Source organism: Rhinichthys klamathensis, unplaced genomic scaffold, assembly GCF_029890125.1.
Source record: "Rhinichthys klamathensis goyatoka isolate OS25496 unplaced genomic scaffold, OSU_Roscu_1.1 h1tg000270l_1, whole genome shotgun sequence".
Taxonomy (NCBI): domain Eukaryota; kingdom Metazoa; phylum Chordata; class Actinopteri; order Cypriniformes; family Leuciscidae; genus Rhinichthys; species Rhinichthys klamathensis.
This window is the reverse complement of record NW_026606790.1, coordinates 2056025-2576411: the sequence shown is the minus strand read 5'-3', so window position 1 is coordinate 2576411 and position 520387 is coordinate 2056025. Positions and strand designations below refer to the sequence as shown.

Sequence of the window (520387 nt, the reverse complement as noted above, 5' to 3'; positions counted from 1 at the left end):
CATAAAAATGTAGTTAATGTAGGCCAATATATATTCCTTTATTTTATGGAATATTCTTTGATTTTAGAGTTGCACATATCTTTTCAAATGTATACATTTGTTCTTAATTTAATGTTATCCTCTCCATAATGTACTTTAGAAACTAAATCTAACCACTCATTTAAAACTGGGGATTCTTGCTTTCTCAAAAAAAATGATTGCATTAAAAGCTGTAATTCTCAGCATTCTAAATAAGTATATATCATCTTTATAAAGTAGCATAGGTCCTATACCCAAAACTATATTTTGTATCTTTATTTATTTAGTTTCTTTAAAAAAAATCTTCCCTGAATTAGGCTACTTCTGTTCAATTTCTTTTTTTATTAGAAGTATAAAATATATGAGTGTAATGAGCTAGAAGTTCACTGCAACTTATCCAACATCCTAAAGAGAAATTATTATAATTAGAAGATATTTCTAGTGTTATAAAATATCGCATATTAATTTTCCAAGCAAAATGTATATTTTTGTCAGAATTATTGCGCTCCTATTTGGCGCGCATGCGCGCAGCAGCGCTCGTTCAATATGAAGATTAGCAGCAAAATGGATACATTTGCACGACTTTCTAACATTTACAGATGGAGAATATAACTGTAAAATGTAATTTGTGCACTGAGGGAAAAAAAAAAACATGTCACAAATGCATAAAACAGCACAAAATATACGCTGTATGATGGTGGATCGATTTGATCCACGATCGACCTCTAGGCTGCTTCAGAAACGCGTGCACACGCAATTATCTAGACTAGATAAACCTGGATTAAATTAGTGAGATTGCGTGAACTTCAATTACCTTTTATGGAACCACTTTAGCCCCAACTTATTTGTTAGGCTCATTCAAGTCCGGTTTTGGAGTTTAATCCCCGCTTTTCTAAGCTTCATTTATGGAACAGCCCCCTGATCTCATGAAACATAATTATGACATGGCGATTTTGTACACTGAAAAAAAATTGGTGTAGTAACAATTTTCACTCAGAAATTGCTAGTAAATTAATTATTTGAATTAAAAGCATAATTTTGAATTAGAAAATCTAAAATAGTATTGTTTTGTAAAATATACTGTGATTCTTATGGAAACTTGCTGTTTTTAGAAAAGAATTTAGGTCTCAACTGTCCCAAATGTCATTGTAGTGTAAACAGATCTTACCAAAACAAGCGTATTAATTCATATGAATTAGCCAACTCTTCGCCAAAACACAAAATAGTTACGAATTGCCATGAAAGTGTGTTGGTGTAAGCTGTAGTAAGCACATGATAACAAAAGGAGTCTTTAATAGTAAATTACACTAGGAACACGTAGGAGAATCACAGGGAAGAAGCAGGAAATAAATAGCCTGACTGCGTCAGACTTCATACTTCTGCTCTATTTCAATCGCTTCTGTACTCGAGACATCGACATGTCTCTCAATTTTCCTCCGGCCTGAAAACAGCCGGCCATTCAACGAACAGAGGGCGGGCTGAGAGCCGTGACGTAGACGCTAAGCACCGAGTTTAAGATTGTATTTTAGGTTATGGAAATCGAAAACGACCGCGGATATGGAGACACGGGATGCAATTCGCTCTGTTGTGGAGAATATTCCCGGCATTTGCAAACTGAAGCCCGAACAAGAAGAGTGTGTATTAAACATTTTGAATGGAGGTGATGTTGTGGCCCTACTCCCGACAGGTTTTGGGAAAAGTTTAATTTATCAACTACTAAGTTACCGATCGTCAGCGAGAAACTGGGGAGGCGATAGTTGTGATTGTGTCCCCCTTGGTTGCACTCATGGAGGATCAGGTTATGGAGGCAGCAAAACTCGGTCAGCCATGTTCACTCCGGTATTTCGCTCGATGGTTTCGTTTTCGCATCATACATGTGTTTACAGTGGAAGTTCGATGCGGCTGAGCTGGCGAATAACACGCGTCATAACCAAACGTTATGTTGGCTTACGGGTAACCAATGATTTTTTACTTCAGACAAGCGCCCAATTTCAAGACAAGACAATTTCTGTGAATGGAGAAATTATACTGATCAGTTTAAAGAACTACAATTATTACTCATTCCATATCTATATTCTTCCTCTTTAACAACTTGAAAATGAAAAAATGAAGTTGGACACAATTATCAATTGTGCAAGGCTAGAAAGGCTACCTAGCTTTGCTATGGACTGTATGAGCAGAGTAAATGTTGAAATACGCAGCACAACACCGTTTTCAACTAAAAAAACTGACAAGTTTGTGTTTTGGCTGTTCATTTACGGGTGTTTCTGCAACTACGGGCACTTTTGACTATCCAATTTTAATTTCAATTTTAACCATCACAGTCTGTAATACATATAAAAATGTACACAAAATAGAATGTAGTCGTTAAGATTTTAATCTGGAACATGTTCCTTTTTTATGTTTTTCGGGTCATCTTCTTAAAAAGTGTCCTTACCGCAACTTTACAATAACGTTCATTTTATACATTTTTCTTTATTATTTTCTATAAAAAAAATTATATATTTAAATAGCTTTTTCAAATTTGATACAGTTTTGTAAATATTGATATAATAAAATAATATACAAAATAGGGAATTTCATGTTTTTTTCTATGCTATGTAAAAAATGTACAGTAACCTTAAATGTCAATTGTTTCCATACACACAAAAGATGACATATTTAACTTTTTATGATGGATGTTGCCATTTCAATGTGTTAATCATCTCAGCTTAAGTGTAAAAATATTTTTTTGCAAATGAAAATGTGAAAAAAATGAAAATAGAGCAGTGCTGCGGTAATGACATCTTGTGTCGGTAAGGACACAATGTTAAACTGCCACGAAATCAAAAACAGGCTACTGTAAAAAAAAGAAAAAAAAAAGAAAAGAAACATGCTACAGAAAACAAAAGGTAATTGCATGTGTAAAAGATAGTAGCAGTTTTGCAGTAAATAACTATTTTAATTAACTCTTACTCTTTTAACTGCTTCAAAAATATTGTCTCCTAAAGTTGATGATTCATGATACTGATGATACTAATATATATACTAATATATGCTTCAGTACTAATAATATACTGAATATTAGTAATTTAATATACAGTAAACCTTCAATTTGTCTCTACCGCAACACAAGGTCTTTACCGCAACACCTAAATTTGCTGCGGTAAAGACATGTTGCGGAAATGACTTTTTTGCTAATATTTTAGCTAATTGGCAGCTAGCAAGGCCTACCACATTAGTTTTGACTCTTAGCATCTTAATATACATGAATTCAACAATAATATATATTTATTTTTAAAATGTAGTTCAAAATACACAATTATTAAGCTGAATGGTAAGGACGCACAATAAATACTAGAGCAGAAAAGATGATGTTTACCTTATTTTTTTGGTATCTTGTGAGTGAGGTAGTGTAGTGGCCCAGTCTGTCAGCAATGTGCTCAAGTGATAATTTCTGTTTCCATAGAAACTAGACTTGTTTGGGTTTGATTAAACTTCATAATAAAAGCTTTTTTTCATTGTTGCGGTAAGGACTCAAAAGTGTGGGACAGGCACATTTAGTTAAAAAAATCATAAAAATGATCAGTAATTAATACAAAGAATTTTAAGGTGCTGTAAATTAATCTGTATATTAAACAATTCCATTTGAAATAATGTCAAATTGTAATTAAATTAGCTTATTTTATGTATCTCAACATTGAGACCACAGGTGTGGGACATTAACAAAAATGGTGTTTTGAGCTATAAATGCTTCATAATATTATATTTAATCACATTAATCAGTAATTATATTTTTTGTCAAGGTGTGTAATGGCACTGTGGATATATTTATGAAACATCAAATGACAAATTTGAACATAAATAAAAAATGTCACTGCTGGGACTTAAAAGTGCCGTAGTTGCAGAAACACCCTTACACGGCAAAAACGATACTGTTATTGTCTCCGTGTAAACTACAAAACTGTGAATTTATGAAAACGGTGACATCATGCGCATGCCGTCTATAAGCGCGTATCATTCTTTACAAAAAAATGAAATCGCCCAGCACTGGGCTGGCATGAATAATAGTTCTCTTACGAGAGGTTCTCTCGTATTGCGTAAGCTAGCTTACGCTGCGGGAAAGATTCATCTTTGCTGAGATATTGAAGCCAAAAATTATTTCATAATTTGTATCCATACACAACGCAGTTCCTCTGCGGCAGACCTAGAGCAGGCTAGCTAGCAGCTCATTGGTTCGCTCAGAGAGAACTGCTTAAGCCTATGGGAGAGCGGGGCTGAACCCGCTTCCAATGAGAGGCGCCCGCGCGCTCATTGCGTCATGGCCCGCCAGAATGGGCGTGGCCATGGTGTATATAACAGTCTCTCCCAGGCTTATATGTTGATTCATTTCATCTTCAGCAAGCTGCACGCTTCTGCTGTCCTGAGAAAAGCCGTCGCCGTCGAGAAGGCATCACTCTAGCGAGCTCCCGGACCCTGAAGAAGCCGGCCGTCTTCGCCACCTTCAGCCGCCCTGCAAGCTAGCGCCATCCGACGACTGTATCCTTCTCTATTATATCTAAAAGAGCCGAGCGTCTTTTTAAAGATGTCTCGTTTTTCCTGCGGCTCTTGCCGCGCTCGTCTCGAGGACGGAGACCGCCATGTCATCTGCGCTCTCTGCCTGGGACTCGAGCACGCAGAACTCGCCCTCGCGGATGGAGGATGCGACTTCTGTGAGAGCCTGCCGTTGTCGTCCCTGCGGGCACGACTTCTGGCAGCAAAATCCGCTCCCGCGCCGCCTTCCTCTTCGCCGCGTAAGAAAAAACGCCGCTCCCAGAGGCCGCCGGAGCCCCCTGCGGAACAATGCGGGCCGCCGCCGCCGCTTCCCGCTCTCCCTCCCCGCCCCTGCCGGACATACAGTTGCCGCCGAGTGGCCGCTCTGTCGCTTCCGATGACGCCGCGGAGGAGAAGGACTCCTGTTCACTGCTCGCTCTGACAGTGAAGAATGGTCATCTCTCGGATCCACGAGAGAATCGGCGGGGATCCGCGCCGGGATAGAGGAGGAACTAATGCGCCTCCTCTCACAGGCCGTCGAACGCCTCGGTCTCGAGTGGTCTCCTCCACCCGAGCAGGCCCCGAACCGGATGGACGGGAGCTTTTTTCATCGGCGCTCGACCCCCGCGTGCAACCGGGCCGCTCCATTCCTGCCTGAACTTCACGCAGAGCTGACGAAGTCCTGGAATGCCCCGCTCTCGGCTAGAAACCGCTCTGATATATCCGCCTCGCTGCGCTCGGTGGACGGAGCCGCCGAGAAAGGCTACTCAGCCATGCCGCCCGTCGAGGACTTGGTCGCCGCACACCTCTGCCCGCCCTCTGCTAGATGGCGCTCTTCCCCCACGCTTCCTTCGAAAGCTTGCAGAGCGACCTCGAGCTTTCATGCTCGCGCCTACGCCGCCGCCGGTCAGGCCGCCGCAGCGCTACATTCGATGTCTGTCCTCCAAGTATTACAGAGCGATATTCTCCGTGAGTGGGCCGAAGGCGGTAGAAACCCCTCCCCCGCTGTCACGGATCTGAGAAGTGCTACGGACCTCGCCCTTCGCGCCACTAAAGCCGCCGCACAAGCTCTGGGGAGATGCATGGCCAGCCTTTGTGTTGCCGAGAGACACTTATGGCTCACGCTCGCCGACATGGGAGATTCTGAGCGCGCCGCGTTTCTTAACGCGCCCCTCTCCCCGACGGGCCTTTTTGGATCTGCTGTCACGGGAATCGTCGATCGCTTTTCTGAGGTCCAGAAAGCTACTCAGGCGATGAATTTGTTTCTGCCCCGCCGCGCTAGCTCTTCCGCGGGCCGCTCTCGCGAGCCTCCTGCCAGAGCTCCACCACAGCGCCCCCCTCCGCAGACTCAAACAGCCCAGCGCAGACAGGGCGGCCGCCCTCGCTCTCGCTCTGACAGCCGCCGCAGACCGCCGCCCCCACGAGGCCCGCGACCTAAGATCACGCTGAAGCCTGATCATCAGAAGTCTGCCTAGCAAAGTCAAGAAAACGACGGTGCTCTCCCGCTGCGGCCGGACCGCCGTCAAAGCTTCGCCCTCTGTCAGTCCCCGTTATTTCGCCGACTGCTGTAGTGTTGACCGCCACAAACAAGCCGGTGTCCCAGCCCGCTTGCGAGCGACAAAAAGCCGTTTTTACGGCTACCCAGAGAAATCTCAAAAAGAGAAAATTTGCCAGTTGTGTAGAAAATGTGCCCACAATCATGTGCTCACCCATACACACAAGCATAACATACCCCGTGTCTCTATCAGAGCCCCATCACATGAAACGGGCACAGCCCGCTCTAATATCAGAGAACATAAACACGCCCACGAGCTCGTGCGCGTGTCCCCTCTCTGCTCGCTCTGTTTCACGGCCCATAGACTCCTCTCTGAGTGCAAATCCCGTTGCCACACACATTCAAAGCGCGCCCACACACTGTGTCCAGCCCGCTATGTGCAGCAATCAGGGCGATATAGCCATTCGGCCACTAGCCGCATGCTCCAAAGCGTGGGAAGCCATTCCAGGCATTTCCCCGTGGGTGCTAAGCATTATAAAGGACGGCTATCTGCTACAGTTTCGCCGCCGCCCGCCTCGTGCGCGCGGCTCGAATCTACTGTCAGCCCGCTGGCCGCCGGCACGCTCCGCTCAGAAATTGCGACACTGTTGCAAAAGGGCGCCATAGAGAGAGTCCCACCATCTATGACCGAGTCGGGGTTTTACGGCCGTTATTTTCTGGTTCCCAAGAAAGACGGCGGCCTCAGACCGATTTTAGATCTCAGGTCTTTGAACAAAGTGCTCATGAAGAGACCGTTCAAGATGCTCACTACCAGGAAACTCCTCGCGCAGGTGCGCCAGGGGGACTGGTTCATCTCTCTAGACCTGAAAGACGCCTATTTTCAGATCCAGATAAATCCCCGTCACAGGCCATTCTTACGTTTCGCCTTCGAGGGTCATGTTTATCAATACGCCGTTCTCCCGTTCGGCTTATCTCTGGCGCCCCGCACATTTACGAAGTGCATGGATACGGCGCTCGCCCCCCTGCGGAGCCAGGGGCTGCGCATATTGAATTATCTGGACGACTGGCTGATTTTGGCCCAATCACAGACGGAGCTTCTGTCGCACCGCGCAGTTCTCCTCGACCATCTGAAAACGCTGGGCCTCTCTGTCAACTGGACAAAGCGCTCCCTTCAACCCAGTCAATCGATTTCCTTTCTAGGAATAGATTTGAACTCGGTCACGATGACGGCTCGCCTGTCTACACAGCGCGCGCGCAGTGTACAGCGACTGGCCGCCTCGTTTCAGATGGGCACCCGCTCACCTCTGAAAACTTTTCAGAGGATGCTAGGTTACATGGCCTCAGCCTCCGCTGTGCTTCAGCTGGGCCTTCTGCACATGCGTCCGCTTCAGCTTTGGTTAAACAGCCGTGTACCCCACCGCGCGTGGAACACGGGCCGCCAGCTGATCAGAGTTACGCAGACATGTCTCACAGCGCTGCAGCCATGGACAGTAGCAGAATGGTTTCGACAGGGCGTCACGATGGGGACCTTTTCTCGCCGAAAATTCATCTCGACAGATGCATCCAACACGGGTTGGGGTGCAGTCTGCGAGGGCTCACCGGCCTTCGGCCATTGGTCGACACAGGAAAGCCCCTTACACATAAACTGTCTGGAAATGCTTGCGGTCGAGAACGCGCTTTCGCGCTTCCTCCCGCTCATTCGGGGACACCACGTCCTGATCCGTTCGGACAACATGGCTGTGGTCTCCTATCTCAACCGTCAGGGCGGTGTCAGGTCCAGGAATCTCTTCCTACTGACACACCGCATTTTAGTTTGGTCTCAGAGCCGCCTGCTCTCGCTCAGAGCGACGCATGTGCCGGGCCATCTGAACGACGGCCCAGACATTCTGTCCAGGAACCTCATCTCCTCAGGAGAATGGTCCCTGAACACACAAACGGTCCAAATACTGTGGCGGCTATTCGGCAGAGCAGAGGTGGACCTCTTCGCGTCAGAAGAGAACGCTCACTGCCCAATATTTTTCTCAAGGAGCGAGGACGCGCTAGCCCAGGAATGGCCTCGCCGCCCGCTCTATGCATTCCCTCCGATCGCTCTGCTACCACAGGTAATTCAGAGGATCAGGGACACACGCCACTCGGTGCTCCTCATAGCCCCGCGTTGGGAGAGTCAGAATTGGGTTCCGGAGCTCACTCAGCTGTCGCAGACAGCCCCGTGGCCCATCCCAGTCAGAGCAGATCTCCTCTCTCAGGCTCGCGGCACGATCTGGCACCCCCATCCACGGCGCTGGGCGCTACATGCATGGGTGATCAACGACTATTCGTTGATTTGCCAGAAGGAGTAAGAAACACTATCATACAGGCTAGAGCACCTTCCACGAGAAGGCTCTATGCGTCTAAATGGTCTGTGTTCTCAAAATGGTGCACCGACAAACATCTGGACCCACGGTCATGCGAGGTGCCGTCTTTGCTTGTTTTCCTTCAAGAGATGCTGGACAAGGGCAGGTCCCCCTCCACTCTCAAGGTTTACGTGGCAGCCGTCGCGGCGTTCTCTGAACCCCGACGCGCTCAGTCCCTGGGCAAAGACGAGTTAGTCATCCGCTTCCTCAGGGGAGCTAAGAGGATGAACCCTCCGCGCCCCCCTTCGGTTCCTATCTGGGATCTTTCTATAGTTCTCGAAGCTATGAAAGCACCCCCGTTCGAACCGCTCGAGTCTGTGGACCTAAAATACCTCTCGCTCAAAACCGTTTTTCTGACGGCTCTGTCCTCAGTAAAACGCGTGGGGGATCTTCACGCGCTCTCATCCAGCGCCGCGTGTCTCGAGTTTGGTCCGAATGATTCTGTTGTCATTCTCAAACCTAGACATGGCTATGTCCCGAAGGCGATTGGTACCCCGTTCAGGGCTCAGATTATTTCCCTATCGGCTCTGCCTTCATCCGATAGTGAGCGCGACGCCAATCTCCTCTGCCCGGTGCGGGCTCTGAGATTGTACACTACGCGCGCTGCCGCGTTCAGACGCGCTGAGCAGCTTTTCGTGTCGTTTGGGGGGGCGCACCAAAGGTCTGGCCGCCTCTAAACAGACACTGTCTAGATGGATAGTAGACGCTATCGCCTCTGCTTACGCATCTAAATGCCTGCCCTGCCCTCTGGGCATCAGGGCGCACTCCACTAGAGGCATGGCCTCATCGTGGGCATGGTCCTGTGGAATTTCCATTCATGACATTTGTGTGGCCGCGGGATGGGCCTCCCCGTCCACTTTTGTCAGATTTTACAACTTGGAAGTTCCCGCCTTGCAGGCAAAATTACTAGCTGTCTAACGACCAGCTCCCTAAGAAGCTGCATTACTGGGAGTCCCTCACACAACCGGTTCGCCCCTTGTGCTCTCCTTAAATGCTTATACACTTCATGTGCCCGCTCTGCCGGCCTCATACATGCTTATGTATACACTTCATGTGCCCGCTCTGCCGGCCTCATAATACATTCACTCCACGTTAAAAATCCCCCGGTATCACCCTGGGATTCATGAGTGGATTCATAGCGCGCACGGCGTTGACCAGGTGTTCCCGCAGCGTAAGCTAGCTTACGCAATACGAGAGAACCTCTCGTAAGAGAACGAATCGGTTACCTAACGTAACCTCGGTTCTCTCTAGAAGAGGGAACGAGTATTGCGTTCCCGGCCGTGCTTGCGCTACTAGCGTTTCGCTTCACGCTGAAATAAATCAACATATAAGCCTGGGAGAGACTGTTATATACACCATGGCCACGCCCATTCTGGCGGGCCATGACGCAATGAGCGCGCGGGCGCCTCTCATTGGAAGCGGGTTCAGCCCCGCTCTCCCATAGGCTTAAGCAGTTCTCTCTGAGCGAACCAATGAGCTGCTAGCTAGCCTGCTCTAGGTCTGCCGCAGAGGAACTGCGTTGTGTATGGATACAAATTATGAAATAATTTTTGGCTTCAATATCTCAGCAAAGATGAATCTTTCCCGCAGCGTAAGCTAGCTTACGCAATACTCGTTCCCTCTTCTAGAGAGAACCGAGGTTACGTTAGGTAACCGATTCGTTTTCGCGGATCCGTGTGAGTGGAGATCGCCTAGACGTTGTTGTCTGTACTCGAAAAACGCAAAAGAAAATCTTTTCCGTTTTTAGTACTTCGTTGTGTTGTAAATGTACCCTTAGTGGGTTTTTTTTCTGTGTTTTTGCACAAAGTTAATATAAGAGAAGATCTGTTCGTGTGTAATGTTGGGATTTATAGGGGTTTCTGTTATGTCTTGGAGGTTACCATTCTGGTGAAGAATAGAGACTGTGTTAGGCCAAGAATGGGCTAGACAGACAATATTAGCCGCATGTATCTTCAAGGCCATAACCATGACCTGAACATTGGGAGGGATGTTGCTGTCAGTCATTTAACATTTCACATGAAACAGTTGTCAAATATTAAATGTTTAGCTACTTACATCTTATCATGCTCACTTCCACTATTAAAAATAAAGCGTCACATTGGAATTCGCGCTCATCTTCTGTGAACAGTAAACCCCGCCTACTTTAATTTGATTGGCCATCAATCATTTTGTCATTGACGAGCGCTGTTAGACTTCTAAGGCAGAACAGACTAAAAATTACAGAAAATATTATTCGGGGGACTTGTCACCCTCTATGTCTAGGTGGTTACAGCCATACGCTGCTTTACTGTAAAAGCAATAACTGTTTATTATAAGGAATATAACTGTAACACAGAAGGTAGGCCTATATATTAATGATTTCACATTTATTTTGATGGTCCCCCAACATACACTCATACTTTGCAACTACATTTCAACTTAATTCAAACCTGAACCCTACCACCTTTGATTTTAAAGTGTAGATTCAATCCACTATTTATTTGTTAATTTTTAGTACTTAAGTTGCACTATAACTGCCTTCACCATAACACCCTATTAATGTTGTATGTGTGTATTGTTCATGCCATGTTTGCTTGCAAACCATCAAGTCAAATTTCCTTGTTAGCACAACTTTTTGGCCAATAAAATACATTCTGATTCTATAGCGCATATAGTGTCCCAGAAACAAACAACCAAACAGGAAATCGTGCTTAATTCTAGCTTTTCTTTATTCATGACTGTAGGGAACAATAACGCTAGTTCATTTCTAACATCATGTGTCTGTGCTGCCATTATACAACTCTTTGGCAACCACCTTGTGAAAATCTTATGCAAGACACTTTTGTTTGCAAGGATGTGACCCAGTGAATGTGAAATCTGTGAAATGCATGCTATTTGCCTGAACCTTGATAATTTTGGACATTGTAAAAGGAGGTTATTGTTCAACACACATGACCTATGATACACATTTTCAGTTCGTTTCTTTTGCTCACACACACACACACACACACACACACACACACACACACACACACACACACACACACACACACACACACACACACACACTTCTTTCAGACATCCATTTCATAGACATAAGAACAAAAGTGTAAAAAGAGTCATACAGTGGTTTTTGGTGTGTTATGCCATTTACATCTAATTTCCAAGCATAAATTTACATTATGATCTTTTTTATTCTATTTCTCTTGCCAGGGAAATGTTTGACAGCACTTTGTTGAGGTGGATATATTCTCTCAGACTTTTAGAGCAGACAGCTCAGTCCACCTCCTCTCTCAGGTTCAATTGTGATATAAAGGCAGGAATAGCAACATTCCCCTAGTAAAAGGTCACTGTATTCATCGTGCCTCGTACACAAAGATCTAGCATAGAAGCTTTATTAGCAGACACAGGAAGTACGGCCTTTTTCTTTGGTGTGTCCAAGTCTCTCCTCCCCCCAGACAGGAGGTGGATGAGGAACCAGATGTCCCTGCAACAGGATGACCCTCCTTTAAATCGTTATCTCTAATTAGAGTGTTGCAGGTATCGGGCGCTCTGTAGCACACATCACAGGCCTGCAATTCATATGCTAATTACGTAGAAAACCCAACAGGAAATTCTCTAGTCTCCATCAGGAACTTGTTATATGGATGTTTTGGTGATTGCCTACTTGTTCTTCCCAGAGATCCACCTTGACAGACCATGGAAATCAGAGCTTTTTTCTCAAGGAAAAAAATGGTATTTGCTTTTCTAAGACAGTCCAAAATATGTTAGACTGTAGATATTGGATTCAAATGCCTTGAAATAATGTATATTATAAGTATAATCATTCCTTATACTTTTGCTGTGGAAAATATCAGATGTTCTCCAACTCATATGAGCTACAGTGTATGTGATTGATCTGATTGGATAAAGAGAAGGGATCATCACATTTATTTACCTATACCAGTAAGTGTTGGTAAATGAACTCCCCCGGCCCCGCTGGGAGGAAACTCCCGTTGCTTTAGCCTATCACATTAGGCTAGCTGAGCAGGAACAAGACAGAGAGAGAGCAGAGCCCATGGGCTTAGGTCAATTCCATTATCACCGATTGAATTGGCTTCCTGCACCGCACTAGGACTAAAATACCAGCTAACGTGCAGCTCCAGGCTGGTTTGCTGGTTTCTAGCATAAGCGCTAGCTGCTTAGCATGAGAATAGCATTGTGTGTGTTAAGCCATTAAAGAAATAAGGCAGCGAACAAAGCGCTATATATATTGCCATTTTTAGATTCACATTTAAAATCACATATTACGACAAATCCAGAGGGAGAGTGACAGATACTTCTACAAAATATGCAAAATGTGCTTTTATACAGACATTAATACATATACTTACTATAATAACAGTAAATTATGCATAATTACAAGTCACTAACCTTAAACCAAACCCTAACTCTAGTAACAATTAGTTAATAAATATTATTCAGTAGTACTTATTGAGTAAGTCCAATGTAACAGTCACCTTAAAATAAAGTGTAACCATAAATTCTGTTTCAAATAAATGCTGTTCTAAAAAAAATTTTTTATCACAGTTTCCACAAAAATATGGTTTCAAGATTTATAATAAAATATAGAATAATTTCTGAAGGATCATGTGACACTGAAGACTGGAGTAATGATGCTGAAAATTCAGCTTTGCAATCACAGGAATAAATTACATTTTTATTTGAAATTGTAACAATATTTCACAATATTAATATTTTTGATTAAAATGTGCAGACTTGGTTAGCATAAGGGACTTCTTTCAAAAACAATTAAAAAATCTTCCCAGCCACAACATTTTTAACTGAAATGTGTGACAAACATGACCATGGTGTTAAAAAGGTAATGGTTATTTAACTTTAAATATACTAACATCATTATAAAACACATTTTATTCAGCTCTGATGGGAAAGATGGAAAAGTGCCTGGACTGCATCCAAGTGAGCGCAGTCGATTTTACCCCCACAAACCTCATGTAGGCATGGACGTCATATGTAGGTCATGACAATAGCTTAAAGGGATACTCCACCAGTTTTTCTTATTAAACTATGTTATTCCCTTAACTAAGACGAGTTGATACATACCTCTCTCGTCTCAGTGCGTGCACTATATCGCTCTGTATGGCCGCAAAACTATGTTAGCACTTAGCTTAGCCCATGCATTAAATATGGGCCAAGCAGAGAAGCGACCAAACACTTCCACGTTTTCCCTATGTAAACACAGTTACTCGAGTAGTGTAACTTGACCTGGGCTGGTGACACAAAATAAACCGTTGCGCTTTTCTAAGCGTTTAAAATTGATGACTATATTGTATGGCGGAATACCATAACAAGTGCTTTTGAGCACTTCGACTTGGCGCAATAATATCTTCACTCGTGAAAAGTCCCGGCTCCCGCTTCCTCTCCCCCTCCCTCTCATTTCCGTCAATACAACCAACGTGACATGCGCCGGTAGTAGTAGTTTGAGCGGAGTTGACGAAGTAACAGGTTGTTGGAAGCTAGTTGGTATACAATCATGGTTAAAACGTGCATCGTAAAGGGTTGTGAAAATAAGGAGAATGTACATAGTGCTGTCATTTTTCACCGAATTCCAACACACCACATACAGCGGAGAGCTTGGTTAGCTGCTTTCGGGAAAGCTCCGGTCTGTTCTGGATCATATCTTTCCCTCTCACGGTCCATAAGAGCTAATTCCTCCTCTGTGTACTCGGGTTCAAACAGATATGGCTCTGGGTCTTCTACAAAGAAGTCATAATCATCTACAAAGTCCGCCATTGCAAATGATCTGCAGTTTGCTAATAGCACAGCACAGGTAGTAAAAGTCACGTTGGTTGTATTGACGGAAATGTCAGAGGGAGGGGGAGAGGAAGCGGGAGCCGGGACTTTTCACGAGTGAAGATATTATTGCGCCAAGTCGAAGTGCTCAAAAGCACTTGTTATGGTATTCCGCCATACAATATAGTCATCAATTTTAAACGCTTAGAAAAGCGCAACGGTTTATTTTGTGTCACCAGCCCAGGTCAAGTTACACTACTCGAGTAACTGTGTTTACATAGGGAAAACGTGGAAGTGTTTGGTCGCTTCTCTGCTTGGCCCATATTTAATGCATGGGCTAAGCTAAGTGCTAACATAGTTTTGCGGCAATACAGAGCGATATAGTGCACGCACTGAGACGAGAGAGGTATGTATCAACTCGTCTTAGTTAAGGGAATAACATAGTTTAATAAGAAAAACTGGTGGAGTATCCCTTTAAGACTCCACAGAACATAATGCATTTCTTTTCCAAGTATTTCTGTCAAACTACTTGCACTTTCACCATATTACCCTCCAGGTTTGGCCAATACCGTCACTAAAAAAATCAGTATTAAATCAATTACGGAGCTGAAACAACCCATTTTTCTCTGACTGGACTGAGCCGGAAGGGTGATTTAGTTTTATTTTCTCCAGTTCCTGTGTCACATTCCATTGCACACAGCCAAAGGCAAGTCATATAGTTGAGCAATAGGATTTAGCTAAACTGAAGGCCATGAAAACCCCATACCACAGGCCTAACATTCATTCATATGAAGTTTAGTTCCTGCGTCAGGCCTTTCGAAGAACAGGGTGCCAAAGGGGACAGTATACATGTGCAAACACATGCAGATGTTAGACTAAATTTGACATTGGTTGATTCCAATGTTTAGTCCTTCTCTTCCTTGTATTTCCAAACCGAAGGTATTTGAGAGATTTTTCTTGCGCATGGATGAGTTGTTTTATAAAGACTAATAAGCACTACTTAAAAACAACATTAAGTAAATGATAGCACATTTCTTTCTCTGTCTTGCGCTTTCTCTGAACCGTGTGAACTCAAGCCCTGTGCCGTTTGTCTCCCCGGGCAGCTAGTTCTGTCAGAGACCAAAACCGATTACTCAAAGAGTACCACAACTGTCTATTTAATAGTGTCATTTTTCATCCCAAGAGCTTCTGCTCTCCTGCCTCCTCAATCAGGAGAAGCCATTAATTGAAACTGCATTGGAAAAAAGTCTTATCCTAATGTTTTCTCCACGACTGATGCATCGTCTTAATCAATGTCTCTGTATAAAATTTGGAACGTGTTCAGACAAGGACTCGGTTTGGCTTGTTAGCATGTCCCAATTAGCCCCTGCTGATGTTGTAAACAATGTCATTTTGAATATTATTTATATACTATTATAGTATTTATTCATATTTTCTATTAGCTTTTATTTGTATATTTCAGTTTTAGATCGTTTGGTTTATTTTCTTTTGTGCTTTTGTTCTATTTGATTTTATCTCTATTTAACTTTAGTACTATTTATAATACTATTAGTAGTATTTAGTATTAATTTTCTTCAACTAAAAAAAAAAAAAAAGAGAAACTAACTGAAATAAGTTAAAGTTTTATAAACTTTTATATTTACTTTTATATTTACAATAATATTTTTTCTCGCTTTATTTCACCTATTTTTTGATAGTTTTAGTTAACAATAACAATGCTGGTCATAACTGCACTATCAGATAAAAAAAAAAGCATCTTTCTCTATTGACAGCCATTTAAAAGTAGCCATGTATTTAGATTTTTTATATATATATATTGTGAAATACTGTTCTTGAGGTGCCATCAGCCAATCTATGCTGTCATTTTCTTGTTTCCAAGAAATGTGATTAGTCGCATGACATTTATGGCTCAGGTGACGGCACAAATGGCATATTCATGTGGTCAAGCAACTGCCATTGACATGAATTGTGAATGTCATGAATGTTTAACAGATAATAATACCATGCAGTTAAATCCAACAAAATACTGTAAATCCCAAAATATGCATGATATTGATGACTTGTCTTGTCACAAGGGGACTCAATGACATTTTAAACTGCCCTTTCAAATACATTTGCATATATTACAGCATCTTTGCAAATACTTTATAGGAAGTACAAAAATACCCATTCATAGTCTAATGCTAATGCATTGTTATCATTCTCTGGCCGCAGCACTAGAATCGTGTGCTGGACGGCTACAGTATCCTCATATTGTTCCTTAATCCAATCTAGCACATGTGCTGATCGCTCTCCCTGAACCGACCCAATAGGATTTTCTTGACAATTCAATTACTCGGCACAGCCCTTTACCCAGACTGACGCCAATCGGCTGTTAAAACAACTCACCAGTGCATACTTTGTTAAGGTGAAACAACTTGAATGCAACCCAGTTCAAAGGACCTTGAGTTAGTTCTAACAAGATCCATTGTCACATATTTGCAAGTTGCTAAAAAGATGAGCAATGACAGCGGAAACTATGTCTGTCAAAACTTCCAGCAACTTCCAACACATTTCACTGACTCACACTGAAATATGATTTTAGAACAGACTGCTAAAGACTCAACAAAAGCACTCTTGTTATTGTGGCCTTGCACCAATCTTGGACACTAAAGAGCAGAAATTTGAGTCTTACAATGTTTTAAATCCGGTTTTACAGCTGAACAGCTCCATATAAGACCCAGCAAATTGTGATTCAGCAACTAAACTGAAAGCAGAAATTTCCTTTTAACTATGCATTTACATAATGCAGCTGTTTTAATATTAGAATAATCCCAAGATGTAAAGCAGTGCTTTGTCAAAATGTTTCGATAACACTTACCGCTAAGGTCTGATTTGTTAACATTAGTTAATGTTTTGACTAACATGAACAAACAATGAGCAATACGTTAAAAAAGTGTTACCAATGTTTCTTTTATTCACATATGAAAACAAGTCGGATCTGACTTGCACATGTCTACAAGGCAACAATATCCTCTTCATTATCTTTGTGCTAGATTAAAACAGAAAATTCATCATGCTTCTTATCATTATCATCATTATTCTTATTGTCAATTTGCAAACTACGTACTGCTCTAAAGCCATTTGTTATGATTTATTTCTGAATTGGCAGTGCCACTGTGTTCTGCATATTATTCAGATTTGCATTCCAAAGATTACAGTAAGAACATTATATTGCAATCTTTAATAATCCATCAGACGGAGCAGGCTTCCGTTGCTCCAAAACTTACCGAACAAGCCAGTAAATAAAAAGAGCAGACTATTATGCTTTTCTGACAACTAATTTAGGTTTTAAATGATTAATCAGGATTACTGTCAGTAATTGATCCAGATTATATATATCCTAAAAAAAACTGTTTTCAACATTGATAATAATTACAAAAGTGTTTTTTTTTCAGCACTAAATCAGCATATTAGAATGATTTCTGAATGTGACACTAAAGACTGCAGTAATGATGCTACTTTCATCACAGTGATAAATTACATTTCAAAATATATGAAAAAAAACCTGTTATTTTAAGTTGTAATAATATATTATATTAATATTGTAATATGCAGCCTCGGTGAGCAAGGTGAGGCTTCTTTCAAAAACATAAAAAAAAACTTATATAAATCCTCAAAAATATATACTTTATATAAAAGTTCAAAAATCTATAAAATGTGTTTGTGTATTATGGTTATAATATTTATGTTTTATAAATATTTTATTTGTGCATTTATGTATATATATATATATATATATATATATATATATATATATATATTATTGTTTAAATATTATATTTCTATTATAATATTAATAAGTCATATCTTAATGATGTTAAATTCAAAATCTTTTCAGGTGTACAAGGCCTCTGAAAGCGTTCTTGCCTTGATACACGTTGGTCTCGGGTGTCTTACGTGTTTTAGAGGTTTCGGCATACCAATTAGTCAGTTTGTTTTGTTAAAGCTCAAACATGCATACTAATATTGTTTATCTGAGAGTGTTGTTTCATGCACTCTTTTGTCCTCTGAGACAGACGCAGGAACTTTGACCATGAACAAAGCATTTTTTTACCATGCCCACAAAATCATGCGGTCTGTCTGCATTCCTCATGCCATCCAGACTCTTAAATGTATCAGTACAGTAAATGATGGCTTGTTTATTGGCAGTGAAGGTGTTACTTTTCTCTTTCCTGTCCTGCCCACTGATCAGCTTACACCAACATGGCAAGATGTGTTTGCTTTAGCTCTTTATCGTCTGTTAGGGTAAATCAAAGACAAGGCCGTTATTCCCCCCCCAGCCCAATCCACATCGAGCTCTCCCCTCCTCACATCAGAGTCCTCCATTACCTCCAGCAGAACTGAGTCATCCCGCCTGATGCAGGAACTCTCATCAACACAAACTACAAGCCTAAGAGCTCTACGGGCTGGGACTGAGGGCACAGCTATAGTTCAAGCTGCATCATTTGTGCACTCAATAAACCAGTGAGAACATAACGCAGGGCATAATAATCATGCATATATCCCAAAGTCATTTTAATGTTGGCCTCTGATTCCAAGGCAGACATTTGCTGCCTCTTACTTGTGATCCTTTATTTTAATAGTCATATTGGCATGTATCTGAGGTGAAATTGCCGCAGGTTATTAAAAAGTGATTTACTTTTCTTTCTTTTTTTTATTACAAAAGGAGTGTTTTATTAGATTAATATTAAGACTTAGTGTATCTGGACATTATGGGCACTAAATTTAAACTTTTTTTTTAATTAACTGATTTCCTTTTTCTTATTGAAGAAGGTCTTTTAAGCTTTTGCATCCACCACCATTCCTCTACCCTCTATTTATATATATATATATATATATATATATATAAAGCACATTTCAATACAACCAAGGTTGCCCAAAGTGCTGTACATCAATAATAAAAAATAAATAAAATAAAAACAAACATACAACAAGGAAACAACATAAAAACAACCGCACACCTGAGAATTAATAACCCGGGTAATTATAAGCCGTCGTTAATAAATGAGCTTTTAGCAAAGATTTAAAACTGGAAATGGTCTGAGCAGATCTAATGCAAAAAGGCAATGAATTCCAAAGTTAGGGGCATTAACTGAAAAAGCACGATCCCCCTTAAGTTTTAATCTGGATATAAGAGAAACTGATCAGATGATCTCAGGGGCATCACAGAGGAGTGCCAGTTCACTAATGTCTCCAGGTATTTTGGTGCCAATCTGTTCAAAGACTTAATAAATGTTTAAATTCGATCTGGAAACGGACCGGCAGCCATTTGAGAGAAGATAAAATAGGAGTAATATGATCACGCCTTCGGGTGCCTGTCAGCAATCTCGCAGCCGCATTTTGAACTGTCTGTAGACGGGCTAGGGCTTTCTGGCTAACTCCCGTATAGAGAGTGTTACAGTAGTTCAGACGTGAAAAAATACTAGCGTGAATAACTGTCTCTAGGTCTCTGAAAGAAAGCAAAGGCTTCAGCTTCTCTAAAAGTCTCAAATTTAAAAAAAGCATGATTTGACCACAGAATGGTTTCCACAAAAATATCACTTGATACTAAAGACTGGAGACTGCTAAAAACTCGGTGAGGCACATGCATGTGATGCAAGAATATGATGCAAACATCAGGAGAAATTCTCAGGAAATAGTTGGTGGAGGTTACAGCACTATTATTGTTGTATGCTCTGATTTCCATGGGACAGAGTACAAAAACACCCTCAACAAGATGAAAACAACACCTTAGCAAGAACACATCACCTATGTGACAGATTCTCGAGAGGAAGCTCACCAGTCAAGAAAAAACATCTGCTTTCCACCGACCTCTCTCAAACTGTGTTACACTTTCTCTTGCTATTATTTGCTCTCTGTTCCTCTTTCTAGCACTCCCCAACAGGCTGAGATCAGGACAAGGTTACACTGTGTGATTGGACAGAAATAGAAAGACTGGCCTGAAAAGCATCTCAACGGCATGCCAATCTAGTAACATTTGGCCAATAAATTGCAACATCCTGCTCTGTTTTTCCTGCCTATTATTGTTTCTTTCCACAAGCCATCACAGTAAAGGAATCTTGATTGCTCAACAGTACATCTGGTCCGTGTATATCTCAGTTTAGACACTTTAAAGTCACGTTACCAAAGAGAGAGAGAGAGAGAGAGAGAGAGAGAGAGATGGGGGGGGGGGGTTATCAAATAGTACATGTCTTGTTTTTTCAAAGATACATACTTAAGAAGCTAAATACATTATTGTTTTCAGATAATTGATTTCAAATGTATTATTATTGTTATTAAGCACAAATCTAAAAAATTTAGTGAGGTTAATTCTTTAAAACAAACAAACAAGCAAACAAAGAAACAAATAAATAAATAAATAAGACAAATAAGAAGCAAAATACATTATTCTTTTCAGAGAATTGATTTCAAATTGATTATTATTATTAAGAGCAAATCTAACACATTTAGTGAGGTTTTACGCTTTAAAACAAACAAAAAACAAACAAGCAACAAACAAACAAATATATATATTTTTTAAATTTAAGCGTAAATCTCACAAAAGTTAATGAGATCTATGCTTTTAAAATGTGTAAAAAAGTAATAAGAAAAATAAAACTTTCTATAAAAATTCTCTGAAAACAAGACCTTTGCGATTTTGCCTTTTAAGACTTTGTCAAGGGACATTTTTTATTTAGATTTGAAGCATATATCTAAGAAATTATAGAGCGCTGTATGCTTTTAAATATATAAAAAACAAATCAATATTTTTCTTACCCCATTGGCAAATAGTTGTATTTTATTTAAACATAAATCAAACAAAAGTTAATGAGATTTATGCTTTAAAAATATTATAAAATGTAATACAACATAAACTTAAAGGGTTAGTTCACCCAAAAATGAAATAAATTACTCACCCTCATGTCGTGTCGTTCCAAACCCTTAAGACCTTCATTCATATTCGGAACACAAATTAAGATATTGTTGATGAAATCTGAGAGCTTTCTAACCCCACATAGACTGCAACGTTATCACCGCTTTCAAGGCCCAGAAAGATAGTAAAGACATCGTTAAAATAGTCCATGTGACTACAGTGGTTCAAATTTAATCTTATGAAGCGACGAGAATACTTTTTGTGCAGCGCTTCCGGTTTCGTATTGGCCGGCTCCTGACCTGCGTCAGCATCACATGTGTGCGTAGTGGTCCTCACGTGAAAGCTCTCGGATGTCATCTAAAATATCTTCATTTGTGTTCCGATGATGAACGGAGGTCTTACAGGTTTGGAACGACATGAGGGTGAGTAACTAATGACATTTTAGGGTGAACTAACCCTTTAATTTTCAATTCAAGATAAATTGTTAATTCTATCCAATGCCATTTTGTTTTATAAAATTTAATAAGAAAACTGAATTTAAGCTTGAATTAAATGTAAACCAAGAAGCAACACTAAAATGATTTTTTGCAGTGAGAGAGCACTGAGGTGAGGAGCTGTCTGATCTCTGAAGTCTGCTTCCTCTTCTCACACAGAGAGGGAAGGCTTCCTGTGTCTGGCATTTGTCGCCACTCCTGAGCCAAGGGGAGCTTCAACAGGAAATGAAGGGACACCTTTTTTTGCCACCCAATATCATCTGTCATAATCGGCTACATTCTAATACTCGCCCAAAACGCCTACGTATCAAAAGCGTGTGTGTTTGTTTATCTTCTTGATGGTTTTCTATTACCCGGTCCAGCTGTGACCTACATCATGAGACATGTGAAGAGTAAACTGGAAACATGCTCAAAAGCAGCAGGACTCATCAGATACGTTCATGTATCCCCACTGAGCTGCCGTTGACATTCATAAGAAAGTACCTTCGTGCGGTAATGTATCCATGACCTGCATATTCAAGCAGTGTTTTGGAGAAAGCAGCTGATTTGTAAAAATCTCCTTAAAGTCTTATGTAAGTCACAATCCCACTGCTGCTCAATAATGCAGCGGGTCTGGCTATAGAACACATGTACTGGGGTGGCAGAGAGATTTTAAGTATGAATGATTGGCTCACAGTAAACCTGCCAACTGCTGATGCAGAATAGAGGATTTCTTGTGAAGAGAGCGTATGTCCCAAAACAGCAGCTGTGTTGCAAGCTCATTCTCACAGTTTATAGTTAGTCATTTTTTTAATGGTTATGTTACAAAAGTTATACACTAGCCTTCAAAAGTTCAAAAGGTTCAGTACGTTTTTTTTTTAAAAGAAATTAATACTTTTATTCAGCAAGGACGCATTAAATCAAATGTTACAAATAGTTCAAATAAATGCTGTTTGAACTTTCTATTCGGCAAAGAATCCTGAATTTTTTTCTTTTTCATGGTTAAGACAAAAATATTTAATATGCTCTAATATGCTCTTTTAAAAAATCCTAATTTTGGAACTTCCTAATCTCCTACAATAGGTTTACATGCATCCAAGGTCAAAAAACACTTGAATTTTCTCATAATATACATTGGACATCACCTCATTTCTCAAAGAGTCTGAAAACGGTTTGTTCGTAGATTCAGTCTCTGTAAGCCCCGCCTTTCCAAGAGCTACTCTGCTCTGATTGGTCTAATGGCTCAGACTGTTGTGATTGGTCTACAGCGTATGTCAGAAACAAAGCATAGGGACACTTTCAGCAGCATAACTGTTTTCAAGATTGATAATAATAAGAAATGTTTCGAACACCAAATCAGCATATTAGAATGATTTCTGAAGGGTCATGTGACACTGAAGACTGGAGTAATGGTGTTGAAAATTCAGCTTTACCATCCCAGGAATAAATTACATTTCAAAATATATTGAAATACAAAATTATAAATTGTAATAATATTTCATAATATTATTGTTTTGCTTTATTTTCAATCAAATAAATTCAGACTGGGTGGGCATAAGAGACTTCTATCAAAAACATTTGAAAAATCTTATCGACCCCAAATTTTTGAAATGGTAGCATAAGTATGTTATATTGTAATGCATACTGCTTCATGTTCAATGTGTAAGCTGTGCGTTTTATCATTCTGTAAATTGATTCGTTACATTTATATGCAGGTCAAAAGTAGCAAGCATGGCAGTTACATGCTGACAATATAAGTTACACATTCGGCTGAATGCTTAAAATAGAAAACGTGAGCTCTACCCTCGCAAACCACTTATCGAAGCAGCTTGAAGTGATGCTCTGTTGCTAAGTAGCAGGTAAAGCTCGCCCTCTTATACACCCAAGCAAAACGAGATAGGAGCCGCTTAGCACATAGAAAGCTATCAGGACTACTAGAGGAACTGATCTGCAAGAGGAAAAAATGAGGTCAAGATATGCAAAATGTCTCAAACGAATCCTCTGCAACAGGAAGTCTACATTGACAGCACATGGTGATTTTAGTTTGGCATAAAAATGACTGATTTGAAAGAAATAAAGTGGTAATATGGTCTTGAAACTCCTAAAATGAAGGGGGTTTTCTTTTACGTTAAGTGGTCTGTGAAAGAAGGTGTTTAACCTTATACATGAGATGTTTTATTTTCTAGTTATTTTTTATAAAGGGTTTGCAATTGTTGCAACCTTGTTATCAAAGTTTCAGACAAGCGTACGTACGTACGGTTTAAACCATGATTTGTGATTCGTTTTTTTCTCAATACCCATTAAATAGAAATCTGAATTCATCAAACACAATGTATAAAACGAGATGAAAAAGATTAATTTTTTAAGAAAATTAAAATGAGTTAGTTTTTATCAAATGTTGTTTGCCTCACACTATTTATTTTTACAATAACTTTGGTAACAGGGCTCAATTGCTGGACATTTAAAATGCTGTGAACACAATTTGTGTAAAAATAAAATGAAAAATATATAAAAGAAGATTTATTTGTCATCCTGTAATGCTGTAGAAAGGGTCCAAATAATGTCACTTCTTAAGTGTTGCAATTATGTTAGAATTGTCCATTTTTTGTTATGAGGAAAACCATGCAGTAACAGGGTGTGTAAAATGCAAGACACAGCTAAACATAATAAAAAATATATATTTACAATAAACTGAATATTAATTAAAAAATTATTTTAAAAGATAAATATTTCTAAGTATTCTGGTATACATATGTAGAAATGTGTGCCATCCAACATACTCATTATTAGAATACAGTAATAATGTTAGACCGAGGCTGGATCTAATAATCTCCCCATGCAGCCGTGTTCATGAATGGGGTGACATAGTCGTTTAGTTTGTGCTGGGCTAGCATGTTTTAATCGGTTTACAAAACAGATTAAAGCTAATGAGGACTTGTGTAACCAGACACAGGCAAACTTTTAACACGTCCACAAAACAGGTTCTGTTGAGATGGATTTTTCAGGAGGGCATGAATCCAATAAGAACGATTACTCCCACAGAAATAATTACAATAATGACTCCAAACAGGAGATATTTGATTTTTAAACCGGAAGCTGCATAATCTAAGACTGCTTTCTAATCTGGTACATCATCCCCCCCCATCCGATCATGTGACCCGTGTCTGGCGGGGAAGGGAGGGGAGTGAAGATGATGTCATCTACAAAGATATGATCACAGGAGATGTGAGACCTACTTCCGTCCTCTGAATCAAAAAAATCCTCATCACTCAGCGCTGACATGTGACACGAACAGAGTGCAAAAGGCATGAATAATGATGACACTGATGTCTGAAAAGCAACTAACGACTGTCTGCCCTGAATACTTCATCACACTCTTGCATTCTCCAATCATAACACAACTTGCAGTATGTGACACTCGTGTAGGGGGTACAAGGAAAAGATCTGACTGGAGCTTTCCAACACTGAGTTATATATTTTAGGAACACGTAGCATGTGTAGCTGGGGCCAAAGAGGATTATGCAGAAATACAATATTGGATACAGAGATATGATAATAATATAAGATATATACATCCAGAGACCCTTGTTTTTTCCCCTTAGCACATAAAAATACAGTGTTTGCTCTTTTTACGTTTGGGACACAAAAGGAGATACTGTACAATAAAAGTAAATGGGTACCGCAGTTTTATTGTACACTGTGAAAGTGATCAGTTGACTTAACTTAAAAACAATGAGGAAACCCGTTAAAATTAAGTAAATAAACCATGCGTAATTGAAAGAAAAAAAAATAAGTTGTGTGAACTTGACAATTCCACATAACTTAATTTTTTCAATTGCGCATGAAGTTTATTTACTTAAAATTTTAAGGCAACGGGTTTTCTCACTTTTTTAAGTTGTCAACTGATCACTTTTTACAGATTAAGAGCATTCTGCAAGCTAATTCCTTTTCTGTTCTACGCTAAAAGTAAATCATAACGGTTTGGAGCGACATGAGGGGGAGGAAATGAACATTGGAAAAAAAACTCAAAAAACATTCATACGATTTACTGCAGTTTCCAGCTGAAATGCCAACAAAGTTTATTCATTTTCACACAAATTACAAATACAGGTGCAGATTATCGATTGATAAAAACGTATTTTATGTTATAACTTCAAAATGCTTTTACAATAGTGCATGATTTATGAACTAGCCTAATACAATTTGCATCACATAACCAGCTCCACGTATGCTTTTCTGTCATACTAAATTTGTTTGGTAGCTCACCCGTACAGCATTGCACTTGGGATGCGAAGCGCTCGGGTACGGGTCCTATGAAACATGCATCATAATAAAGGAGCACAAATACTTGCAGAAGCAAGTTAAAACGTTGGTTGCTTCAGCCAAATCATTTTTACCGTACATTTTCTTTTTTATCACTATCGGTTAGGTTTAGTGTATGTGCTACGTTGTTTTCAAACGCGATAGAGCATTCATATTTTGGCGCCACTCACCAGACATTTTATTACTGAACTGCTGCCATACGTACAACAATCAAATTCATAAAATGATGGTTGAAATGTCCGATTTTTTTATTTTTTGGAGAACTATCCGTTTAAACACATGATTGTGAGTTGTTTTCTTATGCTGGTATAGTCCGGTCAACACTTCACCCGTGCCCTAACCCCCATCCTGCCCGGTGACACGCTACTGTTTTGCTTATGCTTATGCAAAACAGTGTGTTTTGAATGTGGATGGGGCGGATGTTGCTTCCGGAGATGCAGACGTGTGTGTGTGTGCGTGTGCGTGTCAGATGACAGAGGATTAATGAGAGGGCGGTGAGCCATGCTGCTGTTGGTCAGAGCTGAGTTAGTCTGAGGAAACCACAATGTGGAGGCCTGTCCGCTGGTTTTAACATGCTATGGAAATCAAACAAATGTCTGTGGTTATATTAGACAATGCAACAAAGAAAGGAGAAGCTACTAAGTTTCAGCTTTGTCTCTTGGGATATTTTTAAGTTGAGGGATGTCATTTTAGGTACTCAGCTTAATAGGTAGAGACTTACATTCTGACCAGCCTGACACAGCAACACTGGCTCAACCAATGGTGTCAGTTTAGGGCGGGGCTATCTGTTTGACTGGCCAATGGCATTCAATCAGCTGATGCTAATAGTGGAGAATTTGGACACTATGACCCAATTGAGACACAAATATGGCTTTTCCAGAGGTTAGTATTTCTTATATAGACTTCATTGCTTTCATAATGAACCAATTGTTCAGTGCAACTGATATTAAAGGGACAGTTCACCCAAAAATACAAATTCTGTCATAATAATCAGTTGAAGGTAGCCATTGACCTCCATAGTATTTTCTCCTACTATGGACGTCAAGTTACCGTCGTCTGTCTGGTTACCAACATTCTTCAAAATATCTTCTATTGTGTTCAAAAGAACAAAGAAACTCGCACAGGTTTTGAACAACTTGAGGGTGAGTAAATGATTTTAGTGAGTAAATTCATTTTTGGGTGAACCATACCTTTAACAAACATGTTTCTCAGACCTCCTAATGCTAAAGGTCAAGATAAAACCTGATTAACTTGCAGATATCATATAGGGAACATGTTGAGCTGTTTCCTCTGAGCACAGTGACTAATTGGCCAAACATCAGTATCACTACCCCATGTCCATAACTCACATTACTTGTGGCTTTGCATTTCCGCCCAGTCATGAGGCCGTTGAAACTCATCAAAACACGAGTTTGCTCAGCTGCCTTTGTTTTTGACTTTTTATTAATGACCAGCCACAGTTGATCACATCCTGAGCCGGAGGCATCAAATTACATTAAAATAGCATTTTTCCGGCACACCTTTAAATGGACAGTTCACTCAGAACTGAAAATTCTTCAGATTCGTTTACTTACCCCATGCTACACTTGAAAACAAAAGATATTTTAAAACAAAATTGACTTTGCACAGACAAAACAAACAAACAAACAAAGCACTGGGATATTTTTCAGATTCACTTTTTTTGTGTTCCACAGAAAAGTCATACAGGTTTGGAACGATGTAACGGTGAGTAAATGATGACAAAATTTTCGGTTCTGAGTGAACTATCCCTTTATGCGATTACATATTTTACTGCGGTTTTACACTTGACTCGTGTGTCATAACTTTCTGTTTCCTCCAAATTGGATGAATCATGTTCTAGGATAGCAATGGGGTGGTGATGACACATTTGCTGAACAATCCAGGAGAACGTTCAGGCCTGGACGTTCATGTTGTTGACACTCAAGTATTGCACAAAAGATGGTTAAAGAGCTAATCATCATGAAATCAGGAATGAACATGAGTAATGGAGGAATGAAGTTAGTGGGCTTGCTGGGTATGAATATTTTCTAATGAATAACCCAGTTGGCAACAATGACAACATTATAAAAACAATAACAAACTAGCATGCTCTTTTGCTCTGTAATGCTCCTTCCTTTATAGTGCATATAACCGTCATATAATCACTATTGAACTAGTCATGGCTGAAATTTCAGCTATGGATGACAGAGATAAAAAAAAAATTATCTGTATGGCCAGGGAAATTATGAAAATAAAACTCCTAAAAAATAAAAAGTTCTATATAGAAACCTAGGGTCCTTAACTCAGTTTTAAAGAACCCTTTATGCCAAAACATTCTATATAATGAGAAATGATGAGAATAATGGGTTAATTTATTTATTTTTCTAGTGATAAAGTACAGTATGTTTTATTCATAAAATGTAATAAAAAATAAAAATGAATTCATTAAAACTAAATTCATAAAATGATGATGGGAACCCCTAAAAGGTATTAAGATCCTGACAGAACCTTTTAAGGTTCTATATAAAACCGTTTCCTCGAAGAGTGTATAATCATATAGTTGGACAGCAAAATTAACTTATTAACCTATTAACTTTTAAAATGGGAAAATAATCCTCTTCCTGAATTAATTGTTGTTCATTTCAAACTATTCAGTATTTTGGCCTAAAATCATCTGTCACATGATCTTCTAGACCAGTCAAATCCTTGAAAACCATGAACCGAACTATGCATACAAAGAAAACCCGTGCAGAGTCAGGCACAAGTGACAGTCTCTGAACTGACAGGACATTCTCAAGGGAGCATCTTCCCATGTACACACAGGAAATGGATAAATGGGTTGAATACGCAGGGGTATGTATGTTTAATGAATGATTTGAAGAGAGAGAGCACATGACTCTTGGGTGGGACCAGTATAATGAGGTCGACCGTGTTGTATCCAATGACTCATGTTCCATACCCCAGGACTAAACCACGTCCTGTTTGCCACATGAGTACAAATGGTAGGCTACATGTGAAAAAGCATAGCTATAATGCTCAGATTATAACATCCTTCTCTCCATACTATGTGAACATGCATGAAATCAGCCTCACTCCCAACCCGCTATCAATCCTCACACATAAACACACATCACAGATGTGGTGGTGAGTTTGACGTCAAGCGCTCGGCTCAAAGTGGCTGCTCCCCCCCTCGCCTGCGCAGAGTCACCACATCATCCTTTTGCAGTTTCTTCATGTGCCATCGCTTTGTTGCTATGACAGCTATGATTTACCCATGGTCCCCGTGAGAACACAGAGCACTACACACGTGCACTGAGCTGCCATGGCGACAGGCCACATGGCATCTCCAAGAATCGTCACCAACTCCTTTCCACTCTGAGACATTCAAAGCTCTATACATTGCCTAGAGCAAGGGGTTTTCAAACCTTTTGATATCACGGACCCCCAAATATGATTGACCCCATTGCTAAATTTCATTCATACAAAGTTCTGTCATCTAGACGTGAAGGCTGATAGGTCCTTAACTTAAGCATGCAATCACGTCATTCTCTAGGCCACAGCTGTTTGGTTTCTGCTGTATCAGCAGCCATTGAGCTCGCTGCTCAACCTTTAAATACTTGGTCAACATTTGCTATAGCAGTGCAGCGCACTTCAGAAACCCTCCACCTTCCCCAGCTCCACCTGTATAGATCTCCTACGGGTAATTCATGTATGCTATATTGTGCAGCAGCAGCATTTCTTACTTGCTCACAGCAGCGTCATGTATGTCTTGCTAGTAGTAAGTCCTGTACTTGCTCTGCAGCAGGAATAACCAACAGCAGCAGATCTATTCCGCAAAGACCAAACATATCAACATTGTTATACATTACCATGCCGAACACTCAGAGAGTTGTCAAGACAAAAATAAAGACCCTTTTGTACTGTGCAAATTACTCTCTGGATAATATTACCTTTCTTATAAGGTGGTCTCGATGTGCTTCACATATCATTTAATTTTGAAACCTATCTATGGTCTATATATTATCCAAACAAAACAACTGCCTTAAGAAGATATCTACACATTTGAACTGTATAGAACTGATGAAATGGACACAGCAAGAAAATATAAGATTTCCCACTTTTTATATATAAAAGGCATTTAATAAACAGTCTAGACTAAAATCACTTAGCAGTAAAAATTCTTTAACACTTCACAATTTGATTTAGAAAGTGTTAATGATTGTTTTCAGTCACAAATGAATGCAAAGCCATGAACGTTCACAGCTTTGCTGGAGCAGAGGGGGGAAGGGAGGATGTGTCATATGATAACGTTAACACATCTATTGGATAGAGAACCTTCCTATCTATGCTCAACTGAAGCAATGATGGCAAAGCACTATGCAAATACAGGCGTCTCATGATCAAGCTTGTGTTAAATCATGCAAATATTTTATATTCGAGATCCGGAGGAACTGAAAAATACAGCATGTTTTAAAATGCAAAACCATTCCTTCAAATCCACACATAGTGATGGAAGCAATTTTTACAATAAGGTAAGCCTATATGTTTAAGTTGTGGTTGTTGGGAATGTAACTTTGAATTCATTAAGAAAACTTTAGAAATAATGTGTTTTAAAGATAAACTAATACAAAATAAGCGCCATTAGGGCAGAATTTTCTTTCAAATAAAATAATATAAAGTGTTGTGTTTTTTGTTTGTTTAACAAATGTTTATTTCATTTTACAAATGACATCTGAAATAAGTAAACCCCACCAGAGCATTTGAAGGCTTATCTTTACTGATAACCATGTTAACTAATTAACTTGGGGCTTTCTTAATCCCATGAGTCAATAAAGAACTCACCCACATGCCTCCATCAAATCAGACAGGTTCCTTAAACCCCCTGTAGGGAAATGATAATTAATCAGCAATAATTAACTCTTTACACATAGCAAGACCAGAAAATATATTCTTGCCAGAACATTATCGTGAATAATATGAATTACAGGACGGTGATCAGATTACAGCAGTTACTAATAGTAGGCCTAGGCCTACATTGATTTAATTAGGCTATAAAATAATTGAAATATCAAGGTATTCAAAGTCTTACCGTTTTCTGAAAAGCATACTTACCAACGATTGAAACCACACGATGTGTGTAAAAATAATCAAAAAATAGTCTATGATCTAGGCTATTCGACAAACAAACCGTATTCACACAGTAGCCTGTTACACAAAACTAGGTTGTGGATAAAAAGGGATATGTTTTACACGACATAAAATAAAACCAAAAACACTAAATATTACAACAACTAACTGCCTACCGCACCGTTTTCAATATGTAAACAAATGAGATGGTTCGCGAAGAGAATTATGGGAAGACCCCTTTTTCAATAATTGCACTTTTAACTTTTTTTAAAAGCCTGAAAAAAGTATTTAAAAATATAATAGACTATAATTTTCCCTTAAATTATAACAATTCATATGTGCTTCTAAATGCTTACAGAAAACAATACATTACATGTCCAATATATATATATATATATATATATATATATATACACACATATAAAAATATTTTACAGTTAACTAATTAACAGATTTTATATGATATTTTAATATTCTTGTTCCAATAAAATTGTGTACAGTGAATTCCTGTTTACAAGCGCTTTATTTGGTCGTCGTTTTGCCGTGTGTGTATCATCCATGTTAATGGATCCTCTTTTCACGTATTGTTTAATTTAGACATTCTTCAAATTTAATTTCAGCAAATACTTCGATGGCTGAATTCTGGTTTAGAAGGTGACGGCGGTCACCATCGATCGTCGCTGACTCTCATGAATGAAGAGCGCCTGTGAATGGAGCTCGTAGCAGACGTCATCTCCATTGTGACGTCGCGATCCTTTTATGGAGCGATCGTCTGAAGCCCATTCATAAAACGGAAAGAGAACTGCCTCTGGTAGTAAAGCTCTCAGGAGGGTAACACAACATTAGGCTACACTGCGCACTGGCAACGCTGGATTTGACGTATTATTTTCATTAAACCACAATTTGACCGTGACCAGTCCCCATCGGAGGAGGAAAATGGTCACAATGGACGAACTTAGTGAAATGGATTGCAGCGTTTTGAAGAGGTTGATGAAGGACGACAGTGCGAAATGTCTTCTTTTGGACTGCAGATCGTTCCTAGCGTTCAGCGCAGGTCACCTTCGCGGTGCCGTAAATATTCGCTGTAACACGATAGTTCGGAGGCGAGCGAAAGGCTCCGTTAGTTTGGACCAGATTCTGTCCGGTGACGACGAAGCGAGAGCCCGTCTAAAATCAGGGCTGTACTCCGCCGTGATCTTGTACGATGAGCGGACCTCCGATACAAACACTATGAGAGAAGACAGCACAATCACCCTCGTACATAACGCTTTGTGTAGGGATACATATAGGACAGAAGTCTATCTGCTAAAAGGTAAATTCAAATCTACACTACACGGAAAAAAATAATTGTGTTATTGTATTTCTTGATGCAACTGTATTATTTGAAATAATGCTGCATGCTCTGAAATATCTGTTGTATAGATGTTTTGACTGTGGTTAAATCTAAGCATCATGTCTGCTCTTAAGATAATGATGTAATGTATTCCCTGCTGGAAAATCCAGCTTAAGATAGTAGCCTAGCTTTTTTTGGAACATGCACTAAGCTGGTCCGGGCTGGTCATTTGCTGGTTGACCAGCTAACATGTTCCAACTTGAGCTGTTTGATCATTTAGAAACCAGCTCCCACATTCTGAAGAGAGTATTCACCTTGTCAATAATTTCCACCTGTTCATAGACACAATCCAACATATGCCTCACTTTTTTTTTTTTTTTTTTTAGATATTCCTGCATTTTAAAAATGTATGCATTTTTAATGTGTTAAATTGCAAGGCTTGATAATAATTTAAGGCTGTCTATTTTTATTCAAAATGTTATACGGCTTGCCTGAAAATAATGGGCCTAAATTAAAATGTAATATCTGAGTTATTTTTTTGGAGATTATCATGGTAAATAAATGTTACAAGTGATCAGTCATTTACTGCATTATCTTTGTATTCTTGAAATGTGAAAATTGTGTTAAGGTGGTATCTTAAGTGTAGAAGTGCAACCTCTGTCTGACCTCAAAACAATAAAAAAATATCCCATTCAAATACCAATTAAGGACAAATAAAATTCGGTTAGATGATTCAAGCTGGTCTGGCTATAGTCCTAAAACCCCTTTAAACGGCCAGCAGTTCATATTAGATATTTAAGCTGGATACAGTTTGGACAAATGCATTAACGTGTTTTTTTTTCTTCTTCACTTTATAGGAGGCTACGACAGATTTTCCACACAGTATCCCGATTACTGTTTGAAAACCAAAACCCTGCCCGTATCCAGCCCTCAGTCCAGTGTGGAGACCAGCTGCACCTTCTGCGCAACTCCCCAGCATGACCAGGTAACTACATTAGCAGCGCTGGATACTTTGAGGTCAGCTAATGGGCAGCATTGTGTAACATTAAACGTCCTGTTGACTGCTGTCATCCGCTGCTCTTTCCGGCTGATATAGCAGTACTTTTGAGTGCGTTCGTCCGGCCTTCCTCTGTAACGGGGGTGTACTGTGTCAGACACTCCAGTACGCTTCAGTGTTGATTCCCACATCGATCACTTCCTGTCTCTACAGCTTGTTAAGCAGGCCATCAATGACATAACAGCGGGCCAAATCAATACGAATTTCCCGAATAAATAAACTGGACATTTTTAGAGTGACCTTTTTATAGCAAATAGAGGTGTAAGTGGCCTGATTATGTTGTAATCTGTTATAAATTCTTTTCATAATTTATTGAGAAGGGCCTGTAATTTTATGAATATAAGGACAAATTAATAAAACCATTTAGATTTTAATTAATAAATGCATTCATTATTATTATTATTATATGTAATATTATTAATTAAGTTTTTGTCCCTTTTTTATTACAGGGTGGGCCTGTGGAAATCCTCCCCTTTTTATTTCTTGGCAGTGCTCTCCATGCGTCTAAAAAGGACATGCTAGATCGTATGGGCATTTCTGCTCTATTGAATGTATCTTCAAACTGCCCAAACCATTTTGAAGGGGATTACCAGTACAAGTGTATCCCGGTGGAAGACAACCATAAGGAGGACATCAGCTCTTGGTTCATTGAAGCCATTGAATTTATAGGTATGATGATTTTTTTTTTATTTGTAATAAAAAATAATATATTTTTATTTTTATTTTTTGTATGCATGTATGTATGTAAATTGGGGTTTGGATGGTTAGGGTAGGTGTAACCGTTGGTTCGTAAATTAGTCTTGGTCGTTATAGGTCCTTTTAACTGCAAATGACATGCATTTAATCAGCAATTAAAACGTTGATCTGCATTGCAGAGCTTTTGCAACAATTACACCCTCCTTTTTAGGCTAGCACCCATTGCAATAGCTCAGCTTGGTCATTTATGCATGTAGCATAAATAAGCTTGAAGAATATGTTTGAATGTGTTTTGATATATAGATAAACGCAATGATGAAAATGAAAGGCCCAAAGGTGCAAAATACAGGAGGAATTCTGCGGTATGGGTGGGTCTTCCTTATAAAAGGGTTTCCGCAACTGAGGGAGGTTGGGGGGGGATCCTGTATATCCAATTTCAGCTCAGCATCCTCTGCACTAAAGCTAGGCCCACAAGAAGGCTTGCCGCATTTGATCGCACCGTCCTAGGTGTGTGTGTGTGCTTGTATGTATGCGTCAGAGTGCAGAGCTTAGGGACCAGAGTCTGACTCATCCTCCATTCAGGGGTGCCTTGATACTGGAGTTACCTCAGATCTGGGTGTGTATGGCTGTGCAAAGGCATATATGCAGACAGTCAAGTGCACACGAAGAAAGACATCTGACTAATGTTTTGATATCGAGGTTATTTTCTCTTTGTTCCATGCACGTCATTTTTTTTGTTAATTAGCAGCTTATTAGTTATAGCAGGAGGTGTCTGTGTTTATGAGCGTGAATTCCACCCCAGACCATTTTGCCGGGGTGTTGAGTGTTTGTTGTCCAACTGTGACTATCAGCTTTGGGTGAACATGTAATAACCAGTTATACATGTATTTCTAGAAATGCATTGTCCTTATTGGGTGTTTTGAGTGGTAATAATACACACGGATCATTGTGTATATCAAAATGTTTAACTAGTAACAGGGATATTATAGTTTTGAAAATATTGTATTTTCTTGATTTTATGATTTCATTTTAGCTATGGTTTATTTTAGATTTAATTGTTCATTTATTTAATTTGTATCTTTTCATAAATTACTAATCGTTTTATTGATTGGTTGTTTTACATGTCAATCAGAAACCCTCTTGTTTGATTGGATAGGCTTTTTGATTCTAGTGATGCACAGGAGATAATTAAATCCAGTGTTGATTGAAAAACACTTTACATTTGCACTGTAAGTTAATACAGTGTAATAATAATAATTTGGTTGACCTTCATAGTCAGTCTAGTTTTCACTGTTTAATCTCCAGACATGTTTCAAGCACAAATTTAAAATTGTTTTTTATCCAAGTAGGGATTGTGAGATTGCAGCCTGAACTGAATGTAATGAGACATAAAATATTTTGTATTGAGTTTCATTCGAGGGCTGCATGCACATTTTTATTCACAAAACCTTAAGTTGTCTGCGTCGGTTTATTTAATGAATAGCTAGTTCTAAAAGATTCACAAAGTCAGGTTCTTTTTCGAATCAGTCTGACTAATTGTTTGCTGAATGAACTCGAATGTTTTCGAAGCAACATATGCCTAATTGCTTTTAATGATGTTTCAAAAAGTTGCGGGCTTCAGCTTCACTGCTTATGCGGTAAGATGACTCATCTGAGGAGCTTTATCTGTGCTTAACAAAACTCTCTGCTCTTTCCTCAGACTCTGTCAAAGATTCCAACGGCCGTGTTCTGGTGCACTGTCAGGCCGGCATCTCGCGGTCGGCCACTATCTGCCTGGCGTACCTGATGAAGAAGAAGCGGGTGCGTCTGGAAGAGGCCTTCGAGTTCGTGAAACAGCGGCGCAGTATCATCTCCCCCAACTTTAGCTTCATGGGTCAGCTCCTGCAGTTTGAGTCGCAGGTCCTGGCCACTTCCTGTTCTGTAGAGGCCGCCAGCCCTTCCGCCACTCTAGGCCCCAAGTCTTCCTCCATCTTCAGCTTCCCCGTGTCAGTGGTGACGCACAGCCAGCCCAACAGCCTCACGTACCTACAGAGTCCCATCACAACATCACCAAGCTGCTGATACACCGCTGGACTCGGACACCGGGAGGAGCGAATTCCTCTGACGTGCTTCACTTATTTTTGACGGCTTCACTGGTAACCGGCCATCATCAAACTCACCCTCCGGTCTTTACTGCGCATTAATATCAGAAGAATAAGTCGTAATATCCTGTGGGGACGGTTCATCTCCTTCATTTCCTGTGGTTCACTTCCAAAGACTTTTCATTTGCAGGAGGTCCATCGACCCTGACAGGTTGTTCACGTCGCATCTGGACTTCCCATTTATCACTTCCTCTTTCGCCGGCCTTCCTGAATTCCTTTAATAGAGACCGCCGTGGCATGACCTTTGGCTGGAAGTGTCTTTCATCAAGTTCGTTTAGCATTTGTCAGTGCCTTGTACAGAGAAGGTACACAAACACTTTTACTCACCTTTCCTTCTGACTGATCGCGAGACATTCAAAGCATTTCAATCTGCAATACAGATCCAGTTCCTGTCCCAGATCAGAGCAATAACCTGATTCTCCTTCCTCCCAGTCGCCACCAAAGCACTGTATGTTCTGTTTTCCTTTGTTATATTGTTTGATCACAATTTTAAACGTCTGATTTTCTTTGGCAATTTGTACCAAGGAGATCTTATGAATTATTTCTGCTGTATGCCTTACCAACAACGACTGTGGCATTCTTCCGCATGGAATGTTCTCATTAATAGACTATTTAAGGAATGGTGTAGGATGATGCTGGGTTGTACACTGAACCTTTTTACACTGGAAATTGGGAATGGGATTATTGGGAAGCCACTTTCCTATGAGTCAATTTGCTTTTTACTATTCCCCTTTGATAAGCTCTGTGAGGGAAACTCGAAGAGTCCATAGCAGATGGTATGTATATATGTGTGTTGGGACCTACTTCTTTTTTTATGAGATTGTGGGCACCTTTTATAGCACTTTTAAGTGATGCAAAATTTATTTGAGGTTTGTTTAGCACCTCGCCAGAATTGACGTTATAACCCAGCAGCGTTCTTTTTTTTTGGCATATTACATGGTCTGTTTGTCTGTCAATCACTGATGAGATGAATGCAATAATTTTTACTGTGCTTGTGAAATGTTATTGTCTGACGGCTCATGGCAATAATCATTCAGAGGGTTAGGATTTTTGTTTTTAACTCTACCATGTTCTGTTGTATTATATGTACATTTTATTTATCTCACGATTGTCATTGTTAAATATAAACTGTGTTCTCTAATGAAAGTGTGGCGTGATTTAATTGTAAAGAAGAACAAAATCTACAGATCTACAGGATCATATTTTGCTCTATAGCAGTAGGCCTGTAAGTAATATTGCAATTATTTTGTAAAATGAATAGAACATGAGCCATCTCATTATTTCTTACATGGACTAAGAAAAGATATAAAAGAATAGAGCGCGCTATTATGCAGGAGAAGTGATTTAGCTTTTATCTGATAAATGAGGGTAGAATTTTGAATAGGTTCAATAGAAGTTATTTTTGAAGAGCCACAGCGCCCTCTAACGTGTGTTCTGTTAGCTGCATTCACGTCATTGTCAATTCTGACTCAAACAATCCTTCCCACTTATTTAACGAGAAGTTCGCTGGAAAGCAAAACACTGGTGTGTGTTCCTTGATCACATTTTCCCACTTAACCATCAGACACACTGTAGATACACTGTAAAACGTTTAAAGTAAAAAATAATTTTGTAATTGCAATTTTGCTTCAGTGTGTCTCTGATAATATTTCATCATGTGATTAGGTAAACGCTGAAATGTAGGCTACCATAGCAACAAATCACACAAACATGGACACACAATTATTTTTGGTCACATTTAAAGCATCACAATTATCAACATTTTTAGTAAGCAATCGTAAAGATTTAAAATGATGTTAAACGTAGGTAGCCGAGTAGCCTAGCCCTGGGAAACGGTCGAACAGGGTTGCCAGCGTTTTACCAATTATTTTCACGACCTTTCCAGTCATTTATGACTGAATTGTGATTTTTGATTCAAACCGATTCACTAATGAATTATTCAGACAATTTTATGAAGACGTTTGAATGATTAATTGAAAAACCGACATGACTGAATAATTCACTCAAAAATGGAACACCGTGCTATACCAGAGACTATTTATATAAAAAATAGTCTCTGGTATAGCCTAAACAATTTACAGCATTAGGTGAGATTTTTCCTTGAGAAAAATTAACATGTATCTACTGTACCTAATATTTCCAAATGAGTCAATATTGAATCAAGATCGGAATCAAATCACAAGAACTGAAATCATGAAATTTGTGTCAAGCTATAATAAAAACAGTAGCCATTGTCCATGTAAACATTGTAACACGTTGTCACTAAACTTTGTTAAAATTCTGTTTAGTAAACACATTTCTTGACTATCTATCACAATTACACTTATTGTGATGCACGTTTTTTTTTACATCCCGCCAATCCAATTGTACTGTAAAATAAAAAGTATTTAATAATAAAAATATTACCTAATATTATTTTATTTACTATACTATTATTGACTAAGGAAACTGAATAAGGGTTCAGCAAGTGTGAAAAAAAGAGAGCAGGCAGTATTTATGACATGTACTTTATTAAGACCATTTTACATGATTGAGTGTTTGATTAATCCGCAGATGGCTTACGGTAGACAAGCCGTTTCTGATAAAATTTCACAGGAAGATGAAAATAAAGTAAAAATACAGCTCAGAGAATTGAGAAATAGTTCAGGAGTTAATCTCCCACGTATTGGCTTGAGGGGAGCAGTGGCCATGTCTGTGCTCATACTACTAAGAGGAGAAGAAAGGTCTGCTCTCTATCTCTCTCTCTCTCTCTCTGGATTGAACACAGAGAGTCCTAGAGTAAGGCAGATGTCCTCCGGTACACATGTACAGAACAACAAACTACACCTGAGCAAAGCAACCAAACCATGAGACTTCCAGAGGTAGAGCCACATCCTTCATTTCATTCTGTAACATGAATGCTGATATCAGTAGTGTGTAACAGTTAAAATGTTACGGACAACCCTCGTAAAAGAGGGCGTTTCTCTGACCCCAGAGAAACAGGACTGGAATGAACAAGATTTAGGAATTCCCGTGGTTGTGATCCAAAACAAGCCAAAAGCAAAAGGAACGACTTCCAAAGCGGAGTCACATGGTCGTCTGAAAATATTGAAGAAAAGATCTGAAAGCAAAAATTCCCACTTCCTTTACAGTACTACAGTAATAAAACCCACTCTGAATCAGTAAACAACATTAAAAGCTATACAAAGGCATTGTCCATTACACAACCTGTACATTACTGGAATTTTATTTAACCTATGTCTTTTTTTTATTTGGAATAACTTAAGTCCTGCTTAAAAGTGCAATTTTTTTTAAAGATTCATTTTCGGATTAGGCTATGACAATGGAATGGGACATTCTGACCAGTATTCCTGTGCAAAGATATGTAAAAAATGTGTACCAAAAAAAAAAAAAAAAAAAAAAAAAAAAAAAATATTTTGCTATTTTGTGGTCAAAGGCTTTTTGATTAGTTCTGGTCTCTGCATCAACATTCTTTTTGCTTTAAAACCCCTCTAAGGCTTTTTTAAAACAACAACGCATAAAGGAAAAAAAAACGAACACAACAACGAGATTTTCTGGGTCTTTAGTGAACTTCAATAATGGAAAGGAGGATTGCTGAAATGTCAGATCCCTTTGAGACGTGGTCTGTTATTGTGAATCATATTGATGAAAATAAAATGGGCAATTAATCACAGTACTAGTAAAACCGTTTCAAAGAAAGTAAGCTAATGCTTGAACAGTGTTAGATCATGTAAAATGACAGGGAAGAGGTCACTTGTTGTCTTTCATGGAGCAGTTCTTTCACTGAGCCCTGAAGCAACGCTGTGGCCTATGTCCTGACCTTTGACCTGAAGAGGAGGTCCGGGACACGGCCAGCCAAGGCAACTCTTTCTTGTAAACACTCACGAGGACAGAAATGGAGCATAACTGCAAATTAAAGAGGCAGTGCAGAGGCTTACGGGTGAGTGAACGTGAGGAGGCGTCTGTGGATGTGTGTGTGAAATGTCTGAGTAACAGTCTGAGTGTTTTGCAGGGCCACTGATCTGGGACCCGCGTAGACTAGGACTTCTGCTCCGCCGCTGCTGGGGAAGGAGGTGTGCTGTCTGGCTTGATGATCTGGTATGTGATGAGGTACTCTGGGTAGGCCTGCAAAAACACAAAAATTGGAAACAAACTAAATATCTACTACCTTAAACATTTGTTTTAAATGTTGTGCGTTTGTATTTTCAGTTGTTAAATATCTGAGCCCTCTCACCTGTTCTCCTCGGTAGATGACATATTCGGCGTAGGCTAGCCCGTTGACGCTGGGTCGGCCGATGACGGAATGGTGCCCTGGAGGAGCGTGGGCCATCTTCATGGCACTGAATTGCAAGAAGGATTTACCCAAAGTCACCCGGCAAAACAGCATCTGCCTGCAAACAGCACAATTATATTTGCAATAAATAAAACTATAACATTATGTTTATTTGCAATAAATAAAACTATAACATTATGTTTTAATGAAATAATAATAATAATATAAAAAATTATTATAATTTTATAAATTATAATTATTACGGTATAATTCCTCCTATAATAATGAAATCATTTAAAATAAAAACAGCATTTGAAAAAAAATCTAATATAATTAATAAAATTATTTTAAAAAATAAAAATAATTATATCATTTGTTATATATGAGATTTATATTTATACATTACAATATAATCTACAATATACTATAATAATTTTAAAATATATATACCAAAGCTCAAAGGTTTCCAAATTTTGTGTGCATATACTGTATATACACTACCGTTCAAAAGTTTGGAGTCAGTGAGAATTTTATTTTTATTTTTTGGAGGAAAGAAATCAATACTTTTATTTATCAAGGAATAATTAATTTGATCGAAAGTGACAGTAAAGACATTTATAATGTTACAAGTCTTTTGTACTTCCTATTCATCAAAGAATCCTAAAAAAAAAAAAAAAAACTGTACAACTGACAGACCAACAACTGTTTCAACATTGATAATAATAATAAATGTTTCTTGAGCATCAAATCCTCATATTATACTGATTTGTGAAGGATCATTTGACACTGAAGACACTGACACTGGTGATGCTGAAAATTCAGCTTTGATCACAGGAATAAATTACACTTTACTATATATTCACACAGAAAACAGCTGATTTACACTGGAATAATATTTAATACTATAACTGATTTTTGTTGTATTTTTAATCAAATAAGCGCAGCCATGGTTAGCAGAAGAGAATTCTTTTAAAAGTATTTAAAATCGTACCGACCCCAAACTTTTGAACGGTAGTGTATATATATATATATATATATATATGTACAGAAACTTTGGAAACCTTTGAGCTTTCTGCACATTGAATAAGACATGTATCAAAGCTTATGTGTAAATAAATTATTACATAGTACCCTACATCCATGGACAGTTTTAGATTAATTCATTCTAGTAATTAGAATTTTAATCAGTGTTCATAATTGTAATTACAGTGTCTGATTTTCTTTACACTTTTGTACAATAAACACTTGTACTAAACCTGTTGAGAAGCACTGGATTATAGGATAGACAGCACCATCAGCTGGTCATTTAGGGTAAGTACTCCTGTTTTATCATTGATAAGCAACAATTCATATTGAGAGCTAATCTAGGATCTTTTGCAACAAACTTCCTTATTCTGTAAAACACGTTGCATCGCTTCCAGTTCAAGTCTTTTGTAAGTGCTTTGTTAAATATAGAGCTGTTTTACTTATACCTTCAAATGAGCCAGCAAAAATGAACATAACCGATGTCCATCACATATACAGATTAATAAAAAAAAAAATGGCAATGATAAAAAGAACTAGCTAGGTTAGCTGATAACCTTAAAAGCCCATGGATATCGCCATCAGACTCAAAAAAGGGGAAGAATCAGATGTGTGTGTACCTGTGACAGACGTAACAGGAGCGGTCTTTATGTGTGGGGCAGCCCGTCCCTCCTCCGATGCCGTACACATACTGGTTGCTTTTCGAGGAGTTCTCTGCAAAGTAGATCCCTGCCCCAAACATCCCCCCTATGTAGGCGTGCCTCTCATCAAACCCTTTATGGATGATGGCGTTGATGAATGGTGACCCTTGTAGTTGAAGAAAAAGGAAGTTGATTATTCTAATGTAAAAATTGGAACACTGAGATAACATTGTTTGAAAGAAGCTTTTGAGTCTCATATGGGGGAAAAAAGGTTCTTTTGTAGCTTGAACTTTCCCAAACAGCACTTATGACAGGTCATTCATCTCGTGATCGTGAGCTGGAGCAGTACCGTGAAAGAGCATGCGCTCGTTGTGGTGGTTGTGGTTCTCGTCTGCGATCTCCTTCTGCCTGTGCGAGTATCGCTCCCTCAGCTTCTTGTTCACCACCTTCTGAATCTGTACAGACATTGTGCAAAGTTGACATTGTTGCTTAGATGTTCATCAAACATTTGAACCATAAACTAACTAATCAAACGCGTCTAGAATAAATAGAAAAGAAAACAGAAATATGCACACTCACCTTCAGGATGTTGTACCTGCTGAAAACACCCCCCGCATTGCCACCATCCCTGTGCTCTCTGATCGTACTTTGCAGCTGTAAACAAAAACAGAATTCTGTTACATAAAAACAACTATTCAAGACCACGCAGCCCTTCAACAGGGTAAAATAAATGTTAAATAATGTTATATATGAGAGCCAACTAACTTAGCTTAAGTAATGAAGTTATGTGTGAGAAGATCAGTTCAGAACGACAGAAATCGCCCACCTTTCCTGGAGAACTGTTCATATTTGTAATATTTAGCAGATCGTAGTCGATCTGATATTTATGTAACTTAAGACTAAATAAATTATCTAAGATTAAAATAATAGCTCACACACTAAAAAAATAAATAAATAAATAACAAGACCACAAATGAGTTCTAGTATACTATAAACAAGTTGTAATTTAATACACGATAACTATAAAATTAATAAAATAAAATACACTAAAATAAAAAATAAAATCAGTTATATAAACCTAAGTTTTATCACACCAAAGAAAAATAAAATAAGATTACAATAGGTTATGACTTAAAAATGTACTTATCGCACACTAAAATAATTAAAAAATACAAGCAAGTTATATAAGACTATATGTAATAACTTTTATTGCAAAGTAAAATTGATGAAATAAGACCACAAATAGGTTATATAAGACTATTAATAAGTTGTAACTTACTGCACACTAACACAAACCATATTCATCACAAAAAAAAAAAAACCTGTATGATCAAGGAACATCTTTAGTTAATTTAGTTGTTGAAGGTTGTTAATGCATGTCTAAATGCATATCACCACAAAATAAATGAATAAATAAAATAAATACACAAACATAAATAAAGCCTACAAATATCAGCATAATCAGGATCTAGTACAAGAACTATCCATTTTATAATCTGGAATTTTATATTTTTTGGAAGGAAAAGGCTCCTAGATCTGATGTGCACTCTCACCTCCTCCTCCACTGACTGAAACTCTTTGTCATCAGGTGCCAGGTCGATCAGCACCGTGCCTTGACTCGCACAGTGGAATGTCAGGTATGGGTTGGCACCTGTTAGGAAGCACACCAACACATAAAACTATAAGTTACCTCAGTGCATCATGGTTTGCTTAGTCATGAACAGATGGTGTTTAAGAGAGAAGCTGGAGCTAAACGCTTCTGAACTGACCTTGTTGACCGCCCAGCAGCCTCTCAATGCCTTTGATGAGTTTGTGTCTGTGCCCATATGCATTGATCCCGATCTCCTTGAGCTCCTCGTGCCCCATGTCAGCCAGCACATCGAGCGAAATCTAATACAACAAGTGAACACCAATCAGAACAAGGGAAACTAAAGTAGTCTGCAGGCACAACCAATCACATGAAGTTGCAATTAAAAATGGCATGAAGCGTCTCATTTCAAGTCCAATTTCGACTGCATCAAAAACAGCCAACAGTGCAATTTTTCATTTTCTCAGCGTGTTGGTATGTGAAACTTCCTCCTACTGGGATGATAAACTCTTAGAGCGGCAGGAGGCTTGGATGGATATTATCGCGTGTGACTCATAACACACAGAATGATTATTGCTGAATATGCCTCCTACACGGAACAAGCAGACAAATGCAAACATGCAGATAGCAATTTGCACATGCTAGACAGAGGCAGGGAGCCGTTGAGCCAGCGTGTGTCTTACAGAGAGCATTACGGTTTAATCACACTGGACTAAGCATATGAAATTATTTCGGATTTCAATGAATATGGCCAAACTGATATATATTTTGAGCATAAGAGACTTCTTTCAAAAAAATCATACTTATAAACTTTTGAACAGCATTGTATGAATGGAAGCGAATGACCCCTCATCACCCTTGACTCAGCCTCAGCCTATGTAATCTCAAACTCTCACACTCTCAATTCCAATAGCCCACTTATTGGCAATGCATCACATCTATGATAGCTCTGTCAAAGGCCATTAGCCCAGGAGCTGCCAACTGCTCTCTCTCTCTCTCTCTCTCTCTCTCTCTCTCAGGAAGCACTGTGCACTTCAATCGATAGGACTCGCAGGACTGGCCATTATAGCAGTGAAGGTGTGATGGCCACAGCTGGAAAGATTCCATTTCTCTTTTATCTCTCTCTTTAATTCTTTTGGCAAAGCTGAAAAAGAACTGCAGCAGATTTACTACAGACTAGTGCAAAACCTTCCAAAACCGACTAGCCGACTTAATCAAGGACGATAACTATAAAAATAACTACAACTAGAACGTTTTAATCATCATTTTAATTCTATGAGAATAGGGAAGTCCACACCACAACTATATATATATATATATATATATATATATATATATATATACACACACAACAGCTGATAAACGACAAAAACATTGATAGCCAATCAAAATTTTCCTGACTTTGCAGAGTTTGAGCATTTAAGGCAGCAGACAAAATAACTGCAGCCAGCGTTTTTAATAAAAAGAACTTTGTGCTTGGGTGTGTACACGAATACATTTACAGTTATAGTTATCCTTGTTGGTGTTAGTAGACATGTTATGAAACGAGTTATGATCATTTTCACGAGTTATGAAAATTACGTGATCTAGGACCTTTCTGTGCGTGCCATTGTAAAGACTGCAATTCTATCCCTCAGCCTTGTTTTCATCCGCGTTAAATTCAATATGGCGTCTACCCTGATAAAGGTCTATGGTTTCTAACCTGGTTTTGTTTCGGTCCCTGATTGGATGAGTTTATTAGGTGGCGTTTACATTAGACGAATTCTTGCGTTAAGCAAGAACAGCAAAGTTCATGGTGGGATGCTCAAAAAACCCAACCAAAATGTCCACTTGAATGTGTGTGGCGTTAACAGTGGTGCTTTTAAACAGATGAATTTAAAGACACAGCTGTCCAAAATGGTTTTACCATGCAAACTAATAATTAAAAAGTAAAATATCAGAACATAAGAATGACCTAGACAACCTCACTAATTAATTTATCAAATGTTGGACTAGTCAACTGGCATGACGCATCTCTATTCAAAGGGAAGTGGAAATGCAGCAGACATACAGAAGACATCGAAAAATGACAAATATTTGCATGCTGCCCTTCTGACGGCTCTAGTAAAGCGAGGAGACAGCTCTAAACTGTGCCGAGGCTTAAATCAGATGCGTCTAATGACGGCATTGGTGCGCGAATGAGATCTGTGAGCGTGTCCTCAATCTCATTTGCACTCAAGTCTGTCGCACCATCTCTGCAAAACTGTTGCCTCTTCATGCTCCATCTCCCATAAGCACAGCGAGGCAGAAGAAGATGGAGAGCGAGCAGACGAGTGAGTCACTGTGAGACAGATGAATGCGTCTTACTAAAGCCACAATCAGAACTGATTTCAGCCCCTCACATCAAGCGCTCTTCCCAGCTGGTGGCCGCCAAGACCATTTCTGTTCATCTATGTGCAAATGAGTGGCGGGTCTGGCACAGCGTGCCAATCGCGTCCCACGGCTCACCCTCACTGAGTCGAAGACGAGAAGAAGAAAAGCCAGAGGAACAACAGTCCTGAGCTCAGTGTGAGGGAGCGGCACAACTGTATTAATCAAAAGAAGAGGCGTAGAGGTCAGACCCATCACCCAGGATCTCTCTCACAACTATAAAGATCAGGAGACGCTAGTAATCTCACAGCTTCCGGCTGAAGAGGAGATGACTGGAAATTATAAAGCCAAGGTGCTGAGAGAGAGTATATTGAAAGGAGATAATTACGAGGCCACAGATGTCATCGCATTTACATAACTTTGACGAGAAGGGCCTAGGGTTCTCTTCAGGAAACAACAGCAAGCCTCTCTACTGATGAGATTGAGATGATTGAAATTGATTTGATCCCAGGAAGTGACCTTACCTGTTCCCGCTCAAAAATATCCCGCAAATGCTCCAAACACAAACTCTTCAGGAACTGATTGATGTTCATATCCAGAATTGTAACTAGAGAGAAAAACAAAAACATCATATCTCATAGAACTACAATCAAACATGTAGGGCTTAATGGGCTCTATGCACGGCGGTATTTCCGGTGAAGGTCTTAGGATGCTGGATTACTTCCGCCGATCGTAGAGTCCAATGCTATTCCGAGAATTTATATTGGTTTTTATACTCTATTGCTATACTAAAGAAACGTTAGTCACAAAAACAGACAAAACAGACACCCCTCATTTTGTTTATGCTTCTTTGTTTATTATATTAAATAAACATAACTATATATAAAATTACATCTAAACGTATTAAAGTTTCGTTTCAAAGACGAGAGGACAGTAAATTTTGAAGACTCTGCCATAATCCCGTTTTCCTCCGCTTTAAATCTCCCCAACCGGAAACGCAAGAGCATCCTTGCGTCAAACGCGGAACTTATGCGTGCATATAGCCCATTACATTTAGGTTTAGGGTTAAGTAACAATTACACATATAAAAACTATATATATATATAACTTTCATAAACTCAATGTGTCAATTGTTTTTAGATTGATGAGAGAAAGCCCATTAGGAAAATGCATTGTACATTGTTTTCTGAAAAGTTTTGTTCTGTAATGTTTTTTTTCCCCGTATGTGCTTTGGTTTGCACATATTTGTGAATGATAATGATACTCTTATATAATTTGGTTATTACAGTTCTGTGAGAATCATCCTTCAATCTGATAGTTTACTTTGCTGGATATAGCAAATGATGACAAAATGAACGTATTAAACAAGATAAATGATGTATGGTTAATTTCACGATAGGTATGCGATTAATCACAATTAAAAAATTTGGTTGCACTTTATTTTACAGTCCTGTTCCCCATGTACATACTATGTACTAATTATAGTTATTACAATTACTGGGTAATATACTACTATTACTAGGTACTAACCCTGAACCTAACCTTAACCCATGTAGTTACCTTATATTAACCAGTACTTTCTTAGGTAAGTACACTGTAAGTACATATAAGTGCCATATTGTAAAATAAAATTGATCTATTGACAGCCCTAATATAAATATATATATACACTCACCGGCCACTTTATTAGGTACCCCATGCTAGTAACGGGTTGGACCCCCTTTTGCATTCAGAACTGCCTCAATTCTTCGTGGCATAGATTCAACAAGGTGCTGGAAGCATTCCTCAGGGAGTTTGGTCCATATTGACATGTTGGCATCACACAGTTGCTGCAGATTTGTCGGCTGCACATCCATGATGCGAATCTCCCGTTCCACCACATCCCAAAGATGCTCTATTGGGTTGAGATCTGGTGACTGTGGAGGCCATTTTAGTACAGTGAACTCATTGTCATGTTCAAGAAACCAATTTGAAATGATTAGAGCTTTGTGACATGGTGGAAGTAGCCATCAGAGGATGGGTACATGGTGGCCATAAAGGGATGGACATGGTCAGAAACAATGCTCAGGTAGGCCGTGGCATTTAAACGATGCCCAATTGGCACTAAGGGGCCTAAAGTGTGCCAGGAAAACATCCCCCACACCATTACACCACCACCACCAGCCTGCACAGTGGTAACAAGGCATGATGGTTCCATGTTCTCATTCTGTTTACGCCAAATTCTGACTCTAACATCTGAATGTCTCAACAGAAATCGAGACTCATCAGACCAGGCAACATTTTTCCAGTCTTCAACTGTTCAATTTTGGTGAGCTCTTGCAAATTGTAGCCTCTTTTTCCTATTTGTAGTGGAGATGAGTGGTACCCGGTGGAGTCTTCTGCTGTTGTAGCCCATCCGCCTCAAGGTTGTGCGTGTTGTGGCTTCACAAATGCTTTGCTGCATACCTCGGTTGTAACGAGGGGTTATTTCAGTCACTGTTGCCCTTCTATCAGCTCGAACCAGTCTGGCCATTCTCCTCTGACCTCTGGCATCAACAAGGCATTTCCGCCCACAGAACTGCCGCTCACTGGATGTTTTTTCTTTTTCGGACCATTCTCTGTAAACCCTAGAGATGGTTGTGCGTGAAAATCCCAGTAGATTAGCAGTTTCTGAAATACTCAGACCAGCCCTTCTGGCACCAACAATCATACCACGTTCAAAGTCACTCAAATCACCTTTCTTCCCCATACTGATGCTCGGTTTGAACTGCAGGAGATTGTCTTGACCATGTCTACATGCCTAAATGCACTGAGTTGCCGCCATGTGATTGGCTGCTTAGAAATTAAGTGTTAACGAGCAGTTGGACAGGTGTACCTAATAAAGTGGCCGGTGAGTGTATATATATATATATATATATATATATATATATATATATATATATATATATATATATATATATATATTTATTCTGTGTGATCACAGAATTTTTACAGCTACTGGCGGTATTTGAAAAATACACATTGCACACAAAATTGAAAACGGTATACCAGATGAACTGGTATATTGCACAGCACTGGTATGTAGTATTATATACTACTCCACTATGTATTATTATTATTATTATTATTACAAACAAACATTTCACAACGCATTTCACTAAGTTTTAACTGCTAACAGGTAGAAAGTTCTGCCCAGATAATCTTACTATAATATTTTTATTTTTTATTTTTTTATGTAAGACTAAGATACTCTTGGTTTTTAATCCCATTACAGTTATTGTTCTTATCAAATATTATTACTTTTGTTAGCATTTCAACTAATATATAGCATCATTTCTCAAAAACAGTTCATTTAAAACTGAAATTTTATATCCAACAACAAATGTTTTATTTGATTTATTTTGATCAAAAATGGATTAGTTGCAGACCTACTTAAAATAAAAAAAAGTTACATCACATGATCTACTTACTTTCTCCCTCCTTCCTCTCTGATCCAGTAGCCCCATCAGCGGGGCCTGAGGCTCCAGGTACAGCCAGCTCTGCCAGGGGCCCGGCCAGATTGTCTATGCTGCTGGCGGCGGACAGGCAGGAAGGTGTGGATGCTGGAGAGATGACAGAGGCACTGACCACCGTAGCCTGGGGCTTGAAACAACTAGGCAGCGCTTCAGGGGGCATGGCATCAATCAGCAGCGCCCGGATATCATCAGCCTGGAGATCAGAGGGGAAAAAGTCAACACTCATTTCCTTAAGAAATTGTGTCTGATCAGTTTTAAATACAACTAAAATCATCTAATATTCATGTTACAGTAGCATGCCACATGGGTGAGGGGATAAATTAGACAATAGTTGTAACACAGCATTAGTTTGGCTTCTTGGTCTAGAATTGGACAATAAAAGATGAGAACAGCTGTGTCATTAGCACCTGGCATGAGCACAGCCACAAGAGCCCAATTAGTAAAGGTTACGGTTGATTTACCATTTGCTTCGCACAAGCCTGAACACAGGGGATATGGGTTTAAACACCTCAGCTTATGTGTTTAGAAGATAAATGTCTCAGGTTAGTCTATGCCACCGGAACCATATGAGAGATCTCACAGCCAGAACAAATAGTCCTACAGAGCATGAAACTTTTATAGAAGTTGGTTTAAACTGGTCTATGTCTTGACATGCAAATCTGTAGCTCTGTTAAATGAATGGCAATATATAAGTATGTGCTTTGATGTCCATGTGAAAGGTCTCTCCTAAAGGCATTACCGTCGCCAAGTCCAGCGGCGTCTGTCCCTCCTGGTTCTTCATGGTGGGGTCGGCCCCATGAGCCAGCAAGAGAGCGCAGAGCTGCGTACGGCCCTTCTGTGCAGCCTCGTGGAGGGGCGTGAAGGCCCATTTATCAGTAGCATTTACACAGGTGTTGAATTTGATCAGCAGGGCCGCGATATCCACATGCTGGAAGGGAAGGCAGAGGCTTATTAACAAAATTTATGTACAATATACAATCTTTAAAGCCTTTATGTTAATTTAAAAAAATGAAGCATAGACCTTTCTATAGAAGATCTGCTTTGGTGTAAAAGTTTGCCTGGTTTTATACTTCATATACTGGATTGTCACCAAGTTATATTTTTAAAGTGGTCCATACCACTCTTCTAAAGCTTTGTGTAAACAACAAACCAAAATGTAAACTGTCATTGATTTAAAATATAGACCTCCTCCCCAGCTCTACTTGGCAAGTGAATGAGAAAAGTTGCAACAGTATGTTTCATTTGTGAATCAAATTACTCTTTTGAGTGAATCAATTGATTCAAAACAATCGTATGATTTACTCAAAATAATCAAAGAATCCTTTATTTTTATTTTTTATAAATCAGATGATAAAATCACTATAAAATGATTTGTTCATAAATTAGACTGATACAATTTCCGCGTTCAAATCATTTCGTGATCAGGTGGTAGCGGTTAATAGCTGACTGGAGGATAACATTCATCACACAAAGCTCTTTTTAATACCAGCATTTTTTTTTATTTTTATTTTAAGATCCCATCCAGTGCCAGCATTTTTTTTAATCATTTTCACGAAATGATCACTTTCATGGCCCCAAGAATATTTTGTTGTATGAATATCTGAACATACAATATATCTAAAAAATGCATTCTTTTTTTATCAACACTTTAATGTGGGTACGTTTTTTTTTTTTAAAAGCAACATTTTGAACAAAAAGCTGAGAAATTCACGTTTTTGTCAAAGACTGCATCCGGATTGGATTCAGAACGATGGATTTTCAAAACAGAAAACACAGATCCAGTAGATCGAGTCCATCAACACTCCCAAAGCTTCACAGTCCTATAGCTCACACTGACTCAACATTTCATTCGGTAACGTTAGGCAGTTTTAAGTTTACAGTGCTAGGCATAAGTGAACACACCCATGCTAAAGTTGACTAAAAAGATGGATAAAAAAAATCATCTTTTGGAAATTGTTCTTTGATGCCTTAATTTAAAAAAATGAGGAAAAATCCAACCTTTAAGGACTTCTTTGTGAATGAATAATGTATCGTAAATAAATAAATGTTCTTCCTGAAAATACAAGGGACTCAGGACACCCCTATGTTAAATCCTCATAAGCCCCTTTCACACAGAGATTCCAGAAAATACACGGATAAAGTGACCCGGGATTTGACCCAGGTTCGTTTGATTTTGGTTCATTCACACTGCCAGTGATTTTCCGGAATCAGAGAGTGCGTTCACACACAACCCGTGAAAATCCCGTAAAGACACGTGACATCGATGTGACATGTAATGTCTCAGCAGCGTCTTAAGTTTTATTTATTTATTTATTTATTCATTCGTTCATTGCGTTTTACAACATTTTTGTTCTTGTTTCCATGAACGAATAAAAAGGAACAGGAAGAAGAAAAAATCTTGTAATACCTGTCGCTATTTATGCACATCAAAAGAAACAGAAAAAAAACAACAACAAAAAAAACAGAAAAAACAAAACAATAACCAGCTGCTTTATGAATGGATCAGCCCCAATCCTCACCCCAATCACCAAATATTTTCAGTAATACCTATCTTTACACTTAATTATCACCATTGACATCATTTTCCTTATAACATTCCTGTATTTTTTTCTTATATAAATTCTTAAATTTATAAACACTTTTGCAATACTTCAGTTCATAGTCCAAGGTGTTCCACAGTTTGACTCCATAAATAGACAAACACATCTGTTTTTGTGTAGTACGTGCGAAAATAGTTTTAAAATAATATTGCCTTCTATGGCCATCATCTTCTGATACAAAAGTAAATAAATGTTGTAACACCCTAGGCAGAACTCTCTGCTTTGCTTTCCACATAAAAATCAAAATCTTCAAATCAACCAAATCTTTGAATTTTAGCAGTCCTGAATTTACAAATAAACTATTGGTGTGTTCTCTATAGCCTGTCTTGTGGATAATCCTTAATGCCTTTTTCTGTAACAAAAACAGAGGTTTTGTGTTACTATGGTATATATTACCCCAGACCTCTGTGCAGTATCCAAAGTATGGAAGTATTAGGGAATTGTACAGCATATGCATTGAAGAGTAGTCTAAAACATCTTTAACTTTATACAAGACCCCAATGCTTTTACACACTTTACTCTTAATATAGACTATGTGATCTTTCCAATTCAATTTATCATCCAAAATAACACCTAAAAATTTTAGCGCATTAACTCTTTCAATATCAGTTCCTTCAATTGCTATTTTTACATTTTCATTCTTTTTGCGATTACCAAAAATCATGTATTTTGTTTTCTCCCAATTTAAACATAATTTGTTTTGGTCAAACCATTTCTTAATTTTTACCATTTCTAAACTTATATTTTCTGTAATTTCTGACAGATTATTTCCAGAGTAAAAAATGTTAGTGTCATCAGCAAACATCAAAAACTGTAATATCTGAGACACTTCGCAGAGGTCATTAATAAACAAAATAAAAAGTAATGGGCCTAAAACGGACCCTTGTGGAACTCCACATATTATGTCTTTTAACTCTGATTTTTGACCATTAATTTGAACAAACTGTTGTCGGTTATTGAGATAACTTTTGAGCCATTGAAAAGCCAGACCCCTAATGCCACAGTTGAATGATTTTGTCAATAGCAAACTGTGATTTATGGTGTCGAATGCTTTGCTTAAGTCGATGAAGACCCCCACTGTGTATTGCTTATTCTCAGTTGCAGATGTAATTTTTTCTATGAGTTCAATTAATGCCAAAGCTGTTGATCTTTTTTCTCTAAAGTTTGCTTATAAGCCGCGATTTCTCTTTTTTCTCTGATTTGATCATAAACTAAAGCATTACGTACCGTTTCACTAGCCTGCTTTCACTTCACTTTAGCGTCATCATTACGACACGGCATTGATTACGGCTTTTGTTCACACAGCGCGCGTTCCGGGACTGAACACGGCAATGTTACTAGGTCCCCAACCCGGCATCAATCCCGGGTCGTGTTTGCGTTCACACAATTTCCTGGGATCAACGCGCTGTGTGAAAGGGGCTATAGAGGCAGGCAGATTTTTATTTTTAAAGGCCAGTTATTTTATGGATCCAGGATCCTATGCATCCTGAAACAGTTCCCTTGGCCTTTGGAATTAAAATAGCCCCACATCATCACATACTCTTCACCATACCTAGAGATTGGCATGGTTTTATTTCAGTTAGCCTAATAGCTGGTTTGATTTGCATTGAGAGATGATCTTATGGAAAGTACCCCATGCCAATCTCTAGGTATGGTGAAGGGTATGTGATGATGTGGGGATATTTTAATTTGAAAATTGGTGTCCTTAAAGGTTGGATTTTTCCTCATTTTTTTAATTAAGGCATTAAGATCAATTTCCAAAAGATGATTTTTGTATTCATTTTTTTAGTCAACTTTAGCATGGGTGTGTTCACTTATGCTAAGCACTGTATATGCTGTTTAATGTTTGAAGATCGCGTTAGCTTACAAGTGTGCAAGCAATGCATCTATCGCTGGTTTCTGTTTCTTCACCTGTGTTTTTGATCCGGAGATTCTGTACTCTTTCAGAAGATGCGTAATCGCGCTCACTACTGTGTAACAATGAAAACATGGATTCCAGGAAAATTTAGTCAATGGCGGGGAAAGAGTTAAATAGTATTAGAGTTACATTTTGAATTGATTTTATTTAAAAAAATTTAAATTTAGTTTTTAATTTGAGTAATTTGTATGTGCTTTTGTCATTTTTATTACTTTTTGATTTTTTTTTTAATTCAGTTTGTTTAAAGCTGCATAAAGGCGTTTTATCCAACTACCATTCCAGTTTTAGTTTTATTTTAGTTAGTAATATTAGCACTTCCGCTTTAACTTATTATCTAATATTTATATTTTACTTTACATATTTCAATTAACCTTTGTTTTTAAATACTTTTAGTTTTAGTTAACAATAAGAACACTGAGGTTGACACCATGAGGAGGGTGACTAAATAAGTGTAATTTTTGGGTGGACTATCCCTTTAAATGGCATATGAGAAACACTCTCACTACCAATGGAAAGCACAGGACAAAACAAGCTTGGGTTTTGGCCAACTCAAGAGTTGTGGTGTGCAATGTGTGTGGCTGAGCTTGTCCTGAGCTGCCCCCCCATCAGCAGCAGTGACTGTATGAAACTGCGATCAGCTGCCTGTGTTTGCCGAGCGCTGACAGCCTCTACACAAACAGGCTGCATATGAACAGAGGGAGGCGCACTCAAGGTCAGCCAGCATCGGCCGGCCGCCAGCTCTCCTCTAGCCAATCAGAAAAGCTTGGGCCACCTGCTACTCCGGTTGCAGCCAATCAGAATCTCCCCGCTCTAGTCACAGAAGTCCTGTTTCTTGGACAGCAGCGTATACGAGTGTTGTCGAGGGCCGGAGTCAGGCTAGTTCTGATCCAGCATGTTTATGTAACCGCAATCTGCTCCCATCCATCTGCATGGTTTAATCACATCCCTGTATACCTCCACAGGGCAGACGCTGATAAATACCTCCAACTACCATCACCTAAAATGAGTTTCTCTGAGTTTGCTTGATTTGATTTCCAGAAATCCCGTATTAGAAGAGTTCTGTGCAGTGCGGATTAAGGCTAGCAAATGGCATCATCTCGCCATCTGGGTTGTTCGCGAGTGGAACTGCAACTGAAACCACCTGAAAGAATCAGGAGCCGCAGTGACTCATTAAAAGTGCATAAGCCAAGGTTCTGTTGGCAGAGCAAACACAGATGTCCAAACACTTTTTGCATACAGCCACACACTGATTTTCTCAGTCACAGGAAGTGAAAACAAAGTGCTGTATCAGAGCACAGAGGGGTTCAGGTGAGGCTTTGCACTTGTTCTGAGAGGGGAAAAGCCCTTGTGTTTAGTTTTCAGGAGCACATACATGGATTATTCAGCATCTACATCTGTTTGTGTGTATCTGAGGTACCCACAGCACAGTTTCCTGCCAGACCTGGCATGACCGGAGGCACGACATGTGTCGGCTTAACAGATGGCTGTATGTAGTCCCAGTCTCACTGAAAATACTCCTCTTTTTAATCAGCAATTACACTCACCCCGTACGAGGCTGCGTTGTGGAGGGGGATAAGGCCACCTTTGTCCTGCGCGTTGACATCCGCCCCATGCTCAAGTAAATACTCCGCTACCTCCAGATTGTTATAGCCAGCTGTGGAGAAAAAGATGCAAAGAAATGTAAATCCATCTACCCATGAACCATCTGTTATCATCAAACTCAAGTCACCAATCCATATCCCATGTATGTTTCAGAGTGTTTTTTAAACTTTGAGACTTGAACAAAATATTTTCCACTGTGTTTTATATTGAGTACGTCCTTTAATAATGGCCATAAATTATAAAGTGGTTAAGAGGAGTGTGCCATTGAGAATTATTACAAACCTGAACACTGTGAAACCAAATTTACATGAGGATGAAGATCACATTTACATCTAAATGATAATTAATCTACATAGACCCAAACCCCCAAATTGTAGCTAAAAACTGCTTAAATCATCAGTTTTCAGTCAGATTTACTGAATTGAAAGTCACTGCGTGTGGAACGTGCATTAGGCCCACCAGGCATGTTTTTTCAAAAAAATAGTTTAGTAGTTTGCTCCAGTATTTTTTGTTGCTTCATAATAACTTGCTTTTTACTCTGTGGGTAAAAAGGTTTATAATGCATTATCAACACATTTGTGTACCACATGAGCAGGCTGTTTATCACATATCACAATGTAATTGTTTTTAAAACCTTCACACACCAGTGTTGTTACTGATGATGAAAACTAACCTTAAATATATTATATATATATATATATATATATATATATATATATATATATATATATATATATATATATATATATATTCATTAATTGAAATAAAACTAAAATAAAAAATGTAGAAATGTTGCCTTAGCAACTAACTGAAACATTTTAAGTACTAAAATGTCAAACTAAAGCTAAATAGAAATATAAAAAGAAATAAAAATGACAAAAGCACAAAATTACTAAAACTTGAATAAAAAATTACGAAAACTAAAATGGAAATATAAAAATATAAGCTAATTCAAAATATTAATAGATATTATAATAGTATATAAGTACTAAAAATTGTAATTACAATAAACCAAAATAGAAATATTAAAAATATAAAAATGACAAAAGCACATAACAAAATGACTAAAACTAAAATATAAATATAAAATAATAGCTAATTCATAAATAACATAAATAACACTATTCCAGCCCATATTCATAGATCATAGTTGTTCCTCTCCTCAGACTTTTAGACAATTTATTAATGGTTCCCAAATTCAGATTGTTTGTCTTGGGTGATGATATCTCATTGCCACAGCCTCTACGTAGGTCTATTGGAATTCCCACCATCCCCATCTCAGTGAAATTTCATCTATTCCTATCTTCAAAACTCAATTAAACTCAACTAATTAAACTCTCTTTAGGCAGTGTTATTGGAATCTTTATGCAATGACTCCTTCTGATAGCAATTATATTTAATAGTCGGTGCAAAGTGGAAGCAAAGCGGAGATAGAGTGTTTTCTGTCGCTGCAGATACGCTAGAAGACTCAATCTGGCAGTCAACCTTTGGCATTGAACAAGTTGATGCTGACCAAAAAGAACCAGACACTACTATTTTCAGCTTTAACTGTCTTCCTTTTTCCTTTCCCTCTCACCCTCGCTCCAGACATACACGACTGCCTACAGGACAGTTACTTATTAAAGCCCTCATCATTACAGGCTGTACCTCTCTAATAATGCACAAACCCATCTTTGAGACATACTCACACATACACACTCCACCGCGTGTGCTGTGTTCATCAAACGCTTCTTGCAAGTTCTCCCATTTTTAGCAGTTTCTCACTTCCTCCCCTTGAATATGTCATCTGTTTGGCTGTACTGCTCTCTTTTCCTCTTATCTTCAATAACGCAGATTTATTCTCATTAACACCATGATAAACATTAGGATTATTGTGAGTAAAAAAACTAGTGTGGATACAGTGTCAGCATGTTGTAATGAAGTCGTGAAAAGTCAGCAGTCATTTTACATATATAAGAGAAAGTGTAGACCGGATCAGTAAAATGAGCTAGTGAGAGAAAACATGCTGCATTTCTGAATGGGGGGATTGCCATAGATATTTCATACTTTTAAGAAAAAATAAAATGCCATATTATTTTTTATATATTACAGTAATACTACAAAGAAAATTACATTTAATTTATCCATAAAATTGTCATTCCCTCACAAAAAATAGATTAATTACAAATAAAACCACATTAAAACAAATAAATTTGATTGATGGGTGGACATTGCTAAATGTTTAGCCCCTGGCTTTCATCTCAGGCCCCCTAAAACAGCCGTAAAATGACTCACTTGCCAATCGTTAAAAAATTGCAAGACAGAGCATCAGGATTTTCATGCCCGAGATCCATCTAGCCAGAAAGAATAGATGCATCTTACGATTCTCCCCGCAGGCAAACGGCAGTCTAGTGGCGTGTTCTCTAGGTAAGGGTCACAAACATCACATTAGTCACAGCCCATTGCACCCGTGGAAATAGGGAATGTGTGCTAGCTAGAGTAAAATCATGTGTCTTTATCTCTGCCTGATGGTTAGGGCCGTAACCCACCTGCTGCTGGCCTGGCCTAGCAAGATAAGTGGACTGACCAGAGCGCTCACTGCATCTGTTCAGTGACATTTGCTGATCTGTGCTGTTCTGCACACAGTGTGAATCCTGCTATGAGTCACTGGCATGGCCGTAGTTTTGTGCAAATGATGATCCTGAGAAGTGCTCTCCTACCCTGAACTCAGATCTGTTGTGGGTCAAGTTTTTTAGTCTGTACAAGTGTAGCAGGATTGTTTTCTCACACATGATCATTTCCACTATTATTTTTATTATTATTATTTTGTTAGTTATGAACTGAATTATAATTGTATAATTGATTATATATAAGTGAATTGCCACATGCTTGTAAAAAATTCAGCTGCAATTGTATATTATTATTATTTCAGTTGTGTGTGTGTGTGTGTGTGTGTGTGTGTGTGTATATATATATATATACACACACACATACATACAGTGAGTGCAGAATTATTAGGCACGTTAATTTTCTGGTCATTTTTTTTCCCAGGGTCATTTTACCAATTCCAAACCACACGAATCTTAATAACTTCTATTCATTTTGTATTTAATCATTTATAAGTGATATATAATTTTTCAAGAAGACTGGAAATGAAAAACGCCTTATATTCACGTGTGCATAATTAATAGGCACGTTTTCTTTTACAGATAAAATAAACCAAAAAAGAGATTTAACTCAGACTGAAAAGTCAAAAATTATTAAATGCCCATGAGAAGGATGCAATACTAGAAATTGCAGTTAAGGCATGACCATTGGACAGTGAAATGCTCATTGGGTCAGCAGGGTCAGACAAATACAGGCTTATTTTATCAGTAAAAGAAAACGTGCCAAATAGTTATGCACACCTGAATATTTCCAGCCTTCATGAACAATTATAAATCACTTATAAATGATTAAATACAAAATTAATAGTAGTTAAGATTAATGTGGTTTGGAATTGGTAAAATAAGCCTGAAAAAAAAAAGTATGATCAGAAAATCAACGCGCCTAATAATTCTGCACGCACTGTATATATAAGGAAGGCTTACATAAAGAGATTATTCTGAATAAGACTTTATCAGGGACACAAGCCATACAGAGAATATTGTTGTGCATGTAAATGTCAGTGACGGTACGAACAGTGTGGAAGTCTTAGACAGATTTAATATTTGGCAAGGAAGCTTTTGAATCCCCGCCTGGAAGCCAGGCTTACACAGTGCTCAGAAAGGGATGAGAGCCAAGATTTAATTCAACATGTCCCCCTTTTCTTTCCTTCTGGGTTTCCTTGCCTCGCCTCTGGGGTGGGATGATATCTCACACACTGCTTCAAAGCTTTTGTAGAGAAGCAATTCTCTGGATGGTGGTACCATTTGAAAGAGAGAAGTGTTCTCGTTTCTGTGTTGAAAGCGACGGCTCAGAAGGAAGCAGAATGATTTTTCATTACCTGCCAGGTGCAGCGGAGTCGAGTTGCGTCCCTGTGTGTCTCTGCAGTTTATGTTCTCCAAGCTGCACAGTTTCTGGACCCGGGCCAGGCAGCCTTTCTTGGCGGCATCCAAAAGCGCTGCATCTCCTCTCAGCAAGTCCTGGATATCCGTGTCTCCCTCCTTCACCATGTCCAATGGAGTGTTTCCATCCCGATTCTTCTTGGTGGGGTCTGCTCCATGCTGAAGGAGATAAGGACATTGAGTACAAATACACAGAAGCCCAAAGGCTGACTTAGCACAGTTTAAAAACCTCATCTTTCAGAGTTCAATCCACATATTTTTTTCAGAGGATGTGAGATTTTTTACTAAACGTGTATATAGCAGATACAAAATACACCTCTAAATTAATTTAGCAAGTTCCCTTAGAGATTTATATTCAGTGAACGTGAAATGTTAATTTCTTTCCTGCAGCTTCAACCTCAGCAGTTCCACTCTAGGAAACAGTGACACGTTCGTTTGAAGGCTAATGTGCATATTCCTTACAGCTCTGAAGCTGAACCTCTCTGCGACAGTAACCCGAGACGCGATGAAAGCAGACAGCATTAAAACCGGCATCTGGTCAACACCAATAATTCTGAAGCCCCTGCAGCGGTTCACACTGCATTTAAAAACTTTACAGAGTGCTAAAAACCATTAACAACTCCAGGCTGTCAGACGTCTAGAGAAAGAGATATCACTTGAATCAACAAGTATGCCAAGTGAAGTGGTCATTGCTTGAGCCAGCAGGAGTATTGATGACAGTACCTTCAGAAGCAGTTTGCAGATCTCGTATTTGCCCTTGGCCGCGGCCTCGTGCAGCGGGGTGAACTTCCACAGGTCTGCCACGTTGACCGACGCACCGTGTCTGACCAGCAGCTCTGCCACTTCGTAATGGCCGTACGAGCAGGCATTATGCAGCGGCACCAAACCTCTGCCAGCAGACAGGGAAGTTGAGAGATAACAGGGACAAGAAGATTATAGCTTATCTCCTAGTGCTGCTAACTCATGCACTGACTGTTAATGAAGTTCACTCCACAACGGAGGGAGAGTTACAGATGAAGAACTGCAGGACGTCTCACCCTTTGTCTTTGGCGTGGACATCAGCGCCGTGGTGCAGAAGGTACTCGACCACGGCCACGCGGTTGTAGCCAGCGGCAAAGTGGAGCGGCGTGGAGTGACGACCCTCCAGGTCTCGACAGTTCACATTCTGAGGGGAGCAAAGTTGCTATACAAGACGAAACAAACAGCATTAAACTGAATGCAAATTTTTATATTGCAAATACAGAACTTTACTTTAGTGATGAGCGCTTAAACGCATCAAGGAATTAATTTCATTTGATCTGCTTTTATAGGGTAGCAGGCCAGAATTATGGCAAGCGTCAGTAGAGATTCTGATTAATTGCCTGACAAAAGTCTAATTGGTGCTCTGATCTAATTACTTTACACATAATGAGGCTTTCAGATAATGAGGATCTGATTGCATCAAAGGCATCCATCCATACAGACGTTTTTATCATCTCTTTCTAAATCACTATCTTCAGGATTACATTACCAATCAAAAGTTTGAGGTTAGTAAGCTTTTGATCAAAAGACTAATGCTTAAATTATTGAAATTAGTTTTGAAGATGAATATAAATTGTACTTACATCAACAATTATTTATCATTTTAATAACATTATTTGGCAATATTAGTAATTGATTAATATACATACCATCATTCAAAAGTTTGGGATTGGTAAAAATATTTTTTTTAAAGAAGTCTCTTATTTATTTGAACAAACTGTAAAAACAGTAATACAGTGAAATATTATTATGATATATATTTAATGCATCCTTGCTGAATAAAATTATTGTTTTCTTTCAATATTAGTGTATAGAAAAAAAGTCCAAACTGTAGACTGAAGTGTATGCAACAAGATACTGCGTTTGTGCGTATGCTGGCTCAGCGTTTTCTCTCTACCACACACACACACACACACACACACACACACACACACACACACACACACGGTCGAAGGTGAGGTCTTCTTACATCTACCCTGTTCAAGGTCATGAGTACAGAACAAAATACATTTAAGAGCTGCAAGCTGTGTCCTTGAAATGTTTAATTGTCTGGGATTCATTCAGGGTTTTATTCCAGACAAAAGTCTATAAAAAAATTCAATATTAATAACTGCAGATGTATTTTCATCCCCATCTAACCTGGGGCTGTTTTGTAGGACTATACTAATGAAAACCATTGTAAAGGTTATTACAAAGTATCTCAAACAAATTATCAAAGTTTGTCACTAAAAAAAGGAAAAATGACAGCTCAAATTTCTCTTTCTAGAGTGTTCTATCCCATAAAGTTTCATGTTATATCTTGGTTCCACCAGATCACAACCAGATTTTAAGGATCCCCACCTCCAAACCCCTTTTTAACCCTTGACTCTTAGACAACTAGTCGACTATCCGGCGTATTTCTATTTGAAACCAAATTAAGGCATCTCTCACCTTCACAGTGTCCAAGTCTCCTGCTTTTGCTGCTTCTAAGAGTCTATAATCCACATCTGAGTTCCTCACTGGAATGTTTTCTAACAGACACAAACATAAATTAACGTGAATTTCCATAACTGTTAATGCATAAGGATACAGAACATCAAAGCCCAAATAAACAATCCCAAACCCCAGATTCAGACTGTACCGTTAAGGATCTGCTGTACAGCTTCATTGCCCATCTGTGCAGCTGTAAAGCCCTGCAGAGAGACGATGGTGGGGTCAGCTCCATAACTCAACAGCATCCTACAAGTCTGCAAGTGTCCAGCCAGAGCCGCCCGGTGCAACGCCGTCTGACCCAGAGTGTCAACAGCATTCATCTATAAACAAACACCAAAAAGGATGGAAAGGAAGTGAGCAGCCTGGAATCTCCCTGATCAGTGAAGTGCACGTCTGAATGCAGCCCACAGAGCAAGAATGAGCTGTAAGCAAACTTGGCCTCTTTTGAAATGAACACAAATATGAATTAATCAGACAAGCCCCTGGGAAACTTCTACGCTCCTTCAAAGCCTATCAACACTGAACAGTGAAGAAATAAAGGGACCTACTGCACAATTGTGTGCGTGTGCTGTGTGCGCTGTGCGGTTTAGCATATGGCACAATTACAGTTCATTATTCTGCCTCAAACTTATTTTTTCAAAACTCTAACTCTCAGCGAAATCACGCTTTACTAGAAGTGCAAATCGTACAGTCCTCTATATCAAAAACACACTGGCTTTGTTCACACTGCAAATTATTTGTTTATAAAATAAATGTTTGACCAATAGTAATTCATAATACTAATTTTGAGATAAAACAGAAAATGAAATATCATTGGTCTGCTGGAAGGCTTACATCAGTGTTGAAATGTAAAAAAATAAATAAAAAAATATCGCTTGCATGACTTCATATACCGTTGCATTTTTTCCTCTACATTTCAAATCAAACATAAGTTCAAATCTCATTTACATCTGTTAAAAGGTCTGGTCTCTGTTAATTTTTTTTGCCAAAATTGGCTCTTTCCATCAAAAAAAAGCATTTTATTGAGTTTTTGGACGAAAATGTTCAACGGCAAAATGTTGGTGCATGACTACTATACATACTGTACCATTGCATATAGAGTTGCAAATTATATATACATAAAAAAAATTGGTAAAAAAAACTTTACAGTAAGGTTCCATTAGCTAAGGTTAGTTAATGCATTAACTAATATTAACTAACAATGAATGTGCAATAAATTTGATTCAGTACTTATTATTAATCTTTGTTAACAAGCTTTGTTATTCATTGTCGGTTTATTCATTAGTCCAGGTTCATTAACTAATGTTAACAGATACAACATTTGATTTTAATCACGCAAAAGTAAATTATGAGATTAACTGAGATTGATAAATGCTTTAGATATATTGTTCATTGTTAGTTCATGTTAACTAATGTGGTTACCTTATTGTGAAGTATAACCAAAATATTAAATCCAATATGAATGACAAACAAAAACTTCAAATGTTTCATACCACACATACACTACCGTTAAAACATTTGGGGTCAGTAAGATTTTACAATACTATTATTTGGCATTAATAAATGCATTCAATTTAAAAAAAAGTGATTATTTCAAATAAATGCTGGTTCTTTTCCACTAAAATATTAAGCAGTACTACAGTTTTTAACATCGATAATGATAAGGAATGTTTCTTGAGCAGCAAATCAGCATAATAAGAATGATTTCTGAAGTAATGATGCTGAAAATTCAGCTTTGCCATCACAGGAATAAAACGCATTATACAATATGTTAAAAAAGAAAAAAGTATTCTTGATCAAATAAAAGCAGCCTTGGTGATCATAAGAGATTTTATTGAAATTTTCCCCAAACTGTGGAATAGTAGTCTACAAAGGAGGTGTGTGAAATTCAGGCTGTCCAGATACTGAACAGATTTCAGTATATGCCAAAACATACTTTCCAGCCTGTTTGAACAAAGCCATAATATCATTATAGATATTCAGCTAATAAGCATCTTCCATCGTCAGCTGATTCTCTCAGTAACTGGGTACTTTAGACAGCTTTATTCTTCATGCTTCCTGCTCTTCTTATAAACACAATGCTTCTGCACCATCTGTTTACTGGTTCACACATGGTCTGTAAACACACACTTGCTTCAATAGCCTCTTGTCTTTGAACCTCCAGCCTGACTAATTATCCAGTCCATTAATGTCACTTAAGTCTGGCCGCTGAAGTTTGGCAGCGAGCTGGGTCGCAACACCAGTTAACGATCGGATGCCTTTCCGAGGGCTCGTATTCCAACAGATGGACGCTGGTGATTGAATGATGGAATTCGGGTTGTGGCGGGTCAGCCTCCGTTTATTTATCATGCAAGAGAGCTGAGATGCGAGCGGAAGGGAGGCTTTGAAAATCAAGCGGCTCCAGGCAGCATAAAAGAGCCACACAGCATCAATGAAGAGGACCTCCCGATAATACAACCTTGCGTGAAAGTAGGACACGCAAGTTTGATGAGCGGGGAGCCCCTTTAGACACACTCTCGGCTCGAACAAAGACGGCAGACTGCGGATGAGATTATTTACAGGAGTATCGGCTCCCCTGGTCTCTCCGCTGAAGAATAGCTGATCAGCCCTGATGCTCTCAGCCAAGGCAGTACCTGAATGCCTGATCAGTTAGTCGATGCTTATCTGATTTGGCTCTCTGAAAGAGCTCCATTGATTTGGAAGTCTTTTACCCCTCTCTGCTCTGGAGAGGTAATGACATGAATGATGTAGCTCGTAAACGTCCTCCAGTTTCTATGACAGTCCAGCAGTGAGACAGAGGCAGCAGGCTGTTTACCTATTTAGGTTTTGGACTTTTCATGTGCAAGATTTAACTTTTAAAAAGAATTACAATGGCAGAACTGGCTCACCACAGTGTTTAAAAAACACAGGATGAATAACTTACTATGAGATTTAAGTTCTACACAGCATGTTTTTACGTCCAACAAAATGGTAGCGATGGGAATAAAGCAATTCTGGTTCTGATTCTACTTATTACCATTATTTTATCTACATATACACTCACCTAAAGGATTATTAGGAACACCTGTTCAATTTCTCATTAATGCAATTATCTAATCAACCAATCCCATGGCAGTTGCTTCAATGCATTTAGGGGTGTGGTCCTGGTCAAGACAATCTCCTGAACTCCAAACTGAATGTCAGAATGGGAAAGAAAGGTGATTTAAGCAATTTTGAGCGTGGCATGGATGTTGGTGCCAGACGGGCCGGTCTGAGTATTTCACAATCTGCTCAGTTACTGGGATTTTCACGCACAAGTTCACAACCATTTCTAGGGTTTACAAAGAATGGTGTGAAAAGGGAAAAACATCCAGTATGCGGCAATCCTGTGGGCGAAAATGCCTTGTTGATGCTAGAGGTCAGAGGAGAATGGGCCGACTGATTCAAGCTGATAGAAGAGCAACTTTGACTGAAATAACCACTCGTTACAACCGAGGTATGCAGCAAAGCATTTGTGAAGCCACAACACGCACAACCTTGAGGTGGATGGGCTACAACAGCAGAAGACCCCACCGGGTACCACTCATCTCCACTACAAATAGGAAAAAGAGGCTACAATTTACAAGAGCTCACCAAAATTGGACAGTTGAAGACTGGAAAAATGTTGCCTGGTCTGATGAGTCTCGATTTCGGTTGAGACATTCAGATGGTGGAGTCAGAATTTGGCGTAAACAGAATGAGAACATGGATCCATCATGCCTTGTTACCACTGTGCAGGCTGGTGGTGGTGGTGTAATGGTGTGTGGGGGATATTTTCTTGGCACACTTTAGGCCCCTTAGTGCCAATTGCGCATCGTTTAAATGCCACGGCCTACCTGAGCAAGTTCTGAAGGCAAAAGGGGGTCAAACACAGTATTACTATGGTGTTCCTAATAATCCTTTAGGTGAGTGTATATTTTGTATTATTTTAGAAAATTTATGAGTAATACATTTTTTTTTGGTTGCAAAAAATTGCAATATATATATATGGAATGAGTACTACCAAAGAAAAGTATCTTATGCTCACAGAAGCTGCATTCATTTGATAAATACAGAAAAAACTGTAGCATTGGTTTAAAATAACTGTTTAATAATAATTTTAAAATTAATAACTTTGAGATAGCAAAGCTGATTACTTCCGTGTCACATGATCCTTCAGAAATCATTCTAATATGCTGGTTTGGTGCGTAAGAAACATTTCTTATTATTAGTTGAAAACAGTTGTGCTGCTTACTATTTTCATGGAAACATTGACACCATTTTTTTAAGGATTCTTTAATGAATAGAAAGTTCAAAAGAACAGCATTTACCGGTACTTGAGGCATAAATGTCTATACTGTCACTTTTGATTATTTTAATGCATCCTTGCTGCTTTTTTTTTTATCATTCTGACCCCAATCTTTTTAATGGTAATGTATATTTGGAATACATTTACGAATACATTTTTAAGCAGTTTTATCTGCATTGGTGGAAGAATACAAATGTTACAAAAAACTGAAAATAATTTCATAAAATATAAGTGATTCCAATATTAAAGATAATAAACAAACAAACTAGTTCTGAATCAGAAATAGTTCTTGATTTCCAACACTAGTGATCAGATTTAAAAAAAATAGATCAACCTGCTTAAGTCTCTTTGTAAACAAAGTGATGAATGTTTGGCAGTTAATTAGGAAGATGTTAGCATATAAACACTTCCATACTGATGATGAGCACTTCCATCTCAAAGCCAATTATCTCATCCACTGATAAGCAGACAAATTAATCTGACAAAAAAAAGAAGAAGTGCAGTGCTAGCAAAGCTCATTCTTCATTCTTCTCCTCATGCAGCAAGGACGTGATGACTCAACTGCACACAAAGGTGGAAGTGACAACAACGCTGCTCCACTGAACTGATATTTCTCGGGCTGAGAACAGACACAAAAAAGGTGCTGTGGCTCTGTAGAGGCTATATTCTAAACTTGTATACTGTTTTTTTCCCCATAAGGTCCTCTAACAATCTCAGTCAAGGGTTCTTGTACCAAAAACAGTCCACGTAGTTATAAATGACCAATTTCCTCCCTCTCTCAGACCTGAGCGCCAGTTAGATGGAAAGAGTCAGAGCATACAGATTTGCAACAGCATGAGGGTGAATAAGTCTGGGCAATTTTTTGGTGAACTATCCCTTTAAGGCAGACTGTGAGAGGTGGATGGTGATGTGTCAGGTGTGTAAATCTGTGTGTCGCAGCTCTGTAGGCACTCGAGAGCACATGTAGGGATGTGGCGCTGCTGATGCAGGACCAGCTGTGTACCTTCGCCCCGTGTTTCTGCAGGACCTCCATGATGTCGTTGTGCGCCCGTTCTGCTGCCACATGGAGAGGCGTCATGAAGCTGCACAGGAGAGGAGTAGAAGATAATGGAGACAAAAGGGGCTTTCACACCAGAGGAACCTTTTCATAGTTCCTAGAACTATTGGCGGAAGTACCCGCATTTTGGCGCGTTCGCACCGCAGGAACTAGAAACGATTTTAGTTCTAGGAGCTCCTTTTGGGGAAACTAAATTAGCTCCTACTTCAGAGTAGGGTCTAAACCAGCGCTTTAGGAACTACCAGTGATGTAAGTGTACGCTGATTGGCCAAACAAACGCGAAACACCGGCACCCGCCATTTAAAAAAAAAGCTGTGCACACAGCCTATATATTTACTCCACAAACTAACTCTACGAACATGGAAAACAGTGATAGATGGACCTCTCAACATTTACACTAAGGAGAAAATCTAACACAACTTTGGAGCAAGCAAAACATGATTATGTACTTCTGCTCAGCTGGCAACATTAGGCATCAACCACACAGAAAACGCAAATACATTTTCATATGCCGTCTACTTTCTTTGTATAACAGTTCTATCTAATAACGTATTAGACAGGACTGTGACAGATAATAAACTAATGGAGAATAGGAGCTGTGTGCTCAGGCTCTAGCGGATCCGCCCTGGTGGCTAGATCCTAGAACTAAGTTCCTAGAACTACCCGGTGCGAAAGCCCCTAAACAGAGACAGACAGACATTAGCATCAGTCTTCAACACATGACAGGCACATTCACTCACTCTTTGTTCTTCTCATTGACATTGGCTCCTTTCCGTAGCAGCAGTTCAGTGACCTGTTTTCGTTTCGGGTGAGGCGAAGCGACCGTACAGTGCTGAAACAGAATACAGCCCTTGTGTCACAGAAGTCTTTTTGGTAACATTTATGGGGCTATGTGTCTTTTTTAATCTTGGACACCATTTTGGTAACCATTCCCTTTTATTGTATGAAGCAGAGCCGTGAATATCCTGCCTGAATAGGTACTCTAGCGGTTTAAGGAACAAAAAAGCAAATCATTTAAACTTGGAAAGACATGAAGGTGAGTAAATGATGACAGGAGTTACATTTTTGGGTGAACTATCCCTTTAACATCTGCTTTCAACCTGATTTCTCAGCTGGAGAGATTCAAAAGTGAGTGAGGAAGGGCTCACCAGTGCCGTCTCGTGCGTCTGTGGGTGCTTGAAGTTGATGATCTCCAAAGCTAGGGTCTTCTTCACCTTGGTCATGTCTGCTTCCCGTGCCGCCTGAAGAAGAGAGTGGCCCTTAAACTCGTCTGCACCGGAGGAAAAGAGAAAATGTAGAGAGGTGATGCAAGACGCTCTGACAGAAGCCGGTGGTAGACATAATTCATCAAGACAAAGCGTGAAAAAAAAAGTAATTGAAGCTTCACAGCTACAATGCAATCTGGCTTTACGGCAGCAATAATAAGAGTTAGGGTTTCTAAAATGTATGACTGAATCTTGACCTGATCGAATTAATTTTGTGCATTCAATTTGTTATGCTTCTGCTCATAAGAACTGCAACGACGGAACATTATTCCACCTACAAAAGTGCTGTTTTACTGATTATGAGCACAGCTGGGATTCGGCCACAGGTCATCACAGCTGAGCTGATATTTAGCGAAACATTGCAACAGCAACATTTGCAACAGTTAATCTTAAATGAATATCCATTTTTATAGTTTGTAAACATCACCTTTTTCACCTCTTCTGAGTTTGCGGGTCTGATTATAACGTTATCAAGTACACTATATTGTTGTTGGGGGGTCTGGGAGAATTCTTAGTGATTTTAACATGTAAACAAAGTATTCTGGTGCACTCTAACAAGAAAATAAAGGGAAAAGATAATATTTGCTTCAAGTAAAAAAAAGAAAGAAAAAAAACATTTATAGGCACTTTATTGGCATTGACACAAATTTCACAATTGGATTCGATTTCGATTAACAAGCTTGCGATTCGATTCACTTCAAAATTCTATATTTATTCATTTGGGGCCTATCAGGTACAGTACAGTTCCTCAAAGAAAAAAAGAAAAAATATCTCTCAACTAATGCTGTAAACTATACAGGGAACTCAAGTTGGTACATCATTATAATATTAAAGTCCCCCTTTAGTCAGTAATTTTATTCCTTAAAACTCATCTTTGATCTCCAAAATAGCATATTTAAACAATTTTCCAGTAACTTTTTTTTATTCATGCCTTAAAATAGCTTGAACTGTAACTTCATTTAGTGTATGCGGGATACATGAATATGCGAATAAGCTCCGCCTCAACTCACTCAAACAGGCTCATTTACAAGTCGATGTATCAGAATGGTAATGCATTAAGTTCATTTTCTAGCTGACTAATGAGTTTTTGAACATTGAATGGCTTTTCTGGGGTAAATGAGACATTATATGACATTGTTTGCAAGCTGTTTTATTGACGCCTTTCCACGGTTGAAACACTGATTGAACAATTACATGTGACATGATACAGATTTTGGCAAGTTGTACTATATCTTTTAACAAGGCTCAAACTCAACATAAATTCCACATAAAGGAAAATCTGTACACAGCAAATTGTGTAAAGTTTCCGTCAGAAGTACATCACTCCACCCCACACTGGGAGAAGACAGATGGAGAATTCACAGGCAAAATAAATAAGAACGTCGCCTGCCAACCTCATCAGCACACTGGAACTCAGCCTCTACTGCGCTTGAATAATGCAGAACGAGACTATTGTAGGTTTAAAGGCGTCTTTCTCAAAACCTTGATGTGTCTGTCTCAATGCCAGCGAGAATGTGGCAGGAACGATCAGAGCCAAGTTGCGTCTAGCTCACTTAAACTTGTAAGGGAAACAAGCGGGATGAGTTTTGTGGGATCTGACGCCACTTATGCGGAGCAATGGTGAAATATCACGGTCTGTTGTCTTCACTTCACGCTTAAGCAATAAGGAACACGGCTGTTTTATAAAAGCTGTCAGTAGAACTGGATTCTGGATAAATTGAGAATCACGATTTTTTGTTTCACATAGGTGTCACGATTCTTCCACGATTCTGAAGAGAAAATTAAACAAAATAGTATATCATTTACTAGAAGTTCTGACAAAATGTTAACTGCTTCCGTCTATTTAAAAATGTTTAATTAATTTGAAAGAATTTAAAAATCGGTTTGAATGAATGATTCAACGACTCACTCATAAATACTTCACTTGTTTTATTACTGGATGAATTAGCGTTTTTGAATGAATCTCTTTAATTAATGATTCAATAACAAATACATATTGTTAACAGTTACTTGTCGCCACCTAGTGGTGTAAAGATGTAATCCATATAATTGTTATTTAACGCAATTAAAAGTTTATTTCAAAAGGTGATTTACTCTATTTTGATCGCTACCGTAGACATCAGTGTTTATATCGGAACTACAGTCATTTGAAATGGAACAAAACCTTTCATGAACTTTTTTGATCCACTTCAAATGTTAACTACTGTATACATTTTTATTTTATCCCAGAACTTAATATTTGTAGCACAGAAATTTCAATACTGTGTGGTTGAAAACAATGTTTGTGAAGCTGCCTCATACATATACGTGACAACTGCTCTCTCTGGGTAAACTGCGGCGCCAACGCAGATTAGTACGGAATGTTCTGGTGTGATTTTGTCAAATGTTTAATAGACACAGGCGAACCGATGTCATTTAGGATTGAGATCGCGTGGGTGTTTGAATCGAGATTGCGACCTTTTAACGAATAATCGTGCAGCTCTAACTGTAAGGCAACATATGCTATACTGTGAATATAATGACAACAAAAGTAGTTGCATCAAAGCCTGTTGAGCCTTAAACTCACAATATGGTCCAGCCTCAAATAATGCATTTTTTTTTTTTTAGAAAATGTAATTGAATCTTATGTCATTTTTTTTTCTTCTATTTAGCTTAAAATTATTTTTATTCCAGTTTTAGTTTAACAAGTACTTAATCCAGTTTTTTCCCATTTAGTTAACAAAGCACCATTTTAATTTTCGTCTCACCGCTAATATCTATATTTTATTTTATTTTATCTTTATCTCAATTCATAAAAACAATACATTTTTTATTGTTTTAGTTTTGGTAAACAACAACAACATTGATTTACATATATTTATATGGTTCAAACGTTAGTACGTTTTTTTGATACTTTTAAAATTGATATTTTTATTCAGCAAAGACACATTAAATTAATCAAAAAGACATTTAAGAAGTTACAAAAGATAATGGCCGTGTCTGAAAGCTTAAAAATGCTGCCTTCGGAGGATGTATCCCAAGGTAGGAAGGCTTAAAAGCATGTCCGAATCCAATGCTAGCTTCCCTTCCTGTCTCCTGAGATATTTCGTCTGATCGATTTTTGAAGATGTATCCATCGCTGCCTGTGATATCCCACAATCCTGTGCGTTCCATTCTGTGACAGTTAGGCTGTGTGTCCTCCAAAGCTTTTTTCCCAAGGCTAGCATATTTTTCCAATCACTAGCACTAAACGCTCAACGTTTTTTCCCGGTCAGCGAGAGTTGAAGAATGTTCAACTTTGGGTAAAAATACAGCGCTCATCACTGTCACTTTTTACCCATCTGTCCAATCACAGTGGAGGAGGGGCGGGACAAATACCACACCAACCGACCACCACATCCTGCTTGTAAAGCGATAACAAACGACAACAAGCGCATCTCTTCATCCAAAACTAGAGCCAGAGCAAGTAAGTTACATTGTGTTTAATTTTTTATATTCACAAACAAACTATTTAAAAATCAGATACTAGGAACAGTTACGTGGATATTCCATATCGAAGGATATCTCTCAACAATAAAAAAAAATGCTGTGCCACCGAATAGTTCTCAAGCGCCCGCAGCCAGGCGTTTTCAGCTTGCTAAAAATGCTTTGGTGGACACACGGCCTTAAGCTAAAATTTTTTAATTGCATCTGAAAGTTGTGGTTGGGTGAGCAGTTTATTAAATATTCGCTTAGTTATCACCAAAACTCCCTTTATTTTGTTATAGATCATTTAAGCCGTTATGCAGCCTCAGAAGTCAGTCTCGTGAGGGTCCTTCGTGCGCAAATGCGACCTGCGAAGACTTATTAAAATTGAAAAGTTATTGTAAATTGTCGCATTTTTCTTGTCATGGTAAATGCAGCCTTGAGGAACCAAAGAATATTCTCTTAAAAACGTAAAAAAATTGTACTGATCCCAAAAGTGAGTGGGGTCAGTTTAATTAAAATAAAAGGTAAACTCACATGTGAGCCTCTCTTTGAGTTCAGGGGTCGGGGCCATGTCCACCGCGCTCTTCCCATGGCAGTTGACCAGCGTGGGGTCGGCTCCGTGACTCAGCAACAGGGAACAAACCTCCACGCGATTCTTGGAGGCAGCCTCGTGCAAAGGGGTGAACTGCCAGAGGTCCATGGCATTGACGCACGCCCCATGCTACAGAAAAACATTCATGGTGAGATCACGTTAAAAGGATGGCGCCATTTCAGAGGCCCCAGATTCATTTTCAAATACATTGAGAACATTATGCAGTTCCACTTGACTAGTTAGAGCAGTTTTAGCATAGATTATGAATTTATATCTATTAGGGAACATTCTATGCCCCAGAAGCCAAGTTAATAGCACTGAGGGAAAAGAATATCGAACACATTTTTAGAAAAAAGCAGTTTTCCAGGAGGGAGACATCAACTTGCACTCGACGGCAGGGGGTAGACAGTACAAAACTATGGCATAGATCTTCTAAAAAGAAAAAAGTCTTTTTACCATCAAATGCTAAATAAAAAGTTAGACAATAAGTTCACACTGATCTTTGCCATACAATGAAAGTGAATGGCTTCTGGGAACTCATTAAAACATGAAAACCAATGACATCAGGTGTGACATGCTTTGATTGGCCATATTTGAAAAGAGGTGAATATGAATGAGATTTGAGATGATTATCAGTGAATATATAATGACTTAAATTTCTGTCTTTTCATACAAAAATATATTGGATGGCTTCAAAAGACTTGGAATATAATACACAAGTTGTATGGACTACTTTGAAGGTGCCTTTGTCATATTTGGAGTTTGACCGTCCCTGTTCACAATCCACCCTCATTATATAAAAAAACATTCTGCTGAAAAATTTCTTCTCTTGTGTTTCATGACATGAGGGTCAGTACATCATTTTTGGGTAAATACACCTCTTTAAAACACTTCTTGAGCTGGAGAGAGTTGTTTTTCTTGAACTGCAAGTGAGAGGAGTGAAACAAAAGCTCCTGAGGAACTCAGAAACATTGAGATAACGCCAGGTATTCATAATAATGCATCAGTGTAAAATAAAATGATTCTTAATAGTATTCTGATCATTGTAAGGTACATTTAATCTAATATAATGATTGAGGGGGCTTAATGAGATCTGGGGAGCTAGTGATATTGTGAAAAGCTCTCAAGAGACTGAGAATACTCTGCTCTGCTGTGTATCAAACTCCAAACATTGTTCTAGAGACAGATTGGCTGCTCCACAGGGCTCTGTTGACACAGCAAGCATGGGAGAACGCACCGTGAGCATAGTGTTCCATATAACAGCTTTGTAAATAAAGGGAGCTGGACTTAAAGGCCATACTCTGTGAATATTCTGGCTCAAGTCAAGGGAGAGAAACTGAACAAACTGAACTTTGACAACACATGCAGAATGAAGCTGCATATGCAAAAACGAAGGAGATTCATTGAAGATGTCACTTTCTTATTGGGCTGGACGATACAGTAAACTAAGCCAGGGTTATTAACATTAACAAAAAATCAAAAAAGTTTTTGTTAACTGAAATAAAGCTGGAATAAAATAACATAAATATTAGATGAAAAATGTTAACTAAATGAAAAGTAGAAATGTGTAAATAAGTGCAAGTTGAAGCACTAAAATTACTAACTAGAAAAAAACTAAAAACTAAAACAGAATTAATATAAATTCAAATGAAAACTAAAATAATACAACTAAAAGCTGATTCAAAATATAATTAAAATCTATAATAGTATATAAATAATGCTAAAATAAGTGATGCCGAAAACACTGTAGCATGGAAAAAACACAGCCAATAAGAACTTATTTTTATTATGTATTAGTGCTGCCAAATCAGTTAATCGATTCTAACATAAAACTTGTTTATATAATATGTGTGTATTTTATATATATATATATATATATATATATATATATATATATGCATATATATATATACAGTATATATATATATATATACACTCACCGGCCACTTTATTAGGTACCCCATGCTAGTAACGGGTTGGACCCCCTTTTGCCTTCAGAACTGCCTCAATTCTTCGTGGCATAGATTCAACAAGGTGCTGGAAGCATTCCTCAGGGAGTTTGGTCCATATTGACATGATGGCATCACACAGTTGCCGCAGATTTGTCGGCTGCACATCCATGATGCGAATCTCCCGTTCCACCACATCCCAAAGATGCTCTATTGGGTTGAGATCTGGTGACTGTGGAGGCCATTTTAGTACAGTGAACTCATTGTCATGTTCAAGAAACCAATTTGAAATGATTAGAGCTTTGTGACATGGTGGAAGTAGCCATCAGAGGATGGGTACATGGTGGCCATAAAGGGATGGACATGGTCAGAAACAATGCTCAGGTAGGCCGTGGCATTTAAACGATGCCCAATTGGCACTAAGGGGCCTAAAGTGTGCCAGGAAAACATCCCCCACACCATTACACCACCACCACCAGCCTGCACAGTGGTAACAAGGCATGATGGTTCCATGTTCTCATTCTGTTTACGCCAAATTCTGACTCTAACATCTGAATGTCTCAACAGAAATCGAGACTCATCAGACCAGGCAACATTTTTCCAGTCTTCAACTGTTCAATTTTGGTGAGCTCTTGCAAATTGTAGCCTCTTTTTCCTATTTGTAGTGGAGATGAGTGGTACCCGGTGGAGTCTTCTGCTGTTGTAGCCCATCCGCCTCAAGGTTGTGCGTGTTGTGGCTTCACAAATGCTTTGCTGCATACCTCGGTTGTAACGAGTGGTTATTTCAGTCACTGTTGCCCTTCTATCAGCTCGAACCAGTCTGGCCATTCTCCTCTGACCTCTGGCATCAACAAGGCATTTCCGCCCACAGAACTGCCGCTCACTGGATGTTTTTTCTTTTTCGGACCATTCTCTGTAAACCCTAGAGATGGTTGTGCGTGAAAATCCCAGTAGATTAGCAGTTTCTGAAATACTCAGACCAGCCCTTCTGGCACCAACAATCATGCCACGTTCAAAGTCACTCAAATCACCTTTCTTCCCCATACTGATGCTCGGTTTGAACTGCAGGAGATTGTCTTGACCATGTCTACATGCCTAAATGCACTGAGTTGCCGCCATGTGATTGGCTGCTTAGAAATTAAGTGTTAACGAGCAGTTGGACAGGTGTACCTAATAAAGTGGCCGGTGAGTGTATATATATATGTGTGTGTGTGTGTGTGTGTGTGTGTGTGTGTTAGGGCTGTCACTTTGTGAAACAAATCCTGTTCGATTGTAAAATCGATTTTTCATCTAAAGACGTTTCCATTTTCAACGCCAAATATAGGCTAATCCACGGACAAATAACAGGCATTACGACGAACGTAAAGAGGGCGCTTGAGAGACGCGCACAAGTCAGCAATATTTCTGATGATTTATTGGCGTGAAGTTTCGTGCACAATGACAAAGGAGTGCAACATTCTCGAAAAACAATAAGCAGAGTGGACTGCCATAACATCAATGAAAAACATTACTGCAGGCTTCAACATGGCTGTTTACGATTAGAAATGTCAAACAAATTTCGCCTACGTAGGCGATTGTAGGCCGAATCTGTATCTGTATGCATGAGACTGTCTGAATACCGGCAGAATTCACATTTTGTTGTAAAAAGAGACACATTATACAGAAGTATAATTTGCTGTTACGTGTGTTTGTCAGAGCCTGCAGTTGCTGTGTGACGCGCGTTCGCTGCGGGCGTATCGTGATGAGCTGGATGCGCTCCGAGAGAAGGCCATTTAAAATCAACTAGGGCTGCAACAACGAATCGATTAAATCGATAAAAATCTATTATTAAAAAAGTTGGCAATGAATTTCATAATCGATTCGCTGCGTTGCGCGACTATCAATAAGTCGAGGAGATGTTTGAGTATAAAAAAAAGTTGAGTTGAGCACGGAGCAGAGCTATGAGGCGCCGGACTGGACACCGAGTGTGTCTGCGCGCGAACGACAGTGTGCGAACGTGTGCGAAAGATCCCAAGTGTGTTTGCACGCGAGAAAGACCGAGTGTGTCAGCGTGCGAGCGAGAGACCGAGTGTGTCCGAGCATTAGTAAATTGGTACATAATTTATAATTATTATATCAGAGGCATGGAAGTTCGATAAATGGACAACAATATAAATAAAAACAACAATTAAATTATTACCACTGAATTAGCAGACTGTGATTTGAATCAGATAGACAGAAGATGAAAACACTTTCTTGTCTGTCCCAAGTACCACTACAAGGGAATTTTTTCCCCCCCAAAATTTGCAGCACTGAATTTTTAATTCTTACCTCTAAATGACTCAGAGAAACTTCACTATATCCTCAGAAAGCATGAGGTGCAAAATAGGCCTACCTTACACACCATATGAGGTGGTCAATCCAATGTATTTGTTTTTTATATTATTTTATATTGTATTTATATTTTATATACATTGTATTTATAATTAATATTAGGATAGACTAGAGATATTATCTTCTGTTATAATTATTATTATAATAATTGCTATTATTATTTATATATGTGTGGGAATATGTATGTGGATGTACATGTGTAGGTATGTTTATAGGTGTATGTGTAGAATGTGTTTTTATATATGTGTATATTTCATGCCCGTATGAGGGTATATATGTACGTTGATATGTGTATATACATGTGTATATGTATGTGTATATGTGTATGTGTTTGTGTATTCACCTTCTCTATTTATTTGTTGTATTTTTAATGTACATATCTTTCAGGACCCCAGGAAGAAAAGCTGCAGGACGGCTGTAGCTAATGGGGATCCTTTCAATAAAAACTAAAAACTAACTATTATTACCTATTATCCGACTGCACGAGACTTGTCTTTTGTGTGCATGTGCTTGTCAAACAATGTCAAACATTTTGTTAAAGATAACATATTTGACAAAAAAAACAAAACATAAGTTTGTGAGTGTCTGCATCTGTGAGTGTGAGTCGTAAGAGTTTGTGAGCATGTGCGTCTGTGAGTGTAGTGTAGAGAACAAGTTCTGACGTTCAAACAAATCCTGTTAAGTTTTCTGATTTGTATTTTTCTTTATTTTTTATAAATTATTTATTGTTCTGACAGCTCAGGTCCCTTTAAACAAAAATATACATATTTTTGAGCACTTTATTTAAAAAAAAAGCATGTGTAAAGCATAGATGTGTATGTTTTTTGTGTTAGTCCATTTTTATTATTAGGGCCCAAGCCCAAAGGGCGAAGGCCCTATTGTTTTCCTTAGGATTATTTATTATTAGGGCCCAAGCCTTGAAAAGGCGAAGGCCCTATTGTTTTCCTTAGGATTATTATTATTATTATTATTATTATTATTATTTTATCGACTATTCGGGCACTTTTGGGGCTCTTAACGTGCACGAAAACTCTTGAAACTTTGCACACTGGTCAGAACCCGCGGCCATCAGGGCCGGGCTGAAGCTGGTACCCGGGCGTGGCAGGGGGGCTCGACAGCGCCCCCTGGAACGGGGTCCGAAAACTTGGTCCATAAATCAAACACGCTTCCATGTAATAATATGAAACTCGGTACACATATAGATCTCATCGGTTCATATATCCTTTGTACTTTTACTTTTTACCCCAGCCCAACAGGAAGTCGGCTATTATGGTTTGTTTGGAAGCGTATGCCCCTGGAATTCGATATACTCCTCCTAGAGAATTCAACCAATCGCAAGGAAACTCGGTCAGCATGATGTCAAGACATTGAGGATGAAAAATTGCCAGGGGATTTTTCATATCTCGAACGGTTTGGCCGTGGCGAGGAAACAAATTTATGGCGAATAATGGAAACAGGAAGTGTGTTATAACTTCTGCATACATTAACTGATCTTGATGAAACTTCAACAGTATGTTCGCTGTAAGAGGCCGATCACATGGATGTGACTATTGTGAGTCAAAGTTATAGCGCCACCAACTGGCAGCAGGAAGTGTGTCACTTTCTAAATGCTTTTGACAAAAGTGGGGGGGTTAGTTTTATCTACAGTTACAAAACTCAGCGTGTATATTCTTCTCCTCAAGCCAAACAACTTTCTAATTTAAAGTAATTAGCTCCGACCCTCAGAAAGTCAGATATTGTGGTTTGAATAGGGTCATTTTCTCTCTCTCTCTCTCTGAGCCAATATGGCAAGCCGCTTTAACATTTAATCATTTTAACCTACTAGTCTCTATTTTCATGCTACTAGTACTTATTTTTAGATACTAGTATCTATTCCATTAAGTACTGGTACTTATTCATTAGCGACTAGTGCTTATTCTTTAGTACTAGTGCCTATTCTTTAGATACTAGTGCTTATTCTTTAGATATTCTTTTTAATACGTATTAGTAGCTAATGAATAAGTACTGGTATCTATTTAATAGGTACTAGTATCTAATGACTTAGTACTAGTATTTATTGAATAAATACTAGTATCTATTAATAGGTACTAGTATCTAAAAGGTCATTTTCTCTTTCTCTCTCTCTGAGCCAATATGGCAAGCCGTTTTAACATTTAATCATTTTAACCTACTAGTCTCTATTTTCATGCTACTAGTACTTATTTTTTAGATACTAGTATCTATTCCATTAAGTACTAGTACTTATTCATTAGCGACTAGTGCTTATTCTGTTTAGAATATTCAAAGTGCTTATTCAATTTTTTTGCTTATTTATATTTTCAGAGCAGAAAATCCGATTTTTCTGCTTATTCAATATTGCATCTAAAAATGTAAGTGACTTGACGTGTGTGTGTGTGTGTGTGAGAGAGAGATGTGTCTGTTACAGTGACAAGAGTTTTACCCTTTAAGGCCTTGTCTTTTTGGATATATATTTTTTTTATTAAAAAAAATGTGCATACAACCCATATATTTTAAATGTATTGTTTGCTTTAAATTAAATTAAGATTGTATGTTTGGTAATTGAACCTAAATAAATTTTAAATTAATGTGCTATATTTCAGATCAATATATTTGTTTTCCTTCATTTTAATCAACACTAACTTTATTCTCATCTGAATTATAAAGAATTTATTTCTGTATAAAATAAAAAATCCCGAATAATCCAGACCAACCAGAGCGCACTATTTCTACAACATCATCAGTGCTGAAGCGAAACTACCAGAGCCGTTCGGCAGATAGCAAGCAGATATTTTGTGTCACGTCGTGCACAATAACCCTAAAGGCACCAGGGTGGCGGTGCCACCGGCTTTATATATACATATATATATATATATATATATATAAATATATATATATATATATATAAATAAATATATATATATATATATATATATATATATATATATATATAAATATAGCTGCGAGCAGCGATTACGGGCCCAAGCCGGTGGCACCGCAACCCCGGTGCCTTTATTATTATTTTACTACCTTTTGGGCACTTTTGGGGCCCTTAACGTGCTCAAAAACTCTTGAAACTTTGCACACGGGTCAGAACCCGCGGCCATCAGGGCCGGGCTGAAGCTGGTACCCGGGCGTGGCAGGGGGGCTCGACAGCGCCCCCTGGAACGCGGTCCGAAAACTTGGTCCATAAATCAAACACGCTTGCATGGAATAATATGAAACTCAGTACACATATAGATCTCATCGGTTCATATATACTTCATGCTCTGATTTTTTACCCCAGCCCGACAGGAAGTCGGCTATTTAGGGTTGTTTGGAAAACACATGCAATGGAATGTGAAATACTCCTCCTAGAGAATTCAAACACACGGCACGAAACTCGGTCAGCATGAAGTCAAGACACTGAGGATGAAAAATTGCCAGGGGATTTTTGATATCTCGAACGCTTTGGCCGTGGCGAGGAAACGAATTTATGGCGAGAAACAAGAAACAGGAAGTGTGTTATAACTTCTGCATACATTAACTGATCTTGATGAAACTTCAGCAGTGTGTTCGTTGTAAGAGGCCGATCACATGGATGTGACTATTGTGAGTCAAAGTTATAGCGCCACCAACTGGCAGCAGGAAGTGTGTCACTTTCAAAATGCTTTGAAATCACCCTCTTATTTTTACCTGATTTGCTTCAAACTTCATCTGTATAATGTAAAAACACGGCAGATGTAGACCTGTGAAAGGATTGTTTAATATCTAAGATAATGTTGCCATGGCAACGCATCAAACTTTAATATTCTTTTTTGATGCTTTTGAGACTCTTAGCATGCTTGAAATTGCATGAAACTCGACAGACACATCTCATTTATTAGCTAGTAGACACGTGCAAAGTTTCAGAAACGGGCGTGGTGAGGGGCTCAGTAGCGCCACCTTTAGTCAAAAATGGGGTATTAGTTTTACCTACAGTAACAAAAATCGGTATGGATATTCGTCTCCTCGAGCCGGACAACTTTCTAATTGACAGTCATTAGCTCCGAACAACACAAAGTCAGATATTTTGGTTTGAATATGATTTTCAGGAGAATTTTCTCCCTCTGTCTCTGTGTGTGGGGGGGTTGGGGAATTTGACTATTATTTTAATGGTGTTCAAGGTTTCAGGGGCTTTTGGGGCCCTTAACGTGCTTGAAAACTCTTGAAACTTTGCACACAGGTCAGCGCCCACAGCCATCAGGCCCGGGCTGAAGCTGGTATCCGGGCGTGGCAAGGGGGCTCAACAGCGCCCCCTTGAACGGGGTCCCCAAAACTTGGTCCATAGATCAAACACGCTTGCATGAATTAATCTGAAACTCAATACACATACAGATCTCATCGGGCCGAACAACCTACCCTCGGTCAAGTTTTACGCCAGCCCAACAGGAAGTCGGCTATTATGGGTTGTTTGGAGAACGCTTGCTCAGGAATTTGAAGTACTTCTCCTAGAGATTGCATCCGTTTACCGCCAAACTCGGTCAGCTTGAGGTCAACACATTGAAGATGCTAAATTGCGGACGGATTTTTGATATCTCGAACGGTTTGGCCGTGGCGAGGAAACGAATTTATGGCGAGAAAAGAGAAACACGAAGTGTTATAACTTCTGCATACATTAACTGATCTTAATGAAACTTCAGCAGTGTGTTTGTGGTAAGAGGCTAATCAGATGGATGTAACTATTGTGAGTCAAAGTTATAGCGCCACCAACTGGTAGCAGGAAGTGTGTCACTTTCTAAATGCTTTTGACAAAAGTGGGGGGGTTAGTTTTATCTACAGTAACAAAACTCGATATGTATATTGTACTCTTCGAGCCGGACAACTTTCTAATTTACCGTAATTAGCTACGACCAACAGGAAGTTAGATATTTTGGTTTGAAAATTGTCATCTTATGTGTCTCTCTCTGAGCCTACGTCTCTGTGTGTGTGTGTGTGTGTGTCTGTGAGTGTGGGGAGAGGGGGGGGGGGGGGGGGGGAGGGGGCTAGATTAACCATTTCACTGCTGTGTGGTTTTGCCTGCATTAAAAAGGAAAATAAATGGCTTTTTAAATAGGTTTTATTAATAAGTAAAGGCATATAACCAAATTAATTGTAGTGCATTGAAAATAGTTTTATATAATTAGTTTATTAATTAAATTAACTTGGTCCATAAACTTGGTCTGAAAATTTGGTCCATAAATCAAACACACTTGCATGTAATATTATGAAACTCGGTATATAGATCTCATCGGGCCAAACAACTTTAAAGGTTCTCTAAGCGATCCTGGGTGACATCACTTCTTGTTGACGTTCGAACTTTTGTCAAACAAAACGGAGGCTAGCTAGACCCTCCCTCCTCCTCATCCGCACACTAACCCCCCAAACCCCGCCCCCAAACCCTTCTTGTCGGTCATTGGCTGGAACAGTTTGTTATGTTTCGGGGAGCGGGTCGCCGCAGTTTGCTTTTGTTGCTGTTTGTGGAGCCTGGGCTGTCTACAGAGATCGCGTTTCTTTACAGTGTGTTCAGGGGACAGGCAGCCAGTGGATAGTGAGGAGATGTTTGCTGTATGACAAAAAATGTTTTGGCCTAAAAAACGCGTGACATCGCTTAGAGCACCTTTAAGCCAGCCCAAAAGGAAGTGGGATTTTGGTCTGAATGTGAATGTTTTGCAAAACCAGCCTCTACATTTTTACCCACTCCTCTTAAGTGGTTTATTCTATTCCCACCAAACTTTTTTAACATGATGAAAATACATTAAAGAAGCATAATTGTGAATATCTATTGAATATCTCAAATTGTTTTGCTATGGCGAGGGATTAAAATCATGTCAAAAAAATAAACACTAAAAGCCTCATATCTTTTAAAAATTTAATTATACACCATTTATTTCTAGATACAATTATAGAAATAACAGAACTAAACCCATTTTATTCTTGTTTTCAATTTAAGAATAATGTAAAAGTTTAAAAACAGCCAGGATTCACTATTCAGTCAAAAAATAAATATATCAAGTAATACATAGGGCTATACTGCCCTCTTGTGTTCAAAATCAGGTAGGCCTATTGTATTTAAATATATTAGGTAGCCTATGTGACTCCGAGAACATTTTCTCACCGGTTATTTGACGTGTAACACCGCCGGGGGGCTTTTAAATCGCTAAGTTAAAAGTGAAAGTAAAGTAAGGACGTCCGCACGGATATTTATAGTGGTGGCGCTCGCAGTGCGCTCGAATGAATTTCTATGGAAGTAGAAATGAAAAAAAGTTCGCTCTGTTTTGCTCGCTTGTCGGACGCACACCGTTATGAATGCCAGTGCAGCCACATACTTTTTAGTGTCACCAAAGAGTATAGAAGAACAAGAGGCGAAGCTCTGATGCTTTTTTGGTAACAGCTAACCGCTTCGGTAGCGCGGCCGCCATTTTGGGGTGAAAATTCCAACTGGAGTGACTGAACAACAACACAGATAACAGTTTTTTGAGGTAGTTTTTTCTTGCATTAGTGAGTATTTCCATTTTATGCAACTTTACACATCTACTATTATTAGTTACCAACTCCACTAGGCCTGAAATATATTTTGTACGTTTTAATCCCCTGGATCATGCTACAAACATGATGACCTTAACATGATGCATTGCTGTGTCCGTTATCATATAATTGCCACTTTGGACAGTGGCTGTGTTTTTTTTGTTTACATAGGCTTGCATGAATGAGACAGTGGATGTTTATGGATTGGTCATTGACTCTTTGAGTAAATCGATTCGTTTTAAAATGCTGAATCATTTGTGTCTCTTACAGCGACAAGAGTTTAACCCTTGTTCAAGTTTAAGGCCTTGTCTTTTTGGATATATATATTTTTTTTAAATTCCAAAATATGCATACAACCCATATATTTTAAATGTATTGTTTGCTTTAAATTAAATTAAGATTGTATGTTCATCTGAATTATAAATAATTTATTCCTGTATAAAATAAAAACACATTTGAACTTTCTTTCTTAATCAATGTAGAATGTGTAATTGAAAAATAAACAGATTAGGGCTCCGAAGACAATAAATGAAAATCAATGCGATATGGTGAATGTCCAAAAGATGGCTCCCACAGACTGTTTTTAAATGAGGTTGGATAAATATGTTTTGCTTTTAGACAGTGTGTGCGTGTGATTTTAGTTGGGTGACAGTTGTAGGTTACAGTTTGACAGGAGTTTACAGTTTGACAAAAGCACTTTGTTGTGTTTTATTGCGACTGTACACACATATAAGTAAACAATTTGCAATTTGAATGATGTCCTCTATGAACAAAATGACAGAGTATGTTTTTATGTGTAACAATGTTCAATCTCACACACACACACACACACACACACACACACACACACACACACACACACACACATATTGCATCATTGCAATCTTGACATCGCAGCCTGTTCATTATAGCCTTAATAATATATAATGATAAAATAGTCAACCTAACATTACCTAACACTAGTGCCTATTCTTTAGATACTAGTGCTTATTCTTTAGATATTCTTTTGAATACGTATTAGTAGCTAATGAATAAGTACTGGTATCTATTTAATAGGTACTAGTATCTAATGACTTAGTACTAGTATTTATTGAATAAATACTAGTATCTATTAATAGGTACTAGTATCTAAAAGGTCATTTTCTCTCTCTCTCTCTCTCTCTCTCTCTCTGAGCCAATATGGCAAGCCGTTTTAACATTTAATCATTTTAACCTACTAGTCTCTATTTTCATGCTACTAGTACTTATTTTTTAGATACTAGTATCTATTCCATTAAGTACTAGTACTTATTCATTAGCGACTAGTGCTTATTCTGTTTAGAATATTCAAAGTGCTTATTAAATTTTTATGCTTATTTATATTTTCAGAGCAGAAAATCCGATTTTTCTGCTTATTCAATATTGCATCTAAAATGTAAGTGACTTGACGTGTGTGTGTGTGTGTGTGTGTGTGTGTGTGTGTGTGTGTGTGTGTGTGTGTGTGTGTGTGTGAGAGAGAGATTGTGTCTGTTACAGTGACAAGAGTTTAACCCTTTAAGGCCTTGTCTTTTTGGATATATATCTTTTTTTATTACAAAATGTGCATACAACCCATATATTTTAAATGTATTGTTTGCTTTAAATTAAATTAAGATTGTATGCTTGGTAATTTAACCTAAATAAATTTAAAATGAATGTGCTATATTTCAGATTAATATAGCCTATTTGTTTTCCTTCATTTTAATCAACACTAACTTTATTCTCATCTGAATTATAAATAACTTATTTCTGTATAAAATAAAAAATCCCGAATAATCCAGACCAACCAGAGCGCACTATTTCTACAACATCATCAGTGCTGAAGCGGAACTACCAGAGCCGTTCGGCAGATAGCGAGCAGATATTTTGATATTTTGTGTCACGTTGTGCACAATAACCCTAAAGGCACCAGGGTGGCGGTGCCACCGGCTTTATATATATATATATATATATATATATATATATATATATATATATATAAATATAGCTGCGAGCAGCGATGAAGGGCCAAAGCCGGCGGCACCGCCACCCCGGTGCCTTTAGGTAACTAAAGGCACCGGGGTTGCGGTGGCACCGGCTTGGGCCCGTAATCGCTGCTCGCAGCTATATTTATTATTATTCTTATTATTTTTCTGCTACCTTTTGGACACTTTTGGAGGCCTTAACATGCTCAAAAACTCCTGAAACTTTGCACACTGGTCAGAACCCGCGGCCATCAGGGCCGGGCTGAAGATGGTACCCGGGCGTGGCAGGGGGGCTCGACAGCGCCCCCTGGAACGGGGTCCGAAAACATGGTCCATAAATCAAACACGCTTGCATGTAATAATATGAAACTCGGTACACATGTAGATCTCCTCGTTTCATTTATACTTCACACTCTTACTTTTTACCCCAGCCCAACAGGAAGTCGGCTATTTAGGGTTGTTGGTAAAACACACGCAATGGAATGTGAAATACTCCTCCTAGAGAATTCAAACAAACGGCACGAAACTCGGTCAGCATGAAGTCAAGACATTGAGGATGAAAGTTTGCGAGGGGATTTTTGATATCTCGAACGGTTTGGCCGTGGCGAGGAAACAAAATTATGGCGAGAAACGTGAAACAGGAAGTGTGTCATAACTACTGCATACATTAACTGATCTTGATGAAACTTCACCAGTGTGTTCGTTGTAAGAGCCCGATCACATGGATGTGACTATTGTGAGTCAAAGTTATAGCGCCACCAACTGGCAGAAGGAAGTGTGTCACTTCCTAAATGCTTTGAAATCACCCTCTTATTTTTACCCGATTTGCTTCAAACTTCACTACTATAATGTAAACACACGGCAGATGTAGACCTGTGAATGGATTCTTGATATCTTAGATACTGTTGTCGTGGCAACGCATCAAACTTTAATATTCTTTTTTTATGCTTTTGAGACTCTTAGCATGCCTGAAATTGCTTAAAATTGCATGAAACTCGACAGACACATCTCATTTATTAGCCAGTAGACATGTGCAAAGTTTCAGAAACGGGCGTGTTGAGGGCTCAGTAGCGCCACCTTTTGTCAAAAGTGGGGGGATTAATTTTATCTACAGTAATAAAAATCGGTATGTGTATTGTTCTCCTCCAGCCAGACAAGTTTCTAATTTACACTCAATAGCTCCAACCAACAGGAAGTCAGATATTTTGGTTTGAAAATTGTCATTTTATGTCTCTCTCTCTCTCTGAGCCTACGTCTCTGTGTGTGTGTGTGTCTGTGAGTGTGGGGAGGGGGAGGGGGGCTAGATTAACCATTTGACTGCTGTGTTGTTTGGCCTGCATTAAAAAAGAAAATAAATGTCTTACGCCTTGTATTTTTTAAATAAGTTGTATTAATAAGTAAAGGCATATAACCAGTTGAATTGTAGTGCATTGAAAATAGTTTTATATAATTAGTTTATTAATTAAATTAACTTGGTCCATAAACTTCGTCAGAAAATTTGGTCCATAAATCAAACACACTTGCATGTAATATTATGAAACTCGGTATATAGATCTCATCGGGCCAAACAACTTTAAGCCAGCCCAACAGGAAGTGGGCTATTTTTGTCTTAATGTGGATGTTTTGCAAAACCAGGCTCTACATTTTTACCCACTCCTCTTAAGTGGTTTATTTTATTCCCACCAAACTTTTTCAACATGATGAAAATACATTAAAGAAGCATAATTGTGAATATCTATTGAATATCTCTAATTGTTTTGCTATGGCGAGGGATTAAAATCATGTAAAAAAAAAATAAACACTAAAAGCCTCATATCTTCTAAAAATTTAATTATACACCATTTATTTCTAGATAAAATTATACAAATATCACAACTAAACCCATTTTATTCTTGTTTTCAATTTAAGAGTAATGTACAAGTTTAAAAACAGCCAGGATGCACTATTCAGTTAAAAAAAAAAAATATATCAAATAATACATAGGGCTATACTGCCCTCTTGTGTTCAAAATCAGGTAGGCCTATTGTATTTAAATATATTAGGTAGCCTATGTGACTCCGAGAATATTTTCTCACCGGTTATTTGACGTGTAAAACGTGTTAAATCGCTAAGTTAAAAGTGAAAGTAAAGTAAGGACGTCCGCACGGACATTTATAGTGGTGGCGCTCACAGTGCGCTCGAATGAATTTCTATGGAAGTAGAAATGAAAAAACATTCGCTCTGTTTTGCTCGCTCGTCGCCATGGACGCGCACCGTTATGAATTCCAGTGCAGCCGCATACTTTTTAGTGTCACTAAAATTAGCGCCATATCGGGGACCGATTGCTTCCGGTTTTCAGGGAAAAGACAACAACAAAAGAGTAAATGACAGATTCGCTTATATAGGCGCTTTTACACAAAATATTCCGTCATAATTTTTCCAGTCAGCTCTTCACTCTCGTGATTAATGAATTTTGACTCCTGTTGCTGATCTTTGCTGCAACTTTCGTTCTGCTCACAATTTAGTAAGCAAATACGTTCAAGTTTTAATTGTAGTGACTAAATGATTTTATTATACACACACCAAATTGACGGTGGGGGGCCATGGTATATTTAAATCTGCCAATTGTAATATCTGCTGGGCACCCCTAGTCTAGTCTTATTAAATGTATGCTTCATCTTTCATTTTTAATTTGTAAATTTGATCAATAAATTCAATTATTTAGAATAATAAGACACTATATGGCTGTTACTCTAGGTAGGGGTGATCAAATTAAATCGTTTACACTGAAAAATAACAATGCATTAAATAATGTGAGATTGTTTTAAATATGAGTTGGAAAGAATGATACTTTTAAACATAACACTAAACCGTCATTAGGTGTCGCCAGGCGACCGTCTTAATGAGTGAGTCATTGATTCATTCGTTCAAATGATTCGTTCGAACGACTGAGTCATTCATGAATGAGACAATACATGTTTATGGATTGGTCATTGAATCTTTGAGTCAATCGATTCGTTCAAAATGCTGAATCATTGTGTCTCTTACAGCGACAAGAGTTTAACCCTTGTTCAAGTTTAAGGCCTTGTCTTTTTGGATATATATCTTTTTTTTAAATTCCAAAATATGCATACAACCCATATATTTTAAATGTATCGTTTGCTTTAAATTAAATTAAGATTGTATGTTTGGTAATTTAACCTGAGATGAATGTGCTATATTTCAGATCAATATATTTGTTTTCCTTAAAATTTGAACTAACACTAACTTTATTCTCATCTGAATTATAAATAACTTATTCCTGTATAAAATAAAAACACATTAGAATTTTCTTTTTTAATCAATGTAGAATGTGTAATTGAAAAATAAACAGATTAGGGCTCTGAGGACAATAAATGAAAATCAATGCGATATGGTGAATGTCCAAAAGATGGCTCCCACAGACTGTTTTAAATGGGGTTGGATAAATATTTTTTGCTTTTAGACAGTGTGTGCGTGTGATTTTAGTTGGGTGACAGTTGTAGGTTACAGTTTGACAAGAGTTTATAGTTTGACAAAAGCACTTTGTTGTGTTTTATTGCGAGTGTACACAAATATAAGTAAACACTTTGCAGTTTGAATGATGTCCTCTATGAACAAAATGACGGAGTATGTTTTTATGTGTAACAGTTCAATCGCACCCGCACCCGCACCCGCACCTCACCCACACACACACACAGACACACAGACACACACACACACACACACACACACACACACACACACACACACACACACACACACACACACATATTGAAACCTGAGTGAAGTACAAAGCCCATAATGAAGAATAGTTTAGCATCCAAATACATCGCAAATGTTGAAACAGTTTGATTCTAATGAGAGAGTTACGTGAGCCAAACACCACCTAATTTTTACTTTCGCTTTCAATTATTTCGGTTATTTCTTAATTAGGGCCCAAGCCCAAAGGGCGAAGGCCCTATTGTTTTCCTTAGGATTATTTATTATTCTTCTTATTATTTTTCTGCTACCTTTTGGACACTTTTGGAGGCCTTAACATGCTCAAAAACTCCTGAAACTTTGCACACATGTCAGAACCCGCGGCCATCAGGGCCGGGCTGAAGATGGTACCCGGGCGTGGCAGGGGGGCTCGACAGCGCCCCCTGGAACGGGGTCCGAAAACATGGTCCATAAATCAAACACGCTTGCATGTAATAATATGAAACTCGGTACACATGTAGATCTCCTCGTTTCATATATACTTCACACTCTTACTTTTTACCCCAGCCCAACAGGAAGTCGGCTATTTAGGGTTGTTGGTAAAACACACGCAATGGAATGTGAAATACTCCTCCTAGAGAATTCAAACAAACGGCACGAAACTCGGTCAGCATGAAGTCAAGACATTGAGGATGAAAGTTTGCGAGGGGATTTTTGATATCTCGAACGGTTTGGCCGTGGCGAGGAAACAAAATTATGGCGAGAAACGTGAAACAGGAAGTGTGTCATAACTACTGCATACATTAACTGATCTTGATGAAACTTCAACAGTGTGTTCGTTGTAAGAGGCCGATCACATGGATGTGACTATTGTGAGTCAAAATTATAGCGCCACCAACTGGCAGCAGGAAGTGTGTCACTTCCTAAATGCTTTGAAATCACCCTCTTATTTTTACCCGATTTGCTTCAAACTTTATGTGTATAATGTAAACACACGCCAGATGTAGACCTGTGAAAGGATTATTGATATCTTAGATACTGTTGCCGTGGCAACACATCAAACTTTAATATTCTTGTTTGATGCTTTTGAGACTCTTAGCATGCTTGAAATTGCATGAAACTCGACAGACACAGGTATGCATATGGTTCAGATCAAGCCGGACAACTTTCTAATTAACTGTCATTAGCTCAGACCAAGAGGAAGTCAGATATTTTGGTTTGAATGTGGATGTTTCTGAGAATTTTCTCTCCCTCTCCCTCTGACAGAGAGAATGCACCCTGCCATTCGTGTGTGTCTGTGTGGGGAGGGGGGGAGGGGCTCTTTTAGTTTAAACACAAAATTATACATAGGGCCATACTGCCCTCTTGTGTCCAAAATTATATTTATATATACATTATACATATATTTGGTATGTGACTGAGGACCGAGAGCTTTTAAATACGGGACATTGATAATGGCCACGTGCAGAGCGCTCGAGGGAATTCCTATGGAAGTAGGAATGAACTAAAAAACGTTCGCTCTGTTCTGCTCGCTCGTCGCCATGGACGCGCACCATTATGAATGCCAGTGCAGCCGCATACTTTTTAGTGTCACTTTAAAATTAGTGCAATAACGGGGCCGATTGCTTGAATTGTGAGTTCAATAGTCTATTATTTTTCACGGAAAACACAACAACAAAAGAGTACAAGGATAGATTCGCTGAAATAGGGGCTTTTACATAAAATAGCCTATTCCGTCATCATCTTTTCAGTCAGCTCTTCACTCTCGTGATTAATGAAATTTGACTCCTGTTGCTGATATTTGCTGCAACTTTCGTTCCGCTCACAATTTAGTAAGCAAACACGCTTCAAATGTGTTTTTATTTTATTTTTGTGTATATATATGTGTGTGTATATATATGTGTGTATATATATATATATATATATATATATATATATATAGCTTATGTTTCAAATATGAGTTAATTAACAATCGTTGGAAAGAATGATACTTTTAATATCACTAAACCGTCATTAGGTGTCGCCAGGCGACCGTCTTAATGAGCGAGTCATTGATTCATTCGTTCAAACGATTCGTTCGAACGGCTGAGTCATTCATGAATGAGACAGATTATGGATTGGTCGTTGAATCTTTGAGTCAACCGATTCGTTCAAAATGCTGAATCATTCAGTAATGAGAACGCGTTGCTGTGAGATGCTCGATGGTTCTGCTGTGATCTTTGTTTAACTATTTTCGCTGCTGAAACAGAAAAAAAAGTCAATATTGCATCTAAAATGTAAGTGATTTGACGTGTGTGTGTGTGTGTGTGTGTGTGTGTGATTGTGTCTGTTACAGTGATTGTTTAACCCTTGTTAAAGTTTAGGCCTTGTCTTTTTGGATATATATCTTTTTATATAAAAAAAAATAGCATACAACCCATGTATTTTAAATGTATTGTTTGCTTTAAATTACATTGAGATTTGTATGTTTGGTAATTGAACCTGAATGAATTATAAATGAATGTGCTATATTTCAGATCATATATTTGTTTTCCTTAAAATTTGAACTAACACTAACTTTATTCTCATCTGAATGATAGATTATTTATTTCTGTATAAAATAAAAACACATTTGATTTTTCTTTTTTAATCAATGTAGAATGTGTAACTGAAAAAATAAACAGATTAGGGCTCTGATCGAGGACAATAATGTCAAAAAAAGAATCAGGGCATGTCTCATATCTTTCTAAAATGTAATTATACACCATTTATTTTTATATAAAATTATACAAATATTAGAACTAAACCCATTTTATTCCTTTTTTTCAATTTAAGAATTATTTTTAAGTTTAAAAACAGCCAGAATGGTTGTTTAGTCAAAAATAATAATAATCCAAATCATATATAGTGCTATACTGCCCTCTTGTGTTCAAAATCAGGTAGGCCTATTGAATTTATATATATTTATATATTAGGGATGTTACTATGGGAATATTTTCCCACCGGTTAATCAACGTGTGATTGTGTAAACAAATTGTGTAAACCTCCCGCTGGGGGGTTTAAAAACACTAACTTGAAAGCGAAAGTATAATATGGACGTCCGCACGGACATTGAAATGGTGGCGCTCGAATGAATTCCTATGGAAGTAGAAATTAACTAAACGTTCGCTCTGTTCTGCTCGCTCGTCGCCATGGACGCGCACCGTTATGAATGCCAGTGCAGCCGCATACTTTTTAGTGTCACTAAAATTAGTGCAATTTCGGGGGCCGATTGCTTGAATTCTGAGTTCAATAGTCTATTATTTTTCACGGAAAACACAACAATAAAAGAGTACAATGACAGATTCGCTTAAATAGGCGTTTTTACATAAAATAGCCTATTCCGTCATCATCTTTTCAGTCAGCTCTTCACTCTCGTGATTAATGAAATTTGACTCCTGTTGCTGATATTTGCTGCAACTTTCGTTCAGCTCACAATTTAGTAAGAAAACACGTTTCAAATGTGTTTTTATTTTATTTTTGTGTATGTGTGTGTATATGTATGTATATATATAAATATAGCTTATGTTTCAAATATGAGTTAATTAACAATCGTTGGAAAGAATGATACTTTTAAACATAACACTAAACCGTCATTAGGTGTCGCCAGGCGACCGTCTTAATGAGCGAGTCATTGATTCATTCGTTTGAACGACTGAGTCATTCATGAATGAGACAGATGTTTATGGATTGATTGGTCATTGAATCTTTGAGTCAACCGATTCGTTCAAAATGCTGAATCATTCAGTAATGAGAACGCGTTGCTGTGAGATGCGCGATGGTTCTGCTGTGATCTTTGTTTAACTATTTTCGCTGCTGAAACAGAAAAAAAGTCAATATTGCATGTAAAATGTAAGTGATTTGACTTGTGTGTGTGTGTGTGTGTGTGTGATTGTGTGTGTGATTGTGTCTGTTACAGTGATAAGAGTTTAACCCTTGTTAAACTTTAGGCCTTGTCTTTTTGGATATATATCTTTTTATATTAAAAAATAGTCATACAACCCATATATTTTAAACGTATTGTTTGCTTTAAATTACATTAAGATTGTATGTTTGGTAATTGAACCTGAATGAATTTTAAATGAATGTGCTATATTTCAGATCATATATTTGTTTTCCTTAAAATTTGAACTAACACTAACTTTATTCTCATCTGGATGATAGATTATTTATTTCTGTATAAAATAAAAACACATTTGATTTTTCTTTTTTAATCAATGTAGAATGTGTAACTGAAAAAATAAACAGATTAGGGCTCTTTTTGATGACAAGAAATGAAAACCAATGCGATATGATGAATGTCCAAAAGATGGCTCCCACAGACTGTTTTTAAATAGGATTGTTTGATATTTTTTGCTTTTAAACTGTGTGTGTGTGTGTGTGTAAGAGATTTTGGTTGGGTGACAGTTGTAGTTTACAGTTTGACAAGAGTTTATAGTTTGACAAAAGCACAATGTTGTGTTTTATTGCGAGTGTACACAAATATAAGTAAACACTTTGCAGTTTGAATAATGTCCTGTATGAACAAAAGGACGGAGTATGTCTTTATGTCTACATTGTTCAATTACGCCACACACACACACACACACACACACACACACACACACACACACACACACACACACACACACACACACACACACACAACACTATTTTTCTAATCAGATCAGGCAAGTAATATTCTGTCTTGTCTCTTAAAAAAACAATATATATATATATGTATATATATATATATATATATATATATATATATATATATATATATATATATATGTGTGTGTGTGTGTGTATATACACTCACCGGCCACTTTATTAGGTACCCCATGCTAGTAACGGGTTGGACCCCCTTTTGCCTTCAGAACTGCCTCAATTCTTCGTGGCATAGATTCAACAAGGTGCTGGAAGCATTCCTCAGGGAGTTTGGTCCATATTGACATGATGGCATCACACAGTTGCCGCAGATTTGTCGGCTGCACATCCATGATGCGAATCTCCCGTTCCACCACATCCCAAAGATGCTCTATTGGGTTGAGATCTGGTGACTGTGGAGGCCATTTTAGTACAGTGAACTCATTGTCATGTTCAAGAAACCAATTTGAAATGATTAGAGCTTTGTGACATGGTGGAAGTAGCCATCAGAGGATGGGTACATGGTGGCCATAAAGGGATGGACATGGTCAGAAACAATGCTCAGGTAGGCCGTGGCATTTAAACGATGCCCAATTGGCACTAAGGGGCCTAAAGTGTGCCAGGAAAACATCCCCCACACCATTACACCACCACCACCAGCCTGCACAGTGGTAACAAGGCATGATGGTTCCATGTTCTCATTCTGTTTACGCCAAATTCTGACTCTAACATCTGAATGTCTCAACAGAAATCGAGACTCATCAGACCAGGCAACATTTTTCCAGTCTTCAACTGTTCAATTTTGGTGAGCTCTTGCAAATTGTAGCCTCTTTTTCCTATTTGTAGTGGAGATGAGTGGTACCCGGTGGAGTCTTCTGCTGTTGTAGCCCATCCGCCTCAAGGTTGTGCGTGTTGTGGCTTCACAAATGCTTTGCTGCATACCTCGGTTGTAACGAGTGGTTATTTCAGTCACTGTTGCCCTTCTATCAGCTCGAACCAGTCTGGCCATTCTCCTCTGACCTCTGGCATCAACAAGGCATTTCCGCCCACAGAACTGCCGCTCACTGGATGTTTTTTCTTTTTCGGACCATTCTCTGTAAACCCTAGAGATGGTTGTGCGTGAAAATCCCAGTAGATTAGCAGTTTCTGAAATACTCAGACCAGCCCTTCTGGCACCAACAATCATGCCACGTTCAAAGTCACTCAAATCACCTTTCTTCCCCATACTGATGCTCGGTTTGAACTGCAGGAGATTGTCTTGACCATGTCTACATGCCTAAATGCACTGAGTTGCCGCCATGTGATTGGCTGCTTAGAAATTAAGTGTTAACGAGCAGTTGGACAGGTGTACCTAATAAAGTGGCCGGTGAGTGTATATAAATATAGCTGCGAGCAGCGATGAAAGGGCCAAAGCCGGCGGCACCGCCACCCCGGTTATAGCGCCACCAACTGGCAGCAGGAAGTCTGTCACTTTCAAAAAGCTTTGAAATCAGCTGATTGCTTCAAACTTCACTACTATGATGTAAACACACGGCAGATGTAGACCTGGATGTAGACCTGACCTTTCAGAAGGTTGCTCTCGCATACTTTGTGGTTGACATGTGCCCTCAATGCACACTTTTGCAGAGCCCACACTGATACAAGCTCTACAGCACACTTCTTTTCGACAGTCAAAGCAGGGTTACGTTTTTGCACGTCGTGCACAATAACCCTAAAGGCACCAGGGTGGCGGTGCCACCGGCTTTATATATATATATATATATATATATATATATATAAATATAGCTGCGAGCAGCGATGAAGGGCCAAAGCCGGTGGTACCGCCACCCCGGTGCCTTTAGGTAACTAAAGGCACCGGGGTTGCGGTGCCACCGGCTTGGGCCCGTAATCGCTGCTCGCAGCTATATTTATTATTATTACTTTAACAGCTCAGGGATGTTAAAGGAGCAACCCGTTTGTGCACTTTCTGATTTTTTGAAAGATTTTTTGCACTGTGAATTTGCACTGTCAGTTCTGTTTTTGAATAAAGGGTTGGAAATTAATGCTTTTTTTGTTTTCAGTTTTTTATCCGATTCATCGATTAATCGAAAAAATAATCGACAGATTAATCGATTATTAAAATAATCGTTAGTTGCAGCCCTAAAATCGATTCTCTAATTTCGTTTTCGAAACTTGTGTTGGTTGGTCCGATCGATTGTGCAATCGATTTTCGAACGTAAAGTGACAGCCCTAGTGTGTGTGTGTATACATATATATACACACACACACACACACACACACACACACACACACAGATGCGCGCACACACACACAAATCGCGACAGCACTAGTTTAAGATATATGTGGAGCAGGACTTTGGAACAAGGACGATATACTAAGGCTGGGACTATTCATTGTGACAAGACAGAATCCAAGTGACTGACAGTTGCAACTAGTTAGGACAAACCCTCAGATTAACATGTTGCTTCATTGCATTGTGCATCAGTACATGCTGCTCAAATGGAACAGTTTGTCTTCCATACAGGTCACACTCAATATATGCATACATACATCACTTAGGTTTTTGACCTTACCTTCAGCAGTAGCTCTGTAACCTCATAGTGTCCATATGAACAGGCATTGTGCAGAGGAACAAGACCACTTGAGGATTGCAAGAACAGAAAAAAACACCAGAAAAAAAAATGATTTATGCACAAAATGGGCTTTTACTTTAAGAAATATATGGACAAAGGAAGGCTAATGAACCAAAGCTTTTACCAGAGTGAAAATAGCTAATGGAAACAATCTTTATTTAAAAGTAAAAAAGTAAAGTTGGGGGGGGGGGACATAAGCAGACCTACCCTTTGTCTTTAGCATGAACATCAGCGCCATGTTGTAGGAGAAGTTGAACAATTCGAACTCTGTTGTATCCGGCTGCCAGATGCAATGGAGTGGACTACAGGAGAGAAAAGAGAAAATGGATATACCGTAAGATATACCATTCAAAAGTTTAGGGTCAGTACGATTTTTTTAAGAAATAAATACTTTTATTCAACAAGGACACATTAAACTGATGAAAAGTGACAGTATGTTATAAAATATGTGTCAGTATGTTATAAAATATTTCCATTTCAAATAAACAGTAAACACTGTTCTTTTGAACTTTATATTCAACAAAGAATCCTGTAAAAAATTATCAAAGTTTGCACAAAAATATTAAGCAGCACAACGGTTTACAACATTGATAATAAGAAATGTTTCTTTAGTCCTTAATCATTATATTAGAATGATTTTTTTTTATTAATATTTTGAAAAATTATAGCAGTTTTGCTTATGACCATAAGAGACATCTGTTGAATTTTTTTTTATTTTTTTTTATCTATATATACACACACATTACTGACCTCAAATGTTTGAACAGTAGTGCATGCAAATCAAATAAAGTGATGACAAAGAGCCCCTCTGTAAAATTAAAACCTTTCTATTCTTTATGCCTCTTTAAAAAATGTTATTAGCATAGCCTTTTTTTCTGAAAGGGAGGTCTTGGTTTGTTTAGCATGTTAGGAAATAAGTCCATACTTGGGTTCCTCTCCTATAGAAAGAGCTGAGCTCATGACTGAATTTTGTCACACTTTATTGCAACTCTGTGGCTTGTAACCCCGCCTGACAATCCAACCCTGTACTGTCCTACTGAGAATGATATAGATTATGAGTATCAAAATACAGGCTAACATAATAAAGGTATTCAACACCATATATTCAGTGTACCGCAGCACACAGCAGGATATAACAACAGTTCCCACAGCACAGTGTGATCATAGCAAAAACTTACATCACCTGTATACTACTGATGATTGTTTTACCATCTGTATTTATTAAAAGGGTTTTAAAATAAGTTCAATTAAAAGGCAGCCTGATGGCACAAAATTAAACATTAGTTAAAATGAGATGCTAATCAACATTTTTACTTTCAGGCGTCAGGTAATTCATGCATTTGGCATTCGAGAACAAAACAAAAAGAAAATCGACAAGACAATCGAAAACAATCAAACAAAATGAGGATCAGGTGGCACAAACAAAATCGAATCCCCATTTAAGTCTCCAATGAAATGCGTCAAGGCACACAGTCATAAACCATCACAGCAATGTATTGATGCGAGCGAAGCACAATGCGCAAACTCCATGTGTTCCCGCACCGCCTCTTGTGGTAGGCATGGATCATTCACCATACAACTGAAAATGCACGAAACAATGAAAAATCAATCTAGATGAAATTGAAAAACTTTGAATTGGGCCCTTCAATTGCAAAATAATGATAACAACAATACGCAGTGACAAACTCTCAAAGGCATGCACACCAGGGTGTTGGAGGTTGTAAAAGACAAGGAAAAAAACTAGTGAAACTGTGATTGGCAGAGTGGAAAGCTATAGCGGTAGAGGAGGAATATTAAAGCTCACTTATCGAGCCGATTGTACACTAAGCCTCCTCTTTAAGACAGAGGTTTCACACCAGTGTTTTCCCTCTAACACCTTCACCCCAAATCCATTGCATTCACAAAGCTGCAGTGTCAATAAAGCACCAAAATGGCCACAATGTGACAATCAAAGCGATGAATAGAATTAAAAAAATAATCAAACCAACAGAGAATAAAATGAGTGCAATCAGGCTCAGTACTTTTATAAAAAATAAATAAACTTACCAGCATTTTTTGAGATGTCGACTGATAGACAATGTCGCCAGAATGACAAATAAAATCAAAAGAGAACAAAAACAAACAAAAACAAATAATGACAATGATAGCATTATGTAATTCTGGCACATCCTGTAACAATTCCTTGTCTTTTGCACTGTAACTCTACTTGGGACATTGGTACAAGCTCAATGTAACAAAGCGCAGCACCATAATGGCAGCACCGCATTGTGACAGACTGAAATGACATGATTTCAACACAAAGAGGATATGCGAACAGAGCAAGAGTCCATTATTCTTTTTACTTTTCGAGGGAATTTGGGCAGACTTGACAGAAGAGCTGTTACTGATTCAATAGCACTCAACCAAAAATCATTCCAGGCGGCTGTGACCGCGAGAACGCACTTGTGCTGCTAGTTTATATGATTCGTCCTATTGCAGAACACTGGTCTGCTGACGAGCTTAGATCTTTCATTGAATTTGTATTATTGGTCCAAAAAACCCAAAACAGAAGAAAAAGAGTGAGGGCAAGTCATTGTTCACTTGAACAAAACAATATAAAAAAAAACATGCTTTTATTAGAAAAAGAAAAATAGAGCAAAACAGTTTTGTCTTCAACGTTATTAGCATCAAATAGAAGTATTATTATTAGTGCTTCTATTCCTAGCAGATAACCATTAAGAATTGTATTCTTGCCATCTGTTAACCACAGCAACACTTCTATAAACACAAAACTATTTTTTAAGTCATAAGAGCATTTGCCCTGATGACTAAAATGCACATTTGACCCATTTTAAATGATGATAAATGTGAACGCGCGTCCATTTTCGTTGTCATTTTACATTTCATTATTTTCAACAGTAACAGTAAATATAAAGACTGACCCCTGGGGAACACCTTGTTATTTTACCAGGTGGGAAATATTAATTTGAGGATATTCTGAGCAACCTGAATCTTGCATATGTAACCATTCAAGAGGCTGGATCACCATGGCAAAACACTCATACAGTAGCCATGGCTACCCTCAATCACTTTAGCCCCTCCTGCCAATCTGTCCAGAAAGCAAACAGGGCTAACAGGAAAGACACATCCTGCAGAAAACACACACGCTCTCTTGTGCTCTCTGCAAAACAAAGTAAAAGACAAAATGTAATGGCAGCTTAACCATAGGCTATTATATCTGCTTCTTGCACAGATCCCCCATCAATTTCTTTAAGCGCCCGACACACCAGCAGAATTGCCGTCTCACTCGAGAGCTGTTCCTATTGAATCACTTAAGATGAATGTGTTGCCTAAAGATGTACAGCTGGAAATATACTACCCCCACACACTCCAAATCGCAATATCCTGGCACTGTTTAAAATGAGCAGAATGCCAAAATGCGCTTTTGCTTTGTTTTAGGGATAAAGAATTGGCAAATAATGAAACTTTTGAGCATCCTCGGTAGGGGAGGGGGAAATCGATTCACATTCACATTCGATTCACATATCGTTATTCTATATTCTACCGATTCGAATCGAATCACAAATTTCAAAAATCGATTTTCTAAAGTGTTACATTTCTTCTGCTTCGCAGTACTACTTATTGAGACGTTAGTGCTATTAGTGCGCTGCTCGTGCTGACGGACTCACAGCACAGATGCCGCCTCTCAGATGCATGTGATCCCAAATTTTCAAAGCTTTTCGCGCTTGAATGGTCAAATAAAACCGATCTAAACAGTCTGTTGTGTCCTGCATTAATATAAACAGTTAGGAGAAAATGTGTAACAGTATATTATATCCGTGCATTTGTTATTAAAAAGACAGCAGCCCAATAAACTGTTGCTGTCTGTTTTATTAATAGTATTTGTTTTTAAATCACTCACTGCCTTTGACTGAATCACTTTAATATGTATCAATTTATATTTAATTCATACAGAGATGACAACACAGTGTTTTATTTCTGTACCTGCAAAACTTAATTTATTTAATTTGTATTTTTTTTTTCCTATTGTGTATTTTTCTATTAGGCATTTGTGAAAAAGAGTGTGAACTTGTGAGAAAATACAAGCAAACAAAATGAAAATCTCTGGAAAGGATTAAAGAGATTGTGAAATGGTTCTATGCTTCTCACAGATGAAATATGTGCAGCTGGTCCTGTGTCTTAATCAACATTAGAAAGTCTGAGCACAAATCTAAACAATGACCAAAGCAGGCACCTAAAATACAATTTCTTCTGAATGCCATGTCTCCACTCCACTTAAATAAACTGTATTTCAAAAAGTTGGGTTGAGAAAAATTATTAAATAAATTAACATTTAAAGAAACTATTACTTTTATTTGGCAATGATGCATTACAACTTTTACACTGTTATAAAATATTTCTATTTCAAATAAATGCTGTTCTTTTGAACTTTGTTTTCATTAAAAAAAATTCCCAAAAAAATCTGATTTCCACAAATTATTTACCATTTTCAATTTTCAACATCGATAATAATAAGAAATGTTTCTTGAGCGCAAAATCATCATATTAGAATGATTTTTGTAGGATCATGTAACACTGACAGGAGTAATGATGCTAAAAATTCAGCTTTGACATGTGATTTGTCAATTTAATTGAGAGTCAATTTTGCTTGTGATTTATTATGTGATTTGATATCACATTGTAAAAGATATTAAAACAATAAAACGTTTTTTTATTGCGATAGTATTTCACAATATAACTGTTATAACTGAATTTAATCAAATAAATTTAGCTTTGGTATAAGATACTTAAATTATATACCGGTAAATCAGTCATACACAGTATGCAGCAAAACACAGTCTACCCTAAATCAGACATCCCTTAAACATTAGGAGCATTCATTTTACCTAATTTTAGTGTCTAGAAAACAACAACCCCCCTGTTTTTCCTCAGAGTAGAAATATACCATTGTCCAAGTCTTCCTCTTGTCTTGCCATGGAGGACTGGTGACCTGTATCCATGCCAACGGTGAGTGCTTCTCCATAGCTGTTGCCATGACTGCGGTACATGCTATAACTAGCATGAAATCAACACGGATGGAGCCTTTGAAAACAATGTGTTGCTAGGCTAAGTAACCCTTTAGTGCAACTTTGCTAGTGCTGATTTACTTATGAGAGTGTAGAAAAAAAGGGAAAGGGTCTCTTTCGACCCTGTGCAAGTCTAAAGTAAACACCAGGTCCAGAGAGAGGTGTCTTACTAGCTGGAAGCAAACAGCAGGAAAGGGCTACCGAGCACACTAATGCCAGCTACACGCTGACAGGATCAATAAGGCATTACCCCTTCTCCCCGGTCTGCAAAAAGGGAAAAATACAACCTATTGGGGCTTCTTACTGCATATTAGGTTCTTTAAAAGAAGCTCAGGGCCCAAAGGGGGGCGACGCCTGGTTCCTCCATCCTAATCACAACACCAGCACCCTCCCTCCCTTCCTCCCTATTAAAGCACTGAAGGTTTTAATGACCAGTGCATCCAATGGGATGCTATTTCAAATCATGTGCCGTCAAGGGCTCAAGTTTTCCCAGGAGTCTATTGCTGGAAAGCAGAGACAAATAGTCATGTGTGATAATTAACTGCAATAAAGTCTGTGTGTGAGAGAGAACGAGAGAGTAAAGCGATGAAGGCAGACGGGAAACACTACAAGCGCTACACATATGCAGCCGCTCTGTTTCTTCCATCCACCTACGTTTCTATGGGGGCGCATCATTGTGTAATGAGGGCCAGGAACAGACGCTCGAATAGACAAAATATTTGTTAATCCTCAGAAATATGGAAATGAAACAAAAGTTGCAACTGAATAAATATATTCTCACTAACAACCACTGCACAGATCGCACGCCGCTTGTTTTTATCTCAGCCTGTGCAGCGAGGCTGCCTCAACTTAATACTTTATCAAAGACGGCAAAGCACAGCAAGCTTCACCTGAAGTGCAAAGTAAAGACAACACTATTGAGACATCTACTGTATGCATATTGGATACACTCTATAATACAATTGTTGTTATTTTTTGGCATGCATATGTACATTACTGTTCAAAGGTTTGGGGTCATTTCATCAAAGAATCCTGAAAAAAATGTTTCCAAAGAGTTTCCAAAAAAACAAAAAACTTAAACATTGATAATTATAAGAAATGTGTCTTGAGCACCAAATCAGCATATTACAATGATTTCTGAAGAATCACCTGCCACTGGAGTAATGGCTGCTGAAATTTCAGCTTTGCAATCACAAGAATTTAAATTGAGTTCAAAATGTTAAAATAGAAAAAAGCTGTTTTTAAATTGTAATAATTGTCACAATATTACTGTTAAGGTTTTTTTTTAATCCAATAAATGCAGCCTTGGTGAGCATAAGAGACATTTATTTGAGTTTCAGTTGAACTATCCTTTAAATGCCAGTTAGCAATTCCTCAAATGAAAATGTTCTGGAATTATATGGGTCATTTGGGGAAAGAAGATCAGATAAATGCAAAATAACAATAGCACAAGTAAGGAAGGAAACAAGCTTACTGTTCAAGTTTAGTAACGTGGTTAAAGGTTCAGACAGGTTAAGTGAAACTGACTACAGTGTATATTTAACATAAAACTGAGCCCAGCTCAAACCTAATCTGAGAAAAAGCAGCAGCGAGAAAGAGTAAAACGCGGAAAGAAAATGAAAAAGTCAATTGTTCACCATGGAACAACTGTGACATGATTGATGGGATATGCGGTAGGCGTACGGTAAGTGATTGTTTTTCCCTGAGCCCCTGTAGAAGGCATCTTGATAATGTGCTCCAGTGTGCTGTGTTAATAACGTCCTGCACTTCAGAGAGCTCCATCATTTTCAAACCTGGACCGTGGCAAAGCACACACTCTAGAGTACGCTTTCTATTCCCTAACACACACACACACACAAGCATAGCTTTCAGTCCATGTTCGGAGTCATCCTCTAAAGCTAGCATGGCACTGATAAATTCTTTTCCACTTCAAGAAAAAGAGTGAGGGCAAGTCATTCATCTCTGGTTTGATTGTACACTGATTTCTCAGAGGTCAAAGGAGAACACAAGCAAATTAAAGAACGCAAGCAGGTAATGGAGCCAATCAAGACCATATTTCCAACTGACATCACATAGAAGGTTTGGTGTGGAACCAAACTCAACTGACCATTTAGCTCAGACAGGGAGTCTGGAGTTTTAACCACTTTGGTTTGTGGTTATGGTGAACGAAAATCGAGACAAGAACTTCTAACTGCAGGCTTAAATGTATCAAGTGTAAAAAAATACAACATAAACTCTACTAAATAAAATATCCCACTCACTATCTGTTCAGAGTCTATGTAGCTTTCTCACTTGATAGTTTTGCTAAAAGGGTAGTTTATCCAAATTTTTAAATCTTTTCATAGTCGTCTTTTGACCTTACAATGAAAGTCAAGATGGTCCAATATGGTTATGATGACCCCATTGACTTTGATTGTATGGACACAATCAGTATTTCAAAATATCTTCTTTTGTGTTCCAATTGATGACAGGATTTTTATTTTGGAGAACTATCTCTTTAAAATGACCCAAACTTGGTCTGTGCGGTATGTTGTATTAATTATACTATATATTTGAGTACCCCAAGAAGCTGTATATTGCTGTACAACACAACAGTCAGCAATTCACTTCTTGTTTGGGTTCACATTAACCAGAAACTGAAGTGATTCACACTTCATTCCAAACAACCCTCTTTTCAAACTACAAAACTGGATTCTAAGAAGAACTATAAAATACTTTGCGGATTATCAAAAGTACTTTCACTCTTCCTAAAATCCGTGTGAACCAGTTCAGTTTGAGGCTAAAGTGAACTAAATCGAGAAGTGAACAGCTAATTGTTATATTTTGCAGCGTTAAACACTTCCAGAGGTACTCACATTGATGGCAAAAACATACTGTTGAACAACAACTAAGTGTGAAAGCAGATGAGAATGATTATGATCGACTGTTTCAAGTGTGAAAATGACAACTTAGTGTGTTGAAAATTCAACAAAACTGCTACCTCCAAAAATCTAGCTTTAAACAAATTAGATCGAAAAATTCACTTCAAAATGTGCCACAGGGTCTTGATTTTTCAATTTTTATTTGAGCAGTCATTCTGCTAAATGTGTGAATGTTCTCTCACATTTTGATGAAAAGCCTGTCCACTCATAGTGCCCTTGTCATGAATAAGTGCCACCGCAAAGAGGGCTTTTTCAGCAAAGATGGAGCTCAGCTTTTAGTGTGCCCTTAAACGTATCATGATGAGCAGTGTCTCTGTCTTCACTGACAACCTCTTCTCCAGACAGGAGACTAATGACTCTGCTTTTTCCATCGTTCAGACAGCTCCAACTACACACACACATCGACACTCCCTATCTGTCTCCCCGGGCCAAACCACTGTTGCCTTAAGTGACTTAACCCCCTTCACAGCCCAGTAAATGAGCCCTTTAAAGAAGCCACAAGACACCAACCATCTCTGCGCCCTACAGTCACCCTGGATGGTCGATAGCATCGCTAACTTCTGGAGGTGATAAGGAGATTATACATGTCCCTGAAGGGGAATGAGATGTGCTTCCATGCCTGACCCACCACCAGACGCCTATGGGGGAAACCCACACTGTCCCTGTTACTGGTGTGACTTCTAATGGTTGCAAATTACATCTTTGGTTGCGGAGAGCAGCTGCTCCATGGGGATCGGACCTCTTCATCAGTGGCCCTGGTCAAAGAGTGATGACTGATCTTGACATGGAGCAGGGAACTGTTCTGGGCCCTGCCACGCTGTGAGAGAGAGATGCTTGCAGCATTGAGAGGTTCAGGACTAATGAAGAGAGTCTCAAAGTGTGATGGACAAATCAGTAGGGCTCACACTGTCTCCTGGTTTCAATAGGCCAAGCGTGTAAATCGCACATCTAGTTAACTATCACCTACTAACTCTTGCACCTGCTGTCCGCAGTCTTACTAGGTAATTATTCTTCTGCATACATTCAGGGCTTAAAGTACAATGGATCTTTAGGACACCAATGTTTCAATTGAATTTGACTAAATTACTAAAACTGGTGATCACTATTTCCATTCTCAAGTCTTTAAATCGCAGGACAGCCACTTTTCTTCCGTCAAATCATCATGACCCTGCAGGGCATTGAATCCTCACAGGTTGTGATAAATTGCAATATAAGAGTGCCAACCACGTGCCGGCTTCTCACATGCAGGCAAGAGAGAGGCAGGCAGAAGCCCAACCTGAATACAAAGCAGTTCAAGGGGGTACATTTAACACGCAAACGCTTCACTGAGCAGGAGCTCCTCCAGGGTCACAGCTGCCATGAAATGCTGAGACAACACGGCCAGCCAGAAAATATGACAGAAGAGAATAAAATGCTGTGTTACAAGATGTAGATATCTGAGGGAGTATTACAAATACCAAAAGAAAATGCCAACATAAAAAAAAATTATTCTAAAACGTGCATCAATCTACATTTTACAAAAAGGGAGATATTAGGACAAGTATTTGTTGTAGTGCAGTGCACTTCTCCAGAGTACCACAAAGAAAAACAAAGGTATATTCCACCTAAATATACTCAACATTTACTCACCTTTGTCGTTTAAACCTACAGTACACCATTTTCTCTCACTGTGGTACAGAAAAGGAACATGAAGGAAGACATAAAATATAGTGCACTAAATATTAAATGGATTATTGTAGTACATTTATGGTGCTTTCTTTATTTTTTAATTACCTTCCATTTTTATTGTATGAAAAACAAAAACAAAACAAAAAACAGCTTGGACATTCTGCAAAATGCTTACTTCCATATCGTCACTGTCAGGCAGAAACCTCGTATCTCTGTCTTTTGCATATTTTTCCATAAATGTTTTGCTAATATTTAACCAATAAAATTGGTTAGCTTGTGACAGAACCTCTTATCTCCATTGGACCCTTCAAACTGTCAGTAAAACTTCATAACTCCACCCCGCCTCTATCGTGAATGAAGTGCCGCATCCAGTTTTGACTGTATCTGCTTGTTTGCAATCCAAGGGTAAATGCAGAATTGGTTCTTTGAATAAGTACAGCATTTTTTTTACTCAAGAAACACTATATACATAAAGGCTAATGATTTCTGTATTTGCAGAGCTGAGAAGAGTGCATTTGTTGTAAAGTTATAGCCAGTACTGTCTTGAATTGGCTTTGCATGGCACTTTGTCTTTAATAACATGATATTATGGCCAAATTAAAGAAGAAAAAAATTGAGCTACAATAAACTTTGTAACCTGTAAGTTGAAGAAAACGTAATGCAATGCATTTACTGCTTCAGATGCAGCCAATGGACAAAACATGTATGTCGGAAAATCTCTGAAATTCTCAAGTCAAACACCTTGTAACTCCATTAATAGAATTAGACATGCAGGTGTCTGACCATATATAAAATTAAAGTATCAACTTTGACAACACCACTGTGTTTAATTATTTTTTTTTAAATGTTTTTTTTTTTTTTTTTAAAAGCAGTGTTTTTGGAGATATGAGGTTTCCACCCGACAGTGATGATATAAAAGACATAATATGGGTTTTGAATCACATTAAGGTTTGTAGATGTTTAATTTTTGCCTTTAAATATATTACCAATATATAATATTACATACAGAGATTAATAAAATATGTCTATCACAAGCAAGCAAGCCACTGATCAATTACATTAATAAGATTAATTACTTTAATTAAAATTAATTATTTTAATCTGTTGAAAGCTCTAATTTAAATAAACAATAAACAACAAATGAGCAAAAGAGACAGTGGATTGAGGCTGTAAATCTTACTACATGCTTGATGATTTTGAGAGACCTATTTAATCTGGAATAAGTTGAAGAACAGAACTGCCAAGACCTTTACCTCCTACGCAACAAGACATTGTGGAAAAACTAAAATTAGAATACTCTGAACAAATCTGCACATATAGTAAGCGGAGACGAGTGGTAAAAAAATTCAGAGAAATAAAGAGTACAGCTTTAAAAATAAGTCTTATTTTATATGGTTTATATTACACTCAACAAACAAAGATTAAACAAAAATACAGAAGAGAGACCATACAACATTAAACCTATGAGGATGACAGTTCTTATTAATGGTTTTAAATAGAATGACTTCACTGTAAAAAAAATATATATTTTTCAAAGTTTATGGGAATGTTTTACAAGAAAATACAATTTCAGTTTTTCTACTTCAAAAATTTTACGTTAAATTAAATTTGTTACTTGCCATTTATTTGAATTAAATAAACGGCAGAAGAAGCCTCTAAGTTCATGCTGTTACTTAAATTTTACTGTAAATGTATCATCAATTACAAGGGCTATTTCTTTTCAGTGTATGTACTGACATCCCCTCTGGACAGCTGACCAGTCAGATTGCAACTAAATCTCACTGATTTAGTTGGCTTTCACATTTGCAAAAATAATTGATTTTGCAGTGATCTTGATTCAGTGTAGCACAGCGAACACACAGTACTGCATATATTTAGCAGTGAAAAAAGAAATCACAGCACATGAGACAGCCCTTTAAATAAATAAAAAAACAGGAAGCCCTAATTTTCACAGCATGGGACCAGAGACGAGCTTTCAATATATCACTGTTGGTACAACTTTGAAGCTTCTAAAATTCAATATATCACTGTTGGTACAACTTTGAAGCTTCTAAAATTGGTCAACATCAAAAAACTAACAACAGCAATCCATGAGAAAGATGAATGTGAGGTAATTTGCAGGATGCTGAGAAAGATGTCAGTCTTTTAAGGCTGAAATGAGATTGAACCAGTGGAGAGGCTAGCATGCTACCCCATCATCACCTCTCATTAGGAAAGATGTTGGAAATGGTAGAAGCCTCTAGGTTCATGTTGTTATACTTAATAGATGTGGTAGAATAACCAAGCAGAGCCCATTACAATTAGGTTTCAGATTTGCCTGTTAAGTTCTACTTTATACTTAGGCCGTGTGTCCAACCAAACCGTTTTTTTCCCCTAGGCTAGCGTTTTTTCCACCAATTGTTTTCAATGGGAGCGCCGCGTTTAAAACGGCAGCAGCGTGACGAGGTGCTTAGCGTCTATTTCACAATGAACGCTCAGCATTTTTACCGGTCCAGAGAGTTGAAGAATGTTCAACTTTGGGTAAAACGCAGCTCTCATCACGGTCACTTTTGACCCAGCGGTCCAATCACAGTGGAGGAGGGGCGGGATAAATACCACACCAACCGACCACCAACAATAACAAACGTTAACTACAAGCATAATAACGCAACAAAAAAAATTAAAGGTCCCATGACATGGGATAATTATTATTTTATAAAGTTTCCTGGGTTGCCCTTATAATGTTAGAATGTTTTTTAGATCAAAAATAGTCATAATTTAGAAATAAAAGCCATTTTTCCTAGCCTGATTTTAGCCTCTGATTTGAACGCTCTGTTTGAAGGGGCGTGTCTGCTGTGGGATTCAGTGTAACCGGCCACTGCGGTGATTGGCTGACATGCTTGCATATGAAATAGCTACGTATTACATGTGAAACTCTCTCGAATACTTTTACTACAGCAATTATACGTTTTTACTATTACAGCTATCGAGATTAATGAATCGTGAGATGTTTTTAAAGTATTTAGATCTATTTCCATCACATAAAATGTTGCCGTGATGAGCATTGAGCAGATGACAGTGTGTTGATTGCGAGAATGAAGATCTTATCATTGCAACGCATTTTCTGCTCTCCATCTAATGCTTTCACCAATACAAACAAGATGATGTACATACATAAGAGCTTCGTTGCGCAGTGTAACGTGCGTCATTGATTTCATAATGAGTTGTCCAGATAAACTCGCGCTCTGTGGAAAGATTGTTCTTTGATCGCTTTCTGTATATAATTTGTTCACAATTTAAATACGATTATTTTCATCCTACTAAAAGAGACGATGTGAAGTTGATATTTTAGTCACTGGCTTGACTTATGCATAAACAGTATTGAACGATTTTGAGAGAAAGATTACCTGTCTGAACTTAAACAATTAGGCTACACATCAGAAATTGTTGCTTGGTAGCTCGATCGATTTATTTGCAGATGTTCATTGAGGCCAGCTCTGACTGTATTGGCCCAAGTTGAGGAAACAGTCGTCGGTGAAATGTTTGGACCATACAAAACTTTGGGAAGTTGTGTCGGCGCATTTCCAGAGAAAATAAAATTAACCCATTGTTTCTTCAGAGGCTCAGATGAAGGAACTAAAAAATATTTTTGTGTTCATTTGTAAGTTACATCCGAACACTGATCAACTGCCATGCTTCACTCGTTTGCAAGCCATGATTTCTCTCGAGGAAAAACTCAAAAATCGCGCTCGCGCGTTCGTACTTCCCAAATTAGCCAAATAGCCAAATTCTCTGGGCGGGCAAAGCAGAGAAAGGGGAGGTTACCTTTCCTCCGTATGACGTCATACGGAGGAGATTCAAGATCAGCCCGTCTGAGCTTTCATTTTCTCAAAGGCAGAGAAAGATAGCCAAAGCTCAGTTTACACCGATTGAAATTTCTAGCCATTGGGGGACCATATACAGGCTAGGGGAATTCATATTAATGTTAAAAAACCTCAGAAAGTGAAAATTTCATGTCATGGGACCTTTAAAACAAGAGCCAGAGCAAATACTTGACATTGTATCGACATTTTTTTAATAGAAACTAAACAGAAACAAACTATCTGTGAAATTAGATACTCGTAACACATACGCAGATATTCTGTATCATAGCAAGCAAAGCATCTCAACTGAAAAAAATAAAAAAATAAAAAAAGCTTGACTGCCAAAGCCCTCTCAAGCGCCCACAGTCAACAGAGCACCTTGCTTTTTCAGCTGGCTAAAAACACTTTGGTGGACACATGGCCTTAGGGATGTCAAAAGTTTGGTATTAATATGAATTTTAAAACAAGTGAATGGTCAAATGCTTGGCAGATTTAAATTAAGAGATGTATAAATAAATATAAAAAATAAATAAAAATAATTGCTAAAGTTATTTGCTAAAAATATGATTTGAATTTAGTGAAATGCAAAAAAACATAAGAGCTGTATATTTACTTGAAGCAAAGTTTACTTGAGGAATATTTTAATTTACTTTATATTTAACTGTAATAACTTCATAAAGCAGTGCATATTTTTATAATAGTCACAATTGAACATTGCTGTAGTCTCGAAATTGGTATCTTGAGAAAATCAGATGTATTTGTATCGACTAATGAAATGTTGCTGTATGTGCTTTCTACTTGGGAACATGGGAAGGGAAAAACACAACAACAAAATCAATATTATTTTATGAATGATATGTCCTGTATAATCCCAAGAGAGGTGAAGTGTGTGGAAAACAGCAAGCTATAAATTGAGGGCCAAAGGCCATCTGTTACATGATCCAGGGCTGAGAGCGTGATGGCAACTGAGGCAAATATATAATTACCAAATGAAAAGTGGTTCACTTGTAATGGAGAGCGGGTGAAAGTGAGTCACGCCATTGTCATCAATACAAAGTTGCTCATATTTTGCAACAGAGTAGAGGGGAAGATATAATGTCGAATAGAGATATATTGGCTAATTAAAGCTCAGTGGGAAGGATGTCTACTGTATTCTCATGCTCCAGTCAGAATATCAAAGTATTATGCATGACAAAGACAACCGTGGTGAAGCACCATGTAGTGTAAGAACGGACAATATGCTGCAGTGGACCTGGTGGACCTTCCTCACCAGCATATGGCGTTTTCGCTTACAAACACAAGGACCATGATTCTATCCTCAGTAAAAGAAAAAAACTAATCCAACCTGCTCGATTGGTTGGGCAGCTTGAACTTGAGCTTGAACTGTGACAAAAGCTCTATAAAACGAAAATGTAGCCCTGAGGATGGTGTTATCAACACAAACATCCCACACTTTTGGAAACGAGAGGTGGACAAAGCCATTCACAAAATCTTGTGTTCACTGTAAACATTTATACATTGGGTAGTAGGAAGAAAAGGCAATAAATATAAGCATAAGCCCTAGAGGAAAAGAAACTGAAATATTCAGAATTATTTTGTTGACGACACAATCAAGCCACATATATGAAAAAAAACTATGTAGGGAAATACTGCAGCTTTATGTTGTTAAATTCATGCATAAATATGAAAAAAAAAATTGTTGAAAAACGCCTTTGCTTTCTGAGATATCATAATTTTACTATATAAACAAGTATACTAAAAGGGGCTCTTCGAAAAAAATCTATGTGGACAATAATGTCAGTATTGGGTGTGCTAAAATATGAAGTTGTGGTGAACAGCTTTAAATTAACCTGAACCACTAAACCCTTAGCTGAAACATATGAAGTATTTACCGATCGAAAACAGTGATACAAACCAAATCGTGCGAAATCTAAATCGATACACTCACAGTTATTACAGAATATGGAGTATAACCACAAAACACTGTTTGGCGCAGAGATGCGTGGACAGAAGACCAAGGAAGTGCTTTTCTGTCTGAACACAGAATACATAATTCAACCATATGGGGGTTTGGCGGAGGTCCAGCCGAAATATGCTCAGAGTTACAGGATGGGGGTGTTTTGTGGAGGAAGGCTGTGCTGGCAGTCGCTGTAAGTCAAATCACTTTTCATGGTTGAGACTGGAGTATCAGGTGGAAGAAATTGGCTATGAAATTAAAGGGACAGAGCTCTAAATAACACACTTCCGAGAATCTCTCAAGGACTCTCTTCACTGTACAGCAGAGAAGATAAAGAATAAAACGCGGTAACTAGACAATAGGGAAAACTCTGTCTGTGGATCTACATAAGAAGGTATCCTCTGATTAAATCAAACAAAGTATTTAGGCTTTGACCGCCTGCTTTGCTCTATTCTTCCTGTGGTGTCTTTCTATTTCTAATAAAGTAGCGAGTGCACCAAAGAGTTGCATTCAGAGGCAGAAAAAGCAACAAAAGGCAGGAGAGTGGCATCTTCGCGATTCAGGCAGAAGCTGCTATTAACATTACCTTAGACTAATCTTCATACACCCATAAAGCTGCATGGGAGAGCAAAACAGCCAACTAAAGCAGATGGACCCAGAAAGTGCATTTTTTCATTAAGACCAAAAGAGCTAAAGATTATCCCGGGCAAAATGCAAACACCAGCTCTTTGTGCTTGAATAAGCATTATCCTGGTGATTGTAAAATTCTTCCACATCATGAACCAAAATCAATTAAACACGAAATGCAATGCCAATCTATTCTGAGTGGGTTGAATCCTTTGAGATTCATTCAAGAGGGTACAGATCAGATGCATCTAAATACTATAATCCCTTTACTAATGACGGCATCTTGCATAGAAACACTCTCTCAAATAACTAAGAGGACGAGCATCAGCCTTTGTTAGAGGTCTGCTAACACAGAGAGGCAAGATATGGGCCCTTGGGTCGATAAAAGCCAATCTCAGGCACATGCTCAGTGAGCCTTTACTCCACTCACCTGTTTTAAGATAAATAGAAACCTTGTTAAACAAGCTCAGGGATGAATTTCAATCTAAGGAGTTTTCCAAAAATCGTGGATGTTTAGTGCAGTGTGAAATGGCCGACGTTCTAAACAAAAGGAGAAAATTTATGTTGTGACATAAATTTTGCAAAATAAACGCCAATAAGCAGCACTGGGATATCCGTTTTAAAATGTGCATGGCTACACTGCATTAAAATGTTCACTAGTCGGGAAATGTCTGGACATCAATTGCATTCTTTACAGGGGAACTGGGAAAAAGTATTCTCTCAAATGAGATGTTCATACACTAAAAAAATTGATGTGGTGATGAAACGCAATATATACGTGTCAGTAAACGCAACATATACTGTCATATATAATCATGTATGTAACCATAGTTGGTCTATTTAGAATTATGCTTGAGACTATATATTGTATTATTTTTAAGCATTACAGACGTATAATAAATAAATACATTTTTCATTAAAAAGGTCAAATCATATGTTGATGCTTTAAAGGATTAGTACCTGACATACAAAAGGAAATCCATGAAGCAATTTCTTTAAAATGATTTAATAAAATGTCTTAGCCTGTAATCACAAGTAACTATGATTGGTTAATCCTGACCAGCCCTGAGAAAAATAAAACTGGAAAATCATCACAGCATCCTTCCGAATGCTTTTATAAGCTGCATCAGCAATCTTAAAATTATTACTGTCACATTCAAAATAGACAGCAAAGAGTTGAATTAGGAGAATCATTATGTAATAAATCAAATCTTTGTTAAACAGTTTTCAGAAATGATGTCACAGACAGTGCATATGAGCTGAGAGTGCATATCTGCAGCCAGACTCTTCTCAAAATGTTTACCAAAGCAGGGAAAAAACATTTTGGGTAGCACGCTTGGGAAATCAGTCAATATTCAATAAATATGCATGAGGACTACATGCAGAAGCGGCTGAGAGTAATTCCTCTAAATCAAGCCCTTGATCTCACTGAGAGATTAGGACACTTCTGCAACCATTTTACTGCTCCGATCTTGTCCTCAGTGACAAATATTGATGGAGAAGTCGTTGTACACAGTCTAACATGGGCTGCTGATGAAATTCATACAAGTATTGTTTAAATGGATATATAAGACCAAAAAAAATAGATATCTAAAAAATATATATATATTTTAAGGTATCCGTGCTATTCAGACTGAGTAATAGATTTAAGCACTGAGTAAAAATAATTAACTACATGTATTTACAATAGGGTTAGGGTTAGGATGAGGGTTTGGTTTAGGTTTAATAGCTTGTAATTATGCATAATTTATAGTTATTACTATGGAAACTTCATGTAAAACGTGTAACAAGGACACTGTAAAATAAAGTGTAACCAAAAACTCAATTTAAAGCTCATGTTACACACAAAGAGTGAATTGCAGGCTAGTATCTTGCAAGTAAATGCAGTATATCTTTGTAAAAACCTGAGGGTTTGGTTTAATTTTGGAACCAATGCAACACTCATGCACAACAACAGCAGCAAAAACTAGTCTAATTAAATGGCATGTTCCACATAAATTACTTGAGTTATCTACTTGATTAATTATGAACCAATTAAATAAGAGCGATGCTTCTTAGCTTCAGCTTTAAACCCAACCCTCAGCATTCACTTTTACTTTTAATTTAATGATAAAACTTATTTTCAACTGCAAAATTAACCCAATGAATGCAAGGTGAAGTGAAAAATGCTGCATTTTCACAATGAAGCTTAGTCATAGAAAACACCATATTTAATGAAATATTCATATGAAGGAAATGTCTCACCAGTCGACTTGAAACAATTGCATTTGGGTTGGAACTATAATTTCCAATAGGAAAAAAATATGGCATCTACCATGACTCAGTTTTGGAAGTTTGTCGGAAGGAGAATATTAACAGTTCTATGGAGTATTCACAAACAGTGGTCAAACGTTAATGATGCAGTGAACGTTCTTACCTTACGACCATCGCTGGCGTGGCAGTTGACGTTTAACGGCGTAAGCAGGGCCATGAGCTTCTCTTCATTTCCGCTCCTGAAGCAAAGCAGCAGTTTTTAAAGAACATTGGGGAACAGTAAAAAAGAATAAGCTAACAATGAATTTCACAGTGAAGATAAGGAGTGAAGGAGTAAAGGATAAAAGGAGAGATGGGGGAATAAAAGTCATAGTCAAGAAAGGAGGATGTAAGACAAACAGCATCTATTGGTAATTTACTTTAAACCAACAGGGTACCTTCAATTTAAATGTATCACATGAATAGGAGTGGCACTTGCGGATATCCTATATAAAGTTCCTGCTGTAACTGGAGTGAGCCGTAACCTGGAGCTCCAGTTTGTGGCCTGGAGATGTTTGAATCATCAGCACCTGCCAACGACTTTTATGTTTCGCCAGCACCATGAGCTTTAACACAGTGCTGAACTTGACAGGCCTGCCACAGCTATGACCAAAACCTCATGTCATCTGTGGCTAGAGATGGGCCTGATCCCACTCTAATCAAAAGATGAACAATGGCAAGGAGATATATTAGCTGCCAAACAATGTGGTTGTGCTCCTGTGCTGGAACATGTCGACGTCGAGTGTTCCATCTTTGGAAACTCTCAGGGTCTTGAAGGCATGCAAAAACTACTCTATGACAATAGCAGACCTGAGTCCGAGACTTTCCTACAGGACAAGCCTTGCCAGAACCTCGCATAAACAGCAGAGTTTGTTTCTCCCCAGGGATCCTCCCGCCAGTAACTGCAGATAACTGGCTTCAATGAACGACAACATAAGTTCCTTCATTTAAATGCACACCCCACCACCAACATGGGAAAATAGGACTGGCTGGGAAATTACAACTGTGAAGAGAGGCTGAGGAATGGGAGGGTGTCATCAATCTTCTTGATGCGTTTGCAGATGCATGCTGGTCTTCGGGAGATTACTACTAAGAAGAGCACAGGCCATAAGTCAAACCCGACTTTCTTGCAAATAGTTGTCTATCTGCATCGTCCATTTTCCATTCTGCAAGTCTCTAAAAACTATTCTCAATGTGCCATCCTTAAAGGGGGGGGTATAACATCAACCTAATTCCACAACAATGAAGCCCCCTGTGATCATGTGTTCCTAGCAATCTTTCTTCCTAATGTTGGAGAGAATTACAAGGCCTTTGTAGTTCCTTTCTCTCTTGATCATTAAAACAACAAGAGTCCTGATTTGTATCCATGCTGTGGGCTATGCCTGAAGGCAGGGGTATAAAAAGGGGGGTAAGGCCAATGGAGATGTAGACCAGAGTATGAAAAGGAACATCTTTTCTCTGTAACGAAAAGGTGGTGACTGCTGGGATTGCCTACATGTCACGTGTTTCAAAAGGCAGTCTTGTTTCTCCATTGCTAGGTGTCCTATGGTGACAATCAGGTATTTGGTGAGATGGAGTTTCCCCAGACAACAGGTAGGATGTGAAGTTGTGTCTCTTTCGCATCCTCCTCCTCTGGTTTCACCTGCAGCACTCGGAAACCAATTAAAACCGAATTCACCACATGGAATAAAGCATTCTGCCCATGGCATGCAGCTAAATGGAAACTCTCGGGCTGTCCTGTGTGTAGCAAGTGGGCTCCTCCAGGCCATCACATGTACGTATTAAATGCATCCATTGAGTGAGACATTCCCAGTCCTGACGGCACCTTCTCCGACACATGCCTTAATTCATATCCATGTGCACAAACAAAAGAAAAACAGTGTCTATGGAAACAGCAAGGGAGGGAGGAAGAGAACGGAATCATGAGAGAGTGGGAAATGACATGAGGAAAGGTTGAGAAGGCATGTACTCACCTCGCAGCTTCCAAGAGTTCGTCCTTCTTGTATTCACCTAAGTGATTACAAAAAATCATGGTGTCAGAGGCAAACAGGATGAAGGACGTACAGCAGCAGCAAGAAGCCAGAGTAACTAAGGAGCAGTGGACCGCTGGCAGCCCCACACAGACAACTCAAACACAAACGCGCACAGGCATCAGTGCACCAATGCTGCCTTGCTTTTCTCTCGTTCTCTGCCTGTCTCTCTCTTCTGGTGGTGGCGTCGCCGAACGCCAACCCCTCTTGCCTGATGAAACCGTGACGTTGAGCAGATTGTGGACGCGGCATCGGCAGTGTCTAGGATACGGTGGACGAACTGACGCATACCCCTGCTCACTCCACAAATTAAATGGCTCTCTTTCTCAGGCAGACAGACAGCACACACACGCGCGCATATATACAAACACACACACACCCCTCCCCTTGTATACAGTGAGCCCGATACTTCCCCTCCACTGTCAATTTTATGTCTGTATAGGAGGAGCCGTTGCCGTGATAACACAAGATAAGAGAAGGGGGGAAATATGTAATAAACAAATGTCGCCCGCCCCGCTCTCTCCACCCTACCTACAATACCCAGCCTCTCAACCAATCGGAGAGAACCAACTAATTCAGCTGTGATTCCTCCCCACCCCCACATGTGCTTGCTCTTTCCACAGAGGCTTGTGGAGACAAGAGAAGTGAGGAATAAGGGGGGGAGGATGCAAAAAGACAGGGCGAAAGAGGGAGGGAGAGGAAAAAGCAGCAGAAAGGCATGTGAAAATGTTGTGGAGAGATGGATATCATGACATATGGGCTGAACAACAAAATGACTAAAACAAAATGCTTCGGGTAGGGCTTCTTTGGCGTTTTGTGGCAGTCGCATACAAAAGGGAAGGATGGTAATAAAACCGAAAAAGGCATGCCTAGAAGCTTCATGTGCTCGGCAGGCCATCGGTTGCATTTCCTCACAGAGAGGGCGGCCAACCTCCAAATGACGTCCCCCCTACGGAGAGATCCTAATGGCGCGCAGCGCACAAAACACAAAAACAAATACTCAGTCGAAAATTATGATTTTGCCAATGGTAGGCCATAAATATTCTTACTGTCCATGAAACTGTAGCCTATTTTGCATAGTTTTTATAAACAATATATATTTCTATCCACAACAGTGGAACTATTAAGTGGTTCCCTTGTATATTAATGACAAAAGGATTTGTTGGTATTTTGACCGTGGATCCTGCTCACACATAACCTCTAAACTAAAAAAACATTTTTCAATTTATAGATCATATACTGTCACTCTGTAAAACTGTGACGAAAACAATGATATTAGGATTTTGTTCCTCATACATTTGTTTTTGTGGTTAAATGAGGAATTTTGTTAATTCATGATACTTAATACATTAACTTATAAACAACACTTAAAATATTTATTAATATATTAAATGTTCTTTCAACAATTATACATTTCAAGTTATATAAATTTATATTAATGGGTAATTAATGGGTTAATTGCTAGTTCACAATACCTAATTCATTAACTAATGTTAACAAATAGAACCTTTTAAACCAGCAAGGAGCAGATTATAATTTTAATAGGCTGACTTAGACCTTGCAATATTCCATTTCCTATTAAAATTATCGATCATTGACGTGCATCTTTTATTTAGAAATTTGTATTTAGTGTTTGGCAAGTGTTAATTCTGGACCCTGGGTGGAGGAGAAGGTGGCTAGTCGCCCCAGAAAAAACTGTTCTAAATGCCCTTTTGGTGTCTGACTGTTGACTGGCGCACATCAATCCCAAACCTGGAGATAGACTAAATGACCCGAGTTATAGAGCGTGTTTAATGGATACCATAAATTTCACTGTGTTACAATCTAAAGCATGGCATGAGAGATGGAGACAACAATGCTTGACGATGGCAAAATGATCCGGGAGTGAAATCTTGTCACGTCCTGGTCTGGTACTGAGTTTTTCTTGCTTAGTCAGTATTAAACCACTGAATGTCCCTGGGACAAATCAATTTCAGAGCGCTAAACGACATTATTGACAGAAAGGAGAGCTTTAAGAAAAAGAGAGAAAAGAAAAGAACACCACAGATGGTGAGGCAAAAAATATCACGACTTCAGAGACTATTAACGAGCTGCCTGCCAAGTTTAGCAATCTTTCATAACAGCATCAGAGACACTATTAGTCTAGTTGAACTGTTGCAGTCAGATGCTCTCTCTGCATGAAAAGGATGCATATTTACCCAAAAGCTAAAAGGAAAAAATTATCTAGATTGATTATACATTATTGTGAAGTACATGCGAGTAGTGCAAAACTCACCAGCATGACATTGGAGTTGGACTGATTTTTTCAGTAGGGTGTCCTTAGTTGTTGCTTGGATGCTGCTGGGCAGTTGCTAACTGCCTCAAGTCAAAGAAGCCCACCTTCTATGACCTCTCTATGATATCTACAAGAAATTCTGACACCTAGATATAGAGGTATACAAGGACTTTTTCGAATGACTAGAGAGCAGAGTTTTTAAGACTACTCCCATTTCTATAGGCACATACTTTAAAATACAGAGAAAACAATGAATATAGAAATTTGGCTGTGGCATCTAACACTCATTTTTACAAAACAACCTTGACTATGTTCATATCCCCAAATATGAGGGATTTCAATACTGAGGATATGCCGAGCTGAAAGAAGCAAGCAAGCAGCAGTAATTAAGTAGTCTCATAAAAATGACTAGAGGAACCTGGACTTTGAAAAATCATATTGAGAATGACTTACCCTACTGTTTTTATGTTTGGTGTCCCAGAGACCCCACTGATATACAAGTATAAAATAATACTAATAGGCGTAATTCCTCTGATGTTCCTAGGAGTAATTATATCTGTTATGTTCCTCTGATCTAATCAAATCCCAGTAGGCAAATATTATTAAAAATGCTATGCCTCCGCTTTACCACTCAGAAATGTGAGATCTCAAAACATACACTATACTGTTCCAAAGTTTGGGGGCAGCAAGATTTTTTTTTAATTATTATTGAAAGAAAGAAATTAATACTTTTATTCAGCAGGAATGCATTCATTTAATTAATTAATATTAATTAATTAATTAATGTCAGTTAAATTGTTAAAAACATTCTATATAAAATAAATTCTGTTCTTTTGACTTTTCTATTGATCAAAGAATCCTTATCACAGTTTCCACAAAAATAATTGTTTATGTAAATGTTTCTTGAGCACCAAATCAGCATATTGGAATGATTTCTGAAGGACCATGAGAGACTTAAGACTGGAGGAATGGCTACTAAAAATTAAGCTTTGCCACCGCAGGAATAAATTACATTTTAAATGTATTAAAATAGAAAACAGCTATTTTAAAAATAGTCATAATATTTCATAATATTACTCTTTTTAATGTATTTTTGATTAAATATATTCAGCCTCAGTGAGCAAGAGAGACTTATTTTTTCAAAAATGTTCTCACAGACCCCAAACTTTTGAATGGTAGTGTAAGTACCATCTTATATGGAGGACGTGCATTCGAAGCGAGTAAAATCAGTTCTCATATGATTATAAAGTCATGAAGTATCAACCTAATACATTAATGTAGAGTTTTCAACAACAAACTGCTAATTAATTACTTTTAAAAAATATATATATATAGGAGTTCAAGTATCTTGGGGTCTTGTTCATGAGTGAGGGAAGGACGGCACGGGAGATTGACAGACGGATCGGTGCAGCTTCTGCAGTAATGCGGTCGATGTGAAGAAAGAGCTGAGCCGCAAGGCGAAGCTCTTGATTTACCGGTCAATCTACGTTCCTACTCTCACCTATGGTCATGAGCAGTGGGTCATGACCGAAAGGACAAGATCCTGAATACAGGCGGCCGAAAGGACAAGATCCTGGATACAGGCGGCCGAAAGGACAAGATCCCGGATACAGGCGGCCGAAAGGACAAGATCCTGGATACAGGCGGCCGAAAAGACAAGATCCTGGATACAGGCGGCCGAAAGGACAAGATCCTGGATACAGGCGGCCGAAAGGACAAGATCCTGGATACAGGCGGCCGAAAGGACAAGATCCCGGATACAGGCGGCCGAAATGAGCTTTCTCCGCAGGGTGGCTGGGCGAACCCTTAGAGATAAGGTGAAAAGCTTGGTCACTCGGGAGGAGCTCAGAGTAGAGTTCCGGATGCCTCATGGACGCCTTCCTGGGAAGGTGTTCCGGGTGCGTCCCACCGGGAGGAGACCCCGGGGAAGACCTAGTACCGGGGTTTTCAAAGTGGGGGCCGCAGCAAGTTGGAAGAAAAAAAAAAGCGGGGGGAAAATCGTACAAATATTAATATTATTATGCAGGGTTGTGGTCTCGAGTCGCATGACTTGGACTTGACTTGGACTCGAGTCCCAAATTTGATGACTTGCGACTCGACTTGACATAATCAAAGATGACTTGCGACTCGACTTGACAACAATGACTCGCGACTTGACTCGGACTTGAGCCCTGTGACTTGGAAAGACCTGACCTACCTTCTAAAACCACAGATCAGAGTTGTAATAATCCCTGTAGTATAGCACTGTATCATTGACGCATGATCACAGCCCTGATTACGCACGTTTGGCACTGAGCCAGAGAGCGCTTGATAGAGTAGTTCAGCAGCTTGTCAGTTGTCATTTATCACACGTTCAGACAGTTTTCAACCAAATGTTTTTTTTTTAACCATTTATAATTTGAGGGAAAAAAACCACACTGATGTCTAAGTAAGCGGCAATAAATAATAAACCTTTCAAATATAATTTTGAGACATGTTTCTTTCCCCCCACAACAAACGCACATTTTAGTCTATAGGTAACTATAAAGTCTTCTCCCTGTTCACCAGCCACTTACTTTCATGTCTTTCGGAAGAAATGGATGGATTTACGTTTTGTAAATGACAGGCACGTAGCCCCAAAAAGTGTCACGTGACGCTTGATACGTCGCCATGGAAATAGGAATGTTCTCTTACGAGAGGTTCTCTCGTATTGCGTAAGCTAGCTTACGCTACGGGAAAGATTCATCTTTTCTGAGAAATTGAAGCCAAAAATTATCCTATAATTTTGTATCTATTCACAACGCAGTTCAGCTGCAGCAGAGCATGAGCAGGCTAGCTAGCAGCTCATTGGCTCGCTCACAGGGAACTGCTTAAGCCTATGAGGAGACACGAATGAACTCTCGGCCAATGAGAGTCTGACCTGCTCTCATTGCGTCAGAGCCCGCCGAAACGGGCGTGGCCAGAGAGTATAAATTCGCCTCTCAGGCTGTAAATTCTGATTTTTCATATCTTCAGCGAGGCTACACGCATCTGCTGATCCTGAGAGAAGCCGCCGTCGTGGAAAAGGCACCTTCTAGCGAGCATCTGGGAGTCTGAGGAAGCCGGCCGTCTTCGCCACCTTCAGCCGTCCTGCAAGCTAGCGCCATCCGACGGATTCATATCCTTTACCAAAAAGCTTCTTGTATTGTGTGTGTGTGTATCTAAAAGAGCAGCGAGCGTCTTTTTTAAGATGCCTCGCACACCTGCGGCTCATGCCGCGTCCCTCTCAGCGCCAGAGCCCGCCTTCTTCTGCGCTCTCTGCCTGGGACTGGGACACGCAGAGCTTTCTCTCGCCAACGGCGGATGTTTCCTCTGCGATTGGGCTTCTGTTGTTGACCCTGCGGGCTCGACTCGAAGCGTTACGCCGCCTCCCCCTCTCACCGCCTACGAGCGCTGAATGGGGGACGAGAGCTGTGCCAACCGCGGCTAGCTTTCTTTACTTTACAAGAGAGCTAGTATGCCCCATGCATACGCGTCACCGGCAAGTGGGTTTATAGTGCGTTAAGTTCCGTCGAGGCCGAACTAGTCGCTGCTATCACACCCTCTTATCTGCTCGCGCTATTAAGCCTGTGTCTTCCCCCTAGCTCAGTGGTGGAACACAAAGCTTTTCGCGCCAGAGACCCGTGTTCGATTCCGGCTCTCGCAGATAATTTTTTATGCAGCTCTGAGCTCTCGGCTAGCTTTCTTACGTTACGGAAAGCGGCCGCGCTCTCCAGCCTGCATTTAACGCCGCTACATAAAGCGTTTATAGTGTATCAGTTCCGCTGAGGCCGAACCTGTTTCTGCTATCACGCCCTCTTATCTGCTCGCGCTGTTATGTTTGTGTCTTTACCCCTGGCTCAGTGGTGGAACACAAAGCTTTTCGCGCCAGAGATCCGTGTTCGATTCCGGCTCTCGCAGTGACTCTGTTCCGTTCAGAGATAGCAAAACTATTGTGCAAAAGGGCTATAGAGAGAGTTCCTCTATCTATGAGCGAGTCGGGGTTTTACGGCCGTTATTTTCTGGTTCCAAAGAAAGACGGCGGCCTCAGACCGATCTTAGACCTCAGATTTCTGAACAGAGTTCTCATGAAGAGACCGTTCAAAATGCTCACTATCAGAAAACTCCTCGCGCATGTGCGCCAGGGGGACTGGTTCATTTCACTAGATCTGAAAGATGCCTACTTTCAGATTCAGATGAATCCCCTTCACAGGCCATTCGTACGTTTCGCCTTCGAAGGCCAGGTTTATCAATACACCGTCCTCCCGTTCGGCCTATCCCTAGCACCCCGCACGTTTACGAGGTGCATGGATGCGGCGAATACTGAACTATTTGGACGACTGGCGGATTTTGGCACAATCACAGAGGGAGCTACTGTCTCATCGTACAGTTCTCCTCGACCATCTGAAAAGTTTGGGCCTCTCTGTCAACTGGACAAAGAGCACACTTCAACCCAGTCAGACTATCTCCTTCTTGGGTATAGAGCTAGACTCGGTCTCAATGACGGCTCGTCTGTCTACACAGCGCGCGCGCCGTGTGCAGCGTCTCGCCGCATCTTTTCAGATGAACAGACTCACACCTCTGAAAACTTTTCAGAAGGCGCTGGGTTACATGGCCTCAGCCTCCGCAGTGCTCCAGCTGGGGTTACTGCGCATGCGCCCGCTTCAGTTCTGGTTGAAGAGCCGTGTGTCTCACCGCGCGTGGACCACGGGCCGCCAGCTGATAAAGGTAACGCAGACCTGTATCACAGCTCTGCAGCCATGGACCATGACAGAATGGTTTCAGCGGGGCGTTTCCTTGGGGACCTTTTCTCGCCGAAAAGTCATTTTCGACAGACGCATCCAACATGGGTTGGGGTGCGGTCTGCGAGGGCTCACCGGCCTTCGGCCCCTGGTCAGCTCAGGAGAGTCTCCTCCACATAAACTGTTTGGAGATGCTGGCGGTCGAGAACGCGCTCACGCGCTTTCTGCCGCGCATTCACGGTCACCATGTGCTGATCCGTTCGGACAATATGGCTGTGGTCTCCTTTCTAAAACCGTCAGGGCGGCGTCAGATCCAGAATTCTCTTCCGGCTGACAGAACGCATCCTAGTTTGGTCCCAGTGTCACCTGCTCTCGCTCAGAGCGACGCACGTGCCGGGCCATCTGAACGACGGTCCAGACAGTCTGTCCAGGAACCCCATTCCCCCTGGCGAATAGTCCCTGCACACTCTTACAGTCCAAAAGCTGTGGCGAATATTCGGCAGAGCAGAGGTGGACCTCTTCGCCTCAGAAGAAAACACCCACTGCCCAATATTTTTCTCAAAACGCGAGGACGCGCTAGCCCAGACCTGGCCCAGCCGCCCGCTTTATGCATTCCCTCCGGTGTCACCACAGGTGCTTCAGAGAATCAGGGAAACACGCCACTCGGTGCTCCTCATAGCCCCGCGTGGGGAAGGTCAGACTTGGTTTCAGGAGCTCACTCAGCTGTCACAGACAGCCCCGTGGCCCATTCCAGTCAGAACAGATCTCCTCTCCCAAGCTCGCGGCACGATCTGGCATCCCCACCCAGAGCGCTGGGCGCTTCATGCGTGGGTGATCAACGACTACCCGTTGCTTTGCCAGAAGGAGTGTTAAACACGATCATGCAGGCTAGAGCGGCTTCTACTAGAAGGCTCTATGCGTCTAAATGGTCTGTGTTCTCTAAGTGGTGCACCGACAGAAACTTGGACCCACGGTCATGCGAGGTTCCTTCCTTGCTAGTTTTTCCTCCAAGAGATGCTGGATAAGGGCAGGTCCCCTTCCACTCTCAAGGTGTATATGGCAGCCGTCGCGGCGTTCGCTGAACCCCGGCGTGGCCAGTCACTGGGCAAAGATGGCTTAGTCATCCGCTTCCTCAGGGGAGCTAGAAGGATGAACCCCTCACGCCCCCCGTCGGTGCCGATTTGGGACCTTTCCATAGTTCTCGAAGCTATGAAAGCCCCCCCATTCGAACCGTTAAACACCGTGGAGCTCAAATACCTTTCGCTCAAGACTATCTTCCTGCGCGCTCGCGTCAGTGAAGCGTGTGAGGGACCTTCACGCGCTGTCCAGCAGCGCTTCCTGTCTGGAGTTTGGGCCCAATGACTCCTTAGTCGTTCTCAAACCTAGACATGGTTATGTCCCAAAAGCGATTGGTACCCCATTCAGGGCACAAGTTATTTCTCTATCGGCTCTGCCTGCATCCAATAGCGAATCTGACTCTAATCTCCTGTGTCCGGTCAGGGCCCTGAGATTATACTTTACTCGCACTGCTCCGGTCAGACGAGCTGAGCAGCTTTTTGTTTCGTTCGGTGGGCGCACCAAGGGGTTGGCCGCCTCGAAACAGACTCTGTCCAGATGGATAGTTGATGCCATTGCAGCCGCATACGCGTCAAAAGACCTGCCGTGCCCTCTGGGCATCAGGGCCCATTCCACTAGAGGCATGGCCTCATCGTGGGCTTGGTCCAGCGGAATTTCCATTCATGATATTTGTGTGGCAGCGGGATGGGCTTCCCCCTCCACCTTTATCAGATTTTACTATCTGGAAGTTCCCGCCTTGCAGGTTAAACTACTAGCAGTCTAGTATGTTACAGCTCTTCTGGTTGAGCTGCACTATAGGGAGTTATTCACGCAGACCGGTCTCGTTCTGTCCCTCCTTATTATGTGCTTATGTACTTCACAAATCCCCGGCCCGCTCCGCTGGCCTTTGTCACATGTACATATTTTATTCCCACTCATAAGGGTTCCCCGGGGTCCCCCCTGGGACTCATAGTGGATGCTTAGCACGCACGGCGTTGACCAGGTGTTCCCGTAGCGTAAGCTAGCTTACGCAATACGAGAGAACCTCTCGTAAGAGAACGAATCGGTTACCTAACGTAACCTCGGTTCTCTCTAGATGAGGGAACGAGTATTGCGTTCCTGGCCGTGCTTGTGCTACTAGCGTTCTCGCTTCATTCTATGAAAACCAGAATTTACAGCCTGAGAGGCGAATTTATACTGTCTGGCCACGCCCGTTTCGGCGGGCTCAGACGCAATGAGAGCAGGTCAGACTCTCATTGGCCGAGAGTTCATTCGTGTCTCCTCATAGGCTTAAGCAGTTCCCTGTGAGCGAGCCAATGAGCTGCTAGCTAGCCTGCTCATGCTCTGCTGCAGCTGAACTGCGTTGTGAATAGATACAAAATTATAGGATAATTTTTGGCTTCAATTTCTCAGAAAAGATGAATCTTTCCCGTAGCGTAAGCTAGCTTACGCAATACTCGTTCCCTCATCTAGAGAGAACCGAGGTTACGTTAGGTAACCGATTCGTTCTACAGTTACTGTCGTGTTAACAAAATAATTTAACCAGGGACTCAATATTTAGCAAATCACGATTAATTTTCCCAATGAACAGTTACTTTTATTTTTAAATCTGCATTGCCACTCTTCACATTTTTACTGGGTTACAAATAAAATATCTATTTTTTCAATGCCTTTTCCTTATTTTGTCACACGTAAGAACAATCCCTAAATTGAACCGAGATAGATGGGTGCCCTTAGTGAAAATTTTATCGCAATAAATATGAAATTGAACTGCTAAGGCATGAACATATTTTAAAAGCCTTCCTGATATAAATTATATAAATTTCATTTACTATAGTAATTAACACTGAGATGCTAATTTGTGCAAAAAGCACTAATGACTTGTTTAAGACTTGAAAACTCGAGAAGACTTGCAACTTGACTTGGACTTGCCTGTCTTGACTCGGGACTTGACTTGGGACTTGAATGCAAAGACACGAGACTTACTTGTGACTTGCAAAACAATGACTTGATCCCACCTCTGTTATTATGAGTATTGTTATGATTCGAAATAGCATTATAATAATTTGTTGCATAGCCTATCTGAACATTAAACTTTTAATGCTAATCTTTTAGAGATGCACCGATTGATCAGCTGGTCACCGGAACTCGCCGTTTTTCACGTGATCGGCCATGACAAAATGTCAAATGCACTCGGGCGCAGCATGATTAACATCGCGCAACATCAGCATTCCACATGCACACGGAACGCACATGTAGGAAACTTCGTGAATTACATCCGTTTCAGACCGCAAGCGCGAGCGGAGCGTGAGCAGCGCTTTTCGGCGTGCATGTTAATCAATGAGTGCATTCACACCGGGAGCAGGAGCGTCGTGTGAGCAGCAGTGAAGCGGGGGTTTTGGCGACGAGTCTATTTTTGCTGCGCTGCTCAAGCTTAATTAAAGTGAAAGCACAGTTTTGATGGACAAAATAAATATGATTTCACACAAAAAGTGCCTAAAATGCACATCATTTGCATGTTTAGTGTGTTTTAACAAGAACTGGAGTAGGCTATGTCAGAAAAGAAAATGAAGACTTACCCAAAGAAAACGTACCCATTTAAACTTGTTTTTATTATTCAGTTTGGGTAAAAGTATATGGTGTTTTATTAAAAAATAATAAATTAGTTAAATAATAAATATTTGTGTGTGCTGTAAAGTGGTTAGAAAAAATGAAATCGGAATCGGCTAAAATCTGTATCGGCAGGTCAAACTCAATGAAAAATCTGATTCGGCCTAGAAAATTGTAATCGGTATAATCTTTCTGATTGTCTGGTATCAAACACCATCACATAATCTGATGTTCACCTAGATGTTTTTATTTTTATTTCTACATTTGCCGTAGTATTGTCGATGGGTTCAAAAACACATCCCGCAAAAGGGGGGCTTTGGCCAGAACCTAGTGGTATTTGGGGGGCCTTGTCATGGAAATATTTGGGAACCCCTGACCTAGGACACGCTGGAGGGACTATGTCTCCCGGCTGGCCTGGGAACGCCTCGGAGGAGCTGGAGGAAGTGTCTAGAGAGAGGGAAGTCTGGGCATCTCTGCTTAGACTGCTGCCCCCGCGACCCGGCCCCGGATAAGCGGAAGAAGATGGATGGATGGATATATATATATATATATATGTATATATATATATATATATATATATATATATATATAAAGCCTAAAGTATTGCAACGACAAACAGAATATGGTCAAATTCATTGAAGGATTTATCTTTTGTTGTTGTTGTTTTTTTTTTTATCTCTACCAGTCTATCCCTTCAGGATGTGCACAAATGATTATTTCCTCCCTCTTCAAACACCACCACTGAAGCAAGGCCTAATCGCCGCTCCGACTGAACCGTGAGTACATCAGCTGCTTGAATTTCAGTATATATTTTGTGTGGGTGGGTGTGAGAGCAACAACTCAAAGTAAACATGTGCAGCCTGAGGACAAATGACCTGCCTTTGATTTTCGGGCCGACACACTGATAAAGTGCACTTGGCAAACTGATAGAGTGCACTTCAGTCTCTTGCTGTGAAGAGAGTTGTTTGTGTGGCGCACAACTGTGAGTGAGGAAAGGTTAGAGGGAACTGGCACGTGTGGTCAGGGCGACTGGACCCCTGCCTAGCTGGCTCAAAGAAAGAGGTTTGAACAGGACGGAGAGGTGATGTTGCATCGTAAAGGTGTTCTCCACGTAATCCAAGGGCTGCTTAACAGACACACTTCTGCTGAGATATGATGGGAAACGAAGGGCAAATCCTGTTTGCTGCACCACACAATTTCCTTTCTGGAGCCAAAATAAACATTGTGAGATTAGCTTAATTTCCGCTTCCTACACCGTGTTTGTCAGCAGCACACGTGTTTTATAACACTGAGGAGTCTTAAAACCTCATATCAATCTTCAAATATTTTTTCATATTTTTAGCTGTTATAGTAGGCTATTCAAAAAATACACCCCTCTTCATGGAGTCTTTAAGACATGTTTAGCGTCCGCATGAAACTTTGCAACAAGATTCAGTTTGTCTTGGGACTAGACATGCCATATTCAGTTATCTAAAAAGCAACCACATTTCTAACAAATTTGCAACCATAAATATAAGCTATATTAATTTCTGCCGCATTAATCCATGAAATTAATTCCGCCCACTTAATTATTCAAAGGCAACACTGAACGAGCCACTGAACTACCACATTTGTATAAACATTGTCAGACAAAGATGCGGCTGTGATATAAAAATTTCCCCTCAACGTTTTTTTCCCCGCTCAAAATTTGCATTGCATTGATTTTTTTCTCCATTCATCTCATTCTAACAAGCTTTTGAGCTGTAAAAAAAAAAAAGTGGTAAAATTTACATATTTTTACAAAGTAGCTGATATTCAGCAGAAGGAGCCTTATGGGTAAAGTTTGTGGCACTCTGCAACCCATTAAAGGGCTTTATGCTTAGACTGGAAAAAGATATCTTACAAAGCACAATTAACTAAATAAATCTCATTTATAACAAACAATCTAAATACAGCAATAATATAATCCTTTATTCCTTTCCATGAGTACAGGGTCCGAAATTAACTTTTTGGCTCACCTGCCACGGGGACTGGTAGATGAAAAAAATCCACCAGCCAAGCATATTTTTTACCGGCCAAAATAATAAACAGCCTTTTTGTGTCACATGGTAAATGGTAAATGGACTGCATTTATATAGCGCTTTCACTGACCCAATGGCCACCAAAGCGCTTTACAATTTGCCTCACATTCACCCATTCACTCACTCATTCATACACCAACGGGCGACGGCAGCCATGCAAGGCGCTATCCAGCTCGTCGGGAGCAGCTGGGGTTAGGTGTCTTGCTCATGGACACCTCGACACTTGGTCAGGTGGAACCGAGGATTGAACCACCAACCTTCCGGTTTGTAGGCAACCCACATGAACCACTGAGCCACTGCCGCCACATTAATTTATATATAGGCTATATTTAAACATTTTTGTCATTATATTTCTGGTCTATTATTTTCCCTTCTCACTTTTATTTACACACATATTACATAATTTACACACATTAAAATAATATTTTTGTGGTGGTGCTTATGAAAATAGTTCTGTACAAATGAAATGTATTAATTGTATATTTAATAAAATGTATGCAATAATAATATATTATAATTATTTCAAAAAAATATTTAGTTTTACTCTGCCTATTTTTTTACTCCATTTACTCTGAACCGATCAGTAACTGAAGGACTGGAAATATCAGTTGTTTTTAACCATTAAAATGAATCGGTTCAAAGGAGTCATTAGTTTGTGTCATAATCGGATGTGTACGCGTTGTGTGATTATCCCAGCAGGCAGCTAGGACATCCCACAAGATTTGTGTCAATACAGAAAACATTTCATCACTGGATAGGTTTTTTCGTTTATTTAAAGTGTGGTTTAATCTATGTCAGCTGAATGTGCGGAACGCTTCAGAGAAGATAAGGTATTTTAGCACAATTCACACCCAGCGGTAAAAAAATATATCCGAATGCTCCACATGAAACTATGGTCTTCCGACCTTTTATTTTCCGACGATTTATTTTGATTAATATGTGCCAGGGAGAGAGAGCAAGACAGCGCTTAGGAGACGCTGAAGCCTTGTTTATACTTTCGTCTGGCTCTGAAGAGAAAGAGTGCGCGCGCGCGACCGGGCCCGGGCTCTCTCTCTCTCTGCTCGTGCTGTCACTTTCAATTCCCATCCCGCAAACACAACAACTCCGTCATGTCCGTAGCCATCATGCCAGATATTTTATAACATTACAAAATGCAATTGTAATAAACATTTTATTACATTACTGTTTTGGTATGAACATTCACCCGCCAGTGGGGCGGATAGCCTTTTGAGATTTACTCGCCAAACGGAAAATCTACCCGCATTTGGCGCTTGGCGGGTATTAATTTCGGACCCAGCATGAGTATCTACACTATATGACGTGATAAGCAGCCACAGCTTTGCACTAACCAGCAAACTCCTTCATTCTTCCAATTATCTGGCAAAAAATTTGCAGCTCAGTCCCAACGCTTTTTGAGGAAATAAATCATATTGAGAGGAACAATATTCACCTTCTGTTAATATAACTCATGACTCACAACTCTAAGCAAGACCCAAGTGCACTACCACACAGCTGAAAGCAAAGGACTGATGATGCCTCTGACAAGACCTGCAACTCAAATTATTGCTTTGTGGGCTGCAATTTATATAAACACGGTGAAAACCCCCTTTTGGTTTTGGATCAGTGACTCCAAATGGAAAGTTCTTGGGACTAGGCATTAAAAGATCAGAGCCCTAAGACACGGTCACAGTTTACTGACGGCAAAGTGGATCCCTTCTGCCAAACGGAGAGCTGGGAATTGGAACCTAAGCCACGGAAAACAATCCAGCTGAGCCCTTGCCTCTCCTCTGGCTACACCGGAGAATTTAGCTGTCAATCAAAACCTTGGCATACCCTGAATGAGCCATTAAAGAGAAAAATGTTTTAGGGTTTGAGCCATAAGGTATCACTTCCATTCAGTCAGGACATCAATTTCACGTCCTCAATACCAGAAAAAAATAATTAAATATAAACATAATTCCAAATATTGCTTCTATGGTGGTAGCCTATGGCTTTATACAGTAAATAAGCAGCACAGAAGCTAATAAGCTAAATCACAGAAAGTGTGTTTCTCAGACATCAAGAGCCCTAAAGGATTTTACTGGGACATGCACAGCTTGGATAGAATCTTAAATAGTTTTTCCCCATATTGGGATATCAATTGTTACCTGTGTGGATTCCCAAGCAATATGATGTTGTTCAATGCATAACAACTGAGGTGTCCAAAAGTCCAATTAGGGCAAGTCAGTTTACTTGGCGGCCATCTTGGAAACAACCTTCTCTATGTCAAATAAATGCTGTTCTTTTGAACTTTCAATTCATCAAGAATCCCGATAAAAAGTTTGACGGTTTCCACCAAATGATTAAGCAGCACAACTGTTTTCAACATGGATGATAATAAGAATGATTTCTCAAGGATCATGTGATTCAGATGACTGGAGTAATGACTGCTGAAAATTCAGCTCCGCCGTCACAGGAATAAATTACATTTTAAAATATATTAAAATAGAAAACAGTTATTTTAAATTGCAATATTTTTGATCAAATGAATGCAGACTAGGTGAGCCATTCTAGACTTTTTTTTTTTTCAAAAATATATTAAAAAAAATCTTACCTAAAATTATAGGATTTTAACACAACATTTACTCTAAATACACTACAAATGTTCAACACTAGAATATATGCATTGTGCAGTATACATCGACAAGGGTGTTGGTAGATTTTGGAACGGGCACAAGAGAGAGCTAACACGCCTGTTAATTAGACCATATTGCTCTATCACTGCCGGTTACCCACAGCAGGAACTGCCATTTCACAGCAAGACAACAATTAGAGATAGCGGTCTACCCTGGAAAAAAAAATTATAATCTCTAGACACAAGGCTCAAAATTTCGACCATTTTGGTCGTATATGTTCCTGAAATTTAATCTCTGCGACCTAAAAATATATTTGGGAGCATTTGTGCGAGTGCAAATAATGGTTGTGGTGCGACCTGTTTTAATTTCTCTACAAAACGTTCGCAAATAACTGCACAGTGTCTACCTTATGTGCGCTGATACGTGGTGGCCGGACCATCATTCGATCCAATGTTACATAACCAATCAAACTTCATCCTTAAGTTCTTAACTTTAAAGCAGATTTTAGATTGGTTAAAATAAGCTGTCAATCACTCCCACTCCCTTTCACTGCGCTCCGTTGTCAGGTGACAGGGAGCTGACTACCGCGCGAAATATAAAAGGCTGAATAAGAGATAAGATGAAACGAACGCTGACAGATTTCTTTTGTAAGCCCTCACCTAAAGTCACAAATAATCCTGGAGTTGGTGATGTGGTTAATGTGGATCCACCAGCTGAAAAGAAATCGTACAGCTTTCGGAGAGAGTGGCTAAAAGATTTCGAGTGGCTCCGCTATGCTGATGGTTCAAATGCATTGCATTCACTGTAAAGCCTGTGGGACAGAGTTTGCAGGTAACACAGCGTTCACAACTGAATCAATAAATTTTAAGCGCGAGAGCTTGGTTAAACACGGAGAGAGTGCCAAGCACAAAAAATGCAGGGACAAGTGTGTGACAAACAAATCAGGTTCATCAGGTTTGATTATTAAGCCTTTTAATCGCCAGGATGCTGCTGGTCGTTCCGCTCTACTGGCAGAGCTAAACGTCAAATTTAACACCGCATACACCATCGCCAAAGAAGAGCTTGCCTTCACTACATTCAAACCTATGTTGCAGCTCATGAAAAAGAACGGAGTTGCGATTAACATGACGTATGCAAATGACAAATCATGTGCCAATATCATCGGGGTGAGCCAGAAGGCCAAATTTCAAATCCTGGCCACAGGATGTGTAAAGCCCCAGTGATTGTTGGTGTTGATTGGTGTTTGTAACAAGGTTCAGATGTTAGGGGAAGGAGGAGTCGGGAACCGGCGAACGTTCAACAAGTTTAATTAATAAATAAACAAATACAAAAATAAAAGTATAAGCCAGCAGTCGTCCGTGAGGTGACAGACTGCTGGCAGACCACACAAAACAGAAACAAAACACAACATAAAATCAGGCCTGTTCCTCTCTCGATCTCCACTGTCGTCGCTCCTCCTTTTATGCTTCTGCTCCTCCGTGAGAGATACGAGACCAGTGCATCAGTAATCACACCAACGGCCTCGCTCCGCTCTCTCACGGCCCTCGGCCTTGTCCTGCTTGCCACATACCCCCCATCACCCTCGCAGGCCGGGGGGTACACCCGAGACTGCGCTTTACTCCCCCCTCCTCCAGGGGGACCTGACACAGCGGCTGCAGTACCTGGGGGTATGGACAGACGAGGTGAGAGAAAAGGAGACGGAAGCATGAGGAGCGACAGAGACGAGAGAGAGGAAAGAAATCTTGGTCCGGTTCCCACAACGCGCTGCCATCTGGTCCTCCACCAGCAGGGCGATCTTTTCCGCGGTGCCTGGCAGTGGCGCTGGATAGCCCTCGGTGGACGGCTCGACACTCCTCCGCCGCCTGGTGGACGGCGACGGCTCCTCCGGGTTCGGGCAGACGGCAGGAGTCCCCCGTTCCATGCTCCTCCCCTTCATGGCGGACGACAGCAGGCTCCGGCCTCAGGCAAACGGCAGCGGCGGCGACTCCGCTCCCTCACGGACGGCAGCCGCCCCTCCAGCACCCAGACGGCCGGCAGCGAGCTTGTCCGCCCCCCCGGCAACTCACTCCAGCGCACGCCTTGAGCGTCCATGGTGACGGAATCTGCCCACCATGCTCGATGGCACCGCAGATTCCCCACAGCGGCGGGGACTCTTTGACAGCGTGTTCCTCCTTCCCGGATTTCGGCACCAGTGCAACGAGGTTCAGATGTTCAACAAGTTTAATAAATAAATAAACAAATACAAAAATGAAAGTATAAGCCAGCAGCCCCTTACGGACGACTGCTGGCCACACAAAACAGAAACAAAACACAAAACGTCGTTGCTCCTCCTTTTATGCTTCCGCTCCTCCGTGAGAGATACGAGACCGGTGCGTCGCGCAGGTGTCGCTCATCACTCATCAGTAATCACGCCACCGGCCGCGCGCCGCTCACTCACGGCCCCCGGCCTCAGCCTGCTCGCCACAGTGTTGTTTTAAAATAAAATATATCTATTACTATATAATTTGTAGTGGCGCTCCTTAATTTTTGGTGGGTGCTCCTAAATTTTTGCTGGTGGTGCTACCAAGTAAAAAAAGATTATTTTTGAGCCCTGTAGATAGAACTTTATGGTTTTGCCATTGCATCACTGCCAAAGACTCAACCCGGCCAATCATAAGAATGTAAACCTCTCCAGACATCATCAAACAACAGGAGTAAATCAGGACGTGCTGTGGCCCTCACTCTTCTCCAGTTGTTTTATCCTGCATCTGGAGAGTTGGATAACTAAGCTCATTATTTCGGTTTCTCTTCTCCCCATGTCTTCTGTATTTCTGCCTACAGTTTTATTACAGGCAGGCCGGGAAGCCGCTCAGCCATGTGTAAAACCAGGCAATTACAGCTCAGTGATAATAGCAACCAAGGGCAACAGATAGCCTGGGAAGATGAATTGCTTTCTTCTCCGTCATGGAAGAGGAAAACATCAGCTAGACCAATTGGCAATGTGTCTGATCTCCCAATGATTTTCATTGTCAGGCTTTCTGTGCCATTATCAGTGTGGGCTGATTTGTCATTTCAGGAAAGACGCTGCAAAATAGTTGCACCCATCCCTGAGTGTTTGTGCCACAAAAGAAAGGAAAAGGTGACAGCCAACGGTGCAGAAAGGAATTTGCATGTTCTCATGGTAACCCTCCTGAGAAATGCTCTGATGGATAAAGACAAATGAAAACTTGGGAGGGAGGATCTCAGGGTTGAGAGAATTCATCAGGGAGCCGATCGAAAGGCAGCACACCACGGTAATCAATGAGCTGTCAGGGATGGAGGGCAGGCTTGTCACAGAGTGGAGAACAAAGTGATGGTGCTCTTGCTGGGCCATGAGCATCTAACAGTGAAAATGGGTGGCCCTTAAAATATATCCAATTGGAAAGTCCATTAGCCAGTTTATTTTCTGGCTCTTTCAAATGAGACTTTCACATAAGTAAAAACTAATCGAACTATGACCAAAACATTACACTTATTGGGAATGCTACTCTTTTTTTTAATGGTGGAGGGGCTTTAAAGGGATAGTTCACCAAATAAAATCATCCATTCAGTCATCTATTACTCACCCTCATGTCGTTCCAAACACTTTCATTCATCTCCAAAACACAAATTAAGTTATTTTTAATGAAACCCAAGTTTCTGTCTCCCCATTGAAAGTCCATGCAACCAAACTTTCATGCATCAAAACAAACAAAAAGTAATCGTAAACGTGATCCATAAGAATAGTCTTCTGAAGAGACACAATTGTGATGAACAGATTTAAATTAGGCCTTTATTATTTATACATAGAGCTCATCAAATATGGTAACATGAAAGCTTAAATGTGCTTGCTTGTCAATCAACATTCCATTTATGATTTTGATGAGCTCTATGTCTCTTCAAAACACTTGGATTAAAACGCTTAATTCATATGTAGTAGCCTACTTTTACAAAATGTCTTTACAAAAGTGGACTTTCATTGGTTGGATGGTTCATATGTGTTCCGAAGATGAACGAGAGACTTGGGTTTGGAGCAACATGAGGGTGAGTAAATGATGACAGATTTTTCATTTTGAGTGAACTTTATTATTAAGCCTCTTATTAGACAGTAAAAGTTCAAATTTACAAGAAACTGTCAGACAGAAAGAGGAGACATTGAATCAGACACAATTCATGTCGGACTTGAACCTGCCTCGTCAACTTGAGCAGCAAGGCTGCACAATAACCACTGCAGTGCACAACAGCTCAGAACCTTTTTTTTTCTTTTCTTTTTTTTACGAAATAGACAAACAAATAGTTTTGTGATTGAGCATCCAAGACCCTGAATAAGACCCTGAATCATCGGCATATTGGATTGTATGCATTTCTGGGTCTGAAACCCTGTTAAACCACATGATAATGGGTTGAATATCAAATAAAATGTTTCAGGCTTCTTCTTTTTACTATGATCATGGGATGTGGGAGGTTCCTGGTGCCATACACAGTCACAGATGTATCTGCTCCACTTCTGGTGTAATATACTTTCGCTGTGGGCATGCAAAAGGGATTATGTTCCTGCCGCAATAAGAGGTTTATCCTCCTCATACTCGGTATAAGAAAGGACTTAGTGAGAAACCCACCAAATGAGGAATAAGGCAATAGGGGAGGGCGGAAGGAAGGTGCAGAAAATCTTTCTTAATAAAATGGGTCATTAAAAAAAACATCACACCAACACTTTGACGTTGTCATTGCATTTCAATTGATTTCCATGAGCAAATGCGCAAACGACTTCAAAGATAATTTGTCGGAGACGCTCTGAAAGGCAAAGTGAGCTATGACCTTTTCAGCTTAAACCCCTTTGCTGCCAATTCCATTCAGATCCGACTCTCTCAGACTTTCTCTTCGTTTGCGCGGCCCCCGCTTCTTCTGACGGGTTTTAGCTTGTTTACTGCTGACTGCTTTGTGTGCCGGTGTACGAAGGCGATCTGGCCCTGACACCACAGGCATCCTGAGCTGTGGGCACAGAGGGCCTATTTAACATTTCTGGCTTTAAGGAGCCTCCCTGCATAACCCTAGCTCAACTATACGCGCCACGCTGCTTGCTAATCTGTTCATTGCTCCTAAGAACTGTCAGGGAAGCCAACAGCACCTGCCCGGAAACAGGCAGCTTTCCCAGAAAAACCAATACGTGTCCGGCACCCTTAAATACGCTGTGGCTCCTGCCGCAGACTCTGTGTATGTGAGTGTCTGAGGGAACAGGCAAGCATGGGCTGAAGAGACTGAACCAGCACCTCCCTCTGGGAGCTAATCATAATAACAATGTGAACACTTACTGGTCTATGACTTCCTTAAGAGATGCCATTTGTATGCAGGACTACAGACATTTCATTTAAGGCTTTGCATTCAAGGCCTAAATCATTGAATTACACACAAGCAAGGTGGCGAATTACGGTCTAAACATCTGTGCGTCGTCATTATATCTGTAGCCACTATTCTGACACCTTCCTAATAGATTTTACTGAAAAAAGGACTAATGAAAGCAAACTGATATATAGGAACCAGGAGGATACAATTTGTGAGCATATTGTCTAAGCTTTTTGTTTTGTCAGCCTGATATTTGTCCAAAAGCTCACGCTGAGACTCACCCACAGGGGGGCAGTATGAGTCCCACGACACACGTCTCTGCCACACTAATGCTCTTTAAATCTCTAATTTTACATAGACACAAGCGGGCAAAAACATACGAACACACAGCATTCCCACTGGTTCCTTCTGTAAACACCGCAAGAAGCTGATTTCAGATCACTGGGTAATTAGCTGCTATGCTGCTAGAACTTGGAAAGACTTAAATAAAAAATCAAAGTCTATGTAACATCACAGTCTGACATTAAACTTTGCTTTCCTTATGCAAGCTAAGAAATACTGCAGTATATTGGTTGAGGTAATGTGAACTGACAGCCTGGGCTCCTTACGTTAATGATATCCTCGCGGATCTATATCTGACCTTGGCTGATCTGGACATCAAATGAGATCTGCGCTACACAAGCATGTACTGTCAGGATCAATAAGACTTTGCACGTATATAAGCCTAAAGTGGGCTAATCTAGCAGGAATCTGCAAGAAGATAAAAGACTGCAGTACAAGAAATCCAGGTATAGAACCAAATCTGATATGTGGAAAAATATGAGTGGAAATCATTAAGCACCTCAAGACATGTCAATTTTTCCAGCAACAGCACAGAGGTGGTTCTGCATAAAATCTGTACTGAAATACTATATGTCGGCACTGACTTACCAAATTTCAAACATTTGTTATATAAAGGTCTTGAAAACATTTTAATATACCTTAATTGTTCTTTTTTACTCAATATTTGTATGCATGTTAATAGGGATGCACGATGATATCGGGACAACATCGGTATCTGCCGATAAAAGCTTAAAATGACCATCATCGGCATCGGCCGATATGAATATTTCTGCCGATGAGTCTTGCCGATAGGGTGGCGTGTTTCCTATGCGCACGTGACGACCGTGAACGAAGCATGAGCGCCAGCAACTTAAACTTCCAACTAGGGGTGTGCGTCTCACGGTTTTTGATCGTGGACGATTAAAATGTCTCCACGATCTGCTTTTGAAGAAAAATCATAGTATCGTGCATTCTATCAGTTCAATTCTGGCGCCTTCATCTCAACATACTGTACAACGCGACGTACATTCACATCACATTTAAACGCAGAGGTAGAGTTACACTCACGGGACACTGCAATTCACAAAAGTTCATTGTTTGCATGTGCGTCAAAGTCTTGCTGGGTAAACATGTCATTCACGTGCTGATGCGCTGTCCGCTTTTCTGAGCGCGTTACACCCGACGCTCACAGGAACTAAAAGCCTGTCACAGAGTCTGCATACTGGACTAATCTTTCGAGTCTTATTGCGCTGATACTGTCAAATACACACAAGGTTTACATAAACAAAGTTGGTTATGTCTAAAGTGAAAGCAAATAGAGAAAATCTGCTTGTCAAATGCGTGCATATTAGACGCGTCGCGTTACTCGCGTGCAGTTCTTAAAGAGACAGTAATAATATTCTGCCGCTTGTCTTTAAAGAGATACTGCACCCAGAAATAAAAATTCTGTCTATCTAATGTTGTTTCAAACCTGGATTCATTTCTTTCTTGTGCTTAAATATACTATGGAAGTCACTGAAGTACAGCAACTGTTTGGTTAGCCACATTCTTCCAAATAACTTTTATAATTTCAACAGAAGAAAGAAACTTGAGAGAGTAAATGATGACAATTTAAATTTTTGGGAGAACTATCCCGTTAATGTTAATAAAACAACAAAACACAGAGGAAATCACTCACGGCTCTTGACTGAGAACATTAATAGAAGCTTTAATAGGCCTAAGCTTTTTTTGCACTTACAATGATCAAAAATACATATCAAAAATACATATATATCGGTATCGGTATCGGGCAAAATTAGTTTGAAAATATCGGCATATCGAATATCGGCCAAAATCCTATATCGTGCATCCCTACATGTTAAGATGGATTATTGTGCAGTGTCCCAGACTAAGAATTTCCATTTTCAACTATAAAAAAGTCAATGTGAATTACTAAAAAATGAATGCTACAAAAATAGTGAAAAAAATTAAATGTGATCAATGTTTTTCATGCATATTCAAGCAATTTTCTAAAACGATGCTTATTGTGCAAAGATATTTTGTCTATATTTAGGATACATAAAAGATCAGTCAGCCATTGTATTTAAAAAAATAAATAACGTAATTTCCATCATAGAATACAGAATACTAATAAATATTAAATACAATGAATATTTATAAATTTTTTGTGATGGCAATGATCATTAGATCATATATACAAATAGTTTATACCAATTTCTATTTAATATATTTTAAAATGTAAGCTGAAGTGTCATATGATCCTTCAGAAGTGATTTGATGAATAATACAAAACACTTGTTATTGTTATCAATGATGAAAATGGTTATGAGGTTATCTGATCTGCATAAAAAAGTATTCATTTATTTTATTTTTCATTCTTATTTGACTGTTGGGCATGCTAGTAGACAAATTAATCAAACTATTCAGGGAGTGAAAAGTTTAAGTATGTTTAAAAAAAGTCTTAAAGGTTTACAGGTCCAAAAGTGTTTAAAGTTAAAGAAACACCCACAAATAAAATTAATCATTATAATAACTAGGGATGCACCGAAATAAAATTCTAGGCCAAAACCGAAAATTTTGGATCGACTTGGCTGAAAACTTAAACCAAAAATGCTTTATAAAATTATTTTAATTGAGCTTTTTTTTTCGCGTATAGGCCTAATTGTATTAGTATTTTAATGAAATTCAATCATTATAATGAAGCAAATAAAATGACCACTGTTTTGAAAGTAATACTAAAATTGGACAGAAAATGTATTAATATTAAATATCAATATATTATTCTTTAAACAGTTCTATGCAACAGAGTCAGATTTAACAGATTTATTTTTTACCAATTATCCAAATAATGTATAGTCCTACAAACCTATTCTCATCAGAGCATGTGAGCAGAGCGTATTGGAGCGGATCAGTGAACGAAAGAGTAGTGTCATTTAACCAGCGTTGCCCAGCATAGCTATACACACACACCACCGCATACGGCTACAGCAAACAGAAACAAGAATACTACTACATAGAAATTTCCCCTCGGCACGTTATTTGAGTGGACTTTGCTTTGCTAGCATGAGCGGTACATGAGTGGAGCGTTGGCATGGGCCATGAGCAACTGAGCGCTACACGTGCATAGAGCAGAATATTGAGAGGAGAGTCAAACCGCACAGTGATAACTGCTAGAGCGAGATTTCAGTGCATCCCTAATAATAACCTAGCATTAGACATGGCTATGTAAATAATCAGATTTTTTAATTATTAAAAATTCGTATGAATTTTACATATTTGGATCAGTTCAGTGTAATAACTTTTCTCCAACTCCTTGCAGAAAAGATGTTATTTCAGTGCTCTTTTAGACTTCAGCTAGAAATATAAAGATAGACAATGAACAAATCTTTGCCTGCTTGATGATCTTAATAGGAATAGGAAAATTGCAACTCAGAGACTCATTACACACCAGTCTGGCCCAGTAAGACAGACAGAGGGGCTGATTACACTGATTTAACAGCCCAGTGTCCAGTGAAGAGGATTGATCAGCTCTATACGCCCACAAGCAAGCTCTGACCATTAAGCTAAGTAATTAATTGAAGTTAATGTTGCTTCAGATATTCCTCTTTGTAAAATGGCTCTGTGAACTCCCATTATCGAAGCTCGTCTGGGTGCTTTATCAGCAAAAATTAATGAGTTCTCCTCTTTTTTTTCCCTAAAGAGAGCCACAGGAAATGTGTTTTTTATCAAAGAAAATCTAACAGCTGTAAAACACTAGAGAATTTTTTTTTTTTGTATAAATGGAGCTGGGAGAGTATAGACATGATCAGAGTAGAAGAAAATTGAGACAGCAGTGATTGAGCAGCGAGAACATCATGCTAAACACTACTGACATGCATTCTCTCGTTACAGCCATGCGTTTGTCAGACGCTTTTATCCAAAGCGTCTTAAAGTGCATTCAAAGTATACGTTTTATTAGTAGATGCTGTTCCTGGGAGTCAAACCTTAACCTTAATCAAACCTTAGTGTTGCCAGCACCTTGCTCTACCTGTTGAGCTAGAAAACACAAAGCTATACAATTCTGCTTTTAGCTAAGATCCTCCCTAGAGGTTGAATAAAATTCAGATCAATGAAATGTTCAGGTCTTTGCACGAAGCATCTCTAAGCATAATGAAAGTGAGGTGGCTGTAAGCTGCATACAAAACAAGGTCTTTGCATTGCATTAAGAGCACTGAAGGGAAAAAAGGTACACAAGAAAAATAATAAATTACATTTGGATTTCAGTCCATGTGAGGAGCTTAGTGGCTGGGCTTCTGGGTGCTCTGTATACTGCAGACAGGAGCGGATAATTCGGGAGAGCATTAATTATTCAGAGATAAACAGAGACTCCCTTGATCTGAAGCTCCACAGGTGGGCTGAAAAAAGATCTCACGCTGGTCCTTGAGCTCATGGGTAAAAATGGCCTCAGATCAATGAATTATGTCTCAGTCTGAGACACACACCAAATTCCCAAGTTACAAACATTTCAGATGAAGGAACTTCCTCAGTTTATGGGTTAGTCACCAGAGCCTAGGGTTCCAGAACCATTTCAAACCATTCAGAACGGTTCATGTCCGTTAACGGAAATAAATGAAGGGGAATACTTCTGCCAGTAAAGACAAATATACTAAAATACTCATCGGTAACAAGCAACAGAAGGAAGCAAGGAACAAATATATTTCAGAAAGAAAGAAAGAAAGAAAGAAAGAAAGAAAGAAAGAAAGAAAGAAAGAAAGAAAGAAAGAAAGAAAGAAAGAAAGAAAGAAAGAAAGAAAGAAAGAAAGAAAGAAAGAAAGAAAGAAAGAAAGAAAGAAAGAAAGAAAGAAAGAAAGAAAGAAAGAAAGAAAGAAAGAAAGAAAGAAAGAAAGAAAGAAAGAAAGAAAGAAAGAAAGAAAGAAAGAAAGAAAGAAAGAAAGAAAGAAAGAAAGATTACAGTTTACTAGTAGGCCTAGAGCAGGGGTGACCAATCCTGCTGCTGGAGGGCCACTGTCCTGCAGAGTTTAGCTCCAACCCCAAATAAACATCAGAATCAGCTAATCAAGGTCTTACTAGGCCATGGATGGGCAACTTCGGTCTGATTCTGAAGTTTAATTAGGGTTGAAGCTAAACTAGGACCGAAGTTGCCCATCCCTGTACTAGGCATACTGGAAACTTCCAGGCAGGTGTGTTGAAGCAAGCTGGAACTAAACTCTGCAGGACAGTGTCCCGCAGGACCGAGTTTGGACACAGTCACGATTTACAGTTTTTAATATGCTGTAACCAAACACAACCTGAAAGGTCTTTGCGTCAGACGTTCATGGGGGATAAAAAGGATTATCTGACCCACCCAGCAGGGCATAGGCTATGGATCAATTGCTAGATCTAATTGACTGGGAAGAGACTGCCTGCCTGCAACCAAAAAGTAAATCTTATAAATAAAACTGTACCCAGTTTTATTTTCCTGCTTAAATCCTGGCGGGGAGAGGCAAGATATTATACTGAATAGATTAAGCAAACAACCCCTTTTTTACGCTGGTGCTAAGAGCACTTCAAGATGTTTGCATTACAGATTTTTTGTGTGTTGTAATGCATCACAGGGCTCTTAAAACAGCTTGAGGCATTTTCGATTCAAATTGGGAAAATATGTTCATAATAACATGATAGCAGAGGCAAAAGAAGAGCCCCAAAACTCAAAGTCTAGAAAAAAGGGTTGTAATATATAAACGAAAAACAATCAAACAGGATTTACCTTGGATTTTAAATGTGGAATTGAAGAGAGCTGGATGGAGTTTAAAGAACATTGGTGAGAAAATAAACATGGGGATTTGTTCTGTTCTCTCTTGAAAATCAAAGAAATAACTGATGTTCTCACACACACTTCATGTCCGTATTTTCAACGGGAAAAAAAAGTCAAGTTGGGTGATATGACCAAAACAGCATATATAAATCACAATATAGCTATTTTGCAGGAATTGTATTATATATTACATAATCAAGTGGTAATTCCTATTTCTGCAGTTGTATCTCTATTTGATTATTTTGGAACTTGGATGCATACCAAAAGGTACGATTATTTATAATAATAATTTTTTTTATAAAATAATAAGTCTGGCATCAGTACAACAGCTTCATATTATATAACACAAGTTAAAAACAGAAGACAGAAAACAAATACATTTGAAAAATGTTTGAATGAGCTGTCATAAAAAAAAAAACTAAAAAAAATGATGTCCTGACAAGCTGTAAAAATGGCTGAGGCTGTTTACCTGATGCCAAGCAGCAGTTCAGGTCCAGCCATCTGTCCTCTCCAAGTGGAGACCAGGCTGGACGTCAAGACATCATGCAAAGAGCCAGAAGGTTCTCAAAGACAAAATAAAGCAGTGGTGCAGAACTATAGGCTTATTTCTGCTTTATTGTGTTCTGTATTCTTACTCCGGATCCTGAGTAATGAGCAGTCAAGCTGTCTGCTGTGAGATAGGTGGACGGATAATTATGTGACAGTGCATCTATCCCTCTGTTGTACAGGGAGGGGAATTGACATGAAATACTTCTGGGAAGCTGACAAATCCTGCAGTGTGACATGATATACAACAGCATTTTGTAATTAAATCTATTATTTGAAACCTTACATTAATTTTTTTTTTTTTACAAAATCCTTTTCACAGTATAGTACCATTTAAATTAACAGGTAAAGGTAAAAGGTTTTTAAAAAGGCGAAGGAAAAAAAATTTAAGACGAGCCTCAGAATTCAAGGTCCAAGCATTTTCCTATATCTGGTGTAGGCCTATATTACTTTTTTTACCCATATCTACACTACTGTTCAACACTTTCGCTCTAGAATGCTTGTTTTTCAGCGGGAATGCAATTCATTTGCTCAAAACAACACCGATTTGACCAATTGCATTAAGGCTACATTTCAACTAGCACAGTTATTGTGATGTAGGCTGCACACAAATGAATGTTAATGTTAATTAAAGACCAAGGCTAGCAAATGTCTCCTATAAGCTGCATGTTGAAATTAGACAAGTACTTAACCATGAACACATAAGCCACAGCACACAAATGGCTTTTAATTGGTTTATTTCATTACCAAACATGTAACTATAATTGTTAAGTTCTTTCCATCGATCAATTTATTCATTTCACTTAGAAATTAACTTATACCCCACTTGTGGTCAGTCTGCACAAAAAACAGACCAAGCATTCGATCTACATCAGAGCGCCCACGAATCTTTCTAAAGTGTTGTTGGCAGGGCAGCCAGAGCGAATTTTGGCGTTCTCGCCAGCGGCGGTGTGAATGCACAGTTACACGCCGACATTGACAAGTGCTTGTGTGAGGGGGTTATGAGATAGCCGCAACTTTAGTTTAAAAGAAGACAAAGATATTTTATCAGTCATAACTTCTGGAGAAAAACAGCACAGACACTGAACAAAGATGAAACTTTGTAGAGCGCATGTGTCGACTGCCTGCATTCGTGCACGCTATCAAATGGAGCATACTTTGGCTGCATTTACATGGTTCAAGTGACCCAATTGCGATTTTTTCCTCCCATGTGGCAAATATCGAATATTCAATTCAATTCAATTCAATTCAAATTTATTTGTATAGCGCTTTTTCACATTACATATTGTTTCAAAGCAGCTTTACAGAAAGTGCATTTCAGAAATATGACCCACGAACATGTAAGCAGGAAAAAAGCACATGGATTCTGGTATTCTCAGATCGGTTTCAGGCTTAATTCATGTGTGGAAATAAATCTGCCATGTAAGAGGACAGATTGGATATTCCCCTGTCAATGCGAGTCATATGTCATTGAAAAAGCGGTGGTGGTGAATGGACACCAACTGCGATCACATGACTCTTTTCAATAGCTCAATCAAGGATGAAGGCTGAACCCAATGTTTTGCTGACCTTTAAAGATGGTGCAGAAAGCAAAAATAAAATCTTGTATTATCATTATGTCTGCGTCCATTGCAAATTACTGTTTTGCAAATTAAGTTTTTCCAGTTCAGTATGTCTACCTTGGGTTGTTTCGCCAAGTGTATAGTGTAAATGCAGATATTGGATATGAGTCACTTTTAAAAGATGATGTAAGCTGGTCATAAAAAAAATCATATAGTCAACAAATCAAATACTCATCAAAAAAAATTACATGTTACACCACTGTATAAAAACCTTGATATTGTCTTGATGTTTTTTTATTATTATTTAGAAGGGAGGATTAATTGCCTTACAAAAATGTTCATGTTTACTGAGTTCTTAAAAACACTGATGGATAGTTCAAAATATGTACCATTATTTTGACTGAAAAAACAACAAACAAAAAAGGACATATATAAACCTAGCACCTAAACTTTTACAACTATTATTTGTTCTGTACATGTTAGATAGATCTATACAGATTCACTCTTTCTCCCTGGATATGAGTGAGTGAGTGAGTGTGTGTGTGTGTGTGTGTGTGTGTGTGTGTGTGTGTGTGTGTGTGTGTGTGTGTGTGTGTGTGTGTGTGTGTGTGTGTGTGTGTGTGTGTGTGTGTGTGTGTGTGTGTGTGTGTGTGTGTGTGTGTGTGTGTGTGTGTGTGTGTGTGTGTCAAAATCTGCCAATTTGAGAAGACGACACTTTTTAATGCATAGCATAAACTGGTGTGTGATTAATTACTTCAATCATCAGTCACACAAATGTAACACACATGCATCTTCCGCATGTGTGTAAAGAATAGAGAGAAAGGGGTGGAGGGGAAGAAGTTATGAGCCTCGCCTTACAGTGTGTAATATTTACATATGGCATATAAGAATATTTATAACCTCTACGAAAAGCTGTGCACATGCAAGTGACGGGATTTCGGTGTATGAGCACCGCTTGCACACTGTCTTCGCCACTAGAACCAACGATTTTGATGCTTTCGGTGTGTCTCTCATTGGAAATGAACTAGAGACTTGCGCACGGATCCCATGTGAAAACTGCCTTTGTGTCGAAGTGGTACTACCGGCCCAAATTATGAGCAGCCCACTGGGAATTCTCCCGCTTCTCCTGATGGCCACTCTGGGCCTGGATGCATCAATACCCCAACTGATCTGAGACTATCGGCACTTCATTAAACTTCCTATAATGTGATTTAACCTCACTTTCTTGGTGTTGAAGGTCAGAGGCATTAGTTTCATCCCTTGAGGATTTAAGCAGACTACATTTGCACAACTGATTCTGTGTAATCCTATAGACTGTATGACAGCTGGAAAACGAGTGATTTTTTTTTTTAAAGATATCTAAAGCATTATGATATAATAAAAAGAGACAACAGTTGTATCTGTCATTGCTTACGCATGCTGATTTATTTAAATGTATGCACACCCACATATTCACCTAGAGTAAAACACATGAACAAAATCTCTGCAGTCATCCAAATTAGACTGAAAAATATGCACTATTGGTTGGTTTAAACTCATCTGGGAAAGAAATTGGCAAGAATATCAAATTAATTATTTTTCTATTGGATTAAGAAAGTAAACAAGTAAAAAATACTTTGTTCAGCTAGCAAATATCCTACTCCTTCGTTAGTCCAAAAATACAAAAAGAATGACACACAAGGGAGTAGGTCTGGGTTTTCCGGTTATGTTTACTCTGGGTTTTAAGAGATTGTCTAGGGTATGGTTGCGTTGCTATGACACGAAAAACATTAACTTTAAAAGCAGACCATGAATGTAACTTTCAAAAGATTTCAAAGGGAAAATATTTATCATCTTTTTCTATTTGGTATGATGAAAGTCTAAATGGATATTCAAAGCACTGGTTGAGTTGGAAAGTGACTTCATTGGGGTTAAAAAAAACTGACACCAATAGTTCTGCAGAAGAAGAATAAACTAAACAAAATTTAGCTCAATATTTCACCACTTAAGGAAACGCCACAGTTGAAGTTTGCATCAACAAACTTTTTTTCTTTCCATACTTCTATCCCCCCGAGTTCCAGAGAAAACATCATCCAAGACCATCAGTGACTTTGTATTCCCCTTGACATTTTCCAGTGTAGACTCTATAGTTCTCTGAGTAATATGACCAACATAAATCCATTTATAGATAGAAAGGAACAGACACAGAAAAAAGAACCCAAAAAAGTGGCCAATACAAGAGCTCAGAGGTTTTAGTCCCTGAGAAAGACGTTCTGAAATCATGTGAGAAATAATGGTTAAAAGGGCTCTTTTTGAAGCCATGCAGCAGTCCACTACCTTAACAATTCAGGTCTATATCTCATAAGAACATTTACTCTGCTTTCTTGTACTGTTTTTGTACTGGAGGGCATTCGCACATCAAACATCTTTCCATTACAGACATAAATGTCAGAGTCATCATTCAGACGCCTCACCCTGGGATTCGCTCTTTTAAAGGACAAGGTTTTTTGTTTGTCTGTGAAATTGAACTTGTATTGACTCAAAATAACTTTGTGTTATCATGGGAAGTGGGGCCCTAATGAATAGTACTTCTTAAAAGTATATCAAGCAAAACTAAATGAACAGCGTTCTGATTAACATGGCAAGAGGATGATATGCCAGCGGCTTTTTGATTGTTCCATTCTGAAGTGTTATGAACTAATCTCTGCAAAACAAACAAGCCAAACAAATTGGATTCATCAAGCCTGTAGCAATAGAGAAATTTACTCACATCCGACAATAGAGCACCAGAGGTGAGGTGAACTCTGACATTTGAGAATGGCCAAACAAAACTGATTTAGTTAACAAACTACTGCAATCTCATGCGTCATCATTTTAGATTAAACCTACACACGAAATGTATACTTTACATAACAAGCCTTAACAATGTCTACAATTTTTCAATCAAGTCTTACATTTCCCTTTTCTGTGTCTCATATTAGACGTGGAGTCATATTAATCATATAGCTCACATCTAAACTCCCTTTAATCACTATCTGGAAGTCGCTCAAATAAAAATGGTGCAGAACACGGGCAATTTTCCTAAACATTACATTACATATATTTAATACCACTTACAACAGTAGTGTTCTGCCAGGAATATTTTCAGTTCTGCACTGGCACTTTTTGTCCAATTATTGCACTTTTTGTTTTACACTAGCCATCAGAAACCACAGACTTTGTGTGGCAAATACATTATAAAATTAGACATCCACATTCAAAATTAAGCTAATAACTTCCCTATCTGAACCATCGGTGTTCTAGCAAGAATTAAATGCCACATTATTCATATAATACTATTAACCTTTAAATAAATGAAAAAAGATAATTGCAAAAACACAAAATGAATCAGTGTGCAGTGCACGCAGCATTCAGTAGCAATTGATCATTTTACAAAAAGCTAAAGTGCAAGTGTGTCTAATGCAACTTAAAGGAACATTTTGTCTTTGTAAGGACATCATACGATGGCAGAGGCATTACCACATGATCAAAGTCAACCACAAGCAACTCCAAAAACTGATATAGCCTAAAAACACAAGGGATGTAAAAATAGTTAGTAGCCACGGTCTGTGCTGTTTTTCAAAATTCCTTGCAATAAACAACAAAAACACTTGGCTTAATCGTGCTGACTCTATTTTTAAATTACACTCAACAGACTGTTTATTGGAAGAAAACCAATATTTCGTGCAGCTGAACTGACCTAGACAAGTTAATATGCGCGATCATTAAGCTGTAACAAAACAGACTTGATGACCCGGAGGTTTATTCTGAAGCTGTTTGAAGAAAATGCAGCTATGCTTACAGATGGTTGGATGGCATTAGACCTCTCACATAACGCCTTTTGGCAACTGTGATGCGAAACGGCTAATTCGCAATGTAATTGGTGCAGGCAACATTCAAATTATCAGAACAAAAGTAAGAGGAGAGAAACTCGCCTCGGGCAAATAAACAACAACATAAATAACTCGGTTCACGTTGCTCAGCTTCTAAGCGAATAGCCTACTTCAGTTAGTAATTAGGGGTTAGGTTGCAGAAAAATGAAAAAGCTGTATGTTGTGTAGTCTGGTATGATATAGCTAGCCAACCCTGATTATTACCAATGAAATGAATGCTGTTCTTCAATATTTCTAGACAGATGATGGGAGGCTCGACAGTCAGGGTCAGGTAGCTAGGCAGGAAAAGTGGATCTATAACAATTATCTGTAATACTCTAGAGACTGAAGCTCTGCCTCCTGCTCTATTTATACTCACAAAACCAAACACATCAACTCTGTCACTCACACCAGGAGCTGCCATTTATACCTTATCACCTTATTTCTGATTTGCTAAGAGAAGTGGATAGAAAAACAGATGTTCATGGCAAATCTCATCATTTACATATAATTTCTAATGGCTGCTGCAGTTGCTCTGCATATCAAGTAGTTCTATAAGATCATACGCTTCTCTCCTATTGATTCCACTTGAATAAATGTGCTTAATCATTTTTGAGACCTGAGAAATGACCTTCTAATTCATTTGATTTTGCATCTGATGTACATTTCATTACAGAATACATTTCAGTTTACATGATGTGAGAAATTATCAACATCTCTATGCTGCCAGCTGTTGTATCAATGAAGTCTTATGTCTTTTAATAAAGCTTATATTGAGTTCAGAATGAGAATTGTTTTAAAAGGCATCACCGTTGCTGTGTTTCTTTGAGAGATGAAGAGTGAAATTTTACTACCATGATACTTCTTGGCAGTTAAACGTATTGTCAGTTTGGAGAATTACCCCGCTGACGAAAGGCTTTCTACATCCCTTGTGCAACTTACCAAACAGGAAATGATGCAATTAAGTGTAAACACAATTGAAATGTCTCTAAAAGGACCATGTAATAAATCAGTAAAGCCTGATAATACACAAATCTCTACCCCCAAACAATACAAAGAACAGGGCCAAGCGATGTGACCAGTATGTTATAAAATTTAGTTTCATTTAGATTTTACCAAGCCATGGTGCATATATTTTCACAGCTATCAGCAGACAAGACTGCTTCGATATTTACATGAAAAAAACATGGTGTAATGCAATAATATACCACTTTAAAATACAGAGAATATTTCACAAAATTATATATTATTTCTTTGACTGAAATTAGGGTGAACAATAATTTCAACCGAACAGCAATAGCAGCAAATTAAATGTAATGTTTAAATCAAGAAATAAAATAAAAGTTTTTACTGAAACACAAGGACGACGAATCATTTTCATTTTATATGCAATAATAAAACGATCCCTGATTTATTTATTTATTTTAAGTAGTTGGTCGATATGGGGTTTTCAATGGCTGATGTTGAGTTTTACACAATATTTACTCAATGCAATAAAATCATGAAAAATGACAAAGTAAAATTAAGAACAAACTGGGGAGATTCTGATAGTCGGCTAATCTTAAAATTGCCAAAAATGGGTTCATTAATTGGCCTGGTTAATACATCTGCGCTGTCACTAATAAACAATCAAATTTAAAAACGAATATACATAGATAAACAAATCGTTGAATCAGAGTTTTGAATCAATTCATGACACAGAAATGAACAACAAATGACATGTCCATATTCACGCCCTGAAGCTCGAAAGTCGTGACACTAGAACGGTGCAAACTATTACTAAACTAAAGTTTCAACTTAAAAGTGGTGAATTACTTCGGCAAAGCTGGCAAAATAGGCTTTAAAGCAACACTAAGTAAGTGTAACACTAATTTTTTACCTTAAAATAATGTTTCCAAAATCGTTTCAGTGGTTCATTAAGTCGTAACAGGGTGAAAGACACTTCTGGATTCGCTTTGCGGTCCTATATCTGCTATAACCACGCTATGTAAGATTGCCAGATCGGGTCGCGTTTCTGTAGTTCTAATGAGACATAAGAAAACTAAAAATTTGACTTGCTTTACGTCAAGTGTTACAATAGTCATTATTTTGTTTTTCTTTGTTTCTGATGTCGCAATACATCATACTTTCATGAAATCATGCAACATTATCTACCTTGTCTGTGGACATCGTTCATTCCAAAGCCGGTGCTGGATAAACAGCGAGCGTGCGTGCGACAGTACTCTGCGGTAGGCTAAATTATTTACGACAGCGGTAATGGACAATTCCGCTTCCAACCTGTAGGGCGACTGCAGAGGAAAAGTTACTTGGTGTTGCTTTAAATAAAACTTGGCTGCCTGTCCAGTAGAAAAATATATAATTTTATTCCGTTTTATTCTCTTCACAGAAGCACTGCAGGTGTGTGATGTGACGATGTGTGAATCCATGTTCATGTTGTTTATGCTGCTATTTGCGCTTTTAAAACTAAACAGCTCGAAATCTTTTGACTTTATTATTGTCTGTGGTTCTGTATGTATTTGTTTGTCCAATATGTATAATTGCACTTTTGTTTATTGTATTATTGTTCTCTTGTGATGGCTGTGATGTATTTTAGGACCCCCTTGAAAACGAGATGATGCATCTCAAGGGGTTTATCCTAATAAAAATAAAATTTACTTTAATCTCGAAATGTTTCGACTTTAATCTCGAAATGATAGATTTTTAATTTATTTTTTTACAGATTTTTTTTTTTTTAACGTTGCGGTTCAGGGCTTCCGTAAGGATAGTATGATGCCCATAGGGATTTCCTGGAATGACGTGTGTTGTGTTGTCGTCTACTTCTGCGGCGGGGCATATTTGGCGTGTCTGCGTGAGACGCCCTCTGGCTTTCAGATGAAGCTACCGATCAGCTGCACTGACAAGCTGCACATAAAATAATCGCAACCTTTGCCAAATCGCGTGTGGCTTCATTTCGATTAATCGTGCAGCCCTAATATTAAGCCTGGTTTCCATTACAGATTTGCCCAAAACTTTTGTGATATTTTCTAAATGTCAATAAAAAAAATTTGCGAAATGACGGCATTTCCATTAACCGATGTTATGCGACTACAACGTAATTTTATCCTCTCGCGATAAATCATTCCAAAAATCATGGCAATGGATGTTGGTAGGTTTATGTATATCGCAGCCACCAGCTATTATTTTTAATCAAAGGAGATGTAGGCTTGTCATTCAAGCATTAAGGGCAAGGAAAGCCCCTTATACTTGGGAGCGGCCACGTATGAGGTGTTTCTGGGTGTTTCTCCCTTCTATCTGCTTCATGGTCTTGATATTGTGGCATTTCTTTGTTGTTTAGAATACAGTATTCCCATAATTATTTTCTATTTTATGAGTTTAAGAAAGAACTCTGTCTCGTCTTCTGTCCGAACATACCGCGCCATCTTTAAAGAATGATCGACTTTTACGAATGCCAAGTGACCTGTAAATGCAAAAAAAACTTTCCATTGCAGTTTAGCGATATATTCCTTTTTCGAATTGCCTGAAAAATCACCTCATGCGAGTTTTTGCTAAATTGACGTGTTTCCATTGGGTGTATTTTCAACTCGCAATTTCAATTTGTGCAATTTAAAAGGTAATGGAAATGCAGCTATAAAAGCACTGAAATTGTCAAAAGTCCACCAGATGTGAAGTGATTTGGTGACAAATAAATGGAAATTTCTTGGTCCACGTATCAAGGAGAATGAGTAAACATTGTTCAATTACATATACTACCAACATTGTAACAATACAAAGCAGGTTGAAAATCACCGAAGTTACACTTTAATGGCCAAGCACAGCGAATTAAAATCCTCACAATGTAGCTTAACTTGAAAATCATTACAAATATATCCATAATGTTCAATAGTCGCCCATCCCTAGAGAGAGCACGCAGGCAGAGAAGCGCTCAAGGACAACAACAGTCCCACTTTACACAAACACACTTAACGTGAAGATACAGATGCATAACAATGCTGCTCCATTTCAAAGGTGTGTAGTAGACATAGTATCAGAGTATCAGACACGAACAAACTGCAGACATTCCAAGATGAAAACACTGAAAGAAAGAAAAAGAAAGACAGAAAAGACTGTGAATGGAGAACATGAGGTTGCAGCACTCACCGGTGAGAACAGCTTTAGCGGACGGGTCAGCCAGGTCCAGGGCAGACTTGCCGTCGGTGTTGCGGATGTTGGGATCGGCGCCGTGCTGGAGCAGAACTGTGCAGGGGAAACACAAGCAGTATCGTAACTCAGGCAGACAGAGGCTGCTGCTGGGACCGCTCGCACCGCTGACTGGTAGCGCTTGCCTCGGCATGGTGCAGACATAAACACACATCGCGCACCAGCGCACCAGGAGCAGCAGCGAAAACAGCCCACACGGAAAAACACACACTGCAGTGAGACGGGGGGAAAAAGCCCATGTTACACTGAGAGAGTCCGACTCCAGGCATGTGACGGGAACTCGGGAATGAGAGTGGAATATCAAAGCATGTCTTTCGATCCTCTCCACGGCCCCCTGAGAGAAAGAAAGAGACGACGAGAGCAGTTCACCGGCGCTCTGCTATTGATACCCAAGTAACGCAGAGCACCTAGAGCGAGTAGCGTCTATCAACTGTCTCCAATCCTCTTCTCTCTCTCTGTACAACAACATACGCTTGTACACAGGCTCACGTACACGTCTCCTCCCTCTGCCCTCCCTGTCCAATTCACTACCCTCCTCAGTAACACTTCCACACATCTCGCGCTCCCTACAATTCATCACACAGATCTGTGGCATCAGAGAGAGGAATTACACAGAATACTTTGTAAAAATGGGCATTTCCATTGCTTCAAAACATAGGGAATGTCCAGGAGCTTGATACTAATGATTTCAAAATCAAGTAGTCCACTAATCAGTCTTCTTCAGGAAGACTTGCATAATCTGATTTGGGTTCACCTGGATTATTGATTTATTTGTGCAGGGACAATTCACTGTACGGTACTTTGACGCATTTCCGTTTTGGTGGCCATTTGGTGACTTCTATTGTTTGAAGAAAACACTACCTTGAATAATATTTCTACAACCCAAATTACAACCCCAAAACAGAACGTTTAACAAAAGTTAAAACTAAAAAATTTAAATAAATCAAAACAAAAGTACAGGCTAAACGTTAATTGGTAAGAGGAACCCACATTCACTCATCTGAGCTTAGTAATTATTTCAGCCTACATTTGATTACCCCATAACAATAATCACTTTACAGTTACTGCTATCATACAAATACACTTATTTGTAGGTTTAAAATTCTAAATATGGCACATTTAACATCCAACAATAAATATTTTACAAAATGTAGCTATATTTTAGTGCTCCTATTCTATTGTGCTCCGTCTGTTTGGCGGCGATGCTCGTTCACTGAAGTCTGTGAAGACTCGCTTGCATAAGGCTCCACTCCTGACAGGAAGATTTGCTAACATTTACAGATGGAGAATATACCTGTGAAACGTAAGATATGCACTGAGGCAAACACCACATCTCAAACGCATTAAACAGTGCAAGTATCTGTCTGCACATGTAGGCTATCTGTCAGAGCATCTGACAAGGCAAGCAGATTTAAACTATGCAGGTTTACTATATCTTACTACTAAGGTATTTTGAAGCCCTTAATATAAAGCATATCTCATGTTTAGGACAAAATGGGATTATACACTTTGCACGCAGCAGCTCATTCTGTGTCCTTCACTATTTTTCAGATGCGCTCAACTACTGTATATCAATATAAAAGGTATAGCCTCTTCCTACATTGTTTATAAAAAAATACATTGATATTGTACATACTCAATGTACTCCCCCAGCCCTAAAACATTGAAAAGTAAATAAATTAGTTGACCTCACTATCAATGTCTTGGTTGTTGTACAATTTGTCAGGCTATCTTCTCTGAAAGAAAAAAAAGATTCTAAATAACTGCAAGCTAATTACAGCACAGCCACTAAAAACATAAAACAAACAACAACAACAACAACAACAACAACAAAAAAATCACACTAATAAATTTGATGGCCAACAGAGTAGACCATTCCTCAGAGCAGATTCAACACTGAAGCACTTCTGCTAAAAATTGTGATGTATCATTTTATTTCATTCATTTATTTTTTTTAAACTCAATCTCACTAATTGTCTTATCGGTTGTTTGATGACTAGTTAAGTTAGGTACCATTACTCACATTCTCCACCAGAGAGAAGACACAACATTTATTTCTATTATAATCTTACAAAAGATTAATATTTCAAATAAATGCTGTTATTTTGAACATCCTATTCATAAAAGAACACTGAAAAAATGTATCACAATGTCCGACCAAAATATTAAGCAGCACAACTGTTTTAAAAATTTATAATAATATGAAATGTTTCTTGAGCGTCAGATCAGCATTTTTAAATGATTTCACAAGGATCATGTGACACTAAAGTAATGATGCTGAAAATTCAGTTATTTTAAATTGTAATAATATTTCACAATATTACTGTTTTTACTGCATTTTTGGTCAAAATAATCTGACCAACCGCAAACTTTTGAACAATAGTGTTGTTGATGACGGTCCATCATGTTGGGACCGACTAAAGCATATGTTTTACAAGAAAGCTGTTCTCAAAACACTACAGTGTCCAATCTTTAAAGCCTGTGAAGGAAACAAGTGAAGGAATTCTGGCAAAGAAGCTTGAACTAAAAAAAGAAGAGCAATCTTGTGTTGCGCGAGTATGATTGTATTGCTATGCCGGTGACTCATAGGTCATCCATTTCTCATCAGAAAAACACAGTTTTGACAAGCATTAAACCAGTGTGTGAAATACACCACTGCATAAAGGGAGGACTCTGGGTTTGATGCAGAAAAATAAGGGATGAGGAAAAAGGTTTAGCTAAGTGGGAAAATACAGCTACCATCAGCCCTCTCGGTCAAATTAATATGCACTAAAGGCCCCACAGAGACCACATTTGCATACACTGGTGTCATGAAAGCACTTGAGCGGTGGGCTGCTGTGGGGCGGGTGGGCACAAAGGGTTGGAAGTGTCGACGTGACGCGATGGGGTGATTAAAATTCGCTGGCGTGCTTATGACAGCTTGCCTATCCATCAGGCAACAGGCATCGAGGGCACATTTCAGTAACCTCCGCTCTGCAGGCGGTCCCCCTCCCTATGAGACACATCTACGTTGTTAGCATGCTTATACTTTCTGGAGGGTCAATAACACAATGCTTTTTTGTCCAGATAGACTTGTTTGTTCAAAACTACACTATAAAAATGTTTTAATTTTAGCATTAAAATTCAGTTGTATATTTTTCGGGTGACGGCATATATGTCAGCATGATACAAATCTTGGTACAAAAAATTATAATAAAGAAAAGAGCTTTGCTGCAAAGGAAACATGATTAAGTAGCTTAGCAAAATTTTAATCAAACTAAATTGTTGTATGGTCCAAAATATAAAAGAAAAAAAAGGAGAGAGATAGAGGACCCCTGCATGACTTGGTATCAAGATAAATAAGACTTTAATAAGATTAATAAGACTTTGTCTCTTAAAATATAAGATAGTTTGACTTCATGACTTAATGTCATTTGGTGCGACTCCCAAAAACATATTTTTGAATTAATAATTAATAGGACTGGTCAAAATGCCCACGTTTGCGAGTATCCAAGTAAACATAACAGTCAGTTATGGCTTAAGTAAACAGTAGAGGAAGAACGCATGTGTATCATTATATTGGATCCGTGCATTAGTCTTAAAGTGACAGCAGCCTAATATTTCTTCTGCTGTCTTTGTTCTTAACTCCTTAACTTGCATCGGCCCTTGGATGAGCCGTAGGGGCGGTAGGTTTTTGCAATCAATACACCGGAGAGGAAAGGGTTAAATTAAATGCTGAAGGACCGGCCATGTAAACATGAACAAAATGAACGGCAATACTTATCTTTCATCTCCTTTGGTTGAGATCAGTTCGGACGAATCCAAGAAACACCAGCATATATTTCAATGTAAGGGTCTACTCTTCAAAAAGCATCCCACTTTTTAATCCAAAACAATGGAAAAAAGGGGGAAAATTTAAATAGGCCTATCCTTCTTTGTTACATGAGTGTTTCGAGTTAGAGTAATCCAACATGTTCATTTTCAAATTAAATATCGGTTGTAATCCGTATTCCAACGTTCAAAATCCATGTCTCCCCTGTAGTTTAGACTCTTCCAGATACTATGAGCCATTCCCCTTCTTTCTTCTTCAAACACAGGCTTTGTTGTGATCAACCAAAATATCAAGGGAGCACATTACAGCCTGAGCGCCCTGTCAATCTCGCACCTCGGTTTCTGGCTGGATAAAAACATGGATAAAGCCAGCCAATGTCTAGTCAGCAAAATTTTGATGGATGGGAGTATTAACCAACTAAAACACGATTGCAGTGATAGACAGTTTGCTTAGTTTATGCAAGCAGATTAGTCAAATACAAGTACGCAAACTCGCAAAGGTTTCGCAATTACGCTATGTAGTGTTTAGTCCTTATGTCATTTGGTTACCAGGTGTCCATTTGGAGTCTCCAAGTGGCCTTTTAAAAAGGACGCCTAGACTTTTCTTGAATAAAAGCTTACAGAAACTACATTTTTGGGAGTGTTTTCAGGCCTTTAACATAAAAGTCTGATACATTTTTCCCTAAGTGAAATTCTTTCAATGAAATCGTGAGTCACTTTCATGTAAATTTTACCTTGTTTTACTCTGTTCCTATGCTACTTAGATCTTTTTTTAAACTAGACACTTGAAACTTTGTTACCCAAGAGTCATTATAACTCAGGTTTAAGAGCTACAGACATTTGTATTTGGGTATGTCATTTTCAGAAAATTCTCAAAAATAGGGGTGCTTTCATGTTAATCAAACAACAAAGACAAAGAAATCACTCCCTGCTCTTCAATGAATAACGTTTTTGTAACTTTAGGATTAACCTTCAGGCTATTTAATTTGGACAGTGAAGATTATTTGCAGTGTTATTTTACTTTTGATTACTTTATTCAATTGCTGTACCTAAGAACTACTGTTAGAACTCCCTGAAAAACCTTAACAGCACTGATTATTTCATTTGTGTCTTTGTTCTATTGTATTTATTTATTGGTGTTAATGCTTGTAGTTTAATTATTTGTTCTTTTTTACTGTTTACTTGTTTTTATTAGGCTAATCTTTGACATTTATATTAGCAAGTAGTTTTAGCGTTGGTATCGAAATTGGAATTGAATATTGTTCAATTTCACTGGTATCTAAAAATGTGGGTGTCATAAACTTATTTATAACAATACAAGGATACATGGGTCAAAAACAACTAAAACAATAATTATTTAATTCATTCATTACTTCTTTCGTGGTGGGGCCAGTGAAAATTGAATCATTGAATTCACTGAATCGAATTGAAAATCAAGAACATGAAAAATACAAAAATGATTAAGATGTGTACACTTACATTTATTCAACATGTATGACTTTTTTTTTTACTTTTTATATGATCGCTACAACCACCACATGACATTTCAAAAGTCAGCAGACTGAAACTTTTCTTCAAAAGTGTTTCAAAATCATATAAAAATCATGTAAATCATACAAAAAATACATTTTAAAAATGTGGTCCGTGTGCTTTAAATTACACACTTTTTTCTTTTCTTTATCACGGACAATCTTACGTCACTGACCCTGAAATAAACAAGCAAAAAAACGCATGCTGCTCAGAATACAAAGGAAAGGGCCACAGAACCAACAGCATTAAAACAGGCGCTGAGACCTACTGTTGGTCATAAGGACCTTCTGAATAAACAGCGGCTGCCGCGTGCGCAGTAATTGGTGGTTGGAGTGTGATCATCAGAGTAGAGTAATTATGGCCGAACACTGAGAGGGCTGATTAACTGAGAGCTTCAGAGAGAACATGGGTGCTTGGGTTAATGCATAAGCATGTACAAATCCCCACTGTTCTAACAGGATTCAGAGAGGCTCGGATACACACACATATCAGACACAGCCATCTCTGCAAGCTGCGTTCATTAAATTTCTCGACATACTTAGACAACGGTGAAAATGCCCATTAGTGCCAAGTGAAATCATTAGCAATTTGATAAACCCAGATGGGAATGAAAGAAACGACTTGAGGTGCACGCAAACACGCACACGGGCATGCACACATATTATCTGAGATTGAAGGTGTGCGCTAGGGACGTTCGTTCATGATCAATCGATTTATTGATCTTTAATTTCATCCCTAGCGTGCACAATAATGGTTAACTCTGCATTGGAAAATAGGAGTGGAGACAGCCGCGGCTCAAGGCTATGAAAGTGTGGAGTTTAAACTTTTTCACTATTAAGTAGAAAAGTCAGGAGTGAGGCGGAGAAGTAAAGAAAAAAATGAAACATGCTGTCACCATTACCGTCATCCATCTTTGAGGTAAGGAATGACGACACGACCTCTAATTTCAAACTGCCTCCCTGCAGCTTTGGGCTGATGGGCACAAAAATTAATGAGTGGAGACCAGCAGCAATCCTAATTAGCAGAGGGGATGCTAATTATTTATTCATTATGAGCAAAGGGCAGAGGTGACAACACTTGTTGGGTTCAGAAAGGATGAAGATCTGATAGAAAAAAATCTTGTATTCATGAAATAATCTAAAGGGACCAAACTAGCCTAATGCCGTTTATTATTTCTGTCAATCTATTAATCGTGAGGCAAGCTAGAAAACGAAAAAAATTGTTGCGGATCAATTTGACCCATTTTGATTTTTGGAGATATTTGAGAGGGTTTTTTTTTCATTTTGTGATATTTTCTCATTTAGGGTCATAGACATGCATGCAAAGTTTCAACACGCTGATGTGATTATCTGAAGATAATTTCTGTTACGTTTGTGACGTTCGTGTATTTTGGTTTTTAACTACCCTGGTGTGGTGAAGGTAAAAAGGAGCTTTTTCCCACTTATTTCAATAATGGAAAATATTTTGTCCGCCATAAATGGTAAAAATGTGCTATCATTTCTTTTTTCAAGCTATCTAAAATACTATCTATCCGATGTTATTTTTCTTGAAATTTTGAGACTTTTTCTCATTTAGGGTCATGAACATGCATACAAAGTTTCAAGTTTCAAATATGTGTTGTGAAATTTGCATACAGAAATTGTATATGATCTTGCGGTTTGTGGGCCAATTTGACCCATATAGGCAGCTGTTCAAAAGCAACTGTCTCTGTTGTGTATGTCAGAGCTCTTCACAGATCATTGTAGAATAAAAAGAAAAATGTAAAAGTAAAGTTAAAAAAAAAAATGAAGTTAAAGTTTATGAAAATTTAAAATGTAAAAATATAATTTACAAAACATGTTCAACTCTAAGACTTCAAGAAAATCAAAGCTAAATATCTGGACAAGTTCTGTGCCTAATTTAAGGTTGATATTATATATATATAAAAAAAAATTGTAAGATTTTTGGGTGCAGTAATAAGCTTTTCGCACTAGATGACATCCAGACTCCACCGGTGAGCATATAAGGACTCTCCGATTTCCATGGTTTGAGTGATCTGAACCATATGCCTATATTTCCGTAATTTTCTAAATATTTATGAAGTAGGCATCCTATTCAGAAGTAGTTTGGACAGTAATGCTAATATTTGATTTGAATTCAACCTCTAAAACCCACATAAAAAACATACGGAAAGAACCAGGGGTTGCGTTATAGTTTGGCACAGCATCACAAATAAAGAATCTATCCCTATTTCTCTATTAGCCTTTCATTTGTTTTGAAAAACAGTCACCAAATATGAAAACTAGAGTCTGAAAGCTTTCAAATGATATATAGTTTGCCCAGATTAATTGAAGTTTTAATATAGTAATATACGGTAGGTATAAAATTAATTAATGTGTAATCGCAAAGGTACCACAGGTGTGGAGGGGCAGTCTTAAAAATAGTGGTTAAAACATTTTTATAAATAATAAATTCAGAAATGTATTCTTTGTAATGTGTGAAAAGTATAAGTGTTTTCTGTGATTTTTGGAGAATTGTATTGAATCCAATGAGGGCTTTCAATTTGACCTGGACCATACAGACTGTAACCAGAAATCGAAAAGTGCAAGAGGATTAAAAATACTGTAATTTTACTTGGACTAGCAAATGCACACATAACAAGAAGTGTCATATAATTATCAAGCTTTATTTTTTAATTCATAATTTGCATTTCTCAAATATTTATATACAGTGTGTGTTTGTCATCAAATATGACAGTACAGACATTGTTACAAAGGTTTTCAATTGAAAGCTGTTCTTTTAAAATTTCTATTCATTAAATAATCCTGAAAAAATGACTCACAGTGTTGTATCACAAAATGTTTCCACAAGAATATTAAGCAGCAGGACAATTTTTAACTTGAGCACCAAATCAGCATATCAGAATGATTTCTGAAGGGTCATTAAACACTGAAGACTGGAGTAATGATGCTGAAAATTCAGCTTTGCCACCACAAGAATAAATTACGTTTTAAAATAAAATAGAAACCAGTTTGTAATAATATTACACAATACTACTATTTTTTACTGCAATTTTGATTAATTAAATATAGCCTTACCCACCCCAAAAGAGTGTAAGTGTGTGTGCAAATGTAATTAATCACATAAATTAATGTTATTTTTGACAGCCTTAATATATATGTGTGTGAGATCTCTTTAGTGAAAGTGACATGATGTGAAGGCCAAGTATGGCAACCCATACTCGGAATTTGTCCTCTGCATTAATTAACCCATCCAAGTTAGTGCACATACATTAGAAGCAGTGAGTAGTGAACACACACATACTGCAAACCGTGGTCACTGGTCACACACACCCGGAGCAGTGGGCAGCCATTGTCTGTGGCGCTCAGGAAGCGATTGGTGTTAGATGCCTGCCTTCCTCACTGGCACGGGGCACCTCAGTCATATTGAGAATCTAACCTGCAACCTTCGGGTTATCAGTCTGACTCTCTAACCATTAGGCCACGACTGCCCTAAATTTAGCTTCTAATGTTTACTAGTAAAAACTATAACAAAAATACACATCTTAAATCATGGCGCTCAAACACTAGATGCTGAAGAAGAAAATAGCGAGATGCATGGACAAAGATGCCCATCTAATCTATGTTTATGTTTATATTAGGGATGCTAATGATTAATCGACGGTCAATTAATTGTCGATGAGACATTTAATCGTTGGTTTATGCGCGTGCATGTGCTGCTCAACAGCGAAACATGTAAAGCGAGCACGCCGGAGTTATGTTTGGGACCATTTTACACCTTCATCATGACTATAAGTTTGGGTGTGCATTCGCAGCCTTTTGTTTTGTGCAAATACAAATTTTAATATTGTGTTTATTTTGTGTAGACCTATCTATATCTGATTTAGGCCTATCTCATATAGGATGCATTTGGTTAAGAATTAACACTGCAGTAAAGCGTACGGTGATCAGCTTCAGCGCACAGCTCAAACTGCAATGCACGACTAATAATGACTATGATTGGGACTGTCATATTACATAACATTATAAAGAGAACAATAATGTAATAAAACATTGTGAATTATTCGGGTTTAGTTGCCATGTTTCATTGCATTGCTCCAAGAAGAGCACGTCCACAACATGAGTCATTCTGAATGGCACGTAACTTAGTTCGTTCACTTTTGCATTCGAGTCATTTTCTGCAGATATCAGTAATATTATGTTTATTTTGTATATCTGATTAATATCATTTAGGATCCGTTTTTTTTTAGTTAAATAACGCGCTAGCAAAGTGCTCCAGTTTACTGATGTTCATTCAGCACGCAGCTCAAACAGCAATGCACGACTAATAATAACTATGATTGGGACTGTCATATTACATAACATGAGAGAACACTATTTTATTAAATCGTTGTGAACTCATTGGGTTTAGTTGCCGTTTTCAGCGCGTTGTTCTATGAAGCATTCTTAAGGCTAACGATTAATTGATCATTTATTTAAACGACGATCAATCATGGGAATTTGTGAAAATTGACATCCCTAGTTTATATAAAAACATTAAAAAAAACTAACCTGTGTGAACTAGTCTGTAGTATAGAATATAATCAAAGCCAAAACTAGCCATATAATGCGGTCTGGAATTAAACACATTTTCTAGTAAGGCATGTTCAAACATCCTAGTAATGCTAAATGTTTATTTTGGTAGTTGAGTTACTCTATCTAAAACCAAAGAAAAATTAGGCCGTCAACCAGAGACGACTGCAACAATCGAGACATTGAACAGAGGTTGCCTATGCTAACACTACACACTAAAACAATAGACAATAACAAAAACAAACCAGATGCTTTACCTGCAACAGCGTATCACTACAATTTGAACTTTTTTTTTTTACTTTTTATGGCCTATCTTGCAGAATGTTGTGATCAATATTGAATCTGAAATATCTCAAGGACAGAAGTTTTATTTCCAGCTGAGTCCTGATCCTAACCTGATCTACAAACATGACTCAGCCGTTCTAAAACTCTCCAAAATATTTTTTTTTCCAAATGAACAAGTACAAAGATAAAAGGCAGAGAACATCTACTTCAATCTTTTCAGATGTGAAATTACATATGTGTCCTCAGGCCTCTGAATTCTCCCCGAGATTGCGCAGATAATTCTTATCACAAAGTTTTTAAATTGGAACTTGTCCCATTTAATTGGATTATGCTAAAAATGTAGCAAGTGGGCACTCTGGATAAAATTGCTACGAGCAGTAGACTACTTTTGGAACAAAATCAGAGAAAACATAACTACAATACAAATTAAAATACCCTTTTCATTTTTGAAACAAACTTAAGACACAAATCCACAGCCTAATCACTTAAAACAAAGACTGGGAAGCACATTGAGCAGATTATTCCCTGATCTGCCCATTGTGATGCAGGAAAGAGAAAATGAAAAATGTTGAACGACATTCCATCGCCACAATATTGGCCCTCTTCACCCCTCAGATGCAATGTTAAATTTCTCATGAATACCAAGCAGTAACGATCTGATTAATGAGTGAGCGCTGTGTAATAGTGTCAGTCACCACGGCTAATCAAGAAGAATGCCACATGATTAACCCTTATTGAGAACTGTTCCTCAGGCAAAACACAGGAAAAATTAAAGTCATACATCTTCAGAATTCACTAAGGCGAGATTATTCCATTCGTCTCCTCAATCTACAGAGCTAACATGTCCCCCAACTGAAACCAAACCAGCACACTCTACTTGCAAAACACGTTTGAGGTTGCACAAACCAACTTTTTGGACAATATACACTTTTAAAAATAAAGGTTACAAAAGGGTGTTTTCACACCACTGGCATAGAAGAACCATTTTTGGTTCTCCAAAGAACCTTTCAGTGAACCTTTCTCAAAAGAACCTTTTTTTTTTTAGTGCGAAGAACATTTTAAAGGGGTGATGAACTGAGAAATCAAATTTTCCTTGAGCTTTTGACATCTAAGAGGTCATCAAATTATAATATCCTGTAAGTTTCAGAACTGAAAACGTCCTTGTTAGTCCAATAAAAGCTTTTATTGACACCAGGCTCAGCAAACGACTCGTTTTTCAAAGTGGGGAACTATGACGACAAAGAGGATAAAACACCACCCCCGCAGAAGAAGATCAATGCCTACTTCAACAAGGCCGGTTTAGCCCCGCCCACCGATTCGCGCATTGCACGAAACTCATTATAATATGCAAAACTGTTATCCACTCACAGCAGTGGGCGTTTACTTCCAAGTCTTCAATGCGAGACGCCCATAAAAACCGAGCGTTTTTGAGCTAGGCTCAAAACTAGGGTAGAAAATAGCCTATTACTTATTCATTTTGATGTTTTTGAATGTAAAAACCAAGCGAATGTCATAAGTTGACCTCAGACAACAATATAAAACAATTTAAAAAGCCAGTTCATGACCCCTTTAAAAATCGAAAAAAACCTTTGTCCACTATAGAGCAACTTTTGTAAAATGGAAAGGTTCCATGGAGGTTCTTCGTGGAACCATAGATGCCAAATACTTTTATACGCAACTTTTATTTTTAACAGTGTACCATCACCTTAGTCAAAAGCCCCTTTCACACAGCGCGTTGATCCCGGGAAATTGCCGGAACGCCTTCTGTGTGAACGCAAACACGACCCGGGATCGATGCCGGGTTGGGGACCTAGTAACATTGCCGGGATCAGTCCCGGAACGCGCGCTGTGTGAACAAAAGCCGTAACCAATGCCGTGTCGTAATGATGCCGTGTCGTAATGATGCCGCTGAAGTGAAGTGAAAGCAGGCTAGTGAAACGGTACGTAATGCGCTAGTTTATGATCGAATCAGAGAAAAAAATGCACAAGCGTGGTTTCTCCAGAGAGAAATCGCAGCTCATAAGCAAACTATACATGCTGCTGAGACATTACATGTCACATCGATGTCACGTGTCTTTACTGGATTTTTACGGGTTGTGTGTAAACGCACTCTCTGATTCCGGAAAATTACTGGCAGTGTAAATGAACAAAAATCAAACGAACCCGGGTCAAATCCCGGGTCGCTTTATCCGTGTATTTTCCGGAATCTCTGTGTGAAAGGGGCTATAGAGACACAAGAAGAGGTACTTACCAATGCATACGTCAATTTTGCCCTTAATGGCAGCTTCATGGAGCGGAGTGTAATTCCAGTTGTCTCTGGAGTTGGAATCGGCTCCCTGACAAAGCAGCAAGCTGACCACTTCAGCGTGACCGAAGGAACAGGCGTTGTGCAGCGGGATCAAACCTCCGTCGTCTCGCGCGTGTACGTTCGCCCCCGCCTGCAGGAGATGCTCCACAACGTCTTTCCTTCCAAAACCTGAGAGACAAAAATATCGGTTAATCAAGCTCTTATCTCTACAAGGTAACATGCATATCAGTCATGCTGACCAAGAAAAGCCTGTTTCAACAGGAAAAAACAACAACTTTATTTTGGTTTGGCATGTTAAAACTGAGAATACTACAGGATAGAAATAAGCCGGTTTCTTGCAATAGACCATAATGAAAATTAATATGTGTGTGCACGGATTATTCTATCATTTTAAGTAAACACATGCAATGTAAGCACCTTAAAGCGGAAGATTCCATTAATAATATGCCTGTGCTCACAAGATATTCATTTGTGCACATATAGAGAAAACACATTTTTGAAATAACACTATTTAAGTCCTGGTGTAACTGAATCGCCCCATGAAATGGCTTAACAAGAGCAGTTTTCTTGTCTGTGTGGACATTTTTCCTACTGCAACAGGAAGTTGGGGCGGGACATATCAAATGGCTCTTCTGTTTGTATTTAAATAGCCTCTAAACAAGCACACAAGAAATAAAATCCACAAAACCCTTATTGTGATTTCATGGGGTCTTAAACTGAATCACATGGGGGTGATTCAGTTTGGATATCCAGCCATTTGTGATTACTGGACAAGGGTTATTAAAAATCATTCTGCAGAGTTTCAAGCTAAGCATAAAATAAAATAAAATAAAAGATATAGAAATTTTCATAAATTTTAAAATTGTATTAATTTGATAAACATTGTTTTGAAATTCACTTAAATTTCCAGGTTTATATTTCCAACACTGAATAATGGTATAATAACGTGCCAATTAGATGCATAGGGCTATAATATATATTTTCCCATAAAAAAAAAATACAACAATAATAACGTTTCTTCGGCAACAAATACTATTTATGTTAAAGGGGATTTGTCAGCTCTGGAATTTTTAAAGTATCATGCGAGGGTCCGGTTTCACTTTGTCATATTTGTGTGAATCAAAGTGAACATTTATTTTGGACATCGGAGTACATATTGTAACTTTATTACGATATTTATTACTTTTAACGATTATTTGCCGGTGTATCACGTTTTCTTCAGTCTGTATGTTGAACTTTATTCACTTTCGGGCAGCACATCACACGAAAACAAACACGAGCAGACAGATAGCCTCGCTCCCAGAATGGTTAACTTTCTACTAGATGTTACATAACTGCCCTGTTGGCCAACTTGGCCCAACTTTCCCGTACCCCCCTTGTCCCCGTTTCCTTTACTGTTTATTTAGCTACCTAAACCTTCTACCTGGCTGCTTTCCAGGTCGGGATTGATCGCAAACATTTATGTATTTGTATTTACCTGCAGCGAAGTGAAGTGGGGTGGACTTGCGCCCAGCCATGTCCTTAGCGTTTACATTGACCGAATCAACCAGTTTCTTCACCCGGGACACGTCCCCATTCCTGCAGGCCTCAAACAGCTCCCTGAAAGCCCCACTCGTCCCGCAGCCGCTGCCTCCAGGACTGGCACTACCGGAGTCGGGAGTGGAGCCCGCACTACTGCCCCCGCCGGTGGTAGACGAGCTAGTGCTGCTCGAGCTCGAGCTGCTGCTGCTGGTGCTGAGGAGCGGAGCGGGAATATCAGCAGTGATCTCCGGTTCCCTGATGCTCTCCGGCTCCCCACCAACTGCAAGGCAGCTGGTGTCGGTGGGTGATTCCAGAGGCGTGAGGGGACTGGAGTCGGGTCTTGGTGGGGAGGATAAGTTTTGTTGTTGTTGTTGCTGCTGGGTAGTGCGACGAGACGTCGCCATTTTCGCTCACAGATCCCCCTCTGGCAGCGAAAACAGTTGGGGAGAACTTCCGGGAAGTGCCAGAATAAAACTTCCGCTTTCAAATTATAAAAAGGATAAATTAATATTTTGAGCTCTGTGACTTATTACCATGGTAACCACAAAAAAATTAAACAAATAAAGATTCAGACAGAAATATATTCTGCAGTATAAAATTAAAAGAAATGATAAAGCTCTGCAAAGTGGAATGAAAATAGACTGTTAGGCTATGTAAGGAAATCTACCTAAATGATAAAGACAAACAATATAAAGAGTTCCCCTAAAACGAAAATGTTCTCACCCTAATGTCATTCCAAACCCGTAAGACTTTCGTTCATCTTCGGAACACAAATGAAGATCGTTTGATGATCTGAGAGCTTTCTGTCCCTCAGTTGACAGCTACGCAACTACCACTTTGACAGTTCAAAAAGTTCATAAATAGATCATAAAAATAATTCATGTGAACAGAGCGGTTTAGTCCAAATTGAGATTTGATCGCTTTATATGATGACCAGATTTAATTTAGGCTTTTATTCACATATAAACAATTATCAGCGAACATAAACAGAAGCTCGTTCCGAACCTGCTTGAAGCGTGAGAATAAACCTCTTGCTGAAGCTCAAACCTGCTGCGTAACAAAGAATGAGCCTCATTGGTTCTCGTACGTCAAGCAAACATGCTTGAGCTTCCATTTACCACAACTGATGTGTGAGTTGATGAATGTTTATATGTGAATAAAAGCCTAAATTATATCTGTTCATCATAAGCGATCATGTCTCTTCAGAAAATTTGGACTAAACTGCTCAATTCATATGGATTAGTTTTACGATCTCTTTATGAACTTTTTGAAGCGTCAAAGTGGTAGTTGTGTAGCTACCTGTCAATGGAGGGACAGAAATCGCTCTGATTTCATTAAAAAGATATTAATTTGTGTTCTGAAGATGAACGAAAGTGGGTTTGGAATGATTAATTTGGAATATTAATGACAGATTTTATTTTTTTTCAGTGAACTATCCCTATAAGCTGGTTTCCCAGTGCCTAACCAATTAAAAAGTGCCTAAACCCCTCTAAAGCTAGTTGTCTAATGAGACAGAGCAGCTAAAACCAGCAAATTAAATTGTAAATTGATTTTCGATTTATGTTTAAAATAAGATATGTGGCTAACATTGTCTTAACAAAGTGGATGTTGAAGGACTACAATAGTTGTATGATTCGTCAAGCACATAACCTGTTTCTCTTTTAACAGATCAACATACTTCTGTTTACAATATCAAGTCCAAAACCATGGCTCAAAGTCTGTCTTGGATGTATTAGCATCTGTTTATAAAAATCCTTGTTATTCATTTCTTTGACCCTTATTGGGCAACTCAAACATCACTGATCCAATATTGACAAAACAAAACAGCATATTACCCTTCTGTAACTGTCTGTTTTAACTGTTTGTATAGGCTAGTGAAAGTGGTTACCTCACTGTTGCACCCTGGGATGACGAGAGTTCTTTTTCTCAGCTGTTTGGAAATATTTGGTCGCCCAAGCTGAAACACTAGCCCGGGATGAACATTTGAAGTTCCTGTGCTTAAGTATAAGTAGGCCTATCTAAGGTGCTTGTTTGATGCCTGTTACATAATGACAATGTTTGCGTGAAATTCATGGCGCTCTTATCACACACACAGTCCAACATTACTGTTTACAAAGCTATTTGATTTTCTCCTCATGTTCAAGAGAGTCTAAAATATTGTCAAAATATCTATATGCACAGACTGGTCCAAAAGACCAAATTGAAAATATAAGATTGTAAATCTAATTTAAACATGGAAAGTTTAGGGTTTTGAAAAATAATAAAGAAACATACAACACACATTCACACTATATGTAGAACATACTTTTTAAATAGTTGTGGAGTAATTAAAAATTCGATATTTCGGACACCAGATTCTAAATTTTATGCTTTTGTTTTTTTTAAATTAAGATGTTCCTTAATTTGTTATGCTGATAACATGAAAACTGCATTAAATTGTTTTAAAAATATTATTTTAAATATAAAACGCTGTTACAGGAATGCATTCTGTGCACTGGAAGTTCTACAGCTGCTCCATTTCTGTCCACCTGGTGGGCTTTGTCACCCTGTTCTGTCAGTCACAGGGCTTCATAAAATACCTCCTGTGGCCACTTTACAAATTCAGAGGTGCCGTTTTTCATAGGACATTTGCACTGGACACTTAAATGACAGCTGATATTAAATGACAAGCTGTCATTTAAGTGTTCAGTACACATGTTTAAAAATAAATTTCCAGTTAAGCACAATACTTCCAGCTGTTGGAATTCAAATCATTGTCAAGATGTTAAAACAATTTCTGTGTTTTTGTCTGAAAGAAATATTTGGGTGCATAATCACAAATCAATACCATGCAGAAATATATTTTCTTTCAGACATTTTGTTTTGTTTATATACTGAAGGATCAAAGATATTCCACAAAAAGCAGCATGACTCCCATTTAAACTCTTTTTGTCACCTTTAGATGTCCTATTGATTCAGAATGAACAAGCCTGAACAGCTGTTCTCCTGTTAACCTTCTCTACAGTCTGTTTTAGCTCACTATTTCACAACCCACGTGGCTAAACCCATGTTCGCCTTTTCTGCTGATTGTGCAGAAAATGTTACAAATGTTGGGTTTCTTTGATCTGGAATCTGGATTTATCTATGGATTTTCTGCACTATCTGTACATCAGTTGTGGCAACAAGATAAGGTACAGTGTCCCAATGTCTCCGTTCTGAAACTACGGATAATTCTGACAGGATGCACAGTTCTTTGAGAGACAAATAATATAGTCTTAATTAAGTCCACTAATTAGCCTGACATGTAGAAAGATAAAAAGATACAAAACCATTTTACTAAGTTCCTTAATAAATAACTTCTCCTTTTCCATTCTGTGACAAAAACAGTGAATAAAGTTCCTCTAACAAACGGTGCATCTGAAATGGCATACTGTCTGAGTAAGTACAACATTTGAATTTGAACTTTCTTCAAAACCGTTAAAAAGTACTTTTATAGATAGTATGAATATGAGTTGTATGAATGAAATTCGGACATACTACATCCGCCATATTGTTAATGTCCCGTGATCATCTTTTCGCCTGTTTTTCGAATGCTATGTATTCGGACATACTACTTTGTTGGCGTATTGTTTTCGCACTAAGTATTTGATTTCGGGCGCAGTGATTGTAATTATATGATATCGATGTGCATTAAAATAACAAATAGCAAAGCGAGAGACTGATAACTGAGCTGACAAAACCTTGGGTGTGGAAAAGAAATCAGTTCTTCTGAGCAACTGTCCCTGAGACAACAGCTTCCCTTTGCTTTAGGATTCTCCCCAGCCTCAATGGCAACATATTTTAAACAGCTCTTCAATAATCTCCAGAATACAATGAACAGGAAAAAAAAAAGATGTACACTGGTCATAGAAGGCTAAAGTATGCTGAAGTTAGTGGGTTCATGTTCATGGTAGGAAAAGTGGTGCATATTTTTGTAACAGTGGGGCCTCCAGACATGGCCTACTGACCCCCAGTCCTTTCAGTCACGTGACATGACATTGATCAGCATGGGGTGCGTGCATGCCCCTGTAGCCTGTTGTGATTGGTCCAAACAGGTAGTTCACGTGAACACGGCCTGATCGTCGGCAGAAATGTAAGTAATTTTGGTGCCGGGTTCAGAAGCTCATTCATGCCGCACACACATCAGTACGAGCATATTACTCTCGTGAACAAGACGCAGACACTGGGCTTGAGGAGGAAGTTCGACCCAATTCAAATGTCGTAACACAGGTATATGCATTAACTTATGGTCACAGTTTTTATTCCCTTGTGTACTTTTAAAGCGTACGCGAGGAATTACAAATGCATGCATTTGATTCGTGTTGCAGCATGTAACGTTAGGGCTTTTTTATTTTTATCTAAGGGAGATATGAAACTTATTGAACACGGTCGTGCTCGCTACAAACCAGGAAGAGCATGCACGCAAAACTAGAGGACGCAAGGCTTAACACTTAAAAAAAATATGAAAAAGGAAAACAATTTTGCATTACAAAAAACGAATAAACTTTTAAGACAGGCGGTGTAGCAGCAGTAAGATGTTGGACCCGGACGAAAGTTGCAACTGCAAATGAGCTCCAACAGGTGTGAATCCCACTGTTTGTTTCAAAATGTACTTGTCGTTGCCTGTTGTTTCAATGCACCATTTGTTTTAAACTAAAGATAAGTTTATCTCGCGCTTTGCCAAGACAGCCCGGAACAATGTTTCATTGTTCCTGACCGTATATGGATACAAGCTAGTAGCCTTGTTGAGACCTGGGCGTTTTGTAACACTCTTTAATTCAATTTGTCGCAAACTTTGAAATTGTATTCCCAGATTTGCCTGCTACAAATTTGTTTTTGTTTTATTTAGGCCTATCTTATTTTTTTCTTCTTATTACCTGGTGTAAATTACTGTAAACTTTGAGTGCCACTGTTGCAATCTACCCTCTACTGGATTGTAGCAAATGGTCAATTATTATTATTTTATTTTTTTAACGAAATTGTTTTTCCGTTGTAATTATTATTTTTAGACAATTCATGTCCCTTTGTAATCTAATATGGTGACGTTTTTACTTCCGCGAGGGCGGGAAGAAATCTGTAACAAATGATCCAATCAATTTACGATGGACGTAATCAAGTCCAGCCCACACATATTTTGGTCATATTATATTACATAGGCCTATTAGATACTAATGTAGTAAATCTAGACATCGCAGACTTTTTTAGATTTTAAATGATTACGGTAGGCCTTAAGGCCTAATCATACTAGTAGTTTTAGTAGTTTAAATACAATTAATTACAATTGTAAACATATAGGGGCGGGGGAGACCGCAATTTAAGTCAGAAACAAATATAAAACTGTACAAAACAGATCAACATACAGTGTGTATGGATTAGTTATTCTCAGTTGTGGCAAATACTGTATATAGTATAGAGCCATGGCATTAGTAGATTTTAATGTAGATGAAAACCTTGTGAATGTTAAATATCAATTGTATTTTGTCCTGTTAATACTCTTTTAAACATCTATACTGACACCACAGGAGGGTGGTCATGTTTAATAGTTAATTTCTAATCTGAATACTCCCTGGTCTGAAAATGCTTTTTCTAAACAATGACCTTTAGATAATATCTCCTCAGAAAGTTAGGCATTTTGTTGTGAACATCAAGATTTCTGTCTTTTAATCATTTTGAATTAAATATATTATAAATGATGAACTCTAGAGGGTGCTCAATATCCTCTTGCAGTCCAAGTCCATTCCCCCTCTCTGGCCTCTAGATAAGATAAACTTGTTTGACCTATTTACTGCAATCTTTTGCATAATGCTTAGTTATTTCATTCTGAGTCTATATTAAGCTGTGGGTGCTGTGCATAATGTTTTAATTATATCATACTGAGTTTATATCAAGGACTTCATGCTGTGCTACATTAAAGTAAAAGAGTGAAATTAAAAAAATTTCATCCGCTTTCATACCAACCTTCACAGACCTGGATAGACCTTTCTCACTCTCTTAATGTGGTTATTAATACACTTTTCTGTGTTTTCAGTGCACGTGGCTGCCCTCCCAACAAATCCACCATGCCAATCGAGCTGGCCATGCCGATTTATCTGCCAAATGAAGAGTACTTGAACCCAAGGGCATCAAAATACAGCAGGCCCTTGCAGCCATGTCTACACCAGTGTCGAAGTAACAAATTAAGTTTTAACTCTTCTAGGGAGCAATCAGATTTGAATGGGATCAGCTCACCCTTGGCAAAACCTAGCAGGGCCAAAAAACAAGTATCCTTTGCTGATCACAAGGGCCTCGCCCTGACGGTGGTGAAGATCTTTTCTGAATTTGATGACCCCATTGACATCCCAACCAATATCGAGCAGTTCTTTAGCCCTTCTCTGACTTTATCAGAAAGGAAGGACAAGTTAACTCTCGACTTTGACCAGCCGTCTGCAGATTACTTGAAGTTTCGCCAACGTATAGAGAATGATCATGTTTGCCTCGAACACTGCATGCTTAAGGAAAAATCTATAGCGGGAACGGTTAAAGTTAAAAACCTTTCCTTCGAGAAGTCTGTTCAGCTTCGCATTACCTTTGACACTTGGAAGAGCCACACAGACATAAAATGCCAGTACATAAAGGACACTTACACCGGCTCAAACCGCGACACCTTTTCGTTCGAAGCTAGTTTGCCTGATCAGATGCCGCCACATGAACATGTTGAGTTTGCCATTTGCTATGAGTTCAATGGCGTCACTCTCTGGGATAACAACCAAGGACAGAATTACAGAATCATTCATTCAGCACTGAAGAAGAGTTCAAATGACTCAAGCGATGGCCATCAGGGATATGGCGTGAATGATTGGGACGGTCATTTTGACCGTTTTGGCAGCCCCAGATGCTCTCGGGGAATCTTTCCCAATTGGCCAAGCTATGCTGGATATGAAGACATTGGTCCGTATTACTAAGAATCCACTTTTGGGGCAGTTTATCCTGTACACACATCCATCAGACATTGTGATAAATGCCTCTTAAAGTGCTACTTTAAAAAACACAGCAACTTGTTGTTCTTTGGCCTCTTGTTCAAGTACTTGTCAGATTGTAAAGCTCTAAGGACACTTGAAATATTTATGATTAAAAATAATAGAGTATGTGATCCAAAAATGCAAGTAAATTTTTAAAACGTATATTGTTCATGGTGCAATGTGAATGTACGAGGGTAAGTTTCTGTTTATTTTCCAATTCTTTGTCAGTTGCATTGATGCTAGTTTCTGTGCAGGGTTGTGTGAATGTTCTTGTGGTTGATTTTGTTTTTGTATGGATTTGCATGGACCTTTATAAAATAATAGTGTAAATTAATTGAAGTGTAAGTGAATCTGCAGGCCAGGATATTTGCTAAACTGTAAATCATGACCATAAAGTTCTGTTCACAAGTAATTATTTCTTTGAGACAAATTGTTAGCATTCTCTTTTTTTCTTGAGCTAAGAGCAAAGACAGAATGACTCAAAAAGAAAGTGTTTTTCCCAGAAATGTGAAATCCGAGATGGACTAGATGCATGTATGCAAATTTGTCGTTTTTTGTTCTTTCCTGAACAGATAATTTTTTTTAATGTAAAACTAAACATGTTTGTATTTCTGTATTTTAATTGACTGACTTATTCTCACTGTAATTGACTGCACAACATGATTATGATATTAGTGATGGAAGTTCATGTGTATTATCATTTTTTTTCTCTCTCTCTAATGTATGCACTTTATTATGTTGCAGTGTTTAATTTCTTGTCACCCATTTTTAAATTGCATTGTTTGAAAGTGAATATAAAGTTTGTCAGAACCACTTTAATGATTTTGTAAAGTTCTCTTGATGGTATTAGGTATGTTCATAATGTGCATTTTAATGCAATGTTTTAAATGTTCATAGTCACTGAAAACTTCAAATAAAATATTGGCATATGAAAGCAAACAACTTATTTGACTTGTTCTACCTGTAGAAGTAGGATGCCATCAGTTGTGATACGATGTTTATCTTGAACTGTCATGCCAGCACCTGTTGGTAAATGTATGCATTTTGCATGTTTGAATGCCTGAAGTAATGCACTGTTTTAATTATTTTAAATATGACATGTATAATGTACTAGCATTATCAAGCAAATTTAGGTAAGTCTGTGTATTAACTTCTGATAGGATAATGTTACACAAATTACTTGTTTTTATTTAGGAAATTATTTGAGGGTGGTTTATTTTTATTAATTTATTGAATAACTAGTAGGAGTACATAAACAAAATAACCATGAATAAACCGTTTTTACAAAAATGTAGTTTGAGAGGGGCTTTTATTTTACAATTGTTCGACATTTCAATGACGGCTTCCTGTGCGCGCTGTGATCATGTCAGTGGCTTGGCTCTCGCCTGCCTCACATTTTAGACACTAGGCAAGCAGAGAGAAGTTTAATACTTCGCCTACAGTCGCTAATTAAAATGTTTACAATGTAAACGAGACATTGAGACAAGCATTTGGGATTGTAAAATTTGAAAAGCAGCGGATTAGGTTAAAAGAGACATCGAGCGTGAACGCGCGAAACCAGATGTGTGTTTCTGAAATGAACTAATGTTAACGTTTGACTCAACTGATGGAGTCGCCGAAAGAAACCAGTCAACCTGCAAATAAGAGTTCAACGACTGAGGGAGATCAGGAGGAGCAATGCTGCCCTAATGTGAGTATTTAAACTCTGACAGTCTCGGTTTAACGTTAGTAAAATTAATGACAGTAATATGTTTCTCCCACCTAGATTATTAATGTGAAACACTGAAGAGAGTATGCTTATTTTAGGTGTTCTTTTTTTAAACTCATATTTAGTAGAAATATGCAATTCATTTATTGCTATGTTGCATTCCTTTGACTTACATTTAGGCTTCCTGTGAAAAAAATGGGGATCAGGATCCCCCATCCCCAAAACAGGGAGATTTCAGTGATCCAGTATATAAAGAGATCGCAATGGCAAACGGCGCCATCAACCGAATGAACAGAGATGAGATGCGTGCGAAATGTGTCGAGCTGAAGCTTGACTCACGGTATTGAGAACTTTTAGTTTTTTTTTTATGGTTATTTAACCTGCCGTTTACTTCAAATTCACTGGTACTATTAATTTCTTTATGGTCTTTTCAGTGGTGTTAAGGATGTCCTGAGGAAGCGCCTCAAAAGTTACTACAAAAGGCAAAAACTGATGCATTCAACTGCTGCAGATGGAAACGGCCATGCATACTTTGACTACATCTGTGTGGTGGATTTTGAAGCAACATGTGAAGAGAATAACCCACCTGACTACCTCCATGAAATCATCGAGTTCCCCATTGTTTTGATCCACACGCGCACATTGGAGATTGTGAGTTGGTGAGGGAACAGTCTGGCATACGTGTGCTTCATTCTTGCCAGGCAAACATGATACCATACAATGAGTTTAGTGAATTGTTGTAGAATTGATTTACTAGTTAATGTTTGTAATCCCATTACTGTCATTGCAGGTAGACTCATTTCAGGAGTATGTGAAGCCAGTGGTGAACCCCAAGCTCTCCGAGTTTTGTGTGAAACTTACCGGAATATCACAGGCAAGATTAAGCAAGGATGCATTATATTTATCAAAAGTTACAGCTAAGATATTTATAAAAGATTTCTATTTCAACTGTCCAATTGTTTTCAACATTGATAATAATAAGAAAGGTTACTTGTACCAAATCAGCATATTAGAATGATTTTTGAAGGATCATGTGATACTAAAGACTGGAGTAATGATGCTGAAAAGGATTAAATTATATTTTAAAATGTATTAAAATAGAAATGGTATTTTAAAGCCACATGCCATGCCATCTATATGGTTCTGTCTTTAGTCTAATATAATGTTAAGCAATTGCTCAAATTTATATTTGATTTTCAACATTTTTTCCCTAGAAAATGGTGGATGAGGCGAAAACATTCGATCAAGTTCTAAAGCGAGCAGTTTCTTGGTTACAGGAAAAAGAACTTGGAACAAAATACAAATATACATTTTTGACAGATGGGTAAGGATGAAACTGAATGTTATTAAAGTCATGCTTAAAATGTCTATGTGCAGTGCAGGGGCTGTTCTAGGATTTCGCCCTCAGTGAGAATGTGTAGCAAAAGACCATTTCCTAAGTGGTGCCTCTTTGTAAACCACTATATTACCATTTTAGTCAGTCAACGGTAGCCTACCAGCACTTAAATTGGTACCAAGTCAATACAAAAATGTTATGAGAAATATAATGATACCAGTCTTTCTGCAGTCCAGTTCAAATCTGTACTACTACTAGTCTAGGCTACTGTTCGACTAACAGAAAATTGCCATCATATCATTATTATAATTAGGTATAACTGTTAACTAGCTAAAACATTAAGATTTTTTCTACTGGCCTGGTCAGACCAGTTGATCAGATACTTACTTGCCCAAACATTCGCTGGCCCTGCCTAAAAAATAAATAGTTATTGCTTTCATTGTTTTTGACCTAACCTTACAATACCAAGTTAAATATCAGTGAAATTTTACAATTCTTGATTCCAATTTACGAGCACAGCAAAAACGAATAGCCTTTTAGCCTAACCAATAAAAAGTTCAAACATTAAAGACAAGTAAACGGTCAATAATAAAATAAGAAAAAAAAAAAAAAAATACTAATGACAAGCAATAGCACAAATAAATACAAGAGAACAGATACAAATGAAGTAAACAGCACTTTACAGTGCTTGTGAAAACTATTACTGTATGAAGTAAATATACACAAATACCGGTTAAAGCCACAGAAGTTACTGTATTTAGTTAAGAGCAGCAATTATTTTGTTGTTTAACATTATCAACATAGGAAACTACGAAAGGTTAAGTGATTATGAAGTCATAATGTAAGGATCTGTTATATTGACACACATCCAATATTTTCTTAATTGTTTACCTTCACTAAGACATAACCAACTGTGTTTACGTGGGGGTACTTGTCAAGATGGGAATTTTGACAATTTTGTGTATTTGCTCAAGAAGTGCTGTCTGAGAGGCGGCTTATTGTATGCAAGCTTCAGGTGTGAAATGTCTATCACATTGAGTTCTCTTTCGTGGCGTCTTGCGCTTGAATGGCTTAAAATCACTTGAATGTTGAAACTGAGAAGACTTAAAAAACACGTGAAAAAGATCAACTTTCTTGAGTAAGCAGCACTGGCCCGATTGTTCAGATAGGTGACTTTCGGGAGGCTGAGAAGACAGACAGGTGGTCTGAAGCCCCCCTAAAAAGGTTCTAGAACTGCCCCTGTTGCAGAGCAAAATATATCGTACAGCTCACTGTCTTTTCTGTGTAGGTCATGGGACATGGGAAAATTTCTCCGTACCCAATGCAAACTGAGTCAAATCAGATTCCCACAGTTTGCTAGAAAATGGATCAATATCAGAAAGTCTTATGGAAACTTTTATAAGGTTTGTTTTCATGTTCATTTTCCTCATGATTCCTTACACAGCCATAGAAGGATATCTAAATTGTAAATAAGTTGGCTTTGGAGAATTACATTTGAAGGTTTTCATGCATCTCATCCTGTCTCTCTCAGGTTGCTCGTACTCAGACGAAACTAATCTGCATGCTGGAGAATCTTGGTATGCAGTATGACGGACGTCCTCACTCTGGTCTAGATGACTCCCGCAACATTGCCAGAATTGCCATCCACATGCTGAAGGATGGCTGTCAGCTGCGGGTGAACGAGTGCATGCATTCAGGAGAACTACGGAGCGTGCCCATCTCTGCCCCTATTGAAGGAGCCCTAGCACCTCAAATGCCCAAGAAAAGAGACTAAAAAGACTCTTTCCCAAAACTAACATTGCTTAATGTGGACAAAATATGAAAACCTGTCATTACGTAATCGGGACAAACTAATCTAGGTTTACTTAAATTGTTCCAGTAATGTGTGTGATTTCTTTGCTGCAAAAGCTTACATCATAGCAGATCAGTGGGGTGAGGCTGTGCTTCACCTTTACAGCTAATTGGGTTTATGTACTGTATTTTGAAACTTGCTTGAGCAACTGAAACAGAAGCTGAGGGCAAAAAGCTTGAAAAAGTCTGATGGGTGATCAATAATTGTGCATTGCTTTTATTAATCTTTGTCGCACATCCGTTGAAAAACTGAAAAGCTCAATTTGTATTCTATTGCCAATAAACTTTTTTTATGACGACACTGTACAATATTATTATGATAAGAGATCATACAATATTCTGTTTTATCCTGTTTTAATTAGTGCATGAATTTGTATGTAATTTCTCTCACTTTGATGGGAGATAAACGTTAATATTTCTGATAATTTGATTAGATACACATTGTAATTTATCAAAATGAATGCATCTGCGCACCATGTCCAGTAGATGGCGTCAAACAACATGTCTCTGTAATCGTAAACAACACAGCCCACCATCATTAATGTCAACAAGGTCCAGTCCGGCTTATTTGCATGATTATGGTTTGAGTTTCTCCTAGTCTATTATAGTGTTTTGATTTTCTTCCCAGTGTGTTTGTACAGAAATTAAAGTTCCATTCATATCTAGCGAACAGGATCCAGATACATCTCTTAATATGATATGTTTTAGAAGTAAGCTATTATTTACACGGTCTTATGAACATCATTGGATTTTCTGATAGTTAAACCGAAACGAAATGACCTTCTTTACTGCTACTCCTTGTTATCAAAACCGCTGTTAAAACGCGACGCGTCCTTCGTCACCACCAGACCAATCAAAACCTTTGTTTACGCGAGCATCGCGTCGCGTCGCAGGCGGCGTAGAGAAGGTGGGGCTCTGACGCAGTGCTGGTCCTGTGAGCATTCACTGCTGCCTGCATGCGCAGAGAATAGGCGGAGACACAAGGAAAGACCACAGCAACCACCACTGCCCTTCTTTCATCCTAACTCACTGGATATGTCTTAGGTTTTTTCTCATGTGGTATCAAAGGACGCGCTGGCGGAAGCGCCAGCCACATGATCTAGGCTGAATATTTGTGACATTTAATGCGCGCGTGTTGGTTTTACCCTGTGATCGAGGATGCGTGAAAGAACGCAGCCCAGCCCTGTTTTCTTGAATGCGATTGAACGGAACCACACAATTTTGGATGAAGATGAAATCGGCACGGTCTAAATGTTGGTTTCATCTGGATTGTTGTGCGGACAACCCGAATCGATGAAGCAAGTGAAAGCGGCACCATGCTGCCTAGGTGATTGATCACAGTGCCCAATGAAAACAAGGAGGAGCACAGCTTCGATACGATGGCTGAGGAGAATAACCTGAAGACTGCTAGATTATGGAGGGATGCTGCTTTGCGCTCCAGGAAGCTGAGGAGCAATCTGCGACAGCTGACTCTCAGCACCAAAAACAGCCAGACAATTACACTACCCGAGGATATAAAGGAGATTGAGGTCCTCAATCTGGGCAACAACTCACTTCAAGAGCTTCCAGATGGACTAGGTTCAACCCTCACCAGGCTCCGCATCCTTGTTCTTCGCAGGAACAACTTTGCCACTGTTCCCTCTGCAGTATTTCAACTTAGTCAGCTAGTTGAGTTAGATATCAGTCACAACTGCTTGAACCACTTTTCAGAAGATATTGATCTTCTCAAGGGGCTTAAAAAGTTGTGCATCAGTCATAACAAAATCCAATACTTGCCATCTCAGATTGGGACATTGCAAAGTCTGGAGGAGCTTGACATCAGCTTCAATGAGCTGCATGATTTCCCCAGGTCCTTTTCACAGCTCAGGAAGCTCCGAACACTTGATGTGGATCATAACAAGCTGGAGCATTTCCCCTCTGAAATCCTTGCCCTCTGTGATCTGGAGGAGCTTGACTGCTCTGGGAACAAACTAGAGGGTCTTCCGGGTAACATCATGATGCTCCAATCCATTAAAATTTTGTGGCTCAGCAGCACCCACCTCTTATTCTTGCCTGAAACATTTTGTGAGCTGCAGAACTTGGAGAGCCTGATGCTCGATAATAATTTCCTCACAAATCTGCCACAATCATTTGGGAAACTGCAGAAGCTGAAAATGCTCAATCTCTCCTCAAATTTATTTGAAGATTTTCCTCAGGTTATTATCAAACTCACCAGTTTGGAGGAGTTGTATTTAAGCCGGAATAAACTGTCGTTCCTCCCTGAGGAGGTAGGACAGCTGTGCAATCTTGCTAATTTGTGGTTGGACAATAATAGAATAACATTTCTCCCAGACTCTATTGTAGACCTTGGGAAATTGGAGGAGCTGGTTTTACAAGGTAACCAAATCGCCATACTCCCAGACAATTTTGGAAAACTTGCCAAAGTCAACATTTGGAAGGTGAAAGATAATCCTCTCATTCAGCCTCCATATGAAGTGTGCATGAAGGGGATCCCCTACATAGCTGCCTATCAGAAGGAGCTCGCACACTCACAATCTGCTGTAAAACCCAGACTTAAACTGGTCTTGATGGGCCAGAGAAATGCAGGGAAAACCACACTCAGGCAGTGCATCGTCAACAAACCATCAGATGCCAAGATGGCGATTGGATGTAGGGGTATTGATGTGACGAACTGGGTAGCGGATGCAGAACGCAGTCTAACGTTCATTGTATATGATTTATCCGGTAAGCAGAACTATGATCTTATCAAACCCTTTTTCCTCTCTCCCGGAGCTCTTTACGTTTTGGTGGTGAATCTGAAATTATATACATCAAAGAGCTTCTACTCCCATGTAGGCAGTTTCCTCCACCTGCTCAGTGCCAAGGTGCCACATGCAGTTGTTTGCATTGTAGGGACCCACAGCGACTTGTGTGAAGAAGTCGAGATTGAAGAAAAGTGCCTGGATATTCACAGACAGATTTCGCTCCAGGAAAAAGCAGACACTGAATGCCTACATGTGTTTGCCCTGCAGGTGGATGAAGCCCTTGAGCTAGGTTACGCTGTTCGGACTTCTAGCCCCCATGTTCTCTTTTACGGGGTCACAGATAAAAACTTGAGGCGTAAAAAGTCCCAGTTGCAATATATGCTCAACAATCGGCTACAAATCCTTTCTCCGGTGATATGCGTTAGCTGCGTGGAGGTACAGAGAAACATCCAGCATTTGAAAGAGAAGCTCATGTCTGTAGCCGATCACAGGGAGATTTTCCCCAATCTTCACAGAGTCCTGCCAAAGTCATGGCAGATGCTTGAGGAACTGCATTTTAAGCCACAGGATTTATGGCTCTCCTGGTGGGATTCGGCCCGGTTGGGCCTTCAGGCCGGGCTGACTGAGGACCGTCTGCAAAGCGCACTCTCTTACCTACACGAGAGCGGCAAACTTTTGTACTTTGAAGACAGCATGACGTTAAAGGAATACGTCTTCCACAATCTACCCCGGTTTATCGCCATCTTGAATGTGTTTTTCCAGAGGGACCTCGCTGCAATGCTTGAGAAACTACAGGATGAAGGAGATGACGGAGACAACACCAGGTCTACGCAGATGCATGGTCATGTGGAGGGTTTTCTGTTGCACGGCCTGCTGCCATCAAACGTCATTCGCTTGCTGCTTAAACCTCTGGTACAGACACAGCAGGACTTGCACCTGATCATGGAACTGCTGGAAAAAATGGGCGTCTGCTACTGTGTCAACAAACCTCGCAGCAAGCCGCTTAATGGGGCCACCGTCTGGTATAAGTTTCCCAGTCAAGTCAGCAGCGAGGAGCCCCAACTTGAGGCCTCGGCCAGTGGGGGCTCATCGGTCCCTGGTCAGTTCTTCTCGGTCGAGCAGCTGCAGATTGAATACAGATTTCCTTTCCTCACCCCTCTTGGACTTTTTGCACGGTATAGTGTGCAAATCAACAGCCACGTGGTGCAACGGTCCGATGGAAAGGATCACATCTTTGCCTATCGGGGGAAAGTGCCTGTGACGGTGAGTTACCGGCCCTCTCGGAGCAGATTGCAGCCTGAGATCCTCTCCATCTCTAGCCATGCATCCTTGCCAAATATCTGGACAGCTTGGCAAGCCATCATCCCCCTAGTGGAAGAGTTAAACGTTCTTCTGCAGGAATGGCCTGGCCTTCACTACTCTGTGCATGTCCTGTGTTCCAAGTGCCTGAAGAGAGGGTCCCCCTATCCACATTCCTTTCCAGGTTAGTGTTTTGCTATGTTCTTCACAAATGTGTTTGATATCATGTGTTTGTGACCATCATTTGTTCTTGCCAACATATATTTCCATTTATTTTATGCTATTGAAGGGATAGTTCACCCAGCAATGAAAGTTCATCCATCATTTACTCACCCTGTCAAGCCTGTATGACTTTCTTTCTTCTGCAGAACACAAAATCTATTTTGAAGAATGTTTTAATTGTTTTTGCCCATACAATTGAAGTCAATAGGATCCAAAACAATTTTCGACCCCATTCACTTTTATTGTATGGTAAAAACATTTTTCATATTATCTTCTTTTGTGTGCCACAGAATAAAGAAATGCATACAGGTTTGAAAATACATGGGGGTGAGTAAATTTACAGAGTGTTTTTCTTTTTTTTCTTTTTTTTTTTAAACAAACTCTCGCTTTAATATCATTTTGAATATGATGTTTATGATGGAAAACAGGTTAACCAGATGCGTTCAATCATTTACGTTTACAGTTAATGACTTATATTGTTTTAGTTTACCACTAATATGCAGTCATAAATCTCTTAGGCATATATACCAGAGCAAATAAAGAGGGAAATTAATTCTTCAGTGATGAATAAGCATCTTTGCAGTGCTGTCACTATGGAGGCGTATGTCTGGGTTTATTGCCAAGTAAACACTGACACAATAAAGGGTGAATCAGCAGGCAGGAAATGAAGTCATTTTAGGATGGATCTAGGCTAAACAAAGAATGAGAATGGGGGGGGGGGGGGGGGGTTTGAAGCCACACCTAGAAACACAAATTAGCTTTGGCTGTCTGCCGTGCTGCTGCGAACACACTTGCACATCCACAGCAGTGGAGACTGGAGAGGGTAGCCATGGTAACATCAAATGCCTTTCTTCGTGGGATACAGACTAGGCGCAGCAGTCACTGGCATATATAGTAACCTAAATACTAGGTTCCAGTTGTTTAAAAAAAAATCATAAATAAGAATGCTTTTTAATTGATTTATGTTAATATAATACACATTTCTTTTCTTGGGAGTCTTGTATTCTGTAGGTTTGCACTCTCATAGACTAGACTAGGCTAGGTTCACCAAGGCCCTGTTGTCATCTGACAGACTTAATTTATAAAGACGTCCCACACCCCCTTAGTTTCTAAAAGAGTAAAATCTGGTGGTGAATTCTTTTACTGGCAAACTATGTAGTTATTCTTAGCTTTAAGGATCTCATTGGGTGATAGTTTATGTATGTTGTAATTTGTTGTGTTTATATCCAGTGTTGGAACAGGCACAATTTGAGTGTTATTTTAAAGATAAAGTGGTTGGTTTATGTAAGAGACATACCTTACTGAACACACCATGCCCATTTTTGCCAAATAACAGTCAAAGACAGCGTTTATTCAAGCTTCTGTAATGAGGCCCAGCTTCGTTATTGCATGCTAATTGTTTCACCCCATCCTGGAAAGGAAATATGTTTCACTATGACAAAGTACAATAGCCCAAAAGTATTTGGTCATTTGGTATTTTTTAGTCACTTGAAATGTCTGAATGTCATTGCATTAAATAAAATCTAAACAAACCTAACCAATTGGATTTTGTTTTTGTTTTTTCAAAGAAACAAGGCTAAACCTGTTCTCCAAACTAATTCCACATTTCTCAACCATTTTTGAAATGTTTAGTCTACCTTTGCTTTTACATCTTTAATTATGACTTTGTTTGATAATTGAAAACCTAACACATTTATGTGAATAAATGCCACTTGATTTTTTTGTTGTTATAAATAAATGTCTAAATACGTTTTGGGCACACTGTTTTTAAAATGATCAATGCACACAGACGGTAGTATGTTTTGGGTGTTTTCATTGATGCATACAATGCTTGTCATTTGTGCATTACACTGTGTGTATTCCCAAAGGACCAACGTTGTGATTTAAAACTTTTTTGCAATGCGATTCTTGTCCTTCTTGTCCCTAAAGTCTTTGTTCTGCACACTGTGCACAGTGATAATGTTTTACATACTATAAAATAAACCAGATGCTATGGTTCATTCATTTTACAGTTGCGTTTTAATGTTCAAATGAATTGCATTAGTATGTTTAAATAGCTGGGCAGGATGTCCTCTTTGACTTGGCAGCTCTGTTTCCTGAAGTCTCACAGTTTTTTCCCTGCTGTCACATGATGAGACAGGATCAGGTGGGGCAATTCCTGACTCACATTAGTTCTTAACAACAGCTCACAAGATGTATAGGCCCTGTGCCATGGCAAAGAGTAAAGACCTGTTTGGCCTGCTTAATGAGTGCATTAGCTTTTAAGTATCCATTATTATTCAAGGCTGGATTTGTTGAGTTCATTAATGATAATAGATATCGACTGCAAGCTGTATTTGTGGCGGGGTGCAGATCTGTTTCTTTGTTTTACCATAAACCGGTTTCCTGACCGAAGTAAAAACAGAACAAGTTTAGCAACAAGGTTTTTTGATCCTACCAAATTTAGGCATGATTTTTTTCTTGGCCCACTTGCATGTTGATTTAGTGTTGAAGCTCTCTGAAACACTAAACACAGTGTGATGGTCACAGAAAGTTCTCCTTTACTTAGAAGAGTACTGGGACCCCCAAAACGCTTGCTTTTAGATTAATATGGATGTCCAATAGCAGAACAGTGTTTTCAGATAATAAAGTCCTATTGTGTCTTTCATGCCTTTTAACACTATTTAGCATATTTAACTTTTATACAGCTTTTATTTCAGTATGCATTTGGAAACTTTAACAACCTTACATTCAATGCAAATCTGCATTCTGTTGGCACCTGAATTCAGTTCAAATTCAGGACTTTAACTGGAATTTAAAAGGATTTCTACCTCTGGAGTGTGAGAGCTTGTGTACACGTGTTATGTGAAACTGTTTAACATTTAAAACAACAGTCTTGAAAGAAAAGCTGGTGGACGTGTTTTGCAGGTGATGTGAACTTGTTGATTTGAACGTACACCTGTTCTCTTTCCTCCTTAGATCTTGACTCTGTATTTAGTGATGCAGTATAGTGATTAATATAACTACCTTATTGTGTAGCCGATAACCAATTGCCTATTACAGTTTTTCTCAATTGCTAAAACACTAAAACCCATTGGCTGAACAAAGTTCTCAGTTGCCTGAACTCATTTAGCTAATTGTGCATTCTGTTGTCAATACCTTAAACTATTTCACATGGCAAAACACAATTTGCAGATCTTACTTAGACTTTTCAGCAAAACGCTAAACACATTCTCATTCTCAAAACATATTCTGCACTGTAATGCACACGTCATCCATACTGGTAAACACAAGTGGCAATGATCAAATACAAATAGAGAACAAATGTCATTGATTGAACACAACCACTCAAAATTGATTTAACCTGTTTCAAATGATGCCCAAAGACAAGAAGAAGCACACTGATCACGTTTACTCCTTTGATTTTGGTCCCTTTTAGTATTGTATACTGTAGTACAGTGCATTGTAGGCTGTATACTGTACAATGAACACATTATATGGTCCCGAACATCGTTACTGTAACAGTACCATTTGTTACAGTACTGAATGCTCAATAGATTTTACTGGTTGCACTTGCAGGTTCATATCAACAAAGAACAAGAATTACAGTATCAAACAATAGAACTGACAAAGGAGAAGTTTGTGAGATGCAGGGCACTGTACTGTAAAAATAGGGGTACAAGGAGGAGGAAGAACAAATAAAATTGCAAAGAGCAAAGCAGAGTAGTAATTTCTGATCAATTTTGCGCTACTATGATGTTTTCATTCATCAAAAGACAATGACGGACAAATATGAAATTTGTTTTAAGATTAAAAATGTACTTCTCCCTGAAATTTTGATGGTACAGTAATGTGTCACGGGTAAGTCTACAAACAGAATAGCCGTCCGTAGATATCTTTCGAGAACTGTATGTTTTGAACAATGTGTTTTCTATTTTTTGGTGTATTGTTTACTGACTGCTTGATAGTGTATATCATTTTGATCACTTTGTCTATGATTTGAGAGCAGTGTTTGATTTTGAACACAAGTAAAACTGTTTTGAGGCGAAAGTTTCATTTTGCAAGAAGAGTCAGAGGTTTTGTAAATAGTGCTTGAAGATGAGGTTTTGTGTTTAATGTTTTCAGAAAAAGGAGCAAGGATTCAGAAATTGTGTTTTAGCAATTGAGAAAAACTGTAATTACAAGCAGTTCTTGAAAAAGTAGAATTTGTCCTCCACATCCTTTAAAGTGCAAAGAATGTATACAAAGAATGGCAGTAAATTACTTTTGACAGTTGGCTTGCATGGCCTGTTACATCCATTTGGCATCTTCAGACAGGGTTTGAAAATAAGGAAAATGCTGGCATAACCTGTTTGCTAATGAACCCGGATGGTCAAAATTGAGATGGCAGTTGGTACAGTACCTTGTCTGACCCATTTAGAAACTCAGTCAACTGATATTTAGTCTTTTGGCTCTTGGACTTGGGTGTTAGAAATAAGAGCCCTCTCGTTACCCTGAGCTAAATTCAGTCACATCAGAGCTGGCCGAAGCACCTGCACTGTCAGCGCACTGTACTTTTCGCCTGTATCGATTGCCATTAACGTACGTATTTGAGCATATGTTGTTGGTGGAGTGTGTCACTGGTGCCAGAAAGTGTCCATCCTGGCGGCGGTCAGGGCAGCAAGTCTTTTTAGCAGCTTTTCTTAGCATGCACTGTCCATCATCTTGCCAACTGACCTCAGCTTTTCGGTAACCTTAGTATTTTGAGATATTTTGGACGTCACCATTCATGGCTTTTGACAGACTGATGATGGTGTTTCTGCACAGTGTAGTTTAAATGACAGGGTTTTCAATATTGTTTGAACTATCGGTGGAATATTTCACTATCCCAGATTTGATGAATAAGAAGATCATGGATATTAAAATTCTGGTTAATACAATGATAACCGATAAATGGCTAATTCGATTTTTTTTTTACTGTTTATTTTATTAACTATTTTAATATTGCATTCTTAATACTATTTTGTCTAAATTATTACAAAAACAATAAAATCTGCTGTTTTAAGTGAATTTAGGCATCACAACATTTTACATTATAATAAACAGTCTGAATTTTTTTTAAATATTTATTTAATGAAATGGAAAAATACTTCTAGCATTTATTAATCTTAGTTCATGTTAATTTCAACATTTATTAATACATTATTTAAATCAAAAGTTGTATCTATTAATGATTTATTTAATGGCCCTGAGCTAACGTGAGCTAACAATTAACAGTTGTATTTTTATTAACTAAATTTAACAGAGTCATAAATACTGTAACAAATTTATGGCCTTGTTAGTTGCTGTTAGTTATTAATTAACGTTAAATAATGGACCTTATTGTGAAGTGTTACCGAACTTTTTAAGATATAACTTTTATAACTTTAGATATAAGCTTTTTATTGTAATTAAGAACTAAATTGAGATAAATCTGTTTTTAAGGTTTGCTAAAGATTGTTTAACAATATCATTAAATTATTTGTTTAAATCTAACCTTTTAGATATGACCTTACTGTAAAGTGTTACCTACTAACGTTTTAGATACGTTTATAACTTTAGATAATATTTTATTGTAATTAGGGACAACATTACATTTAATAAATCTATTTTTAAGATTGGCTAAATTATATTTTTTTAGTGTTTTAAAGATTAACCTTTAATGTTTTAGATATAACTTTAATCTTTTAAATAAAGTTAATTGATTAATCTTTTAAAACTTTAATGTTTCTTGTAAAAAGAATGACATTTTGAGGGCCTTTGTTCATTTGTTGGCCTTGGTAAGGAAACCTCAAGATGTATATAGTATACCAATATGGTTGATTTTTTTTTTCCTTCTTTACATTAGCTCTCTGCTTTCAGACATTTATGACATACCCTGTCAGTTGGGGGTCAGTTTGATTCCTCCGGTTATCCCCTTAATGGATTTAACAGGATTACCCCGTGAGTGAAAGGGAACCTTAAAGACTGGCAATTAAGTCAAGGCAGAGTTGGTTAAGTAATCATAGCCTGACGAACTGTAACAACTTATTGTCATACAGTCTTTGGTGATGTGGAATCCTCAGCGAGTTTATATGGCATCATATTGTCTTTTTTAAGGAACTGCCCTCAGGATGAGAGAGCTGTTCCTGGATGAATTAGAGATGGGATTTACCTCATCGGTGTAACAACAAACATGCATGAACCTGTACCAAGATAAAACATTATGGCTTTAGAACAAGAAGGAATAATGTATGTCATAAAAAAACTCAAGATAAGACGTAATTTATGAGATGGATGTGTAACGATCCAGACGTTGCCAATTGAATGTGTGTGGTGTGATCAGTCAGGGTCAACAGGAGTTTTGTATATTTATATTATACGTTTTTTTCCGATATGTAAAAACCTGCTTCCCTCTATTATTGCACTGGAAATTCTGCTTGTGTAAACATTCCACCGTCAGAATTCTGGGAAATTATGCTAATTTTGAGATTCGTAATGGCCAGCTACGGTGCTTTCTTTGTGTTTCCTTGATTTTTATCTGGTCTCATTAGATCATGACGACTTTGGCTGTATCACAAAGACAGTTTTATCTCTAATGATCACTGAAGTTTAGAGCATGTGTTGGACTGTCTGTGTAAAATTACATTTGAATCATTATTATACAACTTTTTATTGTTCTATTTATTCTTTGTATTTAGGACACCGCTAACAGGCAGGAAAGATGGCTATCTAAAAGTGGAACAGGAAACCTTGGGGTGGTTTTGCATTAATTGGCTCAAATGTCTGTCTCACGTGAGAGTGAAAGTGATATGTCTCTTATTGCAATATTGCTGTAATTTAGTTAAAAATCATGCGTTACGACAATTCCAGACTGCCGTTCTTGAAGAGTTTGTAAACTCTCACCCCCATCTGTATGATGTCATGTCTGTTTTGCATGTTTCAGCCTGAAACCTTGTATTGCCGAGCACCGGAATAATCTGATGCTGTCAATCCTGTTATGTCACTACGTTCCCTCGAGGTCTATCGTAAGCCTGCAGAATTATCCATGTGACCTGTGCAGGGCTGGATAGAAGGGTTTGTAATGCATGTGCCGTCTTTTTCAATGTTGTCATCACATGAGTCACGTCAGCAGATTTATCTACGTCAGACATCAGGGTTGTAGTATGAAATAGTATGAAAAATGTTACATGTAGTAGCATTTACAACAATTGATTTAGACAAAATAGTATAGAATTTTAAAAAGTAACCCTTTATTTTGATGGTCCACTAGAAATTCTTTTAACTATAAGTAACTTTGCAACTACATGTCACCTAGCTAGCAGTCATTAGAGTATTAATAGATATCTGCTAACTAGGGATGCACGATATATCGGCCACCATATCGGTATCAAATGATATATGTTCATTTTTATTGGTATCGGGCCGATAAGAAAATGTGGCTAATATATTAAAGCCGATAAATAATGGAGTATTTTCTTCAGCTGAGACACCTCAGATTCGCACAATGGTTTTGTATTGCTTGAAATATGATTGGAATCACTTTTAAAAAGGAATATACAGTGCAACATTTGCAGCGCAAGTCTGTCATATAAGCTACATAACATTATAATAAGAAGAACATTATAATTGTGTGCTTGGGACATGGTTTTTAAAGGTGAGACTTTTGTTTTTGTAATCAGGCTCCCAAAAAATGATATAAAAATGTGGATTTAATCGGCTATATGTTATCGGCTTTCAAATACAAAGAATTATCTGTTATTGGTATCGGCTAAAATGTTCCTATCATACTGACTATATTGTCAGTAACCGAACTAACTACACTACAGTATATATATAGAACTATATACTACTTTTTTCTACATTATTCGAGTGCCTTGGAGTACCTTTTTTGTTGTTGATGTGTAAATGTGCTATCAGCATTAGATAGCAGCTCTCACCTTGTCCTGTTTCCATCTCTGTTTCTGTGTTGTATCAGCTCTTTGCTAGTCAGATGTTTACATGTTTCTTTTAGCCTCAGCTTATTTTAGCCCAGATCGGATCTCTGCCTGTAGGCCTCATCAGATTCTGCTCTGCATCTGCTGAAATAGCATTGCAAACTGCATACTTCACCATAGAATATATCTTTTAAGTGTGTTTTAGTAAAAAAAAAGAGCATTTATTGTGACTCATGTCTTATTGATTTGTGCAATTGTGCGTAGCTGGAGAACATTGATTAGTTTTTCACATGGTATTAATGTAGCACGCTTCATTTGGTGATTGTATAACTGCTGTACTGCCAGCTGCAGCGTGTTGTAAGTGGACAGATCTGTCCATGCGGATGAAGTGCTCCAGCCTTGACCTTTGGCAGTAAAAGCAGCGTGAACTTCCTCCAAAGGGAGAGATGCTGCTATTCCTGGAAACCAGTGTTTGAGGCTGCTCTGTGGCCAAGAAAAGTCTTGTGCGACTTGAGAATTTCAGGTTAGGACAAACGTTACATTCTCATATACTAGACAGGGTACATACTGAGTGAATGTTTACGTCTGCTTTGGTGAAATAATTGATCCTGTGTTTATAAATATGTTTAATCATTTTGCATCACTGAATACTGGGTTAAATTTATGAACACATGAGCGCTGATTTGCTTCACACTTTCACTTGAGTGTGTTCTGCATACTTGATTACTCGTGTGCTGTGAAGTAAACCTAATACAAACAGAAGATTTGCCTTAAAAAACGAATAAATAACATGTACTTTTATTTGGCTCAGACCCTGTCTTTGAGAATGGTGTTGCTTTTTTCCATTCTGAGTCATTTTAATGGAGTCATGTGGGAAAGGGGGATGTTTTCAAATGTATTTGTCAGTAAATAAATTTAATAAATATGAAAGTAATATGCATTATTTTTTTAAAAAGCAGTAAGATTTTATTTCAGCAAAGATGCATGCAATTAATTAAAAGTGACTAAAGAAATCTATAATGTTAATTTAAATGCTGTCGCTTTGAAATATCCTTTTTTTATTATTATCAAAGATTCCTGAATAAAATGTATCCAAACGTTTCCACAAAAATGTTTTTAACGTTGAATTTAACAAGAAATGTTTCTTGTGCAGCAAATCAGCATATTAGAATGATTTCTGAAGGATCATGTGACACTAAAAAACACTGAAAATTCAGCTTTGCCATCACAGAAATAAATTACGTTTTAAAATATATAAAAATGGCAATCTCTTGAATGGTAGTGTAAAAAAAATTCAGATATGGTGTAAAGTAAATAAATATAAGTAACTGAAGAATTTTTTTTTTTATAAATAGACTAATTCAGAAAGTATTTTTTTTTTTTTTACATTTTAAATGAACGTTGAAGATAAAAAGATAAAATGAATGACAAACGAAAAAAAATGAATGTTTTTTGGCTGTGATTTGTTCATTTCAGTTCGTTCACAAAGAAGTGTCCTCCTCCCTGCTGCTGCTACTGTTGAATTTAGAGATCTCTGGTTCTCTCTCTGTGGGCTTCCTGCATCTCTGAAATCAATACAAATTCTATTGAGCATAATTGGCATAACGTGTCAGCCTAAGTTAGCGGATAATGATGGTGGCTTGGTGGATGGCCATGATACATGTCGGCAGTGATCACATTACAGACCAGATGTGAACATCTGTCACAAGCCGCTCATATGACAGATAAACCACAACAGCCTTTTTGCTGTTTATGTACTACATACAGATAGATCAATGCTATAAAGTGATGAAATTTGACTCATTTGAGGATAATGTTCTTCAGCTATCTTGAATGCTAGGTACTTCTATATGGCTTCTACGGTCACTGCTTTGAAAATTTACGTTATGGACAACTGTGTGCTGGATAAAACCATATATTCCACTTTATTTTTGAGTTGTCTGTGAAGTAAATAGTATGTTTTTTGTTGTTGTTGTTAATAATAAAATAAAATTGCAATAAATATTATCATATGGTATAGTCTATTTGGGATCCTTAATGGGACCAATGTTCTTTTACCATTATTTATATAATATTATAGTATTTATTAATAATTGGAATTTGACTTTATTTGTATATTTTAGTAGTTTAATATATTTGTCATTATGTCATTTCAGTAATTTTTACTTCCACTTAAACTTATTTCATGGCACGTAAACCAAACTGTGCTCATTTGAATTGTCACTCATGGTCTCGTCTTGTCTAAGTGGGCGGTGAGACTACAAGCTGTCAAGACTACAACACAACCTAGATGGATTGTGTGAAATAGAGTGGGGACAAATCTGGTTCTGTTTATTCATTTTCGTCTGGCTTGATTGAGATCTGCACAAATGAAGCCCTAATGTTTGATTACAATGTTGTTTGACATTGTGTTAGCTTTTGATGGACATCTCTGTGTGGGGTTCACAAATAGCAAACGGACAATAAAGAGAGGAATAAGAAACATCTGGAATGAAATGAAAAATACAGCAGATTTGTGTTTGAAGAAGAGAATAGATGAATTCAAGAAGACTCAAGAAAAGTTTACAAATTCCTTAGTACTCACCCGGTCGAATCTGTGAATAATCAGTTGTGTTATAATCAGATTTTTGTAATGTTACTGAGAAAGAGCGATATGGATTTGTCATGGTCAGTTCCCCTGTTGATTTCTGATGGTGCTGATTTTGAGTCTTTAAAAAAAAAAAAAAAAAAAAATTTAAGCATACAATGAAAAAGTGTACAATATGTACACCATAAGACAATAATCGAAAGAACACTAATGATCAAACAAATAAAAATTCACCGCTGCTTGAAAAGGAGTGGGATGAAGTCATTTTGATGCGTCTCCCATGTCAGTAATGGTTGGTATGCTTCAAGTCAACAATTTGGGTCCTTGGTTCCAGCAGATGTTATTTCCTGATTTTGAGGATGAATCTAATACAGTTTTAGAAATAATAAAATTTTAAAGAGTGTTTAAAAGGGATAATTAATGTTAAGGTCATTATTTGCTCACCCTCATATTGTTCATACCTGTATGATTTTCTTTTTTCCATGAAACACAGAATGACAAAGTCAGTGAGTTAAATCATTCAACAGTATCAGTATCAGGCCAATATCAGATTGGAGTGTGATCTGATCACGGTCCCGATCAGACCCGCATACGCAAAAGAACAATAACATACTGACGTCAGTGTTGTTTACATGTTTATTTATAAGCTAATGTGCCACGAAAGCACCTTTGTGCACAGACAATAAGGAGGATAAAAAGAGCTCATTTTTTCTGTTTTTTTCTTCTAGTTTTCCTTTATGTTTTGCTTGTATAGAGCTGTAACCATGATACTTAGACCTCGCTGTCCTTCCGCTGTCATATTAACCGAATGACCAAAGAACTACTGGTATGTAAAATCTTTGGAGGGACTTTCGTCAGCCCAGAATTGTGACGAGTGACGTAAAAGTCTCGCGAATTCTGATATGACTGTTCAGACTGAGGTGAGTGCAAGTCAGAAATGTATAGCCAAAGTGATCACCCTAGTTAATGATTGTGTCTAACTGGTTATGGCTGCTGTTTCATCTGTTGACTTTAATAAATCTCTGTCGTTCTTCTTAGAGATATGAAGAATAGAGATTCATGGTCATGAGCAGACCTTTGATTTCAGGGCTCTTCAGTGACGGATTTCAAGCATTGAGCATGTGTTTAAAAGGGATTCACTTCTAACCTCAGCCGTTTGGCTTTTTTAGCAGAGCATGGAAATCTCATCAGGACACACAGCACTGACTGAGACATCTGAATCCAGACAACTGTTAAGCTCTGGCCGCATGCCGATGAATGCATGACGCGTTTACGTCATTGTGTATTGTTGTATTCTATTACTGTAGTATAGTATAGATATTCATTAAATGACGAAGAGCATTATAACCATATATCCAAAACCCCTCAAATAACCACTGGTATCTTCACCGGACACAATTCATCCCAGAGTATTCAGCAAAAACTACTGCAGGACTTCATTTTTATCCATCAGGATTTGGCCATAAAAAGTAGGCTGTAATATAATTGTTTGATAATACTTGAATGTATTTACATTTTAATATAAATATTTATTTATAAATGCACATTTATTTATTTGTTTTTTATTGGGCAATTTAATAATTTTTCCCTGCCCACAAAAGGCATTGATTACATCAGCAGGAAAGTAGTTTCAGATAAAGTTTTGATGAAACTTCCTTTTGTGCTCTGATGATTTTGTTCATGTAATAAGTTATTTTAAATATGTTCCATGAGGTTCACTCATAATGTAAAAAAAAAACATATTATTATTTTTAAAACATATTATTACATAAGACAAACTATTATTTGCCCCCTTCATCCTAAAACTCTGTCTGAAATAATCCGTTTTTAATGGGCGGCTTGTCAGTAAACAGCCACTGACTAACGTCATTGCATAGTAAACAAATTCAACGCCACTCGCTATTGCACACGAATAAGTGTTTTGAAAGCATTCCACATAAAACCGTAATTTACAGACAAATAATTAGGATGCAGCTGCTGTCAGATCCACTACAGTTGGCTGCTTCATCTTTCAACAGAAGTTTCTCTGTGAACTCTCCATTAAACTGTACCTCATTTACAAAATAAAATGCTCCAAACAAACATAGAATCCTCCGCTGCATTCCAGGGCGCCATTTAAATAAACCATCCGCTTGTTTCTGACCCTGGGATCGTTCTAAAGTCTGTACAGAGATGCAAAAGAGCTGTGTAAACTGGACGAGTCAAAGCGAACGTTCATTCACTCTTCCATTTGTCCTGTTGACGACAGACTCAAGTGCTAAGGTATGTCAGAAAATGATCTTGCACCTGTATACTGTATCCAGTGTAGACAACGTTCGTGATAATAATGGGTTCTATTTGCTTTTAACATGATGCAACACTTAAATCCAGTTTAGGCAAATGTCAACTGTTAAGCGACTTGACGCCAGAGAGCTATTCGTCGATGTCTTGCTCCGGAGGCAGTCAAATGCAAATGTTTTTGCACAGGTCACCCAATGTCAAAATGAGCTTGAATTTTTGGAGCTTGGTTAAATAAATGCTTTGTTCATAACGAAGAGGGCATTTTAAAGGGATAGTTCACTTTGAAATTAATTTTTGGTATGTGTTAGCTTACCTCAAGGGCATTCAAGATGTAGGTATCTTTGTTTCCGCAGTAGTTTCAATTTTGATATTTTTAGGTCAAACCGTTCTTGTCTGTCAGTCATATAATGCAGGTCTATGGTCACCACCTCAAAGAGCATGCACAGAGAAGTCCAAATTAAACATGATTTAATGACTCGTAAATGTAAGTACACATTGATGGCCTAAGACACGAAGCGAGCAGTTTGTGTGAGAAAACGAACAGTATTTATATCGTTTTTACCTCTTGTAAACACAGCCACGTCCAAGTGATCTGAGGGCGTGTACGTCACTCATTGTTTACACAGAACAGAGATTGTAGGTAAGACGGCTAATTAAAATGGTACTAATTTGTGCTTATCCGGGATGTTTAAACTGTCGTAAAAGAAAACAATTAAAAAAAATAATAAAATAAAACAATTTTATGAGCGACGTACATGCGCGAGAGATCACTTCCGGCGCTTGCGCAGACCGAAGCGCCCGCGCCCTCAGATCACTTGGACGTGGCTGTGTTTACAAGAGGTAAAAACGATATAAATACTGTTCGTTTTCTCACACAAACTGCTCGTTTCGTGTCTTAGGCCATCAATGTGTACTTACATTTGCGAGTCATTAAATCATGTTTAATTTGGACTTCTCTGTGCATGCTCTTTGAGGAAGTTACCATAGACCCGCATTATATGACTGACAGACAAGAACGGTTTGACCTAAAAATATCAAAATTGAAACTACTGCGGAAACAAAGACACCTACATCTTGGATGCCCTTGAGGTAAGCTAAAACATACCAAAAATTAATTTCAAAGTGAACTATCCCTTTAAGCTATGAAACTTGCAGGATGTTGTAAAGGTTCAAAGACCTCTTATATGTCAAAAGATAAAGGCAAATTTGATTTCTCATGTCATGATCCCTTTAAGTATCACTTAAGTCTATTTCTGTGTCCGCATAAGCTGTGTGTATATACGTGTGTACATGCGTGTGCATTGGGATGACCCTGATTCACTCGCTGACGCGCTTTGTGCTTTATCACACAGAGTGATAATCCTCCACCCGAGTCGCCGGCGTTGTGTGGCTGCTCACGTCTCATCCTGCTGTTCACACTGCAGTCTTGCCTGATCACGGTTTACTAACAGTGAGAAATGAGTGATGCATACCACCATATGTGGTGCAGAAAGACAGTTGCAGCACATTGTCAGCTTTCCCTTGTTTTAAAACCCACTGAGCATCAAATATAGGTTCAAAAACTCACGAATAATCACAGTGTGGTTTTGTTCTGTTTTGTTGCGAATGATTCTATAAATCAAGCTGAACTTCTGCATGACAAGCGCTATGTCAGCTACACGCTGTTAATTCCGGAGGCAGTTTATTTTGGCAGTACCTTTATGAATCCACATCCTCTGGACACTCGGGGAAAAGATGAAGCATTCCAGGATGTCTTTGACCCAGATTTGAAACTTCACAAAGGGCCGCAGAGCGAGTCACAGCATGAATGCGTTAAAGATAAAACGGAAAATATCTGGAATGCGACTGGAGGGCTAGACAAGCCTTTGTCTTTTGTATGTGTGTTTTGTGTTTGGAATGTTGTCTTATTCAAGATAACAGAGGCTTATTGGATGCTTTGGTCTTAATAAAAGTAGTTACATCCTTATTTTAATTTTTTAAGGGATGCATGATCGCTACCATACTATTGGTAATGGACAATTTTATATCAAACACACATTTAAAAAAAAAAAATGATAGGGCCCTAATTTAAGTCGCTGTAAGGCAAATGCTTATTATGTTTCTAGCATTTTATATGTTTGGCAACAGTTCTTCTAACCCTAATTTATTGAGTTTGTAGCTTTTCATTTCTTAAACAATCATCTAGGAAGACACATCATGGCCATATTACAGGATGACAATGTCAAGATTCATCAGGCTCAAAGTGTGAAAGAATGGTTGGGAGGGAGCATGAAGAATAATTTTCACATATGATTTGGCACCTCTGAGTCCAGACTTTAAATTCATTGAAAGTCATTGGAATGTGCTGGAGGAGACTTTAAAGGGTGGTTGACTTGCATTGTCAATACAAAATTGTCAATCAAGAGGGGCATCAATTTTTGGTCAAGATCTTGTATTGACAATGCAAGAGTCAAGCACTCTGTAAAGTCTACTCCAGCACAACCCTTAAGACTTTCATTGAATTTAAAGCTGCAGTCCGTAGTTTTTTTGGGTTAAAAATGATCCAAAATACATATTTGAGAAAATACATAACCAGCCAGTGTTCAAAACTATCTGCTTGCCGTAGCTCGATTCAAAGCGGTAAGCTTGTAATAATGTTTTTAATTCCAGTGGTACTGGTGGATTTCCGCGGGAGATTCGAGCATGTCTTTGCGTCATTACGTCACATCTGTTCACATAAAGAAGGAGTCTCGGCTAGTATAAGCTATATTGCGTGTGAGGATGTTGGAGGTGGAGATTTATAGCCTTTTCTCACAGCACTTGATATAATTAAACTTATCAATTTGATGGCGGATCCAGAAGGTTCAAACGACAATCACCAGTGACAACAGACTCACCCACTGTAAAATCCAAAAGACTTCGTTCGGACTTTGGAGTGACTACAGAAAAAAAGAGACTGCAACCGGACACATGCAAAAACAAGGATACATATCGGAAGGACATTACATGTAGTCACGCAATGCTGACGTTGTTAACATTAACAATTTGAGAACAAAGTATAATTTGCACGGTTTTGCGTGATATGATAACTTATAAGCGATTGTTAGATTTAATCAGCGCGATTTACTGCAATGTCAGAACCAGAACAAAAGTGGATGTTTCTTACTTGTTCGGATGACATTTTCCGGTGAAAATTATGTTGGTCATACTTCCAAAAAGAATAATCTGTGATTCTGAATGACAGTATCCACACCGGCGAGGTGACTGACAGCCTCACAGTCTCCTCAAACATTGTATTCATTCGCGCTGTGTCATATCGAAGTACAGCTCATGTTACGTTGATAATTCCGCGAATGACTGCAATTGCAGATTTCGAACAGAGATGGCGACAAAGAGGAAAAACGCCGGACTGCAGCTTTAAGATGTACCAATAGACTATGTGCACGTTAGCATATGCTACTTCCGGCTGCGAAACCGATAGGGGGTGTCTAGTTTCCGGTAGCCTGATGGACGACGTAGAAGTAACGTTAAACATTGTTTACTTTTCACAATGCAGCAGCGCCTGGTTACCGTAATTCCTCAAATAAAAACCGGTATTCAAATAAACGCCGGGCCTCTGATAATGGCCGGGTGCGTGATCAACGCGGACAAATAAAGGCCGGGGGAAAATTAGTGTGGATAATCTCCTAAATGACTTTCATTGAAGAGATGTTACACCTGTCCACTTCATGCGTGTTCTGTGATCTGATCGTGAAAAGACCATGTATAAATGCCATCCGAAGCACATTCGAGACAATTTAAATCCGATCGCTCAAACCACTTCTTCAGGAGGAGATCTGAGACGAGATTCCAGACGAAACTGCACAAGTGTAAATCAAATGCATCTGATTGTTGAAACCACGTATCTAAATTTTACTCCTCCCAAAAACGCTAAAAAATAAGTGTGAGAGCGTGTTATAGGCTATGTAATGTTATAGCAAGATGTGACAACGCTACTGCAACACGCATCACGGCAGCCGAGCATCTATCCATAAAGCCAACGTGCAAACTATTGCAAATTAAAGTGAAAGTAAGTCGCAGACAATTCTCCTCATCATTAAAAGTAAAGAAACGAAATGATCTTACCAGGCTTGTTGCCGCTCTCGCTTATTGCGGTCTTTTGATTTAGAAATGAGCTGATCTATCAAATGCAGCTCATATCTGTTGCTTTCGGTGACGTCCACTCCATTAAATCCGCATATAGCGTGGGAATTGAAGATTTATATCCGTTTTGCGAAAACGCATTTGTGAGCAGATTTAAGTAGAATTGTTTTGATAAATCAGAGAGCTTTCCGATCTGAGAAAACACATGAAGTGGCCAGGTGTAAACATCCCCTAATATGCATTCAAGTTCATCGTAACGTACAGCCAATAGATGGTAGTAGACAATAGATGTAACACACATATAATTTAGTGCTGCTAGTGTAACGGTCTTTTCAACAACTTTAATGAAAACGAAATTGTCTTGAGGAGCATGGAACCCAGACGGAAATTTGATTTAGATTTTTTTTAAATAAAGCGCCTGCCTCTAATAAAAGCCTGTTACCTTCTGCAGTTTAGGTAAATAAAGGCCCCAGCTTTTATTTGAGGAATTATGGTATTACCACCGACTGCCCTTTGAAAAGTGAATCGGTTTTTTTTATGTTTTAGGTCCATTGCGAACGATTAAACTAACTTAACGCCGGTCCACTGATGTAAACAAGACGGCAACCGGAAACGAAGTACCCAATTTCCACCCTCAAGCCGGAAGTTAGCATTTTTCTCGTGCACAGAGCGAATTCATGTGTGAAAATGACTCTTCATGCTCCCTCCCAACAATTCTTTCACATTTTGAACCTAAAATTTTGACTTTGTAATCTGTTAAGACAAAATAGTATAGAGTTTTAAAATTGGCCATTTATTGGTTATCTGCCATAACACGATAAAATAATTACCAGCTTATCTGTATCGGCCAGAATTTGCAAAAAAATTATTACATTAATTTTAAGTGTGCATAAATAGGTTTTAAAATCATCATTTCAGACTCAAATATTTACATTTTTTCCATTGAAAAAAATCACCTTTATTTTATGTCATATTGTTTTAGTTATTGAGAGTTAGTTATAGTTTATGGCTGATTGTTGATGGAAAATGTAGTGCTCAGAAAACAGAAGATGAAAAATGTGTCATTGGAATGCAAGATCTTAAGTATGAGCAATGGACTGTAGGAGTGAAGTGGAAGCTACACATGCCATGAGTGAGTGTAGCAACAGTGAGCTTTGTTATGGAGATGTGTCTCATTGTTTCATTCTCTTTGCTGCTTCCTGTCCCAGCGAGTACAGGATGTTTAAACTGCAGTGTGCCCTTAAGGAAATGTGTTTATAGATTCAGGGTTTAGAGATTTATTGTATAGGTAACTAATTCTCTCTAGGTTCAAGTTTTTGTCCTCCCTGCCTCCGGGCGCGGGACATGTTTACCTCTCATTAATGACTGCGAATTGTGTGTAAAAGAATTAGGTCTCAATTTCATTATTGAAAAGCTGTGGTGTTGGGTGGCTGTTTCGCCTGTTATTAGGGGTCGTAACAATATATTGTGTCACAATATATCCCAATGCAAAAATGCAACAATATGTATTGTGGATAGTGACAATATATATTGTGTATAGTTCACCCAAAATAAAAATTACTGTGTGAGGGGGAAAGAAATCAAGTTTTCATTGTTTTAGTGTCAGTACTACATTAAACTACTATATATAATGCAATGGGGGAATATTTGTGGGTCCTGATAATGTCAAATGTCTTATGTTACCAGTAAAGTAGCCTATATTATTTTAAATATATCTAGCCAGTGACAGAGTGCATGCATATTCATCTAAAATAATTCTGTATTTTCAGCTTCAGGATCATGACTATTTTTATTCTGGTGTCACCATTGTCCTGTGCATTGGGTTACCAGCACCAAGTCCAAGCCTATATTCATTTACACCCACAATGTAATATCAAATTTAGAAACAGGAGAGTCGAGGTGCGCATTTAATTCTGCAGTGAGTTGGGCAGGTGTGGTTATATATTTTTAGTATATAGCCTTCCTCTCGCATCGACAGTTACTCCTGTTCGATGTGGTACGTCCTTCGTGGTGGTATGCTGACATCACCCTCCATAGCTATCTCATTGGTTGTTATAACTATAGCTAGATGCAGTGATAAACAGTGTTTTAATAAGTTTCATGTGTGTCATTCTCTCTCAAGCAGTGAAAGTAGAATCAATCCATTTACTGTCATTCTGCACCCTGGCTCTCATTAATAAGTAATAATTGTGGACTGAAGTGAGTCAACTGACCTGAACTTCACGTCACAACATTGTCACCCCGGATGTTTGGACTTTAAAATTCCTTCAAGCCCGCAAAGTCGATCCTCAGACTTCAAATAGATAACTAGATACATGACCTGTAAACCATGTTTAGAAAGCTTCCAAACTCTGAGGGGAGTCTAATGGCTCATGGGGGTGGGGGGCCTTTATTTTCCCCCAGGCTTCCTTAGATAAACCCCTACGGTGCAATTATGTGGCCAAAAGTCTCCAGACTCTCCACCCCCAAGACCACTGATATACCTGACTTGTTCTCATTACTTATTAACTCTCTTCAATAAGAAGAGGAACTTCTGCTGATCATTTAGAAATGTTTTAAAACATTTCATGTATATTGTGTGCTGCTGACATCCACAATAGAGATGAGAAAGAATGAGATGACATTTAAAAAAAAAAAAGAGATAATATTCTCAAGCATAAAATGTTCTCTCAAATTTTATTGCATTTTAGTTAGTCTAGTTAAACTGACATTTGCGACCCATTTTACTTGGCACAATTTTATGTATTTTCTAGTTTAATATGAGAAAAATTGAGGGTGTTTGTTTATTGGTTATTGATTGGATTGTGAATTGATTGGATCATTTAGCTGGTTTATAAGGAGAGATTCGAGCTATGATGGGAACGTTTTTTTTTAAATATTCATTGCGCACTAAGTGCAAGAATTTGCATTGGGAAAATTATTGATTAAAGTCCCCATGAATTCAAAATTGACCATACTTACTTTGTTTGCCTAAATTGATCGTTTTGTGTTGAACAATTCATCCATGCAAGTCAATCCACACAAAAAAAATTTTTGGCTTTGTAATCGTTAATCAAAATCTGAAATTTCCCCTCCCATCTGCATTGGAGGACCTTCCCTGATGACGTAGGTTTGACGGTTTGGGTGTCTGCTTAACATCCGTAACCAGGCCCCTCCAACTGACAGTAGACAGGCTGAATGAAAACACCTACTTTTCTAGATCCAATCAGGTGCTAGTTGGAAAAAAAGCCACGCCCACTATTTTGCCTCATTTAGTATTCCGTTTCTCTCGGAAATACATCACAACACTGGAGAAAAGTCATTTGCAACTTCCGGTTCACGGGGACTTTAAAACAACACTAAGTAAGATTTTTACCTTAAATTAATGTTTTCAAAATCGTTTCAGTGGTTCAAGTCGTGACATGGTGAAATGCACTTATGCCACCGCTTTGCGGTCCTTTATCTGATATATCCACGCTTATGGCGTTATTATCCTGTCAAATGTCGAGAGCGCATTATTGTAGCGCGAAAGTACATTAATATTATGCGCGAGCGTGAATCTCTCTGCTCGCGCGCGGAATATGATGTGCCGAGCGTGAATCCTTCTGCTCGCGCGCGGAATATGATGTGCCGAGCGTGAATCCCTCTGCTCGCGCGCGGAATATGATGTGCCGAGCGTGAATCTCTCTGCTCGCGCGCGGAATATGATATGCCGAGCGCGAATCTCTCTGCTTGCGCGCGGGAACTGGGCGCGCGCTCTCAGATACACTTCTCTTGTAAGAATTCTCTCTCTGGGCTGAGTGGGCTCGCTGCCTCGCTCAGAGAATATGCCTGCACTTAAAACGTGTTCAGTGCAATCGCGAATTGCTCCTCTTCCCCAGCCAACAATTTTAGGTTATAAGAACGTTCTAGGGAATTTCAAAAAGTCCAGTTTTTTAGACGTTGTTTTAACGTTATTTCTTGGTTATAAGAACGTTCAATTCTCCCGTTATGTAAACGTTGTATTAATGTTATTTCCTGGTTATAAGAACGTTAGAACGTTCAATTCTCCCTTTATATAAACGTTGTATTAACGTTCTTGTTTGGTTATAAGAACGTTATTCAAACGTTCAATTCTCCCATTATATAAACCTTCTCTTAATGTTTTTCTAAGATAATGAAAAACATTTCATTCAATAAAAAAACATTAAAAAATGTTTTAATAATTATTAAAACCTTTCTTAATGTTTTTTATATAACAAGGTAGCCTATATAATAGGCCTAGCCTATATGAAGAACCTAAAATTTTAAAAAAGACCCATGAATCATGTCTATAATATGTGTAATGTATTCCACTGAAGTCGAGTTGAATTGAACCCAAGTAGGCCTATAGTTTATTCCAATAAACCGATTTGGGTTGAAGTGACCATATGAAATTAACATGAACATAAACTTGGACTAAACATAGAATCACCAACAATGGAACAGGGAACAAAGCTAGACAAGAGACAATGGGAACACAAGGACAAGGATTATGACCAAAAACAACCAATGACATTCACAAGTTAAAGTTCATTTAATTTATATAGCTCATTTTTACAACAATTTCCAAGTTTATGTTCATGTTAATTTCATATGGTCACTTCAACCCAAATCGGTTTATTGGAATAAACTATAGGCCTACTTGGGTTCAATTCAACTCGACTTCAGTGGAATACATTACACATATTATAGACATGATTCATGGGTCTTTTTAAAAATGTTAGGTTCTTCATATAGGCTAGGCCTATTATATAGGCTACCTTGTTATATAAAAAACATTAAGAAAGGTTTTAATAATTATTAAAAAATTTCTTAATGTTTTTTATTGAATGAAACGTTTTTCATTATCTTAGAAAAACATTAAGAGAAGGTTTATATAATGGGAGAATTGAACGTTTGAATAACGTTCTTATAACCAAACAAGAACTTTAATACAACGTTTATATAAAGGGAGAATTGAACGTTCTAACGTTATTATAACCAGGAAATAACATTAATACAACGTTTACATAACGGGAGAATTGAACGTTCTTATAACCAAGAAATAACGTTAAACAACGTCTAAAAAACTGGACTTTTTGAAATTCCCTAGAACATTCAGAAATAACGTTTTTATAACTTAATGGGAACGTTATGAAAACGTTCTTATAACCTAAAATTGTTGGCTGGGGAAGAGGAGCAATTCGCGATTGCACTGAACACGTTTTAAGTGCAGGCATATTCTCTGAGCGAGGCAGCGAGCCCACTCAGCCCAGAGAGAGAATTCTTACAAGAGAAGTGTATCTGAGAGCGCGCGCCCAGTTCCCGCGCGCGAGCAGAGAGATTCGCGCTCGGCACATCATATTCCGCGCGCGAGCAGAGGGATTCACGCTCGGCACATCATATTCCGCGCGCGAGCAGAGGGATTCACGCTCGGCACATCATATTCCGCGCGCGAGCAGAAGGATTCACGCTCGGCACATCATATTCCGCGCGCGAGCAGAGAGATTCACGCTCGCGCATAATATTAATGTACTTTCGCTCTACAATAATGCGCTCTCGACATTTGACAGGATAATAACGCCATACACGCTATGTAAGATTGCCAGATCGGGTCGCGTTTCTGTAGTCTGAATGAGACATGAGAAAACTACAAATTTGACTTGCTTTACGGCAAGCGTTACAATTGCCGATAGGTGGAGCGTACTCGACAGTAGACTACAACTACATGTAAGATACCTAGCAGTAGCTTTTGAATTGTCATCATGATTCCAAAGCCGGTGCTGGATAAACAGAGAGCATGTGTGCGCGTGCGACAGTAGGATGCGGTTGGCTAAATTATTTACGACAGCAGTAATGGACAATTCCGCTTCCAACCTGTAGGGCGACCGCAGAGGAAAATTTACTCTGTGTTGCTTTAAGAAAAATATTGATTTCTTGATTAAATTTCTTGTTAACTTTAAGGAAGAATAAAGAAGCATCTTTTTTTCTGTCTCTGTGAGCGTATAGCTACAATAAGACTGTCTGTAAAAGTCATTGTTCTTCGCACAGGCCTTGATAGCTCATCATGGTTCATTGCTCTTGTGTTTTATCCATAAACCTGCAAGCCATTCTTGCTTACTGGGGATTGTTGCACGGTGGTATTGACGTGAAGCTTTTGCTGGGGAGTGCAGTATACCTTTTAAGGACCTGATAATGCACCTCCGAGAGCAAGAACAAAAAGTATGTGATGCAGAAATGGAGAGTCTGGCAGAGGAACAAACAGACCCGAGTGCAAAAACACACCTGGAAATGTTATTCAGGGCAAAAGTCAAGAAAGAAGGCAGTTTCTTAAGTTTTGATGCCAGAAATTACTGCGTTCCAACACTTATTAGCAGCACTATGACCCAGACTAGAGGAGGAGCAAGTAATAATAATAACTAGCATGAATCAGCAAGAACACTCACCTTTATTCCATATGATTCCCTTAAAGAGACTGCTGACTAATTTCCCAATCACTGTCAACAGTGAACACATGTATAACCAGCAATGAGACCTTTGGCAATCACTGTGTGTTAACTGTTTGTTAATCTCACATAAATCTGTTTTTTTTAAATCTGTTGGACTTGCCTTGGCCTTCACCTTTGTGCTGAGTGACCAAGTTCAGTCTATTGGAATTCCTCCTTTATTTAGAATGAAGGAGAGCAGAAAATCAATAAGCCTAATGGCGTAAGTGGTGTACCAGTCAGGCCACTGTGCCGAGGATGTATAATGCAATGCCATGATGTGCAGTTATTTTACGTGTTAAACATAACTAGGAGTTTTCGCAGCAAATTTTCACATTTGTCTAATCTTTTTAGCTAATTGCACGTAACTTGTCAGGAAACTGCATCGTTAAACCGCTTCATGGCATAATTTGCTTCCCTGTTGGTGTGGGAGACGTTTCACTGCAAGCCATTTTTCAAGGCAAGTCTATTGTTAAAACCAGATCAAACCTGATGTTAGGATAGATCAAGGCAATATTAGTGGCGGCTGGTTGATACTAGCTGTGCTCAGGTCACAAATAAAGGAATCTACATAGACTCCAAAAGCTCTTAAAGGGATAGTTCACCCTAAAATGAAAATCTTTTACTCACCCTAGTGATGTTCTAATGCCATATGGCCTTCTATCTTTTATGAACCACAAAAGGAGAATTCTTATGCTTTTTATTTCCTCAAAACTTTTTTTCTGGGTGAGGCGGAGTGAACGTCCCCCCTGTGGAGCTTTTGTGTCTTTTTTTAAAAAGCTTGATGCTGGTCGCTATTCACTGCCATAATATGGATGAACGAGAGTGATTTTAATTCTCCTTTTATGGTCCATAAAAGAAAGAAGGGCTTACGGCATTAGAACAACACCAGGGTGAGTAAATTATGACTTTAAATTTAGTTCCTTTAAGTAACGCTTAAAAATTAATGAATGTAATTGCATTAAATCTAAAATATAAAGCAGCACTTAGATTTTGAGATGAATTGGAGCGAAACATACTTCCACTAAAAATCAATAGGGTTCAGTTGGTTAAAACAAAAAATCACGACAACATCTCTTTTCTGCGTGAACTTCTCAATTAGCAAATGACATTGATCCAAGATTCAATCAATTCCCGTTGGACAAAGTCTTTTTGGGGCCACTTTATGGACAGCGTATTCAATTCCCTTTGAAACTTTTGGTCACAAGTAACATCAATCCCATTTCCAGTATATAATAATCATTTTAATATGAGAGATTAACATGTTGCCATTAAATAAGTTAATTGGTGTCCAACTTGTTTTAAAAATGGAAATGAGATGCACTGAGATCTGATGAAATAAGGAACATGTTGGCCTCTTTTCGAATTCAAAGTCACATGGAAGCACTGTACAGATGACTGTGGTCTATAATCTCTTGGATTGGCACAGGATGTAATGCTTTGTCTTCCTGCGGTTGGTCTGATCCCCCTGAAGTACTCAAAGTGTGCCTATTAGCTTATTGACTTGCTGACTAGCACACTGGAATCCTTCATTACAGTCTCTATACACGGACGACTTTCCAATCAATTCAGGCTGCTTAGGCTGAATTTAGCACACTTGTTTTTGTGCAGTAGACAATAAAAGATGTTGAACCTCATAACCATAAGGGTTTGCTTTCGGAAGATAAACTGACATAATCCTCATAAAGGCATACGGATGCGCTTCTAAAGTATTATGGGAACTGGTACTAGTTCTTCAGAAGATCAATGAGTTTTAAATTATGAATTAAAAAAAGCTTTAATATCTTTAGCCCTATTATATCTATAAGCCATTGTGTTTCTGCAGGGTTCTTACCATCATGCCCAGATAAAAGCTTGTTAAACAGCGCCGCCTTGTGGTAGATTTTAAAGGTCCATTAGAACAGCCTTTGAGAAAATGTTAAATTACTCATATTTCGATATTTCTTTGAAATTTGATATTTGAAAAATAATTTCTTGACGATGTAAATAATATATGTCATAAAGAGGGCTTCAGTTGGTCTCAAATGCGACAAACAATAAACGCACCGCAGTAAATTTGAATCGAGTCGCCATTGGCAACGTTTTTTTTTTGTGGTTATTTCCGTGGAAAAGTGCAACTTTGTTTCCTGAAAGCAGCAGTGACACAGTGCCTGTCTGCTTTTTTTATTTATTTTTTATCGGCCTTGGTTCTGGTAAGCTATATGAGCCAAACCAACCAGCTAAGATGCATCACAACATTAAAAACGTTGATTTGAAGCAAAGAAGTATTTGGAAATCGAACAAAAAGACAAACAGTTCCCACTTTAATGAGGGAAATAATCTTAATCCCATGAAGCAGCGTGAATGACAATCAAATAAAAAATGATGGATAACTATTAATTTAAATATGTTGTTTATGTATAAAACAGTATACATAATTATAGATGCATACGATATTTAATATTTACAATATTTGAGTAGTTTGAGAGTGTAGGGAGACTACTAGCACTACCTAATTCGCAGTGCTTCATTGGAGTGGGCGGGCCTTTTTTTTTTTTGACAGAATCATGGGTAGTATAGTTTTTCACCAGAAATTCCATTGTTATAACTCGCAGTAGGTCTGTATTTGAAGGTTTATTATATATCGTCAAAACAATTCCCCTATGTACTATGAACTGGTTCTTTTTAATGAGCCAGTTAGCCTTGAGCTCCCTCTTGAGGTAACATTTTGAATCGGTCTCACTCAGTCAGTGAGTCGTTCAGAACCGAGTTCACAAATGAATCCCTCACTGAACCACGATTCATTTTTTATTACGTTCGATTTGAAATGGACAATGAACTGTTAATGTGTGTGGAGTAAATGTTAGGTTTACCGTCTATCGGACCTATTATAGTATTATTTATTGTGCGATTTTGTAATCTGGGATCTAGAAAAGTAATTTTATTTATGTTGTGGAGCCCTGTAAAATTGTAGATTGTGAATTAAACAAAACCTATTTTGTCTTTTTCTTGACATTTATAGGTGAGCTGTTAAGTCAGCCCCGACCTGAGGGACTTACTGAGATCATCTGCCCCAAGAACGGCTCGGAGCGGGTCAACGTGGCACTAGTTTACCCTCCAACCCCGACTGTGGTTAGCCCCAGTCATAAATGACACTGACTTCACCTGCACTTACCTGCCTGTGAATGGCTTCCACAGACCGCTGCACCTCTTTCCACAACATCTTATATGCACACGTGTACACACACAGAAGTATATGTGTTTGTGTGTGCTAAAGCGTACACCCACTTTCCTGTTGCCCCTACCTTTTCATTCCTCATCTGAGGGAGATGATGGACCACTGGATACCTGACAAGTGCAAAGAAGGTTTATAATGGAAGCTTGTCATGGGGAGATCATCATATCAGGACATAATTACAGGTATAATATTTTGAAGCTATATATAAAACGATGGATCATGTTTTGGATCTCCATCTTTTTTTTCTCATTGTAGTCATGTTCTCTTCTTTTTCAGGTGTTCAGCTCCGACTGCCAACACACGATGAACTGAAAGTATTAGAAACTTTTGCACTGACATCCTGTTTTTGTCTATGTACACCTAAAGCATTTTCAATCACCCCGAGCCTTCTTTGACGCTTTGAGCTTTTCAGTTCAATCTGAGATGAGCCGTTCCTCTGCAAGTTCTTGGACATTCCCAGTTGTTGCATCTCTTGGACTGAACCCACATCTTGTGCTGCTGCAGGTGGTTCAGCTGACAGAATATGGAAGAGAATGGACTTGGTTCTCCTCAGACACAAGACAGACATTAATTAGTGAGGTTAGATTGACGCTTCAAGTGATATTGTACTTTGAGTGCATGCATTTGAAATACTAAAAGGATTATAAAATAACATATGCACTAGCGCAAGCCTCTTGAGAGCTTTAGTCGTATTGAACATGAAAAGACAGAATTGTTGTGGATAATTCTTCAGGATCTATTTATTGGTTTTCTGCTCAAATACACATTGCTTATTTTGGGTGGAGAAGATGAGACATTTCAAAGGATTTTAGTGATGCGTGCAGCCAAAGATGTAAAAATGTTTCCCTGAACCACTGACACAAAAGCATCCATCCATCCATCCATCCATGCATCCATCCATCCATCCATCCATCCATGCATGCATGCATCCATGCATCCATCCATCCATCCATCCATCCATCCATCCATCCATCCATCCATCCATCCATGCATCCATCCATCCATCCATCCATCCATCCACACACACACACACACACACACACACACACACACACACACACACACACACACACACACACACACACACACACACACACACACATATATATATATACACACACGCACACGCACACGCACACGCACACACACACACACACACGCATACATATACATACATAAATGCATACATACATACACACACTTCAGTGCTTATACAGCTAAGCATACTCCATAGCATGAGGATATTATTTTCAGTTATATAAAAAGCAAGAATCAGCCATCTGGAAGATTTTCATGATTGTCACATTGTTTCTTGCATGTTCAAACTTTCCAATAAGATGCAGTTTTGGATACATATGATTAGAAATACTGATGTAAAGTCACGGATGTACAGAAATGGTACAAGTACAATAATTCAGCCAAGGATGTATTTTCACGCTTGAATAATATTGTGAAAGCATATCTGCTTAACTGTAAGGTTATTTGATATATATTTAATTCACTGATTGTAAAAGCAGTGTCTGAATCAAACTGTACATATTTATCTAATAAGTGCACATTACCTAGAACAAAGAAGCAAGACGTTTTTATAAGAATTGATTCTTCTTCAGAAACTACTGTGTATTGTTTAATTCTTTTTTTTTTTTTAGGAGAGAATCTGCAATACGTGTAATGTTTTGTGAACAGTTGATAAACTTTTGTACATAATATTTTATTTTTGTAAGCTAATAAGCTGTCACCAGTATCCCACGTTATTTACTGTGCATTGTGCATGGCTACTGTGCTCAATGTAAAAGCCACAAACTGTTTTCTAAATTATAAAAAATGTATTCTTTCTCATTGTAGGACCACAAAAAAACACCAAATATAAAGGCTGGTTTCCACATACAGTTTTTTCTGTGTTTTCTTGTTCTTGCATGAAATACATGAGAACAGTTATCGAGGAAACAACACTGTCCAATAATGATACAAACATTTTCAAATAATGTGAAAAACATTTTTGTTTATTTGTGTTCCGTGGAAAATCGCATTCGACGAATCTGTTGCATCTGCTGGAAAGCCAGGTAAAATTACTTGCGTGAACGCGCATTCCCCAGTTAACACGATGTACAGCTACAAGAGGGTGAAGAAGATGATACTTAAACAGCGTTTCCATCCACTTGTCGAATTATCTGAAGTTCGGTAAAAAACCTCATGCGAATAAAGCTGGTGAAAGTGTGTTTCCATCAAACGGCTTTAAAGCGGATAAAAACCTGTGCGTAATGACGTCACATGCTGTTTTGCGATCAAATTGGTATATCGAATTGATTTGAGACATGTTAAGGTGTTTCCATTCATTTTCTCACCGAATTGCATTACATTCAAGCCAACATTTGCGAACAAAGTTTTACTAGGCAAAATGGATCGCACCATAATAACGTTTCCATCCGCGTTTATCGCATAAGCCGTATATCGATCAAGATAAAATCCGATGAGACCGATCGTATTTCATTTGAGTCGATATTCATGAAATTCAATCGAATTTTACCGTTTCCATAAGGCATTTTTCATTCGATATCACTTAATGCGGATAAAATCGTGTGGATGGAAACATAGCTTCTGTTACATTCTGTCCAAGGGATGATATACCGGTGCGAAATTACATAATATCAGCTAAAAAAGAGAACAGTTCTTATGTCAATAGTCTAACGTTAATGAAATATGGCGCATAATGAAGAGTTGAGAGAGTCAATAGCTGTTTCCATCCACACGTTTTTATCCGCATTAAGTGATATCGAATGAAAAATGCCTTATGGAAACAGTAAAATTCGACTGAATTTCATGAATATCGACTCAAATGAAATACGATCGGTATTTTATCTTGATCGGTATACGGCTTATGCGATAAACGCGGATGGAAACGTTATTATGGTGCGATCCATTTTGCCTAGTAAAACTTTGTTCGCAAATGTTGGCTTGAATGTTGTGCAATTCGTTGAGAAAATGAATGGAAACACCTTAACATGTATCAAATCAATTCGATATACCAATTTGATCGCAAAACAGCATGTGACGTCATTACGCACAGGTTTTTATCCGCTTTAAAGCCGTTTGATGGAAACACAAAATTTCACCAGCTTATTCGCATGAGTTTTTTTTTACCGAACTTCAGATAATTCGATTGACAAGTGGATGGAAACATGGCTGGAAACAAGTGGATGGAAACATTTTTTTTTACCATCGCATCAAAATTTAACGGACAACACGGACCTCCCTGACTGAACTTACGATCTATAATTTTGTTTGACAGACATTCACCTGATTGCCTGATGACACCTGGACAATCCCTTAAACAAAGTGTGTAAAACATTAACACAGTGAACCAAACAATGCGAAGGTATGAATGTAGGCCAGAGATGGTCAACTTGGGTCTTGGAGGCCATGCACTGTCCTGCAGAGCAGGGACGTGCACAGGAATTTTGTGGGGCAGTTGCTCTGACCTGAAAAAAGGGCACTAGCCCCAAAACTCAAGGGCTATATGAGGGAATATATTCAGTTGAATTTTGCCCATACAAATTGCCTTATCTGATCGTGTTTATGTCCAAACGCAATGCCTCATATTATGGTCTTATTATTATTTATAAAGATTGCAAACGTCAAAGATGACAGGTTTATGATATACAACTTTGTAAACAGTATACAAAATGTATTAACAATATGTTAAATGTCACCAAAATACACATGAGAAAAAGAGTTCCTCATATTATTGTTTATTGTTTTTTAATTATTATTTTTATTTTTTTATTTTTTAAATAAATAATCTGGATTGAATTGACAGATGGGGAAAAACTCGCTTCTAATAATAAAAAAAAAAAAACGCTTAGGCCTAGATTTCGGAAAAAATACAATCCTTTTTTAACCTTTTGGCTTCCCGTACATTCAATTGTGCTTTTTGCTCATCTGGGCAACTACGCATGATTTGTAGTATGATTGCGTAAAGGGAACAGGAATTCCGGTAAGGAACAGAATCGACTGCTAAACCCAGTGCCGATCCTGACCTCCCCCTGGGGCCCTAAGCAAAATTCTGCTAAGGGGCCCTCTACCTGACCTGTGATGTCGTGAGCTATGTAAACCATTTGCCATTGCCACACAGTCACACCTGACACTTCAGTGCTCCCAATACAATCCTCCCTCCTTTAACCAAAACAGTCAAAGAATAAGTACAACAATATAGAACAGAATGAGGTTCAAACACACAATATTTATTGAATAGAGTATTTTCTATAGAATGTTAAGATAATAAGTGAATATTATTAAGTAAGTGAATATTAACGTAAACATAAATAAGAAGAAAATAATAAATTACCCTGTTCTGAGCTTTGGCTTTTGGGATAAACTTTGGTTCTCTCTACAGCCTGGGCATTTTCGGCATCAGTATGCTTTTTTAATTTTTTATTATGCATGTTGAAGCAATTCTTGATTTATGGTTATTATTTACTGAGGGATGTGCATCCATTTTGACCAGTATGTCCAGCTAATCAACATTTTAAATTCAATATAGCCTATAAATCAATAGTCAATCAATGTCAAATTGTCAATACATTGCTTTCTATCTTGCATAATTAGTGCAGCTGTTTAGAGTTTTTAACTACACTGAGACAAGATAATCAGTGTCTTGTTTTAAAAGTATAATGTGTACTTTGATTGGGAGTGCCATCATTCACGTGCATGCATGTATTGTACAGTATGTCTGGTCTCCACATATTTCTGCTTGAAAAATGCGAGTTTCAGGCAACGCGCATATGAACGCACGATAACAAACGCGACGCGGTTATGTTTTCCGAGCTGCAGTAAACAAACACAGTTGCACTTTGTCGTTTATCAAAATCAAACGTAATAAATACTTGTATTTTACTCTCACTTTTGTCAGCCACAAAGTGATGCAAGAGATGCACTGCCTGCCCAGCTAGGTTAGCAAGACCGAAAAACATCAAACTTTGCTGACATCAAACTTAGAGAGGAGAGAACACAAGTTTACCTGATTGTTGTTCCCGCAATTCACTCTCATGGTTTTTTTCTTCTTCCTCTTTTCGTGACCAGAAGGATAGTTTCGCTTCATTTTGTCGTGGATGTTGTAGCTACACATTTGACGGCGCGCTATGACTATGACACGAGATGGAGGCGTGGCCTTAATTTGCGTGGCCCTACGCCGGTCGCGTGCAGTCTATGGTCGCGTGCAGCGTTTGCCCTTCATACTGACTTTCACTTTCGGTGCCCGAATGTAAGTGAATGAGGCTTTGCGATTTTTTTTTTTAAATCTAGGCCTACGTGAAATTCTGCATCCATTGTACGATTTAATTTTTTTCTCGGAAGGGCAACTTGAGTGAGAAGGGCATATGGGCAGTTGCCCGGGCAACCTGAGCAACCCCCCTGTGCACGTCCCTGCTGCAGAGCGTTTTTCTGTTCTACATAAATCATGTGAACAGATGTATTAAATAAATCAATGCAATTAACATGCTGAATTTAAAAGTGAAGCAAATGTATACATTTATTAGCATGTTATGAAAACAGTTCAGTCTTTTGTTGTGTAAATATTTACAAAAAAGCACAAGTAAATGGGAAAATTAAGACCAGTTACAAAATACTGCCTTTCACTCAGCAACATGATTACAGTGATGAATTATTAATGTGTCTTAGAACTCATGACAGGAAAAAGAAAGTGAAAATCTCTGGAGAACTCTCTATTTTTGGTGGCCAATCTGCACAAGAAGCCATTTATTTTCACTCAGTCAAGGTAACTATGATTTTATAATGGAACTAAACTGTTTATTCCAACAGAAAAAGTGGACTCCAAATGATTGTGTCCATATAATAAATACACTTAACATCAACAACCAAGAAGACAAATGGGGCCAGAAATAATGAGCTGCACCAGAAGATGAGATGATGATGGTGTGAGATCTTCAGTCGTTGTCATAGATGCAGTCTGTAATAATTGATAAGTCTCTTTAATTGATATTGTCTAAATTCTGATCTGAAATTACATCACATTTGCAGTAGAATAACTGCATTTGAATATTTTCATGTAATGTTCAGGTGCATGTATTTACTACGTACCATCTCCAATATCATCATAGACCTCTTCACTATGTAAACAAAATGTAAAATTTTAGTTTTGCATGTTCACACATTGATAAAACATTTGCAAAAACAAACAAAAAAACTTTGACAAAATGTAACTTACTCTGGTTGGATGTTGCTCGCTGAGACATATCCAACTGAAATTTTATTTTACAATTTCATCATTATTATTACCATTGCTTGTCTTCTAATCTGGAGTCACAATTAATGTCACTTACATTTGCCCTCCTTGTTCCTACAGATGAATTTGTCAGGGTCAGATTTGCTGATGACGTCCACAGTCTCCCCAGCCTGTACAGCCAGCTCTTTCCCACTGCCCTTCTTACTGGTGGCAATTGTTGCTTGATGAAGTACCTGAATCTCACCATCGTACTGGTAAAGTAAATACCAAATTGTTTGCTTATTTATTCAATGAAGAAAGCACTCTTATGTGAACTTAGCATTGAGTCTTACAGTATGCCCAAAGTTATCTCATACGCACCTTAAACTTCTTTCTGAATTCCTTTTCTTCTTTCTCAAACTTCCTTTGTTTTTTGGGGTCCTCATGAACTTTGGTCGCCTTAGATTTCATTTGAGGAAGGCTGCAAAATATCATTATCATCAAGACACAAATTGAAATATGCTAATATATATAATATATAGTATATGTTTTAAGAGTTTAATTCTGTGTATGGCATCATATTGTTTTACAACATTAATAGCAAAGCAGTTAAGGTAACATCCGTTTACCTGCAAGTGGATGGAGCGGAAGGGAATGAATCAACATCATCGTATATGTCTTGGCAAATGTCTGTGATGTAAAGACATTTGAAGATGAAACATAGAGTTGATTTGAAAGTATCAGTTACTTTAAGTGTTATATAGGACTAAAATGATTTTTACCTTTATTTCCTTCAGGTGTAAATTGTGGAGGTGGAGGAATGCTGAAAAAGAAGTATATAACTGTGATAATTTTATGGGCAGAAGCCAATTAACAGACTTAATTTGGAGTTAATGTTGTTTTCTGTAGATAAAAGCAAAATCGAGGGAGGTTGAAGTCTTGGGAAACGAACATTAGTGAATCATCCATATCCAGCAACGTTATGGTTAGAAAAGATTAGAAAAGCATTAATAACAGGAGGCTCAGAAGACATTACTTGAAGGCACTATTTGGTGTTTTTGCTCAGATTGGATTGATTGTGAAAGGAACAATTAATCAGTTTGCTTTGTTAGAGCAAATGGATGCAATTGCATATGCAATTGTGATTGGTAAGGATTGAAAATGTAGAAAAGTAACATTGACTGATTTCAGCTTACTAATGTAAAAATTACTCATTATTGTGAACTTGGCTTTTTCTCCGTTCAACCGAACTTTTGAGCATGTCCAAGAAGTTGCGCGATTTAAAGAGTGGCCTGGGATCTCCACTGCTATGGTTTCAGAGGAATGCAGTGTGGGAATACAGGCACACATAAACAAAGTATGGAAATCTTATATTATTATAATACATTATTATAATATTACTTTACATTATAAATATATATATATGTATATTTTGCTCTTACCTTATTGGATTAGGATTGGAATCAGGTATATCATCATACACATCATCATCTGGCGGTGGAGGTAAAACAACTATACACAGCAGAGGGCAGACTCGTTTAAGTATCACCCGTCAAACTTAAATTATTACAGTTACAGTTAATACAAGTTTTAAACTTAGACCTTACAGTCAATTAGTCAGAAAAAAGATTGGTTATATTAAAACTTACCCCGCTGCCCATTCATTTTCCTGAAATATGAAAGAAATATAAATTCTCACATAAATGAGAACAGCAGTATTTGCTGTGCAAGTTTTAATTAAACTTTCTTGACTGTTTCTGGACTAGATACTATAGTGTTTAATGTCCAGGTGCAGATCAAATCAGCTTTTTCACATCTTCCTATTATTAATTATTAGGGAAAATCGGTGGAATTCTGCAGAATGAACTTTTGTTTTTAACTGTTACAGATTCTTACCCTTTATCGTCCATAGATTCCACGTCATCGTACACCTCCTCATTTTCCAAGTTATGAGGAAAAGACAGGCCTTGATTCTTCAAGACGCTGAAGTCGATCTCAACCATTTCCGTTTTAACATAGCCGACTGAAATATAGAGAAATAACTACATATGTGTCTTTTCTCAGTGATGTTTTGACAAAGTACTCATGTGGGGTGATCAATGACCAGTTCATATTGTCAAACTTTGTATAGTGTGAACTCTTACATGATCCATCTTGACCTCGGCCCAGCCATTTACCCTCTGGGTTGTCAGTGATTCGAATAATATCAATTGACTCGCCCTTCTTTATAGAGAGGTCATTTTTCCCACCCTTGCAGTCAGCTTTAGCTTTTACCTGATGAATAACCTGCAGGGGTGCTGTTATCTGTGGAACGAACAAATCAGAAAAAAAAAATCTTTATAATCCTCATGATCAAGTAAAGTAAATCTCAATAACTGGTCGGTATTCAATTCTACATATATGCTTTAAAATAAAAATACCATCTTACTTTAAACTTCTTAATTGCTTCTTTCTCCTTTTTCTCACGGTCTTTCTGATTTTTAATGTCTTTGTCTTGCTTCTTTTGAGGCTGACTTGTCTCTGCAGCAGACCTGTGATATAGCAGACCATACACCATGTATTAGCCAAAAACACAAGTAAACACTACAGAACATGGCAAAGCAGCAAAACAGTTGATGTTACAATTTCATCCTGTTCCAGGTGGCTAAGGTAACCGCTGTGTATCACAGACAGTGGCAGGCAGCAATAGAGCTTAAAACATCTTACCGACTGTCATCGAGATCCTCATATATCTCACCATCACTTTCACTTCCCTAAAAAAGGTAAGACATGAGACACTGCACAAACAAACTTTTAGTGTACCTTCCAGGTATCTGTATGCCTTCGCTAAGATTCTTACCTCCATTTTCTGGCCTGTAGTGATAAAATGTGAAAAGATATTGTAAAGATATTGTATTGTACCATGTATTATATACTGTAGTATTGTAAGTATTTATATTTCTGTAATTTATATATTAAAACTTATATATATATATAAACACTTTTATTCAGCAAGGATGCATTAAATTGATCAAAAGTGACAGTAGAGTCATTTATAATGTTACAAAAGATTTATATTTCAAATGCAGTTTAAAACTGTTAAGAACTTTCTGTTTATCAAATAATCCTGAAAAGGATTGGTTGGATATCTTGGTTTCCACAAAAATATTAAATAGCATAACTGTTTTTAGCATTGATAATAATAAGAAATGTGTATAGGGATGAATAACATTTGGAAATGTATTAAAAGATTTAAAAGATAAAGAAAAGATGACCGTTTTTACAGTGTTTTTGATAAAAAGCCATTGTGAGCACACAAGGCTACTTTCAAAAATGAAAAGTAGCCTCCGAGGAAAATATGTCTGTATTCATACATATACACAAACACACACTAGCTATTGGCTCTAAATTTACTCCTATTCAACAAAGTAAAGGTAGCTCTTACCCCTAGATGACTCTCTCAAGCTCTCCACATCGTCATAATTCTCATCTTGAATTCTGCAGACAAAAATAAGGGTGTGAATTATCATCACATTCACATTAAAGAAATGGTCATTACCTGAATAATTCAGTCACAGTACTAAGAGTAGCATTTCTGTGGTACTCACAAAGGTCCTGAAGGTCGTGGGGGCAGGCTGGGAGGTAAGGGTTGAGAGGGCAGTGGTGGAGGTGCTTGACTACTGGGGTGAGAGGCGGGTGGAGGAGGGGGAGCTACATTCTTTGGTACAGGACCTGCAAGAAATAGTTAACCTTATGACCAGCTTTTATCTTTTAAAATGAACAGTTTACCCAAAATGTCAATTCTGTCATGATTTACTCACCCTCATGTCTTTTCTTACCTGTATAACTTTCTTAGTTTTGCAGAGCACAAAAGGTTCACTGATTAACATGAAAACAGCTGAAACACTATACAAATATCTAGTTTAAATCAAAATATCTAGTTTAATGTGCTCCACAAAAAAAAAAAATCATGCAGGTAACCCCCCCCCCCCCCCACACACACACAGAGAGCAAAGTTTTTAACCATAGTAAAATAATCTGATCTTTTCATATGGCGCTCAAGAGCTAAACCTAGTCATACACAGGATCTCACCATTATCACAAGTTAAAAATGAAAGCTATCTCTAAAACTGTTCCCATTTTAAAAAAGCTTCCCTTTTTTTTTTTACTGACTTCAGCTCTCAAGTGAAAAGAGAAACTCAAACGAGGAAGTTAGCTCAGCGCATGCAGGAAATCTTGAATTTCCAATATGTTGTTATTGCTCTCTAATACAAGATGCACCTGTATGTTCATTTCATGTTGGCACCTCTGATGCCGATTTACATGCTGTGCTGTAATAGTGTATTAAAGAGCAAAGACAAGCATGTTGCACTGTGTCAAAGTGCATAAATCAGCAGCATCTAACCTTTTGATGTTCCTCATTCGGACATAAATTACTGACTAAGATATGCATCTACATAGTCTCTCATTTTTATCACTTTTTGGTGCGTGTTTTATTGTGCATGCTTGTTAACCGTCTCAGGGGAAAGCAGAGCAGTCACAAGTAAAACCACGGAAACCACTTTGACCCAAAGTATACTCTACGGTGCTTATGAGCAGTGGCTGCTTTGCATACTAAGTTTTTGTGGCTTTGATATGACTGGTGAAGTGCATTTTGCCTATTGTTTTGTTACATCAGATTCTTCTGTGCAGAAAGCGTGTGCAGTTTGTTCCAGGTGGGCAGTACTCACTGTCTGTTGCAGCCTCTGAGCCCTTCTTGTACTTCTCAAGGTTGACATTGGGAGGTCTGTTGGGTTTGGCAGGGGCGCTGCCCAGGGCATAGCTATTGGTTAAAGGTTTCTTCTTGGGGGCTGAAGGGTCATTGTTCACTGTTTGTGCAGGAGGCCCGGATGGTTTTCTTGGAAAGTTGGGTTTATGAGGCGCTGCAGGCTTTGAGACTGACTCATTAGCACTTGGTGCTTTAGCACCCTCTTTAACAACTTCCTCTGGTTTGTTGAAGCTATTTTTAATACGGAAACTTGTTGGTTTCAGATGAGATACTGAGGAAGGTCTTGCAGGCTCCATAGTGCTACTTTCCTCCGGCTGCTGGCGCAACATAGCCATGGTGCTTTTCGGTTTGGGTGCTAATGGCATTTTTGGAAGGGTGGGATTAGAGCTAGAGTTGTCTTCAGCTTTTGGGATATCTTTGACCCAGGGTGGTTTTACCGTAGTAGCCAGTGGCTTTGGACTTATCACCTTTGAATCGTTCGCCATAATGCTTGAAGGAAGCTTCTGTAGTGGTCCTTTTGGGAATGGGGTCTTTGAAGTCTCAGAATCCTGGCACAAGTCTGGTGGTTTAGGTTTAACGGGAACTTTAAAGTTGACCCTGTTGTTCTCTTGTGTGTTTTCAAACCTAGTCCCGAAAGCTTTTGGCTTCGGAGGATCATGCATGTCTGGAGCGCTTCTAGCTGTGTTGACTGTGCTCTTTAAAAAGTTTGGTTTGGGGGCAGTTGAGGTAGTAGTAGCTCCACCGGAGAGGCTAGTTTCGAGAATAGGCTTCTTACCAGGCACCGCTGGGCCTGAAGATAATGTGGGCTGGACAGGTAGTTTTGGACGAACACCTGGAGTCCCCTCCGTAGATGGACCTCCTGTTTGGAAACGAGCCATCATAGCTTTCACATCTGATTTGTTGTCCTGCAAGCATAGATTGAAAGTCAAAATTTAAGGAACAGAGACAAACCTAGGCAGAGTGTACACATCCGTATTTGTGCTCTTGTCAGTTTGTTTAAGCTTTTATCTGTGTGTGATATAGTAGGCATTACAGTCTACATTACATTTAAATTTTTGCATTTTATGACACTTTTATCCAAAGTGACTTGCATTACATTAAGCAGTTTTTTCAGTTCATGCATTTCCTGGGAATCAAACCTATGGCATTGCTAGCTCTGTAAAAAGTATTGTTTTGAAAGCAACACACAACAAAAAAGCAGTGCAAAGTGTAGCACCATAACCGTTGAGCGATAGGCCTCTTTACTAGGCCAAAATTATAGTTTTCTTGGTTCGACCACTAGTCTGCACTGCGTTATCAGCGTGTAACTCAATTCCAATTGCATGGTTCAGTTGGGTGTCGCTGTTTGGTAAAACTTAGGGATGCAAACATTTTGGTCGATACCAATAACCAATAATTCTTTATGTTTGAAAGCCGATAACCGATATATTGGCCAAAAAAATCTAAATCCAAATTTTTATATAATTTTTGAGAGCCTGATTACAAAAACAAAAGTCTCCTCATTAAAAGCCATGTCCCAAGCACACAATTATAATTTTCTCATTATTATTTGATGTAGCCTATATCACAGACTTGTGCTTCACATGTTGCTGTAACTATATTTTCCTTTTTTGAAGGGATTGAATCATATTTCAAGCAATCCAAAAGCATCATGGTGAATAGTGCGCATCTGAAGTGTCTCAGTTGAAGGAAATAATCCTTTATTTATCGGTTATATTATTATTAAAAATGATCATATATCGGCCGATACCGATATGGGGGCCGATATATCGCGCATCCCATGTAAAACTCTTTCAGGGTTTTCCTTCCCATAGGCCTCTAAAACTAAGCAACTACGATAAAGGAATACGTTAAGAGTTAATTTGGCATACAGACACACAGGCTTTAATATTTCTTAAAAACCTCTAAAAATAAAGGAAAGAAACATTTATCATAACTCTTTATCCTTTTATCTTGCTCATATTGTTCATTGACATGCATGCCTAGGGTTGCCAACCTTTTGTTGTATAATTTAAAGTAAATTAAGTTAATTCATGCAATTTGATTAATACTATTAAGAAATACTACAAACTTGACATCAAAGCAGTATACAATACTAAAACTCATACTTTTAATGTTTGTCCAACTTAAATGTGTATTCTATGTACATTTTTTAAATTAGGGTTAGGGTTATGTCAAGTGTATTTTTTTTTATCTCGTAGTCTAAAACTGCTGTTTTTTGTTGTATTGAACTGCCCATAAAAGATTTATCAAATTTATGTTCAATACCTTAAATGAACCACCTGAACACTCTGTCTAATAAATTGAGTATAGAACACATAAATATGTTACATAGAAATGTTTTACATTACAAAAATATCTATAAAAATATCTTTACCTCTGATTTGGGGTCTCCACTACAATTTAGCACAGTTGATTTTTCCATCAGAGCTGTCAACTGCACTGAACCTGACAGTTTCTGAGATCACACAGGAACTGAGAGCCTTGTCATACCAAACTAGCAGGAAGTCACTACGATCACTACTACAGCACTTATATACAGAAGAATGAATAGAAAAGGCTAACAGTATATGTCACAGTATGTCACAGGTCACAGTATAACATTACTTTCACGTATAAAATTTTGTAAAATAAAAATAAAATAACCATGAAATAGCTTTAGCTTTTAAAGCTAGTTTGTCAGTTACCCGTCATTCAAATCTTGCGCAACTGGATGCAAATCTCTTTCTGGAAAAAACCCCCCGTCATTTATTTGTCCATGATGTATCCCCAGTGTGAATTCGAGCTGATTTACCCGGATATCTCAAAGCTGTGGACTACACCTCTTTGTTTTCACAGAAAAATTATGTTCTACCCTTTTGTGTTAACGTGTCTTTACATCATCAGAGACTCTGGGTGATGTGTGTGACGCACCCTTGGTAACAAGCATTTGAATCAGGACAGACCTCTCACCAGGAAGAGCTGATAAGCTTTGGACAAGTTTTTAATGAGACAGGCCTGACCCAGAGGTACACACTGAGCTGTTTGACTCACTGAGCGAAAAAGAGAAACTGTTAGACACAGGAACTGACATTGGCCAACCAATTACAATATCACTAAGCTCTTGACAAACAACAGCAATGTAGACATTTTTTAAAACCACATACAGTACTTTAAATGGAAATTTTAGGTCATGTCTTTGTATTTGTGTAAAGATATCCTGATTAATTTACGGTAAAAAAAAAAGAGAAGATGTTTCTGGTATTACAGGATGCCTGTATATTTTTCAGCAGAAAACCAGATGATGAATCAGAGTTCATCATAAGTTGTTTGTCCATAAAACATGGTCAATTGCGGAGAAATTAGTGCTCCAATCATAATGGCCCAAAAAAGTTAGCCAGGGGGGCCCGAAACCTCGGCGGCAACCTTGCACATGATTGTAAAGTAAATAATGCTATAACTAAATAACAGAAAATGTAACAGAGAACATCCTAATGTATATTACTGATCACAAAAATTAGACCCAAAACTATTTAAAGCTGCAGTCCGTAGCTTTTCCTCTTTGTTGCCGTCTCTGTTCGAAATCTGCAATTGCAGTTATTCGCGGAATAGGCTCTATGCACAATCGCTTCCGTGTTTTGTCTCAGCCCGCCCAGTTACATCCGGTGCTGCGTCGCAAGCCGTTTTTGCATTAGGTGGAGATTTACATTTATTCATTTAGCTGACGCTTTTATCCAAAGCGACTTACAATTGCTATATATGTCAGAGGTCGCACGCCTCTGGAGCAACTAGGGGTTAAGTGTCTTGCTCAGGGACACATTGGTGTCTCACAGTGGATTCGAACCCGGGTCTCTCACACCAAAGGCATGTGTCTTATCCACTGCGCCATCACCACCCATAATGGCAAATGAATAATGGCAAATACACTCGCTATGGCAGTGTATGCCATAGATAATGGCAAATTACACTCGCTGTTTACAAGAACTTCCAGCGGTTAACGTGAATGATGTTAACAATATTGTGAGGCAGTTAGCTGTCACACATAAGAGTAAGAAAGAGAAGGGCATTAAATTATATATTTCGAGCTACATTGATAACTTTGAGGGTGAGTAATCTCTCATATCATGCGAAATCCGACTAGCGAATCAGTTTCTAAAATTGTTGTCTCGTTTCTGAGAAAATGAATTTAATTAAAGTTTGGCCGCTAGTACACTTCGCTATAGAACGCGCTATGCGGAGGTAAAGACACTGTCTGAGATTCTACCGGAAATACGTCAGCAGCGTTTGTGCATAGAGCCTATTATCAACTTTACGTGCAGTGCCTCGGCACGGCAGCGCGGATGAATCCAATGTTTTGAGGAGAATGTGCGACTGTCAAATCGTGTGGATACCTTCATTTATAATCATAGATTCTACTTTTTGCAAGTCTGACAAACATAAGCATTTTCACTGGAAAAATGTCATCTGAACAAGTAAGTCACATCCACGTTTGTTCTGACCAACTAAGGGGAAAAAGCATTGCAATAAATCACGCTGATTAAATTTAACGATCGCTTATCATATCACGTCAAACCGTGCAAATTATACTTTTTCTGAAATTGATAATGTTAACAACATCAGCATTACGTGACTACATTTAATGTGTATTAGGGCTACTGTAGTTCAGTTTCCATTTCGCATGGGCTCGGTTGCAGTGTCTGTAGCCACTCCGAAGTCTTTTGCATTTTACAGTGGGTGAATCTGTTGTCACTGGTGATTGTCGTCTGAACCTTTCTGGATCCGCCATCAAATTAATAAGTTTAATTATATCAAGTGCTGTGAGAAAAGGCTATAAATCTCCACCTCCAACATCCTCACACGCAATATAGCCTACAAGCCGAGACTCCTTCTTTATGTGTACAGATGTGACGTAATGACGCAAAGACATGCTCGAATCTCCCGCGGAAATCCACCAGTACCACTGGAGTTAAAAACATTATTACAAGCTAACCGTTTTGAATCGAGCCAAGGCAAGCAGATAGTGTTGAACACTGGCTGGTTATGTACTTGCTCAAAAACTTATTTTGCATAATTTTTAACCCAAAAAAGTTACGGAATGCAGCTTTAAAGAAAATGAATCATGTGTGATATGCCATGCAGAAATTCTGGAAATGTCCTTTGACTGTTTTCACTGTAAATTGTACAGTAATTATTTTTTAACAAAAATTGTTTTGCTAAAACTTTACATTTGACCATACTTTACAGTAAAATTACATATAATATGATGTTCAAAAAGCGTATTGGCCTTGGTAAATGGTAAGGTAACGTACACTTAGCCAATTATAAGTTTTTTGCGTTTTACATTTTTAACATTTTTACCAATTTTATCTTAAAAAGACATAGCACACACAAATTTATTAGGTTTTAAAGATTAAAACAATAGATTACCTGTTCAAAATGTACAGATGTAGTGACATTAGACTTTGCTCCGTTGACATGAGAAGTTCATGTTTTAGTGAACTCTGACCTGAAAATTCATATAGTAGGTTGACAATTTATAATTATTCAATTATGAAAGCTCCAGGGTTTGTAGTTTTGTGAGAAAGTGGATTTGTTTGTATACCGTATTTTAACATTGTAAATTATTAAATGTTATTTATCCTTTTTTTTTGTGTTTTTATTTTTTGTTTATAATGTTTTTTATTTTATAATTTTACTATTCTTTTTATCATGTTGCCTGTTCATTGCAGGGTGGTGTAATTGTTTTGAATTTTTATTTTTATTGTAATGGTGTTTCTGATTAATTTGCTGCTTGAGCTTGTTAGAAACACCGGCATACTATCCTCTAAAATGTTTAATTTCTGGTTCATTACTGACCCTGTGTAATTGTGCATGCTTAAATTATGATGTGACTGCTAACTTTAGTTGTAAACATTAGTAGAACAAGTAGTTGGTTGATGTGATGAACTACACCTGTATTTAACTCTCCAAGGACACTTACACCAAAAAACCTTGAGACGTTGTTTGTTTGCAGATACCACATGGATTGATCATTTCGTTTGTTATCTACTGCAATGAGATCACACAAAAAGAGCATTTCTGTGTAATATCAGACTGCATGGCCTCAGGTTTAGTGCAACTGACATCAAACGGCTCTCATAAAAAAAATCAGCTGCATGTGCTCAAATGAAGTAAAGACCCAGGGCCCTATTTTGCACCCGCGCAAAGCGGACTTTTCCCTCCACAGACGCACGTCGGTTAACTAAGAAATACACTTGCGCTCCCCGGGCGGTTCAGCGCAAAGAGGAGGCGTGTTCCGGCGCAAACTTTCCCTCATGCTATTTTGCTGTTCTATAAAACAATTGCGCCACTGACCAGAAAAAAACAAGTCTAAAGTCAGTGGCGCGTTGCGCGTTGTTCATTATGCTATTTTAAGGGCGCATGCTTGACCATAATCAATGTAGCGTGTGCACAACGCGCATACACTTTGATTCTCTCATCTAAGCAGCAGTTTTCATTTTTGCAAATCATACATTATTACGATAGATAGATAGATAGATAGATAGATAGATAGACAATTTATTATTAAAGCATACATGTAGCTTACACATTTACCCAAATTATCATACGCCTGTTTAACAGAAGTTAATTTGGGTGGGTTTCTCCATCCCCAATGTCACTTCTCTGTGTTTTACGGCCCTGACGAGAACGTTGCTCTCCTCGGCGCGCGCCTGGCAAATCTGCCGTTATAATAGGAATCCGCTTTGGAACAAGCGCGCCTGCTCTTAAAGGGAATGTGAGATGACGCTCTGATTGGTTTATTTCACGTTACGCCCAAACCACACCTATGAATAATGAAGCTACTTCAGACCAACCCCTTTTAGATTTGCGCCAGGCGCAAGAGGCATTTATCCCGCCGGGAAAATAGCAACAGCGCCGGGATACGCCCAGAAAGTTACTTGCGCTTTGCGCTTTGACACTTGCGTTTCAGATCGTTATTTTTAGGGCCCCCAGAGTCAGATGTAAATGCAATTTATATGTGTCAAAATAAGTGTATAGTGTTTGTACAGGGTTTTAAAAGAACACTTGTATTCCTCTGGTTAATCTTGAATTGTGATATATTGCGAAGCATGATTTTTGGAGAAAGTTTATTTTGTAATAATTAATAGCTAAATCAAATAGCTAAATTAAAGGGATAGTTCACCCAAAAATGAAAAATTCTGTCATCATTTACATTTACATTTACATTTAGTCATTTAGCAGACGCTTTTATCCAAAGCGACTTACAACTGAGGACTAAACCAAGCGAGTCATCGTGAAGAGGCAAAAGCAACGCAAGAAGTGCTCAAAATACAAAGTTCAGACATAGCTCGGAGTAGCATAAGCCAGGCAAGCGAGGATTTAGAGGAAAGGAATTTTTTTTATTATTATTATTATTTTATTTTTTATGTTAAGTGCTCCCGGAAGAGATGAGTTTTCAGTTGTCTTTTGAATGTTGTCAGGGATTCTGCATTCCGGATGAGGGTGGGGAGATCATTCCACCAGCATGGAACCGTGAATGAGAATGTTCTGGAGAGTGATTTTGTGCCCCGCTGTGATGGTACCACGAGCCGTCGCTCATTGACCGATCGTAGGCTTCTGGTAGGGATGTAGACTTGTAGTAGTGAGTGAAAGTAGGAGGGAGCTGAACCTGTGGTCAACCACAGCAGCGAGTGGTAGCCAGTGCAGAGAGATGAACAGAGGAGTGACGTGGGCCCTTTTGGGCTCGTTGAAGACAAGACGAGCTGCAGCATTCTGGATCATTTGTAGAGGTTTAGTTGCACATGATGGAAGTCCAGCCAGAAGAGCATTGCAGTAATCAAGCCTAGAAATGACCAGGGCCTGGACGAGAAGTTGTGTTGCATGCTCAGTTAGGAAAGGCCTGATCTTCCTGATGTTGTGCATAGCAAACCTGCATGATCGAGCTGTCTTTGTAATGTGGTCTGTGAAGGTCAGCTGATCATCAAAGATTACTCCAAGATTTACTCACCCTCAAGGTGTTCCAAACATGTATGAATTTCTTTGTTATGTGGAGCAGAAAAAGAAGATATTTTGAAGAATCTTTGTAACCAAACAGTGGTGGTACACCATTGAATTCCATAGTATTTTTTCCCATATGGAAGTCAATAGTGCCCCACAACTGTTTGGTTACCAACATTCTTCAAAATATCTTCCTTTGTGTTCAACAGAAGAAAGAAATGCATACATGTTTGGAACAACTTGAGGGTGAGTAGGTTAAATTATGACAGAATTCAGAATTCTCATTTTTGGGTGAACTACCCCTTTAATATCATAATCTTGTTACAACGGCTACAGTAAATTTAAACAAAAATAACCTAAAATGTAACATAAGCAGAAAGATGTCTTCTAATGCATTCAGTTTTTTATGCTTTAAAAAATGTGTCCTAATAGCTACAAAGATATACAAAGAATACGGAATACATTTTTATTTATTATGGCTGTTACTATAACAACATGCAGCTGTACCTTTAAAGGCTCCCGACATGCAAAGCAGCCTCACAAAAAGTCCATAGTTCTGTTATTTGGATGGATGATTTGTGTAATGTGTGTTTTGAATATGAGACCTTGCGTGTATTAACCCATGCTTAACAAAGAACCAATGGATGTCTGTGTGTGTACTTCTCAAACGGTTATGGAGAACCTTAATGACCATGGGTAGGGAATTTGGGAGATCCCACAATGTGACTGTGATGCAATCTGAAACAGGTGTCCTACCGTAGTTTCACATTACAAATGTGCTATTAAGCTGAAGCAAAATGGGTTGCTGTGACCACAAAGGGCAGAACCAGATATAAATTTAAACCAGTTTGTGACAGTTTGTCTAGGTTTAAAAGAGCAGTTAATTGACGGTAAGGTACATCTATAGAAAACCAGATGGCTGAAAAATTCAAGAGAAACTCAAATGTGTTCAGACGAAGAGGAACTAAGTTGTGTTGGTGAAGCAAAAATGGGCCGAACATTACACAATCTTTTTTTACACAAAAACACATGATAAAATCCCCTAACCATTCCCCTGATGAACTTTTGTTAAATGAGAAAAATGTGAAGTTGCTGTGAAATTTCGTTACTTTCATTTCATAGCAGTTTAGTTTTTGCGTCTTATCTTTTACTGATGTCTAAAGCCTATGATAATGGAAATGGCACGCACATACTTCACCAATAGAAATATTTTACGTAAAAAGTAAAATAACAAGTTAATAAGTTGACAAACAGTATCAGATAAACGTAGTGTGCTAGAAGAGACAATTTATGCACAGAAAAACGCCTGCACCATCACAAGTTCACCATCTGATTTCATACAATCAGTTTCTCTGTACTAATTTATCTAAAAACTGTCATAAAGTTACATTCCGGCCATTACAATATGACAATTAAGGGATGAAACCAGAAAGAACACTCACCATGGTTCGAGCCGAAAAAAAGATCCTCTCCCAGATCTTCTCATGGACTAGTAGCTCTCGACCAGACTAATGAACGTGTTTCTGTTTGCTTCAGTTTATTTGTGACTGTAAATGCCTGCCCACTCCTGGCTACTTCCCCTATCTGCAGGCAGCCCGCTGCACTGTCATCACAGGAAGCCCTATCGCTCTCCTCATCAAATCTATTTGCCTATCCCATACTGCACAATTGCTCTTTCTATACTCGAATATGCTTCCCTGCTGTGCATGATGGAATACATATAAGAACACTGAAGCATGTCGCTTTTTTTGCTTATTTTCACTGTTTTTGTTGAGAGTAATTTTTTTTATACATGTTGGTGTATTACGACACCATCACATGAACATTACATTTTGAAATATATTAAAATATAAAACAGTTATTATAAATTGTAATATTTCACAATATTGATGTTTTGATGATTTTTTTGATGATTAACCGATTGTTAATCAAATGCAGGCTTTGTGAGCATAAGAAAACTTCTTGCAAAAAAATCTTACCAACCTCAAACTTTTGAATAGTAACTCACAAAGACATTAAAGACACTCAGACATTTTCTTCAGCTTAGAAAAAAATAGACTTTAATATCAAGAGCTATACTAGTAGCATGTGAAACTAGATGCCAGGAAGTGAAATTTTACAGGACATACATAGCAACAACATGTAAGATGAATGTATGAATTTCATACAAGATTTGTTTATTATAACTTTTGCATCACATGATATGGGGATGACAAATGTACAAATGCATGCCGTGTTCATTATATGCATGTCCAATGTCTTTGTTTGGAAGGCTTTTAGTCCTCAGATCTGTGGTACAAATAGCTGTCCTCTGTCTCTTCTCTGTAACCATGGTAAGTCCCAGTATTCTCATCTGGACAGTGAATTCCAAGTGTTTGCTGCAGTTTCTGTTCCTGTTGACGCAATTCCATCGAGTCCACAAGGTCGTAGATGCTTCCCAAAGACCACATTGGAGACGGGAACCAGGCCTTTACGTCCCCGTCCTTACCCACCACCAGCATGCTGAAGTAGTCCCTGTTTATCTTTAACTGATTTCTGAGACTTTCCACCACATCCTGCGAGAGCGTCTCTTTCTCAGGTTGACTTTTTCCTGTAGGGCATGATCAATATTCCATCCTCATTTCATAATATATTCATAAACATAAGCGTTATGTATTACTTGCATGAAATAAGGAATAGTTTGATGATCTCACCATTCAATGGAAAAAACTCCACTGTTCCTGAAGCTGTCGATCCAGTACCCACAATCTTCAACAAGGCAAAATGACGGATACCTGTCCATGCGGATTAAGTTTTAATGGTTGCCAAATATATAGTAAATTCATCATTTTAAAAGAAATATCCACACTAGAAAGAGCTCAGAAAACATGATGCATACCCATTGGACACTCCTGTCCATTGAGTGCCTGAAGCTGCTGATGGAATGAGTAGTCATCTACTGTAGGTGCTGAGATGATTAGAAGTCTTCGTTTGGACATAAACCTAAAAATTCACATGTGATAATCAGAATAATTCGAAAGATTAGCAATCAGCTCAAAGCAGGGTGAAACTCATTGTGTTTACCTCAGAAGTGAGTTCTCCTGATTGTTTGTTTCATCTTTAGAGCAGCGTGATGGAGCTTTTCGCTCGTCTTCCTTCTCGGACTGACGTGAAGGAAAGCTGTCAATGTAATCCAGTAAATCGGAAGGAGCCGTTGGCTTGCTGAAAATCCTGTTAAGCTAAAAACCACAAGTATGCTTTTGATTCAGCAGTCATTCAAAGTCACTGTGAATAAGGAGAAAATAAAGTGTTCTTACGTTCGGCCTCAGGTCATAGTCAGTCAATACCATTGAGAAGTTTTTGGAGTCCAGCCCATATTCTCTGCGGATCTCGCTTATTAACTCTGGGTTTCTGAACTTTTCTGGCAAGGATGCTTGTGGTGCCTCGGAGTCTGTTTCAAAAAGAAATAAAATAAAACAAAATGTAAAGAAATATAACTGGAGCAGCTCGATTCACAAACAAATAAATGACTCTTATGAGCTGGATTTTTTTAGTGAATCAAAAAAGAGACCTGTGTGGTTCGATTTACAAACAAAAGACTCTTTTGAGCCGGTTCTTTTAATTGAATCAAACACATACAGTGCGACAAGTGCAGTTCAATTCATCAATTCAAATTACTCTTTTAAACCGATTGTTTAAAGTGAATGAAAAACACACAGCGCCACCTGTGTAGCGCCACATGATTCCTGAAACAAATGACTTGGTTCTTTTAGTGAATCAAAAACATACAGTACGACAAGTTCGATTATTCTTCTGTACAAATCTGTATAATCTTTATCTTCATAACCAATTTTACATGTGGTTTACTAATGTCAGTGTTTACACATTTGAATTACCTTGGTAGTGTTGGATGTGTAGCGTAAGAGTATGATCTGAACCCATTATGGACAGCACTGAGACCTTTCTTTGGGAAAACTCACAGCTACGTAGCTCATTATCATCTCTCTGTTTGATATACTGACTTGAGACATCACTTGGCGATGAAATCACCTGTACCACAAAAAGAAAACCTCATTATAATCAGATACACCATTCCATGGAGAGCTGCAAATATGTATGAATTTTCAATCAAGAACTTACAACAAGTCTTCTTCTCCCTTTGAGGTTTTGCATGAATTCTTTGAGAGCTGCCTTTTCCTTATCATCTGCTTCTCGTTGCGATTTCCTCCTCCCTCCTTTTCCCTTTTTCTTGCCATCGTTTCCTTTGCCTTTCTTTTTAGAGGTTGAATGGTCAACGGTTTGTTCTCCATTGAAATCCTCATTGAGAGTGCCAAAATGAGATTTTGCAGCATGCGTTTTATCTGCTTCAGAAGGTTTTTTCACTTCTGTTACTGGCTCTCTGTTTCTGTCACTATCAGGAGTTTTCTTTTGGTTGTTTTGCTTCAGCCTCTCATTTCCTTTAGATCCAGATTCTGAACCTGCTTTAGTTGATGGTTTGCCATTGCCTGAGCTGCCCGTCGTTTTACGGATGACGAATCGCGAGCGTCCTCTCAAAATATCTTGGACTTTGTTTCTCAATGTTGCCTTTTTGTCTAGACGTATCTTCTGTGTGAGGATGGACGTGGTGTTCACTTGTCTCTGTGGGCTGAAGGTCCTACGCTTGCTGGAACCTGTTTTTTTCATCACTAACCTCTTCTTTGTGATCTTGCATTTAACTGGTAAGCCCTTTCTAGCGATCTTCTCCAACTTTCGCACAGGCAGCTGATCAATGACCTCAAGGATGGCCTCAACACGAACCGGGTAAGGAAACCTCTCACTAACCCTCATGTTCTTCTTCAGAATCAACATGGAGAATGTATGGTACTCCACCTCAAGGTAATGGAGAAGTTTGCTCACCATTTCAGAGTCCATGACCTCCACAGTGGCTTCTCCGTGCAAGGTGGTGCGTTGGATTTTGCCTTCCATCATGGCATTCTGAATAATAGTGACAACGAGCGTGTCTCTTTCTGCCAAGCGACAGTTTAGTCCCTCAGACTCCTGAATCTGTTTCTCCATCATACGCAGATAGTTGTCACCATGCGACGGCGCGGTGATCACCCACAGGCGGTGTTTCCCGGAAAAATCAGCCAAGAAGTCCGACTCTGACGGACTTTCGCGAGCCCCATCTGAACCAACGTCCTCCTTGGGAGTTGCAGACTCACTTTGATTCTTCCCTTGGTGTTTTTTCTTGCCTGCTTTTGCAGAAAGCACCGGGCTGTTGATCCAGTGTGCCAACAAGAGCAGGAGGATCCACAGACGAGACATATCGAGACTTCACACTCCACTAACCAACAGAGTGAGGAGGCAGAGAGAGAAAAACAGCTTCTGGTTCACATTAGAGTTCGACCTTGTTACAGGAAACTCCTGGAATTTCTAAACTTCAAAGCAACGTGGAGCTGTGAGGCATGCGGAGCAGCCTCTTGTGCTTCACAACTTTGTGTCTGCATGGAGGATGAGCTTTTGTAGGAGAAGAATGAAAGGGCAGGATGAAACCCAACCCCTTTACAACTTTAATGTGATTTAGTTGTCCATTTGCTTTCGCCATTTCTTTTGGAGAATAATTATTATTGCAGATTATATCTTGACAATTTTAATATGTTTTCTGAAAGTCAATATTGAAGTTTAAACAAGAATAACAGACATTTTTCATTTATTCACAAAGGCAAACCAGTCTTTATTGTCTCTGGACACTCGCAATCCATGCATCTGTAAAACAGACATCAAAACTATGATGATTAGTAACAGAACTCCAATAATCTCACTGTGTTTCTCACAAACACAAACTGCTGTTTGTATCAGACTAAAATGTCAAATGATATTTTTAAATTGTTTTGTTCTCAAAATAACTTTCCATGACACACTTTGAAATTTGTTTTTTTTTTATGAATTCACCGGGATAAGAGAAATGCATGGCCAACACACATGATGTTATCAGATGGAAAACAAAATAAAAGGTTGAAAGTGTAAAACTTACATTTTTAGATAGAAACTGTGGAAAGCAAAGTTATGGTATTAAATGTGATCCACACTCAAATAAAACATGTTTGCCCTTAACTTTTTTCATATAAATGTATATTTTAATATGTACAGTACATTACAAGAGATCTATAAATAAGGTGGGGAAGCGTTTTCATGTGTTTTAATTTTAATTTGTTATATAGTGCAAAGCTAAAACTTTTTTTCCTGGTGTGAGAAGAATTGTGAGAAGTGGCTGTAGCAATCTGGGAGGAGAGTTAATGGTTAACAGTCATTGTACACAGACATTCCACAAATGGATTTAGTTGAACAGAAACATATGAGAGACAAGGGAAAACTAAAAAAAAAAGCACCACATCCAATGCACGGAACAGGAGGAAAGGATATGCAAAAATTATTTAATTATAATCATGATTTTGTTTTTAAATTGAAATGTTTAACACATGTCAGTGTTACTTGTTCAATTGTTTTAATATTCTACTATTAGCCAAGTGTTTAATTTTTTTTATTGCTCCTTTACCTTGAGTTCCACTCACTAATCAACTACTCTGGCCTGGTTTCACAGATAGGGCTTAGATTAAGCCAGGATTAGGCCTTAATTAAAATAGGGCATTTAAGTAGCTTTTATAAACGTGTCAACATTTCTGATGTGCATCTTGAGACAAAACAACGGCACTGACATATTTTAAGATATATCAGTGCAAGTTAATTGCTTTCAGTTAAAACAGCTCAAACAGTCTGGGACTAGTTTAAGCCTTGTCTGTGAAAGCGGGGGTGTACTTTTTTTTTCAAGGGGCCAAGAAACAAAGAAATTGTCATACGCTAAAACAGTTAATCAGGACAACATTTTTTTTTACATTTTGGGGGCTTTGTATGGTCTGAATGTGCTTTGAACAGAAGAATCGTAATTGCACTGTGCATATAGCAGCAAAAATCAAGAACATAGTTATTTGGGGCAACTTTCTCAAGATTTCTCAGATTCTTTGTAATGCGAGTTTCATTCAAACAGTGTTGAAGTCTTGTCCTTGTCCACTACCCCCTGCTGGACATGTGAATCTCTATATATGCGTATCCATCAAAGACTTTGGTTAAACAAAGTTACTATTAAAAATAGGCTACAACTATTAATAGAAATGCGTAAAACTTAAAAAATAAAATAAAATAAAAACTTAAACTTTAGTTACCATGGTACAATTTTACAACTCCCAATCTAAATGTTCAATCTCCCATAAAAAAAAAAAAAACACGATTTGATGTGACAAATCGAATCGAAAGACACTGGTGGTTTTTTTGTTTATTCTGTACGAAATCTTTTTTTAAAGCCTAAAATATACCTAAATATCTTAAACTGGTCTGTGTTCAATCTAGTTAACAAACGCCCACCACAGCACATGACTGATTAACATGTTGATGGACGGTCGAATGAAGCGGTGCAGAAGATAGAGGTGAGCGAGAGCGCGAGTACTTCCGGGTTGCTGGCGGCTGTAAGCTTTCCGTCCCGCAATTCAAAGGTCGCTCATTGATGCTCTTTCTCCTCTCGGTGAGAATTTCAATTGTTCATTATCGATCCTCGCCACATTGTCAATTGATCCTGAGAAATGCATTAGGGCATGCATTGATCTCTTAATGCAAACGACAGCATGTAGTTATTGCTTTCTGCTTAGCCTCAAGCTAGTGTGTGTTACTGAAAGGAAAGAAGGGGAAATGAGCGCTTGTGCCCGCCTTCTGTCGATCCCAAAACCGCAAACTCTTGCTTTTGAATTAGTGGTGCATAACGGGTTTTAGTGAATAGGGCTGTTGTGTTTGAGTCGTGATATAAATGAAAATATAAAATGTAACTTAACTATAGACGGAAATTCTGCGTGCCTTGTGTCATTGAGCTGTTTGAATGAACGACTTCTGCACTGTCCAATAACAAACTCTAGACACGAGGACGATCAAGGTTTTTTTTTTGTTTGTTTTTTGGCGCTACTCGTTTTCTCTTAACCGTGTTGAATATTGTAATTTTCGAACCATTGTAGTTTATAAATGAAAGGTAATGTGTACGGGCCAGTAACGTTAAGTGTTGCCCCACATCTGATAGACTTATGTCACTTCTCTGGTCCGGTGATGACGTGGGGCTGGAATTGGATTGTAGTTTTCACGATAATCCCATATAGTCTGTCTGCACACGTTTCGTGTGATTTGATTGTTTCCCACACCTTCATACACGCATAACCACTGCACTGCTTTTATGTGTGGGATGCATGTATATTTAAAAAAGAAAATACTTCGACGTCTGTGTATAATATACCACAAAACATTTATTTATTTTGTTGTGAGACCTATTAGATCTGTATCATAAAGTCTTTGTCTAACTTAAAATTTACCTAGCATGAAAAGTAGCTAGTTTTAAATGCATTATGTCTGATAACCCTTTAAAGTTGTGATGACCTGAGAGGTCTTGACCACATTATCCATCATTTAAAAACGTACATGTCATCCTTATGATGTTTAGAAAATTAATTATAGAGTTATAATATTCAATATTACAACATTCATCAAAACTATTAAAAATTGTCCAAAAATTACAACCAAAAAAAACATTGCAACATGCACGTTTATTTTTAAAAGTTTTCCTTTATTGTTCTTTTTTTATATTTAGTATACTGTGGATCAGAATATATGCAGACAGTGTTATATATATCTACAGTATAATAATGTGAGCTGCTACTGTATGACCTGCACTGGCCTTCTGAGACAAACCCTTATCACCTGAAGAGACAGTCCTTACCTGAACAAACGCACTTCACTACACATTTCAGTGTTTGCTTCTGCGTCCCCTTGACTGTTTTACCTTCTGGATTAATCTGGAGTTATAGTGGCAAAAACAAATTGTGTAAAATATATAGGCTATATATTAATGCGTGTATGCGCGTATGCATGTATATGTTGCCGGTCAAAAATGCAGGGTGTTTTCTCACAAAGGCTGCATGTATTTGATCAAATACATTAAAACAATAATGTTATGAAATATTATTGCAAAAACTTATTTTTAAAATAACAGTTTTCTATTTTTATCTATTTTAAAATGTAATTTATTCTTGTGATGGCAAAGTTGAATTACTGCCCTGCTTAATATTGTGTGGAAACCATGATAACATTTTATTCCAGGTTTGGAAAGTTTAAAAGAACAGCATTGATTTTAAATAATATTTTTTTGTAGCATTATATATGTTTACAGTCACTTTTGACCAGATTAGTGCATCCTTGCTTGAATAAGAGCGTTAATTTCTTTAAAAAAAAAAGACTGACCCCAAACTTTTTGACAGTATTGAATATATTTCTATTTCTTTTTGAGCCCTTTAATTCCTTTTAAAGAATTGAATGTGTTTTGCTGTGTTTGTGAGATATTTTCTTTTTAAATGTGTGAGAGGACATAGTGGCTTAATATGCTCGGTTCACTTGGGTTAACCATGAGCGTATGTGTGTCACCTTGGAGGTGGGTAAACAGCTGAGCTACAGTTAGTGGGGCAGAGTGGAGCATTGTGGGATAGGTCATCTGGCTCAATTTTTTTCCCTCTCTCTCTCTCTCCCTCACATGTAGGAGGAGGGTTGTTCCAACTGCACAGCTCCTCCTTGTGTCTCCGATGGCGAGTCTTCTGCGTGTGGTAGCCACCAGCTGTTCCAGCCCCCTGTTCTCCGGGCTGGCCTGTGCTAAGCTTCAGAATGTGCGGTCGGTGAAGACACCATGTGTGCGGTTCTTTAGGACCCATCAAGCCCTCTCTCGCCTCGCTAGTCCAGGTATCGTTACTGGAATATTACAATTGTTATAAAGCATGTTCTGTTTCAGACATTCAATTTTAGTAACCGGGTGACTGAGGTCAGTGTTGGTTGAGGTATTTTTCCCTCAGTATTAATTAATGAATGAGGTGATTTAAAGACTTTGAAGGCTTTGTTTTACCTCAGCAGATTTTGTTTTAAAGTATGACAAAAGCAATTGAGATATTCCCAAACTTCTTACCCTAATATTTCTTTAGCAGTCCATGTATGTAATATGGAGTGTCCCTCAAGGTCACTATGTCCCTGCCCTGCTTGTTCTGCCACTATTAGTTGTGTTGAAGGTCCCAGGAAATGAATGAGTGTCAGTGTACTGTAGGTGACCTGTGTAGCGTGCTGGCTGCCTGGATACAGCGTGTGTTTGAGACCTGCCATTAATGGCAGACTATCTTTTTATAAAGGGGAAATGACAGCTGGGGAGGGTTATTTCTGGCACTGTATCAGCTGAGGAACCAGAACTGTGGCACAGCTTGTGCAAGAGAATGCCTGCTGGGAAAAGAAACACATGTCTATGGTGACTGCCCGCAGTCAGTGTAGTTATAAGAAGTTTGTGGGCCTCAGATATTCACTTTGTTTCCATTTACATCTGGAAATGCTAAAGAAATTATTTAAAAACTACTTGCAAATTCTTTTCTTTTCTTTATTTATAGTACTGTCTGTATGATTATTTTAAGTTCTTTTGAAAGTCTCTTATTCTAAACAAGACTACATTTATTTGATTAAAAATACAGTAATATTTTGAAATATTACAAAATAAAATAACTCTTTTCTATTTTAAAATGTTATTTATTCATGTGATGGCAAATCTGATATTTCAGCAGCCATTACTCCAGTCTTCAGTGTCACATGATTCTTCAGAAATCATTCTGATTTGCTGCTTAAACATTTCTTACTATCAATGTTGAAAAAACTGAATTTATTTAAAAATAGAAATCTTTTGTTACATTATAAATGTCTTTACTGTCACTTACTGACCAGTTTAATGCATCCTAAGTTTTTTTTTTCTTGCTGTCCCCAAACTGGACGGTAGTGTAATTTTATGTTCTGTGTAAAGTGTATATATAATTATCTGGATTGGTCAGATTTGGCACTGGCATTATGCTCATGTCACAGTCACAGTCACCTGTTCTCAACAACAACAAAAAAAAGTGAATTGCCCTTGAATATGCCAGAAAGCAGAGCTGCTCTAAAAGTGCGGGTACACTTTATTTTCTGCGTTCCACTCTCACACACACACACACGTTAAGTTATCCAAGGAGGTTTTGTTTACACCAATAATAAATGCCACTTGGTTTATTTATCTGCAGTGACATTCATAGATTATACATATGGCTGAAGTATCCAAATACTTTTGGAGTTGTCTTTGCTGTCTGTGGCCCAATTTAACCACCTCTAGGCAGCTCAAGTCTGTGATTCACATGAGCTTATGTTGTTGTTATCTATAGATCATGCCTGTGATGGAATTTTCCACAAGCGACCTTCTGCTACCCGTAGCAGGACATGACTTGGATGACTTCTTGATGCATATTCAGCCTGTCTAGACCACATGTTGTTTGCACAACTTTTACGGACCAAAACTCATAAAATGAAGCTGTGCATAAAAATTCAACTTGATTTACTTTATTACACTTGCCAAAACCCAGTTATGCTCTGTTTTACAGCTTGAAATTCTCAGTTTTATTTTTGAAAATATGACTGCAGAATTGGAGCTGTTGCAAAGTCACAAGGTCTCGCCTTACTGTAAAAATGCACGTAGCTGTAAAACCACAAGTCACAGAGACTGCATGGACCTCTAGTCCAACTCCAAAGGTTTTTCTTTTTACCACTCTTTATAAACTCCTACACCAGTTGTAAGTCTGCTTCCGTATATAGCGCTTATCTTTATTGTACAGCTTTACTCTTTGACCTCTCTTTGACTTCAAAACAGAGAGTCTGATGGGTAAGAAATGATCTTGAGATTATATTGGCTATGGGAGTAAGGTGGGATCAGTTGTTCACACTTCACTTTGTTTCTGTGGTGTTGGGTTCTCTAAAACTATTATTTAAGGTTTTACTCAAATCTCATGTAGCTGAAAAAAGAGAATATTTTAAAATTCACAGGATCACAATATTGGTAGGCTATGATTTAAAGTTGTTGTACTTTTAAAATAAGAAAACAAATTTTCAGATTTTATATTTCATTAGTTTAGTTTAAGTGTATAATATATATATTTTTAAATCTTTTTTATAGTATATAAAGTTATATAAAATGTATTTAATAATTATTGTATTATTATTATTATTAAATGTATTCTAAATAAAAAATAAAAAAATAAATTTTCATGTAAAACTATCTATATTTTAATTTTTATTTAGAATACAACTAATAATCGTAAAAGCAATTTTATTTTATATAACTTTATATACTATAAACATTTACTTTGTATACTAGAAAAACATTAACATTATAATACAAAGTAATATAAAATATAATAATAGTTATTACTGTACTTTTTATAATAAAAAAAATAAGAGTATTTTTGCATAATAATTGCATTAGAAATGCAATGTAAAAATCCTCTAGTGCTACTGGCGCAGGGCCCACCTGTTGAACCTTTGCATTTGATATGTACATCTCATGTTCCTCTCCAGGCTCTGCTTGATTCTGTAATTCTGTTATTTCCTGCAGGCATTCCATACAAACAGCTGACTGTCGGCATTCCCAAGGAAATCTTTCAGAATGAGCGTCGAGTGGCCATCTCTCCAGCCGGAGTGGAAGCTCTCATCAAGCAGGGCTTTAATGTGGTGGTGGAGTCTGGTGCTGGGGAATCTGCCAAGTTCTCCGATGACATGTATACGAAGGCAGGAGCCACCATCAGGGATGTCAAAGATGTCTTTTCATCTGATGTTCTGCTTAAGGTACTGTTAGAGGCCTTCAAATTCATTAATCTTACCTTCACTTAACCAAGTCTTCATTAACACTCAAGCCTTGTTTATTCATTCGCTTGTCTCCGTACCGTGAGCTTCCACTGACTGCGTGCGCACATCTCCAGGTGTTTATACTTGACGCTCTTGCCGTTGTACTATTCTTTGAAACGACAGGAGGCGACTCTGAGTAATTGTCCTCTAAACCATCAGGAAGTAGAGTAGTAAAGTAAGGTACTCAACATGTACCTTGGCAGGACAGTCACCTGTTAGAAGGGGCTGTCAACAGTCGTGCTGCAAACTCCAAAGTAACTGAACTGTGTTGTCTTATTTTGTGTGCCTATTTTTTGTGCTTTCAAATGTTTTTATTCATGCAAAAGTCAGCATAACAACATTTGTAATAAAACAAAGCTAAATATACTCTTGTTATATAAAAATTACCAAAATGCTCATTGAACAATCTCTGATCGTATTATTGTTCTATTTAAACTATTTATCTCTTTCGGGGACGCTAACATTTCGTTACATATAAACTGATTGGGTTGATGGGTCAATTTGGAGGGCACACGTGATGATGTTTGTTGTTAGTGCACTTCACCATTTACATTAGAACAAAATATATGGATATGAGAACATATGTATAAAAGTAAATTAAACAACATTCTCTTAAATATTTTCTAATGTCATTAAACGTTTTCATTACATGGACTGTTTCATTAAAAGTGGACCTATTTTTATTAGAAAGGCTTATTTCTGCTATTGCATTCTCTCCACCTTTTCGCCACAGGTGCGTGCCCCGATTTTAAACTCTGCTCTAGGAGTTCATGAGGCCAGCCTCATGAGTGAAGGATCCACCCTCGTCAGTTTCATTTATCCCGCTCAGAACCCTGAGCTGATGGACCTGTTGTCCCAGCGCAAAACCACCATCCTGGCCATGGACCAGGTGCCCCGAGTTACTATTGCTCAGGGTTATGATGCCCTCAGCTCCATGGCCAACATTGCTGGGTAAGGCCATCTAAAACGTTAAATGCAGAAGACTAGACAGCATTTTGTACTTGCATGATTGTTTTAATTTCAGTAATTGACAGTTTTCGTTTAATGCAGTTTTTGTATGTATTGTGTTGTATAATAATAATGTCGCGCCAATAGCCTCATGGGCTGTGCGCCGAAATATAGTGCAACTGCACCTCCTGTGACCTGTGTTCGATTCCTGGCTCGAGGTCCTTTGACAATTTTGTTTTCCTCTCTCCACCCTGTGTTTTCCTGTCCATCATGTATACTGTCCTATCACTAAAGGCATACAAATGGCAAAAATATTACACAAAAAAAGGCAATTTTTTTCACAAGCACTGAGCCATAAATCTCCACTAAAGTAGCACTTACAAACACCAAACTATGTAGTTTTATTCCTATATATTTTCTATTATATTATTTAATCTTATTCCTAAAAATAAAATCCTCTTCTAATATATCAACAAAATGAAATGAAGTTTGAACCTGGCTTTATACAATGTTAAGATTTCTGTTCTGGAAATGTATGCAAATTAGTGCATTTTTAATTAGTTATTGCCTCATTTGTATATTGAGTTATAACATGGCAGGAAACTTGTAATGCAACATTTGTCTAAATTAACTGAGGAAGTATGTTGAGGTTTACTAGATTTTACCCTGTTCACCTGCAGTGTCTTGCCTTTTTTTAAATGTCTTGATTTCTGCTTCATCAGTGGCCATGACTTATGTGCGTTTTTTTTTTTTTTTGGCAGTTATAAAGCCGTGGTCTTGGCAGCCAACAACTTTGGCCGTTTCTTCACTGGTCAGATCACAGCCGCGGGGAAGGTTCCTCCTGCTAAGGTATGTGCTGGCATAACCGCACACACGTCCTGAGTGCTTATTATTTTGAGTTTGCTTGATTCATTGCTGTACATTTCTCACATTAGTTCTTGGATGAAGATATTTGCACTGTTCATACTTTCCCAAATTAGATTTTTCTGTTTATTTCAGAGTTTGAATTTTACAATAAGGCTGTTCTTATTGGCAGGTGTTGATCATTGGTGGTGGAGTGGCTGGCTTGGCTGCTGCTGGCTCTGCCCGTGCTATGGGTGCCATTGTCAGGGGATTTGACACCAGGTAAAAAGTCCTAAAACTGATAATTACATTTTAGGGAAATTTTATTCGGCAAGTATCCATTAAATTGATCAAAAGTGACAGTTACAAAAGATTTCTATTTCAAATTCTGTTTTTTTTTAACTATATATTTATCAAAGAATCCAAAAAAAAAAAAAAAAAAAAAATGTTTCCAAAAATTAAGCTGCTCAACTGTTTTCAACATTTGTGATAATAAAAAATGTTTCTTGATTACCAAATCAGCATATTAGAATGATTTCTGAAGATCATGTGACAGTAATGATGCTGAGAATTTAGCTTTACCATCAGATAAATCAATTGTTTTAAAATGGAAATCTTACTTTAAGTTAATAATAATATTTTACAGTATTTTTGATCAAATGTTTTATTTTTGTCTTACATAAAATCAAGTCAGTCAATCAAACACTAGGTGGTGCTATAATATACAAAGTTTTACTAACATCTCCACTACACATTAAATGTGGTGACCTTTTATTTTATATTTTTTTCTTAAAAAATAAATAAATTTTTCTGCCTTTTTGATTGTTCAGAAACTTTTCAGACCCTAACCTACTGTAGGTCTTTTGTCCAATAAAATTAAATTTAGCATGTAAGTTAGTTTACATTTTGCCAAATGTGTATTATAACGGATCCTGTGGAGAATTTGCTCTTTTTTTGTCTACTTTGACCCTTCTAAATTGTACCCCCCCTTTTAAATCTTGATAGATGCTCTATTTCCCAGTCTTGTCAGCATTTATAAATTTGAGTTTTGAGTCATCGTTCTGCTCTACTTTGGATTTATGATGTTTCTTTAATCTGTTTTGCTTTCCCAAAAAACAAGAACATAAAAAGGCCTTGTGCAAAAAAACAGTGATGTCACTGCTAATCCTGCTAAAATGGTTTGAAATGTACATATTTTAAAAAGCTTTTTAAAATTTTACTAATGAGTGTGCGAATTTACAGCTTTAGAACCAAGATCAGTGTATTTAGGTAGAATTCATATCCTTTCTGTGCTTTGGAACAAAACATAAAATAGGGATGTCCTAATCAAGTTTTTTGTGCCCCGATCGGTTATGAGTCACTAAATATTAAACCTCTTTCGATACTGAATCCTGATTCGATACTTGTATATTGCACACTTCAAGTAAATTGAACTTATTAAAGCTTAAAGCTCGCGTTTTCAGAATGCCAATCTGTCAGTCAAATCCGAAGCAAAAAAATAAACTGTAAATGACTCTCGTGTGATTCGTTACAAAGGTGTGCATCAAATATGCTAAACATGGAGGCTCAAACGTGCATGTGTGATGTGCTAGAACAGACCTCGTTGGTTCTTGTAAATTACGCATGCACATTTGAGCTTCTTTTCCTTTTAATGGTGGTGGTGGTACAGGTACCGATCGGTTAAAAAAAAAAAAAAAGAAAAAAAAAGCTTAATCTGTCCTGATACCAATCCTTGAGAAAGGCTCCAGGACCAGGACATCCCTAAGTTCACCCAAAAATGAAAATTCTGTCATCATTTAGTCACCCTCATGTCGTTCCAAACCCGTAAGACTTTCGTTCATTTTTGGAACACAAATTAAGATCTTTTTGATGAAGCACATTTGAGCTTCCGCAAGTACCAATGAGGTTTGTTCTCGCGCGTCAGAGCTTCTGTTTATGTTAATTGATCAATATTTAAATGTGAATAAAAGCCTAAATTCAATCTGTTCACAATATAAACCGATCGTGTCTCTTCAGAAAATTTGGACTATTTATATGGATTATTTTTACGATCTCTTTATGAACTTTTTGTGTCAAAGTGCTAGTTGCGTAACTGTCAATGGAGAGATACAAAGCTCTCAGATTTAATCAAAGATCTTTTATTTGTGTTCCGAAGGATAAAGAAAGTCTTATGGGTTTGAAAGTGAGTAATTAATGACACAATTTTAATTCAGACATTTTTGGGTGAACTAACCCTTTAAAGATTACATGGGGCACATGAATTAAAAAAAGACGTGCACGGATAAGTCATTTAAGACTGCGATATTCCATTAAAAATAGGAATTGTCCATTTCTATATCATGGTGACTTTAAACTTTGTCTGCTTGACTGATTCCATCAACTTCAGTTCCAGCAAGTGTCCTCTCGGTGGCAGTGTTGTTTTAGTCATGGAGTCTTGTCCTCGTCTTCCAGAGCGGCTGCACTGGAGCAGTTTAAGTCCCTGGGTGCCGAACCTTTAGAGGTGGTGGATGTGAAGGAGTCAGGAGAAGGCCAGGGCGGTTACGCTAAAGAGATGTCCAAGGAGTTCATCGAGGCAGAGATGAAGCTGTTTGCCAAGCAGTGTTTGGATGTTGACATCATTGTCACTACCGCGCTTATCCCCGGTACGCACACCTGCAACATTTACTCCCTTTCCATCTCCCCTTTTTCCATCACATGCCCTCTGTGGCATGTACTCTTGCACATAATGAGTGTTCTTGTTTGCTCATGTTCTTATTTCTCCATCATTTGACTTTAAAAGTAATAGTTCATCCAGAAATTGATTTTCTCTTTATTTACTCGCCCTTTACAAACCCTAGTTTTTTCTGTGAAATGCACAAATCTTCATACAGATTTTTCCATGCATAATAGATTATTTTTGTCATAGTGATCACAGGCTGTCCACTTTGCTCCAACGGCCCAAAAAGCACCATAAAATAGTCTATATGACTCTATATTTGCTATGTTATAAGTCTTCTGAAATAGTCCATATGACTCTTATATCTGCTATGTTACAAGTCTTCTGAAGCTGTATGAAAGCTTTTAAGTAAATTTTAAGCCATTATTTACACATTTCCTTCACTGTACTGTGGCTCTTAAATAAAACAAGCCATCTTGATGTTATTGATCGATGTCCAACCTGCATCATAGGCGCTACAGTAAAAGGTGAATGTTATCATTGCATAATGACTTCCTTTTAATCTATTATCTTTGAGAAATTCTGAATATAGGGCACACATCTTTTGGACTACTACTACTGCATTTATAGTGCTTTCTTGTCCATTTTGGAGCTTGTCTGTCCCTGGTCACAATGACTCTATGGGGGAAACGTATCTTAAATTTCTTTTCTTTTTTTGCGGTTCATGGAAAAAAATAATTACATGCTTATTTGAACGACATGAGGGTGAGTAAATAATGTCAATTTTAAGTTTCTGTATGAACTATTCCTTTAACTTTGATCCTGGCTTAATACTCATATGACTATCATTGGCATTTGAAAAGAGGAACGGATTAACCAGCAAAGCTAATTATGTGCAGCACAATTACCAATTTAACAGCTCTGTGGCTTCAGATGTGCTTTGTGTTCATTTGAAGCATGTGTTGTCCAAATATCCATGACTGAAAGCTAATAAAAATCAGGCCATGTCCATAACAGAAAATGTTTACAAAGTGTCATAAGAGTTGCTTTGGGTCGCTCTTGCTTTAGGTTGGCAGAGAGCTGTCTTTCCACTCTGTGTTGCTTTTTCAGTACCGCTGGCACTCGAAGTCAGTTCCTGTGACTTTTGCATGCTCATGCACACTCCTGGTGTCACTCCAATGTTATTTTATTTCCATCCCTGAAGCTATGGAGCCACCGGTTGGACTTTTAGAACTTAATTCCTAAACAAACTGCATACCTGGCTGTTTTTAGCACGCTCCGATTGGTTAAACGCATGCAATCTGTTCCACTTTTATCTGAATAGCGTTTTTCTTTTAAAACCAACAAGCCGCAAAGCAGCTTATCAGTATATTAGGTTGCACGGATAAAAGGCACATCAGAGGAGTCTTATTAAATGCATATCAGTCATGGTTTTGGTTTACTAGTCTCACTGTGCTGAAACTATTATGCAGGTCGGAAGGCCCCTGTGCTGATTACTAAGGAAATGGTGGAGACCATGAAAGATGGTTCAGTGGTGGTGGATCTGGCCGCAGAGGCTGGGGGAAACATCGAGACCACGGTCCCTGGAGAACTGTCTGTTCACAAAGTGAGTACACTACAACTGCAGCTTACATGAGCTTCAATGGTTTGGTCAGGAAGGTTCAGGTACACTACCATTTGGAGTCAGTAAGAGTTTTTTTTAAAAAGAAATGATTAGTTTTATTCAGCAAGGATGCAATAAATTGATCAAAAAATGACTGTAAAGACTTTCAATAAAGTTTCAAATAAACTTTGAAAAAATGTGTTCATCAAAGAATCCTGAACAAAATGTATCATGGTTTCCACAAACGTATTAAGCAGCAAAACGGTTTTCAACATTGATAATAATAAATGTTTCTTGAGCACCAAATCGGCATATTAGAATGATTTCTGAATAATCGTGTGACAGTGAAGACTTGAGTAAAGGTGCCCTCATGTCCTACTAGAACTCATATTTACAACTTGTAAACTGGGAATTTTCGGAGTGCTCAGACTTGTTCTGTGTGATTTGCTATACCACCTGATCGCTGGAGATTCATTTAGGTGTTGATAGTGTTATCATAGAAATGCATAATTCCGAGGATTAAATACCGGTAAATGGCTCAGAGTAGAAAGTCACTTGTTGTCATCTAGAAATTATGGTAATTATGACATGGTGTGAATGCAGCAAATGATAATGTTTGCCAAAATTTGCCAAAATAATGGCAAATGATAATGTTTTTTCTCAATATTTCTGTTTTAACTGATTTTTCTTAAACCATTCAAAAGTTGGAGGTCGAGAAGATTAACTTCTTTCATAAAATGTGCTTGTGTACTTTCCTATAGGGTGTGATCCACGTTGGCTATACTGATATTCCCAGTCGGCTGCCGACTCAGGCCAGCACATTATACTCTAACAACATCATCAAACTCCTCCGTGCCATCAGCCCGGACAAGGAAGTTTTTTACTTTGATGTCAAAAATGACTTTGATTATGGCACAATGGACCACGTCATCCGAGGTTCAGTAGTTATGAAGGTAAACCTTTTTTTTCTACAATGTTCTTAGCTACAGCAGGAAAGATAAACCCTTTATTTGTGGTAGAACCTTTCTTTCAATTACACACAACATTTTTGGGTGGACTATTCCTTTACCATTAGTTAACATATTACAATGAAAAGAACTTCCAAAGCATTTATAATCTTAGTAGATGTTAATTTAAACAGTTACTTACTAATACATTATTAAAATCAAAAGTTGTATCTGTTAATATTATTTAATGGACCGGAGCAAATGTGAACTAACAATGAACAGTTGTATTAACCTAACCTAAATAACCTTAACATTTCACAATGAGCAGGACATTTAAATTTTCTTTTTTTTTTAAATGAATCTTTGTTAATGTAAGTTAATGCATTAACTTACTAACGGAACCCTATTGTAAATTGTTACAATAATAATAATAATATCGTCAATTTTGTATGTTGGTCAATGTAGGTAATGTAAAGGGTGATTTTGTTATACCATAATATTGGTGAAATAAGCATTTATTAAATAAGCAGTTGATTCTCTGCATTCACTCTCCATGGATACACTATGATTTAACAAACACAACATTTGGCCAGAACAAGATGATGTTTTATCCAATCTGACCACTGAACTCAAATGATTTAAAGTATGTGAGCAGAGACTCAATATCACTCTGGCGCTCATTTAACTTTCAAGGAGTTGAGTGATGGTGTTATTTTAATTCTGGCTTTCACTCTGTCTGTCTGTCTGTCTGCAGGACGGAGAAGTGCTTTTCCCTGCACCACAACCTAACAACGTCCCAGTGGCAGCGCCTACAAAACAAAAGGGTGTCCAGGAGCTGGAGAAGGAAAGGGCATCTGCCATCTCACCCTTCAGAGCCACCCTCAACACGGCTGGGCTTTACACCGGAGGTAAATCACAGTCCGGCTGCCCTCTCCCCACCGGATCTCTGCGGGTCCCCCGGGGTTAATATGAAAGCGGCTCCCCATGCATTTGAAGAGGAAGAGACCGCTGCATTGGTGGTCTCTGACACTGAACTATGTTAATAAGGCTGTCATGTACATTTCAAACGCCCCCACTTTATAGCCTTTGAGATTAATCCGATTTTTATTCTCTTCCTTTTATCTACTTTAGCAATCTGCATTGCTCAGAAATTCCAAAAATAGCTGCTCCCCTGTTTGCTCGCTTTTGTCCCAAGATTTGATTAGACTCCAAAGCCCTGCTAAACCAAACGGCACACAAATGAATTCTATTGGTTGCAGACGCCCGAGGAACACTCGTGTGAGGAGAGGCAATGTTGGCTTCACATCAAAGCGCTCCCTTCCTCACTCAGACAAGCCACAAAAACTTGCTCGTAAATAAACACCGACTGATAAACAAACATGCAAATGAGATCTTCCTGCCCTTTCATGGTTTGCTGTATCTGTATGAGTCTAGGTACAGGGAATCCTGACTTGCTCGGAAGGCCAAAATCACTTCCTTTTGAAATTGTGATTGGTCACCTAATTGCGACACAAGCTGTTTTATTTTCCACATCACCTTGGCACCTTCTAGCATCTGAATGCCAGGAAACTAGGATGATAAAATGGGGGGTGGGGGTTCTGCCCTCCTGCTGTGTATGTCTGTTGTGGTGAAGAGGTTGTCTTACCCGCATGGCCAATGGCTGGTCTGAGTTGGCAATACCATAATGCCAGTCAATACCTGTGTAATAATAATATAACTACTAGTATTAAAGGGGAATATATATATATTTTTTATAACTACAAAAGCTTATACCACTGTTATTTTTTTAATTCATGTATTTATTTGTTTATTTATAAAACTATGAATGCTTATAAAGCAAATTACAAACTAAAAAGTTGAAAGTTGAGTCCGACAGCAAGCCTACCAAATATTAGAGTCAAGTGTACATGACCCACAGCGATATTGCTGTTTTGAGAGGATTATGGGATGTATAAGCAGGACACATTGCTGGCAACAGTCAAAATGACCAAAACTTACATCCTTACTGAAAAACAAAATGTTTTGCGTCTTGTTTTTTCTACTTAGGTCTGACATCGGCGATCGGTCTTGGGCTAGTAGCTCCCAATGCTGCTTTCACTCAGATAGTTACAACCTTTGGCCTGGCAGGAATCGTGGGATACCACACCGTATGGGGCGTCAGTCCTGCTCTTCACTCCCCACTTATGTCTGTAACAAATGCCATTTCTGGTAAGTTAGTAAATAAAATGTATATATTTTTTAATATATAATTTGCTTGGTAATAGGCTTTATGCCACCGCTTCACTACTTCCTGAACTTCAGCCAGCCCTTTGTTTCCTGTCTGTCATTATTGGACAAACTGATTAATCCAGTTGTGCCTGATTATTGTTACTGAGGCCAGGCACACCTGGATTAATCAGTTTGTCCAATAATGACAGACAGGAAACAAAGGGCTGGCTGAAGTTCAGGAAGTAGTGAAGCTGTGGCATAAAGCCAATTGACTGCTAGTGTTGCGGAGCGGGGCTTGTTATGGATACGTGGTGTAAATTTTTTAGCAATCAAAAAGCATGTCTAATTAATTGAAATAGTGTATTATGAATCACGTATACAACATTTAAAAAAAAAAAAAAAAAAAAAAAAAAAAAAATTCACAGTAATTCTGTGTTGTGTTTTTTCTGGTAATAAAATGAAGACATAAAACACAAATTTTATCATTTATCATCAATTTTAATCATATGAAATTAAATAAACTTTTTGTCAAATAACGTGCTGGACAATGAGTTTACTGTTAAAATTAAAACATGGGTTATTCCTTAAATTCAGTTTTGATGATAATTTATTTGGATTAGTGTTAGTATTATTACATTGGGACATATCTAAATTCTACTGTACAACGGTAATATATTTCTGTCAAGTTAAACCGAACTTTTATTTTGACGGGTTGCCGTGAAGACCTTTTGAGTTTCTGTGTGTTTGTCATAATGATAGTTTTTCTCAAATGAAGCGGTTAAATGATCACGAAGTGACTTTCGGAGTGGATCTAGAGCCTGGAGAGGAAGTTTATGCATTTGTGTCTTCATATAGGCAAAAAAAAACAGCGCAAGCGCCACACATGCTTCAGTGTGTGTGTGTGTGTGTGTGGTAAATGAAACTGCGCGTTGGCTGGACCATTCATTCACACAGAACAAGCAGGATTCGTATTTAAATTGTCTTTGTGGTTTAATATCCACACACACTTGTCTACATCGCGATTTGATTTCAAGTGTATACTGAACTGCTTTCTATTTATTCCTCAAAAGATTGACAAATTCCATGAAATTCCGCGTTATACAGTAAATTTATTTTTTATGACTGGATTTCGTCAGCAATTTAGGGGGGGCGGGGGGTCAAAACAATGGTAGGGGAAACACTGGGTGCAATTTAGTGTACTGAAATATCCGAAACGCTTGCAATACTCATTTTCCGCAGAATAGATTCACGATACCAGCGAGTTGTGGCACAAACCCACCTGCCCTCACTCACTTGTTTCATTTGCTCCGGATGAATATTGTTGATGTTACTGGGCTTGAATTTCTGCTTGGGATTATGCGTATTGCTCATAATTTTACTCATTCCCGCAGATTTTGTGCTTATCCAAAGTGTGTGCACAAAGCTGTCTCAGTACTAAATTGAGTTCTTTTTCACTGCTTATTGTGTTTAAAAGGTCAAATACACACAATAATGTCAAAATCCCGGTCTTGTCGAATATTCACATAAACAGTCAGTTACGTTTTAAAGGGATAGTTCACCCAAAAATGAAAATTTCCCCATGATTTTCTCACCCTCAAACCATCCTAGGTGTATATGACTTTCTTATTTCAGATGAACACAATCGGAGTTATATTAAAAAAATTTCTGGCTCTTCCAAGCTTTATAATAGCAGTGAATAGAGGAAAGAGTGCATCCATCATCATAAAAGATATATCCACTTGGCTCTGGGGGTTAATAAAGGCCTTCTGAAGCGAAGCAATGCTTTTGTGTAAGAAAAATATTCATATTTAAAACTTTATAAGCTAAAATAACTAGCTTCTGACAGACAGCCTACGCATCGTTTTATGACGAAAGAGTAACCCCTGACCTGATGCATGATGTATTGACGAACGCGGAAGCACAGAGGATAGAGCAAAACAAAACACCGGTCATAATTATAAGTCTAAAACGAGAATTTTAAAGAGAAATGTTGGAGGATTTCGATAAGTGAAGAGGAGCTTGAGTTTATTGCCCAGCCCTATTTGTTCAAATGTAGCTTACGCAATGCCTACATCCGATGTCATACATCATGTCAGGGGTAACTCTTTTGGCGTAAGTCAACTTTGCGTAGGCCGTCTGCCTGAAGGTAGTTATTTTACTTTGCAAAGTTTTAAATATGGATTTTTTTCTTACACAAATATATAGCTTCACTTCAGAAGGCCTTTGTTTACTCCCGGAGCCGTGTGGATTACTTTTATCATGGATGGATGTGCTTTTTTGGGCATCAATTTCTTTCTCAATTAACTGGCATTATAAAGCTTGGAAGAGCTAGGACATTATTTAATTCATCTCCGATTGTTTTCGTCTGAAAGAAGAAAGTCATATACACCTAGGATGGCTTGAGGCGGGTGAGTAAATCATGGGGTAATTTTCATTTTTGGGCGAACTATCCCTTTAAGTGAACGTAAGAAACGTATGTGTAACAGTATAGTGGATCTGTGTGTCAGGTCTTAAAGTGACAGCAGCCTGATATACTTGCTGCCAAATTATGAGATTATATTAAAAAATAGCTAAATGGCCGTTTTCCACCATGGTATCAATCAGTGGCGTAACAAGCCAACACCGGGCCCTTATGCAGGATTATCAAGGCGGGCCCCCCTACTACTGCACGTGATGATGCATATAAGAGATGAGATGACTGACAAAATCAGGAGTAGCCTACATGCACCACAACAAAATAAAAACACTGGTGACTGACGGCACACCATAACACATTACTCACTGCTATGACTCCACACACATAGGCTTAGGTCCAAAGACATAACAAAGATGCTCACTTGCATTACAGCGGCATTTTCCGTGCTTTCCTCTGTGCAAAGTTGTCGATTAAATCCTTAAGATCCAGATGGTGCGCACAGGCATTCTCAATTGACAGTATGGCAAATTGAGTGACGCAATGAATACGCATGTTCACCCGGGGATTCCCCAGTCTCAATTCGAAACAAATTACACCAAAATCCATCATTGTTCGTTTCAAACATCTATTTAATGATCAGTAAAATATGTTTTTTTCATTATTTATTCAAATAATTTCGAGATAAAGTAAAATGCGATCAGACTAAAAGTAGTAAAATGCGATAGGGGGCCCCGGCTGTCAATCAATATCTTCCAGTCACGCGGGACCCTGATTGGTCCGGGCCTGTAAGCAACCGCGTACCCTGCTTACCGATAGTTACGCCACTGGTATCAATGTCAAAATTGTGGCCAGTGAAAATGCTGAGTGGCTAGTAACTTTGGAAAACCACTAGCCACAGTGGGTGGTGAGCAAAAAAGTGAATGTCAAGCCCTGTAAATATATAGCTGTTTGTGAAAAGTGATCTGAGGCAAGTTAAAATTTGAAATTTCTCTCATGCACAGGTCATCAAAGCGTCATCTGAGTTTGTCCTTTAGCTACGGGGGCTAATTACCTACTTGCTTTTATGGGCAGAATGTCACCTAATTTTTTTTTTTTCTCTACCTTTGAGTTAGTGTCTGTCATGGACCGGCATAGCCCACCCGTTAGGCGGCGAATTCGGCTCTTCATTAGTCTAGACGTAATCATCTGCCAGGCAGATCAAGGATACTTCTGTGCTTCGTTAAGCTTTTATTCATTTCTCTCAGCAGGCTGAGAAACCAGGAAACGTTTCATTGTTTTTAACAAGTCCTTGGTGGTCTCCATTTAAAGAGTCCTTTATGTCAAGAAAGCTATAAACTTCACATCGAGAGTGTGGGGAATCATCTGAAGCAATTTAGTTTCCCTCGACCTGCTCCACACTTCCTGTGAATTAGTTTATTAGTCTTGTAGAGACAGTCTCTTGCTTTTCTTTGTCTTATTCTATGCGTATTAGGTGGTACATATTTGAGACTTATTGGACTGTCTTTCACAGGTCTGGAAACGTGAGCGAGTTGGAATTTGCTTATTTCAGTGCCAAAAGTAATGAAGCTTTGACAAAAGTGACCGAGACGTTAAGCCACTAATGTGGAATTTCTCATTCTCATTGAAAGTGTGGGAGAACTTTTCCAGAAGCATAAAGTTACTCTTTTGCTCCCGGTTGGAGTAAAGTTCCTCTCTCGTTCTTTAATCTACCTGAAACTGGTGAATCAGAATGACTCCACATCTCTTGATATGACTGTTTGAACATCATCTGATCCAAGGAATCTTTACGGACAAATGTCTACTAGATATTGGTTTTGGGTCCATTTGGCTAATGTGACCTAATGGATGTGTCATTTGCCTAAAACAACCCTTCTTTCCAAATACCTCATCGCTTTATCCTCCGTGATCACAGAAAGTCGGAAATATTATCCAGCCATCAGAACAAGAGCAATCCTTTTGTGGATTTTCAAGCTGGCTCCGACATCTTTCATTTTCATCCAAGAGTTTTATTTTACAGATATCCAGACCTCTGAATGTCTGGGTGCGTGTGTGGCGGTTTGTGCCTGTGTAGGTTTACAAATTGTCTGTTGCGTTTCCTGCAGTGTTGTGGTAGCGTGCTCTTGTCCTGCAAGCTGGTCTGTGATCAATTGTTACTTCAGAATTACAAAGTGAGAGGAAATGCTTACCAACAGTTACACACTTCATTGACTTAAGATACCGCTAACCAACAGGGCCACCTCAGGTTTGGTCAGTCGATGTAATGCTGTGGAAGCATTTGAAAACGATTAAAGAGGTGATGGTTATCAGATTTCCCTCTGGGATGCCAGTGTTGTCCTCGTTAATTCCCGGTCAAAATGAGTTACAAACGGCTTGTTTTGAGTGCTGTGCCAGTGTCAAGAGTATGATCTAAGACTTCTTCTAGTGGAGGGGGGAAATGGCTGGGACAGTTGTCTTGTTTTTCTCACTTGAAATAGTCACAATTTAGAAGCAAATCTGGAAACCAAGGCAAATTCCATTAAATCTGGCAAATTATCAATAATTAGTCGGCATAGATGCCTTCGAAGATCTCTCAATTGCCTCATAGCCATTTAATATTAGTGACGTATTCTGATGGAATGCTAATTTTTGCAATCAACATGTCACTAATTTCATTGTAGTGTAGTAGCTAATAGCTATTATCAGCGCCCAAAGAAATTTTGTTTTGTTTATTTAATCCATTTGTTTTATTTATTTTTTAGCCATTCAAAAGTGGTGTTGCAATCCACATGTCGCTAATAGTTAGTGTAATAGCAGTAATAGCACGTTTATTAAATTCTTTTTTAAAGAACTAAATTTATTTAAAAATAAAAAATATTTTAAATATAATTAACTAATTTAAATACTGGTGTATTTATTTTAAGAAAAAATACATTAAGCTTTTCTTCAAGAAAATGTGTTATTTTAAAATATTTGTTTTATTTTTAAGTAAAATATTCAATTTATTCCAGTTTAAATCATTTTTAATTGTTTGTTTGTAAAAAAAATAACATGGATGCTGTGTGTTTTTAGGTTTGACTGCTGTTGGTGGCCTCTCCCTCATGGGTGGTGGATATCTCCCTAGCAGCACGGCTGATTCCCTGGCCGTACTGGCTGCTTTCATCTCCTCTGTCAACATCGCTGGTGAGTGCACTGAACACACGATACCATACCTACCAACACATCGCTAAAATGTCAGAGGCTGAAAGTCGAGTAAGATTACAGATGCGAGCAGGTGAGGCCTCTGCACTCGGGCCGACTGCTGCCCTCTGGCTGCCCTGCATCTTGTGTTCGTGAGAAGAGTGGCTTATTCCGTTCCTTCCAGGTGGAATAGTTTAGTCCGTCAAACCTCACACCTGAAACAGGAAATGTCAGCGCGGCAGTTTTGCTTCAAAGAGCCTCGGCCATGTCATAAATCAGGCTCTGCTCAAAAGCAACCAATAGTGCCATTAAGCAGGAAAAGGAAAAAAGGTTTTGAAGTGGGCTGGTGGCCAAAATGCCATCCTGAATCCAGTGACCCCTTCATCCTGAGTCTTGGTATGGTGGGCCATGACGCCAGTCCAGGTCAGAGGGTGTGTTAGGGATTTAATGGCATACTACTAGGCTTTTACAGACATATTTCATCATGCTACAATAACAACTTTTTGATATGTGTTCCAGCGGATAAAGTGTCTGAATTTATATATTTATCTTCTCAGAAGGCAGGTGTTTAATTTCAGTTGAAAGATGTTTTTTTTTTTTCATTCCTCATACATGATGTTTCATCCCGCAGTCCCATTAACCATAAACCTTTGGAAGTTAGAAATGTGGACATTCTGGTCGCTTTTTCCTATCCCTTAGTTTTTTCGACCATTTTTATTGTTACAAGTGCATGCAGGGAAAAAATAACAATTGCCCTTTCCAATTTAATTTCAATAAAAGACAAGGAATTTATGGTGAACCTGCTCTATTAATGACAGGAATGAAAACATATTTCATTCTTTGGCCCCGGTTGTAATGTCTGGATATCCTTCACATTTAATTGTGGGAAAACGGAACGTTCTTTCTAATGCTGTATATACATTGTGTTCAACCGTCTGAGTGCATTTACTTTTTAAATATTTTACCGGGATCCTCAGAGAAACGGGTCACTAAGGTTTGAGTGAAACTGGATATCTGTCTGAGTTTAAAATGAAAAGCTTTGGTTTGGTAATTGTCCTAGTAAGTTGCTTTGCTAAGGCAGCGTAAGCCAGGAAAATGAATGTAAATGCAATCATGTGGCAGTTTAAAAATACTTGACTAATGAGCAGCAGATGAGTGACTACCGTCAGTCTTCGTGGCATCCTTCTGCAACTCAATTAGAACTTTTTTTTTTATGTGAAATTTTATATTATTATTTTATATAATGGTATAATATAATTTGATGTATTAAATATAATTTCATGTATTATATAATTAATAAAAAAATAAATATGCATGCTTAGGATGAAGTCAACTTAAGATTGTGTACAGTGTGTATATACTGTGTTCTTACTATCTGTTTGTTTGATCAGGTGGTTTCTTGGTTACTCAGAGGATGTTGGACATGTTCAAGCGGCCCACTGATCCCCCAGAGTACAACTACTTGTATCTTCTTCCTGCTGGTTTTTTTGTTGGAGGTTATGGGGTGGCTCTTCAAAGTGGCTACAATGTTGAACAGGTAAGACTGTATTGCTTAACGTTTACCAGCTGCATGATTTGAAGAGTTTCAGTTGAGTTACTTGGGTTCAAACTTACACTTTTCAACATGGCAGAAAAAGATGAAAACTTCTGTGTTGAAGGCATTGTTGTTAACTAAAACTGTAACTTTTTCAACTGACAAATTATGTATAATAGTTAAAGTAAAATGATTAGATGGAAAAACTTCAATTTAAACATATTCTAGTTAGTTGGCAACATATCTGATTTTCGTTGAAGTACTAAAAAGTAAAACTGAAATAAAATGAAAATTAAAAAAAGATGACAAAAGCGCATACCGTAATTCCTCAAATAAAAACCGGTATTCAAATAAACGCCGGGCCTCTGATAGTGGCCGAGTGCGTGATCAACGCGGACAAATAAAGGCCGGTCTCAAATTAAGGCCGGGGGAAAATTAGTGTGGATAATCTCCTAAATGCCTTTCATTGAAGAGATGTTACACCTGTCCACTTCATGCGTGTTCTTTGATCTGATCGTGAAAAGACCATGTATAAATGCCATCCGAAGCGCATTCGAGACAATTTAAATCCGATCGCTCAAACCACTTCTTCAGGAGGAGATCTGAGACGAGATTCCAGACGAAACTGCACAAGTGTAAATCAAATGCATCTGATTGTTGAAACCACGTATCTAAATTTTACTCCTCCCAAAAACGCTAAAAATAAAAGTGTGAGAGCGTGTTATGCTTTGTAATGTTATAGCAAGATGTGACAACGCTACTGCAACACGCATCACGGCAGCTGAGCATCTATTCATAAAGCCAACGTGCAAACTATTGCAAATTAAAGTGAAAGTAAGTCGCAGACAATTCTCATCATTAAAAGTAAAGAAACTAAATGATCTTACCAGGGTTGTTGATGCCGCTCTCTCTTATTGCGGTCTTTTGATTTAGAAATTAGCTGATCTATCAAATGCAGCTCATATCTGTTGCTTTCGGTGACGTGCACTCCATTAAATCTGCATATAGTGTGGGAATTGAAGATTTATATCCGTTTTGCGAAAACGCATTTGTGAGCAGGTTTAAGTAGAATTGTTTTGATAAATCAGATAGCTTTCCGATGAAGTGGCCAGGTGTAAACATCCCCTAATGTGCATTCAAGTTCATCGTAACGTACAGCCAATAGATGGTAGTAATAGATGTAACACAGATATAATTTAGTGCTGCTAGTGTAACGGTCTTTTTAACAACTTTTCTAAAACTTAAATGAAATTTTGATACTATAAAAATAAAAGCTAATTCAGTATATTTATAAATACTATAATAGTATATAAATAGTACTAAAATAACAATGGTTGAAGGAAGGGTACGCAATCTAGTGACCAGCTTATCAAAGTTGCATAAAATGTTCAAACTATTAAAAATAATTTCAATTGAAATAAAGCTAAAATTAAAGGGGTCATATAATGGTACATGCACTTTTTCAAGTTGATTGTACTGAAATGTGTGTTGGCAGTGCCTGTACACAACTATCATATAATGATAAAAATCCATCCAGCATTTTTTTTTTTTAATCTCTTTGTTTTCCCCTGTCTCAAATCAAGCCGTTTGACGTCACACGGTCGGACGCTCCTCCCACGCTTGATAATTGAAAGCAGAGTTTCAACACAGACATTCATTGTTGATACGCTGGAGCAGAATGGCGTCTAAGCGATTGTGGTGTTCTGTTCTTGGCTGTAATAACGAACACAGCAGTCGTTTTGATGTTCCTAAATGAGAACCGCTGAAGACGCAGTGGCTGAGTTTTGTTTTCGAAGGGAATATTCCCCACGAGCAATGTCAATGCGTTCATGTTTGCGCGAATCATTTCTCACCAGACTGCTTTATAAACGAGGGTCAGTATAAAGCTGGTTTTGCTAAGAAGCTGCTCCTGTAAAAAGAATCGGTACCAACTATTCATGTTCCTGCTGCACCTCCAGAAGAAGTGTTTCATTTTTATTATTAACCTTTATATTCATTTTTGCAAATCGCGCAAAAAATTTTTCATGACCATTAGCTATAACATCAATCTGTCAATGAACTAACGTATACATCAGTAAACACATAGCGTTCATATCACACTACTCTACCCTGCCAGTACAAAGATATATAAAAGTGACATTACGTTAACCAACCATTCAGAAACGTCCTGTTCAAGCCTTAATTTTCGAACTTCTTCGGGGCCGTCATTTTGTTCTGGGTCCGACTCCGGCTCAGAGACTCCCGCTGCCATTCTTACTCCAAAATAAACCCTCAGCTGTTGTCAAGGCAACACTCCACGTGTGTTGTCAAAACGCCCCACAGAACGGAGGGGCGGGGTGACTGAAGCTCATTATCATTTAAAGACACATGCACTTAAATGGCGTGCTGAAAACAGCTCTTTTTGACCAGGTAAAATGAGTGTTTTCTCATACTTTCTCATTAGTATTGAATTACAAACTTTTTATTTAGACCCTACAGAATCATATTAACTTGTATAAAAATGGCATTATATGACCCCTTTAAATAATGTAAATATTAGATGAAAACTTAAATTAAATTTAAAAGATTTAGAAATGTTGCTTTGGCAACTAACTGAAAAAAGTTGAATTAAAGCTAAATAGAAATATGCTAAACAACATGCTAAATTTCCACTCGGAACACAATAGCAACTTCCTGGCCACCACATAAAACGACTTAATATAGCGAAAATCTAGTTGTGTTGTAGTAATGCAAAAGAGAAATGGATTCTGGAGGATATCCTCACTTCCTGTGAACCTTCTTGTGTGCAGATGATGTACTTGGGCTCCGGCTTGTGCTGCGTGGGGGCTCTGGCGGGTCTGTCTAAACAATCCACAGCCCGTCTCGGTAACGCCCTGGGCATGATCGGAGTGGCCGGTGGCATTGCTGCTACTTTCGGGGTGTTGAAACCTTCCCCTGAGCTCATGGCTCAAATGAGTGCGGCCATGGCGGTGGGTGGCACTGCTGGTAAGTACGTGTGTGTGCTTGTGTCTGTGTGCATTTCTTCTTTAGTCAGCAGCCTTTGAACCTAGTGTGTGTAAGTAAATTGAAAGAGGCCTTGTGATTTTTCCCCGCAACCCCAGGTAATGGTCATCAGGTCATGTGAGTCACACAGCGCGGTATCATTCTTTGTAGCCAGTCATGTCTAATCTAAATTGCTAATTATTCCTGGAAACCTGCTGGAACATAGTTTAAACCGTCCCGACCAGCCCCAGCTCAAACCAGAAGTCTGCTTGTTTCCAGATGCTTCCTTCCTGAGGTCTCAGCCCGCCCAAAACATGCCCTCTACACACCCTTCCCCCAACCTGCACTCCAGATTCACATCAACACACACACACACCACTTCATCGGATGTGACCCGCTTACCACCAGCAGGCCTGAATTCCCCTTTCTTGTTTGCTCCACCTTTACAGGTTTGACCATCGCTAAGAAGATCCAGATCTCGGACCTGCCGCAGCTCGTGGCCGCTTTCCACAGTCTAGTGGGTCTGGCAGCCGTGCTCACCTGCGTGGCCGAGTACATGGTGGAGTACCCCCACTTCGCAACTGACCCTGCAGCCAACTTCACCAAGATTGTGGCCTACCTGGGGACCTACATTGGAGGAGTCACCTTCAGTGGATCTCTGGTGGCTTACGGCAAACTTCAAGGTCCTGCTTGTTTGGTTAGATAATAACACTTAAAGGAATAGTTCACCCAAAAGTGACCAATTTTGTCATAAAAACCTGAATGACTTTCTGCTGTGGAATGTAAAAAAAGATTTTGAAGAACAGTTTTTATCCATACAATGAGAATCAGTGGGGTCCAAAACAAACACACGAACGACATAAGGGGAAGTAAATGATGACCGATTTTTCATTTGTGGATGACCTGTTTCTGTTCGGTTTTCCTTTTCTGTCCATTTCTGTTCTTTCCCCCATCTGTGTGTAGCATCATTTACTACAAACCGAGACAATGAAAACACCGGATCATGAGCTGCTCGCATATACAGTGCCACGCTTCACTCTTAAACATGCTGCTTAATTAAATCAGAGCCTTTGTGATTTGATTATCGCCCTAAACTATATAGAAATTCCGTTTTATTTTTATTAATCGTGCTGTCATGGGTCTAAGTCCTTATTGTCTGGTGCGGCTTTGTTTGTTAACTCACCATCCCACCGGTGCCACACATGCCTCATGTTTAAAGCTTGGCCAGGCGGAACCTCTCAAAATTTGGCACTAATTAGTCCCTCCGCCCCCCCAGTCATTTTCCACTTGTCCCTCAAAGCTGGGACGCATTATATTCAGGAGCTTTCCCATTCCTCCACCACTCTGAAGCCTACAGGCTTGCACTGATAAAATCGATTAGAAGTCTCATTTTTATCCTTGTGAGTTTTTCTTTCAGTGTAAAGGGAGTGTAGAATGCTGTACATAATCGGCCAATCCAATTGTATTGCTAACTTGTTACGTGTGTAACTGATTCGGTAATTCGGTAAGTGTAATTTATTCGGCTGAATCGGCTCCTGAGTTTTTCCTGCATTCACATACTTTATCTTGCGCTGATGATATTTCTCGCAGATATTATTATAGTTTACAGAGAGCTAGCATATGCTTAAAGTGCACTTAACAACATGACATGCTGTTGTGTACCTTTGTTTAAAGCTCAACTCAAACAAGCTTCTCGTTTCCAAGAACTTCTCCTAATTTCCTTTCACTCATCACGTTCCCAAACAAAACAGCACGTCAAGTCCATCGTCGAACCCACTTTTTGCTAAGACTCAAATTGTTTTGCTCTTCTCACTTCACTTCCTCCTCGTGCAGGTCTTCTGAACTCAGCTCCGCTTATGCTTCCTGGTCGTCATGCGCTGAACGCCACCCTCATGGCTGCCAGTGTGGGCGGCATGATCCCCTACTTGCTTGATCCCAGCTACACCACTGGCCTGACCTGCCTGGGCTCTGTGTCTGCACTCTCTGCCGTCATGGTAAGGGATTCACAGCTTTCTAAAATATTTTTGCCAGGTTGTCTTTTATAAAAAATTATAATATAATTTCTTATGTTGCTGGGCAGTTCAGATGTGGATGTTTGGTTTTTGTTTTATTTTTGTGTATATATATTAGTGCTGTCAAACAATTAAAATATTTAATCGCGATTAATCGCATTAATGTCATAGTTAACTCGCGATTATTCGCACATTTTTATCTATTCTAAATGTCTCTTGATTTCTTTTTGTCCCATTATTTTTATTCATTTTAATGCTCTTATCAACATGGAAAAGTGGATCAGCTTGCTTTGTGCAAATGTTTTTTATTGAAAACAACATTGGCATATACTGTGTTCAATTTCACACTAACATTCTCACTTGGAGCAAATCTCTCACACAATGTAAAATCTCTCACACAATGTAACACTGTCCATCAATAAAAGGGTGAAAGAAATACTGCCGAGGTCCTGATATTGACGAGGGGGTGGAGAATTCGCATCAGCTGTGTGTGTGTGTGTGCTGAAGTGGTATTTCAGACTGGACGTGCTGCGATGACGAAAGCTCAGTTCACAACGACAAAACACACAGATCACTTTGGTCTCGTCAATGGAACCATTTGGCAACTTTTTAAAAGTAAACTTTCAATTCAGAATCTTATTGGCATCCGTTTCGGCGTCTCGCGCTCGTCATCCACTCAAAACGTAACGTTAACCTACTATTTGGCTGGCTCGCAAGCCCAAACGAGTGTGTGCGTCGTGCCTGTTGTTTTGTTTCCGGTCTAGCTAGATCCGCTTGCGCTTTGGTCGACGAAGCAACAAAACGTCCTCGCACGCCGCAAGCCATTGAAATGAATGGGTTTCATAGCGCTGCCCCGTCCTGTTGCTGAAGCATGTGAAAAAAACTACAAAGTTTGCTAGGCCAAAAAGACCGTTAATCGTGCGATTAAAAAAATGAACGCCGTTAAAATGGGTTTGCGTTAACGCCGTTAATAACGCGTTTAACTGACAGCCCTAATATATATATATATATATATATATGGGTGTCATTTATTTCTTTATTCTTTTATTTAATGGTAGCCAGTAAAATGTACACAAAATTTAAAGTGCATAATTTAAACAGTATTTACTCTAAATTCACTAAACAACAGAAAATATGCTCTGTCCATTGACAAGACTGTCGGTTTTGGAAGACACGAGGGGGAATTCTGAAAATCAGTGAAACATATTAAAATACCCAATTATAACCTGATCAATCGGCCAATATATTGGCCTTCTGCTGGCTTAAGTAGGGACAGTCATTTGTAAAATTTGCTCATTTGGTTAGTCATGATATGAGGATGTAGAGATTAAGATTTTGAGTGAGTACACTATATACAACTTATGTTCAGCGCTTCAGAACGGCGGGCCATGCGTAAACCTCTCAGCTCATGAAACCCATCTCCCTTTGGCTTTAAATTAAACCACAATCATGAAATTTCGAAAGAACGCTCTCTGAGTCTCAGTAAACATTGGCATCATGAGGCTTTCATCATTTGTCAATAATTTGGACATTTTTGACATTGATTCTCTTTACAGAGGTAAAAGGAACTGTATAAAAATGTCAATCACCTGCAGTATGGTGTCTGGCTCTTTTTACAGTCTCCATCTTTTTGCTTGTTTGAATGTATTTTTTTACATGATGTGTGGTAGCTGGCTTTGTTCAAGCCTGTTCCCTGAGGAAAGTACATTGTTTGATAATACAGGTCGATATCATGGACGAGAGAAATTAATACTGTGTTTTGACAAACACCTCATGCCTTAATTGAAGCCCATTGCAACCAAATCTGTGTGAAATGTTGCTCTGGCGTGATCTATATCGCATTTCCTATTTGCATCATCACCCAGTGTGTAAATGAACAGACTTGTTTTATAGAAACGAACCGCGTGTACAATGCTCATACCTCGGGCTTGGTGGACTTCCTTTTTGTATAAATGATGGAATCGAGTTACTGTTGTGCTTTGCTCACTTGTCATCACCGTAACCTTTGATCTCCACCCTTTTTCCTCTCCCTGACCCCTCTTTTCTTTTTCTTTGTAGGGCCTGACCCTGACAGCCGCCATCGGAGGGGCCGACATGCCCGTGGTGATCACTGTGCTAAACAGCTATTCTGGCTGGGCCCTGTGCGCTGAAGGATTTCTGCTCAACAACAACTTGTTGACCATTGTGGGTGCCCTCATTGGCTCTTCTGGAGCCATCCTGTCCTACATCATGTGTGTGGTAAGTTCAGTTCACTCCATGTTTGATTTTGTTCACACCTCTTTAATGAAGTAGTTTGTGGCTTAATGTGATTGTCTGAATGGACATTGTGGTTGTTGTTATTTGTGGAAAGTGACAGAGCTTGTGGGCTGGAGAAAACATCGCCACAGTATTTAAAATACAAAATATTTGTATATAAATGTTTAAATATGTATATATCTATTAGTTATTTATTATTTTAAATGTAAATATATTAAATGTGCACTAGTTTGGGGTAGGTAAGAATTTTTTTTTTTTTAAAGTCTCATGGCTGCATTTATTTGATCAATTTTAAAAGTTTTTAATTCCTGTGACAGCTGACGTCATTTCTTCAGTGTCACATGATCCTTCAGAAATCATTCTAATATGATGATTTTGTGCTCAAGTAACGTTTATTATTGTTACTGTTATGTTGAAAACAGTTAAATGCTTAAATTTGGAAATGTGGAAACTGGTATGCTTTTTATTTTTTTACATTCTATTCAAAAGAATCCTGAAAAAGTGTTTAATATAAATAACTTTAGTAACTATATAAATGCATTTGCTGTCACTTTTTATCAATTTAATGCATCCTTGCTTAAAGGGATAGTTCACCCAAAAATAAAAGTTTTGTCATCTACTCACCCTCAAGTTGTTCTAAACCTGTGTGAGTTTCTTTCTTCTGTTGAACACAAAAGAAGATATTTTAAAGGATGTTGGTAACCAGACAGTTGATGGTATTCATTGACTTCCATAGTGTTTTTTTTTTTTACTACTATGGAAGTCAATGGCTACCGTCAACATTGAAGCAAAAGTTGTCATTATGTCTTATGTCTTATTGAAATTGTTGTTTACTTGATTTTTTTTTTTTTCTAATTGTAATATTCAACTTGGACCTGATAAGCAAATCAATTAATCACATAGAATTATCAATGTTATAAGGTCATGTTAAATCATTTGTGGAAAACGTAATTAATATTAGGTTATAAAACACATGTATGCGAGTCTAAAAACCTTGATCACAAAGACTGGATGTTCCTGTTATAATGACTCATGGCTTGTACCTCTCTGGGATTTGGGAATTCAACACCATGGTTTTCTTTTAGGATGAACGGATGGTATTATTTTGTACGTACCCGCTTTTATTCTTCTCTCACATGCAAATTCCTCGAGTCATTTTGGCGGTCTGGCATGCTTCTTAATATCCTGTTAATAATGTCTAAATGTCATATGGACACGCATTTTCTTGACACAATCTTTTTTTTTTTTTGCTGCAGACTTTATACTCTGCTGCAGACTTTATACTCTGCAGCGGACTTCATTCTCTGCAATCTGATTTCCAATCTCTGGGTGTCTTTTCCTTGCTAGGCCATGAACCGCTCCCTGGCAAACGTTATTCTGGGTGGTTACGGCACCTCATCCACTGGCACGGGCAAGCCCATGGAGATCACAGGTACCCACACGGAGGTCAACGTGGATCAGACGGTGGAGATGATCAAGGACGCTCAAAATATCATCATTGTTCCAGGTAATGGAGGCCCTTTGTAGCCTTGCACATCTGAAACTCCTTGGTTTAAACTAGATCTGGAGTGTCCTGTCAATGACTTCAAACGATCCTTTATGTTATGTCTGTTAAAGCAACCTTGGTTCACCTCCATTACATCACTGGTAATTTTCTGACCCCTCCTGTGTGGGATAAACCCCCTAGAGAGCTCCCTCAGGCATGCTGGGACTTGTTTTGAGGTGGTCTTGAATTCTCACATGTTTTTTTGGGGGCCAGTTTTTATCTGTCTATTTGGGTTCGACTCTTTGGTGTGTGTTGTGGAACGGCACGGTTGGCCTCCTGTGGCATTGTTCGTGTGAGCTGAGCTGTGGTGGGTGATGTCAGGTTTATCTCTTATGGCACGTTTCTTTTGCCCAGCTAGAGCTGACTGATCAAGCAAGATGTGTCAGATGAACTTTAACTGTGTTTTCCTTTGATACAAGTTCAGTTGGCAAATAATTTAGTTGGACTCGTATAGCTGAAGTGAATATTTTTCTGTGGCTGGTTCCTTAGCAGGGGCCTCCGTAATGGCCTCCAGCAACGGCAGCGACTCTCACGCTGCTTTGTTCTTCGCAACAGACTGTTTTATAGTTGCGTTTTATGGTCTTGACAGCAGGTCGAGAACATCAAGACCTTGGAGGCGACAGGACAGTGGAAAAGAGGAGCGATTAGATGTGGGAATATGAACCGAAAGAAAAGGAGAAATGATAATAAACAGTGCTGTCCAGAGTAAACAAGACTGCAGGGCCAAGCACAACAGAGACGGACCCTTTTATTTAAAACAAATGGCCGTCCAACAGGCTCTGAGGCATCCAAATTTTCCCCTCTTGACCATTGCCTGTTAAGCCACTGCCAAGATGTCTGAGAGAGCCCTGTGCTCATGGACAACACAGGCCTGGCCACCGTGAAGACCATTAAAAGTGATTCTGGCCGGCTAGATAATGTTAACTTGACTTTTAAAACCCTGGAATTAGAAACAATGTAAAGATCCCAATTAGGGCCTCACGAGATATCGTTTTGGCATCGATATTGCGATGTGCACATCCACAATAGTCATCTCGCAGTATGTGGGATGTCAAGTATAGGGATCGTATGATCCGTACGGACCAGGCACCACGGTTTAAAATGCATTCTCAGATTAATCGTATAGTTTAACCGTCGTAGAGCGAAAGTTTATCACTTGGATGCGTTTTAGGTCGTGTCAAGCCATTTTAAACTACTTGAGAGCAAGTACCGTATTTTCCGCACTATAAGGCGCACTTAAAAGCCTTTAATTTTCTAAAAAAAAACGACAGTGCGCCTTATAATCTGGAGCGCCTTATATATGGATGGTGAACACACGTTCACCAAGACGGGGAGACAGCGCCGGGAGACAGCGCCGGGCGACGTACGCCACTATCTGCCAATGGATCGTGGATGCCTGGGCTGATATATCAGTCTCAACTGTGATCCGAGCTTTCACGAAGGCAGGAATAATCCCTTTATTCAGCCGGCTCACATACCCGTATTTACTTCCTGTTTTCGGCCGAAGTCCACAGTAGTTGATTGTCGAGTTCGCGCGCGCGATCAAACCTCCTCCGTGTGTTCAACATCTGATTCGGATGAACTATCCATTTGAGCTGATATTCTCAAACACCACACAGCACCGTCATCGGCTGACAGCTGACAGTCTGAGTCTCCACTGTTGCTTAGTTACCAATGATCGCGCGCGCGCACTCGACAATCGCCTACTGTGGACTTCGACAGAAAACAGGAAGAAAATACGGGTATGTGAGCTGGCTGAATAAACATAATTTTTATTCATATCTTTCACATTTACTGGAGTCAGATTCACCGTGTTCACTCACATGGCTGTGCACTTATAATGACACATTAAGGTTGTTAAGAGGCTAAAAGCAGGTTTAAAACTTTTCCCGTTTAAGTCAACAGGGTGCGAATTTTAAAAAGAGGATAACACGGTGTAGGCAAAACCGGTTTTTGTCGTTGTTATCTGTACTGACAGCACTCCAAATTTACAAAAAATGAGCTCAATGTTAAAATTGACCGGAGTTTTCCTTTAACGTTTGAACAACGTTACCATGGGAGTGAACAGAGTTGTCAGAACGCTTAATAAAGTTTGACTTTATCTGACTGTTTTGTTGACATTTGTTGACATCTAGTGGATGCATAACGCAAACCCAGTCAAACGTTTGACTGCAGTATCTTATGCGCCTTATAATCCGGTGCGCCCTATATATGAAAAATGTTCTAAAATAGGTCATTCATTGAAGGTGCGCCTTATAATCCGGTGCGCCGTATAGTGCGGAAAATATGGTTGACGCGCGCTAACACCGCATCATGTACAGCAAGGGAACTCCAAATTCCGTTCTCTTCCACGTCTATTTGTGCTTGAATGGACTCAATGCACGCAAAATTATGTCAAAATGCCTGTCTCTGTGAGTTTCCTCGTAAACAGTTGCTTATGGCTTACGTGAACGTAAATAGAGGGAGAAAATGGATGGTTATCATATTGGATACGTGGGCTCGGTCTCAGTGACAGCAGCCTAATATATTCCTGCTGCCGTCTGTCATTAATGTTAATCAAACAACAAAATACAAAGACAACATCACTTTTGTAGCTTTAACAAAGATTAATTATATTTAATTTATACATTGAAGACTATGCAGTGCTATTTTACATTTGATTATTCAATTTCTGTACCTGTTCTGGTGGACTGTTTATTTCATCTTTGTTTTATTGTATTTATTCATGTTTGTAATTTGTTGATTATTTTATATGCAGATTCACTCCCTACAAAATCACCCCAATCATCCTTGAATGATTAATTCTTTCCAAATAGAGCTATTCAAGTCATCTGGTGAAATGGTTTACATATCGCAATATATATCGCAGAAAAACTAAATATCGAAATGTCAGTTTTTTCCAGTATCGTGCAGCCCTTCCCAAATGTTTAAATATGGTAGCTATACTCTTACACTGGCCCTGGCCGATCAGACCATCCTTATTATTGAGCCCTGGATTGCTAAATAACATATAATTGAACCCACTTAAGTTTTCTCCCCTCATTGACCGCTAAATCCATCCATCAGCCGTCATTGCGTTGTCCTTTTTTTGGTATATTTTAAGTGGGGTTTCCTTCACTGCTCAGTCCTTACACTGAGTAAGCAATGGCCTTGTTTCCATTTCCACATTTTTGTATAATTTAAGTAGTCATAGTCACTTTTGGTGATTGACAGCTGTGAAAACATTTAAGACTTTTCTGTTTAAGCTTGAAGTTTGCCAACCATGGCTGTTTTCCCAGGGTGAAATGTCTTTCATTTAAAAAAAAAAAAAAGCTGCAAAAAATCATTAGGAGTGAGGAGGGTTAGTCAACACGCACCGTGACATGCTTGTTTAAATGGGAGGATTTGAAGGTTGTTGTAACAAGCCTATCAGAAGGCTTAAAACTGACTGACGTGTGGAATTTATATTCGTTTTCCTTACCGTAGTGCTAAATTGTTTTTTTTATGAAAGATTGATGAGTCTTTTTAAATTGTTGCATAATGCACATTACTCTTTCTGATCCCAGTTCAACTTCTTTAGTGCACTTTGAAAGCAGCACAGAATGTGTAAAAATAAACACTTGTGAAATATTAGTATGTTTTCTGGTGCTGTAGATTCATCAGATGCATTTCAACATGAATCAATTTTCTCTTTTGTGTTTGTTTATAATCCTGCAGGTCATTCAAGTTTGAATTACTTTATCTTTCAATTGTAAATGAGTGGGAGCAGGTCGCTTGCTTGCTTTACTTTCAAAACAGATTTGTCCTTTTGTTTATAAGTTGGGATTATTTATTAGGCCAAAATCAATTCTCATGACATATTGTGAAAGATGAGGTATGATTACTAAAAGTATAAAAATGATTTGTAGGGATCATGCAGAGTTCATTAGTTTTCCAGTGGGGGTTTCCTAGGCTTCAAATAATAGTAGCAGCTGTTTTTTTTTTTGTTATGCATGCATGTTTAGGTGTGTTCCTTATTTAATTGGTATCTCTTTTACTTCAGGTTATGGTCTTTGTGCAGCGAAAGCTCAGTATCCTATTGCTGATCTTGTCAAGTCACTGTCTGAGCAGGGCAAGAAAGTCAGGTAAGAAACATTCAAGCATCTTCAGTCGTTTTTAAAGTCTTTACTGTTTAACTGTGATTTGACACCATGATTAAGCCACTTGTGCACCACGAGATCTGTGATGCCAGGAGAAAGCTATCCGTTAACATTTCCCATTGATCTCAGTGGCAGTTGCTGGACACCCCTTATTAGTAAATAATGTCCTATGAATTATTGAACTAGGATGACACTTGGAATCTCTCCTTTCTTTGTCCAATTCCTCACTCTCCCAAGCTTTTTTTCATAGAGGAACTCTAAAGTGTTATTTTAAAACTTCTAATCCATAATACACGTTATCCGTAAAAGATTTTAAAGCCATTATTATATATTATAAACAATAATAATATAGTTGTTCTTTTATGTTCTATTAATGTTCTTTCTGTCGGATGTTTTTCTACCCTGTCTCTTTAAATTCAAAGTTAAGCCAAAAATATTGTTTGTGTGTTTTCTGTGAGTTTTAGTCTCTCTGAGTGAGTCTTGTCAGTACGGCTTGAGTGTTTAAATGGCTCACTACTAGTTGCAGGTCAGTCTGGTAAACCTCTGAACGGCAGCCTTCTCTCTGCTTGTCAGACTCCTCCATTTCAAAGAGTGCTTTTGAATATCGTCATTCAGTTGCTCTATTGTCTGGGGCTTTTGTTGCCTCTCCAGTGTATGTGTAATGCCCTGTGATCTGAGAGCGCAGTGTACCCCAGGCCTCCCAGTGCTGTGAAAGAGCCGGTGAAGAGCAGAGCGATAGGTGCGGGCTACGTAATACTTTCCACAGTCCCAATGATGCCTCTCAGGTTTCAGGGCGTGGAAAGACTGAGCCTGACCCTAGAGATGTTTCACCAACGTTTTTTTTTTTTTTCCTAAGATGGGACTGTAAAGAAGTGACAGGACATGATTGGTGGAAAGGGAAGTGGGATGGGGGAGGGGCCCGAGCCAGATTCAAACCTTGGTCAGACACTTAAGCGCCACCAAGTTGGTCTGTAATACCTGGAGAGAGATCCATTAGCTTTATCTTTTTTTTCTTTTTTTCAATGGTAGTACATCAAGTCATAATTTTAAGAGCCTGGTAAGACACACACATACTATAATTAAAGTTAGCTATTTATATTTAATATTATAGTATGAAGTTGAAGTATTATAGTATTGTATTAAGTATGTAAGTTTTTTTTTTTTTTATGTTAAAGTAAATTCTCTTAACCCAGTTTATTGTCCATTCACTATTGTTAGTATGCCATTCCATCAAAGTATTTAGTTTGGTCTGCTCAGATCCGTCAATCACTTTCCAGCTCAACCTTATAAAGTTTACTTTGTGTCCAGCTCAACCTATAGCATGAGTTTGGGGCATGGCTACTGTAGCAGGCAGAGCTATAGGGTGTTTAGCTGCTGTGGGACCATGACTGATGCAATGCATGGGAAAGACATTCAGCTTCTGGTACAGAAGTGCAGGCCAAAATTCACTTAATTTATACCTACAAACACACCTGCTTCAGATTGGAATATCCCTTGAGATGATGAAATACCAATCCAATTGAGCATCTGTGGGATGTGCTGGACCAAAAAGTTCGAACCACAGCTTCTCCACCCCACAACCTACAAAACTTGCTGCAAATGCCTTGTCAGATACCACAGGACACCTTCATGGAGTCAATGCCTTGGTGAATCGGTGTCGTTTTGGCAGCATGTGGAGGAAGGTGATCATGTTTGGCTCATATATGTATATGTTTTGGTTCTTTTGTTGTTGTAGGCTGTAAGAACTGAAATAATTTGGTGATATGTTTATCAAACCAGTCAGAATCAAGCATTCAACAGCCCCGTAGTATAAAATATAGTAACCCATATTGAACTGTAGTTCTCATATGGACAACACAAGTTCAAGATCTGGCTTGTGACATTTCACAAAACCGTTCTTTTTTTTCTGTCCCCATGTTCTCCTATTCTCTCTTCTCTCCATAAAAGCAGCAAAAAGGCCAAGTTAGAGCTGTGGCTAATACTTTATAAATGGGCATCTGATTTGAATGTACTCTTTGTATGGCTACAGCTAACCACTGTGGCCCTCTCTCTTTTTGTCTCTCACTAGATGGTGTCAATGCTTTTGTTGCCCTGTTCCCACTAGATAGTGGTTGTCAGCACTAGCCTGGTTTCACCACACTCTTGGCAGTGAGAGGAGCCAATTATGGCATCATCTGTGACTTAAAGGTTCCCTCAGCATTTTTTTATTGAAGGGACTCACACACACAAACACGTTTTAACCAGAATGTCATGGTGTGCTGCCAACCCATTTTGTACACTTAAAAGATGAAGTACTGGTCACAAATTGGTCAGCAGTGCAGTTTTGCTCAAAAGTGCAATCCCGTTGATGGAGACTGTTGTGTCCTGCATCAGATTATTGTTCCCTGCAATTTTATCATGAGTTTCAGTACCATTTCCCATAATGCAGTTCATGGGATACTTAGATCTGACAAGGTGGCATCTGAATGAAACAAATTGAGAATTTCAACTTGACTGTTTGTCACAAATGCTAGATTCTCGTTTTCTCTCTCTCTAGAGCTGCGGGCACTGTGTGATTGTGGAGGAGAGATGCAGACCGGAAGCTTGTGTAATTTTCGTTCATTTGTTTGATCTGAGAGCCCAACAGCTGCTGCCAATTAGAGCATTTGCAGTTGATTAGAAGGGGAGATGGGTGGCCAAATAGTGGACAGATTAGGTAGCGCACCCGCCACTCTCCCCCTCGCTTTCTTCAGGATAATTGGCTATGGGTGTCGCCCTGTTGAGAGGACTTTGGGTAGAACTGACACTGTGTAAACCGTCTCCTTATCATTCCCATTATGTTTCTGTCTATCTCTCCATAGCATTACATTTGTTTTTGCTGCAGTGTAGAGTTGGAAAGATTTGGTTGAAAGTAGTCGTAAGTTTGGGCAGGAAAGCACAGCAGTCTAAATTTCCTTTGGGCCGCCCGCAAGCTATCGCAGATATTTTCAGAGCATGTGTTGGTTCAGTGTGGTGAAACACAGCGTGATGGTGATGGGAATAGCAGGACAATCGGGCTGGTTTGGATGGGATAGCTGAGCTTGGACTCATTGTCCGCCCAGACTGTTTTGCGCGCACACTGCAGCTGCAGCTTATGTAAGCCAGCGTCAGAGCTGACGGACAAACCCCATGTCTCGAAAGTTTTGAGGCCTGTCCACTAAAGTATATTTCTGTTTGGTTTATTATTGAACCCTTTTTCCTCATTTCCTATTTGATAAATAAGTTTACTTGAAGGAAACTGATGAACAGATGTCGGATTTGATGGAAAGCAACTGCAAGAATGATGTGGTCTTTGTTTTGCAAGTGGTCACGGCACATCTTGTTGGAAAAATAGCCACCTTCATCTGAACAAGACCACTTTTTCAGTAACTGCTTTGGATATTTTCTGCAATGAGGTAGTGCTGGCTTAATTGCGAAGAGAAAATAATTGACAATAGTGTAAAATAAAACCAATATGAGATCAAATAGTGTGTAAATATGTCGTGCAAATTGGCCTGAATGCTCTGGAAATTGACTAATTACAAAGTAAACAACTCAGACATGTTCATTTGAACAAGGTCAGAAGTGAAGTGAGCTAGTTTTAGTGCCTGGTGAGGTAAATTGGTTAAAGGTGCACATTCATGCTTGCGATCATTACCCTTGTGATGATTCTACAATTTAGTTATTTAATGGGATCCATGTGGTTGTTTTATATCAAATAAATTAATTTTAGAAATATAATTTTCCAAGCCTCCTTTTTATGCTTTAAATGGTCAATTACAACATTTATTTTAATATGCTTGCCTTTAAATGATGTTCCGAAAACCAGTCAGTATCTGGTGTGACCACCATTTGCCTCACTCAGTACAACACATCTCCTTCGCATAGAGTTGATCAGGTTGTTGATTGTGGCCTGTGGAATGTTGGTCCACTCCTCTTCAATGGCTGTGGAAAGTTGCTGGATATTGGCAGGAACTGGAACACACTGTCGTATACACCGATCCAGAGCATCCCAAACATGCTCAATGGGTGACATGTCCGGTGAGTATGCTGGCCTTGCAAGAACTGGGATGTTTTCAGCTTCCAGGAATTGAGTACAGATCCTTGCAACATGGGGCCGTGCATTATCATGCTGCAACATGAGGTGATGGTCGTGGATGAATGGCACAACAATGGGCCTCAGGGTCTCGTCATGGTATCTCTGTGCATTCAAAATGCCATCAATAAAATGCACCTGTGTTCGTTGTCCATAACATACGCCTGCCCATATCATAACCCCACTCCACCATGGGCCACTCGATCCACAACGTTGACATCAGCAAACCGCTCACCCACACGACGCCATACACGCTGTACGCTGTCTGCCATCTGCCCTGTACAGTGAAAACTGGGATTCATCCGTGAAGAGAACACCTCTCCAAAGTGCCAGGAGCCATCAAATATGAGCATTTGCCCACTCAAGTCGGTTACGACGACGAACTGCAGTCAGGTCGAGACCCCGATGAGGACGACGAGCATGCAGATGAGCTTCCCTGAGACTGTTTCTGACAGTTTGTGCAGATATTCTTTGGTTATGCAAAACGATTGCTGCAGCAGCTGTCTGGGTGGCTGGTCTCAGACGATTTTGGAGGTGAAGATGCTGGATGTGGAGGTCCTGGGCTGGTGTGGTTACATGTGGTCTGCGGTTGTGAGGCCAGTTGGATGCACTGCCAAATTCTCTGAAACGCCTTTGGAGACGGCTTATCGTAGAGAAAAGAACATTCAATTCATGGGCAACAGCTCTGATGGACATTCCTGCAGTCAGCATGCCAATTGCACGCTCCCTCAAAACTTGCGACATCTGTGGCATTGTGCTGTGTGATAAAACTGCACATTTTAGAGTGGCCTTTTATTGTGGCCAGCCTAAGGCACAACTGTGCAATAATCATGCTGTCTAATCAGCATCTTGATATGCCACACCTGTGAGGTGGATGGATTATCTCGGCAAAGAAGTGCTTAGATCTTTGAGTTCAGCTCATGAAAAATGGGGGCAAAAACAAAAGTGTTGCGTTTATAATTTTGTTCAGTGTGTGTATATATATATATATATATATATGTATGTATGTAAAATGCACTCAGGCATTCATAGCGGTGTGTGCGTGTCCAAGCAGAGTTTGTGTTTTCACTTAATGAGCGTGAAGCTAAAGTTCCATAGGAAAGAACTGAAAATGCTTGCTCTGCTTCGCGCCAGTAGACGCGCACCGTAAGCGATTTTAAAAGCGAAAATCTCTTTACCTTTCTTGGGTCTGGAGGTTGATAATTTCTTTTACTACTTTATCCAAACAGCTTTGGACAGCACACATATGGTTAAGACCCCATTGTTTCTTTTGGAAACAGTGTAAAGGTTATTTATATATAAAAAAGGATTTGAGGTGACTTGGCTTTGTTAAAGTTAAACATGAAAATATTAGTTTTGGTTTCTTTTTGTTTTAAAAGCATATGTAACTGCAGTGTAAACGTCAAATAATGGAACACAAATTTACATCAGTTAAAATAGCAGCAACAAATGCAGGAACATCACTTCCTGTCTCTCGCCTAAGCCTGTTGGCTGTGATCTGTTTTTACAGTGAAGTTGTAAAGCTGCCCACGTGCCCTGAGGGTCCACTCATCTTCAAGCCATTTCCCCTGAGCTCATGCACTTTACTACCTGGCATTAAAAAGATACCCTCAGCCACTGCTTATTTCCTTCTCTGTTAACCTCTTGCAAACAGCCTGACCCCAAAGTACGTCTACTTAACTGTGTTCAAAGACTCCTGCTCATGGTGTATGAAAAGTCATTCTGACCTGCACTGCCAGAAAGTGCTTAATTTGGATGGCATATGTGTATCAGGCGATCCAAAAGGTCATGTGATCTATATCGTGAGTTTGTTGTGTGTTCAGGTTTGGAATCCACCCTGTGGCTGGTCGTATGCCGGGCCAACTGAACGTACTGCTGGCTGAAGCTGGTGTGCCATATGATATTGTGCTGGAGATGGACGAAATCAATGAAGACTTTACTGGTATGATATCCATTTTTGGTGGTTTTTGCCCTTTTTGGAGGGGAATGTAAAATTCATCTTGCTTTTCATTATCTATTTTTCAGAAACTGATCTGGTTTTGGTAATTGGAGCCAATGACACGGTTAACTCAGCAGCCCAGGAGGACCCCAACTCGATCATTGCTGGCATGCCTGTTTTGGAGGTCTGGAAGTCCAAGCAGGTGAGCATATTATTAGTTGTTAAAATCTGGCAACCTTTAAATATAATTATAGTCGTACAAAATCACCTTTTTTGCTGATTTCACACGATGTACACTACCGTTAAAAAGCTTGGGGTTGAAAAATTAATACTTTTATTCAGCAAGGGTGCATTGAATTGTTCAAAAGTGACAGTAACAGCATTTATAATGTTAAATAATTTTAATTGTTAAATTCTTTTTAACTTTCAATTTATCAAAGAATCCAAAGAATAAACGGCACAACTGGTTTCAACACGGATAATAATAATTAGAAATGTTTCTTGATCACCAAATCAGAATTTTAGAATGTTTTCTGAAGGATCATGTGACTGAAGACAGGAGTAATGGCTGTTGAAAAGTCAGCTTTGTCATCACAGGAATAAATTACATTTAGAAATTATTTTAAATTAGAATATTTCACAATAATGCTGGGCGATATGACCAATCTTATACCACGATATAAGTCATCTCATATCCCAATAACGATATATATCATGATATAGTACCTTTTTCTGTAAATTCAATCATTTAATAGTTTATATATATATATATATATATTTACCACATGGAATCAACTAAAAGAATAGTTGAGATATATATATATATATATATATATATATATATATATATATATATATATATATATTAGGGGTGGAACGGTACATGTATTCGTATCGAACCGAAACGGTACGGGCGTCACGGTTCGGTGCACGAATTTACACGGAGAATACACGGTATAAAAATAAATAAAACTCGCGTGCAAATTAATTAATGTAATGCGGAACTACTGTTAGATACGCGGGTTCTTTAGGGACACATAATATGTACCATCGGCTTAGCTGCTTAGCTCTGAACGCGCGTTCACTTCAAATGTTGGCTTTATACGCGCGTCCTATTCGCTATGGACTAGCGTCGAACTAGACGCGAATTTGACGCTCTATTCGCGTTTGGTGTGACCGTGACCGCATAATGAACAGGCTCCGATGTCAAGATTGCAATGCTGGTGTGTGTGTGTGTGTGTGTGTGTGTGTGTGTGCGCGTGCGCACGAGAGAGAGAGAGAGAGAGAGAGAGAGAGGTGCGCGGGCGCGATCGAACTGTGTGTGTGTCGTGTGTGTGAGAGAAAGAGAGAGAGAGAGAGAGGTGCGCGGGCGCGATCGAACTGTGTGTGTGTCGTGTGTGTGTGTGTGTGTGAGAGAGAGAGAGAGAGAGAGAGGCGCGCGCGATCGAACAGTGGAAACATAAAAAACATACTCCGTCATTTTGTTCATACAGATCATTAAACCTGCAAAGTGTTTACTTATATTTGTGTACACTCGCAATAAAACACAACATTGTGCTTTTGTCACACTGTAAACTCTTGTCAAACTGTAACCTACAACTGTCACCCAACCAAAATCACACACACACACACACACACACACACACACACACACACACACACACACACACACACACACACACACACACACACACACACACTGTTTTAAAAGCAAAACATTTTTATCCAACTCCATTTTGGACATTCATCATATTGCATTGGTTTTCATTTCTTGTCCTTGGAGCACTAATCTTACACATTCTACATTGATTAAAAAAAGAAAATCGAATGTTTTTAATGGTAGTATTATTTTATACAGAAATCAATTATTTATAATTCAGATAAGAATAATGTTACATTGTCAATTAATAATGTTAATTAAAATTAAGGAAAACAAATATATTGATCTGAAATATAGCAAAATAATTTTAAATTAATAGTACAATTACCAAACATATCGCAAGGTCTTTTTGTCTTTTTATTAATTTAATTAATACACTAATTATATAAAACTATTGCAAGTGCACTACAAATTAACTGGTTCTATGCCTTTATTAATAAAACTTATTTAAAAAATACAATGCCTTCTGCATTTTTGTTTTGCTTTTCCCTCCATTGTACCGAAATCGTACCGAACCGAGGTATGAACCGAACCGTGACTTCTGTGTACCGTTCCACCCCTAATATATATATATATATGAGTATATATTAAAGTCCCCGTGAACCGGAAGTTACAAACGACTTTTCTCCAGGGTTGTGAGACGTATTTCCAAGTGAAACATAATATTGAAAAGAGGGCAGGGTTTTACTTTAGCTCTCCTCCTCTCCATCTCTCGCTCATAGCAGACTAACGGTTTGCGGGGAGTTGCCACGCCCTTGCGCCATAGCACATGACAGGAAGAGAAGAGAAGTCATTTCGAGGGTGGAGGGAAGGATAACGCATTTGATTAAAAATGATAAGGGTACATGAATTTTTAAAAATGAATGAAGTGCACAGATAATAATAAACTCTAATATAATATATATATAAATTCGAATTGTAAAATTTGATTTCATGGCGACTAAGTATATACTCATATGTGATTATTTTTTCTCCTTTCATTTAGGACTCCTGGGCAAATGTTTGATTAAGAATATAGAAATATAAAACATGAATGAAATATAAAACACTTTTCAAAAACAAATGATTACAGGCCCAACATAAAGTATTGCTATATAAAATCCCAAATGTAAACATTGTACTTTCAAGTTTAAAATGTAGCAGCAATCAGGGCTCGGAACCTGTTCAATGAACAAAAACAAACGAACCAAATTGACAGAAACCTAACCAGAAACGGAAACAAAATCAAATTTAATCGTTCTGAACAGACATGCTTATTTGAAATGGCCATTAACCGGTTAATATTTTAATTTGCCAGTCAACCAATCACGATTTCAAATAGTACAGACTGTGCAAATGTGATATTGACGCATAGCCTATCCAACATGAGTGAAATGCCTGTGCTCAGCTGTCAAGTCATCATAGGTAAGTCGCAATGGCAATGTGCTGGCATTAGTTTTCCCAAGGATATACTGTATATGTCACCAACTGTCAAACAATTAGGACTACATTTCAGTGAAAATGAATAGCAGGTAATATGCAACTTTTTTTTTTTTTTTAAACGAGCAAAAATTGCAGGATAGTGTAGAACATGGATTCACACAATGTCAAAAAACGAAATATATAAAACTTATAGGCCTATATGCTAAATATAGGCTATTTCCCTTAAATAATTGCAGATTAACAAAACGAAAGGAAAAGTTTTGCTGAGCTTTGGTTCATGTGATGGGGTCTAAAGTTCACAAAAAGGAAACGGCATCGTGCTTGTTTTCTGTATTTTACAAAAGCTTTACAGTTTTGAATCATATCTTGCTTCTATCCGTATGACCATAAATTACGGAGTAACCGGTTCCTCAGAAGGACAAAAATCCCCGTGATCGCGCCGACGCCTCACGCACACACGTTTTAGCATTGCTAACTTGACATCGCAGCATGTTCATTATCAAAATAAAATAGTCAACCAAACATCTAGATTTAACTACATGTTCATGCTAGAGAGGTAGCCCCTCGTTTAGGAACGAGCTCCTCTGTTTGTTCTGGCTGGTCCTGCTCGGAGCCACCCGGTTCTGTCACCCCTTCACTCGCCATGTTATTCACGTTTCTGCCTGCATCCCCATGCCGGCGTGTAAGATTGCAGTCATCCAAATGATTAAAAAGTTTTGCCGTAAACAATGTTTTTTGCGACACCATGATATAACCGATAAAGCATAATATGAAACGATAGACTTTATTTCGTCCATCCGATATATATTGTCATATCGCACAGCCCTATTTCACAATATTACTGTTTTTACTGCATTTGCTCAAATAAATGGAGCCTTGGTGAGCATAAGAGACTTTAAAAAATAATTTAAGTGTACATGATATACTTCATACTCGATTTGTATCAGCCTTTACTTTTATGGTCTAGCTGGAATAAAAGGCAAGATTGCAGGAGTTGCCCTCAGGTTTTGTAATACAGACCATCCCTAATTTTTCCACCCAGAGCGATATGAAAATCTCCATCCCATCCCCACAGCCGGTTCCATCTGTAACCGCGCTACAGTCCAGGTGTATCTTCAGCAAGACAGCCTCACGCTGCTTTCATTAGCGCTGACTCGCTCTTTCTGGAATGATGACATTTCAGAGCATCCGACCGATACTTTCCCTAAAATGCTGGGCTGGTGTGCCTCACCACATGACAGGCCCAGACCAGACCTTCTCTGGGGAAATCACTTGGAGTACTGGGGCTTGACGTTTGCAAATGTGTAAATACGTAGATCTTCCCCCACGAGTAATTGCGTGTAGCTTGTTAACCTGTTCCATAATTCCATATGGAATTTACAAACACTAGAGCTTTGAACTAAAGCCTTCCTTATTTGTAGCAACTTGGATGTGTAGCCTCAACAAGAGCACTCGACCAACTTAGAACCTAGTGACGCTCTTGATGACACGATAGCACAGCAGAATATGAAGTTTCCCTGTCGATTGTCTACGTTGGTTTTGTTATACTCAATCTCGTGCAACATCCACCCCTGCTGATTGCTCCCAGCCTTGTTAGAGACCTTCATGTGTAACCTCATTCCCAAATGAAACCAGCTGCCCTATGAATAATTTAACAAAAGGATGTTGTCCTGTCCTGGGGGATGCTGAGCCTGGGTAAAGTGGTCACATGACTCTTTTGAGAAGAGCAGTTGGGTTTGTTTGAACGCCATCCCGATCACCTGCCTGGCATCGAACATCTGCAGGGCTTTTGAGGGACAGATGATGATGATATTACAAGGATCCGCCTGCTGATTTTGAAGTCTCAAGATGAGGGTCAATTCGTTCCAAATATCTTTGTGTATTGAATAACACTAAAGCAAGACCAGCGGCAAGGGCTCTCCTCTCTGGTTTTACTTATTCAATTACCAAGTGTTCCTCCTTCCCAAACAGATGCTCCCAATCAAAGCACTGCTCTCGACGATTTTCCCAGAAACGGCTCAGCCTAAAAACTGGTGTTTGAGACACTAATGACTCTTAATTTTGCAAATGGCAGATACTTAAATAGCCATTACATGTTGGAAGCTTGGGCTCTTTTTGCGCCCTCTTGTACAAATCCTAAAGCCATTCTCCCTTCCACTTCATGTGCAGGTGCATCCAACATTTTTACAGATATAATGTTGAAACGGATTGTATTAGCTGGCTCAACTCAAAGGAAATGCCATTGATAATCTTAAAGGCGACATACAGGATTTAATTTAATGTCAAATTTCTAGCTTGTTCCATAAAGTACCGCTCTTTGTTCCCCAATAAGACAAAATGCATCAACCTCTGTTTTCATCCCTCCAGATCGTCGTGATGAAAAGATCTCTGGGAGTTGGCTATGCCGCTGTGGACAACCCTATCTTCTACAAACCAAACACATCCATGCTTTTGGGAGATGCCAAGAAGACTTGTGATGCTCTGTCTGCCAAGGTCCGTGAGGGCTAGAGAGAAAAGAGAAGATCTGACCTGGCTTTGCACCAGATGAGTTACAGAGATGAGGAGATCGAACAAACCCAATAAACCCTTAGATCTAAATTAGCACTAATAGAATCAAGCTCTTAATTACACTCTTTGCCCATTTTCATTATTAAACTGTAGATATGTAGTTTATTCTGTATTTACAGAACTTCTGTTTATTTTTCTTTTCATTTAAATGTCTTTTTTTTTTGTCCCCCATTTAAATAGTTTAAAGGGGAAAAAAGCATTGCAGCATCACATTAATTAGCATTAATAAATAAAGCCAACCAGTTCTCATCTGGTTTTGTATGTATTATAGTTCAATTTTTATATAGCATAGCAATCAGTTTTTAGAAACAGGGTGGTAGTGTTAGCATACATGTTACATACATGCACATGTGTTGGCATACACTCATTTGTTTGAAAGCCATAGACTATTCCAAACGATATGCTTTTTTTCCCTTTTTCTTGCTTAATTGTTTATATCTTGTGAACTTACCATGTGCATTAAGTGACCAGCTGGTGGTATATTGTGGTGTTCCAAGCAAGTAATCAACCTTTTTAGATGCAGCTTCAGAGGACCTTTTCCCCGCACAAATCTTTCAAGGATTGCAGCTTCAGAGGACCTTTTCCCCGCACAAATCTTTGAAGGATCGCTGCTGAGTTTAAGTAAAGTCCTAGCTAATATCTCTAAAGATTTACGCACAGAATCCCAAACACCTATGGCTCATTCAAAAGATGATTTGTATTCCCCAACCACTCCTAATTCAAGTGAATGTCACTGTAGTGGTGATGTTAGTATGAGTAGTTACTGTATATCCGCCCTGTTGTCCTCGCAAATTTGTTCCCAGCAGTAATCCTCTGCAGTATTTGACAGGGATTTGAACAGATGTACTGTAATTTACCCACTGGGATTTAATGGAATAGATCCTATGAGATACAGGAACCAGACCATTACAACGACCCTACCTCTCCACAGTTTCAACTCGACCAAAACAATCCCTCTCCTCCCCGATCTCACACTCCTCCGCTTATGTTCACCTCAAGCTGGGCTGCATTGGGCACGTAGTTTGTTCCTCGATGTAGATTTTGTGGATGTAGGAAGGTACATCATTCTTTGCAAATAAGCTGCAGCTTAGATGCTGAATGTCATCTGGTTCAGGAATGTTTGAATATGTGAAAAGAAAGGGAATCAATTGCTGCAAAGGAAAGGAAGTATTTATCGAACATCATTTGGGTTAATACAGAGTTTAGCATTCCCTCCCACTTCAGGATAGGTTTGTGTACACAGGTTCTTGCGTAGAAAGGATGCTTTGATAATTCTGCTTTGACGCAATACATGGGAGGGAGGAGGGTCTTCAGATGTTTCATTGTGCCATGGTGAGGAAATGTCATACTGTGAAATGTTTTTTTCTCTCTTCACTGTATCACAGAACATCCCTCTTAATAAACATCCTGATAAGAGAACCGATGGCACGAACGATCATTCATTTCTCAATATCGCATGCCTTCAATGTTGCGGGCACCACAATGCCTAGATTGGGCTGTTGAAGAAGCCACTTGCATCTTCTGATGAGTGAATATCTGCGCACAAGTGACAGTGATTACCCATTGTCAGTTTCATGGTTACCTGAGGCTTTTCCTCCCGTTTATGTCTAGAATTAAGGGTTGAGATGGTTGCTCTGATATCAATTCCATGTGGGTTCTTTCACCTTTGCAACAAGTGGCACTCAGACATGATGGTATCTCCATGCTCCTTCTCCCAATCTCTCTTAAGAGGTGAGGGATTTTTGGGAAAGTGCTTTTAAAGAGTTATAAAAAGCTTCAAACAAGCTTTTATTTATTTATTTATTTTGAGTCAAGGTATGGGACATTTGTGACAGGGGGCAAAACACATTTAAGCTAGTACTAGTTCATTCATTTTTATTTTGGTTCTCCATGTCTGGTCCATCAGTTTCAGCATTTTATGTGCTTCATCTCTCTTGATTCCAGCCCTTCCAATGTCCTGGAGGCTCTTGTAGATGTTTGTGGCCATGCTAATAGGTTTTGCAGAGGAGTTCTGGCCTGATGTTTCTCCTCGCTCGTTCTCTGCAACTTTCTCAAAGCAGTTTAAATGGGCCTTCATGACTGTTTCATTACCCTACAAGTTATCTCCAGTGCTGAACAACACCAGATGAAATATGATTGGAGCTAGCTAGGCACGCTGTGTTCCTTAACCGCAAATGTGAAAATTACTATGTGGTTGTCTTAGTGATGTCAAAGGATGTGGCTTTTTTCCCCCTGCTGGACTCTTACTCAATCTACATTCCTGGAGATCATCACTGATGCTCCTTTCCATGAACCTACATCTCTATTCCAGATAGAATCGAATCCAGTTCCGTCAGATTACTGTGCACACTAGACTTTGTGCTCCATTTACTTCCATTTGGTATGCGCTGGATTCACATGCATATAGTTTTTGTAGAGCAACCCCCGACCCCATTCCCCCCCCTGCCAATTTTTTTTTTGACAAATCGTTGCATAATAAAACAGAAAATCTATTTAGCCTAAAATATGAGCAGTAACTAGTGACACTTGTCTTGGCAAGCACTACTAAAAAGTTTCATGCCTGCACACAATCTATTAGTTTGTATGGTGGCATCTTATCTTAATCCCCAAAGGAAGCGGCGACTGCAGATAAAAGGGATGTCTAACAGTTGATCATCTCTCTATATGTCCTGAATCGTGCCCACCTGTTCCACCTGTTCAGCTCTTTTAACAGTTTAAGTACACAGAGCGCCAGATGCAGCGAATGCAAATCCCTTTCATCATTCGGCCGGCTGAACATTACTCTGATTTAAAACACGGGGGATAACTGTGCACAAACAGTATCTCTAAGCTGCTGCGCAGATGCTCTTAAAAGCATTCGTCCAAGCCATATCACTCTTAAAATAAAGATAAATGTTGACAAGGTACAACCCTCGTCGTACCATATCCTGGCTATTAGGCCTGACATTTAAGAAACGCAAACAGTTCAAGTGTCCTTTTAAGATACTTTTATTGTCTAAATTCCCTGAATGTGAAGCTTTGGTTAAAATTGAGCGGTTAATGTCAAAGATGTAGAGTTTTTTTTATTTTTTTTTATTCTTTTGAGGTTTTGCAGAGGAGTTCTGGCCTGCTGTACAGAGGGAGCTTTTAGTAAACAGCGCACATGGATTTGGCAGCACTGTTATCAGCAATAGGGTGTATGTGAGTTTGTATATTAGAAGTGGAGAGGATATTACATGTTACTATGAGTGCATGTTGTCTGATAGCAGATCGTCATTTAATTGTAGACCGTTTTATTGATGTAAACGCTTTGTACTTATCCCATACTGTATGTATATAAGCTAAAGATAACAAATGCAAAGGTGCTATAAGGACAGTCTCTTTGGATCATCCAAAATAATTCTGGACCACATGACCATCAGGTTTTATACAAACTTGTGGAGTTCATGCTCAGGGCAAGCTTGCAGCTTGAAAAGGGGGCAAACCAAATGTAGATTTAAAAAAATATATATTTTTATTTTTATATGAAACCCGGTAATATTGTAAAATACAAATTCAAATATAAAATCACTATTTTAAAATGTAATTTATGACAAAGCTAAGTTTTCAGCATCAATTCTCCAGTCTTCAGTGTCACATGATCCTTGATAAATTATTCTAATATGCTGATTTGGTGGTCAAGAAACATTCTTATCAACATTTTTGCGGAAACAAAAGTCCCCAAAAAAGTATTTGCTTGTAGCTTTCGATCAATTTATGCTTCCTTGCTGAATAAAAGCATCAATTTCTTAAAAAAACAAACAAACAAAAAAAAAAAACCTGCCCCCAAACTTTAGAACGGTAGTGCATTTATATATAGCTGTGTTTATGTAGCTACATATAGTCGGATGTTCACAGCTGAAGTGTTTTGTTGTTTGTAAAGTTTGGATCAGGACTATAATGTTGAGGCTGCAAATCTCCTGGACTTGAAAGTGTTTGTGCAGTATTAGCCAGGGACAAAATATTTACACCAATATGGTTAGTAGTTCTAAACTTGGAACCACATTTTGATGTTAGTGCAGAGAGCATCCCTGACTGACCTTCACACAAACCTCAGACACATCTATTCCACATTACCATAAAAGCGTGCATTTTTTTTGTTCTGAAGGATAGCTTGATAATGTCACTAAATTTACGATCTCACTTTTGTGAGAACAGGCAAGTGGTTATTTTGAGTCTTCACCAGTAGGCAGTGCTGTTTCTGAGTTGTAACTTTTTCTCCTCGGATGACTTTTTCATTGACAGTGTCTTTTACCTCTTTACATGCTTTTTCTCTATAAGTAACATGATCAGATTGCTGCATTATAATATTTTTTTTTTCTATTTTTTGTTGTTGAAATTATGCCTTTATAACAAGTTACTTTTTAGTTTTTCTTGCCCTGATACTGTAGTGATGCATCTTGAATAGCAGGAGTCATGGTTATAGTAGACCCTTATAGATCTTTCTAGATGGCAAAATTATAACTGCAAATAAAGGTACTAATGAAGATTGTAGATCTTAAAGAAATTCTTAAGCACCTCCTTATGGTAAATAAGTCTCATTTCCAGAGAAATAATAGACTTCCTACAGTGTCTTGAATCAAATATCAGTTACTTAAACTGTGTACATGAGAAGCCTTGTAGATCCATATTACTTATTAGACTTAAATCTAATTGGACTTTGAATGTTCTACCTTATACGGCAGATACACTGTCAATGATGCAATCCAACCATGTCTGTGTTGACAGAACCCACACATCCATGTCTTTCGACAATAGTTAAACCCCTCTGTTTTTTGTTAAAGTCAAGAAGCTAATGTACATCATGAGGGAAACAAATAGGGTAATTCATGAAGACAACTTTACATCCAGCATTTGAAGGCTTTTTTGAAGTGTGGCTGAGATGTGAGGAAACATAAACTGCTTAGTTTTTCTCAGTACATTGTTTGTTTCCTTAGATTGAGGCCTGTATTGTTGGACCTGTACAGTAGTGAGGAGTTGATCGACGCTGGCCAGGGTGTTTTACACGGGGCGTAGCTAACCACACAGCTGTTTGTACCAGCTCCAGACTACGTAAAACAACTCGTCCGAAAAGCTGTCACCGTCCCGCTACCGGGATGCCTAAATGTACTTCACTATATTACAATTAAATCCTAATCTAATCATGACAAATAAATCCTAATCTAATCATGACAAACTAAGACCCCTAAATAGATATTTTAGCACTGTTTTTTGTTACAAATTATGTAGGAACAGTAAAAGATGAATTTATGACAAGAGTGCACCTAAAAAAATCTACATCATAACAGGAGTTCTGACCTTTGTCACAAAAAGTGTATATATATATATATATATATATATATATATATATATATATATATATATATATATATATATATATATATATATATATATATTATCCTCTAAAATATAATATATTATTTATCGCCTTTTTTAATTACATAATCTATTAAGTAGTTATCATAAATTAGGTATCATTTGAAAGCTTACGAACTCAGAATTCATCCTGTGAAACCGTTTTGAAATTAAATGTTGCGTTACCATAGAAACAGTACTCAATTATTTTATCGGGCCCCTCCGCTTTTGGGCGTCATCATGTTTCATAATTTATTATCAAAACCTTTTCTAATATTGACAAAACACATTGTCATTCTGTGACAGAAGTGATATTTGGACAGAATTTATTAATTTGTTACGGCAGAATACATACAATTAAATTCAATGGAATGTATGTCACCCGCTATTTTTGGTATTACGCCTAAACAAAATCTCATGGGAACTTACATTTTTGTGATAACTTCAAATTTGGAACACAACTTGGTTAGATATATGGCTTTGGTTTTATAGTAAAATATATTTTGTAAAAGTACAGTATTTGATTTACTGTAAATTTAAACTTCAACCTCATACTGTAATGTTTTGAAGTGCTTTCACTTCAGCAATAATCTGCTGAGTGTCTTCTTTAAAACAAGACCAAAATTGGGTCTATATTCCAAAGCATTCTTGAATTACAACCATCTAAGTTTGAATAGTGCATTTTAATGTCCATTCTCAAAAAGGGGGGTGACCGTTAACGGGATAAGGATTAATGGATATTTTCGGGAATTGGCAAGCTTGATTTGTTGCCTCAAAGATTAAATGAAGAGAAATAACAATAGTGAATTGTAGGAATGTCATGGCTTTAGTATTGCGATAGCATCTTGCTCCAGATGTGGTCAAGATAAACTGAGTTTCTTCACAGCTTGTAGAGAATGGCTTTATGTAGAATCGAGTGTAACAGTGTCTTAAACATACTGTTAAAATTCCATCATGCCCTTGTCCTGTTTAGGTTGGGTTTAGATGTTGATATATGTAATTTTATATGATTTTTTTAAATAGTAGAGTCTCTAGATAATTCCAGAGAAACTCAATAGGTAACATCCCTCATTTTTGTTGTTATATACATTTTAACATTTGTTTAATGTTTGCTAGTTGCACATTGTCAAAGAATGTCATAATGTAATAATCACAATTCATCTCTCACAATGTGCTCATTGTGAAAATCAGTCGAAATGCTGGTCTTGTGGTTTAAAGAGTTGTGAAGTGTTTAGCTCTTTATAGTCAATGCCATCACTCAACACTGTCCCTCAGCAACATCTCCACTGTCCTTATCTCATTCCGTGACATGGCAGCCACTTTGGATTGTCAGGAGAGGTGCCTCTTATCTGCCGAGTTCAGAAGATTTCCGTGAGAATCCCTTAAGAAATGCTTGAAAAGAAGCCTTGGAATGGAGTCGAAATCCCAGAGGATTTATCTGCCAGAGGTATCCTGTATCTGGGAGGCCTGGGGAGCACCCTTTGTGTCTGTTCTTCAGGTATGTCTGTGTGAGACGGTGGATTTAAAGAATAAAGTGGAACAGATTACGTGATTCCCATTCGGTCTTGTTGGTGAGAGCTTTGAACACAAACAACAAATACATACTCTTTCTTGTTTTTACTTCTGTAACATCTGGGAAATCTAGCTTAAACTTGTAGCTGTCTTTTGGAACAGCTGGTCCAAGTTGGTTTTAAAGGGCTCCAGGCAGGTTATTGGTTAGTCCAAGGTAGCCGTTAACTGGTCCAAACTGATTTTAAGTGGTTTACACTGGTTATTAATTGGTCTAAACTGACCATTAGCTGACTTTTAAGCTGTCAAAGGTGATCATTAACTGGTCAAAGCTGGTTATTAGTTGGTCCAAGATGGTTATTAGTTGGTCCAAGATGGTTATTAGTTGGTCAAAGATGGTTATTAGATGGTCAAAGATGGTTATTAGATGTGTAAAAGTGGTGCAAGCGAGTTATTTTCTGGTAAACAGCCACCATGTTGCAAAAATCAGCTTGACCAGCTAATGACCAAACTGAACCAGTTAATAATTAGTACCAGATAATGACCAGCCCTAACCAGCTAAGGACCAGACTGAACATGTTAACCGGTTTGGTCCAGCTAATGACCAGCTTAAACCAGGTAAGTACCAAACTGAAAAAGTTAACCATTATGATACAGCTAATGACCTTACTGAACAAGGTAATGACCAGTTTGATTTAGCTAATAACCAAACTGGACAAGTTAATTGCCAGATTGGACCAGTTAATGACCAGTTTGGTACAAACTTAGGTAACACTTTATTTTGATGGTTCACATTAGACATTCTACTAACCATAAGTAACTTTGCCCCAAAGTAACCGGAACCCTAACCTAACAGTCTACTCTCTTATTAACCATTTCAGTCATCTCTTGTCATTCCAGTCATATCTTGCCATAGGCGAGAGACTGACCATGAATTTACTTGGACATTATTTTACTGGGGTAGGTTGCCAGGTCTTTCCCTATTATTACAATACTGAATTTAAAAAAGATATATTTGATTGTGGGTGAGCACCCAGACGAAACCCACTCTGAAATAGGGAGAAAATGCAGACTCCACACAGAAAGGACCCTTGGCCCAGCCGGGACTCGAACTAGAGACCTAGCTGTGAGGCGACAGTGCTACCCACTGTGCGACCTTAACAGTCTACTAATTCTCTAATGAGAGTGCTTCTCTAATACTCTAGGCAACTACATGTCAACTAATTCTAGTTGGTCGAATGTCTAAACTTACTGTTGGTCAAGTTTGACCAGCTTATGATCAAATTGAACAAGTTAATATCTATTGTGGAAAAGCTAATGAGAAGCTTGAGCCAGTTAATGACCAAAATCTGACCAGGTAGTAATCATGTTGAACCAGCAGCAACCAGCTTAACCTTGATTTTTCCAACAGGCAGGTGGATGGGGGTCACTGAGCCTGGCTATCATACAGGCTGGAGTAAAGGTGATGGGAGAACAAATGGCCGAGTGAGCAGACTCTCTTTGGAATCAGGTATCAAGAGGATAACCTCCCCCGTGTCAAAGGGAGCCACCGCTGGCCGACACAAAAGAACGACTGACACCAGAAAAGAGGGATGGGGTTTCAGAGCCTGGGCATGAAAAGGAAAACATCATTCTCCGTCTGTTTTGTTCACAGGCAGTGAAAGAGCTCAGCCTCTCATGCGGGTCATGGTGCAACACCACTAGAGGAATTTGCACTGATGGTGTTCTCTGAAACGGCCACTAAAGTGAGTGATTGGATCCATTTGTGTCGCTTTTAATTGAAAGGGACGTTTTTTTGGTGAGTCAAGGGTCAAGGATGAATCAGTAAGGGTGGCTGCCAAAAAACAACCAAAACAACACTTCTCAACGCTTTTATCACAGCTGAGCCGCCTTTGTGTTCGCGGGTGGCTGAAGCAGCCCAGAGGCAAGCTTGGAATCACGGCGGGCTTGTGTTGCCCTCATCGCGCATGCCTTTTGTGTGCGGGGAGGTTATCTGTCTGCCTCTTTCAGAGGTGGGGGACAGACAATAGGCTTTCGTGCCACGAGAAGAGGAGTGTAGGATTCTGGGTCCCTCCCTGAGCATGCAAGGCTTGGTTCATGAACACAGCACAAAGGAATGAGATCTCCACCTCATCCGAGACTGGATTAACATAGACACACATATACACAACACATATGCACGCCAATGGGAATCATAATAGGTCTAATTTGTTTGTTTACGATGCTCTGTTGCAAATGGCTGATTGTAACCACAACACAAGAGCTAATCAGACAGTTTCTGCTGAAAGTCATGCCATACCAGCATATAAGTCAGACGCAGGGCTAAAATATGATTCGAAAATAGAATTATGCAATTTTGAGTGCTAATCTAAGAGGAGAATATGTGTACATGGATGTAATGCATCCATCTTCATTTAGAGAAACTAAATCAGAGAGCCAACTTCTCAACCTTCTGTTAGTAGGAAACATTTAAATGACTACAATTATGCGTTTGCCAATCAAAACCTTCGCTAACTATGTGCTGAGAAACGATGACTCACTGAACATTTGTCAGAGAGAGATTTACATTTTGGCCCGAGGCTTCTACGGTTTGCTTCGGATGGTCCAAGCAAAAGCTCCCTTGAATTTTTAAGATTGAATTGCATTTAGAACATTTGTCTTGGCTGCCCACCTTTGAAAATAAATAGAAAAACACAACTCCAAAAGCCCCGGCCTGTGCTTTATCACTCATGAGCCTGGGCTGTCCATCAGACGGTGTGTTTTACATTCACTTGAAAAGCATGTCAGATGTTTGCGTGTCATAGCTAGACGTCTCTTTAAGTTATCGACCGGTTTCAAGGCTGGAGGGGGATTCTCTCAATTTGCCCGGTGACCGCTGGAACAACAGTAAAAATCTAATTTGGATATTTGAGAGAACGCTATACCCTTCCCATACTGCAACTCCAAACGCCAAGAACATGGAGCCAGACCCTCAAAACAATTAATTACGGGTCATAACCCGAGAGGGTCGGCATTCCTGACGGCTGGAGACAGTGTTAGATATTCTTCAGCTGTGCTGTGGGAGGAGACTGCGGGGAGCAAGGATCCATTCCAACATCACAAATCGCTAAAAACATCATGCATTTTATACAAAAAGCGATCTGTCCATGATCTTACCTAAATCAGACCGACTGACGGATTATACAGTTTGGAATTCGTATTTATAGGCACTGAGTCAAATCAAACATCAGTGGCCAAAAACACTGAAGATTTATGTTTGCCACTTGTCCCAAAAATTTATTTCAAAGTCAGTTCTCTCAAAGTGCAGATGTTTTCGTTTCTAATCCGCCCATTTCTTTTCTTTTTTTACAGGATAGCAGATTACTAAACAAACTCTAATTTCACATAGGAAATGCAGCGGTTAAAGGGTTTGTGACCTAATGTTGTCAGTCGCAAGTAGCTAGACACCGAATGACTGATTAATGTGATCTGTTTAATGTATAAGCAACCCCAAATGAGGCTATTACTTAAACAACCTGATTCACTCACTAATTGTGTCAGTGTCTTGGAAGCCTGTACTGATCTAAAATTTCTGTTTGGTTAATCGCTGAATCAAATGTGTGTAACATGAGCAGAAATACCAGCACCAATCACAATCAATCACATAAACATCGTTTGAATCAATCAAACACAAATGTTGCATAATTAGTTTCACGTTTCCAATCAAAGCTAATCGTTCGAGCTGTTTTTCTCACATGCAACAGAGGTACGCCGCAACAGCTGAGGCGTCATTGCAGTATGAATTATGGAGATGCTCCAGAGACTAACCAAACCACTTTTTATAACGTTTAATGTATTGTATCATGAGAATATTTTTTTTGCGGGCGGCCCCTCTGTACTGATATAGATGATTGATATGAATATTACTCACAAGCGTATCTGTCATGCAACACAATAGACATATCAAAAGAAAGGCAAACTGTGCTGCAAGTTAGTATTTCAACATGTGGTGCTCTTAAGGTCTCCTTTCATAGGTGAAGCTAATGACCAGGACTACCTTTGAAATTGATCCTATTTCTCATCAAGTGGTGCAACATTAAGGATTTTATCTGGGCAAATGGGTAATTTATCAAGCGTGTCATTAAGATACTCTAAAGTGAAATGCGAATGAGGCATTTGCTCTAAGGGGAAAATAATACAATGATAAAAGGTAAAAAGTGAGGATGAAAATGGATATGCTGCATCAGTCATGTGCTGGCACTTTTGCGTATTTTAGTCTCTGATTTTTATTATACAACTGCATTATTAAAAGGATTATGACCTTAGGTAATAGACAAGACAGATTACTTCGCTTCATTCCAAATCACCACCCTTCCTATACTCATTTTCTCGTTCTTCTTTCAGTTTAACTATCTTGCTCATTTTATGTCTCCGTTCATTGTGTTGACCATATATGGGCAGCTCATACCTTGAACTGACCCCAGCCCTGATCCTGTTTTGAAATGCAATCCAAGTCTATGAGGTGATGATTAGCAGTGCAGGTAACATAAATGGATCTAAAGGCTAAGATTGAATAACGACTAAAACTGAACTCCAGGTTGCTGTAATCAGATAGGTATGAAATGTCCATGTATCGGTGCCTCAAAACCTTAATATTCATATTATACATTTGCACATACTTTTATAGAAGTTTGTTTGTGTTAGGGATGCTATATACAGTGTTATTCTTTCTGTTATATTATTTAAAGAATGTTAATATATGCTTTGTGTGTTCTTTTGAAATAGGATAAATCCAGGGACCCCGTAGTAGCATCCTACAAGGTAAAAAAAAAAAAAGGATGACATCTAGTTGAGAAGACTAGTAATAATATTCACGTTAATCAGATATTGGTTGAGTCTGAAATCGCCCCATGCCCTCGTATCAATATCAAAATTATTTCTAGAGCACCGTTCCAGTTATGGGATTGAATGTGAGATTGAATAAGTGCACTCAATAACGTCCACAATGGTTTCGGACACCCAAATGGCTGTTCCCTCAAACAGTGCTCTATTTAAAAGTCTCTAGAAAACATTTTTGGGCTTTTAGTATGAATATGCTAGCCTTACTGTTATCTATAAGCTAGTGTGCTCCAAAACAATGACAAAATTCGCATTTAGAAGACCAAACCCAACGCTGAAAATGAAAATCAGGTTGATGTCATCCAACGTCAGATTGACGTTAATCTCCAACGTTGGACAGACGTTGTATTGTGGTTGAAAATGAAAATCGGGTTGGCGTCAGAATCCAACATCAGTTGTGTTCTGGCCGCAACCCGACTTTCATTTCCAACCAAAATCCAACGTCTCTCCGACGTTGGATGTTGACGTCAATCTGACATTGGGTTCTGATGTCAACCCGAATTGCAAAATGCAATCCCTGCAACCAAAATCATCCCCTGACTGACGTTACTTTCTACTCAAGGACCTTGACAGAAATGTAGTGGAGTAAAAAGTACGATTTTATCTTTCAAATGTAGTGAAGTTAAAGTAAAAAGTTTCCAGAAAAAAATAATACTCAAGTAAAATACAGATACTCAAAAAGTGTACTTATTAAGTACAGCACTCAAGTAAATATCCACCTCTGTAAATGATATCTGAAAAGAAAAAATTAATAGAACCGGGTGACATTTCTATTTACATACTGTGCAACAAATTTTCTTTAAAGGATAACTCCGGGCAATTTTTAAGTTAATCTTGATCGTTATACTGCTGGCCCTTACATAACAACAAGATGCATTTAGCAACTTAGCCATTGTTTAAATTCACCTAAATAGTGTTTTAGACGGCTAGCTCCGTGGGAACTCAGTTGTAGCTGAGTTGGGAGCTCTGCGCATTAGCTTTAGAAGCTCCGTGTTGCAAGCACCAATCCGGCTTGTTTTTTTTTTTAACGATCAAGGTATTTTTTTAAGGTATAACGATCAAGATTAACTTAAAAATTGCCCGGAGTTCTCCTTTAATGCATTTCATTATGTAACCCAAATCATAATTATATGCATGTTGTTTAGTCTGAGTCATAAAACTTTCTGCTTTTTAAAAGGTCCTCTATCTTTCTTTTTTCAGGAAATGCACTTAAAGGTCACAACAAGAAAAAGTGAAACCTGCCATTTCCAAAAATGGTTAAGCAATACTTATTCCCGTGACACAGCAAAGCCAAATTCCAAAACAAACACAATTTGAGTTCAAACTCCAACAAGCAGCCCACAGATAGACGAAAGAACCATCAAATAAACTTAACATTCCGATAATTGTTTATATGTCAGAGGTCTCGAGGGTGAGTCATAGGATGATGGCGAATGTACTGCCGCAGTAGAACACTACTGTGTTTACACGTCTGGCTTCTTTGGGCCAAAGCTTGTGGCTGTCTGCTACTGCTCAAGGTCTTCGCAGATAAAAGATACATTTGACATGCATTAGAGGTACGTTGAGACACCTCACCAGTGTTATGGGGATTACCAGCTTAGAGTCATTGTTGACACAGCCAGCTGGACTATTATATGACAGGTGAGTGCTGGTCACTAGTAACACAATTCTTAATGTTTAGACAAGTTTTGGGTCATTCGATTAGATCTATCATACATCATGGGTGTAGATTTTGGTCGGGACACCCCATCTTTTTTTTTTTGTTGGTGGTTTCTCAACATAAGCAATGAGCAATTACAAGCTCATACTGTAAGTATTGGTAGTAGACCAGTGCAAGGTTTCTGAAATAAGCATAATATACATGAAATCAATAACTTAGTCACTCAAATATCTGCTTTGCGTCACAAAACATAAATGAAATTTTAATAGAATATTTTCATACAGCTATGCGCTTTGTTTACGAACACTCAGTATTCCAACATGTGCATGTAACAATCAAACATTAAAGTAGGTACAAACAGAAGTTGAGATAGTCTTTTATTCCCTATTGTGACATATATCAGAGTGAAATTGTTTCTCGAAAAAGAAAAAATGCAGGGTGGGACTTGATTTAGTAAAAAATGAGAAGTTATCCATATTATCCATTTTGATTTCATGGTGACTTATTGAGTTGGTTCACATTATTTCAAATTGCAGAGTGCTGAAAATCTGCAAAAGTGCAAAGTAAAGCAAAACTCTTCCTTTCATACACCGTCCACATGCTAACATAAACATCCTGACATCTCTAAATAATACAGAAAATTAACATAGTGCTACTCCTGTTTAAAAGTTGTGCTGTTCTTAAAGCATTGGAAACAACCAAGATGATCATGGTTAGCATGAGGGTAGCTACATCATTAGGTTTAAAAAGCGTATTTCTCCATTGATGGCACTTTAAAATGAGTCTGTATTGTGATTATGAAATATATTATTGCAAGCAACATACAGGACGCCATAATTCATTACTGTAAATGTGGTACCCATGTCAGTATGATGTGTTTTTCGACGATTAGTCATTTACAGCTCAGCTAAATGACTCACAAATAATTTTGAACAGAACTGATTGCCCATAAAGTGAAGATGGCAGATTTCAAATCACATATTTCTTGGTTTGGCCATCATGTGCCAGACGAGCTTTAATGCTAACCCTAAATTGGTGTTTAAAGTTTATAAAGTGCTTACAGTTTTGTGGCTGATCCTAAATATCCTAATATCCTCACGTCTGGAAAAGTGAATTCTCACTTGAGCAATGAAGGGAGGAAAAGCTAGGATGAGTCATGGGGAAAGGCACTAATGAGAGAGGGCTTGATGGATTCACCTTCGGGATTATGCTTTCTCTTCACCAGGTTGCTTGAGACATTTCACATTTCCCAAGTTTGAGAGTCTGTGGAAAAAATGCACTGCATGTTAACATTCTCAAATTCATCCTGTGCTTGCTGGTTCTCAGAGCTCTGAGCCTATTATAAATATTTAAGGGAAACTGTTGACATGAAGATAACACTGACAAATTGAGTTAACATTTCAGCAATAGATTACTACTCGTGAGGGGGAAGAAAGAGTTTAAAACGCATAACAAGTCCACGTTAGCCGCTAGATCATGCTTCGTTTACGTTTTTATCTATGCTGTTTGTTATATGGGTAGATTAATCATATAATATGATATCAAAGGTTTTGGAAGATATAAAATGAGAAGCAATGAGGCTGTTAAAAGGTTCTGAGGACATTAGAGTGTTTAAGGCAGCATGAAGAGCTTACAGCACAATCACACTGGATCATCCCATCAGTGATGTTTACAGCGCTCTAGCATGAGAGAGTGAATGGAGAGTCTCCAATAAGCCATGCACTGATGTATAGACGACAACAGGTCAGCAGTTAGCTTGCTGGTGTCCTGCACCTATTTATTTATTTATTTCAGCACCATTGGTGGTCCTGGTTCACTTAAAGCTGAAATGCATTACACCACTAGGCATCATACACAACTGAGGATCACCAGACGTTTAAGTCGTTCCAGAAGACAACAAGCTCACGCAGAAACATGCCTCGTTGCTAGAAGATGCATTTCAAATGAAAATAATGTGTTTGATATTCACCAACTAGATGAAATCACAGTCTGGAGCAGAATAATTTAATTTAAAAAAAAAAAGTTTCAATAAAATCTGGTAACTTAGACTGCTCAAAATCTGCAAACATGGCTTACTTTCAGCACTACCGTCAACTGCTACAGCAAAAATCTGAGAAAAAGTCTTAGTCTTATTCTATACGCTGATTTCACGCAGCCGCCATTTTGAAATCGAAAGCGAGGCTCCGGTGGGAAGAACCCCGGAAGTACAGATAGACAACAATGCCTTGGACTACCAACCTGAAGCTGCTGCCACGATTTACACTATTGGATGTTAATATCCAATATAGGATATGTATATAGTTCTTTCCTGCTGCTTTTTTTTTTACGTTCTGAATTATATATATATAAAAAATATTTTATTTATAAATGAATTTCACTGTATATAGTCTAAAGAAATGTATGTACATTTTTAGAATAACTAATTTCTACATTAAACACAACAATACGCCATCGCATTCGCCACTCTCCTATGATTAAAGGCGACACTTCCGGTTTTCTTCCCACCGGAGCCATTTCAAAATGGCGGCTGCGTGAAATCAGCGTATTGCACTTAGTGATCTATTTGAGATATTTTTTAAATAATATAGATCATTTGAGGTAATATAGCACATCTTGTCATGCAAAAAAATACCTACAGACCATAACCCTAACATTTAGTGGTAAATCAGGTTTTCAGGGCAAGTGCCCATTTTGAATGGTATGGAAATGGTCTGTTTTGTTATAAACATAGCTTTTCTTCATGTTCCAACTCATCAAAACCTGAGAAAATAAAGACACATTTAAACTGACAGAAATTGCATGACACAAAACCCCATGAACTTAGTTCTTCCAAACTGTGTCACTTATACAACATTTCACAGAGCCAGTGATATGGCGCTTTAATGTGTTTATCCCTGTGATGGATGGCACTGGTGTATTCCACAGGAAAGGCTGCAGTGAGATCATTGTGAGCGGTTATGTCGATACAGAGAGGGAATTCAGACCAGCTCAACCGCACTGCTGATGTGGAACATCAACTCACTGAAGGTGCTGAAGTTTTGATTTTAGTCTCCCAAATAATGACTGTTTTTTAACTGATCGTGCTGCCTGCCGGAGTATCCATCGCAACTGTTGACTAGTCATGCCTATAGTATGCAGAATTTTTTTTGTATACAATATATTGAATACAATATTAAACTCACAATTTATTAGTTTTCTTTTATCACAATACCAGCATTAATTGGACAAAGGTGTGAATTGTAAATAACATTTGCATTTTGATTTAACTGAATGTTGCTGTTTTTGCCACGTCCTCAACTTCTACAATGAAAAATTTTCATTTATTAAGAAATATTCCAGACATATTTATTCTCTAATCAGTGTGTTTCAAAACATGTTATTTTGGAAATATTGTTTTAGTTGGAATTTCCTGGAAATCAATTTATAGTTCCCCCCAAAATTCAGTATCACTTTTCATCCTGTCTTTTGCAATATCCCTTTATAAAAGCCAGTTCCTTAATTACATCATCCTCCAGGAAGTGACATAACTTTGGTGGGAAAACAACAACACAAACATCAGTGAGTATTAGCTTTTTTTTTTTGGTATCATTAGCTGTTTTGTTTCACTGTAAAGCATTTCACATGTTTGATAAAATTGTAGAAATCAGTATGATAATATCCAAATTTCAAAAACCTTTGAGAACAATTTCGAAATTTCAGGTTAACGCCCTTTAAGCTAACTCTCTATCTAGCTGTTTATGTCCATCATGATAGGAATCCTTTTCTTTTTCCTAACTTCTTAAAATAAGTTATAATTAATAAAGTTTAACTGCCCAAGCTTGACTAGAGTCCAGTAAACCGTTTTATAGAAATATTTTTTTTAAAGACACTCTTTATAATTCTGGGCTCTCTATCGACATCACGTTTAAAGATAAAATTTATGTCAAACACTTAAGGAGGAAGGACGGAAGCTTAAAATTTCCCACCATGTCAAATCTGACAGCTCTGCATTTAAATCACTATTGTAGGCTTACCGTAGTGACTGCGTGTAAAATGACAATATGGTTTTAATCCACAGTCAGTCTTTCGGCTTGATAATGGTGTTTTGTTCATTTCTAACAAAAATAAATGTGAAATCCTCCAGACTGTAAAGTTTGTCCATCCTAACTTTTGATATAGGCTTAAGACATTGCTTGTCATTATTGCATATGACCAGTAATGTTCCAATATGATGTCTACAGTTAAATCAAAGAGATTTAAGAGTGCATATCATTTCAGATACACTTCAACCTAATGTCCTTTTCTGTAATTGTATCGAAAGTTTACCCCAGATCTATTTCAAAAGGATTACTGTGGTTGAAAAGACTGGTCTAAAGTGGCAGAATTTAAAAATATAACTAACTGCTTAAACCAAAAAATGTTCAGTAACAACTCATCATGTGGTGCGCTTGAGACTAGGCCCAATTTTCGATTGCAAACGTTTGTTTTGGTGGCACTTTGTAGTCTAAATGTTGGTTTATTCAGTGGTGTGTGAGTTAGTGTGGTGAGAGGGCACTGCCAGTTCTGCCTCACCCAAACAAGTGGCAATTTGAACTGTGAATGAATTTATGTGCAATTAAATTTAAAGGGCCGAAACAAAAAAGGGAACAGACTGAGACCCCAGAGCAGTGAAAACACAGGAAAATGTGCACAAGAGGCACAAGGCTGAGAAGTGACATCACAGGACGATTAATAGTGCATTTTATTGACGCCCCTTTTTCCCGTAAAAACTCTAAAGACGTAGCGAATGGGAAACACTGTCACAATATCTGAAAAGTTCCGATGATGATAGCGATGAGATTCTCATGAAGCAGCCGTTATCTTAGCTGTTAGTTTCACAAACAAATGTTTTTTTTTCTTTCCCTCTGGCACATAAGGAACATTTTGTTTTTTCGTAGTTCAGAAATCCTTAGACGAAATATAAATAGAAGCAAATGTTTGACATACAAAATACACTTTATAAGTTTTAAACTTGATGTACTTTATAATTATGAGTTTTAGTATATTTTGTAACTCAGTTCTTGCCATGAAAGTAGGCTTAGCTCCTGACATAACGTTAAAATCTATACGACTATTGTACACAGCAGATAAAGTGACACCAATAACCTTTCCTAATCGGCCAGGACTTTCCATTCATTTTCTCTTTTTTTCTGGGTGGTTAGCAAACTTTTGTAAAACTATCTGTACTTTCCCACTATTAATTATGATGGATGATGGGTAGAAAAGTCTAGAAAACAATATCAAACGTTGCTGGCAAATGATCAGGTGTCCCAGTGATGTCATTGCTGTTTTTCTTTTTGAATTAAGTGTATGAAAGATGTATTCTGCCATATGCCAGTTCCAGAACTTGTTGTGCAGGATCTTTTGGCATTATCCCGGCCCTCTAAACTTTACATTACAGACTCTATGGGTGTGGGCCCATCCATAAAAAAGTCGAAGAATTCAAGCTACGGGCCTGTCTGTGAGGTTAGAGCTTTCATTTGCATTTATGGTCTTATTTTACAGTTATCTAAGGATGAATTCAAAAGATTTGCGGCACTGTTTGTTTTTATTGTTCAGCATTATAGATTACGATCTAGCAGTTTCTGGGTGAAATTAGCATTGTTTGTTGCAGCTGTTATTAATTTAACTGCAGCGTATGTAAGTGAGTCAAACAATTGCTCAATGTCTTGTCAGAAATGGCAGCGAGTAGGATTCCAGTAATGCAGAAAAAAAGGAGAATCCCTTTTTGGCCTTTTTTTTAAACTAAATCCCAGAGGACAGGAATCTCGTAGACGGTGCTCCTTTGCCGAACTTTTACAGTGAGACCGAGAAAGCAGCTGTCAATTTCAGCCTGTACTCTGTGCCATATGTGTGTCTAAGCATGTGTTCGTGTTCTGCAGCCTGGTCAAGGTATAATAAGTAAGTCAGAAAGACAGCTGCTGACCAGATGATTGGGGCCACCTGCTTTCTTCATCATTTACACGTTCCACAAATGTACAAACAACAGCAAATTAAAGTCAGATTAGAGTCTAGAAGCCTTGTGTCTGTCTGTTTTCTGCACAGATTTTAATATTTTAGGACTATGCGGTTTTACAATTTGGACTGGATGGATCAATGAGAGACTTGTGGCACAATAAGGATATTTTTGATTGCATTGCATCAATGAAAGTTTTGAAGGTAGTAGAATACAGCTGGGGCACCTTTTTCTATCTATCTATCTATCTAATCTAGATCAATCAATCTATCTATTAATCCATCCATCCATCCATCCATCCATCCATCCATCCATCCATCCATCCATCCATCCATCCATCCATCCATCCATCCATCCATCCATCCATCCATCCATCCATCCATCCATCCATCCATCCATCCATCCATCCATCCATCCATCCATCCATCCATCCATCCGTGTTCGAAGCTTCCCCAAATCAGAAATGAAAGTTAAATGACCACGGTTAATTGTATTAAATTGTGTTATATCAAATATGCTATAACATTATTACATTACATTATACTAATCTTCCCCTTTTCAGGTGGCCACCACAAGCCCATGTTATATATTTGGTCAATAAAAGAAAAATTACAGAAGAAATTGTTTTGTTTTTTAAAGTCACATTCCTCTTGTCCCATTTCATTTTGATTTGATTTCAAATCTTTTGATCTATTTTATTCTATAGACCGTGCTGAGGGAGCAGGTTACGACCTGGTGGGAGGCAGTGGCCAATTTTAGAGGACCAAGGCGATCAGAGGGATAAATTAAAGCTAAGGATTTGGCTAATTTCTCCCCGCCTTATTGGAGACAGAAATCAAAACAAATTTGGGATAAAATCTGAGCTCCTGCTTCATTTTCCTTTGGTCCAGGTAATTACTGAATGTGCCATGGTGCTCTCATTACTAGGCAACCAATTCCAAGTCCCCCCTGCCTTGAACATTCCAGCCAAATTACACCTCCCACGTGAGCAGGCAATCAGCCGCCCAGGGCCAACCTCTCATGTTTGTAATAATATTCTAATAACCAGTTACTGGCCGTTTGGAGAGCGCCCTACTCCTACAAGTCACCATAATTAGGAATCCTAATGAGAGGAAAGCAGGACCACCACGCCATACCCCCCTTCGCTTGGCGGGAAAAGGCCACAACTCATTGCCCACAGTATCTGCTCGTCTGAACTTCTCAATGTGTTTGTAAGTGCTCATAGAGCGGTCGCGTCTCCTCTTCTCGGCTGATTTCTGTCAGTTGTGCCCCTGAGGTTACTGGAATGGAAGCAGCATTGTGAGAATTCCATTGTATGTGGTTGACATTGGCTTTTATATCCCACTCCACATTCGAATACCTGTATAAAATTACAAGATTAAGTGAGAGAAAGGAATGTAAAAGGTGGACTAAAACTATGTTTGCGGTTTAACACCATGATATTGGCACTAAATGCTTAATCTGTGTTTTTGTTTTATTATTATTAGTTTTTCTAGGTGCAACCTTGACATGTTTCTATTTCTAGGAATGTTTAGATCATTATAAAAGCTCATTGTGTGAATAGTAACTTATAGTCAACATATCACTCGCTTGGATTGTTTTTGCTTCTTGTTCTTTGAGAAGAATTTGATTGTTTTTTTCTCCATCTTTGTGTTTTTGGCCCTTTCTGTGGAGATGTTGATTTAGCGCTGAATTTTCTTCTCTGTTGGTTATGCTACTAATTTGTGGTGAAACGGGTAAATTCAGCCTTGTGGGAGGCCATTTTTCTCATTCCTCCTCAAAAACTCCAGCAAAAAGCAAAGCTCCTATGACTCTGGCACAAAATCTGTTCATGTTAGATTTTACATAAGTTATTCTGTAAGGTTATCAAAGATTCCAGTGCGCTGGTTTTGTGTATGTATCCATACCTTTTGTGCCACTGAAAGTAAACCATGCTCAAATTTTAATGGAATTAATCACAAATGTTCTTTATTATCAAAATTGAATATTTTAAAAGAAGTCTCATGCTCATCGAAACAGTAACAATAGTAATATTGTGAAATATTATTACAATTTAATAACTGGTTTCTATTTGAATATATTTTCAAATGTAATTTATTCATGTGATGTCAAAGCTGAATTTTTTTCAGCATCATTACTCTTCAGTGTCACATGATCCTTCAGTAATCATTCTAATATGCAGATTTGGTGCTCAAGAAACATTATTTCTATGGACTCCTTTTCTGATAAGATACTTTCCCCCCCATTTTTTTACAAGTATTACATAAATCACAAATATTATAGAATATTATTGAAGATGTTTCATCGGTGACCTTTTTTTTTTTTTTTTTTTTTTTTTTGAGTTTTTAGATCTAGTGAAATAGACTTTTATTTTCTCTGCCTAAAATGTCACAGCTCAGTATAGTTGCCAGTGAAGTGTTTGGGACTACACCCATTTACTAGCAGGTGCATAAAATCAAGAATACACCCATGTAATCTCTTTAGTCTCCTTATAGTCTCCTTAGTTTACCCTACAACCTTTTGGCTGTGTAGTATATTTCTGATTCATTACAATACACTACAATATTTTGACTTGTTTTGGTTGCAAACTAAGATAACAGCTGAGGCGGTCAGTTAGCCGAAAACGCCTGTCATTGGCAATACATTTCAATGAAAAAAAACAACAACACATCATACTCCTTGGCCCTTTTCACCTCACATTTTCCACTCCTGCATTGGTAATTGTTTATTCTATTTGGAGGGAAAAGGCTATGCTCCCTAACATGTGTCTTGAATTGATAGTTTTGCCCCATTTCCTATTTGTGAACGAGGTCCTCCCAGAGTCGCCCTGTGGCAGTGTAGGTGGCCGAGGTTAAGCATAGGAGGGGGTTTACTAAGTTTCTCTGTTTGCTAAATCTCAATATGAGGCCCAGGACAAGGAGAAGATCAGGTGGCTGAGAGGGTGAGGTCAATCACAAGCTATTTCAAGAAACAAAACAGAAAAAGGAGATCCTTGCATGATGTAGGATCTGTTTTCTTCTTGAGTTCTGTTGCTTGTTAGGGCCACAGTACCAGGCGAACATACTGATCTACACATGTACATATTAGGTGGCCTATGATGGCTGGGTACTTTATTGAAGACGTATTGTGTGGCTATTATTGCATAATATTATTTAATGATTTTAATGTGCCTGTGATCTTGCACTGAATCACACTATTTGGATATACCTCAAACAGCCTGTCCCTTAAGGCGAGTAGTAAATTCTCACCTGCCATTTTAACAATGTGTGTGTTATTTCAGCAATCTGTTACTAAGAGAAAGCATAAGAAAACATTAAACCAGACCTCTTTTCCCCCCCCACCCGTTTACTCTCTGATTTTGAGATTCGATGAAGCAGCATTCTGCTTGTGTTTCTATGTTCCAGACAGTCAGTGCACTATTGCTGTGGATTTTAAAGGGGTCATATAATGGTACATGCACTTTTTTAAGTTGATTGTACTGAAATGTGTGTTGGCAGTGCCTGTACACAACCATCATATAATGATAAAAATCCATCCAGTGGTTTTGTTTTAATCTCCTTATATGTTTTCCCCTGCCTCAAATCGAGCCGTTCGACCGTGTGACGTCACACGGTCGGACGCCCCTCCCGCGATTGTTGATTGATAGGCGCGTTTCAACACAGACCCGCCCTCGCTCGTGAGAGCTGTCAATCATAGTCTGCGCGGCGCGGCGGACCGGACCGGCGCGGTCATTGTTGATATGCTGGAGCACTGTCTATGAGCAGAATGGCGTCTAAGCGATTGTGGTGTTCTGTTCTTGGGTGTAATAACGAACACAGTCATTTTAATGTTCCTAAATCCGAACCGCTGAAGACGCAGTGGTTGAGTTTGTTTTCGAAGGGAATATTCCCCACGACCAACGTCAATGCTCTCATGTTTGCGCAAATCATTTCTCACCAGACTGCTTTATAAACGAGGATCAGTATAAAGCTGGTTTTGCTAAGCAGCTGCTCCTGAATAAAGAATCGGTACCAGATATTCGTGTTCCTGCTGAACCTCTAGAACAACTGAAGTGAGTGTAACGTTTTATTAAACTTTGTATTAATATTTATATCTTTGCAAATCGCTTCACGATGAATGAGTCTAAGGTTTACACTCAGGGTACATTACTGCATGTTTTCTATGTACGACGTTCTCCATATAATTCATAATCCCACGTTTATAATGAACAACACGTTATGGTATTGTGTTACAAACGTGTACGCATAGAACAGAGAGGCGGAGTCAGCAAAGCTCATGATCATTTAAAGTCATATGCACTGAAACGGCGTGCTGAAAACAGAGCTGTTTTTGACCAGGTAAAATAAGTGTTTTCTTACAATACTAATGAGAATTTTTAATTAAAGTATATTACAAACTTTTAATTTAGACCCTAAAGAATCATATTAGCTTGTACAAAAATGGCATTATATGACTCATTCTGCAGGTTATATTATAGGTGCGCGACCGTCTTCATGAATGACAAATGACCATCTTCACGAATCATCGAATATCATCATTAAAAATGGTGATTCATTCAGGAACAAAGCAAGTGATTGACTGCATCCTATACTGTATAGTTCAGTAGGTGAAAAACGAAATGTGAAAAGTGTACTATGTCTGAATTCACGGTATTTATAAAACAGACAAAAAGTACCCAGATGACCTACTTCTTCCGGCAAGATTCTAAAGCTGGTCACATGACAATGACAACTTGGCAAATAGTACGTCCGGAATACATTTATACTACTGTACACACATGTATTCTATATAGAACATATATTGGTTATGAAGTAATTCCTTATTGAAAAACACCTAGCTACTCAGAGAGTATGCGATTTTGACATAGCCACTGTTGTTATAAGCGAGTCATTGAATTATTCACCCAACCAACTCATTCAAAACTCTGATTCATTCAGGAACAAAGCAATCAATTCATGAGTCACTGAATCATTACATGATTACACATCAATCACACTGATTTATTCAAGAACGAAACATGTGACTGTCTTTATGACTGAGCCATTGAATCATTAATTAAATAAACGTGTGAAAATGCACAGTTCTGCTTTGACTTTGTTTGGAACTCTCTTTCTCCTGATGCTGCTTAAGTACCACAGTTCCTCATTAGAAGTTGCTGATTTTATTAATAATCAAAATGCACATGTTTTGTACTAATGCACATCTGTCAGTGGAGTAATAGTGCTGTTTATGCTCTAGTCTTTGTTATGCCTATAAAGCACCTGGCATTAAATGGAAAATGCGTGTAAATCACTCATCATGTGAGGCCAGTTATACTGCAGTATTAACCTGTCCCACATCCCGATGTGTCTGCACTGGAGTCCCACGCGCTCATGCGACTGAGGTAGCATACAAAACTGTACCCAACCTCATTGTGTATACAAATTAGAGGGTGTTTGTTTGCTTGTATAGACATAAAACCTGTACTTTGGTCACAGTGCAGTATAGTGGTTTTCAGTTAGAGGAGCCCATGATGGGGCTCAATAAGTCAATCTACATTAGAGGTACATTATAGGGAACCTGCTCCGAGCAGAGATGACCAGCTTCCACCAGCATTTCTCCCTGTCTAATGCGAAGCAGCTGCGACTCTCCTTGCGTGATACACCGAGCCACCAATTAATGGGGGGGAGGACATGTTGACCTACAAAACAGAGGAGCACAACAAACCCTGTAACTACAAACAGGTTTGCCTTGAGAAACGGTCCTCTCCAGGGAAAGGGGCGAGAGTGAGTGAAAGAACAACTGAGGAACGGTGACCCTTGTTCTATCGCAAAGCTCATGCCATGTGCACATAATCCACTTACATTTTAAAGAGGTTTTTTGTTTCTCTGCGGTGAGACTGCAGAGTTCTTCTTTTCACATAGTTTTCACATAGCCAATTTAACATATCCCCCCCTCGCTGACTTGAATTTCAGTCTCACAAAGATGTCAAAAAGGTATGTGTAAAAGACATTCAATTGGTAATATTGTAGACATGCAAGGCTGCTGATGTGAGAACCAGAGCCAGCACCTGAAAAGATGCTTTAATCCAGCATACTTGACAGAACACTTAGTGTAAATTTAAGAATCTTTCTTAGGATGAATGCCAGGGTTGGAAATAATGTAAATCTGAAAAATTCCAAGACATTTTACAAGCTTGTGAATTATCAAATCAAATTCTGTTTTATTCATATAATTTATGCTTATCTATTTTATGTAGCTACAGCACAGTGTTTCCTACATTTTTTTGTTTTTCCATATCCATTATTTACTCAAACCGATCACACTAAATGCGTCTCTATAGCACGCAGTGTGTTTATCGTGTAATTTATACACGAAAATGAGTTTTTACGTGCATAGGATACGCATGGGTTGGGTGGGTTTGGTAGTGGTGTGGGCTGCGTGTGTATTATACGTTTGGGTAGAATTAGTGGTGTGGGGTCCGTGTGTATTACACGCAAATGAACTGCGTATCAAATGCACGCGAAAACTGCGTATCATATGCACGTAAAAACTCATTTTCGCGTATAAATTGCACGATAACACACAATGCGTGCTATAAAGACGCATTTACGTGAGAACAGGCTGATTTACTATATACATAGTGATAAAGATACATAAATTGTGATACATGATACATTATATTAACAACTTGCTTTTCAGTGAGTTGGACCTTGATTCAGTTACCACTGTCTTTTGTTACTAATTGGTAGTTGGAATACTCCATGTTGTTTTTTAGTGCAGCCCACAAGGACATCTCAATAGAAAGACATTTTTTTTCTACATTTCTTTCTATTCATTCAAGGGACACAGTCTTTTTTTTTATTTCATGACATGCAATGCAGACTGCGATGTCACATTTGCAACTCATAAAATATGATTCAGCAGAGCAAGAGCAGTGCCGCTCAAAAGGAAACACTTGGTACGCTTTGGTCAACTTTCTGTTGCTAATTTTGCTTTATAACTAAACTGCCATTAACATTGATCCTTTTTATTAGTTTATCAGTTGCCAGATTCTTATTTTGCAGATGAACTGCAGATAGTAATGCATCTTATGGACATTGTTTTATGTTTCTGTTTAATGTAAATGAAATTCAATTTTCATAGAAGGTCACAAGAATAAGCATAGGTTTACTTGGCGTATTGCCGCTTGTAAATGACACTTTCATTTATAAGTACGTCCTATTAACAAACCCTCCTCTGAAAACACACTTAACCTGACCCGGGACATTATGGCTGAGTTCCACACCTCCCCAGCCAGTTCACAGTTCAGCTCAGCTCAATGTTGACTTCCCCTTTCACTCTGTCAGTTTCTAGTTAAACTCTTCCAGCCATGTGGATTCTTGTGGCATTGTGGGTTTACCTAGGGAATGGATACAGACCAGAAGCACCACTGTGCTGGCATTTATGATCTGGTATTAAAGGAACTTCCTGGCTCTATCTTCCTGGTCTGGGAGACTCATCATCAAGAAATAAGCCTTTAGGCCGCTGATAAAAGAATGGCAGTGGTTTGGTGGTCTGTCATGCTAAGCGCACACACAGGATTTCGTTGTCAGATGGCTGTCAACTCTTGCCAGGCTTTTCCACAACATCTGCAGAATATTTTAAACAAAGTTCTATATTTTTTTGAATGCATGTGATGAAAAATATTTCTTTTCACATTTTATCATTGAAACATTTTGATAACTCATAATCTGTTTTATGGGTGAATAAAATGCCATAATGATTATGATGATTTTTGTATCGTTTATTTTCTGTATTTAGGATATAGTTAATTATTATTAACGCACCAGTGGGGCTCGACAGCCTTAGTCAACGGGTTGGCGCGTATGGTTGGGTCGCGGAGAGATTGTGATATTGTGGTTAGGTCTCAGCAGCAGGAGGGATGTAGAGGTCAGTAAGCTGGGCTGAGTTGAGTGGGGGACGGAGGGGGGTGACTCTGGGACGCCAGAGTCACTGTCGAGCCCTCTTGAGGTGTCGTGGGCTAGTCGACGAAACACTGAGGACGGAAGGTGCCCACTTGAAGACCCTAGAGATGTCCCCTACTCGGTTCAATCCAGACGGTTGTCGTGCTGGTCCTGTAGTTGCAGCCGTCGCGTGCGCTAACGCGCCAAGTACACTGCTGCCGTTAACGCCGGACAGAAGGGGAGTCACACTACCTAATGGAAAGAAGCGTAAATGGATGGAGAAGCATAGTTTACTGTAAAGCTACGTCTTAGTTTTGCTTATCTTGGCGAAAGCCGAGTACAAATCAGCATGAAGTTTTAACATCTACTCTCGTGTAATGGAAATCATGAAGATCTGGATACATCCAGTGACTGCGGTGAATAGTGCTGCTGGCAACCAGGGAAAGACCTTGTGACAGCCTGGAGAGACAGCTGACAGGAGGAAAGAGACCCCAATGGGGCTGGTAAGGGTTAGCTACCCTTGTCGGCAGTATCCAGCTCCGTGTTTACAGGATGCTGGAGACACCCGCCCAAGGCTTCTGAGAAATTAAAGAGAAAAATACCCCTAGAGTCTGCGAGAGCGGGGGCGGAAGATGACTCAATGTTGGACAACATGGTTAACGACTTAGGAATGGAAACGGATATGAGTATGGAGAGTAAGACTAGTTCAAGATCTGCAGTAAGTAAAGTCATTGAACTCCAAGTTTGTGTCTGTGGCTGGAGCAAGGTGACAACGGTCAGGGGTTTGAAGGTTCATCAAGGGAAAATGAAATGCTTGAGGGAGAAGGGACAAGGGCCTCGCATTGATCAGTACTTCTTACGAAGTCAGTCAAGTCAGTCGAATGAAATCCAGCGACAGGAAGCAAACCACAGCTCGCAGGATATCAGCACCCCTGTCATTGACGAAAGGAGGGCTTGCACAGTTAGTGATGAACATATTCATACTTGTGAACCCGGTCAGGCTAACCAGCATAAGAGAGAAAAGAACCTCAACGGGCATAGGCCTGGAGTTAGATGGCCAAGAGCTTGTGAGAAAACTGCATGGGACACGGTAAACACAGATCTATGCTTTGCATTGGAAAGATTAATTGGTACAGTTGAAAAGAAGCTGGATAAATTTGGGGACATCATTTACGCATATGGAAGTGAGAGGTTTGGTGTGGAAAAAAGGAAGGAAAAAGTACAAACTACTCCTGGAATGTCTAGACGGCAGCAGAAAATTGAAGGGTTAGTTAGAGAAAGGAGACAGCTGAGGAAGCAATGGAAAAGAGCAGAACAAAGTCAGAAGGAGGGACTCAATCTCCTACAAAGGGCCATAAAAGATAAGCTGGCAACATTACGCAGAGCTGAGCGCCTTCGGAAACGCTACAAAAAGAAGGAACGTGCGAGGGCTAATTTCTATAAAGACCCATTCAAATTCGTAAAGAAGTTATTCACCAGTGAGAAGAATGGCACTTTAAAAACATCTAGGATTGAGCTAGAGAGATATTTGGAGGACACGCATACAGATGCAAAAAGGCATGAGCCTATGTCAATTCCATCAGACATACCACCTATCAACCCACCAGAATACCAAATGGAGGTCTGTGCACCTAAGTGGAAAGAGGTAGAGCAGGCTGTGAGAAAGGCAAGGGCTTCATCATCTCCAGGGCCTAATGGAGTTCCGTACAGAGTGTACAAGAGTGCTTCAGGAGTTCTGCGAATTCTGTGGAAATTGATAAAAGTGGCATGGGAAAAACAGGTTGTACCTAGAGCATGGCGCAGAGCAGGTGGAGTCTTTATACCTAAAGAAAAAGATGCTACAAGCATCAGTCAGTTTCGTCCTATTTCACTATTAAACGTTGAGGGTAAGATTTTCTTCAGCATTATTGCCCAGAGATTGTCCACCTACCTGTTAAAGAATGGCTTCATTGACACCTCAGTTCAAAAAGCGGGTATTCCAGGATTCTCAGGATGCTTAGAACACATCAATGTTATCTGGCAACGAATTCAGTCAGCTAAAAAGGAGAGGAAGGAGCTCCATGTGACATTCCTGGATTTGGCTAATGCATATGGTTCAGTGCCACATGAGCTTCTTTGGGCAGCGTTTGATTTTTTCAGAGCACCAATGTCAATAACAAATTTAGTGAAAGCCTATTTTGGAGATTTGCAATTCAGTTTCTCAACTCCAAAATTCAGCACTGCATGGCAATGCCTAGAGGTTGGAATAATGGCAGGATGCACCATTTCTCCACTGGCTTTTACCATGGCGATGGAAGTAATCATGAGGGCATCAAGATGGGTAGTAGGAGGAGAGCGCTTGGCTTCTGGGATGCGACTACCACCAATCAGAGCATACATGGATGACATGACAACCATGACTACAACAGTAGCCTGCACTAATCGGTTATCGGCGAAGTTAACAGATAATATTGAATAGGCACGAATGAAATTTAAGCCCTCTATAAATCAAGGAGCATCTCGATAGTTAAAGGAAAGGTAGTAGATAAAACATTCTTCATTAATGGTGAGGCAATACCAACAGTTTCTGAGAAGCCAGTGAAGAGTCTTGGGAGATGGTACGATGGGGATCTAAAGGACACAGTTCGGGTGGGAGAAGTTAGACGACAAGCAGTGGAAGGGTTGAAGAGCATAAACAGCTGTGCTCTACCTGGTAAACTAAAACTCTGGTGCTTTCAGTTTGGTCTACTGCCGAGGTTGCTGTGGCCACTGACCGTGTACAAGGTTTCTTTGACAACAGTGGATAAGCTGGAAGCGTTGGTTAGTTCATACATCAGGAAATGGTTGGGAGTTCCACGCTGCCTCAGCAGAGTAGGACTTTATAGTAAAGGAATATTGCAGCTGCCAGTCTCTGCTTTAACCGAGGAGTTCAAGTGTGCCAAGGTCAGACTGGAAATGACCTTAGTAGAGTCACGCGACAAATGTGTAAGGGAGGCAGCCCCTGTGTTAAAAACTGGTAGAAAGTGGTCAGCAAAGAAATCTGTAGTAGAGGCAAAGGCTGCCCTTCAAATTAGGGATATCGTGGGACAGGTACAGCATGGAAGAGGGGGTTTTGGGCTCAGTTTAGCTCCTCCTAAATGGCACAAGGCAGGCCCAGCTCAAAGGAGGAAGCTGGTAGTCAACGAGGTGCGACAGCAGGAGGAGAGGATGAGGTGTATAAAGGCCATTTCACAGGTCAAGCAGGGAGAGTGGATGAGATGGGAGAGTGTGGAACAACGTAAGATGGGCTGGCAAGACCTTTGGTCAATGGAAGAGAGTAGGATCAGTTTCCTTATTAGGTCAACATATGATGTTCTTCCATCACCGCAGAACCTAAACCTCTGGGTAGGAGAGGATCCCTCTTGTCCTTTGTGTTCATCACCTGCCACATTAAGGCACATTTTGACAGGATGTAAGGTGGCTCTTAGCCAAGGTCGGTTTACTTGGCGCCATGACCAAGTACTGCGATGTTTGGCTTTAGCATTAGAAGGCAAGCGTAACATGACCAATAAGTTGCCACCTGTTCTAGCAAAACATTACACGCAGAAGACAATATTCCTCCGCCCAGGCGAGCAACCACCAAGAAAAGGTGTTAACACCAATTCTCGCCCAGGACAACTGGAAGCTGCTAGGGACTGGAAGATGCTGGCTGATCTTGACCAACGGGTTATTTTTCCACCTGAGATTGCCACCACTAACCTACGACCAGATATTGTTTTGTGGTCTGGATCAGCACGCATTGTTCAACTGATAGAGTTAACAGTGCCATGGGAGGATGCGGTAGATGAGGCATATGAGAGGAAGAAACTGCGGTATGCTCATCTGGCCACTGAAGCAGAACAGCGAGGATGGAGAGTCCAGGTTTATCCAGTGGAAGTGGGTTGTCGAGGTTTTGTGGCACACTCTACAACCCGGTTCCTCAGAGACGTCGGATTCAGTGGCCAAGAGTTGCGTCGCACAGTAAAGAACTTATCTGAAGCAGCAGAAAGGAGCAGCAACTGGCTGTGGTTGAGACGGAAATATTCTAGCTGGCTGTGTACAGGCCGCCACGCTACGGTTTCGTAGAGTTCTTGAAAACTTGAAGAGTCTGTTGGTTTGTTTGTATACGTTCCTGTGGATATTGCGTGAATGACGGGTGGTTGGGTAGATATTGTGTTTTGCGGTAGGTGGTATGCCATACGGAACCGTTGTCCACTGAAACTGCATATTAACGCACCAGTGGGGCTCGACAGCCTTAGTCAACGGGTTGGCGCGTATGGTTGGGTCGCGGAGAGATTGTGATATTGTGGTTAGGTCTCAGCAGCAGGAGGGATGTAGAGGTCAGTAAGCTGGGCTGAGTTGAGTGGGGGACGGAGGGGGGTGACTCTGGGACGCCAGAGTCACTGTCGAGCCCTCTTGAGGTGTCGTGGGCTAGTCGACGAAACACTGAGGACGGAAGGTGCCCACTTGAAGACCCTAGAGATGTCCCCTACTCGGTTCAATCCAGACGGTTGTCGTGCTGGTCCTGTAGTTGCAGCCGTCGCGTGCGCTAACGCGCCAAGTACACTGCTGCCGTTAACGCCGGACAGAAGGGGAGTCACACTACCTTATGGAAAGAAGCGTAAATGGATGGAGAAGCATAGTTTACTGTAAAGCTACGTCTTAGTTTTGCTTATCTTGGCGAAAGCCGAGTACAAATCAGCATGAAATTTTAACATCTACTCTCGTGTAATGGAAATCATTTTATAATAATTATGATTATAAGTTATAATAAGTTACATAAAATTTTAAATGATAAAAAGTTATATGACATGTAATACCTTACTGTGTGTGTGTGTGTATATATATAATATATATATATATATACATATATATATATATATATATTCTCTATTTAATAAAAATATTATTTAGTACATTTTAGGTTATCTATAGGAGCCAGTTCATGTGAAATTTTCTAAATATTTTTCATCATGTTATAAGATATATGGTGAAATATGTATCAAAAACGTACATAACTTACTTTAACGTATAATTAATCAAAGTTAATAATAGCTAATCCATGCATTATGTAATGCTCTTCTCTCAGCAAATGAATATTGCAGTAATTGTGTGGAATTAGATTGTTGTTATTGGCTGTTTTCATTTCTTTCTTTCTCATTATGATTTCATCTCTTAATAGAATGCCAGGGAATTTAGGGAACAAGAGGTCAGCAGTTGCTGCAGTTCAGATAACCCACCGCCTGGGGACCTGTGGCGGGACTGAGAGAGTAGTGCTTTTGGGTCAGCAGGATTTGGGGGGCTGACAGCCCATAACCAACCAGCCATCCGCCCCCCACACACACAGGTTACAGCCGGGGCAGGTGGGAAAACCGGTGGATTCTAACCCTATTTGCCACATGCCAGTCTTTATACAGCCTATTTGCTATACGATACATAGGATTTCTTAGTCTGGGGCAAGATGTCATTTCCGCTGAGGCCTTCATCATCCCTCAAGTGTATATATTAGAGATATCAATGTTTTCCGGTGTTTTCATGTGAAAATTGGCATCTTTTCAAAACCAGTTAGTCTGTGGGCTCCCTAACTATTATTATCAACCTAGAATATTGGGAAAATGTGCCTTAACTACAAAAACGTACTTATACATCCAACTCACTGCAGTTTCCATCTGAAATGACACCAACAACCTTTATTCCTTTTCACACAAATTATGATTACAGGCACAGATTATCAATTAATAAAAAAGTATTTTCACACAGTTCCTTGCACAATACTATGTTATGTTTCCAAGAGCCTGGGCTGAATATTAAACTGGTTTGATCGAATGCTTTTGTTTGGTTGTGTTTACCTAAGATTAATTCTTTGCGCAACAGAAGTTAGGGATTTGGGATGTTTTTAATGCCGTCTGGAGGCTCATGTCGAGACTCTCAAAATCTTGAAAAATCTGCTACATTGTATGCAACAACTAAAGATTTCCATCTAGTATTTCCATCTGTAGAGGTGGTGTCGGCATACCGATTGAAGCACTGGCATTAAAAACATCAAAACTAAAAAGAAAGAAAAAACCTAGATCAACCTCACTTCAACAACAACAACATCATCAACCGTGTCCCTAGTTTGTGTCAGTTAGTTTATTTGAAGCGTGAAGGTAATTATGCCCCTTAAATGGACAAACATAAGCAAATGATGTCCTTTTAATTTCAACCTGCAGGGCCATAGTTGCAAACAACACCATGAAAAACATCCTGGAGATGCAATTCTTCCGTGACTGAAACTCACAAGGAAACTACAGAGTAGACGCTCTTGCTAATTAAATGACATGGCACCCAGCTCCTGTTCCTTTCGGATTGAAGGCTCGAGTCTGGTCAGATGTCCCCCCTTTCCCGTTCCCCCTGGGTTCCTCTCTTGTTTGATGTCAGACCCTCCACAGTTATTTAGCTCTTTTAAAGCAGGGTTGAGGACACTGGCTTTTAAGCCTTGCTGGCCAAGGTAAACTTAATTTGTATTGTGTACATATGGTTAAAAGTGCCTTTCTTGTAAAAACCAAGCGTGATGCCGTGGGCCAATAGGAGCGTGTGTAAATGAGAACAGCGCACTAAGACATTGTGTGATGAAGCGCCGCAGCCCTGCTGAGCCCCAGCTGGAGAGCTCTTATCAAGGCCCAAATGAGTGGAGGTGAGAAAAGACAGACCAGCAGAGCTCACATGTCCACATTTCACAAGGAGATGAGGGAGGGGAGGCCGCCTGCTATAGAAGACACTTTTAAAGTTTGTGATAGAACAAGAGTGCTGGGGAACGGTACATTTTAAAGTAATGGGTTACAATATTGAGTAACCCCTTATAAAAAGAAACGATTGGTTACTTTCTAATTTAAAAAGTCACACATTAAGTTGCTCACCATCAACTGCGAAATCAACATGGAGAAAACTTTCACCTTTACAAAATTCCTGATCGGGCAGATTCCTATTTAAATGACTGGATTGTGTTCGCAAAAAAATTGCTGAACAACAATAAATGTAACTGCACATTGAGAATCTTTCTCCTCCAGAATTGAAGCACTATGCTTGTCTTACAAGTGCTATTTTTGCTGTGTTTATCAGCTAAAATAGATAGCATGCATCAGCGTCACAATTTTTCCTGAATTATTTAATGCACCGTAAGTGTTTTATACAGGAATCACAATTGTAGAAAGTTAATTTAACAATCTAGACCGTAATAGTACATTTTGTGATATTGTACTGTACATTTTTGTGGCATTTGTAGTGCGCTACCCCCAAGACTGGTTGACAAACAAGAGCAAAAAGATAACATCCCCTTCCTGGTGCATTAAGTCAACAAGCACAGATCTTGTCAGTCTAGTGAGTTCAGGGCCAATTTTATGATCAGACATTAAAGTGGGCAATCTGATTTAAAGTTTTGATAAATATATCACATATCAGGGCAGGAAAGAGACTTACTTTATTATAATCAAGGCCTAAAGGTAATAATGCAAAACACTACATTTGTGATTGAGATACAAGTTGTGCATGATTAGTTCTGTATGCTCCACGTTTGATGTCACCTGTCTCAAAATATGGCAGAACATTTGTTACGGTATATGTTTAATGAAAGACACATGATGGATGTGATTGGCCTAAACTGTACAGTATGGACGGCTGGAGGGTCTAAAATATTTAGGCTTAAAAGTACAGGACGACACATTGCACTGATCAATCTAAAAAATAAAAAACCACTACAATTCTGAGGCATATGGGATTTGTTACCTTGGCCAGACAGTATGTTAGTTTTTAAAGTGCTTGTTGCAATGACTTGTGTCCTGCATGAGAGGCACCATAAAAAAATGGAAGAAGGATATTGGAAAGAAACCAGAGGAGAAGAGATAAGGAAATTGAACTCAATGAGAGAGACCTGAGCCGGCTTAGCGGTCTTTTCCTCTGTCTCATGTCACTTATTTTCTTTCAAAACAAACCCATGTTGCAGGCTAGCCTTTAGGAGGCCTTTATGAAACATCCCTTTCATCAAACTGTCCTTTCTCCCACCCCACTGACGGACAGGAAAAACATAACGTTTTTACAATAAGTTTTGATGGGTTGATTTTCAAAATGTTGAAACAATAAGAGTAAGCAGTGTCATTCGGCCCACCCTTTTAAGCCTCGAGACAAGAAAGAGTAATAGCTTGCAGTTGCTCGTAAGAGATCAATACGTGCCACTTGAAATATGGCTCCCACAGAATGACCACACAAAATGAATGCTACTGCTAGTGAACCACTGAGGGAGTGACACTGTGGTTAGGAACTTTTTATACAAGGGAAACAAGGCCTTTGTGGAAATTTAGTTCTAATTGAATTGATTTTTCTGCAGTAGGAGGACATAGGCTATATGACAAATAAAAAGTGAACCTTAGTGTATGTAATGTAGTGTTATAGCGTCTCAATTATGTGGTACACTTGTAGTGTGCTCTACCAAAAGTGTGCCTCTTACTTTTATTTAGCATACACAGTTAAAATAATAATAGCTACTATACTGAACAATACATTGATCTAGCATGAAAATTTCTCAATATCTCTTTTTTACTTTAACTACTTTACTGTATAAGTAGTTTGTAGCTCGGTGAGCTACAGTTTTAAGCTTGAAGGTAGCCTATTCTTATGAAAAAAGTTACACTACATGCTACTACTTTGAACTCTTTTTAAAAAAAACGTTTTTGAACATTTTCACAAAAATGTCATGGCCCCCAGAATATTTTGTTGTATGAATATCTGAATATGAAATATATCAAAAGAATATGTATCATTCTTTTGTATATATATATCAACACTTGAATGTGGGTGTTTCATAAAAAAGCAACATTTTGAGCAAAAAGCTGAGAAAATCATTTTTTTGTCAAAGTACTACATCCAGATCGGATTCAGAAAGATGATCAAAACATTTATGGAGTAGATCGAGTTCATCAACAACCCCAGCTTCACAGTCCTGTAGCTCGTCCTGGATCGTCATTTCATTCAGTAAGATTAGGCACTTTTGATTTACATGCTGTTTAATGTTGATGATCGCGTTATGTTGCATATTACATATCGATATCGCTTGTTTCTGTGTCTTTTTCGCCTGTGTTTTGATCAGGAGATTCAGTAGGCTACTCTTTCAGAAGATGTGTAGGCCTATAATAGCGCCCCTACCCTAGGCTATAACAGTGAAAAAAAATCCGTCAATAGTGGGGAAAGAGTTAAGTAACATTAAACCTATTTAAAGTGGTTATTTATTTTAATATAATGTCCATATAAAATTGTATTCATATATAATATATATAATATAATAATAGATAATGTGGTATCTTATAAGGCAATATCTTTATATTCAAATAAATAATATAAAGTAGGCTAACTAAACATAAAATAATGTAAATTATAATTTAACCAGTATTTCTCTGACTGGGTTTTTGAATGAATGAACTGGTTTATTGACAAACCGTCTGAACGAACATATGAAAGAGCTCGCGTTTGATCAGCTCGCAAGGCTAAGGCGCGTGTGCAAGACAATTGATGAAAAAATAAAAATAATAAAAAATATTTAGGGCTTTCTTTAAACTTTAACGCTACTCGGAAAAAGTAGCTTGTCATGGATAAAAAAAAAAAAGCTAATGGCACACTACTGAAAAATGCAGTTAAATAGAATCAACATTTGTTTCGTGTGGATTTTTTGTGTGTGTGTGTGTGTGTGTGTGTGTGTTTATATTAGGCCTATATAAATAAAATATAACTAAATGCAATAAAACACTCCTTATAGCTATATCTAGACTTGTGATGGCTGAAATTGGGGACAAAGGGCCAGGGGATGTTTATTGCTTGCATATGTGGGAAGCATGTGTTTTACATTTTCTAAAAAGGCTTTTAAAATGTGTACTTTCTGGGTAATTTTACCACTGAAGTGTCTCAGGACAAGAGGTTAAACAAGTCTGACACAAATTTTGTATTTTTTGGATGTGCAGCTGGTTGTGCGATTGCTTTATAAAATGTCACGCCGAAGTCAGCAGAAAAAAATACCATAATTTTATATTAAAAGCGTCACTACATGTCATATGGGGTATGTAATGTGCAAACATTCAACAGAGCGCAGACTTTATTTATACATGTGTTACCGAATGTGAAATTTTTGTATAGCCATATGAAATCGCAAAGGCAGCACCTGCTGTTTTGTTTTTCTTCTTTGAAATTTATACTTATCTATATAAGAGAGACTGATCTGCGCTATTTAAATCTCATTTTGAACGGGATATGAATGCTTTTCTGAGCGCATGTTTGATCTTCCCACACATAAGGCATAGATGAAAAATTCACATAGTGTTCCAGCTGCATTAATGGACCTCATAATTTCTCAGCCCTTAAAAGATGTTGCCAAATACTAGCAAAACCCACTTTTTTCATTTTTCTTCACAGTTTTCATAATTTCAATAGGTTCAGCCTCAACTGCTGTTGGACATTCAACATATGGTGCAGATTTTTAGGCGTTTGGCAGTCACGCCACCTAAAATGAAAATGAAATATTAACCCTGTAATTGCCATGCTTTAGCCGAGCTGCAATTCGAAGGAAACCAAGCGCATCGCCCAGTTTGCAGGGCCTGCTTTATTTTTCAGTGAACACATCAGAGCGTTTGCCAGACACAATCATTAAAATGATATTTCATTTCGTAGGATTGGGATATTGCGCTGTCACGCTATACGGGACTGTGCGAGTCCAACTGATATTGTTGAACTATCACACATTAACCCGCTAAATTGACTGTGACATTTCAAAACCATGATTATTAGCATTTGGTGTGTAGTCTGAGGGAGGTCAGGTCTTATTCATACAGCTCTGGAAAGACTCCAGGAATAAGTTCAAATTACATGAATCTCTGTTCAATATCCGCCTCAGTAGGCAGACTGATAGAACATCAGGATTTCTGAATAAAAGTCACGGTTACAGAAGTTTTATTGTAACAGGGGGACTGTGATTCCGTTTGTCCTGTGAAACACGAGCTTAAACACACTTTATCACTGAAATTCTCCATAAAAATGATCGGCGATGTCTCACATTTTGCGGTCTAAAGACAATATGCTTGTCCCAAAATACCAAAGATGAGTGACTGATCCAACAAAAGTAAAGAATTCATATTTTTTCCAATCTTTTTTCATCACTTGTGGTGTTCCTAACAACTCCAACTATCCTCTATCCCCTAAAAAAATGTCATTTTGCACACCACAAACCTTCTTTCGACATCCACTCTAGTTGATTCCTTTGAAATTCTGCCACTAGCACCACCGATAGTCGATCGTAAGGGAGGACAGGTGTTGAAATGCTTCAAAAGGCGTCGGTCTCTGATTTTATACAAACAACAACTTCCACATAGTAAGAAGAAGACATGTGTCCTTTTGAGAGGAACCAGACTTGTTTTTCTCTCCAATAAACAGGTGATAAAGGGGAAGTTTCATGTCAAGGCCAGATGTCCAGCGAGATGCTAGTGTTAGGTAATGACGCAATGCGGCCTTGAAGACGAGAGCTCCCAGACCTCTCACCGCTGAGAGTCCTCCAAAGCTTGCAGGCAGAATCCCTGAGGTTTCTCATCACAGACACACACACACCATGTGTGACAACACGCCAGCCCACCCAGATATTACCCACAGGAAAACAAAATAATGCATGTGGATGGAATGCTGTGGACGGAACGCTGAAAAAATGTGGATATGGCAAATAGTTACGCAAGGTATCAAGTTCCTTTCTCTTTTTCAGCAAAACCCAATCAAATCAAGCAAATTGCAGGGAAAATGTGTTATATTTTCACTTTCCTTGAACAAACTAAAAAAGAAAAGCGTTTGTGTCAAAACACCACAGATATGTTTGTGTTCCTTCTGTCTGTTCGGTTAAACACTTCTTGACATGTTTGATCCAATCGCATGTTTTTGGATGCCTTCAGATGGTGAAGGAGAGGAACGGGCAGGTGGGCTCAGGGTTTCTACGAACAATCACACATTTTATGCATTATTCCTCACCACAAATGGAAAGGGTTCATGATCCTGACATAATTTCATCCAGCGGGTGAAGAACTTGCCGTCATTATCAAAATCATACAGACAGCCAAACTTCTCCCATACTGCTTTTTTAATTCAGTTCGTCTGGATCTGTGAGGCTGTTTACTGTGAAGGCCTTGGTTTGGTTACTTTGTTAAGACTGATGCAAATGCTTCATTTGGTAAAGTTTTCTGTATCTAAGCGTTAAGGGGTTTCATTGCTATCAAATCAAAATGTATTTATAAAGCACAATAAAAACAACTGTGCTGTACAAAACCTTGCTAAAAAATGAATATGAGAATGAATGAAATGAGAAGGAGGAGAGTATCAAAACACTGAAACGTGATCGATTCTTATACTATAGGTAAAAAATATTTTTATCCGTAAGACTATTCCACAATTTTGGCCCAACAACAGAAAAAGCACGGTCATCTCTCAACTTCAATCTAGATCTCGGGACCATCAACAATCTTTGCTCAGTAGATCTAATGGATGTATTTGGATTGAAAAGATCACAGAGATATTTAGGAGCCGATCCACTCAGAGCTTTAAAACCAAACAGTTCAATTTTAAGCTCAATTCTATAACAGACTGGCAGCCAGTGCAAAGAGCATTATCCAGGGGAGATATGATCAAATTTCTGGGTGTCAGTCAGAAGTCTGGCAGCTGCATTTTGAACCATCTGAAGATGATTTAGATTTGATAAATCAATTGCTAATCAGTGAGGCAAAGACATTTCTGTGTTCATTTTGTTAAATGTGTCATGTTGTGTTCATACACACAAATTGCTTTAACATGCTCACTGTTTCTGCTTAAATGAATAGGCCTAAATGACGTTAGCTAACTGCATGATCTGTATTCTGCAATATGGACATTACTTTGACACCTAAGTCACCTGATAACAGATTACTCTTAACTGTAACGTAAACGCATTTTTTTTTGTAAAGGTGCTTTGAAACGATATACAAATAAATGTGAATTCAATTCAACTGAGAAGCTGAATATTCTGTTATGCAACTGTTCTTAATGTAACCCTTTGAATCAGAATGTGCTGACTAACTTTAAGGACGGTTGGTTACATAAAATCTATTTAGAAATCTTGCAGTTGGTCAACAATCCTTGAATGTCTAGTCTTAAGTCTACTGTACATACTGTAGCTGTCAATTCAAATCAGCCCAACTTCCATAAAGACTAAACCAGAGCTGTCCGTGGTTCTGAAGCGACTGTTGATCATACAGTGGCAAAGTTTGATGACTCCAGATTCACAGGTCAATGAATAGTTCTGCTCAATTCTCTGTAAGCCACAACACTTTAGAAGAGATGAAATTGAAACACAAGATTATTTAATGCATTTTTTGCTTTAGAACAATGTGATTATATTGAAAGAAGATGAAATGGTCAATATGTACTTACAACCACTAAGCCTCAGCTGCTATAAAACCTCTTGTTTTTCAAGTCTAAAGCAGACCCTCAAAACAGATCGCAGTTGTCTTTAATCAAGTTCATTTGCTGTTTTAGAAAACAATGTTATTGGATAAATGCATTAATGTGGTTGACGGACCGAATAAACACCAGCTTTATTAGCAGCATGTTTGCCAAACCCAAGTTATATGAACATTACACATGCTTTAGTTTGGGCAAGAAAGGCCCGTCTGTGAAAGATCTTGAGCTATCTTGCCATCTCAATTGGATACTTTCATGTTTTCAAATCACATTTGACAAGTAATGTTGGTCTTATCCCAGTACAGATGAAAAAAGCAAGAAAAATACTCCGCCGCTTCGGTTGTATTAACTTACATTCAAATGCAGAATATGGCTTCGTATTAATTTGTAAATTCAGTTCTCTGTTCTCCTGAAGGGTCGGAGTTGTCTGGAGTTGGCAGGCACTCGGTCTCTCTGTTTCTCTCACTCATTCGAGCTGAATTGATAAACACATGCTTCATCTCAGCCAAAGCCAAGGCAAATGTTTGACACACCTGCTGAACAGAAATTGGAAACCTCGAGAGATCATAACAGATCCAAATCTCAGTCTGAACTGGCCTTGTGTTTAACACGTGCTGTAAGTGCAGTCTGAAAAGCCACTATATTTAGCACTTTCGCTCTTTTGTGTTAGCTGACATGAGGTTAGCGTGTTTCGGAGACCTGTTGATCACTAATGATAGAAGAGCACCTCTGTTACTGGAACTCCTTGGGCTTGGCTCAATATCACCACATCTAGATCCAAAAATATGCAGTGGTGCCGCTACCCTCGGGGCTGTTAAAATCAGCCCTGTCTATTGCTGCTCTCCAAGCAACCTTTCTGGAATGAAATATTCACAGCTGCTCCTGTGGTTTGGTCAACAAGCCACAGATTCCTTTGGGGAAAGAGTGAAGTTGTGAAGCTGTGAAGGTCACAATATATATTTCAGCTAAAACCAACAAATGGGAATTCCTTCAGCGCTGCACACTGAATATGTATGATGCATCTGAATCAGCTTCTCCCTGCGAGAGCCAAATGACTCTGTGGCTCTTTCATGAGTCAACAGGGGATTGCAGACTTATACAACAAGAAGGCTATTTGTATTTATCTTCCTTGTTTACTTCTTTATTCATGTCTAAATGTAATTTGCTTGTTGGCTTGGTAGGAAAATCAATATGTAGGCCTACTTCTGAGCATAAAATGTGGCCCATTTTCGTATATACTTTGATGATCATGCTCCATTTACATAAATAATGAGAATGGTATGAAGTAATAACTATTTGAAATAAGTAATTGGAAAAAAGAAACACGGATAAAGTGCCAAATAATGAGTTAATTTAAATTAAAAAGACTGAGAATAGTCACCGAATTTTTAATGTAGCCTATGTTTTAAGGCCACATATTTGCGTTCGAATAATTGATTCACAAAACTTGACTCTTTCAACTCAAGCGGACTAGGCTACAGTGCTTACGATTCACTAACTCACACTCGCGTATGTTTTAAAAAAAACATATTCTAACATAAATAGTCCTAACACTTTTTAAATAGCCCACTTAAAGTGTTTATTACAAATAAATTACAAAATGCTTAAAATGAATAAATGTAAATGAACAAAAGTTTGCGTTACAACAATCCTGTGAACCCCAGCAGCCCCACTTCCCGTTCCTGACCAGAACTCATTCTGGAATCCAAATAGGCCTTGGCTACATGTGCTGCTATTTCCGATTCACTAAAAAAGAGAGGAATATCTGACTAAATGGTCACGTTGTCTGTATCGCGATATACTGATTAAATTGCGTGCCGTTGAAATAACTATTTTTAGTTCGGTGCTTCGTACAAAAGTGTGAAGACATTCGAACGAATCGAACGTCATACCTACCCCTCAAAAAATTAAACCGGTTTTCGGTTAGAAGCCTACGGTGTAATTGCACATGAAAAGTTGTTTACGAACCACCAAGAACTTCTAAACAAACACATCAATTCTCTGAATTAAAATAATGGGAACTGCATGGGAAAGTCCATGAGTCAACGTGACTGTTCCCAAGTGAACTCAAAAACGCAAGAGGGGATATGATAAAAGGTGCAAGAAGAACCCAAAGTTTTAACTTATAATTGCTGGAACTGCTCCTAAGGTTTGAGAGGGAGAGAAAGCGTTAGGCCTACAGAAGAGATAATCAGAATCAGCCCATAATCTACTGCCAATATTTACATACACACCACATGCCCTTCGCATTGACTCTTTTGAAGTGAGCAGGCTAATAAAGCACAGTTTGATGATTGAAAGTTGTGCTTAAAGTTGAAAATGAGGCAAAAGGGCATTGAGGGTGGATATAGATTTATGTGGTTTTCGTTAACAGCTGAAATATATGAACAAGTATGAATGTTTTCAATTCAGACTGTTTGGGCACAAGTGAAACGTCCCTTCCATGACTGATACTAGGACAATAAGTGTGGCAGTGGCCGAAGACAGTATGTGTTTTGAGTTCTTGAATGCTTTTGGAGATGAGCTCATAGTTATCACACTGAGATCTTTTTATTTCTTTTGGGAAACAATAGAGTGTTTTTTTTTCAATTTTGGGACTGAGAAAAAAAAAAACTATTAACTGAAAAACCTAAGTGCAGCAAATTCATTTTGTTTTACAGATACATTTCACATCTGAAAAGTGAATAAAAGAAGAAAATGAGCTTTTCTCAGCATCACGGACGAAACTTCTGCTAGGTAAAGAGAAATATATTTATTTATTCATGTGTAACCGATAGAATAGCTTTTTAAAAGAGGAGCATAAATGATAAAAAATGTCCATTCCATGTTTTTTTGTCTTTGTTTTTCTTTAAATATTACATAAAATAAATAATTTATTCCAAAGCAGTCAGGTAAAGAATGGAGATATCAAATACAGTGGCTTTTGCATGTTAATAATATTAGAGTTCTTTACGCTATGGTGCTAGCTTGACTAAATTCGGATGGTAGGAAGCGGGGTCTCCGTCTCGGCCTCTCAGTCTTGCACCTTGAGCAAGTGCTTCCAGTAAGTGTTTGCATAACTTTCAGTCCACTGAGTCACAGAGTTTGAGAGTCTGTTAGAGTGTTTCGTATGAGTTAGTACAGCATAAATAACTGCATCCAAAGGTCACACACACAAATACACACAAGCAATACACTCTGTGAAAGGTCTCTTCAGTTAATTCTGGGAGGTTGCAATGTTCGATTCCTGTCCTTCGGTTTTGGTCCAACCTTTCCTTCGCTAGAAAAGGCTTTGGCATAAAAAATGTCCCACATTTTCCCTGGTGCCAATAACTTAAAAAAATATGTGATAACAGTCTGACTCAGTGAAAAGGTGTTCTCTTAGTTCCTTTACATAGTGCCCTTTTCTCCAAACGGTTCCCTTTTATACTGTAGAAAAATTCCAAGTCTTTCCTCAGTGCAGTTAAATGTTCCCTTTGGTGGGGTTGTAGCTACACGATAGGAATGGGGAGAAAGTGTGTGGCTGTGTTTTTTCTCCGGGTCTTTTTGGCTCTCATCGGCCTCCCGTTGGCGCTCAAGCCCACGAACATGGGCTTCTTCTTGTTCCTCCACTCTGCCGAGGCGTAGGTGTTGTACCTGTTCTCCTCGATCCGCTCTATCAGCTTGCAGTCAATGCCAAAATCCCTCTGAAAGAAGAAGATTTGGGAGTGAGTTCTAGATGTTATCTTTGGTCATGTGGTATGTTTTCAATTTGCTGAGTTATTTAAAATGTAATAATTTGAATGCAAACCATATCAATATTATTGTCCCACTTGTCAGAAAAAAATATGTAAATAAAAAGAATATAATATTGTATATCATATATTATGTAAGGGATAATGTACATCCAGCCGGTTGTAATCCGCTTTGCGTCGGCGTCTTCATCACCCTGTCGGGGGTTTATTCTGAGGTAACAACTGGCTGGATGTACATTATCCCGCTTATTACACAGCTTCTTGCCACATAAGTAAATAATTAGACACAAAATATTGAGTTGAAATATTTGATTAGGGCTTTAAACGCAAAGCTTCCGCGGAGAGAGCAGTTGCTAGCGCGGCAAGTTCAAACTAGACGGACATCTAAGAGATACGGTATACAGTCATGCCACTTATTACACAGCATTTCGCCACATGGACATAAGAGATATTAATTTAAGATGAAACTGTTTTAAAATCGTACCTGTTTGTATCTTATAATCCAACAGTGTACAAAACAATAGTCGTTTGTATGAAGCAAGAGAGAGCGAGTCCACGATACTGGATGCCATAATTAAATAACTGTACACAAACTATTGATTTGACTGAGTTTCGATATTTTATTAGCTCACCAAATGCAAAACTTCCACGAAGAAAAAACTTTCCCAGCAAGCGTATAGCGCTGCTGACTTCAGTAACCCGGATGAGCCTGTGTTTTCTGTTTTCAGCGGTTGTTATCTGGGAATAACATACCGCTGGATGGCGCGTTTGACCAATCAGAATCAAGTATTCCACAGAGCTGTGTAATAATATAATATACAATATTGATGCATTAAAATGATAAACCCTTACATTTTACGATCAAGAATGTTTTTTAAAAATTATTTTATATTTTATTTTAATATTGAATTTTTCGTAATTATTTTCTAATAAGATAAACTGTATCCGCCACCATTTTCACATTCGCTCATCTAAACATCATCAATATTTCTGCAACTGCTTTCAAAAAATAAATATATATGTATTGTATTTAATGTGTTATATTATAGACAAATTATTGTTATATCAATATAATATTGACACATTAAAGTTATCAGCCTGTACATAGTAATATTGAACATATTTGTAATACTCTTTTTAAAACAAATTGTATTATTTGTTTCAGAATGAATATGTGTCATAAGATGACCTGTGTCCATCACCAATTTGACCTTTACTCATGGTAGCATCATCATGAGGATTATTTCCATTCCCCATTTTACCCCCGTTTTTCCGAGCGTAAATAGAATAAATGGTGGCGTACGTCACTATATTGATTGATACTTCCGCAGTGAGGACAACAGTCCTGAGGTGTAGGCGATTACATTTTAGGACTTTCCCCTTCCTCTCAGTTGATTTCACTTTTGGGAAAACTATTGGCACTATTTTTCCCTGTTTCGGGTAACATTTGCCATTCACAAGAGCGGATGAATGAAAGGCGATGGGGCTGGAGAGAACTCGGAACAAAGAGGGAGCTGGGGATTGTATGGCTGGATTGTGAATGGAGGAGAACGCATGCATGGAGCAGTATTGGAGGAGAGACTACAGTGTAAGGAAGAGGGCCTTCTCAGCTTACTTTTTCAAAGATAACAGAACTCTTTTGCTCAAGCCGACTTTTGCCAGGGGATTATTTACAGGCAACGGAGTGGAACTGTCCTTTAAAACAACCCCAGGCTTTTTAAGTGCCCCGAGACATGAGAAATAGAGCAGGCTCTCTGACATCAAAGCCTCTGAGAGGGACGCGAGGGCTGACGGATCTTTCTGGAAGCTTGTAAAGAGCTGAATTTCTATAAATAGTTTAGAAATTCTGAATGTTGTTTAAAAATTCCCGATAAGAAGGACGACTTGGGTTTGGACGGGATCGTGAGACGTTATCATTATTTGTTGTAGAGTCCAGTCATTAACTATAATTAAAAGAGAAATGAAGAGAAAATGATGCTCACCGCCCCGTAGACCACCCCTTTCTTGTTAATTGCAAGGTAGTAATTGCTTTGAATCCCCTTGATGGCAACGATGCCCACATCCACAGACTTGATTTCGAGTGTACCTACAAAACAAACATAAACATATCATTTACATAACGTCCACATGAAAGAATGGCAGTTTTTAGAGTTTTGGGATTATGCGAATACTTATGGTGCATGTTGCATGAAAATGTAATGGCATAATAACATAGAAAGAAGGCACATTTGTGCTTTGATAGAACAGGTAACAAATATCAACATGCACTGTAAATAGATAAAGGCATTACAGAAAAGACCTTCTTAAACTTTACCCACAATCCACCTCATAACCCAATGCTAGAATCAAAAATTCTCCATCTTCCCAGGCAAAAAGGAGTACTTATCTTCAAAAGCTGAAAAGTCATATTTTGCTGTCTTTGTTGTTATTGTTTTCAGAGCTGAAAGGCATACTGGCAAAGCTTTGCAGCCATTAGGGATCCAAGTTGTGGTAATCATTATGGTTTTGCTTTTTAAAAGGCAATTATGTAAACCCATAAAGCCATCACGCTTTAGATGGGATTAGTCCCAGACCAAAGCATGTCCTGGTAGCAAACAGGGCTATATGATGCTATGTTGTTTGTGTATGGGGTTAAAAGAGCTTTTGCCTGCAGCTTCTGGCCTTTGACGAACACGAGCAGCTCAGTTTACCTCGCTGCTTAAGCGAACTCAAGAGCTTTTATCTGCAACTATTCAACAAGACATCAAAACCATAAAATCAAGCCTCAAAAGCAAGTCAATAAATAAGCAATAAAACAATTCAATTTATTATAGCAATGTAAAAACATTTTTTGTAACACTTTATAAGAATTCTACAGTAATAAAGTATAAAGTACTGTATATTTATAGTTGGTGCATAGTTTATATTTTGTTGTCTCTACATTGCTAATAGGCTATATGCAAATAGTGAGTTCTTCATTCATTGTCACTGTAATTAACACAATTATTATTGTTTACTTAGCTCATATGTAATATCACATTAACATTTGTTTTTTAATGATTTGTTAACAACCTATTAACCGTAAATAGTTCTCACTTTAGATTAGGTCATGGAAAATCTGAAAAAGTGCTTTAAACTACCCTTTATTGGACATTAATTGCTTGTGTATTATTCCTTAAAATGTTTACAATTAACTAGTTGCTTATTAGCATGCATATTACTAGGATACTGGCTGTTTATTAGTACTTATAAAGCACATATTAATGCCTTATTCTGCATGACCATATTCCCTAATCCTACTCAATACCTAAATTTAACAACTACCTTACTAACTATTAATAAGCAGTAATTAGGAGTTTATAGTCATAAAAGTCTTAGTTAATATTGAGAATTGGACCCTAATCTAAAGTGCGACCATATGTAGATATACACAATATATACTGTATATGGTCACTAACCTTATCCCCAAAAACTAACCAGTGTTGTCAGTATATAATGTATGCAAATGTAAATAAATGTACGTGTGGTAGAAAAGATATTGTACATACAAAATACTCATGAGATCCCGTTATTAAAATACATCAGTTGGGGTTAGGGGATAGAATATACAGTTTGTACAGTATAAAAATTAGGGCCGCACGATATATAGTTTTAGCATATCACGATATATCGATATCGGCCCCCATAAATATATATATAGCTCAATAGTTTTCAACTTCAACTTATTTTATTTCCGTACGTTTTTGATCTAAAATTTATATTTTATTTCAGCTTAAGTTCAGTTAACCAAACAATTGTTAGTAGTTTTAATTTAGGGTTTAGTTTAAAATAAACTGGCCTAAACCTGCAAAAAAAAAAGTGGTCGGTTGCTTTATACGTCAGTCAGATGATCTATTGCAGCAAAAAGTCAAAATATTGCATATTTCAGAACTATGTAAAACCCCCTGAGTTTTGTGACGCAGAGAGATTGAAGAACCCACACCTGTGGATCAGGGACACAAGCGCTGCTACAACAGGAGGATTACGAGGATCTGAAGGCAGTTCTTCCACATGGGCTCAGGTTGCAGTCACCAAGAGAAGATGTAAGGAGACCTCGTCTCCTATCCTCTCTCCTCCCTCGCCTCAGGTTCATTAACAAGAGCCACAGAATAAAAGGAGGGGGCTCAGAGATGGGATCACAGACTTGGTAGGATTAAGGGGGAATAATCCATGATCAAAGAGCAATAGAGTGGACAAAAGCAATGGAACGGCTGCCCGTTATGCATAGATGTTTGTTATATGCTTGGGATTTCTCGTCAAAATGTATATGCGCTTGTGTCTTTTTGACACAAGTGCATATACATTTTGACGAGAAATCCCAAGCATATAACAAACATCTATTATACAGACACATACATTTGTGTGTATACATGCAGACACAGTGTGAGTGATGTCATGTGTGCAAACAACATGTCATGTCTACATGTCTGCTCTTTAAAGCTTTCAATGTCAAAATAAAGCCTGAACCTTCTGGCAGAAAGCACCTGTTTGCTTTCGGCTATTTGATGTGGTTTGTCAAATCAAAACACGCTGATTTTTTCCCCATATATATACTACTACCTCACGCGTTCCAAGAGTGTTTCCCCTGTCTGCATTGAAGCTGAAATGCAGGTCTGCAACAAAGGGCTGGATTTACAAAACCAAAACATCTCTGAGGCATCTAAGCAACAGGTCCCGCTGCATGCTTTCTTCTTCCACACCATAAACATTTAAGATCCGCCTCTCTTTCATTTCAGATTTCTGCCAAGTACCAGTTATTTAATGTGAGATTTGACCTAAAAGTACAGAGAAACGTTTTAAGGCCAGTGTCTGAAGCGCAGTAAGCTCATACTATCTAATCAACATTTTTAAGACATTACCAAGAACAACAGCTGTGCGTGCAACAAGTCTGTTACAGTTTTATTTGGCTCATTAAAGTGCGTCTGCGCAGTCATGTAAGAGTTAAAACTCAGCAAACCTCTACAGCAGTGGTTCTCAAACTTAATCAGATGGTGGAGCACTTTAACTTTACCGGCAGACCACCTAACACCCCAAGTCTGAGGGAAACTTCAAACTACTTAAAAACAATTTCCTACAGTTTTAAATGGCATACAAATTGTCCTTCGTATTTAAAATAGCCTATAACTGATAACTATCAGTTACATTATCAAAGTAGCAGAAGCCCTTTATAACACATTTTAAATATTATAAAAGTTTTTTTTTTACTAATTTTGGTGTTTTTTGTCAATTACAAATATTTTATATATTTATTATTTTAATATAAGCTAGTCAACTTGCCTGCCATTATTATTCTTTATAAAAAATATTTGTGAAAATTTTTTATTCAAGCCAGTAAACTTGCCAGCCACTTGGAATCCCTCACACAGCACAGTTTGAGAACCGCTGCTCTACAGACAGCAATTCCTTGACTCATAAGAGCCTGATTACTATTAAACAGTTTTCCTGGCAGACCCAATGTTTTGTTACATCTATATCATGGTGCTCCGGTATTCTGACAAACATGATTTCACCGCCTGCATTATTCAAAGCTCTATAGCCAAGACATTCTCTTAAAAAAATGTGAGAGAATTTTCTTTCGTGGTGCAACCTAATCCTCCAAGTATTCTTGTTTTACTCCACATTAGGGCTCAGATTACAAAGACTTAAAAGCCTTAGCGTTTTAACAAGCCCGGCCCCACCTTACCCATACCCTGCCATGTGTCTGTGACATTACACTGCCCATGGCCCAACGGTGGTCCAGAGAGTCCCACCCGTAGCCTAGCGTGATCTTCCCTCAGTAGACTTGGCTTCTGCCCCAGGCTCTGTAGGTGGGCGCCCCCCTTCCAGCTTAACGGCGTTCAGTGTTTTCTTGGCAGAGTGACAGAACTCAGGTTATCGCATCTTGTGGTAATTACAAAAACCCTGCAGCCTCATATTTGTAGCCTCGTGCAACCTGCATCACTACCAATGCTTGCGAGAGAGTGAAAGAGACCCCCATCCACTTCAAACGTGTTGAAAAACAACAATTTTTATCAGGCAGACGGACCTTTCCCTAGCAGCATCCAGATTGGATCGTTTCCAGACGTCAAAATAAGAATCATACTTGCACTTGGGAACCCTCAACTGCTTGTCAGCTCTCCACACCGGTGCAAAGTCCGTATAAGTCAAGTTATATATTACACCAGGCTGCTTAATTGTCCTGGGAACCTTGGACTGCCACGCCTCTGACCGGCACGTCTTTTCAATTAACCCCCCTTCTACAGACCGTAAAGGAAAAAGGGTCCCCATTAAAAGGCATCTTTGCAGCTGACCCGTCATTGGCTTCTGATGACAGTGACTTGCACCTTTGATCTGGGCTCTGCGGGCCCCTGGCTCCTGGGCTCGGGGAGATCAGTGGACGGGTCTGGGGGGCCGGTCTCATTATCCTACTCTCCTGGTTCTGCTGAAATAGAGTGACTTTGGATGAACTCTGGCTGGGAGGACTGTGAATGTGTTTGTATGCAGACCTTTTGAAGATTTTACAACCTGATCTTACGGGAAAACGTAACTATGTTACAAGGTGGCGATTTTGTATTAATTTGTATTGTGTGAATCGTACAAAAACAGACCTTTTTTTTTATTTTTTAAAGGAAGCATGAAGGTCAACTCCTCAACCCACCCCTAAACAAACCTGACCCTGGGGCGTAAGCAGATCGTACAAACACGTATGAATGAGATCAGAGGTGGCTAATTCACACGAATTAGCCACCAATTCACAAAAAGCAACATGACATCATGACTTTGCGTAAACATACACGCCACTTTCAAGTCAAGTGGCGTGTTATTTATACGCATTTTGAGCTATCCGCGTGTATGTCTACGCCGAAATCTTTTGCGTGTATGTCTACGCCATTAAATGTCCGAGTGATTCCGCGTGTATGTGTACGCCGTTAAATGTCCGAGCGAAACGAAGCAAAATCTATATCTACATCTGTGGAGCGATATTTCTTTTCCTAGGATGGTAGGATAAGACTCATAAATGGTATTAACCCCAGTGACGGGTAGGTTTAGGGACGGGGTTGAGGTAGGTCATATATTTATATATACATAATACAGTAATATAACGTTAAGTCAAAGGCGTTGATAAACACGCTGAAAAGCGATTATGCGTGTTGATAGCACGCCAAAAATGGAAATACGAATTGGCGTGTCATACATACGCCATTTCATGAGATCAGTCTGCAAAAACATAAAATAATTACGAATTGCCATAAGATATGTTGGATTTTGTGCTGGATTGTATGGAGAAGTGCAACATCTTTCATGCTAATGGCCATGCATCAGATCAGATGATGATACACTGATGTTCTCGGTCATGTCTGTGCATCCTCTGTCATGTTAAAAATGAAATCGGTGAACCTTGGATATCTGGATTTTCGTTTGTTGTTAAATTAGCCTTTCTGCAGTCCACAGGATAGTTTACAGAAAGCATATGTGGACTCTGCAGACAGACTCAGAATAACACAACTTTTTGAGAGCTTAAAATCTTTTTGTGATGATTGATGATTTTTTCCCTTCATTTTTTCAGCACCTCATAAACAGGCTTTAGTTGCTGATTTTCCAACTGAAACTTGCTAATAGAGAGGAGAGCAATGCAAACCTATTGCCAATCTGTTCTCCCTCTCATCCAGCAGTTATCTTCCGAGAACTCATAGCACATAACACCACGGCACATCTGCCTCTAAATATTTCTCTTTAGGGCTCTAGATCTATATCTTGTGCCGAAAAATAATGACCTGCCAAGCCAAGCACACACTACAAGACTGAAAGGCACAAAGAAGGTGAGAATGGGAAACAGAAGTCAAATGTAGTATTTTGGTTTAGATGTGTAATTGAAAATTTGTGACAGTGCGTAGAAGAACATTTGAATCTTTAATGTGCACAGGCAACCTTCAGTCTTGTAGTGTGTGTTTGGCCTAAAGAAAAACATAAAAGGAACACAGGACTTGCCACTGGCCTGTGACTTGATGTGTGATCCAAATTCGGATGATGTGTATTTGACTACATGATAACATTGTTTCCCAGGGGCATACGGTTTGAATGTGCATGTCTTGGTCTGAGCTTAAAACACAAGAAATAGTTACGTGAAGTTATTTCATGTTACGTAAAACAGTAGTGCTGTTTTCCTGCTATAAATCTGCTAAAATGTGACCCATTGAAACAGTACATAAAAAGAAAGTCTTTCTCTCTTCCAGTTGCATATAGGCATCATATACTCAGTGCCCCATAATGGGTTGTTTTAAGATTTATTTAAGAGAGGACTGGAATTATATGAACTGAGATAAATGATATGTATTTGAATTAATAATAATAATAATATATACATTTATTATTAATAATTATCTAGTACAAAATGTGTTTGTTTAATTTGTTGCACGGAAAATTCTGTCAGCATCAGCATCAAACTTGATAACCTGTCTGATTTGTGATTCAGACCCATTTTGTGAACTGGATCAACTGATTCATTGAAAAGATCTGATTCAAAATATTTATTTGTATGTTTGTTTATGATTTTATGACTTCTGTCCTTTTTTAGTCACTTTTGCCTCATTCACTTTCATTATCATTACTGAAACAAGTGATATGTGTATACATATATATATATATATATATATATATATATATATATTACACACATTATTTATTATATATATATTTTTTATATATGGGCGAACAATCCGTTTAAAACTCTTTTCACATATTTCAGGCCATCAGAGTATATTAAGTATCATGTTTTTGTTTGACTAACTCTCCAGGCATTTGTTAACCACCATGTAAACTGCTCAACCAATTTTTGATGACAGACAAATCTGTTCAATGTTTGCATTGCCAGGTCAATGAAACCACTGAAACACTTTGCGCGCTCACAAGCACATGAAACCATGCATGCACCATCCCCAAACACACACATAAGATAACCAAACACTCAGACGACCTTCTGTGGCTGCAAACAGATTCCAACCTCCTCCTAGCAGACACCCATCTTAATGGAGACCAAAGCCACTCAAACGTCCTGCTCACTTTTTTGACTGGCCAGATGCATCTCTGCTCACACTGTCCCTGGTCTCACTTCAGTGCTTTGATGCCCCAACCACCGCCATCTGTTCAAGCACACATCGCTTAGGAATTCCCCTTGGAGCTTGTGAGAAGATCTGTTTGAGGAAAACTTCACCCTGCTCTCAGCTATACATTTGTCCAGTATTGTAGCATGTCAAACACTTAACAGATTAATAGGACACTGAAAGACATTGCAAAGTCCTGTTCCCTTTCCTAGCTAAAGGCTCGATAAAAACAATGGGTATTTGTACAGTAGATATCTCAGTTATCAAGACTCCCAGTCCCTGTACCTGGCTTAAAACATGTTACATCTCAGTGTTACACCATAAATTGCTCAATGATCAGTAGTATTGTACAGTGATTGTTTCCTGAAAGTAAAAAATTGTTGTCCCAGCGGTCGGCAAGTGTGCTTTTGGTCACTGTCTGTTGGCAATCAAATCAAACCATATAGCAGAAAAGAGACAGTGGTGTTTCTCCCGAGCACACCCCTTGGCACAAATGGCACTCTGCTTTAGGTAATGGGGTCAGAGGTTAGGCATACATCTGGTCTTCCACTCCTCCAGGTTGAACTTTCAGCATGGGAAAAATGGATGCATTAACTAGATGAAGATGTTGAGCTGCTACTACAGAATTTACACATGTGCTGTGGGTTTAATGGACTCATTTACTTTTTATCTAAGTTTACACGGTAAAACTACACAATACAAATCGTGGCACATACATTTTCAATATCATGGTAAAAAATACATAAAAAAAAGTGATATTGTAAAAAAAGATATACTATTATAATTTAAAATAACTGTTTACTATTTTAATATAGTTTAAAATGTACAGTAATTTATTCCTGTGATGGCGAAGCTAAATTTCCAACATCATAAACAGTCTTTGTGTCACATGATCCTTCAGAAATCATTCTACTGTAATCATTCTGCTGATTCGGTGCTCAAGAAACATTTCTTATTATTATCATCAATGTTGAAAACAGTTGTGTTGCTTAGTATTTTGTTTTTTCTAAAGAAATAAAAAATCTTACTGACCCCAAACTTTTGAACTTTAGTATACAGTAGATGTAAGAAACATTATGGAACAGTAGACAACTTATAAGGAAACATGTCAAAGTTATCAGCAAGTTGGATTCTTTCTGAGGGCCATGGATCTTGTAGAGATGTCTTGTAAAAACAGCTCTGTTATTTATGAATCAGAAAGGAGAAAGTATATGAGGACATCAAGGTCAAAGAGAATGAAACACTGGCACTAACCTTTTGCACATCAGCTCAATCCTCATAAGTCACTTTTATTACTTGTGTGGTTGGGATTTCCCACGGGAGCTATAAACGGGCACCGTAACCACAGAGAGCACATACACACTTCTGAAGAGTGCCATCCATGTGGCCAGGGCTGGCAACATGTAATTTAAATTTACACATTGCATATGTTCATTTTCACAAGTGAGTCATTTTACAGCTACATTTGAGCTATGAATCAGGAGCTGACTGAATATACTGATGTTATGGTAAACATACAGTCATACAGATTTCATATGAAAATGATCACTAACTAGTAAGGCAGCACAATTGATCATTGTGTCAAAATCTTTTGTTGGCAACATGCTTTTTGGAGTGGTTGAGCACTATGACCAAATCACATTGTGTGCATTAACCAAGCCTTTTAAATTAGTACATCGGCCTATCAGTATAACAGCGAGTGTAACTGGTCCTACTCGCACCCACTCAGAGCGGGATTTGAATCAGCACGCTAACAAGGGCGCTAAAAACGCAGCCGTCAGTCGCAAGTGCGCCTCTTGAGGCCAGGGGAGTGATGTTTTACCTGCACAGCTCTTTACGTTACATGAGGATACTTCAATTCTGATCAGGGTGGCAGAATGATGCTGAACAAATATCAGCTGATGCTCATAAAGAAGGTTCAGTATTAAAGTGGGTAATTTAGTTTTTGTTGTTGGGATTTGCTAGATGCAAATAATAAATAAGAGAATGAATCCAGGGGCTTCATTTATAAAATGCTGTGTAGAAACCCTCCTACATTTGGTCTAAGATCATTTCTCAAATGTGCGTATATATGATACAGAGAAAATGAACTTACGCACAAAAAAACAAAAAACAAAACGTAGCCAAAAAACATGTGTACGCCTCTCTTCCAGATGTGAAATCTATTTCTGCATTATAGGCAACAAATACGGCTTCAACGTGTATAAGCAATGCTTTTATCGCTTGTTTCTGCTCCTTTTTCTGTCTGTGTTTTGATCCGGAGTTTCTCTACTCTATTACACTTAATAGTGCCCCCCCTACTGTATAATGGTGAAAACACGGAAAGCTAGAAAATTCAGTCAATGGCGGGGAAGCGTTATCTCATTAATTACGGAAAACTCTGTCAATGACAGGGAAAGAGTTAACTAGCATGCAGCTATCTTGTTATGTTATCTTATAATGTTCCTGATGAAGCATTTAACATCACACCAGCCTCAGCGAGAGACCATCTGAAGTCATAACAACAATGCAGTGCAACACTACCCAGCAGGCCAGTGTCCCTGCACTCTAGTTTCTGAGAAACACTTGGCAGAATACGCTTATTCATCTTTCTCTCTCATTAAAATGACAAAACAGCTTTTATATGAGGTAAACCGACAGAAGCTGATTGAACGTAGGCGGAAAGACAGGTTATGAGCGTTAACTATCATTTAGCAAACAAGCTATTTCATCCAGTAAGAGGTTTGTTGTAAAGCTGCTTTGTATGCATGTGGCTGAACCTTAACACCTGAATTAAAACTAGCAATTTATACAAATGTTCTATCATGAAGAAAAACAAGAGTACCACTCTGAGCAAAGCTAATGGAGTTTGGCCTGGAAACGCCTCATTAGACCAGCAATAATCTGTATTCTTAATTGAGCCCTATTAGATTAAACTGCCCCCAAATGAAGTGAGACATATAATGACCGCTGGCCTGACCCTTGTTTGATCTGCTGCCCAAGAGCTGACACGATGATTGGAAAGACCCCTGCACTCTAGACCTTAAGATTCAACCAGTAGTTGAACTCCGATCGAACACATCCCCTCAATCAAAGCTGTCAAGGCTTAATGATCCTCATTAACAATTTCCTCCGGCCATGCCAATGCCGCTAAACTACAACACCAGAGGTTTTGCACTCGTGTTGATTCTGACGTTTTCTTTAGCACGAGGACCGTGTGATAAACACAAAACAATTGCGCAGAGGAAAGAGAGGGCAAACAAGATCAAAACAGGAAAAGAAAGATTCAACTCGGGCCCGTCCTTGTGAGAGCTTTTGCATCACAGTGAGCTTGTTGTTAGGCTCAATACACCGAGGACAGCTCCAAGTTCCAGCACGGGGTGCCATTTCCAAAAATGTCTTGGGGGAGACACAATGTGACAAAAGTGATACTGAGCTGATGGATTCTGAAAGAAAATCAAACAATATGGGTGGGATAGGATTTCAAGCTGCACATAGACAGGTCTTTTGTGGACTTGAAAACTAAAGAAGGCTGGACTTGAGAACCTCAAACATGGACAAAGAGACTCTCTGACTGGGAGTTTGAATCTGGGAAATGTAACAATCTATCATACTTAGGCTCTCTGCAAATATTTTTCCACATCAAATATGCAAAACAAATATTGGCCCTCTCATAAAATACGGGCTTTTGATTTACTGCGAGTGTTTACGGTGGTGTAAATATAAATTTCACATCAAGATGTGACATTTTATATGTCCATTGCTGGTAAATAGACTCTATTAATGTCTCATTAAAACTACAGAATTTGGTAAACAAAATAGGTAACATCTTATACTTCTTATAATCTGTAACTCTGGCTGAAGTTATGCTCATGCAGAAAAAATACTGACCTTCAGTTCATTTGACTATTACTTTCAACAGAATGCAATGTGTGCTTTTCATAAACATTGAATGTTGAAGTATAAAATATATATTTTTAAAACGGGTTTGACATGCACAGATATATTGTGCACAGCCTTTTGCCTCTTCGTAAAGTTTAACTCTATTCAAACACCGGGCCATCAAACACAAAGATTATTGTCGACATGACCTCAGACTATATACAATAACATGCCGTGCTGTTCATGGGAATATTCTTTTTGTTAACTTGAGAGAAATATTACACCGCAAAGGGACTGGTTCCTTTTAAAATGCCAATGGCTCCAACTGGAGTAAAATCATTTGAGGATGTTTTGATGTTTCAAGTGCATGATGATACATAACATAGCAAGCCACTCATTTCTGCCCTTTTTACGGGCATTTGTGGCAACAACAATGGTTTCTGATTACAGAATAAATCAAGCAAACACGCCTGTTGTAAACGGCGCACACTAACATTGCACTGCGCCGCTGTTTTAAAGCGAGGGACACGGGGAGCACTGCTGCTACCTTGTGGGCACCAGAGGCCCTTCGAATTCAATTATAGCGTCCGCAAAAAATGCAGGGAAAGCAGAGGGATGTAAGAGGTCCAATCTGTTTTGGAGAAATGATCCATTCACCAACAAGTGGTTCCCCTTTGCTATGCCTCCCACAGACATTCCAGGCCATATTCACACTTCAGATATATCAGCACTGAAACGAGATGTGAATCCTGACCAGTGCATCTGGCCGGAACATTATTACCATTATGTTTCATGCCTAAGGGTCACTGTGGGAGCTAACGAGGACAGTGCACTTTTCACATGTGGTAAGCGAGTGGCAGGAATTTTTGTACAGAGATCACCGGCATAGGTATTAATACAAAATAATATATATATGTATTATGTTTAATTTAAATATATAGCTGGCAATCATATCATATAATTATAATTATGTTCAAAAAGATAATCATGTGAATGTTCAACATCTACAACACTGGACATCTAACACTGTCCAGCTTTTTGGACAAACTCTTTGATGGTAGTTGAAAGCTTTCCAAAACTATTCAAGCTTGGGCTTGGATTTATTTTGAGACTTTCTGTGCAACACATTTAAGAGGCATTTCGGCTAATTGAAATACCCACAGCCATGTCTTGTGGAGTTCCAGCACACCCCTGTCTAAAAAAGCTAAGCAGCACGCACATGGGACCCATATGTCAAAGCTTTTTTTTATTAGTGGCAATGTGTGCGCAACCTACTAACGAAAAAGTGCAGTGGGAGTTTTCGAAGTGTGGTGGCCAGGTGCTTCGAGCTCCTTGCCGGGTGTCTGGACATGCCACAAACAGTGAAATAAAGTTGAAATACTTCTGATTATTTAAAGATGATTTATGATTGAACGTGATGACACTTTTAACACAGAAAAAAGCATAAAACCACCTGGCATAAGCTTTAAAAGAATAAAAAGCCATTTATTGAAGCAACAAGGGAGTTACTGGAGCACCAATAAAGATAACTGATGTTATCTTGGCAGATGTGATGTTCGGGAGTAACTTCCAAAGTTTTGCATATTTTACAGAAAAAAGGCTACCCTGGTATTTTCAAATTGGTTCCAGAAAACTGGCTATGAATAAATCTGGGCACTGAAACCTAAGGACCAACATTAGGGCTGACTACCTCTTAGCAACGCATGCGAAGCCCAGCTTCACGCACAGCAGCTCGCGCCCACCAACATCAAGTAAGGTTTATATTATGTACTGGATGTTTGACTCCGAAATCAAAGGAGGCAGGAAATAAGCAGTGCCATTTCTTCTATGGGACCCATATGTGAAAAGAAAGAGGAGAAAAATGGTCATTACTTACTGTACGGATCATCCTTGCTTTTGGTGCCATTGACTTTTCCGTTCTTATCGATCCTGAGAAAGAACTTCTGGTAGGAGAAGAGTTTCCTCCTGTGCACATCCCCCATGAGGTGGTTGTAACTGCGCACATGCCGCCCCACCACGGCAGACGACGAGGAGTTGGCGCCCCCCGGGGCGCGTACGGCCCTGTGGGAGTCATGGCAGGCCACAGGCAAAGCCGAACACAGGAGCAGGAGCAGCAGCGGCAGGGAAAGGCAGGACAGACGGAACCAGGCTGAGGCACCCTTAGTCACTTTCCATTTGCACATTGTCTTGGAGCTCGGAAGACTGGGAAGAGCCTCACAGAAAGGTACATGCTGAAGAGCTGGATGGGAGAAAGGGTGATACCAGGAGGTGCAGCCCCGTGAAACGTCCGTGGCGGTTGCGTCTGCTTGTGCTGCTCAGGCTGGATCCGGTTCCCCTCGTGTCCAGAAGGAATGTGTCAACATCCATAACTCAAAACACCTCTGTGGGGAACTGCTTCACCTCCTCCTGCTCTCCCACGTACAATCCACTGAAGAACCCCTGTCTGACGGGGGAAAACAAGGACAGCAAGAGACAACGAAAAATGTTCTGGAGAAGAACGGCAAAACGACCCGAATGCAACAGGCCAGCGAATCTGTTCTTGATGAAACGAGAGGAATCCACAGTAGGAAAAAAAGTGTAATCCCTGCTGTGTCCAGCTCTCTCAATGTCCCTCTTATTTAGAGTGTGTTTCCTTTCTGCTCAGCACTGAAGTGCTGAGAGGATCCTGAGGTGGAGCAGACTGAGCTCTGACACTCCTCTCACCTTATTTATTTGGTTCAGGGCCCCAGATGTAATCTCTTTAGCTAATAGGGAGACTGTGAAAGCAGTCGGCTTTGAAGATCCGCGTGTGCGCGTGCATGTTTTGCTTGCATGTGTGCGTCAGAATGAGAGGCGACGAGGGGCATTTTTCCTCGCCCCTCTCCTATCTGTCTCACTCTGTTTCTCCCAATTGCCTCACCCACTCTCAGTGTCTCCCTCTCTCTTACTGCCCCTCCCACCTCGTTCCCTCCCATCTGGGCTGGGAGCCCCATGCGTCGGCCCGTACAGGTCTCCTCCGGCTAACTGCTGCACCCCCCCCCGTGGCATATGTGAGCCATATCAGAGACACCTGGAGCTGATTGCTTTTACCTCATTTACCGCCATCCTCATCAGTCTTCTGTCCTACGATAGATAAAATAAACAAGACTCGGATGTACCTGCACTGTTTGTACCTTGAATACACTTTTGGAAACTTTTATAGCGATATAAAAGTCTTAGCCATTAAACTACACTTAAAAAGGGCATTTCCTACAACAAAATGAGACATCAATGCTGTTGTGGGACAGAACTCACCCTGAAAACAATCTTTATTTCAAATCTGGTTTGTGTGTGGTTTAATTTCCTTTTCATATTGCCCAACAGAATCCGTATCTCCGCTTATTCTCCTCTTATTCGACATCCCTCGCTGTTTTTCAGTGGAAAACCCAAGCCAGATTCAACTTCTGCCAAGTAAATATCATTTATATCATATTTGGGCACATCTTCAGTCTGAAATTCTAACCTGTAGCGCAGCTGAGAGCCTAGTCAGTTAGTACTTTAACTAAACAAGGTGTGAGAAGATCTTTAAGGTATTATGTGTGTTTCTAGACATTTCTGTGAGGGGGTGTCCTGAAGGAAAAGCTTATAAATTAATATTCTCATGTTGCATAATCATTTCACATTCATGCCAGGCTTATCCTGTGCCAAAAGATCTTTTGGAGTCGTAAAGAAGCGAGGAAGTCAACCACTAACCGGGGTTGGTAAAAATGTACTCATTACGGGTGGGGGGAAGGGCTGCAAAAAAAGAGGGAAAAGAAACATGTGTTAGTACAACTAAACTGTGCCTAGTGATTTTCTGTCAATATTATGTCAAGAAGTCTAGTTATCTTCAGATACAAAGTTTTGTTAACAAATGTTTCCATTCCAACAGAAGCAGATATACCTTTGCCAATTTCATTCATCATTTACTTAGTAGGGCATATTGTTTTGCAAAACACATTCCCCGGCAAATCATTGTCATCATTTTCTATAGCACAAAGTTCAAAGTACTATTTCTCGCATTCTTATCTGCATATTGTCATTGAAATGGCAAAGATGTGGGGTGCTGTTCTTGTTCTTGAGTCTGGAGTTAAAATAAAACTGTACTGGCACTGGGTCCCTCTAGTGAGACAAACTTTAACAACAGGAGAAAACCCCAAACCCTAGACTAATCCTTTCAAAAGCTCATGTTTGAGGATAAATGGCTGTTTTCAATCGAAGGTGTCTTTCCTTTCCCCGTAACCCTCAAGAGCTCCATCTATCTATTACTTGTCTAACCCGGTGGCCGGGGTCCTCAGAAATGTTGGTCCAGCACTTAATCTCACATCTCCCTGCAAACACCTTGGTCTTATCACACACTTCCTCTGTCAGACATTTCCTGCCAACACTAAGGACAAGGAACCAATCAAAAGAATGGGAACTCAAAGAACTCTGATTATTACGACACACTTAATTAATTTTTAAAGAGGAACTGAATGTTCTTTTTGTTTGCAGTGAATATTGGACCACTCTAGCCGATGGAAGATAAAAGTGCACGGACGACATTGTGACTTTTGACAAATTCTAATATTTGCCTGGTTTGAATGCTTTTAATTTTCCACAATTATCATTATTTGCTATTGTCTATTACACCGAAATAACGTTTTCATGTCTTTTCTGACACTTTTCTAATGCTTTTATTTTAAATTTAACAGTTAAGTATCTCCTGGGACTCATTGCCTATTTAGAGTATACAGTATATTTATAAATAATACATTAAATCATGTTCAATAATCATGTTTGCCAGTGCTTTTTACAAGATTTAATCTATTTGGAAAAAAATATATAGAGAAACAATTACATTTAATTAAACTTATATTTAACAGAAATAAAGGAGAGAGAACATGTAACACTGGATAAATCCTAGATAATTCACGACAATTTAGAACAACAATTGCAAGTACAGTTAAAAAGCTTTTGCATACAAACTGTACGATTACTTTTGCATGTTGTCTGCTTTAGTGCATTTTCACAGTTATTCCATGAATATTTCACTTATTTTATTTGGCCAACTAAAATAAAATACAATTTTGATTAAAAAAAAATTCTGCTGACCAACTTTCCTTTTTATTCTCCTCTTTAAAAATAATCATTATCATATTAAAGCACTCTGGGATACAGACTGCCATTTACGCAGATAACCTATCTATGGAGGGATTTGTGAAAGGAGCGAATATGAGACAGCCAGAGCATTTTTCCCAGCCAGCCTCTGCCACTGAATGTCCTGCAGTGTTTCTCATTGTTTGCTGCCTCATAAGAGATAGCCAAGAGAGCCTGAGAAAACGAAAAAACAGCACTATTTAACGGAATTCAATCTGTCCCAATAGATTTGAATCGCTAACTTACATGTCTGAGTGTAGATTCTATCTGGCTAATGAGGGGCCTGAATCCTTCTCTGTTACTTCAAAGGGGGTGAAATTCTACCTTTCTTGCAGTGAGGACCTTTGCCTGGGCTCTCTCTCTCAGGTGTGTCACTGTGCAAGCTAAAAGAGAGGGTTTCAGGCAGCGAACTTCCAAAGGACTGTTTGTTCCTAAGTTCTATGTTGAAAGCTAAATATGGGTAAATATACTGACCAGTTTCAAAGCCTACATTTATCTTGCTCTCATTTAATCCAAGATTTTCTTAATGATTAATTTACAAGCCAACCACAATATTTAAGAGGAAACTCCAATACCGTTCCTGCATTTCTATGCAGGAATGGCACTGGGCCCCTAAGCTTAGTACCAATAAGCTAATACAGCTTTTAAACAGTGTGCACTACAAAACTTCACTATTTGTGCAACACAGTTCATGCAATTCACATCTACCACAAGTGACGCTACAATGTGAACTGTTTGACACCTCTGACAACCTTCAATTTGAGGGTAATTTGCACCAATTTCCTAGCCGTTTCCCACTTTCAAAACAAAAAGCAGCAAGACATCTTTTGTGTGCTATATGCCACAGAATCCATATCAGAAATGTGCAGCAGATTTGATTAAACTAGTGAAGATTTATTATTCTTAACAGTATGCATTTGGTTTTACATAATACATTAATCTGAATCTCAGAATATATATATTTATATATTGGTATCATTTCCAACCAGAAAATACCCAGGTCAGTGGCCGTTAAAGTTGCTGCAAAGGCAGGGTGGATCAAGATAAACCCTTAATTGTCATTGTGCTTATATGTGTGTGACATTGACCTCTGGCCATTTGAACCTGTGACCTGTCACAATCTCCAAGCTCATTCAATAGCACTAAGTGATCAGCACCTCCAAGACAAAGACGCAGCTGCCTGGCGTTGAAATATGCATTAGGTAAGTATTCACTAATGGTAAATAATACATTGGTTAGATTAGTTCTAGTTTCAGGGAAAGCGAAGCGAAATGAATAAATGATAACACAATCTAACTGGATCTGTCAAGCGGCAGCTCATGGGTGTAAGTTCCTCAACGTGGAACAATGCAATGTTTGAGAAAATGTCGCGCTGAGGAAAAAAGTGAATGTACAACATTTGAAATTAGTACAGAAAAGGAACACACGTCAACAGTTTTGTTCTACTAGCTCAGTCAGATCATACAAAACATATTATTTCCAAAAAGTGTAAACAAATAATTACTAAATTAGTTAATAAAGATTGAAATGATAATCTTTCTTGAACAAACAACAGAAAAAGTCATACTCTCATAATGCCCCCCAGGGTTTGTTTTTTTTCATTCAGAAATGAATCTTTTAGTTGGTCTCAGGTGTCAGCAGGGCGTTTTATCAGGTGTTTTAACTCTCAGTGAAAGATATGAAGTGTAAGGAGAGGAAGTGAGGAAATGAGGCCCAGGTGGCTTTAAGTGGGAGGAGACTGGAGACAAAAATATTCCCAGGCCCTTTAGGACAACGCAATCTCCCTCCAGTCAAACCTAACAGAGACTGGTAAACTCAGTAGTGTATAAGTGAATTTAGATTCTACTTTTTATAGTCTTGCAAAGGTTTTTTTTTTTGCTTCTAGCACGTATAGCCAATGAATAAAAGTTAAAACCGATATTTATAAAATTCTGTTTGGAGTTGTAGGAGGACGGTGAGCAAACTACAGTCATCCAGAGGTCACAAAAAGTAGAGCCAATTAATGACACGGCTGGCTAATCGACAGGATGACACCAGAAGTACCTTTGCCCTCCCTAAGCAGGAGGTGGAGGTTGAATGTCACACTTGAACTGGAGTCAGTGTGTGCAGGATCACTCTATCAATGACTGCCTCAGGTTACTGAGCGTTGCTACAGACAGAAACATATGTTCTACCCCTTGTACTAAACCAAACACAAAAATTAAGTTTAACTTGTGCATCAGGTGTTGAAAATGGCAATGAATAATAAGAATAGAATTAATACTAAAAATATTGATTAATATGAATAAATATTCAAATACGTATTAAGTAAAACATTGTATTTGTATTATATTATTAATAATATATTTTTAAATTTAAATGTAATATTATAGTTATTATTACTATTGTTTTAAATTCAATTATTAAATTAAAATAAATTAATAGGGACCAGAGCAGATGCAAGAGACACTGTTGGTCAATTTGCTTTCACATAATGTTGTCAGTCGTCTAAGAAAATAAAGCAATTGAGGCGTAAATGTAATAAAGTGTACAGTGCAGTTATTTTTCCTGTTCAGCTTGTTATTATGTAAATGTCCAAAATATAAACAATGTACAGATGAGTTTAACATTTTTCCTAAAACAAATAATTCCCAGAAGCTTTGATTAAACCACTTCAAACATCATAATTAATTGACTCTGTATAATCAACTATCTTTTCTCAATTTTCAGCTATACTGTAGCTTAATTGGTTAAAAACTGCACTAGAAATGGCAATGAGTTTAATTTTCAGGGTCATGGGTTTGATGCCTAAGTAACACACAGTTAAATGCCTACCTTGAATGCACTTTAAATTACCAAATGCATAAGCGTACATTTAAATCTTGACATTTTCAAGCAGTAACAGTTGCCATAACACTGCATGACCTAAAACATTATGATCACCTGAGTCTCTCAGAAAAGCACCTGCTGAAACCACATACGAAATATCAGACATTCCACTGTTTTCATACCAGACGAGTCCAACAAACATATCCTGTCCAGTGCGCATATTGTTTTCTCTCTCTCTCTCTCTCTCTCTCTCTCTCTCTCTCTCTCTCTCTCTCTCTATATATATATATATATATGTGTGTATATTCTGTTTTTCCCCCTTAATATATCAAAGTGTGCCTTCCATCTGTTGCACCAATTTGAACTCTCAACCCCCTCTTGATCAGCAATTACATTGCAATGAAGAGAACAGACCACATGTCTCCCAGTGGTTTCTGTGTCCAATGAGGCAAAAAGAAAGAGAAAGATGCTCTGGAACATTGTAATCATGCAGACAGCACAACAGAGGGAAAACGTGTGTCCAGTTTACCCTGTGGCCGAAGTGAAACACAATACTCTGCATATTCTGTTACAATGGCATTCTTTTTCCAATTACTCTTAAATGCAGATGAGTCCAGGTGACCGTGGTTCGGAGTGTGTGTACCTGTGGCTTTATTGTTAACTGAAAATATTAGATAACTTAAAAACAAAAATTAGCAATGTTGCCTTGGCAAATAACTGAAATAAAATAGGTTTAAGGTGAAGTACTAAAATGACTAAAACTGGAATAAAAATAAGTTAAATCTAAATAAAAAACAAAACTAAAAGAATGATTTTTGAAGGACACTGGTCATTTTTCACGCTTACTTTATAATCAAACATAACAGTGTACTTTCAATGACCTTATTTGTTGACATGATGCCTGCTATTTTCTCACATTTTTGTGGTGTGTTTATTTTGGTATTGAGAGGAAAGCGTGCAGCACATATTTACTTATTCATAAACGTCGCCCTCAGCAGCGTGGATGGCGTCAGGATGTTTGTTATCGAGATATATCGCAAAAAAAGGGATTTCCAACTTCTTTTTACTTCTAAGCAAAGAACTAAAAATAACTATGCCGTGAGTATTGAATCATGTACCGTCTCTTGTAGCCTACGTTACGTGTGCAATGTTCATGAGTGCCAGCAAAAGCAATAAGTTGCTGGCTGCAGTTCACTTAACGGCCACCGGTGTCGCTAATAACAAGGGTTTCTGAATTCTACATTTAGCCACATAAAGTGTTATCCAAAATTCTGTCATTTTGAATTTTCTGGAAAACATTCAACCTGTTCCTCAAATTTGCATGACATTTGTGTAAAATTATCGTGCAGTATGCTATAACTGTATCCTTAAAACTAAGCAACTGAAATCAAGGAAGTAGAAATTTACCATCAAAACAACTGCAGCATTGAAATGTGGCTTCACATTTTTCCAATCTGCTTGGACCTTCATGATTATCGCTTGCAGCTATATTTTGATATTGATTTAGACCATACCACACATATCATCCACTAAATATATCTTCTCGTGATGAGCGAGATAAGAAGAGGACAAGTTCTCCATATGGCGCAAATATCCTTTGATGGTCATACGTATGCCACATGTCACTCTTCTATGGAATGAACCAACTGACACAAGCCATGCAGGGCTGAAGCTGAGAGGGGAACACGGGCCGGTTCTATGAAACCATAATGAGCGTGAAGGAGACATGTTAATTACTAAAGCAAGTTCCTCATCTGTAATGCGGGAAGGGGGTTGATCCTGCCAAGCCACCAAAAAACAATAAGACCGAGTCATAAATTTGATAAACTCCTAATTAATTTTGCATTATAACTTCCTCATGACTCTAATTATGCAATGAGTCAAGTACATCTGATATCAGATGTTCATGATGCTGCACATCTTTTGATTTCGATGAGTGATTGTGACAAAGCTGAAATCAAAAACATGAGTCAAGAGGCATCCAGCAGTTTTCTCAAACACAAACAAACCTTCCTAACCAACGGAGAAATGCTTGACATGCACACTCACTATTCTGCTAATAAACTGTAATTAACCTGTTTGCTCATGTCTTGGTTTGGTCCGTCTTAGTCATATGTTCTCATCCAGGTATACAGTCTGAAATGAGCCTTTACTGGTCACCAGAATCAAAGCATGTCTTGACTCTTAAAGAATGTGAACAAAGATGAAAGCAGCAGTAAAGTTTTATGATTCTCGCCGAGTGCAGCACCATTCCAACACTATGTGACTCTTACAGCTAATCTCTTACGCATAGATTTCAGATTTATACCTACAGTGTATAACAAGCTATAAAAACATAAGTGAAATTAAATTACAAATTTACTCCAAAATGGAAATTCTGCCATCAATTACTCACGCCTCAAGTTGTTCCAAACTTGTACGACTTTGTTCTTTCAAGAAACACAAAAGAGGAAATTCTGTCTGTTCGTTGTAATTGCAAAGTCTTAAAAATTTCTAATCATTCAAGTTTGCAATGACATGACAGTGACAGAACTTTCATTTTTGAGTGAACTCTCCCTTTAATGAGTTATGTTACAACAATCCTGTCCCAGATTCAGCAGAAGTGAAGGAAATCATCTCGGGTATGTCTCCTGGCTTTGGTCACATCGTTAATTTCAAAGTATTGTTCTGGATTCCTCTCATGCCTGCTGTGTTTCTTTTACAGTGCATTCAGGAGATTTGCTTTTGTCTGGAATAATAACAACGTATAGCAAACACTCTCCATAAGCATTTTTCACAATAGTTAGATCACGAAGTTCGCCTTTAACACGCAAAATATTAATGAAAAATATTTGTAATAATAAAATATGTGGAAAAAAATTCTGCTGTTATTCATCACTACATAAAAAAACATCAGTAGAAAATAGTGATGGGAAAAAATTGATCAAGAACTGTACCAGATAATCACAACCCATAGCAGAAAATCCCCCAAACATCCATCCATCCATCCATCCATCAAAGAGCACTAAAATATTTAGGATATATTTAGCTTAATATTTTAGGATTCTTTGATCAATAGAAAGTTCAAAAGTAAATGGCTTCTATTGGAAATAAATAAATAAATCAAATGTAAATTCATGTCCCAGTTACACTTAATGTTGTAACATTTTCCTGGTTAAACAAACATTACTTTACATTACATAAAAAAAAATTAAAAAAGAAAAGAAAAAAGAAGCCAAATACATTTCTATAATATGTTATTTGTGAACTGATGTTCAGTTGTTCTTTTTAATAGTCAACTAATTTTCGGATCATCAGTCATGCTTGGTAAACAGTGGTCATAAACACGAAGATGTACCTTTAATATCACCGGGCTGGTAGCTCACTAAAAAACCCAGTCATCATGTTTTTAGGCCACTCTCAGTTTGATTTTGAAGTGACATAAAACGGTGATATCAAAGTGGCTGAGCTGTTTATGTACTTTTTAATAGTCTTCCCATGAATGCAATCATTTTGTTCATTCAGACTGATTTGCGAACCAAGCACGAAAACAAGAAGTGGGATTTATCGCGTGAACCAATCATGGCCAATAATAACCAATCATAGCGCGATGGAGTGCTCTCACTTTTCTTTATCCAACAAGCCAGAAAGACTTTCCCCCATTCATGTTCAATTACACCCCCCCAAACCCACCGCATGCTTTAGGGGGTCTGTTAAAAGTCAATGGGCTCAGAGGAGGAGAGAGAAATGCACCCCCCTGCTGTAATTGTACCCGCTGTCCCGATAAAAATTATACATTTTAAAGACAATAAATGTTCAAGCCCTTGGAGTACATGATCTAAAGCCATGGGAAAGGGACTGACAGTAAACCAGAGAAGGTCTGATGTTATGACAAAATACATTACAGCACTTGTAAGAATCAGTAATCATAACCACAGCCAGAGCTGGTTTCAGACCTATAAATGGCGAGAGTGCCAGCTGCTTTCACCTACACAGAATCCGTGAAGCACAGACCTCTATTTCTGGAAGAAAACAGCATTCTGGCTGTTGATAGAGGGGCTGCTGGACTGTTTCAGACAGACAGGACTGTTACTCATCCAGACAGGCCTCTACTCCTCTAGCACTGTGAACATTACTCTAAAGAGGCTCCCTGAATTTCATCCCGCCCCAGTGTTGACATTCTCTGCCTGGTACTGTCAAAGAAGAGCCTACAGCATAACCAGCCACTCATATGTTGAAGTGTAATGAAACACGGTCTATGAGAACTTCATGAGAGCATCATGAGATAGAAGCTGTAGATAGATTTCCACAAACTGAAAGGTTCCTCTGTGACTCCCTTTCCTGACCCTTACCCTCCTCACCATGAATTCGTTTTGTCACTTTACAATGCTTGGGGTTTATGGGTCCTGTGACCTCAGGCCATCAATTCGAACAGATTCTCTGGTGGGCGACCACACCGGTGTCGTTATCATTTATTCAACTTCTTTAACGTTTGTTAATAAAAATACAATTGTTTATCCACCTTATTCCTGACGACCTTACTGCGTTTTGAATTATGGGTGGCACTTCCGGTTTGGGGAACTTCCATTCAAAAAGGCTGAAACGAATCATTTCAAATCATAAGGTTGCCCTACAAATAAAGCTGATCCGTCAGTTTGACTGGATGAGCTGTCAATTTTCCTTCATGATTTATTTTCAGACATCACGAGAATAACGTTATACTTGGCATTTTAATGTGACATGTTATAACAAGAATATCTATGGCAAGAGCTCTTTTCAGTCGCTGCTTTCTTTTCCTCATGATTTTTATTTTTTCCTTTGCAATCCGCTGTAAAAGTATGAAAAAGGACAACATATACGGCACATTTGTGGTCTGTTCTCCCGAATTTAATTTACGATTCACTGGAATGCACGAAGAATCTCGTTATTCTCAAATCCTCACGTCTCTTTCCAGGTTTGTTTTCACAGGTAAATGCAATTTATAATCTGTCAAAATGACGGAAATCACTTTGATATAGTGTCACGTAATGCTGAAGTTAATGAACATTTTTGATTAAGGCTTGTTATACAATATATTTGCCTACTACAGTGATATTTAACCAAAGACTCGCGCTTTTGGGGCTATTTTTGGTCTGTTGAAAGTACCTTGTTGATTCTTTTAAACTTTTAAAGGTGACCTATAATTCAAAATTGAATTTACCTTGGTATAGTCAAATAACAAGAGTTCAGTGCATGGACATGACATAGAGTGAATCTCAAACTGGACTGTTTTCGCGTTCTCATTTAATTCACGTTTATGAAAAACACCCCTGAAAAACGGTCGGTTCTCCACACAATACCGACTGTGACGCAATAGTCGGGATCATTAATATGTACGCCTCCAAATATTTGCATAATGCCAGCCCTCAATGCCAGGCGGAACTGCGCAGCAGAAGCATGGCAGTTGCTCAGTGTGGATGTACACATGAACACAAAAGTATTTTTTAGTTCCTTCATCTGAGCCTCTAAAGAGAAACAATGGGTTAATTTTATTTTCTCGGGAAATTTCCAAACATTTCACCGACTGTTTCCTCAACTTGGGCCAATACAGAGCTGGCCTCGGATCGAGCTACCAAGCAACACTTTCTGATGTGTAATTGTTCAAGTTCAGACAGGTAATCTTTCTCTCAAAATCGTTCAATACTGTTTATGCATCAGTAAGTCAAGCCAGTGACTAAAATATCAGCTTCACATCGTTTCTTTTAGTAGGATGAAAATAATCGTATTTAAATTGTGAACAAATTATATACAGAAAGCGATCAAAGAACAATCTTTCCACACAGCGCGAGTTTATCTGGACACTTGCCAAACTCGTTATGAAATCAATGACGCACGTTACTGCACAACGAAGCTCTTACTGTATTTACATCATCGTGTTTGCATTGGTGAAAGCAGAGAGTGCAGAAACTGCTTTGCAATGATAAGATCTTCTTGCTCGCGATCAACACACTGTCATCTGCTCAATGCTCATCACGGCAACATTTTATGTGATGGGAATAGATCTAAATACTTTAAAAACATCTCACGATTCGTTAATCTCGATAGCTGTTATAGTAAAAACGTATAATAGCAGTAGTAAAAGTATTCGGGAGAGAGTTTCACATGTAATGCGTTGCTATTTCATATGCAAGCATGTCAGCCAATCACAGCAGTGGCCGCGGTTACACTGAATCCCACAGCAGACACGCCCCTTCAAACAGAGTGTTCAAATCAGAGGCTAAAAGCAGGCTAGGAAAAATGCCTTTTATTTCTAAATTATGATTATTTTTGATCTAAAAAACATACTAACATTATAAGGGCAACCCAGGAAACATTATAAAATAATAATAAAAAACATTCTAGGGCACCTTTAAGAACTGACAGGCCGTTCACTAAAGGAAATTGGAACAAGATGAACAAAGCATTGCATACTTACTGAGTGGAAAGACATTGAGCATCGGCATGAATATTTTAGAGCTATAAAGGTTGGATTTCATCAGTCTGGATGTGCAGTCAGAAAGCATTAACTGAGCACAGGCTGTAAGTCAAATCATTCCATTAAATAACAGCTACAAACCCAGCAAGCAGTGGACATTTGAATTACTGTATGATGTATCAGCTTCACTGTCAATTAGCTTTGTCATGCTCTGTATTTTAAAAATGTTTTTTTTTTTTTGAGAAACATATTAAGAGTACAGTATATACTGTAAAAAAATATTCATTTAAAGAATGGCAGCTGTGGTTGTCAGAAAACTCTAAATAATAGGTTGGCCATATTTCAGGCATTATGGGATAGTTAAATAACCTATATAATGTTACTAACCTAGAAGCCATAAAACAAATAAGAGGTAAAAGAAGGACAAACGATGACTTAAAGTTTTTCAAAACTAGCCTTTCCTTGACCTATGACTAATGAACGTAAATAGTTTGTGTTAGCCACACAATTACTAAACACCACCAGGGCAACGCACATGACTTAAAAATGAGCTAATAAACATGAACTAAACAACATAAAATGTAACATAAACCACCACAATATGCATAACTGATAGGGACCAAAATGAAATACATTTATTTAAATAGCAATTAAATGTGTTATACGGGGATGTCCTGTTTTCACTGTAAATTATGAGGGAACATGTATTTACAAAAAGCATAATTTTAGCACGCTTTTTACTCTTAATATACAGTATCTACATGTACTGCCTTGTTCAATACAATATAAATTATCATTTTAAATTATACGGTTATTTATACATATTACTTCAAAAAATGCATGTATAGTCCTTTGAAATTAAATGTAAGTTTTCAAAATATTTGCTAAGGGAACAACTAAATAGCATGCTTTTAATGTAGCATTTTTACATTCTTATTCCATTATAATTACTAACATATTTTACTTATTTTACACTGCTACAGATTAGTAAGGAAAAAAAAATTCAAATGAATGAAATCTGCTTAATAAATAAAAAATAAGAAAAAGAAATAAGGAAAATAAAACAAAGTGTCATTATTTTCTGACATTATGGCCTGGTTTCACAGACAGGGTTTAGATTAAGCCAGGATTAGGCCTTAGTTCAATTAGGACATTTAAGTAACTTTTATAAACGTGCCTTAGAGAAAACATTACTGGTGTGCATCTTGAGACAAAACAATGGCGGTAACATATTTTAAGACAATATGTCAGTGCAAGTTCCTTTTAAGTCAAACATGCATTTTAATCTGGGACTAGTCTTAAATCTTGTATGTGAAACCAGGGCTAGATATCTGAACCAAGTAAACTGTGATACCCTTCTCTTGTTTTAATGCTTCAAAGCTGCATGCTACATCCGTGACATCTTACTGTGAACAGACACCACAGAAGGTTATTTATTGGGCACTGATGAGATCCTTATCTCCAACTTTCAAATACTTTTCAAGCATTATCTTCTTCCCCCCAGTAGTTTGGCCATGTACCCATTTACAATGACATAGTGGGCATGTTCTGCTTTGAAGTGTTCAGTTCATATTCTTTCCTTCGACTTATCTCACTTCCCATAACCTACAATGAGACGTCAGTAGCACCCACTGTCATCCAGATCACTTCACCGCCAGACACTTCCTTCAGAAGGTATTTAATTGTTTAAAAGTCAAAATTTTCCATGTCAGTCGTGACCATGGCACTCTAATGCTGTGGAAGGGTGTGAAATATGCAAGAAGAGTTAGAAGAGTCATCCGTATCAGTTTTCTAAGAGAGATATGTTGTCAGGTTAAGGTATAAGTCAACGGTGAGCTCTGGGATCCAAGTTCTCTCTTTGTCAACATGCTAGACGCTTCTAGACTTAAGCAAATAGACTTTGCAAATGAGAAAGATCTAATGGACAAACCTCACAGTGGAATTTAAGACGTCTAATAGTAAAATAAAACATACTTTGTCTAAATTCTAATGAGAAAAACACACATAGCAGTTAAAAACATTAAGAAATGTCATTAAAACATCACCTTACATTTAGTCCTGTCTATCTTTGGTCCGTTTCTACCCAGACACCAGTGGGAGGTCTTCACCTCCCTGACGGATCCTAAGGTAAAGCCTGACCACTTGTAGGAAACTCCACCGCAGGGCTCTCAAGTGTAATAAAGGCTCAGGATGATCCGTTTACATGAGCAGCTGTGTAAATGATGTCAAGACTTTCCAGGAAACCGCTCTGGGTTGTATTTGCAAAATATTCGACCTGATTCATCATTTACTAACGAGACTTGACGTTGCTTCACTTGATTTATCTTTGCGCAAAAACATCCAGGGCCCACAGATTAGTCATCTTGCTTTGACTTCTCTTCTTCTTGAGTTTCTGCAACAGACATCACATCCAAGCTCCATTTCTGCTTGCGGTCTCAGCTGCACAAGATCTCAGACGTTAGAGTGTTTTTTGCGGTGTCTCGCATGTTCAATTATGAGCATGGTCCAATGGACCTGATAATTCCCTCTGTTTATTTCTCCTGTGTGGTATCATCTGCTCATATTTAATCACACTGGATATTTAAGCCTTTTTTTATCCTCCTTTTCTTTTTTTTTGCTTGAACTAAAGCCTGCAACTATAACGGTGAGGGCTGGGTTTATTTAACAGGTAATAAACAGGACTTTTTGTAAACTGTTTGCCAAGTAAATAAATGTAAAAACTTTATGAGTAAAAGAGGGACTCATAAATCAAAAGTGAAGAGACAATGCCAACAAAATTACTAATAACAGCAGGCCAAATGTAATGGGAAACATAAAGCAATGTCAAATATTACACTTCTGCCAGCTTGGTTTTATATGTGTGGTGCAGTGGTTAGCACATGTGCTTTTAACATGTTGGTGCTCATGCAACAGTCAGTTTTGAGTTCATTCCTTTTCTCCCTTTTTTTAGACAAATGAGGGAAAATAATTTTATGTGGCAATCAACATTGTTTCACAAATACCGGGAAACCAGGAACATTCCTTAATACATTAGCAGTGACATGAATAAATGGTTGTGGATTACAAAGCATGTGTTATCTATTGTGTGCTCTTGTGAACACATCAGGGGTTCTTACCTTTGTCTTATGGGAAGCAGGATGTGGGATTTCCTACAAAAATCAGTGGCTGCTCATGAACACTCATCATCAATCAGCACCTGTGTGGAACAGTATGGGAATAGACAATTTCATGTTTGGTAAAAAAGATCATTCAAGGCAACAAAAAAATGATGCAGGGAAAAATAATGATTGGTATTAAAAAGTTTCCATGGCATTTATCATGGAAACTCCTTTGTACAGACAGTCAGATGTTCTTGCCGCTATATTGAAGATGCTCTCTGGATCATTCTCAAATCTCAGACTTTTTCACTCAAAAATCTAGTATTAATACGAAATAATATTACATAATACAATTATTTAACATGTAACAATATAATAATAATAATGTATAAAAAAAAATATATATACTGTATATAAAAAATTGAAGCATCTTCACTGTCACCACCCATTGTATGAAGACAAATGCTGCAGTTCTGCTGAGGTTGTGGAACAGAAAATGAATCAGCATTTATCTCAAATATTATTACAATAAAATATGCTTTAAATTACTTAAATAAATTAGCAACATTTTTTAAGCAGGGCATTACTGCTATGTTCCAACAGAAGGACATTCATTTTAAAAAAAAGCCTTTTTTATAAGGCTTCACAGGTTTGTACAACACACATTTTCTTATAAAATGGAAGCATGTGAATACATACTTCTTACCATGTTAAACAGACAAATTAATTCATTGATACATAAAGCTCTTTTCCGTTTTGAGTATTCTTCAGTAAATCAATTCATCAAAATAATTGCTCAACTCCACTCTTCAGTATCTGCTGGACAGTATTTCATCCTCAATGACCACTGCATCCCTCCCCACATTCCCAGTGTCTTGCTATTCTCCCATAATCACAATCTCTCTCTCTCTCTCAAGAGTCAATTTGCACCAACCTGCAATTAAAGTTACAAATGAGAACTCCTAAATTCCAATCCTCTAAACGGATTAAAAATAATACTACTGGACCTGTAAATGATATTTGCTCTGGATCACTCCAGTGACAGATAAAAGGCAGGCAAGACAAAGCAAACTGCAGCTGAAAGGGCTGAGATTCCAGATTCAAAATAACTCACACTCATGAGAAACACATGGGCCTGGTGCAATGTGATGAATCAAGCCTGAGTTTGACTTCACAAAATTATTAAATAAATACCCTTAAATAAGGCAAAATTTGCTAGCTCAAAAAGATGCCGTGACATTTGGCAAAGACAGCAAAAGTGTATCAGTGACAGTGATGTTGAAATTTGAGGTAAATTATTTGTATATTGACCATAAAAAATAGCTTGAATGAGATATTTGCAATATGATGAGGAAAACCGAGTAACGCGTACTACACAAATTTATGATGTTTATTTATCGTTTATTTTGCTCCATTATTAAAGGTCAGAGCTCTAGCCTGCAGAGAAGGTTGCTAAAATACTTGCATGCTTAAAAGCACCATTCATTTTTTTCCATCTAATCATTGTCAGATCCCTGTCAAAGAGTCAAGAGCTCAAAGTCCTCAATTAATAAAAAATAAAAAGGGCTTCAGATGTTGAATTAGTAGCAGTAAAAAATGACCAATACTCGGCTGCAAGAGAAAAGAAGGCATTGGGCGTAATACGACTCAAGATGTGGTGCTAAGTGACAATTTGTAATCTATCTCTGAAGATCTGCCTGAGGAATATGAGCAGTTCCAGGGGGTTCCTAATGCTCCAAGAGATTTTATAACTAGGGAAACATTATATGTCCCTAGTGTGCTCTTTGTGTAGGCTAATGTATGAGGGGGTGGGGATAATAATAATAATTTTGAACTATTTACATAGTAGCCTACTTTTATTTGTATGCTAGTAATATGTCGAAAATGTGTCTTGTCTAATTCTCCAACACATTCTCATCCCAAGGCGTCATCTAACTGACACTTTTGACCATGCGTCAACATGCCGACGCACATGGTACCCCTTAAGCGTCAATATGAGACGCTCATCCTCGGGCGTCATCTAACTGACGCTTTTGACCATGCGTCTAAATCCGACGCACATGGCACCCTTTAGCGTCAGTTAGATGACGCTTCCACTATGGGTAGGTTTAGGTCTGGGGTAGGGTTAGTGTTAGACCACTAGGAGGCGCGTCTCATATTGACGCTTAAGGGGTACCATGTGCGTCGGCATGTTGACGCATGGTCAAAAGCGTCAGTTAGATGACGCCTTGGGATGAGAACGGGCTGAATTCTCAGGAATTAGGCTAGATGAATCACGTATTTTCAATTCCAAACGGCCATGTTTGAGAAAAAAGTCGAGTAGTTTACATCACTGTGGGCCCTATTTTAACGATCTGAAACGCAAGTGTCAAAGAGTAAAGCGCAAGTAACTTTGTGGGCGGATCCCGGCGCTGTTGCTATTTTCCCGGCGGGATAAATGCCTCTTGCGCCTGGCGCAAATCTAAAAGGGGTTGGTCTGAAGTAGCTTCATTATTCATAGGTGTGGTTTGGGCGTAACGTGAAATAAACCAATCAGAGCGTCATCTCACATTCCCTTTAAGAGCAGGCGCGCTTGTTCTAAAGCGGATTCCTATTATAACGGCGGATTTGCCAGGCGCGCGCCAGGAGCGGTTCACAGCCGAGGAGAGCAACGTTCTCGTCAGGGCCGTAAAACACAGAGAAGTGACATTGGGGATGGAGAAACCCACCCAAATTAACTTCTGTTAAACAGGCGTATGATAATTTGGGTAAATGTGTAAGCTACATGCTTTTATAATAAATTGTCTATCTATCTATCTATCTATCTATCTATCTATCTATCTATCTATCTATCTATCTATCTATCTATCTATCTATCTATCTATCGTAATAATGTATGATTTGCAAAAATGAAAACTGCTGCTTAGATGAGAGAATCAACGTGTATGCGCGTTGTGCACACGCTACATTGATTATGGTCAAGCATGCGCCCTTAAAATAGCATAATGAACAACGCGCAACGCGCCACTGACTTTAGACTAGTTTTTTTCTGGTCAGTGGCGCAATTGTTTTATAGAACAGCAAAATAGCATGAGGGAAAGTTTGCGCCGGAACACGCCTCCTCTTTGCGCTGAACCGCCCCGGGGAGCGCAAGTGTATTTCTTAGTTAACCGACGTGCGTCTGTGGAGGGAAAAGTCGTGCAAAATAGGAATGATACATGCGTCAGTGTACAAAGTCATTTGCGCCGAGTGCAAGATAGGGCCCTGGATGTTACTGTCGGTCGTTTAACATTTCTAGCGCAAAACAGTTTCCATGTATTAAATGTTTTGCTAATTACAACTTACCTCACTCTCTTTCAACGTTAGAAACTGACTTCGTTGGTGCTGGAATTAACGCTCTGCTTCTGTGAACAGTAAACCCTGCCTACTTTGCTTTGATTGGCCATCCCAATCATTTTGACATTGACAAGCGCTGTTAGACCTCTGGCAGAACAGACTAAAATGTAACTTTTAAGCCTTTTTGTCATTCTAACAACTCACTGAGCCTGGTTTCTGGCCAGGTTTATTCTCCATTTCTGTCACCTGATGGAGTTTTGGTTTCTTTAGTTGGGGTTTAAAAGACACTTAATATTCAGTAACATTACTGATTTGACTGCACTAATGAGAACCAACCTTTCTGCAGAGCTGATTCGGCTAATTCGCATAATTTATGCTTCATTTCATAATTTACATTTTTTGCATCATTCACACTGTTACGTACGGAGCCCCTAAAGGGACATGGTGATGAAGAATTCCAACCTTTGCGTTCCCTCACAATTTTTTTTTGCTTTCGCTCGCAAAAATTGTGTTTTTTGCAAGTGAAGGCAAAGTTTTTAGGGGAAAGCAAACATTTTGTGAGCGAACGCAAAGTTTCTAGGGGGAACGCAAAATATTTGCGAGAGAACGCAAAAGCATTGCCAAATAATTTTTCCTTCCATCTCATTTTTATCTTCTTCACCATGTCCCTTTAGGGGCTCCGTAGTCCGTAGTTATTGAACTGAAAAATTACAATATTGTCTTCTATAGAACTGATTGCTCTGAATTGAACTCATTTAATAATTTAGCAACTTTACACAGTTATTGGACTGAACTGAATCAACACTGAACTGACTTGAGCTTTTCTTCTGTGGAGCTGTTTTACAGAAGAATTTGAATTTGTCGCATATTTGATGAAGTTTGCATCATTGATCATTATATTGTGAAGCTGCTTTGAAACAATCTGTACTGCAAAGCACTATTTAAATAAAGGTGACTTGCCTTGGTTATATACTGGTTATGCATCACTGTTCATTTTGTAAATTAAATGGATAATTCATCCAAATAAGATACTTACTTTCTTTTCAGCTAAACAAATATTTCAAAAGAAAAAAAAAGTTGTCCATACAATAAAAATCAATGGGATCAAAAACAGCATTCTCCCAAAGAAGAAAGTCTTACGGGTTTGGAATGACATGAGGGCGAGTAAATGATCTTGTCATGTTTGGGTGAACTATCCCTTTAAAGCCATTTCATAAACCACATCTGGAGTCGTTGGAATTAAATCAATGGTCATAATTTTGATATCACTGCTTAATCCAGTGAAGTTTCTTGTAAAACCCCAAATCCTTGTCTCTTTAGTTTCAATATCCTCTGAGGGAATATTTGTAAGCCACTGGATCTACATCACCATTTTATAATACCATGAATAAACTTGCAGAGAACATCTAATCCCCACTGCATCGCAGAACCAGTAAGGGAAGGAGGCTTGGTTGTTTGCCAGCCTCTGCAGAACAGACCTTGTGGCATATTTTCCTGCAATAACTGAAACTGTATATTACCATGAAATCAAGAACAAACTGCTGGTAATAGCTCAAAACATTACTGTACTCTCTAGTACAATGTGTGCAGACTGTAATTATTATCCATGCTATAGCAAACACACATTTTGGTTGCATTTAGGTACTGTTGCAATTTGTTTTAAAAACGAGTCTAAAAAAAAACGTTGTGAAACCCTGGTATGTTTTTAAACAAAAATGTAAATATCATGTTAAGCCAACTACAGGATTAAAACAGACCCAAGTTCCATAGCTCAACATTATGAGCTAGTCTAGAAATGCAACTTTATGATAAAGAAATATTCTAACGTGAAAAAAACACCATCTGCCATATTAAATACAATTTACAATGGTGTTGTGTTTGTTGGGTAGCTTATCTTGAAAACCATTGACTGATTCATCAGCAATGCAGGTCATAATCAACCATTGTGCCATATTAGCCCATTTCATAGAACATAACAGCAGGGAGACAAATGTGGTTTCACAAAAAGATGAACAAGAGGACAGTTGGACATATGGTGTCTGCCGTTCCTCCGCCCCAGACGGTTTGATCCACCACATGCCAATAGCGGCGGACCCTCATGAGCCATTTCCTTCACATGTTGCTAACGGTTTTCCACCGACACGACTGGCCTTTTGAAGTCCCTTTTAAGAGCACAATTATCCCCCCTTCCAGACAGTACACTCACTTCTCACCTTTTTAATAAGCCACTCATAGACAAGTGTTTGCCTCTTTCACTCGCTCTCTCTTTCTTACTTATTTCCCTAGAAGCCTAAGTGCTCCCATAAATTCCCTGTCACTTGGCTGCAAACACGGTCGCCCCTCTCACCGGGTTGATTCTCCTGCTAGTTTTAGTCACTGTGAAAAGGGGCCTCCACGCTTTGATTTTCAATGAGTCAGGTGTGACTGAATATAAAAGCAGCCATTAGAGGCAATGAGACTTCAGAGGCTTGAAAGTCCCTGAGCGGCATTAAGCTAGTTCCTCACAAGTTCATCGCGTTCGGCAGTCTGTTAAAAAAAGAGAAGGAGAGCAGATTTGGGATTGATGTCATTACTAATATGATCCTGTCTGTTTTGATATGCATTTACTACATATGGTTCCATTTAGGCATATCAGATTCTGATGGCGATGCTGTCGAGGAGGTTTGGAGATTGCATGTGGGAGAACTGGACGTCACTTTCTATCTGAAGGCAAAATGCATTGTCAACTTGATGACATATAATTCAAGCTAGAGGCTAAAATTTGTAAACAAACTTTGATGTTGGCTTGAGAAGCCTGAACCTTGAGCCAGGACTTGAACTTGAGTCGCCTGCCCTGAAGCACAGCTGCGACATATGGCCATCAATTCACACCCATGGCCACCATGTAGCTACACCCCCACAAGGCTATTGCTCTGAAATAACAGATAATTTTCAATCATCAGTTATTTTCAAGTGATGCTCACTGCAGAGCCAAATGACGTCCAGTTCTCCCTCACTGGACGTAATGGGTGGAGTTTGTCCTAGTCCAGCCCCACCTTTGTGGATCTAATGGGTGGAGTTATGTTTAGCGATAGGGTTAGGGTGTGGTTGGACCGTCTAGCTCCACCCATTACATCCAGCGACAGGGGGCTGGACGTCGAGTTCCACCCATTGGCTCTGCAGTGAAGAGCCTCTCATTACTTAGCTACTTTAGAACGAGCAGAAATCTGTAAGAATTATAATGACCAATAGACACAGTAAGATTACATTTATTTGAAAGCATTAGTGAGAGAGCGATAGCTTGCGAGTCCTGCCTTTAGTTACATCAATAACAGAAAGAAACACATACTATAATTGTGCACTGAGAATTAGGTAAGAGAGATGAAACCATGCGTATGGCCTGGGTCAGAATTTGGTGGGGGTCAGAATTTGGCACAACACTGGCACTTCTAAAGCGTAGCTACCCTCACCTTTTCTTGCGTACCGGCACTTCTCACATGTTGCCGGTATAGTCACGAATATGTGATCACCTCAGTCCCATTTAAACCTCATATGAAAACGTAGGCAGGCTTCGGCACCTCCCCGTCTTTAAATCAGCGTTATTCAGCATGTTCTTCAGTCCGCAGCTGCGCAGAGCCAGTGTCAGAAGCAGAGAACAAGTGCCAAGGTGTGTGTTTATCGATAGATGGTCATGACATGATATGTTGGTATAACTTAAAGTCTTAGAATTTTGAGTTTGTTTAAACTAAAAATTTGAGTTGACACAAAGAAAGAGATTAGTTTATTCAACAGAAACTCAAAATATTATGTTATCTGAACAACTTTTGTGAACCTAAGCTGATTTGGCAAAAGATTTGAGAAAAGTTGTGATAACAATCATGAATATTTTTTACAGTGCAGTGGCAGACCCAAGGTTTGTCTATATTCAAATGAATATTAATGAATATGATCTGGTTAGTTAAAATGATTCAATTAAATCAATATTCAGGGATTGACTTGATGTAGAACCTATTGTATGCATTGTTCCTGCCCACCCTAGTATACAATCAATACATTAAATGTTTTTTAATCATACCCCCTGCCCCACTTAATTTTTTTCCACTTCAAGCACTGTCAATTTTATTGATAATTCACAGGACAGCGCTGAAAGTAAGTTTCTGCGCTCATGAATGCGCTGAGAGTAAGTTACTGCGTGCAGCTCTGCACTTTAGGAGCTACTGTCTGTGTGCTATTGCAGGCTAGCAGCACATTAGTTTGGAACGGTGACTAACTTTCCTGTACAATAAACTGTTTTAAACGGGTTTTCCCTCGAAACAATTTTGAGTATTCATATGGTAAAAACAAACGTAACTTGGAGCGCTCTCGATCGGAGAATGCATTTCTTTGCCATTTAAACTGATAGAAATGGAGTAAAAGAGTAGCCATAAAAGATTTCTTATCCTGTGGCCACCTCTATAGGACAGCATTAGCATTACATAGACTTGTAGTCAAGACCGCCTAAACCGAGACAGACACTACCAAGACCAGAGGGTATCGAGACCAAGACAAGACCAAGGACAAGACAGACCAAGTCTAGACCAAGACCGAGGCCAAAGTAACGTTAACTTTAGTAAAATGTAAATTGATTTAAGTAGTGCTAGCCGCCGGTAGCCACTGATAGAGCTAACTACCTGTACTTAGCATGTAACGTTAGTTACACTCTTCACCAGGTTAACGTTAGTTAAGTTATGTCCTTAGAGAAGCTTGCAAAAAATGTGTCCCTAAATAACTTATACCACAAGTGTGAGAAGAACACATGATAAACAACAATAATTCAGCAGATACATGATCTGTTTGGTCATGGGAGGTTGGAAAGGTTTTACCTCAAAGAGTTTGAAAACGGGTAACGTTAGATTACCTTTGCCTGTGTTTACGCTCCAGGTGTCTGGTGAACGTTGAGGTGGTCCCGGCTGTCTCTGTCAAGCAGACTTTGCAGAATCTACATTTCGCCGAATGCTTCTTTTTATTTGACGATGTGCAGAAGAACTCATTGTGTTCTACGAAAGCAAATTTTATGACCAAGGAATTCGCTGACATACTACTTACTGAATGTGCTCTTTACGCTCTAGTCTATGCTACACTCACTCACTGAGGCATAATGTTATATGGATGGATGAGCGCCAACGGCTGTGTCACAAAAAAAAATACATGTGATTGGTTGCATTTGAGGGGAGCGAAATAATAATACTGTTGCATTATCGAACGTTGTGTCGTCGTGGATATAGACCTAGACAAGACCGAGAGGTCCGAGACAAAGACAAGACCAAAGACCGTGGCGTCAAGGCCGTGACAAGACCGAGACCCAGTAGTTAGTGGTCGACATCACTAGTATTACAGCCAATGTAACGTTAAGTCTTATGAGATCTTTCATCGTTTACGAAAACTCGAAGTCCGATCAGTAACAGTTATAAGAAAATATATAGCTACAAACTTCAAAACAGTTTTAAAATCTGTGCCGATGTTAGTACCGTTGGGTGAAAAGGTCATCATAGCCGTGCTTTTTCGTGTATAAAACACGGCCATGACGACCGCTTCTTCACCCAACGGTTCTATGCAACACTACTTAACATCACCCTTAGCAACCACTCTTAGCAATGTAAACAAATGTTTCTTCTTACATTGAAGCCATTGATTGAAGCTTATAGAGTATTGCGAGAGATCGAGTACGTAAGTGAATTTACCTGCATTTACAGTAGATATAGCATTTTCCTTCAGGTCAGTCCTATATTCGTAATACAATAACGTTACGTTATATGTTTGAATGTCCGCTGCGATAACATGCAGTAGGCTAACGTTACTTTTAACCTGCTTTTAACAGTGCCCTAGCACGTTAGTCAGTAGTGTTTTGCTTCTCCGTGTTCACAAGTTTCAGTCCTTTCAATATAAAAGTCTTCTCTACTGACAGACTCACTCATAAAGACAGTATTTGTTGCATTTAATGGAGAAATAAGCACTGTTCACGGTTAGGGACTCTTTTTTCCAGCGTAAGGAATGCTTTTGCTAGTGATTTTTCTTCATGAAAGTTGCATTGATAAATCTTTTTGGCTTTAATATTTGTATTGTGTGCGGTAACCGTTTTATAAAAGCAATAAGGTAACGTTAACGTTACTCGAGGCTAGTGGTGTTGCAGTAGGCACCTAAGCCGTGACCATAGACTGTAAAAAATGGCCGAGACTTATTCACGATAAGTCGCGTGACTTATTCACTTATCTTATCCTCTCGGTAACTTACCTTATTGCTTACATAGGCTATTTATCGATATAGATCGAGGATTATAAAAACACTTAACTATTTTAAATGTTCAAAATTCCTTTTGCATGGGCTTTTCTGTTATATTTGCTTTTAAATGTATAAAATAATATCATATAAAAAAAAATACAGCATGGACATACCATGATAAAATGGAACATCTAAAATGTTTTACTTTTATTTATTTTATTTTTATTGGACGTTGACGCAATTTCTTTTAGAAACAAACTTTGTTATATTGTTATATTGTTTTTGTTATATTGTTTTCATGTTATCACTGTGAAGCGCTTTGATACAATCTGTATTGTAAAAAGCGCTATATAAATAAAGGTGACTTGACTTGACTTGACTTTCTAACTCCGTTATGCTCTGAATATGATTTGAATGGCTGCATATTTGACTTCAATGCTTTATCCTCAATGTAGCCTGAAGTGGTTTTCTAAGTTGGACAACAGCACCATCTAGCTGACACAACAATTACTTTTGGTGTACTGCATACAACACTAAGGGCCTAACACAGGCGGGATGCTCTTGAGTCCATTTCTTGGGACAGGAAAATAATAATATAGCTTAAAACTAATCTGTGTCCAAGTAAAGCTACTGGTATTTCTGCCATGGCAGGCACTTGTGCTCTAATGTGGTGTCCACTTGTTTGAGTTAGATGGTATCGTACAAGGACAAAGCTATAAAGAAACATTTTAAAGGAGTCATACCATAGGGTACCGTGGTGACATTACCCACTACCCAGAATTCAGTTGGCATGACATCTAAGAACATTCTGATGCTGTGTGCTCAGAGGGAGATGGTCTATTGTCCCTGGTTCGGCCTTCAGGCGCTGACAGTTGCTCTTCTTGCCAAAATGGCATCTAAAAAACATTGACAGTGGCCTTCTCCACCAAAGCAGCAATTTCATGAAATTACCAACAGGAAATGGAACTCACATGTTGGCCAGTTTAGTTCTTGTGTTTGTTTTCTCTTTGAGACCTTTGCAAAATAAAGGCATGTAAAATATGAAAATCCTCAATTTGTACAGTATCATTTTGGCAGCTCAAGGAAATGTTTTCAAATTGTAAAACAACTTTCTAAATATGCCATTAGATCAGCTTTACCAAATTGTTAACACTTTACAATAACGTCCCTTTTATCAACATTAGCTAACATTAACAATGAGCAATATATTTTTTACAGTGTTCATTCATTTTTGTTAGTTAATGCAAATGATTCATAAGATACTAAATGCTATAAGTACTGTAATTTTGACTTAATGTTGGTTAATGTTATTAACTGCTAACATATTAAATCTTATTGTAAAGTGTTTCAACAAAACTGTTACTCCTAAGGTCTAAGAGCTAGTTAGAATTCACAGTACGTTTGTTGATGACGCACAAGAAGCACATGAGCATCAAGGTACAATGTTCCAGCCGGATATACAATAAAACCAAACAATAACAATAAAAACTCAATGCAGAATCACCATTTGCCATGAAATTAAAGCCAGGTCTGTGCTCTTCCTGCAGCTGTGAATCTGTATTTCAAGCTGTATTCACATTTGTAGAATAGAAATTAAGAATCCATACTTGGAAATAATTTTGGTGCACAAAAAGGTCTTACATTAGCCTGGAACAATCTTTTATTCTTTTATGGGGGGGACCAATTAATAAGTTTAATTACAAAGCAAAAATACAAATACAATAGACAAAAAAAAAACACAACTGACAATGAACAGATCATGAAATATGACGGCTCAATGACAATATCATGGGTATTCAACAGGGCAGGGTTTTTTTTTTTTGCATGCAAACTCGTCACTTCCGAAACAGAGTATCAGATACTTGTGAAATATTTTCTGTTGTAACTGGGGCTATATGATCTATGACAAATGTGTTTTTGTATATTATGAACTCGTTTAGTAATGCAATGGCACTCTGCAAGCAACTGCAAGATTCTCAGGAGAGGTAACGGATAAACAAAAAGCAAAGATGGCAATTTCTATAGGTAATGGATACTTAATACACGTCATACAAAACTCTGCTATATTTTCTATGAAGGCAATTACTCCTTACAAACAGGTTTATATGCTTTCCTCAAATTACATTCAAAAAGCTACAAAATTATACTAAACCAGGTAATGAGCAAGGCTTTAGTGCATGGACAAAATAACATCTAAACCATGCTCTACAGGTGAATAGCATGTTTTCAAGTGCTACTGTATATTTCTTATCACTAACAAAGCGCGTTTACTCTTTAGGTGTCAAAAAATCCTTCATACGACCCACATTTAAGTAACTCCTAAATTGGGGAAGTGTGTTTATCCTTAAACTGACAAACTACAATCTCATCTTTTCCAAACCTTATTTGTTGTAAAAACCACAACTACACTGAAGTGCTAGGGCTAACTTACCCCTCACTGTGTCACTGAAGCCTTTAGTTTATAACTAACTACAGTAATTGTTTAAGGTGTGATGACTTCATTACTATTATTACAGACTACAGTACATATTTAGGATGTGCAGGCAAATTCAACTGTAAAACTAAAATGTTTTAGTGCAGCAGGCTGGTTGAACTAAGCAGAATGCAAAAGAAATATAGTGCAGCTTCAAATGTTATGGTCTCCAAAACACTACCATGGGCGTTAAATATGAGCAGAGGCACATGAACACAGCCCATCAGGTGTCCTGGAAATGGCAGGTAAATACTGGTATCAAAGAAAGACTGACATTTGGCGGATAGACATTTTTGTTAAGCACATACTCTGAAAAACTATTGAAAAAGGTCACAATATCCTACAGCACTGAGCCACTTCACTTTCACAGCACGTAGGTACTACAGGTGGCTGCGATTTGAGAAAGTCCACATCCTACAACTAAAAAAGAAAGAAAATACGATTGTAAAAGGTGCATTGTGATGAACTGCTCTGCAGGCAAACATACTAGAACACACATTGTGCTTTGTTTTTGCATTCTAGCTCAATGCAAACTGACAAAAAACATCTGATTACCTGGCAACAGGATCAGGATTAAATACTGATCAAATTCTTTGACAATATACAAAAATACAAACTGTTTTCAAAATAGATTTCAGAAAATCATTGACTGTAGATTGTGTTTTTGTCTGGCACTGCATGAGCTAAGACATTGTGCGCACATCAATTGTCTTCCTCTTTTCGCTGTAAGTTTCAAAAATATCTGGGGAAAGCCAATGACGATTTCAATTGCAATGCTTGACTACATGTGTCATTCTGATTGATGGATTCTGGGCTTTAGTTCTCAGATGAATTTCCTTTGATCATTGTTTTTTGGCAAATCATGAACAACTGCAGTACTGGCTCCTTTACTTGGCCTCGGTTGGCATTTTGCACATTACAAGTATCTGTTTCAAAGCCTTTTGCACATCTTCATCCATCTGGCCCTAAAAGGAAAGGTTTCAGAGATTAAAAGTTATATTCTGAACAGTGAGAAAAAAACTGAAATAATTCCATAAGATAATACAGTATATGGATGGGAATAAGTACAATATTATTAAATAAATATATAAAATAGTGTTATATTTTTGTAACAGTGGTTGACATTGCACTATTTTAACAGAGGAAACATTTAAATGTCAAGTTATCATGTGTACACACTGTAATAAAAAACTAATCGGAAATCAATACGGACCTGGACAGCATAAAGAAGGTGCATCCGGTAGACTGAGACAATTTCATGATGGCGTTTCTTGGACTCCTATAGCACAAAAAAGCAAATACTGTTATATGTTTGAAGAGCTATTTTGAGCCTTTAATTGAATGTATGATGCATCTGTCATGCTCATAAAAAACAACAACCATTTTCTATGCTGCTATATACCGGTACACACTATTGTTCAAATGTTTGGGGCCAGAAATTAATTAAAAAATTATACTTTTACATCTAAATTGGTCAACAGTGACAAAGACATTTATAATGTTACAAAATAATCCATTTCACATAAATGTTGTTCTTTTGAACTTTCTATTTACCAAAGAATCCTGAAAAAAAATATTATAGCTCCCACAAAAATATTAAGCAGCACAACTGTTTTCAACATTGATAATAAGAACTGTTTCTTGAGCACCAAATCAACATGTTAGAATGATTTATGAAGGCTCACGTGACATGCAAAAAAAAAAAAAATCTTTGCCATCACAGGAATAAATCAAACTTTAAAATATATTAAAATAGAGAACAGTTGTTTTAAGATGTAATTATATTTTATAATATTACAGTTTTACTGTATTTTTGGTCAGATAAATGCAGTGTTGGTAAGCATGAGAAACTACCGACCCCAAACTTTTGAACCGTTGAGTTAGGCTACTATCTTTCCTATAATGAAACAGAACATTAGATTCCTTGCTAATTTATGGCAGAACAAGATTAGTAACATACAGAAAGCTGATATTGCAGTTGTTTGATCTGCTGCTGGAGCAAGTCCACCTGCTGGCTCTGTTGTCTCTTAGGGGTGCTAGTGGTGTACGACAGCTGTGACAGGCTGTTCAGAGCATCCTTCAACTTCATGATTTCTTTTGAGAGCTCATCAATCTGTTGATAATAAACAAACATGACACATTAGGTTTTAATATGACACATCTGCATCAATTTAGACAGAACTGTGTGTGAGAGAATCAGCACCTTTTTATTCTTCTCTCTCTCTGAGATAACATGGTTCTCAACCTGCTTCTTCAGCTGGACAATGATATCCTGAGCCTCCTTGTACCTGGTATTCAATGCACTGCACTCTTGCTCCCTGCAAACCGCCAGCTCCTGCGCCGCTTCTCTCTCATTCCTGCCGTCCCTCACCTCCTGCCAAGCAGCGGTCACCTCTAGGGCCATCTCATCCTGTTTCCTGAGAGCATCCTTCAGTAGGTGGTTCAGGTGACTTATCTCACCCTCCAGCGTCTCCCTCATCTGCTCATATTCCTGCCGGGATAATGAATCATCTGGAGTTACATCCTTCTCAACTGTCTGTCTGTTCTGCAAAGCGTCCACCTGCAAGGTCTTCTGGGCGAGCTGCTCTTTAAGAACTTCAACTTCCAACTCTAGGTTCTTGATAGCGTTCCCCAAGGATGCCACGACCTGTGTGTGGTCTGCAATGGCTACAGAAGATTGAGCCTGGTTTTCGGCATCTTGTTTAACCTGGTCTATTTCTTTTAGCGCCGCTTGATGCTTAGCCTCAGTGTCCTTCACAATGTTCTGCATGTCCTTCATCTTGAACGTCAGCTCTTGAATTCTCTGCTCATGCTCCTCCTTGGTGACACAGACCACGTCTGCCTTGTCCTTAGGCTCTGATTCTTTGGCCTGCAGCTGGTTGCGGGCAGCGCTAAGCTCGCTTTTGGCCTCACTGTACGACTTTGAGAGCTCCAAAAGCCGCCGCTGCAGCCCATCGATAATCTCGCCAAGCTCTGCCTTCATCTCCTCAAAGTCTTTGGCAGCAGCCTCCACTGGCACAGTGCCACGAAGGGCCTCCTGGAGCATCTTGATCTCTTCTTGAGACTCTTTGTACTTCTCAATCAACAGCGTCTTCTCCTGGTTGATGTTCTCCACCAAAACGTTGTAGGTGTTCTTTAGTTCTTGACGCTCAACTTCGGATAGGCTGACACTTTTGAGCTGAGCCTGAAGATCCCTTATCAAACAAGTATCTTGCTTTTGCTCCTCCTGTGACCTGGCCAACTTTCCCTTCAGTTCTTTGACCTCCTGCTCCAGGCAGCTTTTCAAATACTGAAACTTCTGCACCACATTGTCTTCTTGTGGACTCACAGAATCTCCCCTCAGCTGTAACTCTTGCAAAGATTCTTGGTGTTTTTGAGTATCTTCGTCCATGCTTTTAGACGCAACTTCAATTTTCTCAAAGTCAGTGTTGATTCTGGCCTGAAGGGAGTGGTTTTCCATTCTGGACTCTAGAAGTTTAGCCTGCAGATTCTCCAGCGCATCCCGTAGCAGTCCGATTTCTTTATCTGTACTCAACCTCACATCCTCCTCCATCTCATGTTTGATTGAGGAACTGCTAATGTCCAGACCAGACATCTCCGAAAGATCCTCTTCATCCGTGTGGATGTGCACGTCGCTGGAGAGCTCAAAATCAGCACGGGTGGAGTGGTACGAGGCATTGGATTCGATGCTGTTTGGACGGGAATTTCCATGGCCTTCCTCTCCTTGAGGAGCTGGACGTTTCTGTTCGGTGAGAAAAGATAAATGTTCTTGAAAATCAAGATAATGACTTGCAATGCACATCTTTATTTACAAATACTCATTACTTAAAAGTGCTTTGTGCAATTTCCAACCACCAAAACAGATTTGTAAAAATTTATACAGGGCCAGGCAGTACTGCCCCAAACTCAGGCCACTGACTGTTTGACATGGCAATACATGGCAATGACTGGCATGACATGGCAATACTTGTTTAAAAAGAAGGTAACCGACAACGTTTTTTTTGTTTTTTTTTACGAAAAAACAAAAATTCACATTTCAGCTTTAAGGTGACATTTTTTTTTACATTGAGTTACCTTTATTATTTGGGCAAGCTGCTGGTTTTCCAGGGAGAGAGAGGCTATCTTTGCTTGCAGGGCTGCAATCAACGACAAATTTGCATTGTCAGACTGCTCCATCTGTTTCAAAACAGGAGGACAGCAAGAGATTATTTTACAATATCCTTTTTATTGGGCTTTAGACATCAAAATCTCACTTGAGACCGACAAACTGATTCCCTGCGATCTGTTACTATAATAAGAGAAGTCAAGCAGGCCACCACAAAATTTCCATAACATAAGAGGCTGTTTTGAAGAACACCATTACTGAACACAAAACACAGTGTCTCTGGATTTTGAGGTTTTCAATGCTTACTCAAGACTCTGTAAGGTCACGTAAAAAAGACCCACAGGTTTGCGTCACTAGTCGAAATTCAAACAGAATGCACAAACTTAAACAAAACTCATCCGCAAGTTCGAGGCCAAGACTGGTGGTGTGGATGAGAAGTCTGCTTTTGTGTACCCTAAAGCAAGGTCCTTCACCTGGCCAGGGCCAGTAAAAATGCAGCTGTTAAAATGGGTTCCAGAGAGCAAAAGTGGCTGAAGATCAAAGCAGCTGCCACATGAAGGAATATTAAAGGGCTGTGCGGTACTCGCCTTGGGCTCAGTCTGCTCCACAATCTGCTTCAGATCTTCAATGGTCTCAAGCAGCATGCTCTTTTCCTCATGCAATTTCTCGATCTCATCCTTCAGTACAGTACTTTTCAGCTCCTCCTCCTCAACAAACAGGAAGTGAAGAACTCCAAGTTAATCAGGTCATTAAATAATGAACAAAATATAACCGCAACATGCCTATGGATTAGGTATCTAACACAGGTGGGGGGGTTTTTTTTTCACCACGGACAATATTTCAAAACCTAATAAGCTGTCTACCTAGACAGCATTTTGGGCATTATAGCCATGTTCAAATGGTATTTGGTAAAATTTGGTAGGCAGTGACTAAGCTTTGAGACACCCAATAAGTAATGTGAAACGTTTTTTTTTTTTTTACTAGTTACAAAATTAATTTTTAGGATATGTTTATTTATATTTTTTTATTATCATCAATATTATAATAAATAATAAGGCATAAATGATTACAATCAATATTATAATATTTTCTTGATTTATACATACATACTTTATATCTTTGATTAAAACTGATCTGATACCCCTTAACGCTCGTTCCATATTTTACCTTGTAATTGAATCTTTTGGATGAATCACTTTTGCTGGACAAAGGAGTATCAGTTGGAGTAAAATAAGTTGGTGAGATGATACCAGCCGACTGAAAAATAAGACAAAGGAGAGCGTAAAAGTGAGGCTAAGCTTAGAGACAGTAAGAGCCAATATGGATACAGAAAAATTGTTATCAGATGAATATTCAGAAGTAATTACATAAAGAATTGCGTCTAAAGCTTTTAGAAAGTGCAGAGATCATTACCGATTACAGATTCAGCACTGTGTGCCTTTACCTGGATTGGGCTAATGGGAGGAGGAGGTGCTTTTCTCTTTTTGGGAGTGGAGCTTCTGTCCTCATTTAACTTTTGACCATGCTGAGATTGTGTGCGTGATAAGGAGAGTGGCAAAAAGAGAGAGAGAGAGAAAGACGAAGTAAAGTGTTTAAGTGGTTAGTGAAATAAACACTGCACACTTAGTTTTGGAAAAGAAGACTATCACTACAGGGTGAGGCAAATGCCAGTGCAGGTTTCTAAAAGTGCATTGTGGGAATGTTTGTTAAATGTAAAAATAAAGGAATATTCAATCAAAACTCCTGGCTCGAGGCTGACACAGTTAAAATGTGAATTTAAATTGTCTATGGAGAAACTTTGCAGGTTCTGTAAATCAAAAAATGAGGAAAACCATCAAAGTCTGAGGGGATGAAAATGAATGAAATGAAAATGAACTTGCTTACCTGAGGGGTTCTCGTTGAATTCTTATCTGCTCATGGCAAAGATACAGGAGGGGAAAACATGGAATGTGGTTATGAGGGGAAAATGAAAATGGCATGTCATTGCCTGGTGCTAACATTAGTTATTCTGTCTTAATCTTCCCTTTTTTTCATTATTTCGCAAGCAGATCTGAGAAATTTTGCAAAAAATTGGATGTGTGAAAGCATGAGGTTTAAAAAAAGAAAAGAAAATGCCACTAGATGGCAATGTTGAGCCAATAAGCTGTGTGTAAATTGAGGACAGAAAAGAAAACAGAATTTAACATTTAAGGTGACGATACGCGCACAAATATTCGGATCAATTATTTATAGTAAATACTGCAATACTGCAAAAAATGTCATGGTGACTTTAAGCATCATGGAGAGGAATGTACCTGTAGATACTGACCATTGGTATTTTAATCATAATCTGAAATGACAACTTAAAGCTAAATTGTTCAAATTGACATCACACTGATATTCACTTTTAAAATTACCTGATTCCGACTGCTGTCTGTGGAGGGCATTGTTGAGAACGGTTCGGACCTCGCTGCTGCCAGACAGTTTGGCGTAATGGAGCACGTTGTGGCCGAGCGAGTCCACCATGTGCAGGTCAGCTCCCCTCTGCACCAGAAACTCGACAGCGGCCGGACAGCTGCTCTCACTGGCCAACATCACTGCGGTTCTGAATGGATAATAGATGTTTTTTTAATTAATACTTTCATTTAGCAAGTACACATTAAAAGCAACAGTAAATAGATTTAGAGCAAAGACAAAAGATTTCTATTTCACATAAAAATGAAATAAATCCTGTTCTTTTGGACATTCCATTCATCAAAGAATCCTGAAAAAAAATGTAAGAAATGTTTCTTGAGCGCCAAAGCAGCTTATTAGAATGATTTCTGACAGATTCTGAAAGACTAATGAGTAATGGCTGCTGAAAATTCAGCTTTGCCATCGCAGGAATATTTTTCATAAAAAAAATTCAGCCTTGGTGACCATAAAATACTTTCCAAAACAAAACAAAAATCATATTGATCCCAAACTTTTGAAAGGTAGCGTGTTCCGTCTAAAAATGGATTATGTTATGCACAGTTTAGTTGCGCTGTAAGCATTCCAATTTAGTTGACTCAGCTCACTTGACACTTTATGATAGCAGGGTGTAATGTTTAAATTGAAAAAACTTTTCTTTTTAGCAGTCTCTCAATATTGTGACCGATAACCAGAAACATACCTGCCATTTTTGTCTCTAGCATTGATGTCAGCACCCCAGTCCAATAAACTCAGGCAGACCTCTGCATGCGCATGTCTAGCTGACAAGAGCAGGGGCGTCAAGCCGTCCTAAATGGAAAAAGAGCTTTAAATCAACATAATTTTCCTTCAAATACCATCCTCAGCATGTTAAGAGGCTACGTTATAGGAATAGACAGTACATTAGACAGAACTGGCACCAAACAGCGAGACAGTGAAGACACTGAATTATCATCAAAATGTAATAGAGCATCTAATATCAACAGAAGTAAAACCTGATGCATTCAAATCTACATGATATTAGGTGAACTTTCCCCCTTCTTTTCCTAATATCCTCGGGCAAACAATCTTCTCAAAGAGCTCAACGCCTCCTACAAGCGACCCCAGAGGTCACAGGGGGTTCGGCCAATTATTCCAGAGCGAGAGAACCTGACACCTCATCAAAAGCACATTTAGGATGACAAGGCTGAATTTGAGCTGCAACCTAAAAATTACACCACAACTCTGTACAGCACTTCAATGCATTTAGGCTTTCTCAGTTAAAACTACAACTACAAAAACAACAAAAAAGAGGCTGTGCATGCAAAACATTGTGAACTATACAGTAGTGTTTTCAATTCTGCTGACGTTATGATACATTTGAATTATTTATAGAGAAAAGTATCAAAGTTGTATTTTCTTTTCTTCGGGAAGCAAGAAGTGCAGATCTAGACTTTCTGTGGGAGCTCACAACATGGTGCGGTTTTTCCCTGGGAAGTGTGAGGAAACTGAGACTGTGTTGATGCTAGCTAGAGCATGTTTGTGGTAAAAAAAGGTTTAAATTCATCTTTAGATGTTTTTCAATTTGCATCTTAATTGGCAAAAGCTTAGTCATAGCAGTCCAGGAGGTGATTTGAGCTCAAATGAAACGATTAAATACAATCCTACTGTATGCTCGGGCTGGTTTCTTCCCTGGCATGCATTGAAGAGCCAAGACAAGATTAAATTTAACAAGCTAACATTTAAGACATCTGGAAGGTCAGGGAATGTTATAACTACAGTTTTATACTAACAGGAACATCTGTTTGCCCGATATATGAGTGATGAAATAATTGTCTATTTTGTTTAGGCCTAGCTATTACACATCCCATCAAGACAATTTTCTTTGAACATTCTGTGAGTGACCTTTAAGTTAAATGACATTTTCTAGGCAAATTATGGTGAAAACATAATCGTTCAAAACATAATTTCACAAGGTCTTTAAGTTGAGAAAAATAAATTCTCTTCACATAGCAAACCACAACAATCCCAATTAATTAGTTTATAACTGCATTCAGCACTGATAAACACAGCATAAGGCTGCTGTGGAGAAAGTCTGTTTACAACATATACCTCATGGGCATTCACAACTGAGCCAATTATGCAATGGCTGGGTCACTGTAATAGAAACATTAGCATGATTGTAGGAGAATTGATTGGTTTGTTTACATAACGAGGGATATACATTCATCAGTCTTAACATAAAACAGGTTTTGAGAAAATATTGTATCTAACAAACCATTTTATAAGGTGTTGCTCAAAGAAAGCCTGTAAATGTCCTCAATATTAATTTCTTCAAGCTAGGAGATCTTGAGCTGTTGCAATCACAAAAGGAAATACACAAAAACTATACCTTTAGAGGTACAACAGTTTGTCACTTCAGCAGTACCCTCAAAGGGGCATAAAAAAAACTGAAGATAAAACCCGTAAGACTTTCTTCCCTCTGTGAAACACCAAAAAAAAAAGCAAGGCAATTTTTCACACAATGCGTTTTGGGGTGATTTTGTGCGTCAGTTCCTGTGCATTAAAACCACTTGAAAAAAAGCCCTCAAAACGAAGTCATATGAGTTCGCAATGACATGAGCAAGAGTAAATGATAACAGAACTGTCATTTTTGGTTGAACTATCCTGTTAAAATGTAAACATTTTTGCAGTGTAAGTGCATGCCATATGCTCCTGAGGATATGAGCATCCCATATGCTGCGAGGAAGAAATAAGAGGGAAAGAACCAGGTGTGAGTTTTCTAAATTAGACAGAGTGGCTTTTGCTAAGCTGTTGGTGGATGAAGGATTTCCATCCATTTAACAGCTCAAAGGCAAACTCCAAGATGAAAAGAAAAAAGAAAAAAGAAAAAAGGCACACATCACTGGACTCGTTCATTACTAACAGCCTAGTTTTCGAAAAATTAGGCCCAGTGTTTTCTGAGTGGGCATCAAAGCTCAATAATTTGTGCTTGAGCCCAGAATGTTATTGCGACATTAGTTGGGCTACGCTTAATAATTTAGCAGAGAGAGCAGGTATTTACGCATGTTCAAAGCAATGGGCTGAGTGGGCATGAATGTGCCAAGCTTGCCTCAGAGGATGACGACGGTGGATAATCAGTGACCGTAAGCAGAAGCAGCCTCTGATTCCCATCTACTTTTGACTCTTTTCTGACTGCTGAAGCTCTTTAGTCATGGTTGTTTAAATGAGAGAGGCACAGCTTGAGGGTTCGCTGCCTCCCACACCGGCCCTCTGTCTCTCAGTAATATACAGCTTGAAAAGAGAAAAAAAACCCGGTTCATTTCATTGGAGCTGCATGCTAACATTATGACAATTGAGATGTGTGAATTAGAGAATAGGTGATAATGTCGCATGGTAGACAAAGGCTGTTTATCTAGCAGACAGGCACAGTGGTTAAGTCAAAGTTTATGAAAAAGACATGCTTTCGATATACGTAAAAGAGGTTTGGGATCTTTTTATGCAAAATGCAAAAATATGAATTCTGTTCTGCTACATGCAAAAATGGATAAAAAATACTTTACTTTAAAACAAGTTATGCATCTGTTGTCTTGATAAAGCAGCCCATTATAAATCATTAGCCACAGCAGAACTATTGTGCATCTCCGAGAAACACAGTAAGTACCATGAGAGTGATTAGAGAGCAGGCGGCTCTGTATGCTTTTGAATTGCTCTTGCAGTACTTTGATGTCATACAGCGCCACGTCAAGTCAGCGTTTCTTTTCTGATTGAATTAACAATACGTGTTAATTGAGCGAATCAATCGGGTGAACCAATGATTCAATGGCCCATTCATAAAAAGAACCATTTGTGACCCTGGATCGCAAAACCAGTCACAAGTAGCACGGGTATATTTGTGGCAATAGCAACAATACATTGTATGGGTCAAAATGATCGATTTTTCTTTTATGCCAAAAATCATTAGGGTATTAAGTAAAGATCATGGTCCATGAAGATATTTTGTAAATTTCCTACCGTAAATAAATAAAATATTTATTTTTGTGAGCGAATGCAGCACAATCACGAACATAAATGGACAACTTTAAAAGGCGATTTTCTCAATGTTTTGATTTTTTTGCACCCTCAGATTCCAGATTTTCAAATAGTTGAATGACTTTAAATAATCTTTTGGGGGTAATTTCACAGCCAAATTTTATGTGCGATTAATTAGCGATTAATTCGATGAATTCATTGGCACATCAAGTAATTAATTCGATTTTAAAAATGTAATCGCCTGACAGCCCTACCTAATACAGGTTGTTTAGCCGTTCCCTCTCTTCCAGCGGTCTCCCCTGACAGAACACCGCTATTTGATGTATTATTAGAATGAAATGTTTCTCTTGAGATGCATCAGGGTCGTTCATCCTTCACCACAGTCAGTCTAATCTCTGGGATAATAGCGCTGTGGGTCTTAACAGATAACACTACTATTAAAGGATAACTGTGAATAATTGTGGATTTATATCTTTGTGAATAAATGTGGATAATTTAGAACAGACACTGCAGGGACAGCTCAATCCATCCAATGAATGCTGAATAAGAATAATTTGTTTACTTCTTAAAGATGCCCAGATAATGCAATGCATATTAATGAATTTCCGACACAGAGGAGTAATTAAGGTCAGTGTGATGGGCAATGGATACAAACCTTGACTATTAGTAGAGTCATCATTTACAAAAACATTTTAAACAAAACATGGTTTTGGATGTGCCAATATTTTTCTTCTGTTGTCTAAAGTTTTGAAGCCTTTTTTTAAATGATTTAACACTATATCTAATTTATCTCTAGGATGATGGTTAAACGTAAACATGATGCTAGGCAGATGCTAACACTAGCCAACCACAATTTTTTATGTAAATAGACTCACACACTTTGAATTTAATATGAGCCAGAGGTAATTTAGTTTACAAATAGGAATTTATAATTGTGGCGAGCAGGACGAGGCCGAGGGTCGTGAGAGAACGGCATGAGGCAGGTGGCGTGATTGATAATGAGCGACACATGCGCGACGCACCGGTCTCGTATCTCTCACGGAGGAGCGGAAGCATAAAGGAGGAGCGACGATGGTGGAGATCGAGAGAGGCCAGGCCTGGATTTTATTTGTGTTTTGTTATATGTGACAGCAGTCGTCCGTGAGGGGCTGCTGTCTTTACTTTCATTTTGTATTTGTTTATTTTACGTTTATTAAAGTTTTTGAAGGTTCGCCGGTTCCCGCCACCTTCTTCCCACAAAATCTAACCTTGCTACAATAATATATTAAATATTGATTCGTATTTATAATTTATAAATAATTAAAAAAATATTATTAAACACTTTGATCTTTTGTAATAGATTTAAACTGCCTCAATATAAATGTTTTATGGTAATCTAAATGTTTCTTATACCAAAACATGCCAGAGATATTTGTAGTAGTCTGAGTTACTAAATTAAAAAAAATCCCTTGTAAGTACAGAAAAAAATATTTTTGAACTGCTAGTCAGCGCTCTTGTCATCAACCAGACAGAAGCTATTTAAAAGAAGCACTGTGAGACTCTTGAAGGAACAAAAGAAAACTCATTGTAGAATAGAAAGTAAAAAAACAACTTTGGACAAGCAATCTCCCAGTAACAGAGACCTCAAGTGTGCCATGAGGATTTAAATCAATGCGGCTGAACACGGATTCAAACCCACAGAGAACAGTCTTTGGGGAGTTGTCCTTGACAATGCACATGTTTGAGGTACAGCACAGGCAGCTCTGAGATACATGTAGAGAAAGACAAAGTCCATTTTCACAGCAGTTAAAATATTTCTTATAAGACTCATACATACCAAGTCCTCAAGATTGACCTGACACTTGTGCTCGCACAGAAGTTGAACTATCACAGCGTTTCCGCTGGCAGCTGTGGGAGAGAGAAAGAGAGAACAGATAATAAGAAGCAGTTCTTTATCCCCACAGAGACACAAACAAGGGTTTAACAGCATGCCAACAAACTCTTTAAAGAGTAATTACTATGAACACTTCAAGCTTTCCCACAGAGACCAAAACCCGGCTCATAGTGTGTGACACCACTTATTTCCCAACAAATATTAGCGCCCCATTTAAAAATCACACCGTCCCCTGTTTCTTAACCAATTACGGCCATTATTCTCAAACAGCGGACTGGGATAAATGCAGTTTCTTTGCTTTGTAGTCCGTATGAAACCATGTTTTGCTTAAAGCATCCTGCCAGCAGACTTCTGACCTCCAGGTGGCTGCAAGCTCCTTGCTCTTCGAGGCCGATCCCACCCCGGTTCAATCCCTCACAGATGGCAAAAAGGCTCAATTAACAATGTCAGTTTTTTCCTCACTGTCTTCTATACAGACTGAAATGGGCAAGGGAGCCTTTTTTTTTTTTTTTTGCTAGGGATCAATTTGGTGAACAAAGTCTATACACAAATAAAAACATGCTGTTCTTTGGGTTTGCCCTCACTAATTGACAATTTGGAGCAAATGGTCCACAATAACATGTCATTCTGTGCTTGGGAGTGGAATAACGGTGCAGTGGGGTTAATGTTGAAAAACATTTGCACCAAAACACTACTCAGAACAAACTATTAATAAGCAAAAAGTAGTGAAAGAAAACAAGATATACTGAAGATAAAGTCTGTTGCTTGTCCTTGAAGGGCTCCTGAGTTGAGAAGTATTAAAGTAAACAGAATAATCTTTAAAACAAGGACATTTTACACCTCACCTGCGTGATGAAGAGCCATCTTCCCTGAGCTGTCAGGTGCATCCACCACACACTTAGTCTGTAGAATAAAACGCATTAGATTATTGCTTCAAACGCATTATCTAAAACCACCATGACATGTTCTTCTCAGAAGGCACTGCTAGACACCAATTACAACCTTTCAATCAAAACAGCTACGCTTTTTTTGGTGCAAGTTAATGATTTGCGCTCCTATTAAACATTTAGCAGCTTGTCAGGCCAGTGTTCATGGACGAACAGGCACAAGGCATTTATTTGACAGGCATCATCCGAGGAGAGGTGTAATATATTAAACCTGACTGCAGTAGCCAATCAGACCTAAAAATGTGCCTAATGTGGATGTCCTATTACTGACTGCCAGCTATTAACCCTCAAGTTCATTCTGCTACTATTATGTAAACGAGATTCCATATGTCCCTTTTAAATCCTTCAATAACTTGTCTTGTATGCCTAGATAAACCTCCAAAGCTTATTTTAATTAGAAGAGGCCAATTACTTTTTTTTTGTCATTAGAAATGACTAGACATTCAATCAACAAGAAAGTTAGCTAAGAAAGTTTTGTTTTTGTTTTCAGGGAACATTTCATCAGAATCTCAAGGCACTAGGTACATTAGAGCATTTGTTGTGTTTGGGAAGCCAGGCAAGGAGTTTTAGTTTAGGACTTCTGGATGAAACTAAATTACTACTATCAGGCACTTTCATTTGTGTAGCAGTTAATTTTCTGTTTCACAGGATCTTCAGGGGAAAAGGCCAATTCATTCAATTTATGAACACCTGGCTGTGTGGAGGGGAATATATCAATATATTTGATGAACATATAATGCAAATATTTGCAAGGCTTTCAACAGTTAAACAACCTCATACAAAACTTCACATTTTTCACTTGTAGAACACATTTAAGGTTGGAAGGTTAATGCTTGCAAAACAATAATGTACACCCCTGAAAAGTTTGGGTTGGTACAATATTTAAAATGCTTTTGAAAGAAATATGCACACCGTCTTATGCACACCAATGCTGCATTTATGTGATAAAAAAAATTATTAAAACATTGTGAAATGGTATAATTGAAAAGAACATCCTATTTTAATATTTTGTAAAATGTAATTTTGCAAGCTGACTTTTTAACATCATTACTTCAGTGACACATGGTCAGAAATAATTATAATATGCTGATTCTGTGCTTAAGAAACATTTCTAATTATTATCAAATGTTGCTTAATATTTTTGTGGAAACCATGAAATATATTTATATATTTTTAGGATTTTATGATGAATAATAAGTTCAAAAGAACAGCATTTATCAGAAATATAAATATTTAGTAAATTATTGTATATTAATGTGCTTACTCTTGATTTATTTAATTTATTAATGCATATTTGCTAAATAAAAAGATTAAGTAAAAAAATGACTGACACAAAATTTTAAATGGTAGTATATTTAAGCATTTTAAACTGGAGAGAAGTATGGTGGCCCCAAAATGTATCTAGACTTTTCAGGTGTTTAAGATCGATGTTATTGTATTAGATGAAAAAAAGGGTGCGATTTGTGAAAAAGCAGAGAGGGGATGTTTTTGAAACGGTTTTTTTGTTCTCGAGAATAAATCACAAACCACAGTGGGTATTTTGTGCACCTGTTAAAGTAACATTTATAGAATAATTATGAACTTTAATGAAACAATATCGGAACATTTTGAAAAGGGAATTTTTAATCCATTTTTACAAGATTATTACGGAGGCAGCTGAAGTTGATGGAGGAATTTGCAGCTTTACTCGCAGACTACAACTCATGTTCATCAATAAGGTGACAACCAGATCCTTTATAAACCACTATTTCATTTTTTTTTTTCATTTTATTTATAGAGCACATTTAAAAATGGCCACTGGCCGACCAAAGTGCTGTACACATAGAAAATAGAGCTAATAGTAGTAACACAAGTAATACTAAACAGTTTAAAACAGAACAATCATTATAAGCTAAAAGCATAAGAAAATTAATACGTTTTGAGACATGACTTGAACTCAGACAGAGAGGAAGTCGATCAAATATACAGTGGGAACTTGTTAGACAATGTTGGGCCAGCCACTTAAAAAGCTCGGTTACCCCTTGATTTTAGCCGGGTTCTAGGTATCTGAAGGAGATATATACTCGATATACCATATACCAAATATATACTCTAATTAAAAAGTGTACCATCCTAGTAGTAATCAAAGATGTTTGTTGTCTGGTGCGGTTTACACGATTACACTACATGCGTACCGCGCCCATGCCCAAATCTTCAAGCGGGCCAAGGCACAGTTGAGCGTACCGCGCCTGGGCATGGTACAGAGCGATCACACTAGTCAAATGAACCAGACTTTGGGGTCAAGCGTGCTACAGCATGGTTCAGATTGCCTAGTGTTAGTACACCCTTAATCCATACTGGCAAAGCCAATTCTGGCACCTATTAGTGAACACAGCTGACAGGCTCTGGACATTTCAGATCTGTGCAGCTCTAGTAGAATCACATGGAATGGAGAATGAGTCGCCCATGATGATAAAAGAGACGCTAGAGAAGGTGCCTCAGCAGACCGAGGGGAGTCTTGGAACATGCCAACCTGCCCACACACAAATCCAAACATGCAACACTCTCCAAGCTCACAGAGGGAGGCCGTGGGATTTGCTAGTTTACGAAACTGCAGGAACAAAATCTGCTCCCTTTGTTTAGCTGGCACACAGCATGGCAAGATACATGGCTGTTATTCCCATTAGCATCCGCTCCATCTCTGTGTGTACATCAAACTCTCAGTCTGTAATAGACAATCAATTGAAAATATTACCTGAAGCAACTTTTTGGCACACTCAGGATGGTTGTTTTTGGCAGCAAGGTGTAAAGCAGTAAACCCTGATGTGAAGAGAAGGAAACATTTACATTTTTACACTTCCGTAACGTAAAAGTAATGCAAGAAAACATGTTGATCTAGTTGTAAACAACCTGAAGCGTCCTGCAGAGAAACATCAGCCCCGTGAGCCAGGATGACAGCAAGGCACTCAGCTTGACCTTGTGTGGCTGCTACATGCAGACTGAGAAAGAAAGGGGGGGAAAAAAGTGTCATTAACACGTCATTTTTGTTGCAGATTAGCCACGCCACTCACACTTGGCCAGTTTTTATGTCATGTATAACTTGCCTGTAATCTATATGCAGTAAATAGAGGGCTTTTTAATTTAAAAGGTAGGTCAATGGCATGATCTATCTATATGCTTGCCCTAAGGCAATTGTAAAGCACTCTAGTGCAAATGAGTGACACTGGATCAATCCTTTTCATTCTGTGTAGCAAGTCAAGCACAAACTTCTCTAAAGGGGTCACCGGAAGCAAAATTCACTTTTATATGGTGTTTGCATATAAATGTGTCTTTGCAGTGTGTGGACACAACCACCATACAATGAAAAGAATCCATTCACATTCAAACAGTCTAAACACTCTCAATAATCAAGCCGTTTGGATTTGGTGAGCAATATGATGCGATATTGCTCATACTCCACCCACGACCACTGACCGACTGTCTGTATTAGCATATTTCTGCTCTCGGCCATTTGCATACTGTCCACCAAGGCAGGTTGCTAAGGCAACGCTTTATGTGTCTTGTGTGACACCCCCCACGGAAGAGAGGGTTGGGGTGAGCAGTTGCTCATTATCATTTAAAGTCGGCATGAAATCAAATTTGACTAATCTTCTTTTTATATGTAATATTGTAGTGTTTATTATAAATGATTTATCTGTGCACTTCATTTTTTTTTTTTTATTCGTGTACCCTTATAATCTTTAATCAAATACATTACCCTTCCCTCCCCCCTCGAAACGACCTCTCTTCTCTTTCGGTCACGTGGAATGGCGAAAGGGTGCGGCCAGAGCCGATGAGGGTGCGGCTATCGGTGCACCGCCTCTCAGAGAAGATACATTCAAATCTGCCTCCATTTTGTTTGCAACGCCCAACCTCCAACGATCCAATCAATTCCCGAAGGACGAAATCAAGCCCCGCCCTACATTTTTTTTCTAATTTCAGAAGCCGTTTCACTCGGATATACGTCACAACAAGGAAAAAATTACAATCTCAACTTCCGTTTCATGCCGACTTTAAAGAGACATGCACCAAAACAGGTCGCTGTGAACAGAGCTGTTTTTGTGGAGGTAAAAAGGGTGTTGTTTTACACAACCATTTAGAAATTTTAACCAAAGTATGTTACAAATGAAGACCCTAAAGAATCATACCAACTTGTGGAAAATGGGCATCCAATGACCCCTTAAAAAAAAAAAAAATAAAAAAAAATTGAGGGCACAGAATAATGGAGAAAAGTTTACATTTTTCAAGTGATTAAAAAGGTCAGTGCTCTCTATCCCTTAATAAACAGCTTCCATTGAAACCCACTGGTTTGATATCTACCATCTCATTATTAATTGGCTCTTAAGAGGACAAACTTCAGCAAAAACACAAATTAATCTATATGAAATTGATTAAACCCTTCTGGAGGATAAGGATCAAGATGCACTGGGATCTCTCTTTTGGGCAGTAATAAAGCTAACAACTAAAACTATGCAAGATGCCCAGATAATAACTTTGATGATTATGTTACTTGTGACAACATGGTTCTGAACTTTAAATGAACAAATCAAGAACTTTAAATATGGCAATTTAAGCACAATAAATATCACTCTAATGCTATTAAAGGTCAGTTCACAAAAAAAAAAAAAACTACACTGTTTTTGGTAGAATTAAAGCAACACACATCATAGTAATTTTGAAATTGGTTTGAAACACAACATTTAAAGGGATGGTTAACACTAAAATGACAATTCTGTCACCATTTTTTGTGTTCCACAGAAGAAAGTAAGTCATCACCTAGGCTATATGACTTTCTTCTCCAGAACACAACAGATGATAATTTGAAGAATGTTGGTAAAAATTTGGTTACCATTGAATTCTATTGTATTGACAAAAAAAAATTCAAGTCTTACAGATTTGAAAAAACAAAAGATGGGTAAATGATGACTGAACTTAAAAATATGCTAGCTTATTTAAGCTGTCTTTAAAAAATATGAAAAACTTTCTTGCTAAAGAAAGTTTTAAATTATAGGGAATTATGAAGCTTAATCACATGGTTTCCTTAGATTTAATTAAAGTCAATTAAATGTTCAGTCACTCTGCATTCTCCACAAGACAGATTATGTTTCTTTTAACCCTGAAAGAAGAGGTAACATTTGCTGCTGCATTTCTCCCGTGTTTTGTAATTAATATTATCAAGTGCTCTCTCGCAGTGCTTTTCAAGGTTAATGACATGGTCACCAGAGCATATGATTACCAAATCGCACTGGACTCATGTCCGACTCCTTCATTATAAGGAAATTATATCTCCATGGCAACTGTGACCGCTTGGAAATACAGCGAGGCTTTGTGTTCTACATGTGCCTCTCTGGCCCGTGAACCCTCTGGAGCGCAAGCACTCGAACACAATGAACTTCTCAAATAAGATAAGGATTTATTGTGAGCCTATGAGAACACTTCGGCTCAAGCCGCCCTAACGCAGGACACTAGAGACTCATTCAGGTCGCAGTGTCTGAGTTCATTACTTGCAGAGTGAAGAGAGAAAGCTCATCTCTCTGCATTCACTGGAGCTCATTCATCCATCTCATCATTCATCACGTGTCTATCTCTGATGTGCTGCTCAAAGGAATGTTGCTATACTTTCTTTATAGAAAACACTAGCAACCACCAAGCAAACCTACAGTCATGGCCAAGACCAACCAAAAAGGCTTTTATTGGCAAAAACATTCAATATATGGAAATAGTTAATATGTGCAGCATTGATCCTTCTTCATAACCTCCGCAATTTGCTCTGGCATGCTGGATATCAGCTTCTGAGCCAAATCCTGACTGATGACGATCCATTCTTGCCTTATTAGTGCTTGGAGTTGATCACAATTTGTTAGCTTCTGCTAGTCCACTTGCATTTTAAGGATTGACCACAGGTTCTCTATGGGATTAAGATCCACCTGGCCATGGATCCAAAATTTCAATGTAAAGGTCCCGATATACTTCCAAGCGTAATCGAAGAACAAACTGATGTGACGTCATCTCGAACAAAATCAGGCCAAAACTAACTTCGTTTGGAGTTCATTTTGGGAGTTCGAAACTGCTTGCCAAAGCGATCTTTCCAGAAAAGTTTGCTACGGCTAGTCAACACCTTTGTACTACCATTGATCCGTGGCGATTATGTAATAGGTAGGTCAGGGATGGAAATTAACTTTTTTGTCCACCGGCCACTGTGGCTGGTGGATTTCAAAATCTACCAGCCACTCAATGTTTTTACCAGCCACTTTCTTGTTTTTAACCGACAATGTGTAACTGCATGTGAAAATTAATACTACAAGAATACTTAAGCAGTTTATTTAATCTCAAGTCTCAATGAAATACTGACATTTTCTCTTTCTCTCACCCTCGGCCTCATCCACCTAATCTGTCATTTATTTTTGTTTTGATGATAAATTGAGCCAGCCTCCAAAAGTAATTAACCTGTCCTGTGATTTTTTTTTCTCTCACACAACACTCTCCAGACACGGATTTATGAGCTATAGTATGTTGGTTGCCTTTACATTAGAATAATATTTAATATAATCTAGATATGAAATGGAATAAATAGCATTCAATACAAAATGAATATGTCTCATATATTGAAATCAAGTTTTATGTGATAAAATATTTGCTTTGTTGTGCATTAGAACCACATCAGGCATTTAGTACAAAATAATTTATTGAAGCATCCAGATACTTCACCACGTGACAGCAGCTAGGCTCCTGATTGGTTAACGCGGCGCGAATTGACTCTAAAGTTCAGATTTTTCAACTCGGGCGGCAGACGCGAATTCGCGTCAAACGCGTGAATGCACAAAAGCACTCAAAATCATGCGCGCGGAACGCGTCAGACGCTCGAACTTGCCGCGCGAATGAGGCGTATTCGCATCTACCACGGCGCGCTCTACACCTCATTCGCGCCGCAGGAATTTTTTATGCGCGTAACGCGTCTTTGCATTGACTTAACAATGAAATCACTCGCGCCAGACGCTCTATTCTCGTCTGGTGTGAACGCACCATGATGTTTTCTCTGCAGACCTCTACGCCTGCGATGTAACGCCACATTTTGTTTGAAGGTGTGCCTCCTCTAAAAGTGTCCGCCGTCCGGGTGAAACAGTATGCTATTTTTATTTACCCGCCACGGTGGCCGGTAGGTGAAGCGAGTTTACCCGCCACAACACAAAATCACCCGCATTTGGCTGGTGGCGGGTGCTAATTTCCATCCCTGAGGTAGGTGTGCGCGGAGGCTCCGTCTTCTTTCATGGGGAAATCTTTTCCGGTTCATTTCTCCTGTTCAGTCGGTCGAGGTTAGATGTCCACGACCACGAGTGAAAACATGAACACAATGGAGGAGCTGCTTTATAGTGGAAAATTAAGTTGCACTTCTGATGAAATAAGACACTGGCACTGTTTTTCAAGTTTAATATGGTAAAGCTGCTTGGTTTTAAGCAATCTATTAAATAAAGTGCTATATAAATAAAAGTGACATGACTTTACTAGAGTGCTGAATTGCAGAGCTCGAGCAAACATATCCATGTTGCTATGATCAGATGCTGTCCTTATGCTTTGTTAAAAACAGGCTTGCGGTTTTATTAATTTTGTTGTGTTTATTTTGTTACTGAGAGGAAAGCGCACAGCACATGTTTATATATTCATCTAAAAGCTGCTCTTAGCAGTGTGGGCGGTGTAAGATGTTCGCTTGCAGTATATTGCTGCACTCATATTTCGAACTTCGTTTTACCCCTAAGCGAAGAATGAAAAAGAACCTCACCGTGAGTACATCAGGGCCTTGATAATCTCCAAGCCACTTCGTTATCACTCTTGCCTTGTGACATGAAGCTTTATCACCAAATTGTTCCTGGATCATTGGGAGAAGTTGCTCTTGTAGGACGTTTTGGGGTAGAATTGTGAGAGAGCTCACTCCCTTGGATGAATAGCAACCCCACACATGGATGGTCTCAGGATGCTTTACTGTTGGAATGACACAGGACTCATGGTAGTGTTCACCTTTTTTTCTCTGGACAATCAATTTTCCAGATATCCCAAACAGTCTAATCTAACAGTCTAACAACTTTGCACCAGTCTTCTGCTGTCCAATCCATGTACTTCCTGCAGAATTTCAGTCTGTCTTTGATGTTTTTCTTGGAGATTAGTGGCCACTTTGGTTGCCCTCCTTGACACAAGCTGGTTGTTCAAAAGTCTTCGCCTAACTGTGCGTGCAAATGCACTCACACTCACCTGCTGCCAATACTAAGCAATCTCTGCACTCCTCAGGAGGAGACAGTCCTGGCGCTTGCTGGACACTCTGGGACGTGTCCAGCCTTCTTCACTGCATTTGAACCTCTCTTCTTGAAGTTCTTGATGATTCTGTAAATGGTCCTTTCAGGCACAATATTCTTTGCAGCAATTCCCTTGCATTTGAGGCCATTTTGATTAGGGATGGGAATTGAAAACCGGTTCCACTCGAGAACCGGCTCTAAGTTTTACGATCCATCGATATTGTATGCCCTCGACGTTAACGAGTCCTCTTATCGATGCTCCTGCTCTGAGTCAGCCATAGTATGTATACAGACCGTGAACTCACAACTGTCCCTTTTGTCCTTTATCAAGCACCATAGCACGGCGTCCAAAGCTAATCTTTCTCCTGCTAAGTCTTATTTGATCGGTGAGTAAAATTGTCTCTCTCTGGTAATGTAGATGAACTGCTGCGCTTGTGACAGGGCGCATGTTAAACTGATCGAGCAGAGAGAGAGAGAGAGAGAGAGAGAGAGAGAGAGAGAGCCCCGGTCGCGCGCACGCACTCTCTCTCTTCGGAGCAAGTAGGCTTCACCGTCTCAAAACTAAGCGCTGTCTTCCTCTCTCCCTCGCACATATTAATCAAAATAAACGACACGATGGTAAGGTAGAGAGACTAAAGTTTTATGTGGAGCATTCGGAGATTTGTTTTTCCTGAATTGCCGCTGGGTGTGAATTGTGCTAAAATACGTTGCCTTATCTTCTCTGAAAAGTGTTCAGCACATTCAGCTGACATTATCACACTTCAAATAAACGAAAAAAACGATCCAGTGATGAAATGTTTTCTGTGATGACACACATCTTGTGGGATGTCCCAACCGCCGGGATAATCACACAACGCGCACACGTCCGATAATGACACGTCCAATTCGCGAACTAATGACTCATTTGAACCGATTCGTTTTAATGAATGGTTAAAACAACTGATCTTTCCAACACTGAACTCACGGGACGTTTAATCGGTGTATAACTAATCGGTAACACTTTACAATAAGGTTCCATTTATTACATAAATTAAATAAAAAGTACAGTTTGCTTAGTCAAGTGTAAGCTTTAAAACAAATAAAACCACTTGTTTTTTCCCCCGAAAAAGACTACTTTTTCCCACACAGTGCTATCAGGAATCGATAAGAGAATCGTTAAAGAATCGGATCGATAAGCAGAATCGTTAGTGGCATTGATATTGATAAAATCTTATCAATTCCCATCCCTAATTTTGATGCAAAGTGATGAATCTGCACGTCTTTCTTACATTTACTGTCCTCTAGGGGTGTCAATTGTCACAAATTCCCATGATCGATCGTAGTTTAAATTAACGACCAATTAATCGTTAGCCTTAATACTGCAACATGCAGAGTGCAGATTGCAAATGCTACTCAAAACGCTGTTCCTCACCAAATGAATGAGAATGGTTTTTAATCTAAATAAAGGGCTAGAAGGATTGTAAAATGTTTCGATGTGATTGATCATTTAATTAAATAACTTATTTAATAATCAAATATGACGACTCAGATGCGTGCTTGTCAGAATGTGTATGTATTTGACAGTTGATGCCTTCTGCGGTTGCCGGTTTGCCTGCCGGTTACTGACTGTTCTTCGTGGTACCTCTGGCACGGGGATCAACTATGAAGATCACTGAGCTACTAGAACAGATGAACTACATCTGGGTCGTCCTTTCTGCTGTATACCATTCGGTGGCATGGACGATGCTCCAGTATTCGGCGGCGGAACTTACTCAGCTCCGTTTGCGTCCCTTTTAATCTTCCGTCAGCTCCACATCTTCCCTTGGATATTGTGTACATACCACATCGGAAATATATACATCGCGGGTCTAGGCGGAGTTATAACATCGATGGCTCATGTCAAATACGGTCCTTTTGGCCATCTAAACCACACTTGCCTAGGAGGCTCACACGGACTGTCGATCACAGTGTATTAACCAACCTGGCCAGATCGGTTGGCAACGATTCTGGTAAAAAACTATTTTTCCTTTGGATTACTTAATATAACGCTCACTTTCCACTAAAGGACCCCTGGTGTACGATCTACTGTCTGACCGTGAGTTTGACTTTCTCTGTCTAACTGAGACATGGCAGAAAGTAAACCAGATGACTTTTTTTCATCTAAACCAGTCTGTTCCCCCAGGATATAGTTATGTTTGTAAATCTCGTGATACAGGATGGGGAGAGGGGCTAGCAATACTTTATAAAGAGAAGTTGAAAGTATCTCAGTTAACTTTGTCTACAGTGTTTCCCCTACCATTGTTTTGGGGGGGCGGCCCATGGAATTTGTAAATCTTTTGAGGAATAAATAGAAAGCAGTTCAGTACACTTGAAATCAAATCGCGATGTAGACAAGTGTGTGTGGATATTAAACCACAAAGACAATTTAAATACGAATCCTGCTTGTTCTGTGTGATGAATGGTGCAGCCAACGCGCAGTTTCATTTACCCCCCCCCCCCCCCCCCCACACACACACACACACTGAAGCACGTGTGACGCTTGCGCTGTTTTTTTTTGCCTATATGAAGACACAAATGCATGAACTTCCTCTCCAGGCTCTAGATCCACTCCGAAAGTCACTTCGTGATCATTTAACTGTTTCATTTGAGAAAAACTATCATCATGACAAAAACACACAGAAACTCAAAAAGGTCTTCACGGCAACCCGTCAAAATAAAAGTTCGGTTTAACTTGACAGAAATATATTACCGTTGTACAGTAGAATTTAGATATGTCACAATGTAATAATACTAACACTAATCCAAATAAATTATCATCAAAACTGAATTTAAGGAATAATCCATGTTTTAATTTTAACAGTAAAGCTCAGCACGTTATTTGACAAAGTTTTTTAATTTCATATTATTAAATTTGTGTTTTGTCTTCATTTTATTACCAGAAAAAAACACAACACAGAATTAGTGTGAATTTTTTTATCATATATTTTTTTAAATGTTGTATAAGTTTAATGATTCAAAATACACTATTTCAATTAATTAGACATGCTTTTTGATTGCTAAAAAAAATTACACCACGTATCCGTAACACACCCCGCTCCGCAACACTAGCAGTTTTGTTTCGATTGTAAGTGGACACATAAAAAAGTAGAGATTTAACAGTTTATTTTTTCATATTTTTTAAGTCTGTAGGACCATAAATGACGGAGTATTTTTTTCTGCTATGTGAAAAAAATCCAGCAAAACACGCCGGCGCGTTTGTCGACTCCAGAGGTTTAACAAAACTAAGGCAAGTAAAACGGTCAGGGTTACATTTTAGACACACACACACACCTCTGAAGGGATAGAAAAGTCCTCGGGACTTGGTACCGCATCACTCGCAAGACGCAACCTGGATTGGTGAACAAGGCCGAAGTCCACCATTCTCCAGTTCTCGAAGCTCTCTCTCGCTACAAAAATGCTTGCTACACACACATAGTTTAAATGTGTCCGTGGTTGATGGCCAACCAACCACCCGCACCCAGAGTCTAGCCCTGGCAGCATCGCGGGGAAAGATATGCAACGCACTGGAACTTTTGCTCATCTACTGCGCGATATCACAGTTTGACATGTCTGTCATTGGAAAGATCCACGTGGTGTCATGAATAATTAAGAGACAGTGTCTTCTCATAGGATAAGAAAACTCAGTCTCATGAATAATTATGAGACACCGATGAGTCAAAGCACTCACAGTGCACTGCAACACGATGAAGATTTTAAACCCGGAAGACAAAAATAGCGGGAAAAAACTAAAATTTAACCATGTTTCCCCTAATATTAAATCTAACAGATGCTAACATTGTCTTCAATGGTGTTCAACACACATACCTCTGTTAAAATCCCAGAAAATTGGGTTTAGGGTTTCATGACCCTTTAACACACTGCCCACTCATACTAAGGGACATACTCTTGATCTTGTTTGCTGCTCTGGTATAACACCTTTTAATTGTACTGTTTCTGATCTATTCATATCAGATCACTTTCTGGTGTCCTTTTGTGCCAAACTGGCAGTTTTTAAGGTAAACCCGTGTCGTCCGATCACATTTCAGAATATTAAGAATATAGATGTGCCTACTCTTGCTGATGAACTTGCCATCTTTTCCAGTAAATCTGATTTCTCTACTGTTGACGAACTGGTTACATATTACAATTATGGACTGAACATGATTTTAGATGAATTTGCACATGTGAAAACTCGATCTGTTTCATTTGTACATTCAGCTCCTTGGTTTACACCTGAACTGCGTGAACTTAAAACTCAAGGCCGTAGGTTAGAGCGGTTGTACGTCAGGTCTGGCCTTAATGTTCATAAAGAAATGTATGCTAAACATATTCAAAATTATAAAAATGCACTGTCCAAAGCTAAATCTGATTACTACTCCAACGTAGGAGTTAGCAATGGGAACTCCAGGTCACTTTTATTGGTAGTAAACAATATTCTGAAACCACCGGATTCTTTGCCATATGATATATATTCCACTGACTTATGTGATCGCTTTTTGACTTTTTTTGCATCTAAGGTTGAAAATGTACATCAGCAATTACTCACTGGTACTCTCCACAATGACTCCTGTCAGTCTGTCACTCATGCACCTCCCCACTCTGTTTTCTCTACCTTTAAACTACCAACTACTTCAGAGATAGTGGGTCTGATAGGTAAATCTAAATCTTCGACTTGCCAGTTGGATCCTCTACCAACTCCTTTAGTGAAAGCTTGTTTACCAGCCCTGTCGCCATTGATCACTAAAATTGTTCAGGCTTCACTTGTTTCTGGTTCTATATCTCCATCTCTTAAATCTGCTATTATTACTCCCATAATTAAGAAACCAGGGGGTGATCCATTTAATTTTGATCATTTTTGTCCAATTTCAAATGTACCATTTATCTCTAAGGTATGATCATGAAAATCTCTCCAATAACAACTTGTATAAACAATTCCAATTTGGTTTTCGTCCCCCCTAAAAAGTTTTAGATCAAGAATATCTACAGTCACCACTGGTGTTCCCCAGGGTTCTGTTTTGGGCCCGCTTCTTTTCATTATTTATATGCTCCCTCTTGGTTATATTTTGAGGAAATATGGTATTAATTTTGACTGTTATGCGGATGACACCCAACTTTACCTGTCTGCCAAACCCACCGTTTCTTTTCCTCCACCATCTTTGTCCAGCTGTTTAGCTGAAATCAAAGATTGGCTTTCAGCTAACTTTTTGAAGGTAAATGACAGCAAAACTGAGGCTCTGCTTGTTGGCACTTGATCTGTTGTGTCTAAATCTAATTGCTTTTCTTTGTACATTGACAATACTGCAATCTGTCCTTCAACACAGGTTAAAAGTTTGGGTGTCATCATGGATGGCACACTATCCTTTGAAGCTCAAATTAATATCACGCGGGTTGTATACTTCCACTTGCGTAGTATTAACCGTCTCTGTCCCTTTCTTTCAAATAATAATACTGCAGTTCTTATTCACGCACTAGTCACTTCACATATAGACTACTGTAATGCTCTTCTCACAGGTATTCCCTCCAAACTGCTACATAAGCTTCAGTTGGTTCAGAATTCTGCAGCTCGTGTTCTCTCTAGAACACCTTATACTGAGCACATTTCTCCAGTTCTTCCGCAATTGCACTGGCTTCCAGTAAAATATAGAGTTGAATTCAAAATCTTGCTATAAGGCACTTCATAATCTTGCACCACAATACCTTACTCAACTTCTCCATGTTTACACTCCTTCACGTGCTCTCAGATCTTCATCTTCAATTTCTCTTGTAGTACCTCGGATTCGACTTACTACCATGGGTGCCAGATCTTTTAGTTATGCTGCCCGCCGCCTATGGAACTCTCTTCCCATTGATGTTTGCAATAGCGAGTGCTTGTTGACTTTTAAAACGCGTCTTAAGACATATCTTTTTATAAAATGTTTTATTGAGACTTTACTGCACTTGATCTGTATATGCGACTTGTTTGTTGTGTGTTTTGTCTAATGCAGTGACCTGTATATTGCTTGTGAGGTGACCTTTCTTGTGAGGTTATGAAAGGCCCCATTAAATAAAATGCGTTGTTATTATTATTATTATAATAATCATAGCCATTATTAGACGTGCATTGCAGTTTGAGCTGCGCGCGCTGAAGCTGAAGATGATCACCGTACGCTTTTCTACAGTGTTAATTCTTAACCAAATGCATCCTTAATGAGATAAATCTGATATAGATAGGCCTACACAAAATAAACACAATATTACAACTTACATTTGCACAAAACAAAAGGCTGCGAATGCACACGCAAACTTAGTCATGATGAAGGTGTAAAATGGTCCCAAACATAACTCCGTCGTGCTCGCTTTACATGTTTTGCGGTTGAGCAGCACGTACGCGCATGAACCTGCTTAATCGACGATCGATAAGTTTTATCGATTAAATGTATTAACGACAATTAATCGATCGTTGATTAATCGTTAACAACCCTACTTTCCTTTGGAGTAAACCATTGCTAACACAAGAAAGAACACAATGATTGGAAGCACTTCTTCCCTCCTTTTATAGCAATCAGTCTGCTCTTATAATCCAATCAGAATGATAGAACAATCAGTAATGAATGACTAGTACTCGTTCACACCTTGCCATGTGCTGATGATATAATTAGTGAAATGAGGTTAGCTGGTCATTTTGTGCCAGGGCCAAATACAAATAATCTAGAGACAATGTGACTCAACACCACAACAACTGAAACAACAAAATTTGCGAAACACCAAAATTATTTCACTGGCAAAACTTTTGGCCACGACTGTAGTTAAATATTTTGTTAAGATTTTTAAATCCTTTATGGTGGATTTAAACTTCCTGTTATTCCTACAAACACAACAAATCTGGCCACATCATTTCAAAACATGTATATTTTCCCCCGAAAATGTAGACACAAGCATGTAATTATTCAGGTTCAGGCTCCAATTTAAAAAATGTATTTACAATATCTCTGCCAAGACAACGAAACAAAGCATTCAAACTTCTTTGAACTAGTATAACATATATTTAAATGTTCTTTATATGACTTCCAAAGCATGACAACACAAAGTTGCTAAATGGAAAAGTCAGAAAAGCTGAGCTCTGACATCAGTTTTTTACAGGAGGTTTTACAGTCATTGTTGGATCAAATATGCCTCACACATCATTTTAAAACTAGATGACTAGCTAGGGGTGGAACGGTACATGTATTCGTATTGAACCGAAACAGTACGGGCGTCATGGTTCGGTGCACGAATTTGCACGGAGAATACACGGTATAAAAATAAAATAAATAAAACTCTAAATAGAGATAAACATTGCTCTATTCGCGTTTGGTGTGAACACAGCATAATTAACAGGCTGCGATGTCAAGATTGCAATGCTTGTGTGTGTGTGTGTGTGTGTGTGTGTGTGTGTGTGTGTGTGTGTGCGCGCACGAGAGAGAGAGGCGCGGGCGCGATCGAACTGTGTGTGTGTGTGTGAGAGAGAGAAGAGAGAGGAGAGAGAGAGGAGAGGGAGAGGGAGAGGGAGAGGGAGAGAGAGAGAGAGAGAGAGAGAGAGAGAGAGAGAGAGAGAGAGAGAGAGAGAGAGAGAGAGAGAGAGAGAGAGAGAGAGAGAGAGAGGCGCGGGCGCGATCGAACAGTGGAAACATAAAAACATACTCCGTCATTTTGTTCATACAGGACATCTTTCAAACTGCTAAGTGTTTACAAATATTTGTGTACACTCGCAATAAAACACAACATTGTGCTTCTGTCACACTCTAAACTCTTGTCAAACTGTAACCTACAACTGTCACCCAACCAAACACACACACACAGTTTTAAAATCAAAACATATTTATCCAACAAAACAGTCTGTGGGCGCCATCTTTTGGACATTCATCATATCGCATTGGTTTTCATTTCTTGTCCTCGAGTCCAGCACTAATCTGTTTATTTTTAAGTTACACATTCTACATTGATTAATAAAGAAAATCAAATGTGTTTTTAATGTTAGTATTATTTTATACAGAAATCAATTATTTAGAATTCAGATGAGAATAAAGTTAGGGTTAATTAAAATTAAGGAAAACAAATATATTGATCTGAAATATAGCAAATTAATTTTAAATTCATTCAGGTACAATTACCAAACATATCTCAAGGTCTTTTTATTAATTTAATTAATAAACTAATTGTATAAAACTATTGTCAGTGGACTACAAATAGTATAAACACCCTTATGCAAACTATTTTATATGCACATCTCAAGTGGATTGCAGAAAAAAAGTCTAGAAATTCTATAGAAACACTTCTGATGTCACAATTAGAGCAGTCAATGTCTAAATCAAATCGGAAAGAGAGCAACCTCAGTGTCCAGTACTCACGCAGACTTGCCCTCACTGTCAAGCTTGGTGGGACAGGCTCCTTTCTTCGACAGGAGGGTGGTGACTTTATCTGCCTCTCCATGCTCCACTGCACTGAGGAGACGCTCATCGTTCTTGTTCCATTCATGGGCCTAAAGAAATTTGAAAACATTTAAAAACAGCTCACAGATAAAGCACTGCAAGATCAGCTTGACAAAGACTATTGAATCTTTTGACAATATGTGTGTAACATATTAGGTCCAAAGGATGACAAAGGTAGATATAAATCAAAGTTCAGTTTGTTAAACAAAGCAAATAGGAAACTCTAAGATAGCAAAAGCAACTTACCAGTGTGTGTAACACGCATACACTAACAAAACCGAACAATGAATGAGAACTTAAAAGGAACTTAAATACAGAGGTTAATTATGAACAGAATACAAACGAGTGTGATTGTTAGAATGTCCTTGGTCACAAATTGTGGCAGGAAAATAGAAGAAAGGGAAACATGTGACTGAAGAGAAACAAACTAAAAGTCCATGAAAACGAAACTAAACAGATATTATTATTACACATTATATTATCTATATAAAGTTTTAGGATTTTGAAAAATTTTAAACAAAGAAAAAAATATTTAACTAATATTTTCACTATTTCTAGGTCACTAAATCAAATTTGATAACAAACTTGAGCTCAAGGTCTGCTATTAAAGGGAGACAAAAAATTATTATTGAGACATGTTTGATGCTAATAAAATAATTTGTAGGGCTGGGCATTGATTCGGATTCACTCACTCTTGATTCGATTCCAATATCAATTCAGTTACAGTACATGTACATTTTTCTTAAGGAAAAAATCTCTCTCAAATGTAAACGAGACAGGGTTATATTATGTTTCATTGTGTTTTTGTTAATGTTCCTATGTTTCCTTTCAATTCAGTTCAGTTCTCGTTTCTATAGTTACTAAATTCTCCTTGGGATCACACATCAACAGAAAACAGCACAGACTAAAAGATCATTTTTGGGACTTATGGGACAAATGAGAGAGCATGTTGAGAGAGCTTTTACACACTCAAAGAGAGGTTCACGGAAGCTGATCTTAGTATGACTAAAAGGGGAGTAAAAGAAAAAGAAACTAAAATAACTAAAAAGGACTAAAAGTAATGCCTCCTTCAAACTTCGAGCAATAAAAAAATTAATGATGCAATGACACCACAAGCTACAGGATCAGTCTTTGTGCCTGAATGAAGTTATCTTATTCAAATGAGGGCTGGCAATGCATAAAATCAAACAAGAAAAATGCATTGGAAATCATTTGCACGGGCTGCTCCAGACATTTACTCTATATATTATTGCATTGTGGAATTGTTGTGCTAAATTTAAAAAAAAAATTCTCCCTATTATATATGCTGACAATTGCAGATCTATACAAAGGAACAATTTCCATCAAAATCAGTCAAGGCAAAAGTAAAGCAATCATATGAAACAACGGATGAAGTCACTTGAATTTCACCTGCAATTAAGAGGCATCTCAAGGAAAATGAACCGCCTGTGGCATGAATCACATTATTTCCCTCCAGTTCTTCTGAAACCTCTCAGAAACCACAGGAACTGATTTCCTAACAAGGGCTTATTCACAACTGAGATTCAAATGCAGACAAATCTAGTTCAAATGTGTCTTTGTTGCTGTGCATAGCAGTGAAACAATGCCCAATTGCTGAACATTGCAAAACAGAGCAATTGTTTGAAGACCCCTTTGAAATTATCAATGCAAGAAAATAAATCATTCTTAGAAGTCCACAGATACTAAAAAGTTGAAGAGTTCTGAACAAACCAAAATTCAATTGCTCTAAATGTAATCTAGGCAGTGAGCTGAAAGCAGACCGCAGAGGTCAGCCGGGGAAACACAGAGGCCACAACTTAAGTCTGTCACTATTTTTAAAATGCAGTGTAATATTACACGAGCCACAGTAAACCCAGCACTATTTTGGGAGCTGTTTGACTTTGGCCTACTATCTGCAATCAGATGATGCTATTTAAAGTCAACTCACGAAACAAATGAACATCTTTTGTAAAAGAAATAGACATTTGTAAAGAATTAGCCTCCTGGCCTTGCCAGGGTGCTCAAACATCATTAACAAAGAGGTACTCCAGAACACATTGACTGATATTACATAAAAAAAAAAAAAAATATTATATTTATATATATATATATATGGGTCTATAATATTCCATCTGATGCTGGAGAAAAATCAGGATAATTTTATTCTTAGGTATACATGTTCTTTCTATTTTCTATTTAGTAAGAACAATTACAGAAAAACCAGACCAGAAACTCAGTTGAAAAGAAAGTGAACAGAAAAACGTTGATTAAAGCAGCACTAAGTAGGAATTCCGTTTTTGTCAAACAGCGACCCCTAGAGTCGCTGTGGAGTACTTGTACTGTCGTGAATAGCACTCACGCAGAGATGGCTCGCACTCACAGCCGGATCCCCTCCCCCTGTACACCGGTGCCTGTTCAGTAGGATGGACGCTGTAACGAGTGGAAATAAGGTATGGCCCCTTTAAGAGCTGCGCGCGCCCTGTTTAACTGTCGGCAGTCTGTATTGTATGTGCGCCTCGAACACCACATGTATACGGCGCCGGGTTATTTCTGTTTGATGCTCATTTTATCAGAATTTTATCAGATCTGTTTTTTGCCGTAAAGCAATTCGTTACCTCGCGAGACCTGATATCACACGATACTTCCTAACACTGAGCCCGCCGGCCCAAAGTTGCAAGGGTGGTTTTGCGGCTCACAGGCACCAGGGGGCGAGACGACCACCATTCAACACGAAATCAGTAATATAAACATTACAATGACTCCAAAGCTGTTCGGTTAAGGTAAAAAAGTTACTTAGTTCACCTTTAACAAACAGTTTTTTACAATAAAGAAATAAACAGTTAAAAAAACCTATGTACATGACACATCGCATCTATACTGCCACACCAATGCAGAGTTTGGATTACTGGATTACTAAATGACATATAAGAATGTTTCCACAATAAAAAAGGAACATTTAGTTTAAAATGTGTGTGTGGTTCTTATCAATGTATTATTTGTATTCATATTGGTCTCAAATGGTTTTGAAAAAAATGTCATTTTTTTAAGAAAAGTTTTATTCAATATATTTTACAAAATAAAACCATTTAATGTCAAAGATTTTGGGGAGTCTTGACCTTTTGCAAACTGAATTAACAAAAAAAGTAATGTATACACTAGGGGTGTAACAGTTCACAAACAAAAAAAATTATCCAAACCGTACCGTTCTCCTCCCACAGTTCGGCACACACTTGCACCGCGGTTAACCTAAAATCTAAAATCTAAAATCTGACGTTGCATCTATAATATGGTTTGTAGAAGAAAAGAAAAAACAATACGTAAAACAGACAGAGTTCCGCTAATGTATGTTTCTGTCGATGAAATGAAATGCGTTTCACGTGAGTAGCTATAATCAATCAACTGTTATTTTGTAATTCTGTTGCTGATGCTGACATCATTGTTCCTCATGTGTTGGACAAAACGATGTGTAAACTTTGTTCGATGCGAGTGCCGCATGCTCTGATATGACCAGTCATTTACGCCATCATCACCCATGTGTTGATAGCGGCGAGCGCAGGTGAGAACGAACACACAGAACAGCACACACAGCCTTCTGCGTTTAAACAGGCACTCAGTGAGAATTCAAACAGGCTCAAAACAATAATGAAAGCACTGGGCAGGGCTCGACAATAAGGACTGCCCAATGGCCGGGACGCTCAGGACAGTTGACGAAAGGGTCACTGTCCTGATCTGGCCAGTGCTGCATTGTCATAAAAGTTTATAATCTGCGTGTGGTTTTAAGCCATGCCAATTTAAATATTCAAGTGCAAGAAGACCCGAAAGAGAACTTGTGAGGAGAAGAACATGGAACATGGAAAATCTCCTCAGACAGTGAGAAAATACTAAATTGAGTTCGCTTTCAAGTCTTCTATTAGAAATTCTACTTGATTTAAAAAAAAAAACTCTCCTGGTATCAGATAATACTCAGAATTTTTTGGTATCGGATCGGATCGGTTCTGAAAAAATGATATCGGTCCATCCCTTATTAAAAACAAAGAAATCGCTCACTGCTCCTGACTGAATAATGTTTGTAACTTGAATAAGGATTAATCTTTATTTAATTTATATAGTGAAGAATAAATGCAGTGTTATTTTACATTTGATTCCTTGATCAAAAACCTACAGTAAGACCTACCTGAATAAAATTAAAACCTTTATTTTCTTTGTATCTTTGCTGTATTGTATTTATTTGTGCTATTGCTTGTAGTTTGATTAATTGTTCTTGTTTTTATTTGACAGTAGTTCTTTTTTCCCTTAACATAGCACATACCGAACCGTATCGAAAACCCATGACCCTAAAACCATGATACAAACTGAACAGTGAGCAATTTGAACTGTTACTCCCCAGCCTTCAGTGTTACATGATCCTTCATAAAAATTTTGTGGAAACACATTTTTTTCAGGAATCTTAAACAAATAGAAAGTTCACAAGAACAGCATTTATTTGAAATAGAATTTTGTTTGTCAGAATGTAAAAGTCTTTGTAACATATGATCATCATCAATTTAAAGCATCCTTCCTTGCTGAATAAAATTTCTTTAAAAAAATAGAAGTACTGACCCCATACCACTGTGTTGGGGTGGTAACAAACACATTGCAAAGAATAATAATAAACTTTTTTTTCGGACAACTGAACTTCAATGTTCTGAATTGGTAACAATTTTACATTGATATATTCTGAATGACCTTGTCATCAATGTACTGCTGGAAGTACTGGAGTGGGCTCCAGTCTCTACGGCTCAATACAGATTCATCCCGTGTAATCACACACGCTTCCAATACAGGCATGAACCTTAGGAAAAAGACAAAGCACACAGTCAATGCTGTAAAATGCTGAAGTGTTGCCTGAACCTAATTGCATTGGGTCATCCTGGGAATGTGTGTTTAATTATTTATTGTTTAATTTTGTTTAAAAAAAAAAGATATTTCCTGGAACACTTCTCTGTAGTTAATCATTTTTGCACTGATTAAAAAACCCTACATGTTGGTTTTGGCCCAGAAAGGATGATGGCACAGAGGAGGCTCTCGATCATGGTCGACCTCTGAGTATATGGATTATGGAGTATATGTAAATGGAGTATAGTGTATAGACAATAGTCAGGCATATCATCGATGGCTAATGCCTTTGAAGATATCAAGATGATAACTGGCTCGTTTTCCCATTCATGTATTAAATTATCATTATTATTACTATAAGGCTAGTATTATTATTAAATCAATATTAGGACCTACAATCAATTTGCCTTCCCTAATTTCATAATTACATCTCCACACTTGCGACACCAACACACGCGTATGATGATTTGGTGCGTTCAAGTCCTCCTGGGGAAGTTCGTACGTACGAGGTGGGAAGTCGTGTTTACGACGACAGTGCGTTCAAGTCACTTTCGTCGGAGGAAGATGGCGGAGTACTTTCTCTTAATTAATTACACAAAAACACAGTAAGGTTCTTAAACTCTTGTTCTAGAAAATGAAGAACAAAGAAATGTGCATCGGATGTACTTTGTTTTTTTATGTTTTTAATTAATTTATGAAGCCACTGCCAACTTTATCGTTACATGTTGCACTGTTATATTATAATGCCATCATATTCTGTGCAGGCAATTCGCTTAACTGCGCTGTAAATAAGAAAACCTTGACGATATCACTGCATAATATTTAAGTATTGTGGTATTCCGCCATGTTTCTCAGTGACACGCCCACAACTCGGAAAGATCGGGGCTTAGAGAAAATCCCGAACTCCCCACTGGTATTTACGACATTGTGGTGGCGTTCAAGTGGGTTCAACTCGTAAATACGATCTATACGAGATGACTTGAATGCACCAATTGAGCACTCAATGAAAATGTTTAAAAACAGACAAAACTACATCCCACATCAAAATTGAATTGCAAGGTGATCTATTAAACTGTCAAGAGTGGTTGTTATAAAAGAGACCCCTCATTCTTATACAGTTGTTGTTTAAGCCAAAATGGAAATGGCATCGTTGTTCGTCAGCATTTAGTTTTTTCCACAGTACATTAACAAACATTTAATGACACTAATAACAATACAATTACAAATTATTATTATTAATAATAATATCACTAAAATCATATCATACACTACTCGTGTAACTGTATTTAAATAGTATAGGGAAAACGCAGAGGTGTTTGGTCGCTTCTCTGTTTGGATCCTAATGAATGAACTAGTGAGTGCTAACAAAGTTTCGCCGCAAGACAGCGATTTAGTGCACGCACTGAGACGAGAGAGGTATGTATCAATTCGTCTTAGTTAAAGGGTTAGTTCACCCCAAAATGAAAATTATGTCATTAATGACTCACCCTCCAAGCTCGTAAGACCTCCGTTCATCTTCGGAACACAGTTTAAGATATTTTAGATTTAATCCGAGAGCTTTCTGTCCCTCCATTGAAAATGTATGTACGGTATACTGTCCTTGTCCAGAAAGGTAATAAAAACATAATCAAAGTAGTCCATGTGACATCAGTGGGTTAGTTAGAATTTTTTGAAACATCGAAAATACATTTTGGTTCATAAATAACAAAAACTACGACTTTATTCAGCACAGATAACTGGTACACCAGATAACACGTCATCAGCGTCACTGCGGACTCGTGAACGCGGATTGACAACAGAACCGGAAGAGAATTGTTATTTTTGGACCAAAATGTATTTTCGATGCTCATCAAAAACATCAAAGGGATGTTACATGACTGGCATTATAACAATATTGCAAAGGACCGCACAAAACAAACATCACTGCCAGTCTGATGCCAGAACCAATATGATAAATAGGCTTTTAATCCACTGTTAAGTTATGAATGAAAGAACAAACATAAGGTTTTCCAGCTATAAAAAGATGTGAAAATCTACACAAACCTCAAAAATAAACTTTAAACATCCAGCAACAGGCTGGAGATCTCCTTTTTGTCATGGTGGGCCTTTGCAAAAACAGGAAACACTTAACATTATCTCAAAAGGGCCTGTTGGACTAAATAACCAGTGGAAAACGGGGAAACATAGCACAACCATTACCTCCACCCATCGTTCAGCGTAAGCATTAAACTTTTATCTGATAAAGGTCCTCTTAAGTCGTGCAATATTTAGAACCAGAGGCAAGACAAGTGGTTCAGATCAAACGGTTTTCATGTTGAATTTGTGTTATCTGTTCATAAACTGAGTAGGACAGAACATGGCAATTTCATTAATTACCGGTAGAGGTTGAGAATCAATGGACATAGAGCATATTTCTATAGCACATTGTATAATCTCATACACTGATACCTCCCGAAAGTAAAATAAACAATATATAATTTTACTTTCTTTCCCATTGGCAAAACAATGTAGGCGTGTGGTCAAGTTGTGACCATTGTACTTGACATGTCATACTGAATATTTTCAGCACACTGGGCACTCATGCTAAATCCAAATTTAGAGACAATACTTTGATTTGCATGCAAAAGAAGTGTAACAATATTAATAGAAAACGCCTAGTGTTAAATGGGTTTTTTACTGTGTTTGTTTTGTTTATTTGTTTGTCTATCCTGACATTGTTAAGCACTTTGGTCAACTATGGTTGTTTTTAAGTGTGCTATATAAATAAATTTGAACTTGAACTTATACTGCAGCCTATACTGCCTGTACATAAGTCAAATGGATCAAACACTACAAACCATGTCCATGTGAACCAGACATTGACTTTCAAACTAATGGTTTCTCAAATTCGAAAGCGACAGCAGAGCACCTTGAGAACAGGCTGGACTATGACCTCTTTTATCAAACTCGTCTCTGTTCAAGCCTGGCACGTGTTCTCAGTTTGACCGATTACACTCACACTGCTAAAATTTGGACATCTTCTCTTTCTAGGATTCCTGAGATGTTAAGCTCAGAGCAGTTTGGTGAATGCTCGGAAAAGCACATTCCTGCGTGAGAATGTTTAAACCTCAGAATCACTCTATTACTTATTATTATTGTTACATTGTGGATAATCACATGCAGGGTTCTAAATTAACTTTTTTGATCACCAGCCAATGTGGCTGGTAACTTTCTAAAGTTACCAGCCATTTAGAATTTCCACTAGCCAAATTTTTTCCGGTGAAAATAAGAGAAATTATGAGTGCCACTGAATGCATTTGATAATTTTATTAACATTGTTGGCATGAAAAACACATATAAAGTACAATACAAGACAGAAAGTGCAAACATTTCATTTCAAGTTTGGGATCTATCTCTATTAGGGATGTGCACGAATATTCGAATTTTCGCTCTGTAATTATTATTAAAAAAATAAAATACTAATACTTTTTTTCTTCAATTTTTTTTCGCAGTTATAATTAAATGCACTGGGTGGAGCATTTAACAAGTGGATTGTGTTTTTGATCACATAATGTCGTTGTCTGCCTCGCGAAGTTTGGAATTACTTAGATGAAAATGATAGCCTATTACAAAATGGAATTACGTTTAATCAATTATTAATTATTATTATTATCATAATATCACCACCACAATGAGAAATCACATGAAATCCAAAGAAACAGCAGTCGACTGAGGAAGCAGCTGTCCATCACTGCATTAACGACTGCAGGTCAGCAGCTGTACCCCGATATCTTCTGGTAGCAAAATGATTTTGACATATGCTTCCTTTAAGTTTCGTTGAGGGAGACAGGTTTAAGAACAGAAAACGTCTCTGGTTACTTGCGTAACCTATGTTCTCTGAATAGGGAACGAGACGCTGCGGAAAGCGCAGTGGGATATTCTCTGAATGTGCCGATTGTCTGAAGCCTTATAGAATCACGCCAATTCATTGGCTGATGGCGTCCGCGCGATATGGCTCCGCCCCGACGCTCTTACGTCGCATCATTACATATTCGCGCGCGCCATCTGCTCCTCAGATTTCTCTGCCGAAAAGAAACTGTCAGCAGCGCGAGGAGCTTGGCCGCTAACGCAGCGTCTCGTTCCCTATTCAGAGAACATAGGTTACACAAGTAACCAGAGACGTTCTCTTTCATAGGTTCACTCAACGCTGCGGAAAGCGCAGTGGGAACGGACTACCAAACTCGCCAAGCTAGAGCGCTTTTATAACTGGTAGATAAAAGAGACAACGACCGAAATGAGTTCAAACAGAAAGAACCTGGGAACCCGGGGTCATGTCAAGATCCAAGCTATAGAACCTTACAAAAGTGTGCGGAGAGGACCAGCCTGCCGCAACACAAATATCCTCCAAAAGTGCTCCTCTGAAAAGAGCTTGAGAAGATGCTACACTTCTGGTGGAATGTGCTTTAATGCTAAGAGGTGAAGGCAAGCCACGCACCCCGTAAGCCAACGAGATAGCCTCTGTGACCCAGTGAGAAATCCTCTGCTTTGATGCAGCAAGCCCACGGCGGCTAGCACCGAAGCAAACCAGAAGCTGGTTAGATTTCCTCCAACCGCCTAAGCGGTCTACATATATCTTAAGAGAACGAACTGGGCAGAGCAAGTTAAGCTTCCTATCTTCCTCAGACGAAAATGGAGAAGGGGGGAAAGCGTTAAGGTTAACTACCTGTGAGCGGAAAGTTGAGGAAAGAACCTTGGGGACATACCCTGGTCTCGGCCTCAAGGAAACTTTGACCAGGCCAGGGGCAAAGTCCAAGCAAGACTCGCTAACAGAAAGAGCTGTAAGCAGGGGCGTAGCAGCCATTATAAAAGTGGGGGGGACAAAATGGTGTGGTGATGTGACCCAAAGGTCAGTCCTTCCAGAAAAATGCGGAGTTTTTTTGTGATTGTTGCGGGCAAAATTCCTTGATTATGCGGCGATGGAATATGCAGGATATTTATGCAATTTTATGTGATGAAATTGCGGGAACTTGCAAAAACTGCGGTTTGATGAAAAAGAGAGAAAAAGTGATTCCCCAACACCCTGTTCTCACTAGGCTACTACCTTAATGTAAAGAGCTATTTCTTATTACTTCCTATGATAAGCAAACATACTACATCACAGAAAGTGCTGGAATATTTAATCTTGTTTTATTTCAGACCTTAATAAACACATGGCTCAAACTTACAAAACATTGATGAGTCAAACAAGTTCTGTAGCTTTACAAAAGGAATATGCTACAACTTCTATAAAAATGAATAAATAAAATATGAAAAAAATGTTTCCTGTTTTACAGCTTTTCAATGATGTTCATGTCGCGTAATTACGTCACTTCATAACGTTCCCATGGCAACCGGGGGAAACGGCGGCTCTCGTGTGGAGCAAACGCAACATTTTTCAACTTTCTGCTAAGATGTATGTGACTTTTTTTTGCAACAAAAATGCGGGGATTATGAAATCATACAAGCCCCGCATATTTTGCGTGGAAATCGGCAATTTATACGGCAAAAGTGCGGCGTATTTGAAAAAATGCCCCCGCATAAATATGCGGACTTTGGCTGATTATTGAATCATGCGATCGCATAATCGCGTTTTTCTGGAGGGACTGAAAGGTGATGTTCATAATAATAAATTCTAGATGGAATAGCAATTGGCATTTTACAGCACCCTAGTGCCAATTTTGGGAACATGCCATGATAGTTTACAGCAACCTATTTTTGTGAAATCATACTCGAAATAAAAAAATATTGCAGGACTTGGGACTTTCAGACAACTGTGGACATCTATACTTTATTTTTATGAAATAAAGATATTTTATGATATTTACAATATTTCAGTTAAACTACACTTGAACAATAACTTTGATCTTACTAACAGTTGGACCAAAAAAAGTGTTCAATGAGTACAGAACAGATTACATCTAGCCTACAGTAATTTTATACAACAGACATTTTATAAAAATATATCAATAAAACCTAAATCAATGTATTCGGTATTGGACATCAATTTAACATTGACATTAGATGTTGAATTTACATTGAATTTTGGTCACCCGACGTCGCAACCAAAATTTAACCAAATATCAACGTCTTATGACGTGTGCCTGCTGGGAATAATCTGTTATGTCTCATTTAACAGACGCTTTTATCCAAAGCAACAAGTAGGAGAGCATTTAACACACACTCGGCACAATCCGGCGCGACGTGACGAGGCCATACGGGTTCTGTTGTCTTACACTTCTTACAGCGTTACCAGAGCCGGCCCTAGACCTTTGGGGGCCCTAAGCAAAATTTGGTTGGAGGCCCCTTTGACCGTTTTAAGGCCTAAAGAAAAGCAATGACTACCTTATAACTATACCATACTATATAACTATATTATACTGTATATACTATGTTTGATGTCTAACAGGAAAATTATGATACCACTGAGCTGAATGGCAGTGCAAGACACACACACACACTGATTAACTTGCTGAATAAAAAGACAGATAAAGTGATTATCACTGAACAAAGATACATTTTTATTGACACCAGAGTTTAAGAGTCACAAACTACAGCACATATATATATATATATATATATATATATATATATATATATATATATAATTTAAATTAAATAGAGCAAATAGAATAACATTTAAATATAATATTATATAAAATAATAAATAGATTTTTCAAATAAACAAAATTAACAATAACATCTAAAACACCACAAAGAAGATCAATAGTAACAATATTAAGAATAAGGTAACATTTCAATATAACTATTAAAATCCAATCCAAATAAAGAAAATAATTATACATAAAGTTAGACTTAATTTTTAAAATGCAGAAGGTTATCATTTTACAGCCCCTTTATACTCACCAACAGCTGGAGCTTTGCTTACTGGCAGCATAACGTTACTTTAATAGTGCTCCTAAGGGGACATCAGGAGTAAACTAATGTTAGCCCTTTAGTGTAGAATCCAAACTGGGTTTATATTGTTCTGTTAAATGCTTTAACAGTAACACCACAGCAAATGGTATAGGCCTAATACTAAACCAACTTTATGCAGCATGTTATTAGCATGCAAGTTAAACAACTGTAGAAAATTAATACAAGCACGATTTAGGCTAATGTTAATATAAGACTTTTAGTGCAGATTATCCATATTACAGAAATTGGAAAATTAAGCCTACAGGCTTACGTACCTTTATCTTCTTGCTTCTCTTCTTCCAGGCTCTTTTTGGTCGTTTTTCTTGGCCAGAAAGATATTTTTGTTTATTGTCAGACATCGTCGATTCGTCGGAGTCGCTAACTGACTGACCAAGTGACAACGAGTGACATCATAGGGGCAGTCGGGATCAAGACGCGCGCGCCTTCGCGGGGAGCTCCCGGTTGATTTGCCATAATACAGAACTAAACAACTCTGTGCTTATCATGATGCCTGATAAAGGGCGCTGTATTTTATGTTACTTTTGTTGTGCGATTTTCCCCCCCACTAGCTAGCAGTGACTCTAGGGGGCCCTCTGCAATTGCAACGGTCGCTTAGTGGCTCGGCTGGCTCTGAGCGTTACAGTAGGTTAAATCATAATAAGGAAACTTTACCTGTGATTCATGTCATCGCGACATACTGTAACAGTGTGTGTTTGAAAAAAAATGATGTAGTCCTCTGCTTTTTTTTCTGGGGTGCATTAGACGGCCAAACAGCAAAGCGACTAAACAAACACGAAAATTCGCAAGAGCAACAAAAGATTTGAAGCTCATGGCAGACGCGCCCAATATGCTTCGCGCTGTGATTGGCTGAATGTTAGCTCACTCAAGTCTAAGTAACAAATCAGAGAACACGGGCGGAAATATTGGCGCGGAGTAAAAAAAAATGCGGGGGACAGAATCACCTGTTTCCAAAAGTGGGGGGGACATGTCAAGGGCTCAAAGGGCTCAAAGGGGGCTCAAAGGGGGCTCAAACAAGGGCTCAAAGGGGGCTTTTGTCAAACCCTCTAGGTCTAGGACAACAGAAAGATCCCATGAGGGAACTCTAGGGGAGCGAGCCGGTTTCAGGCCCTTCACCCCACGCATGAAGGCAGAAACTAACCTTAATTTGCCCAGGGGAATCTCATCCGATTCCCTATGCGCTGCAATAGCCGCGACATAAACTCTGAGAGTGGTAGCGGCTGCTCCAGCAGCAAACTTCTCCTGCAGGAATTCCAGTACTGAACCAGCAGGGCAGTTAACTGGGCTCCTATCATGTGCTAAGCACCAAGTCTCAAACATCCTCCATTTGGAAGAATATAATCTCCTTGTAGAAGGGGCTCTAGCACTCGCAATGGTCTCCTGAACGTCAGTTGGGAGACCAGAGCTTAATGCCGACGGCCTCTGATCGGCCAAACATACAGCTTCCACATGTCTGGGCGAGGATGCCATATCCTGCCCTGTAGCTGGGACAGCAGATCTTCCCTGACCGGGATCCTCCAGGGGGAAGATTCCAGTAGAGGAATTAGCTCCGAAAACCATGGCTGAGATGGCCAGAACGGAGCTACCAGGAGGAGGCGGACTCCGCTCTCTCTCACTCTGGCCAAGACCGCCTGGATCAGTTTGATGGGCGGGAAGGCATAGAGTTTCTGCGTTGGCCAAGGGTGAGCGAACGCATCTATCCCCAATGGGGCCGGGGGACTCAGGGAGAACCAAAGCGGGCATTGGGACGACTCTTGAGATGCAAAGAGGTCCACCTCCGCCTCTCCAAAAACCTCCCAGATCAGGGCCATCGTCTGGCGGTTCAACATCCATTCCCCCGATCTGAGTTTCTGTCTCGACAGAAAATCTGCTGCGAGGTTCAGAACCCCTGGGACATGAACTCTAGCACTCGCAATGGTCTCCTGAACGTCAGTTGGGAGACCAGAGCTTAATGCCGACGGCCTCTGATCGGCCAAACATACAGCTTCCACATGTCTGGGCGAGGATGCCATATCCTGCCCTGTAGCTGGGACAGCAGATCTTCCCTGACCGGGATCCTCCAGGGGAAAGATTCCAGTAGAGGAATTAGCTCCGAAAACCATGGCTGAGATGGCCAGAACGGAGCTACCAGGAGGAGGCGGACTCCGCTCTCTCTCACTCTGGCCAAGACCGCCTGGATCAGTTTGATGGGCGGGAAGGCATAGAGTTTCTGCGTTGGCCAAGGGTGAGCGAACGCATCTATCCCCAATGGGGCCGGGGGACTCAGGGAGAACCAAAGCGGGCATTGGGACGACTCTTGAGATGCAAAGAGGTCCACCTCCGCCTCTCCAAAAACCTCCCAGATCAGGGCCATCGTCTGGCGGTTCAACATCCATTCCCCCGATCTGAGTTTCTGTCTCGACAGAAAATCTGCTGCGAGGTTCAGAACCCCTGGGACATGAACCGCTCTTAGAGATAGGAATCTGCTCTGAGACCACAGGAGAAGGTGACGCGCATGCCTGTCTAGGGTGCGCGAATGAGAACCTCTCTGCCGGTTCACATGAGACACCACTGCCATGTTGTCTGTTCTGACAATGACATGGTGACCCTCCAGAAGAGGGAGGAAATGATGCAGAGCCAGAAAAACGGCTCTTAACTCCAGGCAGTTTATGTGCCAAGAGAGAGCCTCTCCGGTCCAGACCCCACACGCTGGTCTGCCCTCGAAAACCGCTCCCCAGCCGGTGAGAGAGGCATCTGTCGTAATCATCTGGCGACGAGATACCGCACCCATGCTGACCCCTTTCCGAAGAAAAAGAGGGTCCCGACAAACTGACAGGGCTCGAAAGCAACTGCGCGATACCTTCAGTAGGCGAAGGGTTGACCCGGAGGGTCGAACCCCTGAGAGTTTCACCCACCACATGAAGGGTCTCATGTGGAGTAGGCCCAGCGGTAGCACGGAGGAGGCCGCAGCCATAAGGCCCAGCATCCTGCGGCAGGTGCCCACAGACACATGATGGCCTAGCAAAAAACGAGCCAAGCATGTCATCAAGCTGGAAATCCGTGCAGGGGCCAAGCGGGCCTGCATGAGAACGGAATCCATGTTCACCCCCAAGAAAACGGTGCTCTGAGCCGGAGCAAGAACACTCTTCTCCGAGTTCAACCTCAAACCGAGAGACTGGATATGACTCAGAACGATGTCTCTGTGGTGGGCCACTAGCTTCCTGGACTGGGCTAAAATAAGCCAATCGTCCAGGTAATTTAGAACACGGATGCCCTGGAGCCGCAATGGGGCCAGAGCTGCATCCATGCACTTTGTGAATGTCCTCGGGGCCAGAGATAGGCCGAAGGGAAGGACCCTGTACTGGAACGCCCTTTCTCCAACGGCGAACCTGAGGAACTGCCTGTGTCGCTGTACAACCTGGATGTGAAAATAAGCATCCTTTAGGTCTATCGTCACGAACCAATCCCCTGGCCGAATCTGAGATATGATAGCTTTCAGCGTCAACATCTTGAATTTCCCTTTGTAAAGGGCGAATTTCAGTCGGCGGAGGTCCAGTATGGGACGCAAACCGCCGTCCTTCTTCGGGACCGGGAAGTAACGGCTGTAAAAGCCCCGCTCGGTTTCCCCTGGAGTAATCTCCTCTATTGCTCCTTTGAGAAGGAGGGAAGAGATTTCCTGCTGAAGTACAGAAGCCTGAGTGGCGCTGTCTACTACAGTAGGAAACACCCCGTTGAAACGGGGGATTGCGGCAAAACTGAAGAGTGTAGCCGAACCGAATTGTGCGAAGAACCCAAGACGATACCCCCTGGTAAGCGCTCCCACTCTGGAAGGAAATGTGATAGAGGAGGAGGGATGTTGTAATGCAGACGACATACCTGAGTGAGGGTGCCGTGCTGACGCTCCTGGAGTAAAGAGGTTGACTGTGCAGGAGGGCCATCGGCGTCCTGGCACGTGATGGGAGGCATCGATGCTGGGGTCATGGTGACCAGATCTGCCTGCTCCGGAGGAAAACGGAAAGTGCCTCCGAGGGTGCGGCCGGCAGTTATAGAGAGTGTGGGGGGTGAGGGGAGAAAGCAGAAAGCGTCTCCTTCCTCCCGCACCGGACTGAGTAGAGAAGGTGAAATATGACCTGCACTTCGAGACACTCTGAGTGGCGAAGGTGACAGGGCAAGGAAAGGAGAGCTGGGAGGTGGGCAGAAACGCTTGTGCGGTCTGAACCAACCTTGAGGAAGCAGAGGAGCTCTCCTTTTTCTGACCGGAAGGTCAGGAACGGCTCTGGGCCGCCGGAGCAGTCGGTTTGTCGGACCGCTTCAACTGGAGGCGCTTGTGAGGCCGTTGACGGGGAAACGGGCGACCGCGGGCTCCCCAAACCGTGGTAGGTGGGGGATGCCCCGGTTCGCTTCTTCTGGAAGAGAATTCCGGTCTATGAGAGGGACGTTCTCTGGGTCGCACCGGGGGGGGGAGCAGAAGGTTACCTAGCCCTCCTGGGCATGAACTGTCTGAACGCAGCCGATTGGGATTTGGAGGAGCGGAATTTCTCAACCACTGTGTTGACCGCCTCACCAAACAACCCCGTTTGAGAAATGGGGGCGTCCAAGAGGAAAACCTTCTCTTTGTCACGGATCTCCGTGAGATTAAGCCACAAGTGGCGCTCCACCGCAACAGAACCAGCCATAGAGCGACCTATAGCGCGTGCGGTATGCTTGGTGGCTCTTAAGCCTAAATCCGTAGCCTTACGAAGCTTCTTGACCGCTTCAGGAGTCACGCCGTCGCCCTCGTCCATTTCCTTCAGGACGTCCGCCTGGTAGGCCTGAAGAATGGCCATAGTGTGCAGGGTCAGAATTAGGGCCACTGAGAAGCCTTTCGTCAAGTTTCGACGACTGAGACTCACGTGGCTCGTCGGGCCAATCAATAGTGAGCTTCTCCGTAGCGCGCGAAAGCACGTCAACGAGCTCAGCGTAGGCCGCAGTAGGCCGCGCTTCCTGGCCGTAGAGGCCTGCATTTCAGCCCGAGCCCGACGGGCCCCGACTTATTTATGCTCCTAGGGCCGGGCTTCGGGCCAATTTTCACGTCATAGTTCACACGCGGGCCGGGCCTCGGGCCTGTTTTAGGCTTATCTTTTTTATAGCCTATTTTAGACATTAATTAAAATAAAACATGAGAAGATGACGATTGAAAAGCAAACATAGAAAGACGTTTTATAACCTATCACACTGACATAAGACTGACACATGACAGTCTGCTCATGCTCACGCTCACGCACACACACACACACACACACACAGGTTTCCCGGCGGCGCGATCTGAGATTCGCGCGACCGGCTCGTTCTAGTGTCCCGCTATGGTAGCGAGCGTGACTTCAGCGCAGCTGGAAAAAGTACGACTGGATTAAAACCTTCCACTGTGGATGCTGTGCTTTTTCTTCACGATGCTCTGAGACTGTTCTTAGCCATGTTAGGAGGAGGTTGTTTTTTGTTTGATTGGACTTTATTTTCATGAGTCTGTTGGAAACTATTGGAAATGGCCATGTTCTGTAGTGAAGACTTGATTTTTGAGGTAAGATAACCTGCATGTTTGTTTTTAATGTAATTTATTTGATTTGTTTAGATTGCATTCTCTGTATTGTAGCCTATATTATAAATTCATTTAGTTTGCGAGCGCTGTTGCGACTGAGCAGCAGAGCAGTTTGCCTCAGCTTTTCAAAAATGACAATAAACGTTTAAACTAACGTTAACTGTCTGTGTGATATGCTTAAGTTGTTTTATATCTATGGATTTTATTGTAGCCAAGTAAAGTGTTGATTTGAGAGGCTATAAATCAATCAATGGATCAAACATGTTTAACTCGCTGTCGGCTGCTTGGTCGTCATAAATTTTGTTTTTTGTTTTTTCTTAATTAACGTTATAAAGAAATGAAAATAAACCTACCGGTAAATACTTTGCCATTGAAAACAAAATATATCTGGTTGGTTTACTGACTGCAACATAGGTCAGGCTGTTTATCTTTTTTTTTTTCTTTGTTTTTTTTACGGGCTCGGGTCGGACTCGGGCTGATCATTCTGATGAGCTGTCGGACACGGGCCGGGCTAGGGCCTGAGCGTCTCGGGGCAGGGCCGGGCTAGGGCCTAGATTTGAGGCCCGTGCAGGGCTCTACCTGGCCGCTCGGCGGGATAACCTCGTCGGCGAGAGTAGGCCCGAAATGCTCGGAGTCGGAAGCCACGGTAAAAAGTATATCCTCCAGCCCGAAAGAAACCGCGTCGCGTGCTCCCGGGCTGGGGCGCAAATAATCGTGTGAAAATTCGACTGGCATGCCTCGCGCGTGCCGAGGAAGGGAGAGAAAGAGCGGGGCTCGTCTGCTCAAACTCCACATCCTCAAGCTCTACATCCGAACCCCATGTCGCGGATCCTCGAGAGGCCTCGGGAGCGCGACAGGGGGAGACGAATGATTCCCTCTCAAAGACCGCGAGCCGCGATTTGAGGGTTTTGAGCAACAAATTTTCACAGAATTTGCATTTAGACGATCCTATAACTGCCTCACGTGCATGTGAAAAACCCAAACACTTAACGCACTTACTGTGTGGGTCGTCGTTAGCAATGTAACGAGCACATGGCGGAGTACAGCGTCTGTAATCCATGGCAACTTCACCGTAAGGAGAAACAGAGTTCCGCTTGAACAGTCGCAGAAGCGCCGAGAATAATCCTTAGACGTAGCTCAGAAAAATCACGAGCGAAGGGCAACGTGACCGCTTCGTTCTGAAGGTAGAGAAAACTGAGGAGCAGATGGCGCGCGCGAATATGTAATGATGCGACGTAAGAGCGTCGGGGCGGAGCCATATCGCGCGGACGCCATCAGCCAATGAATTGGCGTGATTCTATAAGGCTTCAGACAATCGGCACATTCAGAGAATATCCCACTGCGCTTTCCGCAGCGTTGAGTGAACCTATGAAAGAGAACGCAAAGTGCTGTTACTTCACTTTGCACACACACACACGCGCGCGTCTCTGCAACGCCTGTGTGTCAGCGCAGCGCGTTTTCTCACTCGAGCATGTGGATATTATTGTTTTTCTCAACATGAACGTGAAACAATATAAACACGATAATCATATGCTGACTCGAGTATGCTGACTACGTTCTGTACGATAACTGCGCAGTCTGCTTTTTTTTCTTTTTTTTTTTTGCTGCCTGAGCTTAAATGCTTTTGTTGTTTATATATTTTGTTTACACATATTGTTTAATTTTTTCAACTAAAAGAAAACCTTAAGATATATAGTAAGCTTGTTGTGTATAGACTATTGCCTAATGTATAAGCTTGTAAGAAATAATGACAAAAACCTTAAACTTAAAAAAAATAACGTAGGCTATCTCTCGTTAAACGACATTTAAATTTAAACCCAGAAGTCTGTCCCAACCACCGCCGCATTTAGTTTAATCTTAACTTTTTATTTTAGCTACTTTACTAGCTTCCTCCTCTTTCAGTCTGCTCCCTGCTCTGGCTCGTTCTTCATCTTCCTTGTGTTTTCTGGTGGACGGACGCGTACGCTCCGTTTGTTTCCATGATCATTTCTCGTGCTGGTTTCACTGCAAACTGCGCGCAGCCAATGGGCGTATGAAACGTCATCATGTAGCATTACGGCACAGTGTTTATGGGAAATGTAGGAAGTACTGCCAGGGGGATAAATGACCGAGAACAGAACCTTATGCATCACCGGCCAAACTGGCTAGTAAGTTTTTATTAACACCCGCCAAAATGAATTTTAACCCGCATTTGGCGGGTTGGCGGGTGTTAATTTAGAACCCTGATCACATGATCCAAAAAAGCATCAATGTCCACAAACACTTAATAAAAAGCTAAAAGATTTAGCTTTAGCTAAATAAATGTCATAAAATATGGCAATTTTCCTATTTGCAGCAGTTTGTTGCAGGTTTGCACTTATCCCAGGCTTACACCCAGATACCAAAAAAGGTCTAGGGACACACACTACCGTTTGAACATTTGGGGTCACCAAGTTTTAAGATAAGAAGTCTCATATGCTCACCAAGGCTGCATTTATTTGATCAAAAATACAGTAAAGTTCAAAAAGTAATATTATGAAACATTATTAAAATTCAAAATAACTGCTTTCTATTTGAATGTTTTAATTAATTTTTCAGCAGACATTCCTCTAGTCTTTAGTGTCACATTTGAGACATTTGACTTCAGAAATCATTCTAATATGCAGAATTGCTGCTCAAACATTTCTTATTATCAGTGTTGAAAATATTTGTGCTGCTTAATATTTTTGTGGGAATCATGATTTTTTTTTCAGGATTCATTGATGAATAGGAAGTTCAAAAGAACAGCATTTATTTGAAATGGAAATCAAATTATAAGTGTCATATTGCTTTTGATCAATTTAATACATCCTTGCTGAATAAAAGTATTTATTTCTTATAAGATTTTTACTATATTTCTTTCAAATTTTTAAACGGTAGTGTAAATTACTAATATACATGTTAGTGTATGTTAATAAAAGTTAATCATTAAAAGCACTAATAAATTAATGAAATCTGTCGAATCTTGAAATAAAAAAATCTATTCTCCATACTGAAACTGTACATTAAAATTGTGTAAGGTATTATAAAATTGACTGCATTTAAAAGTACAGAGACAAAATAGTACAAAATTTGAACATCGGCTATAAAATGATATTATTGGCTTATCTGTATTGGCTAGAGTTCTAATATTGTAAGCTCTGCAATTGCTGCAAAAAAAACAACCTTTAAGGATATTGAGATATTAATCAATGACTGACTTCATTTTAACAAAAAGCACTTTTTCTATACAGAGGTCATGTAGTGGGGGGAAAAAGTTTCTTCTCAACACTACCTATACAGTCTACAAAGACCATTAAAGCAGCTTGCTCTAAAATCTGAAAGATGATGTGAATGAAATATGACGCTTTTAAAGGGATACTCCACTTTTTTTGGAAATAGGCTCATTTTACAACTCCCCCAGAGTTAAACTGTTGAGTTTTAACGTTTTTGAATCCATTCAGCCGATGTCCGGTTCTGGCGGTACCACTTTTAGCATAGCTTAGCATACATCATTGAAGTGGACAAGACCATTAGCAGTTCTCAAACAAAAATCACCAAAGGGTTTCGATATTTTTCCTATTTAAAACTTGACTCTTCTGTAGTTACATCGTGCACTAAGACCGACGGAAAATGTAAAGTTGCGATTTTCTAGGCTGATATGGCTAGGAACTATACTCTCATTCCTGCGTAATAATCAAGAAACTTCACTGCCGTACCATGAGTGCAGCAGGCGTAATGATATGACGCAGCGCCTGAAAATAGTTCCGTTGTGTTGACGGAAGGTGGCCTATTTTCAAGCGCTGCGTCATATCATTACGCCTGCTGCTCTCATGGTACGGCAGTGAAGTTTCTTGATTATTACGCAGGAATGAGAGTATAGTTCCTAGCCATATCAGCCTAGAAAATCGCAACTTTACATTTTCCGTCGGTCTTAGTGCACGATGTAACTACAGAAGAGTCAAGTTTTAAATAGGAAAAATATTGAAACTCTTTGGTGATTTTTGTTTGAGAACAGCTAATGGTCTTGTCCACTTCAATGATGTATGCTAAGCTATGCTAAAAGTGGTACCGCCAGAACCGGAGATCGGCTGAATGGATTCAAAAACGGTAAAACTCAACAGTTTAACTCTGGGGGAGTTGTAAAATGAGCCTATTTCCAAAAAAAGTGGAGTATCCCTTTAATATTTGTCCAGCCAGCCAGCCTGCACCAGGGATGCCAGTTCAGGAGGGTGAAAGTACACTAAAGACATAATCTCCCTCTTAATCTCATTATTAGATTTTCAGCCATGTGTGGCATATTGATAAAACCCCAGTGAATAAGGAAGAGCTTGAGGGGTTGAAACGGAAGGCTCTGGATATCTATTCAAAAGATCTGTACAAAAGACATCCAGATAGAACTGCTGAGATCTCTGAGAGAAAGCCCTTGGTTTAGATTCATGCAAATGGTCAGTGCAGATAAACAACAGCTGTTAAGGCCACTATGTTATTCCCTAAAGCTTGTTTTCACACATATTGAGATGTTCTTAAAATCTGGTTTTTGAACCGTTCCCCAACCCCCCACTCACTAAAAGCATGCATAGGCATACTCAAGTAACCAAGTGCCTCTTCCATAAAGAGCAAAGAGTCTTTTTGTGGGAAACTTTTACACTGTGTACAAATGCCTCCTTTTGTTTAACAAAGTTCAGAAGCGAACGTACTATGGAAGTCCAGAGATTTCAGTATACTGCATTTATTTTGCCAGAAACTGTTATAGAAGGGGTCCATCTGTGGACTGACCTCTAAATAAATGCCAGAGTTGTTGTCTAGGTGCAATCTAAAGCAGACCTGAGTAATATGGGGGGCAAGTATCTATAGCTCTGTGAAATAATTGCGATGTTATGACTTCCAGTACCTTCTAACGCCAACCATATGAACCTTTTCTGAAAAACAATGCACCTTTTCTACTAAACTACATCTGCAACTGCTTAAACAATTGCAGAATGTGGGGTAGTTTATATTAGTCTGAATAGATATGAGGATTAAAAAGACAGAAACCACAAGACTTAAAATAGACCTTCTGCACCTAACTTTGAACACTCATTTTCACATTCCACCAAACTCCAAACTCATCCGCTCAAAAAGAATGTGCTTTTTAATCCCTTGAACTTGGATTGGGTCCCGTGCCAAATCTCTTGGAGGAACTCTAGATAATTTGCCTCTGAAAAGAGATTAAACAAGAAGTTGGAAGATGGAAGTGAATGTTTAGAGGGCATGAGGACTCTGAAAAGTTTATATTATATTTATTTAAATTATATATAAAAGTTTTTATATTATACAAGTTACTTCACATTACATAGAATTCAAACCCAGAACTCCTTGCAAGTTAACTTCTAGACTGGGAGGGCAACTCTGTCCCTAGAGATCCACTTTCCTGCAGAGTTTAGCTCCAACCATAATAAACAAAGTTATGTATTTGAGTGAATTGGATTTCAATTTTGAGTGATTAATTTTGCATGGTGAAGGTAGCGTTTTGTAAATTTTAAAATGGTAAATGTTTGTAGCATAATTGTATTTGAATTTCATTTTATCTTCTTGACTTTAGTTCCCTACCAAGTCTGGCATCCTATAGTAATGCCACTGGAATCTGTCCTGATGAAAACCATGAAGGTTGTACCTTTGTAGGATAACTCTTCATTACGAATTTATGGTTCAGTGGACATGATTAATTGCACATTTTTTTCATTGCATTGATGTTTTTAAATAATTAATGACATTACAATATCAGCACTACTTTTTTTCTCCACCAGGTGACACCCACATTCTATTCTTAAGATAATATACAAAAAAAAGAAAAAACATATCTGAAACAAATGGCATCAATCAACACAAACAAACCGTTATCTGGGATGAGCTTCCTGAAGAAGTAATACTAACAGTTAGCAGCAGTGTTCGAAGGATTGCAGGCATTGCGCATAATTTAAATCATTCCTGCAGGAAATTCCCGCAAACATTTATTCACTCTAGCATGTAGGTTGTATGAGTAAATTAATCCACACAGATTATAAAATCAAATCAGTCCTTTTAAAACTTTATGCGAGACGCAATTTCACAAACCGCGCGAGAGATTCAGCGTTGCGTTGCCTTCTTTCTTTCATGTATTTATTTGTGCTACTGTAGAAATTGAAGTTAAGCTTCCTTTTGTTGTGTAAACTCTTAAGCAAAAAAAATACCCCATTATAAAAACACAAATACAATAAGTGAGCAAACATTTAGGTAAATGTAATTTTTATAAAATTGACAAAAAAATGCGCCTCCCTTCAAAATTTTTAAATCCCCCCCATAGGAATCACCTAGGGGGAGATTTAACCCCCATTTTCCAAAATGAAATTCAGGTCCTGAGTAGTCTCAATGCACCAGTTTAGGGAGCCAGGCATGTTTGAAACATCCTGACAGCTAATTTCTCAACCTGTAAAGCCTGTCTGTCATTACTTCACCACAACTGTTACTGAGATAACTCATGCCTACAGAAGCTCACAGAATGTCTTAAGTCACTGAGGAGATACAGATGGGCCATCTTATACTATCAGGACTGCACTTTATCAAACCACAATTGCATGCAGGGAAAACAAAGGCAAATGAAAATTGGAGTCTGGGTCTGGGATAGATGTATTAGGCTGGAGGATGTAATATGTAGACCAGAAGGGATGTGAACTAAAAGGGCTGAGGTTAAAGGGAAGGGGGGTGTTGTTGGGGCTAGATTTGCTAATCTCTAAGAGCCGGGCAGCTGGGTCTGGGCTAATACAGAAACCCTCTTCTTAGAGCGGATACCTGCTGTGCCCATTCTCATCCGCTTTACAGCACTGCTGCCAGATTCAGTCTGATTGGTCACCTGGGCCTTTTTCTGAGGTTATCTGATTGGTCCTGGACCAAATGGATGAGAGCTGTAAACATGATTGGTCATTGAAATCTGAACTGAAAACAGAGATGGTATGGGGGTCAGTTGTTTGACTAGACAATGACCAGACATGTACAGTCAGTCAAAATAAACCTCACTTTTACTGATGTTGTTTTTAGCAGTCATTTTAATGTTTGGCTGGCACGTCTAAAGATAAGAAATTAATACACACCTGGCACTGTCAATAGAAGGTGCTATTTATAAGGCAAACTACTTTTGGAAAGGCTACGGGATGGTTACTCGGTCAGCCTAGAACGTGATCCACTCCCTTTAAGGTTGGAATTAAGCAGCAACGACTGCGTGTATGAAAGGTGTCGGTCTATGACAGAGGATAGAAAGGAATTAGCGTCTGGGCAGTCTGCTACAGGCAAGCAAATACAGTTTAACACAGAGAAGAAATGGGGAAGGGATGCTACATGCGTGCACTGCGAATACTTTTACAGGGCCTGTGAAATAGTGTAGACTCCGATTCAACCCACAAAATAAATATTGCACAGGAGACATTTGTCTTTGCCATTTGAGGTTATACAATGTAATGAAGGGTTGTGTGTTTTACCCTCACATGGCAGAGACCCTGTTTCTAAATCCCCTGGCAGCCATATCTTACTGATGAGGTAATTCCACAAAAGCACAGCTAGCCTTATCACAATCCTGCCTCCCTCCTCAACCACTTTAACCTCGGCACTGGACACATCGGATTCTTCCCAGAATGGACGCACTGACCTAAGGTGAAACCAAAATACCATTAGCAACATCATGATGCCATTAATCCACATTTTTCTGTTGACTTTATGGGAAGAGTAAAATGAGTCTTTATCTCCTCAGACAGGATAGATTTTACTGAGGGTTTCATCATGTTGAAGGTTATAGTTAATGGGGAAAAGGGTAAGGACACTAATTAAGAGCCATGGACATGACTATGTTCCAGATGAGATAAATCCAGTCTGCTGGGAGTCTTGTCGTGAACTGAGATTCTTAAAGGGGTCATATAATGCCATTTTCATACAAGTTAATTTTGATTCTTTAGGGTCTAAATGAAAAGTTTGTAATATACTTTAATTAAAAATTCTCGTTAGTATTGTAAGAAAACACTCATTTTACCTGGTCAAAAACAGCTCTGTTTTCAGCACGCCGTTTCAGTGCATATGGCTTTAAATGATAATGAGCTTCGCTCACTCCGCCCCTCTGTTCTGCGGGCATTTTGTAAGAAAACACTCATTTTACCTGGTCAAAAACAGCTCTGTTTTCAGCACGCCGTTTCAGTGCATATGGCTTTAAATGATAATGAGCTTCGCTCACTCCGCCCCTCTGTTCTGCGGGCATTTTCTCGTTAGTATTGTAAGAAAACACTCATTTTACCTGGTCAAAAACAGCTCTGTTTTCAGCACGCCGTTTCAGTGCATATGGCTTTAAATGATAATGAGCTTCGCTCACTCCGCCCCTCTGTTCTGCGGGCATTTTGACAACGCATGTGGAGTGTTACCTTGACAACAGTTGAGAGTATATTTTGGAGAAAGAATGGCAGCGGGAGTCTCTGAGGACACATCTGTGCAACCGTATCAGTTTGAACCGGAGTCGCACACGGAACAAGATGAAGGCCGCAAAGAAGTTCGACAATTAAGGCTTGAACAGGACGTTTCTGAATGGTTGGTAAACAATGTCACTTTGATCTATCTTTGTTTACTCGCAGGGTAACGTTAGAGTAACTTAGTGAAATGTACGAACGCTATGCGTTTACTGATGTATACGTACTCAGTTTGTAATAACACAATAACCATAACGTGTTGTTCATTATAAACGTGGGATTATGAATTATATTGAGAACGTCGTACATAGGAAACATGCCGTAATGTAACGTTACCCTGAGTGTAAACCTCAGCCGCATTCATCGTCAAGCGTGCAAACAATTTGCAAAGATTAATATAAAGGTTAATAAAATTTTAAACTCACTTCTTCTGGAGGTCCAGCAGGGACATGAATAGTTGGTACAGATTCTTTTTTCAGGAGCAGCTTCTTAGCAAAACCAGCTAATTTTCGTGGGGAATATTCCCTTCGAAAACAAAACTCAGCCACTGCGTCTTCAGCTGTTCGGATTTAGGAACATCAAAATGACTGCTGTGTTCGTTATTACACCCAAGAACAGAACACCACAATCGCTTAGACGCCATTCTGCTCCAGCGTATCAACAATAGCGGACTATGATGACAGCTCGCTCAGGGCGGGTCTGTGTTGAAACGCTGCTGTCAATCAACAATCGTGGGAGGGGCGTCCGACCGTGTGACGTCACACGGTCGAACGGCTCGATTTGAGGCAGGGAAAAACATAAGGAGATTAAAACAAAAACACTGGATGGATTTTTATCATTATATGATGGTTGTGTACAGGCACTGCCAACACACATTTCAGTACAATCAACTTGAAAAAGTGCATGTACCATTATATGACCCCTTTAAGGGAACAGGCTTGGTAGAGAAAAAGAAATTAACAACTATTATGTTTTTTTAACACATTTAGCTTTATATTAACATTTTGACCTGATCGTTAATGTGAGCCACACATAATGTTTGCTAAAATTATGGACTCTATGAAGTTAAACCAGCATAACGTTACAGTATTGTGACAAGGCATGCTGCAATAGTCAGTGTTACCGGTGTTACACAGTGTTTAACCACACACGTCACCGATTAAATCACTTGTCCACCCCTGCCCACTGTCATTTTGATTTTATAGTAATACAATTATTTAGTTTAGTTAGAGAGCATTACATTACAATTAAAAACTGAACGCGTTAACTTAATTCAGCGTGAGCCGAAACGAGAGTCGTAGCACAGATCAGCAGCAGGAGTCAGATTTCATTTATCACGTGACGAGTGAGGCGAGCTCACTGACAAGACGCTGGCATAAGATTTGGTTTCAAAGCAAAATATAAAAGTGCTTATTTGGGAATATTTTGGATTTAAACCCAATGCTAATAGTTCCCTGCATAGCATGGTGTATGCTATGCTTATTCGTTTTGTTAATAAAAGTTCTATGTTTAATACAAGCGAGTTTGTCATTGTACTGTTTTGATGTGGTTTTCATTAAGAAGAATAATGAACCCAGCATTCAAGCAATTGCCGCCACGAAATTGCTGTTAATTCGATATAAAATGCACACAGCCACAGGGCTTTCATAAGCAATTTTAAAGCGAGGTGGAAAAGAGGGAAAAACTACAACAGATTGTACTACATACATACATAGGCTATTATTTAAATTCCGTAACTTTTTTTATAAAACGGTTAGTTCCAGTCCTTGATTCTGATTGGTCAATAGCTGTGTTTTATTCACGATAAAACACGGCTATGACCGATTCACCCAAAGATTCTATCTATTACTACACAACACCCCTAGCAACCACTCTTAGCAACTTAAACACATTCACATTGATATTGTTCATTGAAGCTTATAGAGTAGAGTATTGTGAGAGATTGAGTAAGCGAGTGTACTACCTGCATTTACAGTAGATATAGCATTTTCCTTCAGGTCAGTCCTATATTCATAATAAAAAATCAGTTTGAATGTCCACAGCGATATCTAGTCCTTTTAACAGTTAAGGGGTTTTACTATAAATAAAGAAAACAAACAAGATACTGCTTTCTGCCGTCTCGGTTTCCTTTCTGTGAACTTTTTGTGGAGCGTGTCCCAAAAATGAACCGAAACACCTTTAACTTGTCGCACAGTTTTTTCTTCACAAAATATGATGTTTTGAAGATTGTTGGCAACCAATTTTGGTGACTATTGGCTTTCTCCAAATATTTAATTTAAAGATCCACAGAACATATTTGAGGCTGGGTTGTGGAGTTGGGTTTAGGTTTGGGCAGTTTCTTTTTGTACTGTTTCTTTCTGATTTCTTATGCTTTTGCAGTCTCCTACAAATTATCATGACTTTTCATGAGACTGGAAAGCCACACTTGAAAGTTCATCTGATCTAAAGCGAAAATGACACAATCGTGCTAAATAAGGATCATCTAGGCAATTTTCATTTCCATTTCCTGTTTATTCATGTGTCAACTTAACCTAAAATACTCAGGATAACTAGATAGGCCTAAATCTAGACAAAAGCCCATATAACATCAACAGATAGCAAATTACAAATGCAATTTTCAATCTGCAAAACTGTCTCTTAAGCGATTAAAAGTGCATTCAGCCCACAATGTGCGCTTAAATGTTATCCAACAATTTGTGATACAACTTTTCCATTGCATCACTGAAATAAAGTTAATAAACAAAATGAGATTAAATAAGAAAAACAGGAACCATATTTACAACATTAGATAATAATGTTAATTGATTAAAAAGCTTGTTAGAAACAAGCTAATAAATAAAGAGATACAGTAATGTCAGCAGCAGTCTGCAAAACATCAACTTACATCTAGATGCTAACGTGGGAAAAGAACCCCAAGCAGGAGTGGAGGTTTTCCAAATTCTCAATGACTTAAGCAGACCCAAAGTGAGTCAATCCATGAGCAGATAAAAGACAGTTCTTAGCATGTAAACATAGCAAATTTGGATATGTGTCTGCTATTGATTTGTGTGCACAAAAGGTCTATTCCTGCAAGTGAATGACAAAAGTCAATAGTGCCGCTAACCTACTGAGATGCAATAAACCTGGTCTACAACAAGCTGTTTTTAACGCCATGTGCCTTACACACAAGGACTGGAATTTCATGCAACTCTGAGCAAGAAGCAAGAAAAAGCGTTTTATGATTCTCTCAAACATGCCACAAATACCAATAATAAATGTAATAATAGCACGATCTCTCGCTCTTTGTTATGCAATATGTTATGGGGTACACCAGAATGGTTCAAATGGGACTACAAACACATGAAGTGCTGGTAGAGTAACATCACATATTACAAGAACTTGGCAATCAGACACTCTTGTAAAAGTATTTATCCTGGCAGTTCTGATCTCCTGTTTTGCACAGGAATGAAAGCCTGGCCTTACATGAAAATTCCTGTACAGTTCTGGACTGACACACAAAACCCAAAATAGAACCAGGAGGATATTTAGTTTCTCTTGTTCTTTCTTGATTAGTTCTTTTTCCAGAAAACACCCTGTATGGCAAAGTACTGAAACAAGACTTTTGATTGGTGAATGCACTGGTTACAACTGATACAAGCAGAAGTGATGAAAAAATACAACTAAAAGGAATCAAAACCAAAAACTTAAAGAGGAAGTTTCCTTTTCATTTGTATTAATAAAAATATTTTTCTATATAAAAAGTGAGTAACAACCAACTGGCTGGACTATACAATGCCATACTATGGTTCCCAATGCCGCATCTTGCACAAAGACAGACATAGATTTCTTTATAAAATTATGTTGAAGTATTATTTCTAGGCAACCACATTGTTGTGCAAGCAAACACCCACCAATTACAAAAGATAAAAACGGTAAAGCGTGATTTAGCCTCCATACAAGGAGAAAATCAATATAATGAGCTGTGAATGTGGCTATGGCGAGCTTGCTCTTAACAACATTCCGTGCAAATGTTCAAAATGCCACTGTGACCATGTGCTGGCAGAACGTATATTAAAACTCAGCTTAGATCTGTGGTTTGATGATCACATAGAATTTCACAGTTATCTCTCTCCGCTGACTCAGCCCAAGTGGCAATGGTTTGGCAAGCCAAAACATGAAATTATAAGCAATAGCGTTTCATTCGTGCACATTCCTATACTTCAGCCTGAGACTGATGTTGTTCTATTATAGGCTTAGAAATGATTGCTGAATCACATCTGGTGGCAGGAAGCTCCTCTGAGGAGTGTTTTTTCATTCTTTCTTCGGGAGTGCAGAAGTTCTCTGCCTTAAAATTATACTCCCAGTTATGACTCAGTCATCATAATAAAGCTGCAGACATGTATGATTCTGAGTCATTCACTCATCATGCAGTCTAGAACATTCACAGAAGCGGACTATGAAACTTCACCTCAGAATCCAAATGAATGAAAATATAGACAACTAATGTTGTGCATGAGAAAGAATAAGGTGTTACATTTTCTTTTTATTTCAAATAGGGACTGTTTATATGATTCTCAATACAAGCACAACACCATTCAGTTCGCAAACCAGCTGAAAGTACACTAGGTCATACTTACATCACTCTTCCTAAACTTTGCCTTCAGGCTCTTCATATTAGTCCATTCAGATTTTAACAGATCCCAAGACACCTGAATAAAATCAGACTTTAGTTAGTCATACACACATACTCCAAAGCAATGTGTTGCTCAATACGGCGGAAACTACGGATCATGTCAGCAGCACTGTTATTAATGGCAAAACTAGGACCAAGCTTTTGGAGACAAAACAGGGTAGATCAAGTTACAGTGGCTCCAGTGGCATTAGTACTGAACCTAATGCATGTTCACTGTGCAAATTTTAAAATGTCAGAGCATTTTCTAGTTCCTTCCAGACACTTCCGTCCAGACACTCTATAAACTCCATAAATACACATAAACTGGGGTCACTGATATTCTTGGATCTTCCTGAGGAGTCTCCACGGGAAAGTGAAAAGTTTAGATGGAGTGTTCAGAAAGACTCCAACTAGATAAGAAAAGCAAACAGGACTGACCGCGCGCTTCACTGAGGAACAATGGCAACATTGTGCGCAACTATATAGCTGACAGGAATGATCATTGTAAACAACACTGGCATGTAGCCTACATGTAACATTGAAGCGAAATTACAACTATTTTATTTGGCAGCGTGAAGTCTGAAATGTTTCGTTCTAACGTTCAGCAGAGTTCCATTTGGAATAGCATAAAATTGGAAGGAAAAAATACACGGGAAAAAGGAGTGTTTAGATTTCTGCACTTACCCACTTTGCAAAAGTTAAGCCGCACACACAGACCTCAGGGGTTTGTTGCTAACACACTTTTCCGAGTGGTGTTAAGTGCTTCATATACCATTTAGTGCAATTTGGACTCGTAAATATTAGGGGGGAAATGCGGAAAATACGAGCGGAGGGCTAAAGGGGAGAAACCAGGAGCAAAGTTATTCACCGACAACAATCCATTCAAGTGGCGCTCGCGCTGCCTCTGATTGTTCCCCGGGCAGATAGAGTGACGTCACCACCGATGTGTCCTCGTGACTACCGAGCTTGACTCTATACTTACAGTAACTACACGAGACATGTTTTAATTATTCCTCTCACAGAATGTTTACCATGCTAGAAATATTGATCACCAAAATATCTGTGACTGTTTAATGAGATAAAAAAAAAATCCGTCCCCTAAGATGTCCCCAGACTTTTTAAATTTCTCTCTATAATAAATGTAAAAAATAAATAAAATATAAATGCCAGGAAATTTAGGCTAATTAAAGATAGCGTGATTTAGCCTCCATACAAGGAGAAAATCAATATAATGAGCTGTGAATGTGGCTATGGCGAGCTTGCTCTTAACAACATTCCGTGCAAATGTTCAAAATGCCACTGTGACCATGTGCTGGCAGAACGTATATTAAAACTCAGCTTAGATCTGTGGTTTGATGATCACATAGAATTTCACAGTAATCTCTATCCGCTGACTCAGCCCAAGTGGCAATGGTTTGGCAAGCCAAAACATGAAATTATAAGCAATAGCGTTTCATTCGTGCACATTCCTATACTTCAGCCTGAGACTGATGTTGTTCTATTATAGGCTTATAGACAGTTTTTTAATTAAACAAATTAAAGTTTATTTGTTTTTTACATGTTCTGTGACCCTATCTTGACTTTATTGTCATTATGAAACCAGCCAGCATTTGAACATTTTAATTCAAAACAAATTTGTTGCGTTAGGAAATCCTTCAGTAGCCTAAACTAGGCTACTGAAAAATGTCATCAAGGGTCATTAGTAGGCCTACCATTACACACCAAACGCGTATGAGTTAATTCAGATCGAATAAGGGCATAGGCTAAATAGCTATTCTTAATTTTTAAAGTTATAGGCCTAAACTGTTAATTTTTAAGAATATTGTTTTACGGTACCGTTGTAACAAACTAGCAATTACCAAGGTTCACGAGACCATTTTATTCTATCCGGGGAAAGAATTTAACCAGCGTCAGTAATCGCTCGAGAGCAGATATCTTTATGATGATGTATAGGCTATAAATAAGCTAGAAGTTGTGAGCGATATGCAATAGCCTACTTTCCACTGTGACCATAAAGTGTCCTCGGGGTCTGAACTCTGAAGCCAAACGTGCTGATTCGATATAGTGACCTATCCGATGCAGCAGAGCTGGGGAAGGGCGCCGCGAGGTGGACACGTCCAACGATTTTAGTAGGCTACCTGCTACCATTGTACCGTATAGCCTACTAAATACTAAAGTCCACATGCAAAATCATGGCTTGATAATAGTTTATAGTATAGAACATGGCATCAAACCGAACTGTGTGGCCCACCGACTCATATTGGGGAAGAAAATTTGCTGCTGACAGACTGGGATTTTGCTTTTTCTTTCCAAATAAACCTCTAGGGACAAATAAAAGGCTTGTATTAGAATCACTGCTGTAACATCAAGCACATTCATGCTTCATTATGTAGTTTTGTCTTTCACTGTAGAATACAAGTTGACAGTGGGACTAATAGACTGGCAAGAAGCCCGCCCTTTAATTTCCTCAGAGCTGCTGCAATATATCTGTGGTGATGCAGCACCAGAACAAAAAATAACACCAATCCCACGCTTGTCTCTTTGGTTAGTGGTGGGTCTGTGCCCTTGGTGGTCCATTGCTACAAGCGGCAGAGTAATAAACAATACATTTAAACAACATGGTTAGGTTACCTACAAATTATATCATGACAAAACATTCATTATGAGAATATGAAAAGATCAAATTAAAAGCAACACAGCCCCAGGATACAGACACAATTGCAACACAAGTTTAGCTTATTTTCCTTTCGGAAAAATATAAAATAAAATACAAGTAAATATATTGTTCAATATATTGTGCACTATTGTTCAAATGTTTAGGGTCAGAATGATTTTTTAATCAGCAAGAATCCATTAAATTGGTCAAAAGGTTTCTGTTTCAAATAAATTCAGTTTTTTGAACTTTCTATAAAAATTTCAAATAACACTGAAAAATATATATCATGGTTTCCACAAAAATATAAGGCAGCACAACTGTTTTTAACATTGATAATAAGAATTTCTTGAGTACCAAATTGTAAAATTGTATATTTCATAATATTACTGTTTTTTTACTGTGTTTATTATCAAATAAATACAGCCTTGGTGAGCATTAGAGACTTCTTTCAAAAAACATCAAACATATATGCCGAAACATATATAAAACACACTGAAACAGAAATTGATGAAAAAATATAGTATGTTATAACATACAAAAAGATCAAACCATTTTTTTCATCCAACAAACAAGGTAACTAATACATTTTATAATTTTATAACATTTAAAAGACATGACAACTTGCCCTACAATAAAATCGAATCAAATCACTTTATTCACAATTCTTTGGTGCAATCTCCACAACATGACAGTATGGATAACAAGTTAATGGATAATGGATGGATAATAACCTACAATACAATAGACACAGGTAGAGTATGAACGAAGCACACATATTGCAATATACACGGAATACATGGGACACAAATACAGGCAGTAAACAATATACAACATACTATGCAGAGTATGAGGACTTAGGTAAAAAGAAAGTGCAATAACCACAGTACACATATTCACCTCTTCGCAGAAGTAGTATACAATTCGCAGAAGTAATATACAGTTTGTGATTAGCAATGCAGTACAGTATGCAGTAGTGCAAATGGAATTATAATAAAGAGGGTTTTAAGAACATTCTTATTGAAAGGTGCAGCATTTCCTGCTTATTTATCTTCTTTGTCACCTAACCAAGGACAAGAACATTTGTACAGCCTTACACAGAATGATACCAAATGGCTTACACAGTACAGAATAATTGGAACCTTTACCAAAACCATGTGTTTCTGTATATTAATTGAAACAAGAATCTGCTGAGGGCTGTTTATCATGGTTCCCCCACACTCATCCTTGTGGCCAATATACTGGTTTATCTCCTCATTCAGTGGCTAAATAAAGGTTTGGATTGGAGGTAGGCTTAGAGGTGACACCCCTAACCTCACTTCAATAACTGAAGATTCCACTGAGCAGGCAATGTACGGGAACAGCTACAGTATATGTCACAAACCAAATAGGATAAAGTTCAGCTTTTCATCATAAAATGTCTCCGGCTAAAAATATCTCATGAAGGGTCCCACTACTTTCAATGGGCTTATGATTTCCATTGGTGCTGACAACGTGTCCACTGGTCTTGCAGTTAGTTGTAGTAAATATGTTAATAATGATGAATCTCGCTGCTTTCCCCATCATGAATAATATATTGCACACATATGCAAATCAGTATTTTTATATGCATGCCAAAAACTCAAGTAGTAGACATGCACCACTCCTACATTGATTACAGTTTAGGATTAAAAATGATTTATAACTGTGATGAAAGATGTGAAGACAAAACAACATTGAAAGACAAATGAGGTCATCAGTAACTACACATTCGGCTTGGATTACGTTTGGAGAGTGGTCATTAAGGTGAAATCATAGAAAGAAATCATAGGTGTCAGGCAAGGATCACTGCATTTACTGTAAATAAACTCATCTCTCAGAGTGAATCTTCTCTAAAACGAGTTAATGCTTGATAATTGAAGTTCTCTGTCCAGGAGGGGGTGGTACTGTTCTGTTATAACCACTCAATTTCACTCCAACCTTCTGGCATCCTCTCTCCGCTCATCCTTCTGCTAAGAGCAGATTTGGAGAGGGTCTTTCATTATACGCTTTCAACGAAATACCCTTGAATGCTATCCACTTTAAGCTCAAACCTGCCTGTGAGCACAGGCACATAAGCACACAAAATATTCTGAATATTTTGACGGATGACTTGTGTCTCCACTTATACTGATTAAAGTCCTTACACAACATCCACAGCAAAACAATTTTAGCAACCCAAGAAATATAGGCTGCTGCATAATTACACAAAGACTGTGTCTTTTTACATTATGTTTATTGGTATGACATAAGAATTTCACATTATTTCACATATTATATTTTTACTGATTTCCATGGGGTGTAGTTACAACCAAACACAACCAAATAGGCTATCTAATATCTGTTGCACACATTTTCAGATGCACTTTCAAACCTTGGCTGCATCCAAAATCACATATTTCCCTACTAGCCCTATAGTAGGCGAAAAACAGTATTTGACAAAAGAAGTATGTCAGAATTCACAGTACTCATAGTAGGCAGAAAGTGCCCGGATGACTTCCGGTGAGATTCTGAAGTGTGCATACGATGGACACTTTACTATGGATGAGGCCATGGGAGATGATTTGTGAAAGGTTGAACTGAACTGATGCCGGTAGGTCACATGATAATGAATTGCCAATTGCAAATGATTTTTCTTTTCTTTTTTTGGACTATCAACGCACCATAGCATATTTTAGTACATGGTGCGATGATACCTTTCTCCACCTTAATATTTCAAAGACTTTAGGAACTGTTTTTTTAGCTCCTCCAAAACACTGATCCATCCTTCCAGTATTATCATTAATGGAGAGATGGTTGAAAGGATGGTGCATTTTAGATATCTTGGCATTACATAATCCATTCCAGACCATCCACTTAATCTGTATTTCATTCCCCTTCCTTCTGGCCGCAGGTATAGATACCTATGTGCAAAAAGGCCAGCTATATAATATAAGAGTTTTGTTCCTTATATACGTTTTGTATAGAAATGAGCCATTGATTTGTCATCCATGCTCTCGCATTTGTTGTATGATCTGGTTTTTTTTTTTTTTTTTAATATGTCTATGATTGTTTTAAATGTTAATAAGTAAGGTGTATGTAACATCCCATCCACGGTGGAAACAAATTTCCTCTCTGATGACAAACAAATTATCTATCCATCAGAATTGTAACGTCACCAGCTGGAGTGCCCTTGAGAGCCACCAGAGGGCACTCCACATCAGACTATTGTCATTCCCTCACAAACTACATTTGCCATAACGCACTGCCCGGACTCCTCATCCATTACCACATTCACCTGTGTCTCATTATCTTGTTTAGCTCCCCCCATATAAGCCTGGTTTTCTCATTCATTATCTGCGAAGTCTTGTTTAGTGTTACACTGCAATTCCGAGCATTCTCCCTGGTTTCATGTCTCTTGGTTTTTGGATTTCTTGCCTGTTCCGTGGATTACTCTTTTGCCCGTGTTCCCTGCCTTGTTGTGTTTGTTATTGTTTGGACTGATTACCCGGTGTTTATGACCTTTGCCTGTTTTTGACTACGAATGTGGATTACCCTTTCAATAAAACTGCATTTGGATCCTCAACCTTCGTGTCACGGAGCAGTTCGTGACAAGAATACATTTCACCTCTTATGTTGTACATCTGAATTTCATTCATACTACACACATTCATGCATAGAATGTACTCGGCCTCCCCCCCCCCCCCCCCCCCCCGCAAAGTAAGTAGGCTACTTATTAAAAATAATAGAGTATATTATTTCGGATGCAGCCCCAGTGTACAATTCTGTCCTGGACTTTGAATGAGATTTGTTGTGTGTCCTCAATTAGTTTTTGAGACTTATTTAGAGGAAGTGCCTGAATGTGTCTTGAATTCAAAGAATATCATAAAACAATGAGAGTTTACTTGATGCACTTTGGTGTTAATGTGAAATGTGTTCAATGTAACGGAAGAAAAACAAGACAGAATCCATTATAATTAAACAAATCCGCAGTCATTAACCAGTGGAGTTTAGAAAATGTAATCATTAAATTGAGGATAAAATTTTATTTTAATACCTGCTAAAATGGTTGGCAAACAAATCACAAAAAGGAATATGATGCATTTCATATTTCACCAGACAATAGATCATCTTCCAATGTTTGTTTAATAATTTTTGTCCATCAATAACAACGTACAGTGGGAAATCTTCATGTATTAATGCAATATCAGATACATTTACAGGATTTTAACTTAGCTCTGTTTTAATTGTTTGTAAGTGTCACCCCCCTTTTTTTGAATAGACATGAAAATGCACATTTCGAACTTAAATGGTTGTAATTCAAGAATGCTTTGGAATATAGACGTACGATTGGTCTTGTTTTAAAGAAGACGTTTGGCAGATTTTTGTAGAAGTGAAATAAATTAAGAAAGTGAAACAGAAAAAAAGTTATAGAAGTTTGAGTTTATGAAAATGTACAATGTAAAGAATTTAATTATTCATATTTTATATAAAATATATATTTTCAAAACCTGGGCGACTCTAAAACTGCAAAAAAATCAAAGCCAAAAATCTGAACAAGTTGTGTTTCAAATTTTAGGTTAATATCTCAAAAAATGAGCTTTCAGTGAGATTTTGTTTGGGCGCAGTACCAAACTTTTTCACTAGATGACAACCAGACTCCATTACTGCCCATATAAGGGCGCCTCCATTTCCAAATGTGTTTTGAGTGATCTGAACCATTATTTCCACAATTTTCATACAATTTATGAAGTAGAGATCCTATTCAGAAGTAATATGAGAAGTTTGGCAGATTTTGATATGAATTCAACCTCTAAGAAACACATAAAAAGAACACGCATGTGCGTTATAGCTTCCTGCCACATCACAAATGGTGAATCTATCATTTTTTTCTTTACATTTAAAAAAAATTCAGACCTTTTTTTCTAAAATAATTGAATGGATGCTATCTTTTGAACTCTTGGCATGAAAACAAACTGAGGTTTCTACCCTTCTTTCATGATTTTTCATGTTCATCACTATTTCAAAATAAAGGTCTAAACACGCCTTAGGAGTATGAAAATATTCTTGTTGCAAATTGATAAATTACGGCTCCTCTGTAATTTATTTTGAAAATCAATCACCAAATATGGAAACTAGAGATTGTAAGCTTTCAAATGATATATAGTTTGTCAAGATTAGTTTAGGTTTAGTATAGGATATTACTGTTTTAAAAATGTAATGGATTTGGGCCCACCGGTGGGCCGGTGACACTTAAGGGAAAATAAAAAATGTGAAAAAAGTTTGATATTGCTTTGTGAATTTTAAAGTTACAGTAATCTGAACAATCAACCGTATATGCTGGAAATCTTAGGTTCTTAAAAATTTGTGCTGTTGAGTTGCTTTTTCAGTATGCCATTGATCCAGATGATATGTCTTTTGGAGAGAAATGTGTACACAGTTGGTTTCTTGGGATTACCGCATCCTCTCGACCCTGATACCAATCCAACCATGTTTTTCTTACATTCCAGAGGTCCACCGGAATCTCCCTGAAAAAGAAAAAAAAGGTTATTTTTTTCCTTCAGACAGTTAAAGGGATGATTTCAAAGAGCCTGCAACTGCCATAAATCAAAGACAACAATATGACATACCCAACAGGTGCCTCTCTTTTCCTCCTTGTTTCCTGCACACAGCATGTCTTTAGTGATCACAAGATCGCTCTTGTAGAAGCGGTTGCACAGACCTCTGTCCACAACTGTCACCTCTAACATTTGCAGTTTATCAGAAGGTTCCATGACTTTAGAATTAGTAGTTCCCCAACCTGTCACAACACATTTTGTTCCAGGTGGAACATCTTTTTCCTTTTTAGGGATTTTTTTGGGCTTTGCTTTCACTTTTTTGTTTAGCTGCAGAAGAAAATCAATGCTCAAATGCATACTGTGAAAAACATCATACGGTCACCGTGTCTAAACAACAACCACATTCAATTCATCCTTACCTTAATCAGCATGATGTCATCTTGTCTAGTCCTTGCATTGAATGTTGCAGGTTTTGCATAACTGAGGATGCCAACACGCTGAGAGCCTTTACTCAGAGACAGAGATCCTATGAGAACTGTCACAGATGAAATGGGTTTTCTGAAATAGAAAACTGACTTAGATGTGCAAATGCTGATACTTTACAGTGAGAACCTTAAGAAACTGAGGGATTAGCATAAAAAACTAGGTGAATGTGTCCTGGTCAAGTGAATTAGCAAAAAAAAAAAAAAAAAAAAAAAAAAAAAAAATTATATACAGTATATGCATTAAATAAATGGTCCCACATTATATTAAGTGTCTTAACCTTCTAACATTTATATTAATCATTTGATACATTTACACTTATTGTGTTCAATCTTTTACATTGTTCTTAGATTTAAAAAATACCTGACTGGTCAAATGTCCCTAATATTTCTTTTTTAAGAGCAAAGATATTTTTTAACTCCGATTGTGTTCGTCTGAAATAAGAAAGTCATTTACACCTTGGATGGCTTGAGGTTGAGTAAATCATGGCGTAAATTTCATTTTGGGGTGAACTATCCCTTTAAGAGTTCGTATGCAAAGATAATTTTGATGGTCCCTTTTGAACATTCTGTTGAATATAAGTAACTTTACAACTATTTGTCAACTAACCCTAACCCTACCATTCTACTAACACTCTAACAAGTACCCTAGCCAAAGGTCACACCTGCAATTAATCACAGCTGTAATTAATTTCTGTAATTACATCTACAATTACACTGTTGATCCTTCCCTTACTTCTTAACCCATTAAACCTAACCATACCACAAAACCTGTCCCTAATCCTGTATCCCACCTCAATAGCAGCAAAAGTCTTTTGAAATACAACAGGAACACAATAGTCATTACCTAACATTTTTTTATGTAAGTGCTGTTTTACTTAAAGTGTGACCAAATAGATCACAAAATAAAATACATTAAACATTTAAAACAATAAATATAAATAAATAAACATTAATTAAATAATAATTGTATCTTTAATTTGGACAATTATTTTATTATAAAAATGAGGAAAAAAAGAAAGATTATATTATGCTTCACATAGATTTTGCAAGTTTATTTGTATGCTCAAAGTGGTTGCCTTACTCTTCGCAGTGTGCTGAAGTTAAAACCCATTGGTCTTGAATGAGGATTCCTCCACACACATGGTTCTGGTCCTTCTGAATGGACACCATCCACGGCTGAAGTTTTTTGACATCTTTGCCTCCAATAATGGACACCTCAAAGCCAGCTGGAATAGAGATTTTAAAGGCATTTACAGATTCAACAAAAACCAACAGATGGATTTGTTTTTTTAACTTTCTAATCAAACTCTGTGACAGATAAAGAACAATTACCTGCCACTTTGAAAAAGGTGAACGCCAGGAAGTGATACACAATCAAATATCTGCAAACATCCATCTTGCCGACCGTTCTCTAGCCAAAAGTCAATGTGTTGCCTCAGACATCCAACAACGTCAAGTGTAAGAGCAATGAGGAAGTAACTGTTTTTCAATGCACGTTTTGGTTACTTTGTGGTCAGAGCAGAATGTGTGTAAAAGGTGTGTATATGTGGGAGTGTTTGCATGCAATGTGATGCATCTGTTTTTGCAAATTTTAACAAGTTGACATTTAGTTCATCTCTGTTTGAAGAATCCAAAACCAACAGAAAAATGAACTTATTGAACAATAATTACCTTATAATACTGTCAGAACAGTTTCTTTAAAGGCTGTTATACGAGAGAGCAGAACTTAAAAAATAAAAGTGCTTTAAAGCTAAGAGCGAGTTGTAAAAGATATTTAAAGAGAGTCAAGCTCTACCGACTGTACATATAAAAAAAACCCAGAAAATAATTTGAACCCATACCCTATTACATTGACAGAAAGGCCTTTACAAAACTCTATGGGACAATCAATGAACAGCAACTGTTAGGTTCCCTAAAGACTTATTTAGTAAGCTATTGTATTTTACAAACTATAAAGCTCGTATTTTCTGCATTAATCAATGCTTTAGATCGAACGCAAGAGTCCAACTATGGCACCATTTAGAGTAAACAGACACAGTATTTTTTACATTCTTTTGTATTCCTCCCCTATTAAAATAAGACTGAGAGGTGCTCTTTGTGACATGAGTTCAGACATGAGTCTTGAAAGTAAAAGTCTCATCAGGGTACATGTAGTCCTCACTGAAAGATTGATGTGAAGCTAAAATGACTAACGATTTTTCACACCTTTAGACGCAAAGCAGAAGCTTCAAAGTAAAACACACGGCTGCAGTCTCCTGATGCACCAACCTTATAGATGTGTGAATCACAGCTTCAAATGAAGACCCAGAGGTTTTTATTTAACCTCCTGTCAAGGAGAGAAAATAACAGATCTTGGGGGAGGAAATTAAACTGTTTTATAAAAGGAGTTAGGCTACTACTTGCAAATGAGAATATTTTAACTTGACATTTACAAATACAGAGCTTTTGGAAAAACTGATGTGAAGAATTTTAAGACGACTGAAACAGAAACAAGCTGTGCTGCGGTTAACTATCATTGATGTTCACATTATCATTATAATATCATGATGCAAAAATTTAAATTATTAATACGGAGGAAGAAAAAACAATACATAACTCCTGAAGTGGAACTTTGGGAAATGTAAACTTTCTTTTAGCACAGGAAACTAAAAAACAAAAAAAACAAAACCTTTTTATTGTACAAAAAATAGTAAATTTCACTTAATTCAGTTGATATTGCACAGACATTTAAACATCAATACATTTAAAATATAGAGTTTATCGTTATTTTGGGGGGATATTGTCTATCAAGTAAAAAAGTGAAAGTGACTTGTGAAGGCAAAGTATGGTAATATACTCAGAATTTGTCCTTTGCAGTAACCCATCCAAGATAGAGCACATACATTAGAAGCAGTGAGTAGAGTACAATTTTTGAGAGTTCAATTTTAACAAGCTCATAGAGCAAGAATATTTTGCCATTTATTTCCAGCGATCACTAAGTAAAACTTTCACCCAAAAAAGAAAAAAGGCGAGGACAAGTGATAAAATATCGGATACAAAAGAGTCTTTTACAACAACTTTTACATCAAGCATTGGCATCAAGCATTATGTTGAATAATTCTCGCTAATTGATTTTCTCAGATCAGAGAGGGACCTTTCTAATCTTAATCCAATATAGACTGAATAATTGCACAGATCCTCTGTCGGCACAGAAACACAATAAAACTGCAAAAATGACAGGAGATCCTCCGGGGCTGTCAACATTATTCAGACATTACCCATCATTTGTTATTACAAAGGCATCATCAGATGGGATTGATTTCAAAAGCTGCAAAAACTTTTATCACTGAAGAAAGGTTATTAGAGCCAAATGATAGGACTCTAATCTCATGTAAACAGAATTGATCTTGATTAACACCAGCTAAAGACCTTTGACTGTGAAGAGTTTTCTTTGAACTTGATTTTCCCAGAATTCCCATGCGGTTACGTGTTGAGATCAATAGTATCCAGCTGCAGCCCTGCAGCGCCCACACATGTTTCAGGACACACAATCCAGAACACATGTTTCAGGACACACAATCCAGAACACATGTTTCAGGACACACAATTCAGACCACATGGGATACACAATCCAGACAACACGTTTAAAGGGTTAGTTCACCCAAAAATGAGAATTATGTCAGTAATGACTCACCCTCATGTCGTTCCAAGCCCGTAAGACCTCCGTTCATCTTCGGAACACAGTTTAAGATATTTTAGATTTAGTCCGAGAGTTTTCTGTCCCTCCGTTGAAAATGTATACACGGTATACTGTCCATGTCCACAAAGGTAATAAAGACATCAAAGTATGTGACATCAGTGGGTTAGTTAGAATGTTTTGAAGCATCGAAAATACATTTTGGTCCAAAAATAACAAAAACTACGACTTTATTCAGCATTGTATTGTCTTCCGGTTCTGTTGTCAATCCGCGTTCAGTGATGCTGATGACGTAAGACGCTGCTGATGTGTATCTGGTGCGTCTGTGTATTCGGGTTCAAATGATTTCCATTACACGAGAGTAGATGTTAAAACTTCATGCTGATTTGTACTCGGCTTTCGCCAAGATAAGCAACACTAAGATGTAGCTTTACAGTAAACTATGCTTCACCCATTTACGCTTCTTTCCATATGATGGTGTGACTCCCCTTCTGTCCGGCGTTAATGACTGCAGTGTATTTGGCGCGTCAGCACACACTACGGCTGCAACTACAGTGTGGTCTCCCCAGTGGACCAGCACGACAACCGTCTGGATTGAGCCGAGTAGAGGACATCTCTAGGGTCTTCAAGTGGGCACCTTCCGTCCTCAGTGTTTCGTCGACCAGCCCACGACACCTCAAGAGGGCTCGACAGTGACTCTGGCATCCCAGAGTCACCCCCCTCCGTCTCCCACTCAACTCAGTCCAGCTTACTGACCTCTACATCCCTCCTGCTGCTGAGACCTAACCACAATCTCACAATCTCTCCGCAACCCGAGCATACGCGCCAACCCGTTTGACTAAGGCTGTCGAGCCCCACTGGTGCGTTAAAGCAGTTTCCGTATGGCATACCACCTACCGCAAAACACAATATCTGCCTAACCACGCAATTCACGCAATATACACAGGAACGTAATGACTGTAAATACTACCTACACAAATGAACCAACAGACTCTTCAAGTTTTCAAGAATTCTACGAAACCGTAGCGTGGCGGCCTGTACACAGCCAGCCAGAATCTTTCCGTCTCAACCACAGCCAGTTGCTGCTCCTTTCTGCTGCTTCAGATAAGTTCTTTACTGTGCGACGCAACTCTTGGCCACTGAATCCGACGTCTCTGAGGAACCGGGTTTTAGAGTGTGCCACAAAACCTCGACAACCCACTTCCACTGGATAAACCTGGACTCTCCATCCTCGCTGTTCTGCTTCAGTGGCCAGATGAGCATACCGCAGTTTCTTCCTCTCATATGCCTCATCTACCGCATCCTCCCATGGCACTGTTAACTCTATCAGTTGAACAATGCGTGCTGATCCAGACCACAAAACAATATCTGGTCGTAGGTTAGTGGTGGCAATCTCAGGTGGAATAATAAGCCGTTGATCAAGATCAGCCAGCATCTTCCAGTCCCCAGCAGCTTCCAGTTGTCCTGGGTGAGAATTGGTGTTAGCACCTTTTCTTTGTGGTTGCTCGCCTGGGCGGAGGAATATTAAATAAATATGGCTGGGCAAAAAAATGCAAGTCCTCCTCTGTGTCGAATTTCTTAGACATGTTTGCGAAGATTGTTTTGTTTACAGCGTGCGTCTCCCTCAGACTGTAAACGAAGCTCGGGCGCACCAGATACACGTCAGCAGCGTCTTACATCATCAGTATAAATGAACGCGGATTGACAACAGAACCGGAAGAGAATACAATGCTGAATAAAGTCGTAGTTTTTGTTATTTTTGGACCAAAATGTATTTTCGATGCTTCAAAACATTCTAACTAACCCACTGGTGTCACATGGATTACTTTGATGATGTTTTTATTACCTTTCTGGACAAGGACAGTATACCGTACATACATTTTCAATGGAGGGACAGAAAGCTCTCGGACTAAATCTAAAATATCTTAAACTGTGTTTCGAAGATGAACGGAGGTCTTACGGGCTTGGAACGACATGAGGGTGAGTCATTAATGACATAATTTTCATTTTTTGGGTGAACTAACCCTTTAAGGCAGGGGGCGGAGTTATTAAAACATAACACCATAGCGAAGAGAGCATGGTGAGTTGTTAAAAATTTATTTGTCTTCCAAACTAAACACTAAACAAACTAAAACAAACTAATTATGTGCATGTATTTCACATTTTATTACTGCCGCGCTGTGTGGGAAGCTTAGGCTATATTTTATTTCATCCTTTATCCTTTTCAGTGTTTGTCGGACGGTTCAATTACTTTTTAGATTGGGTGTTATAAATGGGATTTGCGATGAAGCGACTTTATTATTGTTTTAATGGTAACACTTTACAATAAGGTTTCATTGGTTAACTGCTTTGGTTAGCATGAACTAAGAATGAACTGCACTTCTACAACATTTATTAATCTTCGTTAACTTCAACTTTTGCTAATATGGAAATCAAAAGTTGTAGGCCTATTTGTTAACATTAATGCACTGTGAACTAACATGAACAAACAATGAACATCTGGATTTTTAATAACTAAGATTAACAAATATTAATGTAAAATGTATTTGTCACAGTTTGACTCTTTGTTTTCCCCGTTTTCTTCAGTGTTTTGGTTTAGTCCTATTCAGTTTTCCCGCTCCTCGTTTGTCCTCAGTTTAGTCACCTGTGTTTAGTTAATTAGTCAATCTTCTTCATCACCGTCACCTGTCGTACCCCATTATCATCTGTGTATTTAGTTCCTGTTCTTTATTCAGTGTTTGTCGGTCAATGTTTGAGCATACTGTGTGGAGCTCTTTGTTGTATTTTGCCTTCTGGAAATTAAACCTTTGATTTCGATGTAGTGATTCGTCTGCCTCCTTCATCTCCAAGCCTATACCGTGACAGATTGACCGACCCAAAAGTGAGTATGGAGGACGACGCAATGGAGGCGTTTCTTTTTGATCAGAACGGGAGTTCTTTGGAGGAGTTTGTCGAAGTTTATCTGCATCTGCACCAGGATATCTACTGGGAGGAGGAGTTTCTAAAGCAACGGTTCTGGAGAGGACTCGATGATCCTCTAGCCCAGATTCTGCTGCTCGAAGAGTTAGATCTGCCTTTTATGGAGTTTATGGACCGAGCTCTTTGGTGTTGTGGTTCCTCCCTTACTGTAGCACCAGCTGATCCAGAGTCAGCAAAGCCTTCGCCACTGGTCCCATCCAGCCCCGTCCAGCCGGAGACCGTCCAGCCAGAGCCCGCTGATCCTGCGCCAGAGCCCGCTGATCCTGCGCCAGAGACCGTCCAGTTCATTGTGGTGTCTGTGGCTGTTTTGTGTGTGTGTGGGCAGCACACACATCTACAGCCCATGAACTCAGCCCCGAGCTTCCTTCGCCACTGGTTCCGTCCAGTCCTGAGCTTACCTGCACGCCTGCCGAGCCTGAGCTTCCCTGCACGCCTGCCGAGCCTGAGCTTCCCTGCACGCCTGCCGAGCCTGAGCTTCCCTGCACGCCTGCCGAGCCTGAGCTTCCCTGCACGCCTGCAGAGCCTGAGCTTCCCTGCACGCCTGCAGAGCCTGAGCTTCCCTGCACGCCTGCAGAGCCTGGGCTTCCCTGCACGCCTGCCGAGCCTGAGCTTCCCTGCACGCCTGCCGAGCCTGGGCTTCCCTGCACGCCTGCCGAGCCTGGGCTTCCCTGCACGCCTGCCGAGCCTGGGCTTACCTGCTCGCCTGCCAAGCCAGAGTTTCGCGTCACGCCTGCCGGGCCAGAGCCTTCTCCGCTGGTCCCGCCCAGCCCTTCAGAGCCTTCTCCGCTGGTCCCGCCCAGCCCTTCAGAGCCTTCTCCGCTGGTCCCGCCCAGCCCTTCAGAGCCTTCTCCGCTGGTCCCGTCCAGCCCTTCAGAGACCCCTTCACCGCTGGTTCCGTCCAGCCCAAAGACCCCTTCACCGCTGGTTCCGTCCAGCCCAGAGACCCCTTCACCGCTGGTTCCGTCTTGCCCAGAGACCCGTAATGACTCTGTCACTCTCCCCATTAATTTTTTTGGGGGGGGGCCATAGGCCCTCGCCGTGGGCGCCCAAGGACCCATGGTCACCTGAAGGGTCTGCACCGCCGTGGCCACCCGAAGGGTCTGCACCGCCGTGGCCACCCGAAGGGTCTGCACCGCCGTGGCCACCCGAAGGGTCTGCACCGCCGTGGCCACCCGAAGGGTCTGCACCGCCGTGGCCACCCGAAGGGTCTGCACCGCCGTGGCCACCCGAAGGGTCTGCACCGCCGTGGCCACCCGAAGGGTCTGCACCGCCCTGGCCACCCGAAGGGCCTGCTCCGCCCTGGCCACGCCCTCGTCCTGCTCCGCCCTGGCCACGCCCTCGTCCTGCTCCGCCCTGGCCACGCCCTCGTCCTGCCCCGCCCTGGTCACGTCCACGTCCTGCTCCGCCCTGGAGGCTTCCTGCTCCAGACCTCGCTCTCCTCAGCCTCCAGGGCGCCCACCCCCCCACCCCATTGATGTTATACGGCGCGAGGTCGCGCCTTTTTGGGAGGGGGCATACTGTCACAGTTTGACTCTTTGTTTTCCCCGTTTTCTTCAGTGTTTTGGTTTAGTCCTGTTCAGTTTTCCCGCTCCTCGTTTGTCCTCAGTTTAGTCACCTGTGTTTAGTTAATTAGTCAATCTTCTTCATCACCGTCACCTGTCGTACCCCATTATCATCTGTGTATTTAGTTCCTGTTCTTTATTCAGTGTTTGTCGGTCAATGTTTGAGCATACTGTGTGGAGCTCTTTGTTGTATTTTGCCTTCTGGAAATTAAACCTTTGATTTCGATGTAGTGATTCGTCTGCCTCCTTCATCTCCAAGCCTATACCGTGACAGTATTGCTCATTGTTAGTTCATGTTAGGTAATAAATTAACTAACATTAAGTTAACCTTATTGTTAGGTGTTACAATTAACTTTATGATTTTTATTTTGTGTGTATGTGTGTATATATATATATATATACTCATATACAGTTGGCCTATTGTGCAAAAGTCTTAGACATGTTAGTTTTTTCACCTCAGAAAATGGTTTTAAGCCAGTTATTTAGGCCTATATCTTTTGCTGTTGTGTGAAATATCAGCTTACATTTCTAAACATTCGTTTTCCGATTAATTGTAATAATCCAGTGAGATTTTTGGATGCACAAGGAGTCTGTAAACAGCCGCTATGAGTATATGTGTATTGTATAGATAGATAGATAGATAGATAGATAGATAGATAGATGTATAATGCTTTGTCCTAATTCTGTTATATTTATATTATTATGTCTCTGAGTAAAACAAGAAAAAAACTCCCCATTTTAACTATGCATTTACAGTACATTTTTCTTTTTTCTTCAGTATACTCTACTACACGTTATTTTGGGAGCTTCCTTTGAATTTTGATCTGTAAATAATTACCAGCTCAAGTAATTGCATGAATACAGTTGATATTTGAAGTTTTCTTCATATTTCCATCTTAAATGACTTTCAAATATAAGGAGATGGTGGGCCCTAATTCTCTAACTTTGGAGTTTTGTCTGAAAGGCATCTCCTTATTTCTCTCCAGCTCACACTACATCACACCCTATCCTAACCAATACTATATCAACCAAAAAAATGTGTTACATGACAGAAAACCTCCAAACCAATGAGATGTGAAGAACAACCTACATCCAGCAGTAGTGAGGTATTTTTCAGTATGTATGTGTTATTGCAAATATTACTTTTATATGAACCATTAAAACTTCATTAATCTTTGCCATTTTACAATGAAGAAACTCCCAATAATCAGACACATGAAATTGGCTGTGCAATGGATACATTCAACAGACGTGTTCAGCGGCCTGTGGAAGAGCTTTTTTTTTTTTTTTTTTTTAAATGGAAGAGGAGGACAAGAAAATGGCCCTCTGAAATCTCATTAACCAGTTGGACAATTCCAAAGAGCCCTTTACATCTTTAGGGATGACATGACGTCTTTTTTGGAAGAATGCAATTCAATAATGTGACTGAAAAGTTAACTGTTCTTTCCAAGAGTGTTAAGTTGATAAAAGTCCTATTTATTATTATTATTATATTACAATTATACATGTGTACAATTTTTAAATGATAAGTTTGTTCTATTATTTGTTGAAATGTCTTGGTAGTAAGGTTTTATTTGTTTTACATTAATGCATTAACTAACACATGACAGACATGGAACATGAACAAACCAAAATGTGACACTAACATGAATTAACAATAAAGAATATCTTAGCCTTTGTTAATGAAAATGTTTATTTTCATGTTAATTCAGTATATTAAGTAATGTTAACAAATAAAAATGTTGATCTTATAATGTATTAGTAAATGTTGAGATTAAAGATTAATAAATGCTAGAAGTATATTGCTCATTGTTAGTTCATGTTAAAAGGAGAGTTCACCCAAAAATTTTAAATCTGTCATTTACTCACCCTCAAGTTGTTTTGACTAAACCTGTATGAGTTTCTTTCCTCTGTTGAACACAAAAGAAGATATTTTGAAGAATGTTGGTAACCAAACAGTTGCTGGTCCCCATTGACCTCCAGTAAAAAAAAAAAAAAGTCAATGACCAGAAATGGTTTGGTAACCATCATCCTTTCAAAACTATCCTTTTAAACTATCCTTTTAAATAATGTAGTTAATTCATGTTAACAAATGAAACCTTATTGTAAAGTGTTACCAGTGTCTTTTTAAATAAAAAATACATTGCATATTTAATTTTTTTTTTTTTTTTTTTTTTAATAAAAGTAGGCCTATTTGGCATCAAATATCCATACTCTGTGTCTTTAAGTCTTTGTTACAAAATTAACACGAAGTGAATATTATCTCATAATAGCAGTCAAAAACATTATAATATTGTATTATAATATAATATTATAAACATTATAAAAACCCAAGTATGTGTTCCGGTGATTCTAGACAGGGCTAACAAGGGGAACACAGGGAACAGAGGTCAGCTCTGTGACAGTCCTATATCCACATGACGTATTGGCTCCGTACATTTGAACTTGGGTGTTGCTCATAAAGTTTGGGAAATCGGGTTTGAACATTAGTGCTGCCATTGAACAGTGTGCATGCTGTTTCCAGCACTCGCGCGCACTTCTCCATTGCAGTCCCTGTAAAGCGAATAATACTGCCTGAACATACAGTTGTGGTTAGAATTAATGGCACCCCTCGTAAATATGATCAAAAATGGCTGTAAAAAATAAATCTGCATTGTTTATCCTTTTGATCTTTAATTTAAAAAATGAAGTAAAGTAAAGTACAATTGTTTGTGTATTTCATAATGTGATTGTTTTAATGTAAAACAATCACATTATGAAATAAATGTTTTTCTCCAAAACACGTTGGCCACAATTATTGGCACCCTTTTATTAAATACTTTTTGCAATCTCCTTTTGCCAAGATGACAGCTCTGAGTTTTCTCCTATAATGCCTGATGATTTTGGAGAACAACTGACAAGAGATCAGAGACCATTCCTTCAGAATCTCTCCAGAATCAGATCCTTCAGATTCCCAGATCCATGTTGGTGCTTCTTCTCTTCAGTTAACTCCACTCATCAGGTCAGGCCATGGCAGAGGCTTCATTTTGTGCTCCGTAACACATTTTTGTGTTGATTTTGATGTTTGTTTTGGATCGTTGTCCTGATGGAAGATCCAGCCATGGCCCATTATAAGATTTCTAGCAGAAGCCGTCAGGACTCTGTGTGACTGTACGACTGCTGGCCTTTTCTTGCAAGAAAATAAACCTCATCAAAGACAATTGGAAATGTTTGTCTCTTATTCAGTGATAGAATTTTGTTTGCCACCACACCATCTAGCGTGTTTGCTGCCAAAAAGCTATTGTTTTAGTTTCATCTGACCACAGAACCCTGTGCCATTTGAAGTTCCAGTCGTGTCTGACAACTGAATATGTTGGAGTTTGTTTTTGGATGAGCAAGAAGGATTTTCTTGAAACCCTCCCAAACAACATGTGGGGATGTAGGGGTTGTTTGATTTTTTTTTCTGACCCCAAGACTCAACTAATCTCTGCAATTCTCCATCTGTGATCCTTGGAGAGTCTTTGGCCACTCAAACTCTCCTCCTCACTGTGCATTAAGGCAATATAGACACACATCCTCTTCCTGGCAGATTCGTAACATCTTTAGTTGATTGGAACTTCTTAATTATTGCCCTGATGCTCAAAATGGGGATTTTCAATTCTTTAGCTATTTTCTTACAGCCACTTTCTATTTTGTGATGCTCAACAATCTTTTGCTGCACATTAGAACTATATTCTTTGGTTTTACTCATTGTGATGATTAATGATTAAGGGAATTTGGCCTTTGTGTTTCCTCATATTTAAACTCCCATGAAACCAGAAGTCATAGCTAGACAATTGCATGTTCCTAGTCACCCTGGTGTGCTAAAAAAGGTAAATTAATGGGAATATACTTCAGAGATATTTTACTCGTAAAACAAATTCTAGGGGTGCCAATAATTGTGGCCAACATGTTTTGGAGAAAAACATTTACTTACATACTTTAAACTGGAAGTAAAAATAAGCATTGTAAAACGATTTACAATGCTTATATATATCATAAACGGCTACTTGCCACGTAAGTAAATAATTAGACACAAAATATTGATCTGAGTAAATATTTTATTAGCTCTTTAAACGGAAAACTTCTGCGGAGAGAACAGTTACCACTTATTACACAGAATTTCACCACATAAATAATTATGGGGATAAGAGATATTGATTTCAGATTAAACTTTTTTAAAATATCTTCCTTTGTGTTCATCAAAAGAAAGAAACTCATACAGGTTTGCAACAACTTGAGGGTGAGTAAATGATGACAGAATTTTCATTTTTGGGTGGAGTATACCTTTAAGAGGCTATTCCATGAGATCTCTCAAAAAGAACTTGTGTATTTATTTGTTTGTATATTTATGTACTGAACCTAAAGTGATTTTTTTAAAAGGATGCTTGAGAAAATGGCCTATAGTGACAGTGATCTGGATTATGGACCTTTGTAAAAAAAAAAAAAAAAAAAAAAAAAAGGTTTTCATTTCATGGCCCCTGAGACAAAAATGAAAATTCTGTCACCCTCATGTCGTTCCAAGCCTCCATGACTTTCTTCCTTCTGTGGAACACAAAAGAAAACATTTTAATGAATGTTTCATCAGTTTTTTATCCGTACAAAGAAAGTCAAAGGCACCGAATGTTTTTTCGAATGCCTGGACAAAAAAACACAGAGACATTTTTAAAAGTATTTCTGTCTATGTGTCCAGACCTCCAGAATTGTTTGCAATTAAATGTTTACTCGGAAATAAAACAGAATATAGGGAAAGAACAAAAGTAAATTAGTTGGTTTTTGTTCTAGCAATGAAAGAAATAAATGCTAACTAGATTGTCACAATGACAGCAACGACTTCCACAACACCTCTATTTACTTTTATTTTTCACAGTTCTTTATGCCATGTATTACTTCTTCTGTTATAAATTTCAGTCTAACCTGCAAACATTTTCATAGAAATTCTGAGTTTCAGTACACCTGATTTACTCACCTGTTGAACAAATAGTTAGGCTATACGTTCAGACTGCTGGCAAATCTGATTTTATTCTCAAATCAGATCTTTTCAGGCAGACTGTCCACACTATTAATCACAAGTGATCAAATAACATCTGTGTGTCCAGACATAACATGGGTTTGGCAACAAGATAGGAGCACCCTGTATGGCTTTCAAAACGGATGCAGGGAAAATGGAAGTGCATCATATTACTCTCCAAATAAGCGCCCTTTCGAGTCGCACAAGAAAAACTCAGCGATAGAGGAGACTGGTATATATGTATATGAATACTTCCGGCATTTCCTGTAACATGTTTGGATGTTATCATTGTGACGCAAAAGGCAATTTGAAATCCGATTTGAGCAGGCAGAGTGTCCAGACTGAGACGCATTTGTAAAAATCTGATTGGAATTAAATTTCAAAGCACCTCCAAATGGGGTTTGAATCAAATTTGAAAAAGAATATGATTTCATGAGGATTTTTGCTGTGCAGTCTTTCAAAAAACAATCTGGATCAAATCTGGATAAGCTAAGAATCTGAGATCAAGTGCTAATCTGTACCCACCAATGTAGATCAAGTAGAAACCTTGTTTGCTTAAACTGGGAATAGGTTTCCTTTGGGAAATAAAATGACAGAATGGCGATCGACTAAATGAAAAAGTAGATATGGCACAGACTGGAACAGCCACAAGTTTGTGACTCATCCATAAGTTTGTGACTCATCCATCACTCAGCCTGAAGCAAACAACAAAGCCAACTACTCCTTAAGACGATGCATGAAATCAAAGTTAACTCGAACTGAAAACTGCAAGGCTTTTTTTTTTTTTTTTGTTGGTGGTGGTGGGATGGGGAATATTCAGGACAATTGTGTGTGACAAAAACATAACGAGATTTTTTTTTAAATGTACATGTACATAAAAAGTGTCTAAAATCGTCAAATCACTTGAAACTTTTGTGATCTTTTTGTTTGGTCATGTCTTTTCTTGCCTAGGGCACTAAGAGGACCATCACTGTTGCCCCCCAGAAGAGAAAAAAATAGGTGCATGACTCCCTGGGAAACAGAATTTATGAGTTTCAACACTTTTCCTGGAATCAGCCGGTTTGACATATGGTAGGTGAAATTGTATGCATAAATTAATACAATTTATGCATTAAAAAAAGCGTATGATAATTTGAATGCATCTTTTCCTTCATACAGTCTGCTAATTAAAAAAAAAAAGTTAACATGATATTGCATTTGAAGCATTTTGAAGCATAACACTCTGTCATTCATGCAGCATGAAATTTCGTTTCCTTCTCACTCCATTTGAGCTTGTCATGTTTAATGAAATATTCATCAATAGATGTTTGTTTTGGTCTTTCTTGTATAAGCAAATTAGGAAATCTTCCCAAGACTCACACCTGAAATGTCTGACCTAGGTTTGAACCCACAGCACAACAGAAATAGAGTGTTCCATTTTGAAAACATGAACTGGGACCGTGTGTGAGTACAGTAACATTCAAAAAGGACAGAGGGAATGCTCTCAGGGAGCAAGAATGTTGTGTTCCACCCTCAGATGTCCATGTTCCCTTGTCTGGAGGTCTGATGAATTATTTACATGAGCACAAAAAAACCCCAAAAAAACCAACCAGCTGCTGTGGAGACTTAATTGATTGATCGCTGGCCGTCTACATTCTAGATATGCACTCGGATTAATAGAATTCCTGTCAAGTGCAATGTTTGTGTACTGCTCGAGTCAATAACCCCCCTAATAATAAGCATTTGTTTCCATTTTGAATTGATTTTAGAATGTCAGAAGAATTAGATATGTCAGGTATTATTTCCAACTTTCGCCGAATATATAGGTTCCAGATTCAGGGTAGAAAACGAGCTGAGCTTGTTTGAGGGTAAGCAGGACAACGACTGAACCTAAAAACCTCTAGTACAAGACTATTTGAAATGCATAACTGCAATACCGGTTATCCTTGCTGCTAAACTACAGCACCTGCCTGGAAAAAATTTGAATGCCTACTACAGTGGAGGTTTAATTGGTGCCATAATTGTCCCGTACCCAAATACTAATGAAAAATATTTATAACAAATTATATTATATTATTATGATATTATTATGAATATATAATGATGAAGAATATTGGGCCATGTTCCAATTTAATTTCTTTTATCCATTTTCTGGAGAAACACTTCTCACTTGCAACTACACCCTGAAAAGGCAAGCTCTGCCACTGGGAACCAAAGCGAGAAATTGAGCCTGTTCTATGTTAGGAAGAGACTGATTCAAACTGACCTTTGAAGTTGTGACAATAGTTGATGTAACATGGTTGCCAAGAAACTGTTTTGCTAGGTGAGCTGCCGTTAGAAAGCTGTTGGATCCCATAACTAGAGCACAAAATGACTAAAGACAGTGACTCTGGTAAGCAATGAGAGATTACAGAAACCCTGCAGTGGAACATCTCAGGTCTAGACCTTGGAATATATGCTGCTTCAAACAGATTATTTTATTTGAGGACTGTTTTTTTTAAAGAAAAAATGTTAGAGAAAATTTTGTTTTAAATTACTCATCTTTTTCAAAACCAAACTCATTTACTGAATTTATTCCAAGATCAAATCATAAATCCCACAGGCACCTCAGAGCTGTTTTCGTGCACCATCACAAGCTGATAATGAGGATTTGGAGAGGGGCAAAGAACACTTCATTAGATTTGACCTGATACAGCAGCTGACCTGAAACATCCCTCGAGCATTTGATACCAGAAGACAATATGATAAAACTTTTAAAGGAGCCTGGTGCTAATAAACTAGAACTGTCACAGAAAACATGTCAAAGTGGTATGATTTGGCTAGCCTCGGCTCTCATCTGTCAATGCAAATATGACCAATGCCATTAATGAAGAATATAAAAATTGTTTAATCAAATAAATTACACACACAAAAAAAAAACGGTGTGAGAATGAGTGAGAACATTCGGCCTGTCAATCAAAAGATAACTGACCTCTATAGGTAAAAAACTTTTTTTTTTAAAGTCAATTTGTGTTTACATTTAATTTTTGAACATCAAGTTTGTTGAACACATTTTTTTTTGTCATAGTGGGGCATGTTGTCACCGTGGGAACCTGGCATATTCTATTATTAGAGAAATTGAAAAGCAATTTTTTTTTTTTTGTAAAACAACACAATTCACAAATAAGCAAAAATATAAAAACCATTGTTTTGGTCAACAGATATCTAGATACAGTCATAAATAAATACAAATTAAACAAACATTTATTTTAAAAAATAATTGTATTTACAATGTTAAAAAATTACAACTTGCACCAACATTTTTTTAAATTATTAAATTATGACAATTATGAAAAAAACAACCTTTGTCCTAATTTTGTCCTATACAATCCCTCATTACACTTTCCTTAAGGTATGCCAGTGTGGTTTAAAAAAAAATATTCACTCGTTTAACTAACTGCTGTGATGTAAAAAAAAAATGGTATTGAATATTTCAAAAACAGTGGCTGCTATAGACACTGCTTAGACTTGGCCATCTAATATATTTCATACTATTTTTAACTAATTAAAATTGTAAATGAAGTTTAAGATACTGCAAATTTATATTGCAGAATATATACATTTCCACACTATTGAACCATTCAGAGCACGCGCATCACAGGGATCACCACCATCACTGTCTTTGCTGCGTAAAAGCGCACGCCATCCAATCCATTGACACTTGGCTCTATAAAAACGCAGCGAGCTGTCATTGCGCGTGAAGCTACGAACAGACAACATAATTGTCCGATAAACATCACTAAAATGCGGTTAAATGCCCCCTCTAAGATCGATTTATTTACATCGATTTTAGATGGTCTTAAATATCACCGTTGTTATGTGTGCGGCAAGACGTTGTCTACGGAAAACTATAAGACAGTGGAGAGAGGAGAAGTTGGAATGGTAAGATTCAGGAATGAGTAACTCAAACAGGATGGAAGAAGTACACTGAACAACAGCAATGCAGAAGACTCCCGAGATGCAAGACGAGCGCACAGAGTACGCGCTTGGAAGTCTCCTGTTAAGTGAATACAACGCGAGCTTCATGGTCAACAGGACTAATCTTTCATGGAGTGACTTTCAGGATCTCGCCGATTTGGATAAACCCGACGGGAGATGGATCTGCGGTCCTTAGAATAATGATCTCTGTCATTTACTCGGTTGTGTGCGCACTGGGTTTAATCGGAAACATCCTTGTCCTCTATCTCATGAAATCAAAACAAGCATGGAAGAAGTCTTGCATCAACCTCTTTGTGACCAGTTTGGCGGTCACTGACTTTCAGTTTGTTTTGACGCTTCCTTTTTGGGCTGTGGAGAACGCCATGGATTTCACTTGGCTATTTGGGAAGGCTATGTGTAAGATAGTGTCTTATGTCACGGCTACGAACATGTACGCCAGCGTGTTTTTCCTCACGGCTATGAGCTTCGCGAGATACTGCTCCGGTGGCTTCGGCGTTAAAAAGTAGGAGGCGCCGGTTGCGTTTCTCCGCGCAATGGATGACTATCATCATCTGGATAGCAGCGGTCGGTGCCGCTCTGCCAAACGCCATATTTTCAACGACCGCCACGGTATCCAACGAGGAACTGTGTCTGGTGAAATTTCCCGACAGGAGCGGAGACGCGCAATTTTGGCTAGGTTTATACCACGCGCAAAAAGTACTTCTGGGGTTCATCATTCCGCTCGGAATAATCACGATCTGTTACCTGCTCCTCTTGCGCTTCATAACTAACAAAAATGTGAACACCTCCAGCGCTAAGAGGCGATCCAAAGTGACCAAATCAGTGACTATTGTCGTTTTGTCTTTTTTCCTGTGCTGGCTGCCGAATCAGGCGTTAACCGCGTGGGGTATCTTAATAAAACTCAATGTAGTGCACTTCAGTTACGAGTACTACACCACACAGGTGTATATTTTTCCAGTCACAGTCTGTTTGGCACATTCAAACAGCTGTCTCAATCCTATTCTGTACTGTTTGATGAGAAGGGAATTCAGAAAGGCGTTGAAAAAGCTGTTTTGGCAAATTACATCGCCTTCTGTGACGAACATGAGACCGTTTACAGCCTCCACAAAGCCCGAGCAGGATGAACACGGTCCCGCGCTGGTTCCTCGCAGTCCCGCGGAGCCCGCGCTCGTTTTCTATCCCCCGGGAACGGTCATCTATAACGGCAGAAACGACCTTCTGCCTAACAGCACATAAGGAGAAGTTATGTTGAGTAAGTTTTCAGACTCAAACAAAATGGCAAATAAGTTAATTAATTAGCTTGTACCATTGTTTTTCTCTGCCAACTAAACTAAAATAGTTCTCAAAGAAACCAACGCGCAGACTAAAAGCCGTTCTGGAACATCTTTTAGAACTGGAGGGGAGCCTCCTCCATTTCAAAATGTTCCTTAATTACAGGCTCTAAATCCAATCCGAGTTTTATTTCACACTCCCCTCTCACTATTGAGAGAAGAGAAACCCTTTCCTATAGGGCTGTTCAACTTCCTCTTGGCACTGCTTACAGATTTATTTTGGAACTGTGAAAACAATCAAGTTAGAGCGCAAAACTGTTGTATAAAGAATTGTACTTTAGTCAGAGCACATATGTGGATCCATATACTTAAATAATGTATCAGTTGGTTTACAAAGAAATATGAATTTGCATTGTTTTTTCACCATGAATCAACAATATCCGATTTATATTTACCTAACAGTATGGCACAATATGTACTTTTGGAGAACAAGTAAACCATTACCCTGCTGATAAACATCTTACATCCAGTAATGTGTTGAGTTTGCTGGTAAGAAAAAAAAATCCTCTGAACAAACATCCATAATCAGCCAATATACTAGCCTGTCCAGGTTAAAAGACTGCTGAGCAGCTAATCTTAGGCATGTGAATGTTTTTTAGCAGAGTAAAAATCCAGTAAATGCTGTGTTATCGTTATCACTGTGACTGTGTAAATCTGGTCAGTTATTTGCAGGTGATTTTATTGATTTGTCCAACTTTGTCATCAGATTAAAAAAAAGTTACACCACATGCATAAAGATGTTTGTCCTAATTAAATCTATATAAAAAGGCATACATAAAATAATTACAAGCTGAAACAGTTTACATCTGAGGTGCAACTCTCTGCCAACAGTAAATTGATTATCACCGAAATAAAGTCAATTGATAATCTAAAATGTTAGCATTTCTTAAATCAGTTATTGTTTTGCATAAAAAGTGAATATTTATTGGGGTTTGACAATGGACATGATAATGCTCATTGGTTTTTTAAGGTGAAAACATTTCACCTTAAACGAATAATGAAATTGCATAAAACATCAAAATTTTGCAATTTTGTCAACTATTATTCAAGTACATCTAATCTTTCTTTCAACTTCACTGATGAAGGCTGTTATTTGAGAGTGTGGCATGTAAATGGGAGTGCAAAAACAAAGACTTGACTTGAGTCTGGCTAAGTGCCCAAAAAAATGTACCTTTTTCGTTTCTTTTTCCTGCTCGTTCTCAGTGAATAGAGGAGACGGACCATGAAATAGAGAAAGGTTATTTATTTGAGGCTTATACATCACATAAAGAGCGCAATAAAGAGGCAGCCAATTAGGGATACTGTTGAGGCAGAGAGCACCACCACAATCACACTGCCTGCTAGATTGACCAGGGCTCCCAGTCCAGCTCCCACTATGACCTGAGCCAGCTGCACCATACAGGTAAGAGCTGCGCAGTCCATGCCAGTCCCACGGCTCTCAAGAGCTGCTTCATCACTGCTCAATTTTCTTCGCTCCTATGACAAGAGAGAGGCTTTGCATGAGAGAAGGGCTATCGTTAACAAAATATTACACAGACATTAATGTCTATACAGCATTCCAAAAAGGATGAAGATCATCTGAAGATCTGAAGTCATTTATAATGAGCAGAACACTGTGGATCTACAGACCAGGAAGCCTTGCAGAGAGCATTGTGTTTGCTTTTTGATGGTTCTAAGAAAGCATGCTCATATGCACAAGCATTCGAGCTCTGTGAACAAACACATAACGATGAGAACAATTCAAGTGCAAGTAACAGCCAAGAAACAAAATCAAAGTTGCATTTTAGCAGGGTTTAATCAATTTCTCGATTATAATTCAGTCTGAGTTCCAGGAAGGGATTTCGATTTGTAATAAAATTTTCTGTTTCCTTGTGACTTCATTAATGCTTCAGACATCCCAGGGATTTTAGAGAGGCTAAACAAATCCATATTTGATTTGGAAAGTGAAAGTCAATGTTTTAAACTAAGAAATCGATCTTGAATTTAGAAATGTTCTTGGTAAACAGCTTTTATTTTTTAGATACAAAACACAGTTTGGTGTGTGCTAGCAGATCAAATCTGCCTTACATCAATATTTATTGAACGATGTTCTTATTGGTCAAATCGCAGCATTTGTAAATAAGTACTGTTGTCTAGGGCAAGCTGACTGCTCATCTTATGTTTGATCTAATAAAATAATTTCTATTTGAATCAATATTTATCAATATCAATTAAGTCAATACAGTTTTATGCATTTACTTGTTTGGAGCCATGTAATAAGGAGAATAATGTCCAGTAAGATGGTTTTTAATCACAAAATAAACCACTCGAGGATGGTAAATGACCCACCCTCTTCACATAAGTGTTTTTTTTATGATAATGACTAGTCTTGGCATTAGATGAAATTAAACAAAAAAACGAATTGACTTTTTATTTAAAAGACACAACCACAAATGTATTGCGATGTAAAATAACTATTGTCTATTTAAATATATTTTTAAATGTACAGTACTTTATCCCTGTAATGGCAAAGCTTTTCAGCAGCCATTACTCTATTCTTCTGTGTCACATTTGATCCTTCAGAAATATTTTTCTGCTGATATGAAAAATCGGTACATTTAGCAATATAGCGGGTGAATTATGTATATGATGTATTATAATGTTATGGTGGAGAATATGCCTTTCTCTACTGACGTTCTAAGTTGTTCAAAGCGTTAAAGATACTGATTTTTATAAGGCAGCTGTACGACTCTGAGGTGGCGAACGGGAAGCCAGAATGTCAGAGTCCAGATTTGAACCCTATAGTGAATATTTGGTCTCACATTAAACTCAAATGAACTGGGAGACATTTTTCAACCACTCCTGAACTGTTTGAAGCCATTAAAATTAAGTGGAACACGGACTCTTCTTCCTGTAGAAAGCTGTTAGCATGTTGGACTATTCTGTGCTACGTTGCTTTATCTAATATACAGCATTTGTGCAATTCTTGCTAACTTCCTGACCCGTGATTTGTGATTAAAATGGTTAAGACCATTAAAAGACTACCAAATATTTTCCCATTTCTGGCTTGGTTGGGCCCATTTTGTTGTGCCCATAGAGTGTATATTTTCTTGTTTATGAATTTATAAAACTGCTGATTTGTTCCTTTTTGACCTGATGTAACACTCTGAAACTGACCTCTTCCTCCTTGTGGTACTCTGAGATGAGGTTGAATGGGATGGTGTAGAGAGTGCTGGACATGACTCCAAACACACTACACAGCGTCAGCGTGGCTACAATGTTTGGAAATAGGCCGATCAAACCGGTTCCCAAACCAAACACAAAGTAGCCAAGGAAGTACAGTCCCTTCAGGCCAATATATGGCAGGAGCAGCCTCTGCACATCTGGATGGACACATGGAAATCATTTAAGGTGGCTGGAATAAGGGCCTTTAATATAGAACAAATGGTGAATTGGATGAATATAGCAAAGACACATTAACTGATCAGACTCATTCATGTCACTGATAAAATGTCTTGACTGATAAAGCCCTCTGAAATTGCCTTTTCAATAACATATGACTTCCAGCATTAATTAGAATGACAGGATGTTGAAAGAGACTCTCTCATACACTCAGAAAAAGTGTATTGTACAATTTCAACCCCAGACTGACTTGGTAGGGCCATTTATTATGTGACTGTAAGTCAAGAAGAATGAACAGTTGAGTTATGGTTTAATATTACTCACATGAATAAAGTGCAGAGGAGACAGCATTGATGCACAGGCCCCAGCAGCCCACTTCAACCCCTCTCTCATACGTCGCATAGGAGGTAGAATTGTGTTCAGCATATGGGTTCCCCTTATATACAATCTAAAGATGGATACACAGATCCCAGGGATGTTACATAAGATAAAGAATGTGACATCATCATATCTTAGGCAATTCATCAGCCATTGGTCAAATGGGTTAAAAACACTTAAATGCAGAGCTGAACCTCTCCACAGGTGTCTCTTTTTCCATTATACTACAGTGAACCAGCACATCACAAGGCTTTTTTCCATTTAGACATGACATGGCAAATAAAAGGGACTCCTCAACATCCTCTCCTCTGCTGTGATCTGTGGGGGTTAGTTACTGAGAGAGTTATTATAATGCTCACCTTAAACTAGAAAATACACTTTTCTTTCAAACTCATTCATTAAGGTGATAGATTTCATCTAGTTCCTTTAATAACCATCGCCTCTCAAAGATGGAGGCATTTTCTTAATTTTATCAAGCTTTTTGTTACCGCTATCACATCTAATCATATTAGTATACATCCTGTTAAGAATGTCTATTCACTGCATCAGCTGCAATGAACGTTTTCCACTTTGTTGAGGTCAGCAGTACAACTTTCTTTACACTTCAGCCGCCTACAAGGAGATTTACTCATTTATCTCAATTCAACACTGATAGCTGTGCGAGGGAAAATAAGAAAAAGAAACTGCTATCTTTTAACAACAATTCAAAGCATTATTGATCTATTTTTCAGTGTGGGGAGTGCTAAATTGAAATCTAATAGCTTGGTAAATACACTCACCTAAAGGATTATTAGGAACACCATACTAATACTGTGTTTGACCCCCTTTCGCCTTCAGAACTGCCTTAATTCTACGTGGCATTGATTCAACAAGGTGCTGAAAGCATTCTTTAGAAATGTTGGCCCATATTGATTGGATAGCATCTTGCAGTTGATGGAGATTTGTGGGATGCACAGCCAGGGCACGAAGCTCCTGTTCCACCACATCCCAAAGATGCTCTATTGGACTGAGATCTGGTGACTGTGGGGGCCATTTTAGTACAGTGAACTCATTGTCATGTTCAAGAAACCAATTTGAAATGATTCGAGCTTTGTGACATGGTGCATTATCCTGCTGGAAGTAGCCATCAGAGGATGGGTACATGGTGGCCATAAAGGAATGGACATGGTCAGAAACAATGCTCAGGTAAGCCGTGGCATTTAAACGATGCCCAATTGGCACTAAGGGGCCTAAAGTGTGCCAAGAAAACATCCCCCACACCATTACACCACCACCACCAGCCTGCACAGTGGTAACAAGGCATGATGGATCCATGTTCTCATTTTGTTTACGTCAAATTCCGTCTCTACCATCTGAATGTCTCAACAGAAATCGAGACTCATCAGACCAGGCAACATTTTTCCAGTCTTCAACTGTCCAATTTTGGTGAGCTCTTGCAAATTGTAGCCTCTTTTTCCTATTTGTAGTGGAGATGAGTGGTACCCGGTGGGGTCTTCTGCTGTTGTAGCCCATCCGCCTCAAGGTTGTGCGTGTTGTGGCTTCACAAATGCTTTGCTGCATACCTCGGTTGTAACGAGTGGTTATTTCAGTCAAAGTTGCTCTTCTATTAGCTTGAATCAGTCGGCCCATTCTCCTCTGACCTCTAGCATCAACAAGGCATTTTCGCCTACAGGACTGCTGCATACTGGATGTTTTTCCCTTTTCACACCATTCTTTGTAAACCCTAGAAATGGTTGTGAGTGAAAATCCCAGAAAACTGAGCAGATTGTGAAATACTCAGACCGGCCCGTCTGGCTCCAACAACCATGCCACGCTCAGAATTGCTTAAATCACCTTTCTTTCCCATTCTGACATTCAGTTTGGAGTTCAGGAGATTGTCTTGACCAGGACCACACCCCTAAATGCATTGAAGCAACTGCCATGGGATTGGTTGATTAGATAATTGCATTAATGAGAAATTGAACAGGTGTTCCTAATAATCCTTTAAGTGAGTGTAAATAAAGATGAATGTTAGAGACATGGACGTAGAATACTTTTGTGAACATTATGGAGCGCTAAACACTCTCATGTATTTTTTTTTATTCAAACTTAAAGCCAGAGATAGCCCTCGCGCAAAAAAATCCAAAACGACTAAAAGAGGTATTTATGACGTTCCAGGAAATCCCTTATGGACAAAGGCCTCCAGCTATCGCTGTAGCTGAATAAAATGCACACGTTTTGACTAATGGAACTTGAAGACAATAAACACACAATCTTTATTACGTTACAGAAATTATAAAATATATTTTCTGCCTTATTCTATTCTAATTTTTTTTAATTTTACATAAAATACATGATGACTTAATGCACAAGTGTTTGTAGTACACAAACCAATCATAAAATTGTCATTAGGACAATATAGGAAAAAATATATATTATAGAATAAAAGTTATTGGTTATTGTTCAGCAGTGTATTTGTTTCCTTAGCCAGTTTAAAGTAAAAGAAAAAATAAAACCTGTCAATTAGACAAAGGTCAGAAAAAAACTGGTATTACACTTGACATTTCTAAACTGAATCATTTTAGTGAATTCATTCATTCGGACACACATTCCAACACATTTTTGGTTATTCCTCAGCACACTCAGCTACAAATGATTTTTATTTCAAATTAATGCTGTTCTTTTTAACTATCTATTTCTCAAAGAATCCTGAAGGAAAATGTATCATGGTTGCCACAAACATATGAAGCAGCACAACGGTTTTCAACATTGATGATAATTAGAAATGTCTTGAGCGGCAAATTAGCATATTAGAATACATTTCTGAAGGATCATGTGACACTGAAGACTGGAGAAATGATGCTGACAATAGAGCTTTGTCCATCACATGTCATGAATACATTACAAAACCAGAGTTATTAAAGGAGAACTCCGGCGCAAAATGAACCTTTGGTCTAATAAAACATTGGTACCTAGTCAACCGTTCTCTGAGATTTGTTTTCATGATAATCGAATGTAAAGAGTTTAGCTCTAAAAACTGTTTAGCGTATAACGCTAGTAATGGGGGCATTTAATAAGTAAAAAGAAATCGCTAGTTAATACCACTAACAAGGCTCAAAATAGCCTCACACTAACACAGTAACATAATGAGGGTCCCTACATGCAAAATGAAGCATTGAGAACTTTGTAAGTGTACAGACCGTTTAATAAGAAGATATTTTATAAAGACAGTCCACTTCGTGTATACAGACAGGAGCCATCTTTGGAAAACAGTCTCGACTAGTCAAACCACGAACGACGTGCTAAGAGAAATATCAAGCCACCGACAGTAAAAGTGATGCAATCTAGTGATGCAAACTACTCAACTTTATATGAAATTTTGCTGTTTTGAATTGAAAATATGCATGCAATTCATAAATAAATGTGACGAGACAAAAAAACGTTTGCTTTCTTGACATATTTGACATACTAATAAGAGTGATTGCACATTTTAAAATAAAATATTATTTGCAAATAGTTTAAATTACTTTATAACTATTAGACCTATAACTTGTTTTATCTTATTTATTTATTCCCTATTCCTTTTATTCCTGAAATTATTTAATTCCTTTATTATTATTTATTTATTTATTAAGTAATAACCTCCCGTCTGCCGGAAGGTGCCCCGCTAAGCACAAAAGTGAAACTCTGCCTATGTGTCTAGCAGTTTTATGCTTGACTGAATTCAGTAGGTCAGGGATTTCATTTAAAGGCTAGACTGGAGTGTCAGCATATGTATTTTACGGCTGTACTGATCCCTCTCTTTAAAGATAGGGATGTGCAAAACTAAGCACGACTGGGAAAGTCAAATTCCATAAATAAAAAAAGTCTCATTCCCTCACCTGACCCATAAAGTCAGTGAAGAAAAGCATGTTGCACAGGAAGGCTGTCCATCCCAACAGATGAGCCACACATAGACAGCGGTAATGGCTGGGCATGCTGATCATAGCTGACAGCAGAGATTTCAGGCTCAACCTCTTCTGTCCCTGAAACACAGTTATGTACACAGGTCAATAATGTCTTCTGAAAGGTTCAAAAGCTCAAAACCAACAACACTTACCAGACAACATTTAAGAAACATATCAACTTTATGCAGTACGTGGATCCTATAGTCGTCTCTGCACTTCATACTGGGATGAGAATGTACTTTAATACTAAAATAATTAAACTGACACACTTCGAAAGATAATCTTACCAATTATTTGACAACATGGGCTGAAGAGACCCTTATATCGGTGTGACTTTCTCAAGACAATGTTATTAAGAATGTAATAAAGATTTCCATAACCTTTAAAGGGTTGCTCATTAATGTGATATCTCTAGTCAAGAGGTGGTCTCTGTAAAAAAAAAAAAAAAAACACTTAAAATCCTTTTGATGCCAAAACTCAATTGCTGATGGAACAATTATATTGGTTGGCCAATAGGGAGAAACAACTAAATGATTCCTCTAATGAACAGAGTTGTTGATTTGGTCTTGTAATGAATATGAAGACTGAAGGGCTAAAATCAGCAACTTATCACTATTCACATGCATGGAATACATTATAATTATTATTATGAATACACACACACACACACACACACACACACACACACACACACATATACCGTATATATATATATATATATATATATATATATATATATATATATATATATATGTGTGTGTGTGTGTGTGTGTATATTTTAATATATTTAATTTACAGGACATTTTTAGAAATGCTTTTATTATCTCTAGAGCCAAAATGTAATTTTGCTCTCTCATGGATGAAATGCAACTGATGTCTTCCATGATTTCAATACAACTTCCCTGAGGTACTTATACCTCTCTGTGTTTCATTCAAGACATGTATCAATGTTTTATCTGTCAGCCAGTGAAACAAGCCTCCCATCACTTCCGTACATTAACAAAAACTAAAGGTTCTAACATGTTGACCAAGAGCAGTGTTTGGTGGAATAGAACTCTTTCTCAGGATGGCAGATATGAGAGGTTTGTAGCAGGTTAATGATTGCGAGACTCTGACTGAGTTGGAGTCTAGACTGACAGGATTAGTGAGATGTACAATTCCTTTTACCTTAGTGCCATTAACAATTTGATATATGAACATTAACCCTCTGGGGTCTGAGGTGTTTTAAAAGTAAAGTAAAGAGCTTTGCTGTTATGGGTATCAAACTACAACACAGTGTAAATATTTTTTACCCTAATTATACAGACATATAGAAGCATCAATTTGGGTGGTGAAGTGCATAGTAGAATTTGGGGAATCATTTTACAGAACTAAAAATAAGCTGCATTAAAGCATCACTTGGTGTGACTCACTGGCATGACAAATTTCAGTCTAGGTTAAGTTTCAAATGCGTAGGTTTTACAAAGAGCATGCCCAATTTTTATGATTCAGAAGGAGCATTCTAATGATGATCTGAAACAGGATTTGAGACACTAATGATCATCCAAAATCTGTGGTCCAAAAGCCTGAGACCAAACAAAAAATATGTGGTTTACCATCCATAAATAAAGTTTACGGATATATATATTTTTTAAAGAGTCGAGTTATTACATAAAATAAACAAGAAATATACTGCACTATTTTAGATGGTTAATCACTGTTCAACATTTTGCTGAACTTGTTAGGCTGGAATATTTTTTTTTTTTACTAATACAAATGCAAAAAAGAAGCATCATCTTTTACTTGTATAAGCATTATAGTGGTCTCAGGATTTTGGACCTCACCGTATAATGAGACTCAGATGTCTAAAATCCCTGCTATATTATGCAACTATTTTAAATGGTAAACCTGAGACTTGTTTAACACTTAATGAACTAATAAAATATAGTGAGAACTTTGAAAAGGGTGTACATTTTTTCCACTAGGGAATCTTTGAACTTCACAATCAAGTCACACATATGGCCATAATGAGTACAACACATCACCACAAAGACCTCTTAATGCGCCATTATTTGTTGTATTTTTAATAAACTAAAAAAAGCATGTGCTGATTTTCATTATCAATTAAACGAGGAACTCTTTCTGTGAGGAGCATGAACAATACACAACCTAATTACAGCTCACAAAGGCTTTTGCTCCGAGGTCTGAAACAGGTCATTAAAATGTGGGGGGAAATTGGATGCAGACTGAAGCCAAGAATAAAAGCCACATGAAAAGGATTCAAAGTAACACAAATGACCAACCTCACTGTTAGGCTGCTTGGCACTGGGCGTGACTGCATTGGCTTCACTCAGGGCAGAGAACGAGCGCTGCCTCATTTCAGGCAGAGGTGGCAGTTCTATGGGTACCGCACCATAGCCATTATGATGCGGGCCTTCCAGGAGCAGTGAGGCGGTTTTACAAGAGTCTGAACCATGATCTTTAATTAATGGTTTCTCTGGGATGCTGAAAAGGTGCATGGTGAGAAAAACGCCCCAGGTTAGAGATGAGAAAAAATAGATAACTTGGTACTCTGAACCCAGTGCAAATCCAAGAGCAGAGTGACCCCAGTCCATGGCTCCAATCAGGTATCCAAAGGCTCCACCTAGACCTGAAAAGAAGCACATCAGATTGCTTTAGAAAAAAAAAAAAAATTCACACTCGATTTTCTGAGCAACTAAAAGCTTTGACGGCATGTTTTCAATCCACAGGAAATCTGACCATGTTACTTAAAATAACCATTTGCACATCTCACGTGTGAAAAACAAGAGCCATTGTGTTTTTTCTGCTGGGGCTGCCAATAGTACCTATGGGTGACAGGGTTGACATAACAAGGCTGTGCCATTTTAAAACAAAAATCTGAACCTACGAGATGTTGTTTAGCTGGTGAAACATGCAAGGAAACCCATTATGATAAAGACTGACTTTGAAATACCCTTATTTTAGTAATGTTTTATAAATATCTGATGATACTGACAATATTTACATACAATATGCTGTAAATCGTTAGCCTGGTTAAAACCAGACCATTCTCAGTTGTAAGTGAGTTATGGTCTGGCAAAGCGTCATAGACAAATCATTTCCAGAGGGGCGTCACCAACGGACGTCGCGGATAGACCTAAAACCAATTAAAGCGATGAAGGAGATGACGTATGCAGAGCGGCATAAACATCCCGGAGTGTTTTGCTCGGTTTTTAACAAAAAGGAAACGTTCAAATCGCTTAAAACAGACGCGATAGCTGATTCGAACGAGTGATGTTCGACGGCGTCATCCATCTTTGTAATGTAGGCTACAAAATCTGCTTCAAAATCCCAGCGCTGTCGTCATCGTGTAAAGCCCGCCCCAACGTTTCTGATTGGTGCCTTAATTTCGACGGATTGGAAATGGGCTTGAATGAGCTCTTTGCCAGACTAACTTTCAGAGCAAATCTAAATTTGCCGGAAGTTGTCTGGGTTTTCCCAGGCTAGTAAATCGTTTAAAGTGTGCATATTTTTCCAAATTAACCTCTTCCTTCTGCCATGACGTAGCAGTCATTTTCTTTTAAAAGATACACTACCAAAAGTTACACTGGCAACTCAAATTTTGGGGGTCTCGCTCACCAAGGCTGCATTTATTTGATCAAAAATACAGAAATACAGTAAAAACAGTAATATTGTGCAATACTTTTACAATTTAAAATAACCGTTTTCTATTTAATATATATTTAAAAAATGTAATGTATGCGATGGCAAAGCTTAATTCTCAGCATCATTACTCCAATCTTCAGTCACATTATCCTTCAGAAATCATTCTAATATGCTGATTTGGTGCTCAAGAAACATTTCTATTATCAATGTTAAAAAATATTGTGCTGCTTGATATTTTTAAAGAAACCATGAATTTATTTTCAGGATTCTTTGATGAATAGAAAGTCCAAAAGGACAGAATTTACAGTATTTGGATTTTTACATAACAGTATAATAGATATTTACACTACTATATAACAAAAATATAAATATGTATATATTATAATAGATATTGAAACATGACTTTTTACATGATTTTTTTTTTTTTACGAATTAACATGAAATATTGAGTTATAGTCTGAGGGCAGGTGGTTTTAGTGATAATGAAATTACACAATTTTGGTCAAATACAGAGAAAAGCAAATTAAGTATTGCATTTAAAAGAGCGAAGTTCTATTTTGTAATCAAAGTCATGTTACATTCAGGACATATTGTGTGCCATTTTGTCTCAAAAACCAGAAAAAGCAGACCACAAAGAAATAAAAAACACCCAGGGTTATGCGCAATTACACACTTACACCCCTGAGCCACAGAAACGACCCAGTCATGTGGCTCTGAAGCTCTCAGCTCCAACCCATGATCTCAGCACATGACTGGGACTGTTTGGATTAGGATACCCTGGGTGCACACAGACCCCTCGGTGCCTGACCGACACAAGGCTTTACTATAACTGGATAACAGACCTCATGACGTTCTTACAAGCAATTTTTTTATGATGATTTTAGTGTATAAGAACACATAAAATCGATTATATAGAAAACAGCACCTTGGTTATTAAATACCGGTAACTTTGTTTGATTCATTATTTAGTGTACACTACATTCCACACTTCCTAAAAATCAGTGAGTGAAAAGACACCCTTTTGTCTTGTAGATGCTCTCCATACAAGACTGAAAGCACACGTGTCTTTAGTAGCCGGACTAATATGTCGTTTTCCTTTTTTTCCTGAAGAGATTTGTGCTGTTATCTTAGATGGCTTTTTTCCCTTTTCAGATCATGCAAGTTCATGCATGACAGTGATGAAACATGCAGAAACAAATTCCTCCAAAGATATTAAGATTTCGAGCAGTAAACAGCATAGATTTTACTGAGAGTTTAGAAGACACATGCAGCATTTCTTATGTTTTGTTAAGGCTTTACTGCTGCCATACAGAAAGCAAGATGTTTAGTTACAACAGTAATATGGCACCCAAGCATGCAAACGACCATGTTATAGATGTTGAAAGAGGAAACAGACTGTTGCCATAGTGCCAGACAATTTCACACAAGGGTCTGCTTTCAAAAATGCTCCTATGAAAAATGCTGTCAGTCAGCTTCATATTATAACGATCTGTAATGTATCAGTTCCTGCAGCGGTATTAAAAACATGCACATCTTAATTTCTCATCAAGATCAAAATGGCATAAAACAAAAATATGTTTCAGATGCACAGTGGCCATAAAAAGTACTTGGAAATGTATGTATGCGCACACTTAAAAATCTATGAATGCCATTGCAGTGGATGACATCTAGATGACATTATATTACTGCAATCTATAATGAAAATAACCATGACACCAAGGAAAGTCACTAATGAAAGTCAACCAACAAATAAACGCAGTAGTCTTTCACAACAGCACTCACTTAATTAAAAAAAAGTGCTATATGTATTTTAAACTGGCATAATGTCATGATTAATAATGCTTCAGAACATCTCTGTATCAACAGAAGAGTATGGTATATTGCGGTGTTCTTTATGGAATTGTCAAGGTAACTTGACAACCATCTTTTGATGAGACATGTATTTTTCTTGCGTTTAGAAGCTAGATTTGTTTCTGTTAAAGCAAGTCTTTGTCTTGCTAATTCAATGCACCTATCAATAAAGGTTAATGAGAGATTTTTTTATCATAGAAAGCAAGACCAAGCAAACCATTTATTAACTTTTTACCTGTTAGTAAGGCATGATAATGAAGACCTCGCTCCTTATCCTGATGAGAACACACATCAAACAAATAGGCTTTAATGGGTCCGTCAATGAAGTCCGCAGCAAAGTCAAACATCACCACTCCAAACATAACCACCACGATGGCCCATGTCCTTTTAACATTTCTATCCTCTAGTATAGCTGGAGGAGAGAAACAACATCAAGCTTAGTTTCATCAAAAGCTCCTTATACATTCAATGGTAATACATTGAATATGACTTCTTATAGATTTTAAAACTTAAGGTCAGGACATCAATCAGAAGGCAACAATTTGTTAATGCATAATTAAAAAATTATGACGATTAAGAAATCAATAAAAAATATTTTTTTTCCCCCAGTTATGTTCCTATTCTTTTAGTCTTTTGCAGTGTATAAATTAATGTATAAACTAAAATAAAAGTGTGAATCGGTTTCAATTTTCCACGCTGTACAAAATTTTGTGTTATTTTCCTGTCTAATTTCTGGATGGACAAATTTTGAGTCACATTTTCAAAAAAAAGCATTTTAAATCATTTGCAGTTCCTATATCTGCTTCTCTCCTGTTTATTCTCATCTTTTTACATTCCAACCTAACAACATATTCAACGGTCAAGTGAAAACAGATAAACTTTGCTTACTGTTTTTAAAATTACATTGCCACTTTGTCGAATATTACAGCAAATTGTAACTACTAGACACAAGTAGCTCCCGGTTTGATATTCTAGACAGATCCATCACGTTTACTTTAGCAACACCTACCTGATGTAACAGCATCTCCATTTAGAAATAAAGTCAGGCCCACTAACATCATAATCCCCAGTAAGAGTATGTACGGTCGCCTTCGGCCCCATGGTGACCTACAGTAGTCGCTTGCCGAGCCAATGACAGGCTGTAGGATAAAACCCAAAATAGGGCTGATGAACCACACCAGGCTGTACAGGTGTTTGGGAAGTCCAACACTCAGCAACACCGGCGTGACAAATGCCGCCTCAACAGCGTAGCAGAATTCCCTTCCGAACATGACCATGCCATGCATGATAAGCCTTCCTCTTGAGCGCTTGAGAGGCTCCACCGCTCCAAAAACAGCCGGTTCCATACTGTCCAAATAGTCCTCTTTCTGTCCCGAGTCCACCGGGTAGTGCTCCATTGATGCGAGCGGGCTGTCCGGTGCAGAGAACCTGCAAGGCTGGTCCTCGGTTAGGAGAGTCATGGATCTCTGTGTTGAAAATCTTAATTCCTACTGCATAGCTGAGCGAGTATTTAAGACTAGTATTCACGATGTGAGCTGAGCTGAGAAGAAAAGAAGGTGGCGGTCTTGCTGGGATGAAAGAAGTAAGCCTTGCTTTTTTCCCCCAGTCTTTGTTGCCAAAGGCCGCTGGTGGAGTCGGTTGTAAGCACGTGACAAAGATTATGAGCTGTATATGGTCTTCTCTTCCTCCTGGGTTACAAGAGGTTAGAAGTTAAGTGCAAGACAGAACCAACAAAACATAGTTAACGTAATTGCAAATGGCTATCAGATAAAGGGAACATTGGAGTGTTTGTGGAAATATAAAGGTTATGAAAAATTGCCCATTAGGTAAATCAAGTGAAATACCATGTGATTCCTCTGCAGACGGCCTCAATGGGGTTGGAAAAAGGAGGCAACGTATTTATAGTCAACGAGTCAAAGCTTACCACCCTACGCAATGTTCCCTCTCCATTCACACGACTAACCTCTGTTGCTGACTGTCATGAGACATTCACAGAGTCTGTTCAACAATCATGTGAGCTTCTCACGGAACATCATCCACTCTCTCTTGGACTTAATCTATAGAGGTCGATCACAAGCAACCGGTCAGATGGTGCCACATGCATTAAAATGCCACATTCCTCACATATCTCTATGTGAATGAGAATCGATTTCAGGCTAGAGTAGTTAGGACATATTTTTATGTAACTCATTCCTCTGGTTTACTAATAGGATTTCCTTAATCTGTAAGATTTCTGTTCTGATTTTGAAAATACACAACCATTCAAAAGTTTGGGGTCAGGAAGATTTTTTTTTTAAGAAATCAATACTTGTATTCAACAAGGATGCATTAAATGGATCGAAAGTGAAAGTAAAGACTTTTATAATTGTAAAAGACTGCGATTTCAAATAAATGCTGTTGTTTTGAACTTTCTATTCATCAAAGAATCTTGAGAAAAATGTATCATGGTTTCCACAAAAACATTAAGCACAATTGTTTTCAGTATTGATAACAATCAGAAAAGTTTTTGAAGCACCAAAATCATCATATTAGAATCATTTCTGAAGAATCATGTGACACTGAAGACTGGAGTAATGCTGCTGAAAATTCAGCTTTGCCATCACAAAAAATAAATTATATTGTAAAATGTACTAAAATAGAATACAGTTATTTAAATTGTAATAATATTTCACAATATTACTGTTTTTACAGTCTTGCAGCCTTGGTGAACAAAAATATTTATTTCAAAAACATTTTAAATATCTTACTTATCCCAAATTATTATACAAGTAACATAATAGTAGTAATGTAATAATGACAACAGATCATTTTCATCTTAAACCAAGTCATTAATTGGTTTTATTTCAATACCATTCTCTTAGGTCACCAACAATGCCTAACATTTTGATAAAGGAAGATTCAAAGGCAAATATTTTAGTCAGTTAAGTAGTCTATGACATACTCAGCTATTCTTGCTAAAGGCACTTATTAGTCAAGGATTTCAATTCACAAAGTCAAACCAAAAATGGTACATTTTAATCACCTACAACTAAAATGCCCTCACCAATACTTGAGTTAATAATTCAAAACAGTCTTAAAAAAATCGAATATCCTTTTTAAAAGACATATTACGGATGTGGCTGCTAACAAAAAGAGAGATGTTGAGGTTATTACAGTATATTTGCAATAGACTTTAATTAAATCCCACTTGGATTTCCTTGCAGCAATAACAAATGAGAGTTGAATGCGTTGGACATATCAACTTAAAAGCCCAGAATCATTTAGTCCACCTCAACTGAAGCATTCTGGTGAGCAACTAGTGATTCATAAGGGAGAGGGTCATTTTGATCTGAAAAGCCCCCACACACTCACTCAATAAAACAGAAATGGAGTTTCAAGTGCTCAGATTCCTGCGCCGCATCATTGGCCACAAAGTTTAATGATTCTCCAGTCGAACTCTTCGGTTTATAGGCGTGCTTTAGCTTCGTTACTCTCTATGATACCGTCAGACAGGAGCTGTTCTATTTGCGCTTGCTCAAACCCGTACTCCTTCAGCACAGTGCGAGTGTGCTCTCCGATAAAGGGGTCACGGGAGCGGCAGGCCTCCGCAGGGGAGCGGGACAGAACGGGTGCAGGTCGGGGGCTAATTTCCCCCTGAGAGTCCTTGAAGAACGATCCCCTTGCCTGGTTGTGGGGATGAGAGAGTACCTCATCCAGTGACAGCACAGGGGTGACACAGGCATCTGTCCCATCGAAGATCCGACCCCACTTGGCCTGCGTTTTGGTGGCAAACACCTGGGTGAACGTCTGCCTGAGCTGGGGCCAATCAGATACACTCATTTGTGATGGCAGTTCAGCATCATCCAAGCCCAAACCTGTAGTGAAAGAGAATTAAGTAGATAAAAAAAAGAGGAAAGAAATCAATGCAAGAGTTTAGAGGACAAGGACTAAAGACATCATAAAGACTTTGAATCCAGAATCCATTAAACACAACACTGGCCTCTTCTTTTGAGGGTCAACATGAATAGCAAGAGTCATTGTGGTTTCAAAGCAAGATTGAGTACGCTGCATTTGCCCTTGGGTCATCAGGATGTGGGGTGAATCCCTGTGCACATACTAATAAAGCATCCTGTGGCTTCTCCCTAATCTTTGTATGCCTGGACAAAATTGACAACCATAGCCAGACCAATGTGACCCTGGGAATCTTGTGGTTAAACATGTCAATTGTACTCAGACATCCTTCAGGTTACAGATTTATTTCAGGTGAATTGAAAGCAGCTAGATGTAAACTATATGTTAAAAAAAATAAAAAAAATAAAATGATAAAATGCAAAAAATAAGAATAGAAATATAACATAAATAAGAAAATAAAAGAATATATACTTTTTTTTTTTTCATAATTTTTTTCCATAAAATGCAATAGAGATGTAGAGAGATAATAGAAATATTCTGTTATTTTTGCATTTTATGGTCTCTTATTATTTCTAATTAAACAAAAATGCAAAAACAAGTTGTCAGGATTTGTTCTCATGTTGTGTGTGCAAACACATGGCCTGTGGTTTGGGCTAAAGGCCTCATTATGCTTCTGCGTCAACTCCACGGCGTAGCTACGCCGTCACTCCTACGGCGTCGTGGCCGTTTTATGGTTCTGCGTCAGGTTGCGTTGCATCGCGGTGCATTTCACCACCAGAACGCTAGGGGGGTGTGTGCTTCGCGAATCTCTTTGCTGGTAGGTTTTGGTTCCGTGCGCCGGTTCCGCTTTCATTTCCATTACCCTTCAAATTGCGCAAATTGAAATTGCGAATTGAAAATCCGCACAATGGAACCACGTCCATTTTTTTGCATAAACTCCCGTTTATCGCAAAAAAGATTTTACGCTCGCATGAGGAGGTTTTTCAGGCAATTCGAAAAAGGAATATTTAGCAAAACTGCAATGGAAGGTTTTGCGCATTTACAGTCACCTGACTTAGAAGACGCGGTGTGTTTGGGTCCATGTCCGCAAATAATAATAATAATTATCATCATTATTCTAACATTTATTAGGCTACATATGTAGAAGTACACAAATGTACACATTTTATCCAAAAAAGGAACAAAGCAATTCGTCACATCTCATTCAAAATACAGGTTGGACAATAATAATACGGGGCTAAGATTATCAGAAATAAACACAAGATTTTCACGCATATCCAAGTGTTTGTGCGGAGCGCGCACTGGATGGCAGGGATAGGCGCGCTGGGGCGAAAACTTGCATTTTCCTATAACAGTGGAAACAACTTAAAATACTCTATCATTTCTGGTCATACAGAAAATAATAATACATTATTCGCAACTACTTTTATTTGCGTAAACTCACAATAACAAGAAAACGTTGTGGTTTTGTAAAATAAAATAAAACAATCAGGCGCGCTTTCATGGTCTCTGTGAACTGAAGCGCGAGAACTGAAACAAAATATAGCCTATATAGCTTGAAATGTCCACTTTAACGAACAATTTCGAATCGAAAGCTAATACCTTCTGATTATGTAATCCGTATGAAAAGTGCATTTCTCTCTAAAGGTGCATCCGGAGATGGAGATATGTTTTTAGCCGACATTGATTTAGAAAACAATAGTTTATTAATAAACAATTAAAATGCCTCGTTATTTTTTTCAGACACATTTATTATAGCCTATAACTCACCTATAAATCACCTTTCTGTAGGCTGTGGTTATCTTCTCATTCAGCACTGCGGGAAAAATATAATTTCCAGGTTCTAATTTGGCCTTAGAAAACCAGTAAAATCTACATTTTTTTTCATATTAATTTGTGAATATTTTAAATGTTTAATAAAGGAGCAAAAAATCATAAACAAATAGGCTATCTTAAAATTCGTCGATTTTTTTTTTTAGTTCAAATTAAAATTTTGGTGTTTAACTTTGCGTTTTAAAAAATACAACAACCGTTAATTTTTCGTTTTGCAATTACGGGTTAAATAAGGGAAAACGAATGGACATAAAAGTAGGCTACACTGACCGTTTGGAATAAATACGAGACAGAGTTCTTTATTAAATTCATAAAAGAAACAATAATTACAGGAATAGCCTACTGGACTCTAAACCTCAAAGAAATGCCACAATTAAGACCTCGGAGCAGAAATGAGGGAGAACTCCGTGTCTTTCCCTGCCATCAATGCTTGGATAACACACCACGTCTCCTTCCATTAATAATAATAATGTCTAGTGCGGTGGCTATAGTGACACAATATAGGCCTACATCTTGCTTTTGGAAACATTGGACCCGAAGCCTGAATTATGTTCTATAAATGATGCCTCATCCGCATCATTCTTAATTGTTTTGTATTGTTTTTACATTTATATCTGTACTGTGTTGTCTCTATGGACCTCTGTGTCTTGAATAAAAGTTGATATAGGCTATAACGTTAAACCTACCAACGTCCGTTGCCATGATTTTTGGAATGGCTTATGGCGAGAGGGAAAAAAAGACGTTTTAGTCGCATAACATTGGTTAATGGAAACGCCGTCATTTCGCAATAGTTTTTTTATCGACATATAGAAAAAAATTGCAAAAGTTTTGCGCAAATCTGTAATGGAAACGCGCCTAATGGCGAGCGAAAGAGAGAGAATGTTGTTGCAGCTGGAGCTAATCGACGTTGAACAACAAATGATTGTATTGCAAATGTTTAATCGCAGAAGAATCAAACGTTCCTCAACTTGATATCGTTAAAACAAACAGTGCAGTGGTCACTTTACAAATGGCGGTATAGCGGGAGGGGGAAACCGGAAAAGCTTCACTCCCGAAATGGTGTATCTGACCAATCACAGCCCTTGTGGTCTGCGTCGCCTCGACGCGTAGTTAAAATTTTTTGGAGGTGCACGTCGAGCTACGGCGGAGGGGTCGGAGAGGGGTTCGCGGCGACGCAGAGAGGTCTGCGGGGGTACGCCGTCGATTCGACGCAGAAGCATAAAACAGGCTTTAGTGTTTGCGTTGTCTTGTGGTGTTTACCACACCCCTTGTTCTCATCGTTAGTCTTGATTGTTCATCTGTGTCACCTGTGCCCTTGTGATGATGTCCCTTATTTAAGGTCCTTGTGTTTGTTACTCGGTGCTTGTTCGTTTTGTATCTTGTCATCCTGTTCTGTGAGCTGTGTATTCCTGTGATCAGAGTTTGCAGATCCTGCCTGTTAGTTCTAGTCTCATGTTATTGTCAAGTTTATTAGTCTAGTCTTGTCAACGTTCGTTTGCCCCCTCGTGGGTCTTTGTTTTCGGTCTGTTTAATAAATCCGTGTTTTATTTATTACTGTCTGCGTTTGGGTTCATATCTGCATACCGTGACACAAGTATTAATTGAAAAGAGAATAAATAAAATTGAAAAGAATATGAAATAAAATCTAAAATAATAATACTTTATAAAATTACAAATAATTAATAGAAATAAGTAGAATAAGTAGTAATAAAAAGAAATAAAATGCTAAACTGATGCCTGGGGAAAATGTCTTAATTAGATCTATTTGCACATAAATTTTACTATGAGCATTTGAGCATAATGTGCAGTTCTTTTGCAAATTTTAAGTGTTTTGTGCTCCAGCCGCTGAAGTTGCCAGGTGCATGTCAGGCAGCATGAATTAAACACCACATGGCACAATATCCAGTAAGATGTCAAAAGCTCTTCCTAAGGTTGTCTATAAATATGCCAGTCGCTATTAAGACATCCATGGTGACCCAAAAGACATTTCCGAATGAAAAAAGAGTGCTAGATTCTTTAGCAAGTTTAGCTGCCAGCAGGCTTACATGGGTTAATACTTAGGTTTTTTCAATGAGCATTTCAGAGATCAGTCATATCCAGAAAATGACAGTATAGGACCATACTGAGAGGAAATATAAAACACTAACCCAGAATAAGCTGTTCATAGAACTGAGGCTCAATCGCCCCCACTGCCACGTACTTTCCGTCAGAAGTACGGTACGTATCATAGAACGGAGCGCCACTATCCAGCATGTTTTCCCCACGAGGACGATTCCACAGGCCGAGGCTACGGGACTTCCACATGAAGGAGCCGACATATGCTGCACCTTCCACCTGCACATAAACCCAGAGAGGCGTTTTCATAATTATTTACCATAATTCTTTCATGCTGAACAGAATGTTTGGCATAAAGCAATAAGGTCCTTGAGGAGGAAACATTACAAAAGGATACAGAATGCTGAGATGCAGGAGTTCATAAGGTCACGTAATTAAGTTTACAATAAATTCATATGCAAAAACCTGTGCAGATAATCACATATTTACATGCATGAATGCATTAAGCAAGATGGAAATATGATACGACAGGGGGAGATTTAAACAGCTTGGTAATACAAGCACGCCACAGTGAAACAGCCTACCGTTCTATAGAGGTTTTCAGTAGTTTGAGTTCCACATTATGGCACAGCAGGACTCTAAAGGGGCCATATCATTAGTAATAAAATGGTATTTGCATAATACAGCTTGATGTCCAATAAAAACAATGTAACTTTCAGATATTTCCTTCTCAATCCAAAAGTAGCATTTAAATTATTTATGCTTTAATTTTGTGACTATACAGAATTAATCAAACACTACTTTAAACGATTTTTAAGTAAAAAAAATTAATAAAATAAAAAGATTTCCTGAGCTTTTCAGTCTGATTTAAAGAGTTTGTGTGGCACATTTCAGCACTGATTTTGTGAAGCAGTCACAATGTAGTTCAGTCTTCATAAATGCTGTTATTAAAGGATGGGGCAGGTAAACGTATAATTCTGACACAACAATAAACAAAACAAAAAAGGCTGTGCGAACAATGGGAGAGAAAGCAAATCATGCTGTTAATAATTTCACATGCAATGGGGACCTTTCTCAAAGGGGCAGCAGTAAAAAGTAAAAAAAAAAAACAGGCTGTTTACTTCAAGAGAAAGGGTGAAAATGGCCATGAAAAACTAGAATATGGCTGTCTGACACAAATAATAATAATAATAATAATAATAATAATAAGTTAAATATGTATGATATGACCCCTTTAAAGAATTATAGCACTCAGATCTTAAAATAAATGACTTTTGATCGACAAAGTTGGCATCCAGGCTGAAGTTAAAGGGTGTGTAGCAAGTCTTCTAAAAAAAACATTTTTACAGATGAAAAGGAACGTTTTTATAGGTCAAATCCTCCCAATTGATGCATAAAATAAATATACATCCATTTCAAAGACTGTCTGTGACCTTGCAAGATTGACTTCAATATGGATATACTTCATATATTTCCCAGTGAAACCAGCCTTCAAAGAGATGTTGACAATCTGGGTTTCTATTTGAGCACATGATTGGCCTGACCACCAAGAAGTCTCACTCCCAGAAGATCACTGAAGGATGGCCTAGTACTGAATCTGTTATGTTATGACTCAAAAAGCGATTTCTTCACACTTCTTCCTTTCATATAGTTCAGAGATATGTTAATGTGGAATATTTAGCTCTGGTTTTGGAAAACAATAATGAGTTCACTTGTTCACTGGATGTCAATGAAAAGATTAGAGTGGTCAAACACTATTTGGGATTTTGACCGACAGCGTACAGTACGTAGCCCCAAACCAAATGTTGCATAACACAATTCTGAAATGCTAATGAAACACACAGGCTGCCTCTTAAATTTCCAATAAGTATTTAAATAAAAAAAACATTGAAAGCGTAATGTTTGCACTTTGCAGGGTATAATACATCCAAACTGGCAAGCAAGTCTCTAAGAAACACTATTCGCTTGCCTTACAGGTTAATAACACTACACTAACGTGGCCAAAAGCTGCTGTCAGTATCAAATGGCAGGTCTTATCAAAGAGTGGCAAGGTGACTCTCACAGGAGCATGAGATATCTTTACTGCCTAACAGGCAAACATCAAATCATCATTACCACAGCTCCCACATTGACATACACGCCACACACACGGCTACCATGAGAACCTCTTCACTAGCACTGCAGCTTTGCTCCAGGTCTGAATGTCTGATGCGAAATGTTCTTTAATATTGGATTTTCACATATTAAGCTTTCATATTTGCACTGCTTATTTCCTTAAGGACTTAAAGTGGCAGAGCTCAGAGCTCCATTGTCTAGTTGAGGTCTTCTAATGCATATAAATGTACTCAGGGCTAAGTGAAATGTCATATTTAATTAACAAGCAGAGTAGCAGTTGCTAATCGTCATTATCTTCCAGCAGAGAAAACCTAGTGCAGCGTGAACAAAACGGGGCCAGCAAACAAATGTGCCAGCAAACCTTAAAATATTTTTTGTCCAACTGCTCCAACAAACACCAACTGGGTTAACGCACAGATTCAGCACAACAAAACAAGACTTGGGCAGTGAGAATTAGACTTTATTTGTACTAGTCTATTCAACACGAAAAACCAAGACAGGTGATAATATGAGAACACATCTTTATTATTATTATTAATATATGATTAAATATTATTGTTATATAGAGTAACTATTAATAAATATTAATAAAATATTGTAATATTACAGCCCTTCTGATCAAACAGTAGAGCATGGTGGTAGCAACACCAAGTTCATTGGTTCGATAAAATTTTATACCTTGAATGTAATAAGTCACTTTGGATAAAAATGTCTGCTAATAAAATGTAAATGTAAAATGGAATGTAATAAATATTACAATACCCCTTTATTATTTTGCTTGCGAAGTCATTCTGCAAAGGATTCAGAACCAAGTTTGTATTGTAATATTATCCTTACATTGTAGTCATAAGAGCACAATTTGTAATTGGTGCCTAACACATTCGTTGTGTCTGCTAAACTGATACATGACATTAACTAACCACATATCTTTATATAGACCCGATAAATGTTTTTTAGCATTCAAAGCTACATCACGATTCTCTTTCGGATCACCAGTGGATATACATCTGATTTAGACTTTTATAAGCCTATGAGACTCTCTCATGTGGAATCATTCTAATAATGGGGACACACTTAACGAGTAGCTGAAACATTCTAAGACTGAACTGAACACACTTACAGACTGTTTCCAACGACTGGAGCAGATTTTAAACACCGACTGTACGCAACTGTCTCGGACTCAGATCAGACTCTGATCAGTCGTAAGTATCAAATAACATTCATAACCGGCCTTATAGTCGTTAAGTGTGTCCCCGGCTTAAAGACACAATACAGGCAAGATCAATCATTATTAAAGTTTTATGGTAACTATATATAACAAACCATCATTGTGGTTGATTATTAAACCCTCACAGTTTTACATTTCCTCTGTACTGTCAATTATATTATTTTTGTAAAAATATGCACAAGGAAACATTTTCCTCAGCTTGCCAATGTCATTTCTTATGGTTGAGCTTCATAGTTTTCTTACTTTAGTGGTTTGCAAGGGTTTCTGCAGCCAAATAGTTATTAGTTTCAACCCCACAGGTCTAAATTCAAATGCATAATATCTGTGAATAAGTAGCTAGAAAATTACATTTATTTACAGTACACAGATTTGGAGGAACATTTAGGCTCTCAAGCACCCAATGGAGAATGGGCAAGACCACGATTTCCTTACTTACTGGGTCCTTACTTGGAAAATAACCACTCGAACAGTATTCACACATAGCTGTGGTAATGAAAACGGATAGAGCCAGTATAAGCAACTTGAAAAGAAAACCAAGCAATTATTGGAAATTCCAGATTGCAGAAAACTATTGACAGGCTGGTCAGAAAATGGGTCGATTATGCTAAGATATGCAAGGTTTTGAAATTGCCTCATTCCATGTAGTGATTGGTCAAAACAGGAAGAGGAAAAGGTAAATGAAAAAACAATACACGACTGAAATGAAAGCAAGCCAGCACAAGTGCTTCTTTTTCCAATAGTTATTTAGCTTTAAAATGAGTAGCACACATCTTAGCTAGCCGGCCCTGGAAACAATCACATTCAAAGGAAACAGGAAATTGCTCTACTGCTTTTTTTTAAAGAGAAGTTAATAAAAAAAATCAGTAGAAACCAATTTTAAGATGAGGTGCAGTATCTCACCATGCTGGCATCAATGATCTGGCCTTGTCCCGACCGGCTCCTCTCCAGGAGAGCCAACACAATCCCAAATGCACACATGAGACCTCCTCCAGCAAAGTCTGCCACTAAATTCAATGGAGCGTACGGTTTCTCTGTGCTACGGCCCAGCATGGACAGTAACCCTATTACAGAGAGAGAAGGACAGAGACATGCTGAGAATAGAAGAATGGATAAATAATTACTGTAAAAGTTATTTCTAAAACACAGTTGAAGGTCTGCTAAAAATGTCACCAATTAAGCTTACTCTTGCATCACAAGCACGCATTTGTTTCAGCCCTCTGTGCTTTCAAACTAGTTTTAATCTTTAAGCCTGTATAGTGTTGTTAAGAAAATTGTAGAGAATGAACAAAAATAAAAGAACATTGGGCATTACTGTTCTTCAGGCATTAAGTGATAGCATGTATTTAACACACATACACTTACTGAAGGCCAGTTTCCAAGAAAAGCATTGTAATTACAGATAATTAGCTTACAAATGTGTATTGTACTGTCTGTTAGCATAAGGTCACAGCACATAGACAGCCAAGGCCTGTAAAAATGTAATCAAACTTGTGTATTATGCAGTAAATTGGTCTTTGGGCTACATCCGTCAATTGCACCATTCTTGACCTTCACAACCCATTAACAGCACCTGAATGAAAAGAACACAGCAGTGCCATGGCAATGCACAGTAGTTGGTGTTGATAAAAAAGCACAATATAAATGCATAATGTTTATAATTACATGTGTGGCAATGCTCATTGATGTAAAATAAATTGTTGTTTGATACATCAATGGTTCAAGACACCATCTAAATCTGGCACTGTTGGTTTGCATGAAAGCGTGAACGCAACATTGAAATGCAGCTGCCAGGATGATATTACATTAATGCTTTAAAGGTCCAGTGTGTGATTTTTAGCGACATCTAGCGGTTCGGTTGCGAGTCTACACTAAGGGCTCAGCCCACTGCTCACCCCTCCCTTTCGAAGAAGCTACGGTGGCTAAAACGGGACAAACTTCGTAGTCTGAGACAGCAGAGAATAGCCAGCGTAAACCAAGTTTCTGTACCACAGTCCATTATAAACCACATCATGGATAAAGTTTCAGGTGAGGATCAAGGGTCTTAATACATAATATAATAGTAATCAGCTGATTGTCTCACGAACGTAACCAGCACATTCTCCCCACATAGCAAACCCATAATACAGCGAGGGAGAAGAACCACATGAAACTATGCAACTATATATTTTTTCTAACAGGGTAGTAAAAGTTTAGCTGGCTAATATGAGCTGTTACTGTGGCTGAGCTGGTTAAAGCGTAAAGCCTTGTTTAAACTCGACGCGTCCGCATGAGCCCAAAGGTGCGTGCGGCAAAAATGACGTGATTGTAACAGCGCGCGCGCCTCCGCATCCCCTAGACACAGTTACTACACACACAATAGGCTTTTAACTCTGATTTTGGAAACTCGATCAACTTAAAATGCTTCCAAGATCGACGGGTTGGTGATTCCTGTAACTGTTTTACGGTCAATGACAAGAGTAGCCTACTAATCAGCTGTCTCACGAACTTAACCAGCACATTTATCCCCACATAGCAAAGCCATAACACAGCGAGTGAGAAGAATTAAGTTACATGAAACAATCCAACTACATATTTACACCACTGACAAGGGAAAAGTCACTACTCACGGTGTTTCTGACTAGCTTCTTCTAGCTTCCTGCGGCTTCTCTCTCAAGGTAGTGACGAAACGCGCTCTGTAGCGTTGTTTGTTCGCGTTCGGCTACTGTAGAAACATGACGTCACAATATGGCGACCTTCATAGAAGGGGATTCCCGCGCCTATGTAGATATAAATGCCTCATTCTAAGGTAATAAAAACATTACGGTTTATTAAGTAAGCTCTTTATACACCACTGAACACATAGTTATGGATGTCATATTGCATTTCTGTTAATAAATACTCAAAAATGTTACACACTGCACCTTTAATGTAACATTTTATGCATTTGGCAGACACTTTGATACAAAGTGACTTGAATTCAATTCAATTCAATTTTTTCAGTTCATGCATTCCCTGGGAAACAAACCCATGCCTTTGGTGTTGCTAGCACCATGCTCTAGCCTACACTAATAATATACCAATTCAAGTGTCCTATATTTAAAGAAAGATAGCATGAACAATTCACAAGAAATAAGTCCTGTAATAACAGTTTCCTTAAAGTTACCAGTCAACAGTGACAATTCTTGTTTTTTTTTTATGGAATACTGCAGTGTTTTTTAAAATAAATTATCTATCTATGCACATTGAATTTTTAAATCAAAATAACTACCCCTCCGGGTAGAATAAAAGATGTGAATAGGTAAAAATCATAAATAAAATATAACTAAGTATAAATAAAATATATAAAATATAAACATTTTATATAAAATATTACTTATATAATGAGCTATAAGTAAATCGTAAAATATTGAATGAAAATGAATTGAAGAAAATCTTAACACAGCATAATTTCCATTGTCATTCTTTTGACAATGACCCAAACCCTATGGTCTTCAATGGCCATACTTTTTGACCCGCCCTCAAACACTGTAAATCACAACAGACTGGGTCATCTGACCAATCAGAGAAGAGTAGGCTGGCGAAAGGGAGGGTTTACTTTTACAGAGACTAAATCTTCAAATGAACCATTTTTAGACTCTTTGAGAAATGAGGTGATGTGTCGTGTATATTATAAGAAAAGATTAAAGCGTTTTTTTACCTTTGATTCATGTAAATCCATTGTAGGAAACCTCCAAAACAAAATTGGGAACCTTTAAAATAGCATAATTGGGGCACTTCAATGTAACAATAAGAGGGAGTGATTTCTTTTGAAAGGCAGTTGCCCCTTTTGACACCTGTGTGTTGCTGTGACCCATTTCATCAAAACCTATTCAAGATGGACTTTGCAATAAAAACCCAATCATTAAAATAGTTTTGAATTAGATCGCTAATGGGCCATTGGTGCTTAGACCCGTATAATTGTCGCTTGTGGCTACATTTTTCCTTTTGTTCATACTTTTCTTCTTTGTTTTTATTGTATTACTGACTGATTACTTGTCTTCAATAATTGTTTGAGGACTTTATTAGCCTAGTTTGAGTTTTTGTTATGGTATTGAAATTGGTAATAAAAAAATTACATAAGATTTATCATATCACCCACTCCTAATTGTGTTAAATAATATATCGATTACATTACAATAGTGACCAAAAACAATTGTGATTATGATTTTTGACATAATATTGCAGCTCTACCCAAACTGCTCCATGGCTTCAGTCTGCAGCCAGACAAGTGCTGGTTTGCAGCCATTCCTCAATGTGGAGGAAACAAAAAGTTAAACACTTCTTGTACAAGTTTCCACCAAAGACATTTTGGACTACACAAAGCTCCATCTCTCTAATCTCCTTAGCTTCAAAACCACTGTGCCTAGGGCATTCTGGGAATGCTTATTAGCCAGACTCCTTTGCACCTGTAAAACAGTGATGTTTACCTGACAAGGCCAGGTAGTTGATATCATGCCCAGCAGCCTTGGCGTAGGATCCGCTCTGACCATAGCCGGTGAGTCGAGCGTAGATCAGGCGCGGATTCTCTTTTAGCAAATCTTCAGGACCTAATCCCATCTTCTCCATAACTCCTTAATTATACCAGAGAGATTTAATAATGAGGCACGGAAGGAAAACACCTTGAAGGTAAATAAATGTGGATTTAGAGAGCAAACTAGTTTGGATTTAAAATCAGGAAAGAAATGGCAATCACACATTTAATCAAGAACATATTTTTTCAACAATGCTTTCATTAAAACCGCTGGAATTATTTAGACAAAGGCACAATATGGACAGAAGTGAATGGTAAATTAATTTGCAAACAAAAATGATTCTGAAACAACATTCTTTGCTAGCTTGCATTAAAGCCTAAGCACATTATTACTGAATTTATTTTTAGATGTGTTTAACCATTATTATTAAGTTGATTTTGTAATTACAGTTTATCAGAGCTGTCATAATAATTAAGATTACAAAATGTACAAAAATTATTAAAACAAGAAAACTAAATAAAAACAAATGGGCCTATATTTTTTACGTTTTTAATTTGTTATATTACAATATAGGAATATAGGTAAAGACATGCTCTATATACGTGCTATACATGCTCTCTATGCTATTATACATCTTGCTGTAATAAAATAAAGAAATAAAATACACACTGTCATCTAGCTAGAAAAGGTCAAATTAATTTAATTGGCAAAAAAAAAAAAATTGTCAAAGTGTCAAGAAATGTTGAACCATGTTTGCTTCTTTTAATTAAGCCACTGACCTTTACGATAAGGCTCCAGAACCACATCTGACTGGACACAAAGTCTTTTCAAAACAGCGACAGCTTTGGGACTCTTCAGATTCAAGGCCACTGATTGTTTGCCTCGTGCTTGAGTATCTACAGTCATTGACACCTTTGTCCGATCTACCCGGATCACCCTTGCGCCGAAGTCTGCAAGTATCATCCCGCAAAAGGGTGCAGGGGCTAGTCCTGCCAGCTCAATTACACGCACTCCTGTCAGAGCCATAATGGATCCTGTTTATATATATAAATAATAATAATAATGTTACACGTGAAAGAAATATATTCAAATAATGCAGTCTGAGAGTGGTTGAACCACTCTAAAATATATATGTACAATATTGGGGGGGGGGGGGGGGGATCATCAAAAATCACCGTTCAAATGACAGTTGTTATTTGGGTAACAGTTCACTTCAGTTGTCTATTCCCAACTTATCATCAAACTGCTAAACTGGCAATAGCGCTAATAACAACATTTCGTTATGTTTTCTGTCCAAACCACATTTGCGTAAAAAACATCAGACAAAACACTAGTAATTATGACTTTGAAATAAACTGCATACAACATACCGTTTAAAATTTGCACTTCGAACCAAACTGCACGGCGCGTCTTTATGACGTATGCGACTATGCGTGCGCATAGGATTATGGACGTTGTAGTTGAAGTCTTTCAATTTCAATTTTTCAAAGGAGCTTTATTAGTATGACTGTGTATCACAATGTCTCTCTCTCTCTCTCTCTCTCTCTCTCTCTCTCTCTCTCTCTCTCTCTCTCTCTCTCTCTCTCTCTCTCTCTCTCTCTCTCTCTCTCTCTCTCTCTCTCTCTCTCTAATATAAACTGTAGGCCTAGGTATATATAACTGACAAAGTAGCATAATGGATGACGTTATTAGGCTAAATATAGGTTCCAAATCAAATCATTTAATACAATTTAAAAAAAAACTTTCCATTGTGAAATTGGGTTAGGCTATACTACTAGAGGAATATTAGGCATGAACCCTATGAACCCTCTATTTCTCGCCATGATATTCTATGCATTTAGAGGCAAGGAAGTCTATAGATGATTTTTGATATTCCATATATGGTGTAATGGATGATATCCCTTTTTATTCCTTAATTTATTTATTTTAATCTTTGCATTTCACAAGTATTTCATCATCATCATCATCATCATCAAAACTTTATTCAGGACACACGTGGTCCAAAATACAAACAATAAAACATACAAATACAAATAGAAACAAAAAAAAACAGACAGAATCCACAATATCACATATTTACATATAGACTAAAACGCCAATGGTTCCACATACAGGAGAAAAACCTGACTGAACTTAGTGTCAGGTTCGTGCGCAGCACAGCAGAGCAGGTGCACGCCAACACTGTCAAACATTTGGCTTGCACTGCTCCATTGTGGCACCTTAAGCAGCAGCCTCATTCCATCATTATATGCTACATTGCTACAATTGGGCAGTATAGGGGTACAGAATGCTTTAATTTGACTCTGAAAATTATTTTGAATAATTAAAATTGGCTAAATAAGTAACAAATAGGATCAGATTTAAGACACATTCAATAAATAAACGATACTTGTATGACAGGCAAATGTTTGGAGATATCACTGCAAATCCGTGTCTCAACACTGCTACATTTATGCATTAAATATCAATTCAAGTATGTAGGAAATCAGGAACACATGCAGCACATGTTGAATAATAAGCTTTAGTTCAAGGATTACAACTGTAAAGATGTTTGTTTTGACTGCTGTATTGTGTGGGTATACATGCACTCAGCAGCAAGGTCAGTCTCAATTGACCTTGCCTCAAGGAAAAACACGCTCAGTGGCACTTTCCTCAATGTTCATTTAGAAGACCTTGAGATACATAAATCCCTTTGACTTAGTTTAGGACTGCATTCATTTTATTTGATCAATTATTAATTGATTATCAATTATATAGAGAGTCAATCGGCAGCACACAGTATGAAATGCCATGTTCAGACAACTTTGTAATGCTAGTTGGAAAACATTTAGAAAATGTTGTTGGTCATGAAATAGATTTACAGGCCTTATTCTCTTTTCTTAGTATCTGTGATTAAAAGGCCTGTGTAGCGTCTGGACCAATCAGACACACAAATTAATCAATATATTTAATGAAGAATCCAACAAAATCACTCTTCCAACAAAGTTCTATGAAACTTCCCCCACAAATGAAGCCTACCCACTGGTAGAACCTGGTGTTCTGTTACAGGAGACATTAAAGCCCAATTTATACTTCTGCATCAAACTCACGGCGTAGCTACGTGGAAGGCTGTGTGTAGTGCATTAATGCATTCCTGCAATCCCTACCATTTGGCGTACCCTGACGTGCATCTCTCCAAAAGTAACGTCAATTCTACGCGTACCCCAAGCGCTGTGATTGCTAGAACCGCTCCCCGGGGTTCACACTCTCCCTCTGCATGTGTAATTGCGCGTCAACGCGGACAACGACGCAGATATATAAATGAAAACCAACGCGTAGTCTATAGCGCAGAGGCTCCGGCGTAGGTCCGACGCAGAAGTATAAATCAGCCTTAAGACTGATAACAAGATTTACGACCCAACGGAATTTCCAGAGAGTTGTGACACTCTCTTAATTCTTGCTGAGAAGAAGAAATGAACCCTTTTAATCCTATATTTAACCATGCGATAAATGTATTAACATGTATCTAATTTTCCATCTCATAATTTTCCTTTTATGTGGTTTGGCCTATGTATTCATTCTCTCTTCTAAACTATTTTGGTTTGAGACATGACTTGCATACTATGGTTAACCCAAAATCCTATGTGTAGCATGTTTAGTCTCTATAAACTCCAATCTTCGTCCCCCATTTGTTAATTTACATTACATTTTGCTAACTTTATGACGCATTAGTATAATAAGAATCTTGTAGATTCTTTTTCGTAAATACCCAATTAAATTAAACATTCAAATGCCCTGCTAGAAGACAATGAGTTGTAAAAACTCCCTCCAAAGGGGTAGCTTCGCATTGGCTCACACACCTCCAGAGGGTGTGACATCTTCACGCTTTAAAATCACTGATCATCAAGATCAGCTCTCTCTTGTCCTCTCTGGTCCTCTTGGCCTCTTGCTCTCTTACTCTCTTGGTCCTTCTTGAGAAGTAACGTGAAGATGAGGCTGAACTAGAAGTCCCTCAAGGACTCCCAAGCTTGTGCCAGGCTGCGGCCTTGTCTTTTCATTCACCAAAGATCCTCTGACTACCACTGGTTCTCTCTCATCAAGACCACATCAGCAAAGATCAACCGAAGCCTCAACAAATTGCATCAGGAAAGTTAAATTCAAATGGACGAGACATGCAAGTATCAAACTTAGTCTCATTATTTGATACATTAAGTATCCTTACCCCTTTTAAGAAGGGCGTGTTAGAACTAAACTGATGGTTTGCTCAGGCTGTTGATCTGCTAAACATCAAACAATGCTATAACTTCTTGCTTTCCTGTATTCTGCTTCAGCTCTCTTTCCCTTGGTAAACTGGATGCATGTATGTATGTGTATTTTAGAGTAGTTTAAATGTTTAGTCTAGTTAATAAAGTCTTTTTCATATCGCACGTAAAGTTGTCCGTGTCTCAAGCTCATATCTGGAGTCACTAATCATAGATCTTGACTACTTGCTCTTAGTAGTACTTAGTAAGAAAGACATTTCCCATGCCCCGGAAATGTACATTTCTATTAATTAATTAATAACCAATATTGAGTGTTCACGGGATGAACCGAGTAATTGGTTGTAATGTTAATGTAGCTACATCAAGTTAACCCGATTAACTGATCCAAATATTCATAATCAATTATAACAAGTTATGATTGATTATTAATATTTCATAGAGCTAATTCGCTACACTGTACAAAACCTACAAACATGAAAACACTTGGCTTTGTCTCTCAGCTAAACAGTCCAAATGTAGTCATGACACTTTCATATAGTGATATGGCATATTTGCAATTCATATATCAAATTAGAGATGTTATTTGGATCATCCTGTCTGAAGTGTTTCTGCACTTTAATGATATCATCATGATTAAGAAAGCACTGTCTCAATTAACACCTCCCGTCTTCACGCATAAAGTTTCAAATCAACACAGCCAAAGCAACATGATAGTAACTTTGCAGAGTCATTTTGAATTCATTGTCAGACTCCCAACAGTGTCAAGGCAATTAAAATCTTCTTCTCACTGAGAAGCCTATAGTTTTGCTTATCATTTCTTGCAGGTTCATAAAAGAAATTTGATTGCTCTTAAGATGAAAGGGAGCTGACATGACTTGACGCTGCCTAATGAACTGGTGAAAGCGAGTAGTGCCCTCTCTTTGAGGACAGAAGAGAATCCAGCAGTCACTTTACGGATGTAAGTCTTATTTGAGTGGGTAAATTCAATGGCTTCAGCTTGGCACAAAACGCATCTGTTTATGTTTGACATTTCCAATGTTTCATGGATAGAATGAATTCTCAGCAAGCAATTTTGTGTTTAAAAGACGTCTAGCCGTCCAAACACAGCCCATACGTCTAGGCTAAAACAAGGAAAAATTTGGGCTGTCAGTGAAAATGTAATAGTCGTTTAAACCATAGCCCAAGAATAGACTAGTCATCACTTAGATAACATGTCAAAGAAATAAAACCAAACACATTGTAATCACTGTTGACTTTGCTTACATGATGGAATATAATACATCTCGCAAGTTATTTTTGGCAAAAACGACATGTAACCAAATTCAAGGTTATTTTGGCTTGAAGAGGGTTACTCATAGCCGGACTATAAGGTCTATAGTTAAAGGATTAGTTCACTTTAACTTTTTTATTTATTTTTGAAATGACCGATCGTTTCGCTAGATAAGACCCTTATTCATCGTCTGGTATCGTTTAAAGCCCTTTGAAGCTGCACTGAAACGGTCATTTAGACATTGAACCGTTTGGCTACCATTGAAGTCCATGGAGAAAAATCCTGGAATGTTTTCATCAAAAACATTAATTTCTTTTCGACTGAAGAAAGAAAGACATGGACATCTTGGATGACATGGGGGTGAGTAAATTATCAGCAAAAGTTTTTTTAAAAGTGAACTAATCCTTTAACGGAGACGGTGAAATGACAGCTATTGCTAGGTTGCTTTACAAAGTATCTCATTCATTCGCTGAATGTCATTTGGCTTTTTATCTTATTTAACTACTTTAAAGTAGTTACTATGTCTGTTTTCGAAGAAATTGATGGCAAAATTTTGGAAGAAACCGCACAGCACCTTAAAACATCAACCTGCGCCCTTGACGCACTTCCCACATCTTTCTTCAAAAGTGTGTTTAACAGTTTAGAAGCAGATCTCCTAAAAGTGATTAATGCCTCACTTCTCTCTGGTAGTTTTCCAAACTCCCTGAAAACTGCAGTTGTCAAGCCCCTCCTGAAAAAGAGCAATCTGGATAAGACTATATTAAGCAACTATAGACCGATCTCAAATCTTCCTTTTATAGGCAAGATCATTGAAAAAGTTGTCTTCAATCAGCTGAACAAATTCTTAATCTCGAATGGATACTTTGACAATTTTCAATCTGGTTTCCGATCGCATCACAGCACAGAGACAGCTCTCATAAAGATAATAAACGATATTCGCTTAAATACTGATACAGGGAAATTATCAGTACTGGTACTACTCGACCTCAGTGCTGCATTTGACACTGTTGATCACGACATACTTCTTGACAGGCTGGAAAACTGGGTGGGGCTTTCTGGGATAGTCCTAAAATGGTTCAGGTCATACTTAGAAGGGAGAGGTTATTATGTGAGTATAGGAGACCATAAGTCTGAGTGGACGTCCATGACATGCGGAGTCCCTCAAGGCTCAATTCTTGCACCACTCCTGTTCAACATGTATATGCTCCCAATGAGCCAAATAATGAGAAAGAACCGAATCTCTTACCACAGCTATGCAGACGACACACAGCTCTACTTAGCCCTATCACCTAACGACTACAGGCCCATTGACTCCCTGTGCCAATGCATTGATGAAGTCAACAGTTGGATGTGCCAAAACTTTCTTCAGTTAAACAAAGACAAAACTGAAGTCATTGCGTTTGGGAACAAAGAGAAAGTTCTCAAGGTGAATGCATACCTTGACGCTAGGGGTCTAACAACTAAAAATCAAGTCAGGAATCTTGGTGTGTCTCTAGCGTCAGATCTTAGTTTCAGTAGTCATGTCAAAGCAATAACTAAATCAGCATACTATCATCTGAAAAATATTGCAAGAATTAGATGCTTTGTTTCCAATCAAGACTTAGAGAAACTTGTGCATGCTTTTATCACCAGCAGGGTGGATTATTGTAATGGACTCCTCACTGGCCTTCCTAAAAAGACCATAAGACAGTTGCAGCTCATACAGAACGCTGCTGCCAGGATCCTGAGCAGAACCAGAAAATATGAACACATCACACTAGTCCTCAGGTCTCTACACTGGCTCCCAGTTACATTTAGGATTGACTTTAAAGTATTATTACTGGTATATAAATCTTTTAATGGGCTAGGACCTCAATATATTGCAGATATGCTCACTGAATATAAACCTAACAGATCACTCAGATCATTAGGATCACATCAGCTAGAAATACCAAGGGTTCACTCTAAGCAAGGAGAGTCTGCTTTTAGCTATTATGCCAGCCGCAGCTGGAACCAGCTTCCAGAAGAGATCAGATGTGCTCCTACAGTAGTCACATTCAAATCCAGACTCAAAACACATCTGTTTAGCTATGCATTTACTGAATGAGCACTGTGCCACTGTTCGTCCGACTGTTTTTACTGTACTTTATTTTTTATTCTAAACTGTTTTAATTATTCTTATTTGTTTTGATTATTTTAATTTCTTCTATGTAAAGCACTTTGAATTACCATTGTGTATGAAATGTGCTATATAAATAAACTTGCCTTGCCTTGCCTTGCCTTGCCTTATTTCTCATAATGAAATCAGACATCTCAAATGCTCTCTTAAAGGAGCTGTATGTAAGATTGTGGCCAAAATTGGTACTGCAATCACTTTCAAATTACTGTAGAGCGGTGTATCCCCTCCCCCTCCCCCCTGACTCGAGGTTGCCAGATAGGCTGCAGGATCCAGCAGGAACATAGGCTGCTACAAGGAGCTTTCAACTAGAGCAGAGCTGGCAACCCGGATGCCGAAACACTACTGACTTCGTGATTGGTAGATAGGTGGAGGGTGGGGCTTCAGGCCAAAACACAAGAGGACAACATCAACATCAGTTGAGGGCTGCAACTTCACTTTTTAAATGACAATATCGTGGCTGTACTACTGTTGTCAGTGATATAAGTATTTGAAATGAACATGATTTCTTAATGTCTAGAGACACACCAGGGCCATTTTATGATTAATTGAAATACATTTCTTACATACAGCTCCTTTAATTTTCATATTCTTTGAGCAGTTGAGCTTACAAACAGTTAGATTACCACAAAGATAAAACTTTATATTCAGTACAACAAAGGCATTCATTCTTGCTCTATCATTGTAGACACTGTGGCAAATTAGCTTAAAATAAATATTAATAATTAATCATAACTTGTTATAATTAATTATGAACATTTGGATCAGTTAATATAATTAATTAACTTAATGTAGTAAAATTTATATTACAATCAATTAACCTGTTTGTCCCGTGTACACTTTTTAAGAAATGCACATTTCCGTGGTATGGGAAATGTCTTTCTTACAGTACTACTAAGAGCAAGTAGTCAAAATCTGCATGATTAGGGAGACTCCATTTAGGGCCGTCGCTATAGTGGGGTGAAAGGTGGTGACAATTATAGGGGCCCCCGCTGCCCAGGGGGCCCCACAAAATCCAGCAGTTATACTATTTAGGCCCCTGTTGTATGAATAATTCTAATATTTATATTAGTTGTATGCCTGAGATTTAAATGAAAACCACAAAAACGTGCAATTTGGGTAAATATTTTTCCAAATATCTGCTTCTCTTACCTCCATAAAAATGGTTTAGTCCGACCTAAAGTATTTATTAATTATTCAGTCAGAGTCAGTGACAAACATCAGATGGACCCAATAAAATTGTAAGTCCCACCCCAGCTAGTGAACAGAACCAATCAGAGTTGAGGCGGCAGCCTGAAGTTAACGATGAACTTGGTGGAAGAGCAGGAGACTGACTGACTGAAAAATGTCGGGGAAAAGAAAACATGAATCAGGTACCAGAAATGCCAGGAAAAGACGGAGAGGGAGGCAAGGAGAGTGGTTGTATCCCAGTCGATCAAGACGTTCTTAAAGACCGGTTATATATTGTTATTTCGCTGGGAATTAGAAAAATTCCGTCTACAGTCTGCCGTGTACAGTCATTTTTTATTATCGTTGCGCGCCGCAATCGACCGAATGATTACGTGGTCTAAATTCCTGTCTTTTTACACTATTGTAAATAGAGTTTTAAAAACATTACACGAGTCACGACGCATTGCATTATGCATCTGACCTGCCGGCTGATGATATTTAAAACATCGAGAAAACACGAATACAACACACTGCACTTGGATGAATAAATGTATTCGCTTTATTTAATAATATTACCAGTTCCATATTATCTTTATTAAAAAATAAGGCAATAAATGGTTTTATTTTTTTTAATTAGACTGCATTCTTGTCTATTTCTAAATACTTTTTGATTTATGAATTATAACAGACTGATGGGGGGGGGGGGGGGAAATATTACTTTTTAAAAAATGGTTTTATTATTATTTAACAATTTCTTGATTTTTGTTAGTTTTTATTAGTTGTAATTTTTTATAAACATTTAACTTTTAAAATAAAGGTTTTACAACAACATCACCATCTTCTGTTATATGTAGGTCTCCATGTTCATCTATTGTACAGTATATGATATTGGTGGAGGGTGGTGGGGGCCCACATCAATATTTTTTCAGGGGGCCCCGAATCCAATAGCTACGGCCCTGATTATATGAGTAGGCCTACCATTTATCGTTTATTTTTAATCCTCGGTCCAAGGCGCACTTTACGCGCGGCAATATGTCACTCCAACCGCAACGGGCGGGCCTCCTTCCTCACCAACGAGCGGAGTTTCCTGCCCTGGATTGGATTCCATCAGTCCGTTCAACTCCGTGCCACCCGGAATGCCAGCGGGTTTCCGGACTGGCACGGGCATCTGAGCGTGCTCCGCGACGTCGTGGGAACGACAGAGCAGGCAGATAAACCAGCCTGCGCGGTTGAGGGGTTGACGGAGGCAGGGACGGCGACGGACAACAAGCTGGGCCTGGCCGTTCAGCTGACGGTGCTGGCTGGTGAGGAACTGCTGTCTTCGACAAAGTAGGACCACTCCAAATACAAGTACAAGTATTCTTTCAAACTGTTAATCATGCCAAAGTGGTTTGGGATCCGATGGTAAAACCTAAAGGTATTTTGGGAGGTCATTTAAACAAGCTTACTTCCCAAGCGAGATGAGATCAGGATATTGTTGCCTGAGTCCAATGTCGATTTTCTCTGTATTAGTGAAACATGGTTACATGATAAAATTCCAACAAACATAATTGATGTTCCGGGATATACATGTTTTAGAAGGGACAGAACTGTCGGCAGGGATGGGGTCGTACTGGTATATTAAGGACTCATTTAATGCAAAGGAAATGTATCCAATGGCTGATATATCTACTGCTGAATGTATATGTATTCATGTAATATTGTCGCAAAACATGCAATTTTATATTTTAGTGATATATAACCCTCCCTCGTCGTGCACAGTAACATTATATGAAAACCTGGATGCGCTGTTTAAAAACTTTAAGCACAATAGTTGCTTCTCTTCGGAGATTTTAATATAAATTGGTTAGACAAACAATGCAGAAAAAAATTTAAACATCTCGTATCCAAACATGACTTCGGTCAAATGATTGAAGCCCCTACACATATCACCAGGAATACTCAAACACTGATAGATTTAATCTTCACAAATAAAACTGACAGGATAAAAAAAAACATATAATTTAGTCACTGGTCTATCTGACCATAATATGATTTTAATTGCAAGAAAATTGACAAAGAAAAGACCGACTAAGTTTATAAATCGTAATTAATTTACACATGAAATCCCTCGTAAAAAAATGACTGAATTCAAGACCGAGCTAAAGGGTGTTAAATGGGATGAGCTCCAACAATATGACCAAGTAAACGACTGTTGTGATAAGCTTATGTCCACTATTGGGTGTATTGTGAATAAATTCATTAAAAAGCGAAAAAACATCCCAGAGAAAATTTCAGCTACCATGGATGAATCATAATATTAGAAAATTAATGAAAAAGAGGGACCATGCCCTGAAATTGTTTATCAAGACTCAAAGGGACATTGATTTGAAACAATTTAAAGGTCTGCCGTCTGCGTAGCCAAGTTGTTAGAGTTAGAGTTGTTATTTTTATAAATTCTATGATTCTTTCTTTCACACATATGGTATGGCTTAACTACATGGTCCCAAGCTCACCAGTCATCAGTTAAGTCTATATAACCGAGCGTTGAAAATCCTGGACAAGAAGAGAATAAGGTACCATCATTGCAAAATTCTAAGAAAATATAAGATTTTAAGTTTAGCTAATTTTATCTCCCTGAACTTATTTAAATTGGTCTTCAAATGCCTAAATACATCATTTGAACATCATTTGCCCAAACTGCCTTTTCGGTAAAAGTGGTGAAATTATGGAATTCTCTACCAGACCATTTGAAATGTATTCCAACATTACCCACCTTAAAAAAAAGACCAAATTGTGGCTAATTCAGGAACAATATTGCTGACATATTTAATTTTTACATTGTGCTCTTTCTGTATACTTTTTGTCTTTCTTTTATTGCATTTTATTTAATTGAATCTGCATCTAATTTTAATAATGTTAATACATGTTTAATAATGTTAGTCTGTATTTTTATTTTTAACTAAAAGCCCTACTAGGGACAAGTGTTGTGAATTAGCTTTAGCTAAAAACACTATGATGCATACATCAGATGACTGTTTAAGTTTATCTATGTTTTTTGTATTTGTCCCTATCTAAATAAACTTTAATAATAATAATAATGAGCATGAAACACGGATAACTTTACGTGTGATATGAACAAGACTTTATTAACTAGACACTTAAACTACTCTAACATACACATACATACATGCATGCATCCAGTTTACCAAGGGAAAGAGAGCTGAAGCAGAATACAGGAAAGCAAGAAGTTATAGCATTGTTTGATGTTTAGCAGATCAACAGCCTGAGCAAACGATCAGTTTAGTTCTAACACGCCCTTCTTTAAAAGGGGTAAGGATACTTAATGTATCAAATAATGAGACTAAGTTTGATACTTGCATGTCTCGCCTATTTGAATTAAACTGTCCTGATGCAATTTGTTGAGGTTCCAGTTGATTTTTACTGATGTTGTCTTGATGAGAGAGAACCAGTAGGACTCAGAGGATCTTTGGTGAATTGAAAGATAAGGCTGCAGCCTGGCACAAGCTTGGGGGTCCTTAGAAAACTTCTAGTTCAGCATCATCTTAGGATTTCTCAGAAAGGGACTAAGAGGCTGTTAGAAATTAAGCCAACCAAAGTGCCTCATCCCGGTCTTTTAATAATTAGCAGTTGAATGAATTATGAACTAGCGCTGGGGAGGCATAAGCTCTCAGCCCCTGATCCCTGGGTATCAAATATATAGTAAGAATTTGAGGTGAGTATTGCAACTTCAGCCAATAGGAAAATACATGACATCATATAGAAAAAATACATTGTATAAGTCAACGCAATGACTTCAAATACATTGTAAATACATTGTATAGCCTTGTATAAGGCTAGATCTCCACATATACGCATCTGTATCCAGGAAGGCCCGTCAATGTATAACCCAAGGGGGTAATCCACCAGCCGGAAACTGAAGTCTCCCCGGGCGCCGCCATTGGCTAGCAAGCCTTCACCTGCTGTTAGCATTCCATTGACTCCCATTCATTTTTGCGTCACTTTGACAGCGAATAACTTTACATCTGAGACGTTTAAAGACTCCATTTGTCCATTATTTATTTCTAAAGAAACACGACAATGTATAAAATGCTCCATTACCTTGTATCTTACGTTGTGGCCCCGTAGAAGCAGTTTTTGTAAGAATAGGCTAACGATTGCGTCATAACATGCGACTCTCTGTCGCATAGAAGAGAAATTACCGTAAAGACAGATGTAGAAGCTCACACGCAATCGGGGGACGTGGAGGCATAAAGTCAAGGGAGAAGCCCATAGAGAGTCATAAAGTTGCTCCTGCTACGAGCTCATGAACAGCTAATACTCACGATCTCCGGCTCTGCAAGATTCAGAAGGGAATGATTCAGATTCCTCTTGGCACAGCTACTAGAAGACGTACAACTGTCAGTCAGGTTGCTCACGTCACAGCTACGTCTTCAAGCTCAGTTTGAGCATGCGCAGTGCGCTTGGCAATCAGGAAGTGAGTGCTTCTATTTGACTTCACTTTTCTCCGTTGAAGTCTATGGGGTCGCTGTGTCCAATTCTTTTACTGTCTATGTGTATAACATAGGGAGACTTCACCATCCGAACACAGAGGTCCTTCCTAATGAACAACAGATGTTGCCATGTACACTCAAACAGGACAAAGGAATCATAATATAACATGCTTATACACTGAATACATTTGGACTATGCTGAGACTTAAGACAGTTAAACTAGAACATCTAACAGAGGCGTGATCTTGTGATCAGCGATTTTTAAAGCGTGAAGATGTTACACCCTCTGGAGGTGTGTAAGCCAATAAGAAGTTGTTCCCTTTGGAGGGAATTTCTTTACGACCCTTTGTTCTAGCAGGCCTTTGAATATGTAATTTAATTGGATGTTTAAGAAAAGAATCTTCAATATTCTTATAATACTATTGCATCACAAAGTTAGCAAAATGTAATGTAATTTAACAAATGGGGGATGAAGACTCGCCTCAAAGCACTGTGTTCATCTGCGCTGTTTCATGCCGATTTACAACCCACGTAAAGATGATAATTCCGCGAATCACTGCAGTTACAGATTTCGAACAGAGAGATGGCGACAAAGAGGAAAAGCTACGGACTGCAGCTTTAAAAGAGAGAATGAATACATAGGCCAAACCTCATAAAAGGAAATCATGATAGGGGAAATATGGATACTCTCTGCAACTCTCTGCAAATTCCTTCTGGGTCGTAAAAGTCTTATCAGTCTTAATGTGTCCTGTGACAGGACACCTGGTTCTTCCAGTGTTAGCTTCATTTGGGATGTTAGTTGCCGTTTTGGGGGGAAGTTTCATAGAAATTTTTTGGGAGAGTGAGTTTGCTGGATTATTCATTAAATATAATGAATAATTTGTGTGTGTCTGATTTGTCCAGATACTACAACACTAAGGTTTCCTTTTGAAATTAGCTGTTCCAAAACCTTGTGAGCTGCCTTGCTGCTAACTGCCTATAGATATCATCCTAATAATGTAACCTAATTTGGTAACCTCTAATGGCAGCTACTCCACAGGCAAGTCACACAAATCTTACAGCCTTCACATCAATTATGATGCCTTCAAAGGCTGCCTCAGTTCTTATTCCATGTCAGGTATGAAAGTGAGTTTGTAAGGGGTAGACTTACCATGTTTTCAATGGTATACACTGTAAAAAGCTGTATAAAGCTCCTAGATCACTTATAATTTTCCACAGTGCATATTGTCTGGGTTAATTTAATGAAATTTCTCGGAAAGATATTTTTGCAGTCTTTCATCAACAGAACAACCCAAAAACATTAAATTGCAGTATAACCCATTGAAGAGATGCATGTCCCATTAAAAATTAAATATGGCACTGCTGTGAATAAGGTTTATAGGTTTTTTTGGAACAGAGCACTTGGACACGTAATACAGCAAGGACAAAGAAAAACAATAAAAAGTGTTCTTTTCCACAATAAGGAGTGACATTTTCAATGTAATCCATAAAGATTCAAATACTGCATCGCCATCTTCAGTTTATTAAGTTTGACATTTAAATCTAGGTATGTTTGCTCTGAATCAAAGTGAAAATCAAAGGCTATCATTGTCAATAATGTGTAAAAATATGTACTGAATAATGTAATCAATGGTAAAAGGAATGCAATATCATTGATGGAAAGAAACTGGATGTATAAAGAAAGTTTGTAAAATATATATATATTTACTGTAAAGTGTGTACCAAATATGAAGTAAACATTTATTTTATACAAAATAATTGGGACTCTAAAATTGCTAGAAAACCAAAGCCATATGTCTAAACAAGATATATTGCCAGACTAATTCTGTAAAAAAAAAAAAGTAAAATGTAGACATAAAAAAAAAAAAAAAACATATTACACTTGCAAATTCAATAGCCTTTTCCTGCTGAATTAGCAAGGCCATGTTGCTACTAAAATCTGTTTTGACATGCTGACATCCACCATATTAACACTAGTGGCAAAGAGAAAAGTCCACACTGTCTCGCACCTAAGCGAAGCGTGGTGTAGGCAGACGACAGGATAAAGAGAAAGGATTCAAAGTAGACTTTTATAAAAGAATGTAAACCATTAGCAAACTCAGATCACACGTTAATGAGAACAGACACCAAAAGACTGAAACACAGACAGCTAGAGAGAAAACAAAGAGAACTAACTAAGCAACAGCTGAAAACAATAACTAATCAAATGAGTAACGAAATGAAATTGAGCGGAAGTACGAAGTCTGAAGTAGTCAGGGTACATCTTCCTGCCTATGTTTGTTAATTTGTAGCCTGACTACGTCAGACTTCGTACTTCCGCTCAATTTCATTTCGCTTCTGTACTCAGACTGAGACAGCGGCCTATCTATCCGTTTTCCTCCGGGCCTGAAAACAGCCGGGCCAATCAACGAACAGAGGGCGGGCTGAAAGCCATGACGTAGTCGCTAAGCGCCGAGTTTAAGATTAGGTCAGGGAAATCGAAAACGACCGCGGATATGGAGACGTGGATGCAATTCGCTCAGTTGTGGAGAATATTCCCGGCATTAGCAAACTGAAGCCCGAACAAGAAGAGTGTGTATTAAACATTTTGAATGGAGGTGATGTTGTGGCCCTACTCCCTTTGGGAAAAGTTTAATTTATCAACTATTACCGATCGGCAATCGGCAGCGAGAAACTGGGGAGCCTTTTGACAGGTCAGTGTCTCCTTTCTTTTCCAGGTCTTAAATTTTGCCATGACATGCTGTAATCTTGCAATTAAGTTGCAGCATTTCCGACAGACTCGAAATGAACAAAGAGCTGTGTTTAACAGAAGTAACCCTAACTTTGACAGTTGGCTGCAAATATTTTTTTGTTTCTCTCTACTGTCAAATATCAGTTTAGAGGCCCTGATTGTACCGTGGATGCGTTGTCACGGTATACAAATCCATTTGCTTCCTTCTCGTCTCGTGTTATTGTTGTTGCATGAAAGCACGTGTGTGGTGGGCGTGAGTGAGTGTGTGTCATTCCTTGATCCGCTCCAGCTGATCATCATCTCATCACCAGCTGCAGCCGATCTCATTCACTATTTATGCTCACAGTGTTCTCATCTCCATTGTCAGATCGTTGTTGGATGTGTCCGTGTTCCAGTCTTGTGTTCCTGAGTCTCTCGTCGTGTGTACCTGTGGATTTCGTCTTGTTCGTGGATTATCGTCGGTTGGGGATTATCACCGCTTGTGGATCGTTCCTCGTCTGTCTTCACTGCACCACTTGGGATTCACCACGCTGACCATTGACGTCCCTGTGTCATCCCCACGCCCGTGTCTTTCTGTTTGGACTTCCATTTAATAAAGAGTTATTACCTGCTATTGCTTCCTGTTATTCGTAAAGTCATGACAGAACGATCTGACGCAACCATGGAAGCAGCGGGTACGTCAACATTTAGTTTGGAGGACTTTGTGCAACACAGTATGAGAAGAATGGATTCGCAGGAGAAGAATCTGAATGACACGGGTCGTGCGGTTCAAACTTTGGTGACACAGGTGTCCGAGCTGACCCAGCAGATTCTACTTCTTCGAGCTCCCGCTGCGCCGCCCACACCAGCCGTTCCCCCCATTCCACCTGAGATCCCAGCGCACAGCGAACCACGCCTACCTGTTCCAGAGAGCTACGCGGGTGAGTCTGCATACTGTAGAGCATTCCTGACCAGATGTGCCATGCATTTTGCTCTACAGCCCAGAACATTTCAAAATGAGCAGGCGAAAGTGGCGTTCGTGTTGACTCTACTGACCGGTAAAGCAGCGCTGTGGGGGACGGCGGTGTGGGAAAATCAAGATCCCTGCTGTGCCTCGTTCCCGGCACTCTCCGCGGAGATGAGACGGGTATTCGATCGTGCCTTCGCGGGGAGAGAGGCCGCTAGGGTGCTGGCCGACCTCCGTCAAGGTGAGAGGTCGGTCTCGGATTTTTCGATCGAGTTCCGAACCCTGGCGGCCGAATGTCAGTGGAACGAGGAGGCGCAGTGGGACATGTTCCTGCATGGGTTGGCTGACCGTGTCCAGTGGGAGATCTACGCCCTGGACCTACCAACAACCCTCAACGGCCTCATCGAACTGGCTCTACGGGTGGACGCTCGGCTGGCTAGGGTCGGGAGCAGAGCTTTGTCCACCCGTTCTACAGGAGGAGTCGAGGAACAACGGTCCAGCGGCAGGGACACGGTCAGCCCAGTCGTCGATCACGAACCCATGCAGGTGGGTCGAGCTCGGCTTTCCAGGGAGGAGAAGGAAAGGCGGAGATCCCAGGGCCTTTGCCTATACTGTGGAGGCACGGGACACTTCGCTTACAACTGCCCGGTAAAAGGCCAAGCCCGATAGTAAGCATGAGGCTACTATCGGGTGGGATCTCCGCCAAGAAGACCTCATCCACATCTACTCTCCTTCCTGTAAGACTGAGATGGTCAGCTCACCAGCACGATTGTCGAGCACTTTTGGATTCCGGGGCTGAAGGTAACTTTATGGACAGCACTTTTGCACACAGATTTCAGATTCCCCTCAAACCACTCACACAAAGGATTGATGTTCACGCACTCAACGGCCAAGAACTCCCCACCATTTCATTTATCACGGAAAACATTACCCTCATCACTTCAGGCAATCACTCCGAGACTATTAGTTTTTACATTCTGGATTCACCCCTGGCACCCATTGTTCTTGGACATCCCTGGCTCATCCATCACAACCCCCGAGTGGACTGGCAACATAAAGCTATACTGGAGTGGAGCAAGGAATGTCATAAGTCTTGTCTCGTGTCTGCTTGTCCGTCTGTGCCTGTTTGTGTGTTTCAGGAGGAGGTAGGGGATTTGTCTAACGTGCCCGAGGAGTACCACGATCTGAAGGAAGTGTTCAGTAAGTCTCGTGCTGCTTCTCTTCCTCCTCATCGTCCCTATGACTGTGCCATAGATTTAATGCCAGGTAAGTCTCCGCCTAAAGGCAAGCTATACTCACTTTCTGTTCCTGAAAGGGAGGCTATGGAGAAATATATTTCTGATTCTCTGGCAACCAAGTTCATCCGCCCTTCCTCTTCTCCAGCGGGGGCGGGGTTCTTTTTTGTGGGGAAGAAGGACGGGTCTCTGCGACCTTGTATTGATTACGGGGGGTTGAATAACATCACGGTAAAGAATACTTATCCTTTGCCGTTGATGTCTTCAGCTTTCGAGAGGTTGCAGGGAGCGTCCGTCTTCACGAAATTGGACTTGCGTAACGCTTATCATTTGGTTCGCATCAGGGAGGGGGATGAGTGGAAGACTGCTTTTAACACCCCCAGGGGGCACTTTGAATATTTGGTCATGCCTTTTGGGCTGTCCAACGCTCCAGCAGTTTTCCAGGCACTGGTCAATGACGTGTTACGAGACATGATAGATCAGTTCATATATGTTTACCTGGATGACATATTGATATTTTCCTCGTCTCTCCAGGAACATATGCAACACGTCCGACGAGTGCTTCAGAGGTTGTTAGAGAATGGGCTTTTTGTCAAGGCGGAGAAATGCGATTTTCATGCACAGTCTGTTCCTTTCTTAGGATACATCATCTCATCTGAGGGAATGCGTGTGGACCCTGAGAAGGTTAAGGCTGTGGTAGAATGGCCAAATCCAGATTCCCGTAAGGCCCTACAGAGGTTTCTGGGGTTCGCCAATTTCTATCGACGTTTCATTCGTAATTTCAGCCAGCTAGCCGCACCTCTGACTGCCTTGACCTCCCCCAGCACTCCGTTCAGGTGGTCAGATACAGCCGAGGCTGTATTTGCCAAACTCAAGAGCCGCTTTGTTTCAGCTCCCATCCTCGTTGCCCCTGACTATTCACGGCAGTTCGTGGTGGAGGTCGATGCGTCAGAGGTGGGGGTAGGAGCAGTCCTGTCCCAGCGTTCTCCCACAGACGACAGGATGCATCCTTGCGCGTTTTTTTCCCATCGGTTATCCTCAGCTGAACGCAATTACGACATTGGTAACAGGGAGTTGTTGGCAGTCAAGTTAGCGTTGGAGGAATGGCGTCATTTGTTAGAGGGCTCTGGGGTACCCTTTATAGTCTGGACTGATCACAAGAATTTAGAATACATCAGAACTGCCAAAAGATTGAACTCCAGGCAGGCTCGGTGGGCACTTTTTTTCGGACGTTTTGATTTTTCTCTCTCGTACCGCCCGGGGTCTAAAAACATCAAACCCGACTCTTTATCTCGCATTTTTGATCCTTCCGAACGCCCGTCTACTCCCGAGTGCATTTTACCAGAGAGTCTATTTGTCTCCACACTCGTATGGGAGGTCGAATCGAAGGTCAAGACGGCCTTAGAAGGGGTAACGCCTCTGCCCGGTTGCCCACCGAATCGCTTATTCGTGCCGGAGGGATTAAGGTCTGACGTCATTCAGTGGGGTCATTGCTCCAACGTGGCTTGTCATCCAGGAGTTTATCGTACTAAGTTTCTAGTCAAGCAACGATTCTGGTGGCCACTCATGGCTCGTGACATTCACAGTTTTGTTTTGGCTTGCTCGGTTTGTGCCACTGGTAAAACTTCCAATCGACCCCCAGATGGGCTCCTTCAACCGCTGCCAGTTCCTTCGAGACCCTGGTCCCATATCGCTCTCGATTTTATTACCGCCCTCCCACCCTCCCAGGGTGACACAGTCGTTTTGACCGTGGTGGACCGGTTCTCGAAGGCGGCTCATTTCATTCCCTTACCCAAATTACCCTCAGCTAAGGAGACAGCGTTGACAGTCATTGACCACGTCTTTCGTTTACATGGCCTCCCGATGGACGTGGTCTCTGACAGAGGACCCCAGTTTGTGTCCAAATTTTGGCAAGAATTTTGTAAATTACTGGGGGCGACGGTTAGTTTATCCTCAGGGTTTCATCCCCAGAGCAATGGTCAAACCGAGAGAGCCAACCAAGATCTGGAAAGGGTGTTGCGATGTTTAGTCTCCAAGAATCCTTCCTCATGGAGCCAGCAACTTTCCATGGTGGAGTACGCCCACAACACGTTACCAGTGTCGGCCACGGGCCTATCCCCGTTTGAATGTAGTTTAGGTTACCAGCCACCTATTTTTCCCAGTCTGGAATCCGAAGTCGCGGTCCCCTCCGCACACGCCTTAATCCAGAGGTGTCACCGCACTTGGACTAGAGCCCGTGAGACTTTACTCCAAGTGGGGGCGCGCACCAAGGCGAGGGCCGATCGCCACCGGTCTAAGCCTCCCATATACGTCGTCGGTCAAAAAGTGTGGCTTTCTACTAAGAACATTCCTCTCCGTTCCGTCTCTAATAAGCTTGCTCCCAAATTTATTGGCCCGTTCTCTGTCACCAAGATCATTAGTCCGGTGGCAGTCCGCCTTAGTTTACCTCCAGCGTACAGGAGGGTACACCCCGTTTTTCACGTTTCCAAAATTAAGCCTGTGTTTCGTTCACACATTAATCCGCCAGTCCCGGTTCCCCCCCCCGCCGCGTCTCGTAAATGGGGATACCACCTATTCGGTTAATCGTATTCTGGATTCGAGGCGGAGGATACGCGGATTTCAGTACTTGGTGGACTGGGAAGGTTACGGTCCGGAGGAGAGAAGTTGGGTACCTGCTAGAGACATTCTGGATCACTCTCTGATCGATGATTACAATCGACAGGTAAGGAGTTATGAGAACGTCAGGAGGCGTTCTTAGGAGAAGGGGTACTGTCACGGTATACAAATCCATTTCCTTCCTTCTCGTCTCGTGTTATTGTTGTTGCATGAAAGCACGTGTGTGGTGGGCGTGAGTGAGTGTGTGTCATTCCTTGATCCGCTCCAGCTGATCATCATCTCATCACCAGCTGCAGCCGATCTCATTCACTATTTATGCTCACAGTGTTCTCATCTCCATTGTCAGATCGTTGTTGGATGTGTCCGTGTTCCAGTCTTGTGTTCCTGAGTCTCTCGTCGTGTGTACCTGTGGATTTCGTCTTGTTCGTGGATTATCGTCGGTTGGGGATTATCACCGCTTGTGGATCGTTCCTCGTCTGTCTTCACTGCACCACTTGGGATTCACCACGCTGACCATTGACGTCCCTGTGTCATCCCCACGCCCGTGTCTTTCTGTTTGGACTTCCATTTAATAAAGAGTTATTACCTGCTATTGCTTCCTGTTATTCGTAAAGTCATGACATGCGTAGATTAACTTCGCATAATCTGCAAAAGTCGTTTACAGCCATGTTCACTCCGGTATTTCGCTCGCATCATCAAGTGTTTACAGCAGGTTTACAGTGGAAGTTCCATCATAGATTTGAGTTCGATGCATGATGTCTGTGGTTCGATCATAGACAGTAAAAGAAATGGACACAGCGACCCCATAGACTTCAACGGAGAAAAGTGAAGTCAAATAGAAGCACTCACTTCCTGATTGCCAAGCGCACTGCGCATGCTCAAACTGAGCTTGAAGACGTAGTTGTGACGTGAGCAACCTGACTGACAGTTGTACGTCTTCTAGTAGCTGTGGCAAGAGGAATCTGAATCATTCCCTTCTGAATCTTGCAGAGCCGGAGATCGTGAGTATTAGCTGTTCATGAGCTCGTAGCAGGAGCAACTTTATGACTCTCTATGGGCTTCTCCCTTGACTTTATGCCTCCACGTCCCCCGATTGCGCGTGAGCTTCTACATCTGTCTTTACGGTAATTTCTCTTCTATGCGACAGAGAGTTGCGTGTTATGACGCAATCGTTAGCCTATTTTTACAAAAACTGCTTCTACGGGGCCACAACGTAAGATACAAGGTAATGGAGCATTTTATACATTGTCGTGTTTCTTTAGAAATAAATAAGTCTTTAAACGTCTCAGATGTAAAGTTATTCGCTGTCAAAGTGACGCAAAAATGAATGGGAGTCAATGGAATGCTAACAGCAGGTGAAGGCTTGTTAGCCAATGGCGGCGCCCGGGGAGAGTTCAGTGTCCGGCTGGTGGATTACCCCCTTGGGTTCGATGCGGCTGTGTTGGCGCATAACATACGTCATATATAAACTTATCTGATTGGCTTACGGGTAACCAATGATTTTAAACTTCAGACAAGCGCCCCCTAGCGAGAGAGAAAACACTTCTCTATTATGCCATTCCAGACTCTGTCTACGAAGCAAAGTGAAGTAGCAGAGTCTGGTATTACCAGGCTAAGGAAGATGGTGAAAACAAAGACAATACAACGTCCAAACACCAAGGAACTGTTAGAGTGTTACTGTTACACACACATAGATTTTCCACATGTTGAGGTAAATACTAGTTCTATATAAGGTGCACACAAATACAAAACACCATCATGGTAACACAACACACTAAAATAATGCAATAAACCTTTTTTTAAAGCGGTGGGTGATTATGATTTCACTTTTTATAACTTTAGTTAGTGTGTAAGGTTGCTGTTTTGCATTTGCATGTAATTTGCATTTAAAGGGACAGACACAAAAACGGTGCGTTTTTGCTCACTCTCGAAAAGTGACAATTTTAACATGCTATATAAAAATATCCACCCCTTTAACAACATAAGGTGTAACATAAAACCCGGCTGCTTTCGAAACCGCATACTCACTGAGTAGGTACTTAATTTCAATGAGTACTTAGCCTATTTAACGAGCGCTGAAAGAGTAGGTACTTTATAGCCTGATCTCGTTGAGTATGAATGCGATCCGGACATCTGCAATATTGACATTATCATGTGACCTACGACGCATTATCACAAGTGCAACAACTTAAAAGATATGAGCGTCAGGTTTAATTCATCTCTGTAAATATCTTGATATTGAAGAAACTTGCTTATTTTGTGGTCTTGTTGAAGAAACAACCCATTTATTTTGTGATTGTAGTATAACCAATACATTTAGGGTTGATTTAAGTTCTTATATTTTTAACCCTTCTAATGTGACCCAGAGTTTTTTCCTTAAAGATATAATTTTTTATTACAATAAACCCAAATCGTCATCTCTTGAATATGTTGTTAATTTCTTTATTTTATATCCAAAATGTTCACCCACAAGCAAAAAGCTCTTTTGGGCCCCCAAGGGCTGTCCTTTATGTATGCCTCTTTTTCTTGTTGCATGTTTCATCCCTCGGGCTTATAAATAACAACAACAAAAAATCAGTTTTTATGTACATTATTATTTAAAGATATTTAAACTTGTCATTGTTCTTTTTTTCCTTGTGTATATAATCTCATATTATGATGGATGCAAACCCATATTTATGTTTTCTGTAATTATGATTGTTCATTGTTAAAGATACAACCATCGTATCTTTCCCTGATCTTGTATGTAACCAGAGGTGGGTAGAGTATCCAAAAACTGTACTCAAGTAAAAGTACAAGTACTTATAGAAATATTTACTCAAAGTAAAAGTAAAAGTAATAATCTCAAAAGTTACTTGAGTAAGAGTAAAAAAGTATCCAATGAAAAAACTACTCAAGTAGTTAGTTACTAGTTACTTTGGATCACATAGGCCTATATATATATATATATATATATATATATATATATATATCATGATATTATTTAGATATTTTTTCATTTAAATGACTATTATTATCATAATTAGATAAGCTATCTTTGCAACAAAAACAGAAGAGACAAAACATTATTTCTGTATATCTGTATAGGCTATTATATATCTGTAGCCCGAAAACCATTGCCTGTCCTTTGGTTTGTATAATAGTATAGTACTATACAACTACATTTGGATTATTAGACAATGTCGGAATAAAGTGACTCTATGGAGTTTTGCATTCATATGTAAGGGGTCGGAACCATTGAGACAGATTAGAAAGTGTTAAAACTCTTCACATGTGCTCGCAGTCATGTCATGCCCAACACAAACAACGATCAAATACAGGGCTCTTCTTCTGTCTGTTCTCCAAAATGTATAAATGTAGGCTATATTTATGAAAGCATCTTTAAACTGGTTAACTGAGTCTAATAAGGCAGGCAAAGGCATTCGTTTTCAAGTCGAGTTCGCACGCCACTGCGCAATACACACACATTGTGTGTGTACACACATTCATAAACTGGACGATGATAGCTTATTTAATGTATAAAGTAATGTATATGTCCAAAAAAGGGTAATGCCATACTTTGTAGAAGTGCTATATGGCGTAATAATCTGTTTGGTTGTAAAATGTATTACCTGAATGAAATGAAATCGAATGTATCGTCGTGTGGAATAATTCATTCACAGACAGCTTACGAACTAACATAAGTTCAACTAATAAAGATCTTCATCGCTGGCAAAAAAATATGATGCATTTGCACATTTACTTTCTAGACTGTACTGTAGACTGTGGACCGCCACTTCAAACAACGCTCTTGATGTTCTTAAATCTTCCTGTTACGACTCCGAGACGATTCAGCGCGTGCAGGAAACTGAACAGATCATTCAAACTGATTCGCGAACCGATTTAGACGGATCTGCCCAACTTGTTTGATGAAGTCTTTGAACAGAATCGACTCAAAAGAGTGATTCATTTGTGAATTGAGCATCGCTCATGCCCAGAAAAAAGAGAGAGCGCGCGCTTAATAAACTACGCTTTTAACAACATATTGCATTAAAATAAAGTAACGAGAGGAACGTCGCCCAACGTAACGAAGTAAAAGTACAGTTTTTTCATTAGAAATGTACTCGAGTTAAAGTAAAAGTACCCACAATTAAATCTACTCTTAAAAGTAAAATTTTTCCCAAAAAATACTCAAGTAAATGTAACGAAGTAAATGTACTTCGTTACTACCCACCTCTGTATGTAACTATAAGTTTTGCAATAAAAAAATTATATGAACGACAGGTGCACTAACACCACATTACATAACAAACATTTTTATTGAGCTGTTTAATTTACTCAAAAGAAACTTTATTTGAGCAGAGGGCCCTTGAGACTTTATGTTCGTAATATCTTCCCAGATCTTTCTCAAATATCAGAGAGCTTTTAGCTGAAAATAGGATTTCAGCAGCTCATATTCTGGAACAAGTCTTCTGTATAAATTACCTCTGGCCTTTCTCATGTATTTTCCATCAAAAGTTCCACAGCTCCTTCGATTGATTTTAAAGTCGCAGGAGATATTACTTTGCATGAGTTGCGTCAATTATATGAAAGAAACTTACATATGCCACAGAATATTATTTAGGCCTTGATTAATTAATTCACTCACGTTGTCCGCCTGATTTGATGTCTAATACTGTACTTTATAAAGAATAAAGTGGAAGCACTCACATAGGCTACTGGTAGCATATTGAGACAATGAGTCACTTTATAACATTTCATAACTACTGAGCAGCAAAATCCACACAATGCCTTCAAATGGACAAATTTTGTGAGAATAAAATGCTAATTTAATGGATATACTGTAATATATGAAACATATATATTTTTTATGACATTATTTTTCCATTTTTTTCTATATTATTTATAAAACCATTACCAAACCATTTTTAAATTATTTAAACTTGCATGAATATTTTTGACTAACATTAGAATGTTAAGACAAACCTTTTTCTTAACATTAATTTGAACATATCTGTACAGTATATAATCTTTACACAACACATGTTGTTTCAAAACAGCTTATAAAATAATTGTGCATAACCTTAAACTGTATAATTATTTCAAGTCACATTCATATCATTCTTTGAACAACTATCTGAAACTTTTTGTCATTTGTTTGAATTTTCATGCAACATTAAGATAGCTTACTTTTGAAGTATACACTAATGCTGTTTTTAGGATGGTGTTTTATGCATAGCTTAATTTGAGATTGACCCGCCTGTCATTACATTCTCCCCAGGTTCAAAGAGATGCCAACATCAATATTCTTTCTTCCTCAACATCTTTCATCATGATGACTGTGGAATATATGCAAGAACTGTATGAATTTTTATTTTCTTTGCATTTCAATTGCATGCAAAATTTTCTTATTAATGCACAAAAGTACGTTTTAACATATTATAAAAAAAACATCTCTTTTGTCATAAGCTTCCATTGTAGTCAAATATATCTGAGCATTTGAGTAAGGCGAATGTTCAAATGAGTTTGGTATTTGTGATGTTTAATGCAGTCCACTGTTCAAAAATTATGCAAGAGTGTTTAATATTCTTCAAGATCTTGTCTGTACAGTTAACAAGACATTACGCAGGGATCATCAAAGATTGTGGCAATTCACAGTCACTCTCTTTATTTCAATTAATTGCAGTCCTTTATTTCAAGTGTTTCTATAGAATTTGCTTTGAATATTTTTTTCTAATGAAGAAACAAGTTTTAGAAAAGGGGGTAGAACGTGTAAATGTGGTACAGAAATTTTGATAAATAATGTAAATTCACTATCTTTTAAAGATGCTCATGGGTTCAAAAATAAATAAATAAATAAAATAAAAATAATATATATTTTTTTTAATTAAAAAAAATATCCCTCACATTTTTGTTATCATTGGAGAAAAATTATGTCTGTTTTGACACTATAAACACCAAAACATGATACAATAGTGTTTACTGGTGTCTGTTGGGTCAGTGCTTATGTGACCCTGCCAACAAAGGACAGTTCAATGGGTCAGTGTAGACCACTGAAAACATTTTAAACAGCACCTGATTACTTTAAATGCTTGTCACATTACAGAAAAAAAAAAAAGATGTTTTAAATAAATAAATAAAAGTCACATGCGCTTGCTTAAAATCCAGATCACACTGCCTCTGTCTTACTGAACACATTTTGGCTTTAGTGATACTGCTGCATACTGTTCTATCTGTGCATCGATGGGGGTGAGAGCAGCGATATGCATTTAAAAGCAACATAAAATCAAATAATCACATGAAAGTACCTGGACAAATGCAGTGCAGTATTTTAAATAAATATTTCATGCATTTATCTGGGCTGGGTTTAAATTCGTGATGATGATTCTGGTTGGAGGAGATAATAAGTTTTGTTCAAATAAAGCTTGTTAAAAATTAAAGCAATACAAATGATTATTGAGAGTCTTATAGAGAATTTGAGCAGGTCTTGTTAGGGAACATCTTCCCTACTGTTATTTACATCCAGGTGAGCTGCAGGTTCAGCAGGGGTTAGCACTGCATTTGATCTGGAAGAATGCATCATCCATTCTGGACAAAAAGTCAAAGAAGTCAAAAAACAAATGTTTGTGAAATAGGTTAGAATGAAGAAAAGAGACAAAATCCAACACCCCCACACATCCATAATGAAAAGAGAGATGATGGAACTAAAAGATCCTTCCTTTTCTCTCTTCCACCAACAGGACAATTAGTATCTGCACCTACAGAGCTGAGATCAAAGCATTTCTGAGGATGCTGGAGAGAATGTTCATTTGCTGGTGAGTTTTTTTTTGTTTTTTTTTTTTTAAATAATGCGTGATAGATGTGGGTTGTTGGGTCAGTGAGTGCTTTGTGGCCCATGGGAAATAGTGACCACAGCACATGGCTTTCTTCTACTTGCTCCATGTGATTTTATCTCAAGACTGGTATCTCGAGGGCGTGAGTTTGGGTGTGACTTCCACTTGGAAGGTGGTTTTCACAAACACATCCAACCAAGGTTGGGGAGCGTTACACGAGGGCAAGCCTGTCTCCGGCCTCTGGTCGAGCACGGAGAAGAGCTTACACATCAACTGCCTGGAAATGAAAGTGGTTTGTCTGGCCCTCAAAGCTTTTCTGCCAAACATCAGGGGACACCAGGTGTTAGTCCGGACGGACAATACATCTGTGGTGTCTTGCATAAATCGCCAGGGCGGCGTCAGGTCGGGGAGCCTGTGCGCCCTGGTGAGAGATCTCCTTATTTGGGCACAAACCAGTCTGAGCTCCCTGAGAGCAGCACATATCCCAGGCATCCTTAACACGGGTGCGGATATGCTGTCACGGGGCAACACTCCCCTAAGCGAGTGGTCCCTGAACCCACAGACGGTGCACCTGATATGGAAAATGTTTGGCAAGGCCGAAGTCGACCTCTTTGCCTCGAAGAACAACACTCATTGCACAGTGTTCTTCTCGAAAAGCAGGGATGCGTTGGCCCATCGTTGGCCCAACCGCCCCCTTTATGCATTTCCCCCCGTCTCAATGATACCCCAGGTTATCGAGCGGGTCAGGGAGAGCGGATGTCCAGTCCTCCTGGTGGCCCCTCTCTGGAAATCCACACCGTGGTTTCTGGAGCTGGTTCAGATGGTGGACGAAGTCCCCTGGCCGATTCCGTTGAGGACAGACCTCCTCACGCAGGCGGAAGGGATGATATGGCATCCACGACCCGATTTATGGGCTCTCCATGTGTGGCCCCTCAATGGGTACCCGGGACCTTCCTGAGAAGGTCCTGAGCACGATCAGTGAAGCCAGGGCCCCTTCTTCCAGGCGCCTGTATGCTTCTAAATGGTCAGTGTTTTCCAGCTGGTGTCTGGACAAACGTTTTGAACTGGTGTCATTTGAGATACCAGTGGTTCTCTCCTTCCTACAAGAGCTATTGGACGCGGGCCGAACCCCATCCACGCTCAAAGTGTATGTGGCAGCCATCGCAGCTTATCATGCTCTGGTGGCTGGCCGGTCACTGGGAAAAAATGACTTGGTGGTACGGTTTCTGAAAGGAGCCAGGAGGCTTAACCCTCCAGACCTCCATCTGTTCCGTCTTGGGACCTCTCCACGGTCCTTGGGGCCCTGAAGGGCCCACCATTTGAACCACTTCAGGCGGTTGATCTCACAATTCTCTCGCTAAAGACTGCTCTCCTGCTGGCACTGGCATCGGTCAAGCGAGTCGGAGATTTGGAGGCGCTCTCTGTGAGCCCCTCTTGTTTGGAGTTTGGTGTCCGCGACTCGAAGGTCGTTCTCAAACCCAGACACGGCTATGTGCCTAAAGTGCTTTCTACTCTGTTTAGAGCACAGGTGATCACTTTACTGGCCCTTCCCCCTTCCTCAGAGGATGGGGAGGCTAATCTACTCTGTCCTGTCAGAGCACTGAGAATTTATCTGGAGTACTCTGCGTCTTTTAGACAATCAGAACAGCTCTTCGTCTGCTTCGGTGGCTGGTCCAAGGGGGCGCCTTCACAAAGCAGAGGATATCCAGATGGATAGTTAATGCTATTTCTCTGGCATACACCTCAGTGGGTCAGGTTTGCCCTATTGGTACTAGAGCCCATTCGACTAGAGGCATGGCCTCTTCTTGGGCTTGGTCTTCTGGGGTTCCCATTCACGGCAGCTCAGTATTGGCCGGCTCCTTTTTTTATCCTCAAAATGCCTAAACACTCTCAATAATCAAGCCGTTTGGATTTGCTGAGCAATATGTCATATTGCTCATGCTCCGCCCACGACCACTGACGGACTGTCCCATATTAGCATATTTCTGCCCTCAGCCATTTATATACTGTCCACCAAGGCAGCGCTTTATGTGTCTTGTGTGACACCCCCCACGGAAGAGAGGGCTGGGATGAGCACTGTTGCTCATTATCATTTAAAGAGACATGCACCAAAACGGGTCGCTGTGAACAGAGCTGAGGTGGGAAAAAGGGTGTTGTTTTACACAACCATTGAGGAATTTTAACCAAAGTATGTTACAAACTTTACACGAAGACCCTAAAGAATCATACCAATTTGTGGAAAATGGGCATCAAATGACCCCTTTAAAGTATATATTACGTGTATCCTTCACATCCTCCAATCATTTTAATAGTAGTTTCATTAATCATTTTAATAATATTTTTGCGTCGTGACCGTGACCACTTACTAGAACGTCTCATTCTAGCATTTAATATTGAGGAGGACTCGAAGCTTGCAAAGGACTGCACTAGGAAGGACACAGCCTCAGGATGCAGACTTCCGTTTGAGAAGCACCCATTCTTTATGAACGAATCCCCAATCTAACCCAATTGTTCAAGCGCTTCGTACAAAATGCTGATTCATTCAGGAAGAAAACTAGTGACCACTGTCTTTATGAGTGAATCACTCAATTATTTATTTGTTCGAAAATCCTGATTTATTCAGGAACAAAACAAGTGAATGAGTGAATATTTGCATCATTGGTTCAAAACACTGATTCATGCAGGAGGAAAACAGATGATCGACGTCTTTATGAGCGATTAGTGATTCCATTTTTCCAGCATAAGATTTCAACTTTCACAATCCAGTCCACAAATATTTAAAAACTGTATGTTCATGTATATCAGGTAATAGTCCATTTCCTTTAATTGCTTGATGATGGCTGTGAGAATTACTCAAGCTCATATTTGGTGCCAAAGGTATAATTTAAACTTCAACACTATGCCTCAAGGCAAACAACCATGTGATCTCATATATTTCAGCATACAACATTTACACACTGAGAAAAATAAATAAATGGTGTAAGTTTAAGATAACTGACTACTGACATTTAAACTAAAGAGGGGCAATACATTTGTACGTCTTCATACAGGCCAACTGTGGCGTAGGAAATCTCACTCAGATGCCAATTCAGTTGCTCCTCCTCACGCTGTCAGCATGATATCTGAGCCAAATAAGAATAATGAGCAACACCTATCTCACATCGCACCACATGATGCATGTGTTCGTTAAATTCAACACAATGCAATATTAGCACAACACTCTTTCCTCAAAAAAATATAAAATGCTGCTTTATTCAAGCAGTCAGTGTTTGGGCATAGTCTTGTTTTTTTTTTCTTTCTAATATTAAATTGTGCTTGTTCCCTTGTTGCTCCACAAGTTCTGTTCACCTTCCATTGTACAGTTCACCAGCAAAAAATGTGAATCAGATTTTGGTATTACTATATAAGTTAGCTGTAGTTATATAAGTTATAGAATGACTACGTGAACTTCAGACCAAAGAGATCATTCAGTCCCAGCCTGTGCTTTCAGCAAACAAGTCATCTCAAAAGCACCAAAGTAAAGCGACAATGAATCTCACCTTGGATGAAATAAGTATAGCTTGATGTGAATTGTGAATGCTTGCAAAGTGTCAGCGTGACAAAGTTCCTGTGTGAATATGATGGCTATAAAGGCTTTTATGAGAAACAAAAAAAATACAGCCCCATCTGTTCCGATACAAAGTCAACTCTGCAGCTGACATCCTTGTAATTAAGTGATAGTGTGACGGATGTGTTTGAAAATGCACTCTGATGGTTCACTTCACAAAACATATTCCCCTTGTTCCCTGTGCTTAGCAATTTTCTGAATAAATGACTACCCTGCTAGTGATTACTGTCCTTTGACAAGTCAAACATAAACAGATCTATAGCCTACTGCGACAGAAAAATACAACTCAATTGTATGCATGTATAACAATTGCTTGTGATGTGCAATTTACTTCTATTCATAAGATGCCCATCTTCATTTAAATAATAGATTTTTATTTTTTATCATATTAAACAAGCCACATATACCTGTTATTTGAGCAGTTATCAAAGCACGGGTAAATATTAATCTTTTGGCCCTCGTTCGATGGCCCAGACCACTGGTTGAGAAATTGCTTTAGATCTCCCCATTTTCTCAGTTTTCTGACTAAAAAAATATATGATAAATAGTGTATTTTCAAATTATTACTAATTGTGAATGTGAAAGAACAGTATATTTAGTCTGTCTCTGAGACAAACAGCATGTCCATTCTGCGCAACATAAAATGTTGCTGTTACCATGACAATTTAAAACAGCAGTAGGGCTGTAGAACTCAAAACTATTTATAACTGTGCCTCTATATCTGCTCACAATATTAAAACCAAGAAGAGATAAAAATTATATGTATTTTAAATGCTTTATTTATAAGACAGCATCAAGCAGTCTGCTTTTTCCCGTTTATCATTTTTTTTCAATATTACGTCATCCTTAAACACACTCCAGTTACAAGTGTTTCACATCATTGCCCAAATAACCTTAACATCCACTGACTTTTTTATTTATTTAACCCTCCATTACCGTTTTGATCACTTGTTATTGTAGAAGGGAATTGCTGCAGTCACCTCTTGAAGATCTATCTTTGCCCTTATATAAAATGTGTAAGTCATGCTGACAATCCCATGTATACTTTTACACACTAGAAGGAATGAAACATCATTCACTTTTAAGACCATGTCAAGATCAGTTCAAAAGACCTTGAGAATAATATAAAGAACCAGGTTTAAACTACACAATTTAGAGTCTGCCAAATGGACCAAATCTCTATTCACTGGGTCAAAGCATGGTCAATTACTCACCTGCTACAAGAGCAAGCTTGAGTTCTGGTCAAGCTCTCCGCACCTCTCTCACAAAAAGCAGATGGACTTCCAGCTGTCCCACGATTATGCTGTCCATTGGCTAGCAATGCACAATAACTTCTCATGTCGTCCTGTAGATGGCAGTGTATCTTTTTTTTTTTAAATGATAAGGGCTGCCTACAAAATCGCATACTTCCCTATATTGTAGGCAAAAACCAGTATGTGACGAAAGAAGTATGTCCGAATTATACCCGTAAAAGAGTAGGCAAAAGTACCCGGATGACCTACTACGTCCAGAGAGATTCTGAAGTGTGCATGCGATGGACACTTTACTATCCCATGAGACCATGCACGGGAGAGGATTTGAACTGATTCTGGTAGGTCATCTGATAATGACAGCATAGCAAATGTAGTAGGCCTACGTCCAGATTACATTCATACTACACACATTCATACTCAGAATATTTTAGTGGTCATGATGAAGTAATTAGTTATTCAAAATAAGTACCTAATCAAGAGAGTATGCGATTTAGGACACAGCCAAGTTTTAACATTTAAAGCAATGGTTCACCCAAAGATTTTAATTAGATAATTTTTTCATTTTCTTTTTACCTTAATGCCATTCCAAACCTTTATGACTTTATTTATTCTGTGGAACACAAAAGGTGAATTTCCAGCAGTCTGTACTATAATAGAGTGCTGCAGTGCAGTGTATAGGTCAACCTGGAAGTTAACCCTGGCTCCTTTGAC

General features: G+C 38.7%; 14 protein-coding genes and 2 long non-coding RNA genes across 27 annotated transcripts; 6 read left to right on the top strand and 10 right to left on the bottom strand.

The window, feature by feature from the left end:
• Nucleotides 1-31800: 31800 nt before the first annotated feature.
• On the top strand, nucleotides 31801-36173 carry dusp4 (dual specificity phosphatase 4). The gene is made up of 4 exons (XM_056268252.1): nucleotides 31801-32320; nucleotides 33199-33326; nucleotides 33848-34067; nucleotides 35794-36173. Exons 1-4 carry the CDS (start codon nucleotides 31945-31947, stop codon nucleotides 36153-36155), a joined length of 1086 nt encoding a protein of 361 aa, XP_056124227.1. The 5' UTR covers nucleotides 31801-31944; the 3' UTR covers nucleotides 36156-36173.
• Nucleotides 35961-36323, bottom strand: LOC130102269 (uncharacterized). Its single transcript, XR_008809173.1, has 2 exons — nucleotides 36235-36323; nucleotides 35961-36167 (listed from the first exon to the last, which is right to left on the bottom strand). It is a non-coding gene; the product is annotated as an uncharacterized LOC130102269 (long non-coding RNA).
• A 2405-nt stretch (nucleotides 36324-38728) lies between these two features.
• tnksa (tankyrase, TRF1-interacting ankyrin-related ADP-ribose polymerase a) lies at nucleotides 38729-168592 on the bottom strand. 5 transcript variants are annotated; one of them, XM_056268296.1, is made up of 28 exons: nucleotides 168103-168592; nucleotides 166569-166793; nucleotides 154062-154157; nucleotides 117060-117096; nucleotides 115211-115286; nucleotides 98760-98780; nucleotides 96921-97015; nucleotides 96654-96720; nucleotides 72851-73037; nucleotides 68753-68874; nucleotides 68345-68436; nucleotides 67551-67629; nucleotides 62390-62561; nucleotides 62200-62279; nucleotides 60786-60931; nucleotides 60472-60637; nucleotides 59688-59907; nucleotides 55666-55775; nucleotides 50343-50531; nucleotides 49559-49796; nucleotides 46634-46716; nucleotides 43942-44062; nucleotides 43726-43823; nucleotides 42752-42826; nucleotides 42522-42627; nucleotides 42152-42338; nucleotides 40470-40626; nucleotides 38729-40360 (listed from the first exon to the last, which is right to left on the bottom strand). In XM_056268296.1, exons 1-28 carry the CDS (start codon nucleotides 168548-168550, stop codon nucleotides 40274-40276), a joined length of 3780 nt encoding a protein of 1259 aa, XP_056124271.1. In that variant the 5' UTR covers nucleotides 168551-168592; the 3' UTR covers nucleotides 38729-40273. The 5 variants fall into 5 exon arrangements, with proteins under 5 accessions (XP_056124271.1, XP_056124273.1, XP_056124272.1 ...); XM_056268298.1 differs by lacking the exon at nucleotides 154062-154157; XM_056268297.1 differs by lacking the exon at nucleotides 98760-98780 and having other exon boundaries at nucleotides 168103-168591.
• A 3700-nt stretch (nucleotides 168593-172292) lies between these two features.
• ppp1r3b (protein phosphatase 1, regulatory subunit 3B) lies at nucleotides 172293-175981 on the top strand. The gene is made up of 2 exons (XM_056268303.1): nucleotides 172293-172394; nucleotides 174193-175981. Exon 2 carries the CDS (start codon nucleotides 174224-174226, stop codon nucleotides 175103-175105), a length of 882 nt encoding a protein of 293 aa, XP_056124278.1. The 5' UTR covers nucleotides 172293-172394; nucleotides 174193-174223; the 3' UTR covers nucleotides 175106-175981.
• Nucleotides 175982-176715: 734 nt separating this feature from the next.
• On the top strand, nucleotides 176716-180356 carry eri1 (exoribonuclease 1). The gene is made up of 7 exons (XM_056268302.1): nucleotides 176716-176852; nucleotides 177050-177210; nucleotides 177305-177521; nucleotides 177661-177744; nucleotides 178085-178194; nucleotides 179495-179609; nucleotides 179738-180356. Exons 1-7 carry the CDS (start codon nucleotides 176769-176771, stop codon nucleotides 179978-179980), a joined length of 1014 nt encoding a protein of 337 aa, XP_056124277.1. The 5' UTR covers nucleotides 176716-176768; the 3' UTR covers nucleotides 179981-180356.
• Nucleotides 180357-181001: 645 nt separating this feature from the next.
• Nucleotides 181002-211853, top strand: mfhas1 (multifunctional ROCO family signaling regulator 1). The gene is made up of 3 exons (XM_056268301.1): nucleotides 181002-184284; nucleotides 210690-211087; nucleotides 211182-211853. Exons 1-2 carry the CDS (start codon nucleotides 181437-181439, stop codon nucleotides 210818-210820), a joined length of 2979 nt encoding a protein of 992 aa, XP_056124276.1. The 5' UTR covers nucleotides 181002-181436; the 3' UTR covers nucleotides 210821-211087; nucleotides 211182-211853.
• Nucleotides 211854-216626: 4773 nt separating this feature from the next.
• Nucleotides 216627-224312, bottom strand: fybb (FYN binding protein b). Its single transcript, XM_056268245.1, has 18 exons — nucleotides 224250-224312; nucleotides 221835-222777; nucleotides 220713-220836; nucleotides 220550-220602; nucleotides 219832-219880; nucleotides 219554-219656; nucleotides 219270-219429; nucleotides 219022-219148; nucleotides 218775-218794; nucleotides 218568-218637; nucleotides 218337-218432; nucleotides 217908-217948; nucleotides 217755-217815; nucleotides 217507-217606; nucleotides 217244-217397; nucleotides 217129-217162; nucleotides 217002-217030; nucleotides 216627-216870 (listed from the first exon to the last, which is right to left on the bottom strand). The coding sequence occupies exons 1-18, from the start codon at nucleotides 224295-224297 to the stop codon at nucleotides 216848-216850; spliced, it is 2235 nt and encodes a 744-aa protein (XP_056124220.1). The 5' UTR covers nucleotides 224298-224312; the 3' UTR covers nucleotides 216627-216847.
• Nucleotides 224313-232125: 7813 nt separating this feature from the next.
• Nucleotides 232126-235285, bottom strand: ccdc80l2 (coiled-coil domain containing 80 like 2). Its single transcript, XM_056268282.1, has 7 exons — nucleotides 233969-235285; nucleotides 233725-233878; nucleotides 233146-233279; nucleotides 232913-233067; nucleotides 232728-232831; nucleotides 232543-232623; nucleotides 232126-232439 (listed from the first exon to the last, which is right to left on the bottom strand). The coding sequence occupies exons 1-7, from the start codon at nucleotides 235130-235132 to the stop codon at nucleotides 232126-232128; spliced, it is 2106 nt and encodes a 701-aa protein (XP_056124257.1). The 5' UTR covers nucleotides 235133-235285.
• A 1983-nt stretch (nucleotides 235286-237268) lies between these two features.
• Nucleotides 237269-283706, top strand: nnt (nicotinamide nucleotide transhydrogenase). Its single transcript, XM_056268211.1, has 22 exons — nucleotides 237269-237383; nucleotides 239430-239626; nucleotides 242331-242560; nucleotides 243354-243571; nucleotides 244330-244417; nucleotides 244605-244693; nucleotides 246863-247053; nucleotides 248540-248673; nucleotides 249432-249623; nucleotides 250372-250525; nucleotides 251664-251825; nucleotides 257290-257400; nucleotides 258789-258934; nucleotides 261721-261916; nucleotides 262363-262596; nucleotides 263747-263907; nucleotides 265984-266163; nucleotides 267529-267688; nucleotides 271749-271830; nucleotides 277762-277880; nucleotides 277964-278079; nucleotides 283327-283706. The coding sequence occupies exons 2-22, from the start codon at nucleotides 239473-239475 to the stop codon at nucleotides 283465-283467; spliced, it is 3258 nt and encodes a 1085-aa protein (XP_056124186.1). The 5' UTR covers nucleotides 237269-237383; nucleotides 239430-239472; the 3' UTR covers nucleotides 283468-283706.
• Nucleotides 283672-285162, bottom strand: LOC130102239 (uncharacterized). The gene is made up of 2 exons (XR_008809164.1): nucleotides 284119-285162; nucleotides 283672-284050 (listed from the first exon to the last, which is right to left on the bottom strand). It is a non-coding gene; the product is annotated as an uncharacterized LOC130102239 (long non-coding RNA).
• A 41906-nt stretch (nucleotides 285163-327068) lies between these two features.
• fgf10a (fibroblast growth factor 10a) lies at nucleotides 327069-343928 on the bottom strand. Its single transcript, XM_056268281.1, has 3 exons — nucleotides 342880-343928; nucleotides 330027-330130; nucleotides 327069-327996 (listed from the first exon to the last, which is right to left on the bottom strand). Exons 1-3 carry the CDS (start codon nucleotides 343184-343186, stop codon nucleotides 327802-327804), a joined length of 606 nt encoding a protein of 201 aa, XP_056124256.1. The 5' UTR covers nucleotides 343187-343928; the 3' UTR covers nucleotides 327069-327801.
• Nucleotides 343929-371227: 27299 nt separating this feature from the next.
• Nucleotides 371228-432060, bottom strand: rai14 (retinoic acid induced 14). 7 transcript variants are annotated; one of them, XM_056268267.1, is made up of 18 exons: nucleotides 431812-432060; nucleotides 431093-431164; nucleotides 405363-405468; nucleotides 400538-400687; nucleotides 386759-386847; nucleotides 386604-386668; nucleotides 383768-383825; nucleotides 382866-382936; nucleotides 377742-377848; nucleotides 376993-377192; nucleotides 376493-376518; nucleotides 376053-376133; nucleotides 375776-375865; nucleotides 374578-374679; nucleotides 372707-374245; nucleotides 372464-372616; nucleotides 371717-371782; nucleotides 371228-371468 (listed from the first exon to the last, which is right to left on the bottom strand). In XM_056268267.1, the coding sequence occupies exons 3-18, from the start codon at nucleotides 405368-405370 to the stop codon at nucleotides 371391-371393; spliced, it is 2883 nt and encodes a 960-aa protein (XP_056124242.1). In that variant the 5' UTR covers nucleotides 405371-405468; nucleotides 431093-431164; nucleotides 431812-432060; the 3' UTR covers nucleotides 371228-371390. The 7 variants fall into 7 exon arrangements, with proteins under 7 accessions (XP_056124242.1, XP_056124238.1, XP_056124239.1 ...); XM_056268263.1 differs by having other exon boundaries at nucleotides 400557-400687; XM_056268264.1 differs by having other exon boundaries at nucleotides 377005-377192; nucleotides 400557-400687.
• A 7057-nt stretch (nucleotides 432061-439117) lies between these two features.
• LOC130102285 (granzyme K-like) lies at nucleotides 439118-441305 on the bottom strand. The gene is made up of 5 exons (XM_056268275.1): nucleotides 441153-441305; nucleotides 440902-441046; nucleotides 439755-439893; nucleotides 439408-439662; nucleotides 439118-439305 (listed from the first exon to the last, which is right to left on the bottom strand). Exons 1-5 carry the CDS (start codon nucleotides 441214-441216, stop codon nucleotides 439135-439137), a joined length of 774 nt encoding a protein of 257 aa, XP_056124250.1. The 5' UTR covers nucleotides 441217-441305; the 3' UTR covers nucleotides 439118-439134.
• A 15583-nt stretch (nucleotides 441306-456888) lies between these two features.
• rxfp3 (relaxin family peptide receptor 3) lies at nucleotides 456889-458320 on the top strand. The gene is given in 3 exon segments (XM_056268272.1): nucleotides 456889-457173; nucleotides 457175-457505; nucleotides 457507-458320. Coding segments are annotated over 3 exon segments (1233 nt in total). The 5' UTR covers nucleotides 456889-457024; the 3' UTR covers nucleotides 458260-458320.
• A 1262-nt stretch (nucleotides 458321-459582) lies between these two features.
• Nucleotides 459583-473346, bottom strand: slc45a2 (solute carrier family 45 member 2). The gene is made up of 7 exons (XM_056268270.1): nucleotides 472545-473346; nucleotides 471771-471947; nucleotides 468322-468668; nucleotides 465974-466117; nucleotides 462060-462183; nucleotides 461511-461716; nucleotides 459583-459830 (listed from the first exon to the last, which is right to left on the bottom strand). Exons 1-7 carry the CDS (start codon nucleotides 472993-472995, stop codon nucleotides 459615-459617), a joined length of 1665 nt encoding a protein of 554 aa, XP_056124245.1. The 5' UTR covers nucleotides 472996-473346; the 3' UTR covers nucleotides 459583-459614.
• A 1191-nt stretch (nucleotides 473347-474537) lies between these two features.
• Nucleotides 474538-488567, bottom strand: amacr (alpha-methylacyl-CoA racemase). 2 transcript variants are annotated; one of them, XM_056268274.1, is made up of 6 exons: nucleotides 488518-488567; nucleotides 487927-488181; nucleotides 487103-487246; nucleotides 483558-483718; nucleotides 479407-479593; nucleotides 474538-475389 (listed from the first exon to the last, which is right to left on the bottom strand). In XM_056268274.1, the coding sequence occupies exons 2-6, from the start codon at nucleotides 488171-488173 to the stop codon at nucleotides 474980-474982; spliced, it is 1149 nt and encodes a 382-aa protein (XP_056124249.1). In that variant the 5' UTR covers nucleotides 488174-488181; nucleotides 488518-488567; the 3' UTR covers nucleotides 474538-474979. The 2 variants fall into 2 exon arrangements, with proteins under 2 accessions (XP_056124249.1, XP_056124248.1); XM_056268273.1 differs by lacking the exon at nucleotides 488518-488567 and adding an exon at nucleotides 488323-488465.
• Between the last annotated feature and the right edge of the window lie 31820 nt (nucleotides 488568-520387).

What these genes read in the sequence shown, in the direction of transcription:
- dusp4 (XM_056268252.1), top strand. Translation starts at nt 31,945, where the DNA reads ATGGTCACAATGGACGAACTTAGTGAAATGGATTGCAGCGTTTTGAAG. An exon ending in AGAAGTCTATCTGCTAAAAG is followed by an intron (nt 32,321 to 33,198) that starts GTAAATTCAAAT and finishes TTCACTTTATAG; the next exon opens with GAGGCTACGACAGATTTTCC. An exon ending in TGAAGCCATTGAATTTATAG is followed by an intron (nt 34,068 to 35,793) that starts GTATGATGATTT and finishes CTCTTTCCTCAG; the next exon opens with ACTCTGTCAAAGATTCCAAC.
- tnksa (XM_056268296.1), bottom strand. Translation starts at nt 168,550, where the DNA reads ATGGCGACGTCTCGTCGCACTACCCAGCAGCAACAACAACAACAAAAC. An exon ending in CGCTAAAGCTGTTCTCACCG is followed by an intron (nt 117,097 to 154,061) that starts GTGAGTGCTGCA and finishes GTAATCACTTAG; the next exon opens with GTGAATACAAGAAGGACGAA. An exon ending in ACAACGCAGCCTCGTACGGG is followed by an intron (nt 50,532 to 55,665) that starts GTGAGTGTAATT and finishes CTTCCCTTCCAG; the next exon opens with CATGTGGATATCGCGGCCCT.
- ppp1r3b (XM_056268303.1), top strand. Translation starts at nt 174,224, where the DNA reads ATGCCAATCGAGCTGGCCATGCCGATTTATCTGCCAAATGAAGAGTAC.
- eri1 (XM_056268302.1), top strand. Translation starts at nt 176,769, where the DNA reads ATGGAGTCGCCGAAAGAAACCAGTCAACCTGCAAATAAGAGTTCAACG. An exon ending in GAGCTGAAGCTTGACTCACG is followed by an intron (nt 177,211 to 177,304) that starts GTATTGAGAACT and finishes TGGTCTTTTCAG; the next exon opens with TGGTGTTAAGGATGTCCTGA. An exon ending in AACTTACCGGAATATCACAG is followed by an intron (nt 177,745 to 178,084) that starts GCAAGATTAAGC and finishes TTTTTTCCCTAG; the next exon opens with AAAATGGTGGATGAGGCGAA.
- mfhas1 (XM_056268301.1), top strand. Translation starts at nt 181,437, where the DNA reads ATGGCTGAGGAGAATAACCTGAAGACTGCTAGATTATGGAGGGATGCT. An exon ending in CTATCCACATTCCTTTCCAG is followed by an intron (nt 184,285 to 210,689) that starts GTTAGTGTTTTG and finishes TGACATTTATAG; the next exon opens with GTGAGCTGTTAAGTCAGCCC.
- fybb (XM_056268245.1), bottom strand. Translation starts at nt 224,297, where the DNA reads ATGGAAAAATCAACTGTGCTAAATTGTAGTGGAGACCCCAAATCAGAG. An exon ending in CTCAGAGGCTGCAACAGACA is followed by an intron (nt 220,837 to 221,834) that starts GTGAGTACTGCC and finishes TATTTCTTGCAG; the next exon opens with GTCCTGTACCAAAGAATGTA. An exon ending in CTATGATGATATTGGAGATG is followed by an intron (nt 216,871 to 217,001) that starts GTACGTAGTAAA and finishes CAATTATTACAG; the next exon opens with ACTGCATCTATGACAACGAC.
- ccdc80l2 (XM_056268282.1), bottom strand. Translation starts at nt 235,132, where the DNA reads ATGTCTCGTCTGTGGATCCTCCTGCTCTTGTTGGCACACTGGATCAAC. An exon ending in ACACATCCAACACTACCAAG is followed by an intron (nt 233,280 to 233,724) that starts GTAATTCAAATG and finishes TTTTTGAAACAG; the next exon opens with ACTCCGAGGCACCACAAGCA. An exon ending in ACTATGACCTGAGGCCGAAC is followed by an intron (nt 233,068 to 233,145) that starts GTAAGAACACTT and finishes TGTGGTTTTTAG; the next exon opens with CTTAACAGGATTTTCAGCAA.
- nnt (XM_056268211.1), top strand. Translation starts at nt 239,473, where the DNA reads ATGGCGAGTCTTCTGCGTGTGGTAGCCACCAGCTGTTCCAGCCCCCTG. An exon ending in GTCAGGGGATTTGACACCAG is followed by an intron (nt 244,694 to 246,862) that starts GTAAAAAGTCCT and finishes CTCGTCTTCCAG; the next exon opens with AGCGGCTGCACTGGAGCAGT. An exon ending in CACTACCGCGCTTATCCCCG is followed by an intron (nt 247,054 to 248,539) that starts GTACGCACACCT and finishes ACTATTATGCAG; the next exon opens with GTCGGAAGGCCCCTGTGCTG.
- fgf10a (XM_056268281.1), bottom strand. Translation starts at nt 343,186, where the DNA reads ATGTGCAAATGGAAAGTGACTAAGGGTGCCTCAGCCTGGTTCCGTCTG. An exon ending in AAGCAAGGATGATCCGTACA is followed by an intron (nt 330,131 to 342,879) that starts GTAAGTAATGAC and finishes TTTGTTTTGTAG; the next exon opens with GTACACTCGAAATCAAGTCT. An exon ending in AAGGGGTGGTCTACGGGGCG is followed by an intron (nt 327,997 to 330,026) that starts GTGAGCATCATT and finishes TTCTTCTTTCAG; the next exon opens with AGGGATTTTGGCATTGACTG.
- rai14 (XM_056268263.1), bottom strand. An exon ending in AGCAGTACATTGATGACAAG is followed by an intron (nt 400,688 to 405,362) that starts GTCATTCAGAAT and finishes AAATTTCTTTAG; the next exon opens with GCCCATGAATGGAACAAGAA. An exon ending in ATTCAACGAGAACCCCTCAG is followed by an intron (nt 376,134 to 376,492) that starts GTAAGCAAGTTC and finishes ACACAATCTCAG; the next exon opens with CATGGTCAAAAGTTAAATGA.
- LOC130102285 (XM_056268275.1), bottom strand. Translation starts at nt 441,216, where the DNA reads ATGGATGTTTGCAGATATTTGATTGTGTATCACTTCCTGGCGTTCACC. An exon ending in CACCTTTTTCAAAGTGGCAG is followed by an intron (nt 441,047 to 441,152) that starts GTAATTGTTCTT and finishes TCTCTATTCCAG; the next exon opens with CTGGCTTTGAGGTGTCCATT. An exon ending in AAAAGAGAGGCACCTGTTGG is followed by an intron (nt 439,306 to 439,407) that starts GTATGTCATATT and finishes TTTCTTTTTCAG; the next exon opens with GGAGATTCCGGTGGACCTCT.
- slc45a2 (XM_056268270.1), bottom strand. Translation starts at nt 472,995, where the DNA reads ATGACTCTCCTAACCGAGGACCAGCCTTGCAGGTTCTCTGCACCGGAC. An exon ending in TGGAGATGCTGTTACATCAG is followed by an intron (nt 471,948 to 472,544) that starts GTAGGTGTTGCT and finishes TCTCTCCTCCAG; the next exon opens with CTATACTAGAGGATAGAAAT. An exon ending in TCACTGACTTTATGGGTCAG is followed by an intron (nt 462,184 to 465,973) that starts GTGAGGGAATGA and finishes ATCCATCTTTAG; the next exon opens with ATTGTATATAAGGGGAACCC.
- amacr (XM_056268274.1), bottom strand. Translation starts at nt 488,173, where the DNA reads ATGGCTCTGACAGGAGTGCGTGTAATTGAGCTGGCAGGACTAGCCCCT. An exon ending in CAACTACCTGGCCTTGTCAG is followed by an intron (nt 483,719 to 487,102) that starts GTAAACATCACT and finishes TCTCTGTAATAG; the next exon opens with GGTTACTGTCCATGCTGGGC. An exon ending in AGATCATTGATGCCAGCATG is followed by an intron (nt 479,594 to 483,557) that starts GTGAGATACTGC and finishes GTTTATGTGCAG; the next exon opens with GTGGAAGGTGCAGCATATGT.